The sequence below is a fragment of the Colletotrichum paranaense genome (assembly GCF_030867605.1).
Source record: "Colletotrichum paranaense strain IMI 384185 chromosome Unknown Scaffold_21.1, whole genome shotgun sequence".
Classification (NCBI taxonomy): domain Eukaryota; kingdom Fungi; phylum Ascomycota; class Sordariomycetes; order Glomerellales; family Glomerellaceae; genus Colletotrichum; species Colletotrichum paranaense.
Window position 1 is genome coordinate 1 of NW_026848979.1, and position 540485 is coordinate 540485.

The following is a 540485-nucleotide window of genomic DNA, read 5'->3' on the forward strand; positions in this document are numbered from 1 at the left end:
TCAAACACGCCCAACACGCGCTTCGGTTCGGAGAACTCGAGAGAGTATTTGCTTGCCTCCCGAAGCCCTCTGCTTGCCAAACAGCCATATCCCCGCGGGGTCTTACTCTACACGGCTTTTGGATGAGCCCTAACCCTAACCCTAACCCTAACCCTAACCCTAACCCTAACCCTAACCCTAACCCTAACCCTAACCCTAACCCTAACCCTAAGTGCTATAGTCGGACTGAATTGATTGCCTATCATCATGAAAGTTTGAAGGAAGACAATAAATGCCAGAGAAAACCAACAGAGAAAGTCAAATAAGGCAAAGCCGAAGGCGCTTCAGTTTAATTATAAAGTCCAAGGAAGCCTGCGCTTTGGAGTGGTACGGTGCGGTGAGGTCGCATTTAAACGAGACTGGACCGGAAAGCGCGTTTCCAAAGCTCGTATCTCCGGCCCGCCTTGGGATTCATAGCCAAAAATGATGGGTTTGCCACTAAAAACAGCTTTTCGCTTTCGGCAGAAAATCGACAACATCAGTAAAGGCCCGCGGAGATGGGGATGCGCAAGCATGGAAATAATAGATGACGCGGCATCCGGGCAGAAAGCACAGCCTCTTAGTCCCGACCGAGAGTCAAGATAGTCTTATCGGCAGTTATGAAATTAGCATAGGGTCTTGATCTTCTAGAATCTTTTCTATAAAGTAATGGGCGATCTTGTAGTAGCCTCGATAGTTATCCCGACTCTAGCGAGTCCTCGACATAAGGCTAGATAGCAGGAAAAAATAGCTCGACCTCGGGTTCGTTTTCGCGATGAATAGAGAATACGAATCCGGTTGAATCCATACTTATAGTAGACTGACATGGGTCCAGTTGACTTAAGGTCTTATGGTGACGATAGCAGTAAGTTTACAAAACTCCTTCGTCCAAATTTGATATCTGAATACGGATACGTGTAATGGGCGGCCCGATCTACATTGAATACGTGTATTTCGCCGGCCCGTGCCGAATACGTGGATTATGGCACACAATGCTAGATCCCAGCCGAGCTAGGCTTACGGAACTAGGAGCTTAGACGATGCCGCACCCACTTAATTACCGATAAATCCGAATGACATAGTGACAACGTCATTCTCCTTACTGATGATCAATCTACTATGAGGCGTGGGAGGTATCATGAATCCCAGTTCCATCTGCCTTCTATTCCATAAAACCATTTCACATAACCTACCTAGCCTCTGCCCTGCGTTGCTGATCTCTTAGCGGATTTGGAGATGACTGCTCACACGGCAGTCTTTCTCTGCAGTGCCTGCGTGTCTGCCTAGGTGATAAGTTCTATGGTGAATTATTCTTTTCCTTACCATTATTTACATAATTCTTTTATTTCCTTACGCAAAATGCCGTCCTCATTGCTTTCAGAATGCTGTTGTGAATTTCTGACATGCAGTGGTTTTTCAGGTAGCCCTGGAGATGGGCTCAGGACGTCGTGATTGTAGCAGCGACATAGCGAGCCCGCAGGATGACCCTGTCAAAAATGACTCTCTCATTGGAATCCTTCCCCTTGAATTGAATAAGACCTCCGCCAAATAATGTCATGATCTCTTGACTGACTTTTAAGGCTTGTCCGTCCATATAGCCAACCCTGACTGTCGTAGACGCAGTTGTAGCCCCTCTGAGATGTATTGATATCGAATCGCTCGGGTGCCATACTACAGAGCTGGTCGAACGCAAACTTTCTCATGAGACATCCAAAAAGCGTGGAGCCCAAGACACAAGGTCCAGTATCCTGTGCAGCGGGCACTTCTGTGGATATCGCTCATGTCCGAGCCACGTTTGAGAGGCCACATCGGCGGATTGATTGCATTCGAGTCCTCCCAGCACTAATGTCTGGATTCAGTCAACTTGATATTCTTGACGAGTCTTTGTCTTGGTTAATAAACCCGATATCTTAGTTGCGCTCTATAGTGGACCGTTGAAAAGGATTGTTAGGCGGTGCCAAAGTTTGGCTTCTAGCTGTTTTGCCCCTACGGATTTGAAAAGATTAATAGGTTCTGAACGACATACTCGAGCCTTATGAAAAGTCTAGTTTTTTTAAGTCTAAGGGTCACCAGTTCCACCTGGTCAGCAAAAGTGATTTCCTGCTAGAAAGGCACTGGTCGAAAAGTCCTTGACTGCCGCCTCAATCTTGGCTATAACTTCTAAAACATGCTTTCCGAAAGTCGGGAAGACCAAGGTACATAATGCAGAATTTCATTTTCGGCACGTGGTCAACACATGCGCGGTGTTCATATGTGAGTGTTGGTGTGCGAAAAGACTGTTCGGGTTGGAATGATGCCTGCAAGATGAGATTAATCGTTAGTTGCGATACAGATTTTATTGCTTGCCTTTTGGTTTCCGCAACTCATGACCCTGGAAGAGTATACGAACACAACAATTCTTTTCGGAAATGGGTATACAGCCCTAAAATGGTCTGGCGCGCTGTGCCAAGGTGCGTGCTTGGAGATGTCACTGGCGCTCAATGCATATGATGCCACTTACTACGGGAGATATTGGCAGCTCATGATCATATCGATAATGTTATATTTATCAACGGGGAGTGGTGGTAACTGGAACCTGTGGATACCCATGTATTTTCTTATACGCCCAAATGCGCATGCGCTGTGCAGTGCTGTGTCCGCGGCCCGACTACCCTTCATCCATCCTGCTACGTCTGTTTGCTGCGTCGAGCAGAAGCTTGAACCAGTGTACTCCTGCAAGCGCTCTAGATGCCGCTTTAACATCTCCCATAACTTTTCGAACTTTTGAGCGGGGTCTCCGCGGCGGATGATAGGAATCCTTCGCCGTTGGCTAACCTGCGCCGTTGGAACGGCCGATCCGTTCCTTTGGAGGACGAATCCTTCGCTCGAGGGAGGGTAAGCCGAAGAGCACCGGTTCTGCATTAGCATCGGACTTGGCGTTATTGACCTATCATGACTTGGCTTCCCAATGGTAAGGCAGAAAAGGGAGCCTCAAAACAAGGCAATGATCTCCTGTATTCGATCAATCTGACATCTTAGTTACTTTTATTCAATTCACTTGAGCTATATGTGCAGGAGTAGCTTTCTCAACATGCTAACAAATGGGTAAGGCGTAGAGGTCTTTGATGTTATCGTCGTCGGTGCTGGTGAGCGGACGGTTTCCGATATTTATTCTCTACCGTTAGCTTGCTGATAGTTTACACACGTTAGTATAGTTTAATGGCGGCTCATACATACTTGGAGCTGGCTTCTGAGACAAATCTCACCATTGTCGATGACAGCAGCACAATAAGTGGGGTCTGGTCTAAGGAGCGAATTTATCCCAGCCTGTTTGCTCAGATCAGCCACCCATTGTTCGAATACTCCTTCTGCCCGATGTCCAAAGATGACATCTCGCCTGATCGCTTCGTCTCCGGAAAGACGATACACAATTACTTTGACAGTTTCGCCAGAGATCACAACCTACTGCCTAGGCTCCGCTTCCGGACTCGCGTGACCAGGGTCGCAAGGCGGCCAGCGGCCTCGGAAGGATGGATCCTCGATATCAAAGGTGGAAAATACCTGATATGCGACAAGCTCATCTATACTACAGGAGCTGATTCTAGTCCTATTAGTCCCAAACGGCCCAGAGACAACTTCTAGAAGCCCGTAATCCACTCGCTTGAGCTTGGATCGTACTAAGAGTATATTTCGAGCAATGTGTAGAGAGCTACTATCGTTGGTCGTTCTAAGTCATTATACGACGCTGTTGACTACCTGCTATGCGAGGTTAAGAAGGTTAACTAGGTCATGCGTAATGGGCTATCCGGCCCGTCCAGCCTTTATGCCCCGACGTTATTGGGGCTATGGAATATTGCCGACTATATCTTAACTCGGTTCGCCTCAAGCTTTAGTCTATGCATCATGTCAACATCTGGAATGCCTTACAGTTCTTTCTAACGAAATGCCCTCGGACGTGTGTTGATAAATATCTATTAGAGAATCTCTAACTACCTGTCCGTATCACATGCAGAATATTGGAAGATGCCGAATGCTGAGAAGTTTCGGCCGAGACTATATAGCGATGGACGAGTATTGTGGTATCGAAATCTGAGACTTAGCTGACGAACCCGTCATTCAGAGTATGCTGGGGAAGCGGCGGTATTGGTATTGCTACCGCCCCTGATTTTTGGAAAGTCTTTCATAGAGGCGATGTTACGATTTATTCGACGGAAATTGAGTGTCTATCGTATTAAGATGTTGTTAACTTGAAGAACGGATACTCTGTAGCAACTGATATTGTGATTCATTGCACCGGATTTGATAAGCAAGGGATACGATACTTTTGATCACGAGCTCCTTACGGAGCTCGGTTTATAGTACGACACTAAGGTGTTCTCACGGTGGATAGTGCTAGACGAAAAGGCTGAAAGGGCCGTTGACGAGCTTCTTCCGTATCTTAAAACTGTCCCGGAATAATATAACGACGTGAAAGCTACTGGAATGGCGGAATAAGGGTCTAATAGACGTTTTCGCCGTCTGGTCGTACCTGCGTTGGCGGCACGGGACGAACGATCAATACTCTTTCTTGGGTATATTTATTCGGCGTTTATACCACCGGCGGCCGAACTCTAAGCGTTTTGGGGAGTTTCTTGGATGTTCGGGTGTCGAGATCTCCCTTCCAGGGATGAAACGGAGTTTGAAGCTGCGACTTTCAATGCGTGGGCGAGGAAGAGATACCTCGAGTAGGGCAGGAAACACTCTTATTTCATGTACGATTATATCCCGGTATGCTATCAATTTCTTCTAGAGCTTGTCAATACCTTAGGCTAATATCGAGTGTTTAGTATATCGACATAGTGATGAAGGACTTGGTTCTTAATCCCTTTCGCAAAAGCAGTGTCTTTGAGGAGTAGTTTGTTAGATATAAGCTAAGCGATTGTTCTACCATCCTAGATGAGTACCGAAAAGTTCTGTAGGAGAGAATGGAACGAGAAGAGACGAATGGATTCGCGAAAGGGGTCGCAAAAGGGCTCCCGACTGGCACTACAAAGGTGAACGAGCACTCTACAGCGGCTTGATAAGGACATTAGCTTAAGACTTGACGTCTAAGGTAAGGTACCTTATATCACATAGAATTGAAAATAATGGCTTTCTATATGCCAATTTGGATCATAAATACTCTCGTAGTCAAGTACAGCTACTTAATTAGAGCTTTCCACGTTACGTCTTTGATTCATATTTCTAAAGTACCTTAGCCAAGCCAATGATATTGTATCAGTGCACGCCTCCCAGTAACTTTCGGAATCGATCATATGCCAAGTCTACTTCCTAAGGCAAGGCCAATGAGAGGTCAAGTACACTACGCCGTACTTTCTCAATTAATTTTAACTGAGATGATCACCGTTAGGTACAAACAAACGGTGATTAGCCCACTTAGCCAATCGGATACCTTCCTCGGTCGAAGACGGACTAGCGCGGCAGAGCTATAATGTGTCAGCGAATGAAAACTCGCCATCAATCAAAACGGACCCGAGTCTTGAGTCCTTTCTATGGCCAGTGCATCAAGTGGGTCTCCTTAAGCGTCCGTCTCCGTCCCGCGTCCGTCCTCCGTGTTGTTCACCAGGTCTCGGGGGAGTGTCGTATAATTGGGCAGGTCCTTCTTCTCGAACTCCGCAAATTCACACCCTCCATTTTGCTGGGCCTCGTGCGCTCTGCATTCAATCAAGCCAGCCCGCTTCTCTACACCCATCGAAAAATACGACGCAGATTTCACACTTCTATCTACAAGGCCTCCGAACATTCCCCAATATGAACAACGAGCTCGCGTTATCGGCTCCAAACGGGGCAAATGCCGAGAAGGATGCAGGCGCAACAAATTTGAGTACCTTACCGACGGATACCCCGAACACTCTGGCAACGGCAACAATGAAGGCACCTCAATTGACAAGACCAGTCCTCGTAACCTTCATGGATGGAAGGTAAGCAAGCCCCCACGACAATCACAACTGGGATACCGATCCTGTGCTTGCACTCAAGCTACTATGTCCGGGTTTTACTCACCCAGTGGGCCGTTGCCTACGCTGGCATGCTCTCCACGACTCTCCTGTTTGCTCTCGACAACAAATTCGTCCCCAACATCCAGCCAGCCATCATCAACGACTTTGGCCACCTCTAGCCTCTATCATGGATCGGCACTGGCTTCGCCCTGGGTACCATGTTCGTCCTGCTCTGGGGCAAGGTCCACGGAGTCTTCAACATCAAGTGGGTCTACATCTTCAATATCTTTCTGTTTGAGGCAGGCAGCGCGCTCTGCGGCGCTGCCCCTAATAGCGAGGCCCTCATCATTGATCGTGTCATCGCCGGTGTCGGTGGCTCAGGCATGTACTCGGGTACTCTGACCTACGTCTCGGTCCTGTCCAACGAACAGGAGAAGCCTGCATATCGTGCTGGAAGTACCGTCATTTGGGGTGTCAGTAGCGTTCTCGGTCCTGTGATAAGCATGCGAAGCCCGTCACTGCCTTCACAGGCAATTGCTGACCTCTGTTGTCTTTCCTAGGTAGGCGGTGCCTTTGCAGCGAGCAGTGCCCCCTGGAGGTGGGTAAGAAAGAAAATCATCCTGATCACCTGCTGGGACGGTAAAACATGCTTACTGGCCAACATTCAGAGATTTTACGTTAACCTGCCTGTCGGCGCTGCATTCGCTCCAGCCTACTTCCTCCTCTTTCCAAGTGTCGACCCTCACCCCTCCAACTGAGTGTGGTGTGCTCCGTTCCGCTGCTCGTAAGTCGAGATGGCGCAGTTGGAATCGCGCAATATATATTAACACATTCGGCAGAAAGCTAAGCTCGGCGGTGGCAAGAAGTCAGAAGTGCTGGTAGCGGCGTAGGATGAAGCCAGAATCACGGTGCGCTTGGAGAGAGTCATATCACAATGCTGGCCTCCTAGGAGAGGCGATGAAGTTTTGAAGGTCCAAGGATCATCACGTTGAGATTGTAGGAAGGTGTCAGGCCTCGCCGGTTAAGGGATAGCTTCAGGGGGCATGAGGAGGGGGACCAAGCAACAAAGGAGCAGCTCAGGCATATATAGAGCGCTGGGAGTACACCCCGAGGAAAGGGCAGATTTCAGCATTCATCTTCTAGACCCTAACAGCAGTTGGCCTCTGTGAGCTTCTTCCCTGTGTCGTACACTTATTGACTGAAGGCTCACGGTCCCAAGCTCTTGGAGAAAGATCTCTTTTTGTGCAAGATACAAAATGAAGATACATGCAAATGCAACATGTAAACCATCATCATTTATATTAACGCCGTGCATACATTCAATAACGGGCTCCCTACATGTGAGCTCTATAACCCAAGTATCTAAGCCTTCTATACACACTGCTTGAGAACTGATTCCTAGATTGAGTAAACTCATAAAATCAGCATCATTTACCGGATCTGGGAATACAAGCAAGTGATATCACTTTCGGTTGTAACATGGATGTAACGGTTGCAAACTCATGCTATCATCAAATTTTGATAATTCAAATAGCTGCGAAGTACCATTCTCCATTCCAACGATTTGCCATATTTCCCTACCAAAACCAGGTATCGACTGTCTGGAGAAAACAATATGAAGGACACGAATAGCCAACTACAAAGCAACTAAAACTGCTAGCCCCTGCGGGAAGACAGACGCAAAGCCCCTGTTCAAGTCACTCCACGAAGGTCCACTATTGAGTCTTTCATCTTCTTCTCGAGCTTCCCTCTCCTTTACAGCAGATAGTGTGTCCTGCCACCCTAGAATCCCCCTCTTCTCATCAAAGTCCACATAAGTAAGCTTTGGCGCCATAACACACAATCCAGCAATATTCTTTGCAAGAGTGTCAAGGCCCACGATGGGCGTCAGCCATCGCTGCACAAAGTAGGCCTTCCAACCGTCATAAGCCTGTTGCCTCGTGAGATCACCCACGACCTTCACAATGACCCAAGCATGGTCGACACGAGCGTTTTGATGCTTATCCCGCATCGCATCGCGCAGCTCAAAATCACTCGGGTTTTTATGGGAGTGCGTGCCGAGAAGGGCATTAATTGTATTTGCGAGTGTAACGGCGTCTTCCATTGCTGTATTGCCACCGAGAGCCGAGTTTGAAGTAACCTTTGTCATGAGAACATGACGTATCAGCCCCGAGTACGAAAGACATACAATCATGCACATCAGATGGCAATCTTACCTTATGGACAGCATCTCGAGCCAAGACAATTCTCCCAAAAAACAGTTCTCCAGTACGCCTTCCTCGAGGGAAATTACTTGTGCCTTGAGGCGCCTCTTTCACAACTCTCCAAAGACAACGGTCTCCGTGACAGAGTACTAAGAGATCTTGCTGACCAGAGCCTTCGTATCAGATTCGGTGAATCGCCGACGTGTGGGCCAGGTGCAGTGCTGTTCCACGGGCAACTTGTTGTGTACAATGATCTATATCCACTTCGGCTGGCACAGGAGCAGGAAAGAGGACTTGTCGTTTGAGGTAACTTCCATGTTGTAGAAACCCACACCAGGTACGGGAGACCATGCCATGACGATGGCATTGTACTGGGTTACCATTGCTTTGTAGGCAAGTTGTTAGCTGCCTTTGGTTTGTTGATGGTCAAGAAAGAGCTTTTTATCTACCTCGCTTCTCTTCAACTGTAATCATGCCGGGATTGGCCGCGTTTGCCTTGTCCCACATGATTTCGCGAACCTTGGAATGAACACCGTCTGCACCAACCACTACGTCCCTAACGAATTCACGCCCATCTGCCAGTATGACGCGAGTCTTGGAACTTTCTTCAATAATCTCCTCAACGCGTGCTTTCTCGCGTACTTTAGAACGATCTGGCAGCCTTTCATACAATTTGCGTAAAAAAACCTACCGATCCAGGGTCCTAGTATCATAGCCGGCGCTATATCTCGAAATCACCATGTCTTACTATAGCCAGTTTGTCTTCCGCGTCATCGGATACCTAGCGACTCGCCTTGATTCAACCGCTTCTCGTGTTTGCACCCGCGCGGAGTGGAAATGGGGGCAGTAGCCTGCGCCATGGATGCATTGCACTCTTCCAGGTGGCCCCCTTATTGGCCATGGCGTTCCATCTCAGCCTTATGTCAATTTTCCCTCCCAAATATACAGGCACAACGTAGTCATCTGCGAAAGAAGCAAGAAAGTGGGTAGTCGCATCCCACATACTTGCCGGTGTCGTCGCTTCAGCCGTGCACTTCTATACCTCGGTCGGCTCGCTACTCACACGAGACATCGACGCATCGATCCTCAGGCTGTTCCTTCCGGCGCGAGGCTTTGAAGACTCATACGAGTCCATGATCAAAAAGGAGGTTACATCTGTCGAGTACACTGCCCCTGGAGAATCTTCACCTGTTCTCGCAGGGGGATTGGATTGTTCTATGTCTCACCACTATTGTGTTTGCGCATCTACTTCTCTCGCGAAAGGATGGGGTTTCAAATGTTGGAAAAATGAAAGTGGAAGGGACGGTGTCTCCGAACGAGTTTCAGGAACTGATTTATCTCACTGTGGCGACTGTAGTCTTAGGGCCAGGGGCGGCGGGGTCATTTGCGTTGGCTATTTGAGAGGCTAGAATATGAATATTATTAACTGTCAAAATTGTCCGATAGGTTCTGGAACCTTCAAGTCCTTAATGAAACCCATCGCTAGTCTAGATCGCTGAGCACCAATCCTACGTCATCGGCAATATCCAAACCTCGGTCGCAGAGATGAGCCATGACTACCTATTCCTTCGTCCAACAGAGTAGGTCAGAAGTTGGAGATTCACTTCAAGGCTCCAAACGGGGAATGGACGCTCTTTAGTATGGCGTTACCCATAGAAACACGTCAGATGACATCCCCAAGTACTGCTTAGCTTGAAAGCTTCGCTCTACAACTGTCCTGAGAAAATCACTGGTAGTGAGGCTGACGAATGGCGCCTCGAGAATAGCCATGTTGGATGCGTCTCATTCCCGCTCGGTCTTAGGCGTCAGTGATTGTTTTGTTAGCCGCTTTACAAATCAAATATTTTCGTTCCACTTGAGAAATAAACAAAAGGGCTTCGGGATGGCAAGCCAAATTTTCTATATGTTAGTTCTTGGACTAAACCTTTCGCCCGCCCGGACAAGTACTCATTATATCATATGATACTTCTTTCTGAACTAAAATCTTAGATACTAAATAAATTACGACGCTAAAAAGGTAAATCAAGTTTTGTTTAATCCTTTTATCTATAATAGCTTTCTAACTAAAGTAAATAATATTGAAGTAATATTAATTTATCTGTAAATAATAGAGCATATTATAGTTGATCTGTCAAGAAGTTATTGTTCAAAAAGAACTTGAAACCTATCGATAAACTCATATTATAAATAATAAAATAAAAGAGGCAAATGATTGAAAATATCTAGGGACAGTAACAGCCACGAAGACTTCTACATTCAGACAAAGTAATCCCTCTATAACTAATTTAATAGAATGTAGCCATCAGCTTTTAGAGCTATAAGTTTCTAAAAGGAATGCCGCCGCTTTCTCTGCCACTGCATAGACTGTGCTTAGTATGTTCCCTCGCGGTATGATCGGGAAAATACTAGCATCGCACACACGAACGTTCGTTGTGCCACGTAAGAGAAGCTCCCCATCTACAACACCGCCTTCAAAGTCTTCCTTCATCATTGCGCATGTGCCACAGAGGTGGTAATTTGTAGCACCAAAACTTCGAATATTCTCCTTGATCTCTGCCAAAGTCTGAGGTGCCGCTGCTGTTGGGAGACGGTTGCCATCCGTTCTCAACAAGCCACTGAGCGCGTCCCTAGCCAACAATTTATCAATTTGCTGAACATGACGCGCGAGGATTTCAATGTCGAGGGGATTCGAGAGATAAGCGCAGTCTATTTTCGGCTGATCATGCCAATCCGCAGTCTCGACGTGACAAGATCCTCGACTATAGGGGTGAGCCAGCATAGCTACTATGGTCATGTAGTTACCTGGGGCTGGGTTGGCGCGGCTGGTGTATCTTTGCACCCGTATCATGAATACGGTTGCGCTCGCCTCATGGTCGTCGAGGATCATCCGATTGATGAATTCGTGATGTATCTTGGTAGCTTCATTGCCGACGTGAGGTGAAAGTTGGAGAAGCTCCCTTAGCTCTTTCTCTTCGTTTTGCGAATTGAAGAGCTGCAGAGGCCAATGAGCGAAACTGTACGCCGCCCCTTCCGCCAGAGGCCCAGTTCTTTTCTTGTCATACTCTGCGCGATGAGCTGCAGGAACTTTGGGGTCTCTGAAGTTGACGTCGATGGTTTCAATTTCGGGCTTCACCTCGACACTTGGTCCAAAGTTGAGATGGTCTTGAAGATTTTCTGAGATGCTGCAGTCAGCATGAGAGACAACAGAACATTGAATGCTCCTTGTCAATGTATGCATGCACTTACCTCCAACACCAGGCAAGTTCACTAAACATTGAATACCCAAAGGCTCCAGAATCTGTTGATCACCGATTCCGGACCGCTCAAGAATCTTGGGGCTACCTAGGGCGCCTGCGCAGATGATGACTTCCTTATTTGCTCTGACTAGCGATGATTTGTGCGCCTTCTCATAGATTACGCCAATCGCACATAACTTTCCTTCATCGGTGTGAGAATCACCCCCAAATACGATCTTCTCGACCTCTGCTCCGGAGATGACGACAAGATTCTTCCGGTCCAAAGTCGGTTGGAGGTAAGCGTTCCCTGCGAAGCTTCTCACGCCTTGGCCAGCGCGGCTATCGATTGCATTGGTGGTTGTGAAACCCCCAAGCGCTTCGCCAGATGGGCCATCATGATCAGATCTTGCGCCCAAGTCGTCGAATACCTCTTCCCAGGCATTCTGTAGGGCATTCAGCTCTTTCGGATAAGATGCTTGTATAGGCCCTTGGCTTTGACGGTCCTGATTTGACATGTCTTGAACCTGCTCTGTATGAAATGCGCGGTAGTAGTCTTTGATCTCCTCCCAGCTCCATCGCTCATCTCCCGATATTTCGGCCCATGCCTCATGCATAGCTTTGTTTGGGAACACTAGACTATGGGAGTTGATTCCACTGCTTCCTCCAAGCATCTTGCCTCTTGTATGCTGGAAGACACGTCCGTTCATGCCAATCTGCGGTGAGGATTCTGAGCACCAATCATAGTTCGGATCTCCAAACATTCGTCGACTCAGCAAGGGTGTCGTGACCTTTTCTTCGTTGATGTTGTTGCTTCCAGCCTCCAGTAGGAGGACTTTTAAGTCTTGCCGAACGGAGAGTCGGGAGGCAAGAACGCATCCGGCTGTGCCACCGCCGACGATGATCACGTCAAAAATTTCGACCTCCATCTTTGCAGGTAATGGGATTGACTATTTTTTACCCATTTACAAAAGCATTGGGAAGTCCATTAATACTTAAGTTCTATGGCCATAAGATTCGGCATCTCAAAAGTCAGTGTTTGACGACACCACTTTAGGCAGCAATGCCATTTGGGGCACTCGATTGGCTACAGATATCAGCTAGATTCTTCATAGGGGTGTTGATGAAGAATCCATCATTCCAAATCAAGAAGGTCGCACTGCACCTTGTCAGCATAGGTCACCGACACGAATGATCCCTGCATGTCTAGCGGTATATATGACCACATCGATTCTGTAATCACAGCAATCGCACGCAACGAGAGTTGACTCCATCTATACTACTAGGCTATCTACAATTGTTCATCGCACAAGTAAATGTTGATCTGTTAAGGAAGGTAACAGTGCCCATTACAGATCTGCCAGCTGGGGCATCGACGCGATAAATGGGCTCTCTTGCAGCGGAATTCATCCTTTCCTGTCTCCTACCTATCTTAGTCTTTGGACCAAGCCTTTAGCCCGCCCAGCCAAGTGCTCGTTACATTACATGATAAAAGTGACAATGGTTCCCCCTTCCAGTCACCTATCGGATCAAGGACGATGAAATCAGCTCGTTTTCCCACTTCGAGGCTTCCGACCATATCCTCCGCAAAACAAGAGTAGGCGGCGCCGATATTGGTAGCCGCCAATGCTTGGACGAGCGTGAGCTTGAATTCCGCATTCATCGTTTCCTCTCCATACGGCCTATTATAAGATTTGCGAGTTGTTGCGTTGAAGAGATTATTCCACGGCGAGTGAGGAGCTGTAGGCGCATCGCTACCAATAGCGATCCTAGCCCCGTGGTCCGCGAACTCTCGATATGCAAAGGCTCGGCTGCATAGTTTTTGTCCGATGAGCGGTGTCCAGTCAATGTTCTGGACGGGATCGCAATGAACGGGCTGTATAGAGGCAGTAATGCCCAAGCGCCCAAGTCGCTTGGCATCTTCGGGCTTGGTGACTTCCAAGTGTTCGATGCGATGCCGTTTCCCCGTCGTACCCAGCGCCTCCAAGCCGTTGATTGCCAGAGTCACCGCCTCATCTCCAATTGCATGCATTGCGACTTGCAGCATGCCATCATCTGCCGCAGTCAGGACCTTGCTCAGAGCTTCTGCGGTCCAGTAGGGCTGTACGGACTGTCCAGTCGACTTGTACGGTTCAGAAATGGCAGCTGTGCATGAGTCAATGACGCCGTCGCACATGAGCTTGATACCCGCAACCCGAAAATCTGGAGACGTCAAGATGTTGTACGCTTCGTGAAGCTGACTGACACGTCTCACTTGCTCTACATCAGACTCTGTCGAGCCCGTCGGTGAGACCAAAAAGTGGACGGCCAAGCATAGGTTGAGCTCTCCCTTCTCATAAAGCTCTCGTAGTAAATTCCAGTAATCTTCATCGACCGCCATGTCAATGGCCGAAGTATAACCAGCGCGATTGTATGTTTCTATGGCTTCTCGGAGTCGGTCCAACTTCTCTTCGTGCGTCAAGCATTGTGTCAAAAACGGCCAAATAATGCCAAGGACAGCAGCATCTTCGAACAAGCCGGTTGGCAAGTGATCAGCAGTGCGATGAACTCGACCGCCAGGTATGTCCTCGTCGGGGATCTCCAATTCTCTCACAGCGGCCGCGTTACACCATACTGCATGTAAGTCATGCGACTCAATATAAATCGGACGTTCGCTGAGATCGTTCAGCATTTCGCTACTGACGAGACTTCCAGTGGCCGATTGCTTCCAGGCCTGAAACATCAAGCGTTGTGCATCTGGTTCCTCTTGTGCAGTTGATTGAATGACCTGTCGAATCTCCTCCAGGTTGGCACAATTTCCAAGAGAAATTTTGGACAGGGAAATCCCGAATTGGAGTAGGTGGGTATGCCCATCGATGAACGAAGACATGATACCGCGCCGTTGAAGGTCGACTATCTGAACTTCTTCTCCATGGCGTAAGAAGTTCTGGATGGAAGCGTCGTCAAGATGGCCAATGTGTTGGATAGTGTGGTCATTGACTGCCAAACAGCACAGTTCTCGTGCTTCCTTAGCGTCTGTGGTGATCATGCGGGCGTTCTGGATGAGAGTCCGCATATTGAGGTACCTCGTGCACTGAGAAACAACATTGTCAGTAACTGAGTAGGATGCTTAGCTTCGGAAGGTCTTACCACTTCAGCTTCGCCCGAGTCTCGTGATCTGGAGTTTGTGAGTGTTTCTACGGACCATTGAGGTGATGGGAAGGTGAGGAATTTATTAGCCCTGGTTGGGGCTGGTACAAACCCTGTCCCATCTGAGGCAATAACCGAAATCTGAAATGAACTTCTCTATTCTCTATTCCCGACTCGCCGACTTCGGGATCTCGTAGCAAGGTGACTTGGTTACACGAGGTGGCGACACATAGTTGGAAACTCGAATGTGCTAGGTACTTGGTTGAATCCCTGCTCATCGCTGAACTGAAATTGTGGGCCGCGAAACTGTTTTAGGCAAGTTTAGGAGCCAATCACACACGGCCTTCTTATCGTCTCGGCTCAAGTATTTCTCTTACTTACTGAGCGGCTAGATTCCTCGCTTCGTGCCATACTGTTATTTTTTGTGACCCTGATTCGGTAGTCAATGATATCTCAAGGCTGAGATGTAGCTACCATCGCCCTATTGGAATTTCGCTTGTCAATTTGGATGTGTCACTGATCTGAAGTGGGCGTAAAACGTTACCCGGCTGCGTCGGTTCTGTCCAACGGCTCATCTCGCAATCTGAATTCCCCGTCCGCCTGTTTCTCGCAATCTCTTGGTCATTTGAGCGATTTTTCAGCGGGTCTTCTGCCTTGAGGTTTTGTCGTCTTTAGCAGTCTCGCAAGACGCATTCAGTCGCGGTCGGCAAGGCTACGGAATCAGGGTGAAAAGAGCTTTGGAAAAGGATTACAGAACTTATTGTATTTAAAGATGGGCTTCTCAACTCCAACATAGTGCGTAATGCAAGTCTACAAGGGGCATTGACTCTCTTTCCTAAGCTCTTCCAGAGCCCTGAATACCCCCGCCTTCAGCCACAATCTTTTGGTATCTTACGTGCGATGCAATCCGAATGCGTCGTCCCCAGATGAGCAATGGGATGAAGAGCAAGCAAACAGAACTAGATATGCAGCCACAAATGATACAAATATTAGTGAGACTCATTGAGCTAAGCCATGGTACTATGGCAAAGGGTATTCCAATAGTCCCCGCGTTGCGGATGAACGTAATAAACACAAAGGAGTCCGCGGTAGCCTATGCCAGTCAGTTACTCTATAAATTCAACCCTGCTCCATGGCATCCTTCTTTACTTAGAGTGACTCACGGCTTTATAGGTGTCAATGATGATCGTGAAACTAACGTCCATCATGGAGCTCATGCCGAAAGCAAAACAAGCACCACCGATACTCGGATATATCCAGTGCATCCCCTGAGAGACTCTATGATTAGCCACTTTATTCACAATCCTTTTTTGATCACGCAATACGATTCATACTGACCAAATCTGCCGTAACACCAAATATTATCATTCCGGCGCCCATGATCAACGCAGGTAGCAAGAGTACGTAGAGTCTCATTTCAGGCTCAAAGATACCCCGGTTCTTACGTGCGAGCCTGACAACAACGTAGTCACCAAATATCCCGCCGTACAGACTGCCGATCATGTTGCCAACGAATGGGCCGATGAGCATGAGACCTACTCCAGCTGTGTTGAAGTTGTATGGTGGAGCAGCGAAAACGATGGAGTTTAAGCTTGTCAGCGCGACCAGAAATGCCACCGCATTGGCACATTGGATTGCTGAGAAGAGTACGTGCGGAAAGAGGGCCATCTTGAAAGGCGCAATGTAGCTGGAGACCAGTGGTTCGTCCGTTGTTGTGGACAAACGCATACGTTGACAGTACGTATTGGGCAGCGGGGTCGACTGCTCGGCTCGTTCGATGTCTTGAATGGGATGTGTCTCGAAAGGTTTAATATCGCTGGCAGAGTTTGCTGCGGCTGAGCCACACTTCGTTTCGTGCAGTTTATTCGCTATTTCCTCCAAATCTGGAGTTTCAGTGGTTGAGGATCCAACAGAGATGGGCACATACTTCGTCTCTTCGAAGAAAAACAAAAACAAGAGACACAAAAGCGTCAGGAAGATCCCGACAGTGTAGTAGGCCCATCGCCAACCCATCGAAGCTGCTTGGAGACCGGCGAGTGTGGGGGCGAGAAAATTCCCGATCATGACGGCGGTGATGTAAAAGCCGTTTGCTAGGCCTCGCTGATGAACGAAAAAGAGATCTGCAATCTGGCAAGAAAAATAGCGCGTTAGTGAACTTCAATTACCATTGGTGGTCAGTGAGGGCATATGTCAGTCATACCGTCATCTCGGCTATGGTCTCGTTTGTTGATCCAGCCAAGCCATAGAGTAGGTTCGTGATATACATCTCGGGAACCGTACGCAATCGGCTGCTCCACCAGGATGTTGCAGCCATTATAGCGGTCGATAAGATATATGTGGATCGTCGACCGTACTTCTTTGTGAAGGGAATGATGCAAAGGCATCCGAGGGCGAGTCCGACGACATTGAAAGAAACACCTGCGTTGAGTTCGTCGTAGGTCATATCCAGCTCGACCGTCATTTGCTGCCAGAATATCATCTGCATAGTCATTCTAAAGGCCGAGTGTCATTGGAATAGTCGCTCAATCGATTGAAATGCCCCATTTCTTGGGGCATAGATGGGGGAGAGGGGTCTCACGCAGCGAAGACTGCCACAGTGACAGCAAGCACGAACATAGTGTTGACGCATTTTCGAGTCAGGTTCCAATTCTTGAACATAGTCAGTTTGTCAGTTGGCAAAGTCGTAAACTAACAGAGAACAGCCGCAAACGACTTACCAAGGGGTCATTAGGGTCTGAGGTTGGGGTGGGAATTAGGACTAGAGTGGATTCTTCTTCTATGACAAACGATGTCAGTACAGCAAGTTGAGACAGTGGAAGGTCAAAAACTGACCTGACAAAAGTCTGGCACTGCCAGGAGGAAGGTACGTGTCTCCTTGGGGCCCATCCATGGTGCTGCTTGTTGACGAGTTTCTAACCGCTTGAGATTGTGTGTCGGTGTTATGCACGAGAGGGCCGTAGAATGAAACCTTCTCAACATGTGCCATGTTCGACAATCACAGTCCACGGCAATGCACTCTTTTGAATATCTCAGAACTCGGAGCCCAAGTATCCATTTTCCTCGTTAGAGCTTTAACTGGACGTCCACTTTTGGCTGCTGAATGATAAGCACTAACTCCACTCCAACTCGAATCTGGGGTATTAGCTAGCGACGACCCGCTTCCGAGAAGGGCGATAAAGAGCAGACACATCATTGGCTCTTAGACATACCCAAAGCGGTTTAATGTACCCGGCGAACCCTTGTCATTTTACCCTGGGGAGCGAGCTAAACAGAATTTCGATAATTACCGGATCGTGCCAGTGTAACTATGGAGTAGTCGAACCTTCAAATCCCATCTACTAATCCGTGTCTTGAGCATAGGAGACGGTCGCTCAAAAAAGTGCAATCTCCACATTTCTCCGTTTGGCTTGCTCATCAATGTCGTAATCATCGTCGCCCACCTCCCAAGCCTCATCCAGCATGCGTGCAATGTTATCTGCGTTCGCGGTTTTGCCGTAGGGTTGACAAATACCGCAAGCTCGGCGCAGCGACTCCATCCAGGAGGGCCGATGTCGCAAGATGGCAACTTCTAGCCGTGCCGCGACATATGGATATAGGAGCGAGTTAGATGTGAGCAAGTGGCTATACTCGGGTCGGTTCCGCGTGTCGCAGAGGGCATCAATGGCTGCCACAAGGCGACCGACGATGACCTCCGTGGATAGAACTAGCGATGAAAGACATGGGTCTTTCCTCAGTCGCCGACCAGTGAGGATCCCCGCAAAGCGATAAGCTTCCCATAGATGGATTTGAGGTATTTCTCCAACCTCTCCTGGCCATGAAATGAAGGCACTTTCTGAAGCTTCAGTCTGAATAGACGAGAAGATGTCGAGAAGTGACCTAGGCAAACTAGTAACTCCTTCAATCCCATCATCCTGCTCCGTATTGTTGGATCTCTTACCCTGTCTCAATCTCTGCCACAGCCATAGTGTCGTGGTGGAACGGCCACGTACGAACGTCGGTATGTCCATCACTGCCATGAGTTCAAGGGGAAAGTGGGTCTCAGGATTGTCTAGGACTGCAGACGCGTGCAAACTCCCTCCTAGGCCATAGACGGTCATCATTAGTTCCAAATGAACCGACCACGGTGTGCCTTGGAAAAGCTGTGTTGGTTAAAGGGAATTGTTAGAATATGAACGGCAATCAAATACAGGTCCTTCAGGGGTGCTCACATTAAGCGTGCAAATGAACAGCCCGGCGTACATCACTCCAACGTTGATGCTGCCGTCGTGATTCTCAAGCTGTTTACGGAATAAATGTAGCCCGCGAACGTAGTACTCCTCGAACAGTGATGAAGGATTGTCTGGGCTTGACACATAGAGATGAGTGGCTATGAGAATAGAGCAAAGGGCTTCCGAATCACTCGCAAGGTGGCGAAGGCTTGTTCGGAACCAGTCATCTCGATGAGTTGAATATAGAAGAAAGATGGTGCTTTGATCAACTGACAAGTTTTGTAAGCCCGGAATTCTTTCAGCCCATGGAAAATTGAGTTGACAATTATTTGGATCGAAGACGTACATCTTTCGTAAAGATCTCGATCCTGCTCTGTCCAGCCCGCCCATGAAAATCCCTCTAGTGAGGACATGGGGGATTGCAGGGACGTCTGGAAGGCCTCGGACAATGTACTGGGCATCTCAGGACCTGGAGAGTGAACCACTGAAATCGGCTTTTGGGGGACATTTGTGTTTCCTCTAAAATCTCGTTCTGGTGGGATTGCCAATTCGACCGACGAAACTATTCCACTCGATGGCTTTCTGGACGCACGCCTCATCGGCCTTGTCGTCTCTGTAGGATCGATATGGAGCGTCTCTGACGGTTCCAGCGCTCCTGTATACCGGCGCCGTGAAGCGATGCCGGCATCCCAACGCAATACGACATTGTAGCCTGCACATTTGATACCCTGACCGAGACATTGCAGACACTCGGGCTTGGTCTCGTCGCACTTGCGATGGCGCCGTTTGCAAGTCAGGCACCCGCTACGGGATCGTGACATGTTTGCAGAGAGCTTGCTTTCAGGTTATCGATAATGGGGTGGCTTTGCTGAAAGAAGGAGTCTTCGATGGGGAGGTGTCCAAAGGAGTTGAGTCAGTCGCTTGATGTCACAAGTCGGCTTGTGTTGTGTAGTGCGGTAAACCATGGGACTGCTTAGTAAGACGTCTTGTGGATGGCCGGTGATAGTGCGGCTTTCGTTGAGTTCCGGGTTCAGCTCCCCATGTGCAAAAGAAAGCATTTCAGTACGTGGGTGCAGCCGGTTGCTTTATGAGTCAAAAAGTCAACCTCGAGTTCACCCTTGTGTAAAGAGCCTGCAATTCTCGACAAGTTGTGAATTTGAAGCGAAATAAGCTGCCGCAAATAGTTGGGTGCGAAGAAAGTCTGTAGACAGGTTTGAATACTGCCGTCTCAGCCCTTCCGCAAGCTGATTCCGAGTACCTCGCATAGTGCAAGATAAATGTCGTCTCATTCGTTCTGGAGCATCGTTTAGATGAATTCATCACGCAAATGTGATTCCTCGTGTGACTGCTCCACTATGGTGGTGTCCAGCTCTTAGCTTTTTTATGATATCGTGTGAAACGTCAACGATAACTGGCCGAATGTGTTAGTAAGGTAGAAGAACTATCACCCGCATCATCCTCAAATTTCGCTACACGACTTAGTCATTGATTTGGAATGCGAACATGTCACATGTTCTTGTTCGCTTTCTCCCTCCCCTCCGTGGTTGCTGTGCCGGCTGAGTTGATCGAGCATCAGTCGGGATGCACATTGAGCACTCGAGGGGATATCCATCATCCCTAGAATATTGAACGGCCTATTCTGTCAGCTTGGAAGTCCATCGTGCTCTAGAAGGTCAACCACCGATGGCAGCAGCACTAAGATTACCAATTACTCCGGGCAGTGAGCGGTTTGACGCGTTCATGAGTTCTGCCCAAGTGTTCGCCATGGATTGAGCGTACATAAAGATGCCAAAGATACTAGGAACTGTGTTATCACTCAGACGGTAAATTTCGATCAATACATGAACATTTAAGACCATTATGTCGTGAGATGAAGAATTGATAGAATGTATGGGATCGGCCAACGATGAAGGGGGTAGGATGATCTCCTGAGCGGCGATGAGACATCGCTGATATAAACTGAGCAAAGAGGTCTCATAATATACCTGCATTTCTTCCATGTTCGTCGACTCAGTACACTGAAGCCCCTTGGGCTGGCCAGCACACTTTTGATACGTCGTGCAACAGATAGGAACCTTGGGCCTCATTCAACCTTTTCAGACAAACCCCAAGCTTATTTACGCAATTATTACAAGTCATCGCTCAAAGTTACAATTTCAGCTGGCCTTGACTTCAAGTCAACAAGGAAGGTATCAACGATTCGACGCTTATATACGTTCTCCCCACCTTTTGTCTGTAAGACAGGCGTGGGAAATGGGCTAAGTTCCTATGTCAGGCGGCAAGCCCAAAGCCCTTTTCGAGCTCATCCTCTTGATCTAATGCTAACATCTACGTAGACACAACGCCATACCTAACCAAACCCATCGTCGCCCCGAGTAAGACCGCCAACGGCGCTGCCAGCTTATAATACCGTCCCCCGACATACGCAGTAGCGGTGACAACGACCCACCAAGGGTCGTCACCTAAGCTTCTCCCTGACTGAAAGCCCTCGTCAAGGAACCCAACCTGCCAAATCCGATAGACTGCAGTGTAGATCAGCCCGACAGCAGAGGCGTTTACACCCCGCACCATGGCCTTCACCCAGGGCCTGCTCCGCAACGCCCCCCAAACACCCATTGTGCCGTGAACGAGAACCAGCCCTGGGGTGAAGATGCCAGCAAAGGCGATGGCGGCGCCTATGATAGCAGAATGACCCGCGCTGACCGCGGTCAGGCCGCCGAGAAAAACAGCAAAGTTGAAGTTGGGGCCAGGGAAGGACTGCGCAATAGCAAGACCGATAAGAAAATCCCTCGGAGATACCCAGCCCTCGGCCACAATGTACTCCCGAAGTAACGGAATGACTACAGGGCCGCCGCCAAAGATAATGGTTCCCGCAAGGTAGAGATTAGAGAACAGACTATAAAGGACTGGAGGATCTGGGATGATTCCTCGAATGGCCATCACAGTGATGAAAGTGGCGAAGAAGGTTGCTATGATAGCAGCGCCGGTTTTCCAGGAAAATTGCAGTTGGAATTCCCTTGGAATAATCCGTGGCTCGGACCCAGCTAGAGAGCGGCGTGCATCGGCTTCCATAGGCGGCGCAATCGGACCCTGTTCGGCGCGCGAGGTACTGGCGACCTGATGCTCGGATGGTGAAGGCCGGAGAATGGCAGGTGAGATTGCCGTGTGGCCAGCGTTTCTGTCTTGCGGCGTGGACGTTCGCCTACTTGATGGGAGGTGAATCTCACCGCCAACATCCACACTCTGGAGGGTTGGGATAGATGATCCACCTTGTCTCTTGCCGAGTAACGCTCGCATCATCTCTCTGGCCCGCACCGCCGGCTTTTGAATCCAGCGGTAGTCGTGTACGATAGCCGAACAGCCCGCAGCACACATGAGTACTGGAAAGAACCATATCGCGTTATACATTATGCCCGCTGCGGCAGAGAGAAACACGAGTGTCCTTGTAAGCTTGTCATTGATGCTTTTGTCCGAGAGCTCCACGGCTGCATGGGCGATGATGCCGACAGTGGCAGCGTTGAGGCCGGAAAGAAGTGCATAGACTGCGCGCGGGAGACTTGACCCGATATAAGAAACGCCCAAGGAGAGGCCGTACATTCCTAGGGCACCGGGTAAGCTGGGATGCGATCATTAGACGGGTTTGCGATGGTGACGATTATTAAGGAGTCCCGAGAGCACATACCTCCAGATCATGAAGGCCAGGATGGCGCCGAGAAGGCCGTCTTGGATGAGATTGATGCAATAAAGCATCTTGGTGCTAGCCGGCCCAGAAAGAGCTTGGGAGATGCTGAACAGCTCTCGATACTAGGGTTCGCATAATATTAGCAAGTGAAAGCGATGGTTCGCGAATGGTGGCAATTAAAAGTCGTACCATTTGATCATCGATCCATTGCAGACGTCTCACGAATCGATCATGGAACTAATCCAGCCCACATGTAAGCAGCTGGCCTCAATGACATGGAGATAGCGAGGTTATGTGTACTATTTTGAAATGCACTGGTGGCCCTCCAAACGCCGTCAATCCCAGATGCCAATTAACCTTGAAGGTGCCGGCCATACGCGCTGCCTTCTCTCGTAGGCTTTGCTCCCAAGCTGGAGCACGCATTTCTTGAGCAGCGACCAGGACAAAGTGAGTAAAAGTTTGCGTCGGGCGCGATCCAACGCCTTCGCGAAGCACACAGTTGAGTCGGCCAGGTGATGCCCAAAAGAAAAGGCGTCAATTAGGACGAGGTACGTCACGATAGGGAGAGTTGTGTCTTCACAATCTCACCTTTACGCACATCGTCTTCACCAGCATTCGGTGGCCCGATCTGTCAAAATTTTGGCGCAGCGCACGTCATATCCCGTGACATCTTAGCGCATGCCAAGATAAAGTCTTATGTTCACTTTCCACAGAATAGAGTATCAAGAATCTGAGATGGGCGCCAGGGAACGTGCATCTGTCATCTTTCTGTAAGTAGGACTACCTCTAGGTAAGTCCGAATGTAAGGGAACACGACACAGTGACGCTCATAAAGAAGACCTCGTCTGTTCACCTCTTGCGCGATGTGATTGGTTGTGAATGCACTCCACAGACGAACGGGTCTGTGGACGATAGCTCGGAGACGGGCATGACGTCACAACCAGGCGATTTCAAGTTCTCCCACGATGTATTATAAATGGGAGTAAGTCGTTTCTACTCTCCTATACACTTCACAGAGCAGTATTTATCTACATGACTTAGGCAGGTATACCGAGACTGTGAGAATAACAAATCATGAATATCGACATCCCGAAGCTGGTCAAGGCCGCTGTGCCGGATTCCGAAGGACGAAATGCGCGCATCGTCTCGGACAATTGGAATCGCCCCGTCCACAGAGATCCTAACTTCCTGTCCAAGGACTTTCCAAGAGGTCGACCGAAGCTGTATATCAGTGCGGAAAGTGAAGAGTTTGACCAACTCACGCTAGACGAGTGGCGCGATGAGGACTTCGATGTGGAGTACCTCCCAATGGGGGGCAACGCGAAAGAGTACCGGGACAAACTCCGATCGTTGAGCAAAACCAATATGGGCCCTTGTGAGACATTTGGAATCGTGGGTTAGTAAAGTGCCATTACAAAATCAAAGAGAAGATACAAAAGCTCACTCAAGCATTCGAAAGCATACGGAGATGCCGCAGCTGCCTGTCTTGAACACTATCATGTCATGGACAACAATCCAGAGTTCAAGCTGGGTCTTCTCATTGCATACTACCCAACGGCGATCCCCGATCCCAAGGGCCACTTTCCTAGCAGCATTTCCGCTCTTGTTCATCTCGCCGCGGGGGAGGAGATTGGTGTCACAAAACAGAGCCAGATGGTGGGGATTCAAGGTAAGCGACGCACGACCCGAAAAAGGGTGGAAAATGGCATGGGAATCGGAGGAATGCTGCAGCTAGCGTATCCGAGTTACACCTACGATGCGGAGCCTGGTTTTGCAGAGCACGATTTGGACGAGTACCATCCAATTTCGGCTGAATTGGCATGGAGCCGAAGCCTTGGTGCGGCGAAGAAGGCGTTCAATAATCATGCCGACTTGGAGCTCGTGTTGGAGCAAAATGTGCAGGGTAAGCATTTCCCTTACTTTCTGGGCCAATTGCTCTCAACTGCGTGGACAGATGAGCTTGCGATGTCCCCGATGATCTCGGCAAAGCGGATCATGGCCCAAGACTCGAAGCTGACCTATTTGCAGGCAAGTTCTTCACTCGCAACCTAAACCAAACCCTTTCATCGTATACAACACACAAGACCCCTCACGTCACTCACATTCCGACATTGACCGGCGGAGTCGGAGCGCAAGAGCTGGAGGCCTTTTACAAGCAATTCTTCAACAACCCCCCGTCAATGAAACTTACGCTTATTTCCCGCACTATCGGGACTGATCGTGTCGTTGATGAGGTTCACGTCCGTTTCAAACACACGGAAGAGATGCCATGGATTCTGCCAGGCGTCCCAGCAACAAACAAACGGGTCGAGGTGCTTGTTGTTAGCATCGTTGGGCTGAGAGGAGGCAAACTCTACCACGAGCATGTGTATTGGGATCAAGCGAGCGTGTTGGTGCAAGTTGGCTTGCTAGACCCGAATCTTGTGCCAGAAGCAGGGCGCAAGATTGGCGTTGAGAGACTCCCCGTTGTCGGTAGAGAAGCAGCAAGAAGAGTTCTGAGAGGGTGGGATGACAATGAAGGGGAGGCCGATAATGAGCTTGTGCCGGGCTGGCATGAAGAAGCGGTCGGAGATGAAAAGACAGCCAAAGGCAAGCAGAACAGTGGAGGGACGATCAAGGACCAGAAAGGGGGTCAGAAGGAGGGACATCCAGCCGCGAAGCCGTTAACGGAAAGGCCGAAGCCTACAAGTACAACATAGGACTGGCCTTGCTTGTGTTACACGGACCCTATTTCACGCGGGATGAGGAATTGTATCGATACTCAAAGTCTCATTACATTCTCCTTTGCACGTAGGCTTCAACCTACACCAATTAAGTCATTATGTTGTATTTACCGTTCGCGGGTGATCTATTTATCGGCAGCTCGATGATGCCAAGACCAATCGATGGCATTACAGCAGAAAATAACCAGGTCGCGTTCGGACAAGTTTAAACAGGGCGTTATCGAGCGCTCAGCAACAAAACCTTAGATAAGAGATCATACCTTAATCCATCTCAAGGGCCCGGATGCGTTGCTTACATCATCATTGTGATGCTTATCTCTCTCTCCGATACGGAGGATGCAGTCCAGAGTACGTAATCCTTGATACATCCAATGTTAATGCCGGCGTGTCGGGCTGCCTGCCCCGCATCTCCACCCACCGCATCCCCCAATGGGCGTAACCAAGCAGCCACGCATCCAAGTCACACGAGCCCGGCACACACTCGCTGGGAAGATCCCTCCTCCTTGGCTCCCTGCCCGAACCCATGGCCGGGCAAGTCTGGATTCCTACAAAGTTCTCCCCGCTCCCGTCCGCTGAACCAACTGCAACCTTTCTTTCGATTCATCTACGGGATATACTTACGTCGGAAGACATCTTCGCCGTCACTCATACACTTTGCTGCCGTCAACAGTAAGGCCCCATCAAACTCGTGTCTTACTTTCTCCTTGTGTTGGCCTTCCCATCACAGGCGTCTGCTTGCTTCTCAACTCTTGACATCCTCATCTTTTTTGTCAAAAACCCGCCTTACCTGCCGCATGGATCGTTCAAGTCGGAATCAATTTGGTGGCAACACATATTGTTGCCTATATTGGCAAAGAGTGCTCAGGAGCTCAAGTATGCCGGATGTGAGTCGCCTTCCAAGTTCCGTGTCTCTCTATAGTCCTAGATTGAATGCCGCTAAACTGGGCATGCTGCAGAGACTCCTACTTCGTCAACGCCCACCGAGAAAATTCCAATTTACAAGTACATCGCTTGAATCTATTTGAGCCTCGCATCCACAACCCTCGAAACTCCCGGAGAACATGCCTCCCAACCGAGTCAGAGTTGTCAAGGGCTCTTGTTGGTCCTGCAAGAAGCGACGCATCAAATGCAGTCTCTCTAAGCCGACTTGCCGCCAATGCGCTGCCTCCGGCACCAAGTGCGACTACAATAGCCGACTCATTAGATGGAGCACACGGCCAACTCCTCATGTTCCTCCAGCCTACTGCATCCCACGAAACGACTTGCACTTGACCGTTTACCTTGAAGTGTGCGAGCGGCGCGCTCTTGACTATTTCCATCTTCGCGTCTGGCCACTTCTCTCCACGGCAGAGGAACCGTGTGCTCCTCCGAGTTCGGTGGCTTTGGAGCACCGCGTCGTTTTGCTCGCTGCTTGTTTGCTGTCTGACTCTCACAGGCTCCTACAAGACGGCACGCATGACCACGATTCTCTCAGCAAGAAGCGGCTGGAATGCCTGGCTGCCGTTCGAACCGAGATAGACCGCTGCTGCGTTGAGCCCAAGAGGGATGGACCCACGATCGGGCTCTTATTTGCCGTCATCCTCTTGTACTTTGATGACGGATACATGGGTTGCATCCTCAAGTCAGCCTCGACCTCTAGTCATTACAATGGCATCCTAGCTATCCTCGAGCATTTAGGTGGCATCGAGGCCGTAGTGTCGACAGCCCCGGAGCCGCTGCACATGCTGCTCTCAGAGTTCGCGACGACGGACCTCACAACATCCATGATTCAGGGTAAGCCCCCGGCATTCCCTCCTGACGTGTGGCACCGGCTCGATAAGGGCCCTGTTTGGTGGGGTCGTGACCCGTTGGGTAGATGCTCCCTGGCGTCCGTCTTTCGCGAAATTGCCAAGATGGGCCTGTATCTACAAGCGACGACAAGCATGGCCGAGGATCTGTCTATCGAGCGCATCCGCGAATTCGAAGCGTCCCTTCGTCCAGTCTATGCGCCACTGACTGTCGCCGATGCTGACGGCCAGAGCCCCTCCGAGGTATCCGACTGCTCCACGTCTGCAACAGAAGCCGAGGCTGTACATGCATTCACCCTCGTCCGCATCTTCCAACACACCGCCTTGCTGTACCTGTATAGAGCCATTTGTGGTCTTCCGACCCGTCACCCGCTTGTGCAGCAGCATGTCAAATCCTGCCTCGCTTGCATATTTGAGATTCCTCGGGAGGCAAACAATCTTAACTGCATCGTCTTCCCGCTGTTCATCGCCGGAGCCCACGTTTCATCGGCAGAAGAGCAAAAGGCCGTTCTTGACATGGCTGACGTGATATACGATGATATGCGATTCGCTTCGATCGACGCGGTCAAATCTTTCTTCAAGACCATTTGGCCGTCCAGATCTGGAGAGAAGACCTGGCTTGAAATCTTCAGCCATCTCAGCCCACACGTCCTAGTGCTATGACTTGTTAACTGAGGTAGCGTGCGGTTGGGCTGTGAGCGGTGAAGGAAGTGTTATACACATCTGCAACGCCATAAAGGGGTCGAAACGAACATGTGGCCCATAAACAATCTTACTTCATTTAGGTGTTTGTAATTGATCCAAATTCGTGGCAATGAAGTCCTGAATATACAAGTTCATCTCGAGGTGAGCCATTTTCTCATTTGTAGTAAACACAATGCGGGGTCTTCACATGCGAATTCCTGGCCGGAGGGAATACAAGACTTGATAGTGATGAAGATCAGCATTCGGTTTTGTTATTTTGCGGGAATGACTGTACTGTACTACATAAAAGGTACTACTATGAAGGTTGAAAGCTGCTACCAACACCTGCCCCCGCGGCTATCGTTCCAGAGCCTATTGCCAAAGCCTGGGGCTTCACAATTTGCTGTCTCTTGTGCCACAGCACGACTCGGCGGGCTCCGACTTGGCAAATGCGTTCTTGGATGTCTTGTCCACGGCAACAATGGAAGGCGGCACCCACAGAGCTGGGTTTTTCTTGAAGAAGTTGGAGGCTCTGATCATGACCCCAACAGGCTCAGCTGGCATGACCGGGAAATCCTCGGTGCGCGGGAAGTGTGTCAGGCCGAACTGGATGTAACAGACGATGTCGGTATTCTCAACCGGCTCCTTCTTGCTGACCCAGTCCACAATTGTTGAGTTATGCGGGTGGCCCTCATCGCCGCTCGATTGGCATACATAATCACCCGCTGGAAACAGTTCATAGTCTTTGTACGGGGTGACCCAGAGCGCCTTGCGGGTGAATGCAGCTCTCTTCTCTACCATACTTCCAGGCTTAGCGAGTATGGTAGGGCAGTTGTTGTTGAGAATCTTGTAGGCGACAGGCTTCTTAGCCACGGGATTGATGCTGTTGGGGTTGATGATGTCCCAAGAGCGGCCTGTCTCATGGCAATAGTCGGCGCCACCAGCATTTCGGATGGGTGTCTTCTTACAGTAGAAGCCGTTACCATAGAGGTTGCCAGGGGACCCGAGAGGATCATCGGAAAGCGCCGCATCATTCTGCAGGACTGAATTGTTGGGCCCATCGACTTCTGGGTCCACCCGCAGAGAGAAAATGTGCTGGTGGTTGTGGGCGTTGATGAACGGGGCGACTTCTGTACCGTATGGGGCCGCCGTTTCACTGGGGTGCATACAGTAGGTATTGAGCATACCTGTCAACTTGACTTCCAGCTTGTAGGTACCATCCAGGAGGAATGTGTGGTAGAAGCAGTACTCATAGTTCGCAGCTGTGATGATCTGCGAGATGATGAGTTTGCGGTCGCGGGCTGAGATGACGGTACCGTCGCGGTAATCGGTATGTTTGTAAAGCAGGCCATTGTCTTCCTCGTGAATGCAAATGGCATTCTTGACGATAGCCGCTTCACCGCTCCCAACAGCCATGATGGCATCCATGTAGTGAATCGCTCCCTTGCAGTCGCATCCGAGCTTGAGGGAATTGGTCATGAAGCCAGTGCCATACTCACCCACGTCGAAAGCGTGCTTACGTTGGTGCGGAGGGTCCGGATTGCCATAGGGTACCACCATCTCGACCACGCTGATGCGGTTGAAGAGGCTTCGCTCACGGCCCTCATCGTCAATCCTGACGTCGGACAGAACAATACCCTCACGGTAGTTGAAGCCAATATGCATCTTCAATCCCGCCCATGAGATCTCATTCTCGTCCATGCGGAAAGAAACGCCCTGCGGCTGGCTAATGTCGATGGGCTTGAGCCTGTCCTGGTAGCCATTGCCGATGAACTCGGGCAAGTAGTTGTGCTCCTGGAGAGACACCTTGGTGCGCTCGCCGTTGACCAGTCGGATGTCGACGGAGAGAACTTCGGCCTTTTCAGTGTCGACAACGACCGAGAAGTCCAACGGGTGGGCGTATTGGTTGTCGTCGGGAGAATTGCGATAGTAGACAATGCCCTGTTGAAGGCGGCGATCGGTACCCCATCGATGATCGAACCCAATGGCCCACGCGTCGATAAAGACCTTTGACATGTCATAGATGCCGATTTCGCGGCAAGCTTGAATGACGCGAGGGTCAGCTCGAGTGACGGTCTCGCAGATGTCTAGATCCTCCAAGGTGAGAGTCGGGGCAACATCCACGACATCCTTCCACAGTTCCACCTGAGTGCTTTCCAAGTTGACAACAACTTCAGTCACCTGGGAAGTTCCCTTGGTGATGACAATGGCGAAGGCGCGGCGTTCAGGACGAGGGCCGAGACCAGACTTGAAGGCAGCGTATTCGTTCTTCTTGGGCTCGCGCAAAGTCAGGCAGTTGAATTTGAGCTCCTTGGGACTAGCATAGTTCTTGATGAGTTTCGCAGCAAGCTGAATCTCTTCAATCGATAGCTGATCTTCAAGAAGGAGTCAGTAATTAGCTCAAATGTCGTGAAAATGCAGAAACGAGGGAGTTGATGTTCATACCCAGAGGATGTACTCGATGCTGAGTAGACAGATTTGGAACGGTATCGCTGGGCTCTTCCCGGAAGATTGTGTAACCGGCTATAGAAGAGGTGTCTGCAATCATGATGAGGGCTGTCTGGGCTGTGCAAATATTCCATACGGTGGTATTTGTGATTCGACCAAGGTCGATTGTTGATAAGTGATGAAGTGAGAGACCTGGCAAACAGGATGGAGGGCTGGTGTGAGAACGATGCGAAGTAGTCTTCGGTTTGGTTCCTGGTAGAGAAATGTGACTGGTAACAGATAGAAGCCAAAACCGTAATGCGGGCAAGTATACCTCTTATAGTTGAAAAAGTGATGCTGGGGCGTCTGTGGACGTGACAATCGTACGAGAGCCAACTGCAGCGTCTTGCGGAGCTCTCCTAATGACAAACGTAAGATAAATTGCAATGTGCACCATCATGTCAAGACCACAGTGCAAGCAACTCTGGCGTCTTCATAGACCCTGTCGCCGGGAGTCCCTGTCGAGCGACTCGCGCTTGGCGATTTCGGCGCTGCTTAGCCCCATTCTGTAGCGGAACAGCGGAAGGCGGAGATTTTGGGGAGAGCAGAGACCGGGCCGGGGTGCGACAAGTGGACCGGCATTGCTGCCGGGTGATTTCGTAATTGAGTAATCAGATTCGATCTCGAGGCAGAGGGGATTGCAATCAAAAGCGCGCTTTGAAGTAACAGAAGAGCGATTCAGATTGGTTCTGAGATCTGAGTGTGTCAAGGTGAAAGTAAGTGTGAATAACGACAGGTGTGCATGAGGTGTCTAGTCAAGACCAAGGGATGCCATGGGCAAGTTACTTACTGAATTAGGAAGGAAAATCGACCATGCAGCCCCCCAGGGATCCCCAGCCCCTGGACCGAGGGGGCGGCGGCGGCTGAATCGGCACTCATCTCGGGGTGAGACGCGCTCAACGGAACGGTGGGCGGGCGGGCATGCCAAGGCCGGCGGGCTCAAATCTCCATCAACCCACTTTGTCTTGGGAACGGGTTCCACTGGTAATGAATGTGGCACACACACGTCACGTGCGCTAGTTGATTATGTTGATTGCGCCTACGCAGTAGTGACCCTATTCTTGAGCCTGGAGGATTCAGGCATGAAGTTCAAGATCACCTTAAGATACCAAGATCAACGAGTGTACTATGTAAAACTAAGGTTGATTAAGGCTGAACCATGTCCCGGCTCAAAGTCTTGTTTACGGAAACATACGATATTGAACTGAATGCTATGCGTAGGAAGACTTGAAGAGTAAAAGATAATAGCGTGTACATTGCATTTGTGTGCTCGAGGATGGCGCCTAATTCTTACGAGGAACCGGAGCAATAGTCACCTCGGCATTCTGAGCCTCAATAATTCGCTCTGCCGCATCATCCGTCTTGAGATACGTGTACTGCCCCTTGATGAACCAGAAACCCAGAGTCACCACCATCATGACTCCAAAGACTGCGATTGCGTAATTCATATCAGCTGGTGCTGGATTGGGTGCCGATGGAAAGAAGAAAAACACCGTAGTAATAGCGCAGTAGATGACGGAGATCCAGTTGATTGCCGGGCCGAGGCGTCCCAATCTGAACTCTCCAGGCGGAAGCTTGTCTCGCCCGACGAGTATGAGAGTCAGGATAGGCATCCCATAAGATATCGTAAGGGCGATTGTGCTGACACTGAGAATCGCCTCGAGCACCGTGTTAGCAAACATGTAGAGCACGCCAACAACGCCAACAATGGCTCCCTGAAGCCATAATGCGCGAGCCGGCACACGCCAAGCCTCATTCACCCTGGAGAAGTAGCTGCTCCAGGGCATCCCGCCATCTCGCGCAAATCCCCAGGTAAGACGAGAGGCGGTGGTAACAATACTGATAGCTTGACCAAGACCATTGAAGATGAATAGGGAGAGCAGGACAGTTGCCCCCTGCAGTCCGACAGCCTCATGAACTAGATCCATGAAAGGCAGACCAGTAGGAGGGTTTAGGATGGTGTCAAGATTCTGGATACAGAACAAACACACCACCATGAAGATAAACCCAGTAAGAGCTCCCAGTGTGACTGAAAGCCAGATAACGCGCGGGATATTTTTGCGAGGTGCCGGGATTTCTTCAGCCAAGTGGACAGCGGAGTCAAAGGCCGTCAACCCATATGCAGCTTGAAGAAGGCCTGTAAACCAGGTCACCCCGTCTCCCCAGCCAGTCTGGTTGATCCATTGTCCAAAGACGAATGAGGCTGGCTGGAACTGCAAGTTTGGTCTGACTCCAACCGAGATGAGAAGGGCCAGGCTGAAGATGAAGAAGAGTCCGATAAAGCAAATTCCGACAAAGTTGTTGAATGCCGGTAGGATAGCATCTTTCCGGCAGGCAACGAGATTGGCGACCGTAACCACCAGGGTGACGGCAAGATAGAGAAGAAAGTTGATCCATCCAACACTGACCTCGGACCAGTCCGGCACAAAGAGAACCTTCATGCTCAAGATAAAGTTGGCCATAAAAGCAACCTGTGAGGCAGAAAGCGTCCACCATCCAAAGGTATTGATCCATGCGCAGAGGTAGGACACAAAGCGGCCAGATGGCCACAGACGGAATATCCAGTACGCCTGTCCCAAGGCTGTTGGCATACTACTGCAGAGCTCCCCCAATGAGACGGCCACGCAGATATTGCAAAACAGGACGAGGACGAGGCCCCAGAGAATAGCAACTGGTCCGCCGCTGGTGATACCGCTCGAAAGTCCTTGCGCAAATGTAGACCAAGTTCCCAGTACGGATATGGCGAGGAATAGCATGCTCATCCTGCTGAATTTTCGCGAAAGGGCCTGGTCATGGCCGAGATAGGCGAGATCCTGCGCATCTTGAGCGACCTGGTCGGCGGTCTTTAGATGGTCGAGTGGTGGATTCGATTCCGGGTCATTCTCCATAGCTCGGGACAGAGACTGAAAATCTGAGTTGGCTGAATGGCGAATCCGATTATTGAAATTTTGTGTGGTTTCGTTTCGCGCGGGTGCGTTGTCTGGGCTGTGATGGGACTCGAGAGGGAGTACGGAGTTGAGGTGATCGCTTGCAAGAGGTGCGAAGTGCTTTTTGTATGAGATGCAAGGATGGGCTGTCAGCGCCCGAAATATTCCCCTGGAATTGATAAGGAGGCGGATTGCTAGCAAGGTTGCAACAGCCTGGGTAGATCAATGTCGCGCTCGTTCCCTAATGCCCTTCTTTCATATGCTGGCAGCACCCGATATTCGATTCGGATACGGATACAGTACGTTGTATCAAGATTGGTGTGATGAAGATCCGCAAGGTCGAATAAGAGCGCAGTGCGCGTATGGACACATTGCCCCTGTGTCTGCGTATGTTTTGGCTGTGGGTGTGAACAGTCTACACCCGCCATGCCAGGCTGATTACAACAAAGTAGCCCGGCATTGTATTCCGTCAAAGTCACGGCCCGGTCGACGAGTACTCGGGTAAGGTTTGACAGCCGTTGGGCCATCGAAGTAAATGCCTTCATCAACTGTTCGCCTCCAAGTTCCCGAACCATCACGAGTTACTTACTCCCGCTATCACAAGATCAAGGTCGCGTTATCTGCAGGAATTACGTACTAGTTCAGACAGTTGACACCTTGGAATCGCGGGGTGAGCCCCACAGAGCTGGTATCGGCGGGTCGTTCCCAGTATGCGTGGATCGAGTCAGTGCCCCATCAGAAGAGTTCACAACGTCATGGGTGGCCCCAGTCAAATACTTGTTGACCAAGACCAATCCAAGCTAATTGCATTACCGAGCTGATAAGAACCCCCCCATCCTAGACCCATTTCTACCTAGTGGGCTCTTGAGTAGGTGGCCGGATGCCGCGGGGAAAATGTAACATGACCAGAGTGTCGTCTCTCGAACTCTTCAGCTTCTCCTGCCCTGAAAGGAAGTGAAGCAGCTTGCTACACATGTCCATCCGCCATGTCGCTCGCGGTCCATAGACATCTGTTGTATAGGTAGTGTCATTGCGGGTGTCGGCAATCACTCCACCAGGAAAGCTTGGGTCAGCGCTACATGGTGGAAAGGGGTGTAGAGAAGAATGGGGTTGGATCTGTTGGCTCGGCCACAAAAGATTTCTGGCACAAACGGAATGAGAGTTGCTATGTTGTGAGTTCGGTCATCTCATCATCTCTAGCTATGAAGCTGGAACAACATACAAATTTATTCAAGAACACTCTCTCTCTAGATGTCAGCAGGTCAGTGATGATTGCCTAGTGTAGGTATGGTGTCCTAGCTCACGGACAATCGTGTAAACGAGGTCAACCCTAAAATAGCATTTGAAAAGTTCTGGCTCCTCGACTGGTACCTGTATTTGCGTACCTAATGCAGCTCGGAAAGTGTGCTTTGAGGAGTGGATGAGATGGCCCCTTGGTCTGCCATCCATGGAGCAATCCTTAATCGATGGGTCCCCCACCTTGTACATCAAGTCTCTTTCAGTGAAATATCCGTGCTCCGTCCTCTTTACGAAGGATATCCATGACCCGTGACCCGTGAAGTGAGCACCTCGCGGAGTCGCGCAACTTGGGCTTATTGCTTTCCTTTGAGTCGAGACATTGTACCCCGAGTAAGGGGTATCATAGTTAGCCCCAAACATGAACTTACTACGGGGTCCGCTAGCCGCTTATCATTGAACCATTCCGACGCTCAGAACGCGTTCGAAGTCAGCTTTAGGCACAAGGCATCTACGGGGTACTGTATCTCTACGAGCGTTGATAGAGGTTGGTCAATGTCTAGATCATGGCCTAGTTTCTTTCCCGATTGAGCTTGGCTCTTAGCCATCTGATCAACTTGATCTGATACCAGCGGTGCGGCGAGACTAAGGAGCACCCTGGCACATTGGTTCCGGTTTGCCATCGGCCCTTCGGCGAGCTAGAGCTGGTACCTGGCACGTGGTGTCACCGGGGTAAGCAGCTTGGCCAAATTTCTTTCCTAATTTGGCGTGCAATGGCGCCCTACCGTAGTGTTATGGCAGGGAATTAGATATCTATCACCCAACAACCGCGTTCCAAGCGCGTCTAGCCGTCGGGAAGACTCTCCGCAGTAATCCCAAACGTGGTTTCCCCTCACATCCATAGGCTTGAAAAAGATATGCGATATCGGTCAGCTTTAAGCCTCGTTTTGTCGCAGTTTGCAAGCTGGTAGCTGGTTTCCCGCACAGTGCTTGTTCGTTACGTTGGAGGCACCCGGTGGGAGAGAGCAGTCCCGGGCCGGGGCATTTCTCACAAACAAGACTCCGCAATGTGGGTAATGGCAACGGGTTTCGGCAATGGCCTCATTAGTCAGTAGATAAAGGCAAGCAACGGCAGTGATTGATAGCTCTTTTGGCCCTTCCCAGATGGCTTAAATGTCTCTCGAAACATTTCTCGCTAGCTGTACCTAATCAGACGTGATCGTTCTGGGAACCGGAACTTACTGCATTTAGAGAGCTTAGCAAACTTCCCTTTCTTCTTGCACTTCGTAAGAGCATTGAAATTCCCGACTCCCACAGAATGGCTTCTGTGAAGTTGACCGCCCCAAATGGGCGAACATACCTCCAGCCTACAGGGCTGTTCATCAACAACCAGTGGATAAAATCGTCTGATGGCGGTAAGATTGTCAGCATCAATCCTACGTATGGTCTCACATCTCCTCACGGTGCCCTAAAGCCATGTCGCTAATAAACTTGCGCAGCAACGAAAAGGAAATCATCTCAGTGTACGCAGCGACGGCTCATGATGTCGATAGAGCAGTCCAAGCTGCGCGGAAAGCCCTTCATCACCCAAGTTGGAGGGACTTGCCTGCCTCGGACCGCGGGAAATGCATGGTGCGCCTTGCCGAATTGATGGAAGCACACCGCGAGACACTGGCAACTATCGAGACATGGGACAACGGCAAGCCATACTCGGTATCTCTCAACGAGGATCTCACCGAGGCTATTGAGACCTTGACGTACTACAGCGGTTTTGCAGACAAGGTATTCGGCCAGGTGATCGAGACTACGCCTGAAAAGTTTGCCTATACAGCCCGCGAACCAGTGGGAGTTTGCGGCCAGATCATCCCGTAAGACGCATCAACTCCCTCATTCTTACTTTTGCTTCTCTACACCAAGAATTTCAATAACAAATTTCAACGACTACAGTTGGAATTATCCCCTGGCAATGGCTGCCTGGAAGCTCGGCCCCGCCTTGGCTTGTGGTAACACTGTCGTCCTCAAGCCGGCGGAGCAAACACCGCTATCCATCTTGTATTTCGCAAATCTCGTAGTAGAGGCAGGATTTCCACCTGGTGTGGTCAATATCGTCAATGGCTCTGGAGCTGTCGCAGGCGCAGCTCTTGCATCCCACATGGATGTTGATAAGATTGCATTCACAGGGTCTACCGAGACGGCGAAACGAATCATGAAGATGGCGAGTAATAACTTGAAGAACATTACGCTTGAGACGGGTGGCAAGAGTCCACTAATTGTGTTTGATGATGCTGACATGGACTTGGCTGTCCACTGGGCTCACGCTGGCATTATGTCGAATCAAGGCCAGATCTGTACCGCGACCTCGAGGATTCTAGTGCAGGACACTGTCTATGACAAGTTCCTGGCAGCTTTCCGACATCAGGTCATGAAGATCTCCAAGGTCGGAGATCCATTTGAAGAGAGCACCTTTCAGGGACCACAAGTCACCAAGGCACAGTACGATAGAATCCTCTCCTACGTCGACATCGGCAAGAAGGAGGGCGCACGGCTCGAGCTTGGAGGCCAGCCTCACCAAGCTAACGCCCCTGGTTATTTTATCGAGCCCACGGTCTTTACTGAGGTCACGCCTCAGATGAGGATCTTCAAAGAGGAAGTATTTGGTCCCTTTGTCGTCATATGTCGTTTCCGTTCCGAGGAGGAGGCTATCGCCCTGGCCAATGATTCCGAGTACGGTCTTGGAAGCGCTCTGTTCTCCACAGACCTTGCCCGCGCCCATACTGTTGCAAAGAGAATCGAAGCAGGCATGGTATGGATTAACTCGAGTAATGATAGTGATTGGCGAATTCCATTCGGTGGGGTCAAACAGAGTGGGATTGGCAGAGAACTGGGAGAGGCTGGACTGGCTGCTTACTCGAACATTAAGGCGATTCACGTCAATCTAGCCAGACGTTCAAAGTTGTAGCACGCAAGCTCTACCGGCTTCATCGGTCATTCAGAGTAGCAATACGTTCAAGTAAAGATTATATTGAAAACTGTGGATCAAGCCACGAGAGCTTCGAGCATTAGATATCTCGGAAGCCAATACGAGAAGGAGTTCGACAATCATGTAGCTTTCTACCCATTCTATTCATCAGCTTACAGCGAAAATATCGGTAATGATCCATTTTCATAACCGGAAACATATCATCGCCAGGCCGTCCAAACGTCGCAGGTCTAGATTCTATTAGGAGTTATGGAAGAGCTGGCAGGAAGAGAACACATGAGACGGGAAGCCATGAAGTTGTGTATCTAGCAATGACGTGTCTCAACGCATGGGTTACAGGTCTTGACTCGGGGTCTAGTGATTCGATGAGGTGGAGAAGGAGAGGGCCACAATCGTGAAGGTGTGAAAGAAAGAGTGAATTATACGTGGCATACCAAGGATGTGAGGGATATGAAAATCTACTTCGTGTTGAATGTTTACTAATTACTATCTGGATCCAGGAGATCGCCAAGCTGCCCATCCATAAACGACTTGAAGCCACCAACCAAGACCGCCGTCGGTACCATGAAGCATATCATAACTCCTTTCATATGGCTCCCTCAGCGAAACAATATCTTGAGAAGCTTCTTGGCACCTGTCAAAGTGACGTGGCATCGTAACCGCGCCAAGATGGTATCTACCCGACTGCTCATAAAAGGGCATGTAACCCATGTCGTTCAGCTTTTCTAGAACGAAACAAACTTGATCATATCGCGTTTGACGAGTTTGACTGGGTATCTGGGATACAGGTTGTGAAAGAAGGGACGTCGGTAAACGATGAGCCTAGGTAGATGAGAGTATAAAGCAGCCGCTACTTGTTGTCATATAAGATTCACGCGATTGTGTAGAGTCTGCGGACCTCGTGTCAACACAAGTTTTCATTGAACAAAATAAGAGCCAAGTGTAAGTATCTTTCCGCACAAAAGATCGTGCTCTAGGCTCAACGATGACATAGGTATTCATAATTATCCAGCAATTCTCTGTGCTTACGGAACGCCCAACAACATGAGCAGGGCTATTGAGTTATTGCTATAAGTTCAGCTGCAGTGAGTGTTACGCCGAGGATTGGCGTCTTTCCTGCTGTGACCCTAAAAGGCTAATATGGGACCACTTGGTCTAAAAATGTTCAGATACACACTGCTGGTAGATTTGCGGCTACAAAAGGCCACGCATTGTATCTCGACCAGGCTTCTGGCTTTACGTGTGCAAAGACTTTTCTATCAGTCTTGCTATTTAATATCAGAAACCTGCTTAAGTCATTGACTCAATTCAATACATAGTACGCTGTTCGGTATGCACTATATCTTCCTCACCATGGCGGTTCTTGTCGACCTGACCCTTGCCTCGACTTCCGTGCCTTCCCAGGATAAGAATGTAAGATGTCCTTTTCTTCTAAGATACACTTAGTACCTACTTTGGCCGCGAGTATTGCAAGGGTTTGCGATCCAGCTGATAAGGCTTCGTCGGCTACCTGGACGGTTTGATTGTAAGCCACCGTCACACCACATGAACTTATACTTTGGACAAGTCTGGGCTGATCAAAAAATGACATATCCAGAAGGATTCCATCGGCTGCTATGGTGTGAAGAACGCTAAAATTGATGCGACCAATCTACATTCTATCTAGCCACAAAGACGCATGCGAGTGTCACAGCGCCAGGCATCCGCACCGCGCAGGTACGCAAGCGTGGAGAAGACGAGGAACACTGCCACAATCTTCATGCACTTTGTTCTGCAGTCGATAGAGGGGCCACGGAGACAGGGCTGCCGCTGGATACTAGGAAAGTGTCGGAAACGGCGGAAAAGTCAACTTGCTATGCTGTGTTCCACGCGCCTGTCTGGCTGGGCTCAACCTGGAAATGGGGCGAGTTCGGCCAATGCATTTGAACGCCCCTTTCCACGCTGCACACAGCTCAGTGTTTCCCCCCAAAAAGGGTCAATTTACCGAGTAAAATGGAACCTAGATAGCAAACAAATCCTGCGCACGAAGGGGTGAACTGTTAAATCATTGTGTTTGTTCCTTTGAGCAGCGGAAAAGTGCAGCTTGGCTCATGCAGGCATGATTTCATGTCTGTTTGCTCCCTACCCTAGTTCCCTGAAATCTCACCCAAATCATGATTCCGTGCTAGCTTACAGTATCTGTGGGAGCATTGAAATCTGGTTTTTGTCATTGCCGTTAATCAACATTCCTCGCTTCTCAATTCAGTACAACGCATACAAATAGGCCATTCTACGTCGAGGTTGATCCCCAGCCAAAGGTACCGTCGCTTGCTATACTCCGAGCCTTTCCAGCTTCGATGGCTTCTGTTCAAGCTCCTGCATCTGTCCGAACCTTATCCCAGCTACTCAAAAGAGCGGCAGAGACAAAGGGTCATCTCTACTTTTACTCTGAAAATGTTGCGGAACCCGGTCTTTCCACCCTATCCTACCGCGAACTCTTGTCCGAGGCACACGATAAGGCAAGATTGATCAACCACAGCATCCAAGCTCAGTCGCCGGAGTCGGTCTTGTTGACACACTTAGATTCACAGCGTGACAGCATTGTCTGGTTCTGGGCGGCGACGTTGGCAGGATTTCTGCCATGTATGTCACTTCCGCTGGTCAATAACATTGGGCAGCGCAAAAAGCATCTACACCACCTGCACGGCCTACTGAAAGAGCCGACCATAATCACCACTAACAAACTTGCAGCTGAGTTTCTTGATCTGTGCGAATTGAAAGTTAGAACTGTCGAGGACCTTCGATACGTTGATTGCGTTGAGAAGTTTGCGAGTCAGGATGCCGGACAAAAAGCAGACGCCGGCAGCATCGCGGCGCTAATGTTGACATCCGGGAGCACAGGCAATGTCAAGGCAGTTCCACTCCGCCATGGCCAAGTCCTCGATGCCGTCACTGGAAAAAGCGCACACCACAGGACCACAACTGCCGACATCTTTCTCAATTGGGTCGGATTAGATCATGTCGCAAGTCTAGTAGAAATCCATCTTCATGCAAGTGAGTAATACCTCTGAGCCCCTCCAGTTGCAGCTGAATCTTTCCGATGTCTGGCCAGCCAAGGAACTAAATCAAGCTTTCTAGTGAGCCTTGGAGCCAGTCAAATTCATGTTCCTGCGCCGCCTCTCATTCAAGACCCAATGCAATTTATTCGACTTCTGGACACATACAATGTCACTTACACCTTTGCGCCCAACTTCTTCTTGGCCATGGTTCTGGACACTCTGGTTCTGAGTCCAGGTTGTACAGCAAATCTTTACAATCTGAGGGCTTTGATATCAGGCGGCGAGTCAAATCCTACATCAACTTGCCATGAGCTTACGCGAGAACTACGCCGTCTTGGCTGCAAGGGTGAGGTAATACGCCCAGGATTTGGAATGACGGAAACATGCGCTGGTTCCATCTATTCCATACATTGCCCCTCATACGACATCGAGCGATCTGTTGAATTCGCGAGTCTGGGTTCGTGCATACCAGGGATGAAAATGCGCGTCATGAGCCTCCATGATCCCCAGGATGAAGCTCCCAAAGGCCACACCGGCCAGCTTCAGGTCACTGGAAAAATGGTATTTAGCCACTACTTCAACGACGAAAAGGCGACGAAAGATTCCTTCAGTTCAGACGGCTGGTTCATTACGGGAGACCTGGCATGGATTGATGATGCCAGCAATCTTCATTTGGCTGGCCGTATCAAGGACTCCATCATCGTCAATGGCGTTAAGTGGAGTGCAACCGAGCTGGAAAGCGCACTCGATGATGAGAGGATTCCAGGGATGACTCCATCTTTCACGGTTTGTTTCCCGACCCGGACGGCTGGGTCACCGACTGAGAGTATCGCCATCGCCTACTCCCCGCGATTCCGTGACGAAGATCTCCGTGCGCGCTCTGAGACGGTAAGGGCAATCACAAGGGTGATTTCCTTAACAACGGGCAAAAGGCCAGCACGAATAGTGCCCTTACCCCAATCAATGATTGAAAAGTCATCACTAGGCAAGATCTCGCGCTCCAAAATCCGCGCTGCACTCGAGAGTGGTCAATTCGGGCCGATTGAGTGCGAAGACCAACAGCTCCTCGACCAAGACAGACAGCACAAAAGGCGGGGCGCCGAGACTGACAGCGAGAAGGTTGTGCAGGGCATATTAGCCGACCTTTTGAAGATGCCTGTTGTGGAGATTGACGTGGAGACGTCCATCTTCGACCACGGCGTCGACTCGATGCATCTCATCCTTCTGAAAACCAGAATACAGGGGGCGATTGGCGGCCAGGTTGACATCCCCATGTCAGTCTTGCTGACAGAGTAAGTGACGCTCTTCTAGCCTCTATTATGAACCCTTCTTATCTTACATACTCCTGTCTGGCCGAGGCACAGTTGCTAATCCTTGACTCGGCTCAGGCCAACCGTCGTCGCTATCGCATCCGCCATTGACCGGCTCGTATCGCATCCAATCGTTTACACCCCGATTGTGCCATTGCAGCAGAATGGATCTGGCACACCCTTGTTTTGTATCCATCCCGGCAGCGGAGACATCCTCGTGTTCATTGCTCTTGCAGCACACTTCCCGACCCGTCCCGTGTATGCCCTCAGAAGTCGGGGTTACAATCCTGGGGAATCCTTCTTCTCTTCTATTGAGGAGACTGCGGAACGTTACGCAGCAGGGATCTGCAAGGCACAGCCGCAGGGACCCTATGCCATTGCAGGCTACTCACTTGGTTCCACGCTCGCCTTCGAGGTCGCAAAGGTGCTCGAAAAGCAGGGTCGAGAAGTAAGGTTCCTGGCTAGTATCGACTACCCGCCACACATTGCGCATTACGTGCGCGGCTTGGATTGGATTGATGTTCTTTTACACATTGCATTTTTCCTGGAGCTCGTTGATGAGGAGACCATGAAGGACATCACTCCCCACTTGCACACACTCAACCGCGACGAAGCGCTGTCTTACGTCCTCGGAGTCGGCGATGCTGAACGTGCCAGTGCTCTCGCCATTGACATTGAAAGGCTTGCGTTGATCTCAGACATTGCCGAGAACTTCCGTGTCAATGTACAAAGCTATGAACCTGAAGGCAACGTCAATAATCTAGACGTGTTTGTAGCGGACCCGCCGTCTTACGCGGCTCATGACCGACAAGACTGGAGGAAAAACAAGCTTGAACGTTGGGTGGACTTCACGCGGACAGGAGCAGAGTTCCACAATTGCCCGGGCATTCATGCAAAAATGCTCAACAAGGAACATATGGCCGACTTTGCGAAAATATTCAAAGCGGCCATGAGAATGAGAGGCGTCTAGATGAGATGGGTCGGGGTTTCTCTTTGAAACGGTCAGAGAAACCCGCAACTGCGCTTCACTGGCGTTGAGAGAATATATCCAATCTGCTATGATATTGATCCCCAAGCTTCACGGAGCTGTCTATCAGTAGTCACGACTGGCCAAACAGTCAATGTATGGCAGCGCTCGTATTTGTGCATAGTATCTGAGTTGATACACTACTTTAATTCGATGTCGAGGACGGTTATTTTGGAGCACAAGCGCCTACTTTTCAATAAAGCTTATCACTCATTGTGCTGCTGACGGTTCGTGCGTACGGCGCTGATCCATTTGGCACAACCAAACCAGCAGCATCATCATCTTCGTCTGCCACACGAACCCACTCTCCTCCTACATATGTATGTGTCGTCAACGTTATATCGTCTGTGATACTGATACCTGCTTGCTGAGACGACATGTCTCTGCCACTTGTGATGTGTGTGCTCACTTGGCTACCCAAGAAGTTATTCGAACTGCGTAAATTACCTCGTTTGTAGTTGGATGCGGAATTCGCTGTAATGGTGATGCCTAAGAACCTCAACAGTGGACGGTATATAGGTAGAGAGGCTGTCAAGAGGGCAACGGCAACTTCGACAACGCAGAGTAGTCCTCCCGGTATCATGTCCCCTAGAGGCAATAAGCTCGGTCAGCATTTCTGGTTCGCGGCTTGGAGAACAGTATTATAAGAACGGCCCTTACAGCTTGGGTTCACCGTGCCTCCCACTCGTCTTGCGTAAGGTACGCGGATAGCTGCGATGATGCAAGCACTATGTTAGATTATTAGCACTGTCAGACGACGCCGAAACTTGAACCGGCTTGGTGCTACCTTCCGCCTAAAGCAAAGTTGATAGACAGTAAGATCTTCTTTCGTGTCGACGAGTTGAGTTGTTTGACGAGCGGTAGGGGGGTCAGAAGGATAACCACGTCCAATAAAAAGTTGAAGACACTGTTAAAGATGCTGAAATAACTGAAGTTGATGCAAGTGCCCACCACTGATGTATTCCATAAGGCCTCTAGGGGACGGCATTGCAGGCAGCTCACGAGGACTATGGCGAGTCCATTTAGCAAGTTGACGGTGCTCACGAAATGAACCCAGTAGTGGAACTTTCTTTGGGGAAAGATTGCAAGGTATAATGCGAGGATGCTCCATTTGACAAGGACGCTGGAAACGCCGTATAGAATCGGATTGCAAATATTGAGCTGTAAGGTAGTACGAAGAATCAGCTTTGCGTCGACATTGGTCATTAGAGGTCTTGGACTCGGAGAACAAAAGAGACCAACTTACGATAGCCAACATGCGCATCGTCTCCGGATCCGTTATGAGGATGATGTGTCTGCCAGCTCCATACCTTGTTGATAAAGCAAAAACTGTGCAGAAGACGACGTAGAAGAACTATTGGCTATCGTAAGCGCGATGGACCTTACATCTTGCGGGAAAAATAGCATTACCACCGAACCAACGATCAGCCAGTCACTGAAAATGGGCTTGAGTCCGGCTTGAGATCTCGCCCAGATGCGTAGAGCCAGGATCACGACAGAGGCGAGACTGCAGATGATGCAGCAAACAACGATGTCGGGAACCGTCGAGTCGTTGATATGCGCCACCATCCAGGCGATGTCCTCTTCGGTTGGAAGCTTTCCCATGGCTACTCGTCTATAGCGGTACCCTCATACCAGCCTGACGATGGGTCGATAGTAAGGCAAAGCAAAGAAGTCTAAAAACAATTTATTCAGCTCATCAGGGAGGCAGGGAGGAAGGGTTTAACAGAGCTACGCAAGAGAATGATGCTTCTCTCTCCCTTCCCAAGATCTAGGGTTCCATCTTCGGCACGAATGAGATTGAAAATTCGGATTCCACATCACCCAGGTAGCCGAGCGTGAAGGAGACGGGGCGCTAATTACAGGCAGGAACTTGAAGCAAAGTCCAATTCGGAACGCCATGCGTAAGGAATCAAGTGGCAGAAATGGCTGCTACGCTGCATGAAGATTCGACCTTGCCAAGTAAGTCCGAGGAATCAGCCGACTCAATGGCCGCGAAGGCGGATAAAAGCCTCTTTGAGTCGAGATGTGGGCGGAATCCAGTTTGGCTAGTTTCAGGCCGCGCCAGCTTTTGACCTTTTGTCTACAGCGAAATTCTTCAAGTGGCGCCTCGTCTTATCCCATACGGTTTAGGACTCCTGCAGGATAAATGACAGAGTCTATCACATCACACCGGGCGATGCCTGCCACATACTCTGCAGCTACATCGGGACCCCATTGCAACGTCTTCACAGGCCGGCCCGCTTCCCCCTTAGCGGCGGCAGGGGAGCTAGCAGGGATGGTGCAAGGGCACTGACCGGACGAACTCTGCGATTCTGCAACCTGAAGAGTGTCTGATCTTGCATTCATCCAGGGCTCAACTACAGTCTACAGAACAATTACAAAAAAAACCGCCTTTCGCAAGATGTGGATGAGTGCTTCTGACGATGTGCAAGTGCTCATCCAAACGTCAATTCCCTCTTGGGCAGCCACACGTAAGTATCATAATCTCGGGTTGACTTACATGGAGCGATCTGGCGAGCCATAATGCAAGCGTGCCAAAGCAGTCTGGTCAGATCATATCACGGAAAGCAGTTGAAAGCTTGTGATATAGCCAACAGCACTACCCTGGCATCTCACCCCACCCGGATATGTCCAAATGATCCACTCCATACTATACAGCTACTTATTTCGGTGATCGGTCTGCTTCTCATGAATTGGCCCTGTTTTGCCCGTTACTCCGTGTGCGGTATGCCCCGTTTGGAGAAAATGACCACCAAACGACGGACAACCTCAATCTCCGCCACGCCCGCTCTCCCGTATCTTCAGCAATGCGCGTTCCATCATTGGATCGGCTGCTCACCGGCTGCAGGTGAAGGAAGGGGCTGGACCTCACCACACTGCAGCCAAGCCAATAACGTACCCCAGATGATGCCACACGTCTGCACTCATGTTGGTAATTGATGTCGGACCCTGTATTCATCCAAACCAACAGTGGCTTCCGGAATTCGTTGTTGGAAACAACATGTTGAGTGTCACCCTTGCATCATTGACAAGATCACTCCAGTTTAGCAATACGCAGCCACCCCGGCCTCGGATCCATGGCATCCGTAGAGATGTCTTCTGATTATGATGTTCAGGTTTCCCTTCGCACTGGCTTTGCGCAGGAAGCAAGTTGACAGGTAAGCGAATAGACTAGACCTGCTTCATACGTACATACTTCCAGATAAAAACAAACATCTTCTTTTTTTTTCCAAGCTCTCCTCACATAAACTCGAGACAGAGCTTGACATTGTTTCGGCCGAGGCCTTCAACTGTTTGCCAATATGACTTATATGTTGTGGTTATTTTGGAGCATACTCGCTTTGGCAAGCTTTGTTATTTACAGCCGCAGGCGGACACCGAACCAACGAAAACTTCCTCCGGGGCCAAAGCCACTCCCTTTGCTGGGTAACATCCGAGATTTCCCTCCTGAGGGCACACCGGAGCATCTACACTGGCTCAAGCATAAGGATTTGTATGGACCAATCAGTTCGGTAACGGTTATGGGGATGACTCTCATCATCGTCCACGACAAGAACATGGCGCATGAATTGCTAGACCAAAATGCAAGTAAGACGTCAGGTCGACCCTCGATGGTCATGGCCAACAAGCTTTGCGGCTACGAATCAATCGTTCTTTGTCAAGGCTATACGCCCATGTTTCGACGGTATCGCAAATTTCTTCACCAAGAGCTCGGTACCAAGGTCTCTGCGTCGCAGTTCCGTAACGTTCAGGAGTGCGAAGTAGGCCGACAATTGATACGGTCCCTGGAGAGACCCGAGAGTCTCCTAGAGCATTACAAGACGTGAGTCTGGACAAAGATCTAGCAAGTATGTCCATAGCTAATCGTCGATTCAATGCCAGTACTGCCGCTGCCACCGTTCTCCAGATGGCTTATGGCTACACCATAGAGCCCCATAACTCGGACGCGCTCATAGAGCTCATTGAAAAGATGATGACTGAGTTCTCTCTCGCCGCAAGTCCCATGGCTTGGCTCGTAGATATCATTCCTGTTCTCCAACACCTTCCTGAAAGTTTCCCGGGTGTCTCTTTCAAAAAGACTGCTAGGGAATGGCGCAAATCAATTCAAGCGTCGGCCTATATTCCGTACGAGTTCGTTCAACAACAGCTGTCCTGTTTCTCAAATAGACCATCTTATGTTTCGAAACTATCCCAACAGCTGGCTCAAGAAAAGAACGGCGAGTTGAGCAAAGAAGATGAAAAGGCTGTCATCTGGTCAGCGGCGAGTCTTTACGGTGCGGCTGCGGATACGACTGTCATCACTCTCAGCACTTTTGCGTTTGCCATGCTAGAGTTCCCTGACGTTCAGCGCAAAGCACAGGCGGAAATTGATCGGGTGATTGGCTCTGGCCGCCTTCCGACCTTCGAAGACCGCGACAAACTGCCGTATGTGGATGCTTTGGTCAAGGAGACTGCCCGGTGGTGGCCCATTGTTCCCATGAGCTTTCCTCATACAACGACGGAAGAATTTGGGTACGAAGGGTATCGAATTCCTAAAGACGCCTTTGTTCTCCCGGCTGTTTGGTGGTTTCTTCACGACCCAGATGTTTACATCAACCCAGAATCATTCGATCCTGACCGCTTTCTCCCCCCACGGAATGAAGCTGATCCCACGACAGAGGTCTTTGGGTATGGCCGCAGGATATGTCCTGGACGTTTCTTTGCCGACTCAAGCCTCTTTATTAACATGGCCCAAACACTCGCCGCTTTCACGATCGCTAAGGCATTGGATAAGAATGGCGAGGAAATTGAGGTCGATGTGAGACCGAAGCCGGGGATCTTGACATATCCCACGGCCTTCAAAGTGAGAGTCATACCTCGCAGTAAGGAGCATGCGGAGTTAGTCAGGCAGGTCGGAAGAAAATATCCATACGAGGCTAGTGATGCCCCCCTTTTGCAGCATCCAGATAGTTTTCAGGTCAGATACTAGCTCGCTTTGTTTGCCAAACCCATCTCATATTATTCATGCATCCGCATTCTATTTCTGTGTGAGATCTTCAGGATAACAAGGTCTTTGATGGGTCACTTCATACTGGCCCATGACATACCTGACACATCCGGACCCGACTAAAGTTTGGATGACCGGTTTCCTTCTTCAAACGATCGAAACTCGGGTAATGACAGAGTACTTGACTTAGGACCTAGTTCCTTCTTCTTGGCGTTCATTAAGGTGGCTTCGTCTTTCCAGCCCCAGGCGGCGTCCTTTTCCCCGCCGTTGTTCTTCCCTTGCAAGATCTGACACATGTATTTACCAGCAACCGGGAGGAACCTGAATTTGATCTGTCAGTCAGATCCGCCCTGTGGCTTTTAAATCAAGGCATTGCCCTTTGATATGAAGATTTACGTTACACGTACTTATATGTGTCAAAGTTACCTCCGACGGCCAGAAAGAGGTCTTCGAGCTTTGGATTCGGATGCCGGCAGAGTAACCAGTCTTCTGTAGGAGTTTTTGCATCCCAGCATATTCGCCATCGATCTGGGCTCTTTTCTTGCGCAAAGTCAGGCATCATGGTGTTCAAGAGCTTCTGACTTTCATCTTTCAACTTCTGTGGCACATCGTCCTGTGCTCTCTCAGCTGGGATAGATACAACATGCCCTGCGGATATGGTAACCCGATTGACAAACTCGGTTTGAAGGTCATTGATCTTCATAATTCGGTTTTCTCGTGACGGCGGAGTGAGAATCCCGCAGGATTTATAGATGATGATAGGCATCCCGGCTCCGCACATGTGTTCGGTTTCTTCGGCCGAGAGCTCGTAATAAGCCGAGACCCTGCCAACTGCTGTGATCTGCCGCTCGATCCGGTCGTGAGGTGCGAGACGCAACTCAGCTTCTATTGGCGCAAGCAAGCTACTTGTCCAAGCACCTGCTGACAAGACGATTCGGTCTGCCGTCAATTGCTGGCCGCCTTTCATCCTTACACCCAGTACCCGTCCAAGAAACGGATCAAGCAACAGCTGTTCCACTTCACCAGTGATCGTTGTTACTCCGTTTCGTTTCGCCGCGGTCATTAGACTTTGGGTTGCCAGTGCTGCGTCGCACCATCCAGCTTCTGGATTGAAGAATGCCGTTCCCAGCCCACTTGTCTCCAGTCCCTTGAAAGGCTTCCATCGCTTTCTGAGATCTTCAACATCGGCATCGGTGGTATAGTCAGATCCTCTTTGCTTGAGTGTCTTTCGCACGGCGTCGGAAAATTGATTATTCTTTTCATCGATTGTCACGCACCCGGTTTTGTGAAAGAAGTGGCCGAGATTGAGATCCCAAAACCACGGATGGATAGCTTCGCTAGCAAGGTTGCAATAAAGCGGTCTCACGTAATTTGTTTGGATAATTCGATTAACGTCTATTGCGGCGGCCTTGTTTGCTTCAGAGCCAGACGGTGCCCACCGGTCGACTACAGTCACGCGACTGGGGTCTGTGTAGGTTCGAGAGAGGTGATAGGCCGTGGAAGTGCCGAATGTCCCACCACCTATGATGAGAATCGTTGGCTCAGCCATGTTGTCTAGGCGAAGGGATTTGGAGTCACGACTTAATGGCAGCTTTTCAGGTAGTTGAAGTGAAGCTTGAGGGTTCCATAGACACGCGGGCTTGAAAGAGAACGGTTCGGAGGAAGTTCTGGGTCGGACGGGTTCGCTCTTATCAAGCCCCGGATTTCATCAATCAGTCGTATCTTAGGTAGGAACTTGAGGCACACTTGTTCTCCGACTCTGCCGAAACCCCGAGAAACCCCCATGCGGGTGACATTTTCCGTTTCGCGGGGACCCCAGGAAATCCACTGTACTCCAATTTTGAGTTTAGGCATGACGATGGACAAGGCGGGGGTGACACCCAAGACTTCGGCACTCACGTTGGTACATGTTCTTGTCTCCCGAGTCAGCAGCAACATCATCAATACTTGAGTTGTCTCATTCCTCTAGAGTCTCCGAGTAAATTTCCTAGTAAAGTTATCATTTTCCCACGCTTCTAAGAAGGGCTTGGGAAAAGCAGCCCTATTTATCATTGAAGCTAGAACTCAAGCCAGTATGCAACTCATGATTTGCTAGTTATCGGGATAAGTGACTACCTTTCCTCTCACTACTATCGTCATTATGTGATTCGGTTTCTGGACTTTTGAACGCATGTCGTGTATGGAATACATCAATTCTAAGAGACCTTAAGAGTCAAAGCAATGCTAGTGATAGAAACCAGTAGGCTTAGGGGCAGACTATCCAAGAAAGAATTCTGGCCCGCTCACCAATATGTTCCAATCCTGGGTTACGAGCGAGTTTTAACACTGTGTTGTTTGACATGTCGTACACATGAAGTCATTTCATTGTGACCCAAGACCGTACCCAATACAAGAAAATATCTATCAAGTATCAGTACATGAGTACATTGCTTATCATGGTTCCGACTCCCAAGGCGGATCTCTCATTTGCGAGGTTGAAGTAACATTACGAGCCACATACTTACCCATGATTCTTTCCCCGATCTCATTGTCTATGGCACCAGTATGGACTGATGGTCTCTATATGTCTCGAACCAAGTATGTTAAACGTACCAACCTACACGCAATATGGCTTTTGAGGTCGGACTTGCCTGCTGCCACAGGAGACTTGACACTTAGCCAGCCTACGGGACTACGTTGATCGATGGAATAATATTAACACTCTCGAACTGAGCTTGATGCAACACCATGTCGAACCAACCTGGAGAGCACCGTCATTCCCGCGTCTGTCCAGTTCCTGGTGCTGAATTTGTTGGCACGACAGGTTCTTTGTCTACAGAAATTGCCTTTCCAGTTCGTACATCCTCTATGTGCTTTCGGAGAGCCTCAATCATCATCCTCTTCATGGTACGCTTTTTTTGTCGAGCTTCGCGGAGTCTGGCTGGTACATCGCGATATATTGACCTGTTCTTTTCCGCTCGGAACTCCAGCATCTCGATCAGAAGCTTGACTCGACGGTATTCCGAGCGGAATATTTCGCCTTTTGTGTCCATTTCTGCGACAAATTCCCTTTGGCGCTCCCTAGGAATAATGGAGCCACTCGTCATGTGTGCTAGAGGAATAGGTTCTATCGTAGGCGTTTCGGCGGTCATCATGAATTTGTAATTTGTCGTACCCCGGAATTATTAGACACGTCCTTTAAAACACGGATTAGAATCACGCATTAGACTCTTGATGGGCAGAAAGAATAAGAAGGCATTTGAAGCATCTTCAGTGACACCGACATTCGATTGCAAGTTTTCTGCAAGTTTCCTTCTTCCTGTGGTGCGGTGATATCGAGGGGCAGGACAATAGAGCTTGACGCTTACGACGCTTACGACGCTTACGACAGAATGATTGAAATAGCCCGCAGAATTGCCGGCTGGTCTAATGGGTAAATAAAGGGTTGCGAATAGGAGCAAGAAAGTTGTTGTAATTGATGAAGATTACCGTGTCCTCAGCCACGATGACTTCGTGGGTCTGGAGATGGAGGAGCGAAGTTTACGCCAGTCTCTGCAAAGTCAGGGCGCTTCGATAAGCCCAGCCCCTACGTCGACCAACGATTGGGTCGTGATTGGAATCGCGCTCGTTAGTGGCAATTTCAATTGTTTGCTTCCTCTTTTGGCCTGCGCCGCTGGCGCCACCAACAAGACATGTCCAAGTCACGCGGTCGGTGTTGGAACATCAGTGGCCGAACGCCAGCCACGCCAAGCTACTGATGGCTATTCGACCCTCAAAGGAACAGCCATTGATTTCCATGAGAATGTTGTCCAATTCAATCAAGACGTAGCCAGCTCCGAGACCTCGTTTGTTACTGATTCAGATGCATCATGGACATTGCCACGTTTCCTCCGTTTTGTTGTGGGCCTGATAAAGCTAGCAGGCGAGGTAGACCGTAGGGTGCAGCCAATCTACACAGTACGGGTACTACGTCCGTGTATACCTCGCCGCAAGCAAGGGTCAGGGATGCTCATCCTCTTTGTCGGATCTCCGGTCCGTTCCAGGTTCTGAATGGATAAAACGAGAGTCTTATGCTTGGCAGAATCATGAGGAAAGCGGAGAAGGGCAGTCAAGCAATGGTGGATGGCAGAGATGTTAGCTCAGTACCTTATGTGCTGAAACATGCCAGCAGAACAGTCATTTGGCCAGCTTGAAGCTCGCTAATTGTGTATTAAACTACGTAATGGCACGTGAAAGGTAAAAGTAAGTACATGTACCGTTTGCACTAAGTTCTATTCTCTGTCGGTATGAGATGGTGGTGGTTGTGTCACTCTCAGGTCCAGCGATTCTCGAGAGGTCCATGAGATGCCCCAAAACTGGCAAAATGAGACAGATAGATCAGATGAGCCCGATAAAAGACTGCCTAAGGCTCAACTTGGGGGAGAATGGAGAGTAGAACACGCTGAGCTCAGATGAACCAAGAGGTGCTGTGACTTTCTTCAACGACTACCGCAAATTGCTTTTTGCAGACGCCTCTAGGTTAGCTATGTCTGATATTCATTTTCCTGTAATGCGAAGTCAATACGTGACACAAAAGCCGGAAGCCTCATTTGATGGGGGCTACATCTACGCTTTGTCGCCTCACGTAGAAGGAGAACAACAATTATGACGAAGACGAGGTTAGGCGTGAGGTATCTCAGCCAGGCAACGAAATCGAAATTAAGAGATGGTGCGTGGTGGGAATGAACACAGGTAGCCACTCGAGGTTGGACTTACCTTGAGTAAAGTACATGTGCCTGCAGGTGCTGGGTTGCTCTTACCACATTTCTCTCATGTGTTTTGGGGCAACCACCTCATGGCCACTCTCCAACGCACAAGGGAAGGTGCGTTGGATTGACGTTTCGATGATTGGAGGTTCTCTTCCGTGCGATTCTCTGGCTGTTCCTCTTTTCTCCTTTCCTCGCGCTTCTTCCTGGTTCTTCTTCCACAACCTCCGTCGTCAAGGCAGAACAGATCGGCATCATTCATCAACAGCTACATGTCTTCAATACACGCATCTCTTTTGGCACTTCAGCAATTGATTAACCCGGATAAGAAGCAACGCGTTTCAGGCATTACTTTCAGTCGCTCAATTCCCCAATTTTCGGTTGCCCGTCCGAGTACTGCAGGCCAGACAGCCACGGCTCCCTTTACGATTACTCACACTGGCGACCGACCTTGTTCACGAGCCAACTAAGTCTTCGGACGGCTACAGCATTGGCCATGGACTTCATCACCACCATGACCGATCGTCTGCTCACTGCTGTTGGAGTGCCCCGCATTGTGTGAGTTCATTGCTTTTAGTCTTGCCGGCTTCCCACACGTTACCCCCTCTCGCTAACACGTCTTGCGCACTCTAGTGACAGACCGCTGGACGGGTGGCACATGAACCTCGAAAAGCCAGAAATTGGAATGATTCTCACATGTATGCCATCATTCGCTCTTTCTCTTCTTTCTCATTATAGTCAAGTTGTGCTGAGACGATGCATCATCTAGACCCACCGACTTACACGCAACCGCCGATTAACCACGTCCCCGAACAGGTACTTGCCTTCAAGCCGTCACTCTTCGATAGTGGAGGAGAAGTAAAGCTTGTGCCCCACGGAACTCAACGGAAGTGGCAACATCTTGGAGTCACTGCCCACAGACTCGATCCCAAAGATGCAACCAGACTTCAGCTTCGAACACTTTAGGAGAAACCCGAGAGTTCAGATGGCGAATTGCGAGACATTTGGGCTCCCGAATACATGGTTCAGCTTGGTGATCCCGATGCCTGGACCAGTTACTTTGATCTCTTTGATCGCCAAGAGATCCTTCCTTGGAATAAATCAACAGCAAAGGTCATCAATGTCCTGGGGCACCATATTGGCGAGCATAACCGAGTCATCTTACGTATTCAATACGAAGGAGAGAACGACCGGAATGCCGGAAATGTGGACGAGGTCTGGATGAGAACCTATTATCCTCAACTCCTCCGTGAATACTGGCTTCGTTACCGATGGGCATCCTTGAAAGCCCGCTGGGCTGCCCGTCGGGCTGGGAAACATGTCCCGCGACCCGCTACCGATGAATGGTGGAAGCGTGCTCCGTCGAGTGTCAAACACGGCAATCTCCAATACAGGAACCGCCTCAATGTCTTGACAGTCCGACCAAGAAGGCTCCCCAGAATCCGGATTCGGGACCAGATCGCCGGACTATTCCGCCGGTGGGATGATGCAGACAGTAAGTTGATCACTTACAGCCTTCTGATGTCGCATCGTACTTGTCTGCTGGCTGACTACTAATGTATCCTGGTCAGCGATCCCTCCTCGTTAGCCACCTGCAACACCAGCCTGATACTTCTGCGAGCTATATATGGGCCCCATGCTCAATCTGCATGTAAGCGTGTCTGGACTCCATGTGCCAGCGACTGAGTTGTCGAGGTGATGAGGATGAATTCCATTCAGAATTCCAGAGGAATTCCCACTATCCTCACAACGATCACGATGGGTGTTTTTGTCACAGTCAAGTTGGTTTCGACATGGCGCGTTTGCAAGTCCGCATTAGCGACCGTTGTATTATTCTTTCAGTACATTCTGGGTATCGTAGCGCTTGCTTATTACATTGTTCTCAAATTCTTCACTCGGCAGTGCTCCTAAAAGCATTGGCCGTGATCAGCTGGTATCGTGCAGATGAAATCAAACGAACCAATACTGGTGGCTCATAGTAATGGCCCCGGGAGAGAACAGCGGCTTGCGGGCTATAGGTTGACCAAGCAACTCGGACTAGCCACCTCGTGCCATGCGGACCATGACTCATCTTTCATTGTGCTGCCTCTGTTATACTTCACGATGGCCCTGTTGCATCGTCCCTCACTCTGCCTACATGAAGCATTGCTGCCGACACCTGCTGAAGCCGGGCTATTCGGGCGCGGCAAGGAACGAACGCCCACCTGAGTTGCCTTCTTGTCTCCATTTGTAGCCGAGATGCAGACTACTGATTCTCCAAAACGTCAAAGATTCCTTCAAAGACTGGCGCTGGCGCGGGAGGCCGTGTCTCGCCCTTCAGACTCCGGCTCATTGAGTCCATGGACATGGTGGTGGCCATACCACCGCCCGGGAAACCGAGCGAGACTGATCTCAGCTGTCTGGGTTCGAGCATACCCATTCCGATCTCGGCGGCACCAGAAGCCGACCGCTCTGCACCAAGGGCAAGGTCTAGCCTTGAAGAGGACCTCCGCAGAGGGGAGCGACCATGCAGATTTGGCGTCTGTGAGAATGACCTTGATGGTGGGGGGAAGAGGCGAGTGGCCAATGCCGGCGACGACGGCGAGGGCGAAGAAAAGGAAGGCCGGGAGATGGACGATGAAGTGGAGGAGGAGGAAGACCTGCGCGAGGAAGAGGATGCCTGCCGATTCGAGGACATGTACTCAATTTCGAGTAGGTGGAGAAGGTCAGTGACCGTGACACCTTCGGGAAGGTTGAAGTCTGGGCGAGGGATTCGGTGGTAAGCGGGTGGTCCCATTCGGGCTCCGTTGGTAGACGGCCGACGCTGTTGAACTTGGGGCTGCGGTGGCGGTGGCGGTGTTGGTTGATGTTCAAGATATGATGATGCTGATGGCGGTGGTGATGGAAGTGGTTGGCTAGCGGGTTGAGGTACCTCGAGCTCATGGTACCGCGTGGGCCGCGTAACCGTTGCCAGTTCGGGCAGCCCGTTCATGACAACGGGGCCGCCGGCTGGCGAAGAGCAGCTGCTGACGGGACTTGAGAGCAATTCACCGTACCCTTTGGCGGGCCGGTGACTCTGAGCTGGTTCGGGGCCTTGGGAGAAGGTGCTGCTGCGGTTGAGGTAGCCATCTCTAGGGTTGTCCAAATTTGACTGCTGCTGCTGCTGCTGCCTATGCTTCAATGACGGGGCCCTCTGAAAGGCCGTCTGCAGAGAGAGCCTTCCCCGACGCGACTTTGATAGATTACGCAGAGGTTCCCGAGCCGGCGAGTCGGGCGCGGGCGCGTAGAGACCCGTTTCCGAGACGGCAAAGGGGTCAGCGGGGGAGGAGGATGATTTCAGGGCCTCGAACGTCGAGACGGCCTGGGACACGGGAACATTTTGGTGACCAGTATGGTTCATCTCCTGGATGAGGTACTGGAGCTGGTTGTCGTCGAGGTCGGCGAGGACTTCGTACAAGGAGCCCAAGGAGGCGGAGGGCTTGTGCCGCCTGGCGCCGTGAGAGGGTTTCGCGACGGCGGCGTCCATTACGGCGACACTGTAGTTGTTGTTGCTGCCGCCAGTCTGAGTATCGTGAGATTCCGTCATGGTACACAAGGCTATGTACGGAAGGGGTGTAGGTACTGGTGAATGTGGTGGACGGTAGGTAAAGTGATTGGTACGTATCAGGTATCAGGCACGCTGTGTGGAATGACACTCTGAGACAGTGAGTCTCATTGCTGCTTCAGTGAAACACGACCCAAAGGGTGAATGAGTGTGGGTTGAGTTGCATGAACTTGCTGCAGCCTGCGGGCCACGCACACCAACGCGCGAACACGGGACGGGACTTCGGAAGGGAGGGATGGACGGAGGGTCAGACCAGCTGCAACCTCAGGTTCGAGGGGGGAATGAATGGGGAAGAATTGATTGCGAGGTAATTACTCCGTTAAAGGATGCGGCAACAAAAAGCAGACAGAACGGCAATCGGGGATGAGACGGGGAAGAAGGATGAAACAAGTTGTGAACTACAGAAAGAGAAATGGGCAATTTCAGATAAGCAAGGTCATGAAAGTATGGATACGCGTTCAAAGATGTGTTCCGTAATCAATCCCTCTTTTTTTTGCCTCCCCCCCCCCTCCCCAGCCATCAGATGAGAGAACGAACGAACCCTTTATCCAGGACCCTGCGAGACGGACGCGGGACGCGGGACGCGAGGGGCGCAGAGTGAGGCAGGCTCATGCAAAAGGCAGCAAAAGTCAGCGGCAAAACTTAACGGTTCGTTCAGGTAGCCGTGGCGGCGGTCGTTTGACGTGACAGGGGTAAAAAGGGGCCAAATCTTAAAAAAAAATCTGGGCTTAGGTAATAATTCTGTCCATCATGTGATCCACGTGACCCGGTCAATCACTAAGGTAATTACGACTTTGCCCCGTTTGGGATAAGCCCGGGGCGTTATCGTCAACGCCATTTCGGTTCGAGCTTATCGATAATCAGCTCGAGCGATAAGGTGTTTGCAACGGGAGTGAGGCCGTTCGCATGGTAATGATCGCTCTCAAGTTCCCTCACTTTCACAGAAAATGGAGATTACGAGCTGCAGGTTCAGTAAAGGGGAAATTGACTAGCTAGCTATCTGAGCAATTGGGCAAGGGGTATCTGACAAGCAAAAGGCACTCCAGGCCGTAAACGAGCTATTCTCACACAAACATGGCCCATACCAACAAATCTCGAAACCCAACAACGGATCAGCATCATCAGCTCAGATGTGACCAATAAGACCAATCAGTCCTCCTCGACTTCGCTTCCAATCTCCGAATCGTTGTACTCAATCTCGTCCTCGTGTGCATCGCTATCATCCTCTTCATTGGCACCCATGCCATCCACAGCAAATAGGTCAACGTGATGATCGCCGTTGTCCTCTTCGTCATCCCCCTTGCTTTGAATAGGAGCAAACAGCTTGTCTCGATTCTCGATGACGACTTGTCGGAAGAATGGGTCATCCTCCTGAAGAGTCTTGCCCTGCGCAATGAAACCCATTGGGGTCGACATGAAGTCTTGACCGCGACGGCGCGCAGCAAGCCACTCTTGCACAAAAGACAGGGGCCGCGCAGTAAGGCCGTTAGGCGACACATACACCTTGTGCTTTTCGCCGCTCTGCGTATCGGCAGAGTCACTGTCTGAACCTTCCTGATCGAGATACTCTAACAACGGCAGTGACTAATCGATGCCAAGAAATTCGCAGAGCTGGTCGTACTCGGCCCACTCAAAATATAGCCGGCCGCCGTAGATTCCCAGCTCGATCTTCAGCCAATCTGGGGCCTTCCAACCAAGAGGGAGTGAAGGGACACTGAAAAAGTTGAGGTCGCTGAAATGGAGCATCTTCCGGGTAACTGGCGCCGCGTAGGTAATCAAGTTTGTCGCGCAGTGAAAGGCTGGATCCTTGAGAATGGACAAGAGTATTTCCGCCTCTTCCGGTATAACGATCAAGGCCACTTCGGTCTTACGGCTCCATAGTATCCAGTTCACATTGCGCTAGCCATTTGTTAGCAGTGGCCCGTGATAGTACAGAAACTTCCAAAAAAAGGTTGTGACTTACCAGGAAATTGTCGCTCGTCAGATCGAAGTTTAGCTTGACTGTCCGCTCGAATTCCGTAGTAACGTAGAGATTGGAACGCGAGGGTCGGTCCGAAACCTTGAACTTCTTGCCTATCGCAGTCTTGGACAAGGATTTGATGGCAGGGACAAAGGTGTGGGCGCCAGCGGGTATTCTTCCTGTCGTGGCGAAGGACTCGACTTCTGGGTGCAGCCCAGGGAAAGCCAAGGCTGGATAATGATACGGCTTCTTGACTTGACGAACTGTTTCAACCTCGAAGGCCACTTCTCGTTCTTGTTCAACTTCCTGGAGAGCGGATGCATGGACAGCCCCACCAGTGTCTTGGAATGCCTTTCGCCTCTTGTTCAGTTCCTTAACAAAGGCCCTGATCTTCGCGTCTGATCCAGCCTGGAATTCTCCAGTTCCCTTGATCTTTCGTTTCGGCTCGTAGAGCTTCTGAAGACTGTGTTGCTCGTCTTGCTTGATCGTCCCAAGATAGTTTTCCCGCTGGTGCTTATCTTTGACAAAATCTGGGTTGTCAATCGCAGCCTGCATTCGGCGACAGAAGTCCATGCCCTGGGAATAGTAAAGTGGCTGTAACTGCTCAATACCATTGCAAGTGTTGTCCAAGAGCCAGAAAATCCTAAAAATGGGTTAGCAACATCATTGGACTTGGCCAGTCATGACTTACACATCGCTGGAATTCACAGTGGCCCCATGCGGCTTGCAGTGGAGATCAACAATGCTCTGGTACACTTCTGGGGGAGCGAAAAAAGTCACGGATTGAGTTGTGCCCAGTTGTCTCATTCGCATAGCAGCTGTTAATGGTCTTGTAAGTCCAATGTTCAGGAGAGACATTGCGTTGAAGTAGTCCTGTATTAGCTGCTCACCTTGAACTGTATGGTCTTTGCTTTGATTCAGTCCCAGAGTCAACGCACCCCGTGCTGATGGAGGGAACTTGAGGTCTGTACCTCTCGTATGAGCCTGTGTCGTGATCAGCAACCCCATCCCAGAATGCGCAATCTTGGAATTACCTCATCCAAATACACCAAGCATTCGCCGAGGTCATCAGCGTAAGGGGATGCGAGGAGCGGCGTCTTTCTACCACTTCGCTGGATGATCCATGGCATGTTGCTTTGGTCAAAGAACAAGGCCGCGGCAGCTTTCTCGTCGATCGTTAACCACTGCTTAGCTAGGGTCTCGTTGTCCATCTCCAGTATCTGGGCGCCAGCATCGATCAAAATTCTGATGCCACGACGATGAAGCTCTCTCAATAGATCGGGCTCGGATGCACGCGCCCCACGGGGTCCGACAACCCTGTGGCACTCTCGAGACCGGTCGTGCAATAGGTATGTGAGAACTTCTGCATTGGTATGTGAAAGCCCAGGAAGATCATCCTGCGTGATAGTGAGCGGAAGCATTGTACGATTGTCGTTTGTGCCACTGAACCCGGTTGTCATGGCCGATGACGAAGTAGGTTGTCTCTGTCCAGTTTGCTCTGCTTGCGTCGACTGATCGGTGTCATGCACTGAGAAGAGAGGGATATCCCAACCATTTGATTGGAGCTTGACTCTGAACTGTTGCGCATGCTGAGGAAAAACGAAGTTATTCATGAAGTAATCAATCGCCGCAATGTTGTACCGCAGAGCTATCCATATCTCACCAAGTTGCTGACCATCATCGACATTGATCGAGTTCCAGGCTTTGAGGTGCTCAGGGAATCTTGCACTGCTTCGAGTCCACTTATCGTATTCAGAGGTTGGATCATCGCACTTGAGAAGATGCTCAAGGGATTGGGTCAGTTGAGCGACGCTGATGCCGTCGTAGTAAAATGCCAGACATGTGAATAAGATGGCGACGTCTGGGTGTCCCCACTCAGACTGCTCGCTGGGGACGCCTTTGGCGTGGTAAGGCACCGCAATGGGGTCTCGGAGTGGATGTAGCCCATACTGAACATTCCATCTCTTCTTCAGAGTCATCATTAAGATGCGGTTGACCAAGATACCCCGAAGCAGGTAAACGGTCTGCTTGACGCTGGGCCGGTCCGGGCACAAATGACGAATACGCTGAAGTGTTGCATCCCGGGGTCTTTCATTGAGCAAAAACTCCCTAACAGCAAGTCGGTCGACAGCGTCTAGGTTCTGCAACTGAAGAATCCCAGCATCACCCCGTAACACATCTGAAGTAAGGAGCTTGACAAGAGCCTCCTCAACGTCCGTTCGTAAGAAGAAGAGTAATGGGAAGCCTCCCCCGGATCGTCGAATGACTTCGATTGAGTTCGGAAACTGGTGGGCTAGGGTGTATAGATGCCTGTCAACGAGTCGCAAGAGGTCTTGAGCCACTTGCCAACGATGAGGATGCCCATCGACAGTCATCTGTGAGCCGGAGGGGTTGATCAGCTGTGTTCTCACAGCTAATGTGTAATCAGACTCATCCAAGATGTCGCGGCATCGAGTGCGTAGCCACGACTGAACATTGATCATTGGCCCAGCTTCCGGCATCCTGTTGTCTACCATCCGCTGCAGGCCGCTCAACATGAAGGACAGGTTGTGCTCCGGCTGGCATACCATGACCCCGGCTTGCTTCATTATAGTTCTGTGCACTTTATGGTATGCTCGAATGAGGTTTTCCTGTGTAGGGGTTCGACAGGAGAACGGAATGTGCCGGACTTGTCGATTGAGAAGACCGCCGAGTCGTGCCTCAAGGAGCTGAGCCGTTTGTAGCAGAAGAGCTTTTGGGACCACTACCCTTACAAGGGTTTTGGTATCTGCCAGTGCAGCAGCCACCATGGGTATGATGCAAGATGTTTTGCCTGTTCATCATTAGCCATCAGCATTGTAAGAGAAAGTGAGTAAGCAGGGTTGTTGGTACAACTGACCTTGCCCCATGTTCATCTGCAAAACAGAATTACAACCAGAAGCCGGAGATACTGTAGCCAAGGCGACGTCAACCTGGTCGGGTCGTATCATCAAGTTTGCTTCGATTTCGAGAAGTAGCCAATCAGGATGCTCGGATGGCTGCCAGTTCGAGTGGCCCTTGTTTGCCATCTCGTCTGCGTATCGTCCAGCATCGCCACGCATAATAGCATGGTTAATACGGAGATCTCGCTGAGCGTTTGTGATCGAGATACCAAAGTCCAGCAATGTCTGGAACACCGAGTTGCCGAACTGAACGGGCGTGGCTGTCGACCGGAGCTGTTCCAACAAGGTCACCGTAGTGATCGCAGGCCAAAGCTGGCCGGCCTTGAGCCAATGCACGCTTTCAGCAGAGAGATTCTCGTCAGGTTTCTCTAGAGCAAGAGCAATAGCCTTGTAACGTCGTTGGGTCGAAAGAAGCGACAAAGAAACTTCTCGAGAAACAAAATCTGGTGGCATATCGTCTCTGGTGTGTTTAGAGGCATGCCTGGAAACAAAAGCGTCCAGACTCTTCTCCAGGTCTTCCGCGTATTTTTGACGGACCAGCGACTTCGAGTTGGACAGGTTCGACACAATCTTTTTCAGCTCGGCGATGGCACCGGTGGAAGGAAGCAGAGTCGTCTTCACGGACATCCAGCTCGGTGCTAGAACGTTCGTCCCAAGACTTCGGGTTGCTGAGAGTGGAAGCTTGATTGGTTGGCGAATGTGCACTGGATGGCGGGATGGTTCGACAAGGCGGCCAGCCCTAGGATTAACGATCTGGACCTTGATATCTTCTCTGAAGTTGGTCTTTCCACCGTTGTGAGGACTCGGAACTGTCTTTCGCAACAAGTCAGACCTCAGTGAAGGGATCTCACCACCACGCAAGCGGTCTCCAAAGCTCTCTTCTGATGCAATGAAGCGCGAGGCCTCATAATTTGTCTCACTTTGGTGTTGATCCAGAATAGACTGAACAGTGTTCAAGTGTGCACACAAGTCCTTGTTTTGGTAGAGGTGCTTCCATCCCACTCGGACCACACTCAAAGCAGCTTCGATGTCGACCTGCAAAGGCTTGGATATGTCTGCAACGCCGGGCTCGATGCAAGGCCACTGCTCAAGTAAGTACTTCGCCAAGAACCTGCAATCATCATTGGCCTTGAGATCCCAGGCTGCTGTCTCGTCTCTCATACGTCGAAGCTGTTTGGCACTGGCAAAGCTTTTGAGTTCGTCAGCATCATTCTTGGGGGCTGGAGTCTTGAACGGTCCAATCGCTTCAATGAGATTGTCTAGCTGAGGGGCGTGGTTGGATTGGAAGTCTCGATACTCGACCCAAACAGGTAGCTCGACAGCTTTCAATTCCTCGTAAACTGCAAAAGCCGCTAAAGTCTTGATAAGACTCAAATCGGCTTTCGAGCCGTACGAAATGGGTGCCAGCATGAACATCAGCACAAAGGGATTTTCTTGTTCCCGGCAAGACTTGACTAAGGAGCCCCAGTTTGCCGCAATGTCAATGCCCAGGCGGTCGTTCAGTGAGTTCTTCTCGCAGAGTTCTTGAAAGCCACCGATCAGATTGTTTTGAGAAAGCTGCTGTGCCAGGCACCGCGTCGTCATCGCCTTGTGTGGCCAAGTTCGGAGAAAGTTGACAATCTCCAGAACTTGCAAGTGACGCTGGTTAGAAGATGCTGGGACATCGCGCGACTGGTACTTGCAGTCGACGGCCTTCGTAATATCTGTGCTATTATCGAAAGACCGCTCATATATCTGCCTGCGAAGCCGGGCCCGAGTATGCAGGTGAAGGTCGCCAGCGGGTGGCAATACGCCGAAGTTGACATCAACGAGCGCAAAGGATTGAAGCTCTGCCGAAATTGACAAGATCTGTTCAACAATAGGTCTGAACATTTCATGCTGTACGCCTTCGGTCAAGCTTACATCCCAGCGATCCGTTTTCATGACTTTGAGATCGGTCGGATAATACTCATGCTGTGGAGTGAGTTGCGCGATCTTGAGTAGTACTTTGATTGGTCCACTGTGAAGGGGAGACCAGGGTTGACAGATCCCAGATCTTAGCCATTGTAATGCCTCTTCAGTCCCAGTCCGTTCAGTGAGAGGGTCCGGGAACGACGAAGACGTATATGCGTGCAGCTGTGCCTTCATATAGAGAAGCATTGGCTCTGGAGCTGATTCGATCCGTCCGAGATGTCTGTTGATGACAAACTTGCCGTACTCTCCACTGGGAGGCACTCTCACTACCATGTTGTTATTATTTTGTTTCGCTTCCACTGCACCAACTGGTGTCAAGATGCTTCTCTGCTGGATATCGCGTGGGTTCCGCAAAACCAGCTTGCTTTCAAGGCCGTACCAAGTGCCCGCATCTTGGTCTGAGTCAATTTCAGATCCTAATTGAGGTGATTGGAGCAGGCGGCAGGTGTTGACGCAGAAGAGAAGTTGTAGCCGGCGGATCTCTACGCTCAAATGTCCTGAATGCGGCTGGAACACAAGGAGGTTCAGGCGTTCTTCAAAGCCACCGAAAATGTCAGCGATACGGGCGAACAGGGAACTATACGTATCGACAAGCCGAGAACTCTTGTTCGTACAGCTACGATATTGAACATCGAGAATCCAGTTATGGTGGCCAATGTTCCATTTGTCGGCGTTCGGGGTGATGAGCACCTTTCCACTCCGTAGGTCCCATTTTGTTTGATTTGAGAAGTTAGCCGAAGTCCCAATCCGCACATTATTATTCAAAAACTTACAGCCAGTGAACGCAATCATTCAGAAGAGGGCCGGGTAGATCCCATGCGTCTCGCGATTTGAACTTGCTTCTCTGTATCAATTGAAGGTACTGCTGTCCTTTAGTTGCCCGAATGACAATTGAACTGCCGTCATATCCAATGTCGATGCGATATCCATGATGTTTGACAGTCAATGCTGGTACTCGGGTCGGTCAAAACAATCTCACACTTTCTTGGAAATGAGGCTCACTGTAGTCCATGCCAGGCATGTCCGAAGGGCGAGTAAGCAAAGCCTGCTCCCCGAAAAGTTCCGTGAGTACTTCTGTATGTTCAGGTGGCTTGGGGAGTTTCTATCAATGAGTTAGCCTATCTCACTAGCTGATTTCCAGTCAACGAACACATACTCCAAGAGGACGGTTGTCGACGAGGAGCAACCCAGTGCAAATGTTGTACTGAACAGTCTGCATGCGCTCTTCCCAACCATCATGGCCTTGGATCTCGCAGATAACCCATTCTGACTCGAGTTGGAGAGACGAAATCGTACGAGAATGGCCGTCGGCTTCAGGCCACACTGTCATAATTGCGATCCTAAACATGTCAGGTGCAGAAGCAATAGACTTGCGAACCATTGGTGATAGACGATATGATAGCTTCATGTCCGAAACGACAGCGTGTTGGAGAACTTGAGGCAGTGCGCCAACGTCAACAACCAAGTTATCCTGGACTGTAATGCAACACTCGATGTACGTCCGCAACGAAAGCGAATCAAGATTCGCAACCTGGTTCGCGTGAATGACGTACGTGCGCTTGCAAAGAACCGCTGCCCAAAGAGCGTACTGTTGGCACCTGCGGGCTGTTTCAGCATCCCTTGCTCGGAATGTCTCAAAGCGAAGCATTTCAACCCATCGCAAGCAGATTTCGCGAGCTCGAATAATGCTTGAAAATCCCTTTTGGTCGGGGCTTGTGGTTGTCAACGCGAATGTCCGGAGCAGAAGTGTAATCAGAATGTCCATTTGGTACGTTTCGCGCCAATTGGCTTGCACAGTTTCTAGTCGCGTCTGAATCTGCTCCAATAGTCTCTTGCAGAACGACTCATCTCGAAAGATGGTGTGAGTGGCTCGAAGAAAGTCGCCCGAGGTATCTTGTGGGCCGCTTTGAAGGGCAAGATGGGTCACCAGAAGCATCGTGACTTCGCTTGAGAAGTTCAGGTTTGTTGAAGCCAGTTCTGTGAGCAACACAATCCAGCGTTGGGATTCTCCAGTCATGAGCGTTTGCATGGCCAGATATTCGTGGTTGTTAATCCCTGGAGGGCAGCTTGACTGGCTGGCAACAACTTCGTAGGACGATGGACCTGGACCACTCAACGAGTAAGCCTTTGTCTCCAGCAGCGTACTCCACGGCGAGCTCTTTGACAGGGTCAGAGCAACTTGGTGGTCGAATAAAGGTCGGAATCTGACACGGCCGGGCCATGTTGAGGTCGATTCGTCAAAGTATCCGAGCTTCAGAGCGTTTGGGCGGCATACACCATCACGTCCTCCTTCCCATTCAACTGGAAACGGCATCGAAGTGTAATGAGTTACATGGACTGTAGGGTCAGATGGTTAGACATTTGCTGTAGCTCGAAATAGGTACAGAAGGCGGCAAGCCGATCGGTACGCGAAAAAGGGCTGTAGATTTCAAGTTATAGTGGAAACTTACAAGGCTTTGTAGTCGAGGCTAAGCCAAGCTTGTGCTGACTCGGCCTCCAAAAAGACTTCAGCTGGAGATAGTCTCTCAGAAGACACCGAGGTAAAATACCTTGGTCATCGAAGTGAGTCGCGAGATGTCGAAGAAGCCACCATGTCGTGTCTCGATATGCCGCAAACTCCTTTGGACAAACTAATTCGAAAATAACCGCTCGTGCAACGACAGGATCACTAGGCAGGGGGTCTTCGAATATATTAATGCGCATGCTTTGAGCTTTCTCCATCATGGAACATCTCGAACAGTTGCGGTCATGATACCCCCGGCCCTGGGGATTGTGCTCGTCGAAGATGTAAGTGCAGGCGCTGATATCAATGCGGCTGATCAATTCGTCATATTCCTTGCTTTTCTTTTTCCACTCCCGTTGTTTCTGATCGCGCATATTGCTGGCTAATTCAATGATTGCTCCGTGCAAGTCTTTTAAGACCGACCCCTCACTTGATTCCTTGTAGTACCGCTCAGCAAAGCAACCCGGGGATGGGTCCTCAAAGATGTTGCGGCGGCTGGCACTAGCGTTTTTCACGCGAGCTGACAGAAGATCTTGGAGCATGCCGAGGCGCCTCATATCCTCAAGCTGAGGCAGAAGGAGAACATCTAGCATTTGTGGGTAGAACATTGGGTGAAAGTCTATCAGCAGGGGGAATGAAGCGCAAGCAATCGAATCCATCTTGATGCACAACTCCATGACTGTCAGAAGCATCTGGCTGTTTTGTTCTGCGTTGCCCTCGTACAGAGGAGCCGCTGTATGGATGTAGTCAAAGATTTGCTCAGAAATCTGTGTGCAGGAATCTTTTGTCGATGCAAGGAGCTCCGTCTCGGTGTTGATCAGCTTATGATAGCGCTGTGCATAATGACTGAGATGGTCTCTGGGTGCTTCAACTGGACCTTCGCCCGGAATTTCCCGATATCGTCGTCTTCTGCGTGGCGCTTTGTTGCTGAGGATGACCTTTTTGATGTACTCATAGCTGGCCCTGAGACCAAGCTGCATGTCCACGAAAGGGGCTTTCCGTGGAAGCGTGGGGATTTGTTTAGTCAAGCTCTTTCTCGTCTGTGTAATCGCACGATGGAGAAAGTAGGAACACTTGTCGATGGTTGCGGTGAAGGTGGGATTGAGACGATTGAAGAGAAAGTCGTACCTCGAGACGGCGACACGATCCTGGGAGCGGCTTCTATCCAGGTCAACTTTGACGAGCCGACGGCAGATTTTCTTTTTGAGAAAGTGAACATTTTCAGCGCTGGCTTGGAAGGTGATTGTGGCGTCGAGAAACGTTGACAAAAGGACACACATGAAGAACTTGTACTCAAGACGACCTTGCTCCGGACTCAACGAGACGCAGAGGAATCTCTCGATACAGACGCGGAGGATGAGATAGTAAGGTAGTCTGCGCCATGGCCTTTTGGCGTGATCCCAGCAAATGTCGTCGCGAACACGCTTCCTGAGAAGGACTGGGGCAACCCGGCGGCCATTTTCTTCAAGAATTGCCATGAGTAGAGAGGTGATGATGGAAGGGTCACCGGTGTTGCGATACTCGAAGACACTAGTGCCGGCCTTGAAGGCGTGAGCAGCGAAGTCCTTGACGGTTTCCAGCGACGCCTGCTCAATGAATGTGGCTAAGCTTGATTGAAAGTGCTGATCGGCGAAGGTCGTGAACGGGATGGCGACCGCGATCCCGGGGAAGTCCCAGAGCAGAGCGCCCTCGGTGGCTAAGACCTGTTCATTCTTGGCAGACGCTTCGAAGGCCTCGAAGACGACACTGTCGTTGAATTTGGGACTGAAGAGGAAACTTGTCAGCGGCCCATGAACTTGTGAAGACGATGGTTTTTCAGAGTGAAGGAAAACTCACTCTTGTGCTCGACGGATGATGAGACCAGCATTCTGTTTCTCGATGTGCAGAACAATGCAGCCCGACGGGCCCAGGTCGTGCAGTTCTCGGAGAAGAATTGCCTTGTCAATTCGCCCGGCTGCGTTGAGATGCTGGCAGGCACCGAGTGTTTTGCCAACTGAGTCCCAGACATCGCGGCATTGATCAGCGTTTCCAGGCAATTCGCTCATGATCTTGGCGGCGGCTGCCAAACGCTGAACGAGTTCAGACTCGATGAGCTGGATTTGTTTCTCTGGGTCTCGCTGCTGTGGGAGTTTGGCTGGCATGGCCAGGTGGCTGAAAAGCGCACCATGGACGGCCGCTGGCGATTCCACCAGCAAGGGGTCCATGGTGGCCGGAATATTCCACTAAGTCGCAATAGGGTGGTGCTTCACTTGATATCGGGGACTTCTTGGACGAATGTGAGGACGGCGGGTTCTCTCGGAAAGAATGATGTGAGATACGTTGAGGCGTGTTGAGTAGAGAGATACTCTAAGGTAGAGAAGGAGTTTGAGAGATGGGGGAGAAAAACAAGAGGGTGAAAAAAAAGTCGAGATGGATATACAGCACCGCAAGGAGGAATAACCAGCGTTTGAGGCGGAAGAGACAAAGGTGGGTCTTGAATCTCGAGGCGACTGACGAAAACTCGAAGTGGGAAGGTGCATTCCGGGCAAAAAAGTAGGCAGGCGCGGTCCTTCCAACATTCTCGAGTTTCTTCCATTACAGTTGCCATCGGGAACCTGTAGTCGCTGCCTAAGGTACCAGATTCCTTGAGGTACTTTGAGGTGGAGCGTTCCTTGAGAGTTCCAATGCACTTGACGTTCCATTGGATCCAACGGTATTGACATTGCAGTAAAGAAAAAAAGGGTTGGACTTGATGCAAAGAATTTCGGTGAAAAGTCAAGAGGAGGAAAGAAAGGCTTATGTTGAGATACAACCTTCTAGTAGATTGTAGACCTTGAGGTGACCATAGGTAGGAATGTGAAGAAAGGCAACGATGACGGCAAAGTAGAGGCAGGCTTATTCAATGAAAACTGACATGATCCGGCATCTTTACCCACCTGCAAGCAAGAAAGAACAATGTGATCTAGTCCGTCAAGACAACTCAATCTGAGCCCCGATATCTCACCTACCAAGCAAAAGAAGACGTTGTTCAAGTTCCAGTTGGCGACACCATACACTTTCTGAGTCTTAGGGCCTTGTCTTGAATTATCCATGATATGTCACTTTTGTGCTCCGTTTTCGTGATATGCCCGGAATTTGGAGGTACTTCTCTGATTGATTTCCAAGACTAGATAAATTCCTTTCTGCCGTCCCTGGCCGACTATCAAAAGTCAGGATGACCAGGGTTCAGGACGCATGGTGCAGATTGATCAGAACTACAGTCTGCATCAGCCTTATGCTTGCTATGATTCACCGGATAAGAGAGAGAGTTGGCCGGAAAAGGTTCACTTGCAACTACGAACTGAGGCACAGTAATTATATGAGGTTCATTGGTTCAGCTGGTTGGGGGTTCTCAGCTACAGTTGAAAATGCCCACAGACGGGCGAGGAGTGTTCGCTTATCTAATCAATGGATCAGTCTGCTACGCCACCACTGCCCCAGCCTCACCATTCCAGCGCTCAACTGAGACGTGCTTAGCCACAAGCCACAATGGTCATACCTGCAACATCTATTACCGTCCCTGCCCTCGCAGGTCAGGCTAGGTGATGCAATTAGCTGGTGCAAATCTCGATACCACGTTCTATTGTTATCTTAATCTCAAAACTCCACGGCCTCGCTTCCGATGAGCAGATATCTTACATCGGAGCTACAATTATGGGCCAACCAATCCAGCTTTGGGGATCTCTGCAATGACCTTCCTGATGTTCATATACCAATCAGGAATCGTCATTTTTCCATCCTGAGGAAGATATTTTCAGGAGTCCATTCTGACGTATACAATCGATTTCGCCTCTCATGAGTCCAAGAGTATAGTCAGTAATTGACTCGGCTTCTAAGCACAGCGCTGCTCAAAGGCTCCAGAGATATTGCAGAGTGCCAGCTGAGGGTAGGCAGTTAGGGAGCGTTCACACCGTTGAAAACTGTTTCGTATCTTGTGTGGCTTGTCTGAGAACGTTCCAGGAGAAACATAAGCTCTCTGTAAACAGACTTTTGAAGCTAGACATGCAGTTTTTAATGATCTCGATGCTTGCCTCGAGAATCTTCTAATCATGCAGATGGGATTTATCAAGTATAATTTGTAATAAAAAGCTGGAAGCATTGAGAGTATTTCATGGGAAGCATGGTACATCTTCTGTCTTGTAAGGTAGCGGAGTTAAAGTCAGCAATGTGATTAGTTGACTTCTATCGCCAACACCATCTGCGTGGGGCATGGCGTGATCATGGATTCCCACGCTTGTTACCTTGAACTCATACCCGATGTCTGCAGCTCGTGGCTTCCAGTTGGCCAATTCAACTTATCGAAACTTCGGGGTCAACTTCGGCAGTCTTGATGCGGGTCCTATCGTCACGGTTAATGCCAGCCCTGCTTGACTGCGTCCACCTCTGATCCTACGTTGCGCCGGGGAATTGAAGCATGATATTTTGAAGCGACTTACCACGCCCACTTTCACAATTGCGTGCTGCTCTTGTTATCTTAATTTGCCCATAACTTTGCAGTTCTGATGCAAACTCTGAAATTCCGAATTCCTTATGGAGCCTGACGTGCTTGCCAACCTGAAGGTGCTCGAGGGTGTTAAACTCAGCTAGCTGCTACGAAGTAGAAGTGCCGGATACGTTCTCAATCTTCCCATGAGTGATCTTGATATCTGTGCCTTCTATCGAAATCGCTGGAAAGTAAAATCATCATGGCTTTGGAGCGATTGAGCCAGATTTACCGATCGTGTCTTTTTCAGATCATCATTGTTGGGATTGTGGCTTTTTGTGAGCCGGGAATATGGACAGCACTGAACAATCTCGGGGCTGGCGGGAACGCATCCGTAAGTTTCATCGTCTGATGGGTTGTGCTTCACATGCTAAGAATTCCTGATAGCCTCTGTTGAACAATGCCGCCAACTCTCTTACATACGGACTCATGTCTGTGGGATGTTTCATAGCAGGAGGCATTACGAACAAGATTACAGCGAAATGGACTCTGTTCATCGGTGCGGCATTCTACACTCCCTACGCGGCAGGGCTGTACTGCAACAACCGGTATGGTAACGAGTGGTTCTTACTGCTTGGTGCCGGGCTTTGTGGCATTGGAGCATCGCTGTTGTGGGCGAGTGAGGCAGCCATTGCAGTTGGCTATCCCGAGGCGGAGAAGAGAGGCCGGTAAGTTCTCTACACCCGTGCTCTTTTAACACGTTGATAGCAGCCGACTGACAAAACGTCACCCAGATATGTCGGAATATGGATGGGCATTCGACAAATGGGGCCCCTCGTTGGCGGCGCAATCTCCCTGGCGCTGAACATCAAGACAGCCGAAAAGGGCAAGGTCACCTACACAACGTATCTCGGCTTAGTTGCCATCTCATCTTTGGGAGCACCCGCCGCTTTATTGCTATCACAACCCCAGAAAGTCATCAGAACCGATGGCACAAAGATTCCGTACATGAAGCAGACCAACTTCGCCATCGAAGCTAGGGCCATTTGGAAACAGCTAAAGAACAAGTACATGTTGCTACTCATCCCCGTTTTCTTGGCTGGCCAGTTCGGCACCACCTACCAGGGGAATTATCTCACAAGTACGTCTCCGACATAGTAGCCTTTACTCATGAGCATGCAAGTGACTAATAATCGATCAAAAGCGTACTTCACCGTCCGGTCCAGAGCCTTGGCATCGTTCCTCACAGCCATTGTCGGTGCCGCCGCGAACATAACCACCGGCGCAATTCTGGACGTTAGGCGATTTGAACGCTCCACCAAATCCAAGGTCGTCTATATTATCATTCTTGTCTTCATCACGACCGCATGGATCTGGAATGCTATTATTGAGACACGCCTATCACGCATGGAGGACCCGCCGTCTTTCGACCTCGGTGATGGTCCATTTTTCAATTCTGCGTTTACGGTCTACATGTTCTTCAAGTTCTTTTATGAGATGTTGCAGACATACATCTACTGGCTGATGGCTGAGATCAAGGGCGCTCAGGGTGATGGTGATATCGCGCGCACCACGGGAATCTTACGATCGTGGGAATCGATAGGTAGTACGATTGCCTACGCCGTTGGCGCGACACACTGGCCCAACAAGAACCAGATGATTTTGGGATTCTCTCTTTGGGCTGTCACAATTCCTTTCACGCTGCTTGCTGTTTTTGGTAACTGGAACCAAGGCAGGGAGGAGACTTTGCAGAATTCAGATGAGTCTGAGAGTGATCTGGGTGTCGAGGGAGTTGCAGTTCAGAGCAAGGGGCAGGAGCAAGTATAAAGGTTTTTTAAGAGCATCTCCAACACGGAACGACCCCGATATAAGACAAAGATTACACATTCCTTGAAAAATGAGGCTTAGAGCATAACAGTCTGCACAACCACCATGATTGAGACTTATATTGCATCAAGTGTAGGAGTTCTTCATGAGCTGTTATTAGTGGAGAATGGAAATGGAGTCCGGCAAGTTTCCCGCGCAAAATGTTCCAAAACACATGGCAAAAGAAAGAATTCTTGATCACTCCGAATTTGAGAACCACGAAATCATCGAATACTTCGCTCAGTGACGACGGCATATTGGCAACTTGTCATGGAAAGAATGCTCAAAGTGTCAATTTCGCCCAATTAACTAAGGTGGTGTAAAATGAAGGCTATCAATATCCAACGCCAAAGGGTGAGATGCTCAAGTCTCGCCATGATCCATGCCTGCCGTCCTTCGGGCTTCTACTTCACAACAACTTCGAATCAAAATGCAATCGCCTCATCAAGACACATCTTCTTGTTGTCGTCCATTCTGCCTTTGCCTCTGCTACAGCAGTCGATTGCCGCACAAAGCTGTGAATCACTCTGACTCGCCGTAGCTGTCTTTGGCACCTGCTGCTGCGCCGGCCAGATCTCGCTGCCGGATTGTTGCTCCTTCTTCCAGTGCTCGGTGATGATCTCGCGCACCGTCTTCTGGAAGAAGAGAGGGCCCTTCTCCATCTCAGGGTGGAGCTCGCCGTTGACAAAGATCCCAGCGTTAATGTTCTTCTGGGCGTTGGCGCAGAGGTACTTGTCCTCGGACATGATGCGCTTGTACATATCACTGATGACATTGAAGTCCTCGTCGCTAGAGTTCTTGTTGCGGTAAACCTCATAGCGCATCTGGGACTTGGAAGGTCCGTCGGGAACGAATCGCTGGATGAAGAAGAAGTGTGGTCTTAAAGAAATGTTAGCAATGGAGTACACCTTTCGTAAGTAAGGTACGTGAGAAACTTACGAGACGTTCATAGAGGCGTTCGGCCAGAAGTAGGTAGCAGCGACACGGAAGCCCTTGGCGATCTGCTCAGGTGTGGGCTGACCAAAGTGCTGAATGTATGCGTTCTGAGTGTTGACGAAGTAGGAGTTGAGGTCTGCGATGGAGGGAATATCTGGGTGGGCAGTCGGGCAGTGGTAGCACTCATTGTAGTTGTCGGCCAGGATCTTCCAGTTCCACTCTCCCTCCATCTCCCAGTGGTGGTCAAAGACGTAGTCCTCAAAGTTGTAATGCTCGAATCTCTCCTGCTCATCGATGCCGAGGAAGTCATCGTTCCACGCAATCTCGGGCGTCTCGGCAGCATCAAGGTTGACCCAGATAAAGCCATTGCGGTCGACGTGAACGTGAATGGGGAACAGGTTGTTCTGAGACTTGTCGAAGCCCGCAAGCTCCTGGTAGCCAGGAGCCTTGGCCAAGTTACCCGCCAGACCGTAGGACCAGCCATGGTACTTGCAGGAAAAGACGTAGCTGTTTCCCTCTTCCTTGGTCACAACGGGGAACGCTCGATGCCGGCAAATGTTGTGCATGGCGTTGATGTTTCCTTTTCGGTCTTGGACAATGATGAATTGGTAGCCGGCAACATCGTAGCGGACCCAGTCACCAGGATTGGGGATTCTGGCCCTGTGCGTAGTGAGGAGCCATTTTCTGGAGAAGATGGCACGACGTTCAAGCTCGTACATCTCTTGAGAGGTGTACCAGGAGGCAGGAAGGGCTCTGACAGGGGTTTTCTCATCCTGGGCAGCAGGCTTGGAGCCGCCGAGGCCAAAGTAGTTCTTGAAAAGTGACATTGCTAAACCCGCAATTCTATGTAAGATGATAGCTCGTTGGAAACGATGAGAGCTGGGGAACTGGAGCTGATGCTCGGTAGTTGTAGTCTGATGATTGTGGTCTGATTTGGCTTATCTACAACTCTATGACCTGAGATGGCAGTCCTTCTATATAGCCATGGTAAGCCCTGGCCGGTAGACTGAGTCCGTGTTTCGCCCTTTCCTATCTCCTGGACTGGAAACCATCGTTTGGGCCGGCCGGTGCTCGATGTCGCACACCGAACGCCTCTGACAATTCCGGACACCCATAGCCATCAGGTGGCTGTTGATGCGGTCGTGAATACCGATCACATGACCGGCAAACACATCTCACGCGGACCGACTCGTACTCCAAACACCATGGGGTGGGATATACGGACCGAGCCGCGCTGTGATGGTAGAGGTCCTGGGTAAGCTGGGGGCCCTTGAGGGCAGTGTAGATAGGATTCATCATGGTGTATCACTTGATGCAGCACCCACCCCCAGGAGTCTAGACTTTTCAAAGCCGTGTTTTGAGCTGGACATCCTTCCATGAAGATCCGGTCCATCTCTACACACAGACTTAAGGTTGATCATCCCTGCTTATCACAGCTTCGACCAGTCAGTCCCCTCAGAAGCTCCCCCGGTCAGTGGAGTCAGTATCTGTCACATATCTGCCACTAACGAGTATCCTTTCCCAATCTGGAAACTTTTCACTGTGCATTCTTCATTGGGTAGTCCCCCCAGTCCCCGCCTCGTGAACGCCCAGGCGGTTTTGACTCCATTGGCACCCGATGGTTACACGTCGTTTTCCAGCCGCTGCTCATCCTCGATGTCAACAACGTAATGCCTTTGGCTCCATTGGCGTCAACGTAGCACTGTGTTCGTCCCATTCGCTGCACCCTGCACTCCTCTCGTACCATTTGTGGCGGCTCGGCGTACGTGACGCCGTCGGCACACTAGTCCGGATACCCTTGGTGTGTTGGACGCCGTGCATCAACTTCAAGTGCCTGTCACGCTCGGTACCAGACCGGCACTTTGCACTAGATGACTGATCTGCGATGTAGGGTACAGCTGTCAACGAGTCAACCACCTGGTCAGGTCATAACATACAGGCACACCGAGGATTCCCGTATCTATCGTGATGGTGTTGACCGTATCTGCTGTTTATGGAGAAGACGACTAAGTCAAGGAGAGTCTGGTAAGGATCATTGCTCTGCTTACACTGGGTCCCAGGGCCTTATCGCGATTCATCCGGGGGCATCCCTGGTGTTTGCCCATGGGGTATGGAATATCCAACCGAAGCAACTCAAAATGTCAGCCAATGCCCTGTCTCTGTCTTTGACCGACAAGATAAACTTGCATTGCAGTGTTTCTATTCAAGAACGCGAATATCACGATCTAATGATGCTCATGTTTTTTTTTTTTTCTTTTTTTTGAAAGATAGAGAGGGATACACCACTCAAAGAAAGCCGGTCCCCGGATACCTCATTTCGTCACGTGATCGGCATTCGGAATCCCAGCCGACATCGGGACCCCTTCCGCTCTTGGAGGCGGGGGAGTTCACACGGGTCACCGATAAGTAAACCGTCTTCTCGCTCCGTGAAAGTGACGATGCAAGGTATTCAAGGTAACACTCGACTTATTTGTTTCCGTCTCTCTGTGCCGTCTTGGGAACCTCCATAGTCGAAAGAGATCTCTACTCTGCTTGGCTGCAAGAGTCCCTTTTTGACCAAGTTCTTCCCCCCCTCTCCTGCCGATCCATGTCATTCTACTTTTTCAACAAAATGGACCAGAGCAAACCCTCCTATCTCATTGTTGGCGCTGGTGTGTTTGGTGTGTCTACCGCCTATCACCTTATCAAGAAGTACCCTGATGCATCCGTGACCCTGGTCGACAAGGATGCATTCGACGCCGATGAGCGCGTGGCCGCCTCATGGGATTGGAATAAGGTGGTCCGCGCCGACTACGACGACTTTACCTACTGTCAGCTAGCCCTGGAGGCCCAAGACACTTTCAAGAACGACCCTCTCTGGCAGCCCTATTTCCACCAAACGGGTGTTTACTGGATCTGCCGAAGCGACTACGCCCAGAATGTCATAGACCATCACAAGAAGCTCGGCCGCAAAGACGATATTATTGCTCTGCCCATCTCTGAAGCTCGGAAATTGTATAATGGTCTTTTCGAAGACGCTGACTACTCTGGCGCCAAAGAAGTTCTCGTCAACCGTGCGAGCGGATGGGCGGCTGCTGGCGACTGCTTAAGAGCTGTCACTCGCGAATCTATCAAATTAGGCGTCAAGTATGTGACGGCTGAGACTGCTTCTCTGGAATTTGACCGGCGTGGCAACTGCACAGGTATCAAGACGACTACGGGAGAAATTCTGACCGCGGAACACACTATTCTCTCCACGGGAGCTTACACGCCAAAGTTGCTGGAGTTGAGTGCCGCAAAGAGCGGCCTAAGCAACCTCCGAGCCGGTGACCGCATTCTGGCTGCTGGAATTACCACTGGCATGGCGGAGCTTGACGAAGAGGAGTACAAGAAGTATGCCGACATGCCCGTCGGGTTCCAGGGTTACACAGGACATGGTATGTTTTCTCTCTCTATTTTTGTCTTTGTCAACGACGCCGCACCTTCTATTTCCTTCCGCATTGCGATTAGGCGCGAAAAATAACTCACAATCGAAACAGGAAAGCCCTTTATCGGAAGCATTCCGCCAACGAAGGACAGAGAACTCAAGTGGTGGGGATCCAAGATCTTCTCAAACACCAAAGAAATCCTGCCTGGTCGCCACGTCTCAGCGCCTCCACCGGCACAAGATTACAGTCAGTGGAAGGTGTCCCGGCAGCTCAAGGAAGATATCGCTGAGCAGCGTAATCTGTGGTATGGGAAGAAGAGCGCAAACTGGAAGATGACCAAGCACCGGATCTGCTGGTAAGTGGATTGTTAATGATGATCAAGCCATGTTTAAGATTTCAAAGCAACGTGCTAACTGTGCGTTTAGGGATGCCTTCACAACTAGCTCCGACTTCATCATCTCTCCGCACTCGGCGGCCAAGGGTCTGTATCTCGCCACGTGTGGCTCCTTCCACGGCTTCAAGTTCTTCCCTGTGCTTGGCAAGTATGTGATCCAGATGCTCGAAGACTCGTTGTCGCCAGAGCTCAAGACGAGATGGGCGTGGGACCGTGAGCGCCCGGATCATCTCCAGAACCCAGAGTATCCCAACTCTGAATTAACCGACCTTGTGGACCCGGTAGCAAGGTTGTGATATGTGAGGCAATTTGGTTTCATATGTAGTTGCATCGGCATAGATCAACGGCGTACATACATGCTTAGTGGAGTTGACTTGGTAATCCAAGGTTTTATGAAAGGTCATTGGTTCCCACTCTCCACATCACCGTGTGCACAAAAGGCCGGAGACACGATGATTCATGATAGGCTGGTTCTTAGTTAGGCGCAATAATTACATGCCGAGAACATGTTGTCGTGGCTGAAGCAGAGACAACCTGTCAGTAGTGTCGCATTGTCAGTCTGCATGCTAACGAGCTCTCAGGTTCTCCGCGCGGTAGGAAGGTGAAATTCCATCATTCTTTTTTCCCCTCTTTCACCGAAGTCGGAGATTCCATTTCTTTCTGATGCCAGACATCACTCAAAATTTACCGTGGGATTTCCAAACCGTTATCAACTTTGGGCTCTGCCGTGTAACACAAATACGGTACCTTACCCCTACAACCAAGTACTAATTGATGAAGACGTCGACCAAACGACCGAACAAAGACCTCATTAGTCTAGGATGAAAAGCGCTTCGACTGAGTTGGATTCACTACGTCAAAAGATAGTGTGCTAGTGAATCTAGTTCACCTATGGCTTCTACCTTGGTAGCTTGATGATGGACGTTGAAGATCATGATGGAGTTGTCGATCTCGGATGGTCGGCTTCCCGAATTGTCAGCGAATTCTTCGGTAGACAATCCACGTGACAAGGATATAGCCTTAAGCGGTCCTTCTTATCTCTTCTGACTGCCATGGTTTATGCTTTCCGTCCCTTATCGAGGGGCTGTCTTACCTAGGGGGGGTTAGACTAGGAGGGGGATGCACGGTGACGGGGCGCCCCTCATCGGTTTAGTCCGTACGGTGCGGGGTTCGTGGCAAGGGGTGTTTATAATTTTGAAAGTATTTAGTGGAGGCATGTACGCTTCCGGGCCCCCTTTGCAGTGCTGCTCGTGTCTTCTTCCTAGGGCCGTGAGATTCGTCAATGACATGCCGCCAGAGGAGGGCTCCATCAGTTCGGCCAGCTTGAGGGGGAGAAGACGCTCACATCATGCCTGTCTCACTTGCAGGTCTGCCGCTTTTTTCCAGCAGGAATTCGTTTCTTCTCGTGTTAGGGATTGTTCGCTGACGCTTGTTCGCGCCGTACAGGAGGAAAAAGACGCGGTGCCCGGGTGAGAAGCCGGCGTGCTCGAGTTGCGTACGGTTGTCTCAGTCATGCTCTTACCCTGTGGTGAGACCTTCGCAAAGCGGAAGATCGGTACGCATGCCATAAGTACTCTTGCCCCTACTGATATCAGACGCCTTACCACCGATAGGATGAGAGACTGCAAACTTTGGAAGAGAAACTGGATCTCCTCCTTAGTGGAGGGGGCTTGTAATACGACACCGCACGCGAACATGCTTCGTTCAGACCATCTGACCGGGTTCTTAGACCGAACCACCACGCTCGTCAAGGACAACCACAAACACAACAACAGGCAACGTTCGAGGAAGTCACCGATGCGTCGGAAAAGTCATTTTCGGCAACGCCGCCATCTCGGAGGAACCGGCAGGACTACCCGACCGACAACAGCAATTCTGTCGTCTTTGACCCAGATGACATGGCGACGGGCATTAATCTCTACTTCAAGTACTGCCATCGACAGCCGATTTGGTGTTTTGAGAGAGACGAAGTCGGCGACTACGACTCTTTGCCAGAAGAGCTCGCCAGCAGTATCCTAGCGCTGACATCGCGGTTCTCTGAGCAACGCGATCACATGCAGCTCTTTAGCAGTAACGCAAAGACACTCATCATGCTTCGAATCGCCAATGGCACCGTGGACATCACGACAATAGAGAGTTTATGTCTTCTGTCTTACGCCTCTTTCATAGGTAAGTACCTCAGCGCAGAGCGTCGTCGTGATGTAATTGAAATGGGAAACTGATCTCACAGACGGCAATGTGCACCTGGGCCAATTCCACCTCGGCCTTTCGCTTCAGCTGTGTCGGTCAGCCATGCTTGATATAGAATCTGTCTATGCGGTGGATAATTCCACAACAGACCGAAAGAAAAGACTTTTCTGGAGCCTCCAGTTGCTGGAGCAGTCCTACGGCCGCCAGGATGGGTTATTGAGCTTTCCCAATGACGTGCGCAGGCCTACTCTTCCGTCAAGCAGTAATCAGTCGGAGCAGGACTCGTGCAAGGCGCCACCACTACCCCGAGATGATCTCGGGACCTCTTCCCCTGGCGAGACGGGCATCTGGAACACGAGTGTCTGCCTGGGATGGGTTTGGAGCCAGGTCAGGAAATATGTCTCGGATTGCTCACGAAACATCCTCAAGGAACCATGGCGGAATGACTCTACCTACGCCAAAGTCCTCTCAGACTTCATGGAGACGGAAAACAGGATACCCATGTGCCACCGTTATGACTCTGTCAAGTTCTACGAACGAAAAATCGACGAACTCAAGGTGAACCGGGACTACTGGGCACCATGGTTGAAGGAGCAATTCACTTACCATGCGATACCCACAGTCCTGAATCATCCGTTTCTCTACATCGTTGGAGCCCAGCATAACCCAAACCTCGGTATCCCAAACACATTCTGGAGGAGGTCTTCAGAACAAGCACTGCTCCACGCCACTTGGATTGTCCGGATGATTGACATGGTTGTCGACAAGCAGGTGCCGCTGGTAGACCCTTTCTTTGGGCATGTCGCTGCCATTGCTGCAACGGTTCACCTTTACTACTGCTGCGCGGCGGCGGCGAGGTTAAAGCACAAATCTAATACGGACTTTGCTAAGTGCAGGAGATTCTTAAAGAGCTTCATCCCCTGTTCCGCAGCCTGTGGTGCATTGGTGAGTTGAAAACCAGTCACGCAAGAAGTTCTTTATGGTTGACCATGACACCTAGGACCGTAACCTCGACAGGATGACCCGCATTGCTGCAGGAACCGAGAATATGGACGTAGAAGACTGGATGCCGTCTAAAATCTACCTCAGCGTCCCCTTGATGTGGGAGATCCTTCAATTCAACTCTACAACAGACTCTCAGGAAATCCCAACCGCCGGCCTCCTGGACGCATCACTCACACCTGCTGTACCACCTGTTGATACTAGCGACAGCTCAACCCTCGAGATCATCGTCGCCACATCTCCGGAGATCACCATCAACATTGCAGACGGTGGGCAAGAGGCGCCGACGTCGACATTCAAGAGGACGCACAACGTTTCCTCCAATCCGGCAAGTTCGACTGCGACATCGTCATCGTCGTCGACGTCACGGGCCGCAGTGTTTGACCCGCCGACCGTCGAGCAGATTGATAGCCTAACCTTCAACACAACACCATGGTTATACGCGGACCCCTCGCAGCTCGTGGGCATTGGGGATATGAGTTACCCGCAATCGGAACCAGGAAATGCATGGTGGGAAGGGGAAAACTTCAACAATATCATGTTTAATCAATTTTAGCAATGAAGAAATTTTCGCTACATAATGCCGGTTTTACCCAGTGGTAAGCACGTATAGATTACCTCGTTGACTTCATGTCTTGTGTCTTCTTTGTGCGTCAAATAGCCGCTCCAATGTTTAGTTACAAAGTTGAGCTGCCATGATAGACCTCTTTGAGCAGCATGGTAAGGTATTGTCATGTTGTGACCAAGACTTCATTTCAGACCCTTGATGGCATGAATTCAGAGACGCAAAGCAAGGTGGCACACGATGCTCGATTCATTGATTCGTCTTTGACGTTTACCGTCGGGATCCGTCACCGGACTGACACGGTGACACGAGGGCATCAAAACGCCAAGCAAGATGCCACGATGGGATAACTGTTAGGTAACATGAACCACCTCGGGGAAGTCACCGAGGAGAAACTCGCAGCCCATGCAGACGCGGCGCCAGGCGGCTTACGAACTTGGAACGGCGCTTCTTTGGTGAGCCCCCAATGTGGTGGATCATGCGGGGGAGGAGGCAGGGATCAAGCTCTCGTTTTAGACGGAATTATTTTATGAAGGCAAATCGGGGGTGTCACGGATGGGGTAGCCGGGTAGCCTGGGTCGTTGGGGTTGCAGAGCGGTTAGAAAAGGCTTCGGAGTGATAGGTAGATCCTGTCTTGTTCGACCAAGGTCGTTCTAGACTGCTCGATGGGTCAGTCTCCTTGGCCGCGAACACGCCAACCCTTACGAGTCCAGTTGGGAATGACAGGGCACACATTCGCTCATTTGACTTTGCCGTTAGGCATAAGTCCGCCGCCCGTCTGGATTATTATTCGGCAGGGAGAATATAGAGACTCGCAGAGGTGTTCGTCTTCTCCCAACGGCTGGTCTTCTTCACCCCTCCCTCAAGCGCCTTGCTTTCCCTTTGCCACACATGCCAAGAATCAGGGTCTTGAGCCAAACCGTTTTTGACGCACAGTAGCATTCATAGCCTTACCGTTTCTGAGAGGCGGTACCCCCTGTCTTGTGGAAGCCGGATGCCGACTGCCATGGGCCGCTTCTCACTCCATGGTCACTGCGATTGAACCCAGTGCAAAGCACTTGCCATCCAGGCTGGCAATGAAGCGCCAAAAGGGGCAATGATGATCTTCTTCTGAGTTCGAATAATCCGCTCTTGACAATCGCTAGGGTACTTTAGGACACGTAGTTCTGCTCATTTGTTATCCCCACATCGCATAAGAACAGAGCTGCGATAGCATGACTCAAGCGGGCAAGACGCTCCGAACGTCAGTCAGCCTTGGTGCGCCAAACATCCCACTGCCGTTAACCTACTTACCAGCGCACGATCCGTAACGCCAAGTGCGGTGGGCAAACGACAAGGTTGTGACTTTCAACGTGAGGCGGGTGCTGCTGATAACCACATAAAGGCGACGAGAAATTCGGGGTCACAACGACTACAGGAAAAGTTTCTACCCCTCCCAGTCACGCGGTGATGGGATCCCTGGAAGTTGTGCCGTGGTGTTTTGGCTCGTTTCGACGAGAGCCCGACTTGGTGGGAACCAATGCGATGCTAATATCGAGTCCTATCATGATAATAGTCCATCGACTTTTCGGACGAATCCCCCGCGGCCGTTTGGCCAGACGCTCACCGACACTTGCCTATAGCAGACTCTGGCATCTCAATAGTCGGGAATTGGATGAACGGCACCTTGCCTAGAGAGATTGTGGTTATCGGCAACTTTGGAAGCACAGTGAAAGAGGCGATTGAGACGGGCTGGACTGCGCATCCGGACTTGGCTGCACGTCTAAATCACATCGATTGCACAATAGTTATGGTGAAGGAGAATGCGCGAACAATCATAAGTTGTATCATATGATGATGGAAGGCGATGGAGGAGGGGGGTGCTGTCTGACGTCGGAGCCTGGTCGTAAACCGGTTGATGCCCAACAGTAGATGGAGCATCAAAGACTCATCTTCCTTCCAGCTTTCGAAACGTTATCTTCCTCGCGATGATCCATAAAGAGCACCAGACAGATCACGATCATGATGACACAGATAAGGCCAAACACCCGATGGTTACGGTGGCTGGGGTTGAAGGGCACCGGCGCATTGGCCGAGTTCGGAGCAGAGCGCACGAGGCACCCCTCCCCCGGCTGGTATGAGCCGGCCTCGCTCGTCCAACCCTAGGGGGTTTGGTATAGCAAAACGATAGTGAATGTTGGCAAGAGGCCAAGTTCCAAGTGCAAGCGCAACAGGCTGGTTGCGCCCGCTATCTACCTCTGGTTGCAAAGGTGACCATACCATGACCGAATCAAGCGCAAGTGAGTCTATGTGGCGATAAGCCTTTGCGAACGTGGTGTTGATGGATCAATATCATGAAGGTATGAAGTGTGTTTGGGTTCCTTTGGGGGCCACGCGCATCGGCCAACGCGGGCGGCATCGGCTTCAAGAAACCGATCAGGTGACCGCCGTCTTGGGCTCTCCGGGCCACCATCTACGGTGCTGCTATCTATAGCAAGCTCCATGTCTGTTCTCCAGGTTCTCCACACCTACGATGGTGCTAGACTGAATTGGGGTATCGCAGACGGGCATGGGTGACTTATAAACCGTCTTGCATCTGTACACGATGCTATCATCTTGAGGGGTTATCACCAGAAGGGTTCTTTCATATCCGTAATACATCATTATTATTCACGTCTCCTTTCCCTTGTCGTGAGACAAGAAGGACTCATACACATACACACACACACACAAACACACACACATCATGGATCCCTCACAACGCGTCGTCATTATCGGGGCCGGCATCGTCGGTACTAACATCGCTGATGAGCTGGTCTCGCGGGGGTGGACCAACATCACAGTGGTCGAACAGGGGCCGCTGGCCATGCCGGGGGGCTCAACATCTCATGCCCCTGGTCTCGTATTCCAAACCACCGGTTCCAAGACTATGAGCTCCTTTGCAAAATATACGGTACAAAAGTTGCTCTCAATAGAATGCTTCAACCAAGTCGGCGGCCTCGAAGTGGCAGAAACACCAGAGAGACTCGAGGAACTCAAGAGGAAACATGGTTATGCCTCCTCCTGGGGTATCGAGGCCCATCTGCTCACCGCCGACGAGGTCAAGAAGATCTACCCCCTTATCAGCACAGAGGTGGTCCTCGGCGGCCTGCACATTCCGACCGATGGCCTTGCATTGGCTGCCCGTGCAGTTCAGGTGCTTATCGAGCGTACCCGGAAATCCGGTGTCCGTTATCTCGAGCACACCCCGGTCACGGGCATCGCGCGGAGCCAGGGCCGAGTCATAGGCGTCGAGACGAAGAACGGTACGATTCCCGCCGATCTCGTCATCGCATGTGCCGGCTTGTGGGGTGTCGAGGTCGGTGCCATGATCGACCTGCCGATTCCACTATTGCCAGTCGGCCACCAGTACGCAAAGACAACCCCCGTATTAGTGCAGAAGGGGAAGAAGCTTGAGGCGAACGGGGCTCAACTACCCATTCTTCGCCACCAGGATCGGGATCTTTACTACCGCGAACATGGTGAACAGTATGGCATTGGCTACTACGGTCACCGTCCCCTCCCCGTGGTCGCTGCCTCGCTTGGCGAGACGCCCAAGCACGTCGATGAGCACAACATGCCATCGCGCCTAGACTTCACTCCCGATGATTTCAAGCCGGCATGGGAACTCACCAAGAAGCTCCTCCCTGCCCTCGCTGAAAGCGAGATCGAATACGGCTTCAACGGCATTATGTCTTTCACCCCGGATGGTGGTCCCCTCGTCGGCAGAGCGCCCAATCTGGAAGGGTTCTTCGTTGCGGAAGCAGTCTGGGTGACACATTCCGCCGGCGTCGCTCGCGCAGTAGCTCAGCTTCTAACAACCGGGAAGTCCGAGGTCGATCTCGGAGAGTGCGACATCTCTCGCTTTGAACAGGTTCAACTCGCGCCCGAGTACGTCAGGGAGGTCTCTACGCAGAACTTTGTCGAAGTCTATGACATCTTGCACCCTCTTCAGCCGCGCGAGTCACCGCGCAACCTCCGCGTCAGCCCGTTTCACCCCCGCCAGAAGGAACTCGGAGCTTACTTCCTTGAGGCAGGGGGATGGGAGCGCCCGCAGTGGTTCGAGGCCAACGCGGGGCTTGTCAGCCAGTTGCCTGACAAGTGGAAGCCAAAGAAGCGCGATACTTGGTCGGCGAGGTACTACTCCGACATTGCTGCTGCGGAAGCCTGGAAGACGCGGACAGCGGCCGCGATGTACGATCTTACGCCGATCCGCCGGTTGGAAGTTTCGGGTCCCGGATCAGCCAAGCTTCTCCAGCGGCTATCCACGAGCAATGTCGATAAAGCGCCGGGAAATGTCACGTTTACCCTTCTTCTTGACAATGAAGGCAGTGTTCTGAGCGATATCTTTGTTGCCAGGCTTCGCGACGACCTATTCCAGCTTGCCGTCAATGGCCCCGTTGATCTCGCTTACTTGGAACGAGAGGCTCGTCTCCAAGTCAAGACGTCGCCAGCGCAATTCGTCCAGGTCCGTGAGATCACTGGAGGTACGAGTGGAATAGGTCTCTGGGGACCCCGCGCCGCCGACATTATCACAGGTATTAGCTCAGACAACCTCAAAGACATGCCTCAGTCGCAGGTCAAGACAGCCATCATCGCTGGTCTCCCAGTTACTGTCGTGAGCCTATCATTTGTTGGTGAACCCGGCTGGGAGATTTACACCAGTGCAGAGAACGGTCTGTGTCTGTGGGATGCTCTTTGGAAGGCGGGTCAGCCCCATGGAGTCATCGCTGCAGGCCGCAGCGCCTTTAGTGCTCTGCGCCTGGAAACGGGATTCAGGACGTATGGCGCGGATGTAACTACTGAGCACAACCCCTTCGAGGCCGGCCTTGACTTTGCCGTTGATCTTAACAAGGAAGGGTACGTCGGCCATGCGGCTATCAAGCGCCTTGCAAATACCAAGATCAACAAGCAACTCCGCTGTCTTACAATCAACGACGGGAGCTCTGTTGTCCTTGGAAAGGAGCCCGTGTTCCTTGATGGCAAAGCCGTCGGGTATGTCACGAACGCCGCGTTTGGCTACACAATCGGGAAGCCTATTGCCTATACGTATTTACCCAGCGGTGTGAAAGAGGGCGACGTCGTGGAGATTGAGTACTTTGGAAGGAGGTTTGAGGCAGCTGTGATGAAGGAACCACTGCGTCAGGCACAAGTGAGCGAGAAGACAGCTGTTTCATCACCAAAGAGGGTTGCTATCAAGTCAAAGTTGTAATTAGTTGATTGGTAAGGCGTCTGGGGCGTTTTACGGGCACTCTTTTGCATGATAATGAAGTAAATGAACTTTTAATGATAACAATGTGTGCGCATTGTGAAGACTAACCTTACATGAGAAAATACTAGAAGTGAGAAATATCCAAGCAGGGAGATTTTACAATAGTGGAAAGACGAATATCACTCAAACCTGACGCTGGCGTTATGACTACCTTGTTTTCTACCATCAATGTAGACAGCAAACTCCACAGACGCCCCCGATGGAATCATCTCCACCACATAAGTCATCTTCTTTGCCATCGTACCGTCGATGGTCATGATGTCAGGCAATTTCGAAAATGGAACGTCGAGCTTGCAATCAATGTAGCAAAGGTCATTGACCTGAAATGTGCACCGATCCGGCACCTCCGCCGCATCGCATTCGCAGATGCCAACAGAAAACCGGCCTCCGACGTCTTCTTTGTAAATCTCGTAATAGGAGAATCGTACTGGTCTCTTCTGAGAAACAATATCGCCCTATGAAGAAGTTTAAAGCGTTAATTCCAGTGTTCCGCCAGGTCGAAATACGGGGACAACTTGCTCTTCTCAGGTACCAGTGCATTTGATTCTTGGCCCTCCAAACCCCCAAATAGACATCGAACTCTCTGTCTTCTTGGAGGTGCTTATGCCGATCAAACTCCGCTCGGTAAGTAACCCCATAGCTTGACCTTGACACTGTTGAGGTCACTTGAATAGGTACCTTAAGTCTATGGTCAGGCCGCCTAACAAGGGTCTGATCTTCAGCTCGGTGGCCATCCAAGAATCCCTTATGAACTGCTCCTCTGCAGATTGCGGTTCGTCTTTGCACAAGATCAGCCATGGGTGCCCCATTCTTGAAAACTACTACATTTGAACCAATAGATAGTCACTTACGGTTGTATACCCCCCGACTGCAAGACTTTCATTCCATGCTGCTTCTTGAGATGTTCATACAAGTACGGACTGGCGCCTAATCCTCCGACAAGAATGATGCCCTACATGGGGAAGCACAGGTCAGTGATTCGAATTTGTTGCGATGGAAATGCTGTTCTTGGCTTACGGTAATTGTCAAGCCAGACCTTGCCGCCATTCTAGTCTGCTCCGCGAGCAGCTTATCAATCCCTTTTAAAGAGTCTATGAAGGTGCTCTGAATGTGAGTTCTACGCTTACAGTCAGCTAATGGATAAAGACGACATTCAAGATTTGGTTCACTTACTCCTTGAAATGGATCCTTCCGTTCTTGATGATTGGCTCCTTGCAGAAGTCGTTGAGACCAGACTCGCTGAAAGCTTCGGCTGGTATTTCAACGATATAGTCTTGATGCGTCCGAGCGGGCACAAATGTTGGTTTGATGAGTGCCTCCCATTCATTTCTTATGATTCTCTTCTTTCCAGTACCAGTTAAATGGTTCCATCTTTTGCTTAGGCGAGCTTTGCATGCTCTCTCAAAAGCTTCATCAATAAAGATACCGCCGCAAAGGCTGCCTAGTGAATAGGAGTTGTCAGCTTGTCTTTCGGTCATTCAATCTCAGCCAAATGGGTAATGTTACCTGTTCCTTCTACTGCTTCGTGCATCAATATGGGTTTCGTTTGATCGATTTGGTAGCTGATGAGATCCTGATGATAATCAGATACATCAAACACAGACGGTACAAGACCTTGAAGCTCGAAGAGGGTTTACACTTACCACCGTACCACCACCGGCATCGCAAATTATGTACACATCGTTCTTGCCCACCCTTCTACCTGGCTCGCTCAAAGTTGATAAAGCTGCGGCTTCGGGCTCAGGTGCCAAAGTCAGTCTAGTCTTTCCCGCTACCCGTGTACTGAGAATTCCCGCCTGCTCCGCGGCTGTCTCCATTGCCTGTCTTGCATAACCCTTCCAGATTGCAGGTACTGTGATGACTATGTGCAGCCTCATGGCGTCAACGACTTCTTCTCCTCTCGACTTAGTGATGGTATACATCGCGTGATTGAAGAGCACCCGCAGAAAATCCGCTACGAGCGTAATGGCAGTCTTTCCAGAGTCTTTCAGCATTCTCTTGCCTCGCAAAATGAACTCAGATGCGCACAATTCAGGGCCAAGGTCCTCATCTTTGAGGAGTAGAAGCTTGAACCAACGAATCGGATCTGCATCATCAGGGATGTTGTATCCCCACATCATCATATCGCCGTCATAGTAAAGCTCTGTTGGAGCTTTGCCTTCTTCGAGACCCTTACCAGGCCAGGTGGTGATGATGTTAATGTGGTCGTTTTCGAATTCTTCAGTCGTAGCCCAGGCTACTCCAGAGTAACTAAGTAAGAATCACTTCGTTTAATATCATGCTTCCAAGTTCTGGGTCGTAAGAGGAAAGAGATCAAATTTACATACGTCGTTCCGAAGTCAATACCAATGACAAGTAAATCATCATCTTCCTCACCATTCGATACCCTCCTCTGCCTTCCGTGAGCTTGCGTTCCTTAGATGGAATGTTTCAATAAAGACTAACCGGGACTTGGGCATTGTACGCGGGTCGCATAATCAGATGTAATGTTTTTCCGATGAATTGTGTGGAACACGTGAAGGGTAGTAAGTAAAAGGCCCAGATGCAGGTTGGTGTCCAATGAGTCACACTCGAGGCTGGTCATTGTGGAAACTTTGCTGCCTTTTATGGCCGACAGAGAGGACCGTTCAGTATACGTTGGCGGCCTGCTGGCGAGTACTCAGAAGATAGATGTGTCTATCAAGGCAGGCTGTGCTAAAGAGATTCATTGGGGGCGGGCGCCTACATTTCAGGCTGACCACCGTTCTGATCTATCTCACAACTACCAAAGTGTACCAGATTACCTCCATCATGAACACCGCTACCGAAGTACATAATTTGGTGCATGGATTACTATTGATGGTTGAATCCAACATGTATTGTCTCTGGCGGATGCCGTTATGGACAACTACTTATATCATTACACTGTAACTACGCCCTTTTTACTGCTGGAACCGGTCGATGTTCTTTAATTAAGGTACTGGGCGTCGTTTGGATTCTGAAAAAATCACCGATGTAGGCAGCAGGCTGCCAGGTTGTACGTATTGGTTCTTGGCCAGGCTCTCATCTGAATCGATATGTCGTGAACCCTGCATTACCCCCTTCTCAGCGCTCCGGCACGAGACGATGCCGGTGGTAGTTCCCGTTTGCCTCAAAGAAGCTCTAGCCTGCCTAATTCTGACTGTCCCAGCAAGGTCGCAGCTAGAAATACTCGAGTGCACGACTTCCTTGACCTGTTCATTCTACAGACTCTGAGTTTTGAGATGCAGAGTTGTACGCGGCACCTTTTAGTATGGGAAACCCTGATACACTTAACGAGCATCGTTCATCCCGGTGCTGTAGGATCAAACTTGTCAGGCAACGTATAGGAGTTGTTCGCTGACAAACCGCGCCCAAGCGCCGTTGAGCCTGCTTCATCACACCACAAAAAGGTTCGGTGAACAGGAGCTGACCTGCAGCCGGGTCACTTGGTGCTTGGCGACTCCCAACTGATCAATCAGGATGCCGAGAGCACAATGAAAGAGAGAGCCCACTCGGATTCGGGGCTTTTTGTGTAACTGTGCCCAGTCCAATGGTGGCCCACCCGCTTGAGTTTGCCTCGTAATGCATGCAAGGAGCGCCACACCAACTTCATTCAAAGAAGTGAGCATGTTCGCACCAGCAGGCCGGGCTGATCAAGCTAATCAACCGACATACCCAATAGTATCCCGGGGTCATCTTGGTTCGTTCTACCCCCGCCGAATGATAATCCGCCGCCGTTGGTTCAAGGAGAGCCAGCTTATCTAAACTTGGGCCGAGCTGCAGCTCCTTCCTGACCCATTAGCTGCCATTACCTCGGGCAGAATGAAACTGACACCTATACTTCTTGAAAACTACAAAGGCGAGATCACACCTAATATTCTTCTCTCTCAACACTACAAAGCTCTTATCCAAGTCAACGGGAAAACTCGCATCTTTGCCCCAGCCTTTTTTCATCATGGCAGAAAAAGGTTTAAATGCTTACAGCTCATCTGGCCGACCGCAAACTCGCCGGACATGGCCACGTGATGGTGAACGATCGACATCACAGAGCGAGCTTCCCGGCCGTGACAACTTTCAGCACCATGATTTCTTCGATACAGAGACGTCCAGACGTCCCTCATTTGCATGGAGGAGTCGAAAATCATCAAGATCTGTAAATTCTACTACACATTGTTTTTCATCGGAACGAACAGAAGGAACTGATAACTCTTGAGATCGATGGGCTTTGCTAACCTCCAACAAAACGTTTGCAGTCCACCACTGAAACCAATTCTGTTCATCAATCCGAATCCTCGGCCGAACTCGACCTAACTAGCGTGGGCCAAACATGGGATCAGAGGCCAGCTATTAAAACACGAGAAAGTGCAACATTAGAGATTAGATTGGATGGAATGGAAATCACCCTGGAGTCTTTGAAAGCCGAGCTGGAGCGGAGAGACGCCGATCTCGCTGATATGCGTAAACGCTGGAAGCAGACAGCTAAGGAGCTGAACAGACTCAAGATGTCACAGAAGAGAGGATTACATGAAGTGACAGATCAGCACCTTGTGGAAATGGCCACCAGACTACGATATAACATTCGAAATATTGCGATCCAATATTTCGAGGGCAAGATAGGATCTCAGGCTTCAGTCCACGAACCCCGAGGATCTAGATTCTTGGAGTACCTAGGCCGTGTTATCCATGACACGACGGTACAGAACGCCCAATTCAAGTCTGAAAGCAGAAGCTCGAGCGTTATTCAAGCGTACCTGTGGGAAATTCTCACCGCAGAAGTATTCGGTCGATACCTTTGGACAGGATCAGAGCTATCTGGAGCCATTCAAGTCTTGAATGAGCATATGAGACAAGGTAGGTCAATAGGGCTTATTACATGTTTACGTTGAAATATTTTACTAAAATGACTTGCAATCAAGACAGATATCCAGTTGCCAATTTTGACGTTGAGTCCTGTCGGAGTTTCCAACTGTGGAGTACAGAGACGACAGGTATGATCCTGCACACAATCGACGCAAAGAAAGAATCCGCAGTCAGGCGATTCATTGAAGATACTGTAAGAGATATGGCATCCGGTATAGTGGATGCAGTTGCCTCTCTCCTCATTGTCGATAAAGATGAGCTGGGTCTGGAGATTGAAAGAATTCTACATGAGGCTCTAGCTCTTGATAAGGAGGTCTGTAGACAAGCTGCACGCGTAGATTGGATCACTTATGAGACGCCCATGATCTTTGATCCCGAGCAAATGGAATGGGAAGGAGACGATGGGGCGGGGAGACGAGATCAAACAGTCCGCCTTGTTGTCGCTCCATCTTTGAGAAAGCGAGGGAAGTCAACCGGGGAAGACTTCGATGTTGATCGACTACTGCTCCCCATGGTTGCTTCACGTTTTGGCCCTGGAGACTGATTGAACACGGCGTGCCGAGAGTTCTGCGAGAACATATATTAATCGGGGTACAATTGACCTGAATAGCGAGAGTGTTCGGGGTTTAGGATATGAGGAGGGAGCCGGGACTGATCTGGACATAACGTAGCTGATATTAGTGGGGCAGAATAGTATGCCAGTCAATACATCTTAGTGTACTCCTATCACTACACCCTGATATCAACTTTTGGATCGCGCTCCTGGAAAATTGCCAAGCATATTGATTAAATCATTCTTTCACTAAAGTTTTACGACCAATTTCTTTCCCGATACCTTTCCCTTGCGTAATTGGTCTAATTCCTCAAGCAAGACATCAATACCGCCACTGATTTCCTTGATAGGGGGAGGTCTAAGAACCCCACTGAGCTGTGGTAGTATCGAGTAGAACCGCGCAAGAGCCTGTCGATGTTCTAAATCGACTGGAAATTTGGGTCCGATTGGCGGCAACCAGGCAAACTCTTTGCCAAAAACCGTATAAAGCATGATCATGTCATACTTGACACCTGGAACCTTTGACTCTCCTTGATCAAGCAGCGTGACAACCTTGCCACCGTTAGCTTGTAGGACTTTGGCCGTCAGAGGACCAGTGCCCTTTTCTGAGATGCAATCCAGAGCCAGGTTAATGTCTGGGAAGGTTGATACGACTTCCTGTACCCAATTCTCCGATTTGTAGTTGAAAACGTGGTCGGCTCCATAGCTCTTGACTAGATCACTAGAATGTGGAGATGCTGTTGTAACCACTGTGTAGCCCGCTAACTTGGCGAGCTGAATCGCAAAGAGACCGACACTGGTGGAGCCTGCGTAGATGAAAACGGTCTGTCGTGGCTTCGATACTTCGGGGTTTTGTTTTGGCTCATCAGGCCACGGAAGCCCAAGATGCACATTCATCGCCAGGACAGCGTCACGGCCGAAACACCGTAGGTTGCTGCAGCCTCGTCTGAAACACTTTGAGGAATCTTCCACGCCAGGTCTGCTTCGGCTTTGAGGTATTCCGCGAACGCGCCCCTGTCGTGGTGCAAGCCGCCATGAACCACACCCGCTACACGGTCTCCCACCTTCCATGACTCTACTGCGGACTTGCCGACTTCAATTACCTCTCCTGCGTAGTCGCACCCGACGATGCAGTTTTTGGGTGAGATGACGTCAATGTGCTTGTAGTCGCTCGGGTTGAGAGCCACAGAGTGCACCTTGACCAGTATCTCTTGGCCGGTGATGACAGGCTTCGGTACGTCGATCACATGGGCTCCCTTGAAGATGGACTTTCCCGAGGTGAGGTTGAAAATTCGTGCGGGGGTGCTACGATTAGACACCAAAGCCTTCATTTTGAGGATTCGAGCAGATTCGGGGGATAGACAGGATAAATGGTGGGCGTTTTTGATCGAAATGTTCAGTTGTTGAGAAATGCGTGAGATAGAGACGCGGAGGACAATAGCACTCGAAAAGAGGGCAAAGTTGGGTCCATAGATGGGTCAAAAACCGAGAGCTACGGAGTTTAAAATACTCGAGGAGATGAGAATTACGTGAGGGAAGGCTTTGGCAAAAAGAGGATCGGTTTGTAAAGTCCGCCTACGTTCTTTGAGTTTCTCGCGACATCAAATTTCGCTCGTGGAATTCTCTCGGACGAATTAAATTCCGATCATTGGATGGCTCAATCCAACGGCCCCGACCATTCCCATACTCTATCATTTGTATATTGTAATCTCTTCCGTTGGGGCGGTCGCCTTCCCAGAAAGGATGCTCTAGAAAAACGAATTAGCCGATTCAAGACGAAGCCAACATTCAAAGACTGGTTGTTTACTAATCATCCCGCCCAGGTTGTTTTCTCGCCATCTGCACCCGGGCATAACTCGTTTGTAGCGTACTAGCGGACAATAGATGAGCCGACTAGAGACAATTGCAAGCATTCCTAGTTGCGGTCATCAATATGCATGAAAACCCATAACTCTCCAGACTATTACCAGCCCCTAGGGGACTACTAGAGGAGCACAGTAGGCAGGATGATGGATTTGTAAGTAAAGGCTAAGTCAGATCACCGTTGAAGACTTCGTCATGGTTAGTCGTGCTTGGAAACTTACCCTACATGTGTTTTGATCCCTTGCCAGTTGAATCGACCGTTACTCAGGGCCCGTGTATGAGTCGAGCTGTTTACCTTTATTAGATACGACTGGAAAAGATAAATATCTTGGCCTCGACTCCCCTCCCTAAACCTTCATATACTAGAACCATCCTTATTTCCTTCTCCATCGGCATCTTTATCGAATCCTGAACAAACTTGAACCTTACGCTATGTCTCTGAAGAAAGTCACTCTCGTTGGTGTAAGTTCCTACAACATTGCCGCTCGTTGCCAAGTTTACTGATTACTGATATGGGTACAGGCCAGCGGTAATGTCGGCGCGGCCGTCTTGCCTGAGTTGCTCAAGTCTGACCTCGATTTGACTATCTTAAGCCGCGAGGGATCTTCCGCGATTTTTCCTCCGGGTGCCAAAGTTGTAAGAACCGACTACAGTGAGGATTCCCTGGTCAAGATCCTTGCAGGTCAAGATGCAGTTGTCAGCATGCTTCCGATCATGGCTCTTGGAGAGCAGCAAAAAATTGTTGAGGCTGCCATTAAGGCAGGCGTGAAGAGATTTATTCCCAGCGAATATGGATCAGACTCCGCGGTATGGGATCCCTCTACACAGACGATGCAGCACCAGGTGCACATTCTCTGACTAACGTCAACCGTAGTCTGATGAGGTTATTGCAGCCGTCCTATTCTTCCAGCCGAAAAAAGCTCACCTTGACTGGCTCGCAAGCAAGGAGGATGTGCTCAGTTGGACCGCCATCATCACTGGGCCTTTCTTTGATTGGGTAAGGGCTCCTGGTTGCCCCCATTCATTCCAGCGACTAGCCAATAGCCATAGTGCCTAACTGCTGACGTTCTTCAACTACTGTAGGGATTGAAGCTCGGGATGACAGGCTTCAACCTTGCTACCAAGACTGGAACTTTGGTAGATGGCGGTAAGACTCGGTTCACAGCAAGTAACACGGCACAGATTGGGCGGGCCATCATTGCAGTCCTCAAGCACTCCGACGAGACCAAGAATCAGTTGGTCTTCACTGAGTCATTCACAACCACTCAACTGGAGGTCCTGGCCTCTCTTGAGAAGTTTACTGGCGAGAAGTGGAAAACAGTCGAAGTCGGCTCACAGGCGCTCAGGGAAGATGGATTTGCCAAACTTGGGAAAGGAGAGATCATGGAAGGCGGCGCCGCTGTTGTTATGGCGCTGGTACTCGGGGAAGGCGGACTTGAAGATCATACGCATGTCAAGGGTGGTATTTGGAACGATCGCCTAGGCTTGAAGACTGAGAGCATCGATGAGACTATCAAGGCAGTACTAAGTCTGTGATGGTGATTCGAGAAGGTTGCCATTCCATCGCAACCTGGGTCTCTCTCGAACTTTTTGTTGACTGACACACTGCCTATTTACTTTGCACATGTCTACTTTTATTTCAAGCAATCGATCTCCATCCTCAAGTTTGTATCTCTCAATTGCAGCTCATATTGGGCGGCCTAGATGATTCACTTTGCTAGGTTAGCATATTTATATACAATGAAAGACAGGAACTAGAATCTATAGTCTTGTTCACTCTACATATTTGATCCTCAACATTGGGTGCAAAATTCCCTCGTCATGTTTACATTCGACCCTAAGTTCAATCCGGAGTTGATCCAGGGAGGTAATTCCTGAGCAATTTTGCTCGACTGAAGCAGACTACCAAAATAGAGGCACGCGACAATCGGTTCATTGGTTACACTGATTCCGGCTTTAAACACAACTTGAACGATCCCCCCATACGTATTCTGCGTTCATAGGGCTTCATTCCGTCTTCCACCCATTGAGACAATATAACTTCAGTTACTACAGCAGGCTCGAGCCTTTCTTCGTCCCACAGACAGCTAACCCAACGTTACTGGAGACCTAATGCAGGTATACAATAACACTAAGCTCATCTACGAATGCCTGGAGTAACATGCGATTCTAGTTGCACGAGCAAAACAAGCCCTGTAGCTGTGATACGTCAATCCATCACAGACCGGCCTAGCAATTCAGACCAATCCTCCCCTTTGATGTAATTCTCAATCGTAGTCAGCTCTCCCTTGATGCCAAGCTGAACGGCGATGACTGTTAGCCTCGTCTTCTTCGAAATCTTAAACAAAGTGCACCTACTTGTTCCGGGTGTATAACCGACGGATCATTTCCCCAGTAACCAAACTCCATAGAGTATGCATGCATCTCTCCAATTTCGAGACCAAAGCCTCCGGGAGCAAGCATTTCCATCTCATCCATAGTGATGGATTCAAATACTGCCGGAACTCCAGTCGTTTTACTCCACAGGCGCACATAGTCTGGCCAAGTCAAAAACTCAGAGTGAGCCAGTAAATTTGTGCCTGGGGAAGCCTGAGCTAATGCCTTAACGTATTTTCCTGTTTCCTGAACGAGGACATGTGGAATTGGATATTTGAGTTCTCCTGGCATACGGAGGACCATCGTGCCGTCTCCCCGCTGCAGCCGGATAAATTCATGTCAGTTCAGGCACCAAAGTTAAGGAGCGCGCTCTTGAGTGTCCAAAATACACGCACCTTCACCCATGGAATGTTGACGGGACCAAATTTCCAATTCGTCATGAAGAGTCCTAGTTGTAGCATAGACGTCTTCTTGTACAAATCAGAAAAATGAATACGTACGTAATCAGCCACGGCAGCCTTCGATTCGAAGTGGTAGACGTTCTGGAATTTCCCTCCTGACCATTTTCGGGTTGCTGAGAGTGTTGACCAGATAAATAATTGAAGTGAGTCCAGCTTGGCGACGGCCTCTACCAAGTTCTTTCCTTGCTGAACCTCAAGTTCATAAGCCCACTCAAGGATAGACTGTCCTGGTTTCAATTCCGGGTTCGAGGTCAGTGCCAACATAAAGGGAAACACGGTGTTTCCGAATACAACATTGGCGCCTTGCAGAGCAGCTTTCAGAGACTCGACATTGTCCAAGTCGCCTTCGACGATTTCGACTCCTTTGGCAGCCAGCGCCAAGCTGGCTGGCTTGGTTGCGTCTCGAGTGATTCCACGGACCCTCCATCCAGCTTCTTTGAGGTATGTCTCGGCGACAGAGTGGCCCTTTTCACTCGTAGTATCATCAGAATTCACTCGTAGATACAGAAGAACATTGCGAATTGCCTACCTGGTTGCCGGTCACGCCACAGACCACTATCAACTTTGACATGTTGGGAAATTTGAATTTTGGAGATGACAATAGGGACCTGTAATACTGAGTTGGAAGCTTTTGCATTCCAAATATATGGTGCAAAATTGCCATAATCAGCTTGAGTGAATCGTCCCGAATTTCCCTTACGACCCTTTACAAGACTGGTTGCCAACTGATTACCAATTGAAAGCATTGCTTCAATCGGATGAACACCAGATCCTGCGATCCAACTAAAACAACTTTCCCGTTCCATCGGTGTTGAATTGAGCCGAGTTCGAGTGACGTTCTGATTCGTGGATTTGTCAGGTAGTCGGGTGCTTGAGATGCCCCGATCAAAGTCACCGACAATTAAAGATTCGTAATCTCCACCGGAGTGCGGACGCTAGGGCCTTTTGTAGCATTCCAAACTTCACCGTCTATTTCATACCTTCGCTGAATACTTGTACGTCTATTCTCTATGGCCGAACAAAAGTCTAACGTCCCAGCCAAAACCTTTGCTAGTAATCGAATTGCAGACATCTAGGCTAATGTATATCTGCTCGAGTTGAAGTCCTGACTTGCCCGGGAAGCGAAAAATGGTGTACCCCTCATGTACGGGAGTCTGCTGAAGAATGAAATAGTATTACATGCAACTCTTTTGATTTTGTCTGTCACGCGCCGCCTTCAATTTGCCTTACGAATGGAAATACCGCGGTTCAAACCGCAATGCGCCATCAACACCAGAGACGCAATGATCATATCGTAAGGTATATGTCAGACATAAGGCGGAAGAGCCAGTGGTTCTTCAAACTTGCTTGAGGTATTTGTGAATGTCTCTGAAAGTGAATGTCTAAGATGGCAAGGAGGAACGTAATTCTTAATTCATTGGTCAAGTTAACTTTTGGTCGGTCGGCTGGCAGAATACATTGGATCCTGCGCATTGCCTATTCTAAGCTACCAGTTCCAAGTAATCAATGTTCGCGCCTAATGCTCGCCATTGATAATATTAGCCTCACACTCTCTCAATAGAAAGAACTTTTGAGCGTTCTGTGAGACATTTGCCACAGCCTCCGAGAAGTGAAGAGTAGGCATATTAAGAGAGGGGTTGAAATGACACAACTCTTTCCATCGGCTTCCAACACCCACTTCACTATTGAAGGAATCAGAAGGCTACGTGTTTATATTCCGGTAAGAGGCCTGAAGTACTTGGATTCAATGAAAATGTTGACTGTCATATTTGCTGATACTCACTGTTTCCCCTGCAAGGTAGACACACATAAAGCAGCGGGATCCATCACATTGTTCAAGGAAAGTCACATCAAGTTCGACGGCATGGACAGGGAAGAGCTGGACAAATGGGCCCATTTTCAGTTCTTCAGCGCAAGTGCAAGAAGAAACTTTGATCACGCTATAGAAAAGTATAATTGAGCCACAAACGTTGAAAATTCCAGTGTCAATACGCCAAAGCCGTTTCAACGAGCTACAGTAGTCTTTACCTCAAAGTCCTCCATTCCCGCTGATTGAATCTAATCACAGTTCAGAGAATCTCACTAACAATATACCAACGAGCTCCAAGGAACTATGTCCCAGAGGCAAGGGTATGTGGAGCAAAGCGGCATGATGCGTTGCATTCACCAACCAACAACACGGGTAAGTATCCGTCTGCGGTCAAGCAAACAGCCAAGTGGATGTTCTCGGCATGACGCCTGACTCCTCTTTTTCTTTTAGATAATCTGAGATCAAACCTCGCCAACCCCGCACTTGACTGGCTCAGGTCTCGACCGACATAATATTGCCAGAACACGACTTGATACTCAACTATCATGGGAGAGAACTTTGAGGCAAGCCGCATCCGCGTAGGCATCTTAGGCGCCGGTATCGCCGGCTGCTGCCTAGCTGTCGGTCTTCTCCAGAATCCACTTTTGGACGTTCAGCTGTTTGAGAGATATTCAGACATCCGAGTCCGCGGGTCCGGTCTTGCACCACATGGAAACGCCATCAGGGCCATGGATTTGATCTCGCCCAAGATCAAGCGGGCGTACTTCAAGAAATCGCACTTCATGGCTGGTGACGAGAACACGGAAATGGCAACACAGTTCAAATTGACCAGTGGTGAACACGCTGGAGTTATCTTTGCTGAGTTGGGAAGGGCCAAGGGCAGGCGGACCGTTCACCGCGCGCACTTCATACAAGGACTACTTGAAGAAGGCGTGGTTCCGCATCAGCGCATTCACTTCAGCAAGCGAGTCGCTAAAATGGAGGAAGACCCTTCGACACGTAAAATCACCGTTGCGTTCGAAGATGGCACTCAAGATGTGTTTGATATTGTTTTCGGTGCAGAAGGTGTCAACAGCCCGACTAGGAAGTTTGTTCTGGGGCCTGGTCATCCAAACGCAGCTCCAGTCAATCACGACCAATGGCGTCAGTTCCACACCACCGTCCCCATGTCCGAAGCCAAAATGGTCGTCCCTGTAGAGTCAGTCAACACGGTCATCACGTATTGTACACCTTATGGGTTCATCAACGCTATCCCGCTTGACCTTGGCCAGACGTTCAGCGTGGGCTGCTATCAAAGGGACACCAAATGCCCGGAACGTGGGGTCCCATTAGACCCTCAACTCTGGAAGGGTTCACTTCCAGGGGTAGATGCCTTGATATCTGTAAGTTTCATGGTTTCTAGTTATCCCTCATGGCATCATGGTCATCTAAACAGCCACATTCTAGCTTTTAGAGAAAGGGCACACAGAGGACTGGACTCTTCAAGACCATGACCACGCCCCCTCTTACTACAGAGGAAGGGTAGCCATGGTCGGTGATGCCGCCCACGGGACACTTCCTCACTCAGGCAACGGCGCTGCTCAAGCGATCGAGGATTGCTCAGTGCTCACCGGCATCTTCTTGCGCTTGACATCCCTAGACGAGGTTGAAGCCGCTTTCAAAGCCTATGACCAAGTGCGGATTCCTAGAAGTCAAAAAATTGTAGAGATCACGCGAAGTTTCGGGCGACTTTACAGCCGCGATCCTCACGAAATTGTCTTGGATGAGATGAAGGCCGAGATGAGGGAAGGTGGGATGTATATCAACGGTGTGGACATGGAGGCTCAAGTAGAGAGTGCCGTTGATGCCTTTGAGAGATTCAAAGGGATTTAACTTGATGTTTGAGGAAAGAGCTTTGATTTCAGAGGTATAACATGTTTCACGACTAAATGGGTGTAAATGGCCTGTGCTTTCAACGCTGAAGATACGATGAAGACTCGCAAATTAGAGCTCACGGTCCAATGCAGATTCTCATCAAATCATATGTCTCCCTTTGATTATCCACAAAACTCGGAGTTTCGTGGAGCTGTATGAGAGTCGATGCTGTCGTTGCGGATTTGTAGACTCAACTCGTTTGCATTGAGTCTTGGCCAAATGAGGGCACGGGCATTAGCAGAGTTGTATCTGTCAGCCCCAACACCTAGTCTTGAAGGATTGTCGGATGATTGAGGCTCGAGAAATCGATACGAGTATGACGGATGGTGTGCCGAGGTGAAACTATGCGTGCTCCCAGAGACCGAGTATGTATTGGTAGCGGACCGGTAGTAGAAGCTGTGCATTTCAAAACATTTGATAAGCCAGATGTCAGCGTTAGCATCGTAACTTGTCAGATTCGGCTGCTCTACATCACATTGACGAGGGTTTGGCGGTGAGATCGCTCTGAGGTAGTGGAAAAGGAGGTGTTGAGGGGAGGGAGCAGGTCAAGGCCAGTAACATGAGGCTTTGAGGAATTCTAGCCCTGAGTTTACTTTGTGAAATTGTGAGGTTAGTGTACATGAAGTCTCTTCCTCCAAGATCCCAACCACAGATCTAGCCCGGAGGGGATGAGCGAGTTGAATACTTTGAAAGGACGCCAGGCTGGCTTCGCGAAAAGACCAAGTTTCTTCATCATCGTTACCACAGTGAGCTCAGCGTACGTCTTATTTGGTCTCTATGGGGCAGCCCTTGAGTCTCCCCCAGTCCTCAATCCCCGTCAAGCAAACCTTCAGCTCCTCCAACACAGGCGCCATATCCACCTTGAAGGGCTTCTCCTCGGCATCATTGTACCATGTGTAAGCCCTTCTCGTCTCGTCCACGACGACTTCCAATTCTTTACCGGATTGCATCTGAGACTTCAATGCCGCAGCCATTTCCTCAGAAAATTGGTCCACCGTCTGGTTTTCAAACCCAACCTCTCGGCCCCACGCACGGCCCAACTTCTCGGCGAGTTGGGACAATTTTACCGTCTCCGGGCCACCGACGACTATGTTCCGTCCATCGAGCTCCGCCGGGTCCCGTGCCAAGGCCGCAACCATCAGGAGCGCCAGATTATCGAGAGAAATCCACGACACCTCGAGGTCGGGTTTATGGCAGTAGACTATCCGCCCCTCGTCTCTAAGGCGCGGCAAAGTCCAGCCTTCTAGTAGGTTATCAAGGAAAACGCCGGGTTGTATCGAAACGAGTGCTACGCCGCTGCCTTTGACCTCCTCCCGCAAAATTCGGCGTGTCTCCCGACGATGCTCCTGAGCTTCAATGCCGACATTCTTCTCGGGGACGGGGAAGCTCGTGTTGAACACGATGATCTTTAGAGTCGACGACTGCGCAGCGGCCTCGGCCCCAATAGTCCTCGCGGCGGCATAGAGGAAATCAGCTGGCTGAAAGGAAGGCAAGTTCAACAAGACTGCTTCTGCACCGGACAGAGCAGCACGGACGGCGGACCGGTCGGTGAGCTCTGCGATACGGGTCTCGACGGGCGGCGAAGTAATGCGGGGTTGCCGGCTCACAGCGATGGGATAGTGGTTTGCCGCCTTGAGAGCTGAGATTTGGGCGATGCCCTGTCCGCCTGTTGCGCCGAAGACAACCACGCGCATGATGTGGATTTGTTCGCTTGTTGCTGAAGAATTGCTGAAGGATTCTTGGGTGCATGAGCCAAGTTCTCCATCGCCGACAGAACCGAGTTGCGTCGGTTCAATACACCGCGGCCCTAAATTTTACACCAGACTTGCGGTGTCCCCAATATTTTTATTTCTACCTAGCATAACGCCATCTCTGTATTTTCTTCTATGCGTAATGAACTTATGAGTGAGGAGGTTAGAGTGTTTATACTGTTAGAGGGATACCGGCCACTTGCCAACTGAAACCGGGAAGGCCTAAGTACTTCTGTAACTGGCTGGAAATCGTTCAACCCGAACGGGCAGAATTTCTAGCTGACAGTAATCCTTTTTTGGTCAAGTGCGTGATTTTATCGCGTGGGCTGTGTTACATTGGAACCATCATGCTAAACCAAGTGTGGTTACTCCAAGTTTTCATCTTATCAATCTCCTATCAGTTACCTCCTGACCACGAGATCCATGATCATGTTCGGTCTAATTATACGGAGTAGTGACTAGGAAATAGAATTACTTGACTTTTCCCATCCTATGGCTTACTAAAGATACACGGTATGTTTAGTTCGCGCCGCCACTCAATGCTTTCTTGAAGGGGCCTTGACATGAGACAGAACATCCATGTAGAGCCATCCAAAATCTATTGAGAGTAAGGTCTATGTAGTGATGATCGTTTCCAAGAACATAATTCCTAACTCAAATTCACATGGTGATTTGAGCGTTAGAAGATAAAATTCTGAGTACATGAAGTAAGAAAATGTCCCTTGGAACCCATCTTCAATTGTTTGGGGTAACTTATTCACTGCCCAACAGCCAGCCGTTGGCATGACAAAATGCAACACGTTCAAGTTCCAACTCCTGCGGTCTCTACTTGTACCGACTAATGCCAACGAAGAATGATTCAATGCCATTCCTGGCCATTTAAGGTCATAATCAATCAGGCGTGAAGTATGAGCCGATTATTTGAGCTGTAATAGCTGAACAACCATTCTGTCTTTTATTCCGGTTTCCATGATGAAATAGCCGGGATCATGTCGAGTTTCCTCGAGCCTATACCTCTATTGATTATTGATATGTCTACCTTACTTGGTGCCAGGCCATTTCCGGTGATCAGCCAAAAACACGATCCATGAATCCTCTAATTTATCCATTTCAAAATCTTGAAAGCGTTCAGTGCTGCCTTATCTCGACATGTTTACAAGTACTTTTGCAGGTTTACTTGTAACGAGAAATATTTGGTCTGGTTTGAACTGCAAGTATTCAAGCAGTGACTTGCGGGTCTAAAGCTCCACGTTCAAGGTTCAATGATACATTACTCCAGTACTCTATCAAATTTGCATCAAATGTGCATCAAATTGCGCCAAAATAATCCATCACAGTTCTTTCCAATTTCCAAGAAAAACAAAAAAAAAAAAAAATGTTCTGCACCACCCCATCATGTAATTCTACTCACTTGTGCTGGCCCTCGCCAATGCAGTAGGGAATAGGATAAGTTTTGCTCGTGCAGAGCCGAATGACACCCTTCACCCAAGCCAGCTGGCCATAGCCCTGGCTCTCGTACGTGTCCGCCATGAAAGTTGTCTTTGTCGGGTTATCCGTGCACCCCGTAAATAAGTTACCCTGTACACGACGCACAAAAGGCTGGCTGACTATGACGCCGTACATGTTCGCCGGGATATCGAATTCGAGGGAGTTTTCCTGAGACGTAGACCAGGACATGTCCAGATTCATGCCCAAAGACACGCTGATGATGTCTGAGCCCCCAATGGTAATTTCAGAACCGATGGTGAGCGAATTACTGATTTCGACCCCGTTGGAGATGCTGATGCCAGCGGAGCTACCTTCCAAGGAGGAAGCTACGGGGGAGATGGCAACGTCCCAGTTGAGGAACTCTTCATCTGACATGACTTGGACCTCGGAACTCTGCTGGCAGCCGCGACGGATCAGGCCAGGTGTGCTTGTGGCATTGTATGATGTAATCTGTGCGGGTATAGAGGTGGCAGTCTCGAGAGCATCGTAGTCCGTTGCTTTTATGATTTTGGAGGTGCCGCCGTGGCCGAGGAGAATGATATCGTCGGCAGCTAGCATGCGAGGGCGAGGAGGCGCGGCAATGACCGTAGCTGCCAGACCAAAGACTGCGAAGAGAGCAGAAGAGATCATTGTGTTCAAAGGTAAAGATAGTCAAACTTGGTCAAATGTTGGATTGTGACTTTGAATTTTCAGTTTTTCAAGGCGTCAAAGAGAGTAAGAACCGGTGTGGGTACAAGGAGAAAGACAACTGAGACTGGATGAAGACTGAATATTCCGAGACCAAGCTGATGATGAGAGCGACCTGTGACCATTTTATCCTTCATCCTCATCCCTCCTATCTAGCCTCATATCTCCTCGTCTACCTTCTACGTATTGACCACGGTCCTAATTCTGGCAGTAATTCAGAATTGTTAGGGACCTTTCCATCGCCTCACTCACCCCAGCCCGCATCGATAATACACAAAAGTAGTCTTAACCGAGGACCGAGAACCGAGAACCTCGAGACCCTTTGTCCCAGTAGTCTCCCCTGGTCATCGCCGTCCACTTTTGAGGCTGAAGGATCTGAATGGGTCCTTTACCTCAACCAGTAATGTCACACGGGTCCTAACCGGATCTCCGCCATGGTCGAAAAGAGACGTGGAGTGAACACTAATCCGGACAGCGGCCGAGTGTTCCCCATGTCTGGCAATTTCACGTCTCTAAGGGTCAGTTACCGAATCGGGACGACCGTGATGGACTTTTGCTCCTTGGCATCAGACGACGGACGGTCTATGGATCTGGATAGGCGCAAGCAGTGTACTCCTTTGCCTAATGCTCTGGCTGGCCGGGCAAGCTGGCTGGTCTGATGAGTCTGGTACAATGTCCTGCTGAAGTTGGAGTGCGGTCCTTTTTCCGTATAGTTGCGCAGCCAAATAAGCATAAGTCTAACCTGTATCAGGATTTTAGACCACCAAACTATACAATCTGTGCCCCAAATGTGCCCCCAAGTCCCCATATGTAGTATAGAGCCAGCGACCCGATTGGTCTCTGGCTCGGCGACGAGTCATGGATTTTCGTGCGGCTGTCGGACATGAGCGTTGATGGATGCCAGTCTCAGGTGCCCATGCTCCAGGACCCCCCCTTGGCAACCCCATCAGTGCGTCTTTCGGGTCTCGATCCGGGCGCTGGTTATTTCTGCCCGGCGTGCTGCACGAATGCTGGTCGCCCACGCAGTTTAGGTGGTTCACGAATTGCCCGAGTGGGATGTCTCCAGCAACGCCTGGCTGGCTCGCCGGGGTCATGGTAAAGTCATACATTAGACAGCACCTTTGTAGTCTGTAGAGTCGTATTGCTAAGCCCCAGTTCCCCTTTTCTGGGAATTACATATTAGTACATAACCACACAGCGTTGCAAGCAAGCCTCATCCAAGTTGAAGAGTTTGCGCCAAGACCCTTCTTGGCAGCTTGGCTTAGGTAAGGAGAAAGTCCAACATGTTCACTTTTTCAAAAGCCGCATGTGCCGAGCCGTAAGCATCATCGAACTTCCGAGGGGAAGTCTTGTTGCTAACCGGGCTCACGAATCTGCGGAGATGCCCAACTTCGACCAAGCGAGAAATGAAGTACGACTTGTCTCCATCTGCATCCTTAACTTGGAACGACCTAATGGCAAAGATCCCTTGTCCTGTATTTCCGTTACAGAAACTAGCTGAGTCTTGGGGCTAATGTTGAACGTGGATATTTGTTTCAGAGACTCAAACATTATCGTGTCTTTTTGAGCGTTCCGTTGGAGGGTCTTCACCTTGTCGATCCGCTTTCGTTGGCTGGCTTTCTGAGTTCAGGATCCAACTACGAGAGGAGACAGAGGAGCTAGCCAGCTTTCCGAGGACAAATGGTAGTTCTGAACTTCTGATCAAGTGCTGCGTCTTCTGGTCCAAGTTTGGGCAAACCACAGGGTCCAATAGCAGCATGATCCCTTGCCTGTTTAGGCTGCGCTATTATTCGACGTGAAGCGGGCCTGTAACTATGCACGCTCAACAGGAGAGTGACAATACTTGGCAGAATCCAACAGAAGTCCAGTGGTGGATGCGTAAATCAGGCTACGCTCTTCAGACATGAGCAGGCCTCAGATTGACCTTTAATGCCTCCTTGGCTGTGCGCTTGGAGTTTCGGGCAACCCGGATGACTGAAAAGGGGGTTGATTCCTCTTTTTGAAAGACTCGTTGCAATACAGTCCATCTTCCTTAGTATCTGAACAGCTCAAAGTTTTTCAACTGCGCCTTTTCCGTCCCTTGCTGGGCACTGAAGGCTTGATTTCGTCACTGGGAAAAGTCACCTGACATGCCGCTGTTCAAAAGGGACCAATAAGTTGTATCTACGCCTTGAAACGCCCAATCTCCAGCCTCTGCCGTGATTCCAGGGCATGGCCATCCGAGGTAATCGGCGCTGAAGCCCGCACACACGTCCTCGTGGGGGATTGTGTTGTCCTGACCGAGGAGTGCTTCCAAGGATACTGCTGGAGGAGTGTCTTGCTGGAGAGATTCCGATGCCACAGTCGTTGTGTTTGCTGGTGTTGGCAGCTGTGAGTGGCTAAGATCCAGCAAGTGCGACTCGGCTGTCTGATTTGCGGTGGTTTTGATATTGATGATTCCGAGATAAGGGATGCTCAACTGAAGATTCTTCACCTCTGATTCGGGGCAATGGCGTGGAGTTACCCCGTTGCAGCAGTCGACAATGGGGAGCAGCTGTTTGATAATCTCTGCACTCTCGCCGGATAGCTTGTCGTCGTTCAGCACAGCTAGTTCCTCCATTTTGGCCAGGACAGTTTCAGCCAAGGTGCGGTCCTCGCTCCGTTGTCTCGCCCAGTCCTCTTCACGAATGCCAGGAGGACGACTGAGGTGACCGAGAAGAAGCGTCATGGCGGCCATGAGTGACGAATAGTCAATATGGCGGCATGAGAATGCTGCGTTGTTGGCTGTGCGGAAGATGACGCATCGTCTCAGGACGGCCCTACTAGACTCTAAACACGTATTTTTGCTGTAGTCGAACCGGGTGTTTGTCTGGTTGCGAAGCATGTATGGGAGGTGTAACAAGATGAGCAAACTATGGTGGTGGATCTGGAGCATCAGGTGCGACATGATGCTCATCTGGCCAGTGGTGTCGGTGTAGTCGGGCACGGGCGGGATCTCCCACCAGCTGCGTCCCATGGACTTTGCCGCGTGCTCGAGCTCACAGTCTACAGATTGAGTGATGGCAAAGGCTTCTGTCGCTGCAGTGCGATTTCTCTCAATGATTCGGAGCGAGATGGCCGTATATCTCTTTTCCAGTTTCTCCATCGGCGTGTCACGGACCAGAAAGGTTTCCGACATGAAGCTGTTATCCTGCGTGCCGGCAGAGAGACCAAGGAGTAGGGATAAGTATCGATCGCAGGAATTGATACGGGACCACAGCGCATGAGAGGAAGGCATCGTAGAAGGGTCGGTTGAGGGATCACACGACTTCAACGGCCGCGAGCCATCACGCTCGATGCCCATCAGTTGTGCTAAGCTAAGAGCTCTTCTCATGGCGAGCCATGCTTTGCGGAGGTTGCCAGAGTTGACGAGGTAGAACCCCTCGAGAATGAGACACTCCAAGCCCTCTGCAGAACCCACCAACTCGTCGTTGGAAGTGACGGCGCTGGCGGCTGCTGTCCACTCTGCCATCTTGTCCTGGATGGAGCACTTCAGGCAAGCCTCGAGTTGAGAAACGTCGAAGCACGGCGGCATCTGCTGCAGACAAATGGTCAACTGAAGCAAATGCTTTGCCAAGATAGCCGGGTGCTTGGTGACATCTGGCATGGCAGTGAGAGAAGAAGTCGGCTGGGATTTGCCCTCGAGAATATCTTGGTACGAGTAAAAGATGATTAATACGAAGATTGGGCCTCTGCTTGACTGGACGATGGTCTGGGCATCCTGAAGAGATGGGAACACGGAGTGAATGTCGCGGCATATCTTGTCGTACTTGCTGCCAGCACGAGGACGCACCGCCGCAGGCGGATTCAGTACGGATTGGGATAGGGGGCGGCCGGGAATCGGGACGGAGACGGCGGTGGTCCCACTCACGGACTGCCAGGACGAGTCATCCGGGGTGACATTTGAATCGGAAACACGGAGGGAACCCTCGACCGACGGTGTTGGCGGGGTCGATTTGTTGACCGATGAAGGCTCTGGGCCCATTTTGTCGGCAAGCTTCACCATCAACTCTTCCAACCGTCCAAGACGCTGAGCAAGGCCGCGCTCAGGCGGGCCGGACGGCTCATCGTCGGTGAACTCCTGGCTTACGCAGGCGGCACCGCGAGCCTGGCAGCCATTGCAGGTTTCTTCTTCGTTGGAGGAGAATTCGCAGCGGATCTTTCTCTTCCTGCCTGGACGGGGTGTTAGTAAATCAAGAATAGCGATTGAATCGGGGAATTCGGCAGAGCTGGATCTCGCTCGGGAAACCGGAGCACTTCCACGGACGAACTTACACTGCCAGCAACTTCGTGTTCCCTTTCGGACTTTACGTTTCTTTGTCGGTCGTTCGTCCATCTTTTCGGACGTTGTTGTTATAGGCTTCAAACCAAACGACTTGAGGACGAATGCTGCCTTTACATACAGCCAAATATCACAACAGAGGAGGTAACTCGAGATACCAAAGCTCACTGAGTAAAAATCAAAAGTGATAACAAAGACGTGATCTCGTTTGGAAAGCCCAGATCATCTGCCGTGGGCAGCTCTGGCTCGCTGCCTGTCTCACTGACGTTGTTCATGTCGTCGGTGCTTACGCATCTTTCGTCCGCTTCGTCCGCTCGGAGGCCGAAAACGGACGAACATCGGGCCTGGAACTAAGATGGATACGTATCTCTGTCGGATGATCGTTGCGCATGTCACGTGCCCTTTGTATTTTACGTGCCTCGATTGGAGAGCAATCCCCACTCATCTAAGCGACAGGCGTTCACTGGCTGCATCGATTGGATCTAAGGATGGCTAGATCAAATTAGGCAAGCGTCTTATCAGTGTTGGTCTTGGCCCCGGTACGTACCTCCGCCGGGCCAATCTGCCTCCCCTTCTCTGCCTTTTGCTCTCAGCTGCTCCGTATCCCCCTCAACTCGCGATCCTTCGCGAAGAACTCGGGCCATTTTACCTGGTTGATGACTAACTCTCAGCATTGAGCGCGGCATTTGGACCAACTTTATTCACCAACCTTAGCCAAGTCTAGCGAGCCTAAACCAATCAGGCTTGTTGCTGTTGACGTGCAGCGGGGGGTCCTGTTGTCCTTTGTTGCCCCTCTGTTGGCTCGTTGCCTTACTGAGCACGAGTCCAGGGGTTGATGATATCGCAGGCCGACAGATTGATATTGGCAGCATAACGACGACTGATTGTGGGAGATGTGGACGGGACTGGCGTGTGACGCTAGAGATCAGACCGGGCTTCAGCCTTAAAGGAGCCCCTCGGCTGGTCCAACTCCCCTTGACATGGGCCCCAAATCTGATTTCAAGTTCATCACCGTCGATGCCACTGAAGGGAGTTTCCAAACTGCGAGCAAATCCACCAGAAGTCATGCTATCCGAACTGCCATCCAGAGGGGCCGTTCGGAGCTGAGATCCTCGACGGCCTCAATTTCACAAGACACCATCAAGCAGAAGGCCCAGTTGAAGGGACGATTCAGGTTGGCGGGAACAACGCTCAAGTCAACCAAACCCGAGAGTCCAAAGCATCTGCAAGAACAAGAAAAAGAACAAGAAGATGTGCAGTCAACTCGCTGTTCCCATGTATGCTATTTGTCCCCATCTCTCCACAAGACTCGGGCCGTCATCACTCACACTTCCGTAGTCTCCATCCGACATTGCTGAGTTTCTGCACCAAGCATCGCTGCCACCCTGGGTACAGAGACTGGGGAGCGATAGCGCTGACCCCTTCAATACGCTACCTATTCCCAGTAGTCCTTGCGTGGACTCTCTGGTGAAATATTGTAAGAGTCGCAGCTTCTACCGCTCACGAGTCGGACGCCGTCACGCCACGCCGCTGCTGTGCGTCTGAGCTAACTCTCCAGTCACCACCAGATTCAATCTCAACTCCACTACGATCGATACTCAGAGACCATGGTTTCCCTATGCTATGCAGAGCGCTCTCATCATGCGCGTTACGCTGGCCTTGGCAGCAGAGTTTCTGACCGCCACCATGCCTCTCCTTGACTTCAAGCTCCAGCGCGAAGGGTACCAGCAAAAGGGGGAGGCGATGCGGATGATCAGAGATCGTCTAGCTTCTCAAGAATCTGCCCGTAGTGCAAGCAATGACCTCTCTGTTCTTGCTGGCGTGGCCATGCTGGGAAGCGTTGAAGTAAGTAATTTTCTAGCGCTCATATACGAATACCACCACCTCACTTCGATGCCCCAGTTCTCACACACATGTTGGTAGGCTTTTCAAGGTCACTTTTCGGCGGCAAACGTCCACTTGACGGGGCTCCACGCCATGATAGAAGCTCGAGGGGGACCGGAGACGATCAAACACGACTACATCCTCTGCCGCTGCATCAATTGGTGTGTGACTTGACCTCCTTCGATTGCCCTCCACAACGAACGGTAACTGACCAGAATCCCTCCCCCAGGATCGACATCCAAGTAGCCTCGGGTCTCGGAAGAGTGCCAAAGTTCCCCATGTTCCACACTGTCGCGCAGGTGTCACTCCCGCCGTCGGTCACGAATCGCGCAAGGACGCCTTCCCTGCGACACCTGGAGAAGCTCGGCGGCCACAACCCCGACGAGAGCGACGAGCCGCTGAGGATCTTTGTGGCGCTGAGGCAGGCGATTCTCTCGCAGGCAGGCGGTGCCGTGTCCGTGGCCGCAGACGACATCAGGATCGTCATGAACACGGCTGATAGCACAATTCTGCACTTTTTATACGTGGAGCGCCGGACAGCGACGCCAGTGCAGAAACGGTTCCTAGTTCTCGTCTCTGCGGCCCACGTATTTCTTTATACCGTTTTGCGAGAGATCCCGACGACGGGACACATGGTACGGGTCCTCGTCAGGCGGATGCGCGACGCCCTCGATGACGCGGATTCCATTGCACTCATCTGGGTGTCTCACGATGCCGCCTTGTTGTGGGTTCTCTTTGTGGGCATCGTCGGGTCCGGAACAACCGAGGACCGCGAGTGGTTCTCGTCGAGACTAAATAGCTTACTGGAACGAGCCAGGGGTATTTTGCCGCCGGAACGATGCAGGCGCGAGAACCTGCAGCAACTCCTTTCCGGGTTCCTCTGGCGGGATAAGCATTGCTTACCAGTCTTGGATGAAGTATGGGCAACGTGGGAGCGCGGCCAAGGCGGTACTAGTGGTGGTGGTGTTGGTGTTGGTGTCATGTAGAAATGAGGAAAATGCACGGATGCAGCAAACCACTTGGAGTTCCCACAACGTCAAATAACCAACACGGGATTGGCCCAGTTGCTGCTCACGGGTTCCCCGTGTGTGGCCGGAGCGTTCACCGCGTGAGGGATGCATGGATCGGGGACTCCAGCTTGCGATATCGTCCGCTTCTCGGAGTGGTCAGCGGCTGGGATGGTCCGAGTTGCAGCAATCTCGGCCGTTGATGCGTTCGTCCGGCTGAAACCGAAAGGGACCATGGACTGGGAACATCATGATAACATGGCAGCATGGCAAAGAAAGAATGGCACGACTCAGGTTTGGAGGAATGTCATCTCTAGGAACGACCAGACCGGTTCAGAACAGAGTGCGACGATAATTTCGAGGATGACCGCCACACCAACAGCGCGCGCCCTTTAACAAATTACAAACGCAAACCGGCCCCATCCCCGCAGTTCTACCCCGGATTCAATGACACAATCGGAATTGCCAATAGCTTCGTTCGGTCCATGTCCCTCACCCTCCCCTGCTCATGCTGGCCGCCCCCCGGTAACGAGGAGCGAGCAAAAGCCCGTCGCAAACCGCTTCGAGTTGCTCCTTCGTACGAAGATCTCGCACGCCAAAGCTGTGTAGCTCGGTTCTCGCGGCACGACGGCCGAGTCGTTTGACGCAAGTTTGAACCTTCGGATCCGCCAAACGCGGTAGATCAGCCAGTTTATCACCCTCAACTAGACGCCAATACAACCTGCTGATGCACAGTTGTTATCCATGGCCTTGTTTGCCTTGATTAGCCTTGTTCATCGACGTGTTGCGCTTTTCTCGTCACTCTTTTTTTTTTTTCTTTTCCGCCTAATGTCTATGGAACCAGTTTCGCTTTGCCACGAATGTGTCCAGTTAATGTCGGGCGAGAACTCGGCGTAAATGCAACCTCCTTTCTCAACACCCACCAAAACCACACCAGCCTCCGAAACTGTTATCTCTGCGGTTGGTAATGGTTGTATGTCAAATTATTGAGCAGAAAGTCTCTCTGGCCAGTCAGAGTTGGCCTAAAGAACTGGCACAAAAAGAAGACACACAAAAAAAACAGGGTCCGTATGGGTTCCGTTCACGCACGAGAGAAGTCTGTCCGGCATGGATACTCGCTCCAAAAACCCGCGTCGCGTGAGATCTCGCCTTGCTCGCCTCGCTCAACAGGCGGCCCTGGACGGGGTGGCACGGGTGGGAAGACGGGCATATGCAGGGGGGATCAGCCCTTTGTGCACTTTGTGTGGCCACATGTGCAGGGAAGTGCGTAGGAGGCGTCGACAAGCCTTTTGGGGCCTTCCAGTCGATCTTCTAGAAGCCTTCCCAATACGTGACAGGTGTGAGTGGGCAAAGGTGGGATCGGCATGGATCCACGACTCAAGGATGTCGGGAATCTACGGGACCGCGGCGGCGCTATTACGTCTAACTTTGCGGCCCTCTGCGGGTAAGCGGCCTTGCAACCCACGACTGGTTTAGCGCATCGAAGCAAGACACTCAAGACAATCCCAAGGCTTGCAGAAATCGCCTACGCCAGCGCGGGAAGGCAACTTGAAGGGGAGGAGGGGGACGGGTAGAAGGGTGGAAGGGTGGGAGAGATCCGAGAGACGTCTGCGCCTATGGGAGTCTTTTCCCACGGACGGGCTCAGGCCCCCCCCTTGTTCGGCAATCGTCACTCTTGGCTTTGGCTCTTGTTCGTTTTCGTCTGAAAATTTTTGAGCCTCATGCTCTTGGCCCAACGTCCAATGTTCAAAGTCACCCATGACGCTCTTTTCCTCGCTAGAGTTTCAGCAACTCTAGATAAGGCAAAGTTTTCTCTTTCGTCCGTTTCCCTTCTCTGAAAGGAGCTCAGACTATCTCTCTTCAAATCCCAGTCACGTCAGGCCTCTTCCCAGCGCGCCACCGGTCGTATTTCGGGGTCGCCCGTGGAAACAGCAACATGGACTGACTCAAGGTGGGCGAGATGAGGCCACTCTGCGGCTCTGCTTCTGGGTCCTTTAGGTAAAGAATAGGTCACAATATCCACCCTATTACGATGCAAAAACTCTACCAATTGCCTCAGTCCCGCATTTACACGACCGCGAACAGAGCAACCCCGTCAGCAACCCTCAACTTGCTGGCACGCGTTCCTAGTTTTCTTGACAACGAGAAATACAATTGTTCACTGGGAAACTCGGGGAAGCAGCACGCGGCCTCACGCAAAGACCAATGTGTCAATTCTGGAATCTCAGGGACGCTGGCCGATTTCGCGGGGAAAGTCTGCAACGGTTTATTCCCCCGCAATTTCACAAACGCACGGAATCCGGTCCCAAAGCAAGGGGGGCCGGGTTGATGATTCTCTTGTACAAAGTACGAGTCGTCGAATAGCAGAGCTTTCCGTGGGACTTGAGTATCCGTATGTCAGCCATCTAGGTAATCTGGCTGACGAACTCTTGCCGCCCACTCGCCCACTCTCTCGTCCCTCGTCCGTGGTAAGGCCATCTACCCATCCCCATCCCCATCCCATTCCATTTCCCAGGTGCCGGTGTCACCGCCCACGATCGCGGGGGGGCCAAAAGATAAGGACCCTGGTCCAATCATCGTAGGTTCCGGGTCTCAGTCGAGGTGAATTGCTTTCAACTCGACGAGGTCGAGCCCTCGGCCTGACTCCGGGGTCGGTGCTGATGCTCCGCCCTTTGCCACCATATATCCCGCCTCCGTCTTCCCATCTTCTTGTTGTTGTTTCTCTCTTTCAGTCCAACCGGCTCTTGACTCTTCATCTCTCTCTCTCTCTTCTCTCTTTCTTCAACCGAAGTCAGACCTGTTCAACCCGGTCCGTCCTGTTGTGCGTCCGAGTGTGTTTGTCTCCCACAACGCCCTCAACTCCAACAACACCCATCTCGCCTTTGACATCATCCCGTCAAAGCGTCCTCCCCTCCTCCTCTTCCTCCGCCCGGGCCCCACGCCACACACAAAACTTGGACTAGAGACCAAAAAAACCACACTCTCTCCAACCTTACACACACTCCAACAAGGAGCCCATCATGGATCACGACCAGATTAGACAACAGCAGGCTCATGCCGCCGACAACAAGGACACCAAGTCCTCCGACGGCGCCGCTGTCGCCCCCCAATTTTCCCGCGATGCCGTCTTCCCCGGCGAAGTAGTCGGCGAAGTCACCGACCTCAACCGCCAGGACCTCGAGAAGCAAAAGGCCGCCCAGGGCAGCGCCCACTTCCACCGCCTCGGCTGGAAGCGTCTCACCGTCGTCCTCATCGTCGAGGCCATCGCCCTTGGCAGTCTGTCTCTTCCCGCCGCCTTTGCCTCCCTCGGTATGGTCGCCGGCGTGATCGTCTGCGTGGCCTTGGGCTTGATAGCCATTTACACCAGTGACGTCGTGGGTCAGGTCAAGATCAAGTTCCCTCACGTCTCGCACTACGCCGACGCCGGTCAGCTCATGTTTGGCCGCTGGGGCTACGAAATCATCGGTGCCATGTTCGCGCTTCAGTTGACGTTCCTGGTTAGCTCTCACACCCTTACCGGCGCCATCGCTTTTGGCAACATCACCAACGACGGCGCGTGCTCCATCGTCTTTGCCGTCGTCTCCGCCATTATCCTGCTGATTCTTGCCATTCCCCCGTCCTTTGCCGAAGTCGCCATCTTGGGATACATTGATTTCGTCTCCATCATTCTCGCCATCGGTATCACCATCATCGCGACCGGTATCAACAGAGGTGAAATCACCACCGCTCCCTGGTCTGCCTGGCCCAAGGATGGTATCACGTTCGCCGAGGCCTTCATCGCCATCACCAACATTGTCTTCGCTTACAGCTTTGCCATTTGCCAGTTCTCCTTCATGGACGAGATGCACACCCCGACAGACTACAAGAAGTCTATCTGGGCCCTTGGACTGATCGAGATCTTCATCTACACCTTCACTGGAGCCCTCATCTACGCCTTCGTTGGCCAGGATGTCAAGTCCCCTGCCCTGCTGTCCGCCGGTAACACCATCTCCAAGATTGCGTTCGGCGTTGCCCTCCCCGTCATCTTCATCTCGGGATCCATCAACACCACCGTCGTCGGCCGCTACATCCACGGTCGTGTCTACAAGGACTCCATCATCCGCTTCATCAACACCAAGATGGGCTGGATCACTTGGCTCGGTCTCATCACCGTCATCACCATCATCGCCTTCATCATCGCCGAAGCTATCCCCTTCTTCTCCGAGCTTCTGTCCATCAGCTCCTCGCTCTTCATCTCCGGCTTCACCTTTTACTTCCCTGCCCTGATGTGGTTCATGCTCATGCGCGAGGGTTCCGTCTTTGCCAAGGAGAACCTCGTGAAGACTGCGCTCAACGGTCTTGCCTTTGTCATCGGCATTGTTGTTCTAGTTTGCGGTACCTACGCCAGTATTGTTGAGATTGTGAGTTTCCCTGCATATACCCACTCAAGTGTAATGATGCTAATTGTCTCGAATAGGACCTCAAGTTCAAGACTGGAAAGATTAGCAGCCCCTTCACCTGCGCTTCTCTCGCCTAATTACCAACCTCGTCGAATTTGTAGTTTTGATAGTCCTGATAATAATACCCCTTGAGTTATCTTGTAACATGCTGCAATGCGTCCCAGTCCGTGCGAAACTTTTGAAACAACCGTAGTGGTCCACCAAAAATGCAACCCGGTACGCGCATTTTGAAGATGTATTTCGGTGTCTAAGGTAGAAGCCGATGCCTGAGAAGCAAAAGTGCTTTCTGGACTTATTCCCTGCTTGTGGTCTGCTGCTGCTGGAGCACGTAGGGCTGTAGAAAGATGACTTGCCGGATGAAAGGACATCTTGCTAATGTGTTTATCAACGGTAATATTTCCATAGAGTTCTGAAGATCTTTTTCAATAACAATTCAGTTGCAAGTATCAACTCCGTTATGATCGAAAACAACACGCCCAAGGTAAGCGGAGGTGACAAAATTCCAGGCGAGGTCCAATTATCCTACAGGCCGATACTTCCATCTTGACGAGGTGATTGATGCCATCACCACAAGTCTTTAATCGCCGCTAGACGAGACTAGGACGTGGCCAGATGAATAGTAGAGACGAGAGGTATAGTAGAGTAGATCTAGATTCCCCAATGGAGCCGTGGAACCGGGAATCTTATAGCGTCTTCCTCGATTCTGGCACCTCACCTTACCCAGTGGGCGGCACAATTGTTTGCCGCCCATCATTACAGCTCTATTTTTATCAAGGTTTTCCTACTATTCCTATCACACCTACTCTTCCTACTACTCATATTATCTATATTATTGCTTCTATTCTCAGTATCGTTATTACTCTTCTTATTCTATCTTGTCTGTTGTGTATTCTTTAGAGAATATACTTTGGATATCTTATATTGAGAAGGCTTTTGCCTTCTACGATAACAATGCTGGGTAGATAGGTATCCGTTCTCTATTACCCATCTCCTAGGTTATCACTTACTACCTGCTCCGCCCAACTATACCCACCTGGAGGTTCCTGCTAATACCACCTTTGTGACTTCCCTTACCTCCCTTGCCTTGGGTACCCAACAAGGTGACATCAAGCCCTTACCTACGTTAGTGCCTTCATTCTTCACTTTCGTCCACCTCAGAGTTTTTATTTGAACTGGCCTTCCTTCATCCGCACTTTTCCTCAGACTTTTCATCGCAGGCTTCGGATTAGTGTTCAGGTGAGCTTCATCGCCAACGCGCATTTTGCCTCTCAAATTTAATAGGGAAGTCTACTCCCATTCATCCCAATCCAGCATCAGACTAACCAAGGGTATCAAAAGTCAGACTTTGAGACGAAATCAACATGGCTTCATCCTCGCGCGAAGAGATAGCTGCCAGACGTCTCGTCGAGGATGGAGACCTTCTGTTCGACCATAAGGAGATTTACTCTCCAGGCCGGCGACTCCTTCTCCGATCACATAAACCGCTTCCTCCCTACGGCCAAAATTTGTACCCGCTTCCGGCAGGCTGGTCTTCTTCTCGCGACATAATAGAAACCGACGAAGAGAGGACTTTTTCACTCAGACAGCTGGTCTTTCACCCAAACAATGCGCCCAAGACCATCGACGAGAACAACCAACATGATCCTACTACTCTAATTAACCTCGAGATCATTCGGATGATTGGCGGCAGCCCGGGTGCGGAATACCATCCCGGCCCCCAAAAAGTCCTTTGCAAAGTTGTCGCACCGCCATCGACCGCGCCGAATGAGCGAGAGCATGAGATTCCGTCTGAAGGACAATTGCTCTTCCTGAAGATTTTCGATCCCTTGTTCTGGCACAATGACACTGATTACACTGGGCGCGTCACCAAAGTCACAATTCAGGCCGACTCGGCATTCAGTGACGAATTCGGTGCCTATTGCCGCCTCGTCGAAAAGGGGCTCACTGGCTTCCCCCATATCGCTCCTCAATTCTACGGAGGATGGACCACGGCGGTGAAGTCGATCGACCCATCGTTCACCAACCGAACCCGAGATGTTGCGGTGCTCGCAACCGAGTTTATCGATGGCATTTACCTCAAACGACTCTTTACACCCGCTGGCCCCAAGTTTGAGGTGGTGGAGCTTCACAAGGACGTTGAGCCATCTAGCACTTTTGCTACCCACCAAGACGCAAGAATGAAGATCATGGAGCAGCTCGTGGCCGGCACAATCTCACAAGAGTACATCGGGGTGGACCATTGCGAAGTCTTTCCAGAGAACGTCATCATCTCCATGAGGAACAAGGGTGACTCGCTGGAGGAACCTCGGGCCGTTCTCGTTGGATACGGACGCGCACTCGTCGACCATCTGCGGACAAGACCAGTCAAGATGTGGGAGAACTATGCGTTGAAGCCCCATCCAATTCTTCGATGCGGCTGGCCTAGATGGAAGTTTTTTGCCGGATGGATTCCTGCCGCTTGGGCAAGCCCCCCAGGAAAGAAAGACCATGTGCCATTGTTCAACTAATGGGTGGTTCTGACATTCGGTCGTCTGGACGTTAACGAGAAGTATGCTGTCTTTCCAATCACGCCGGAAGCATCTCGACCTGAGAGACTCTCCACCATCCCCGAGGCTGAGAGACAGTCGCCCAGCGCCGTTCCCGGGGAACAGTCTTAGAGCGGCAGTCCCTCAGAAGCGGCCGCCGCAACTGCCTCGTCTGGTTCTGACCTTTCGGAGAAGTCCGATGAGGCCCATGAATTAACGACGCTTCCCACGTGCATTCTTCTAGAAGATTTCCGAGGCCGAGAGGCGAAAAGTTCGCTGGACTGTTTACTGAGGGCTAACGCCTTTCCTGTGAGGTGAGTCCAGCTGCCTCAGGTACACAACTGCTGGAATCTTGTCGGGAAGGAACTAGAGATTTTATGTAGTGGCATCGACCACCTCGTTCGAGATCTTGCCACCAAGTGACCATAGTAGAATTTGTGACAACTTGATCAATGGAGAGTACCTTAAACCAAAACATATTAAAAGGTAAGAAGTCTGACAATGAACCAAAACCTGGTCCTGCAACGCTCTTTGAGAGCGCACTGACTTTTTGCCGTTCGGGTCATATTTTACTATTATTTTCTACTCGATATGAAGAGCTCAAAGCAAGCCATGGATGTCACATGAGAGCCTCAAGTACATGTTAGTTGCTAACTCCTCAAGGTAATTCAAAGCCCTGTTGGTAGTTGAGGTTGTTACTCCATTTCCGGGGTTGTTGACCGGCAGTTCCTTCACTCTGACGGCAGGCCGTGCGCCGTGCCAAGCTGGATAGTGGAGACCTGAACAGCACGGGGGCTAGGGACAGTGGGATTGTGCCTTCCGCTTTCTGAATTTACTGGACGATTTGGTGGGCTTTGGTTGGTCTGATGAAACAGCCCCAGCTAAACGGAATTCTCGCTTAATCCGCCTCCGAGTCACTCCTTGTTTCTGTGGAAGTCGCCGTGGTCCTCCAATCAAATTCCTCCTTCTTCAAGTTACCTCAATCTTGGGTACCTTACATTGAGTCCCGCAATAGGCTTTCATGCACCCCTTCTAAGACTTCTCGGACTTTTGATTGGGTATGTCAGACAGTGTGACTGCAGGAGACAGGCGACGTCGATTTGCCAAGGTTAATATCTCTCAGACGTCTCTCGCAACATTGCTGATAGCTGATCATCTCCACAGGCCTGTGACTATTGTCGCATGAAGAAGGTCAGATGCGACGGCAGTAGGCCCAAGTGTACTAGGTGCCTGGAGTTGTCTCTCATGTGCAACTATGCCGACGTTGTAAAGTCATCCACGCGTCGCACGAGGTCCAGTAGGGCGCAAGAGGCGGCTGGTACTTCAGTATTCGGATCACCTTCGCCTAATGGTGGCAAGACTAGAGCCAAAGTATGCGTCCCAAATCATGACAATTTACAGGCAGCATCTGTTTCTCAAGGATCCCCGTCCGAGCTGCAAAGCAGCGAGAGCACTGCTCATCCATACGAAGCTCAACCCTCGCCCACTTTAGGTATGACGATTTAAATCAGAGCTCTGTACTAGGCAAAATAATCATTATCACTGACAATACATCTCTTTAAGACTCTCTCATGGGTGCCGGACAAGATTTGCGATATTTTGGTACGAGCCGTCTCGACAGACACTCCAAAGCAAATGCACAAGCTGATTTCCTCTAGGCCCATCTTCCGCCATCGCATTATTCAGAACTCAGCCACCACCGTTCGATCAGCAAACAACATCGGCTCGCCGTCAAAATATCCAGCCGGGCTCAAAAACGGGGCCTTGGTCTCTGTGGACGCATCCAAAACTACAACGAGTTTTTGAGAAAAGGATTCACTGCCATCTGCCGTCGTGGCCCGAAGCTCTTTCACTGGTTACGGCCTTCTTCGAGGAAAAGTACATGGCTTTACCACTCTTTCACCCACCTGCCTTTGTCGCACTGCTTGGTCAACAATACTCTGGCAATTTTGACGGCGGCCCTGCCTGGTGGACGTCACTCAACGCCGTCCTGGCAATTTCTCAAAGAAGACGCGTTGAACAAGGACAGTCTGACGACAAGGAACTGGCCTGGGGCTATGCGGCCAACGCACTCGACACGGTTCTGGACATACTCATGAGGGCCACTCAAGTCATGTCGGTCCAAGCTCTGCTGATATTAGCGTGGTTTTTTCTGGGTACTCCCAATCCTCAGCCCAGCTTCATGTTAGTGGCCAACGCCATTCGACTTGCACACACCATCGGGTTACACAGAAAGGAGTGCAGCTCGTCGCTGAGCACTATAGAGAAAGCGACGAGAGCCAATGTATTCTGGCTTGCTTTCTCTCTGGACCGAGAGTTGAGTCTCCGGACCGGGCGGCCTCCTGCGCAAGATTTCGGTGGCTTTGAGGTTGATTTGCCTGATTTACTATTGCAGCATGAGTTCAGCACCCATGCTCCTTCCAACGGGCTAGCCAACATTTTCATAGCCGCTTCTCGCCTGGCTGTCATCCAAGCTAGATTATATTCCAAGATTTATCTTGGAGAAGGGGTTGACTTAGATGTCGTTTCAGATGCTACGCAAGCACTAAACCAGGACTTGGATGACTGGCGAGCGAACTTTTCGACAGTCTTGGATCTTGAAAGTCTTCCCGAGCTGCTCAACTACTCTTCTGTTCTACGCTTGAATTACACCTATCAGCATTGCGTGATTCTGGTTCATCGGGCACAGAGTGAATATGACTGGAGGTCGTTGGCGTCGCCGGAGCGATCATCTACAGTTTTATCAGGCCAGGTCACAACATCTATTCAGAACTCTGTGGATGCTGCTAGAGCAATTTTCCAGCTGGATTTGCTCATCCCGGATACCTGGAAAAGCTTGACTTGGTAAGTAATCCCATTTTGCGAACCATGTCGCAATGTAATCTTTACAAACAGTTGCTAATTCTTCCTCTTAGGGACGTGATTCCGATCAGTGTCACTGCCATCCTCATCTTGTCCCTTTATACTCTGCGTCGACCCCGCGCACCGAACGTCGCCGAGGATCTCGATTCTGTCTCAAAAGCTCTGAAGCGTCTTGCCTTACTCGAACGTTCTGAACCTGGCTCATATTTGACTCCGGTACGAACTGTGTGTCGGGATGTGTACAGGGCTGCTCTAGAAGCCTTGAATACGTCCAACAGCACATCATCGCAACCAGGGAATACAACCTTTGGCCGCGGCCAGACTGTCGCTCATGGCAAGCAATTCAACCAAGAGAGCGCTTCGGACACCATGCGAGACTCTTCTCGAGTAGCTTTATCAGATCTTTCTCCCCTACTCGAGACTCATCACGAAGCAACTTTGAACCTAAGCAACGGGATCAACGGAACTAACTCTCTGCCATTTGACCAGAACACCCTCGATTCTTGGGGTGTTCCTTGGGGATTCGAACATCTTTTGGGAGATGATACTTCGATGTTCATCTGATAAGCTAAAGTGTGCCCTAGGCTATTTGCCATTCAGGACGAAGATAAACACAACAAGATTCATGAGATCCACTCGGGCTTCGACCTTCCTCTTCGACCTGTCGGCTCCTCCCACCCAATTTGAGTCGTCTCAAACTTGAACGCGGGAGCCAGAACTCTGATGTCCTCTTCGAGCCCGTAGTTCCGTCCGCTCATGTCCCAGAAGTATTCGGGATGGGTGAAGATGTCGGGGCGAATTTTCTTCCAGGACTGGTGCGTCTTACCAACCAGAGTGCCCATGTCGTCATAATGCCGCGGGCTGAAGTCGGGATCACGGGCTCTAAGGTCCCGTTGCTGCTCTTCGGAGTAAAGGCCTAGGTTGTAGTACCAAATGTTGTACTGTGTCAAGCTGATATCGATATCAAACGTGACATCCTCTGATGTACGGGCAATCAAGGCCTGGATGGCAGCAGTAGCACCGACCAAGCCTGTCTGGTAATCAGAGTTGGCTGGATAATCGTCAGCAAATGTGTTGTGCACCGGTGAGCCCGAATGACTTACGCAGAAGCGGGACAACAGCCTCATCTACGCCGAGAAATTTGCCTTGCAGATGAGAAAGACCAACCAAGCAGTCACTAATCTGCTGCCATCCAGATCGGTGAGCCAGAGGTCCCTTGAATCCGTAACAATTCTCTCGCATGTAGATCAAGCTGGGATTCAACTCGCGTAAGGAGGTCGTATCGAATCCTAGTCTCTTTAAAGCACCTGGGCGATATCCATCCACCAGGATATCAGCACCCTTTACGAGCTCAGCAAAAGCACTCTTGCCATCCTCCGTCTTGAGGTCAATGTTGGTGTCCCGTTTCCCCGTCTGCAAGTCCGGCATCGTCGCACCGAAGTCGGGCAGCTTGTCGCATGACACGCGGAGAACATCGGCTCCGAGGACGCTCAACATCTTGGACACCGCTGGGGCCGCAATCACCCGGGAAAAGTCAATAATTCTGATGCCAGCAAGCGGCTTGAAACCCTGATCATCTCGCGCTTTCGGCCACTCTTTCCGCGGAGCGGGCACACGGGTCATGGTCCATAGTGGCTCCTTGGACATGATCTTCCCTTGCTCGCTGTAGAAGAACTCTTCCGGCGTGTGGCACACGACACCTGCTTGATAGTACTTCTCGTTGGCGACCTCTTCGATTTCTTTTGAATGCCAATGTGCGACTTTCTCGGCGTAGATCTTGATGGCTTCTTCGGGGGTCACGTCGACATCTTCGACACCCAACATCTCCATTGTTGGCCCCGCGTTCATCGACCCGTGCAGGTGGTACCATCTGCCGTCCTTGGTTTTGTAGACATTTGTTGCGTACCGCCTAATGGGCTTTGAGGACTGGTGTATGTCCATCTTGGCAATCTCAGCCGCCATCTGCGGGTCCTGAAGAAACTGCTTGCCGCCGACTGTTGGCAGCAGAACGGATTCCAGGAAAAGCGTCGCGGCGTCGGTGTTGACTTGGACGTCTTGATACTCTATGCCGTACCTCTCTGCCGCAGCAACGTTGGCTGCGGTGGCTAACAGGGCGGTTAGAGAAGCGGATGACTCGGTGATTTTCAAGGGCGTGAGGACGAATGGTTTTGCATCATCTCCAAAGAACTTGACTTTTGTAGCTGCTTTCTTGAAAGAGTCTGGGAGTCGTAGGGCGGGGTCGGCAAGCAAGACATCGTTGAGAATTCGAGATGCCTCGGAAAAGACTGAATAGTCTGCCATGGTTGCAACCTGTGGTGAAGTACGAATGATTTCAACGATATTGTCATTCCTACCAAAGTTGTAGGAAGTCATATGGTCAAGATCGGCCCTATATACATGTCCTTTGTGCATCTCAGAAACTCCCCAGGCCAGGGATGTTGGGGACGCCTTCATGTCGTCAGTGCCACAGCAGGTCAGAACTCCGGCGGATTCGCCTCTCCGATGTTTCGGGCTCGGCCCGATGTAGCAATCGTCTGCCGGCAGATGAAAATCCACAGACGATGGCACTAAGAAAACATCTCCTAGTCATGCGGAGTATTGGCGAGTCTCTCATTTGACCCGCTCGCATTTCTAGCTGGGACTCGTTTCACCGGAGGCATGTTGGTGGGTCTTGGTGCCGGAGTTTCGCGTTCGGAGTTTTGGTCACGGAGTTTTGAGCTCCCATTGTGACATCAACGCCTGGCACAGCTTCCATCGTTGATCTAGACACCGCTCATGTCGGAGAGTGGCCTTCGGTTTTCGGATCCAATAGTAGGCAATGGCTATCTATATATGAGGAAGCCGCCCACTATTTACTCATGGTCGTAAGGACTTGAATGAGAATTAGAGATGGTGTCCGATCGTGAAAGCGACAGCTTTCTACCATTCACGCATGAAATTCTCAGTCTGTTGATCACTGGAATTAGAATATTAGAAGCTACCTTGTTTGTGAAAATTACTAAGAGAGCGACAGCAACACTTCGCCAATCTTGCACGTCTGCATCGGACTGCAGCCTACTGAGCCAAGTCAGGGTTGAACTCCAGCGCCAACCAGACATCGACGTTCTTGCCCTTTCCTCCCTGCCACTTGTGCCATGGGTAAGAGACAACATTGTTGTGCCCGCGGACGGCATCGCCGTACGAGTCGCGGTACCACAGACCTCCATGCTCGTTGAGACGGGGAAGTGGGACCTTGTCGAAGTCATCCGGCCCGGCAGACTCAGGCTCCTTGCCTTCCTTGAGCCTCCACATACCTCCGGTCTCGGTTCCAGGGGAGAGACAGATGTGAATCTCCTGGAAGATATCGTTACCATGGTTGTGAACTCCACAATTAACATTGTGACCTGCAGAGGATATGGTAAGCAAATCGATCAGAAACAGTTTCTGCTCCTGGAACACTATTATAACTCACCAGCAGTCCAGAACTGCAGATGCGCGATCTGTGATTTGTCGTCTTGGAATCGGAAGTGGAAACCAGACATGTTGGTGAAGTCAACTCCCTTGAAGTTGTCACCCCACCAAAGATCTTCAACCTTGGTGAACTTGAGGTCGGGGAACTCCAGGCCAAGTTCTTTGGTGTTGAACGTTGTCTTGACGGGGACATCCCCGGCCTTCTCCCATACGCCAGGCTCGCCGAGAGAAACAATTCTCAGGATGATGGCCCCCTTCTCTTTGTCGGCGCTGAGTTCTTTGTCTTCGCTAGAGACAGGCGCGATCCGGGGGAAGGGAGGCAAGCCGAGGGCTGTACGAGTGCCCTCGATATCAGCAACGGAACCGTAAAGGACCTTGATGCCATCCTTCTTGCCCACAGGGATCTTTGCTCCGAGTGGGTGAATTTCGATGCTAATTGCGTAGTTTGCAACCTCGATCAGAGGGAAAGACTGTTGACTCTTGACCTCCTTAGGCCGAGCCAGATACACCAAGCCTTCGTTGTCCCACACCGTAGGTACGATGTGACGTTCAGTCACGGCGGGCTTGGGCTTGGCAAACTTATTGACGTGAAGCGTAATCACAGGCTTGGGCTCTTCGTAATACCGAGGAACATTGTACTCTACCGAGATCAAGTCAAGCTTATCAGAGCCGGTGAAGTTGCTACGAACGTGCGGTGTCAGCATTGTGTCTAGTAATCCGGCACAGCCTCGGTAACTTACCCAATTGCAATGCGAGCTGATGATTCTTCTGCGATCTTCCACTTTGCAAACAATCCCTTCTCGACGTCGATTGCCTTGTAGTACATGATTCCCTACGTAACGTGAGCTCTTGGTCTTGAAAGGGTCAAGTTTTGCGTTTCCACTCACCTTATTTGGGTTGGGTCCCTTCGTTGGCTTTAGAATTGAATGTCAGCAACCAAAATCTCGCCATAGATACGGGGCCTCATTCTAACTTACGACAATAGACTCCATGTCTTTATCGCGATCGAGAGAGCCAAACAAAGCCAGAAGGAACTCATCGTCGCCATCGCCTACACGTAGAAAACTCTGGGTCAGCCAGCCGTGAAAAGCATTTGTTGTCAAAGAAACCTACCATCGAAATCGGCACAAACAATGTAGTGGCCGGGACCATCACCATACTTCATGAGCTGGTTGGGCGTGCCATAGATATCCAGGATGTGGCGCCTCCACTGTGTATCTTTCATACCACGACCAACCTTGGACAAGACGCAGGCCGTCGTGCCGTGAAAGGGATCCAGCGTCGCAATGTAAGCAAATGGGTCGTCGCCGATCTTGCCAGCATCAGCGCAGCCAGTGCCCCAATGGTCACCAGATCCCGGCGATAGAGAGTTGGGCTGTTGTCGGTCCTCTTTCGGCTCTCCACTCGAGAGGAGCTGTCGCTTCCACGAGCCCTCTTCATAGTAAAGCCAGTTGGCACCCTCGCGGGATGAGACCATGATAGAATCGAGTCCAGTAGGACCATTGAATCTGGATTTTGTTTAGCTCCCGGAACTTCTGCTCCTCTCGTCGGCGCGCGGAGTGAAAAGCGTCGACCTACTTTTTAACCGTCAACTCATGAATGACGGTGAAGTTCTCATCGTCAATGATTGAGCGTTGCCACTCAGTGCTGACAACTGTTAGCAAGTCACTATGTTGGTTCAAGGCAGTCGACTCACGCATTGAGGACATCCTCAGGAGCTTGGAAGCGGATGATGGGGATGGGGGTGATCTGTAGATAGTGATTAGAGAGCAGGAACAGAACGCATTCTGCCACGGCGACGACAGGCTAACCTTGTCGTGCGGTCCACAAACAACCGATGCGGCAACAATCTCCATCACAGATCTAGTCAAAGGTCAGCTCAACGAACAGCAGTCTAGATCTTGTGAGTTTCCATCCTACTTTTGTGTAAAGTATCCAGCCTTCATGCGATGCATTGCAGGCCAACGGCCGATCATGCGGAGTTTCCAAGGCTCCTTTCCCAAGTTCTCACGACCGGGGTTCTCAAGCCAGGAGATCCAGCCTCCCTTGGGATCACACTCAAGCATGAATGGGCCATAGTCGTGGCAGACCACAATGTCGGTCAACCCGTTCCTGTTGATGTCAACGGCCACGACGGCGACTGGGCTGTCGAACTTGGCCACTTGATACTTCTTCCATGCTATTAATTTTATGTCAGAACCATTATCTTGTAAGTAAAACAAGCATGCCACGTACGTCCAGTGATGTCGATCTCTGATGCATAGAACTCCTCGCCCTTAGCCTTAGCCTCATGTTTGGCGGCGGCAATAGGGTTATCCAGGAACTCGATTTCTCCGGAAGCCAGTCCAGATCTTAGAAAAGAGTCAGTGTCGATCGGGTATTAGACGACCAGCCGCGAGTTATTTGAAGATGGAGATTCTTACGCAACAAGTCCTGGAACTTCGTCTTCACCAAACTTGAACGTCTCGACCCAGTAGCCGTCTTTTCTATTGTCTTCAATGACAGCACGCCCGAATTCGGGCACTGGAAGGTCGATGGACGCCATTTTGTTTTCTTCAGAATTAAGATAGAGATGAAATGCTTGGGGGGGTTGATCTGCTTGGCCTCGCATCCAAAAACCACAGCTGCGCAGCAAGTTTTATACTATCCGACCAAATCCAAGTCATCGTGGAGAAACTGCATGTATTCACGAACTTGACACTCGCAAAAGCATGGAACCGGTATCGCTAGCAACATAGTATTCTTCATCCCCGCAGGCCGGATCTAGAAGTAGTTGAATCAGTCTCACCATATTGGCTTGCCGGCAGATGATGTCTTAGCTCAGCTTTTCCGCATGGCGAACAGTCGGGCGGGGTATCTGGCATGCAAACGCCCGACGCAGGGACCGCCAAGTTCGAGACATCAACGCGGCCAAATGTTGTGTCTAGGACAAATTCGACTCTGGGGCAGGATCCGCGGGTGATGGAACGATCAGGGTCCGGTGGAGATTGCATGATTCCGGGCTCGGAACTCTCGGCGAGGTCGAGAACTTGGGGCTTGGAAGTGGCACCATGGTAGTAGGCAGTATGGTGAAAGTTGGCCAATTTCATGATCCACTTTAGGACTAATTCTGGATCATTTCGTGAACGAGGAACGCCCGAATTCCTGAAAATATGGCCTGATCTTCGGGGAGCTGGCTATGTGTTTCCGGCTCAGATAGCTGAGGGGCCAGGCTGAAGTGGTGATAGGGTTTCGCATCGCATGCAGACTTCTGTAGTAGCCTTGTCTGCGCCTCTATTTTGAATCAGATCTTTAGCACCTCGTTGGGAACGTCCACGGGTCTACCCAGCGAATTGCGTCGACGCGCGTTCAGCCTGCTCAAGGGTCGGGTTTACGGGTTCTTTGAACGGTGCCTGGGCACCAGCGTTGTTCCTAGATTCTCGCGCTCCCGTCTCCAATGGAACACAAGAGTCGGTCCAATGATTGCAACCTATAAGAGACATTTGTCTCAGCCTCCGAGGCGGCCCGCGGTCCGCCCCGCATTCGGGGATTCGGTACTGACAGGAGTTCAACGTATGAAATACATGTGTATTTGCGGGGTTGAGACCATTCTGGTTGAGAAAATCACAGCAGTTTATTAGATGCCCGTGATACTGGACGAATGCAAATCTGATAAATCCCTCACCTGAACCATTACTATTCTGGGACGACTTGGCTCGACAAACTGAGTGACATACTCGATGATCATCCTGCGATGGCTGGTCAACCACCGTGTCACACTGGAAAAGGAATGATACTGTCTCTCATGAGTTGTTCAGACGCCACTATTTCAGGAAAGTTCAGTGAGATGAAAATTGGACTGTTATCTCAACATTTTCCCGGAATGAAAACGGCAGAAGTGGGGAGGAAACGAACATCCTGCCAAGTCTCGATCGTAAAGCATGGAATCTCATGTTTCTGGCTCGTGAGATCCTGTCTTCGTGGGTGTATTGGTATCTCCGCAATGACCGTGAACAAGGAGGATCGATTCGGACATTGCCACCATATAAGACGTGAGCCGTGAACCCGAAAGGCGGCAAACATCCAGCTCGATTAACGTGCTCCTCTTGAGTCTTCATTCACTATCTTCACTAATACCTTGTTTTGACATTTACGTCTTAATCATAATTTTCAAAATGGGCGGCGGAGACGTCTCAGCTACCAAACTTCGAGATCACTTCATCTTCAAGAAGGCCGACGACTTCTTCCAGGATGAGATTGATGGTCAGGGCTCTGGCATAAAGCAGCCCAAGTCGGTGTCGTACAGCGATGCCGACCAAAAGCTCCCTGACGGCAAGCTCAACCCAGCGTGTAGCCATGGAAGAATCTTCAGATTCAATGATGGATCTCTGCTTCTTGTTCAGTTCTTGAGGCCAAGAGTATGGAGAATTCGCTTTGATCCGCATAACACAGAGCCATCTCACTTTTCGGACTACAACACGTAAGTCTCCTAAGTTGTCTTATGATTCAGCGTAAAGTACTGCGAGCAGAACGTATCCTCTAACCATCCGTCGTAGCCGTACTCTCATCCGAGATACCACCACCGAGCTGATCAGCATCTTGGACAAGTGCGAAGAGCTCGCATGGCAGGTTGAGCTGATTGAAGATGACCAATACTATATTTTGCAGTCGGTCGTTCAGCGGACCCCCAATGCACCCCCTGAGAAAGAGGTTCAGCTTTGGATTTCTCGCAACCCTTTCCAAATCACCGCAGTTCGTCTTTTGAAGAGCCTTGCTCCCGCTGAGGCGAGACCTGTGCCGCAGACGTTCGAGAAGGATGTCGTCGAAAGCCTCACTCTTCCTGTGAACGAAGGTTTCCGCCCTGCTGTGATTTGGAAGACCAAGCCAAGGGGTTTGCTTTATGGCGAGCACTCTGCTATCTTGTGCCTGGACAAGTCCATTACGGCTGATTATATGGGCTTTGGCGAGCAAGGTGGCAAAGACCTCTTCAAGAAAAAGACGTACATGAACTACTTCAGTAAGCCCACCGAAAGCTTTGCGTGGATCATGTAACTAATGAAAACCCCGCGCACAGACTTTGACAATATGAGGTACCAGAACGTCTACGGCGTCGGTCCCTTGGATGATCGTGAGCCTCTCTATCACTCGGAACCGTACTGGATTGAGGTGGACGCCCAACCGGGTTATCAAACCCAGATCGGAACCTTCATCGACAACTACTCCCAGATCTGTGTGGACATTGGCATGAAGGACCCAACTCAGCTTCGTGTGGCGACGCGTTTCAACAGTTTCCAGGGCATCTTCTTCGCCGGAGACAGCATTCAGGAAGTTATTCAGCTATACACCTCTGTCGTCGGCAAGCCGAAGCTCAAGCCCCGATACGTCCTAGGTTATCATCAGGGGTGCTACGGCTATGATACGCAAGAGATGGTCCTGGACGCTGTCCATCGATACCGACAGGCCAACTTCCCGATTGATGGTATGCATATTGATGTCGATATGCAGGATGACTACCGCACCTTCACCATCGACAAGCGTCCGGGTCACTTCCCCAACCCGGAGTGGATGTTTTCTGAGCTGCGCAGGCTCGGTGTCAAGTGCAGCACCAACATCACGCCATACATCAGCAATGTGCCCTCTAGCTCGTACAACACGCTGAATGAAGGCCTCGAGAACCAGTACTTCCTCAAGGATGAGCGAGAGCTGGATCCTTCAGCCCCTGGCGCTCTCGAGCAGCGGTACATCCAGTACGGCACCAGCAACCTTTACTTCACCAATCCCAACACGGACAAGCCTGACTACTGGGATGGAGATGACTACACCTTCTCCAACAGCTTTAACAAGAGTGTCCCCTTCCACGGCGGCGTCTACTACGGCTGGAAGAATGGCCACCCTGGACACTACCCCAACTTGAACAACAAGGCCGTCCGCTACTGGTGGGGCAAGCAGTACGAGTATCTCTTCGAAACCGGCCTGGACTTTGTCTGGCAGGACATGACTCAGCCCTGCATCGCCGAGCAGTATGGTGATATGAAGTCGTAAGTCGAGATGGACCCCCTTTTGTCAATGGACTCATTCTGATTTGTTTCTCCCTCCGTAGCTTGCCCTTCCGCTTGCTCTTGGATTCCGATGGGTGGTCCGGCGACCCCAAAGCCGCCGACAAGAAGAAGGCCATTGAGATCTGGTCTTTGTACAGCTACAACCTGCACAAGGCCACTTATCACGGCCTCAACCACTTGCACATGAAGACCAAGGACAAGAAGAACGACAAGCTCGCGTGGCGCGAGAACCGACGCAACTTCATCATTGGACGGGGCAGCTTCGCCGGCAGCCACCGCTTCGCTGGGCTCTGGACTGGTGACAACTCGTCGACCTGGGAGTTCCTCCGCATCTCTGTTGCGCAGGTCCTCGCTCTGGGATTGTCCGGCGTCACCATCTCTGGTGCTGATGTCGGTGGATTCGAGTTCATCGAGTCTGAGAAAAACTATCCCAACCCAGAGCTGATTATTCGCTGGTACGGGGCCTACTCCCTTTTGCCCTGGTTCCGGTAAGTTTTGTGCTCCAGTCTCAATTCCATATGCCCACTAATGCCTTCAGAAACCACTACACGAGGTTCCGAACCTGGATCGACGGCCCTAAGCAGGGCACGAGGAGAAAGGATGGCAAGTGGTTCCAGGAGCCGTACGCCTATCAGCTGCACTACGAGCAACACAAGGATCAGTTCCATGGTCGTGAGGCCGAGATTTACCGAGCTGTGTTGCCGACTTGCCGTTACTTGATCCGTCTTCGTTACTCGCTCATGCAACTGCTCTACGATGCCATGTTTGAGAACATGATCAACGGTCTGCCGATTGCTAGGGCCATGGTGAGTACCCGTCATCAGCATTACAACTTGATAGATGCATGGACTAACTTATAACTCAAAGCCCGTCACCGATCATCTCGACCGTTCTCTGTTCAGCGCCGATGTATGCTACCTTTTGAGATCTTCCACCGTGATTTCCACCTGCTAACCTTCTTGTAGAACCGTCGCTTCACCAGTTCCCAGTATATGGTCCGAAAGGATCTCCTGGTCGCCCCTGCTCTCGTCGGGGAGGATGGGCGCAAGAAGAAGTCGAGAAAGGTCTACCTGCCGTACCCCGACTCCTGGTACCCCTTGAACCTGCGACCTGACGACCCTCTCGGCGTTCCTCTTGGTCCCGCTGCCTCTGGTGGCCAACGCATCGAGTACGACTGCCGAATCTCCGACGACGAGCGCCAACTCCCGTACTCGACTCCCATGTATGTCCGTGAAGGTCAGTAATCGTCGCCATTTGACAAGCTTTTCTTGAAAGAGATCTTTGACTAACAAACAAATCAGGCGCCATCATTCCCAAGGTCGGCGTCAGGGACTACGTTGCCGATCCCAGCACGACCCCTCAAAACGCCAACCCCATAACCGTCCACGTCTACCCCGGAAAGGACAACGTAAGGACTAAGATCCCTACTTCTATCAAGACTTGTTCTGACTGAAACACCTACAGATCTACGACATGTATCTCGACGACGGCATCTCCAGGGACAGCGCGCCAAAGAACTCTACATTGGAGACCGCCGTTGGCGCGCGTCCCTGGTACGGCGAGGCACACCACTACGACGGTCTTGCTGATGCCCAGGCTAACGACAACTACACAAAGGTCCAGATCAAGCAGGTATGTCGCATTCATCTCGTTCTAAAATTTTACAAGACGTGGACATTGTCATTCGGGAACAGAAAACATGCTGACAATCACGGTAGTTCACCCAAAAGAGACTCTCCGACCAAGAGGACTTCGGAAAGTACACCCGCAGACTCACAGCCAACGCGCCCCATAACAAGTTTGGCGCCGAGGCGTCCAAGTACATTGGCACAGACTACACCTTTGTCTTTTGGCACCGCGGAGAGAGCAACCTGGACTCCATCAAGGTCAACGTCACGGGCGCGGACCTCCACTACAACGTCAACCACGGCGTCAGAGCGACCATTGTTACTGTTCCCATTTCCGCGGTTCACTCGGAGAAGGGAGTCGAGATCACGTTGGAGTTTGACGGGGACTTTTAAAGGCTGGTCTGAGGGCTTGAGAAAGATCATGCCGGAGATGCTTGGTTGCTCGAAGGATACATGTTCCCCGTTGTGCCTTTCGTACCAGTAGTTGCGCTTCATGGCGAAATAATGCCCAACCTATCGTTTATTCTCCTCTGTAGCAATACATTGCGCCATATGTTCGACGAGGCTGCAGCTGAGTGCCCTTGGGCAATTGACAGCCTACAGAAAGTAGCGAAAGGTGAGCAGTGGGAGTCTTTTAATTCAGAAAGGTCTAGGGTACATTCAGCTCAACCAAGCTCAGCCGTAGCAAATCATTCAGTACAGGCTCATTATCAACACATTCGAAAAGAATAAAACCCCATGTCAGCCTGAGAAACCAGTTTGCAGACGTCTAAATCCCTGTCGTCGAAAGTCTGCCGCAATGAAGTTCTATCCCGCATGATCACTTGTCTCGTAAAACGCCAGACCAACCAATCCTTCCAGCACCGCCGCAAGTTTCATTCATCGTAAGGCTCATAAGAAGGTTGTAAAAGGGGGATCGAGAAGGTATAGAAATAATCGGTCACTACGCGCCCGGTGCGGAAGGGGCATGGATGCCGTGGAAGCCAATGCCAACGGCAAACTCGCACTCTGCCCTGCCGAGCTCCGTCATGGTCCTGGCATCGAGGCACAAGAGATAACTTGTCTGCGCGGTGCCGTCGAGCACGACACTCAGAATCACACCGTCGTCTTCGGCCATCTGTCCATCAGTACCATCGGCGCCGCCAGGCGATGAAGAAGGCCGAGGAACAAAGATTGGCTCGCCGGGCGTGTGAGCCGTGGGACACTCCCACATGAGAGCTTCGGCGGTATCGGCGTCCGTCTTGACGATTGTGTCGAGAAGGGTGCTGAGGCCGCGGTCCGAGAGGCTGTAGACGTAGCGATGACGTTTCGTCAAGTGCGCAGGGTTGATTGTGGGGAGTTCGCCGGCGTGCGGGGCCGGGATCGAGACCACGAGCTCCGGTGGTGGTGTAGTCGTCACTGTTGTTATTTTTTGTGTTTGTGAGTCGTCGGGTTTGGGGATTCTGAATTTGAAGCGTTGGAGGCTAGCCCAGCCGTTCTTGTAGCGCTTGTTCTCGTCTGTCCAAAACTTCTCGCCGGCAGAGTTGCGATTCATGATGACGTCGTAGTAGAGATTATAGAGAATGTTGAGATTTTGGTAGCCTGCTATCTCGCAATAGACGTCAAGCATGCCGTCGCTGCCGTCGGCCGCCGGCTCCTCAAAGGCGTTTGTGGCATGGAAGAAGAAGCCCGCGGGGGTGTCGAAAGAGGCGACGACGCCGTTCCCCTGGTGGCGATCGATGAAATACCATTTGCATGTGTTGGTCTTGTCGAACGGCACAATGGCGTCTAGAATGTTTCGCTCCCAGGGGACAGAGAGGCCTTTGTAGCCCAAGTGCGACGAGGGAATGCATAGTACGATGAACGATTCTGTGAGGAAGAAACTGTGGATGTAGGCTGGCTTCGCGTCGGGCCCGGCAATAGTTGCAAGAATCTCCGTCTCGCCCGTCGCAAAGCTAGTGCGGAAGATGCGGTAGGTCGACTTCATGGCGAAGGCAAGGTTGAAGTTGTACATGTCGCCAGTAACCGGGTCGCGCTGGGCGTGGGCGCAGGACATGGGGCCAGAGAGAGACGGATGGAGTTTTTCCTGCTTTGCGAGGCCGATGGGTTCCAGGGTCGCTGGGTCAATCTCCATGAGAGGGCTTGAGTCGGTTGATAGCCAAAGGCTGCGGACAGCGTTACGGTGGCCTGGCCCCGCGGGGCCTTGATCTTTCGTATCGAAGCCGGGGACATTTGCGTTAACGGCAACGCAGATGTTGGGAGCAGTGCCGCGGGCGAAGACACCCATAAACTTGCCAAACATCCCGACACAAGGGTCGGCTTTTTGGCCAAAGGTGTAGCGGTTCTGGTGGCCTGCGGCTTTGATGGAGGCGACGAGGTCGTCGGATTGCCGTCTGGAGGAGTAGAGCACGCGGGTCTGACCGCCTGGGGATTCAGGAGGAGTAATGTCAAACTTATGCGTCTGGGCGAAGCCGTCGAACCAGTGGGAAACGTAGTAGGTGCCCTTGGGTGTGTCTTCGATCTTGCAGCTGCCCGGGCCCGTTCTATAGAGGGCGCCGGCGGCCCAGACTGGGATCTGGCCTTGGACGTGCAGTTCGATGGGACCGCGTTCCTCGGTGAGGCCATCGAACTAGAGCTGTTAGCTGGCGTCTTGGAGGGCATTGATGTAAGAGAAGGGGAGGCTCACGCCTGCCTCATTTGGCCATTCTTCGTAGGGCGCCCTGAGACGGTTCCCCTCGAACATTTGAAGGTCTGCTGCCTCGTCTTTCGCGGTACGCCTGACGGTTCTGGCTGGGATCTTGGTGTTGGTAGACATTGTTATGGAGGTCGTAGTCGTTGTGGTTGTGGTTGTGGTAGCCATTTTGGGACTTTATCTATGTAAACAGAAATGAATGGGCGCGGTGTGGTGCTGGGTTTGCAGCTTGGTGTGTGCCGTCTAAGTCCAAGGTCAGTGATATTTGCGAGTTGTATACTGAGGCAGAAGTATGCATGAGGTAAGATGAGTAAGAGAGTAGTGAGTGTGTTCACTCAAGAGTACTGCACGGACAGCAGATGTCGAGTGAAAGACACTCAAGATGAGGCACACGCATGAAAGCTGCCACGTGAACTGGCAGGTATCAACTTACGCTATTTTTCAGCCGGTGTTTGCTAGTTTGCTAGTGACCGGATCGGTGCAAGTGGCCGGTGAGGCTCGGTGTATCGGTGAGGTAGTGTAGTTGTCGTTAGAGTCGGTGAGTTGTGAAAGAAGTGAAGAATCCGCTATGCAAGAGGTGGACAATCTTTTGGCCCCCAGGAAGAAGAAGCAAATATTGTTGGTCGGCGGCATCTAATGACCCATGTCAGAGAGGCAGCACAGATGGATGAAACGTAGGCACGATGAGATCGTAGATGAGCTGCAGAGCGGAGATGAGAAAGAGGGAAGAGGATGGCGATCTTTTAAGTAAGGTAGGTAGAATGCATATGTATGTTGACGGGCCATGGGATGGGTCTGCTTACATGACGGTGTTGCTACGCAGGATGTCAGGCGATGTACAAGCATTAAGCGCCGGGAGCATTCATCAAACGGGATGAATGAAGCAGTGCGGCGTGAGTGTTTGAGATGTATCTCAGTACTCCGTAAACGTAGGTAGGTGACTGTGAGGGCGATACGGGGGAGACGAGCTGAATGGTGCGAGAGCGAGATACCTACCTACTGTTGCGAGAGGCGAGTAATTATCGACCGGGGGCACGGAAGTGCGGTGAAAACGGTTACGGACGTAGGAGCGGGTGGTTGTTCGGTTAGTTGATGAGGGGTGTGTGTGTATGTGTGTGTGTGTGGATGTCCAAGGTGAGAGTGAGCAGAGTGAATGAGAAACTTTTGGTCGTCAATGGTCGATCGATACCACTTTACCCGGAGTGTTGGTGAGATGGGACGGGGATTGAGATACCCATGCGCAATCCACGATGCGACCAAGACGGGATTCCGAGTAAGCGATGCGAAGAATCGGATTGAAAAATCTCAGATCCGATCAGACAACCAGGTAGAAAAGCAACGTGGTTGCGACAGTCCAGCGGAACGGACGCGAGGAGAAGGGGAATGATTCACAACTCCCAGGATAACTTGACGAGGTATGTAGCGGAATTCTCATGCAAGCTGTTTTGGAGAAGGCGGCGCGGGCGGGACGGTACGGCCGTAGCAGGGCGGAGGGTGGTCAATGTGCGCGGCACCAAGAGGAGCCTATTGATGCGGGCTTTTTACCGAATCCAGACAGCTTCCAAGTTGAGGAAGAGTGGCATACGGGGTAATAGTATGAGCTTTGCAAGCCAGTAAGGGTCTGGGCAGTTCCCGAATGTGTGGTGTTGGTGGTGTTGCTAGGTATTGTTGTTGTGTGTTTGGGGTGGCACAAGCGACAAAGTAACATTTAGTGGCGGTGGGTGTTGGAGGTGTTGGTGTTGAGATGGATGTCGACTGTCTTTACTTCTTTTCTCTTCTTCTCTGGCTGCTTCTCGTCGGCCCGAGTAGATGGGTAAAATATTGGAGAGAGAGTCAGACATACGCATAAAGAAGTGAGCGGATGGTTCATGTCATCATTGATTCAGACAACGGTGCCAACGGCGGGATTGCAGAAGACCGAGGGTCCCGCTGCACCTGCCATGGCGTCGTCATCGAAAAAAGGGTGACTATTTGGCGCTGCCACAGACAGCATGTGTCAAACTGTGTAGGCCGTCGACGGGTGCAACAAGCACAAGCGTGCAACAAGCCTCTCTCTTCCTCTTGGTTTCTCAGTCAGCCACACCCGAAACCCCAAAAGCCAAGGTAAAAAGATCTGACCGACCTTTGATATGCCCGGGCCCCTGGCCATGGGGATGGAACGATGGATTATGGAGCTACTGAAGAAGCTTATGTCGGACTTTCAGCTTGGAATGTCAAGTTCCATCGCGTACGGAGTAGATGCTAGTGCGCACTGCGTGCATGTTCATGTCATGTCGGAGCGTGGAGACTTTTTTTTTTTTTGGTGAGATGTGCGATCGATGCAACGTGATCATGGAATGATAACCGAGTACTGATATCAGACCGCATTCGCCCAACGTCAGATGAGACCCATGCCACCGTAGATCAATCAATGTGTCTCTCAGTTCTCGGGGTTTCCTGTGTGCGGCCTGCCCATGTCGGACGGGACGCACCTGTCAATGGGCCCCATTGTTTCGTTTCGAGCTGCTTCGTCCAGCGGTGATGCAGAAAGAAATTGGTGAACCTCCCAGCCGGGATTGCTTCTTCTTCTTCTTCCGCTTTCTTCTCTTTTTCCTTGTTGGTTCGTTGGTCGGCTGGTCGATTGGCGATGGCCCCGGTGAGAGGGAGAGTGGAGGTGTTGGTCTGGGCCCTGCACTGTGGGCATTTCACCCCAGCCTGGAAGATTCAGGTTAGGTACGTATCCCCAGTCACCGGGGACTTTGTGTGGAAGAACATCGGGAGCAACAGCGACTCAGGGCAGCGGATTAAGCGAGGAAATCCACTCGGCCGGCAGAACCTGGGATTACCTAACCTCCGTTCCGTATCTCAGATCCTGGCACGTGCTTGGTACCTCAGCTTAGGTAAGGCACCGTAAGGCACTCAGGTACCCTGCTACGGCCTCTTCAACTGAGGTGCTGCTCCCACGTTCAAATGTTCCTAGCCCGCAGCACATATTTGGTCACCGTGAGATGTTCCGCCCAGATGCAACGCTCAGCTACATACAGGCCACGAAAACTGATAAACCATATGGCTTCTATAGTGATAGCTTGGCATTCAAGTCATGTACTTAAGGAAACACGCCTCTGATGCTGCAGCAACGGCTTCCGACCCGATCGCGGCATGGCGGCCCCACAAGAGCTCCGGCTTTATTCCACACCACCTCGTCAGCGGTGGCTACAGCCAATGGCCTCTCATGGCTCGCCTCGGCCGTCACTGTTACGTTAGTACCTTGCCTTACCTACTTGATGTTGTCCCATGGGCAAGAACGGTAGCCACATATATCATTGCCTCTTCTCTCATCGCATGGAACTGAGACGCGCCTCGTCACACAGTTGTCCTTGTCCCGCCGTGCCCCTATGTGTCAGTTAGCCACGGGTCATCACGGACTACCGCATATTGACAGTCTCGCGGTGTCACCTACATCAATTCGGCAGTGTGTGGCTCACATATCCGGGTGGATCCTCGCTGTCTTCCCTTCCGTCCAGAGCGGGAAGCGTGCGGAATCGATTGTTTAAGGTCGCCCCTAAGTGGGCCTCTGGAAGGTACGCCTACGCTGTTCAACGTCTACCGTTGCACAGCACATTACGACCAATCTCTTAGTAGCACGACATCATGTTCTGGCCAAGACGTTATTGTGATATCGCAACATGCTTTGCGCCTTCTTTGCACTTGATCAAATCGTGTCGCGGCAATTATGGGCTTCATTCGAGACAAGTCGAGGTCGACTCTGCAGCTTTAGCAACCACTATCGTAGGTTATTGACGCGTCGTTCTGAGCAAATCCATTGTCGAATTGGGGAAACTGGAGAGAACATAACTAAAGGCTGTGGCAGTGATAGGTGAGAAAGGTCCGGTGAAAGCTTGTAAGCCGTCAACGGTGAGACATTCTCTCAGCTTTTTGGCTCTAAACTTCAGCTTCCAGCCACGCAAGCCGGGTAACCAGATGCGTCGATTAGGCTTCATTAAAGATGCGGGGAACGATCATCTGTGACATATAGCGAGCATATAATCCGTATTTCGTTCGAATAGCATCCGTCAAAGTTGGCACATCACGGCATTTAGGGTTCATCAAGCTGAATGTGAATGACTGAAAACGTCTTGGAGAGGTTGGTACCAAAATACAGCACTTAGTATCGACATGAGGATTGGATATCCTTCGGCTATATCTACCTGGTAAATACTCACATTCTCACAATAAATCTCTATCAACTTGCCCCCCAACTTTTCAAACTCACTTCTTCTGAGAAATCATCGAGTGCCTCGTCAAAGTCTCAATATGGGCGGAACAATCACAAGAAAGAACATCCGCACATTGTCTACAAAGGAGCTCGACGACCTCGTCAGGGCATTCCACGGCATCCAACAGCTTCCCCCTCATGATCCCAACTCCTTCTTCATCATTGCCGGTTACCATGGCGAGCCTTTCAGGGGTGCTGGATACGCCAATCCTGCTTGGTGGGGTGGTTACTGCAACCACGGCAATGTCCTCTTCCCAACTTGGCACCGCGGCTACCTCCTGAGGCTCGAGAAAGCTCTCCAGAGCCAGGTCCCCGGTGTAGCTCTGCCCTACTGGGATGAGACCGAAAAGGAGTCCCTAGAGCACGGCATTCCTCCCATCTTCCTGCAGAGAAAGTACAAGTTCTCCGACACTGGCAAGGAGATCTCCAATCCACTGTTCTCGTACACGTTCCAGGCCAGAATCCAGGATAGGCTCGATCCTATCCCGGATGCCGACTACACCAAGCCTGTGGGCTATGAGACCGTCCGCTACCCATTCTCGGGGCTTGTGGGCCCGAAGGACAAGAGCAAGACCTGGGTTCACAACAATTCGCTGCATGAAATGGGAGAGAAGGCCACGAACAAGATGCTCAATGACAACATTACCACCTGGCTCACCAAGTCTTCTTTCTTGAACAGCGACGGGAAAAGGCAATCTGCCGGAGTCAAGGATAAGTATTACCACTGCCTCGACGCTCCCAATTACACTGTATTCTCCAATACGACTTCCGCGCAGCAATGGAATGACGAGGGCCTTCAAGAGCCCGGGTTCAAGTCCGTCGTACCACTCGAATCCCCGCACAACTTGATTCACTTGGCCGTCGGCGGTTTCGACCTACCTGGCAGCAACTCTGACCAGATCGGCGACGCAAACGGCGACATGGGCGAGAACGACACGGCCGCCTTTGACCCAATCTTCTACTTCCACCACTGCTTCATCGACCTCATGTTCTGGCGGTGGCAGAAGAAGCACAACAAGGAGCACTCACTCGAAATCATCCAGGGCTACCCCGGCACCAACTCCGTCGACAATCAGGGCCCAACGCCCGGCGTGGCGGGCGGCACCTGGCTCACCCTCGACAGCCCCCTCGACCCATTCAGGAACCCTCACGGCGCGGACAAGGCAATGACGTCCAAAGACGTGGTCAATATTGCCGAGCTGGGCTACGCATACGACTACCCCGAACCCCCGACGCGGGTCGGCGAGCCTCATGGTCCGAGTCCCGTGTTGACCGTCAGCGGCATCAACCGCGCCGCCATCGGGGGTTCCTTTGTCGTTTCCGCCTGGGCCACGTTGAAGAGCGGAGAAAAGGTGCTGGTCGGGACGGAGGCCGTGCTCAGTCGTTGGCACGTATCTGGGTGCAAGAATTGCCAGAACCATTTGGAGGTCAGAACACATATACCGGTTGAAGGCTGGACGAAGAAGGATACGGACAAGATGGACTTTGAAATTGGACTGCATACCCGTAATTTGAGCGGTGTCCCCAAGGACGGGCGTGGCGAAGGGGTTCAGAAGCCGAGATTCAGCCTTGAGACTGATCATTTGTAGTTGTTCCTTGCAGAGATTGGTTGAACGCTTTTGCCTTCTTAAGGCTTCGTTACTAGATCTGGCACTACGTTTCACAGAAGTATCCTGGCTTTTTAAATCTAGTCCTATCTCCATAGTAACTACCGCGAAGTGGCCTTATGATGTTGAGTCCTGCATATGTGCCACAAAGTGACAGTGCGACATCGCAATGTGAGGTGCCTTGGCTTTCTTCTGAGGATTGGCGACTCACTGAGCATCCATGCAATCATAATGCCAAGATGTTGATGTTGGATCGCTCGTCTTGAAGCATGTAAATGGACACTTACATCTAGGCCGGCATACCCTCTCTATCTTACATTGCCTTGTGTCAAACGGGCTGCGCCTGCAGCGTTCACGAATCGCAAAGCCTGCTCTCAAAACGCTTTCGCAAACAGCCCTTCAGTCAGATCTACTGGCAAGACTTGGCGGGAACTGAGGGTTTATCTCCAATGTCAAGAGCTTGAGGCTGATGACTTACAGGGGACACGGAGCTTTAGAGTTGCTATGATCTGCGATCATCCCAAACCAACTACCTACAGAGGCTTGATCTTAAACTTAACAAAGACCCCAAATATCCGGTACGAAGCTTCCATCCTCATGGACGAGCTTTGGCATCATACTTACAGGCTACTATTTCATGCAGTTGCTGTTCGTTGCCTAAGTACTGAGGCGAGCTGACATCTTGACACAGCATTTGATGTTCTCTTTTGGTTGGTGGTCCCCCCTCTGATTCGTTACTGTCAGGTCCACCCGTCTTATTCCCCGCACGTGAAGACAATGTTTGTTGTTCTCAACACACTCAACACTTCGCAAGGATGATGGACCCAGTCGAGAATATTCCTAAACCAAGCCATACCACATCCCAGTATGATTTTCGACAGACCGTCCAAACCTTGGACCCGAAGTACGTGCCGTCGGCAGAATGCGGCGCTCTCCGGAGAAGGCTAGTCATCGTGGGCGACGTTCATGGACGAGCATCACAGCTGCAAAAGCTCCTGGACAGAGTCGGCTTCGATAAAGATGCGGGGGACTACCTAGTTTTTACCGGTGATTTGGTCAACAAAGGCCCCGACAGCGCTGGCGTGGTACAGCTCGCGATGGACCTCGGCGCCAGCTGCGTCAGGGGCAACAACGAGGACCGCGTGCTGGCTGCGCGTGGGTTCATTGAGCGCGGCAGGGTTACTGGGTCTACGAGCGATGACGGGAAGATGGTTTTCGAAGACAGCAAGGAGAAGTTGCCGGCGGATATCCCGTACGCCGTGTCGAGCGACTACGTTACTGCGACGCAGCTTTCTGAGGAGCAGGTATCGTGGCTCTCATCGCTGCCTCTCATCTTGCACATCGGACCGTTCAGAGGCGCCAAGAGTCCTCCTTGGAACTCTGGGACTGTGGTGGTCGCGCATGGTGGTCTGGTACCGCTGCTACCGATGGAGGAGCAAGATCCTTGGGCTGTGATGAACATGCGCAGCCTGGTGTATCCGATCGACAGCGTCCACCCGGAGAACGTTGAAGTTGCTCTTGCGAAGAGGATCAAGAGCCGTCTGTGTCGACATGCGGCATTTCAGGTCGCAAAGGGCGAGGGACTCGATGGTGAGCTGGCACGAGTCTTAAGTCTGTGGGATGGTGATGAGGTTTCAAAGATTGCAACAAATCAAGAGGGGGGGACCATTGCCATTGAACTCAATGATGGAAAACGCTGGAGAGAGGCTTGGAACGAGACTCAGAACATGATTGAAGCACCAGAGGATCGCTCGGTTGTCGTGTATGGTCACGACGCCAAGGAAGGGTTGCAGGTGGAACCAGACATCCAAGTACCGGAATCGCTCAAGGAGAAGGGAGCCCAAGGACCATGGACCAGGTATGCTTTTGGTTTGGATTCTGGATGTGCGTATGGTAGAGAGCTATCGGCCATGGTGATTGAAGCGAGTCCGGATGGAAGTGATGTTATCCATCGTATAGAGCAGGTCAAGGGGGTTGAAGAATGAGACGTGGGCTGGTCTAAAGCCAACAAGGTGACGCATGGGTTGTAAGTAGGACAGTTTCCCATGGTGTGCCAAACATCCTTCACTTCAGATAGAGGGGGAGAGAAAGAGCGAGATTCGGGGGATGTGAGAATACTCAGCTGCATCGTATTGAGTCGTTGGCCCATATGCCAATAGTGCCATAAGTGCGGTCACTCGGCTTAGCAGTCGAAGTCACGAAGAACTGCACAAGTCATTAGCGGGAGCCGCAGAAGAATACTACTGAAAGCCACCTATCTCAAACAAGCAAGAGTAAAAAGTGGGAAATAGTGACAGAGTTATCCGACCAAACCACACTAGACGTATACATACTTACATGTGAGTGACAAACCGATCCTCTCAATTCAGTCTGGCTATCCAGTTGAGCACTCTCGTTCCTTATAAGCGGTTGCCAACTTAACACTCTTCATGCTTTAGTCTGTTCTGCGTTGGCAGAGATGCATGCACAGTCAGCAAAGGACATCCTCATTCCTGGGATAACTGCATCACTGGAGGGGTTACTGTACTGCCCGTGTAAGGGAATTGACCCGCATATCATCCGAACGATTCAGCACTCGTCGTCAAAGTTGCAGACAAGACAGGCACAGACAAGTCGGATGAAACTGGTCCCCTCATTCACCACTTCAACGCAACCCCTCAATACCTTGGCCGGGCGTTGCTTCTTCTTGGCGCGGGCTAAGATGAGTGGTGACCTTTTGCTTGGCTTGGGCCCTAGCGAGAATGCGGTCGAGGTTCCAAAGTACCTACTAGATAGGTGAGTTATAAGGGACTGACACCCGCCGGAAATATCGGAAGTCCCGGCATCACCGGCTCCGTCCCCCAACGTCATTCTGCCAACTGCTCTCGTACAATACACACTCTTTCCCCCCCTTCTCATCCGCCACACCCCCCTTGTATATCTTTATTCGCGCCCATTAGAAAGCGAAAACACTATTGCAGCTATTTTGTTCGGGAAAGTCGGCTTTCGCGCGCCTTTGCGAGAGAATGTCAGATACCGCCGACGATGAACCCGTATACAAGCGTAAGCGGGTCGCAAAGGCCTGCCAGACATGCCGATCCATGAAATCCAAAGTGAGATTAAACAGCCCAAGTCTCTAACATCCTTTCTTCCGCATTGACATTAGACCTATGTGTTCACAGCTTACTCATACAAATTGATAGTGCGACGGGAAACAGCCAAAGTGTGGAAGATGCGTCGGGTATGGCTACGACTGCGTCTACTCCGTAGGAAGACCTCGTCGACGACGGGAAAAGGCCACCGGCAACGGAGATGCCGGCGCAGAAGGTCCAGCAGCCGGATCTGGCCCCGGCGCGCATACATATGCCGCCCTTAAGATCGCCGTAGATCAGTATGAGACTCTAGTGCAGAGCCTCATCACACAGCTACCCTCTGCCCAACAGCAGCAAGACGCCCAAGCGCAGCTCAACTCCATCAAGTCGCAAGTTGACCAGGCCGTGAATAAGACCTCCTCGACAGAGACGCCGTCATACTCGCCGGGCGTGGACCGTGGACAGCACAACCACCACGATTACCAACCTTCCCCGACACCTTCGCTCAAGCCTAGCCAGAGATACTTGGGCGAGGTCAGCGACGTGCACTTCTTCAATGTCATTAAGCGAATCCTACAGACAAAAGACGCTCCCGGCGGCGGCGGCGGCGGCGGTGGCGGCAGCAGTGCAGGGGCGGACCACGACTTTGACAGCTACGAACAGGACGGCGACGCGCTGCTCGCCGGCGCTGCCGCAGGAGGGAGGCTGGTGGAGCTTCCAGGCCCCGAACAGGAGCGCAAGTTCACCGACGTGTACTTTGCAACCATTCACCTCGCGTACCCTTTTATACCGCAGTCTACCTTCTCGAAACTGTGTGACAGGATAGGGGGCGCGCCCAACGGCGGTGATCGTTTGGGGGGCACGGAATCTGCTCTTTATTGTAGGTTTGAATCATGCGCTCATTCGCCCCCTTTTCTATCAACCTCCCTAGGAGCCGTGGGATAGCAAGATAAGACGGGGCTAACGTAACTCATAGATGTAATCTGCGCCATCGGTTCATACTACACGTCTTTTCTGGAGAAGAACTCAGATACCCGCCATTTCCATGGCGTCTACTTCCAGCGTGCTTTAGCTCTTGCTGCATCAACGGCATCTTCAGATCGGTCCATCAACCAGGTCTCACTGCTTCTGACGCAATGTTTCTACTATCTCGCGGTATCTCGGACGGACAGGTTTGTTTTGCATTGTCTCACCATGTCCCATTGCACACATCTAACATTCACAGCTGCTGGATGACCCTGGGCCAAGCCGTCCGAATCGCTCAAGGCATCGGTCTACACGTCGAAAAGGACAAGAACAACCCCCGGCACACGGTTGAAACCGAGACGCGTCGCCGGGTGTGGTACTCCATCTACGTCCTGGACCGTCTCCTCTCCCTCCAGCTGGGCCGCCCCGCGGCCGTACACGAGGACGACTTCAATGTACCGCTCCCTTCGCGGCGTGCCGACTCGGAGATTGACTGGGAGGCCACTCACATGGAGCCGCCGGTCGAGGAGACGTCGGGCGGGGACTACTTCCTCGCCGTCATTGGTTTCTCGCAGATTCTGGGCCGCGCGCTGCGGGATGTTTTTGGGCCGAGGCACTCGCAGCTCACCTCTGCGGGTGCCCTCCGGACAAGGGAACTGGATCGCCAGCTTGTGGATTGGAAGTCGAAGCTCCCGCGACGGTTGCGATTTGATCTGGGGCATGCCTTTGACCAGAACTTTGCATTCAAGAGACAGGTAGGTTTCTGCAGAAGTGATCTGCACTGTGTGTGCGAAATTTGAACGTAGTACTAACAAACACCAGCGAAACATCCTCGCAGTCAAGTTTCACCACCTGCGGGCTCTTCTGCACCGGCCATACCTGTGCTACCCCCTCCTCCGCGGCCTTGACGACACTTCCTCCACAATCTCCGAGGTAGACTGGCATCTCGTCAGCATATCAGAAAAGACATGTGTTGCCGAGGCGCGGGAGACGGCGCGGCTGCTGCACGGCGTCTCGAGCGAGAAGGACCTAGTCCACGACTTCCCCTGGTGGCAGATGATCTCGTGTCTCTTATGCGCGAGCTCCATTCTGTTGATATCGAGTACGTTTACGCAGCCCATGGCGGAGGACGAGGCCGTCTTTGACACCGAGGGCCTTTCGGACGATGCGGAGACGTGTCTCAAGATGTTTGAGGCATTGAGCTGCAACTCGTCGAGCGCCAAGAGCGCCCGGGATATGTTGAAGGGGCTCAAGGAGTGCGGCATCGACTGGAAGAGCAAGAACCCGCCCCGGCCGGCGGTGTTCGCTGAGATGCCGCAGCAGCAACAACATCAGCAGCAGCAACCGCAGCATCATGTGCCAAACAGCTCGATGCAGGCGCAACATCAGGCGCAGCAGGCGATGCTGTCGCCGGTGGAGATGGGTGTATTGAGCGGGATGCCGGACTCTGCTACCGCGCAGGATATGGGGATGCTTGGTATGGGTGTCGCTCCGTCGGCGCCCGGCCAGTGGCCTGCGGAGATTGTGGACTCGATGGCGTGGTCTGCGCAGTTCTTTGATGCCATTCAGGGGTATGGGAATGGCGAGTAAGGGGCATGTTTAGGCGGGATCAATGCTGTACTAACATAATGATGTAAGTTGGTTATCATGTACAAAAGTCATATGTACATCTAGTTAAGGAGAGGCAGTAAGGTATCTTGAGATGATCAGCATCAAGGTAGTCCATCGCAGCCAAGTCACTGATTCCTTGATGTAGGTGTGAACGGATTGGTAGCAAGACAATGCCTCAACTCATCGTAGGCTCACTCTTATTTGGTTATAGGGTTTTGCCATCTAGAAATGATTTCGCTTCCGACAGGAGGGCCTCTATATGTCTATTCAGAGGCCAAGATAAGGTAGAGAGTAAGGTGAGGTAAAGCACGGCAAGGTGAGGTGAGGTAAAACAATGCAAGGTGAGGTGAGGTGAGGTGAGGTGAAGGGTGCACCTGGTCAAGATACGTACCCAGGTGGACTGCCGGAAGCTTCGACCCCCGGACGGTCCAGGCGGCGGGGCAATCAGCCGCGAGCAATGACAGCCAGCGCTGGCAGCACCCAAATCACCCCGCAACCAAACCCCCAAAAATCGATCCCAATTCTCAATCTCAACCCCAGAAAGTAAACAAGCTCTCCGATTTCCTCCTCCCCGATTACGCTGCCCCCCCCCCCCCCCCCCCCCCCCCCCCCCCCCCCCACCCCCCCCCCCCCCCCCCAACCCCCCCAAACCACCCCCCATCCCCACCCACCCCCCCAACAAAAAACACCCCCCCCTCTTCCCCCCCCCCGCGACCCCCCCCCCCCCCCCCCCCCCGATTCATCAACTCCTCCTCCGTCCGGCGACACCGACACCGACACCGTCACCGATACTAGCACCGTCAATCGATACCGTCAGTCGACATCCCGAATTCCTTCACGATGGCCCCCGACGCCAAACCCGCCAAAGCCAGCAAGGCTAGCAAGACCGACAAGGAGGACAAGGAGGACAAATCCAAGGTGCACAAGCTCGCCCTCAAGGGAAGCGCAAAGCTCGTGGCCGAATTCGTCAGTCTATTTCCTTCCTATTAGCGGTTGCGCCAAGCTAATTCGTACCTGCAGTTTCAATACTCGATACACACAATCCTGTACGAACCTTGGTCCCTCGAAAGATGCTGCGCCGATTCGAATACTGACATACATGTCCTCCAAATAGCTTCCAGCGAGGTGTCTACCCGGCAGAAGATTTCTCAGCGTACGTCTAGCATTACTTTCCTCCGCCCTCCCGCGACAAACAGAGACTAACCACACATCCTCTACAGCGTCAAGAAATACGGTCTCAATATGCTAGGTTCGCCTTCCTCACACCCCATCCCGCCAACACATCCATCACACTATTTCGGCAACCTTCACGCCCAGCAAAGATCCCCCATAAGCTAACACCGTATTCTCCCCCTCCAGTCTCCTCCGACGACCAAGTCCGAGCCTACATCAAAAAGATCATGTCCCAACTAGACCGCTGGATGCTCCGCGGCAAAATCTCCAAGCTCGTCATCGTAATCACAGACAAGGACACGGGCGAACACGTAGAACGCTGGCAATTCGACGTCGAAATCTTTGGCCGCCCCTCAAAGTCCAAATCCTCAAAGACCTCTTCGTCCTCCAAGTCATCCTCCTCAAAACCCGCAGACCAAGAAAACGCATCCCCCGCCACGGCAGAGGACGCGGCCCCCGAAAAGACGGAACAAGAAATCCAATCCGAAATCGCCGCCATCTTCCGCCAGATCACCGCCTCCGTCACGTTCCTCCCCCAGCTCAACGGAGACTGCACGTTCAACGTCCTCGTGTACGCCGACGCCGACTCTGAGGTGCCCGTCGAGTGGGGCGACAGCGACGCCAAGGAGATTGTCAATGGCGAGCGCGTCCAGCTGCGTGGGTTCAGCACCAGCAATCACCGTGTTGACACCCTCGTCAGCTATCGCTTGGCGGAGTAGAATTCGGCAAGTCTCGTGTGGGCGGGTTTGCTGTATGATGCGAGGTTACGGCTTGTCGGCGGACGAGAAAAGGTTGAAAGGCCAAGTGGGAAGAGAACACAGCATGGAAATCTGTGTGTATGTAATATGATGTGTGTGCGGCGTCACGGCGTTTGGTTATTGTTCTGTGGTACGATGACCACTCACGGAAGAAAAACAGGCAAATTTCAGTCTCTGGAAAAAGTTCATTTTCACAATGGATGGCTAATAACTAGCCTCGAATCTCCCTTTTTCTACACCACTCACTATGCATTCCGTGTCTCGTCTCTCATCTCCACAGTAAACCACCGCCCGCCCACGCTGTAATGCAATCATCCCCGTCTTATCAGATGCATCCGTGGCCCGTTCCCACCGCCACCGTCATGAAGTTGCGCAGGACTGATTGAGCCTGGCTTGATGTTTTTTTTCGTCGTCACACCTCTCCCAAACCGAAACGCCATTCTTGTTACGCCCCGAAATCTACCTAAACACGCTTGAAGAAGTAGACGTAGGCAAACTTTCTCATCTCTTCAATCTCGCCTGCCTCGACAACCTTTTCATCATTGAAGAGGACCCAAGTGGGCTGGCTGTTGACTTCCTTGCGAACGAAGGCGACGTAATGACTAATGAAAAATATTAGCAAACTGCGAAAGTTCAGTCTTCAAGGTATAACCCATCGTCAACATACCCGGCATGGATGCTTGTGCCCTTGTGGCAGGCGATAGACTGCAGCTGGTACTTTGCAGGGGTAGCGGCGCTGCCGGCGTCCGCTTTGGGAGCAGCGGGATCGGCTCCGGCGGCTGGGGCTTCGTCTTCAAAGATGCCCTGGTCCTCTGGATGGCTAAAGAGCCACTCAACAGCTCGCTCCACGTCACCGTTGGTCTCGCGCAGAGCCTTCTTTGCTTGAGGCACCGAGAAGCCCATGGCGCCGAGCATCTCAATCTTTTCCGGATCCGCAGATGCTCCTCCGGCTCCCCCAGCACTGCCACCACCACTCAGAACGAGCGGATCGTCAATGTCGGGGTCCTCCATGTGGCCAAACAGCCACTCCATGGCAGCGTTGGCGTCCGAGTTGCCAGTGGCATGCAATGCCCGCTCGCAGCGATTGCGTCCGAAGCCCATGGCCTCCAGCTGGCTGACAGCCTCCGGGTTGGCAACGAAGGCTGGGGCGCTGGCCTCGGGCTCATCGGGAAGGGTCTCTTCGGAGGACTGCAGACCCTTGGAAAGATAGTCGTCGAGGAGGAAGGGCTCATCGGGGACAATGACGGGGACGTCAAGTTTGACAGGGACCCAGTTGATGACTGCCATCTTGCGGGCGTTGACAACCAGATTCTCGGGAAGGGTCTTGAACAAGGAGCGCTTAGTGTAGCCATCCTTGCTGCCACATGAAGAGCATGTCAGCTCAACAACCTCCTCGGCCGTGAAGTTATCGAGACACTGCTTGAGAGTTACGGCCTTGTAGGCGTCTGCCTTGGTCTCCTCGCCCTCGACAGTGGGTTCCTTCTCTAGAGGAACGTCTATGAAGATGTTGTCCTGCTCATTAGTCGAATATCGCACCTTCTTGCATCCCAGGCACTGCAGCCGCTGCTCTAGAGTGAACCGGAACGGCTGTGTCGGGTCGCCGAGATCGGAGGGATGCTGGGACCGAGTGACGAGCTTGAAGATGTGCTGCAGCAACTCGAAAGCATCCTGCTGCCGCATAGTCGAGAACTCTTCGTGGCCTCTTCCAATCAAGTGCTTCAACATGGCTGGGGCCAGCCCCTTTTGGTGCGAAATCTCGGGCGAGTGCTCAGATGCAGTCACGTCTGAGTCGGGCTTAGAATACCGACCCGAGAGCAAGCCGTCCGCAACCTTGCGGAGCTGGGTCTCCAAGTCCGCCGCAGGATCCTGGACAGTAGGCAGGTCGCGACTGGGCAAGTAGTAGCGATTCTTGAAAGCAGGAGTGTCAAAGAGACACTGGACGATGCTGGCAAGATAACAGCTGTTGCCAAGGTTCTTGAGGCCGGTCAATCCAGCGCCAAACAGAGGCTTAAGCTCCTTGCCGTCTTCCGTGGTCATGCTAAAGTCCCAGCGCAGGTTCTGCTCAATCTGCATCTCGGTCAAGCTCTTTTCCGTCTTTTGCTGGTTCGCCAGGTTGATGCCCCAGTGTCCGAGGTGCTGGCCAAGATCGCCGTCGATGCGCTCTTCGTCGCACTTGTAGCAGTAAACGTCGGCCGTTCCCTCGGGTGTGATGGACCCAAGCTTGACGGCGACGCCATGGCCGGACTGATCCGAATGCGCGAGGGCGTGAGAGTTACCGTCGACACCTCCCATTTGCTTCCTTCCACAGCCCAGGTTTCCACACTCCAAGCAGAGCCACAGGTTCTCGTGCAGATCACAGGCGGAGCAGTGTCCGAGATCACCAGACTGAATGTTTCTTGACTCGGTCTGTTGCATGAGCAGGATGTGCTCGCAGCTCGTAAGCTCCTGCTCCCACGCCTTGACCTCCTCTTTCCTCGAGAAGGTGTTGGCCTTCATGATGCCGTCCACAATGGGGGCAAGCTTGTCGCTCGTCTTGTCCAGCTCCTGGTTGCACTCAAGGCACTTGACAGTGGTTGTAGTATCGTATCGGTCGGCCTCGGTCTCGGCGGCGATGGCGAGCTTGGACATCTTCAAGGGGGGTTCATCTCGGACAAGGACTTTGCGGGTGCGGCGAATGTTGAGAACGAGCGGGTGGCTCCAGAGCTGTCGGTGGAGCTGAGCATGGTTGCGGTCACCGGCACAACCGCCGTTGAAGCACTGGAGGCAAACATCGACACCGGCAGGATCGTCCTGGGCAAAAGGATCAGCAAGAAGCAGAAGCAGGCGGGTCATGGACGAGGCGCACGATGGAATCGAAGCACTGGGTGCAGTCTTCCCGGTAGACGGAGTTGTGAGGTGCAGGCGGCTGGAGGGCTGGGAGAGGTGTGGTCAGTGTCGTAGTATTAGACAGAGCTAAGATGAGGATAGACTAGAAGATCATTACCTGCAGCTATGGACTCAAGATGCGGGCACGCCATGGTGGGAGCGATACTAGAAGGCTTCCAGGTCGAGGCTGTCGTCTCTGAGGTAAGGTAAGGTAGGGTATCTTGTGTGGGGTTGACGGCGAATCCAGAGGTGTGAGAAGAGTTGGGAAAAAGTCGCAGACAATAAGATGGTTTTGAATCTGAGGTGAGTTGTGTTCAGCCTCGCAGTTGAGACCAGAGACAAAACAGGCAGCCAACGGGATGCGACAGCCGAGAGCTAAGCAACGAGGTGAAAGGCTGAGATGCGCTCGTGCTCAAGCTGATGCAGGCGAGGACGGTGGCAGTGGTGGTGGTGGTGAGTGCCCCGCGTTGGAGTTACAGGGACCTGGTGCCTGAACTTACTTTGGCAGCTTCCCTGAGGTGACAGTGGTAGGTGGCATTAGCTCAGCTTTGGAGGGGGGCACAGTGTGGCGTGCACCTCAGATTTTGAGGATTACGTAGTAGAGTGGGGAAGCTTGAGGAAAGCATAGATGGATTGAATGCATTTTCAGGTTTATGTGCATGTCCGTGGTGAGAAGTCATCATAGATGCATATCGGAGCTATCTAAGGTGCCAGATTGCAAGTAAGCGGCTTCCCCGGACTTAGGCTCCCATTGGAAGCGGACATGTACAAATGCGTCAAACCTACGAAGTACGTACCTGAGGTGCCTTGGGCGGAGTACGTTCCAGCGAGCACGGAGGTAGCTTGCGTATCTAATCAGATTGAATCTCTTTCGCTGGCGAGAACGGCGAAGAACCATGACAAATTGTTGCCGCCCCGTCAAGCCCCGTCAAAAGATCCCCCAGTCATCCCCACTTGGAGCACCCAGAGCTGTCGGGTTAATGGATTCTCACTTTGCCAGCTGGTCACCTGCACCTGATAGCTTACTTAAGTATGTACCTTACTCCGTACTGTGGATCCGATAAGGCAAGGTCAACGACATGGACGGCAAGAGGACGGGACCAAAGTCACCAAAGTCCTGGGTGCGGTGCGTTCTTGCTGGGCCGAGGAAACAACGGCATCATCCCGGCCAATCAGATGTTTCCCATGCTCCAGGGAGTGGATCAGATAACGGGCAGGTCTGCAGCTCTGACATCCTGACACGCTGAAAAAGAGACACACTAAAGAAGGAAGGGAACCTTGAAGCGGATTAGTGTACACTAATGGCTGGGGGACCCTCGGCGCTGTGGAGGCGGATGAAAAAATGTCTTCTCCGAGGCGCCGAGCCATCCACCCTGAAGCCGTCACCCCCGTCCACTACTGACTGCTGGCTGCTGCGACTGCTGTGACTGTATGCTAACGCCCAAGATAGCATAGGCAGTGTACGGGCCTGGGGACCAGTGGCCGACCACTGTCCATGACTTAATGCATGGTCATTGAACGCTCCCATTGGCCCGTCGGCTTCTGCTACCCCCGAGATCGCCATCGTTCTCCGTCACAAGTCCCGCAGGCCTTCTCTGCTACTCCGTAATAATTTCCATTTTCCATTTATCCTCTCAAAGAACTTCTCGCCTCCCTCCAAGTCTGCCCCCCTCAACACCTCGATCTCTTGCCAAACGCAATTTGCTATATCGACCACCTTTTGTCGCCATCGCCATCACGACTCATCAACAATACCCTAAATCGACTCTTGCGACTACGCTCGTATCGATTTAATCTGCTCAACCTCCATATTCATCGACCTGCACCTCTTTGAAAAGCCACTAGTCCGAAACTCCTCCAAAATGTTCTCCAGATCTCTCCGCGTCGCCTCTCGCAGGGTCCTTGCGACCTCTGTCCGCCCTTCTGCCATGCCCGCTCGTCAGCTTGCACCTGCTGCCACTGTCGGCGCCACGAGGGGATACCACGAGAAGGTCCTTGACCAGTATGCTACCCCGGATATCTCCTTTCAAAGACACATAGGGCTAATCTTGACGTGTACAGCTACTCGCGCCCCCGTAACGTCGGCTCAATGCCCAAGGGCGACCAGGACGTCGGTCAGGGTCTCGTCGGTGCTCCTGCTTGCGGCGATGTCATGAAGTAAGCCATCCTACGATTCATCTTCTCAATATCACGATACCATTGTTTGGGCCGCCTGGGTTGTGGCAGCGGCGTGCACTTGGGTCTCCGACTCGATGCGCTACCTCACTCTCCACGCTCTTCAACTCGACGCACTGAATCCGGCTTTTCGCGACACCAATAATCATGGCTTTTCTGCCATTATGTTACAATTGCTGACACATTCGATAGGCTCAACATCCGTGTCGACCCCAAGACCAATGTCATCTCCGATGTTAAGTTCAAGACCTTCGGCTGTGGATCCGCCATCGCTTCCTCCAGCTACCTTACCGAGCTTGTCCGGGGCATGACGTGAGTGACCTTACCCCAGATATATCATTCGCACCGATGCTAACCTACAGCACAGCTTGGAGCAGGCCGGCCGCGTCAAGAACACCGAGATTGCCCAGGAGCTTAAGCTTCCCCCCGTCAAGGTATGTGATCAAGAAAGCCTCTTCTGTTCTTGTGTCGCCGTCACTAACGCAACGTAGCTCCACTGCAGCATGCTTGCCGAGGACGCCATCAAGGCCGCCATTTCCGACTACTACACCAAGAACCCCAACGCGAAGCCCACCAACCTGGCCGGCACCGAGGCCAAGGCCGAGTCCGCCGCCTCCGCTTCCGCATAAACAACACATCTCAATGATACCTTTCTTTGGTCACACGTCATTGGAGTTCGGCTTAGGGGAGTGAAGAGGAGACGTCCCCGGGTGGAGGCCTACAGGGCAGGGCAGGGCTAGGCAGACTTTGCCAACAAAACGAGATTTATCGCCGTCTTGTTCATCGACTTTTTTCAACAAAATCCGGAGTTTGGGAAGGAAATTATGGCTGTCTTTTATTTCGCAGAGCTTGTATGGGATGAGAGCTCCTCTACAGCGACGGCAGTCGCTACACGAAGCATCGACGCTGCCGCGAAACAGGCCTTTTTCATGTCTACCAAAAGGCTTTCAAGGGCAGGGTTGATTGTACGTCAGTGTTGAGAATACCATTTAGTTAGTGGCCAGCTTATCAGCGAGTCGACAGAGACGAAAATGCCAGAGAACGACATTGTCCTGCCACTCATGCACCACTCAATGCTTCAATTCAAATCGTTACAAATATGTTTGCTTTCTGCACGGGGCATCGCGAGCGCCAACGGTGTGACTGAGTCTTCGAATTGCGCAGCTCTCAGAATGAGGGAGCGGGGCTGGGTGCTGACCTCGGGATTGCATCCGCAAGGATCAAACTTAGCTGTTATTGTGCGGACAACATCGATAGCCAACAAACAACATCCGTGACCGCATTGTCTTCATTCGCGAGAAGAGGGGCTATTGATCAGAGCAGTTCTTGGCCCTCACTCTCGTGGCACTTGATTCTCCCATACTGGTGGCGAGTGGAAAATGCTGAGTCACTTAACCCCCCGGAACCGGCTGACGGTATGTGAGCCGAAGACCGGCTTTAGACCCGACCCATCGGGCTTCGGCATGTCCTCGGAGACTTTTCGTCGTGATATCAATTGACGACAGGCTTCTGGAAGTATGGGCTCCGGCAACTCATGCAATGCACCGCCTCCGCTCCCCCAGTTGTTAACGAGGTGTATTGGTGACTGAGCAAGTCGGCGACTTCAAGGATGACTAATTGCGCCGCAAGCTAACTGCGACGAATCCCAAGTCCGCCAAATCCTCCTCTACGACGGAATCCTCTGCAAGTCATGATGATTGGGAAATGAGCAAATGACGGCGGACTTTGAGATGCTGGAGCGTCTAAGGCTTGGCGGAGTTGAGATTCGAACCGTGGAGATGGCACATTGGCGATGGCTTCATAAACAACATGAGAGCCGTGGATCGTTCATGTGGAGTGATGACGATGGACAAGAAAAATTACTCGGAAGCAATTCAAACATTATCATCCTAATATCGACCCAACATGCCTCTATTCCAGCCTCCAGTCACACCCCTCCCCGACGGCATTAACCTCGCCGGCCAGACAGCGATAGTAACAGGCGCAACATCAGGCATCGGCCTCGCACTAGCCCGCCAACTCCTCTCCCTCGGCGCATCCCCCGTCATCCTCGCCGTCCGCGACGTGCCCAAGGGCGAAGCAGTACGACAAACACTCCTCTCCGACCCAACCGTCCTCTCCTTCAGCCAGGGCCCCGTCGTGGAGGTGATGAAGCTCGACGCAGAAGACTACGCCAGCGTCAAGGCTTTCACGGAAGCATTCAAGGCGAAGTACACGCATCTCCAAATCGCAATGCTCAACGCCGGCGTGCCGGGTCTACGACGCCGCGTGGCGCCTACGGGCCACGAAGCGACCGTACAGGTGAATTATCTCTCCAACGTGCTGCTTACGCTCGAGTTACTCCCCGTGTTGGAGGCTACGGCGCGCAAGACGGGGAGGGCTGGAAGGATTGCTTGGACGGGGAGCCGGATGGTTGAGAAGACGAGTCTGGCGGGGAAGGCGACGATTCGAGAGGGGGGATCTGTTCTCGGGCACCTTGATGATGAGGCGAATTTCGTTGGTATGGCGCGGTATGCGGATAGTAAGCTGCTCGGATTCCTGTTTCTGCGGGAGCTAGCGAGGCATTATGGTGCTGGTGCTGCTGAAGAAGAAGAAGGGAAACGGCAGCAGCAGCGGGTTATTGTCAACGCCTTTTGTCCCGGGATGGTGGATACGAATATGAGCAACGTTCTCCCCCAGCCGTTCCGCCTCATCGCTGATGCCGTGAAGGCTGTGAGGGCGAGGAGGCCGGAGGTGGCTGGGTGGGTTGGGCTTCATGCTGTTGCTGTCGCGGGCGGAGAGACGCATGGAAAGACGTTGGGGGATAAAGAGATTTGGGAGTGAGTTTTCTTTCTTTGCGATATGCTGTGGTTTAACTGACAGTGATGTGTAGACCAGAGGGCTTCGCTGTTTCGGATGAGAGTTGGAGGTTGCAGAGGATGTTGTGGGATGAGACTGTTGATGAGATGAAGAGGTTGACGAGTGTTCCTGAGTGGATGGGCAAGGTTGGGAATTGAGTGCATGTCGTTTAAGCTGGCTGTTGCTATGAGTTGTGTCATGAGAGCGTAGGACCATTGTGAAGCGTCATGAATAGCATAGTCTTGGATGTAGGAGTATAGGCTGTGATTTCTTAGACATCTCGATGTACGTTGCTTTGAGATCTGTATTTCATATATTTCGAGACTCTGCGCGTGTTTCTGGAAACAAATCTTCCACGCTCTGATCAAGGTGGTGAGATAAGTCTTGCGTGCTTGGTATATAGAAACGATAGTGTACACCTCATGTTCAAATCATCATCAACGCCAAGTCAACAATCACGGCCACTGCCATCACCGCGGATGGACAGGCGGCGGTGCCGGCGGCAACCCGCCCTGAGACTCCGTCATGTAACTATGCGAACCCCCATCACTATCCTCCTCTGAAGAATCCGACCCGTCACGTACGCCCGCGAAATGAAGAAACAGGATCCGGACCACGAAGCCGGCACTGACAAACAAAGGCAAGACCTGCGCCACATCCGCAACGCTGTTCACGTTAGAGATGTGATTCCAGACGACGGCCAGCTCGACGGCCGCGGTAAGTGTTGCGGCGACGGCGATGTTGCTCAGCGTCTTCAACTCCTTGATCGCCATGATGTGCATTCTCCTAGGCACGAAACATTGTCAGTCCCAAACCTCTTTCATCTTTGGGCAGGGGTGGTCACTCACTTGACTCTCCGCTTCTTCCGCCTCTCCCTCCAAAAGGGTACTTTCCAACCGACCTTGAGCAGAAGGACGAGCAAACACACAAACAGAATGACAAAGTACATGATGGCATTAAACGCCACAAACGCCTTATTGCCCAAACTCACACGGCTGAAGAAGAACCCATACTGCTCCCGCGAACAATCGTTCTCCGGCACAAAAGAACACCAATACCACACGCCCAGCGACGAAATAGCCAGCAACAAAGCAAAGTTAAGCCCCTTGTACGCCGGGCTCGGCGTCTCCTTGGACCAGCGGAACGGATCCCAGTACCGATTGAAGCACGTCACCGCCTTCCAGAGGTAGAGCGGGACGAGGGGGATGTAGATGCCCATGGCGAGCAGAAGGACTATGTAGACGTCGGCCGGCTGTACGCTTCCCGCCGCGACGGAGAGCCGTATGACGAGGCCGAGGAAGGCTGCGGCGGAGAAGAGGAGGCCTATGAGGCGTATGTCGGGGAGGTCTGCCATGTCGAGGTACTCTATCACGATGGCGCCGAACCATTGGATGTAGAAGGCGACGCGGATGCCCAGGCCGTAGAGGTCGGGCTGGCCCTGCACCTGGCAGCTTGCCATGGCTGGATGTGTAGCTGATATTGAGGGCGTGGAGGAAGAAAGGAGCGGGAACAGGGAGGTGGCCCCTCTGTCGAGGTATGCCATCTTCCCATACCTTTATGCTTCTGTCTCTCTCGCCTCTCTTCTCCCGCTCTGCATCTTGCCGACATCCTCCTCTACAAGAGGACCGCATTGCCAGCGTAGACATGCAACGTGGGCAGCTATCAAGAAAGGCAGTTACAAGGGTCAACGCCGCAGTCAGCTGTGTGTGACGGAGCAAATCGCCAATGGCTGGACCCTGGGCGGACTGCCTCTTGCAGTATGATGTGCTCTCCCGCCCCCCTCGTCCCCTCGTCACCCCCGTCTCCCGCGGTGTGGTTGATACTCGACCGCCATGCCCCCATGTGGCACCACGATGAACCCCATTGGGAGGGGAACGGGATGTTGCAGGGTTGAACGACAGATCTGTACGTACTTCTGCTCGCTAGCTGGCTGCAGAAATGCCTCGAAGAAAAGAAGCAGAAGATGCTTAGCTCCCGTTTTTGCAGGGTTGGGCCGTCTTGCTGACGCCAAGCGTAGGTTATTGGTTGGTTGTGTTTGGCCGCGATGCCCGCGGCCGGAACCCGACCTTTTTGTGGCCCGCTGGTGTGTACTCCTACGTGCCGTCTATCAACGTCGCGCTGTTGGGCCTCACTTGCTTCTTCTCCTGGGATACTCCCGACGCCGTAGGCTATTGTATCCACATTCCAGACTTCTTGAGGATAGCTCTATCCGTTGATTTGTTAAACTTTGGCTCGTTCACTTGAACGAGAGACGAGAGTGACGAAAGTACCTCATTTGATCCAAATGAGTGCTGTAAGCTGACCGAGCCTAGCCGTCACTGTATGTTCCTTAGCCAGGGGCATCATGCAGCCGTTCGCATTAGCAGTTTGCCGCATGTGAAGGAACGTCTGAAGGAATGCTTTGCAGACCGAGAGGCTCAGGCAACAGCATTTCCGTCTTTGGGCGAGGACAACAGCTGGCATCTGAGGTGGGCGAGCGTGAGGGGAAGCTGTTGAGTGAAGCGGACGTGTAAGGCGGGGGACGGTGGAGCCATCCTGGACTGTTAAGGGCCGGAGTGGGTCCTGGGCCTCCGATTCTGGAACGGCGTGGGCCAGCGGGGACTACTGGCCGAGATCGGCTTAGCGCAGGGTCCTCCGCTTATCTGATACTCAGTATCTTATCGCATTATCGCGTCGCATGGCGGGAGCACCGTTATCAGCCTATCGATAAACAAAATTCTTTTTTTTTTCCCCCTTCTTCCCGCCCTTTGAGATTTGCGACCTGACCGAAAACCCCCCCAAGAGTCTTTGCTTCTCACGGCAAATTTCCCTCCAAATCAATTGTTGCGTCAATCCCCGTTCCAACCACCGCAACAATGGCCGCCACGAAGCGCTCTCTCGCCGACACCGAGGCCGAGGCCAGTGTCACCAGCAAGAAGCAGAAGAAGGACCTCGCTGCGGGTGGCGACGTCGACAGCGATGAGGCGGCAGAGCTGAAGAAGCAGAGGAAGAAGGAGAAGAAGGAGAAGAAGGAGCGCAAGAAGGAGAAGAAGGCCAAGGCTGCTGAGGTCGAGGAGGAGGAGGCTCCGGCCGCTGCCACTGAGTCCAAGGAGGAGACCGAGGAGGACAAGGCCGAGAGGAAGAGACTCAAGAAGGAGAAGAAGGAGAAGAAGAGGAAAGAGAAGGAGGCCAAGGAGGCCGAGAGCAACGGCACATCCGCAGCTCCCGCCGCCGCTGCTGCCGCCACCGCTTCCACTCCCACCGCCTCCATCCTCGGTGGCTACGAGGAGGTCGCGGCGCTCAAGGCCCTGCCCCAATCGGACCTCGACGCCTTCCTGGCCGCCGAGAACATCACCGTTACTGACCCGATAACAAGCAACGCCGCCCTCCGCTCCATCCTCGAGTTCGCCCACCTCCCCAAGACCGACCTCGTCAAGAAGAACCCCTTTTCCGCCTACAAGAAGCCCACGCCGATCCAGTCCGCCTCGTGGCCCTACACCCTCTCCCGCCGGGACGTCATCGGCGTCGCCGAGACGGGCTCCGGAAAGACCATGGCCTTCGCCCTGCCGCTCGTCGAGGGCATCTCCAAGATCAAGAAGCGCGGCATCAAGGCCGTCGTCGTCTCCCCGACCCGCGAGCTGGCCATGCAGACCCAGGAGCAGATGGAGCACGTGTCCAGCCTGCTCGGCCTCAAGAGCATCTGCATCTACGGCGGCGCCTCCAAGGACGAGCAGCGCAACCTCCTCAACCGCGGCGCCGACGTCATCGTCGCCACCCCCGGCCGCCTCAAGGATTTCATGCAGGACGGCACCATCTCCCTCAGCCAGGTGAAATTCGCCGTCCTCGACGAGGCCGACCGCATGCTGGACAAGGGATTCGAGGAGGACATTAAGCTCATCCTCGGCGACATGCCGCCGCGCGAGCAGCGCCAGACGGTCATGTTCACCGCCACCTGGCCCGCGTCGGTGCGCAAGCTCGCCGAGTCCTTCATGGTCGACCCCGTCAAGATCACCATCGGCTCGAGCGGTAAGGAGACGGCCAACGGCGCCGTCGAGCTGCAGGCCAACACGCGCATCACGCAGCGCGTCGAGGTCGTCGACCCGCGCGCCAAGGAGCAAAGGCTGCTGCAGATCCTGAAGCAGTGGCAGACGGGCGCCAAGAAGGATGACCGTATCCTGGTGTTCTGCCTGTACAAGAAGGAGGCCACGCGCGTCGAGACCTTTTTGCAGCAGCGCGGCATCCGCGTCGGTGGTATCCACGGCGATCTGCGCCAGGAGCAGCGCACGAGGAGTTTGGAGGCTTTCAAGGCTGGTACCACGCCTGTGCTGGTCGCTACTGACGTTGCTGCCCGTGGCTTGGATATTCCCGAGGTCAAGCTGGTTGTCAACGTGACTGTGAGTCTTTTTTGTGTTTTTGAACGTCTATCGAGCACCTCAAAACTAACTTTTTTGCAGTTCCCCTTGACGATTGAGGATTACGTTCACAGAATTGGACGTACCGGCCGTGCTGGCAAGACTGGCGAGGCCATTACCCTGTTTACCGAGCACGACAAGGCGCACTCTGGATCGTGAGTCACCCTGCGTCCTGGAAAAACCTCAGTTTGGACATGGTTGCTAACAAAGTTGACTAGTTTGATCAACATCCTCAAGGGTGCCAAGCAGGAGGTCCCCGATGACCTCTTCAAGTTCGGCACGACCGTCAAGAAGAAGGCTCATAGCACCTACGGCGCCTTTTTCAAGGACGTTGATATGACGAAGAAGGCGACCAAGATCACGTTTGACTGATTTGTTACTATTTTTTGATCTTTTTTGGCTTCTCGGGAGGATTTCTACATGTTCCATTTACGCCCCGAGGTAATTACGCCTACGCTGCTTTCGGCTTGCGTGCCGAGTTGTAACATTGCAGGAGGAACCTGCGTTCGGCAAAGAGTCTGATGTCATGTTAGATGGGGGAAAGCACACACATACGCACACAATAGGCCACAGCGGCGCGAATCACATGGGGCGGGGAAAAGCTTACATCAAAAGTACGACGGGAACGGCGGCTAGACCGATGGCGATGATGTCCTTGAACGGGGAAGTAGACACGCCCGCCGAGGCAAGACCGGCGACCCTCCTGATGAGGTGCGGCGCCGATAGACAGACGATAGAGGTGACGGCGTTAGGCCGCAGCGAAAAGAGTTCAAACGGCGTTTCCAACCCTGCAAAGTACGATTTGGTGAAGGCGAGGCTCCACACGATGCGGCACAGCATGTTGATGCAGTTTGCGTAGACGAGGCCCTGGGCGCCGAGGTCCATGACGCGCATGAAAAAGAAGGCGGCCGAGCCAAAGGCGACGGAGAAGGCGCCCATCCAGGCGGACTGGCGGTGGACCTGGGCCTCGGAAGCGACGGAGGCGACAAAGGACTCGGATACGCCGTTGAGTGCGAGGAGGGGCAGGTAGTAGCAGTAGACGGCCAGGACGTCGCCTGCGCCCTCGGAGGCCCAGCGTTGGCCTGCTACGAGTGAGAGAAGCGGGGGCGCGGCGACGGGGCCGATGCTCACGATGATTGAGGAGAGGAGGATGTAGAATTTGAGGAGAGTGTGAAGATGCTGGCTTGCCGTGGTTGTCGCTGCTGTGTCCTTGGTGGCCGGTGACGATTTGGTCTTTGCGTCATGGGAGGAGAGCAGACGGCTGAAGTAGCTGCGGCTACTCTCCTCAATGGGCTGGAGGACGAGACGGGCCAGGAGGCCTCCGTAGTTGCTGGCCAGCGCGTAGACGCCCTGCGATTTGGGGGTGGACAGGACCGAGACGAGAAAGGTGTCGCCTTGCGTGAGAATGTGCTTGACGAGGCTCTGGGCTGTCATGCTGGAGGCTAGACTGACGGTGGGACGGTAAAAGTAGGAGGCGAGGTAGTCCTCTCGTCCGCCACTCGATGTGGAAGCGAGGCTCTTTGGAAGGAGAGAGAAGCCATCTGCACGGGCGAGGCGAGATGCGGACGAGAGATAGACTACCAGCAGAGTTGCGCCATAGAAGAGCTGACCGACGGCGAATGGGAGCACGCCGAACTCGACGCCAGCCCTAGAGGCCCAAAAGGCGGTAGCAAAGGTAACGGTGCACCGGAGGAAAGTCGCGATGGACTCGGCCGTGGCGCGGGTGCCGAATCGAAGGCGAGTCTGCATAAGAACGAAGCAAGGTTCCGAGAGAAGTTCAAGGATAGCGGCCAGGGCGTAGAGGCGGAGGGCGAGGAGGAAGTTTGGCGTCTGGGCGGTGGACGAGTCGACGGAGGAGAGGTACAACCATCCGAGGCCGATGGTGACAAAAAAGCCTAGAAGGACGGCGAGGTAGCCCAAGTTGATGACAGCCTGGCTTTCTCGACCTATACGAGCTCTTGGGTCGTCATCTTTTTTGTTGTTGGAGGAATGACGTGTGGCATTGCCTTGGGTTTCCTGGCGCTGGACGGCAACGCGAAGGGATTCTCGGGCGAAGAAGAGCACCGAAAGGTAGTAGACCTCTAGTTGTGTCGAGACGCCGAGAAGGCGGGCCGTCAAGAAGCGGAGGAGAAGCTGGTTTGCAATAAAGGTGACTGCGCGGGAGGCGATTTGGAGGATGATGAGGAGGGAGGCGCCGCGGACGACAGTTTTGCTGGCGTCCGTGTTGGTGTGTACCGGAGCAGACACGGACGCAGGTTCTTTTGAAGGTGCCATTGTTGCGTCATTCGGTGAATGAGTGGATTGGAGTAGAAGATGACCGTACCGTAAGGTTGTCCCCGTGGGTATATCGGGATGTGACCTCGAACCGGGATGCGTTGCGGTGCGGTGCGGTAGACGGGAGGTTGAGGCAACGGTGGTTTTTGGAGCTCGGCGTTCCTGAGTTGACGTCTGTGGTGAGCCGAAAGTGGTGTGCGGGTGGAGTCGGTGTACCGGGCCGGTGGGGGACCCACAGCGGCGTCAGGTACGCTGCCGGACCACCTCAGGCAGGCACCTCGCAGGCTACCTACAGTGGAGGTAAGGTACCTAAGGTACTTCAAGGTCCAGTGCAGGTACCCGGCACAGGCAGGCGAACCGCCCGTCTGGGAACCAACTCCGAAAGTCATGGTAGACGATGGTCCGATGGATCACGATGCATTCTACCCATGGTCATCTTATCATTCTCTTAATGTCGAATTCAATAGCACGATGCTTATGTGTGATCTGCTATAGACTCCCTTGTGGGTTTACTACCAAATATACCGAAGTTGTTACCTCGTCCCCGTGTGCATATTATAGCTATCCCGGTTGATAGACCAGTTATGGGCCTGCAAGGATTTGAAGTAAATCTACCTTGAGGTGGGTGTTCAAGGAACATTTTGCTGGAATTGGTAGCGAAAGGTCAAAATCGAAAAACTCTTGGTATATCCCTCCATATTTATGTCGAAAAAGTTTGAGATTGCCATGTTTCCTTGTTGTGAAATAACGCGGTCTCGCGTCAGTTTACACGTCTCGACTCAGGAATGAAGGTTGTTCGCGGGGGCATCCCGATTCGAGCAAATGCCGATCAACTTCATGTGCGGCGCCACACAAGGACAGCCCTTTCCAGATCGTGCCGGCCTGTAAACGTGCCATCCACATGCTAGCTAGTCCACAAAGTACCTTGAGTGATTATCTGCTCGAGTCGTTTTAAAAGACGGTTAGGAAGATATTGTGGTGGCTGGTGGTGTGTTGATGCGCTGGCCGTCAAGATGCGGCCGGTTTCTTTGGTCACAGGACCTGAGATGACTGGCCAATTCACCACCTTCAGTGCTTCTACTTTCCAGCTTGCTTGCAAGCAGAGGGTGAGGTCTGTCGTCATCGTGGCAGGGCCAGACATGTTTCATTCGCTGCGAGTGAATGTCTCTGTGACGGCTGGCCTTGACATCTCCCCACACTCCCCTCACCTAGGTAAGGTGCCAAGGTAAGGCAAGGTGAGGTAAGGTTCCAGGTAATTGGAGGGAAAGTCTCAAGACGCAGGATACGTACCGAGAGTACTTGAGGTGGCACGTGCCTGGATGAAGTACCTTGTGCGGGTGGAGTATCGGTCTAGGTACCTCCGTACCGTGGTCCTTTGGTGAAGTGTTCCTGGATTGGCGGGTATCAAGTGGAGCACTGAGGATGCGCTACCGCAGATTGGGCCAGATTGGGCAAGCATGGCAAGAAGTGCGACCTGCAATGGTTGCACCTGTGGTTTTTGGCTTGACGCGAACGTTTCCTGTCCGTCTTTTTTTGGCCAAAGGAAAGGTACATGAAAGCACTTTCAGATTGCATACGATCTCTCAAAGAAACTGTCTCGATTCAGGTATCTCACCTTTCCCATTCTCTTTCTTTGGTTGGTGCTCTCACCACCTCTTTTTTTCCGATTCAGGCGCGACACCGCATCCTTGACCTTTTCTCATCCCCTCCACTCCCCTCCAAGTTCCAACCCTCCTACTGTGTATTCGTCCCAACTCCCATCCGACCTGGAATGACCATCCCTACGCCGTCATCTTGTCTCTCCCTTCTTTGGTCTCTACTCAGTATTCGTCAGGCACGTCTTTGCTCGAGCCAGACTTGCGAATAGATGCCTTTCATCTTCCTAATAGCTCCCTCCTTCCTACGGCATACCTACGAACCCAACCCTCCACCGTTGTCCTCTTGACGATTATTTTTTTCTTCCAATTTTTTATATGAGCCCAATCTCGGCTCGGACCACATGCTCTCAAAAGAAACTGCAGACTACCCCCGCTGGTCTGGGTTGTCCCCTGTCATCTTGCGCTGCTGCAGACAGTTCACCACGACCAGGGCCTGTCTTCTCCAGTGAAGAGGCACCAAGACACCACAGACACCCTTGTCGCCCCCGTCAGCAAGCTCAAAGAACCGGTCCAAGTCGCGCCTGGGCGTCCAGTCCATCGCGATAACAATCACACCTTGGGAAATACAGTCCCCTCCTCGCTGCAGGTGGCCTCCAAGAGCCCAATCGCGTCACCGGCCGCCAACTCAACGGCCATAATAATACCTATGTACGAATCGCACAACACAGAGTGCCAACAATACGCACCCACACACACACACACAGTCACAACTCCAACATAAACCCGCCTTACCTGGCTCGCACAACTCACAAAAGAGAGACCCCTCCCACAGTCGTCTCTCGTGAATAGTCCCTTTACGGATAACCTCGTTCTCCCCGCTCTCGCTCAGCTCTGCGCCTGACTAGCTCGACCCAGACCGGCACCCCGAGCCCCGATCCCAACGTCCGTGCCTTCGCCTCTGGGCTCTCAGCATGCTGTCCGCCGTGGCGACGACTCTGCCGCAATAACGATGGCAGAACTCGGGACCCGTACACCACCGGAACCAGATGCAGACCCAGAACAAGACGACACAACAGACCTCGACCTGAACACCACGGCCTACCGATACACGGCAGACACCCACTTCACCGACGACTACACCGACACCGTCCGCAACACCGATGACGCCCGTCCTCGCGACGCCGATCCCATGGCAGACTTCGTCCAAACTTCCGCTCCCCGCCCGGACGAGGGGTCCAGAATGCGATGTTGCTGCGGTCGCAACGATTGTGCTTATTTGAAGCATAGCTGCTCCGTGCTCGAAACTGTCGAAAAGGATGTTCATACCGCCGCCAAGTTGGGCAAGGTGCGTCCTCGTTCTTCTTTTTCTAGCTTTTCCCTTCTCTCCCTCACCCGTCGAAACATTCCAGCCGTGCCGCTCCCCAAGCCCGTGCCAATCTCTCGAGACATTCCAACACCTCATTTCCCGTGATTAACTTCAAGATGGGGAGTCCCGGCACCGTTCCAGCCCGCAAACTCTGCGTTCGCTACCAAACCTGCGAATCGTCCCAAATGCACCGTCGTCTTCTCTCGCTGCACATGTCGCCATGTCGCTGACCTTCCCTCTCCAGGCCTTACTTGCTCGTCATGAGGCGTACATGGCCGATGCCGAACGAGATCGCATGTCCCTTACGAGCCGCATAGAGCAGTTGGAAAACGAAAAGGTGGAATTACAGGCCGAGAACGCGAGGACCGTCGAAGAGAACCGTACCCTACTAGATCAGCTCGAAATGCTCAACAACACGGTTCAGGATTCCGATATCCGCATCCAGACCCTTGAGGCTACCCTGCTGTCGTCTCACCAAGCAGTGCGGCGTCTCGAGGGCGCGGCAGCTCGTGCTGCGGAGATGGAGAGGCATATTGCGCTTCTCGAACAGGAGCAGTTGCGGCTGCAAAACACCTTAATTACGACCGAATCTGAGGCCCGCTCCGCCATGCAGCGGTGGAGAAAGGCCGAGAGAGGCATCTCTGACCTTCAGGAACAGCTGGAGCGCATGGAAAAGGAGGCCAAGGAAGAGCGTGAACGCCATGCCGAGGTTTTGGGCCGGGTGGAGCGCCAGCGTGAGATGGAAAAGGAACTGAACCTTGCCGCCGGACGCCTCAAGGGAGCTGCCGCCACCAAGTCGCTCACCAACGGGAAACCCGCCACCAACGTGGTATCTCACTTTGTCCGAGACTTGCTGCAGGACAATGCTAATCTGCAGCTGGGCATGGCCGAGTTACGGGAAATGCTTCTCAACTCAAATGACGAAATTCAGGCCATGAGGGACCAGCTCATGTGTCATCAACCCATCGGGGAGGAAGACGCCAGCGCTGCGTCGACCTTGCGTGCTGAAATCGGGCCGGAATTGAGCGAGACGATACAGCACAATATTTCCCAGCAAGTGCATATCCACCACCATTACCATGTTGCCGAAAAGAACAAGAAGAAGAAGCGTCACAGCCTGAACCCGGCAATCTTCTCTCCCGCCAGCGTCTCGCGATCGTCCACCCCTCCGCCGGCCGTGTGGCGACCCGGCCCCTCACCAGTGACCCCCAGGGCCTCGCATTCTCACACGGGATCAACGTCAACAGTTTCGATGCCGCCCTCAAATCGGTGGTCCGTCTTCTCAGAGCAACCCTCTGAATTCGCACCGTCGTCCGTCCCGAGTTCGCCTCAGTCAAATCCTCGTCTTTCCATGTTCGACCGCCCAATGCTGGAGACGGACATACCCATGTCTCCGACGACCAGCCTGGATCCTACGTCGCCTACATGGAAGGTCTCTCACCACAAGCACCCTTCTGAGGTGTCAATTCGAAGTTTCTCTGTACCTCCAAAGTTCCTAAACTTGGGTTCGCCAGCGCCGCCAGCTGCCCCGACAGTACATGTCTCTCAGCCTATTTCGTCTACGATTGAGGAAGAAAGAGAGGATCACAGCGGTGAGGAAGTGCCCGGGTTACTCACTTCCAATGAGGACCACGGAGAGACAGAAACCGAGACCGAGACAGAAATCTCATTCTCCAAGGACGAAGATCTACCGCGGAGAGGTCTACACCGTGCCGTCTCCCACGAGTCAATCATGTCGCTGTCGGGAGGCTTGGACATTCACACACTCAAAGTACGACCGAGTCAATTGACCCTTCGCCCTCTGGGTGGGGCCGATGCTGTGTTCACCGGAGTCACGGCACGGTCAACGATATCGAGAGGAAGCGATCGACGGAGTGACGCCTTGCTTCGCGATAGTCTGGCAGGGCGACCGGTGTCGAGGATGGTTTCCACTCCGGTTCGAAGTGCTTCGCCAGCAAGCACCCATTCTCAAGGTTCGCAGAACTCTGGAGGAATAGGTCGATGGGTTAGCTGGAGGCCTTGGACTGGCGCGGCAGCAGGCCGAGCCACAACACCCACGCAGGCACCGCCTACACCGACACCGACACAACGCAGCGGGAAAGAGAAGCAGAAGGAAAAGGAATTCCTCAGACCGCCGGGCATCAATCAAGCCGGTGCTATTCCAGGGTTCCAAGAATACCTGGCGGCGCATCAGCGTCGCGGTCCTCCGAGCAAAGTGTCGCCTGACCAGGTGGACGTCGACGCACTTCGAGAGGTGTTGGAAGAGTGAGGCTACGTGGCTCGGTATGAGCATGGTTTACTGCATTTCATGGATACGGGCGCTATCCTTTATTTCTTTTGTCGAATTTTCTTGGGTATACAAACAAACACAAGTGGCGTTCAGAGAATCTGGGCATAGTTGAGGATGGGAGCTGAAGATACCCTACTGCTTTACGCCGCGTCTGCATTCGCGTTTTTTTTAGTTCATTTCTTTTGTTACACAAGCCGGGCAGCATGTCGAAATTGAGACGGACTGACGGACGACTAGGCGTTCTCACCAAAGGCGCCATATCATCTACACAGAGCTACAATCAGCATTACAGCATGATGCGTCGACCTAAATATAATTTCTATTCATCTTACCTGTCGTGGGCCGTGGTGTCTTGGTAATCATTCATAGTCTCGGTAGAGAACTCTTGGAGTCTATGGAGGTCTATTTGCAGCAAAACTCTTCGTCACAACTCCCTCTTCCTCATCATTCGTTCTCTTCGAAGCACCCTCTACACGAACTTCGCATGTCTTCTGAACATATATCCCCCCATCAAACTGTTCGCTCCTATGCCTGTTGTCCAACGGGATCGACTCAGCAACCATGACGGACCGAGACGTATTATTCGGGCCGTATCCGTTACTGGGCTCGCCTCTACAGTTGATGTACGACTTATTGCGGTTCGTCCTGCTCCCGTTATACTTTCTCATCCCACGCGTCAAGAGAGCCTTTAGTGGCGGCAGCGATCCCACGATAATGGCGGTGCCGAGCTCGGTGAGACTCCACACGGCCAGGCCCACCATGTCCACCGTCTCGCCCTTGAGCACCTGCGTCATGCGGACGATGGCTGTGAGGATCGTGATGAGGGCCAGGCAGAAGGCTACCGCAAGACCAAACTTTTTGCGAAAGTCGAGTTGGAGCGAGGGGAGAACGGCGATGGGTAGGCTCATGATGAGCAGGTCCGTAAAGACGTCGGCTGCTGTTGCGAAGAAGATGGCGAAGCGGTAATAGTAGACTTCCTTTGGGGAGAGGCATTTTCCTTGTCACAAGCATCAGATGCAAGAGACTGCTACCGCGAGTTTAGGAGTGAACATACCTGCCCGGAAGTAGTCGGATGGAGTATCACAAATGAGCGACCCCGAAAGCCATCCCCCAATATACGAAAGGAGACAAAACATGGCAATCCCATACCAGACCTTGCGTAGCCACGGGATGGGACTAACAAGCCTGAAAAACACATTCAAAAAACTCGCCTTCACCGCAAACAACCCCGTCCAAAAGAGATACGTGAGCGCATACGACCAGCGCAACCACTGCTCCAGCTGCAACTCCGCCTCCCTCTTGGACGCGGGGACGAACCTGCCCGCCTCGAGCTCGACGACGTACCACAGCGAGTCCATCTGCTGCATCTGGAGGATGGCCATGGTCAGGAGACACAGCCAGGCAAAGACCATCCAGACGTCGTCACGGAGGAGGTGCCGGTTCCGGCGCCAGCGGACGAAGAGGCGGAGGGAGAGGAAGATGTACGAGGTGGCTACGTTGGCCCAGGTGTAGGCTGTCAGGGCCGGGCGGGAGACGTTGTGGGCGACGCCGAAGAGCGGTGCGTTGGGGTCGGCGGTCTGCGGTTGTGAGGACATTGTTGATGGGATGCAGGCTGATACCACCAGGTTCCCGACAATGGTACAGCCTGACGAAAGGGAGCTGGCAGTGTCTGGAAATGCCACCATTCCCGGTCTGTTTCTGGGAGGGTAGGGGGAGGAAAGAAAGAAAGAATAGAGAAGGGCAGAAACGCAGATCGAAGGGAGATTCAGGCTAACATTGTGTTACTGCTAGGGACATTTGGCGTTCCTATATGAAGGTGAGCATTCGGCGATGGACGGACAAGGAACATGGACTTTCGCCGAACGCAAGGGATCGTTTTCACTTCCCTCCCCCTGTGAGTTGTGCAAGAAGCGAAGAAAGTAGGAGACTCGGGGGAGAAGCACGATTGTGTGAGTGGCGTGAGCAAACAATCTCATGTGGTGAACATACCTGTTGGTCGTGGCCAAACAAGTCTTCTGTTTTGGGACCAGCGCCCTGCCAAGTTCTAGACTGAGAGCGAGATGTGAGAGAAGAGTCGGGGAGTCGACGGTGGCATTAGCAAAGCCGACTTTTTACAGACGGTTCGTCTATCAATATCTGTAGCAGTCGAAATCTATATTATCATTGGATATGGGTTCCCCTTCGTCGGGACAAGAGCCTCATCACTTGCAGCTTGACGTTGGAAACGGAGTCCAGCGGGATCCAACATGTCGACACCCGGCACCCTCGCCGTCTGGCCGTCCCAGAATCTCGGATCTCGCACGTTATAGCATCAGGATAGGGCGCCAAATTATTTGATCTCACAAAAGACACGATCTCGGACAAGGATACATCGGCGATTTTCGATCGCGGTTGGCACCGCATGCATCGACGACGTTGGCTCGAGCAACGGGGATCACGGCCCACGTAAGGAGTAGACGGCAACGACAGGGACTTGGGAAACCATTTCGTTTTCGCTAAGGGGATATCCCTGTAGCGTGGAGCAAACACTACTATCAATCCTAGACTGCAAACTTGATCGTGCGGGATTTGTTAGGGGCGTTGAGGGGGCATTTTGAAGATACAGTATCTGGCTTCTGCAAATGCTAATGCCGATGAGACGCAAACTTGGCTATGATATCGACGCAACAGACTGGACTCACGAGAAAACTTTGAACCAGAGGTCTGTTGTCCGGGGCCGGAGGTTGGAGGCTGGCGCTGGGGATTACTTCACTTACTGCGCCGCGTTGATGCAGAACACAGACTCTTTGTGGACTCTCGAAGCGCAGACTGCGCTGGATTTAAGCCGCCAATCACGGTAGACTGCTGATGTTGATGTCATATTTTTGTGAAATTTCTCGGAGACTCTGAGGACATCGGGCTCCTGAACTAAGCATCCAAAAATTTGGACACGAGAATCACTGTAGAACAAGTCGTAAATATGTCCCCCTGCACCTTAGAGATCTATCCCATAGCTTTCTGACTTACACGGTAAACTCAAAAATGGGCTTCTGATGTGCGAGGTGAATTTCGTAGACCAATACACTACAGCTCTTCTCACACTCTCATCAGTCAAGCTGTCCTCTTAGGCGCTAGAAGGATAAGCCTTGATGGTTTATGTCCAACTGCATCACTATTTTACAAACGCAGTCAAATACCCCTTATTCATCCGATTGCTAATATTGAATGTCGACGTCCTTCTTTGTCTACGAGTCCACAATGGCACCGATTCCGGGCGACTGTGAGAAAGAGACGTCGACGTCAAGAGTGGCACAAAGCGACGCCGACTCTGTCGAGAGCTCTGCCATCATTGAAGGAACGGTCTGCATTTCGCTGAGCCCAGGGATTTCCATTCTTGTCTGTGATAGATATCTTTAGAATCGTTCTCGCCCTTGGGAAACGTTATGTTGCCCAACACTCGAGCTAATGCGAAGCCGCAGGTGGTAACTTAAGAGATGAATAAGGACCAGAAGTTGGCGTTGTCGACTCATCATCCAATGTGAAAGCGGGCTTCAAATTCTCAAAGACGAGCTACAAGTCACACTTTCATCCGCCATCAACTGCAACCATGTGTATCAAACATTTACAGTTCTACAACTGCCCAGCCAGCCCGCGCCCTAATGCCCCCAAGAGACGACACCGCGTCATAGCCAACATCCTCTGCTCGCACATCTTCCCCTGCCCGGCACAGCAATGGGAGAATCGCACCAGCTTCTACTGCTACATGTGCCCCGGCTGCTCGGGCGAGACCCCCGCCGTGCCTCGGGTGACCCCCTCGCACGACGAGTGGCACCGCGACGACGTCCAGGATAACGCCTGGGCCCAGAGCTACATGACCGAGTACTCCCACTCCGTCCTACTCTGGATCCGGAGCAAGTTCCCTTCCAGCGATGTCACGAATGAGGAGATGAGCGAGTCGTGGTTCCGGGCCTTCTTCATGGAGCGCCGGTGCAAGGAGAACGACCACCGCGTCGGCGCTTGCTCCTGCGAGGCGAACGGCCCGCTGGCGTTCTATTACAACCCGGCCACGGCGGCCCGCAAGCACCTCACGGATATGGCCGGGGAAAAGGCCGAGTCGGATATGCGTATACAGAACCCTGCCATGCAGAACCTGTTCAGATTCCGACATACCGTGCTCTCTGGCTTCTGTCAAGCGCAGAAGCTCTACTTCAGGGGCGGGCTTTCTCATCAGCCTCTGTTTTCGAATTACCTCGTCAAGAGCCGTCGCAAGACGCTGGACGAGAATGTCCGCGACCACATGCAGCTGGCGTCGGCCTTGGTCTTGCAGAACGCAGAGTATGGCGGCGGGTGGACTGACGCGCATACCCTAGAGGCCAGCGCCATGTCGAGGCGCGCCAACCTGGTCAAGTTCATGGCAGAAGTTCTCTTGCACGACAACGGTATCTCCAACAGCCGGTTCGGCCTCGCTGTGAAAGTGCTCTGCAGCATCATCATGCCCCTGGTGTTTCGCGGTCCATCAACCGTTCCGGGGCTGGAAAATCTCGCCGAGATTGCAAGCTCGACTGACAAGGCATCGTTGCCGCATAAACCCTTCATGTACTTTGTCCAGCTGATCCAGAAGTACTACCACGACCGCCGCCAAGAGTGGAACTCGGAAGTCATCGCCTACAAGGCGAGGCGGGCCCTGATCGATTCCGTAGCGGAGGACGTCGACGACTGGGAAGGACCGTCGCGTCTCGAGTGTCCCGTCTGCAACAAGAAGTACTATGATCACTCGCCGGGCGCCATGTTCAAGCCCTTTGATCATGGCGCCCGCGGTTGTCATCGCGGAGAGCCGATTGTGCGGATGAAGAAATGCAAGTGTTTTATTGGGAAACGATGCCTCTTCCAGAAGTTGACGGAGAGTACTCTGAGGAAGAAGGAACCGGCGTGTCCCAAGTGCAAGAAGCTGCTGCCGAAATCGGCTTTTCGGTTGATAGAGGCGACTGCGGGAGAGTTGCTTCTAGGGTCTGCCTGATGAGCTAGACCGCACTGAACTGGTCGATCTTGTGAGGGCTGTGTTTTGATTTCTTGATGGATTGGCCGATAGCCGGGGCATTACTGGAAGAATGGAGTAAGGGGAAATATATCTCGGGTGAATTCGAGTCTGTTCTCGAGTGATCTCTTCATGAGCGGAGGAATGATGCTAAGGCCCTGTCAATCTATAGCTAGACTCATGGACTAAACACTGATTTATACCTTTCTCCTTTGGTACCTGCGCACCAAATTCAAAACTAAGTGTAAGATTCAGAGAGTAGAACTCAGAATATAGATACTATCTGTACGGATGCGCTGCCAGGTTCTCCTGATAAGCCATCATCGTCATAAATGAGGAAATATCCAACGAGCTCTCAACAGGAACGGATGCCAGTAACGGTGTCTACATTTTAAGCTATGTGTTATCTCCTACTAGTTTTCTGGACAATATTCTTTGGTACGCTCATCGCAGACAGCGAGTTACAAGTATCGTGGCCTCAGTCCTTGCTCATCGCACCCAACACCCTGCCCCCTAGACAATAGCCACAACCTGTTCCCAAACCCCCGACTTGATGAGCGCTGCGTTATCTGGGGCTGTCTGAAAAAGTAATGCTATAAGAATACAGCGGAATATGATCATATCGTCAGTTGTCTTTTCATTTGCCACATCTCCTCCATCACGTTGCTGGAATCGCCGTTTCCGATAGGAGCTGTCGGCCCTGGATGAGGCCACCTTGTCCAACCTGTCCAACATCTGATGAGTATTCAACAGCTCCCACTTCTTGTTGTAATGAGCGCCTGCAAGGTACTTCAGATCTTTATCGCGCGGCTTCATCTGTGCAGCCAAGGGTACCAAGACCTCATCAGAGTCTTCTTCTTGAGTCCCAGTGTTCTGGATTGAGTGGTTCTTGACATCAAAGCTCTTTTCTGGTTCCCAGTCGCTTCTTGTGCTCTCGAGAGTCTCCGGAGTGAGGCCAATGGAGTTCATCAAGTCTTCGATCCATTCGAGCGTGTTAGAGTGGATATGCCAGACAGTCTGGTCCAGTTCATCAGGAACTGGACTGGTTGAATCATCTTTCTTTGGTGCCTTCTCATCCGCTAGCGTCAACGCGAGAGTCGTGTTGCAAATGCGGATTGCGCGAGACTGAGTGGAGGATGTGTTATGGTTGGAGTTCAGGAACCAGCGATCCAGCAGTTGGAGTTGCAGATGAATGATGTGTCTCAAGTATGCCGCGACTGCTGGATGATATTTGGAAAACCAGGTTCGAAAGGTCTTGTCGTTGTGAAGCAGCTTCATGCATAGATGAAGTACAACCTTGAGGCCAACAGCTGGCTTCGTTGCGCCCACTCCCTGACACTGCAAGCGGTGGATGATTGATCGTTTAGTCTCCTTGAAAACTGCCTCGAGGGTTTCACCTTTGACCCTTCCCAATTTATCCATCCCATCATTGACCCATTGAATGACGTTTTGGTCCCAGTCCGAGGTCTGAAGCGACATAGGCCAATCAGACATGTCGTCTCCTTTGACGCTTTCTCTTGTGACATTCGTCCAGAAGTGTCCATTCAAAGCGAGAAGCGTAAGAGGAGGCCTTTTGCTCAGCAAGTCCGTAGGGAATAACGTAGGCACATATCGTGGTGTGGAAGCTAGGAACAGCCCGACAATGGGCATGTATTGTTCGTGGGAGAGGCCTCCATAGTCCAACATGAAGGCACCCTGTGCTCTGGAATGCATATCCTCCTTGGACAATTTGAGCATGTATCTTAATACCTCGACGCGGTGATGGCTGGTGCTCAGATTGATGACACTCAATGGGTCGTCGGGCCTGGTATTAAAAAGAGATTGCCGGTCGGCCTTTATGGCTGCGCGTGAGTGGGATATGGCCACATTGAGACGGGATAGGCTGTGGTACGACAAGAGCTTCTCTCTCTCCTCTTTCTTCTAAAGGGCGTCCTTACCCGCCTTGGTCTTGTCGTACAGCCACTGGAGTCCAAAGATACCGGGGATGTTGCGAGAATCGTCTTGATCTTGCTGTCTTTTGCTGTACTGCGAATAGGCTCCAAGAACACCAAGTATTGGGTGTTGACGGAAGTCAAACTGAAATCCGTAACCAAAGATCACAGGAAAATTTGACGATGGATCGGTGGGCCACTTCGCCCAACCCGGTGTTGTTGAAGCGGCTGTGACAATAACCCCAATCTGCGCGTACGCAGGAGCGGCCACGAGGTCGCTGGGTAGGTAGTCAGCAGTGACTTTCCGTCTACCCAAGTCGTCTCGAGGGTCTATTCTGTCCAGTCCGACTTTGTGGAAGAAGTCAATCCAGGTTGCAGCAGGCCTGTTCTCGGAATGAGCGGAGGTCTGCCTTGGGAGAAAATAGCGGAGGATCGTTATCAAAGCACTTTTCAATCCCTCGGAGTCCTTCTCAGTATTTTTATCATCGGTGCTATTTAGACACGCGTTATGCTTTCCTGGATCCGTATACCTAGTTCTCTCTCCGCAGATCTCGTCAATATCGCTCCCAAAGTTAGTTTCGTCATAATCTTTTTCGATATTATCAATATCCGCCTACACCCACTTCCTCAGGGTCTACATACGGAAGATAGGAGTAATAACAGTATACTCGTATATCCATTAGCGCCAGTTCCATTATCTCGAACTCTCTTTTAACCACTTTTCTCCGATAGCAAAGCGATTTATCATTCTGCTCCCTTATCCAGGTACGATAATAGTCTGGACGATAGGAACCAGAGCGAACAAAAGCGCCACAGCACCAACGATAATAATAAAGGCAAAGGTTATTAGGTCCCAATCATACTTCGCATCGTCAGTATTTTAAGCTCCGTTCAGAATTTAAACCAGAGTTCGAAGTAGACAGTCAGTCGAGTTGCTATCCTAGGGACAGGTAGAGGCTTCGGTATCCATAGCAAAAGTATAAAAGAACGAGGTAATTCGGGCATGATATGAACTAGAAGGCTGGATGGAAGAAGCCCGAGTCCTTAGATATAGAATTAGGAGTCCTTATTACGAAGGCCTTGCGTGAGATAAGATACTTAGCTATACGGCCTCTCAAAAACAGAAAAGAACACTATATAATTAAACATAAGATTTCAGTAGCCACTCTATTGCATCAATATCTATAACTTATCGCGCAGCTGAAACTATAGATTAGCTCACCTAGGAGACGATTAATACAACCCATCCAGACACAACATAGTCTCGAGATAACACTAAACCTGTTCTAATCTCGAATTTCTATCGTTATACTAGGGCAAGTCGGGTTATCCACATCAGAAATCTCAGCCTCACGGGTAAGATTCGCGGGCGAGTACGGAAGTGCTGACAACTATGCTCTCGCGGAGCCGAATTCCCTTTCGATATATACAAGGGGCGCTACAAGAAGCCTCTTGGTGTATATGTATCTTGACCACGCCGGCTTCAGCTCTTCTTCAAAGAGCAATGCTTGAGTGCTGGCTTGAGACACCGTTTGCTATTCTTCCTGCTGGTAGGAGCCTTTTACTTATCAGAGAGCTATTCGGGAGCAAGGCATGGCTTGCATTTCAAATACTAGCTAAGAAGCACCACTCGATTATTACTTGCTGTTGGTATCCCTAGCACAGGGTAGTTGGTTCGAATCGTGAGTTGACAAAGAGGTCAATTGATCTATATGAGCTACCTATAGTCCTCACGACGCTTCATACGCCCAGAGGCGCCTTTTGTCTCTCCCCTCAACACCCTCAAAGCAGAACAGAGATCCTCACGGGAACCATCATGCTACAGACGGCAATCCGGCTTTCGCGGGTGAAAACTATACAATTCCGCCGTATATGCAGGTCTGCCTGCCGGCAATGCATACGAATTGTTTCCAGCTGCTTCATCCCGTCGGCCGTCGTCCAGAGATAGGGGTGGGACCAGTCTGTCTCTGCTATGACTCTGCCGATCATTACAGTAAGTGAGAACTGATCCAGGTCAGGATGGGTTCAGCTGAACTCGTTTCTGTCAATATTGACTCGCTCCTGCATCTGGGGGCCGCGATACATGTTGCAAGCCATAAGGCGATTCAACCATCGAAGAGAGTCAGATGTCTATTTCCCCCCTCTAAAGTAAGCAAGTGCCGGATTGGAAGTCCAACTCGACCTCGTGGCCATGGGCCCACGTAGGGGCCACCTACAGACCATACTGACGATAATCGTAGCCCATCCAAGCTACTTGTACGGTCGGAACCTCATTTACACCTCACGCAGAAGATGGAGAGAGTGGCCCCTCCTCACATCAACAGTGCACCTAAAACCAACAGGAAGTCTACTCGAGTATATCCGCCCCAAGTTTTGGCAGATTATCAAAACCAATCGGGCCAATGATACGCTGTAGAATAAACTGTAGGTCACAAAACCTTCCCACTCTTTCCCATCATTACAACCCAACGACTACTACTGCCTTTGCTAATTTTTGTTTAGCAAGGTCTAGACTTACGGTATGCAAACGTGAAACAGGGTGAATACAAACAAGAAATATTTAGCTTTGGGAGTAGTCATAGCGGTCAAACGAAGAGTTTGGCTGTTTCGAGGATCATTCTCGCGATGGCTTCATGTCATCGTGGAGATGGGACTGGCTACAGTCTAGAACGTGGGGTGAGGTAGAGTGCAATCGGAAAGGGTGAAAAAGGTGGTCAAGGACTGGTGATGGCAGTTTGTCGTCGATTCGAGAGGCGGGGACAATAGTACTGTCCAGTACTTATCGTCGAGAAGGGGGCATACGTCCGTGGTAAAGCAGACTTCACCTCCGATAAATAGGCTGCTCTTCTACGACCACAGTTGGTCTACAAACCGATATGGACGTGGTAGAAATCACATCTCGCACACAGCATCACACATGCGAGTCACAGAAAGGGGCAAGTCCAAAATGAAAGTGGTAAAAAAACCCAAGCCCAAGAGATACCATTCGACGCCATTAAGAGAAGGTTTCGTAGTCGTCAATTCTTCTTTTTTGGATACCTAACCACGCCATACCATGCAAGAAAAAGTGTTCCCTGTAAAGCACGACAGGAAGCGCAGGGGATATCTCAACCCCACGCCACCCGTCTTGTGATAGCGTTGTTCTTGCTTCTGGTCCATACCTGCGCGACCAGGCCACGCACGACCGAACCCCAGAGTGAAAAAGAGCCAAGCAATGATGGAGAATACCACCAACGCTTAGACCTTGAAACCGCGGGACCTTCTGCGACCACGGGCCTTCTCGAACTTGCGGCCCTTGGACTCGACGTAGGGCTTCTGCAGAGGGTGTTAGTACTGTTCTCGTAGCATTTTCTCTGGACTAGGCGGTATGATCGTACCTTGTGCTTGTGGGGACCCATGCCGAAGTGCTTGAAGGCCTCACGGGAGTTCTTGGGTCCGCGGAGGAGGAGGGTGTTGCCACCGGTGGGGGCGCGGAGGGCGAGCTGGTCGAGGGTGATGGCCTCGCCGCCGGCAGCGGTGATGCGAGCGCGGGCGGTAGCGGTGAAGCGCAGGGCAGCGACGGTCAGCTTGGGGACGGTCAGGAGACGGTTGTCGTCAGTGACGGTTCCGACGATGACGACGGTGCGCTTGTCCTCCTTGTCCAGGTTGCCGACAATGCGGGAGATGGAGACGGGAGGGCGGTTGATGCGCGACATGAAGAGACGGCGCAGGATGACCTTGTTGAAGTTGGAGTCGGTACGACCTGCAAAAGGTTAGTCGATTTTCTTTCGTTCGTCGCGGGGTTCATGGATCGAGGTCAACGTACGGGTCAAGAAGCGGTACAGCTTCACGAGAAGCTTGAGGTACACATTGTCGCTCTTGGGAGCCTTGCGGTGCGTGCTGCGCACGTGGTGGCGGTCGAGATCGATACCTATAAACGGGGGTGAAGAGCCCAATCGTCAGCCTTTTTGTTCAAGCATGCTCTGAATGCAGGCGAGAAAAGTCCATCATCCGTCGACCACGATGCGATGAGCTCTGGTACGAATCTATTTCTCCCCGCAGAGCGCAGGAGTAGAGACGAAGGCATCATCATCTTGTGGTGAGGAGAGGATTCCTTTTCCTTTCGCCGCGCCAAGTTCGCAGAAGAGGCAACGGCAGATCCGATTCATCTCTCACCAGGTCCAAGTATTTCGACGAGGACAATCAGAGAGACACAAAAGGACCGCGCGTTGCACAATTCCACTCGCATGTAAAGGCTTGAGAGGGGAAATTCCTACGTACCCATTTTGTCGATAGACTCCCGAAGTTGGCGAATTGAGTCAAATGGGCGGCCGTGATGTTGTCGTCGTCGGTGTAAAAGAGAAACTTTCAAAAGATTTCCGCTGGGCCACACTAGAATTACGCTCTCCTCGCCAGGCGGAAAAATCGGGCTGTGTGGGCTTTAGGGCAAATGAAATCAACGTCGAGTGGATCAATAAATTTTCCGGTGGGTCCTTTTCTTCCAGAGGGGCGCTCCTGCTGAACGGTGGACCTGCACGGACCCACCCTATGGAAAGTCTGCAGGGTCCCCTGCATCCTCGGTCAGTCTCGGTAAGACCTCTTTTTCGGTCAAGGCAATGTTGACCGAGGTACTCCAGTGCATGTCCATATAGCCAGAGAATTTCTTCACAAAGGTACGAATGACAAAGAGTTTAGAATAGCCCAGATGCTCCCATTCTTAACCTCTAGCTGACGTAGTATAAGCATTTACCACCTCACCAGCATAAAAGGCACTCTTGTGAGCTCGATCCATGTCTTGTATTGAGCTATTGCTTGGTCTACCCATCTGGTTCTTTGTGCATCGATCCTTCTGGGAAAGCGGTGCCCATTTTCACGTTTCCATGATGCCATGCAGGAAACTCGCATGACGTCCTCGCCTCTCTTGGAGTCTTGTTGTAATACATTATCAAAACACTGGTGATTGAAATGCCAGGTTGGAAAGGAACAACCCGGGGAGAGACAGTCTCTCTGCCTCGATGTGACTGTTATGCCAGCCACCGTCTAATAAAGGCATTCCGTTGACCCTGGTGATCGTCGGAATCCTCATACCGAAGGTCCCCTTGACGAGCCCAATCGGATGTAAGTAAAGTAATGTGAGCTACATCTCATCTCAGAGAGCAGCCTCGCCGTCACCATCAGGTCTGAGAGAGACCAAGAAGTCGCGTGACAGTTCAAAACTGAGCCAGCTGGATGCCATGCTCGGCGCAACCTTGAGAAGATTAGGGACGATGCCCTTGTACAGGCCCTTGACGCCCTCCTGAGTGATGATGACCCGGATAGCGTCAGTAATGCCCTTGTACTGGTAGCCCATGCCCGTCATGGTGTTGATCTGGAATCTTCGGCGAAGAACGTCGCTACATCTGTTAGCAAGACGAATGATAAATCACGTCAGCCATGTCGACTCACAAGGGATAGGTGCAGGTCTGAGCGACAGCTCCAGAGATGGCACCAGCAAGCAGCTTCCTGACGGCGCTGGGGTTCTTGTCACCCTCGGGGGTTAGGTACTTGCGTACATACTCGTAGACCATGAAGTTAAGGCCGACCTGTTTCGTCAAGTTAGAGCCTAGGACCAATTTCATCTCGAGACAGGGGAACCACGTACGTAGGGGGCAACACCAGCGACAGTGGGGATGATGCCACGGTACAGGGCAGAGATACCGCCCTCCGTCTTGTACATGGTGCCCATGACAGTCCACATGCCCGGGAGCTTCTCGGCCCTAGGGCCTAGCTCTGCAAAGGAAGCAGTCTGGATAGACAGTCGAGTGCGAACAATGTCGAGAGGATATGTGCAGAAGACGGAAGTGATACCAGCGATACCACCACACGTCAGACGGGCGAGAGGAGAGAGGTCTGCGCCGGGAGAAGACTCAAAGAAGTTCTGTGAGTCGTGCCGCGTTAGCCTTGGTTCTTTGCAGCGGCTCATGTGAGCCACACTTCCGACCCAGCACAAGGTGGTCAAAGGCGCGTGGTACTCACCCGCTTGTAAAAGTTGTAACTGCCGAACTGAACAGCAGAGTACGGCACAATGCGCACACAATTGGTGCCATTGCCAGCCATGAAGCCTCTCCAGCCTTCTTCCCTCCACATCTTGGCCAGACCTTGGCCTACAGACAGCTTGTAGGCATCGCGTCCTACGCTCTGGACCTGGAACAGGATCTTGAGACGCTCGAGGGGGGAGACGACGGTTCGAGAGACGGCACCAGCAACACCGCCAGCGCAGAAGGCGGCAATGACGGGCTGGGAAAAGGTATCGCGAAACCAGAGGTACTTGACCGGTTCCGGAGCTGGGCCCGGAGCAGCAGCAGGAACCGCCGCATCATTGAGAGACTGTCAGTGTAGACTGGATGTCAGCAAACCTTTGACTTGCTGCAGACGAAACTTGATAGATGGCCGGGCAGAGTGATGTAGCAGGGCAGGAAGGATGCTTGCAAATGCAGCAGCTGAGAACGGGTGGCACTTACAGGCGACATGACTTCAGACTCTGGTCAAGGAGCAGTGCGGATGGATGTGTGCGTGTTATTGCAAGCGCAAAACTCGTGATTGACGACCACACTGCTGAGCCTCCGAAGCCACCTGATTGCTATGACTGTGCTTGCATTTAAGGCTGTTGAGGGCGGGAGGCGGAAGGATCTCGTGGTACTCGATGAGGTTTGCGACTTTCCGGAGGAACGAGAAGGAGCGCCGAGAGTAAAAAGTATGCTTGGAGGGGGAAAAGAATGACCCAAAAAGTCCAAAGAAAACAAGATTCAGAGATTCTAAGAGGAGAATGGTAACGACGACGAAGGCATAATCGAGCGGAGAGTAGATGGAGAGGAGAAGGATTCGAGCATCAAAGGTGACTCGTGGCCGCGAGCTGGTACGGCTGTGCGGTGGTCGTGGGTATCGCGGGTTTTTCTGGTTGCTGGGTTTGGACGAGGGTATTTCGCATGTGCCGCGGCTAAGCTGACAATGACAAGAAGGTATGGCAGGGGCAGGGCGCTTCGATTCGGTTGACGAGGGTAAACGAGTGCTCGACGAATTGATGATTTGGCACGAAGCAGACGAGGATCGTTTCGAGGGACGCGCGAGCAAGAAACCCTTTGGTCGGGACGGGCAGAGGTTGAGGTCGAGTATTAACAGAGTCGGTTCGGTCGACGGGGACAGGAAAGAATAGCGACGAGACGGACGGTGAGGGGGGCCGGCGTAATTGACAAAAGGCGCGCGATGTGTAGGAGCAGAGCCTCGACAAGCTTGGAGCTTTTGCGCCGAGACCTTTGGTCTTTGGTCTTTGGATGCGGTGACAGGTCGTCGAGGGGCGAGGTGTGAGGAAGAGCTGGAGGTCGCGAGGAACGAATTAGCTGGTTGTGAAGGGGCGGACGCAGTGACCAGATCCCAACGACGCAGATCGAATTTCAGCTCCCTCCCAGGCGGATGGTGGAAAGTGACTGCTTGGGACCTCGACGAAGTACTTGGGGTACTTGCGATGATGTAACTGGCTCCAAATTTGAGGGCTACAGGGCAGTTGACAGCACTTCAATCAGCCCAAGGCGGACAGTCTCTAGGGGACCCCGCGGGCCACAGCGGCCGTGGCTCACCCGCCGGCTCTGGGCACGGAAAGTGTCCGTTGGTCACCACAGCTGAGGAACCTCGGAATGTGTACATCTCGCCCGGTACCTCTACCTGTCCCTCTTGAGGCGGCTGCTTCTTGTAACCTGAAGACTGGAAACCAACCACGGCGTACCCTTTATCCGCTGATACCACCCGTTAACAATCAAATCAAACCGTAAAATGATGTCAGCTGCCGGAACAGCTCAATTTCAGTTGGTAACTTCCTCTCTTCTTGAAATCACAATCTTGCTTCCGCTGAGTGGATGGAGGGCTCTCCGGCCTTGCTGCTCTCCTCGCTTCGAACTCCACTCCCATGATGACAATCTGGGGGAAAATGGGGTAGCCAGCTTCCGTATGTGAAAAGACTACGGTACAGGCTCGCAAGAACACATGACCACATTGAGAATCTTGGTACCCGGGAACTCATGATATGTCATCTCGCACTCACAGTGATAGAACAGGTATAGCCACATCCCATCGGCACAGTTCAGCCAGGATTTCGTGTTGCTGCAATTCTCACCCAGGTTGCCAAACACTGTTCAACACCGCCAATCCTGCCTGGGCAAACTATCCCAAGCGACTACCGCCAATCCCGAGACCCAAACCCGGCAGTGCCTCCATTTTCTCCCCTCATCCATCTCGGCGGCGTCCGGGTCACATCAGCGCGAGTTTGCCGAGAAACCCTCCCTTCGGCACCCCGACTCTCCGGATCCTCCCTATCAACACCCAACTACCTGCCTTTAGTCTTCGGAGATCACCCCGCCCTCCTCCAGCTTTCCCCGCATTGCATCACGGAACGTTCTATTTGCCGTGTTGACATTTAGCAAGCAAATAACAAGCAGCTCGCTATCGCAAAGCAACCTGAGGTGTGTACTACCTAGGTACATGGGTGATCAAAATAGGCGGCTGGGTTTGGGTAGTAGCAATTCGGTTTTCTCAGATTACTTTATACAATACTCCGTATGCCTTTGGCCAATGGTTTGGTAACCCTTACCTAAAGTCACAGGGTATGTTGCCTACCTTCCGCTTCAATGTCTTTCCGTGGATGATTTCAACCAGTTGCGTTTCCACACCTTTTACAAACTTCAGAGCCCCCAACACGCAGAGACGGCAGGCTATATTTTTACCAACTGCTTCAATAACGCAGGAATTGCTTCAGCAACCATAAACACGTGGACTGCTTCACTAGGCGTTGCTCTAGAGGGAATTTTCCCTGACCAACGTATATGGTTGGTTGCTACACGATCCAAAACAGATCAGGGTCATGGCCGGATTATCACCAAATCAAAACTCAGTCAACTCTGAGCTCAATTGTGTCAAAGAGCTTCAAATTAAGCCATCAGGCCACATCTGGAGGCTGCTGTAAAAAACCTACATGTCAATTTCTAACTACTAGGGGGTAATGCTTTCAAAAGACCGCCTCGCCAATAATTTCGCGCCGTTTCGCGTTCGTTTCCGTAACGTATGTCCCGCCGATATCGAGTCTGGATAGGTATGTCTGGTGACTCGGGTGCTGCCAACATCGGACAGCCCGGGGTGTCGTGTGCTGAACTCGAAGAAGCCGGACCGGTCGCATCGAGACTAAATATCTCCCAGAAGGTGAGGACACTTTACAGATCCAGGATTCAGATGGTGTGAGAGAGAGAGGAGAACCGGGTGAGAAATCAGAAAAACTTTTGGCACAGCCGCGCACAGCCCGACAAGAGAAATTGCCAGGTATACTTATCACTCCGCAGCAACGTCCAGGTCGTCATGGGCAGGGGGAGGGCTGTCCAGTGCTGTTGTCGAGTGTTAGCTTACGATGCAGCCCAACGCACACCTAGTCGCCGGTTTACGTACCCTTTCTATCGTCACTGTTGGTACCGTTCTCACGGGGTTCCCGGTCTTCGCGGTCTTCCTTGGCGTCTCGATCACTTCTGACCAGTCAGGATCACTAGTTCAAATTCGGCATTTCTGAGGGGCCCTTGGCCCAGGGGGGGTTCTTTGGGAGAGTTCTTGAAAGATCTAGGAGAGTCAACACACCGTCGGTCAGGGCTGCGGGAACGGTCGCGGGTGTCGCGTCTGTCGCCACGGTCATAGTCGCGGTCGCGGTCCCGGCGGTCGTCCTTTCTGGGAGAGTAGTCGCGGGTGCTGCGACGAGGAGAAGGCGAGCGGCCACGACGGGGAGAGGAGCGGCGAGGAGCGCGCTCACGGTCACGGCCAGAGTCGAAGCGCCATGAGGCGGAAGGAGGGGTGCGAGCCCACTGTAGCGTATCAGCAAACGTCCCTCAAAGCTGCGTCTCGTACCGCCTTACCTCAATCTTCAGGATGTCGTCGCGACCGATGCGCTTGTTGTGCATCTCATGATAAGCATCGTCAGCATCGCGACGGTCCTCGTACTCGACAAAGGCAAACCTGGCATGGTGTCAGTCTTTATTCGGATCTGTGCGGATACGCGAGAGGAGAGTGAACCCACAGTCTGCTGGATGCCGAGCGAGGAGCAGGGATGTCGCATCGGACAAGGTGTCCATAGCTATATTCGAGTCAGAACGTCAGCACGTAGATACATACATGAGGTTGTCCGTTTGATCCGATATAGACCAAACGTCGGCCGTCGTCGGCGCAGCAAAAGGAAGCTGTATTGTGTTCGGTGCGCCACGGAGCGTTGGCAGGCCACAGCGGCGCGGACAACGGGCGGTGGGTTGGGAGGAGGCAGCCCAAGCGAACGAGGACAGGACGTATCGACGGGGAAACGGAGGGCGAGGACGAGGACGGAAACGTAGGACGGGCGAGGGAGGCATCTTTGGGTTGATGCATGAGGCTGGGAGCAGCGAATGCGAGAGCGGGAGGACGGGCGGAGGACGAATACGGAGGCGTGGGCGGGGAGCAGCGAGGGAAGGAGAGATGATCGGAAATCTCGGAAGGCTCTCGCGTGCCGGGAGGAAAACAGGACGGACGGAGGCATCGACGTGGGAGTTTCTGATATTCAGTTGACATACCGTTCGAATTCGTAGGCGAGGTCTCGGGCGCGAGTGCCGTGGCTGAAGCCAGTCACGTACAAGGTGGTGCCACCGCGCGACATGATGTTGGTGATGCTGACTTTTTGGCTGAAAGAAACTGAAAGAAATGTGAGGGTAGAGAAGAGAGAAGTGAGTGTCTCGCGATGGAGAGTGAAATGAAGAACGGGGTTCTGATAGAGCAGAGCCTCGCGATGGGGGAGAAGGTGGAAGAAGATGCGCGTTGGTGGTTTGGTGATGAGAGTGGTCGGAGGAGGAGGAGGAGAGGAAGTGAGAGGTCGCTCGGATCGGCCCTGGCGCATCAAAAAGATTTTGGCGTACGGAGTACGGAGTGCCTGACGGAAACGAGCTTGGAGGTACGTACCGGTGGAACAGGGCCACCTCAAAACGACGTGGAAGGACGTCAGTTGCTCTGTTGGCACCGCGCTCGGAGTTGGAAAAGCTTACGTAAAGTAGTCCGCATCAAGTGTTTGGCGGGTGTTTTGTACGGAGCAGTCACCGCTGGGGCCTCCTGCCTCCCATTCATTGCTCCAGGTACCTTAGTCAGTGACAGTCTGTCGCTGTGTAGCTCCTTCCAGAAGGCCAGGGGAGGTCGAAACGCGATGCGCTGGCAGGTGCCTCCCGCCCACTGCGACACTGTTTCAGCAAGCACCCACAGCACCTCAGAAGCAATGGAAGGTAAGGGACGAAGTACCTACCTTGCTTAAGCTAACCAGAAACAGAGAGGTCAGGTACACCCGGCCCCTTCGGGTGCGAGTGATGTCATTGCACACCAGGACAGGAAATCTATTTTGCGAACATTCCAAGGTGACCAAGGTGACCCAACACGCTCACCGAGAATTGCCGAAGCTCCTGCCTACCACCAAAGGTTTATAGCAGTTCGAGAATTGAACGTAACAAAACATCTACAGAGTACATCGATGTTTACCATCCTCCGGCCAAAAACACTAGACAACGCACCGACGGGGCAACTCGGCCTGTGCCCGGATGCGAGTGTGTTTCTGTCTCTCCGCTTCCGGCCACACGATGCGACAGCTTCTCGTTAGAGAACCGCCAAAGAGAAGACAGAGTACATACCACTTTCCACTTTAGATCATGGACAACGTGTATATGCCTTCTCCTCGGATGCGACATGCCCTTCAAGGAGACACTTCTCCCAGCTGCTTACTCAATTCTTACTACTCAACTATTATTCCATCTGCACAAATACGTCAAAGGCCGAACAAGAAGACCGCGACTTCTTCTCCGGCATCTACTTAGCCAAACACGACGATCGAGGCAACAACCAGAGACATTCGGGGTAGACCAGTGTCTTACCTTGGCATACAATCATCTACCAGTAGTCTCCCCTTTTCACGTGTTATGCGATACTGTACGGAGTACGGGGATCCTATTCACCAAAACCCCCTTGATCGGGCTTATCATTCGTTAAACGAACAAACCATCAACTGGGGTCGCCTGTGCTCTGGATGGCGAGGACCACCATTTCATTCTGTCTTTACCCACGCGCTGCATCTGTTATCTTATTTTTTTACTTTACCTGACTTCATCGGAGTCCACATGCACCACCCACATGATGTCGCCTCCCACTATAGGTTCCCGGCTCCCCGTCCTGGGGCGGGATAAGCGGGATTGATAGACTATAGCTCCCCAACGGAAACCTCGCAATATTCGGGCTTGTTTCTTCCTCATCGTACCATCCGTGAGCCGCAAAGCTGTGGTGTCACGTCGGCAATGACTGCAAGGAAATTCACCGGGAACCTCGGCCGACCTTGAGCCTCCTGCCAACGCCTTTGTCCTACAATCTCAGATCATCTCTGTCTCTCTCGCATCCGTGTCAGCCATGGAGTAGTAGCTCGGCAGAGGCGTCTACGATCCGCCACGACTGACATCTGAGTCCGGTAGGCCCGTAGAATCCATCACTTGGCGGGGAGCTGGTCTTATATCATTGCCCGCCAATTCGTCTTAGTTCTCTACTCGTCTTCGTGTTTCATCCTTTCTCAGTTTACTACCATCTGTTGTGCTCGCTTGGCACCCATTTTCCATCAAACCGCTTTTGGGGAATCAGTTCGTACCCTCGTACTCGCGCCGAGTCATTATCAAACCTCCTCTGTACCCGTATCGTCCATCACTCGTACTCGCATCCCAGTCGCGCGAGTCGACTGGCTTCCGGATTCTTGGGTCCTCGGCTGTGTCGTTACATCGACTTTGGACCGTGACGCCGTCAACTCATATACACAATCATCTCTCATATTTTCATGTTGAAATTTCCAGCAAAGAATTGACGGTTGTCGCCAACTTTTGCCAATTCATTTGAGTTTGAGCTTCTGCTTGATACTCTCCAGACGACATCGCCTTGAAGCGCATCACCGCACGGCGCTTATTTCGTCTCAAGTGAGCCAGATTCTTTGCATGATCTGGCAGTAGTATCCTCTGGGATACCGACCGTGCAAAGACACACACCAAAGAACGGCCAAATGACAACCTCATTGGCCGCGTCCCGGGAGCCCCGTTCACTCCGGGATGCATTACGGGCTACGGGCCGGGCAGCATCGGCGACGCCTTCCGAGAGCCCAAGCGAAGAGGATTACGATGACCCGAAGTTGTCAGCGAGGCCGCGCAAAGGACGAGCACCGGTTCGTCCCGGCGCATCACCTCTCAAGAACTCTTCAAACCGTGAGAGGAAGCTCTCACTAGACGGCTCGACGCTATCAGAAACCTCGAGCATCGACGATGAGCCCCTCCGCGATGGATCCGGTCGTCTCAAGACATACGTGTTGTCTCCGGATGACCGCGAGTTGCGGGATGTTCTCAAACGGGGTCTAGAGAGGGTAGGTCGCTCACGCAAACCATGTGATGACCAACTAACACAATGACAGGAAAAAGATCCAAAGAGACCACGCCGAGCCGGCAAGTTCAGCGACCTCGTCTTCACACGGCAATTTTCCACGTTTGACCGGCAAAACGTAAACACGGCCAACAGCCCCTTTCACGGCTTCTATACGCTCTTTTGGCTGGCCGTCGCGCTGTTCGTCACCAGGATCGCCGCTACAAACTGGCGGGCGACGGGGAACCCCTTGGGCACAAACGAGATTATGAAGACCATGTTCCGCCGCGACGTCGTCGTGCTCCTTGCCTCCGACGGCGTCCTGTGCGCCATCACGGGCGTCAGCTGGGTATTGCAGCGGTTGGTCTTTGCCGGCTACATTGATTGGGACAGGTCAGGTTGGATTATCCAGAACGTAAGTGAACACCATACCTTGAAAGCAGACAGGATTCTCACAGTCCACCAGATCTGGCAGTCGGCCTTCATCGGCGGCGTCATAGGCCTTACGCTGATCCGCGACTGGCCCTGGACGCACACCGTCTTCTTCGTCCTGCACGGCATCGTCATGCTCATGAAGCAGCACTCGTACGCCTTCTACAACGGCTACCTCTCGTCCGCCTACAAGAAGCGCAAGTACCTCCTCTCCAAGCTCAAGAAGCTGGAGCACGTCGCGCCCACCGAGTTCCCCTCCTCCACCACCCCCTCGGCCTCGACCGTCTCCGTCTCCCACCTCGCCAACCCGCCCTCCGCGGCCGAGATGCACGGGCGAAGGCAGTCCATCGCCCAGGCGCAGGCGCAAGCTCAGTCCCAATCGCATGCAAAGGATGGCGGCGGCGGCGACGAGCAGCACCAGCTGACGGATCTGGACCGCATCGCCCGTGCCATCGAGTCCGGACAGCCCCTCGACGCAGACCAGGTCCGGGTCTTTGAGCGCATCATCCGGTGGGAGATTGACGGCATCACGGACGAGCTCCGGGGTCAGGCGACGAGCGTTGTCCGGGCGTACCCCAATAACCTCTCGCTCGCGAACCACTACGAGTACATTGTTCTCCCGACCGTCGTGTACGAGCTCGAGTACCCGCGTTCCGAGTCGATCGATTGGTACTATGTTGCCGAGAAGACGGCAGCCACATTTGGCATCATTCTCGTCATGATTATGGTGTCACAGGCTTTTATCTGTAAGTCCTCGTGACTTTTGAACACTTCGGTGTTCTCTCATCATGCTGTCAACTCCGTTACTAACACGCCCGCCAGACCCCGTAGTCATGCAAACCATTGCCATGAAGGAGGCGGGCATGCCTCTGGCCGAGCGCTTCCGCTACTTCCCCTGGATGCTCAGTGATCTCATCTTCCCCTTTATGATGGAGTACATGGTGAGTCAAGACCATGTCCCCCACAACGTCCCCCCTTAGAGACGAGAACTAACGACAAACGCAAGATGGCATGGTACCTCATCTGGGAAACCGTCCTCAACACCCTCGCGGAACTCACCTACTTTGCCGACAGAAGCTTCTACGACGCGTGGTGGAACAGCGGTCCGTCTGCCCCCACCCCTTTGCTCGAAACTCCTAAACTTACTGACGTGACAACAGTCTCATGGGATCAATTCGCCCGCGACTGGAACCGGTAAGCATCACCGTCTACCCCATCCAAAAGATAATACAAAGACGAATGAATGCTAACGCAACCCAACAGCCCCGTCCACAACTTCCTCCTCCGACACGTCTACCACAGCTCAATCTCCTCCATGAAAGTAAACCGCCACACGGCGACCCTCATCACCTTCTTCCTCTCCGCCTGCGTCCACGAGCTCGTCATGTGGTGTCTGTTCAAGAAGCTAAGGGGCTACCTCCTGTTCCTGCAAATGTGTCAGCTGCCGGTACGTCGGCCCTCGATATGTTCTCCCTATTTTCCACATCGTTGCCAGTTACTTGATCATGTTTACATGTCTGGAAATGACATGGGTGCTGACTGCGTATAGCTTGTCCAACTAAGCCGGACGAGGTGGATGAGGGATCGCAAGGTGCTGGGGAACGTCATCTTTTGGTTTGGCATTTTTACGGGGCCGAGTCTGCTGTGTAGTCTTTACCTTATACTGTGATGTTACGTGTAAACAAGTTGCCGGGAGGCTGGGGATCTGTACGATTACAAAACACTATCTTGGAGTCCAAATAGGAGTGCGTCTGAAACGATTGCACGTACACACGGATGGTCACTGTTTGATGATCAAGGAAGCCAAACCTTACCGCGTATACGTCTTGAGAATACATGCAAAAGACATGAGAAGTCACATTTGGCCCAATTCTACAAAAGTCTGTGGTATTCGTAATGGATTCATTCAACTAAAAACAAACAATCAAAGCCTCGCCGCAGTTTTGGCCTTTTTCTATCCTCATAGACAAGAAACATCGAGCGTGGGAGAAAGAGAGAGAAAGAGAGAACAAGTCTCGTTCGTCAAGACGCATCGTTTCACAGTCCCTGCTTCTCTGCCGTGGCCATGAGAGAACCGATAAAGGTGGTCACCAGGCGACTGCGAATCTGGCAAATATCCTCGGGCACCAGCCAAATGGTGGCGCCCATCTTTCTCGCAATGGAAATGCTGAGCTTGGCGTTGAGGTAGGCGTCGTCGTCCGTCTGGCCGGGGGTGACGAGGTCGTAGTCGACGTAGCTGCTCTTCATACCGCTGAGCACGTCCAGCAAAAACACACCGGTGCCGATGGAGGGATCCTTGAAGGATCGGATGGCAGATGACTTGCCGCCCTTGCGAGACATGTCATTGGCCCATTTGACCATCTCCGAGTCCGTGATCTCCTTCTTGCCAAGACGCTGCGCCAGTGTTGACAGAGTGACGGTAATGTCTCTGCGCATCAATTGCCACACCAAGCCAAGAGTCAAGGTCCGTTGACCGTCAGTGATATCTGCACCCTGGACGCCCACAAGCGAGAAACGGTTCTGCTTGCCGAGCTCGATCGCGTAGTTTGTGTTCTCAACCGCCTTGAACCGCAACATCTCTCCGCCGTGCGCCGGTGGCTTGTTCACATGACGCCAGTTGACGGATCCCTTGATAACCTTGTCGTACGCCTGCAGAAGCACCGTGCCGTCGCGCAAATCGTCAAAGAAGGATTGCACAGCAGGCTGCACATCCAAACTGTTGAGCCACAGAGTAAATACGCGGGCTTCTCTCTCTCCTTCGGCATCAAAGTCTTCAACCTCGAGCTTCTCCTCCTCGGTGATGGGGTCGAGCGCGGGGTGGGTGTTGAACAGGTTGGCAACGAAAGCCAAGTTCAGCTTGGGGTTACCAGCGACCAGAGATGACGGGGTAAGGAACTTGCGGCAGCCCATGTTGTCGGCGGTTTGCAGAATCTCCTCGGCGCGCTGATGAAGGTCTCGTGTTTGAAGAGGGGCTCTCGTCGCGCCATATTCGGAGCCAATCTGTGCCAAGAGTACAGTGTAGTTCTCGCCGTCCTTAATATCACTAGAGAAGTTGTTCACCCTGCGCAAGTTAGCATGCTTCTAGCATTGGTTTCATGGCTCAGTGTTTACCGTCTGTTCCAGCCAGCGGCCTTGAGGTGGTAGTTGAACCATCTGAGAAGAATCTGTTCGGGGGGAAGTCTCAGGAACTGCTCGAGGGTCTCGTCGTCCTCCAACAAGCGGTAGAGTTCGGGGTGCAGCTTAATGTCAATCTTGCTCAAAAGACCACGGCGGATGATTTGCCAAATCAGACCGAGAATCAAGTGCTCTCTGCCCTCAATGATATCACCACTGCCAATGTTGACAACGGACAGACCGATACCCTTGGACGACTCAATGACGATGTTGTTGTTCTCCGTCATCTGGAAAGCGTTGAGCTGCTTCTTGTTCTTGGGTCGGTTCAGAACACGCTCGTCAATGGTGTCGGCGACACTGTCGTTGATGAGCTTGGCCAAGACCAAACCATCCTTGCACTCGTCAAACATTTCAAAGGTGTCAGTAGGGAAGGGAAGACGGCTTCCAATATCTGCGTCACCGGCCAAGACGGCGTTGATGTGACGGGTGAACTCGGTGCGCTCATCTTCGTTGATGGTGTGGGTGACGTTGGCATTGGAGCCCTGGACGTGAATCTTGCCGATGCTCGACTTTGAAGAGTGACCCATGCCTCCGGTTGCTTGCGCGACAATGGATGCGCCGGTACCACCACCGGGACCGGTCGACATGCGTTTCTGAGCAGGAGAGGACTCGCGGAGCTTCGCAATGAGCTGTAGGTGTGTTGTTAGCATTACTTGGAGGGCGATGGATAGCAGGATTCCATTCAAACATACGGCAACATAGTCCTCGAGCTCGACTCTGCGGGAGGAGTCAAGATCGACCTCCTTCAGAGCCTGTCGTACGACATCGTAGGGCTGGCGCTCGCTCTGCTGGGTGGCCTTGATGGCAGTGGCCTCGTCAACGTAGCCCTTTTCGTCAATGTCAAGCTTGCGGAATGCGTCGCTGAGACCAAAGATTTCGTTTTGCGGGAATTGAGGATACTTCCTGTGGGTGAATGCTTGGTTAGTGACGGCAGACGAGACGTAGAGGTTAGAGCAAAGCAGAGCCCCTGAGCAATGCTGGCGGGAGTGAATCACTCGCAGCGGTGCGGGGCAGGGAATGCGATTGAGTGTGTGCGCACCTCTGAAGCTTGAGAACGTTCATGGTTGTGGTCGTCTCTGGGCGTGTCGCGGGAAAGGAGACGAACGATTGAGGGAGACGGCAGGTTGAGGGTAGCGAGGCCGCTGGTGAGGTTGGTGGACGGTGGAGAGAAGAGGACGACGGGAGTCTCTCTGGGTAATGCGCTCGGCGCGGAGGAGCAGGTTGGAAGCACTTGACTTGATCAGGGACCAAGCGGGAGTGGCAGATGCGCAGGAAGCTCCGGAACGCACGGACGTTGACGGAGGTTGGTCCTTTGTATCCGTAGGCGCAGTACCTCTAGGTCCTGCTATCTAAATTCCTTGGTGTGTAGGGTATTCGAGGTGTTGGATTTGGCTTGAGCAGTCGTGGTTTGTTAATGTTGTCGGTGTTGTATTTCGAGAATAAAGTGTATGTAACAAACAAGTTGAATAAACCAGAGGGAGGAGGGTGATGATGTCGATGGTCAACCGGGGCTAAGCAAGGTTGTACTTGTTGGTACCCAGGTCAAGAAATCAAGCAGGTTAAAGGCCCAGGAGAGGGTTGTTCAGGTAATGGAAGTAGGCACAAGGTAAGTAGGTACTGTAAGTATGGTACCCGTACGACCAAGGTATAGGTACTGTGCAAGGTAAAATAGGTATGCTCGCAATGGGGGCTGGCTGTGCAAAATGCTGTGCTGCGTTATGCCGTGACGAGGTACGAAATGCGCGTGTTAAGGCGGAAAGGTGACTTTGTGAGCGTGTGAGGTACTTCGAAGAGGGGGGAAGAGGGGGCAATGGGGGCCGGATGGAATGTGCGAGACTTACGTAGGTAGGTACCTTTTTTCTCCCAGTTCGATGGCGGGGGCGGGGAGGGGCCATTGATGTAATTGTACAGCCATCGCCTCGATTACCTAAGACACCTCTTGCTCTCGACTTTGGCTGCCTTACATTGTGATGCGACACTTGACTCTGCCTCTACCTTACCTTACGGAGTACACTAGGTACCCAACGCGACGCTGGTGAAGCGAAGCAATGTTCAGCACGTGGTCTAGCAGAGCCTGGACTATTGCCTTGCCGTACCCGTGGACATTGCCAAACCTCATCTTCTAGGAGTGAGGCAAGCCGCTCAAGCAGAGTGATGGACCCATAGGTACCCAATAGCCCAAACTGGGGCGAGAGGTACATCCCAATTCCTCAGTGCTCACATCTGAAGCAAGCTGAGGTAAGGTACCTCGACCTGCCACCCGAATCAATGCGAGAAACGCGGTGCCTACCTTATGGAGTACCTTGAGGTAGGTAACCGCGGGAAGCCTGTTTGGATTCGGACAAGTCGGGTACCCGTGAGACCTAGTGTACTTTACCCTTCCGCGTATCCAAGCAGACGCCCGAGGTACCCGACGACCAACGGCCACCAGCCACAACGGCTTGCGTAAGGCAAGCTCGCTCTCGTTTCGCCTACGACTACTTGTGTAAGCCAGCGTACGACAAGCTCAGGCTGCCGTTTGCCATATTTGCCTCATTCCCGATTCATGATACCTACTTGTCGCTACGCTATGTGAGATGAAGTCTAGCCAAGACGTCGAGTCATCACCAGGAGGAACGACGACAACGTGCACGCGTGGCTCGCCAGGCACCACAACACATGTTCTGCACGTCCACGACGCTCTCGGCTCTCCAACACGGGGGCGGACGCGGGAACGAGACTCCAGACCTGGCCGTCCGCGAGACTCTTCCGGCGCCCCGGAGCCCCATCAACTTTTTTCTTTTTTTGACGTGGTTCGCCTCACGATCATTTCCCTTGCATGATGCTTATGTAAAGCAGCCTGGAAGGTCTCATGAGGCATAAGGGGCTATTGCAATAGTACCCAAGATCTCGAAATAACCTCGCCCTGCGCGAGGCCCGATGATCGACCTCCCGCTCTGTTTATGCTGCTGCCCACTTGCACAGTTCAAGCAACTAGACGCCCCCTTACTCTCTAGCCCATGAATGCCTAAGCGCCCAAAGTGTTCTCCAGACCTGCCCAGCCTTGAAATAGATTGCCAACCGTCAATCTGCCCGTAGGCCGCTCTAGGCAATTTTCTGGAACGACTAGGTTCAGGGAAGTTTGACCAAGATATGCATCATGATCCCGGCACATTACTGGTAAAGCACTGGTTAAAAGATGCACTGTGTTGCTCATAGCAAACTCCTGACCAAGTACAGTGCTTCCCTAATCTGAGCACAGTCCCCGCACCGAATCCCCCCCACCTCGAATTTTCTGATCCTCCGTGGCGATACCCTCATCGCGACCACAAGAATCTCACCTCAACTTCGTCGTTATCTCCTCCACCACTCTTAGAGCACTCATCTGTGGCTTGAACGCTCTAATACCACAGAACCGGATTATCACCTCTCTACTTCTCACCCCCGCCATACACATTCGCCATGGCAGCCGTATGCAAAGCCTGCGAGGACCCCCTCATCATCACAATCGACCCAGACAGCGAAGACGAAGACAACCAAACCGGCGACGAGCCCCAGAACGTCCCCGATGATCTCGAGCTCCCCTGCGGCTGCCACTTTCACTGGTACATCCCTCCGCCTCATCCACTTTGCTCACCCCTCTCATCCCATTCGAACACCAGCTAACAAAACCAGGCAATGCCTCCTAGACCAATCCGAACAAACAGCCCTCTCCCTAACCTGCCCCTCTTGCACAACCTACCTCCCAACCCAAACACCCACAGGCGAACCCGCAATCCTAACCCGCTACGTAAACGAAGGCGGCCTCCAAGACAGCCTCGACATCCTCCCCACCATCACCGAAGAAGCCTACCTCGCCTCCAACCCAGAAGCCCGCCCCGCCCGCGCATACCACCTCATGTGCTCGGAGGGCGACGTCGAAGGCATCGTCACCCTCCTCCAGGACGCAAACGAGGAACTCGCAGGCGACGTCGCCGCGCTCGGCCAGCTGATCCGCTACCAGGACCCTCTCGCTGGAGGGAAGAGCGCGCTACACGTCGCGGTGGAAAAGGCGCAGGAGGAGGTGGTCTGGTTGCTTCTGTGGATCGCATCGCGGTTGCCGACGGACGTGTTCCCCGCTGCGGCGCGGCAGGCGGCTGAAGGGCTACAGATTGTGAGGCTGACCAACGATGTGGGCGAGGACATCCGCGCACTCAAGGCCGAGAACGGGTCGACGGCCGAGGATGTGGCCAAGGGGTTGCCTGCTCGTTGGGGTGCCTTGGTTGATGCCGGTGTTCTGCGTGCCTAAGTTATGTTGAGAGATGAGAAGTAAAAAAGATACCCAGCCTATTGTGGAAGAATTGTACAATGCAACGAGACACTCATACGTGACGAGACATCTTACTTTTTAACGTGAAATACCATTGTATTGATCAGGTCGCCCATCCTAAACGTCTAGTCTAAGTTATGGCACGTCTACTTTCGTTCTGCTCGGCTTCTATTAGAGAGAAGTTGTGAAAGAATAAAGTGGCTGACATCCTCGTCAGACCAGTAACTCATGTGCGACGCAATCGTGTTCATGGGGTTGAAGTCGAGAACGCTCCTATCGCGTGTTAGTATATAGACTCAAGCAAGACTCAAATCAGTTGCTCACTCTTGAATGCTGTAATCGACGCGCCCGTTGCGATTCAGGGCCCGGACTTTCATCTCCTCCCGCCGCAGCTTCTGCGCCTTACGCTCTGCCTCGAGCCAGTCCGCGGCGCCGCCGTCGTCGTCCGTCTTGGCCAGTGCCACCCGCTTCTCCTGGAACTTGGAATACAACGTCTCGAGCTCGTCGTCAATCAGCGTCATCTCATTCCCGCTGATGCTGGTGCGGCCCATCATCGACTTGGAGTCCGCTAGCTGCTTCTTTCTTTCATTCGTCTTTTCCCCAAGCTTCGACGCATCCGAAATCACACCGCTGTCTGCAATGTTCGTGCCCGCTCCTGAAACCTGCTGTGGTGAGTTGGCCGAGTTCATCTTGGCCACATCCTCGTTGCTGAGACCGAGGCTGCGATTCAGAATGTTGCTTGCTATGCCTGCACTCAAGCTGGACCATAGCCCACTGACACTCTGGCCAACTTTCATACCGATGCCCGAGAGGCCTTGTTGCGCCACGTTGCCAAAGATGCCCTTCTTGGTGTACGGCAAGACTTGGGGCTTCAAGGTGGACATTGCAGGCGAAATCAGGGGCTCGAGACGGTAGCTGATTGGATCTGACGGATGAAAGACGTTGAAGAGCTGCGAAACCTTTGGAGACGAGACTGAATAGGGCAGACCGGTGATCGCGGAAACACGATGCGTAGGAGAAGCCGGATTCGCGGCGAGGAACGGGTCGTCTATCAAATCCGGGTTCAAGGGGCTTTCTGATGGCCGGGAGTTGGGCAAATGGCGAGCCGCGATTGTCCTAGTTGTGTTAGTCAACTCAAGCTCAGCAAGGAAATTGCAGCAACGTACCGTCCCTTGAGCATCTGGAACAACCCCACCGGAGACCCAAGGCAATAGAAATCTTCCACGTCAAACTCAAATCGCAGCTCATTGGCTTCTCGATCACGATGGGCCTCCATCTTTTCTTGTGCCGGCCAGAATCGGAGGGGATTCCGAGGGGTTTCCAACGTCTTTTGCTTCTCCTTTTGCCGGCACAAGATATCAAACATGATGGCCGAGCCGAGGGAATGGCCAACAACATGGACTTTGCCCTTGAAATCTGGGTTCCGTTCCATGAACAATTTGAAGATGCGGTTCGACTCCTTTAGCACAATCTCCGAGATCTGTTCGCGGTATGCACTCTGGTATAAGAGAACATCTAGCGCAAGGTCGGAAATCAAGGACCTGGCAAACGCCACGCCTTCGATGGTGATGTCCTCTAGGGAGGGGTCTTCTGAATGATTAGTCGTGACCACTAAACTTCAGGCCGGTCACTTACATTCGTCCTCATCTTGGGCACCGTCACCAATATCTTGTTCCTTTTTCTTTTCCCGTCTCTTGGGGAAATCAAGCAGGTGTCTCCAGCACACCGGCAAAACCTGCACACGGCAGTTTCGAGGGCCATCTTCCAGCTCCGAGTTGAGTGCTCTCAAGTCAGCAGAGCTGGAATACACCGATTTGATGTTCTTGCGCAAAATGTTGACATCGTGGACGAAATTCACGCTCTCCATGCTGTGCAAGTTAGTCTCTCAAGTAGACAATATGCCCAATCTTTAGTCTTACCGTATGCCGAGGAGCTGACCGATACCGTGAGTGACCAATACCAAATGTTCGATTTCTCGCCCTTGGGTTTCGCCAAGCTGGCCGTTGTAGTCGTTTTCGATTTCCTTTTCCTCTCTTTTCCGAATCTCCTCTTCCTGTTCCTCCTGGTTACGCTCAGCCCCTTCCATCAGCGAAGAGATCTGCCGTTGGAGGGAATTTTCCCTGTCATCTTCCTCCTCCAGCAGGGAAATCTCGTCGGTTGACTGGGACGGTCTGGAAGATGGTGGCGCAGACCTCCTCTTGAGCAGTTTCTGCTGCTTCTCATCCAGCTGCGGGGTTGCTGTAGGGTCGGTCGGCGTCGCCGGCTGTTTTTGTTGTTTCTTGTTCTTTGCCACGTCAGAGTAGCCCCTGACCAGTTTGACACCACTCATGTAACCACCGCCCGAGAATCTTTCATACATGGTTGACGTCACCCACGAGAGCATGCTGTCTGAGGTGAGCCACGCGGTGCCTGCATCTTGATATGTTGCGATGTTGTTCATCCAGGCGCCAAACAAGCGGTGCGAAGAGGGCTGATGTTGGTTCTGCGGCCCCGGCGATTTTAGACTCCCGTCAGTCGTAGGAGTTGTAGCTGCTGCGGCCTTGAGATTCTCGACGGACGCTTTGGGCGTTACATCCTTGGCTTTGGGGTCCTTGTTCTTCGGGTCGTTGCGAACTCGCGGCTTGGGATATGTCCAGGGCTTGACCTTGAGATACCCCTCCTCCAGCTGTGAAGCTAGGTTCTCCTCACATGGCCGCAAAGACGAACCCTCGTCGTAGAACCAGGTGCCGCGACGCACTTCATACACAGGACCCAGCCAGTAGACCGGGCCCAGCTCCCGGTTTTCGATATCGACATCAAAGAGGTAGTCCTCGTTCACGGGAACGCGCGTTTTGGGGGTCTGGGTACCCTCGGGGCTGGTCTCTACGCTGCTGTGCGCGCCCTCATCGTCGGTATTCTGGCGACCACGTTTGGAGCCGGACGAAACGTTGCGCAATGATCGTTCTCCTCTTCGCTTTTCTGAATCCTCTAACAAACGCTGGTACGCCGTCTCGATTGCACGAGAATCTAGCTTGGAAAATGGCAAAAACTTCTTTGGCTGGATCGGGGGCTTGGCATCTTCGGCAGGCTTCGCTTTGTCTCGGAGGAATTGTGGTTTGCGCTTGGGAACCTGGACAGCATCGAGTTAGTCTGAAAGTGGGCAAATTTTGTGCTGACGATGGGGAGTCTCACATCAGTTGCATGGTACCAAAGGACGTTCAGTGGAGGGCAGTCGGAGGGGTAGGTCTTGATGCTCTGGCCGTATAAGTGGGTGATGCTGTGATCGCCAGGACGGGATGTCGGAACGGGCACGGGCTGTGGAGGAGGATCCTTGGGCGTCGGTGTTGAACTCCGGCTGCCGGCCCAAGGGTTGATGGAGTCGACAGCGGACGAGAGGTAGGACTTTTCTGGTTTGCGGTCAGCGCCGCCGGGAGCCATGATCTGCGAGTGGGCCGAGTGCCATTCGGCGGAGGTGTGACGAGATGCCCAGGAGCGGCGAGAGGTTGCGGTGATGTAGCTGTTGATATATGTGCCGGAGAGGTTCGGCGGTCTGCAGTGTCGTCCCCAAGCCTGTCTGGAGCGAAGAATCGCGGGCGCCAACGTGACAGAGGCAGCAGCAGACGGGCACTTATCAGTGCGAGTGCGTCACCGGAGTCCTCTTGCGGGGGAGGACGTGACCGACTGTCGGGGAGAGCAGTGACCGGTTTGGAGGGCAGTTTCGGGGGGAGCTTGGAGCTGGTTGGGCGGGAACCAGGAATGCTGGTTTCAGACTGGAGCAGTGGTGCAGGGTTAAGGCGGCGACAGTGAGGTGAGAGAGATCGAACGAAAGTCAAGAGAGAGAGCAAGGTTGGGGGGTTGGTGGAATCTTGTACGTATTTAGGTAAAGCTGGGCGAAGGAGGAAGATGGAAGAGCTCAGGAAGAATGAGTTTCCAACAAGTCGCGGGGCTTTGGCTGCTTGGCACTACTATCAAAGGGGACAATGTGTACTTGCACCTTTGGCGGTATTTGCTCTTACGGTAAGTACCTTTTCTGAGGCAGGTAGGTATCTGTGAGGTAAGGTGTCCAGTCGGTAATGGAGGCTTACATGAGAGTGGACAGTTCTGGATCAAAGGGAAATACGCGGTAAAGGAACACGAGGCCGCCTACCGATCTGCAGGTGCTTCCCCAGGCACCGGATCCGTAGTGAACAGAGTCTTCGTATCTTTGTATCCGTACTCCGTACGGGCTATGATGGAGGTGGATGAATGAAGGGCGCAGACGGCCCCAGTCAGCTGTACTTGGACATGGGGAGCTCCAGCTTTCAGGGACCCCATGACGCAGTTTGCAGTCCCGTGTAAATGGAACAACGGTGGAATGCAAGCCGAAGGGCCACCTTCCGAAGTACCTTACAGTGACACTGCACTAACGGCCGGGTACAGAGGTCTGGAGGTGCTCTTGATGCTTACCTCATCTCCCGTCAGAAGCGAGCCAGCTGCACCTCGCTCACCTCGCTCACTGCAGACTTGAAGACTCGCCAACCACGGCGCCGCTCATCCGTACATAAGGTATACCTCATACCTAGGTACGTGTACTTGCACCGAAAGACTCACACCGACAGCTGCGATGCCTCAAGGTACCTGATTTTCTGCCTCTGATCCTGATGCTCCAGTTCGGCCACATTTCGGAACAGGTAATAATGCTTTGGCAATTTCAAAGGCTGGTCAATTATGGCATGGAAATAAATCTCAGACTCGTCTAAGTAAATCACAGGGCATGCAATAGGAAGTCTGCCTTACCTAAGCTTGCTAAGGCAGTTTCCTACGCGACCTAAGGTAGGGACGAAGAATTGGGAATCTCCACTATCAACTATCAACTGGCACTGAGCAACAGATACGTACCCGTAAGTCGTCGCGCATGGCAGTGGGCGGGGCGAGCTGTGTTTTTCGATGGTGGGGTACGACCTGCATGCCGTCCCTCATTCCCACGCTAAGCCGTCGCCTTATCCAGTTGTCCCGCCGTGCCTCCATCTTCACAAAATTTCCAGCAAGGCCGACTCCAATTCAGCCATCCCGACGAAGACTTGGACCTTTCCACGCCTCCGTACCGATCCCCAATGCGCAACACACCGTAGCATTTTGTCGCACCGAACCTCCCGTCGTCCGTATTTACCCTACTACTGACTTCGGATCTCGACCATGACCTTGCGCCGAATGCGAAAATCCACCACCATCGATTTCCTCCCGTAGACTTCGACCTCACCCTTCCGGGTTGACTCACCCGCCACTGCCGCCGCCGCTTCCTCCCAGCCGAACCAAACGAGCGCGCTCCACGAGCAATTGCAATGGCGACCACCACCACCGTGACTCCGGTCAAGTCGCAGCTTGTCGATAAGCTGCCCAAGCGATTCAGAGGCATCAAGTTTGGCATTCAGTCAGTCTCCCACACACCCAGCTCATGCCATAAACCGAAGCGCTAACTCTGTCCGCTTGCTCCCAGGTCCAACCAAGATATCGCGAATCAAGCCGTCCTCGAAGTTTCCGATCGCCTCCTGTACGACATCGAAAAGAACAGAGCCCCGTATCAGCATGGTCCTCTTGACCCCCGTCTTGTAAGCGACTCCCAACGATTCATCCATGAGACGATCTAATGTGTTGGCCGACAGGGTACCTCAAGCAAGACAGGCAAATGTTCAACATGTGAGGAATCGCTGCAAAACTGCACAGGCCATTTCGGTCATGTCAGACTTCCTCTACCGGCCTTTCACATTGGCTACCTGCGCTTCGTCATGATGATATTGCAGGACATCTGCAAGGTGAGCATTCCCAGTTTCCCTCGTAATGACTGCCGCTGACAGTATCCAGGACTGCGGCAAAGTCCTACTCACAGAGAGCGAGAAGAGATCGTTCCTCAAGGAGTTGAGGCGACCCTTGCTCGACAATCTGCGACGGACGCAGATTTGCAAACGAATCAACGAGCAATGCAGAAAGGTCAAGAACTGCATGTACTGCGGTTCCGTCCAAGGCCAGATTAGGAAAGTTGGTGTTCTCAAGCTCGCCCACGACAAGTTCGTCACATACAACAAATCCACTTCGGCCAAGAAGATCCCTCCCGAGAGCAAGATCAAGTTCGACGAGTCCTTCGCCGAGGCCAGAAAGAACAATGGCGAGCTGGACAAGCACTTGCGCAAGGCCATGGAGGATATGAATCCTCTGAGGGTTCTCAACCTTTTCAAAATGATCAGCCCCACCGACTGCGAGCTTCTTGGCCTGGACCCCGCCGAGGGCCGTCCTGAAATGTTTATCTGGCAGTTCCTTCCTGCGCCTCCTGTGTGCATTCGACCATCAGTAGCCCAGGACAACGCGAGTAACGAGGACGATATCACAACAAAGCTGGCAGACATTGTCTGGGTTAGCGGCATGATTCGCTCGGCACTACAAAAGGGCTCGCCAGTTCAGACCATTATGGAACAGTGGGAGTATCTCCAGCTCCAGGTTGCCATGTACGTCAATAGTGACGTGCCAGGTCTGCAACAGCCGGGATTTGGCAAAGCCGTGAGAGGTTTCTGCCAGCGGTTAAAGGGAAAGCAGGGTCGATTCCGTGGCAATTTGTCCGGAAAGCGTGTCGACTTCTCCGGACGAACCGTCATTTCTCCCGATCCCAACCTTGGCATCGATCAGGTTGCTGTTCCCCAGCTTGTCGCCAAGAACTTGACCTACCCGGAGCGAGTGTCAGACTACAACATCAAGAAGTTGAAGGAGTGCGTTCGCAACGGCCCCAGCATCTGGCCTGGCGCTCAGCAGGTCATCAAGAACGATGAGGGAGGCTACAAAATCTCCTTGAAGTTTGGTAACCGGAACCAGGTCGCCCAGGATCTCAAAATCGGCGATGTCGTCGAACGCCATCTAGAAGACAACGACATTGTTCTTTTTAACCGTCAACCGTCTCTGCACAAGCTCAGTATCATGAGTCATTTGGTGAAAGTGCGGCCGTGGAGGACGTTCCGCCTCAACGAGTGTGTATGCGGCCCCTACAACGCCGATTTCGATGGTGACGAGATGAATCTTCACGTACCGCAGACAGAGGAAGCTCGCGCCGAGGCCATCAACCTCATGGGTGTGAAACACAACCTGGCGACGCCCAAGAACGGAGAGCCCGTCATTGCGGCTACGCAAGATTTCATTACCGCCGCTTATCTTCTGAGCAGCAAGGACAACTTCTTCGACCGCAAGACGTTCACGTACATCTGCATGCACATGATGGACGGCAAGGTCCACCTCGACTTGCCCCCTCCTGCCATTCTAAAGCCCAAGGCTTTGTGGACCGGCAAGCAGGTCTTCAGCATGATGATGCGACCCAACAAAGACAGTCCTGTCAAGATTAACCTTGACGCCAAGTGCAGAGAATACAAGGCGAGAGCCGGACAGTGCCCTGATATGGATCCCAATGACGGATGGTTGGTGATTCGCAACTCCGAAGTCATGTGCGGTGTCATGGACAAGTCGACGGTCGGATCAGGAAAGAAAGATTCAGTGTTTTATGTTATCCTGAGAGATTTTGGTCCTGATGCGGCCGTGGTTACGATGAACCGACTTGCCAAGTTGTGCGCAAGACATCTCACAAATCGAGGCTTCTCCATCGGTATTGGTGATGTCTTCCCCACCGAGAAACTGCTCGAGAGGAAGAGCACGCTCGTCAAGGGTGCAAGCATAGAGGTCGATGTCCTCATTGACAAGTACAAGAAGAACAAGCTCGAAAAAGCGACGGGTTGCAGCATGGAGGAGACGCTAGAGAACTCCATTTCGGGTCTTCTCAGTAAGGTCAGAACGCAGGCTGGTTCTCACTGTATCGAGACTCTCAGCAAGAACAACGCCCCGCTGGTCATGGCCAAGTCTGGATCCAAGGGTTCAGAAATTAACGTGGCCCAGATGGTTGCCCTAGTCGGACAGCAGATTATTGGTGGCAAGCGTGTTGCCGATGGTTTCCAGGACAGAACGCTTCCTCACTTCCACAAGAACGCGCCTCAGCCGCCGTCCAAGGGATTCGTCGAGAACAGTTTCTACTCTGGTCTTCTGCCCACCGAATTCATCTTCCACGCCATGTCTGGTCGTGAAGGTCTGGTCGATACCGCTGTCAAGACGGCCGAGACCGGTTACATGTCACGCAGACTGATGAAGTCTCTGGAAGATTTGTCAACGCAGTACGACGATACTGTGCGGACATCTGGCGGCGGTATCGTTCAGTTCCAGTTCGGTGCCGACAAACTGGACCCCGTCGACATGGAGGCCACTGCGAAGCCTGTCAACTTTGACCGAACCTTCTCTCACGCTGAAAACCTTACCTGGGACAATGACGAGGCTGCCTTGCTGCCCAACGAGATGGTCAAACTCTGCGACAACTTGCTTGCTCGAGAACGCGCACGCTATCCCAGAAAGTCGCTGTTGGGTGATCTGACTCTTGATTACGACAACGAGGAAGAAAAGTACACAGACGAGCACGAAGGCGCCAGAGACTTCTTGCGATCACTAGAGTCCTACATTGCCGGACGTGCGAACAAGCTTGCTCGTGTGATGGAACTCACCGGCCTGACAGCCAACGCTGACAGCATGGACGTTGACATTGATGAGGATGAGGTCAAGGCCAAGAAGGCTTTTGCCGACAAGGTCGCCAAGATGTCCGAGACGACATTGCGACTCTTCATCAAACTGTGTTTGGAAAAGTACAAAAAGGCACACGTCGAGCCCGGACATGCCGTCGGAGCTGTTGGTGCGCAGTCTATTGGTGAGCCTGGTACGCAGATGACCCTGAAGACTTTCCATTTTGCTGGTGTCGCCGGTATGAGTATCACCCAGGGTGTACCCCGTATCAAGGAAATTATCAACGCCTCCAAGACTATCAGTACCCCCGTCATCACCTGCCCGTTGATGCAGAACAGGGAGATGACAGCCGCGAAGATTGTCAAGGCGCGTATCGAAAAGACGTATGTTGAGGACATCCTGAGCTACATTGAGGACGAATGGTTCGCCGAGTCGGGAAGCGTCGTTCTCAAGGTCGACATGGATGCTTTGTCCGATATGCAACTAGGCATTACCCTGGGCGATGTGGCCGAGGCCATTTGCAAGCACAAGAAGATGAAGGTGTCGAGGTCCGATATGCACATTGGCGCCGGGAGAATCGAGATCCGCGTTCGCCTCGACGAGTCGGCGGCTTCCAAGCGGTCTGTCAAGGCCAAGCCCGTGGATGAGCTTGGCGATCTCTTGGTGCGAGCCAACTACCTCCGCCGAACGATCCCGACCGTGGCCATCTCTGGTTACCCCGAGGCCACTCGTGCCATCATCCAATCGTCCGAGGACGAAACTCACACTGTTCTGGTCGAAGGTTATGGGCTTCTCGCTTGCATGAACACAGAGGGTGTCGAGGGACGAAAGGTCAAGTCCAACAACATTATGGAGTGCAGAGACGTATTGGGTATCGAGGCCGCAAGAAGCACAATTGCCTTTGAAATTGGCGAGGTCATGGGTGACATGGGTATCGATCCGCGTCACATGCAGCTGCTTGCTGATGTCATGACCTACAAGGGCGAGGTCCTCGGTATCACACGATTCGGACTGTCCAAGATGAGAGACAGTGTTCTCCAGCTGGCCTCGTTCGAGAAGACGCCAGACCATTTGTTCGAGGCGGCTGCCGGTATGAAGACGGATCAGATTGAGGGCGTGAGTGAGTGTATCATCATGGGCCAGACCATGAGTGTAGGAACCGGCGCGTTCCACGTAGTGCGCCGCCTCGCCATGGAGAGGGGAGATGTTGGGCAGCGCAAGACTATTTTCGAGGATGCATGGGCTGCGCAGACGGCGCTCAAGCGCAAGTCTAGGCGGACTGTTTAAAAAGAGGGGATTACGGAGTTTTCAGAGTATTCATGTGGAGAGGCATGGCATTCATTCAACCAGGGATTGTACATTTCTGTATACGGTTTCACAGAGTAGTACTCGCTGTCTTCAGACAGAGTCTAGTATCAGACGGAACGAAGACATGAAAGATCAAGGTGTATGGCCTATGCAGTGACGTTAATGCGCTGTCTAGAGATGTGTTAGAGCAATCTGCTCTCATCGGTCCTCCTAGATCTAGGTATTCAACAACACCGAATGAAGCGGATAATAACGACGGTTAAAGGCCGCCATGTAGTCCACACCACCGGGCCGATGCCGGACGCCGTGGGGTTTTGTTTATCCCCAGAGCCATCAGCAACGTCACATTTGGCTCCAAACCTTGCGCCTCCGCCGCCTCGGACTTGGTTTTCATTTGTTTCCCCCCCTCTGAGATGTTCATCTGACGAGACTGATATAAGATTAGCGCAACGAGATTGCGGGGTGCAATTAACAGACTCTCCGCTAACGCGGGGATGATGGAGGTGAATTGCGGAGCCGGCGGGGTGGAATCCTGAACGAATGCAACGGTTCAGATTGCACTCTCGGCCATTGCCTCTGTATACATAGGCCGGCCATGAAAGAAGGTGCGCAGTGCCAGAGTGTCGGGACGACTTTGAACTTGGCATAATCTTTCTGGGCCTCTTATTCGTCACCATGCCGTCTGCTCCGCGTGTGCTGAGCCTCCTTTTGTGGGCGGCGGGTTGTGCCTCACAAGTCTCCGCGCAAAAGACCCCAAGCCAGTGTTCACTCGAGAGCGTGAGCGTCCTCCTTACACCAGAAAACCAAGCCGAGGTCTTGACGACTTTACAATTAGGTGACAATGGCACCTTTGGAGAGGCGGGCAACATCGCCTACCCCCAAAACGCGACGCACCTTCCGCCCCTCTGCGTCGTCTCCATCAACGTCACGTCCTCGCCGACATCGTCCTACACATTTGGTCTATTCCTACCAGATGAGTGGAATAATAGGTTCCTCGCGGTCGGTAACGGGGGGTTCTCGGGGGGTATCAACTGGTACGCCATGGGCACCGGCGTCAAATACGGCTTCGCGACAATGTCGACTTCCACAGGCCACAACTCGTCGAACCAGGACATGGGCTGGGCGCTCAACAACCCCGAGACAAAAGCCGACTGGGCAGGGCGCAGTCTCCATGGTTCGACCGTCGTCGCGAAGCAGATTGTTGAGGGATACTACGGCGCCGCGGCCAACAGGTCGTATTATTCCGGTTGCTCAACAGGCGGCCGGCAGGGCGTGAAGTCGGCGCAGGACCACCCAGAGGACTTTGACGGGATCCTTGCCGGTGCGCCGGCGTGGATGTCTACGAGCCAGCAGCTGTGGCAGCTCAAAGTCGGGGCTGTGAATCTGCCCGAGGACGGGCCCGGGTACCTCCCGCCCGCCGTGTTTGACGCCATCAGCGACGAGGTTCTGCGGCAGTGCGACGGGTCTGACGGTGTCGTCGACGGCGTGGTGATGAACCCTACGCACTGCAACTTCCGGCCTGAGAAGATGCTCTGCAAGACCGGCGCGAGCTCGAACCGCAGCACTACGTGCCTGACGGCGCCGCAGATCGCGACACTGAAGCAGCTGTACCGCCCGCTCATCCAGCTCGACGCCGACGTTCACAATTTGACGTACATCTACCCCAACTTTGGCCTTGGTTCCGAGAAGCAGATGCCGTCGTCGTTCGGATCGAACAACGAGCCCAGCCTCTACGGGACGGAGTACGCCAAGAATTACCTCTTTGAAGACCCGTCATGGGACTGGACGACGCAGTTCGGCTACTCTACTTTCGTCGAGGCCGCGCGGCTGAACCCGGGCAACGTGAACGCGGACAATTTTGATCTCTCTGCGTTCTATGAGAGAGGCGGGAAACTGGTGCAGTACCACGGCTACGCGGACGGTTTGATCCCGACGGACGTGAGCCGCGTGTTATACGACGAGACGTGGGCGGCCATGGCGGCGCGGGGGGTCGACCTGGACGATTTTTGGAGGCTGTTCTTTGTGCCTGGGATGCAGCACTGTTCGGGCGGGGTGTACGATGCGCCGTGGTACTTTGGTGGCAGCGGGCACGCTGCGGCGCTGGAGGGGAACGGGCAGCATGTGTTCCCTGTGCCTGGCGTGGATGATGCGAGGTACGATGTGTTGCTTGCGCTTGTTGAGTGGGTTGAGGGTGGCGGAGAGGGCGTGAGGGAGATTATTGCGACTAAGTTTGCTAATGATACTGTTGATAAGGGGGTATTGAGGCAGAGGCCGATTTGTAGTTACCCTGGGTATGCTTCGTGGGGTGGCAAGGGGGATATTGATGCTGCTTCTAGTTGGAGTTGTGTTGATGTGTGAGGGTTAAGACCGCGAGCGTAGAGAGTACATCAATTGCATCATGTTCTTCTCTCAAAGTAAGAGAATCAAGCTTCGAAAGACTGAAGCAAGATGAGGTATCTCGTGATATCTTAAGATGTGGTTTACAGAGCAGGAGAGTCACGTGCCGGCGTGCATCTAGCGCGTAGATTAGTCACGTCCGCCGCAATTGCCCGCGTCTCGACGACGTCATCAATGCATATGAGCTCTTGGCCCTTGAACCATCCATTGCATCTCGGCATCAGTGGTCGTAGGAGACAAAGTTTCATTGTGGATCACTGGGTCATTGGGGAATATGTGCGGAAGATACGCTTTAGCTCTGGTGAGTCTCGGAGACATGACCAAGCTCCAAGCCCAATACTAACACCTGCATAGCGGCCGTCGCAAATCCGACGGATGCTGGAGGACGATGACATGTCAGTGGATGACGTGCCAGAAGACGAGGGTCAAGGTTCTCCTCGCCAGACATACAACTTCGCACCAGGCTACCACGGCGTCGTCTATCGCGCCGATGTCCCGGACCGTGGCGCGGGCCATGGCCGTCATCAAGGGAACAGCCAACAGGATGGTGCCGCCTCAAGCCAGTCTCAAAGCAACGATGGCAGCGACAGCTCGGTCAAGTACAAGTTGCAGTCGATGCAGTGGGGTTTGATTCCATTTTGGACGAAGCGCGATCCCGGCTACGCCACGCTCTCCAAGACGATCAACTGCCGCGACGACTCTCTGAGCACGCCTGGCGGTATGTGGTCGACCATGAAGGCGGGGAAACGGTGTATCGTCGTCGCTCAGGGGTTCTATGAGTGGTTGAAGAATGGAAAGGAGAAGACGCCCCATTTTGTCAAGAGGAAGGACGGGCAGCTCATGTGTTTTGCTGGGCTGTGGGATTGTGCACAGTATGAAGGTGAGCATCCCCAATCCTCAATCGTTTCGAGCGGGCCTAACTTTGAGATAGACGCCCAAGAGAAGCGATATACCTACACCATCATCACGACAGACTCCAACAAGCAGCTCAAGTTCCTCCACGACAGGATGCCAGTCATCCTCGACCCGGGCTCCAAAGAGCTCAAGACGTGGCTGGACCCAAAGCGGCACGAATGGTCCAAGGAGCTGCAGGACCTCTTGAAGCCATTCGACGGCGAGCTCGAATGCTACGCCGTCAGCAAAGAGGTCGGCAAGGTTGGCAACAACTCACCCTCATTCATCATCCCCGTCGCGAGTAAGGAGAACAAACACAACATTGCAAACTTTTTCGCCAATGCTTCTGCCAAGCAAAAGTCCAAGGAGGCCACGAAGCTCGAGCCTACTATCGAGACAAAAGAAGAGCCCAAGGAGTCACAAGCTGGACAGAGCCAGCCGGTGCCGGAAGTCATCGCCAAGGCGGCTGAAGAGAAAGAAAGTAAGGAGGTAGCCGGGGTCAAGCGTGAGGCACCTGACGCTGGCGAAGATGCAGAAGAGGAGCCGCCGAGGAAGACTTCGAGGGTTTCACCTGTGAAGGGACGGCAGAGCAGGATCAACCCAACGAGTAATGGGAGTAAGAGTCCTGTGAAGTCGAAACAGGGCGGCACACAGAAGATCACAAAGTTCTTTGCCAACAGCTCTTGATTTATCTAATGGTGTACGAGGGATGGGGGATGGGTCAAAAACGGCTGGCTCGGGGCAAAACAGGCGTGGATGACTGATGATTTGACAATTTTGGTTTTCGGAACGGCTTGAGTGGGGGTCTTCTCTTCCGATCATTCAATGGGATCCGCGGTGTCGTTTAGCGAGGGAGTAAAGAGTCACTGGCAGTATCTGCTCGTCCTGTTGGGTACGACGTATATTGTACAACAAAACGTGCCCTTGTCGTGACATATCGAGTATTCCACTCGCATTTTTACATATTGTAAAGACCAAAATTCTTGTCCAAAGAAACAATCACATCTTCCTTGACGAAAGGGAACCTACAAAAAGCGTCCATAGGTAGGCTCGAACCCCCATGGCATGACCAACATATCTCGTATCCCCCTTCCCACGAGCATCTTCACAACGCCTACGCAAATAGGGAAATTACCTTGAACAAACCATCCAGCAAAACGAAAGCGACTCCTCATCAAATAGAAAAAGGCGCCAAATGGCAAAATGGCAAATTATATGATTGTATGTTCACTCATCGGCTGTAACAAGGGACTACGGTCGGGCAGGCCAGTCTTTTAGATGTGAGCTCCGTAAGCGCCGTTGTACACGTTAACCCACTGGGCCAACGTGTACGCCATTGCTTACCCCGACGGAAGATTCTGTGGTCTGCTCAGCTATAGAGTATGACACAAGCTGTTCTGAGTTTGGGTCCCTTGTTGGCTGCGAGGACTGGGAGAGCTTGATGGCTTTGGTCAGGGACTTGGGTGGAGTAGAAACACCTTCAACCTTGACGGGTCACTTCAGGTGCTCATCGGCACGGAGAAACGGAGCCTAGACAACAATAGCCACCAAGGCTTATCTGTGTCGTTCACATCTTACCTTTATGGCCAGGAGTGACAGGCTCTGTGTCGGCATGTTTTGTTGCCATGGACTTACGGTCTAGAGAACATTGTATGGGACCTGACCTCAACACTATGAAAGCGGAGTTGTGATGGCCCTCTCACGAAATCTTAAAATAGGTTCCTATCAACTCTTGATCTTCGTCAGGTGAAACAAGTACAACAACGAACAATCGGGATACCCCAGAAAATCGCTAGGTCAGGGACTAGAGCCGACGATCTGGGCTAGACGATCGTAGTCCAGACCTCTTCCAGACATGTGTGGCGTACGGAGGCTATGAGGCGGCAGATGACGACGCCCTTCTTGAGACGGCAGCGCGGCGTGAGTCGTCACTCGTATCTGGGACAGCGGCCGTAGGTGGGATACAGCTGATGACGAACACCTAGGCAACAACCAGAAGCAAAATGGTTTTCAAAGCAGAAAGCCAGGATGAAGAATAATCACTTATTCAGTAGAGACGCACTAGCTGTCTGAGTCTGACTCTGCAACATTAGGCTGCAGCATAACGATCTCGGCATGCCTGCCCTTTACCCGACGGTGACTCGACGTCGTTGGCCGAAAAGGGTACCATACCCAGCACCCGCGGAAACGAGAGGTCCAGACGCACTTTGTTGGTTCGAGCTTCCTCGTATTGAACGTTCACTTCAGCCTCTCAACTTGGGACGAAAAATGACTTCAAACGGGCCAACGAGATTAGGTACACCGGGGGTTGCGCAAACCCCAGAATTCGGGGTTCAAGAAACGTTCAAACCGCTCGACGTGTGTGGCTTGGCTTGCGCCTCGGGGAGAATCTCGCGTCGCGAAAAGGGTAATAGGGATGGGGAGAGAGGCACTTGCGGTGTGGCGGGTTCGGGACTTGAGGGGGGGATATGCTGGCTTTGTTTGCTTGCTATGAGCAGTACCTCCTCGCCGAGAGAAGGGTAGCCTGAAAGTGACACTTTTGGTCTGATGTTTCTGACAGCGCCCGAAAAGTCAAATGCCATCTGCAAAGAAGGACTTCCTCGCTTCGCCCTCGCGTCACCCAGTCGTATTCTGTGGCGTATCTTTAAATACATATGTATGCGTGGATCAGAGTCAGTTGTAGGCAGGATATCTTCGATGGATGTGCAAGGGCTCCCGGTGCGGGACTCCGCCTTGCCTCCGCTTCGCCGGGACGGTGCCGATGAGAATGTGGGTCGCGAATCGGCCTTGTCCCGCTCTTTTTATCGGCCATTCCGCCGGCGCAGTGTGGAAATTGGCAATGGCGGGGAAACTCCCTCCCTCTCCATTCAGCCTGCATGGCAATGATGAGAGTCGGAATCGGCACAGTTGACATGGTCCAGGACCTTCACGTCCCATCAGCCGAATAGGCGCTACTGCGGCGCACTTGCGCCCCTGTGTTGTGCCGGATTCCTGATGTGGTGGTGTCCTAGCCATGCAATGGCTCCAGTAAGCCGCCCCCGGTTCCAACGGCTCAGGATAGAGTTTCTGTCCTGCTTCGCTGGGCGGGTAAGTCGGAATTAAGACACGTCAATTTTCGGGGACCAACCATAGAGTATGGAATCTGTGTCTACGGTAAGATATTCATAGCTGGCCCGACTAGAAACTTGACGGCGGGACCCGTGCTCCCAAACGGCGACCGAGCGGGGAGGGAAGGATTTCCTGGGTTCGACGACGTCAGCAACTAAGGGTAGTGTGCTTCGTTCACTAAAGCTCTCCGAGGATCGGTGCCGAACGAGCTCACGCCTAGTGTCTTTCACATGTTGTATCGTTCTATGGGGATGTTAGACATACAAGCGATGTGTAATCCCGAGATAGATGCGATCGTGGTGAGCAAGGCCGTCAGAAGTGATGTAAAGATTCCAACAATAGTGATCAACAAAACTGAGATGCAGTTTACCGCATGCAGCATATCGCCAATTCGACCCACACTGACCATCACGAGTTCACGTCGTGATTAGGGATGGATACCGGGTGGAAAGGACATCGAAGCATCGGAAGAAAACGCCAAGCCTTCTGTGCATCGATGGACCGTTGGTCTGGTGGGTGATGGTGGTGGGGGGTGAGAGGGGGAAGGGTGTGGCTCTCCCATCTGCATCTGGCGTCAAGCTTCAGAAGAGAGGGCACGATGAACAAAAAGGTAAGCAGAGACAAGAGGGATTTGCAGCGATACGCTCCGTGGGATAAGCTTATTCAGGGATATCATGTACCACTGCCGTTGAGGTCTCTGCGAGACTGTCAGCTATTCGTACGGGCGTGGATGATCAACGGGCAGCCGATTCACGCGAATCCACCCTGTTCAAGCTGTCTCCTTATCCCACTTTACGCCATGGGAACTACCGGGAATGAAACTGACGGCTCTGCTGGAATACCACTCAACTATCGCTTGTCACTCGAAGCCCTGCCAGTCTTCACTGTCACTCCCGGCGCAAGCTGAAGCCGACCACCGACACGCCACCGACGCGAGTCCGACGTACCCGAGTCAGGCGTCAGCACCCCTGTACCGCAAGGTTGTGGTTCCGACGGGAAGAACAAGAGAGACACAAAAAAAGGGCTGGACGTATTTGCTAGGGCTGGACTGGACGCCCTAGAGAGAGATTTGTTTTGTTCCCTTTTCGGGTAAGTAGTGTTCACATCCCGGTCCCAGCATCACATCCCGTCGCCCGATGGCGGCTATAGAATTGGTCAATGCAGCTCTGTCGGAGCCGAAAGGGCACCGGTTAGCTCTGGGTGCGCCTGGACGGTACGGATACAGCAACAGTCGACAGTCTTTCAATGCATGGCGGAATTAACGGCTTGAAGGTTTTGGAGAGGAGGCAGCCACACGGGAAGACAGGTCCAGGCTTTTTTGAGTTTCTGCCGATCTGATCACTGCCCATGGTCCCATGATGTCGTTGTGAGGGCATTCGCATTGGGTGAAGACCGTCCCATCCGAATTATTCTCAGCTGGAGCAGCTGAAGCTGAAGGGTTTTTCGAGATGGGGAACGAGCAATTTGAAAAAAACTTGTCTGAAATTTTCATTTTCAATGGGGAGCGTAGTAAAAAGGGGGCGCCCACTTTGCGAGACGCCGAAATGCCGGGCAAAGTCCCATGGTAACACAGAATCTAGTCAGTCTAGAAAACGGAGTGGAAATGAAGTGAGAAAATATCACGGGAGAATACCAACCATCTGACCCACGCAAAGAGTGGTAAATCCGTGGAGCACCGCGCGAAGATCACGGAATGGCGAGTCTCTAGTCTCTACTCTCTATGGATACGCAGTGTGAGTCTGAGACTCTGCAGGGCTGGTTTATTTTTGTGGCTCTGCCGAGCTTAATTGACACTTTGGTACCGGTGAGTCTCATTGTTGCCCTCTTGAACTCAGAGCCTCCGACTGAGCTGGACGGTTGAACCCCTCTGCGAACACATGTCAGTCCAAGTCCAGACCACCTTGGCAAACTCGCACAGAGTGAAGCACAGCTGCATCTCACAGAGATACAGATCCCAGAAACGCTCATACATATGCCATCCTTGTCGTTGAGGGACGAAATGATATCATAACGGATGAGACCGAGCTCGCGTTTTACGGGTACACACCACTCCCACCTACCTCTCACACTCTTCTGCATGCTCCGTACACTACGGTCCGCGGTCCACGGAGACAAGACATTTGACAGAAAATAAGGTGTTCTGAGCCGGTGCCAAAGCTAGACTGGATGAGGATTAGCTCCCGCAATGATTGCTGGGAAACCAAACCGATCGAACCCGCAGCCAGCAGGGAAAATAGCGCGCCTACTGATTCATTCACTCACATTTCCTCTCACTCACCCACACCTTTGTCTCACTAGAGAGGTTCTCTGTGAGCGGCCCTCTCTCTCAACTTGTGACGAGACCCAGCGGCTTCCCTTCCCTTCTGCTATTCCCGGGTCGTCTCCGCTCGTCTTCGGGCCTCGACTTCTGCAAAACACGCGATTCGTCTCCGGCGTCCCGGGATCGAATGGGTCACAGCCCGAATCAGCTACTTGAGAGAGAGTCCTCTCTGGCCCTCTATTTGCTCAGTTCCGGCTTCGAAACAACGCGCGAATATTGTAATGTTACCCTACATCGTTGGTTGCCATTGGACTGCTTCTTCAGAGTTCCGTTATATGCGTCGAAGTATTCTGTACTGGCACTTGGCCCAGAAACTGTAGACAAGCATGTCTTTTCCTACAGTCTCAAAGTATCTCTTACTACTCATAAACTCGCACGCCGAGAACATACCCATCCTCATCCTCACCAGCCATCCATCCACTCACCCTTCATGTACACACGGACGGTGGCCCACCATAGCTCTTTGATCTCATTGTTGATCAAGCCTTGCACTGTTCACACACCCCTCCCCCCTTCCTCCTCCAGATACGTACACTGTAGACCGGCGCGGCACCGAATACCGAATTCCAGATGCGACGGACTGGGATGGACGACCAACTGACTCCATATGCAGGTACTCGCTCTCACGTCTTCGTCCACCCGTGCCGGGCCAGCGTTGACATTAACACACACCGTCATTGGTTCCAGCCCATGGTTCTCGTGCTCTCGTTTCCCCATGGTTCCATCGGCTCTCTATGTATGTACCATGTTGTCTACAAGAGTGTCTACTTCCCACACACACACACACCCCTCCCCCTTGTCTCCTGTCCTGTTTCTGGTCATTGTAGAATCGTCACATCTCTTTCTGGTGCCGTCTTCGGAGATCTTTTGGCGATGCTTCGCTCTCACACCAAGGACTAAGGATATATAAGTTGCCCTTGCCCACCCTCGCCTCCTCGATCACGCTACTGCCCTCCACCTCCACGCCTCCCTCTTCGCCTCTTCATCCCACAGATCCATCTACAACACTATTCTCAGTTCTCACACTAGCTCGCCATACATCAACGTCACCGTGATCCTTGTATTGCCACACCAATCTCACGAACCATCTCATCTACTGTGAATCATCGTCAACAACGAGGTCGGGAAGAGTATCCAAAACACACATCTACGCAATGGACAGCACATCACCAGAACTCCCGCCATACGCCATGCCCGTCGACTTCTCCTCAATGGCTGGCACAACCCCCTACGACATCATCGCCGCGCAGTTCGCCTCACGCATCGTATGTCTACAGCCTGCCAGACAACACAGATGAGACTCTTGAAACTCACAAGTCGAACAGAACTCCAACGAGAACGGCTACTGCACTCCGACGTCATTATGGTCTAGCCCTCACAGCCCGACCTCCAGCATCGATCACAGCAAGGCAGAAGACTCGCACGATGACGCACACTCCCCCACCAGCGGATCTGAAGAGTCTTCAAAGCCCCAGAAAGGAAGACGGGGCAACAGATATAAGAACTGCAGCGAGTCAGTGCTATCAGTAAGTTGTTCCCCCGGCTTCCCAGTCTGCATTTTCCTCACCGAGTCCGTGGCATGAGCCCCGTTTTTTGGCGAGCATCGGCTCCCCGGTCTTCATCTCCCGCGGGCCGCATCCGAAAGACTGCAAATAAGGAAAAAGAGGCTGACCACGTTTTCTCCCCGTATAGAAGCGCCGCGCTCAGAACCGCGCCAACCAGCGCGCCTACCGAAAGCGCAAAGAGTCCCGTCTCGAGGAGCTCCAGGCTCAGATCCAGGACATGAGTCAGAAGAACGACGCGCTCTGCTGTGCTTACAGACTCCTGGCCAACGAGTGCTACAGACTCCGCGCGAGCCAGCAGATGTCTGCTGCTGCTGTTGCGGGGCAGGCTCCGGCGTGGGACTTGATGAGCAACGCCAATGCCAACGACGGGGCCGGAAGCTTGGCACTGGACATGTCTGCGCTCGACGCATACCGCATTGTCCCTCCTCCCGTCTCGACCTCGAGTCCCGTCCCCGAGTCATATCTCGACTATCCCGGGAGCCCCGATAAGTTGTGGAGCTCCTATTGATCGCGAATCCAGCGAGCTGCGGAAGAGGGGGGAATGAATCGTCGGAATCGGGATTTGAGACCTGGTGTTGGGAGCCGGTGATTACGGGGATAACGACTTATGGGAGCTTTATTGTCTCATTTTTTTTCCTTCGTTCTCTTTTGACGATCTTGATAGGGCTCTCCAGAGTGGGGGGTATTTCCCTGTTTCTATGGATGGCTTCAGGATCGAACGAGCGACTCTTTGGGACTTTTTGCGAATGGAGTATGGTGTTTTACTCAGTACCCTTTTTTTTTTTTTTTAAGATAATTATTGTCGGGACACGAGAGTCTCGACACGGCAGCCATGCCCAACACCTCTGCCAAGTTCGTGTATTTCACGAAGCTTTTTGGTAGATGAATCAAACAAATGAAAAACATTCAATCAAATCCAATATTGCCTCTGTTTTGGATCTTCTCGTATTCATCTTAATCCACCTCACTTACAGGCTATACAAAGCGGCACAGCCAGCCAACCAACCAGCCACGCACGCTGCCCGCGCCGTGGAAACCGCGGAAACCCTAATACCCAACAACCATGGCTATCGTGAAGGAAAATGTGTTTTTTGCGTCACCCTCGCCATGAAATGACACGAACGAAGGGCCTGGATCAACACTTTGCCACAGGTCCTCCCGGTACGGTGTAAGTTGTTGGCTATTTTTCGACCCCGCCAAGACATCAGCACGACTCGCTCACGATGACTTCACCTTCTTTTTTCCGCGTGGGCGCGGAAAGGTCTGCGCACGAGAGAACTCACCACAGGGTAGTAGATGTTGATCAAGATACCGGGCTCGTCGCCAGTGTATGCGCCCCTAAGTGATACGCGGAGATTAACACACCTGCCAAATCCTATCAAGGTTCCATCGCGACCATTTTTTTTTTCTTTAAACGAGAACGAGCCGCGCGCCGTCCGCCCGCCCGCCGCCCTGCCCTGCAGGTGGAGTTGCCTTTGGTGTGGGGAGGCGTTGGGATTGGGAGCATTGAACATGGGAACAAGGCTGGACATATCTGTGAATGACATGGAAGTTAAGGAGACAACTCACGGAAATCTGACAGTAGGCGAGAACGAAGTGCCGCTCCCTGATCCCGTCACCTTGATCTGGGCGCACGAGATGTAGAACTGGGCTCCGGCCTTGGCACTGGCGGAGTGTAGTCCAATCTGCTCGATGCGGAGGAGGTACTCTCCCGGGGCTAGACTCCGTCAGTACTCCGCGGCCCAGCCATACATACATACATCACACACGGGCGGGCGTTGAGTGCCCGTCCGTGGGGATCAACGGTGATCACGGCTGCATAGTCCCGGGTGAGGGGCTACGACCGGGGAAAGCAGCAAGCACCATGTTGCACGAGTAAGTCCACCACTTGACCATTCGACAGAAAGGAAATGTCGTGACGTACGTGTGCATGAGGGGATTTGGAAGTTGAAGCCCGCCTGGTTCGAAGCGGGGAACTTGATCTGCCCGTTGCCTGTCTGCGCGCCTAGCTCCCAGATCTTTGCCCAGGGACCGCTGCCGTCGTAGGTCGTGACGTTGGACCCCGTGGCGGGCGAGAGCCAGACGATGACAGGCCCGTCATGGTAGATTGCTTGGTCCATTGCGAAACCGACCTGCAGAGAGTGCGTTGGTTAGTGAGTCTTCTCGAGTCGTGTCGACCCGCGGATCTTCGGGTGTAAGGTATCTCGAGCATGGAGACACGGAAACGGGGAGGGGGTGAGGAATAGGAAGGCGGATACGGGGGGCGTGAAGATGTGAGAAGAAGGAGGAGGAGGAAGAAGAGAAAGATTTACGGTCGAACCGGCCGCGACGGTGGCGATCTGCGTCGCCGGACCGGAGGAGAGGCCGCCAGCATTGCAGACGATGTCTTTGCTGAGGACGTCTGTGACGGGGCTGTTGTAGTTTGTGTTGCGCCTGACATGGACGTATTCCCCTGTGTTGACGCCCCCGACCACGAGGCTCGTGAAGCGGTCTAGTTGGGGAGCACTGTCAGTTCGGGATGGGACGCTCTTCACTTCTTGGGCTTCTCACAGTGGGCAGAGACAAGTTCGCTCAGGGCGACAAACGTCGTAAGGATTGCGATGAAGGCCTTCATTTTGAGACCTAAGGTAAATGATCCTAGAAGTTACTGAAAGGTAAGGGTTTCCGTCAACGTTTCAACAGCAGCTCAAGGCTGTCAGCCGCCAGGACGATGCTCGATAGTTAAAGTCATCGAGAAACCGATTTACAACATGTCTCGTACAAATTACCCCTGAGACCCATCGAGTAGCTTAGACTACACTGAGCTTCGTCCGCTATTTGCCTAATACACATAAAGGGGTGTCGAGATTAGATTGCCGAGACGTGACGATGTTACAGGCCTGGATATAGCCGGTGAATTCTACCGCATCACACGAGAGCCGAGGCCTTTCATCTTAGCTTGCTGCGTCGTAGGGCGCTTTTTCCGAGTCTGCTTCCGTCGTGATAACCTATGTAAATGGTGGGCTACACTCAGTGTCGCTTACACGTAGAGAATGTGATCTACTATAAGGGCTCCAAGTCTTGTGTGTCCATCGACTGGTTTGCTCTCACTTTTCGGCGCCCTGGAGGATTAATTTCCCATGTCATCAAAGCGGAGAAAATACTGGGAAAAAATCATTCAAAGAGCGTTTCCAAAGCGCTTATTGCGGTAAAGCCAAACCAACTGGGTTGGCGGGCACCCGTCTGTTTGTTGATCACAGCGCAAAACAGTAAGCACACTTTCATTGCCTCTTATTCGCAGCCGTTCATCTCTCGTCACGAGATTCGTCGTTTGTTGACATCATCAAGTATCGGGCCGACTGTAACTAAGGTCACGGCAGCTTTTCAAATATACTACCCATCCGCATACAATAGACTATCCGTACGAAACTTTTGTTATTTCTCCGATCCGGAATCAAAACTCTAATAAAGCGGTCAAATACAAATCCTGCGATACTACTCGGCGTGAACATGGGTACAGTTCGCCTTATCGGCGGGGCTAGCGGAAGCTCTGATCCCGAAGAGCAAGGGGGTGAGCATATTCCGCTTCCCGGGCGGGCCGGTGATTGATCCACTTTCTCGCCCCGGGCGGGGAGATCGGACGTGCTCCTGAGATACTCTAGCCTTATGGAAAGCCGTTGATCGTGCGGTGAACGCTTTGATATGACTCTGTCCGTCTGCTATGTTCAGTCCTAATTCTTATGAGGTGAGTCAGTCATGGAATCAAATTGATATACTCCCTCTGAGGCCATCCCCATGCTCTTCTGTTGTATTACTGTCATAATTTGACTGGAGGCGGTTCTGATGAGTTGTATTGATTACTGGTCAGTGGCATAAAGCTAATACATCAGTGATCGGAGGGAAAGAACATGTACCATTTAGAGCCCGGAGGCTGTGGCTCCGGGAGACTCCGTTTCACGATCCTGGATAGCTTCAAAAAAGGAGTTTGATGTTAATATAAATCACCCGCTCGGAGTACTCTCAATCTTAAAGCAGATACTACTGGACTGACTGTCGACTGATATACAATCGATATCGCGAGATACGCAATATGGCGGTAAAGCGGTAAGAGCACTATATGCTGTGAGTCCAGACTATCACTGCCCATGGCTCTAGCCGCCGGCACTTGAACCAGAAGCTTCAAAGGAATGCGGGAAAGATGTCTGTTCTCAGTGCCCTTCAATATTTTCTAGAGTCACCTTCCTCGTTCTACAGTCCGTTGTAGTGATCACATCATACTACTATAGGCAACGCTTCTCAGCAACATTGAATTCAGCCGAGGCCGACGTTTGCCAAGTGATCTGCACGGCTAAAATGCTATTCCATACAAGCTTAATTTAAGTAGATTACAGAGTCTGGGGTGCATTTCACCTCCGGCAAATGAACGGCTCACGTGCCATGCACGACTTCTGCCGGTGGCTACATGACTTTCATCATCGCTGTCAAGATCCAACGCCGCCGTGTGCTCGAGATGTGGTTCTTTGCGAGTTTTCACTTGCTTGCAGGAGGCATCAGTGATGGAGCGTGGAGTCTTACAGATAGCCTCGGCGAGCCAAGACGTGTCACTGTTAAGCACGCCGAATCATCCAGAAGATCTTGTTCAAGGGAGGTAGCCGCCGTCTAAGGGTAGTTCTAGGTGCCTCTAAAAGCTCAGTTAGACACATGAAGTAAGCCCTGGACCACTGATCCGTTACCATTCCAAACCAAGTCTCGTGGTCCGACAACACCGCTTAGCATTGGCTGACGCATATTGGGCACAACCAGGTCAACATAGCATCTGGTACCGTCTCCTGGCAATCAAAGCAAACCGCCCATCACGCGATACACCATGCTCGGGGCCATGTACCGGAGACCCGTCAACAGCCGAAGTAATCCCACCTCTCATCGTTGCCGCGTAGAGGGTCTTGTTGATTACCAATGTTGATTGACTCTTTTGCCAATCATGACTGCTCTCCAGAGTAGCATCAGGGAAGCTGAGCCTCCGAGCCGTCTCCCTACGACCTGACGAAGGAAAATGGCAGAACGTCCAGTATCCCCTTTAAATGATGAGCACAGAGCCAAGAGCATGTAGACGTGGTTCCCTCATCATCTTCATCCTTCTTCCGAGTCAGCTCCTGCTCCAAATATACGCTCGTCTTCTCTGACCAGACGCAACCTAACGGATCCGACGCCATGAAGTTCTTCACCGCCGCCGCCGTCCTCTCGGCAGCCGTATCGGAAGTCTCTGGGCACTACATCTTCCAGCAGCTGTCCGTGGGGTCCACAAAGTACGACGTCTTCCAGCACATCCGGAAGAACACCAACTACAACTCCCCCGTTACTGGTACGTGCCCTCGTCACTTGATCTGCGTGTTCCTGGAAGGGATAGAAGAAACTGATCGGCCCAATAGACCTCGCCTCGAACGATTTGCGATGCAACGTCGGCGGTGCCAGCGGCGCCCAGACTACGGTGGTCAACGTGAAGCCCGGCGACGCCTTCACCTTCACGCTCGACACTGCCGTCTACCACCAGGGTCCCATCTCGCTGTGAGTACTTACTCGGCCAATGCACAGTAGCTTTCGCTGATAGACGTCCAGCTTCCTGTCCAAAGCGCCCTCTCACGTCCAAGACTACGACGGGTCCGGAAAATGGGCCAAGTTCAAAGACTTCCTCCCGACCTTTAGCAACGGTCAGGCAACTTGGCCAATGAGACGTACGATACTCACCTCATCAAATTCCTATCCGTCAAGGATTGAACTGACCACCAGCACCTAGAAACCTACGAGTACAAGATCCCGACGTGCCTTCCTAACGGCGAGTACCTCCTGCGCGTCCACCAGCTGGGCATCCACAACCCCTACCCGGCCGGCATCCCGCAGTTCTACATCTCGTGCGCGCAGATCAACGTCACGGGCTCGACCGCCTCCGCGAGTTCGTTTGCACCGACTCTGAGTATTCCTGGTGCTTTCAAGGATACTGACCCCGGGTATACTGTCAACGTGAGCGTCCTCCCTGTGGTGGAAAGTGATGTTATGCTGTGTTGTGGTTTGCTGACGTGTACACTTGTAGATCTACCAGCCTGGGTTCACGTCGTATGTGGCCCCTGGTGGTGCGGAGGTAAGCTTGCGTACTTACATGGCTTGATTTGTAAAGACTGACGATTACGCAGTGGACTTGCTGAGCTTTAGATTCGTGATTGATGGAAGGGGTCGTGGCATTAGGCGTGCCTCGCCATTCTCGTCCGGTTCCGTGGCGGGGAATAAATCAGTTGGAGAGCTTGATAATGCCACATTGAGACACTCTTTACACAGCTTGTGTTCGTTCCTCTGGCAACTTGCTTTCTCCTCAACTAAGAGCCGTGACTCGATGTTGTGTGCCACTTGGCGTTCTCAGGACTTCCAAGTCTAAGTAAGTCAGGGCCGAACTTTGGATGACTTTATCAAGAACAACGAGATTTTGATCATTCGACCTTATTTTTCCCCAGCGATCAGCTCTATCCTCAAATCTGGCATCAAATTGAACCAAAATATTCGAGGCCCCTGATTCTCAACGATAAGGCCATGCGATACCAAGACGGTGGTTATCAGATTTATGCACCTTGTCGGGGATTTATGTAACGGGCCGATTACCAGATCTCGACCCTCACACAGCGTGGCTTTTGACCGACGGTGGCTCCAGCTCGGGTTCCCTACAGGTCCGCGCGTGGCATGTGCGGGAGCTCGTTACATTCTGGGTTCTGGAGTAAGCAGGCTTCTCCAGACTCCGCGTTGTCTCGTGATGCGCAGTCGAGGGGTACGTGAAGACTAGGTCAGAAATCGGTCAGATCACCAACCCCGTACCCAGCTCGCACCCAGCCCGCCGTTTCTGTAGCCACTGGGCCGTCAGAGACACGGGGACAACCCATCGGCCCCCGCGGTGCTTCCCCGGAAAGAGACCGGTCTGGCCTCACCGCCCGCAGCAGGCCAACGTCCCGGGAACGCTGAGGCCGGTGCCTGGCCAGCCTGTAGCCCCTCGAGTTGATCATGTGAGCATAGCGACACCGGCCATCATTCGAGGCCGCGTAGCCGGCACGGTGGCGATCCTCTTCATTGGAAGAGCAGTAGCGGCAGCGGCTCTGCTGTTGGTCCATACCCGTGAATGCATCTTGAGCCTCCCACACTCTCCCACGCCACGGTAGGCGAGGTCGTAAACCTACTATCTCAAGTGCGCTTTAACTGGGTTGAAAGTTGGATTCTTCTCTGTTGCGGCATTTCCCGGGAGGCGTTGGAGCCATTTCAAAATTTGTACTCCGTATGGTGTTTCGAGGGGAAAAGCCCCGTCAAACCGAGGAGGCGTCGGCGCTCGATTGCGGGCGAGCTAGGGATAGCCACTGATAGTTCGATACGCGAGGATTCTCCAGCAAAGGCGCGCTGGCGGAGAGAAAGAACCCCGCGTTTCTGGAGATATCGGGCCTTTGGTGGGACTACTGGTATATTCGCAAGCGAGAACTGCGCGAGCGCCCGCAAATGAGGCGTCTCAGGTCCGAGACGGAGCCCATTCTCGCTGCCAAGCGGCCTGTCAACGTTGCGGCGCGCTGTGCTGTGCATTAGGTCGTTGGCTAACGGGTGATGATGATGGGGTGAAAGGTGGTGGTGATGTATGTTGAGAGGTTGTTGAGAACACGAGAAGTGCCTGCAAAGGCTAGCACATCGAACGACGTCTGTAAATCGATTGCGAGGAGGCGTTAAGGGCGTAGGAGCATGGGCGGCTCAAGTGAAGTCGTCGTGGGCTTGCGGCGTTTTGCGCCAGGATTGTTGGCCGAAGCCGGGATGGAGCCCGGGGCAAAGACAACGAAGAAGCGCCGAAAGAGGTAGCGGGAATGTGGGCGACTGGGGATGAGGCGCTTAAAAGAGCGAGATTATGGAACACGGCTGATCTGACAAGACTTGACAGGCATCGGGCCGGATGGAGACGTTGGGCTGGGATGAGAGTCATTGTCGACAGTAGTCGTGATCTTACGAGACTTTGGTACGGAAGTCAGTGCTGTAATGGCAGCTGTCACCCGAACCGACGGGATGGACAGGCACGCCGCACAATACTTGGTAGGTATTGAATGCAGAAAAGTCCACATAGCAGAGTACTGTACCCGTTCGAGTACAGTCAAGTTCATGGCGGCGAGTATACCGCATAGGCGCGGGCAATAACGGGCGCCGGTTGAGGGGTGGAGACGCGGAGACGGCGAGCGTCGAGATGGTGTGAGGGCGGCCGAATGAAAGATGGTCGGTGAATTCCGAATAAAGCCACTGACGTCTTTTTGCGATTCGGCGATCTGGTGACGGATTATGCTTGCAGCAAACACTTTTGAGTGGTTTGCTAGTAATTCCATTTGAGCGAATGTGTCAATTTTGATTATGCCCTGATGCCATCGTGAATGAAAACTAAAAGTATCATGGTTCATTAAACAAAAAATGAAGATGAACAAAAACTTTCATGTCGCAGCTGACGATGAAGGTGGAAATCTTGTAAAGAGTAGCAGCGAGAGAAATAGCGTTGGAGATGAAGTGGTGAATGCGCAGCGAATCAGAGCAGCCAGTACGAGAAGCTGCGGATCCAACGTGGAGAGGTGAGCAGGGGAGGAGCGTGGGCACATTAAGGTATTGACGGGGCAGCTGCGAGGAAACGGGCCGAAAGTGAGTTTCGACTTTTTCAGTCGATCATGGCCAGGGTCCCTCACCTTACGTCTCACTTGTCTCTCACTCACGCTCGTAGGAAAGCTCACTAAATGAAAGTGAGACTTTGGGGAACGACACTGAGAGGAGAGTGAGACTGAGCCGAGGCCAGGCGATGATTGCCATGACCCAGTGAGTCGGGAACATGCTACGGTGTAGGGCAGCATGTCAGATGTCTCGAAATGACTGGGCAGGACTCGCCGCAGATCACGAGGGTGACACGATGCATGAGGTGAGAGGAAGAAGCTGGGCGAGAATGGCCATGTCCATCGTCAATCAAGCCTTGAACGGAAGCAAACGCTGTGAGCTTGTGAAGACGGCAGTTGGCGAAGCCGGCCACGGCGGGTCTTGGCTGCATTGTTAGTTGCTTTCCGAGTTGCGTGCCTCCTTATGTAAGCTCATCCATCGAAAGATCTCATTCTGTGCAGACAGCACCTCAGTAACCAAGTGAGAGAGAGAAAGCGAAGAGTCGCGACTTCCTTGGCCGTTGCTTGTTTCCTTCCAAGCTCAGGCGATCTGCTTGGCTGATTGGATCGCCGAGAGTCCGCAACTCCACATTGAGAAAGAGTACGTATCCCTAAGCGATGCCCTCGGGCGGCGACGCGGCGTGACCGTTGTGGGGTCTCCACACAACTTTCAAGTTTCCCCAGCCCGCTTCCACTACGCAGTACGTACCTGCAAGCTACGCCGTCACTGGCTGGCGAGCCGCAAACCGCACATTCTCTCGCTCCCATCGTCTTCTTCTCGCCCACATTTCGCACGTTCAAACTCCACCTCGATGCTTGATGGCTGAAGCCTCCAGGTACCTGATTACCTAGTGATCCGTCAATGTATGGACCGCGGAGTACCTCGAGCAGTGTACCTTGACCGATCACAAATCCCCGAGTCTGCAAGTCTCTACTTCGTACGGATACGGTACTATCAGCATCAAGGGCAATAGTTGCGATACAATGCCACTACTCTGTAAACACAACACTTCATCCACTCTGTTTAGCACCAGCTAAATGGATGTCTAGGTACCTTACACGATGCCAGGCCCACGTTGAACCCCCCAAAACAGACGCAAACCAACAATGAATCGGACCATTGCGGATAGTCTATAGAACACAATCATCAGAAGGGAGGGAGGGGCGTGTTTTATCTCACCAGAAAAAGCTGCCCCACGGCCCACGCCCTGCCCAAAGGCCCCAAACGCCCTGGCAATCTCCAAACTCCCCGCCCTTTCTCCATCTTCTCCATGTCCTCCAGTTCTCCAGAAAACCTTTGCCAAAGTCTTGGGCGAACGACTCGCGGGGATGCACGAGATTCGACTTGATGCCACTCGATGCGACCCAGAAAAACTTTTCCACCACACCCAACCTTACCAAGATCACGCACTCCGTATCCGTACCATCGGGCGGAAACAATCACATTGTACCTTTTCAACGTCGGTCGCGCCGTTCAACGTCGACTTGGCCCTACCTTGTAGGCTTGTAGTGCTTGTCCGATGAACCGTTGGGGGCGTTGCTCATGTGCCCTTCCCGTTGCTTTAAATCCAGCCTCGGATATCTTTACCTTGCCTGACTGGGCCAAGCCGTAGACTAGGCGCGTAGAGCAGACATCTGCCGCCAGCCCGCGTCTCTTACCTATGTATGAACCAACCTATGTGCCTGCGTGCCTACGTATCACGCCGCTGAGAAAGAGTCCAATTGCTGTGAAACACTTGCTACCGACCGGAGCTACCCCAGAGTCTGTAGAGTCTCCCCCCTCACACTCCCTCTCCCTTCTCCTTCACACCCTCTTACCTGACTAGCGCCGGCCATTCCCCTGCTGGGGCTCATTCATATTTGCTGGGGGATGAGGGGGACCCATGGGAAAACCTGGCGGGCTAAACTGGCGACTTTACGGCTGCGGATACACCAATGTAGTCTGTTTTATTGTTTCTGGTTTTTTTATGGTCTACCTCCCCCTGCCACCTCGCTCGTGAGATCGTCACAATTGTACAAAGTACCCAATACTTGGTTTCTTGCAGCTCAGATGCCTTGATGTGTTGGTACTAGGTTCCGCGAGCTCACGATCAACCCACACTCTCCTTCTTCCTCCCTCCACATCCCAACATCACCTCGTGATCGTCCATCGGCCCTATCCTGACCTGTTGGACGTCTCTCCACATGGTTTGTCTGAACTTGAGGTCAATTACACCCCCCCTTTGCAGAAAGGAAACCTTGTTGCCTTGTCATGGCCCGCCTACGGAATACGGATACCACGAAAAGTCCTACTAGGTAACTCAGGTAACATGCGGTAGCACCGTGGCACCTCTTCCACTTTCCCCCACCTTGGGGAAGGTTTCCTGTTGTGTGGGAGCTCCGCGTCGTACCGCATTCTGGGGACGAGTTTATATGCTCGTCGTTTCCTCCCATCTCTTCCCCAGATGTCTTCCTTTCTTCTCCGTCGTCGCGCTCAAGCCTTTCACTGCCCAACACTCTTCCTCTCAGACGCAGAGTCCGAGCAACTGCATGCCCTCTGCTGAACACGGCTTGACCTCTTCTTCTCACATTGCCAACATCACACTCAAACCAGATACCGTAGCCCGCCGTCATCATGGGTATCAAGCCTGAGGGTGTCCCAGGCAAGGCCTGGCCGGCCATTGCCATTGGCTTCTTTGTCGCCTTTGGCGGTCTCCTCTTCGGATATGACACCGGTACCATTAACGGCATCCTCGAGATGGTATGTCTTGATTCCCAACACCTTCTAAAAGACGTACAAACTAACCACCTTTCGACAGTCCTACTGGCAACGCCTCTTCAGCACCGGCTACGTGAACACCGCCGGTAACAAGGACGTCTCGCCCGACCAAGAATCCGCCATCGTCTCCATCCTCTCTGCCGGCACTTTCTTCGGTGCCCTGGCCTCCCCCTTCCTCGCTGATACCATCGGACGTCGCATGGCCCTCGTCGCCTCGTGCTGGGTTTTCAACCTTGGTGTTGTTCTCCAGACCGTTGCTACTGCCATTCCCCTTTTCCTGGCCGGTCGTTTCTTCGCCGGTTTCGGAGTCGGTCTGATTTCCGCCCTGGGTCAGTATTATTCTTCTCCGTCATGAAGAACCTATGCTAACCGTGAATAGTCCCCCTCTACCAATCTGAGACCGCCCCCAAGTGGATTCGTGGTGCCATTGTCGGCGCCTACCAATGGGCCATCACCATCGGTCTGCTCCTGGCTGCCATCATTAACAACGCAACGCACGCCCGCCAGGACACTGGATCCTACCGCATCCCCATCGCCGTCCAATTCGCCTGGTCTCTCATCCTCTTCTTCGGCATGCTTCTCTTGCCCGAGACGCCTCGCTTCCTCATCAAGCAGGGCCACATTGACCGCGCCACCAAGGCCTTGGCCAAGATCCGCCGCCTTCCCGAGAACGATCCCTACGTCGCCGAGGAGATTGCCGAGATCAAGGCCAACAACGACTACGAGGCCACCATCGGCACCGGTAGCTACCTCGACTGCTTCAAGCCCCCCGTCCTCAAGCGCCAGTTCACCGGCTGCGCTCTCCAGGCACTCCAGCAGCTGACCGGCATCAACTTCATCTTCTACTACGGAACGCAGTACTTCCAAAACTCTGGCTTCTCCAACGGTTTTGTGATCGGTATGATCACCTCGTCCATTAACGTCGCTTCGACTCTTCCCGGTATGTGGGCCGTCGACCGCTGGGGACGTCGCCCCTTGCTTCTCTGGGGTGCCGTCGGCATGTGCGTCTCGCAATTCCTCGTCGCCATGCTGGGAACCTTGACCACGGGCCAGGACGACGCCGGCAAGATTATCGTGTACAACCTGCCCGCGCAAAAGGCCGCCATCGCCTTTGTCTGCGTCTACATCTTCTTCTTCGCCTCCACCTGGGGTCCGCTCGCGTGGGTTGTCAACGGTGAGATCTTCGGCCTCAAGACCCGTGCCAAGTCTCTGTCTCTGTCGACTGCCACCAACGTAAGTTACTCGACAAAATTCTCCTAGATTCGAGCTTAAAACGCTAACATGTGAACAGTGGCTTCTCAACTGGGCCATCGCCTACAGCACCCCCTACCTCGTCAACTACGGCGACGGCTACGCCAACCTGCAGTCCAAGATCTTCTTCGTCTGGTTCGCGTGCTGCTTCGTCTGCATCGCCTTCGTCTACTTCTTCATCTACGAGACCAAGGGTCTTACCCTCGAGGAGGTCGAGGAGCTCTACGCCGAGGTCAGCGTCGCCAGCAAGTCGGTCGGCTGGAGACCCGCCACCAACTTCCGCGAGCGCCAGGCCGCCGAGGGCGACAAGGCGGTGCCCAACAGCGATGGTGACATTACGCACCACGAGAAGACTGTTGGTGTTTAAAGAGGGGGATGATGTGGGGGTTCTACTGCATAGCGATGCCGAGGCGGGGTTGATAAGATGAACCCCACCGAGAGTTTAATGTCTGTCATGAAGGGTGGGCGATGAAAGATGCCTAAGTTTCTATTTACTTCAAGATACCACCAAAAAGTTCAAATTCAATCCGCTCTGCTGTAATTTGCCAGGTGATGTGATGTCCAATGCTACAAGTCGGAAAGTGCTGTTTTGCGAATGTCAGACGGGCTATCCAACCTCCGCGACATACAGCTTAGAGACGACAATCATGAGCATCCAACCGCTTGGCGAATGTGTCACGAAGCGGGCACGTCGGCGATGTAAGCAGATCACATTGCCAGCAACCGCCGATAGGTCGCATATAAACAAACTTTTGTCTTGTGATCTTCGCAAGTAGGCACTGACGGATCGCGGCACGACTGCGTTCCTCACCCCCCTGCACGGCACAAGCCCGGCACCACGCGGCCCCACGACCCCTCTCTCCCGACTGGTCCTCCGGCCCGGCACTTGGGTTCCTCGCTCCCCCAATGCCCGACAATCACGCGAAGTTCACCCACACAGCCCCGGCCCCATCTCCCGCTTCCCCCGTAAACTTTGCCTCCCGACTTGCCGGCTCCAGCTCGCCGGGTGTGGCATTTACACCTCAATGTGGAAGTACTGGCAGCCCCCCGTGCTGTTTCCCACCTGACGGACTTACCTTATCTTTAGTTTGTACCCATGTCGTGAGTTTTCTTTGGTGACGTCGGGTGCATCTTTCTCAGTTGGACAGGCTGAACGTCGGCTTATCGCCGGGCGTTGGGTTCGATACGATTGGCGGGGAGTGTAGCCCTGCCATCATGAGGGAAATCTTTTGCGCCCTTTGGTTGGATTTTGGTGTCGTGCGTGATGCGTCACGGACGCCATCTTGATGAAAGGGACGAGAAGGAATTCATATTCCCGGTATGCCGGTATCGTAAGCCCAGGCAGCTGCATGGGCGATGGCGTCGGGCAAGGCTTCCGTTGGTGTCGCGATGGATGTCAGACGGTTGCATGATTGGCGGCCTGGAAGGCGGCGATCTATCTGCGTTGTTTAACACCGAGTCAAGTGAACAGTCAAGGGCGTCGGTGAAGAGGTGTCGGCGGTGAAAAGTATAAAAGGGAGGCATTGTCGCCAAACTTATGCTTGATGTCTTCCCAGACTTGTATCCTCATTCTCATCACTCAAGAATCAACGTCTACAAAGCCAAACCTCATCACCGCCAGCTCAACTTTACTATACCAGCACAATGGCTTCACGATACCCAATGCCCAACATCTACACCAAACCCACCAAACAAAAGACTGACTCCTCGTCTTCTTCACTGTCCACCGCCGTCAAGTCCATCTTCTCGGCTCCAGCGTCGTACCCCTCCACCCCGTACTCAACGTCAAAGTATCCTCTCCCGACAGCGTATACGCCGAGAGATGGGACGAACAACAAGAGATCTGTTGGGGACCAGCAGATGGGTATAACTTCTAGGGTGTCTGTCGAGTCGAGGAATACTATTGATGACATTAAGAAGGAACAACTGCGTGGACTGGGGCGGTAGAGAAAAGAGGTAGTTGGCGGCGAGGGGGTTTGTTGATTTAGTGGAATCATCTTTGTGGTGATGAGAGGATAGTTTACGGCGGGCTGTTGAAGGGGTAAGAGGGTCCGTTTATTGTATGGTTATTCAATATGTTGATGAGGACATTGATGATTAGGCCGAAATGGATCCGACGATTACTTACATCAAGTCTGGACATACTTATAGAATGTGTCACGTCGTGTGGTGTGATATCAACTAGAAAGCGCTGCAGCACGACGAGCTACCCTCCTTGCAAGGTGATGTCGCTTCCGGGCTTGAACGATCCTGGACATCAAGCTGGTTGATGAAAGTATAGCCATCAACAACTGCTGAAAGGTGAGACATGCATGTATTCGCTTCGAGATGTGGTTGGCACATTTAATCCAGGCCCAGAGACTGTCTACCATCCTTCTCCAGTCTGCAATCCGTCCATAACGAAGTCAGTGAGTGACACTATAATCAAGAAATCTTTATTTAACGTTGGCACGGACAGTGGTTCTTGGTGGCGCCGGAATTTATTGTTCGATGCTTATGCTCAAGTCGTATCTCATCTTAATTCTAAATCATATACAGGCCATCGAGGTCGAGTACGTTGAAATAGGGAAAGTTGATTAGATCATACACAGCATAATACGCTTGAACAGTCTAATCGCGAATGCAATGTTCATCATATCTCATTACAGCCACGTTACTCATACTTCTAGCCAACCCTCTAGCCTAATACGTCGTCAACTCGGGAGATCCCTCCGCCCTAGGGAACGAGAACTTTGTCTCGACAAAAATCTTCTGGATCCCATCCTCATGCTTGTCAAACTTGTAGTACACCTTGTCCAAGTCATCAAGACGGATGCGGTGCGAGAGCATCTGGTACACATCAATCTTGCCCTCCTGGATCTTCTTCAACAGATCCTCCCAGTACAAATGAACAGGCGCCTGCCCATTACCGATGAGCCGCACTCCGCGCTCCATCAACGACCCGATGTTGAAGTGGTTCGTGTACCCGACATACACGCCCGTGATGCCCGCCCTGCCAAAGTTGCGCACGCCCTCAATCATCTCGTTAACAATCTCGCTCGTGTCCGTCTCCGCGCCCAGCGCGATCTCCACCGTGTGCAGCCAGCCCTTGGGGTACTCTCCCGCCGCGCACTCGAGCGCGGCGTCCGGCCCGCGACCACCGCAGAGTTCCTTCAGCCGCGAGACGACCGTCTCCTTATTCGTGACGCCGTGCGAGAGCGTCTTGTAGTCGACGAGCGCGAGCTTGTCCGCGTGCGCGGCGGGCCACTTGGACTTGATGTAGGAGAGCCGCGGCTCAGTGTCGACGAAGATGACCTTGGAGGCGCCCTCGTCGAGGGCGAAGGCGCCTGCCATTTGGCCGATGGGGCCCGCGCCCCAGATGGCGACTTGGTCGTTGGGGTAGACGGCTGTGTCTTTGACGCAGTTGTAGGACGTGGCGAGGACGTCGGAGAGGTAGAGGGCCTTTTCGTCGGGGACGTTGTCTGGGATGGCGAGGAGGTTGACGTCGCCGAGGGGCACGCGGACGTACTCTGCCTGGCCGCCGGCGAAACCACCCGTGAAGTGGGAGTAGCCGAACATGCCGGCCGTTTGGGAGCCGTACATGGACTTCTCCATGGTGTTGGAGTTTGTCCGCTCGCACTGGGAGGAGAGTTTTTGCTTGCAATAGAAGCACTGGACTTTTGTCAGCTTCTTGCTACACTCATTTGTGTCTACGAAGAAGACAAGAAACTTACACTTCCGCACGCGATTTGGAATGAGGCGACGTAGCGCTTGCCGACCTGTGCTTTGGTGACGGCGGATCCGACTTGGTCGACGACACCGCAGAACTCATGGCCGAGGATGTCGCCCTTGTTCATCTGGACGACGGAGCCGTGGAGGAGATGGAGGTCGCTGCCGCAGAGCGTGCTGCCGGTGACCTTGAGGATGACATCGGTGGCCTCGAGAATCTTTGGCTTTGGAACGGTGACTGGGCGGCGAGGTTAGGATGTACAATTGCAAGGGGGGCAAACACTGGCTGTTCATCACTCACCAACTTCGACCTTGTTCTTGCCTTGCCATACGAGTGCCTTCATGAGCTCGCCGTCGTCACCTTTGTTTCCGCTGTATTCGGTTACATCTTGGGCGGTGATGGCGTCGTCTTGGTGGCCAATGGCCTTTTCGGCTGCGTATGCTGCTTGTGAAGCCATTTTTGTGCGTGATTACTGATATGAATTCTTGTGTTTGGAAAGAAGGCCAAGAAAGAGTCTACGAGATTTGTTGACAGTCACTTGTCAAGTCATTGGAATCATTGATCCTTATAGGAAATCACGAAGGACAAGACAACTATCACATCACTAAGCAGCCAATAGCTCATCCGGGCCCAGACGCCTCAAACGAACCAGCCGAATGAGCGCGATGCGACACTGGGCGGGCAAAAGACTGAAGCTCATGACGGCGCGCGGCGTCATTTTCGACGGAGACGCGACGTCATGGATCCCAGCGCCTCCAGAGAGACACGGCATGGAGCAGCGGAGCTTTGCTTCCTAGAGCCAATGAGAGAGGCGTTTCGGCTCGGAGCGGATGTGCATGCACACATGGTGCGCCTTTCTGGACCGTTGGAGTGGGTTCATATGAAGATGAAATAAGAAGCAGGCAAGGGTGACACGAGGCTGAAAAAAGACATGCTTATCCGAAAGAAGATGGCCGTGGAGGGTTGGAAACGGGACGGCATTTGCAAGATTTGCGATTGCTCGGGGAAAATTCGATGTTGCCCCCCCTCGTTGCACCCCTGCTCGCGAATGGAGACTCGCCGTGTTCCATGGTTCGCCAGCTTCGCGTCCGGACTTATGAAGAATGAGAGTGGGAAGTTTGGTACGGGAGGTCGGTTAGGAGAATGGACGACGTCAGGTGAGATTGTGAGAGTGCTTGTCAGGCTTGAGTAAGCTCGGCAGTGAGTCGAAAGAAGGTCTGGGTTCCTATTTGGGTGGATATAGGCGGGGTCGAGTTTTGGCGTCGTGATAGTCTTTCAAGTCAGTGCCAAGCTCATCTCGTTTGAAGAGCCTTTCGTGTGTTCATCGCATGTGGGAGGACGCTGAAAGGTTGGAGATCGGATGAGATGAACTTCACTTTGCATAGGATGAAGAGAATGGGAATAAGAGTGTCTTTATCTCGAACTCAAGGTCATCAAGGTTCTCTCTTGTAGTAACTCAAGAATGAGAGGATATACCAGTCTTGGCCCTTGAGCCTAACGTAGCGCGTATGAGAGGATCTATGGAACTGAGGTGGGGTGAGCGTTGAACTAAGACAGACGTCACCACTCGGAGATCGGGTAGCTCATCTCATCGTGATGTGACAAGACCGCCCAGTTGGCGCCAGCTGGAATAAAGATTGCAAAAAGATCATTAGGCAAGGGTCATTATTCCCTTAGGTAAGATGAGTTGACACGTGAGTCGACCAGCAGAAATAAAGACGCAACGGCGGCACAAGGATCGAGGTCCGCAACCCGCTCCCGTCGAGCCGGGAATGAGGGGAAAGTGGAGTCGAATTGGGACCTTGAACTCACGTAACTTGGGGTAAAGGTGCGGATGGAGAAGTAGACGGAGGAACTCGTCGCTCGGCCGCATTAAATCCCACATTGGCATCAGGAACCCGCGACTCAATATGGCAATCCGGAGCATGCTGCGTCCGCAAAGGACAACAATGTCGTTGGGAGTTGCCAATCTGGCCACAAGCAATCTGTTTATATGAGGAGGGCCGGGCAAAGTCAATTGGGAGATGAGTGAAGAAAAGCCATTCTATGTTTCGTTCATGTTCCTGTGTTAGTCTCTCATCGCATCCTGGGTCACTCTTCAAAGCACCATCCTCACCGAGGAAGTCTTCGCAAAAGTTAGTAACACAACCACCACAATGAAGTCCACATCCCTCCCTCTCGCAACCACCCTCCTCGCGACGGCCGCCTCGGCCTTCCAAATCGGCAAACCGCCCATGCCCCAAGCAAAAACCACAATGGCAGACAACTTCCCCTGGCGCGACCCCTTCACCTCGGCAACAACAGACGTCTACACCCCAACCTGCTCCTCGTCAAAGACCTTTGCCGCCACACAGTACACCCTCCACGACCTCTTTGACAAGCCGCCGACGGGCCTCTTCCCCTGGGGCGACGGTCTCAAGACTTTCTTTTCGGGCCGCGAGTACCCCGGCGGCTGGGCCGGCCTCGACCGCCACATGTACGACCGCAACGTGCTCATGATGGAGTACGCCGATGTTCCGTTGCGCGTGCGCGAGTGGATTGAGGAGGAGGAGCGGGCTGACGGCGCCGGCAAGGGTTTGTTTGCTGTGTTTGAGAAGCCTGCTGGGGAAGAGGATAAGATTACGGAGCGGGTAGCTGTTCCTGGCGAGGCTGAGAAGGTTGATCGTGGGCTTGATAAGGGGAGGGTTGCTATTTTTGCGCCGGGGGCGTTGTATCCTGTTCTTCCTCTGTTTGTTGCCGACGGCAGTGACTGTGAAGGTGAGTTTGACATCCATTCGTTTTCCTTCCCTTTCCAATTCCTCGAATGCATTTGTAAGAGCAACGGGCTAATATCATCGCAGCGACGCTCGCCGACTTGAGTAGTTACCAGGCCGTGCCCAAGGATGCCGCCGTCGTGGCGTGGCCCGTCAGCCATACCCGTCCCGACACCGCCAATGGCAAGAGGGACATTGAGTTCACCGTCAAGGCTCAGGTTCTCAAGGTGAAAGAGGTTGCGTCAGAGGCCGAGGCTGATGCTGAGGAGTCCAAGGTGTCTGACGAGAAGACGAAGTCGTCTGATGCGGCCAAGGATGAGTTGTAAGAAGGATGTTCTGGGGCGCAAGCGAAGCTAAGAATGCATGTATGAGTAGATTCTTACCCTAGTGTTTCATTGACTGGTATTTCCTGATCACGTCTTGCTTTTGCGTTTGATCGAGTGCTGATTTCGAGACTGCCATTGTTCGTAAAGACATGTCCTAGCGGCTATGCATTGCCTAGTGTGTTGTGATTGTCAATCAACAACAAGAGACTCACGACTTTACGTTCAGCTTGATCCTTAGAGCTGACAAGCTCCACAATCCTGGCGAAGCTGGACCGTGTGCGACGGTCTCCGTCAGCGATCTGCGCTGAGATGGGGACGGGAGGGCATTATTAATCCAGATCCTTGGCGTTTTCTCCGTGGAACTCCACGGAGCGCCGTGGCCGCCACGGTGGCTGGAGAGCTCCACGGAGTTCCACGGATCTCACACCGATACTGACCGATGCTCACCGACAGTTGGACCACTTACACGCCTGACTGTGGTATCATCTCGGTCTCGCGATGCAACCGCGCGGCAATGAGTAATGCTGTACCCAGCTGAGTTCTGAAATTAGAGCATTTTCAAGTTCCGATTTATTGATTGCTATGCAGAGTCGAGTTAGCCATGAACGTGAGCACTTGGAGGTAGAAGCGTAAGTGTGAATCCAGAACGTTTGTATAGAGCGATATTATTGAATTCCGGAGGAGACAAGAGACTCATTTTTATAGTAACGAAAATGAAGAATACAAAGAGTCAATCCATTCAAACTTGTAGAAAACAACTGGAAGTGAGGTTGCATATCAATCCACGTGGTTGAAGTCTCCCGGCGTCTACTACAAGATATGCCGGGGAACCCGGTGCCCCACGGACGTCTCCTCCGTGGAGGGCCCCGTACGCTAACTTTCCGGGTAAACCACCACCACGGCTGCAGCCGTGATACTACCACATTGCGCCATCGACTCTGCACTCGACTCCGCGGGCATCATTTCGGGACCATAGCGCGGTCCGGGCTCGATCCCGTGGAAACTCAAGATGTCTTTATAAGTGAGCTCCCCAGACGCCTTCGATTTTCAAACAGTATCAGCATCAGCATCATCTCCTCGATCATCATAGCATTTCTACTGTTTTTTCCTACTATCAACCAAGCATTTATCAACCTCCAGTCAGGTCTACCATCACCACAAACATGCCCGCCCGCTACGAAAGCTCCCCCGCCAGCCCGGAACCCCTGGCCCGGCCCCTGACCTTTCCCTTCTCCGGCAAGACGGCCAAGAACCGCCTCCTCAAGAGCGCCATGGCCGAGTCCCTCGCGACCTGGAGCGCCACAGAGCCTTTGAAGAGAGGTATCCCCACGCCCGAGCTCGTCGAAGTCTACCGCCGGTATGTCCTCTCCTCTTCTTGCCTTCACAGCTGAAACACCTTTATGCTAACCCAACACTCCCAGATGGGGCCAAGGACCAGACAACTTTGGCATCATCTCCACAGGCAACATCACAATCGAGTTCGAGGACGTGAGCACCCTGGGCGACATGATCATCACCCCCGAATGCGCCCCCGAAGAAGGTGACGCCCGCTTCGAGGGCTTCAAGGCCATCGCCGCCGCAGGCAAGGCCGATGGCAGCCTCATGGTCGGACAGGTCAACCACCCCGGGCGTCAGGTGCAGAAGAAGATTCAACCGAACCCCGTCTCCGCGTCCGCAGTCCACTTGGGTAAGTGGTCTCTCCCCCCTTCATTCAATCATTCACTCTTGGAACTTACAGCAAGAACAGGACCGAAGATGGGCATGGAATTCGCAACGCCCCGCGAAGCCACCAAACAAGACATTGCCCGCTTCATCGAAGGCTTCGCCCACGCGGCAGCCTACCTCGAGAAAGCAGGCTTCGACGGTATCCAGCTACACGCCGCGCACGGGTACCTCCTCGCGCAGTTCCTCTCGCGCACGACGAACCGCCGCACCGACGAGTACGGCCCGCAGACGCTCGAGAGCCGCACCCGGTTGATTGCCGAGATTGGTAAGGCTGTGAGACAGCGGACGTCGCCGGGGTTCATCTTGGCTGCCAAGATCAACAGCGTCGAGTTCCAGGAGGGCGGGGTAACGACTGACGAGGCGAGGGAAATGAGTGCCCTGCTCTCCGGGCTCGGGTTCGACTTTTTGGAGATTTCCGGGGGCACGTACGAGGCTATGGGGATGAGCTGGGAGAAGGAGAGTACGCGCAAGCGGGAGGGCTTCTTCTTAGAGTTTGCGGATACGGTTGTCAAGGGACTCGGCGAGGATTCTGCGGCGCGCAAGACCAAGGCGTACATTGTCGGCGGGATGAGGACCGTAGGCGCGATGGTGAAGGCGCTCGAGGTTGTGGACGGGGTTGGGTTGGGACGTCCCGGCGCGCAGGAGTTTAGGTTCGGGTCGGAGTTGATCTCGGGCAGGGTGCAGGGCGCCGTGCAGCCTGTTGAGATGGTTGAGAAGGATTTCGGGATGGGATTGACGATGGCGGCGGCGCAGATTCATCAGGTTGGGCGAGGCGAGGAGCCGTTCGACGCGAGCGATGAGGGCGCGGTGGGGAGGTTTGCGCAGGATATGCAGGCTTGGTATGGGGATTTGATTGCTGATGGGGATAAACTGGAGCATTATGGCGCTGTCAAGTATTCTGGCGAGACTTTGCCTTATAGGGAGACCTCCAAGGCGTAGTTTTGGTTGCTGGTTGCTTGACTGAAGACAGTGGTCGTGCATTGCCGTGGTGTTGCTAGATTTAGACTTGCTTTTAGATTGGAGATAATAGTTTTATTTTCGTTTGTAATGTTTGTTTTAGCTGTTAGAATGCTAGAGTTAAACACGAAATGATCTTGGTTGAAACTTGTAATCTGATCTCCTTGTTCACCAAGTGTCGTGTAAGTGATCTAGTGCGGTCACCTCGGTGAGACTCGGTGAGCACCTTCGGTACGTACTGAGAGACGGTGAGCTCAACTTTGACGATCCCACCGCAGTAATCAAACGCTGAGAGAGCACGTTTGCGGTAAGAGACAACAAGAACCAAAAATCCAAAACTGATCGACACTGACTTCAAGTCCGAGAAGGATTCGAGCACCCAATGAAACGACCAAGAGAATGCGAGCTGATTGTGGCTTGACGGGACCACTAGGCGCATCCGTCAGCTCTGGATTTGTAATCTTGGCCCAGCGACTTAATCCTCGCGCTACTGCTGCGCACCACCAAAACAGACGCAGACCCCTGCCTCGCTCTCTTAATTGGGACTTTGGACTACGACTCAGAGTCTCGAATGGTTGAAATATCCAACTCATCCACCTCGAATTGTCTGGAATTCCCACTTGGTTGACCCAAGACGGTAACACGGTACACTCACAGACGACTTCACTATGGAGACTTCATCACAACGCCGCAAGGGTAACGATTACCACCATTCCCAATAAACCATGACTAACACGCTTACAGCCTGCGACTTGTGCTTCCTCAAAAAGATCAAGTGCGACATGCTCAAGCCGGCCTGCTCAAACTGTCTGCTGTATAAGTCTGAGTGCCGCACCACCACAGTCCGCCGGAGAGTAGTACCGACGAAAGAGCGCCAGCAACGGCCAAAAGAAACCACCGCGGGAGAGTACGTTGGTTCGTAATGATCAAATCACAGGACTTTAACTGACGATCCTCTTCACAGCCCAAAAAGAGTGGTAGAGTTGGAGAGCCGGTTGGCAAAGATAGAAGAACAGCTGCAGCGCGCACTGGATGCGAATATTCGCCTTTCCAGCCAAGTCCCGTCCTCAGCATCAGCACCAGCACCCGCACCAGTCCAGTCCGCACCGCTTACAGACACCATCGAGTTGCCCCTGGACAGTGCCCGCGACTCAACCGACAGCACCGAGTTCATCAATGCCTTTTCATGCAGCGAAAGTCCGAGCGAGTGGGTGGTGGAGCCGGAGAAGCCAAAGTTGCCGCCGCTGGAGGAAGTCACGCCCGTTATCGACGAGTTCTTCAACCGCTACAACTCCATCATGCCGCTCTTTGACCAGCCGACCTTTATGCGCATGCTCTCTGACTGGTATTCGCCGTCCTCGAATCACTCCTCCGCCGCCTGGGCAGCCATCAACATCGCCCTGGCGTTGGGGTATCGGTGCACGTTGAAGGAGTCGGGCAACCTGGATGCCCTGGTGGACGATCAGAAGGTGCTGCACCACATGCGCAACGTACAGTCTGTCGTGTCCGACTTGGTGACGCGAGAAGAGGACCTGCTAGGGATCCAAGTCCTCGTGGGCATGGTCGTTCTCTTCCAGGGTACGAAAGATCCCAAGCCGGCCTCGGTCCTCATCGGCACGGCTATCCGGCTGGCGCACCGGCTGCACCTCCACGACAAGGAGTCCCTCCAGTACTTTTCGCCCGCGGTCGCCCGGCAGAGGTCGCGGGTCTTTTGGCTCGCCTACTGCATGGACAAGGACATCAGCCTGCGGTCAAAGACGCCTTCGTTCCAGCTGGACGCGGATATCGACCTGCCCCTGCCGGAGCTGGACCCGGACGACGGGGCGGGCGTCATGGCTGCGTCTAACGGCAGCAAGTTCAACTTCTTCCGGGCGAGGGTCGAGCTCAGCCACATCGCGGGGAAGGTATACGATCTGCTCTACAGCACGAGGTCGCGCAAGGTGGCAAAGTCGGAAGCGCAGCTGCGGGTGACGCGTCTGGAGGAGATGCTCGAGACGTGGCGCCGCAACGTGCCGGCCGAGTTCCAGCTCACGTCGCTGCTGGAGTACGCCGAGCCGCTTCCCACGGTGCACCTTTCGCTTCTCTACCACAACTATTTTGTCATCACCGTCATGGTCCACGGTATCTACTCGCACGACGCGGATTGGGTGCAGAGAATCAGCTCGTACGGTCGTGCGACGATACAAGACCTGGATGGTACAGGACAAGGAAACAGCAGGCAGAACTCGCCGTTGCCGACGGGGTGGGCAAAGTGCGTGGAGCTCAGCCGGGACTGCATGAATCTGTTTGTGGAATCGCCAAAGACGGACTGCAGCATCTGGTCCAATGCGTGCGCGCACTTTTCGGGGCTCATCATTATCCTATCCAACATGTTTGTTTTCCCAGAAAACCCAAACATATCGGCGGACAAGGAGCTCGCGCAACACGCGATGCAGCTTTTTGATATGATGCTGCGTCTCTCTGCAAACGAAGACTTTCGCAGGCTGTACGAGGTAGTCAAGGAGCTGCACCGGCGGGCGATGGCAACGGTGGATAAGGTTTCACGGAAGAGAGAAGAGCAAGCGGCTGCGGCTGCGGCTGCGGCGGTGGAGGCAATGGACAATACGCTGCCGTTTGGGATGCAATTTGAGGAGGATGTGAGTTTCTTTGAGGGCGCAGGCATGATGGACTTTACAGGGGCTTTTGCTGGGGGTATCATGGAGGAGTCACCGGTGACTGCGGATTCTGAGGCAGGAGACACGTTAGAGGCCGGGGGTTTCCAAGGAGACTTGGGTCGTGCTGCCGCGACGGTTGGGCATAGTCATTACTAAGCTGTGATGATACTATATTGGCGTTTGGGAGTCTACCATATCTAGACTATATCTAGTGGGTTGACTTTGTTGTAGCTGTCTTATGACTACCGGATGAAGGGAACTTGAATATCAGTAGAGACACTGAGATATCATGTTCACGATGATCTGCTTTCTTGACTTGGTGATGATCAACCCGGTTGGAATCGTTGGTGTTGAGCTCCATTGAGGGAGGACAAGAGCTTGGGCAATCGATGTCTTCGGACGGTGGACCGAGTGGTGGGGTGTTTTGGTGGGATAATTATGGGACCCGTGTGTTAGGTTTGATGCTAACCCCGATCAAGACAGGTGTGATCCAAGCTCTGGCATTTTGTCCAGTGAGATGGGAGGAATTTGCAAGCTGGCAGGGATGACGGGATGAGGTGGGGCCGCAGTGGACAATGACGACCAGGAGTGAGCTCAAGCACCTGCCACAGCAGATGAATTGCACTGGAAGGAAGCATACTGCGTAGAGGGAAGGAATGGCACAAGCAACAGCATCGTCTTGGGGAAGGTGGTTGCCGCCGCTAATCCCGGGAGATCCTTCCCTGTGGAGGAACGAGCTCACTGTCATGGCGTCATCATTGAATCGTCCAATCTTGGGGAGGAAGTTGCGTCCATCTCTGCCTCGTACTTGCACGTCTACCTACAGCGTAAGGTACCTCACATTCTCGCGTCTTTCTGGCCATCCCGTGTTTATCTGCAGCCATTGAGAGCTTCCCTCAAAGCACAGCGCATGAATCATGATGCTCTGAATTCTCACCACTCTCCATCGCCCGACGTTACAAACACAAAAACACTGCCCGCCTTCTTGAACCCCTCCATAAACACAACCCCGGTCAAAGACGAGTCAACCTTGACCTGACGGAGTATTGTCACCAATCTGAAGACGCGAATCCCTCGACTTTCCCCATCTCTCAGCAGACCGCCTACCATCACGTCTTGCCTCATCCCACCTTACCCCAGTTACAGCATACTTACCGCAACATCTCTGTCTACTTGTCACCCCCGGAAGCTTTTACCTTCCAGTCACCATCTGCCTAGCATTTCACTATTAGGATACTTAGCTCCCACACTACATCTGGGAATACCCAAGCAGTCTTGGCCCCGTGTGCTTTGTTATCTGACCCCCTCCCTCCGCCCCGGTGCTTTACATCAGCAGCTGTCAGTCCGAGTCGGAGTACCCCTCGACGGTGACCGTACCATCTTCCCCTCTCTTTCGCCTACCCATCTACTCCTTGGCCCCCTCCCCCTCCATCCTTCATGCAAACCAACAGATTCCTCCTCCCTCTCCGCCAACACGTAAGAGTCTCTTCTCTACTCCGACAAACGACACAAAAGAACCCATTTTCGTATAGCGCACGAGCCATGGCCGACTACAAGCTCAAGTCCGTCTCCTCGCTGTCACTCAAGCCGGGAGACAAGCAGGAGGTTGAAGTCGAGGGAATCGAGGGCGCAAAGGTTCTCCTCCTCAACGCCGGCGGCAGTATACAGGCTGTTGGCCCCAAATGCACCCACTTTGGCGCACCACTCGTAAAGGGAGTCTTGACCACCTCTGGTCGCTTGACATGTCCCTGGCACGGAGGTATCTATCCTCTCTCACGTTGGCTCCATTGCACTTCACTGACACGCATGCAGCTTGCTTCAATGCCAAAACTGGCGACGTTGAGGATGCCCCTGCTCTCGACGCCCTTCCCGTCTTCAAGGTCACCGAGCGCGACGGCGCAGTCTACATTTCTGGCGAAGAGGCCGCTATCAAGGGCGGTCGCCGCAAGCCCAACTTCAAGTGCAATGCCGCTGGTGGTGCCGACCAAGAAAAGGTGGTCATTGTTGGTGGAGGTTCTGGTGCTCTCGGAGCTGTTGAGGGTCTGCGCAACGGTGGCTACGACGGTCCCTTGACCATCATCTCCTCTGAAGGCTACTTCCCCATTGATCGCACAAAGCTGTCCAAGGCTCTCCTGACCGACGTCAACGCCCTGCAATGGCGCGACGAGGCCTGGTATAAGAGTGGCTCTGTCGACTGGGTCGCCGACGAGGTAACCGATGTTGACTTCTCTGACCGCAAGGTCACCACCAAGAAGGGCGACAGCGTCCCCTATACCAAGCTCATCTTGGCCACCGGCGGTACGCCCAGAAACCTGCCCCTCCAAGGGTTCAAGGTGCTGGGCAACATCTTCACCCTCAGAACTGCCCACGACACGCAAAAGATTGTCAAGGCCATTGGCGACAAGGGCAAGAAAATTGTCATTGTCGGATCCTCCTTCATCGGTATGGAGGTTGCCAACGCCACAGCCAAGGAGAACACAGTCACCGTCATCGGTATGGAAAAGGTTCCTCTGGAGAGGGTTCTTGGCGAGAAGATTGGCGCTGGCATCCAGAAGAGCCTGGAAAAGAATGGCGTCAAGTTCCACATGAATGCTGGCGTTGACAAGGCAGAGCCATCAGCCACGGACGCTGCCAATGTTGGCGCGGTATACCTCAAGGATGGCACCAAACTCGAGGCTGATCTAGTCATTCTCGGTGTTGGTGTCGCCCCCGCTACTGAATTCCTGAGGGAGAACAAGGTCATCAGATTGGAGGACGATGGCTCGATCAAGACCAACGAGAACTTTGAGATCGTTGGTCTCAAGGACGTGTACGCCATTGGTGATATCGCAACATACCCCTACCACGGTCCTGGAGGCGACGGCCGGTACACTCGCATTGAGCACTGGAATGTCGCCCAGAACGCTGGTCGCTCCGTTGCAAACAACATCATCAACTCAGCCGTCAAGACGCCGCACTTCATCCCCGTCTTTTGGTCCGCACTGGGTTCACAGCTGAGATACTGCGGTAACACCGTCGGCGGATGGGACGATGTCGTGATTCAAGGCAATGTGGAAGAGTCGGCGTTTGTTGCGTACTACACAAATGGCGAGACGGTTGTCGCCATGGCCTCCATGGGTAAGGACCCTGCCATGGTTCAGTCAGCCGAGTTGATGTCGCTCGGAAAGATGCCTTCGAAATCGGAGCTGGCCAAGGGTCTCGACATTACCACTATCGGTCCGTTGGAGGCATGATTTTGTAAACAAGACTTTTATGCTTGTTCGGGTGTACACGGGAGGGATGTAGGACGTAATCTATGGCGTAATTAGGTAGGCTTCAAGGCATGCAATGAGCACACAATTCAATGAATTCAATTAACAAGGGGTGTTTGTGATATTTCCACAGCAAAGATGGATGCCGTGACCGCGGAATATGAAAACCCGTCGAGTAAGCCGGCGGGACAATTGCTAGTGGATCTATGTGGACGGTGAGAACTAGTGAGGGACACTCGGGACCGAGCGCTGCGTTCGTACCCGAGATGGCCGGTGTGGGGCGGTGGCTGCGTTTCCGGCCACGCCAGGACCAGCGGAGCCGGGCAAGTGCGGAGCTTGCAAACCACCGCCGTCGACGCCGTCACAATGGCGCGGGACTGAAATGCCAAATGTATAAAGACCTCATCATGCATCTCGTACACAAGTTTGGATGGACGGGCGAACCACACTACGCTTTTCATCCAATCTTACCTTGAGTCTCGAGACTTTACTTTTTGTTATTGACTTACACCGGTCAGCACATCAACCAACACCAAAATCAACACACAATGACGACGCAAACTCAAGCACCCGTGATAATCATAGGCGGCAGCCTAGTAGGCCTCGCCAGCGTCCTCTTCCTCTCCGCCCGCGACGTCCCGGTCATCCTATTCGAGCGCCACACCTCAAGCTCCCCGCACCCGCGCGCCATCGGGTACACCTCGCGCACGCTGGAACTCTTGCAGACTGTCGGCATCTCCCCTGATCAGCTGAAAGTCGGATCCGGTCCGCCGGGCGGGAAACCTCGTCGGGTGAAGGTCAAGAGTCTGGCGGGAGAGTGGGCTGATGAGCAGCTCTGGAATAACAACGCCAACAAGGAGAACGGTGCTGGCCCGAAGGGCGAGACCAAAGAACCTGGATCTGGTTCCGGTGGACCCCCACCACAGCAGAAAGGAGGCAAAGTCTATGCTCCCATCATGGGCACGGCGATCGCCCAAGACAGACTTGAACCCATCCTCCGCAAACGCGCCGTCGAGCTAGGCGCGGATCTCAGGCTCGGGTGGAAGATGACGTCCTGGAGCCAGTCAACGGACGGCGTACGCGTCACGGCCGTCAACAGAGAATCAGGGGAGGAAGTAACCGTCGAAGGATCGTACATTGTCGCCTGCGACGGCGCGCGGAGCATCTTCCGCGAGGGCCTGAGGATCGGGACGACGGGCGTGGGACACTTGCGGAGTCTGTGCAGCGTCATGTTCCGGTGCGCGCCGATTGAGAAGTTTCTGGAGCGCGGATTCGTGCAGTTCTCGATCGAGGGGCGCGAAGACGGGTTTGAGGCGTTTCTGGTGAGTTATCACGATGGGAGGTGGGCGTTGATGTGGAATGCCGCCGAGGAGACTATCCCCGACAAGGAGGCCGATGCCGACGCCAAGGACACGATCAACGTCAGCAACAACAACAAGATGGACGCCCGCGCGCAAAAGGACCTCATCCGCAAAGCCCTCGGTCTCGGCGAAGACGAGATCCAGGACGGGGATATTGAGCTGGTGACGATTGGGTTCTGGGAGATGAGCGCGCGGATCGCGGAGAAGTTTGCCGAGGGACGGGTGTTTCTCGCGGGCGACGCGGCGCATACGTTGCCGCCTAACCGGGGCGGGTACGGCGCCAACACGGGGTTCGCGGACGCGCATAACTTGGCGTGGAAGATTGCTGCTGTTAGGAGCGGGGTGGCGGACGAGGGGATTCTGGGGACGTATGATGAGGAAAGGAGGCCTGTTGCGCTTGTGAGGCATGATCAGCTCTTTGCGAGGGATGATTACAAGGCGTATATCCGGGGTGATGGGGGGAAGGGGAAGAAGGTCGAGGTGATTGACGATATTGCCATGGAGTTGGGGCAGATTTATCGGTCTAGGGGGGTGGATTTGGGGACAGAAGAGGCTTTGCCTGATGCGATGAGGCCTGATGAGTGGAAGGGTCAGCCCGGGACAAGGGCGCCTCATTTGGTGGTTAGGAAGAGGGATGGGAAAGAGATTTCGAGTTTGGAGTTGTTTGGGCGTGGATGGATTGTGCTCTCGAGGGACGGGGAGTGGAAGACTGCTGCTGTTGGTGCTGGGTGTGAGTTTGTTCATGTTGGAGAGGATGTCGTCGAGGTTGACGAGAGGGAGGGCGAGAGCTTTGAGGAAACGTTTGGGGTTGGGAGGGAGGGCGCTGTGTTGGTGAGGCCTGATGGGTTTGTTGCCTGGAGGGTCAGCGGAAGGGAGGATGGTGATGATGAGGTGTTTTCTGAGGCTTTCAAGCGGATTTCTTTTGCGTTGTAGTCAAGTTTGATGACTTTGACTGCGGTTTTGTAAGGGAATTAATTATTGATGGTTGTATTGTTACTATGTTCTTGTATGAAAGAAACCTGATATACTCCTCATGAAGGAACATTTGGCACTAGCCTCTATTCTTACAACTTCTTGAGTATCGTGACAATGATACAAGTACAGACGCCTCGCCTTGAAGAGGCTGAATAGGTATGATGGCATGCCCCCAGCCTATCACGTCTATTAAAGAAGCTTGATACGGCGTAGAGGGGGAATAGATGAATGATGACCACTTTGAAGTCCAACCTGAAGTTCAAACCCATCATCACATTGGAAACATGTCCCTTCAACTTCACTTCTTCAGACGGATGGCAGTTATCGATACTGCGCGATACGCGAGAGACAGACAAGGCGCGCTGAGTAAATGAGCAGATCTGTTCCCGGAGATGATCAGAATCATCACAGGAGTCCATAACTTGAGATATGAGAAGTAACCAGTAATAAGACATGGTTGTTGACGTTGAGTCTTGACTTCTGCCAGAGCCTGACCGTGAATACGCAGTTCGAAATATCGTCTGAGACGAGCTCGGTGAGTGAGACATGGCAGCATGCTCCTTTGAGTGACCACAGCAAGCAGCAAGCAGAGGCTCAAGAGCTGAGAGGTTTGAGGGCAGAATCTCCGTATCGTATCACAGTTTCCGTAATGCACTTGATAAGCAGAAACATCTGATGGTTCTTTGCCAAAAAGAGCAGTCCGCCTAGACAAAAGCAAGAACTGGTCGGAAAACCAAATACAGCTAGTACGGTGCGGGGAGACTAAATGAGGGGATGCGGAGAGGATGCATGTTGCTCGGGTGCATCACGGGCAACGCCATGCCTCACCCGTTCGGCGGTTTTGGGTTAGCGAAGAATACGTGTCCGGGGCTTACACACAGCCATATGAAAAGGCCGACTTGCGGCTTGATGTGTCATGTTGTACTCAAACTACCTTGCCTGTATCCTCCAGCTTCACGCATGAAATCTCTCGCTGCACCACTGTCTATCGCTGCATTAACTGAAACTTCTCTCACCATGTCTCCCAAGATCCTGCAAGTTGGCGTAGTTGGCGGTGGTGACGTTGCACAAATCGTTCACCTTCCAACCTTTATGTTTCTGTCTAATCTCTTCAAGGTCGTCACCATTTGCGACATTTCACGCAAGACGGCCGATCATTGTCGTGCCAAATTCAACATCCCCCACGCAACCACAAACCCAGACGACATCTTCAATGACCCGGCCATTGATGTCGTCGTCATCCTAACATCTGACGAGTACCACGCCCCGTATACCATTGCTGCACTGGAGGCCGGGAAAAACGTCTTGCTCGAGAAACCCATGACACTCAGTCTACAAGCCGCCGACGAGATTATCGACGCCGAGACCAAGGCCCCCAACAATGCCCGCGTCTTTTTGGGCTACATGCGACGTTACGCTCCAAGCCTCCAAGCCTTCAAACGTGAGATCGCCTCTATTGACAAGATCAAGTACGCTCGCGTTCGCGACATCATCGGCCCCAATGCCTATTTCATCGGGCAATCAGGAGCATACTCTCAAAAGTACCATGATGACATACCAACCGAGGTGTCGGAGGACAGAAAGGCGCGACTGGCCGTCTTACTAGGCCAAGCCTGGGGACAAGAGCCGGAATCGCTCACAGCCGCGCAGATGGACTACTGCTGCCTCCTCGGCAGTCTCGGGAGTCACGGTCTCAGCCTCATGAGGAATGTGCTAGGTGGCCTCCCGGAATCGGTTCTCGCTTCGACGGACAACGCGCGCTGGTACACGGCCATGTTCGAGTACCGAAACGGCACCGCCCCCGACGACAGGTTCACGTGTGTCTACGAGATGGGCATTGACTCGGTGCCGAGATTCGACTCTCATGTCGCCGTCTACGGGGAGAACAAGACTGTCACGATTTGCTATGATACGCCGTTCGTCAAGGGCCTCGGCATCACGGTGGAGATTGACGAGCTGAACGAGCACGGGGAAAAGTCCCACAGATCTCTCCAAACCTCGTACGAGGATGCCTACACTGCAGAGTTGAAAGAGTGGTATGAGACTGTGGTTCACGGCAAAGAAGTCAAGACGTCTGCCAAGGACGCTCGAGATGATTTGATACTGTTCAAGATGATGATGGATAAGTTCCCCGAGCACAAAAAGATCAAGAACTCGTCTGATAGCACGCCTTTCGTACCGAGCGGCCCTTGAACGCCACGCACACCAAGTGTCGCTGTATTGCTATTCAGTACAGTATTGAACAAAATTTTGCATGTTTGCCATCTCCGAACCCGTGAATGACGTTGTCTCTTCCGCCTGTTGGGGAAACCCAGCTGCGCTTATCACTTACACCGACTCGGGTGCATGACTGCCTTGATGTGACCGTATCTAAATCAGAGAAAAACTCTGTGTTTCGATGCGTACTTGCTTCAGCGTACTTAGATGAGGTGCTTCAAGGTACTCATGTGATGGGGTGGGTGTAGAGACTGTTCATACAATCGTCATGATGGTTGGGTTGTGTTGAACCTTGAGTGGAGAAATGGGGAATGGCTAGAGAGTCGTTTGAGACTGGCTTAAGAAGCTGAGCTTTTCTCATTCAACAAATATGATTTTGAGCTCAGTATGATACCGTTTACTTGAACGATGCTCTTCCTGCTTTATCTCGATTTAATAGTGACCTGCTTGTGCAGGATTTGGCAAACGCACTGTGTATTGGGGTCGACTCCAAAGAAGGGTGGGCACTTTAGGGATCTGCCGTGCAAATCGGTAGGAAGTATCTATTCATCGAACGACGCAGCGGCATGACGGTCCCCAACATGGCTCTTTGGATAGATGTGAAGACAACATTGTCTTCCATGAGACGAGGCTTATGTGCGAGGCTGTAGCACGCCTGCTCGTCCCAAATCTCACTAGGCATGTTCACGGACATGGCGTTCCGTCAGTGCCAAGATCTGTCGTCGACTCTTGGACCTGAATGTCCGTTCGACCTGTCAAGTCACCCTAGTCTGCTTTGTGATCTGTTGGTAAGGTATTGATTGCGCTCGATATCTTAGTGGTAGCAAATTCGTACATGCGAGAAGAGGGAAGTGCCCAAACGTTGTGAACAGTCAAACTCAATTGTTGCCACCATATGTTGCCAGTCACTCACAGCCCGAAACCACAGGAACGAAAACACCAAATTTTGTTGGAGCTCATGAACTCATTGAACGACTATGGCTAACGTTAAAGGAAACAGGAGGTAAAATCCGTTGTCTAAGATCGTACAGTCTACAGGGGTAGTAGGTATCTACAACTTGGAAATGATGGCGCCGGCAAACTCGTTAGTCTTGGCCTTGCCGCCCAAGTCGCCGGTGAGGGCCTTTCCTTCCGCGAGGGTATCAAAAGCGGCCTTCTCGATTCTGTCGGCGTACTCGCCGAGGCTCATGTGTCTCAGCATCATCATGGAGCTGAGGAGCAGAGCGGTGGGGTTGGCCAGGCCCTTTCCGGCAATGTCGGGGGCGGAGCCGTGGACGGCCTCGAAGATGGAGCACTCGTCACCAATGTTGCCGGAGGGGGTGAGACCGAGACCACCAATGAGACCGGCGCACATGTCGGAGAGAATGTCACCGTACAGGTTGGGCATGACGAGGACCTTGTCGTTGTAGGGGAGGGGGTCGGTGACCATCTTCAGGCAGGTGTTGTCGAGGAGCTCGGCGTCGAACTCGATCTCGGGGAAGTCCTTGGCGACGTCGCGGGCGGTCTTGAGGAAGAGACCGTCGGACATCTTCATGATGGTGGCCTTGTGGACGACGCGGACCTTCTTGCGGCCAATCTCCTGGGCCTGCTGGAAGGCGAAGCGGAGGACGCGCTCGGAAGCCTCACGGGTGATGAGCTTGATGGACTGAACGACGCCATCGACGACGACGTGCTCAATGCCAGAGTATTCACCCTCGGTGTTCTCACGGATGAGGACGGTGTCGACGTTGTCGTAGGGGGTCTTGTAGCCAGCGACGGATCGGCAGGGACGGAGGTTGGCGAACAGGTTGAAGGTGCGGCGGAGAGTCAGGTTCAGGGAGACGTGGCCCTTGCCAATGGGGGTCTGCATGTTCAAGTTAGAATGGGAAGAGAATGGCTCATGGTCGGTAAACACATACGGCGAGGGGTCCCTTGAGGGCGACCTTGTTGCGCTTGATGCTCTCAATGGCGGCATCGGGGATGGCGGTCTTGCCGTCCTTGAGGATGGGGGTGACATCGACGGGCTCCCAGGTAACGGGGGCCTTGGCCGCGGCAAAGATGTCCTTGACGGCCTGGGAGATCTCGGGACCGATACCGTCACCCTCGATCAGGGAGACGGGGTAGTTGCCCTATACAAGATTGGTGATTAGTTTTGTCTTGAAGGCATGTAGATGTGTGATTTTGGGCTGCGCAAAGGGCCGATTCGGGGCATTGTTGTTGCTCGAGTACCCGTCCATCTGCACATGACGAGTGACATGTGCGTTCAAGAGCAGAGAATGCAGTGTCATTGTCGAGGTCGGGGTGCGCCAACAAACAACAAAGCCGAGGTCTTTCCTTTGCGCGTAAAATTTTATGGGGCGGGTAGTAACGGAGGAGGGAAATGGCATACGTTGGAGTCCTTGACACCGTGGAACTTGGCGACACGCTCGCTCGAGTAGAATCTGGAGTTCTATATAACTGTTAGCAATTGAGTTCTATTCGAATGGCTGGCCTGTAGTAGAGGCTCTGCCCGTGTTGCATCGTCGAATCGTCACCGGCGGGCGGGCGGGATCGCGGGACGGCAAGGAACAGGATGGAGGAATTGCGCGCACCTGGAACTGAGAGACGGCGGCGGCGCGGGGAGCGGCGCGCATGGCCTGCTGCCGGAGAGGCGCAGCGAAAGTACGGGCGGCCAGCATCGTGTCTAGAGTCCTTTGGTGTTGAAGGATACGTGGAGGCGGAGGAGAGTGGTCGGGTGGGAAGGATTGGTCGTTTATCGGGAGACGGGAATTTTAAGGTCGGGAGAAGGAAGTGTTAGTAGCAGAGACGCCAGCGGCGGCCAGCCGGATTTGACAGGTGAGAAAATAAACCGCCGCTTTACCGCAGGGGTCTTGGCTGCACCGGCAGGTGTAAGCGGCTCTGCTGCAGAAAAAAAAACTTGATTGGCTTTCTATGCATTCATGATGTTTTATATTCTACCATCTTGAGAACTCTACAGAACTGAAAACGACGTTTTCTGAAAGATGTGAATGTGGCTTTCTATACAGTCTTGTACATCTCCATAGTATCTTGTTCCCTGAGTTGTCTTTATCCGAGGTTGAACATTCCGAAAGTGGGATCTCCAGTAAAGCGGCGGCGTGTCTTCAAAGGCATAAGAAAACATCCCGCGGGATTATCGATGACCGACCTCCTAGCACCGACTGCTGCCGAAGGTTTAGCCACGAGTTGAGCCACACCTACAGCACCCTGTGGCTGGGCAGACCCCACCCTTCAACTTTTCTTCGGGTGGCAGGAACGGACATGGACTTTTCCGGCCGATTGAGGACCAGCCTGACCGAACTCACCTCTCAAAACCCAGCTCTGCTTCGGTGAGCGAGGTGTCCTCGGTGTGTGCCACAGAATGCAGCAAGTGGGCTGCACCGTTGTCACCAAGGTACCTTTCTACCTAGGTTTGAGCAGTGAGCTAGCTGCCACCTGGAACTGAACGCAAACAATTCGCCATCAAGTTGCACCTCACTTTGTTGCACTTGCGCAGTGCTTTTTGCACCTCCGGCACCCTGGTTGCCTCTGTGCGGCTTTGTCAATCGTTCATCTTTGGCCAATGGAATTATTCATCTTGTACCTTTGAAACGGCTACACGTACTGCAAGCAACAAGCTCCCTCGCCGAGCCCCCAGCCGTTCCTCGGCCGGCTGGAACAACGATCGCTTTCCTCCTTTGCGAATTACCACCACGATTCGTGATACCAATACCCCATAATGTCGTCAGATTACGAGAGAACTATTCTGGATTTTTACCAGCTCCCCAACCCATACCCCGACGAATGGCCAGCCGAGAAGAACCAGAGCGATGCATCCGACGATGAGGACGAGGCCAAGGACGAGAAGAAGGCGAAGCTGCAGCGCCGCAAGTCGCGATATCAGGCACTTGAGAGAGCCGTCAGTGACCGACGCAGCATAATCCCCGGCGCCCAGTCGGACAAGGGAGGTGTCGCCAACATTGTCCAGCGCGACGAGCCCGATCCCTTGGGCACCACCGACAGTGTCGTCAGGACCCTCCGCCAGCTGGGAGTCCCCATTCAGGACGATCCGCGCTTGCGTACGTGGGCTCGATATTGTGATAATGACCAGCAAGACTGACATGCGTCCAGGCAATCGATTCCTCTTGTCCTCGACCACCTTCTCTCCCGCCTTGTTCCTCTCGCAAATGCACGCGACTGCCGACACCCAAAGCTTGTTGACCGGCCTGGACATGCTGTCCCAGTCAATCGATCAAAAATCCGCATCACTTAAGGTTCTGGTGGAGACCAACTTTGAGCGCTTCGTCAAGGCCAAGGCTACCATTGATAATGTGTACAAGGAGATGAAGTATCGCGGCGCCGAGCCGCCTCCGCCGCCAACCACGGGCCGTGCTCGAGCTCACTCCCGCCACGCGAGTCGCAGCAGCTTCCGAGGCAGTAACGGCGGCATGAACCTCGCCGCATCTCTCGCATCTCCCACCTCGGACGCTCGTAAGAAAAACGCCCTCGTCAAGGAAAGCGAATACGGAGTCTCGGGCATCAAGGCGCCTCTTCTGGATGTCTCTGCCAAGGCGGAAGATGTGTGGGGTCCGGCGCTGGGAGGACGTGAGAAGGAGGAGAATCTCAAGGTCGTGTCGGCGAACCTGGATCAGTTCAAGGAGTACGTCGAACTTAGCTCTGCCATTGCCGAGAGCATCAAACGAAGAGACTACGAGAGTCTCGTGGAGGAGTACAACAAGGCGCGCAAGTTCTCAGACGATGCAAGAGCACTGGCTGCCAACGCCGCTGCGGGCTCTTCGAGCCAAACCGACATCTATCAGATCGTTTTGGCGGCACGCATATGGCACGATGTGGACGAGCAGATCCAGGCCTTCAAACGGGATGTCTGGCGGAAGCTCGTCACCCTCCACAGCGTCTCCAAGGCTGACAACCTGGGTCAGCAAGACCAGCACATGGAGTTGATTAGTCTGCTTCTCGAGCTGGGCGTCGACGACAACCCCATCTGGGTCTGGCTGCTTAGTCGGTACGACCACCTCAAGGGCAAGATTCAGTCAACGTCAGACCGCTCCAAGGTCGAGGTGGAAGTGCTCCGACGACGTCTGGCCAACGCCGACAAGCCCGGAGCGCACGCGGTTGCATCGCATCTGCGGTCTCTGGGGCGCGCGGCCGTGGAGAACAAGATAGCCTCGGCTGACTCCGCCGACGTTATAGAGCTGTGGGAAAAGATGCTGGCGTTCCTGTCGAGTATCCTGTCCGCACAAGGCATCCTAGGAGAGGTGTTGGACTTTTGGCAGACGGTTCAAGGTTTCCTGGAGGGCAAGATTCAGCGCACGCTGCCTTTGGGGTACAATGGAGAATCGCAAGTCCATCACCAGCTACCAGAGGAGCGTGCGGGAGATTTGCAAAAGGGCACATTGGAGCTGGTCGACCTGATTCGTGAAACAGTCTTTGCCTTTTTCGCGGGCCCGCCACCCGAGGATATCTCGTTGCTCTTCTCGCCCCTCCCCCTATCGCCCAAGAGCCCGCCCTCTGCAGGAGCCGGAAACCTCACACCCACCGGGTTTTTGGATCCTCGGCTGAACCTCGACCCTAACAACATTCCTCCTCCTTCGCCCAAGCGCGGCGAGACGTGGGAGAAGCTAGCGTTTTGGCCTCCGTGGTCCAATTCCGTCAGTGGTGTCCACTACCTTTCCAAGATGCTCGCCCTGGTAGGTTCGGGCGCGTCCGACTTGGCGAGCATCGGCCCCGTCGCGAATGGACTGGACCCTGGCGTCTTGGACAGGCTCAAGACGCTTGTCAACATTTCCAGAGAACGATGCGTCACCGCTCTTTGCGCAGCATGGAACAAGGACGCTGAGAATATCAAGTTCGTCGAGGACTGGTACCGATCACCGGAACTGGGCGACCTCACCCGCATGCCCTCGAGCTTTTCCGCCTTTGAAGGCGCGTTGCTTACAGGCATGCAGAAGATCCTGTACATATCCGAAGCCATGTCAAAGCCTGGTGCGGGGGATATTGTCCTCCCACCGCCTAGTAAACTCTTGCAGATGGTCAGAAGCCAGTACGTCACGACGCTCTATAAGGCGTTGAGCGGCATGGTGGAGAATGCCGAGCGATCTGTCAAGAAGGCCGACGACGATTGGACAACGGATATGGACGGCACCATCGTCGCCTCCGCCGCGCCCGCTCCCAGCGGCGGAAGAGCGACACTCGACGCGGGAGACAGGGTGAGTTTGACTTGTATCATTTTGGAAGAACTACCTACTGACATACTGTATAGAACGTCCGTATGCTCCTTACTCTCAGCAATTTGCAGTCACTCCGCGCCAAGGTCGTGCCGAGTCTCAACTCGCAGTTTGAGAATGCCTTCTCGGTCAAACTTAGCGATGAATCCAAAACGATCAAGGATGTTCTGGGCCAGATTGACGCTAGGCTCTTCCAATCATACACCCGCCCATCCATTGAAGAGCTGCGCAACATTGTCAGAGCCGGGGTTGCCTCGCCCGACTGGGTCCCCGAGGTGGGCCAGAAACCGCGGGAAGCGAGACCCTACGTCTACGAAGCTCTCCTCAGTCTCGTGCTCGTCCACACCCAAGTCTCGACCACGGCACCCACGCTCACCTCGCAGGTGCTCTCGTACCTCCTCGAGCAAACCAGCCGTGAGCTTCTCGAGGCGTTCCGCACGCGACAGAGATACACCCTCGAGGCGCTGATGCAGGCCACCCTGGACGTCGAGTTCGTCGCCCAGACGCTCAGCCAGTACACCACCGACCGTGCCTCGGCGCTCCAGAGCGAGATTTACCAGGAGCTCGATGGGCGCACCGATAACGACGCGCGCGCGCGCCTGCAGAGCGAGCTTCCCGAGATGAGGAGCGTGTTGAAGCGACTGCGCGAGGCGAGCAAGAACGAGTTTACGTGCTTCAGGAAGATCAAGCGGCCCGGCATCGGACCCTCGAGGACGGGCACCGGTGACTCTGCGGCGAGTATCAAGGGCTAGTGGCCCCCTCCTCAGTGCAGAATGAGAAAGTCAGGTATCTGGGCCTATGATTAGGTTGTAGGGGATGAATTGGTTATGAGAGAGCCTTCGGGTTGGGAGGTATTGGAGGTTCCGGGGTGTGATGCCCTGGGCCTACATTGCGCTTGGGGAAGAATCGCGCCCTGCCAGATTGGGGCGGGCGCATGAGTGATGAAATGTTCAATGTCGGATAGCCCATGTTTTGCAATAAACAAACGAATTCAATGTACGTGGTCACGATGCAGTGAGGTGTGAAGTTGAGGGCAGAAAATGTGATCTTGACTTAAAAGGGGGGTATCTATCTACCGTGACGAATTCTAAGTGAACTTTTGATGTGTCTTTTACGACAGCCCCATCTATCTAAAGAGAAGAAGCCAACTGTGAAAACTTTTTTTTGCTTTTCCATGAGTCCCTTGTTCCCAAAGTGCCAAAAGTCTTTCTGCCAACCCAAGTCCTGTGGTTTCCTTTTTTGGTTCCTTTGTATGGGGTTTGCTTTCATGTCGCCAATGAAGACATGTCTCCAATGGAGATGGTGGTTGTGGTGGTGATAGTAGTCGTACATTCATTAAGGGTGCTTTTTTTTGTGTTTCCTTGAAAAGGTATCTTTTTTTTTCGTTTCAGTCATTCATCGTGAATTGTGCGTGCGTGATGAACGCAAGCAGGACACTGCCTCTTTGTATTTGTATCAGCAGCAGCTTACTGTCCGGTGTAATGCCGCCACGACCAATCCCCATACTAGGGCAGATCAGTCGGCAGCGACTCTGTGGGGGTAGGGGCGGTGGGAGAGGCTCCCGTCATGGGGGTGTCGGGGACGGGAACTGGGGAGGCTGAGGCCACGGGGACGGTGGAAGGGTGTGGCGGAGCGTGAGGGTGAGGGGGTGGAGGTGTGCTGTGGCCGGAGCTGGAGGCCGTGACGGCGTGGTGGTGTCCATGGTCGCCTTCCTTAGGGGGAAGCAGGACATGGCTGCAAAAGTGCAGTTCGAGGGAGCGTGAGGTCTCTGGGCTGAAGGCGCAGGTTTCGAGCTTGCGGACAACATCGTCGTCTAAGAGAGGCGGTCAGCTTACTTCTCATAATCCAAGGAAATTCAAACTTACACTCGAGGTTCAGGGCCTGGAAGAACTCGGCCATGATGTCAAAGTCCGATTCGCCGAGGTCGACGACGCTGAGCCGGCCATCAAGTGTCCGGAACGTCTTGGGATGAGACTTTCGAAGCGTGAGAAGCATCTTCAAGAGGTCGGCAATGTCCCGGCCCTGGTTGACGTACATGGTGGGAGGGCGGTCGAGGGGCCAGCGCTGGCGGAAGTCGTCCATCTCCCACACCTTGAAGGTCCAGGTGGTTTTTTCCAGGCAGTGGAGGAGGATGAGGATGGAAAGGTACACGTCAAAATTGATCTTGGCCTTGCCGTTTTCCAGGCAGCGCTGAAGCTCACTGATGAGCTTGTTCGAGACGTTGTTGGCCTTGCGCTCCGTGGCGGCGGATAGCTGGAAGGTGATGAGGTTGTAAATGTCCTGGTCGTCGGTGCCGGCAAATTCTTCGGGGCCAATGGGTACGACGACGCCCTGGCGCTCTTCAGATATGCACCAGCCTCGCTCTCGGTCGAGAATTTCAATGAGACCCCAGAGCTCAATGGCGAGCTTCAAGTTCTTGCCCGTCGCCTTGTTGTCGGGAAACTTTTGCGCTGCCGCCAAGACGACTTGCATGAAGTGGGAGGGCTCGCGCTCGATAAGCGTCGGCAGAATCAACTTCAAGAACTCCTCCATACGGGCGGGGAGGTCCTCCTTGTCTTGGTCAATCATGACGACTCGAAAGTCCGTCTTTGTGTCTGGGCTCGCCGTCTGCTCTTCCGTCTCGCCCTCGGCTACAGGAGGCTGCGGGCGGGGGGTAAGCAGAGCGGCGAGCGTCAGGCTCGGGCTATCCTCCCACAAAGAGACGACGAGAGAGGTGCCGTTGGAGAGCAACTGGTATTTCTGTCTGGCGTGCTTGACCCTAGTCTGCGCCAGGACTACTATCAAGGCGGCTGAGTAGAGGGTAAGCTCTTGGTTCAGACGAGTGCGAACGCAGGGGTAGGTCCAGTGACGCGGGCCTTGGATCTTTCGGCATTGGTCGCAGGGATCATTGGTGCCACAGGTCTTGCGGAGAATACGGCATCTTATGCAAGCGCCCTTCTTACGAGCGGCCTGGACCTCCTTGCGCCGGAGCGGGTTGTAGGCCTTGCGCTTGTGCTCGCTCTGCGTTCCGTTGCCGATTGGCATACGAGTGCCGCCTCTGTTGGGAGGAGGCAACGTTGGGGCCACGTGAGTTGCTACTGTGGGGATGTGGTTCGTAGTCATGTAAGTCATCTCGCCCCAGGGTTGTTGAGGTTGTTGCTCTGGTTGCTGAGGCTGCTGGAGTGGCTGAGGCATAGCTTGTACCGGGAGGGATTCGATAGGGACAGCGGCGTCTGGCTTGAGTGCCTCATTTGATCCCATCACAGGGCTGGCGACCTGAAGCGGTTCGCCGTGCTCGGCAGTAGGCAATTCAGGATCCATGAGGGAATGAGTAAGACGGGCAGTGGCCGCGGCAGCGACGGTGAGATCTGATGAATCCAAAGGCGGGTCGTTTGGATGCTGAGTGGCAGCCTGCAAGTGTTCCATCTTTTCTTCAGTAGTGAGGAAGCTGAGAGGGTTGGTGCTGTCATTTGAGGTGGATTCTGTGAAAGTCAGCTCATCTGAGTTCGCGATCTGAGTTTGAGTCGGAATAATGAGGTGAGATGAAGCAACGCTCCTTCCTTGTGAACAAAGAGAATGAAAGTAAAGAAAAAATGACACACCCTTCCGCTCACGACCAGGTCGATTTTCGTAACTGCAGGGCGGGTTCTCGAGGGTGAATTGCTCTTGGACTTCAAAGCCGATTCCGAGTTGTCGAACCGCGGACTCGGATCGGTCGCGACCAAGTGCTGAAGGCGCCCCCATCTCATTCTCTCCAACTTGTCGCGATGCTTCTGCGAGAGTTCGGAGGGCAGACCAGTTCTCAGGTGCTTCGGGGGCGACCTCGGCGACGGCGACGTCAAGCTGGTTGAGTGGGAGATTCATTGATCGCGGGGCTGATGAGCCGGAGTGAAGTCCGGCGAAACCGAGTGCGGCGTTGATGCGTTCTTCAGGTGTGATGGCTGGGCACTTTTCCGTAATGTGCTTGTGTAGGACCTCGCCTCGACCCTTTGGGAAGTTTTCACCACACAACTTGCAGGTGTGAGGGTATCGGTTGCTGGAATCAGGAAGTTTGGGGCCCCGGGTGAAATATTCCCCCACCACGGGGTTTGGTTTTCGACCCATGATGTAGTCTTTGGCGCGTATTCCAGGCTGAATAATCCAAGGGAGTTGCTGTTTTTGGCGCAAACTTGGTTCGTTGACCTCTTACAGCTCGATACTTGAGATTCAGCACACCGCAGAGTGGTGGTGACCGCCCAAGAAATTCTGCCTTCAAGGTCGATATGTAGGAATTGGCAACGGACCAGCAATCTGAGATGCCGAGGCGATTGACTGTTCGATACGGAGCAGGTCAGAGACGCCACCGGTCAAGAAATGCCTCGCCAGGCTTTTACCAGTGGGCGACAATGAACGATAACGTAGGCTGGACCGGCGCGATGCGATGCGATTCACAGATTCTGCCACGGCTCACCGACGTTGGAAGCGACAAAATTCTCACACCGCTTCCCATGTCGGATAAATTTCGTGGTGGGGCCGAGCAGACCTTTCTGGTCACGTGAGAACCCCACCACAAAGTCTGTCACCACTGCGTAAGTACCTAAGTACCTTGGAGTGTGTGAGCCACGAGAGCTTCTTTCGATGTTTTCCCCTTCATACATGCCAGATTCTGTAAGTGCACTCGACGAAATGGCTTTACGTTTTTAACGGCCTTCATGTTTTGATGAAGAAGAAGAGCTGTGAGGGAAGGCATGAGTGTGTGACTGGAGTTGAAATTCTGTCTCAACATTGAGCTTGATCTTAAACTACATACACGCCATTCAAGGTGACCAAGCTTGTTTTGACACTGGTACCTTCGAAAGAGCTCTTTAGATCTGTCATCTCAGAAAAGATAAATTGAGCGATGCTAGACACTCACTTTAGATAAGAAGTAAACCCGGCCATCCGAATGATGCACCTTGAACTCCAGCTCTAGATTCAAAGGATGCGAAGCCCGCACTGTTCAGATCTAGCAGATGTACACGTGCATTAGCAAAGTCGCATCATAGGCCCTCACTTGGTCGAATCACCTCCTGCATCGTACAGCAGCGGCCAGCCTGAGCTCTTCCAGTCGTAATGCTGAAGGGAGATGCGAGGAAACATAGTCAAAATATGCTACTCCCGACAACAGATCATCAGTTCACATTCATCTTATCCAGACGTGAGGTGGTCAAGAGGCAGTGGCTCGTGTTCAGTCGTTCCTGAAAAAGGTGGGGGGAGGGGCAGTCCCGTCGGGGGGTGTCTCGGGGGGCCGCGAAGGAGTGGGTCACTCCGGGCACGGGGCCGAATCAAATGACACGGCGGGGGTGACCTCGGCCGCCGTCTCAGATAATAAGAACCCGCCACATGCGCTAGCGTCTGGCTGACCATATCTCTGTTGGAGCTGTTTCCCTTTTCCCCAATGAACTTGAGTCTCGGCATTTTGGGGGCCCCTGATCTTCGTAGCCAAACTCAATTCCACAAGATGCCTGTCAACCTGTTGGTTCACAATATACTTTGAGCATCTTATTCTAAGATTTTCGGGGCAGAAAGTCTACTTTCCGCAACCCTACCTCAAGTTCCAACAAGAGCGACGTTTCCCATGCACGATACCCCGGACAATTAGATACTAGAACCACTTTACCACATGTTGGGGGTCGCATCCGTCTTTTCCGCCCCCCTCGGCCGGGCGCCTACGGTTCTAGCTAGACCAGGGGGGAGCTACGCGACGGCCGAGCGTGATGTGGGTTACGATGCCACGCTCCCCCCTTGTGACGAACCAGTCAAAACACCAAGACCTTTGCGCCGCTACCATGGCATTTCCATGCCGAACCGCATCCAAGCTTCTGGTTGTTTGCCCGTATTCACCTATCTCCTTTGTGTGTCTTGAAGAGTAATGGCCACACTCTCATCTATCTGCCTTCTCTCACACACTCTCTTTTGACCTCACATCTTTACGGGGACGTCATCCTCCATCTACCGTCACATCAACGGCTCTGATCCAGTCATAGTCTCTCATTTTGGCACGTTGCATGTCCCTCGTTACCCCCCTCTCCCTCTCACGATCCTTACAGCAACTGGATTTTAGGCCCGTGGAAGCTCCTGCAACGTCGTTTCGTGCCCTCCGCATGAGAGTCGAATTCCTTCGTTTTGATGAGACTCCCCTCATTGTCGTTCATTTGCCTTTTTATCTTGCGTCATCAGATTGAGGTGTCATCGGGAAGTAGATCCAGAGGATCAACTTTGCTCACTGTGTTGATAACAAGAGTATAAAGGTACTGCTTCATCCCGTGTCTTGTATGAGTTTCGTATGAATCGGGTTACTCATCCATAAGAGACCATAATCAAAATGCGCCGAGCCGCTCTACTCCACCTCACATCCACCCTAGTGGCAGCGCAGTCCGCCGACCTAGCCAGCCATGTCCTAACAGACGTGAGGTTCCCAGACTCACACAGAATGCCTCCGTGGAACCACAAGGACTAACAGACACCCAGACCGGCTCCGTGGGAGGCGGAAACACCTTCCCGGGCGTCTCCCGCCCGCTGGGCATGGTCAAGCTAGGCCCGGACCTCGAAAACGGCGTCGACGCCTACTCAGGCTACCTCCCCGCCGGCAATGTCACCGGCTTCTCCATGCTCCACGAGTCGGGTACCGGCGGGGCGCCCAAGTACGGCGTCGTCAACCAGATGCCCGTGGTAGGCGTTCTCGACAACCCGCTCCAGGTTAACCAGAGCACAGATACCCGGGCCCGGCCGGATGAAACGGAGCTCGGGCATTACAGGGCGTTCCTCGGCTCCGGGGTCGTGGTGGAGTTGGGGGCTTCGGAGAGGGCTGGGATGTATGCGTACACGTTTCCTGGGAACAATGGCAGTGGCGCGAGCAACAATATCATTGTTGATGTCTCGCATGTTCTGCCATCGTACAGGGGGCAAGGTCTTGGGCAAAACTACCTCGGCGGAGGAATCGAGGTATTCGATACCAGCGATGGGGTTCACTACGAAGGATACGGGTACTACGATAATGTAAGTCCATCGCCTTCATGTTCTCGAGCCACGACTGAGACCTCGGACCAGGGCTGGAACCGCGCCGCCGAGTGGAAAGTCTTCTTCTGCGGCCACTTTGACCAGCACCCCTCCTCCTTCAAAACCTTCCTCGGCACCGACCTCACATCAGACGCCCTCTCCGCATACGGCAATGAAGCGACCTCGTACGAATCTCGCACGCAGCGCCTAGGTGCCGTCTTCACGTTCGCTGACCCGGCCGTCACCTCCCGCGTCGGCGTATCCTTCATCTCGACCGCCCAAGCATGCCGCAACGTCAACGTCGAGATCCCCGCGGGGACAAGCCTCTCGACCGTCAGGACGGCAACCCGCGAGGCGTGGACGACAGAGGTGCTCTCCAAAGTGACGACGACAGAGACTAACACAACCAAGTTGGACCAGCTGTACACGGCCTTGTACTTTATGAACCTCCTCCCCACCAACAAGACGGGCGAGAACCCGCTCTGGGAGTCGTCCGAGCCGTACTACGATGACATTTTCACCTTCTGGGATACCGTATGTCTCTCCCTACCCTTCTTCCCTCGTGATCCAACATCTAACACACAAAGTTCCGTTGCACCACATCCCTACTCCAAATCCTCCAACCCCAAGCCCACGAAGAATTCATCCGCTCCACAATCGACATCTGGCGCTTCACAGGCTACGCCTCGGACGCCCGCTCCTCCTTCTTCAATGGCGCCGTCCAGGGCGGCTCCAACGCAGACAACGTCCTCGCAGACGCCTACGTCAAGAACGTCCGCGGCGCCGTCGACTGGACGGACGGCCTCGCCGCCATGCTCACAAACGGCGAAACCCCCCGCCACCCAACAACGACCCGCGCGACCCCTCCTCATCCACAAAGGAAGGCCGCGGCGCCCTCCCGGACTGGCTCGACCTCGGCTTCATCTCCCCAACCTACGCCCGCGCCGTCACCCGCGCGGTAGAGTATGCCGTCAACGACTATGCCATCTCCCAAGTCGCGCGGGGCCTGGGCCAAAACGACACGGCGGACGCCTACCTACAGCGCTCCCGCAACTGGCGCAACCACTGGAACGAAAACATGACGGCCCACGGCTTCAACGGTTTCCTCGGCCCCCGCAACGCAGACGGCTCGTTCCCTCTCCCGGCACAAGACCCCCTCGACTGCGGCGGCTGCTACTGGGCCGAGGCGTACTACCAAGCCACGCCGTGGGAATATACCTTCAACGCGCACCACGACGCCGCGCACCTCATCGACCTCGCCGGCGGACCCGAGCTTTACGCCGCGCGCCTGGAAAAGACGTTTGAACCGGGCGGGTACGCAGGCAACACCGCGTTCGGCAACACAATCTTCAACCCGGGCAACGAGCCCTCCTTCGGCACGCCGTACCTCTTCAACTTTGTCAACAAGCAGCACCTCGCCGTGCGCCACGCCCGCTTCGTCGCCAAGTCGTACTACAAGCCCACGCCGGACGGGTTACCGGGGAACTCGGACGCGGGAGCAATGGAATCCTGGCTGCTCTGGAACATGATTGGTCTCTACCCCCTTACGGGCCAGACAACGTTCCTCATCGGCTCACCCTGGTTTTCCGACTTGACCATCGCCCTTGGTGGTGGTCGCGAGTTGAGGATTACCTCGACGGGTGGGTCCGAGGACGTGTACTACGTCCAGAGCCTGCGCGTCAACGGACAGGCGTGGGACAAGACGTGGGTGACGTGGGATGATATCTTTGCCGGGGGCGGGACGCTGGAGTTTGAGCTGGGGCCAGAGCCGGTGGAGTGGGCCTCGGGAGAGCTGCCACCGAGCCCGGCGAGTGTCGTCGGTGGCCAGAAGGAGGAGGTTGCGGCGCTGAGACAGCAACGGCAGCGGCGGTGGCGATAAGAGGAGCGGGACGGATAAGAGGTGATTGGATGAGTTGCTCTGCGGTTGCGATACAGACAGACATGCTTGCCTGTATCACGACAATCATCTGGACCAAAAGCAAAAGCTCAGCCCCCGATAGGGGGCCTACGAAAGATCCAAGGAGGCCCATACCGACCGACCTATGCCGTCATGTGAATGAAGCCTGGATTTTTACAAGAAACGGGACTCGAACCCGTGACCCATGGGAGCGGGGCAATTCAGAGCGAGCTGACATTCCCCGCCACGCCATGGGCCTTGGTGACAGTATCAAACAAATTTCTTCCCTATAGAGGCATGGAGCGTGGGTGAAGGTGGAATACACCAGAGGCGAAGAGAATCTAATGTATATTCATGAAAGGGAAACACCAGCACTGTACCCAGATGTATTGATATACGGCAACCCCAATATCAGCCTTGGTGATGAACAGTGGACTCGTATTCCTCGCAAACTCCTCGCTATGCCAATATTGCTGAAACATAGAACACGAGAGTAAGGGTATCGAACTTATAAAATGCAAAGCTACCTTGTTCCGGGCTCTTTCAGCGGGACTCGCCACCGCTCCAAACATTCTTGTTAATCTCCTCGTCGTCCCCGACACCAAAGTTCTTATTGAAATCGTCTTCTTGCTCGCTCTCTGCCCACGGCGATGCTGTTGCCTCTTGCAAAAGGGGAGACGCTTCCGGCTCGCTGTACGACTTAGAAACACTCGCTTCCGGTTCAGCCTGTTCCTCGGCTGCAGTCGGCTGAGGTGATGGGCTTTGAGGCTTGGATGACGACCCAGAGGCGGTACGATCGGGGGATGTCTCAGCTGCAGCGACTTGCTTCTGTTTTTGCTTCTTTTTCTTCTTGATCGTAACTACGGCTGGCTCGCTAGGCCGAGGAGACACACGTAGACGCTCAACTGTCGACCGTGGCTCGGACGCAAATCCTAAACTTCCCTGAGAGGACATGTACCGTTGGCTTAGGGGGACATTTGCAGTGATGACGGGGTACTGTACTTTGTTAGCAACACTGATCGTCGTCATGGCATTCTTTCGGTACTCACATTCCAATCACCAAACTCTAACTCGCGCGCCTTGCCGTAGAGACGCTCATCGTCGTTGTCAATCTCAGGCTCGCCGGTGAGACCTTCATTGAAGGTGCCGTTGGCAGAGTTGTACTCTTCACTCGGACCGCCCGCAGTTCCTTGGAGCAAGGGGTCGCGTTCGTTCAAGTTGCGATTCGTCTGGCGATCGACCTGACCGGGTGTCGGGATCCAATACTTTGCCTTGCCACCTCTTGTGTACCGCATGCCCTCGTCGAGTCTTCCCAACCTGGCGCGAGACTCTTCATGCGCCATGATCTTGTCGCCCGAGTCGAAAAACCGGTAGCCATACTTGTCGCCCATGAATGTTTCCTTTGAGTCCTCAATGAGATCTTTGACACCAAACGCATCGCGGAACGCAAACTTGACGGGCATCCGTGCCGAGGAAACCCTATTATCCGCGAAATCGTGCCACGAAAAGGCATACCAGTGGGCAATAGCGAACGCTGGCATCTCGATACAAATCAGGGCGTCCTGGATGGCAGCGGCCAAGTTATCGGGGCTGTACCCCTCGACATTGTCTGGGATGGCTCCGAGCCAGACGAGGATAGACAGGAAGAACCCTTGCCAGTACGAGGCAAAGATGATGAGCTTGACGCACAAGAACTTGGGCACCGGACGGAAGGGCAGCAGATCATCATGCATGCAGACCCAGAACAGGCCGAGTGAGTACAGACTGATGGTGACGCTGAGGTTGTAGATGATGCCGCTCCAAAGGTAGCCCGACTCCACGCCAATGTAGCCCTCCTGGTAGGTATCTGTCGCCTTCATGATGACGGTGGCTAAAGCCAGGATGGGTTTCAACCACGCGTACTGCAGAATGCCGCGCTTGATGGCGAGGAACGTGTGAGGATCGGAAATGTCGACACGGGGCAGCACATGATGCATAGGCCACAGGTGGGAGACTGGCTCGCGGCCGTGGGTCATGATGATCAGAGCGCGTTCTCCGCTGAGATAGTTGATAAGGAGCTGGAAGAAGGTGTAGATGGTGAAAGCCTGGCTCTGTTAGCACTTGTGGGACATAAAGTGCCACCAAGCTATATTCACCTCGTAAATGTCTCGGACAGGGTCGAGGAAAGACGAAGCCTTGATAGAAACCATGCTTGTCCAAGACGATATCGAGTATATGGGGACCCTTTGTTCGTTAGACTCTGGTGCTTATCGTGTTCTCACGGGACAGCCAACGTACATGAGCAAGATTCGAACGACATATCGCTGGAGGAGTGGTTTTCGATAGTTCTTCCTGCTAGGCGTCAGCTTTCGTTGGAGGGGGAGCGCGGGCGGGATAGGTAGCATACGACTGGAGGAAGATGGATCTGCGAGTTGCTCATTAGCCTCAGTTGCGCCAGTTAGGGCAGCACGACAAGGACTTACATGGCTGACAGGAAGGTGGCTATCAGGGCGGCGACACCTGCAACGATGATGGTGGCCGTGGTCAGCTTCTCGCCTGTGCCGCCCGCCATGTTGACCTCGAGGCGGGACATGGCGAAGGGTGGTGTTTGTTGTGTTTAAGGAATGTCGTCTACCTCATGGCTGTCGGAGGACGAAGTTCAGGAGAGGCAGAGGGCGGAACAGCAAGCTTCAAGCTCGGGTATGGACGTGGCAAGGCGGGGAAGCGAAGAAGATGATTGTCAAAGAGACCTGGAAAGAGAAAGAGAGAGAAGATGACGACGGCCGTGCTGCGAGGTTTAGGTTGTCATGAGCAGCTCGTGACAGGTGCGTAATTCGGTACGTATGCGCGGCTCAAGGCCCAAGGTGGAAAGGTCAAGCTGCAGACGCCGTACTTTAGCCTGGGGGTACGTCCCTACCTAGGTACTTAGCATACAACACAGGTACGTACGCGGGAGGTGACAGCTGCGCATCATTCGCGTGTGGCCAATGACTTTGCATTAATTGTTAGGGAGGTCCATACCGGCAGCTCCCCTGAAGCTTTGGTTTCACAGCGTGCTTGAGCGTGTGGGGTAGCAGTGAACACCACCTCACAGTGACCCTCCACTGACCCGCCCATGTGTCCACCGCCCATACCGGGATTGACCTCCGCTGCTGGGCTGCTGGGGGGTGCGGAAGCTACGACCACAGCTCCGTCAGTGGGCCACCTCCTGGGGCACGCGGGTTGTCATTAGCGCGAGACACCCGGGCCCCGTCGTTGGGAACGCTCGGCGCGACTTGGAAATGCGACTGGGCTGCTAGAAAGTTACTGGCCTGTGATCCCACACCAATTCAACCTCAACCGCATCGCACACATTGCGCATGCTTTAATGTTGCGCTGTCTCACCGATTCCTCACCCATCCGACTATCCGATCCTACTCTGTACAAACGATACTCCCGATACCCCTAACAGCATCTACCGCGTCCTACGAGCATACCGTCACCCTACGAACCTACCATCACAACACCAAGCGAGCGACGACGAAACCGCGACATGGCAGTGGGTGGACGAGGACAGCTCCGACGTTGATGCTAGCTGAGGCATTGTTGATTCGTCGCCGTCAGGATGCCGCAAGAAGGGGAGCCGAACCCCACGCCGACCGAGACTCCGGCCTTTCGATGGGAGTTTCTCGTATACTTGATCATATGCGGTGCTCTCGCCGTCTTCTTCCTCCTCTACTTCAACAGAGCCTTTGGATCGCTCCTTTCGTGGGGCATACGAACCTACACATGGCATCGCTACCGACTCTACATAGACATACAGGCCCTCCAGGTCTCGCTTCTTGGTGGACGTATATTCTTCACCGGTCTACGATATCACGGCAATAACGAGACGTTCCTGATTCAGCATGGCTACGTTACATGGCGATACTGGCTACGGCGAGTGCGCGAGGTGGACATAAAAGCTTCAGCACAACAGCAAGCTGAGCAGGCTTCTGCCGGGACAAACGGACGACACTCGAATCTGCCCTGCCGAGTTACAATGTCCCTGGTTGGCCTGGAATGGTTCATCTACAACCGGAGCCCTGCCTATGACAGCGTTCTGGCTGGCCTCAAGGAGCCAACAGCGACTGCCGAGAACGTGTCGACCGCTTTCGAGTCCAAAGACGAAAACGCTTCGCTGAGAAACCGAGGACAGAGGACGACCGAGAAGCCGGAGCCGTCGCTAGATTCCGCAGAACACGAAAAGCAGACATCTGGCGCGGCTCTGCTGTCGAGAATTGGCAACACCTTTGGACGCCGTGGATCTTCGGCTAGTCAGACTAGTACCCCCTCCGATGGCCCGGCTGGCAGCAACGATGATGTTCAGGCGGACTCGGATTTGCCATTTCTCCTGCAGCTCTTCCCCATCTTTGTGACATGCCAAAAGGCAGCTGTAGTCATGGGAAACGACAACACCAAGGCCATATTGATTGTCAAGGCCGATGGGCTCTCTGGTGAAATCGATGCCTCAAAGACGTCCACTCCGGACCCGTATAGGCAGAACTTCAAGATCAAGTTCCAGCACCCAATCGTAGAGATGCGGGAGAACGACGACTTCAAGGAAGACCAGGCGACGAGGGCCAGCCGCGAAAAACAGGCAGCCCAGGAGCCTAGTCCTACGTACAAGACTTCATTCTTCCGGCGGCAGAGACGCCGCACGCTGGGGACACTGCGCAACTTGGTGCCGTATTGGCGGAAATCCGTCGAATCCTTCTCTCTGGGCTCGCGCAGTCCGCTCACCACCGCGGTGTCCCAAATACCTGGCTCCAACCAGTGGCAAGGGTTAGCCCGCTACTTGGACGAAGATGAGCAGGATTCGAGGTTGCGGTGGGCAGGCGTCGAGTATGCTGCCGAGTCCACCGTGGTAGACAGCCCCGAGGCGACGCTGACCATCTACTGGGATGTCGTAGGCAAGGTAACGGCCGAGGCGGCGAGCAGACGTTCAAAGGAGAATGCTGCAACGTACATCAACGGCGACGAGGCTCCCGGATGGGGCATGAGTCTTGCCATCAACGGCGGCGTGGTCAACTACGGGCCTTGGGCAGACCGACACCGAGCGGATCTTCAGCGTGTCTTCGTTCCCAGCTTGTCAAAAGACGCCGTTCCCGCGACGCCTTTGGAAGAGGGCGCCTACCGCGTTCCCACGCAGTTCAAATTGTTTGTCGAACTGCTAGATGAGGTGACGCTGCATATCCCTATTCGAGAGGACTCGAAGAATTGGAAGTGGAAGGGCAAAGAGCCGCCCATGAAAGCTCCGCCTCAACCGATGAAGCGCAAGCAGAGAAACCGTGCCAAGAAGAACACAAAGACAGACGCGGCACCCACCCGTCCCGGAGGCTGGCTCGACTTCATCGTGCCTGGCAATTCCACGATATCCTTCACCATGGACATGCTTGCCAGCCAAACGGGGTACCAGATGAAGCTCGACGTCGACCTGCCCAGTACCGAGCTCGCGACCAGCGTGAACCACGAGCTTCTCTGGCGTTCAGGGCCTCAGCGTATTTCCTGCGATCTTTCCACCCCCCTAAAGTGGAATACCCTCAGGACGTGGTACTTCAACATCGTCACAGAACAAATGGAACTCTTTATACTGAGAGACCACGTCTTCCTCATCATTGACCTGGTCGACGACTGGGCATCCGGGCCACCGGCCGAGTATCTTGTCTTCACGCCCTTTAGATATTACCTCAATCTCGAGCTCCGCGACGCAATGCTTTACCTAAACGCCAACGACGGCAATATCATCAACAACCCAACTGATCTGGAGGACAACGCCTACGTCATAGCCAAAAGCCCTTCCCTCATTGTAAACTCGTGCATCCCCATTGACAAGTTCCGGCCAAGCATGAATACCGTACCCTTTGTTCTGAGTGCCGAGACGTTTTCGCTGTGGCTACATGTGCCTCCGTGGAATACGCAGGGCACGTTTCTCACATCAAAAGAGATCGGTCATGGCGAGAACTTTGAGGTTGACGGGAAATATCACTACAACGCCACGACATCGCCGGCCAACATTGATACCCTAGAAATCAACCTTAGTCTCCAGTCCCCCACGGCAACAATCTACGGATTCATCATACGATATGTCTTGGTTCTCAAGGACAACTACCTTGGTGACTACATCCACTTCAAGACGCTCGAAGAGTACCAAGACCTCTTGCAGCTCAAGGAAAGCAACCCGGATGCAGAGCTCGCAAATCGCCCACCTCCGAAAAAGTCCAACGACTTGGACGTAATTATGAGCGTAAAGATTGACGACCTGCGCCTGCTGTTGCCTGCCAACCTCTATTCCAGCCAGCGCAATGTTCAGGTCGAGACTGCCGGCCTCTCCTTGGACCTCCGCTTCACAAACTACTACATGGACCTGCAGGTCAATCTCAACCCCCTGAACCTGTCTCTCGGAAACGCACAGTCAGGCTCGGAAACACCCATCAGCGCAGTGTCCAGTACCCAGCTATTCATTGACGGCCTCACCATCTACGGCCACCGTCTATTCGGGCTTCCCCCGAGCGAGCCAACCTACATGTGCAATTGGGACATTTCCGTCGGTACCGTATCGGGAGAGTGCTCTGCCGACTTCTTGACGGCACTCATGGGCGTGGGCAAAGGATTCGCATTCGAATTCGACGATGACGAGAACGCCTTGATACCGCTCTCTTCCGTCATTGTATACGACGTCACTTTCCTGAGGGTGGCTGTTGAGGCGGTCCGCGTCTGGTGCCACGTCGACGAAGCGGCATTCTTGTTCTCGACCGGTACCCTCGACATCAAGTTCAACGACTGGGCCCGTACGCACTACTCTAGGCGAGCCGACATTCGACTCCCGGATCTTCAGGTCTCATGTGTGAATTCAGAATCGGCAATGAGACACAAATGGAAGTCTCAGCACGGCGTCGAAACAGACGCCTTCTTCCAAGCCAGTATTCGCGTGGCCATTATTGGAAGAAAGTTTCATTTCTCTGAAGAGCGCAAGCTGCAGCAGGAGCTCATCCGTCGCGAGGATCAACGGGCTGGGCGAACTGAATTTCTGCTTCTACCGGGCATCTTGGAGGAAACGCTTCCTGACCAGCTTGACCCGCCGGCCCAGGGCTTCCCGCCGGTCCCGCACCCAACGGTCCTGGACGGCGTCGAGGGAGACCAGCGGTCTTTTGATAGTCGTTCGGCCTTTAGTCGATCTCGACCTCTCCGTCACAAGAGCTCGTTTCTATCCACGTCCACCGCCTCCAGCACTAGCAGTGTGGTGAGGCCCAGAAGCTCTGTGAGATCACGAGCAAAGTCTAGGCAGTCAGACATGTTGCACCCGGACAGCTCTGAAGCAAAAAGGGGTGGGCAGCACCAGCGAGACGTTTCTACGTCGACCGGCCGACACTCGGCATTCTACAGCGCCATTGGAGACGTGAGAGATGCAAGCCACCACTCGTCGGTGGCCTTCTCGAGCCAATTCTACACTCCGCCGTTTCCCCTCGAGAGCGTTCGGCCTGATACGTCAGAGGCTGTCATGCAAAGCATCGAGGAAGACGAAGCGTCCGCCTTTGGATTCTCTGAATTTGGTCTCGACGACATTGACCCAGACTCTCTGACCGAGGATCGTGCTCATAACAGCATCATACTGGAAATTCCGTCAGGCGTCACTGCGTTCTTGAACCCCTCCGCTGTCAAGAATGTGTCGCTATTACTCGCGGCGCTACAGCCGAGTGATCCAGATGATATCCTAGACGCACTACAAATATCATCAATGACGGAAATCTTTGATCTCCAAAAGAAGAGGAAGGTTGCCGGCGAAATCACCGATGTACTCGTCAGGGTCCCAAAGGCCAGCATACGCTTCCTGAACTCTTCCACCGTCGACCGCATGAACCCCGGCGGAGAAGAGCAGGACCAATACGATGTGACCGTGTCAAGACTATCGCTGTGTCTTCGCTCGATCGACGCATGGAAGGACCCGTTGAAGCCCGTTGAGAGCAACAAGAGAACCTCCGTGCTGTTGAAGCTCGGATCTGCCGAGGTGTCAGCCTCAGAACGGCTTTCAGGGGCTGAAGAGAACCAAGCAGCCTTTATGGCGCAGATTGAAAGCGTCATGGTATCACTAGGCTCAAAAGACGTCACGTACATTGACGCAGACATTGGCAGCATCAAGAGCAGCACGGCATCAGAAAAGATCGAGTACCTTGCTTCACTCATCCACAGGACCGGAGTTGTCGCTGCGGAACTGGGAGAGGTGCTGGGCCAGACAATGTCTCGACACGAAGACCGCATCAAACACTTCGTCTACAAGCTCATGACCGAGGGGCATCCCATTGGTGACCCATCCTTCTTGACTCGCCCATCAGCAGTGTTGCGATCTGCCGAGGAGCATCTACGCACCTTTGATTCGTGGAAGATGGCTGCGAGACTGCGTCAAGTCTGGACACACCTGCCTGCGGCCTTCAAAGAAGACCTGCACTTGAGCTGCCTCGCGGCATCAGCCTCGCCACCGGCTGATGCTGCGCAGCGCGTTATTGATGCTTTCCAACGATGGCGCAGCTGGGACCTGTCCGACGTGGCCAATTCTTCACTGATCAAGCATGTCTTCGGAGCGGTAAAGGTGGACGACAAACCCGCATCGCCCGATCTGCCGATCCTGGCCGCCCTGCGCCTCAAGGACGTCCAATTGCTTCTCGACCCAGGGCCAAAGGAGAATAGAGTCGTCTTCTCTGACTTGACGACGAGGCTGGAGCAAAAGGCAGTGCCAAACACCGATGGAGCAGAAGATGTGTCAAAGAACATGACTGTTCTGAATGTCTATTGTGGCGAAGCTGCCGTCATTCTCAACTGGGAACTGTGCGAGCTAGCCGAGGATGTTTTGCGACTGTACAACAAATCCAGCCGGGCTAACAAACCTCCTCAAGAGCCCAAGAGTGAGCCGAAAGTGGACAACACCTCAAAGCCGAAAACCCAAAATGCATTCCACGTTGTGTTGGCGGTCGGGCGAGGCTCCGTTGAAGTGGACACTATCAACCTCAGCGCCACCTCTCTCGGCCACAACATGAAAGTGTCTTGCCTGGTTGATGCCTATGAAACGACTGGCTCATCCATCAACTTCATCCTCAGCTGCGATGCAGTAACGTCCCGCCTCCATCATCGGTCGGAGCTGCTGGGCATGTTCCAGATCAAGGACCCAAGCATCATTGTTTCCCACGAGCTCTTAGAGACGGACACGACGTCATGCCACACTATCAAATCGACGGCCAGCAGTCGCACCTTGACTTTTGCCGTGAAGCAAGATCCCCTCTATCTCGTAGAAGTCGCCGATTATCTGGTCAAGGACGAGTTGACTCAGATACATAAGCTCCAGAAACAGCTGCCAGAATCTCCAGCGCCGCCCCGCAGGAACAGCATCAAGATTGCCGAGCGTCTGTCTTCCTTCAGGGTCAACGTCGCAATGTTCCTAGACGAGTACCGCATCAGTGTCCCATTGCTGCAGTCAATGACCTACAACATCTCTGGCGTTGTAGCGCGCGCAGCTGTGGCTGCCAACTTTGGAAAGGAACTCATATTTGACTTTGACGTAAAGGAGAACTCTCACGAAGTCCGCATGGACGTCAGAGACCGTCAGCGCAGCATATCGCTTCTCCGTATCCCGCCGACCAATGGTCGCATCGTCAGTCACATGGGCCAGGGGGAGCACTCGGTGTCGGTGTTTGGCTCTGTCGAGCTTATGCAGCTGGACGCCTCTGCGGTCTACAGCCTTTTAACCGCTCTCAACCGACCCCAGATCTCTAGTGCCGTCAACGAGCTTCAAGAGGGTACAAAGGCGATTCAGGGCCACATTAGCGAAATCTTTGGCGAAAAGGCCATCACCAAAGAGAAGCCGTCGCCGCCTGAACCCGACTCGAGTCTCATCTACACCATCCATCTCACCTTGGCCGGGATTGAAGTGTTTGGAAACACGCCCCTCGTGTCTGAAAAGGATCCTACAGCGTGCCTCTCCTTCAAGCTGGACAGAGTGCACCTGGAAGTGGCCAACCGTCACGGGTCTCACGGGCCGATCCTGGCTCAACCAGAACTACACATCAACCTGCGTCAAATTCTCATTGATGTGCAGAAGGGCAGGGACAACGCCATGAGGTCCTGTGGCAGCCTCGCTCTCGGCGCTCTCATCTCGATGAATACGCGGTGCACCGAAGACGGCACCGAAGAAAGGTCATTCAACTTTAGAAGCGACGGTCTAGAGATCGAGCTGTCCCCGGAAACCGTCTCAACGGTAGTGGCCGCTCTAGGCTACATGGGTGACAAGATCAAGGACCTCGATACGTCGCGCGAGCTCGAGTACCTGCGCAAGATCCGACAGACTCGGCCTCGCATTGCCATTAATGATCAGGAAGAGGCAGAGGAACCCGACATCATTGACTCGTTCTTGTCGTCGATTGTGTACCGCTTCGAGGTGCGCGACACGCAGATTTCATGGCTCGTTGGCGACCCCTCGGACGAGCTACTACCGTTGGCGGGCAGCAAGGAAGACCTCATTCTGTCCGTTCAGCTTGTCAGCTTCGGGACACGCCAGACCAAATCAGCCAGGCTCTCCATTGAAAACTTCCAGCTCCAGATGGTCCCTCCCGGCCAGGACAAGAGTCTCAGATCGCTTCACTCGGCGCTGCTTCCCGAGGTCGTCTTCAACATCGCCTACGTGTCCAATCCAAACACCCGCAGCTTGGCCTTCCAGGCAGTGGGCAAGTCGCTCGACCTCCGCCTGACCTCGGGCTTCATCATTCCTGCTGCGATCCTCAAAGATTCCATCAGCCTTTCCATGCAGAACGTGCAGAGAGCGTCTCAAAACTGGACTACCGGGACCGCACCGCCCAAGGTCGAAAAGGTGGACGAGATCAAGGAACCGGCGCCACCGCAGAGAAGCATACTCGGCACAAAACGGCTAGAGTCTCTGCTGGTGGACGCTGACTTTTCGGGTGCCGTGGTCTATGTATCAGGAAAGAAGCCAACAGACGGACTCCGTGGGAGCTCCAGGACCGGACGGCCTTCATTGGCAGGCAAGTATGGTCAGTTCAGCACGGATGACACGGGAAGCAGCACTGTTCTCAGATCACCAGGTCTGGCCTGGAAGTTCGAGTATCGCGACAACGGAAACGAAGACCCTTCTTTGTACGGCGAGATCAAGATTGACGCCTCGAGCAACATCTTGTACCCGTCTGTGGTGCCCCTCATCATGGACATGACAACCAGCGTCAAAGAAGTCGTGGGCAAGGACAAGGATACGCCTGCGTCAGCGGCAGCCCAGACTCCGGCAGCAGCGGCGAAGCCCAAGGCTGGCAATGAGGATAATATTCTCACTGCTGATCCAAACGCCGTCATTGGACGTCTGAAGCTGAACCTGGGACTGCGCATCTGCCGTCAGGAGTTTTCGCTAAGCTGTCAGCCCATTGCACGTGTGGCTGCCACGACTTGCTTTGACGATATCTACTTCACCGTCAACACGGTGCGCTCACAGGAACAAGGCAACTTCTTTTCCATCTCAGGAGCCTTCTCCAAGCTGCAAGCGTCCGTCCAGCATGTATATTCGCGAGAGTCTACAGGAAGCTTTGACGTCGACTCGATCGTGCTGTCGCTGATGAACAGCAAGCATGTTAGCGGAACGAGCGGCGTGTCTGCCATTCTCAAGGTCAGCCCGATGACCGTCTCCATCAACGCCAAGCAGCTTCAAGACTTTTTGCTGTTCCGCGAAATTTGGTACCCGACGGAGCTGCGGAATACCACGACGGCTCCGGTCGCCAAACTCAACACGGAAACATCACAACAAGGCCACTTGGTGCAGAGATATCAGCAGGTGGCCGCCACAGCAGCGTTCCCCTGGACGGCGACCATTTCGATAACATCTCTTGATGTCAGCGTAGACATGGGTCAGGCCATTGGCAAGTCGGTCTTTGCCATCAAGGAGTTCTGGGTCTCGTCAAAAAAGACGTCGGACTGGGAGCAAAACCTGTGCCTGGGCTTCGAAAAGATTGGCATAGACTGCACAGGCCGGTTGAGCGGCTTCATCGCACTGCAAAAGTTCCAGCTGCGGACATCCATCCAGTGGCCAGAGCGAGAGGCGGCGCTCAACGAAACGCCCCTGGTACAAGCATCCATTGGATTCAGCCAGTTCAGGGTGAAGGCCGCCTTTGACTACCAGGCGTTCCTCGTCGCCGACATAACATCTCTCGAGCTCCTCATGTACAATGTTCGACGCAGTCTCGAAGGCACCGGTGATAGGCTCGTCGCCATCTTTGACGGAGACGCAGTGCAAATCTTTGGCACCACGACGTCGGCAGCACAGGCCGTATCGCTCTACCAAGCGTTCCAAAAACTCATACAGGAGAGGCGCGCCAACTTTGAAATGTCGTTGCAAGAGATTGAGAAATTCATGAGGAGGAGATCCTACCAAAGCGCCGCCTTGTCTCCCCATCTCACAAGCGCGCCAAAGCTTCCAGCCGAAGACACGCTGTCGAAAGCGCCCATCTCGCTGGATACAGATGTTGTTGTTACACTTAAGGCACTGAACTTGGGCGTGTTCCCGAGCACATTTTCGGATCATCAAGTGTTCAAGATGGAGGCTCTCGGCGCGGAAGCGCGATTCGCGGCCAGCATCGAGCAGCGGCGCGTCCACAGCATCTTGGCACTCACCCTCGGACAGCTGCGGATCGGACTCGCGGGTGTCAGGAACATTGAAGCGCCCAAGACGCTCAGCGAGATCTCCGTGGAAGACGTTGTCGAGCGAGCCACGGGATCGCGCGGCGGAACCATTCTCAAAGTGCCCAAGGTCGGCGCCGTGATGCAGACGTGGCAGACACCAAACCGCAACCGCATCGACTACATCTTCAAGAGCGCGTTCGAGGGCAAGGTGGAGGTGGGATGGAACTACTCGCGCATCAGCTACATCCGCGGCATGTGGGCGAGCCACGCCAAATCGCTGGAGCAGACGTGGGGCAAAGAGCTTCCGCTCACGGCGGCGCTCACGGCGATCAAGGTGACGGGCGTACCGGACGCCGACACGGAAGGGGGAGGAGGAGGAGGCGACGGGCATGCGGGCGGGGGACCGTCGCAGCAGCAAAAGATCACGGCCGAGGTCAACGTTCCGCAGTCCAAGTACGACTACGTTGCGCTGGAGCCGCCGATTATCGAGACGCCTCAGTTGAGGGACATGGGCGAGGCGACGCCGCCGCTGGAGTGGATCGGGCTTCACAGGGACCGGTTGCCGAATCTGACGCACCAGATTGTGATTGTGGCGTTGCTTGAGTTGGCCGGGGAGGTGGAGGATGCGTATTCAAAGATTCTGGGGTCATGAAGGGACTTTGGTCTTGAAGATGGGATGGCGAAGCCGCAAAGGGCCACGGCGTTGAGTCACTCGGCAGACAATCGTTTTCGGCGTTAAAGGAGTTTAGCATTTGGGTCGTTGGACCTTGAGCATCACTACGGCACATTGGGGGATACCATTCACGCATCGACTTATTAATCAAAACATCATATTGTTCCCACGGCGACTGACACACCCGGACTTGTGAGTGACGAGCCCACTATAGGATGAGGCGCATGCAGTGACAGGCAGAAGTGTAAATAAGCATCCTGACGAAAGATAAGTAGAGAGGCGAGGTTTGCTTTGACGGGACGAGCCAGACCGATATATGGTTCGCGGCTTTGGATGCCGGTGAGTCGTGGTCCGGTCGGGAAGTGGCAGTCGCAGGTGTGGGTACCATGACGGCGTCCCGATTAGGCTGACCGAGAATCTGCACATCAGCCAGTCCGGCCGGGTGTCTGATCTTCCGCCACCCCGGATGATTTGGTCTACCGTCTCACTGCGGGCAGAGTAGGTAAGCTTTGTAGGGAGGATTCATGGCCAACGCCGACTCCGTCATTGGGTGCTGAAGAGCCCAATTCGCAGCCATGCCGTCTACGCGGGGCGGGTTTGAAAGTGGTGATGGTTGATCTCACCATCTTTGCGGTGCACCAGGGTGGGCTGGCTTTGGGTACAGTGCAGTGCACGGTAGAGGCCAAGCGAGGCGGGGTAGTTTTGGTTGTTTAGATAAGCAGGGAGAGCTCTTTCCCTCAGACCTCTTGAGCTGAGCTTGCGCAGTAGAGTTTCTTCACTTACTTGCGAGTACCATGGAATGCTTAGCTAAGGTAAGATAGCTTTGAAGCAGTGGCCGTGTACCTTGGCCTGACGGGAGCTTTGTCTAATTCAAACAAGGCGTGTGTCAAATGTGCGTCCAGCTCGAATGGGAGAGCAGTTGAGACGACCTAACTGGGGGTGTTTGGGGGTGTACTGCGCAAGTGGTGAGGTACCGATTCTGGTGCGAGGAGGAGAGGGTTACTGCCCTTTCCCTCGCATAAGGAAGGCACCTGGCACACTGCCCCTCCTTGCACAGACCGGCCGGGTGAAGTGCCCCGAGTAGAGGTCTGGAGCAAATACTGGCTGCGTTTCCTAGTGTGCAAGGTGCTGACGAAAGGCTGGAAGGCTGTTGCTGGGGCACCCCATACCTTCCTTGCCTTGCAAAAGATAATACTGTATGCGTACTGCGGCAGAGGTGACAAGCAGTCAAAGTGAGTGGCGCCACGATTGTTAGTGAGAGAAGAGGCTACAGGTCTGCGAATAACGAAGTGGTAAAGGTGAAGGTGGATCATTGGATGGGATCCAGAGGGCGAGAGGTACGTCCACAGTGCGTAAGAAGAGGGGCAGGAAGGAGACGCCCCATGTGAGGTGTGCCGTGCCTGCCCAAATGCTTTGCAGATGCTGTGGTTGGAGAGGAGAAGGGCGAAAAAACCAGGAAGGAGGGACCTTGAGAGTGGCGGGGTTTTTTTTTCTCTCACACTCTTTTTTTGCTGGTGCCCCACCTACCTTACCCATTTTTTCCCTTCCGGCGGGCCAGTCAGTCACTAACTTTTTTTTTTTCACCTTTCCCTCGGGGCAACCGCCTGCCTCACACGGCCAAGGCAAGGCGAGGACGCACCGGTTCCCTTTTTTTTCCATTCCTTCCCCCTCCCACCTTTTCACCCTTCTACCCCCTCCATCCCATTCACCTCTTTTCGACGATAAAAGAATCGGTAGAGGAGCTCATCAGTTCCCCTGTCGTTTCCTGGAACCGTCGACTTTTCAACCTTTCGAGGCAACCCTCACATCTTCATCTGTCTTCCTTCATTCTCTCCCAGCAGAGAAAAGGATTCAGCACTCTGTGAGCGCGGGGCAGATTCTTCAACCCCGCTTCGCCCAACTTCGACTCTACACATCCCACCCGACACAGAAATTTCAAAGAGCTCGCTGAGCCACCGCCGTCAAGATGGTCAAGTAAGTTATCACAACCCGTCTTACTCTAGTCTTGGGCATAAGCAACATCACGACATGTCTCTTCATCATCATCATCAACACCATCATGGAGCAATGCCTGCACACTTTGCCGCATCGTTGCAGCAAAGCTTTGCTGAGCGCCCATCTCTACCCCGCCCCTCACCTCACCTTACTTTGACCTTCTCCCCTCACTCTCCCTCGGAGTTAAGCTCCCACACACAGCCAAACACCATACTAACCATGCTCTCACCATAGCTTCACCGTCGAGGAGATCCGTGGGCTCATGGACAAGCCCACCAACGTCCGTAACATGTCCGTCATTGCCCACGTCGATCACGGAAAGTCCACCCTCACCGACTCCCTTCTCTCCAAGGCCGGTATCATCTCCACCGCCAAGGCCGGAGACGCGAGAGCCACGGATACCCGTGCCGACGAGCAGGAGCGTGGTATTACCATCAAGTCTACCGCCATCTCCCTGTACCACAACGTCGACCCCGACGATGTCAAGGACATTGTTGGCCAGAAGACCGACGGCACCGACTTCCTCATCAACCTGATCGACTCCCCCGGTCACGTTGATTTCTCTTCCGAAGTCACTGCTGCTCTCCGTGTCACTGACGGTGCTCTCGTCGTCGTCGACACCGTCGAGGGTGTCTGCGTCCAGACCGAGACTGTCCTGCGTCAGGCCCTCGGTGAGCGCATCAAGCCCGTCGTCATCATCAACAAGGTCGACCGTGCTCTTCTCGAGCTTCAGGTCTCCAAGGAGGACCTTTACCAGTCCTTCTCCCGTACCATCGAGTCCGTCAACGTCATCATCTCCACCTACTTTGACAAGTCGCTCGGTGACGTCCAGGTCTACCCCGACAAGGGTACCATCGCCTTCGGTTCCGGTCTTCACGGCTGGGCCTTCACCATCCGCCAGTTCGCCGTCCGCTACGCCAAGAAGTTTGGTGTCGACCGCAACAAGATGATGGAGCGTCTCTGGGGCGACAACTACTTCAACCCCCACACCAAGAAGTGGACCAACAAGAGCACCCACGAGGGCAAGCAGCTCGAGCGTGCCTTCAACCAGTTCATCTTGGACCCCATCTTCAAGATCTTCTCCGCCGTCATGAACTTCAAGAAGGAGGAGGTCGCCACCCTTCTCCAGAAGCTCGACCTCAAGCTCCCCGTTGAGGACCGCGAGAAGGAGGGCAAGCAGCTCCTCAAGGCCGTCATGCGCACTTTCCTCCCCGCCGCCGACGCCCTTCTCGAGATGATGATTCTCCACCTTCCCTCCCCCGTCACCGCCCAGAAGTACCGTGCCGAGACTCTGTACGAGGGTCCCCCCGACGATGAGGCCGCCATTGCCATCCGCGACTGCGATGCCAAGGGTCCCCTCATGCTCTACGTCTCCAAGATGGTTCCCACCTCCGACAAGGGTCGCTTCTACGCTTTCGGTCGTGTCTTCGCCGGTACCGTCAAGTCCGGTATCAAGGTCCGCATCCAGGGCCCCAACTACACCCCCGGCAAGAAGGAGGATCTCTTCATCAAGGCTATCCAGCGTACCGTCCTCATGATGGGTGGCAAGGTCGAGGCCATCGACGACATGCCTGCCGGTAACATTGTCGGTCTCGTTGGTATTGACCAGTTCCTCCTCAAGTCTGGTACCCTCACCACCTCCGACACCGCCCACAACCTCAAGGTCATGAAGTTCTCCGTCTCCCCCGTCGTCCAGCGCTCCGTCCAGGTCAAGAACGCCCAGGATCTCCCCAAGCTCGTCGAGGGTCTCAAGCGTCTCTCCAAGTCCGACCCCTGTGTCCTGACCATGACCTCCGAGTCTGGTGAGCACATTGTCGCCGGTGCCGGTGAGCTCCACTTGGAGATTTGCCTGAACGATCTCATGAACGACCACGCCGGTGTTCCCCTCATCATCTCCGACCCCGTCGTCCAGTACCGTGAGACCGTTGTTGGCAAGTCTAGCATCACCGCTCTCTCCAAGTCTCCCAACAAGCACAACCGTATCTACATGATCGCTGAGCCCATCGACGAGGAGCTCTCCAAGGAGATCGAGGCTGGCAAGATCAGCCCCCGTGACGATTTCAAGGCCCGCGCCCGTGTCCTCGCTGACGACTTCGGCTGGGATGTCACTGACGCCCGTAAGATCTGGACCTTCGGCCCCGACACCACCGGTGCCAACTTGCTCGTCGACCAGACCAAGGCCGTCCAGTACCTCAACGAAATCAAGGACTCCGTCGTCTCTGGTTTCCAGTGGGCCACCCGCGAGGGTCCCGTTGCCGAGGAGCCCATGCGTTCCGTCCGCTGGAACATCATGGATGTCACCCTCCACGCCGATGCCATTCACCGTGGTGGTGGCCAGATCATCCCCACCTCTCGCCGTGTCCTGTACGCCGCCGCCCTTCTCGCCGAGCCCGCTCTCCTCGAGCCCGTCTTCTTGGTCGAGATCCAGGTGCCCGAGCAGGCCATGGGTGGTGTCTACGGTGTCCTTACCCGCAGACGTGGTCACGTCTTCGGTGAGGAGCAGCGCCCCGGTACTCCCCTGTTCACCATCAAGGCCTACCTGCCCGTCATGGAGTCCTTCGGCTTCAACAGTGACCTGCGCCAGGCCACCTCCGGACAGGCCTTCCCCCAGTCCGTCTTTGACCACTGGCAGCCCCTGCCCGGTGGCTCTCCTCTGGACGGCACCTCCAAGGTCGGCCAGATCGTCCAGGAGATGCGTAAGCGCAAGGGTCTCAAGGTTGAGGTTCCCGGTGTTGAGAACGTGAGTTTCCCTCATAAACCTCCATGACTGATCAATGCTAACGAATCGCAGTACTACGACAAGTTGTAAACGCCTTTCCCACGGGTTAATAGAAAATGGCGTTGTGCCTTTTTGGGCATTTATGATGAACTGGGTTTGGTGGATGATATCAAAAATTATGACCCCGTTCTTTCCATAGCTTTCGCGTAGTCTCAAATGAAGACAAGTTCAATATGTAAATGCTGCATTGTGCCCGTACTGTGATGAAGTAACTCGAGTCTGTTGAATCTCAGATCGCCGTGCCATATCCTCCCGAGGCAAGACTGAAATCTGCAGCGGGCAACGGCAGCGGGCAGCAGCAGCGACGCCGACCCTCGCATGGATCCCACTTAGGTTTAAAGTGGGTCGTCTTAGCGAGTTCTGCAAATAAAAGCTTTCAGCCTCGTTCCGACACAGCTCCTTCTCTCAACAACCTCTCATTTCTGGGCAAATTCTTGTTTGTTCGCGTGGCTTCCCGCCGAGCAATAACAATGACTCCAACCTGTCCGTACATTACTTGAGTATCAGACTTATTGATACGTCAACCCTTGTGTTCTTCAATCCCATGACCTGGCGCGACCCTCACCGCGACGACCATGTTTCTAGCAGAGGAGGATGCGCCCTTGCTCAGGACGTGGCTCCTGAGCAAGCTGCCTGAAGTGTTCGTGTCTCTGCCAGCTGCCTCGCAATTGCTCTTGCTGACCACTCCCAGATCCGATACAGAGACAGACATCTTGGCCGACTATGTCCTTGCTCTTCTCGCCTCGCAGGAAGGCGACGCTGCGCACATTCGTGCGGCATGCGAAAGCGAATTGCCGCAGTTCCTCAACACAGGTTAGTCTGATAACAATGACGACGCGTTCAAGCTCTCGCTAACAAACCGTACCACAGACACCGCGCCGGAATTTGTTGACGAGCTATTTCGCGTCATCGAGTACAAGTCGTTTCTCCCGGGCGCGCTTCCCCCGCCCAAGAGGTTGACAGAGGCAGACAATCGCGCGGCGGCTTCGGAGTTTCCGTCTCAGGGTGGTTCGCGAAAGCGCTCATTCAATGACAGGAGCGACGCCGGCGCTTCGGGCGATCGGGACGCGGGCTTCGAGGAGCGCGCTTACAAGCAACCTCGCCGGAGTCAGTGGGACTCGACGGCTTCGGGTGCTGGAGGGTACTCTGCGCAGCCGTTCCCTGCCGATGGCTCGTTCCAGCTGTCGGCTACGGCGGCGCCGTACGACCCAAACTTCCCGCGAGGAGCACCAACTGGCCCCCAGAACTGGCGCGGGATGCCTCAGATGCCACCGGCCTATCCTCAGGGCGCCGCCCCGCCTCAAGGACCACGAAGAAATAGGCAGAAATGCCGCGACTTCGCGACCAAGGGGTACTGCGCTCGAGGAAACTCATGCCAGTATGACCACGGCGTCGAGCCCATCTGGTTGCCGCCTAGCGGTCCTAGTGGTCCTCAGAAATTCGATGGTGAGTTCAACATCTTTTCTGTCTATCACACCCAACCCGTAGCATGATGAGTAATCCATCAGAGCATTCGTGCGATGACTTTACAAAAAATTTATAAGGTTGACTACTGAAAGCTACAAATTCTTTACCATTTTTGTTATTGAACATCGTTGGACGAGTCTTAGACTGACATAATGGCACAGACTTTGATCCCCGAGACGCGGCCATGATGATGTCGCAAAACTTCCAACAAATGCAGCAGCTCATGGAGGCATTCAACGCTGAGCGATCCAGTCGCGAGGGCCGCAAGAACCGCCGTGCTACTAGAGGCAAACGGCGTCAGAATAGAGCCTCCTTCTCCGCTGAAGGCCCTGTTGAGGATACCACGAAGACGACAATCGTCGTGGAGAACATACCCGAGGAGTACCTGTCTGAGGAGGAAGTCCGCAAATTCTTCTCCGAGTTTGGCGATATTCAAGAGGTCTCGCTGCAGCCTCACAAGCGGCTCGCAACTGTCACGTATGACACGTGGGATGCTGCCAATGCGGCGTACCGGTCTCCCAAGGTCATCTTTGACAACCGCTTCGTCAGAGTGTTTTGGTTCGTCGAAGAGAGCGAGCAGGCTGCCGCACGCGCTGCTGCCAATGGCGAAGACCCAGACGCTGAGCCGGAGATTGATCTTGAGGAGTTTATGAAGAAGCAAGAAGAGGCCCAGCGGCAGCACGAGGAAAAAGCGCAAAAGAAGGCAGAGCTAGACAAGCAACGCCAAGAACTGGAGCAGCGGCAACGCGAGCTTCTCGCCCAGCACCGCGAGGTTCAGCAGAAGCTTCAAGCTAAATTGGCCTCGAAGAACGGCGATGGAGGGGAGAATGGAGAAGAGGGCTCGTTGAATTCGGCGCTTCGCGCGCAGCTCGCGGCTCTCGAAGACGAGGCTAAGCTCCTCGGTCTCGACCCGAGCGCGACGGATGAACCGTCCAACTCGTGGCATGCGAGCTATCGCGGACGGGGTCGCGGCAGAGGCGGCTTCGTCCCGCGTGGCCGTGGCTACGCTTCTCGAGGAAGAGGATCATACCGCGGCGGGTACCAAGGCGATGTCCACGTCGCCTACGCCGCGTACTCGCTCGACAACCGTCCTCGGACTGTGTCCGTCACGGGTGTAGACTTTACTTCGTCTGAGAAGGACGAGGTGCTTCGGCAATATTTGCTTGCTGTCGGTGAATTTACAGACATCAACACCACCCCGTCCAAGACCGAAGTCACCTTCAAGGACCGCAAGACGGCTGAGAAGTTCTTTTACGGTCTCCCCAAGCAGGAGATCCCGGGCATCGACGGCCAACTCGAGCTGTCGTGGGTCGCCACGCCCCTGGCCCCCGTCAAGACTGTTGAGACTGGCGCATCGTCAAAGACCCAGGGCGCGTCTGGCCATGATATGGTCATGGGCAACGCCGCACCTAATGGATCGTCGGCGGCACGTGACCTGATGGAGCAGCAGCCGGAACAGCAGCGGGATATGGACTATGATGTTGCGGATGACGATGACTGGGGAGTTGAGTAGGGGGTGCTCGTCGTATGGAAGAGAGCAGAGGATGAAGTAGACTACAGTGTTACCTGTATACGTTCCAAGTAGTGGGATGCAGGTTTGGGACGAGGATTCGTCTCACGACATTGTCTCAACGGACACTAAAGCGACACGTTACCGCAAGAATTGATACCAAAATTTGATACCCCCAAGGCGAACTCTATGTTGTATGCGAGATGTTAATTGGTGAGGGCCCTTTCGTGATTTCGCAGTCGTCGTCAGGAGCCGAGATTTCTTGATGAACGGCTTTTGAATAACGACTTTTAAAGTCTTACAGCTGCTAACTCTCAGTATTCCGCTAGAATACTTTTGACGTGGTGTTCTACGTACGAGCTGAGAGGGTTAATCAGCGCGAAATCGGCGGTGAGAAGGTTGTGAGAGTTTGACGGGTCGTGATGAATCTACCATAATGAGAGCTGCCTGAGGACTTTATCAGAGTATAAATGACAAGCTGCCAGCTAAGATTTGTTTGATCACTGGGTCTTGAGTACTCCGTACCACTCACTCTAACCCATCTTCTACGAAGCCCATCGTCACTAATGTGAGAGGTGATGAAGGTCCAGAGCGGGGCCAAGGGTCCGAAACCTGTCCCGGCATTTGGCTAAGCTTGGAATGCATGCTCTGAAAGGATACGAAAGCGGGAAACGTAAAAACCCAGGAACAGGATTCATGGTAGACGCATAGAGTCAAGGCGTTGAGTTTAAGAAAACAAGACTCTGCCTACTGTTTCAGCCATTGAATTGATCAACATTATTTGGTCAGCGTCGTAACGAAAACGATGTTTCCCCTCTGTGTTTCTCCTCTTTCTGTTCTGCTTATACGGGAACTAAAAACTATCCCTTGTTCGTCTGTGGCTTGCACCATAGTTGAGAAGGTTATCTTTATTTCATGGCTACAGCGGATGTCGGGCATGAATAAGACGCACGGCAGGACACCAACGCAAACGTGAATCGCATCGCGCGAGTGGGACGACGCCAGCGCAGAACAAGGGTGGATCTGACGACGGATAAGGGGTCGATGAGGGACGATGTTGGTCCTGGCGGATTCTCTGGCGGATGCATGAAGCAAGGGTCGGCATATCGGTCCAAGAAACTCAAGTGACGGTCCATTGACGGAGTGAATCGCTCACCAGACTGGCAGAGCGAGGATGGCCGTTGCTCGCTAAAGTTGGGGACGGACTTGGGGCAGCTGACCACCTACCCTAGAGGTTCCCCCCCTCCCCCCCCCCGGGGGCCCTTACCTGACCTGCCTTAGCACGCCTGCGGGCCTGCGCTGCACTGGTGTGCTGGGGCCCGCCTCTGCCAGCCCCGACGAACGACAGCTGCATGTTCCCTCCAGCAGTAGTACTCAGGTGGTTAGCTCACTCGGATGGATTGCATTGCATGTCACTGACCGCAACTCCAACCTCTCATTCTCTGTCTCTATCTTTATGAATACTTTTACCTTCTTGTCCTACCGTCGTTAGTGCAGTCCTGTCTCTCTTCTTAGACAGCCTCATTTCTCGTACAACGCCAGTGAAGCACGCCAGAACCACCGGTACCCTTGCTTGACTCAGAACCTAAGATACTTACTGATAGTACCTTACGGCCAGGGACAGGGAGCGAAGTCGGAAGTGTCACTGGGCCGAAGGGGTGCGCTTTATGACGTCTTACCGGGTCCCGTTTGTTAAAGAATAATTAACCTGGTGACTAACACCACGAAACCAAAATCACCCGACAAAGACGCACCACCTTTTCCTCCATACAACCTACAACTACAACTACAAACCAACAAGCAGAGCAGACGACGCGGGAGGCATGATCGGCTTCCTCTCGACCGCCGCCAACATTGCGAACCCGACTCCAGATCTGGACCACAGCCGTGCTGTGGTTCAGACCTCGACCAAACCATGCCCATCTTCCAGGACGATCTCGAACACCACCAGCACCTCTTATCATCCATAGCCGAGCACAGAGCGGCCGCTGCGCCAGAAACACCGCAAGCAGTTCCGCCCATACCACAACACCGACCGTCGCCGATGCGAAGACTCTCTGAAGAGAGCATACGAACCGAGCTATGCGAAGGTCCCATTATCGAGAGCCCGACGAGGCCGTCAACACCCGAGACCGACACCGACACCGATGCTGCCGCCGCAGTTACCTCTGACAGGGCCGAGCTGATTGAACGGCTGAAGCGCGGGGAGAGCCCGACCTGGATCCCGAACCGCCGTGTCGCATCACCCAGGACCGATCTGGTGGCTCACAACATCACCAAGCTCGAGTCGCTCTTCAACAACCTGCCCCGCCCGAGCACGCCCAAGAGCCCCCGGCCGCCCTCGAGCTCGTCCAACAACAGCCTCTTGCCGCCGGCGAGCATCACCCCGGACAGAGCAGCCGCCGACGGCTCGCGAGAGGACGATGAGCGGCTGCGCGAGGGGTTGAGCATACAGAGGCCGCGGTCTGCTCTGCACAGCGGCGACTTCACAGAGGACCACCAGCCGAGGCCGCGGTCGCGGCAGCAGCAGGAGCAGGAGACGACACAGGAGGAGACGACGCATGGCGCAACCAACAAGTTCTTGGCGTCGCGCAATTCATGGCTCGCAACGTCACCGCCGCGGGGCTTTTCCCCGTTTCAGTTCGAGACGAGGTTGCCGTTTCCGGCGACGAATGACGACTACCGATCCGTCCCGTCCTCCTTGTCCTCCTCATTCTCGTCTAGCTTCGTCTACAAGCCGCCGACGAGCCCGCTGGTCCAGTCCGAGAGCAACGACCAGCTCGACCTGTCTGCGCCGCTCAACAGCATCGCCATTACCGGGGGCTCACCGAGTTTCGCGGGCCCTTTGCGGCGACACACGTTGAACTCGGTCACATCGTCCCCCTTTGCGTTCCCCTCGCCCAGGCAGTCCTCGCACCGGGGCACAGCGGCGCTGCCGTACCAGGCGCACCAGCCGCGGCGCTCCCTCACGTCGATCCCGCAGGTGCCGCTCCCTGGGGCCGCCTCGTCGCCGCAGACGCCCGCGGCGTTTCTGAGACCCAGGCGGCCGTCGTTCAACTCGGACACCTCCCCCTTGCAGCACGCCTCCATGGTCGGGTCGTACGAGGAGAGCATCCTCCGCGGCCGCATGTCCACGACCCCGTCCAAGCCGCTCGACTTTCTTGCGCAGATTGGCGTGCTCGGGCTAGGCAAGTGCAAATCCAGTCTGCGGTGTCCCGCCCATGTGACGTTGCCGTTTCCCGCCGTGTTTTACAGCTACGGGGGAGCTTCGCAAGGGCGTGTGCGGTCGGAAGACGGCCCCAGCCCGTACGTCGGCCAGATTGACCTGGAAAACGGTCTACCCAACCCCGAGGAGGGACAGCGGTCCAAGAGGAAAATGCAAAGCCGGTACGTCGAGAAGAAGATTGCCGAAGACGACGTCCTCATGGCGGATGGACCCGCGGACGGGTCCTCGGATCGTGCCGCACAGCGGGCCAGACGGAGATCGGCGTCTCCGAGAGCTCCGCCGGGCGGGAGTTATCGCATCCCCGAAAAGGGGCAGATCCAAATCGTCATCAAGAACCCCAACAAGACGGCGGTAAAGCTATTCCTGGTGCCCTACGACCTGGCCGGTATGGAACCCGGGACCAAGACGTTTATCCGGCAGCGAAGTTACTCCGCGGGTCCCATTATGGAGACGAACACGTCCGGGTTAGAGGACGCACCCGGTGCCGCCGCCGCCGACCGCCCGATCCTGCGATACCTCGTGCACCTCCACATCTGCTGCCCGTCCAAGGGGCGCTTCTACCTCTACAAGAGCGTCCGCATCGTCTTTGCCAACCGCGTCCCTGATGGGAAAGAAAAGCTCCGAAACGAGACGACGAACCCGGAGCCGCGGTTCACGCCCTACAAGCCCATCCGCGTGATGCACCCGCCCATGTCGAGCAGCCACAGCGGACCTGCGGCGACGCTCGCGGCCGAAAAGGCGTTTCGGAGGCGGAGTGCCGGGTTTCCCTTGGTTCCGTCTGCCTACCCGTACGCGGCGGATGGTGGGAGTACATCAGACGGGTTCTCGCAATCGCCGCAGGCCGCGGGGTACAGTCAGCAGTCACCGTCACCCTTTAGCTTTGGCGGGGGAAACAATAATCAGCCCGTGGAAGCGGTGCCGTTTGCCCTTTCGGGGCGAGGGCGTGCCCGTCTGGGGAGCGACGTCAGCGATACGACAAACACGACGAGTACCACGACGCCCGGCGTCCTGTCGCCGCAGTCGTCGCAGGCGAGCAGGCCGACGACAAAGGACGGCTGGGACGCGCAGATTGCGAGGTACGAGAAGCTGAGCAAGGGGGACGTCGGGTACGGCGGCAACGCGTTCGCGCCGTCCTCTGGGCGCGGCGGGAGTCCTGGTGGCGCTGCGGAGGGGTTGCTTTCGCAGCGGCTGAGGTCTTTGGGTGTACAGAACCAGGGACAGGGGCAGCAGCAAGGTGAGATGCCTTTTGGTCGACCGTACTGAACGTGGTTCACTTGAAGACTTGACATCATATTGGAGCCATTTTGTACATATTTACGACACCAATTTTGGTGTTTTTACTTATTTAGCCCCGGGTTATATGGGTAAGGGTCACTAAGGGCGCTTTGTTTTATGGGAAACGGGGTATGTCATAGACGGATGGAGTTTTTGGTTATTTAGGCACGTTCCGCCGAGGGCGGCGGTGTTCATATCGAGATATCTTATGAGAGATAGTACTTACTCATCTTGGTGCGTACTTGATCAGTCGTTTGCAGTGGGTGCTGGTGATCGAATCGTAGGTGAGTCCCCGAGAGGCCGGGTGTCTGACATGGAAGCTTTTTCATATCACTCAGCTCAAAGCCATACACTCATAAACTAAGCACCTCACTCTATCAAATTCGAGATCCTCCACACGGAGTCCAGGAGATCCTGAACACATGGTAGCGACGTCCCCGGGTGGCCGGAGTACTTCACGGAAGCCATCCCCGTGTCCTACATGCAGTTCGTTTTACGGATGCCTACTATCTCTGCGCGTGGTCTTTTTGAGATCTCCCTCCCCGACGGGGTCTTGCAGCGCTCCGCCCTCCCGCCTTCCCGTCCGTCTGTCTTTTGATTTCCCGAGTGCGAAGGCGCAAGGCGGTTTTTTGTTTGCGTGCGGTCTTGGCTGTGTTTATTTAGGTGCTGACTGAGAACACACGGTTGCGGGACACGGACTTTGAGGTGGGAGGCACGGATGATGGAAGGAGATCAGGCTGGAGTGTGAAGGAAGTGAGTGAGTGGGTGACAACATAGTATACATCATGATGAGCACTCTTTCGACTCGTACCAAGGCAATCGCTTCTCTGATTAAGGCTAAGTGGATGCTACGTATGAAGTGCGCTTGAAGGGTTTGATGGATGCTTTTCTCTTTCTTATTTTTTCTGATTTTCATTTTTTTAGGCATTTATTAGTTTGGTATTCATCGTCGTAGAGACGTTGAGAGCGGTGGCCGAGTGACGTGAGCGGAACACGTTGTTGTCACCCATTTGGCGGGATCATGAAGGTACGAGTGAGAGTGTGAGTCCAGACCGGGGAAGTCAAACCACTGTGATGAATGCACTTACTTCCGTGATGCCAGACATCGGGTTAATGGGGAGAGCGGCTCTTGGGAATCATGCGCCCACTATTGTCACTCACTCACTCTCACCTCCTCTTACATCTGACCGCGGGATTTTCAAATACTTCAAATGACGGAATCCCACGCTCGACAAAGTCCGAGCGAAGCATCTCAGTGCCCTGTCATTGGCGATGAAATCTCACAAATTCGACATCAGACGGTTTCACTGCGGCATATTCTCGCCGTGAGCCCGCCGCCTGCAGCGGGGGATGCTTAGGAGTGGTGGTGGTGTGAAACGCCTTCGCCTTCGCGTTTTGCACGGGAGGGGCTGTGTCGTTTTTTTTTGGTATTCCTTCTTTGGTGGTGAGGGAGATTCCGTCGTGGTCTGCGACTTTCTCTCACAATGCCCCCTCCTCACTTACAATGCCGTCCGAGTGAGGCGGCGTCATCTGAAGCGAGTCTGGTCGTGAGTACGCAAGTACGCAATGGGCGGCCCCCGTCGTTGAGGAGCTCACTTACATGATCCCATGTTTGTGACGCAACTCTCTCATCAACCGCCAAGGACGTTTGGACATTGCCCACGCACATGTCAAAGCTTTGAAATACCCTGAACAACCCCCCTTGACAATCCTTTGGGTTTCTGGTAACCTAGAGGTCCCTTATTTGATCCAAGGTTACCTTTTGCGGCTCTGCGGTTGACGATCACCCGCACGATCACCATCTGGGTACACCCAAACCAAACAACCTCACTTAGACCACCTTGGCACGACTTACACGAAGACAAGGGGCGCGATGAGGCCGTCATCCGCCCTCCTCCTCTCGTTAGCCCTGCTACACCAGCAGACCACGGCGCTGACGATACCGATACCCTCACTACAAACGACACCAACACCGCCGCAAAAGATCAAGGGAAACCCCTACCGCGACAGGGACCTCTCGAGTCTCCTCTCCGGCTCCTTCGAGGTCCTCGACCGCGTGCCGGGCCTGGTGGACAAAGTCGTCAACACGACGCTGCTGGTCGTGCGCGCCCTCCGCGAGACGGTCGCCGAGAACGGCATCACGCAAAACGACCTCGACACGGCCCTCGGCATCAACGGCACGACGGGCATGCCGCTCCCGCTCCCGGGGAACACCACCCGCGCCGTGACGTGTCCGGACGTGGCCGTCCTCTTTGCCCGGGGGACCAACGAGCCAGGTACGCCGTCCCCCCCTGAACGGAACGTAGTTGAGAGACTGACAAACACAGGCAACGTGGGCTTCCTCACCGGCCCCCCCTTCTTCGACGCCCTCCGCACCTACATGAACGGCACAGGCTCCATCGCAATCCAAGGCGTAAACTCCTACCCGGCCGACCCGCCAGGCTTCTTCGCAGGCGGCTCCGCCACGGGCGCTGCCTTCGCGGCGCAGGTCGCCTCCCGCACACTCTCCGCCTGCCCAGACACCCGCCTCACGGTGTCGGGCTACTCCCAGGGTTCGCAGGTGGCCCGCCTCGCCGTGGCGCAGTTGCCGCCCGACCAGCGCGCGCGGCTGTCGAGCGTCGTGCTGTTTGGCGACCCGTTGGGCGGGAAAGCTATCGACGGGGTCGATCCGACCAAGTTGCTCGTCGTGTGCCACACGGGGGATAATATCTGCCAGGGGGGCAACTTCATCTTCAACCCGCATCTCGATTATAGCCTCGACGCGCCGACGGCCGCGCTGTTTGTGATGCAGAGGAGTAAGCTTGGGCTTGCGAGCCGCGATGCGCTGAACGAGGGCATGGGGGACACCATGGTGGGCACCGTCCAAGGCATCATGCACTCTCCAAAGGACGGGATAGCGAGTGATTAACGGGCTGTGGCTCATTGCAGTTTTCAACGAAGATTAGACCAAAGCTAATAAACAAAAGTTGTATTGTCACATCTACCGTCATCCCCGTCGAGGAGGATGTCAAAACCTCTCCTAGAAATCATCGCTGCAATTAAATGCCTTCTAAACAACACACTCATGTCTGGTCTAATAAGTCTTGTACAAGATATCTCTGTTGATACACGCCGCGTCCCTATAGGTTCAGTCGGACACTGCCGACGAACCCCGGGGCCGCAGGCCGTCGATAGTAATTCCACCCGTAGTCATTGATGAATGCTCAGGCTGTTGCGCCGACAAAGTGCTCTCAGGTTGAGAGCCAATATCTTCCACGCGAGGCACCGACGACGACGAACCCTGAGTCCGCAGGCCGTCGATAGTCACTCCGCTCGTGATTATCAGTGAAGCCTCGGGCGCTTGCGCTGACGATGATGGATCCTGAGGAAGGGAGGGCACCAATAACATCCGGGTCCGCAGACCGTCAATCGTGACACCGCCCATGGTAAACGACAGAGACTCCGTCTGCGAGCCAAGGATGCCTCCCTCATCCACTACCGAGAGCACCTCTTCGGCCCGCGCCTCCACGAACCTCTTTTGGGTGCCATAGAGCTCCTTTTCGATGCCTACGCCCGTGTACACCATTCTCCTGAGTGCATCCTCCAGGCGCGGACACAGCTCCTTAAAGGTGTTGAATTTGCGCGCCGCCTCGCCCGACCACATGGCTGTGCGTCGCAGCTCATAGTATTCCTTGGATAGGAGGATGATGGTGTACGATGTCGGGCGTAGCACTTGCGACGAGCTCTGAACGCGACGCGTCACGAGCGGTAGGTTCCTCTTGACTTGCGCGCGTATGCGATTCTGCTGCCAGCCCGTCCATCTCAGCATCAGGTACTCCTCGCATACCTTGCAGGCGTCCATCCAAGCTCCCGTGCGGGCGAGGCCCTGGACCAGAAGGTTAAAGGCCCGGCGCTCCAACATGAAGCCCGACACAAGTAGCTTCTCAAAGCCCCTCTTCAGTCGCGTCCTGCTCTGTAGCTCCACACATACCTGTGTAAAGGTCTCAAACGGCTTGGAAAGACGGTAACGGTGCCGCGGCAGAACCGCTCTCCGATTACCCCCCCATTCGGCTGGACGAGCAATGGCCAAGACCCTGTCATATATTTGTCTCCACGTTGCCAGAGCCTCTTCGTACTTCTTGTTGGATGCATTCTCCTTCATCGTATAGTATAGCCACTCGACAGGAGTTTCATTGTTGACGGAACTGGTCGTGGCTGCAGTGTTGTCCCTCTGTAGCTGTTGGAGTTCTCTGACGGCGTCGTAATCGCGATACGCAGCGAAGAGCCGGATGGCCTCATCAAGCAGAACGCGCAGGCGGTGCAAGGAATCGGCGCGCCGTATTGAGGAGCCACTCCGTTCATGGTCCGCTTTGTTGGCCAGCTCCCGAATATATGTCATCAGCTCCTCCATGCCGTCAACGTTGTTTTCATCTTGATTGTAAGCAAACAACTGCTGCTTGATCATGATTCGGGCCTGGGCAATGCGACCCTTGACCGACTTTGTCTTGTATCGTCGCAACTGCTTCGTTACCTTGCGAGCTAGGCCCAAATGGCGATCGTCCAGGGCAGCCTGCACGACGGTCTCAAAATGGTCTGGAACCACTTTGAACGATTTCTCAAAGGCAGCCGAACGCAGCAGCCTGTACGCCATTTGTGTTTGCCCGCAGCGGACCAAGGCGCGGAGCAGCTGTGTATGGGTTTCGGGCGTCCACTTGACGTCTTGCTTCGCCATGGCCTCCAAGTCACGAGCGACAGCAGGCAGATTGCGGCGATTCGCTTGAGACCGCAAAAGAGCGTTCCAAAGGATGCCGTGGTCGCCCGGAACGTTGTTGGCGTGCGCATCGAGACAAACTGACAACATGGCTCTCGTCCGGTCATGCCAAGAGTAGGCCCGGATGACCCTCTCAAGCATGGTGGCGTCCGGCTCGATGCCTAGCGATTTCGCTTTCTCGAGAAGCTGCAAGGTCTTTGCAATGTCTCCGTCTGTCGAAGAGGTGGACATGATGGTAGCAAAAGAATACTTGTCGGGTGATACGTTCTCGCAGAGCTCTTCAAACACCGACATGGCGAGGTCGTAGTTCGCACAGGCGCTCTTGAGAAGCTGATTCCAGCTTTCGGTATTTGGTATCACGCCATGCTTTTCTATCATCTCGTCAAAGAATCGACGTGCGCTCTTGTAGTCCTGGAGGTTCGCATAGGCGTTGATGACGTAGTTGAATGTTTCTGGCTCCCGAAGGACGTGGCGGTGACGGTAGGCGCCGACATAGTTGTCCCACAAACGCTCCAGAGACTTGACGTCGCCTCGTGATGCGTAGTACTTGAGGAACTTCCTGAACCCCCAACGGTCCAGTCCCCCGTAGCTGATATGGTAGTCTTCGTAGACCTGCTCGAGGCCCGCGACATTGTCTGGGTAAAAGATATCAAACATGCCATGGAGAATTCTCCAGTGTGGTCTCACCTTGGGAAATGACCGGTACACACGGTACACCTTGGCCAATCCCTCTTGTTGTCCTCGTGCCATGGCTTCCGAGAGATAAATGTTGAACCACTTGCTCTGGTCCTTTTCGATGAGTTTGAGCAGAGGCAATGCTTCTTTGGGCTTGCATGGTTGCTGGATTGCACGCCTGACCGCCTTGTTGAGCAAGATTCTGAGTCTCTGCGCTACTTCTGGTTCTTGCGCCTCGACCTCCTTGGCGAAGCTCATGGCAAGGGCCCCGAGGTTGGGAGTTGCTGCAAGCTGCGTCAACTTTCCGCAGTTGATGCCTTTGGCGAGGTACACCGTGTGATACGATGACCAAACCCGACTGACGGTTTTCCAATCGCCCTTTGCAAAGAAATGACCCAGCAGCTCGTCCAGACCGCACACGAAAGCCTTTTCGCCCAGCGCCGTGTGGTATAGCCGCAACGCTTCGGTCTCTCGACCCAGGCGTAGATATGCCGTGACAACTGATGTCAAGGCCAATGTGGTCCACTGACTGTCGTCGATTTGGGGGAACAAGAGAACGACCCTTCGCGCATCGATCACATTGGCGGACCGATACAGGTATTCAATGATCTCGGGCCGAAACTCTGGTTGCAGACTCGGCTCCAACTGCGAGTAGAGCTGCCATATGGACCCAAAGTACTCCGTGTCTTTGTCGGCCATCAGCTCCCTCATCAGTTGCGGCCGCGACCCGGCGCCGGCGTATGACGGACCGCTATGCGTGTCATGCGAGCTGGTTATGTCGTAGTCATCTTCTTCGTCTTCCTCTTCAAACTCGTCTTCCTCGGCCGGATCTACATCTTGCTGGTATTCGTACCGCTGGTCTTGCACAGCAGATTCGTCTCCCCAGTTCGTTGACAATGCCCCTGGCGAGTCAGAGTCTTTTGTGGAAGTCGCAACCGTGGAAGAGGTGAATGGTCTGGACCGCCGTGGAAGCCGTCGAATGGACGCCAGGTGATCGTGAGGAAGGCCTGGAGAGGCTCTGCGTAAGAAGGAGGCGGTTCCGCTGGGGTAGAGAAAGTCGAGAAGAAAGGTCGAGGCGGCGAGGGTTTCGGGAGGCGTTGGCGGCGGATCGGAGTAGGTGAGTTGCTCGGTAGCATGGAAACGCGCAGCCAGCAAGTAGCTGGAGATATCTATGGCCGCGGCGCCATGCTGCCAGAAGCCGGTGTGCAACCTGCGCTGGCTTCTAAGTTGTCGCACGGCGGATGGAAGAGCATGAAGACTGGTACATGATTCCAGGGTCGCCGCCGTTCTCTCCAGCATTGGGATTGAAGCTGTCACCAACACGGTACGTATCGATCATGTATGGCGGACATCAAACGCACTCGGGCACATGCTGGTCGTGGGTGTCGTTGGTGTTGTCGCGCAATGTCAAAAAAGTTTTGGGTGGAGTCGCGAAATCGAAGACGTCGTCGACCGACCGAGGTGTTGCCCGAGCTGAGCTAAGCTAGATTGGCCTACGCAGGGTATCTCAATGAGGGTATCAATTGGGAAAGATCTCCCAGTGACGACTTATGATCTATTCTGCAAATGCGAACAAAGGGCCGGCCGGAAAGTATGCACGATGCCTTCAAAGAGCGCTGTATCAGTCCATAATCCACCTACCATCATGGACTTTTTCGGGGAGCTTCAACCAATGACATGGCGTTGATGGGAACATCTTCAACCCGGCGTCCGCCCAAGCTTACCTAATGACCGAAGGTGTGCAGTCAGGAGGTTAGTGACACACCCCAAATTTTGACATTGAAGCAGAGGACACTGGTGAGCCCCACCAATCCCCCGCGCAGCGCAGAGGTCGATTCGACATCATCCCGTCCCCTTTGGTGTGGCCTGTCGCGATTCTGCCTCCCCGTCGAACGGACGAACCCACAGCGATGGATATCACAAAGTTTGTCGTCTCTGGCCGCGATGCGGCTCTCCTTTACGGAGACTACGCAACCTACCAGACCCAGCTGTCCAAGAAGCTGCTCAACAGCCGCAAGAAGCTTAACATCGCCACCAAGAATCGCGGAAAGTTTAGCAAGAAGGGTGAGGTTGGTGTCTCGCAAATTGCCGAGAACCATGAGTATGTCGACACATGCAAGGACGAGGGGATGTTGACTGACACTGTCTAGATATGTCCACCTCCTCCTTCTCACGAGCGAGCGTGCCTGGGCCAATGCCATGGCCATGAAGGCATCGCACGCCTCGGATGCCAAAGGCATGACCGGCAAGACGAGATCCCACATAGTCTCCCGACTCCAAAAAGCAACAAAAGCGGCCGAACTCCTCGCCGAGCTTCTCTCCCAACCCGAGGCTGGCGCATCACAAAACGACAAGCTCGAATCCCGGGCCTACGCCGCCCACATCCGCGGCGCCGCCCAGTTTGAGAACCAGCACTGGGAGCCCTCCCTGCGAAGCTATGCCGTATCGCGCATCATCTACAGCGCCATGGCAACGACCACCAAAGGTGACATCTTCAAGGACCTTCTCTCTGATACCATCGATCCCTCGATCCGCTACGCCGCATACCAGCTGAAGACGCCGCGCACGATACCCGTTCCCGCCATCGCCAGACGAGCGTTCCCCCAATCCGATACGGCCCTCGTTCAGCAGATCAACGAGCTCGACCCTAATGTGTTGAAGCAGGTGGACGCCGAGGCCAGCAAGGGCGGCGAGGAGAACGCACCCAGGGCACTCACCTGGCGCTCTCGCGACGTCAAGATCGAGGACGCCGCCATCTCTCTGGCGTGGGGCAGAGCAGAGGAAGCCAAGACGAAGCTCTCCGAGACATGGCCGTCCCTCGTTGATGCCGACCCCAGGGACGTGGCTGCCGCGTATGATGACATCCTCGAGGCGACGCAGGATGCCGCCGATGCCACAAAAGAAGCGATCGACGAGCTGCGAGGCGAGGGCGTTTCCCAGAGCGACTCCCGCATGCAGAGCCTGCAGATTACCAGAACGGCGGTCAACTACGAGATGATTAGCTGGCGAATCGGTCGCAACCGCGTCTTGACGGGCAACGACGATGGCCTGGTGGAGAGATACCAGTCGGCTCGCAAGTCCAAGAAGGCAGACAAGATTGCCAAGGAACAGACCCCCGGACGCAAGGCGGCAAAGCTGAAGGAACTCGTCGCTCTGTACGAAGGTACCCTGCAGAGTCTCGAGGCTGCGAGGGAGTTGCCCGGCGTGGCCAACGACGAGGAGCTCGCCGACCAGCTGGAGGCTTTTACCGAGTACTTTCAAGCTCTGAAGTGAGTTGATATCACCGGTTTAGTTATCTCATACTAACAACACAGGTTTCTCTCTATTGCCCGCTCCCACGCCATCATCGGCAACACCGTCAACGCGCTGGCCCTCATCAAGCACGCCACTAGCGAAGCCCAGGAAGCCGCCTCGACCCTCACCAAGGGCTCCCAACCGCACCCCAACGCCCCGCGCAGCATCGACGTGTCCGCCGCGGACGCAAAGGCCCTGGCAACCTACCTCCAAGGCGAACTACAGCGCCACCGCGCTCTCGTCCACCTCTCGAACCTGCTCAAGGAGTCGGCGGCCTCCAACGAGGACGACGCCCAGAAGCTGCCCCTGATTGAGCGGCTGCGCGAGTACCCCTCCAGCGAGATCGACCTCCAGAACATCGTCAGTGTCCCGCCTAAGCTGTCCGCCATCCCCGTCAAGCCCATCTTCCTCGACGTGGCGTGGAACTACATTGATTACCCGGGCAAGGAGCCGCAGGAGCCCGTTGCCAAGGCGCCACCCAGCCAGGCCGCACCTGCGGCACAGAGCGGCGAGAAGCCGCAGGCACAGAAGAGAGGATGGTTTGGTTTTGGTAGATAAAAGTAGTCAATTAATCGGGCGAGAGCCTTTATCACGTCCATTTCTACGCTATCTGCAGTTGTTGACATGCACGATGGCTCCGGCATTACTAACATGAAAGTATCACGGTCTCAAGGCAGGTGATGGTTTTGAGAGGGGATGTAGAATTATCACGTCTAACTACTCCAGATTCGGTTTGGTTTTGTACATATGCAACCCCGTCTTAATCCCCTTTGATCCATACCGTCGATCATATCATGAATACCGAATCGGTATCTCGTGTGTGTGAATGTTTTTGATGCTCCAACGCCGGTTCCGCCGACCGCAGGCAAGGTATTAACAAACATGTTGTAAAAAGGGGTAACAAGGAAGAGAGAGCCGGCTCGGCGCGATTCAGGCGAAACCGAGACCGGAATATGAGTACAGGTGGAATACAAACATTGAGCAAAGCAGGTCTATGCCACGCCCAAAAGTGATAATCAAACATGCTGACGCGAGTCACTTTCGACTCGCGGAGGTGAAAACGAGATGCAAAGAGACGAATGAAGACATTTAAGGCTTCTTCTCGTCCTTGTTCTCGGCGTTGGCGTCCTGAGCGGGTTGCTCGCCAGACTCGGCGCGGGCCTTGTGCATCTTGTCAAAGAGGTTGAGGGAGGCGACCTGGAGCTCGTCGGTCTTCTCCTTGATCTCGGCAGCGGTGGCGTTGCCCTCGCCAGCCAAGCTCTTGGAGACGAACTCGCGGAGGGAGGCAATCTTCTCACGGATGCCGTCAGCCTCGGTCTTGTCGAGCTTCTCGGCGTACTCGTTGAGGGCGCGCTCGGTGTCGTTCAGGACAGAGTCGGCGCGGTTGGCGGCCTCAATGGCACCCTTGCGCTCCTTATCGGCCTCGGCGTACTTCTCAGAGTCGTTGACCATCTGCTCAATCTCGGAGTCGGACAGACCGGAGCCGGAGGCAATGGTGATGGACTGGTCCTTGTTGGTGGACTTGTCCTTGGCACCGACGTGGACGATAGAGTCGGCGTCAATGTCGAAGGTGACCTCGATCTGGGGAACACCACGGTGGGCAGGGGGGATGCCAACCAGCTGGAAGTTGCCGAGGAGCTTGTTGTCACGGACGAGCTCACGCTCACCCTGGTAGACCTTGATCTCGACGGCGGTCTGGAAGTCGGCAGCGGTGGAGAAGGTCTGGGACTTCTTGGTGGGGATGGTAGTGTTGCGGTTGATGAGACGGGTGAAGACACCGCCAAGGGTCTCAATACCGAGGGAGAGGGGAGTGACGTCGAGGAGAAGGAGGTCCTTGACCTCACCGGAGAGAACGGCACCCTGGATGGCGGCACCAATGGCGACAGCCTCATCGGGGTTGACGGACTTGGCCGGGTCACGGCCGAAGATGCTCTTGACGGACTCGGAAACCTTGGGCATGCGAGTCATACCACCAACGAGGATGACCTCCTGGATATCCTTGGCCTGGAGGTTGGCATCCTTGAGGGCCTTGCGCACGGGGTCGATGGTGCGGGTGATGAGGGGGTCCATCATCTTCTCGAGCTGAGCGCGAGTGAGCTTCTGGTTGATGTGCTTGGGGCCGGAAGCGTCGGCAGTGATGAAGGGCAGGTTGATGTCGGTCTGGAGGGAGGAGGAAAGCTCAATCTTGGCCTTCTCGGCGGCCTCACGGATACGCTGGATGGCCATGCGGTCGTTGGACAAGTCAATGTTGGAGTCCTTCTTAAACTGCTGGACGAGATGGCGGACGAGGTGGATATCAAAGTCCTCACCACCCAAGTGGGTGTCACCGTTGGTAGACTTGACCTCGAAGACGCCGTTCTGGATCTCGAGGACGGAGATATCGAAAGTACCACCGCCAAGATCGTAGACGGCGACAACGCGGTCCTCCTCCTTCTCAAGACCGTAGGCAAGGGCGGCGGCAGTGGGCTCGTTGACGACACGGAGGACGTTGAGGCCGGCAATCTGACCGGCATCCTTGGTGGCCTGACGCTGAGAGTCGTTGAAGTAGGCAGGAACGGTGACGACGGCGTTCTTGACGGGCTTGGAGAGGTAGGCCTCGGCGGTCTCCTTCATCTTGTTGAGGACGAATCCACCAATCTGCGAGGGAGAGTACTTCTGGTCGCGAGCAGACACCCAGGCGTCGCCGTTGGTGTGCTGGACGATCTTGTAGGGAACCTCCTTGATGTCACGCTGAACCTCAGCGTCGGTGAACTTGCGGCCGATGAGACGCTTGGTGGCGAAGAGGGTGTTCTCGGGGTTGACGACGGCCTGGCGCTTGGCGGCGACACCGACGAGACGCTCACCATCCTGAGCAAAGGCGACCACGGAAGGCGTTGTGCGCGCACCTGTTGATGACTGTTAGCTTATTGGTGCGTGAACGATAGATCAATGGACTGCTCACCCTCAGCGTTCTCGATGATCTTGGGAACCTTGCCCTCCATGATGGCGACAGCAGAGTTGGTGGTACCGAGATCGATACCGATCACGGCGCCGGTGACCTTGCCATCAGATGATGTTGACTCGTAGCGAGCGAACTTTGAGGCAAAGGGCTGGCGAGCGAAGCCGGCCGAGCGGGCGACGGAGCTGGTAGCTCTGGGAAGCTATTGCGCGTTAGCAAAAAACTCTGATGTATCGCGACAGGTGTCACTGGGATCACAACTTACAGCTCTTGAGAAGCGTGCAGACATCATCTTGCCTGATTGTGTGTGGGTATAACAAAAGGGGATGGAGGGAAAAGAAGATGGCGCGCGGAAAGGAATGGAAAAGCGGTTATTATAGAGTACACAATGGATGAATTGGGGGGAGGGAGGAGGTGGATGAGGATGCGAGGAAATGATGATGGCAAGGAGAGATCGAAATTTTTTGACCCGAAAAATGATGCGCGCCCCCGGTCATAGAAGCCGACCGAATCCCGCAAGGTCGGGACCCCGGCATCGGTTATTCCGACTTGCAGACGCTCCACTGCTAGAAATTTGGGGCTTTCCAGGCCCCCAGCAGTGGGGGCGTGGTCGCACGTGACGGAAGAATGGCAGCCACCGCGCTGAAGCAACGGGATCGCCCGGCCATTGCAGGTAATGGACGTGGCGCTAGTGGACGTGTCACCGGCCAGGGACGGAGCTAGGGGGAGCTCGGCTGGAAATTTTTCGACCTGGAGATTGAGCTCTTTGCCGTCGAGGCACTGACGCGTTGATGTTGCTCATTCATCCCCTGGCACGCAGAGTTTTTGCGCCTCCGTCTTGCATGCCAGTGTCTTTGGACGGTTCATCCAACTCATGGCCCTCATAATTGCACTCTTTTAGACACGAATTGCAATCCATCGTGTAACCGGCAAGCTGTTCCAGACTGCTTGGGAGTGCGACTTCTGCTCTGCACTTGAGTAACTGCGCAGAGAAAAGCTGGAGAGGTCCACCGGCAGCGCGGAAAGTACACCCGATCCAGCAGGCCCCGACGGCTGCGCTTCCGGTCCCGAAAAGTGGACCCGGCGGTGGGTCTGGATACCCCGAGGTCGGATCAAGACCTGGCGCAACGCAGCTTCCTGTTGTCTCTTCTCGGGTGTGTCCAACGTATCAGTCAAAGTCCTCGGGTCCTGCTCGTATGGGTAATATCTCCCCCTTTTATCCGATGTGGCTTTCGGTACTTTGACCGCACAATGATTTGGAGGACTCTCAAGCCAGAGAATCAGCAGAACTCCAAACTGATTGGCGGTGGTGCTTTGGCGCCGGGTGGAGAATTCCGAAACCACAACATGGTAGATTATGTCTTGGGCATGCTGTAGCTCGTTATAAGCGATTTGGATCAAGAAAACTCTCAAAGACCCTGGTTTTCATTTCAGAGATTGAAATTTGAGTCTCCTTGCCAGATCATCTACCAGTCAACTCTGCTGCTCAATGATTTGAGGCTGAAGTAACACAATACTGCGGTTCTCGTTGGCAAGTGTACGCCTACCCATCCGAGAGCCGTAGTGTTCGAGAATCTGGCTTCCTTTCCCGTCTCTGCGTTCCTCTCGAATCAAGTCCGACTGAGGCTAAGATGGCTGAGACCTGTTGGGACGTACCACCTAAGAACGAGTCCAGGTCACGGATCGCAACGAGATCCACAACTGGCAATATTTCCTGTTCGAATTGAGATGGAAATTCACGATTGGTAGATGAGGCTGTACGGTCATTTGCCGACTTTTGATGGAGAAGCAAAGCCAACCTTACCATAGGTTGCGGTCGCATCGAGGTGGTTTGATACTAATTACTTGGGTGCACCAAGATGGCCCATTAAAGCGCTAGAAACCCCCGTCAAAATGGCGTCTTTTAGCTAAGAAAATTAACCAACAATTGGATTGGACGCCTGTCTAGACCCCGGACTACTTGCTGATGAGGTACCTGCCTAGTATCTTGCCTAAGGTGCCTAGGTAGGGGAGGTGGAAGACTCCGATAGGTAAGCAGTGTGCCTCGTTGGGTAAGCAGCAGCCCAAGCTCCCGTCCCGAGGCACTGGCCTAGGGTACGTGCTGCAGAGGTACTCCCTGGTCGCCCCTTCTAAAGTACCCAAGGTGGTAGCTTACCACTGTATTCTGTGGCAGAGCGCCGCCAACCAACCAGGACGAAGGCGAAAAGCAGAACAGGCCCCTCCTGCCATACACGGACGTCATGCGGGAGGTTGCCTCTCGTCTCGCGCAATTCACATCGCATCGTCCCCAAACATCCGACACCCCGAATCATCCCACGGCTTCATCGGTCGCTGCGTGTTCACCGGCCTGTCGTCACTGCTATCGCTCAGCACGCGGGTGGGATTGATTGCACTGGCGACTCTGCTCCGATACGCGTGCCTCGGCACCTATATGTTTACTTTCCGACGGACGAACCCTCTGGCCACTGCATAAGCCATCATGGCTGTGAAAGATGGCGTGTCGTATGAACCCCAATACAATTGTTTCGACCATGCCAAACTGACTGTCGCAGATACTATCCGACAAACGACTTGATTTCCAAGAAGCCGCGGAAACACTACCGTATCCCTGTCCGATCTCAGTGCGTCTTCGTCCACTACCACGCGCACACCGCATGCCTTACCTCAAGTACTAACCATCTGCAGACACTGGCAACTACGATCGCTCATCAGCGCCGAGAAACGAAACCTCGTCTACTTCCCCGGAGGCGCTGGCAGCAACCATGTTCAGCGGCTCAACACGACGACCAAGGAGTGCGAGACGGTTAAGTTTCTCTCCTTCTCGCCGCGATGCCTAGTCGCTGAGAACGGCTGGGTGTGTTGCGGAGGAGAGACGGGCGAGTTCACGGCGATCCAGATGGACAGCACTAGCGATGACGATAATAATCTCCATTTGCAACTCAACTTGGAACCCGACGCAAGGTTACCCCTCGGCATGGGCACCGACTCCGAATCCCCTCGACCGCAAGATACCGTCTTTGGGCTCCTCAGCCAATCGCGGCGGCTGAATATGAGCAGCAGGCTGGACAAGAGCGTCATTGCCAAGAGCCAAAAGCTCGCGCGCGACCGCGTCAACTGCATAACCATGTGGTTTCCACCAGCAGCCGGCCCCATGCATCACGGAGCATACACAGAGTCCGCCGCCGTCCTGGCAAACAATGATAAGACGGTCGTTCTGGTCGGCTTGCGCGACTTTGATAACCAGGACAAGGTCGAGCCTCTGGATATAGTGACGTATCCCGACTACGTCAATCGAGCCATCATCTCGCCCGACGGCCGCCTCTTGTGCGCAATCCTCGACGACCCTTACTTGTACATTCACCATCGTACAGAGGCACCAATCGACGAAAACGGCCCATTTAGGAACGACGACAAGGTGGAGTACCGCTGGGAGCTGTGTGGCAAGATTCTGCTCAAGAGCCAGCGTCGCGACGACAGCTCCGACAGCAGAGGAAGTTTTGCGGCGTGTTTTTCCAACACGGGGGCATATCTCGCTGTCGGGACACAATATGGCACCATTTCGGTGTTTGACGTTGCGAGCCTGACTGATCCGGACGTTGCCGATCCGCTGCTGACATCCTTCACGTCGTCACGGCCGATGGCCGGGTCGGGCGCAGTCCGCGACATGGCTTTTTGTCCCGGGCCGTATGACCTCCTGGCTTGGACCGAAGACCGCGGCCACGTTGGTATCGCGGATCTAAGGAGCGGGTTTGTGCAGCGTCAAATTCTGGACATCAGCGCCACCGACGAGTACGACCAAATCCCCGTCCTGGATCGTGCCACGATTGACCCGCGGCTACTGGAGGGCCACGGCGAACCGAACGATACTCTGTCGTCCATCCTGCCAGAGGCCAGCGAAAGCCGGCGGCGGCGACTGGACGGTCCAGGGCGCCAGCACCTAGCACTCACACCCGACGAGACGCGGGTGCTTGAGGCTCTGCAGGAGGACCGCCGACGGAGGGAGCAGAGGGACCGGATCGCGGCGCGCATGGCCGAGCAGACGTCTCAGCAATCATCGCCACAGTTCTTTGGCGGCATGCCTCCCATGGGTGGAAGAGGTGCCCGTATCGACCCCGAAACAATGGCACGCCCACGGCTGAATGCGCAGTGGGATATCCAAGCGCAAAGGGCACAGAGAATCGCGGCGCGCCGGGCGCTAGATCATGAGGCGGGCGAGCCCAGTAATGACTCGAATCAAAACGTGTCCAGGGCCATTGGCGACCTCCTCGGCAACATTCGCGATTCGAGAGAGCGGGCGCAGGAACGCATACGTACGGCCCAGCGTCTCATTCTGCAGTCCAACTCGGGCCGGGACGGCACAATGGACTTGCAGTCCAGCTCTGACCGAGATCTCGGTCTGGCGGCTCCTCACCCACCGCGGCGTCCGGCGAGCACACACCCGAGTGAAGCGTTGGCGACAACACAGCGTGGCGGATCAAGCGGTCTGCGCAGCCTGACACCGGCGGGCAGTGGCTGGGCAGACCTGGAAGCGCTCTACACCATGTCGTTTGAGAGCAACATCCAGGATCTCCGGCAAGCCGTTCAGGACCGCAACAGGGAAATCCTGCCGCTCCTCAACAGTGTCAACATGCGTGAGATGGAGCGCGACCACGACCTTCTGCGGCAAGTAGAGCGCAATCAATTCCTGCGCCGACGGGCCGAGCAGCGAATGGCCGAGCGCGGCGTCCACGAAGCACCCCCCGAGCCCGACAACACGGCCGGTATCTCGTGGAGCGAGGATGGCAGAGTCTTGTGAGTTGGTCTTGTAGCGTGAAACTGAATGAAGCTGACCGACTAGGTACGTTGGTGCGGAAAACGGCATCTACGAGTTCCACGTCGACATTCAAGGCCGCAAGTTCCAGCCCAGCTTGACGTTACGGTAGCGCGTGAGATAAACTTTGGCGTTTGGAATGACGGAGTTGACTGTACAGCCGAAAATGACACAGCTGCCCTGGGGGTAACGGCGTCGCGGAGTTTTGCATGATTTATGATTTGGGGAGGGACGACATCTACACACGCATTCTCTATGAAAAGTCTGCAGCGTCATTTCGGTGTTTACTGTAACATGTGGTTGGACCTTGTCTGATGCGCTCTGGTCCATTTTTTCCGTGTAGTACATGGCAGAGCATAGGATATTGTAGCGTTACGATTTGGATCTGCGTCGGAGACACAGAATGAACAGCCCTATCACACTTTGCCCACTTCGTCCACAGTACCATGCTATCGTGCCATTACCCGTACACAATCTCATCCACCCGCTCCGCAATCGCCAAGCAGCTCGTCAGGCCGGGACTCTCGATGCCCAGCAGGTTCACCCACCCCTCGTACCCGTCCTCCTTGCGGACGATAAAGTCGTGGAACCCGCTGCCGTCGGCAACGGCCTGCTTCCGCCCCAGCTTGGGCCGAATCCCCGCGTAATCCGGCACCAGGGCACCGGCATCGAGACCAGGCAAGTACTTTTTAATTGCCTCCACGGCCTCGGGCAGCCGCGCGGAGTTGACGGCCAGGTCGTCGGGCGAATCGACCCACTCCACGTCCGGCCCGAAGCGCACCCGGCCCGCGAGGTCGAGCGTCAGGTGCGTTCCCAGTCCGCCGGCGCCGGGTTCGGGGGCCGGGTAGATGAGTCTTTTTACTTTGGGGGCGGGTTTGCTGCCGCCAGAGTAGGAGAAGTAGTTTCCCTTTGCGTAGAACATTTCCCTGCGTTGGGACGGGGGAACAACCATGTTGTGCACGTCCACGGCGCCTAACCCGGCAGCGTTGACGAGCACCTCCGCCGTGACGGCGCTCGTCTCCCCCGTCGACGGATCGCGCACGCTGACCTCCCACCCCTGGCTTCCTTTTTGTCCTAGGGGACGCACGCCCACGACGTGAGAATTCAAGGCGACGACACCCCCCGCGTCCTCGAATAACCCGTTCAAAGCAACCATCAAGCCATGCGAATCGACAATCCCCGTCGTAGGACTCTCCAGCACGCCAGCGAGCGCCCGTACCTCGGGCTCCTCCCTCCTCGCCTCCTCCTCGCCCACCCACCGCACGGGCACGCCAATCTCGTTCGTACAGAAATCGTGCACGCGCTGCAGCGCCTCCCGCTGGACGTCGTTCTGCGCGACGATCCATTTCCCCGTGTTGGCGTGTCCCACGTGATGCTTTGCGCAGAAGTCATACAAGAGGTGCTTGCCGCGGACGCAGAGGGCTGTTTTGAGGGTGTTTGGCGGGTAGTATATCCCCGCGTGGATGACCTCGCTGTTGCGGGAGGACGTTTCGGTGCCGACGGCGGTGTGGCGTTCCAGTAGGAGGGTTGTGGTGTCCGGGCGGGTTGCGAGGCGGTGGGACGTTGCGAGGCCTACTGCGCCGCCGCCGATGACCTGGGCGTGTTAGTACAGTCATTATTTGAGATTCGGTGTTGTGGGGTTGTGAGTATGATATTGATGTTTGATATCGGGAAACTGAAGGGTCCGGGAAACTCACTACGTGGGTGAAATCGACGTCTCTCGCGGGGGAGGTTGAGAAGCCTCGACAAGACATCCGTGCGACTCCATTGAGGAGTCTCAGAGACGGCGGTCTCATTGACATGATTAACAGATGTGTTCAATCCGTCGTCACTCGGGGTTTTGAGACCGAGTTTGTAAGTGAGAAGATATCTATAAGTGAGTTTCCACTCTCCGATGACGCAAGAGGGATGTTGCAGGGGCCCCGGCTCCTATCTGCTGATAGTCAGGTACATACCTCCCATTGGCCTTAAAGTGTGTAGCTATGTACCCCACTAATGAGTTGCAACGACATCTCAGTGTTGCCCGACGGTTGATACTACAGTCATCACTCTTATGATAACTGTCACTTTATCGAATATCTCATGGTCACATAAGTCATCAAAGCGTGATCTCATCGATTAAAAGCATGTATGTAATGTAGGTCTTTCTCATGTGCACGCCGGCCCTCACCACCCGTCGTTAGTCGACGCCGCTGTCAATGCTCTTGACATCGTCGCTCTTGACGGCACCGTTTGTAACGTCGGCTTTGGCATCAGCTTCAGCATCAGCCTTGGAATCGGCCTTGTCGCCAGCCTTGATCGGGGCCTTGATATCAGGCTTGACAGCCTCGACAGTCTTGACGCCCTCAACAGTCTTGACATCACCCTTGACGTCACTCTTGACGGCTTTACCATCAGCCTGAGTCTCCGGCTTGGGCGACGTCTTGCGACTCGACCCTCCCCTCCCCACAATCTTCTCCGTCCAATTCCACCCACCAAGCGGCGTCGACGACCGGTTACCCCCCTCCTTATCCTTGAATTCCGCCACCACAGGACTCTTGACGCTCGCCGTCGTCGCCGTCGTCTCACTATCATCGCTGTCGTCCGCCCAGTCCCGATCGCTCCACGTCATGGAGTCAACCCTCTCGGGCCGCTGCGGCCTCGTCGCCCGCGTGATCCTAGGTGGGCTGGCCGACGAGCTGCGCGACGATGAACGTCGTTTCGGCGGCGCCTGCATATCCGGCACCCGGTCTGCGGCTTCCCGCTGCGAATTGGGAGACAACATGCCCGCAATCGGCCGTTCGTCAGATCCATCGCCGCCCGTCGACCCGGCGCCGCTATCCCTGACTTCGTCCCCGTACTTATTCGGCGCCTGGCCCATGTCCAGCGCAAGCTCGCCGGACCCCTCGTCCTCGTCGCGCGTTCTCGCTGTAGCGGAATCGCTAAAGTGTGCGTCGACCAGGTGCTTCACGACAGGCCAGCCGTAGGCGTTGGCAAACATCCTACGCACAATAATATTGTTGTGCGCGTCGGGTTCCAGCTTCACCAGCACCTTGCGCCACGCCAGACCGCGGTGATAGGCCCGGGCAATCTTCTCTTCGACCCGCATCTGCGACCCGTCAATCTCTTCGTCGGGACCCTTGTCGGGGTTCGTGTTGATCGTGTCGTCGTAGTCTCGCGTCGAGTCCATCGTGCCCTCGTGCGAGAAGCGCTGCGACGGGTGCGGCGACGAGTCCGTGCTGGTCCTCGAGCCGCCAGACCCCGTTGAGGCAGCCCTTCGGAACGTGCTTCTCCGAGACGCCAACGATCCGGTAGGCTTCTTCTTCAGCGGGGGAGGCGGTATATCGCTCGGGTGGTACACGCGGTCGTGGAAGATTGCTCTGGGCCGCTTGGAGGGATCAATGATGTACTCCGTCGTCGGGATCTTGGGATTGATCAGGTCGTGCGCAGATTCGAAGAAGCTCGTCCTCGGCGGCGCGACGTGTTGTTGATCCCGCTCCAGCTCGTGGCCTGCCGTGACCTTTGTGCCCGATGTCTGCGGGATCTCGTCAAAGTTGATCGTCTGACTGCGCCTGTAAATCTTGTTTTGCTTGTTGGACAAGCTGGGCGTCTTTGGTTGCGTCTTGGCCTGCGTCTGCTCGCTGCCTTTGAACAGGGAGAAGAAGCCGGCAAACGGGCCGCTACTTGTATCCTTGGCATCCTCAGGGCCGCTCTCATTGAACGGCGTGGGCACCGACCGCAGACTCACCCGGTCATCTTCGACCATGGCATTTTGTGGTGGCTGCGGTACTTCAACCGCATCTGTCGGTGCCGTAGGCGTGATATTCCCAGAGTGATCGTCCGATGCCTCTCCCTCGTCTGGTGGCAGAAATGCGCTAGATCTCCTCGGTGTCGGTGCCAGACTGCCGCCCGTCAGTTCGGCCCAGCCGGCCCCAACCAACGTTTCAACCAAGCCTGCCTCCCGCCGAGCCTTTTCCACGCGTCCCAGTCCTTGCCAATCCAGGAACAAGAGGCAACTCGTCCTCAGCGGCACGATGCCGTCGTTGACAACGTTGGAGTAGACCGTACGGTTGCGGAACTTCTTGAGCGCGGTATGCGCTGGGCCCGTCGGAAGAATTCGCAGCAGAGGCTTCGACTCGGGCTGCACCTCGCCCATGACCCTCTTATGTGCGCTCTCGCCCAGGTTGCTGACAATGGCTCCCCACCCGCTCCTCGCAATGGTGGGCGCTCGCCATGTGAGACCGAGATCCTGACCCGTCCTGCCGACCAGGCCAAAGTCCAGGGCGAATTTGACGTAGAGAGGGTTCTCGTTGCTGAGGCCGAGAAAGGGCGTGGCGAGGGCGACAAAGTTGATTGGTTTGATAATGGTGAAGAATTCGGGCGAGTGTTTTTGTATGTATGCAACGGCGTATGTCTGAATCAAGCCCCCAAGTGAATGTCCAATGAAACTGATGCTGGTAATCTTGAACGGACGCTTCTCGTCCGACTCCTTTTCGTGTATCGTGCTGTGCTTGTGGGCCGCCTTGCTGCTGTCTGAATCCGGCTTGTTGAAGACGGCAGAGACAGCGGACTCTGCATGTCCCTTCTTTGAGGGCAAGAATGGCTGGTCGGGGTACGACATGGACAGGATGTACCTAGCCAGTCTCTTACCCAGGTACTTGATACCCCTTTCAGTCTTTGTGGCGTTGCCCGAGAAGCCACGCACAATAACCTCTTCATCGTCCCCGTCGTCTTCTGCAGGGCTATCGTCTTGGGTCTTGTCTTCTCCCTTGTCCGTCTTGTCGGCGCGCTCCTTGGCACGCCGGGCCTTGGCATCAATCTTTGCTTGTGCTACCGTCTGGTCGATGCTCTCTTTTAGGTATAGCATATCCGCGCCCAGGTTGCTGTGCAGGCCATGGGTGAGGACGACCAGGTGCACCTTTTTCTGCTTGATTTCGGGCTTTCCGTCTGTCTGCCTATCCTGGGTGACGACGCTCTCCACGGGCTGGTCCTTTTTCGCGCGGCTCTTGAGGCGGTCAATGTTGAGGTCGTCCCAGCCCGGAAGCCTCGGGGTGTTCCACAACGCGGCCGTGTCCTCAACCTTGAGCCGTATCGCCTTGGAGAAGACACCCTTCGGCTGCGCCGGATGATGGCCGTCCTTGGCGCCCATGCTCTGCTGGTGATCGGCGACCTTGCCGGGCTGCGGGACCTGCGCCTGGCCGCCGATGACGGGCAGCGACGAGCTGAGGTTGAGCGACTTGGCATCCCTCGCAATGGTCACCTCGTACCCGACGGCGGCCGAGGTGGAGAAGATGACCTGCGACGATACCTCGACGATCCACGAGGCGCACTCGGTCTCGGTTTCACCGGGTGCCCCGGATGCCCCGCCGCCGCCGCCGAAATGTGCGCCACCTCCGGTACCCGCGCTCTGCCTTATGTGTTCCGGCACGACCAGCTCGCACTCCCACGAGCCGCCGGCCTTGAGCATGGGTTCAAATTCGGGCACGCCATAGCGGCGCGGGTTCGCAAACTTGACGTTGGGGTCGAAGTTGGACGGATAGGCGGCGGCGCCCAGCGTGTAGGGACCATGGACGAAGGCGGCGCGCAGGGCAATGGCCGAGGTGTTGCGGACGCGCAGGTAGAGGCGCTCGGGCGAGGGCAGGATTCGGTCCTGGGAAGGCGTGTAGGTGACGGTGTAGCGGACGACCTCTCCGATCTTGACGCTCCCGACCTGGTATACGAGGAGCATTGTGCTGCCGGGGGTGGGGGGGAGATTGTCTACTTTCGGTACGTTGTCGACGCCGTCATCTCTGGGTGATTCGAATCGGGGGGTAGGGAGGAGTTTCGACGAGAAGTTGTGGGTGAAGAAGCTGAGGATCGCACGATTGGGGCTCGGGATGTTTTAATACGTGCTGAAGCCGGAATCGCGTAAATCGTCTTGCATTGGGAGGCTATGGTTGAGGAAAATTCGAGAGGGCATGTGAGGTGTAACCCGAGGTAGGAGGATTCGGAATGACAAAGTACAAATACGTGCGGTCGTAGGCAAGGTATCGGAGGGTGTACTTTGGATACTTTGTAGACTTTGTAGGTGAGTGTAGGTAAGATGGGGAAAGGAGAAAGACGATGGGGGAGATAGACGGAGCTTGAGGTTGGATGGCCCTGTGCCCCCCGGATAGTACAGCTGGCACGAGGTAAGGTACGTTATGTCGGGTTCCAGGTTGAACGCTCAAAGTAAAGGCAGGGCGAAGCTTTGCATAAGGTGGAATGTCGAATTCCCCGACGAGAGCGGCCAGCAAGATGCAGCGAGCAGCCCGAGAGCGATGGCGCCGATGGGCAAAAAAGAGAGCACGAGGGATCCGGCAGACCAGGGACAGGGGTGGAGGGGGAGGCTTGGGTGCCACCGGTGCGTGGGTGCTTCGGTTTGGGTGCCCGCTAAAGAGCGTACAGCACGCATAGACGACGTCAACGTCATTGGGCGAAGGGCGAAGCCTTTTCGGCAGCCCTGGGTCCCCTCCTCCCGTCCCAGTTCTTCATCCTCCCCGTTAGTCTAGGAACAACTAGCGAGTGCTAAGCTTCTAAGTACTTTTTCGCACTACAATCATACAAGAGATACCTCGCCTACAACCCCGCCATGCCCGCCTCAAATTACAACGTTCCGAAATCCACGAGTCCACCTCACGAGGACTCACAGTGACACGGTGCTGTACACTCTCGTCGCCTTATCACGCAGCAGGGTCCCTCCTCGCAGAGCCTCGATGAGATCCAGGTCATCGAACACGCTTTTCCACGATCCGATCTGGGAGGATTTGGGAGAAGGATGATGCACACATGAGTAGACGGGTTTATGTGTGAGAGGGATACATTGGTAGACGGGCTTATGTGTAAAGTCTCACTCTCAAATCATGCCCGACTCATGACAAGCAAAAGTTGAAAATGCCATACCTCTCTCGACACAGATTGTCACCAGTCCAAACCCCCCGCCAAGGTCGCAAGCACAAAAAGATCAGTCCAGCCTAAAACCCCACCGCCTGGGACCTTGCACTACATACATATCAGTCTCACGGCACCTAGTTGGAGCCACGAGATTCACATGGGAGGCCATTCCTTACCGGGGTGAACCACGCCAGACTCCCATCGATGGAACATCGAATCGAGATGTCCATTGGTGGGGGGTCTCATCTATCTTCCAACGCTGCTCCAAACTCTGTTCTGCACTCAACCACTGAACCTCAGGCTTGACAGATCTACAGAGTACTGTGTACGGCTGAGATCAAACGCACGAGGAAATCCGACGTATCGTACCACTCACTTCACTTCACCTACCTAGCCAACTCATCATACTTTCCATCGCGGACGTGCGCTCACCTATGCGAGCACGTCGGCTGAATGCAACGATAGGTTACAACAAATCTCATCTCATCCCATCTCACTCCCACTCCCACTCCTACTCAGTGAGATCGGGAATACATGTGATGTGGCCAAGCACTCACAAAAAACCCAGGCAAGTACTACCCTGAGATAGTGCGAAATAAGCCCGTCAATGCAAAAAACCTCACATATCCACATCCAACCGTCCACGTCACGAGCCAGCCAGCGGGGAACGGGCAACGCGCAACGGGGAACATCAACATGAACCATACCAAACGAGTCAGCCAGCCAAACGCCTCAGTTTCCCACGTCCAAGGTCCAACGGTGCGAACCCGGTCGCAACCCCGGACCCAGGTCCGTACACAACTACACAGTCAAAGCTTGGATTCGATACACTCTCACATAGAGTACCACACACACCCCACAAACTCCATCAAATGCCAACAAAGACATCAACAACTCATCAAAACAGCAAAATCAACATAAACAAAACCAATCTCCCCGGCAAAATCCAAAAAAGTATACAGAAATTGCTCGTAAAATAAACGTGGCCGCCCATACTCCAAAATAGGCTTCCTCCACGTCTCGCCTGACCCACGACATCAGACGGTCGGGATCCGAGCAAACACAAAGCTCACAACCTACAGACTCACGGCGAACCGACCGAGGCAGCGTAGTTCACATGAGAAACGAGCCGAGCCAGCTGTGCTCTGCTTTACTGTGCTGACCTGAGCGAGGCAAGCACACAAGGCAAGGCAACAAAAACTTCTTGTGTGTTATGCTTCGTTGAAACTTCACCACTACCTTGCATGCTGTACCTATAATTCCCCGAGAAAACCACGCCCACCCTTAAATCCATGTTCCATCTGAGGATATATCACGCCTTTAGTATTACATGCAAAAGTAATAACCCACCCACCCCATCACCATATGGAAATAGCAGACAGCCTACCCGCAACCCGTAAACGCGCGCAATGTGGAACAGAAAACGTGGCCGGAAAATTCGCAAAATCATAAGTCGTGTTGTGTGCTGTGTTTCGCTGTTTTTTTTTTTGTCTGTTCGTAGGATGACTCCCCTTCTCTGTCGTAAAGCATCACGCTACGGCCGTGTGTTCACCCTCGGGCTGGCCAGGCCACACATAGTTTCGCCATTCATGCACCCGGTTCACGCCGCGGCCAATGCCCGTGAGCCCGGCGAGCGTCGACGACTTGGGCTCCTCTCGCATTCGTCTCCGGCTCCGGGGCGTATGCGCGTGCGCCGCCGCCTCCATCTCGTAGTCGTGTATCATCCGCCCCGGCGTCATTCGCTCGGACGGCCGCATCGATCTGACGCTGTTGTATAATTCCTCTTCCATTGTGTGCCGTCGCAGCATCGGCATCGGGGGTGGCATCGGCGGCGGCGGGCCCATGGCCATCGGTCCCATCATGGGAGGGGGAGGGCCCATGATGGGCGCCGTCATGGCCGCGAGCGGTGGCAGTGGCGGCGCCGCCATCATACCCGGCCGGGGGCCACCTGGACTCGAACGCGACTCGGAGAACCGCTCAGCCAGTCGTTGCCCCAGAGGATCCTGGGGGAGGCCTCTCGCCCGGTTGACACCCGACATGTAATCGGTCGGCGGCGGTCGCTCAAACGCCGTCGGTGGCGTTGGCGCAGGCGGTATAGGTGCGGATGCGAATACGTCGGTGTCTCTGCGATAGTCCTCATTTATGAAGTGGCCCGCCGTGTTGCCGATGCCAACGAGGTCCCCGTACCCTCGGTCATACGCCTCATCGAGCTCGTACGTCTGCATCGTCCTCGCGAGGTCCTCGTCGCGGTTCTCTTGGAACCTCCGCATCAGTCGGTTGTCGTACTCTTGGGAACGCGAACGAGGCGTCGTGTGACCCACGCCGGCTGATCGGATACTTCTCGCACTTCTCGGGGTCTCGGTGCCCGGGTCCGGCTGCTCCATTCGGCCCATCGCCAACGGCCGATGCATCTCGTTAAGCCGCTCCGCCTCGACCGTCTCGTAATTGAACCAAGGACAATCACAGCTCTTCCATTTGGTGCCGCACACCATGCAAAATTGTGCTCCGCAAATACTACCACGCGTCAGCAGGAGATCCAGACCAAATGACAAGGAACACTGACCATGTCATGTGGTTGCAGCCCTCCTTGAGCTCAACCATGTGACTGCACTTGTAGCACATCTTCCATCCCTCGTCTTTGGCGTGGTCTAGGAATCTCGTCGTCTCTTCATCGCTGGGACACTCCCTCGATGAGTGCCATTTGCCGTTGCAAGAGCAGCACACTTTGGTCTTGCACTGGCCACACTTTGTGGACTGGCGACCGCCCCCTTCGTTGCGGAAGTGTTCGGGTTTTATCCACGCGCCGCACTTTCTCGAAGGGCAGTAGATGCGGTTGGCCGCCGTGAACTCTGAAAACTTTCTATTCCACTTCTGCTTGAACTCGGGCGTGAACAGGTGGTCCACGTGTTTTAAGGGTATGTTTGCGACACAGCACTTTGGAGGCATCTGCTGCGGATCTGTGATGGAGAGTTTAAAGTGTCTCTTGAGGCACGCGTCACACTGTCGATGGCCGCACTTGAGTTTTGCGATTCTACTCGGCTGGAACTCCTCCATACATATGAGGCACTCGACTCTGGACGATGTTAGCTGGTGCAGACGTGCACCCGTAGACAAACATACCTGGCTCCTGGCTTCTCTGACGAGCGGGAGACGGTGCTCCCTGTGAGGACGTTTCCCACCAAAGTAGACGCCGGCCTACTTGACGAAGTCGTGCTTCGCGTGTGCGACGTGACATGCGATGCCCCTGATACGGTGTTGGAGCGGCGGATCGACCGCGTCTCTGGGTACACAACCTGAGACTGGTGTCTCCTGGAATGCCTACTGGGAATCACGTCAAGACGACTCCTATCTGGAAGAATCTCGTACGCCAACCTCTTGGTGGCGCTGGGAGGTTGAGAGATCTCGTACGTCTTGGCCGACGAATGATGACGGCTCGATCTCCTCACGGGACTATACGAATGCTGTCTGGGATAGTGTCTCTCGGATGCCGGACGCGACGAGGACGGGTGAGAGCGGTGCCGTGAAGACGAGCGGCTGAGGTCGCCCAGGGACTGCCGCGGCGTGGGCTCCGTGGAGCCGTCCTCCTCCATATAGATGATCTTTTTGATCTTTCTACGGCGCTTGGTTGTGTTATCGGCTGATGGAGGCGTCCGCCGCTCGACAACGGTCTGAGCATGCCGTGCTGCCTTTTGGTACCTCTCCCGCTCCCGCCTTTCCCTTTCTCGCCGTGTCTCTCGCTTCTCTTCCTCGGATGAGTCACTCGTTTCCGAGTCCTCATCCGACTCCGACTCGGATTCAGAGCGCGAATACCTCGACGACCGTCTCGACTCGTAGACCGGCGGCCGCGTCCTCGAGTGATGGGCGGTGCTGCGGCTACGGTGTCGAATGGAAGACTGCTGCTGCCGCCGTCTAGCCAGGGGGGACTCTTCCTCCTCCTCACTGTCGTCTGACTCTTCCTCGCTGTCCTCCTCCTCCTCCTCTTCCTCGTCGTACGTCTTATAGCCATTGTCCACTGGGACCCTTCCCCTTCTATACGGAGCACCGGCTTTTGGGGTTCTGGGCATCGTGGCTCCTGGAGTGGGAGGCGCACTGCTGAGCTTCACAATTCTTCTCGGTGGTGCTCCCAAGGGCGAGGGTGAGCTCGTGCTGTCGAGCCCTTGTATAAAGTCTCTGGGCCTCCGGTAGGGCATCGGGTCGTAGGCGGACTCAACAGTAGCGACGCTGGGGTGAGGGCTCATGTGAGGGTGAGGGATCGGGTGCCAATCATAGTCGGCCATTTGCGGCGGGCTGGGGGGATGCCGCCGACGGCTCGTTCTCCTGTGCAACTCTGCGCCATCTCGATAGGCCATTGGGCTGGGGCCAGCCTCATCCGGGAGTGCGACGAGTTTTGAGGGTGGTGGAGGAAAAAAGGGGAGCGGGAGCGGTAGCGGTAGCGGTAGCGGTAGCGGGAGTCGGGAGTCGGGAGTCGAGGGGGGGGTGGACGTGTGGTGAGGGTCTCACGGCCTTGGATCTACAAGGTAGGCTTAGTGTCGAGAAAGGATGTGCTGTGTGTGCTGCGTACTGCGTGCACCCTGACAGCTGGTTGCTCGTGAGTGGGTGATTTCAATGCATGCCGTGGAGCGGTGATTGGGTTTGGATGGCGGGTTGCATATCGGACATGCACATGCGGTGATATTGCGCGCCCTGCTTTTTTTTCTCTGTTCCTTTTTTCTTCTTCTCGTGAATGTGTCCTGCAACTGACGAAGGCGAGCCGCGACTGGTTTGCCTCGTGTCTCTCGTCTTTGATGCCCCTCGGTGAGGTATCAATCGGGCAGCAGCGGAAGCTGTTTGGTCGGACGGGGGAGACAGTGGATATCGACGTTTCGATGGATCACGGTTCGAAGGATCAGCTTATTTGGATCGGCCCATGTGCGAGAGGAGAGGGCTGGCAGCTTTGACTTTGGAGCAAGGTCCAAGTGAGGTGAGGGAGAGGGAGAACAAGAGACGGTACGAAGTAGAGAGAGAGAGGGAATGAGAAGAGTGAGGTTGGACGTTTGTGACAGCCGACTCAGGTCTCAGGAGTCATTGGCTTGGATTGCCCCGACCTGGAAAGAGCTGCCACTGGGAGAGACAGGGCGCCACCGAGGCACAGCGCAACCGAGTGGCCCCTATTGCGGGCGGCGGGGAGCTTCACCTTTCCGCCTCCTCCATCTCTTGGTTTCTGTACGGTTGTTAGGTTCACTCATTCACATCCAATCCCACGTCTACAACGAGATCCAATTGTCTCTGCCTCTGCCCGCCTCGTGCTGCCCCATACCCTCTTCTGTCTTCTCCGTCTGACTCTGCCCCCCTTAGATCCAGAAACAGACATGAAGTTTTCAATTTGCAGTGTCCAGTTTGACCCGCCCTCGTGTTCAAATGGACCGGTCCGCTCGTTCGTCGCGTTCCAGCCTCCCACCACAAACCACGAGAGTCCCTGCACCACCACCACCACCACCACCACCACCCGGACAGCAAAAAACCCTCTCGCGCGTGTCCGTATAAGCGTCTTACAGTCGTCCCAGCTAGCGGCCAGTCCGATGTGCGCCTACAGCGCGGGAGCGGCTGCCTCTTTGACAGCCCAAACCTAACCATGAGGCGAACCTAACCAGCCTAACGGAATGCGTGTGGGTGTACTGGCGGGAGGCTAGTGGGTGGTGCAGCGTGGTGCTGAGCCCCTGTACTCAGCGTCCCTGCAGGGGACTGCCCGCCACCGTTTCCTCTCACCTCCCAGTCTCACCTCAGCTGCCTTACCTAAGCTCGCTAACTGCGCTGCAGTGCTGCACCTCGCACCTCAAGCGCGCTCACCGCAGTACCCAGACCTGAAGCGCACGTGCCTCAGCCCTCGCATTCCACCCGTGACCGCCAGCCGTTCCACAGGGATCCCAGCCCGCGGGAGCGGTGCTGGCCCAGCACACGGACGCTATGATTTGGCCGACAGTCTCATATCGTGAAAGGGGGGCCATGCACTGCAGTTAACATTGGCTATTCATGCGTAATTTGCTTCATGAGGGTCTACAGACTCCTGTACCCTAATCATGAAAAATCCCCATCGTCTTCGCGCCCACTGCAGGGCATGCTGAAATTGGGTGTGCCTGGTCCACTCTTTTCGGCCGGGCTGCGAAAAAGTGTAGATCGGAGCTACCCACGGGGCCGATTGGCGCAGGTGGGGCCGATCCGGACCGTTACACCCTGTGCTGGCCCCCGAGTCATTGGCGTCTGCAGACCGCCTCGACACATCGGCCACTAACCGACTAGCTTTGCTTTTTGCTTTTTCTCATCTCTCTTTCGATCCTATCGATTCATTGATTCGGCCTTGGCTGGCGAATCGTCTCGATTCTTTCCTAGACCATAAATCCACACCACCACGACCTACCAAACACCAGACCGCCTGCCTCAAGTCTCGTGTAGGCGGCATCCTCTGCTCCATGGTTTCAAATCTCGCATGTGCCTCGATATCCTCCGACATCGCTGCCGTGCAACGCATCCCGCGTCAGAGGAGGCAGAAAAGAAATATTCAAACAGCCTAGCGCTGGGCTTTCTGGGCAGAAAAACCAACAGACTCCAACACTCGCTGCTTCGCATCACCGTTCTGGAAACCCGGGCAGGACCCAGCCCGAGATCGATTGGTGGATCCATCCCGTCTTCTCCTTCCCTCGCAGCCAGGAAACCCCACCCCGTGATCCCGTTCCATGCAGCCCCGATAGCCCCACCCCGCGCCGGCAGATGCGGCACTCCTTAAAAAGATGGGGCCCATGTACACGGTACCTTCCGGCCGCTGCGGTGCCAATCCGGTATATACATCGGCGGCATATCAGCAGGGGCGTATAGTAGACCGTCGGTTCCCCCCCCCCCCCCTCTTGTGACGCTGAGCGAGACACGGCGTTGGGGACAAGAAAGAGATATACTTCTCACAAACCCATAATTAAGCCATCATGTATTCCCTGCGAATAGACCTCACATGCCTCACCGGGACATCAACCGCACGCAGCATCACGCGGACATGGACGAGGAAACAGCTACAGTACAGCCGCGTGACCGGAAAGCCCCTTTCGCTTTCGCGTACCTTGCCTTGAGCATGCACCTCAGTCACCTTGTTCCCCGCGGGGCAGACTGCCCTTACCTTACCCCGCATAGATGAGTCGTTGGGGTCGCGTCCCAGACTCCCAGTACACCAGTGAGCGAATCGCAAGATCCCGCGCAATCTAGGTCGAAACACATTGACCTTCTGCATTCAGGACGTTGCCACGGTCGGGTACTGTCGAGGTCGAGTTCAACGTCTGCAGCTGTAACGCAAGGCCAGATGGTCACATTCGCATGCCCACAAATGCACAGATAATTGGAGCTGTCTTTCTTTCTCCAGGTACAGACAGGAAATGGGGTATTTCTTCATCGGCAGTGCTATGTTGTACAGTTACTATGTCACCACATCTCGGCAGCCCTGTTCTTTGGGAGCCAACTCCCCGGGCCAGAGAAGTGTTCTGTTTGTCCTCCCAAAGATACTATGGCTGGCTCATCTAGAGCCGCCCAAAGTAAAGTCTTGTTCCTCCCAAACCCGTATGCCTCAGAGCCGGTTATCCCAGCCACCTCGCAGCGCTGCCACTGAGTACTGCTGTGAGTGCTGCCACTGTGCGCTAATAACCACTCCGTCAGACTTGCCCTCAATGAAAAGTGACAGCATCTCGCCTCTTCCTCTCTCTTTCTATTCCCGGGGGTCGGCGGCAGAGCCATCTCGAAATGGGTTGGCGCCAGGCTGGCTCATTGGCTGTGTGGGTGGTCATGCCGGGATTTCGGTCCGAATACCGTGTAAGATCAAGTATTACCCGCCAACCAAGCCACGCCAATTCGCAGGGCAGCGTCCAGCCCCCATTTCCATATGGCGTGACCCCGGATTTCTGTCTGCACCCCAGATGGACGCCTCCACCGTTCAGTGTAGCTTTGCACGCTCGATGCTGTTGCGACTGTACGCCGGCTTTCCCAGCCAAACGGGCGGCGGGGTACTCAACCCCAGGGTCGTTTGCAGGAGGATCATGGCGATGGCCCACCGTCAGGAACGTGGAGCTGGAGACTGCCGCGGGTCGCACTGTTGAGATGGGTGGCCCGCTGCAGACAACTAGATGCAATTCGAATAGGCGGGCGGGCCGAGCGGCTTTCAACCGCTCAGGTATGCCCTCCTTCGCACTTCGGCCTCTTTGATAATCTCGGCTGCCAGGCTCAGACTCGGGGCCAGTGTCGAGTATCGCTCGATCTCCATGACCACGTCGTTGATGATCTGATCGATGGTTTCCCTGTGGGGAACGAGGGTGAGGAGGATACTGCTCAAAGAGGGTGACATGGTCGCACCCATGACCAGTAGCGTTTGCGATACGATGGAGAGCGCTCCCTGCCACAGGTATGGCATGTGTCCGGCGTGACTGCGGCGAGTTAGCGTTATGACAAGAAATGATTCAGCACTTGAGCTTACTGTTGTGAAATGTGCTCCAGCTGCCGGATGGAGGCTTCCAGGCACTTGTGGCAACTGTCACGCACCGCGGGGTCCAGGACGGCCTGCTCATTGTCCAATACGGCCAAGATGTACGGGCGGTAGATGATCGTCCGGCAAGCAAAGAAGCGCAAGCGCAACACGGTCTGCACCGGATCGGAGAGGAGGGTACGGGTGAAGGGGAACTGCAGCGGCATCGGCAGGCTCTCGTACCATTGCGTCAGCTGAAAGTCGAGCTCCGCCACCACCGGCTCCAGGCTGGTTGTGGAAGCCATCGAGTCTTTTGAGTAGATGAGCTGGCTGACCCTGTTGAGGAGCCGCCGCAGGGCAATCTCGGCGAGGAAGTACCAGAGGTCGTCCCGGCCAATCGCTTCTTGCTCCTCACCCTCAAAGCCGCCAGGAAGGCCGACGTTCTCCTCAAATTGAACGACGCCCGAATGTGGCAAATCCAGCTCGGCCAAAAGATCGCTCTCAAACAAAAGTGAGTTCCAGTAGATTCGCTCAGTGAGCTCCCGCTGATTGGGCGGGACTCTGTTGGGGGACATGAGCAAGAGCTGAAGTTTGGTACTGGTGGTGCAGAGCAGATTCCAAGCCTCCAAGGGCCGCACCAGGTAGAACAGATAAGCCGAAGCCAGCAAGTGGCACTGCGCCGCCAGGACGTTGTTGGACGTCATCATACCGGGCAGCAGCGCCCACGCGGCCGTAAAGTACTGCAGCCCGGGAGCGTCCTCTCCCGGGACGATGCGTGAGATGCTGCCTCTCAAACTCGCTTGACCCAGGGCCAGGACCAGCAAGACGATGCAGCTCTCGGCGCCCTCGCGGAAGCCGTTGGAGAGGGCTGTTCGATAATGGCTTCTCCACGTGTACGGGTTGACGCAGGCGTACCAGACATTCACCCGCTCAAAGTAGGCCTCGATGTAGGCAGTCGTATTGGATAGGTCAACACACGGCGTCTTTGTGAGCGAATGGAGAGGCTCGCGGGCCATTTCCAATTGGAGCAGGACTTGCGGGTCATAGGGGCGAGAGACGAGGTCGCGAATGAGAGGCCACTGCAATAGGTGAAGCGCCGCGTTTGTATGCATCTTGGGCATGGTTGAAATGTTTGTCGGGTTGTTCCACGTGCCCAGGCCGCCGTTGGGGATGATGGAGACGGCGTTGCCTGAGCCTGGTATGCCCATCAAGCTGTCCCCGTTGAGGCCTGATCCGTTGCTCATCGACGGCGACTCTTGGTTCATGGCGATGCCGTTTCCCTGTCCGGCGACCATGTTCATCTGCAGCAGGCTTTCAATACGGTTGAGGCGCTCGAGAATCAGCTTATCCCCGGCATCCAGCTTGATGCCGGGTTCTCTGTAGACACACTCGGCGCCCAGCTCGGCGCAGAGCTTACACTTTGGTTTTGTGCCATCGCAGCGAGACTTGCGGGAGCGACACACTTCACACTGTCGTTGGTCAGCTCACAATGTCTTTCACACTGATCAATTCACATACTGCAATAGTGGCCCTCCTCCGTGGGTAGTCGATGCCAACGTCCGTGTTCCTCCTCTTTAGCGGGTTGGACCCCTCGTCGCTGGGCGCCTTGTGCATGCCATTGGTCAGAGCATCGGGACGGTTCTCGGAGGACTGAGACATGTTCCGGGCTTTTTGCACGGAACCTAGGAAGCCATCTCTGCTGAAACTGGGCGTCCTTTGCACCTTGAGCGAGGCGGGTGACTTGAGAGGGTGGATGCCGTTGGTCATGGAAGGTGAGGGAACGTCGACGTTGAAGGCATCGCGCGACGGGACGGGAAAAGACCTCCCCGCGTTGCCGTTGCCCGTGGCCGAGCGCGGGGAGTCACCCGTCGACGACGGGGACATGGCGTGCTGCGTCTGGAGACGAAGAAGCTTGGTGGAAGACGTGGTGGGCAGATGGTGGTGCGCCGCGATAGCGCAGCTCAGGCGGGGGTGGATGGATGAGTGAAGCGGCGACTTGGGGGGGCTTGGTGGCTAAATAGTTGCGATGCACTGGCGGTTTGCGAGGCTGCAATCGACAAAGACCGGACCGATGCGATTAGGTTCGGCTGAACGGGGGGTGCGTGACTCGAGGCGAAAGGTGTCAGTCAGACCAGGCTCGAAGGTATCGCGGTGTTTCACAACTTCTTTGGAGGTGCCGTAGGAGAAGGGAGCAGACGACGGAACAGAGAAGGCGAGAAGAGACGAATGCACGGCTGTGGAGCAGTAATTATGGGAGAATCACCGAGGCGGAGGAGGGGGGGGGGGAGGGAAAATAAAATGCGGAGGAAGCAATCCTATGGCGTTGTTGGTGTCGGATGGCCAAGGATGGGCAGCAAGTCGCTGTTGAGGGTAAAAAGAGACACTCGTCTGAGTGCCCGCAGGTGAGCAGAGGGGAGCTCTAGGCCAGCTTCATCCCCCTTTGCCCCGGACCCCGGCTTGGAGTCGTTGGAGCGAGAATCCATCGGATTGGTGCGTCGTGACAGTTACCCCATCCCGCAGCGGCAGACATCAGGCGAGGCCAGGCCAACCAGAGCCGACGGTTGCAACGGGCATGGGACGAAACGGGCATGGGATGGGATGGGATTCGGGGAGAGGATGAGATGGGGAACAAGGGTCAACGGCGCACGCTAAGCAGAGGGGCCGTCGCTTATACCTACACAGTGAGGTAGCGCGGAAGAAGCATCTTGGTGTGCTGCCGGTTTGTCCATGTTTGTCCATCGTGGGTGTTGGAAGACATGTGTTCTTTGCGTTGACAACCTCATGCCGTACCGTAGGTACATTGGGTGAATTTGATGTCGTTGGTAACAAAAGTATTGATCCGTGCCTTAATTCCGTTCCGAGTTTACGGCATCCATGGGGAAAGTGCCCTCAGTGTCGATCGGCCCTGCCAATCTGGGGGAGGGGCCACGACTACATCAATAAAGTACCTTGAGTGTTTGACCTGAGGCAAGTGCTCCCCGGAGCGGGGGAAACGGGAAAGTGCCTTCCTGCCTTCTTTGGAGTCATTGAGGGTATCTCCTTCCTCTCGTCTGCGAGTTCTATAAGTACGGATACAAAATACCTGGCTTACTAAGGCCAGTGGGCATTTCGAACCTCCCTCGTAATTTTACACACTTCACGTTGCAACCTCGTTCCATTATCCATGGCCACAACTCCATAACGAATGAAGCCCAATCCCGAGTCTCTCCCGTTGTCTGCCGTGTTCTTGTGTGGCCCCAGTCTCCCCTCTCTGCCTGTACCTGCATGTCGACTCCCTTCGTCACGCTCACGGTTATTCGTACACTTTGACGAGACTTTGTCCAAGTAGGTGGCAGCATCCCTGTCAACTTCATTTCGCTCCCGCCACTCTACCAAGCTCGACTAACACCTCCAGGTTCTAGAAATCCCTCGGGCCCAATCTAGACAACACCAGCTGTGCCGCTGTCAAAAGATGGGGCTGCGAGAGATTGTCTCGCCATGTTAGCAAGACCCTGTCATGGTGCTCAACAGTCCTACAACGCCAGCCAGGTCATGAGGGGTGGTGGGCGAGAACCGCCGGAACGTAGATTAACCACCACCCCTCCAACACCCAAATCGGGACGCTTCTCCAAACAAGATTGACGAGCTCCCGCCTCGCTCTCATGCGTCCGAGGCCAGGGTTCATGAGCAGTTGATGTCGCTGAGTAGCTGATTCTTCACGAGAGATTTTGGACGGTACCCCAAAAGGAAAAAGAAATCGACTTACGAATCACTCACTTCGACCAAGATTCATCACGACGGTCCGCAATCTACCTACGCATATCTTCCCATCTCGCGAGTTCGTCCCCGGGAGAGAATCCGGGGTCGGACGGGCGAACGGCCGGCCGTTTCCCTGGCACACCACACATGGCGATGGATGCCCCACACTGTAAGTCCCTCCCGACTACCCGCTTCCGGGGTTCTAATTCGTTACCAGACTTTGACACTCTGTAGTTTTGCTGCATGTCGACCGACCAGGCCAAGAAGCAGCATTCCTCTGCCGTGTCTGTCGGAACCTTTCTTGAGTGTATACCGGTTGACAACCCCGGGATCACGGTCGTGTCGAACCAGACATTTAACGATGACTCTGTTCCGTCACTCGAAATGCCAGCCGCGGACGGGTACCTTCTTCGTGGAATCTGGAGTTGAAACCGAGTATTCTACTATTAATCTTAGACTTCTGAGAGTACGACATCAAAATCCTCAGCTTCCACAAGAAAGAACCAATCGTATTCCTTACGTCCGCCATGAAGTAGGTCGAAAATGCACTCGCGTTGCCTCAAGTGTCGGTCTGGAGAATTCCATTCGGCTGCGCTTTTACATTGCGTCGGTACTCATCCAAGTGTGACTTTCAATATTGTGTTATCACTCCGCTCCCGCGACTCTGGTCTTGTAAGTTGACGTGCGCATCAGAACGCGCAGCTTCACATGGACCAGGTATCTATCTTCCCGCCCGCCTTTCGGGTTCCCTTCTGACCCAGGCCTGCAGACGATGGCCCACCCGGGGATCCGAGCTTTACTCGAACGGGGTCAGCCACTTCAAGCACGTTGGCTTGCTCGCGAGCCGCCCCTCGGTTACCGGATTAGGAGCCCGTCATCTTCCCAACTCGGGTTACTGACCTTCCTACGTAGCCAAGGGGCGTTTATGATTCACGACGCGCATAAGCGAGTGAGAGTTTTCGGGTGTATGATTCCTGTGTCATGGGTCTCGAAATGTCCAACATGTCATTGAGGTCAGTACGGGCCCAGACTGCCTATACACCAGAGTTTGATTTCGTTGGTATCTAACATCTACTCGTGGTATACAATTCAAGGAGATGCAAGTTGTTTCATGCCGCTACGCACATGCTAAACGCCTACTCATCAAAAATAACGGCAGTCACTTCGCCATCAACCTTGGCGCTCGTGAGAATCTCTCCCAGCTTGCCCGACGCGGCATCACGGCTAATCACAACGACACGGCTGTCGGACTGCAGACCAACGGCTACGAGGTCGCCCGCCTTGCTGACGGAGAACTGGCGCGGGATGCGTCCACCGGCAGGGAACTTTTGCAGCAGCGTAAGACCGCCCGTCTTGGCGTCAACGGTGAAGGTGTTGAGCGAGTCGGAGGGGATCTGCGCGCCCTCGCCGGGAGTGTCGGGGTTGCTGATGCTGAAAGCCGAATCGTTGCGTGACGAGACGGTCAAGAACTTGCCATCGGACTGTTTTGTTAGTATGCATTGAGACTTCATACAGAAGAACGTTGACTCACAGAAATCCAAATCTCGGCGGCGCTGGCACCGGCAGGCGCAGAGGCACCAGCTCCGTAGGTGGAGCCGGAAAACACCTCGGTGAAGCCGAGCGTCTTGTTCTCGCGGTAGGCGACGTCGTAAGCGGTGACGGTGTTGGCAAGCTCGCTAATGAGGTACAGGTACGTCTTGCCCTCGGGGGTGACGAGGAACTCGACGTGGCGGGGTCCGCTGTCGGGGGCGGCGACGAGGGAGTCGACGGCGACGAGGTTGTTGGCGCCATCAACGGCAAAAACGCGGACGAGGTCGGCGCCCAGGTCGGGAACCAGGACGAACTGGCCCTTGGGGTCCAGGAAGACCTCGTGCGGGTGCGGGGCGTCCTGGCGCGACGGGTTGGGGCCGGGAGCCGACATGTTGAACGTCTCGGACTTGACGGGCGTGAGGGCCGCCGGGTTGGAGATGTCAAACCAGCTCACAGAGGAGCCGCCGCTGGCAAAAGTTAGCTCGTGCTCGTCGTCAACAAACATCAAGACATACTACTGAGCGATGGCGAGGCCTTGGCCCTTTTCGCCAAAGACAACGGCGCTCACGGGACCGCTGATGGTCTCCGTCTTGGCCAGCTGCTCCAGCACACCGTCGGCGCCGGTCTTGAAGGACGAGACGGTGCCGACATTGGTTGTAAGACCCTCATCCGTGCAAAACAGCCTCCCGTTGGCCTTGTCGAGCTGGAGCCACGATGGGCTGGGCGCGCAGCCGTTGGAAGAGGAGAGCGACTGCAGGGTGGACTGCGTGGCGTTTGCGCCCGACAGAGTGAGGTTCAGGGTGGTGATGGCGCCGCTGTACGATGAGGCGTAGAGGAGGGTGGCGGCCGCCGGAGAGGAGAGCAGCAGCGGCACGAGGCCGGCCGGCGCAAAGAGGTCTCGCAACATGCTGGGCAAATACTGGACGACGAACGAATGTCTGTGTTGGCAAAACAGCTGCACGGTGAGAACGAGGCACGGAACGAGTGTGACGACAGTGACGAGTGCGAGCACGGGACGGAGAAGAAAAGGACGACGACGACGACGAGGTCTTGAACTCGAGGAGCGAAGACGGCCCATTTTCGCGTAAGACCCCTCAAGGTCCCAGGGGCAAGGACGGAGTCTCCTCTGAATGTGTCAACGATTGTCGCCCGTAGACCTTGGTTCCCTGGTCATGCGCTCACTGCCTTGGTAAAGCCGGGACCTGGACTTCGAAACGGGACCCGGTTGCCTGTTTGGGACGGTGAACGGGATTCTTCCGTGCTTCTGTGGCTAACCTTAATGCCCACAGAATACTTGTACAGACTTCACAGCGTACGGACACTACGGCGGAGTAGTCGGAGTGCGGTGCGGACACTTTCCAGAAGACAGGCTCAACCCTGAAGCGACGTTAGCAAGGTGATGGGCTTCCCCTGTAATGAAAACGTCCGGCCAGGGGTAGTTCACGGTATTTTCGTCTGGTTCGATGATAGAGTTTGTCTGGGAGATTCAGGTTGAGTACCTCGAGACAACCGCCCCTTTCTGTTCCTGTACAGCGTACCGGCAGTATGCCACAGAAGGACCAGACAGCTTCCCGCAGCACACAACTCGACGAACCGCACCTCGTCTTTGGATGGCAAATGTTCGTGTCACACAAACTCTGAGAAAAAGGGTGTCGAGTTCGAGGTGGAGAAGGTTACTTTGACTTCCACTCGTGTGCCGATGCGGAGAATGTGGAGAAAAGAGGAGGAGGAGCCCAAAAGGACTGGAGGAGGCGGAGAGGTGAGGGGGAACCACGGAGATGCAGTCGGCCCAATCGGCGCCGCTTGTTGATTTCCTGTGGGTTTTCTCTCTCGTTCGTGGGGTTCTGAGAAATTTCCCAATTTGCGGTAATTTATGATGCCGTCCCCAGCACGGGAGACGGTGAACACTGACCACCACAGGCACGGGACGATGCCGGCGCCCAGTGAGGTCTTGGTCGAGTGTGGCATCACTCGAATCACGGATACATCACCAAAAAGTCAAACCCCTCGTCTGCCATCCGACCGAGCCGCCCGGCAGTCGAACGGCCGTGCGCCTCTGCATCGAACCTCGAGAGTGACGCTTCGCCAATCACCTTCTTGTCGGATTTCAACTGGCCAGAATGGCAAGCTCGCATCATGATGTGCCATGTGGCCTCCCCCGCACTCCGATGCAAGCCACGGCCAACCTTGTCTTCTTCTAGCGTTGCCTCCGGCTTGCCGTTTGTGAACTGCGGGATCGTCGTCGCACAGAAGCTTACTCTTATTCTGCATGTCTAGGTCTGCCATGTGCCGGGCCATGTGCACCACACGGTGCCTGGATTTACAGGGACGAACACTCGCATGCCGCACGAGGTATATCAACAGCCATCAGAATGCGTTAAAACGAGCCTGACGACGTGCGAGCTCTCCATCCTGGGTCATGATCACATCAAATCTTGACTCTTTGGCACACATGGGCGCTGTACCAAGACGGCGTGGACATTACGAACTGAGCAAACAATGCTCCAGGTCTCCCCTCGGAGTGATATCAAGTACCGCAAGAGCCCAGACTATAGCTTACTATAGCTTCATGCGGGGGGCGTAGCATTGTCCCCATACTCAACCATCCCAACGCCGGTACCGCCTCTTCTTTGCCTAAACTCCAAGCCAATCGAATCTGCGAGAGAGGGTCATCTTGCGGGTGGTTATGCACGACTCACCTCGGGACCGTGTGCACCAGGAATGCCAGGCCGTCCTTCCGTGCCGTGTCTCTCGCGGGGGCTCTCCTACTTGCTGTGCCGTGAGACTGTCAATCTTTGCGTACCAAAAAAGTGTTGCGAAAACAAATCGCTGCAGCGCGGTCACTGTTATTTTTCTCTTTCTCAGGCTAAGGTAACTCACGGACGCCCATCCACACGCTCTTGTTTCCCATCCTCGATTCCTGTTCGTTGCGCCGGGCATCGGTCGCCTCTCGGGCCAAGGTAAACCGACGTGCATAATACCAAGTCATCAATCTGAATGTGTGCGCCAACTTTTCCCTCCTAATGTTCCAGTACGATTGCAGATCACGAGCGTAAGGCCCAACGCCTGATGCTTAGGCCTTCTCAAAGGTTGTAGGAGTGCTGTTCCCCTTGGAGTGAGACAGACTGTAGGGTGCCTATTGAACGTCAGTTTGTGTCATATGGACAAGCACGAGTAACTCACCAGAACCTGCTTGGCATTGCAGATTCGCCAGGCCATCTTTCTGACGTTGCCGTCGGCGGGCACGATGGCGGGGGCGAATTCGATACCAAACATTTGGTGGATGGCGTAGACGATTCTCTTGGCATACTTGCCATCGCGCTCGACGTGGCCGCCAAAGGGCTCGTCAACGGTGGTGGGCGCAATGTCGTGGTCACGGTCACAGCAGTTTTGCACAAGAGGCAGCAAGGCTTGCTCGACGGCCTTTTCGTACATGCCGTTGGCGTCAACCTCGACATCGTCCTCATCGAATTTGCCGATGCGGATCTCAAAGGGCTGCGAGATGGTCATGACGTGGTGGTTGCCGGCATGGTGGTACCGGAACTCAAAGACGCCCTGAGTCCACCACAGCCGATCGCCCTCAAAGATGACCTCGCCCTCGACAATGTCGGGATCCGACGCGTCCTGCTGTTGAGCCGGTCGATCGGGGATCAAGATGGCCTTGTCGGCGGTGGCCGCATCATAGCTGCCGGGAGTCGTAGGCACCCACCGGCCTAGGGACGGCACCTCTGTCGCTTCTCTGGAGCGGTTATCGGTAACCATGTAGAGACCAATCCAGTCCTTGCTGTCGTGCTTTGCGGGAGCGCGCCACTTAACTTTCAAAGGGGCGCCATATTCAAAGATCATGGTCTCGACACCGCGTTGGAATCGGGCCGTCAGACCCTCCTTGCCCGTGGCACGCTCATTGGCGGCTGATAGGCTTGAGGGGGTGCCTTCTACGGAGAGGGAGTAGAGTTTAGGGTCTAGCCCAGCGAGATCCGGAGACAGGCGTGTGACGGTCAGACGAGCCGGGTACTTGTTGAACAGGGCCGAGGTGTCGCGGACGATCGTCTTGATGCCGGAAGCGAACTTGGGGCGCGCGGTATCGAGGAACTCCTCAATGAACTGTGCCGTGTCGTCAATCACCTTGTCGACACCGCGTTGCCAGCCCTGGACGGGCGGTGGCAGCGAACGTTTGATAAACTTGGTCAGGCCAGCCTCTTGACGAATGCCGCGACCATACGTCTTCTGCATGTGCGGCTTCTCAATAAAGTTGATGAAGCCCAACGTAAACAGCTGGCTGACAAGAGCCATGACGAAGATGGCTCTGCTCCATGTAATGAGGGCAGAGCCCCAGAGGCCAGCAGTGCCAAAGATGCGCTCGGGGTTGTTGAGGAAGCGGTAGATGGACTTGTATGTCAGCCTGGCGGTGGAGTCGTAAAAGAAGTCACCGTAGAACCAGCCAAACTCGCCGAGGGAGTCGTACACGCTGATAAATGTCCAGACCTGGAGGGAGACGAGGCCGACTCCGACCACGTGCTTGAGGAGGACCCAGCCGTACGCCCAGTCCTCTGGCGGCGAGTACATCTTCCAGCACGCGGCGATGAAGGATCCCGTGCACATGACAGAGCTCACATGGTACATGCCCTTCCACTGATTCCATGCCTCAGTGTGGCTCTCGCCGTACTTGAGGAAATGTCTCGTCCAGAACTTATTGCGGGACTGCCACGCGAGGATGGCACCCAGGCCGAGGTGATACCACACGCGCCAGAACAGAGCGTGCAGTAAGAACAGGACTTGGTACACCGACGTCGATGGGGTCACAATGGTCAGGACGGCCATGTAGAAGCCGAGCAACAGAACCGAGGTATCTGTGATGCGGAATAGGTCGAGGTTGTTCAAGCCGATCAGGTTGTGCACCTGCGCGGGCGCTTCGGGCGACGACTCCTGGGCCGTGGCAGCCTGGTCACCCACGATTTCATCGTTGATGGCGACGAGCTCCGGCTGGCCGGTAAGCGGCGTCGAGGCAGTGCGCTTACGCGGGGCAGGCGGGTTGTACGTCTTCTCGATGTGCGGGTTCTCAACAACGACGAGGAAGGCGAACTGGGCGAGATGGGCAATGATTGAGATGAAGAGGACCTCATAGCTCGCAGCCATCATGGAAATGCCGTAGTAGCCAGCGTAGCCAATGGAGTACATGGGGTGCGGGGCCATCTCAAAGACGCCGTCAAAGGTCAGCTCCTGGTCGACGAGGTAGAAAAAGTCACCCCAGTACCAAGCGTAGTCCTTGACGACGCGGTGGGCATCCAGCTTGACCCAGAGATTGAAGAGGACCAAGAGGATGCCGATGGACCATCGTCCAAAACCGACAAAGGGGTTCTCGCCGGCGGGTGTGCGACCGCAGATCACGGCAAAGAGGCAGTAGGAGACAAAGTCACACATCAAGATCAGATCGACGACACGGCGGAAGACTAGCCAGGTGTTGTACTCCATGGGGGCTTTCTCAAACTCGTAGTCCTCGGGGATCTTGGCCTCGAGCTCACGCTTCAATATGTTGTAGAGCCAAGGACGGGGTTGTTTTCCCGACGAGGGGTGCTCAAAGAGCTTCCATCTCGCGGCCCACGTCTCCAGCCTGCGGTGGTTGGACTGGATGGTGAGGAGGTATCCAATGCCAATGTTGTACGAGGCTCGCCAGAAGAGGAAGACGAGCGCGAACAAGGGACGCTTCAGGTTGCCGGGCACAAAATAGGCCGCAACAATCTGGAGGGCGAGAATGGCCAAGACGAGCAAATCGGAGAGGTTCTTGGGCTGTCTCGGATCGAGCAGCTGCGACACCATGTCGTGCGTGGTGGGGACGGTGAAGACTAGGCGATTGTCAGTCGACAGCAAGTAAAGCACATCACCGCGAAACCCACCTGTGCCATCGGGAGTTCGACCAAACGTCTTGTTGGGCTTTTGCAGTGAGTCTTCAGACTGGTCGTCCGCGGCGGCTGAGGGGTTTAGACCATCCTCGCCGTTGCCAGCCGCGGACGTCCGCCTCTGGCGCTGACGCAGAGAGCCGACATCACTTGCGAGGGGCGCGGCGGAAGAGCTCATGCTAGGCCAAGGGCAGGAGCAGCGTAGCAATCGACAATGCCGATGGAGGGGTTTAGGTTATTTTCACACGCAGGGGGGTCGGTAAGGGCGTTGTGCGATGATGATTCTGTTGCTCAGGCTGTCCATGAGCCGCCAGTGTCAAGGTTGACTTTTTGTGTGCGCGAGAAACGAGCAGGAGCAATGCAAGAAGAGCAAGAGTTCAGGCGAGGAGAGAGGAGGAGAGAAGACAGGCGAAGAGGCAAGACGTTGGGAAGAAGGACGACGTGGAAAGAACGTCACAGACAAGGGTTGAGGGTGCAGCTGGAGGTTTCCAATGGGAGGCAGCGTTGTGAGGAAGCACTGGGAAGGTACGGTACGGAGGCACCTACCGCACTTACACTGTACGACCAGCCCCACTAGTCCGGCGGGTTAGGTTTGGTTCCTGCTGATTTGGATTGGTTTGGATTGAGAAAGCCCGCCCGTCCCGCAACTGTTGAATTCGTCTTTACTCGCTACATTGTGCAAGTACCGTGGGGAATGAGAAAAGTACACTTGAACTTGGCATGTGATCCGTGGGCAGCCGCAACACTGGAGTGGACATTGAAGTCGAGCATTTGAGCCGCCTGCGCGATTCAGCACCGGCAGGAGCTCTTGAAGATGGAAGGCACCAAGGGTCCAATGAGAGGTCCCACGGATGACATCCGATTACATTGCCTCGAAAGGTAGCTATAATGAGCTACCTACCTCCGCAACATCTCGCGGCAGATACCTAGATCATTTGAACAAAGAAACTGGCCTGAAGTTTCGCACTAGCACTGTACAGACGGAGGTCAGACACCACTTGCACACGTGTGGTTACTGGTGGCCCTAAGCACCCCCTGCGCAGGGTAAGGTGTTGAGAAAGAAAAATCCTTCAACCTTCCAGCGTCTTCCCTCTCGTTCGAGCGGGAAAGCGCAAATGCGGGAGATGCAGCAGCGCCTTCTTCGTGCCTGTATACCATTGGTACCTCAGGCAACCTGGACTGCAGAGCGACTTACCTTCCTCTACAAGTCTACAGCGTGAGCGCGCCACGCCTAGCACAGGTGCGGGGCTCTTGCCTACGGTTAGCGGAGCAGCGACCTAATCCCAACATGGTCTAGCGTCATGGTGCTTGAGCGCTTTAAGCGAGGGCCCTTCGACGCTCGGACCAGCTAATGTACAAGCTCACTCGAGATCATGCACGTGCCGATAGGAGACCTCTCGACGATAAGCTTTGAGTCTGTCAACAAACATCACCGCACTTTGACGACAGTTTCTCGAGTGATAATCAAGGTCAACACTGTATCGAACTGGATGACGCACGACAGATCGATGGTGTGTAACATTGATCAAACCCGTTGCATCAGCAACACTTGAAGCGCAAGGCTTCACGAGCTCCAAGCGGAGCCAGCGAAGACGGGAAGAAGACCATGGACACAAGGAAACACCCTTCAGGAGGCACAACGATGTAAACCCTTCCCATCAACGTCCCTTCACTCAAATCACGCGAATCCAAGCGCGACACGCGTTTTGATTCTGTTGTCATGCTACCACGAGGCGACTGCTCGCGACCACTCATTCGCCAGGCGGCTCCCATGATGGAGGCATCCCTGGACGGCTGTCCGGGGTACGCCGGTCGTTTGCATGAACTTCTAGAATGACTACCATCAAAACACAACCCACACCACCAGGGCCCCTTCCTGGGATCGGGACCAAATCAAATTTGTCGCGTTTTTTTTTCAGTGTTCATTTATATGCGCTTTTGCAAAATGGGTTGCCCAGCATCGTTCGGTAGTTGTATAAAGACGAGCCGGAAGAGTCACCGGCCCTCCTGCTCTGCTTTACAAGTGATTTGCTCGCAAACAGTCTATAGTGACTTGTATACATTCATTCCATATACACATACAACAAGCTCTTAATTAATTACAGCCTGACCACACAAAATGGCCCGCGAAACCCCAACGTCCTCCATCGCCGGCGACTCCAAGCCCCTCCCTAAACGCCCCGGCACCTCGGGCACGGAAAACCTCCTCCGGACGAACCGCCGCCAGGCCTCGGACAACTACCAGCGCGCCCAGCGTGCCGAGCGAGCCTACCGCGCAAAGAAGCGAGCCACCGCCGCCCGCGCCGACCTCTCGGACGCCAAATCGCACTACGCCGAGTGCTTCAAGCACCTCAGCCGCGGCCTCGCCGTCACCTTCAGCGCCGTCAAATCGCTCCCCTACGTCTTTGACGAGCGCCAGGAGGCGAGCCGTCAAAAGGCAGAGGCCAAGAAGAAGCAGCGCGCCCTCGAGAAGAAGAAGAAGCTCGAGGAGAAGCTCGCGAGGGAGAACGCCCAGGCTGATGGTGCTGAGGGGGATGCCCCCGCGGACGGCGATGCCCCTGCTGCTGAGGAGGAGACGCCCGCTGCTTGATGGACTATCCGCAGAGTCGAGTCGATTACGTGGTTGAAGGGGATCAGAAACTGAGGTCTTTGTGCAGAGGTTCCTAGAATGGGATCTCTGTGCGAAGGTCTTCCTCTTCTTCGCCGCTTGGAACTTGCTCTGCGACGGGATCCTCCGTTCGCGCCGGCGCGACAATGACAACGACAAAAATCGACACAACAGCTTCATCACCAAATCGACCACCACTAGCCAGAGATGGCACTCGCTCGTTCTTCGCCCTCGCGGCACCCACACTCGCTATACTTCGTCTACACGACACAAACCAACCAAACAACCCACCCCCTTTTCCTTTACTGTCTACTCATCTCCTATTGTTGTCTCTGAATACACTTTTCACGGCCTTGAACGAGATAATGATGACGGAAACCAGCACGAAGACTGAAACTCTTCTATTAATATATACAACATCTCTACATCCACGAGGAGTCTCGGCTGTTCCGTGTTTACATCCGGCGTCTCGTTGTTGGAAAAATGCTTGTTTTTTGTAATCATCGTTTACTATCTTTATACTACTTTTTCTTTGTCTTAGTCTGTGTGGTTTGAGTTCGAGTTGTGGAAGAAAAGGGGCGGAAACGGAGTCGAGTCTGGGTTTCCTATCAGGTACCTGCTTTGTATTAGTTACAGTATTTCAAATCATGGTTATGCTAAACGTCAGTTCCGTGATCTGTGAGTTTCGAATATCGTAGTCATCATGTGGCGGGTTCTTTCATCAAGCAATGTCCTCACACATACCCAGAGTCCCGTGAGATCATGTCTTTGCATTTTCCATGAAAGAGAAAATAAAAACGAGGGATGTAAAAAACTACCGTTATCCCCAAAGCGGATGCCAAATTTTTGTAAACCCGTATTGCCGTAGCCGTGTCTCCAGTAGTAGCATCAAAACATTCGTTACCGCCATCTTCATCCCCATCTTCACCACCCTCGACCAACAGCTTAGGCCGCCTTCTTGGCGAACTCGACTCTGAGAATCAAGTGCTTGAAACCGAAACCATCCATCTTGGCCGCGGCCTTGACGGCGTCGCCCCGGTCCGCAAAGCTGATGAAAGCAAAGCCCTTGGCCAGTCCCGTCTCCCTGTCCTTGGCGAGGAACACACGCGTGACGCGTCCGAAGCGCTCGAACATGTCGCGCAGCTCCTGCTCCTCTGCCATTTCCGAAACCTGTACACAATTGTCAGTATCACAGCTCTCAAGACCACCAGGACTCCTCCGTCGTCAAGGGGGGTACGCACGTTGGTGACACGCAGCGTGGCGAGGTCGTCCCGCTCGCCGTACTTGCTGCCTCCCATCCTATCACCCGCACCCGCGCCGCCAGTCGCGCCAGCCCGGAGCGCAGGCGGGACGTAGCTGCCCTTCTTGGCACCGGCACCGCCAGCACCTCCGGCGCCGCCAGCCGCGGGGGCGGGGTCATCCGGTAAGCCCGCAGCGACGTCGGCGCCGTCGGCACCGACGGGCGCCATGGTGTCCTTGTAGGGACAGCGGGCCGTGAAATGCTCGCCGTTGCAGATACGGCACTTGACCTGCTTGTCCTTGAGCTTGTCCTTGAGGGCCTGGGCGCCGGGGTCCTCGCCCGCCTCCTTCTCGTCCTTGCGCCAGTTCGTGCTGGGGCGGAAGATGATGTTCTCGCCGACCGAAGTGGTGTCGGGAGCAGGGCCGGCCGGGTCCTTGGCGCTGAGGCCGAACTTGGACCACGTCTTGCGGTCGGCGACGCGCGGGTTCACCTTTTCGGTGTGCGTCGTGTAGCGGATGCGGCGGGTCATCTTCACCTTCTTGCCCTGGTCATTGTAGCGGAAGGTGATGATCGTCTTGGTGCCGTCCTTGTTGCTGATGGTCTGGGGCGCGGGGAGCTCGGTCGACGTCTCCTCGACGTCTTCGTCGTCGGCCCAGTCGTGCCTGAATGAGAGGGGTTAGCTAGCTGTCTTTTTTTTTCTCCCTTTCGTTCGGACAAAGTCGTGTGCAGGAGTCAAGCGTACTTGGTCTTGGGCGTAGCCATGTTGGGCAACCTTATCTTCTCGTATACGCTGTAATCGGATCCCGTTCTCGATATCGGTCGGATTCGTCAGAGGTTTGCAGTCCTGAAGCGGTTTGTCGCGGTGGTCAAATCGGTGGTGGGGTCTAGAACTGGAGGAATTTTGATGTTGATTGATTTTCGTGGTGCGCCACCAGAGACGGTGTGGGGCAGATGGCGCTAAGCCCTTTTTGGTCTCGCAACCGTTACCTCAGCCTCAGCGGTCCGACACACATGCTGTCAAGGCCATCTCACACTCATTTCACTCTTCCCTTTATGTATCAAATGTTCTTCATATTGTACTGCCTCAGGGCATAGTCTACTGCTACAAGTCATACACTGCGTCATCGGGCCCCTCGCAGGGAAATCTATCGCCTTTTCCCTTGTCATCCAAAACCAGCCGTGAGATGCACGTTCACCATTGAAAAAACACTCCGAGTGCCGTCCAGATGGCATATCATGGGGAGGGCGCCTTTTTATCCATAAAACGCCGATTTGCGCAGCAAAGGGGTATGACGCAAACAACAACAAAATAAAAGACATAGGAGATTCAACACCCGCGCCGCCATGGGCGGTTTTTATAGGCCATAGCCTGAAAGATAAGAAAAAAGATGTGGTCACATGAATCGAATCAAGGTGAATGACAGGTAGGTCACGCTTTGGAATGAGAGCGTGCCTTTTGAGGGATGGGCGGCAGCGCGCAGTTTGGCGGCGGTGCCGGCGGCGGTCCTTCGACCAGCTGAGGCATGCTGCGTCTTCCCAAGACGACCTTGGAGTGGTCAACTCGGAGCTGCTTGCTCGACGGAGTAGGAGGTGTTATCGGGGCCCGCGGCATGGATCGAGGCGACACAGAGTCTGACTCGGGCAGCATTGGGAGCCCAGTGGCTACGTCCTCGCTCCGTGGCGAGTAGCTCATGATAGAGTGTGCGCTGAGTCTCTGGGTGGCCCTCTGAGCCGGAGACTGGAACACAAACGACGACTGCGGACGGGGAGACGTGTGGGATGCTCCGCTCGACGAGGCCGGAGATGGTGTCTTTGACGGGAGGATAAAGGTTCGGAGTCCCGGCGACAGAGGCGACCCCTCCAGCTGGTTCAGAGACGGCGAGCTGGCGTACTTTCGCGGGCTGGCACGGATGGTGACCGTGACAGCCTGCTCCTTGGGGCAAAGACTTGTTTGCCGGGGAGGGAACTCCGCCATGCTATCGCGGCTCAGGTTCGGGCGCTCCCGTTCTTCCTCGCACACTTGCGAGAGTTCGGGGGCCTGCGCCGGAGACGCCGGTGATGGCTGATCCGCCACGATCGACAACGGACGGGCCATGGCAAGTGCCGTTGGCGGGGGTTTACGGGCGATCCTAGAAATAGAGTCGCGGTTGCTCCTCGTCTGCTCGGGGCTCGACGAGGGGCTCTTGACGGCGCTGTAGCGCCTACTCATGGGAACGCTAAAGTTGGCGGCCACATGCGCGAAGTCGGCCTCGGTATACGTGGACTGAGGTCGCGACATGGGAGAGCCGCGCAGCTCCAGATAGCCTGAAGTCTGCAGAGACTGTCTGCGGTCGAGGATGGCCGCGGCGTTGGGTCTGGGTCTCGCAGCAGGCAAGTCATGCTCTGCAGGAGGGAGGTCGTCTAGGTGGCTGCTGGCGAAGCTGTCGCGCACAGGGGAGCATGCGGGCGACGAGCCGGCCGAGGTAAGAAAGGTGCGCTGACCAGACGAGATGTACGAAAGCCGGTTGGTGCTGTCACGCAGGCTCTCGAGCTGCCGGCCATCATGGGAGATGATACTGTTGGTGGTGGAGATGTCGTCAATGGAGGGGTCGCGCGTCATCTCAGCGTCAATAATGGACTGGCGGCGGTCGTCCTCGTGAAGCCTGGCCTGCTCCAACTGAAGAGAAAAGTCTGGCGGCAGCACTCGCGAGAACCTGTCGGGGTCCCGTACAACCAGGGTCCTTTGACTCGGCTGCCCGCGGAACTGTACAATCTTGGGATCCGCCTTGGGCCGGCCCGTCTCCGAAAGGGTCTTCTTCCCGCCGAGCGACTCAATTTCCCGGCGCAGGATAGCGATCCAGGACTCCATCTCCTCGGCGCTCTCGAATACCATGAGGAAGTTGGCGGCGTGTCGCTTGTCGGCGGCGCGGAAAGGCAGGCGGGACAGCAACCCGCGCGAGTCCGCCGAAGAGACACCGTTCGATTCCATAGCCGAGGAAACCTGAAGAACCCAGTGCTTGCCGGGAATCGCGTCGCTGACGAACGCGGCCGAGTCCTTGCTGAGGTGCAGCACCTTTTCCGGGAGGCGATCAAAGTTGCCTTCGCCGTTGTACTGCAGCAGGTACCCGGACGTGCAGAGCACGTAGATCTTGGACGTCCACTCGAGCCTAACGGTGGACAGCGTTCGCAGGTGCTTCCTCCGCACCTTCTCGACGGCTCTGTCGGCGAGCTGCTCCTCAGCAAGCTCCGGGGTGAGGGCGAGGTGAGCCAGGTCCTCTCGGATGCTGACGCTGCCCTTGCGGTCGGTGAGACGGAGGATCACATCGGCGGACGTCGTGGCCGTGGGAAGCTGGGCGTGTTTGATGGCTTGGGGGTATGCCTGGAACAGTGGTGGGGGGTCCCAGGTTGCGAGGTTGCCGCGAGATGACCTCGCGGGGGCGTTTTGTGGCTTGGCCCTTTCGGTAGTGGTGGGCCGTCTCTGGAGGGAAGCGTCGTTGAACGGCACATTGTTGGTGGCGACAGACGTCGGTCGTGATGAGTTTGTGCCGGATATGGCGACTTCGGATCGCATATATGGCCAGTTGCTGATTTCCGCCAGCGAGGCGCGGATGCTATTGGGGCGACCCGTGTCAAAGTACGAGGCCGAGGGGTCGATTTCGCGGGACGCCTTTGCCCTGCCAAAGATGCTCCTCAGTCCCAGTCTCGAATCGCGCCTGCTAAGCCTGTTTTCGGAGCGCAGAGGAACGCGGTTCGACGAGTCTGCGGTGGCGGGTTCAACGGCGGGCGGTCGTGCTCTGCGGGACTGTGTTGCGCGGTACTGCAGCGTTTCCGCAAAGTTGGCAGCACTAGGGCTGCTTGGCTCGACATCGGCCATGACGGGGTTTTTTGTGTTTTACCTAGCCAGACGTTGTCGAGAGAGAAGTGTCCCGTGGTGAGAGCGCGGGCGGTGACGTGAGTATAAGACAGCTGGGGTGAAAGGCGAGAATGCGCATGGGCATAACAGAAGACGATGGGTGGATTTGGCAGTGCGAGTGGTAGAGCTCGGTAGGCATAAGAAACAATTGAACTGTTGGCAGGGTTTTGAAGTGGAACCTTTTGAACCCCGGCAACAGTCCGTCGAGGGTGGGTTTGGAAACGATGAAGGTCTGATGAGAAGGATGTTGTGAGGGGAGACCCAAAGAGGCGAGCGAGAGATGAGTGTGTGATATCTCGTTTTCTTGCGAGGCGGCGTGTCCGATATGAGCGTGTAAGACGGTACTATTGCAAGTAGACGCAGCGCGGCGGGAGGCTGAAAGCTGGAGGCTGGCTTGTACTCTTTGGTGTCGACAGAAAGAAGCAATTCACAGAACTGTGTTGTTGGTGGTTGGTTGAGATGGAAGTTGGTGGTGGGTACGATGTTGTCGGACTGAGAGAGGGCCTGCCTAACCGGGCCAGCTGCACCAAAGGGGGTCAGAATGGCAGATGGGGAAGAGAAGAGAAATAAAACGAGGCATCACCCGCGAAAAGCAGGAAATGGGAGGGCATTCGGGCGATAGTAATAATAACAACAATAACAACAATGGGGGAGGGGGACATTGACCACCTGCGGATGGATGTGCGGTGCAGCGTGGGTACCCGCGGTACCTGATGGAGCACAACGCTACAAGTGCAAGTGAGCTCGGCCACTAGGCCAGGTAGGTGGATTTTACTTTGCCGTTAGGGGAGCTGCTAGCCCAGCACAGGCGCACCCCGCCTACCTAGTCATGCTGCGTAGGTACCTGCTCAGGCGCAGGCATCACAGGCGCAAGCGCACCCGCTGCACACTGCACTGCACTTCCTTCCCTGCCCGTGGTCTGCAAGATACGTACCCTCAATGATTTCCACCTCAGTCCTCAGGTTTCTGAAGATTGCCTGCCTTACTTACCTACAACTTGGGTACCTATTTTCGATCACCTATCAGCCTCAACTTGCTCAACACGCTGACTTTCAGTACCTACTATGCCAGCATGCTCCTCTGCTCGCCCGCTTTGGCTTCTGATGACGAGGGAGGGAGAGACGCCGAGAAGACGGCGCGTCCGCCGTCCCACCTCAGCATCTTCCTACGTCCAGGCTGGCAAGCTGGGAGCTGGGAGCCGGAGCTTGGGGAGCGCTGGACCCCGTCAATAACCTCCTTGAACCTTGCCCATCCTGACATCCTTACAGATACCCTTTTCTTTCTTCCTTGGACCTTGGTGACCCCTTGCTTCGCGGGCCCCCGGCAATACGTCCAATCATTCAGCCCCGTCCCGTCCCATGTAGCGAGCCCTGCACAGCGGAAGCGGAAGCAAAGGGCAGACATATTCGGGCCTCGGACGCTCTGTAGTCATAGGCTGCTGCGTGAGTACGAACTACAGAGTACAGATACAGACTCTACACCTATACAGTAGTCCCGGCAATGAGCAGAGGGATGGATTTCAGTCGCACACCTTGGCCACATTCGGCACTCTCGGACAGGGGGCCACTCGGGGACCAACGAAGCTGGGCCCTGGGAGGCGGGAAAAGGGAGTGAAAACTCTTCAAATTGACAATTAGCTGGCAACAAGAGCAAGCGAGCAACAGTGCTGGTGCTGAGTGGCAGAGTGCAGCCTGTGCAGGACTACTCCGTACGGATTACTACAGCATTGGCGAGTCACTCTTTTGCATCCTGACCGGCACCCATGACACTGGCAAGTTGCAACTGAGATGGCCTCTTCTCCTTTGGGATCCCCTGATGCCCGAATCCATCTTGGGGTCGTGTGCCCGCCGCGTTCGCGAACCCCTGGTCGATACTACCCAGAGAAATCTCTTGTTTGGGGCCGGACGGCAAATGAAAGCCTCAACCGAAAGAGGCGCGACCAACTGACAATCTCAAAGTGACACCCTGACAGACTGCAGTTATTGAGGGCCAGGCCTGGGTCGGTTTTCGCCGGTCGGCAGCACCAGCAGCCCACGAAATGACGATACGACGCCGGTGATCCTGTCTTTTGGTGATCCCTCTGAAATTGAGCTTCAGGGTACGTACCTTTGATAAGACGCAGGGCGCGATGCTCTACGGATACTCCATACACCTTGCTTCACGGTCACCTTGCCTTACCTTTACTTCGTATACAAACGTACCTGACGAGAGAAACAATGAGCTGAAGCGTTCCATCGGGTACACGACTGAGACTGCGGTTGCCCACGACGAGAAGTGGCCTTTCACAGCATTTTCCATCCTCCGTGCAACCACACCCAAACAAAAACAAGAAACAATTCGTCTCTCGTTGCCATGTACGAGTTGTGTACGCACTACGGAGCACAGGTCTACCATGTCACCATGCTCAAGTTCACAAGACAGAAGCTGGGTTCACCCTTGGGACGCGGCAGAAGAAAGGACGAACAGGCGAACAGACGCTGAAGGACCGGTGTCCCATGCTCCCAACCTGCGTAAAGTGCCTTATTAATTATTCCGGGGATGTTTTGAGAACAACTTCCTTCCTGTCGGTACGTATCTCATAAACGGAAACACGCCAAAAAGCCACCCTACAAGTACTCACCCTCCGCAACGAATCATCGTCACGGATTTCGTCCAAATTCCAACGGGGCGGGCAGCTCTGGCCTTTCCTGCAGGGGCAAATAACGACGTTCCACTGCTAAATGTGGCATAGATCCTTTCTGGGCAAAGCTTCCCAGTGGTTCTTGTCCTGGGCCCTAAGGGCCTGACGGGCCATGGCTCCCCCACTCATCTACCAACCGCACCGAAGCAGACATCCTGGAACGGAAATGGTTTCCCCACCCCGGAGCGAACCACCTGGCACCCAGTACTCCGTACCACACCTTGGATGTTTGGAAAAGCAAATATATGAAATGAGCTCAAGGGGAAACAAGAAAGGAAAAATCTGCAATAAAGAACCGACATCCATCTGAATCAGAAATCTGCGCCCTCCATCAGTCATGAATGACGACTGACAAGTCACACCACACTCATCACCACCAACGCAGCACAGCCTCTGCCACCGACGTGTTGGGGCTTCCCCCCTTCCCGCTTCCTTCAATCCTGTAATCGCCCACCCACGGCACCTAGAACCACCAGAACCCTCTGCACAGATGATGGCTTGGGAGCTTGGGTCCCTGCGCATGGTCCTTTTTCCCTTCTAGCACCGCCATTTCTCATTTCTCCGAGCTCTCGAAACCTTGGCTTTCGACTACTACCTGAGGTCGCTTGTTGAATCCGCGCTTCCTTGGATTGCCGCTCTCTCTCCAGTCCCAAGACTTGGGTCATGTTGGTTCCTCGCGGCAGGGTTCGTCGTAGGCGCCGGCGGGGTGCACAACGATGACTATCGTGCACAACTTCAATCCGGACAATTGTCCAAGCGGCCATTCCCGTATGACATCCTCCCTCTGCGAACCTTATGAAGAAGTGCACCGCCTGCCGCAGCCCCACGACCTGGCCCCTTGATGACAAGGCTTTTGTTCCAGCAAAAGATAAAACCCACTCGACTTGTCTTGCCAAGCATCCGAGTTGCAGCTTCACCTTGAAATACCCAAGCCAGCCCCTTGGCCAAGATTGGAGGCGCGGCGAAGCGGATCAACCAACTCAAAGTCGTTGCATCTCAACACCCCCGTCGCTTGCTCGTCGGCCCTGTCCTTCCCCGTGTTCTGTGTCAATCCCCCCCATGGTCCAACACGTCGGCGTCTAGAATCATGTTGGCCTTCCTTTCTCTCTGGTGCGATCCATGGCGTCGACTCTTGACACCTTGCGAAACACTCTCGCAAGCCACCATCGCCACTTGGGAGGGCTAACGAGTGGTGATCCTCCATGGAAGGTGAGGTCCGAAATCGATCAACGACGGGTCAAGTCCCAATACCAAGTGTATCGAGACAGACGCGTGGCGAGAGCACATCGTGCGACTTGGTGATCCCCAATCTTGCCGAGAACATCGCATCCTACCGCCTCCAACGTGGGCTGCCTCTGCATGGGCTAATGTTTGCGAACCGCTCGGCCACTGCAGATGCCATCCAGCCCTTTGCGAGACGAGAGAACGCGGCGCTCGTGCAGATACGCAGCATCATATCCCAGGCAACGGTGCCCAGAGTGTCCCACGGTGCATCTCCAGGTGCATTTTGCGAGCTAATGCGACTCTGAACTTTTCCCCGGAAAAGTTTCCGCTGGTCCCGGAGTGTAAATGAGATCTGTTGTCGTGGCCGAATTATCCCACAATTATTTGACGATGTCGAGCAACTCGGAAGAGGCTCTTCGGATCGTTCAATATCGAACCGACCCTGTTGATAACGAGGCCACGCAGGCACTACCGGATGGGGCCCCGATATGTTGTGTCCAGGGCGGACCCCAACCACGACAGCCGTTTACGGAGCACTACGTACAGGTTTCAACCCTGTTTTTCGATCTCTTAGTGATTTTCTGTCTCGGACCAAAGATCCAACTCCAAACGCCGATAACGCAGCGTCGGCAGCACAAATCTCGTTGCCGAACGCCGTGCAAACCATGAAGAAGAAACTTCCAGCCCTGCCCTAGGGATCCCACACGAAAGACCTGGTGCGATGGTGTTCTTGGAGTCGCGTTGTTCCTGCAGTAGCGTCTTCCCATTTATCCCAGTTATCCATACCTCTCGGGGCCCGACTGGGTCTAAGCCCCCTGGTCGCCGGAAAACCAACCAGCGAGCCGGGTTCTTTCGTGACCTCGAAGCAGGCATGCCCCTGTCCGCAAGGCTACTACGTACGGCTCCATGAACCTCTTGTCTGCAGTCTTGGTGACCACAAAGTCCGTAAGGCACCCGCGGGCAACGAGCTACTGCAGCAGCATCCGGGCTCATCCGATCGACGCGCCGGCTTGCTTGTGGCGATGGCTGCTCGGTATGGGCGTTGGGATTTGACTTTGACGGCTTCAACGTTGTCGTGGTCAGACTGTCAATCCCTACGTACGTAGGTCGTGATGCAAGAAATCGAGATAAGAGGGCGGCCACGTTATCTGCGTATTGCTGGGCCTGTGACTAGGCGTTGGGGTCTCTGTATCGCGCCCTAGCTAGACGGCTACTGCACATCATGAATGCAGCTGTGATCCAACCGCTTTAGTGGTGCGAATGCTTGCAAGCGTAACGGTGGTCACATTCCAAGGCAACCGCTGCGTGCCAACTCGATTACTGAGGCTCACGACGTGTGTCAGTTGCTGCCATGGGCGCGCAGCTGTACGTGCTTCTCCGTCACGGCCGAATGGTTCGCAAGCTACGTCCGTAGTCGTAAGGCCGGGGCAGCGCGGAAACCAAACTGGCGGGCTTGATGGCCACATTCCAGCGTTGCGTCAACTCGTAAAGGTGCTATGGCGATGTATCCGTATGTCTCAAAGTCAGACAAATCTGATAGCTACAACGGTCAACTACGGTAGCCCGTCGTCACACGGTCCACCGAATGGCCACATCCACAGTGGCGTTTCTTTGTTTGCAGAGACGACAGCACGTAGGTCTATCTCGGATTGTGCCTGGCAGCCGAATCGTCACAAGCGAGAGCGACTGCCAGCGAGGTATGCGTTACGCCATTCTAGCTCCGGCATGGCGACATAGGCTTTGAGGGCATCGACGCCACCAGCCGCTGGCCGGTCCCTCGGGGCTGGACATCAAAGGCCAACAACTCTACCAGACAGGCCATGGCGGCGCCATGATCGGGAGCGGTCGCTGCGACGGTTGCCCAGCCCGGCGGCGTTGGCGGGAGATCTAGCGGCGACATGTCCAGAATAGAAAGCTTAGGCCCCGTTGCGCATCACCTCACCCAGGCGGCGGCTTGCCGCTTGCGCATGGTGCTCACCTGAGACCTGTGTGCTCCAGCTAGAACGGACCCCGACGAGAATAGACACCGGAAGATAAACAACGGGAGACCGCTCGCAAGTCTCTTCGGTGACAGCGCGCCATCCGGCTGGATTAACTGTTTCCAGAGCTCCCTTCAGGTGGGAAACGTACATGAACGGCAGCCGTGGCTTGCCGGGTCAAGGCGACGTTGAAAAGATAGGTATAGGCGATTTCAGGGCCGTGAGTTGGGACTCCGGAGTCACGGGTAATTTTCGCGAGAGAGTCTGGCAAGACCCTTATTAAGCTGGCGAGAGTCAGGCGGCTAAAGGAGATGGCATTTGGCGTGTAAAGACGGCTGCAAACGGGACCATGGCCTCCTATGGTCACGGTCTATCCGGATGATGGATCATGATGGATGTGGTGCCATCATCGTCAGGTTAGGATGACTAAGAATTTGCAGTCGAAGAAGGTCCCTGTCGTCAGGTACCTCAGGCACTCTGATTCGTGGGGAGCAAGATGTCACCCCAGGACACCTACCGCCTTAGGTAAGGAAGTGAACCTGGAAGGTGCCTTGGTGCGCTGCCCCTCAACTTGGAAGCACCTGCTGCTGCGGTTCGTTGATCGACCGATATCACTCGTGACCTGCAAAAATGAAGGACTCAAGACTCAGGAATCGTCGGTCACCAGACATTCAGAAAGCATGCCACCAATGACTGTGTTCAGCCTTTGATGCCCTTTGCTATACTTTCCTCTGAATCCTTCAGGCTCCTCGAGTTCCTCAACCTCTTCCAGCTCCCATAGCTCCTACCGCCCTGGCGCTCCCCGGCATTACCTCACACTGGGTACCTCACGCGCCACTTCTGACGCACATTCACCCCACCTTCCCGCTTGTCACCGCATTGGTAGCTGCGACCATCGCGACGACGATCCCTCGCTTCAACTGCCTGGCACCTCATCAGCCACTCGATTTACCAAGATAGTCCTTCACAAATGACATGGCACCAGACCTGAACTCTCTTCCTTCATCTCCTCCATCTCTGCCCATCCGATCCAGAATGTCATCCACCAACGGCGAAGCTCCTCTCCCTCCTGCGGACGGCGGTCCAGCTCCTCGTGGGGAGTCCCCCGCTGGCTCGCCGCGACGCCAGTCGACCTCGCTGCAAGCCGCAGCTACGTTGAATGCTAGCCTTCAAAACGAACCCTCTCGACGTGTGTAATCCCTACTGCATCAGAAAACACTCGCTAATTGAACCAGGCTCCTCCAGCGGTTCCGTATCTCGAAGTCGACAGTCACCCAACGCCGGCCGAAGACTGTCTACGGTTCTCATGAACCTGCAGCTTAACGATCCTTCTCTTCCCGGCCCGGGTGAGATGGTCGCAGATAACCAACACGGGCAGACTGGCGCCACAACCGCCAGTCCGCAGCCCTTGACAACCTCGCCCATGATGGTTCCTGGTGGTGACCCCCATCACAATCGGGCGCCCAGTCTGGGAGAGCTCCACCAGGAGCTTGAAGCCGAGCAGGAAGCTCAAGTCGTATGTCTAGGTTTGCATCGAACTTGATACCAGCTGACACACACAGAACCGCCTCCTCCAGATGATCCGCCAGCAGCAGTTGCAGCTCCAGCAACTCCAAGCTGGCCAGGGACAGAACTCTTCCGCAGTCGAGGACTCAGCGATTGCTTCTGAGAGATCCAACCACGGAACCCCCATTTCGCAGCCGCCATCGGGCTTCGCTCCGCTGCCCTCCTCGGGCTCCTTCTCGCGATCCCCGGTTGTGCCCCATCCCCGAAGCTCCTTTGACATGGCAAGAGCAGATATCCAACGCCGCTCTCGAACCCCGAGTCGCGGCGCTTCTCCGAGATTGCGCTCAACATCTATAAGCGGCGACAGCGGCGAACAGTACACCCTCGGCGGTCGCGATGAAAGCGCCTTTTACCAGGCCGAGACCCAGATGCTGGTCCGAGAGAATCAGATGCTCCGTCACCGCATAAGAGATTTGGGTAAGTTTCTCGAGATGCGCCGGTGTTGTCGATGCTAATGGGGTATTTAGAGAAACAATTGACGGATCTGCTGCCTGCGACCAGCTCCCAAGGCAACCCCAGCGAGCCCGCCCACCCATCACACCTCAGAGCTGCCGCTGTCGGTGAGGATGTTGCGACGCCATCGACCAGCGACGTGGCCAAGGAGGCGTGATTGAACTGTAACATTTATGAGGGTGGACGGCCCCGGGATATCTGGCGTTTCGGAAAACTTGCTACATCTCACGAATGCAATGACATGGCTTAGGCGTTGGTCGGACGGGCTGGATGGGCTCTTCTCTGTGTTGCTATTAGCTGCAGTATCAATAATGGAGTGCAAACAATTTGAATGCGATGATGAAGCTGCTTCCGTGATTTAAAGTGGACCCCCCGCATGAGGCATACGGAGCTCCTTGATACGTTGCGTGACTCTGCATCGTCAACAGATCGCGACTCGTGCGCACATTAGCTTCAGGGCAGTTGGGAGGTTGTTTAACTGAAGCGCGACATCTTCGTTGCCATTTTCTTTGTCGAATCAAGCAAAAAACACGCAATGTACAAAAAATCTTGGACGATCTGGGAATCGAACCCAGGACCTACCGCATGCTAAGCGGTCATTATACCACTAAACCAATCGCCCAACCTGTGATGTGATTCGAAGTGAATTCTGTCACCATGTAGCTGAGTGCTGCCACGGCAAGCTGCTCGCCAACTACACAGCAACAACGTCCATTGTATGCATCGTCACAGCCTCGAGGCGAGTGTCACGACAAGTAGTACGCGGCAAGTTTATTTGGCTTCGTCGGATGCGTGCGGCTCCCGGAAAGGTTAATGGCTAAACAGAGCCAGGCACCCATGCGATACCTAGGCTGGTTACACTCAGTTACCGGACGATCACACTGTGAAGATATTATTTGTATTGTTGCTCTGTTGGCTATCTGTTGGCCATGACTCTCGGTGAGCCGTCCTGACCCCACAAACTTTTCTATGCCAGTATGAGGAATATCCAGCCTCAGCTCCGACCACGTCGTGGCTCTAAAACAAACGTATGCCGTTGCTATGGGTTGCTTTAGGGAAAAGTTTCCCAACGGCATCGACGTGCTGATCAAGGCCCCATGGTGTTTCGCATTGTTCAGTGATCTTATCGCTCCCAAACGCTGCTTCTGTGCCCGAATTGATCTTCTTCCTGCTCTCGAGCATATATCTAACGTACTCATTTCTGAGCTCGTCATGTCGAGTCGAGCCAACACCTTGGTCCTTGTCGTAGAAATAAAGATGCCGTCGGTGTTGGCTGCTCTTCCTCTCAACAATCTCACCAAAGGTCCCCCGACCAAGCCGTATGAGCTCACCATATCGAGTCGTCGAGACCTATAAGTTGCCGAGCTCATGTAGCCATAGGCCAGCTATATACATATCCGCCAGAATACTCCCACTACAGCCAGTGGCCCTTTTACGAGGCCATCGATATCCCTGGTGACGGAATCGACGGGCAACAAGCAGGCACCTGAAAAACTCGGCCGTAGACTTAAAGATGAACAGACTGGTTACCGCATCATCATGGAACATACCATCTGCCGAACCCATCAGCCCGAGCCTCCCGCGGGACCACAGCAAACGAGGGTCTGATAGATCGCCCTGTATATACCTAGCCATGGACCCATGGCCCTTTACGCCTTTCGCAAGAGTGAAGCCTTCCCAATGGTAACGCTTTCTTCGAGAGGCATGATCTTGCGGTCATGCAGCATAGGCGTATAGCCTGGAGGCATCAATATGGCCTTGAGCTTGCTCAATAGTCAGCCTTTCTTCGATTGGCAGGCCCTTTTGGCCATCCACGATGGCGACTCAGACTTCAGTCTCAAGATCACCCATATTTCCCCGCTTTGCCGATCGACTGCGGCGGCGTCATGCAGGCCCGGGGTTGTGAGCAAGGCCTCGATACCTGTTGTCTCTGTCATCTCCCTCTCGTCTTCTTCGTATACTTCGCCGCGAGCGGTATGCGCTCATCGACCACGTTGAGATGAGGCGTGCACACACGGTTGTCGCAGTTGCGATTTTGTCTGCCTCATCATATTTATATAACAGTTCACGCCAGCGGATGCCTTCTGTGCCGCCGTAGATGGGAAGACCAAGAAAGCTCATAGAAGTCAGGGCATTCTCAATGTTGAGCAAATCAGTTAAGGTAATCCGGTACGGTTCAAACGGCCCCGGGACCTCTCCGTGTGGGGTGTCGGAGCTTCGACAAGGACCTAGAGTAATGCGGCCGCATGTGTTTCGAACTCGGTGCCGCGTTCGTGAAACTCATGGAGATATATCTGTTGGCGTATGCTTGATGAGAAGATTTCAGGCGTTGATCTGCTCGTCAACACTCTTAGGTCGTCCTTGACCACTCTGAGGCGACACCTTCTCTCAGTCCGTTGGTGGTGAGAGAACCCACCATACATGGAGGTATTGAGACAAAAGGATGCTGCGACGTGGAGCCGCCTCAACCTCACTGGCTCCATGCTCATCTACGAGCACACTCATGATAAATTTGTCGAGGCGACAGCAGCATGACCGTGTTCCAGGTCAGGAGGACCGCCTCCCTCGTCTGGCCCAAGGCTTGTTCTAGGTAGAGTAAAGGGCGTACACCTCTCTGAACTGTACCCAAATGCCAAGCTGTTGTCAGGAAGGTGATGTTTGGCCTTTTTTGAGCCTTGGCATTCGAAGCAGTTTCCTGCGATGTGATTCTTGGGAATAGTCACGACGAACGAATCTTGGCCGCGATCGTTTGGCCGCCCAGCTTGAGAGGCCCAGAACGCCAAGTCAACGCTGGTCCGGCCGCTGATGCAGTATCGGCTGCTTTCCATAGGGGCGACGCCAGCGAGCGGAGGCTGCTGGGAAAGCCAACGGGCGAACACTTGGTCCTCAGTGTCGTCCGAGCCACACACACCCAAGGCGCTGCTTGGTTCCTTATCGGCCCCGGAGATGATATAGATGCACGCAGGCATGCCTCTCTACTCCGGCCCGTTCAAGCGAAGCCGGCTAGGAACACTGACGGCCCTTCGACGGGGAAACGATGAACGAGTTGTGACCCTGCGATGAATGCGATTTGACAAGCTGTAGTTGGTGCATCGATTCCATCACGCCTTCCATGGGGCTTCGATCCTGGGTCTACGTCTGCCGTCTTGGAGGGGCTAGTACAACGCTTAGAGATGTGAGGGAGGCGCAGCTGAGATGCGCGGATCCCATGATCGACGTGGTATGAAGACGGTCCCGGGGACGGTCTTCGTCTTTATAGAGATGAGGCGCGAGGATTCTCACCCTCGCAAGGGGCCCTTTGTCGAAATGACGGAACTCGCGGTAATAAGCCCGTCAACGTGCCTTCTGCGAGCGGTGCAGACAATCATAGTGACTATCTTTACCTGGCGCCTGGTCTCGATGAGTCGTACGTCTGTAGCGTTCCTGGTTACAGGCCTGTTGACTTGCAGGGCCCGGGAAGAACAGCCGCGAGTCAGCTCTTATAAAGAGTTGTTTATCTTGGAGTTAGCTACAGTAACGGGGTTACGACTATCATAAACGCTTAGTTGTGCCTGTGATATCTTTAGCTAAGGCGTTTTCTGGGATGGCTATGGCGTGGGATTATCTCGACCGCGTTTTGCTCTGTTCGCGGGTAGACTTATTCCTAACGTCAAGGAACCCTGACCACGCGACATCCGTCCACGGAGGCTTGTAACCTGGTGATCTGTTGTCCACTAATATCTAGTATTATGGCCAGGTAGAATAGTTGCGGGATGACGACGAGTCGAACGCCCGCGGGTCTTAGTGGTGAATGCGGTGGCGGGCCCGTGGCCGAATGCAACGTATAAGTGAGGAAAGGCCAATCAGTCTATTATACACTACGAGAGATGTGTGCTTAATGGTGTGATGCTGTGCGAGAAGCCGATATGGGGGGAGATCTCCATGGGTTATACACCTGGGCTGGCCAGGATGAAGTTCATGGACCCTCTCATTTCTCAAGTGAGATGTGAAAATGTGTATGAGAAGGTGCCACACGGCCACGTTTGGCAAGTGAGTGTCAAGTATTTGTTGGGTACGGCGATGAGCTAATCACTCTGCAGCTTTCTCATGAACACGCCTACCCTTGAGTCCTATTTTTACGCTGCTATGTCTTCACCCCGATAATGAGCACCTTTGACTACATAAAGCTAACTGATGCCGTCCAGATCGCCAAACTTGAATACATACGACCGGAATAGACGAGACAAACGAAGTACACACATAATCGCACACGGTTTTCACAAGAAACGAGTTTTATTATCAACGCCCACACACCTATCTAACCACGGTTGGTCTAAATTACTGTGGTTACGACGGCGCGACGACACGACGTTTACTACACGATGTCACGCCCACGGTGGCCTCCCTACGACGGCAAAACGCCCACGACGGCACGACGCCCATGACGGTCTACTCCACGGTGTTAGGAACGCCTACAAGGGCATCCTCTACGACGCCACGGTCTAGTCCACGATTATGGCCCCTTCATCTTCACCCTCAACTTCTTCGACGTCTTCGACTTCTTCGTCTTGTATCCCCAGGTGTAGACACACCCTCATTGTGATATCGTCGAGCCTCTGCCATTGAAGCTCTTCGGCAGTGACCGCAGTGTGCTTCAATCGCAGACTGTCCGTCTTGCTCTTCATGACCTTCTTCAGCTCGGTCTCCCACTGCTTCAGCAGCCTGTCCAGCGTAAGCTTGTGCTCGTCGTATTCACGAAATAGCTTCACAATATCCCCCCTAGCGCTGTCAATCGCCTTGAGGCTGTCCGGAAACACGCGTCTCTGCTCAAGGTCGGCGAGGGAAAGCTGAATGTTTGTGCTGAAATAGGGCCGCACACACAACACTTCGAATTCCATGTGACGCATGGTTGAGGCCCCGTCTTTGCCCCTTTGCCCGCCGCCTTCGGCCACGTTCAAGCCATCCTGTAAATAGTTGGATCGCGTCAATGAGATGACGAGCCTTTCTGCTATGGGCAGCAATCCGGGTTCCCAGGTCTTAAGTATCACTCTCGACACCGTCTTAGGCACCAGCCCAGAAGCCTTGATGGCCGAAAGAAGAAGTATCAACGGCGTATTGATCGAGGTCGGGTCCAGTGTGCGCTTGCCTCCAAGGGCATTGTTGGCCGCGTAAACGGGCACCCGGGTACCAAGGTCACCGGAGCATCCGACATACTGCATGCCTTGGATCTGATGCACACTGAATTGACGAGGGTCCGTAGCCGCACGCTGTCTGCGCTAGGGCGCCTTCACCAAGTTATTAGCCACAAACAAGTCGGCAGAGTTGCTAATCAGACGTGTCTTGTCGGTCGCCGAGGTCCCAAATGCATCATAAAAGGCATATGTCTTCTTGAAGAGCATCCTCTCAGCAATTTCAGCCTGCTGACCATGTAGAGTTCGCAAGTTGATCCTGTATGCCTTGATATAATCCTTCAATTCGGTGATGACGCGGGTTATCTCGTCGTAACCGAGGAACTTCCCACCTCGATTTCAATGTATACGTCAATGGCATAGATGCCCTGTCCTTTTGCCGGGTAGCAACTCGCGTCTCGTGAGTTCACAGTGTCAAATGCTAGGGCGCCCTGGATCAGAGACCTCAGCAGCTTCCGCGGAATCGCATGCAGGAGCATCAACGAATTCTTGCCATGCCTGAAGTCGTGGTCGAGCTGGTCAAACGTGCTGTTCTGCGAGGGAGTAAGCTGCCAGATATCTTTGGCAATGTCTGGGAACATAAGAGATATCGTATAGAGTGTCTTGATCACAGCAAGAGATTCAAGATCACTACCGTCTGCGGCTCATGTGGGCACAAGCACCACTATCTCTGCGACAGCCTGATCCCGGATGAGTCCGGATTTGTTTTGGGCTGTCCATTATGCAACACGACTGCTCATAACTGGGATGACTGCAAGTGCTCTGGAGAGCTCGGTTGGGTGCACCAGGACGAGATCGTGTTCTACCGCTGCATCAACATGCCCCCCATCAGCTCCTGGAAGCCTTGGATCATGTGGGAGAAGGAAAGAACTGATCAGGGACTCTCATCTTGGGACCTTCAGGGAGTGTATCCTTGGACTTTGGCTTTTGTCGAGGAATTGAAGCAGTCGGAGCGTTTCTGGGTTAACTTCGACCACAAGCTTTGGAAGAAGGAGAGAGAAAAGTTGTCCAAGGATCCGGCAACACACCGCTACAGTGCTGAGCAGTTCATCGACTACGCCCCATTGTTAGAGGAAAGGAGTGCCTCCAGTGAGGATAATATCCGCAACAGCAGAAACACGTTGCAGATCGGTTTTAATGCGGCGGTCCACAACACCCAGACGTCGCAGGACGTTGCGAACGCGGTCGCCACGCCCCCGTTGGCTCCAAACGAGAACAAGTCAAAGGGCACACTGGTGTCTCCGTCTGGTGCCACGGATCTTGACGTCGCGTAGGGCAACCCATCGGTTGACGTTGTGACCCCGACGCCGACCACGGCTGAAGGAGGCCTTTCCACTGGGATCAAAAAGCTGAAAGTTCTCCCGGCCCCCCTGGCTCAGGAGACTCCGCTTTCGATATGCCTTCCGTGACGAACGTGGCCCCCGTGGCGCAAGACACACACGCAAAGGCCTCATTCTATGGGGATTTGATAGACTACACCGATGACGAACGTGAGCATGCATTGACGACGGCGTTGAAGTTGTCAGACCTTAAGTTACGAAGAAGAAGTCGAAAAATTCGAATAAAAAGTCCTCGGACAAGACGTTACCAGACGATACAACGGAGGACGACACGTCAGAAGGCGAAGAGTCAGAGAGCGGCAAGTCAGCGGACGAGGAGTCACTGACCGGGACTGCGATTGCGAGAAGCCCCTTCTGAGAAGACATGGATCAATTATTTCGGAGGCTTGGGTGGCATTGGGCATATGGGGAGCCCACTGGGGCGGGGATGAGCATTGAAAGGCATCAGGAGCCCGCTGAGAGTCATGGATGAGCACACCAAAGGGCATGAGTGAGCCCCCCGACTGGGAGGCGTGGATAGGCATTCACCGGGTGGGTAGTGCAATCGAATTGAATTTCCATTACGGAATACTTCTCCTGTGAAATGTGCTTTCGTTGCCCGTGACCTAGTTGAATTTGTCGTAGTCTACCCGGCGGCTGCTCGGATGCTCGAGTCGGCGGCTGTCAGAAACAATGGGGCCGGACCGATCCGAGGTGACTACACAGCACACGGAGGCCACCGAAGTGGGGGCCGGACCTTGCTCTCCATTCACAAGGAGGCAAGACAAAGCACGCTACCTCACCGATTCATCTTTTTCGCCTTTACACAAACACACAACCGCCTTTTTGTACGTATCCAAAACTCTTCGCTGGACCTTTTGCTAACACCACTAGAAAATGTCGTCGCAAAATTCCGATTCATCGAGACAGAGAGACCGCGGCGACCGCGCCAGCAGTCGAGAATTCGAACAGACGATCTCATCGGCGATGGGGAACAGAGGCGCGAGCGATCCCGCTCACCATTTCCAACCAACAAATGACGTCGGCGCAAGACCTCGAGCAGGCCCGCCGTTGGCTGACTCGACGTCGGTCTGGGGAAGGGAACCACCGGGTTCAGAGTGACAAAGGACGCTGACCATCACGGCGCGATTGTTAACCTTACTCGATCCGACGAGGTATTCGTGATGAGTGGCCCGCGCGATCAGCTGCACGCCATGATTGATGGGGTGCTTGGCGAGAACGACGGCCAACACATAATTGGCATCCTGAAAATGCGTTCAGCGGCCGGATAGCGGCCGGATCATCGGCAGAAAGACCTATTCCACTAGCGACCGCGGGTTCCGGGCCGTGTCTCAGAGAGTTCAACACGCGAGACTGTGAAATTTGGTGGAGACTGAATGTGGGAAAGGGAGTCAACGCCCGACATCAGGTCCCGCGACGTTTGAGAAGCTCGTTCATTCGGAGCAAGTGTCCCAGCTCCTGTGACAGAAGCCCGCCCGCCTGTTGTTTGTTCGCGCCGTCTCACGATCCGGAAAGAAGTGGGTGTATGAGGACGATGGCAAGGAGGCTCATCGTAGCTTCATCCGCGTCGCACGAGAGGCGGGGTCAGGTCCGCTAAACTTAGGGCATGAGATCCAGAAGCGAGCCGTGGTCAACCAGCTATTCGGTGATTTGGTCAAACGCCTGCTCGTGCGCCCGTCGAGTTTTATCCGGATCGAGTACCCACTGGCCGCCGACGAAAGGCAGACGTTGGACTCGATCTAGACTTTCCAGGTTGAGGCCGCGTCCTCTGAACAAGTCCCGTTCGTCCTGATTGCCGCTGTGTGTTACAGGAACGAGTCGACACCGGTTAGAATCCGCCTCTTCACTGGCCGAGGTGTTGAATTCCCCCCTCATTACAAGGCAACCTATAACGGTTCCGACTGGGAGATTGGCGCCGTTGGTCACACACACTTTATGCTCTATGTGCAGAGCAATATCCAGGTCACCAAGATCACGCCGCACACGCGCAACATCATCGCTGGTCGCGTTCCTGGCACGCATGAGCATGTGGTGGGAGACGAGAAAAGGCACAGATTACCCAGGAATGAAGAGGACCACTTGGTGGTTGCTAAGCGCCGCAGGGCTGAGTGAGCGGCGACAGTCGCAGGTCATTATAGACATGACATGGAAGGAAAAGACGACACCGGTCGTAAGGCATCATTGATGTAAATGAGAGGCGACAACGGTCGTACGTGATTTGAAGGAGGTGGTGATGGTTGCAGGCCATCATAGACGCAACGTGGGAGGAATAGACGACAACACTCGTATGGCATTATTGCTATGAATGAGAGGTGACAACGGTCACATAGGATTTGGGAAGGCGACAACAGTCGCGAGGATACTCAATGCATTGGTTTTGGTGCAAAAATGTGCGATTGTTGTGAGATTGGCCCAGTGACCTTGTCGATAAAATGTTCCTGACATCGAAGTCAGCAATAGCTGCATCAATTTTAGACCTAGCGATGTGGGGTTTCCTGGTAAGTATTCTACGTAACGACCGACCACCTTAGAATCAATTGGCTGCAGTCTGCGAGACTTGCTGCTATCGTGTCGATTGATGAGTGTGAATCAAATGTCGAACTCGAGTGTTAGTTTATTTCCAATAGACAAGGCAAGTGAGACCTGCATGCCGCACTTACTTACTACAACATAATAATGCCGCCTTGTACTCGCCGAAAGACAGCAGCGAGGCATGACGACAAAACGGGGGGTTGCAGAAAGAAAAAAACTCCCCGGGGCATCAAATAAACAAGATACACCCGGCACGTTTTAACCCCGGACCAACCAAAGTGCTGCAAACGGATATATACGATAACCGACTAATGACTAGGTATCTATTTACAGCCTGCGCAGGTCGGCACACATTACCACGCTGGACCCTCGGACGCAGTGATTTTAATATTGTTTTTTTTGTTCTCTCGTTCTCTTGTTCTTACTCTATTCGCTGTATCTGCGACATTGCAGGCAAAAAGGGGACCCCTTGTCTGAAAACGCCCTTGCGCGGACACACACAGGCATCTCAGCTTGACAGGCCGGGGGAAGAAAAAAGGACCGAGGTGAAGAGGCCACGCCTCAGACTGCAAAAATATACAAGGAAGCCCGGCCTATATTCCTTTCCCCTAGGGTATCGCCGTTTTTTCCCAGCCACTTTCCAACTCCTCGCATGTCGTGAAAAGACGCGATTGTGATGCTTCCCACCATCCAGCTCTTCGCCCCATGTATAGATCCTCAACACAGATACAAGATATTAAAAAATAAGAATAAAAATGGACCCGCACCAGCCGTGTCCGCCCGCGACGGAGCAGGATACACGGTGGCGCCGAGGGCGTTTGATAATAGGGTGCCGACGAGCCGACCTACATCGATCGACCCGCGGTAGAAGGGTATTTGTAGACAAAAAGACAAAAAAAGAAAGAAATCTCTCGAGCAGATGGGGCTCGTGGCCGAGGGGGCGTGCCCTCTCTAAATGCCGTCGGTGGATACCGGGCAACCGCCTAGCATCTTGTTCAAACAGGATCCTCCAGAAGGGTATCGAAGCGTAAAATGGTGACAGATATGGAAATGGCGTCTATGTCGTCAATCAGTTCCAGCCGAGAGAGTTCTCAGCGGCAACGGGGGCCGAGATGTAGGCCGTCCTAGCGGAGTTGCCGGGGCCGCTTCCCCTCGTACGACCGCTGCCGTGGCTTTCGCGGCCACCGGCGGCTCCGTAGTTGGAGAAGTCCTGGCTCATCAGGGCACCGCCCATCATGGGCGGGCTGCCAGCACCAGTGTAGCGCATCTCGGATGAGGTGAGGGAGCTGGCGCGGCGGTGGGCCTGCTTCTTCTGCTTGTAGCGGCGGGCAATAATGAACATGGCAGCACCGTACGCAGCAGCAACACCCACAGCCCCGATACCGATGGCGGCGGCAGTACCTTTTTGAATGGGAGACTGGTTGGAGCCGTCGTTACCGGTGCCGAAGGGGTCATTGGGGTTGTTGGGGGTGGAGGTAGACGACGATCCGTCTCCGCCCGTGGAAGTGCCGTCATCCTCCTGGCCAGGAATGATCTCAATGGCAGGGTTGATATTCTGAGTGAGGTTGTAGACAAGCTGATCGGGGTTGTTGTAGATGGCCGAGTTGGGAATCTTGATGTCCATGCGCAGGGTGTCGACCATGCTTTTGGGGTAGTAGAACTTGGCGAGCGTGGTGATGTAGCCGAGAGTCTGGGACGTGTCGTAGGGGACGAGCTTGGTCATCTGGATCTGGCTAATGTCCAGACCAGCAGCATCGGCCAAAGCCTTGGGCAGGCAGGTGAAGATCTGAGCAGCAGCGTTGGGGTTCTTGCTGACGTGCTGGTAGTTCTCACCGTGCAGGAAACCAATCTGGAGGAGAATGGTGTCCTTGGGCTGCTCGACGTTCGGGTCCGGGCCGCTAATGACCTTGGGTAGGTCAGAAGGCAGGGGAATGGTCGACGTTGGGGCAAGAGCCTCTGTGGGCGTGCTGAGCGAAGTGGACTGCTCGACAATGATGGTGCTGGGCAACCAAGACTCCGAGTCAGTGATGGTGGCCGTGGCAGGGATGCTCGTGATGATGGGAGTCGTCGTAGGCGGCGGCACAGTGACAGTAGGCGTGGTCTCGATCAAGGTCTCCGAGAGAACAGTGGTGTTCACGGGAAGAGTGGTGGTCGCGGCAGGCTCAGTAGTCAGAGACTCAGTAGTAGTGGGGACGACGTTGGTGGCCGTGGCGGTCTCGTTGGCGACGGAGGTCGACGAGAGGGTGGAAGGTGTTACCGTGGGGGCCACAGTCAAGCTGTCCGTCTGAGTCGAGTTGCTGATGGTGGTGGAAGCCGTAGGCAGCTGAGACAAGGTCGGAAGCTGCGTGGTAGTCGGGAAGGTCTCAGTAGAGGTAGTGTTCACGGGGATCTCAACAGAGCCGGTAGCCGTGGTCGTCGGCACAGAGATGGCAGTGCTGTCAGTGATGGTGACCGGAGCGCTGGTGGTAGTCTGTCCGGCGGGGACCTCGGTCGAGGTGGCGTTGACAACATCGGAAGCGGGCAGAGCGGTCGTGGAGACAGACACGGGGACCTCGGTGGAGGAGGTGATGTTGACGGCGGGCTCGCTGCTCACAACGGGGAGGCTGCTGCTGGTGGGCTCGGTAGAGATCTCAACAGAGGTCGTGGCGTTCGCGACGGGCTCAGTGGGTGCCGGGAGCGAGGTGGTGGGCACGGCAGAGGCCTCAGCGGAGGAGGTGACGTTGGCAACAGGCTCAGTCGGGATGGGAAGTCTCGTCGAGGTCGGGTCCGTGGGTGCCGGGAGCGCGGTAGGCGTTGGGATGACAACATCGGACGTCGAGGCAACAGGGACCTCGGACGACGTCGCGTTGGCGATAGGCTCGGTGAGGTTCGTGGGAACGGCAACCTGGCTGGAGACGAAGGAGACAATGGGGTCCAGCGGGTTGGTGGGCTTGCTGCTCTCAGAGACGGCGGCAGATGTGGTCTCAGTGGAGGCACCAGAGGTCACCTGAACGGCGGCAGAAGTGGTGGTCTCAACGGGAAGGACGACGGAGCTCTGGGATGACGAAACGACGGGCTCGGTCGCGTTGACGTTGGGAACCGCGCTGGTAGTCTCGGGGTTCGCAGCCACTGAAGAACGCTGAGCTTGCTCGGCAGAGGTGGTAGCCTGGGTGCTGGAAGTCTCGGACACGACGCCGGTGGGAGCCAGGAGGATACCAGATGAAGATGCGGCCGTGGTAGCCTCGCTCGATGCAGCCTGGGCGCTCGTGGCAGCTTGCGTCGAAGAAACGGCCTCAGCGGTCGAGTTGGTGACCTCGACGTTGGTGGGAGCAGCGGAGCTAAGGACGGCCTCGGTGCTAGGCACGGCAGACGACGCCTCGGCGGTAGTAATTGCCTGGGCAGAGGTGGCAGCTGCCGAGGATTGAACGGCCTCCGTGGTGGAAGCCTGCGCAGATGACTGAGCGGCTTCAGAGGTGGTCGCAGCAGCAGAAGACTGGGCAGCCTCGGAAGTGGTGGCGGCAGCAGATGACTGAGCGGCCTCGGAGGTGCTGGCAGCAGCAGACGTCTGAACGGACTCGACAGCGGTGGTCGCGGCGGCGCTCGACTGAACGGCGGCAGTGGTGGTCTCGGGGGTCGTCGCTGTGGGCTGGGTGGTTGCGGCAGCCTGCGAGGTGGAGGCGGCTTCGCTGGAAACTGTCGAGGTTTCGCTGGTCGTCGGCAGAACGGTAACCGGGGGCAGAGTAGATGTGGGCACGGCGGAGCTTGTCGTCTCAGTCGTCTCTGTCGGGTCGAAGATGACGGTGCTCGAAATGATCACAGTCGTCACTCTCCCATCGGGGAGGGTCGAGACTGTGGTGGAGATTGTCGTCGGGGGTGCGGATTCGGGGGCCGAGGAGATTGTGGAAGTCGGCAACGGTGTGGGAACGGTCGACGATGAGCCAAAGAGAGAGTCCGAAAGGCTGGTGAGGATGTCACCAAATGTCGAGCTGATGGAGGCCGATGCGGTGGACTGGAAAGTGGTGCTCTCGGGGGCCGGAGGGAACGTCTCTTGTCTCGTACTGGTCGAATTCACAAACTGTCGTTTAACGTGACGCGGAAAGTAAATCTTGGGTCGTTCCTGTTCGGCGCAGGCAGTAGAGGCCAGGCCGAGGGCGGCGGCCAGAAGAGCAGTCTTTGCGTGCATGGTTTCGTTTCCCGATTATCGTATATTCAATTGAAGGTCTTTAGCGATTGTAATGATACCAATATTGGTGTTTAGTAGATGGAGGTCTCCATTCCGTGTTAGTAAGTGCTTCGATGCTCGCAAGACTCCTTGGCAACTCACTTTGTCAGGGTGTTATAGAACGAATGTACTTGACAAGGAATTGTCAATGAGCGTGATGGCGTTTGGGATTTTGGGTGTGTGAAATGAGTGACTCGACGAGATATCGTCGGATTGAATTGGGCGAGGACGTCTATTGATCCGTCACGTCGGCTGAGATTATGGCAGTTCCCGTTGTCGAATGCATGGGGAAACTGGCAGGTTGTCGGCGCGGAACCTCGACGACGATCTTCAAATGCGTCCAAAGCACATAAGGGGGGCGGTTAGATCGGCTCGACGGCAAAAAAGACCCCTTTCACGGCGTGAGGAGGCGCAGGTTGAGAATCGGAGAGGAGGTTCGACGTCGCCGGATGAATTCTTGACGGAGGCGAGGGGATGTCGAAATTCGACTGTCGAAGAGACGAGGTCGGGAGAGAGGTGGGGGCGACAAGAGGAGAGCGAGCGTGAGGAGTAAAAGGGAAGGGAAGGGAAGAGAGAAAAAAGCGAGGGTGGTGTAAAGGAATGGAAGGGGACGCAAGAAGGAATGTGGATGGACGAGGCAGCGAAGGATGGGAGATTGATTGATTGATGGAAACACACGACAAGGGACGAGGGACGAGAGACCGGGGGGTTGATCAGGACGGACGGGGGTGGCAGCAGAAAGACCAAGAGAACCAAGAGAGCGAGAGTAGAGGGAGGAGTCCAAGAGGAGTGTGGTGAGGGCTCAGGTCGACCGTCAGGGAGGGAGGGGACGAGATGGGATGGGCCAGCATGGACCGGGCGGGTGGTGATGGGATGGCGGGTACGAAGTCCAAGGTATCTTATCGGCTATTTTAGGTGTGAAAGACACTCGTGGGTAAGTACCTGATCCTCGTACTCCGTACACAGGTACCTTGGTCCAGGTTGATCGCGGTGCTGAAGGGGGGAGAAGGGACGGGAGCTGGCTGCTGGCTGCTGGAATGGCAGAGGAACCAAGCCGGGCACTGCTGGGCTGTACTGCGCGAAGGCAATTAACATGTCCAGGCACAAACTCGAGGGTGTGCAGGGGGGTGTGCGGTACTTTCTTGCAGTGACCAAGGCAATAAGGTACTTGTCTTAGCTAAGACGTCCACAAGTAGTGCACCTCAGGTACGGGATAAGGTACATTTGGCTCGATTTTATTTTTTCTTCTTCCCGTCGTCCCCAAGCGTCAACCCCCTTTTTTTGCAAGTTCACTACCTTACCATGGCACCAACAGTCTACCTACTACCCTTCATGAGGCCCTGCAGGTGAGTCAAGGCCCAGCTGGCACAAGTGCACGACTTGCCTACCTACACTATTCGTAAAAATAATTACTGGTCCTTACTTTGTGCACACACGCAGGCGGCATGGCTTGACCTGTGTGGTACGACGACTGTGGTGCCTCTCCGGCCCGTCATCTTATTACTCTCACCACACCTGAAGACCGCCGTCGAGTACCTTTCCTATGCCAGCTAGCCCCAGCCGGTACGAGTTATGCGTATCCTTAGTGTACGAAGTATTGCATCCCCGTCAGCGCCCACGGCCGAGAGGGACAGCCGAAGTCGCCCGACCATTACGCAACTCCCCTGGGCACAGCAAAGTCAGTCTGAGTCTTACTGACTCTGACTGGGTCCTGAGGGCTGACGGACACTTCTTTGGAGCCAAACGGATGCCATTTTGAGGATTGAGACCGACGAGTCTCGTAAAAGCCTCACCTACACTGACAATGCACATGGACGGCGGGTTGTCGTCCGAGAGGCATCTCTCCTCTTCGTTGCATACGCAGTATACACCAGCCAACCCTGAACAGAGCTGGGACGAAATTGTTGGATTGGGTTTGTGTAGAATGGACGATTGCCCAGAGACGAGATGAAAGACAAGGCGACTCGACCGTCACGGCTGAACTCTCGTCCCAGCCCAACAAACGGCTGGAACGCTGCACTTCTGCAGCATTGCGGCGTATGGCCTCTACCAATGGGTTTGTTTAGTCAAGGCGAGGATCCCCATTGTGAGCAAAGCGCGTAGACCCGGGATCTCCCTCCCCCCGAATCTTGCAGACGTGAACGTGATGTATTATTTTTGGCAAACAGACGGGCCGGTAGCCTCTCCGACTTTTAGACTCAAGAGACCGACTTGGACTGTGTTGTTGGACGGTGCCGCATCGTGCGCATCTGTTTCCCTATTTGATAGTACCCTGGACTCGATGTCGTCCAGAATAGTCAAGTGGAAGCCAAACTCTCGACTCTCACCGGAAAACGCTAACATTGACGACGGTGCATTGATGAGTGTTGACCATGTGTTGCCCCTGTCCGCCATCACTGCCGGACGTCCACGGTGGGACGGGTGGGAAAATCTCGCGAAATGACATTGCTGTTCTGGTCATGGTCTACCGTCGAGGTCCCTCTGTCATGGCGTGCTCGTCCGTGTGCCTGTTCTAGACTCTGGTGGTTGTTGGTCGGAACGGTCAGCTCTCAGGTCGACGGCCAGGGGAACGAGTCACTAGCCAGTACAAGGCTCCAACGTGCAGTACTCCGTACCTGATCACTGGCCAACGCCGGTAGTCCGCACACGATATCCGTACAGCACCAAGCTGGCAAGCAGCAGCCCGGGCATTCATGGTCCGCCTTATTGCAGTGCGCACAGTAATGGTCTGGAGAGCACACCATTCCGTAGGAGGGCGGGAAGGCAAGGTGGTGTGGAGAAAACGTAGGCTCACCGTTCCTGTGCTGTGCCGTGCCGTGCTGTGCTGTATGTACCGTACAAAGTCCACCACAGCCGTTGCTGGCAAGCAAACTCGTCAGACGGTGGTTTGTTGCCCGCGTTGCATTGCTTGGAGCTGGCTGCTGGCTGAGCGGCACTGGAAGTTGAGGTGCGGACGATGTGCAAGATGGTGAGCAGCCGCTGCCCGCAGGAAATGGAGAGAGAGAGGGGCTTAGCTTTTTCGGGGCACGGGCTAAAAATGGGCAGAAATGGCTGCCGCCGGGTACGTACCGCGCAGCTTTAGATGATGTGAGGTGGGTCAAAAGTGGAGTAGAGGAGACCCAGGTCCATGCCCGCCCTCGTCAATATTGAATACTTGCTTTTTGGATGGTTACTTCTGCAAAGAAGCAAGTCCCTTTTCAAGGTCCTCCCATCGGCCTTGCTGTCAACTTTGGCCCTGTTCGTCCTCTGCCGGGGCTTGTTGCTCCTTCGAGGCCGTGCCAGGTGGGTTGGTGAACAGGGGTAAATCTGACAAGCGAGCGCAGATCATTGGCCAAATCTCGGTGATGCGACGCTACGGGCAATTTTGCGCCGTTCAACCCCTGCAGACCCTTGCCGGAGGAGGTCACTGGGCAAGACTGGGGGGCGCTCCTCCTTCCCAGATTCCTTCTCCAGGCTTTTCCAGGTGGGCAGTCACGCAGTGGGCACTTTCTCTGGGCCACTGGCAACTTGCAAAGACTGGGCAGGTGCGTGGTCACTGGTGGGCAACTGCCAATGCGGGCTATTCCCTCCCTGGTCTCACCTTTCCAAGGCGCGTTCCCTTCCGTGGCCTTGCACAAACCTGCACCAATGCATGCACACATCGGCCCTCCAGCTGTCCAACGAGCACAAACACACCAGAGTCAGAGCTCAGAACCACCAACGGCGCAGATCCATCATCCCCCTCCAATTCTTTGCACAAACATGGATCTGTGGGGCTAGCTGACGAGATGGACAGTCCAGACCGAGTCCCGCCGTTGATCGTTGCCCTCGAGAGACCCGAGTATGATTGACGACACTTGGTAACCGTACGCATACTATGTACAGATGTGTCCTGGAAGAACCCCAACCCGGACGAAATGATAATCGGAGGCAATCTGCATTTACAACATCCTCTTGTGGAAATCCCTCGTCAACCTCCGCCCTGCAACGCTCCAACGCTAGCAGCCCACGTCTTGTGACTGCTCCAGGGTTGCAGGTGGTCCCCAGGTCCATGGCAACGCTGGACACACAGACAACTTGACAAGCGACGCTTTCGACCTGTCTCCTTGGCCGGGACTGTACGAATAGAGTCAAGAGTCGTCCAACTTGACAGTATTGCGGGGCGTAGAGATACGTTGCGTTGCTGCCGTTGCAACCCGGCATCACGCCTAAATTGATGTTTATGAGCATAATAGATTGCGCTTGCCGTGCTCGGGAGTTGATGTGCTCAGGCCGCCCGCCACCTGTAGTCAAGAATCAATAATGCTGTACAAAGTAGCCCTCACCAGAGTCACCACTCGCGTAGCGTCCAATACTCCGATTCGCATGGCACCATTCGACAATCTGGACCACTACCATCGTACAGAGAGTAAACTCGACTCTCTCATCGCTCTCGACGTTTCATCAGAGTCGAATGCCAATGATACAACCGCCATACCAGTGCGCCTCGATTGGCATCTCAACGGCGGGTCGACGACACGCGCTTTGTGTTCAGCACGCTTTCAAGTTCCAACAAGCGGCGGTTGTTGGTCCTCGATCGGGTCATAGGACGAAGCGGTACAAAGCGGATACTCGATCACAGGCCCAACACCCGCTTATTCGAGGTACCGCTCGCCAGCAGGGCTACCGTTGGAGCGTCCTGATCTCGTCCCTTTCCCGTCGGCGCCATCCCTGCTCGACTTCCACCTTCCCCATGCGATAGTGTGGATGGCTGAGAACACGCGCCCAATGGGAGCCGACGCCGGTGTCGTTAGCTTGTCTCGAATGTCCCGTTGATGGACGTGGGCTTGAGCCTTTAATCATAACCGCACCAACGCACGCCACAGACGAGATTTGGAGCTCTAGCGAGACGACGATGCACAACGACCCAGGCTCTGGGAAAATCAATACCATCAACACTGAGTCTCGATTTCGTGCACAAGTCGAAAACCTTCTCGATGCCCATGTCTTCGTACAGATGGCACGAGGGCGCAGCTGCGCAGGGCTGGCGGAAACCTGCTAACTGGGTGTTATTGTCTCAGTACCGGCAAACCGGCCGCCGTCAATATCTCTGCGACTCGTCAAGTGGGGTTGGTCTCCGCCGATCAGCCAGTCACCCAAAGCTTTGATCAGAACGCACTGGGGGGCACGCAAGCCCAGCGAATGGTCTCGCCCTTTCTGATCAGCCATCGAGGATCACCCTGCAACGTCCATTGATGGTGTGTTTCTCCACGTGGGTAAAGAGCAAGCAAGAAAAAATCGAAGCTTTTTTGCTGTTTTATCCCTCTCTTTGGTTTTCAGTCTCTGCGGGTTCGCGCACCGGGATACATGCCGGGCCAGTTGGATTGTTTACAGTTACACGCGAGTTGCACACGCGACTCCTTGCTCAGGGCCGCAGGAACACTCAGACGTCAGCCTTGGGACAACTTAATCGGCACAAAAGAGCCCCATCATCTGTTCGAGACGGAGTTCTGGCTTTCGAAGGGCTTCGATGGCCGTGACACGAATGCTCTATCCGACTCTGTGGAACTCAAGCCCGGGGCTCGGAATCTAGTGCCCAGGCCCATGTTCAGTTCTCGTCCTCCCCCAGTGTCGTCACAGGTGCAGGACAGTGATTGAATCCTGAAGCAATCCAAGAGAGGAGGGAATGAGGGTCGGTGGAACAGCGCTCCTGAATACACGAGAGATTGAGGCTGTGCAGCACTCGCATGCCTTGTCTCTCTGCTCTTCTGCCACAGCCATGTCCCGTTCCCATTCCTCGCCTATCCGCAAGTTGCCGTCCGGCCCGTCTCGTGTTGTGTCGCGTCACATCGTCGAGCTTCAAGCGGCGGTGTCATCAACGTGCCAGAGTGTCTGTTCCATCGGCACCCGTCACTCTAGAAGCCATTGGACGGGAGCCACAGCAAGCATCGAAATGAAGTCACATCAATTGCTGCTTCACTGGCGGCACGGTACCGTACGCGGTACGCCTCTGAAGACTGAAGCTGCCGCTCCGGCCCCCCGAGTCCGGGTGGCGGTTCCCGCTCCAACGGCATCGACTGTGTCTGCCAACTTCGCGTGCCACCATCGCTAGCGAGCGGACCGGGCTGAGTCAAAATAGCACCAAGACATGCGCTATCGTTGGTGCGTCAGGTACTAAAGGCACGGCGTGAGCGTGGCTCTCGAGCTAACTTGAATAGCTACGTGCCCTCATTCCCAATCTCCAGGGAAAGCTTCCAGTCCAAAAGTGACGAATTTCAGTTCCTGGCGGCGTCCAGGGAGACGCTATGACCACGGCATCAAGAGTTCGAGACCCTTCGTCACCTCCAGCGTCTCGGCTACCCACGCAACGCTGTGTCTTGCTTCGAAATCGATTCGAAATCGCCTTCTCCTTTGTTTAGTGCGACCTGACGGCTGCTGCCCTCTCCCTCCCTCTACGGATAGGCTCCCGAGGCTTTGCTGCACCTGAGAATGTGGGCTACACACCCTGAAACCCTGGTAACATGCTGGACAGCTGGAAAATCGAATTTGGGACCCATTGCAGCATTTTCCAAGGTGTTTCAAGATGTGCTGGGGAGTGCTTGTCAGTCTCCCTCTGAAAAGTGAAAGGGGGAGGTTGTTTACCTGCCGATCATTCTATTGCCTGCAGCTTCATATTACCGACCAATGTCTTCCGTTCCAAGCAGCCAAATCTTCGCTGTATTTGCCATATTATGATCCTCACGGGTGTTTGGCCATGTCTCTGGGGTGTGAGCCGCAGCCGTTCGCAGAATTCACGGCAATCTGATGCAGCCCCAGGTAAGATTGACTTGACATGAGATCAGGACTAACATGACGACCCAGGCATTCTCACGTATCGAGTCTTCGTCTCGTATCTTTCTGCACGTGCTCCCGCCCGCGAAGCACCGCAGAGTCGACTCGCGGGTGATGCTGCACAGGTGTCATGTTTGAGATGTCGGGATGAACTCTGCGGCAGCCTCGTCCCCAACACTGGCAAAAAACCAACACGGCTCTAACTGTGTGTTTCAAAATAACAGCAGAGTACGATGATGGAATGTGATGGGAATGAGGGATTCCGTTGCAGGCTCATCCAGAGGGCTGCTGTGGCACCGGACGCTTCAGCCACGTGTTTCCCTGTCGCCTACGTGCGATGATTTCGTACTCGGCCAGGCCACTGATTTCTTCTGCGACGCTCTGTTCAGCCTGTGGCATCGAGGATTCCAGGGGTAGGGATCTCATCATTTCATAGTGTTCCTTGGGCACTCTACATCTTGCGACGCTCGTGTCAGGTATGGTATGCACTCTGAATTCGAGGCGCCAACGGATGCCATGGCCGATTCGTCAGAGAGCCGGCACCGAGAGGAAGGTGGCATACGCCGGAGCCTCCGGTAGGTGTGGAGATTGACGGAGCGGACGGCAGGTCGGCTCAGACCGTAGTGCCGGTACCTGCCCGGCCGAGTGTCATTTCAGCGACTACCGGAGCCTCATTGCCTTCACGTCGACAGAGAGTCAACGACTGCCATGTGCCAACCGTGACAATGAGAACAGATACGCTTCTGACTGCTCACGGTGCTCTGTCGACGCCCTTTATGGCATTTCAGGTTTGTGGGCAAGCTGTGGTTATTGATGTATTGAGCAGTTCATCAGGATCATGTGACGCGTGACAGAATTACATGTCATTCGTCTCTCGGTCATAAAAGAACCCGCTGCATTCGATCATGGTGCACCGGCTTGATGCGAAGAAGGAGCAAACAATGTGCAGATCGGACGGTATTGGGAAGCATGAAGATATATACCTTGTCGGAGCTGCAGCCGCCGTGTCCAGCATCCATTACACGGCTTGCGAAAGCAGTCATTGGCGAGAATTCGCTGCCCTGGAAACTTCATCCGGCTTGCTTTCTGCAATGCATGGACTCTTTCTGTCTTCTCACCTTGACGACTGCTCGGGACCGGGTCTGCAGGAAGTGTTCCGCCGCGAGGCCGTGGAGCAGCTCGGGATCCTGTCAGCCTGGCCCTAAGTTGGCGACGATGAATGGCGGGCTCTTCGCAAGCATAACCAGAACGGTATTGCGAAAGCCGCGAAGATGCATATGCATATGGCAGACGGATATGAGCAGTCACATTGTGTGCCCGCCGCCCAAGACCAAAGACCAAGGAGCATTTGCGTCGAGTTTGACGCATCCACGAGAAAGCCCCAGCCGACGAAATCCACCTCGTCTTTTCTTTTTCTGCCGTTCGTGTCCCGCGACGTGCCTTTTCTCGCGGGATATGATGGAGGTGGTTGGCAGACGCAGTGGGGATCCGCTTCCTGTCATTTTCGACGTCCACCATCATTTTGTGACAGGGCTGGGTGGCGCCGTGGACTCCAACGACCGTTTACAAACCGGCCGAGTGGCCGAGAGACATGCTGACGAACAACGTCTTGAGTGCAGTTGGATGCCGACGACGAATCTCAGGCTGGCTTTGGACGTTGACGAGTGGCGGCGGCGGCGGCAGCGAGTGACACCAGGTTGGTTAGACGAGCGTTGATCTGCGAATAGCACGATGGGATGGAGGGGCAACGCAGGGCCGGGAGGTGAGAACTGGGGCAAGCCGCAAAGCCGCAAAGCCGCAACCCCTCGTTCGCAGGCTCGCTGCAGGACGACGTATTAGCGCTTGGACGCTAGTCTGCCCGAGGGGCAATTCCCGCACGTCGCGATGCAGCCTTTTGACAATGGGGACGACGGGAGGTGGGCTTGACTGAAGCGGAGAAATCGGGGGGAGACGCAAGTTTCGCAATAGCAATACTGCGTAGGCGGCGGCGAGGACGGCGGACGGTGGTGATGATGACCAGTCAGAAGCGATGGAAAGCCGGCTGAACCAAGGATCTCAGCGGCGGGATCAGCGCGAGCGGCCGAATCTCGACGGCTAGCTACGTTTGGGGCTTTTCCAGACGTGGGAGAGCCGGATTGACGGTATGTGCTTGGGCGGTGAGATGATGTGACTCGCATCTGAGGTACCTTGCTTGAAGGTGAGCAACACGGATAAGGTTGACGTATCGACGCAAGCCACCGCGTGGGTGAACTGTTGACCTTTGGTATGATTGCCAGGGGTGCGTGGGAGAGTTGCGGTAGCCGTTGCCAACTTTTTGTGTGATTTTCTAATCATTATTTTGAGCATGTAGTGAAAGGTATCCCCAGTGCTGTGTTGCGCTGATACAAACACACAAAGCTTCTTGCAGGTACACGCGCACAAGCATTCAACCAGTCCTTGGCCGGGTACTTTACCTAGGTCAGGAACCTCGGAAAGGTTACGCGCAAGGTGAAGCGAGGACGACCGGGAGTTGTTGGACGCTCGAGGTTAAACTCTGGTGGTTGAGGGTGTTGAGGAACTGTCCGCTGCCGCCCGCGCCTACTGTTCTGACAGGCCGCCCTGACGTAAGGCACAGCCGGCTGTTTGGCGGGGTCGGCAAGGTACCTCTGCTCGCTGGGCGGAGACCTTTGGCTTCGGGATCGCCCATCACGGCGGACTCTGTTTCTTGGTAACGGTACCCAGGCGAGGAGTAGACTTTTCGGCGCGACACAGGCAAAAGGTTACAGCGTTTACAAGTCTCCGTAACCAAGAGCCCGGGTTCGTCATCGGGTCCCTTGGCTGGGGCGGCAAGTACCTTTTTTCCCTTCCATTTGGTTTGAGCACCTCACCGACGCAACCGCAATTCGAGGCGATGCGCGCGAGTCGACCTCCCCCCCGTTCCTCTGCTTGTCGCAATGCCTGGTTCGGTTCGATATCCCCTCGTTTCTCAGTACCGGTAAACCTAGGATGTAAGGTAGATAGATACATGACATAGATACATTGGGTGGCCCTTGCCTCACCGTAAGGTACCATAAGGTGCTCCTTCCCATCGCAAGGTGACGAAACTATGTAGAGCGCCAGGCTGCATTCTGCCCCCTCCAAACTACTGGACCATTGCCCTCTGCGATTTTACCCCTCCATCCTCTGTCAACCCCACTTGGATTCCCTCTACCTGCTTTTGCTGCCCTTGTCTTTAAAGCAGTAGCTTCCCTCAGCTTCCTTCTCTGCAATTCTTTCCCACCAACATCACCACCACAAACACACAATTCAATCACTTCACAAATCACAACCGACAAAATGGGTGTTACCAAGACGACTCACCAGTCCGGCTCCGGCGCCATCCCCAAGCCCGGCCAGACTGTCACCATTGAGTACACTGGCTTCCTCAAGGATACCTCCCAGCCCGACAACAAGGGCAAGAAGTGAGCAAACAACCCCTCCACCCCGCCCGTCTCTGTTCCCTCGCATGTTATGCTAACGAGTGCTCAATTGCCAGGTTCGACTCCTCGGTCGGCCGCGGCGACTTTGTCACCAGAATTGGTGTCGGCCAGGTCATCAAGGGTATGTCTGCACCGAGACGCTTACCTACGTCCTCCCTCCCTTCCTCTCCTCCTCGGGCTTCTTCGAATACATACACGATCCTGGTGATGCGGAACTGGATGCTTACTGACGCATGAATGCAGGCTGGGATGAGGGTGTCACCCAGATGAACGTCGGCGAGAAGGCTACTCTCGACATCACCAGGTAAGAAACCTCTGTCCTACAGTCCTCAGTGGAATGGCTTTGTACAGCGTACGGCAAGACAATGAACTTGGCTAACGTGTGTTTTGCAGTGACTTCGCCTATGGCGAGCGGTAAGCAATACCCACCATCAACGGTGCCCAGGGCCATGCCAGGCATCTGTTGCTACCATGGCGACCAATTAATGCTAATTATGTTCCCCAACAGCGGCTTCACCGGCCACATTCCCCCCAACGCCGACCTCATCTTGTAAGTTGACCCGGGAGATGACTGCTGTTTGTCAGCACCAAGGCGTCGTTGGCTAACCACATTCCATAGCGACGTTGAGCTCAAGAAAGTCCAGTAAAGCATCAAAGCTTTACTTCGTTTCGCGCAAGTGGTTAGCTGGAAAGATGATATGGAGTAGGCCCACGCAGCCTATCTTAGAGAGTGGATAGTACAGTTCCCAGAACATGCTCGAGCCCAAATATACTATCTTCAACTACCGCATAACAACGCTTTTACTGTCAATTGGTGTGAATGTTTCCGTGTATCTGCCGGATCGCGTGCGCGACAGAGTCTGGACGGTGCCCACGTCACACGGCATGTGGTGCTGGTGATACACGTACTCATGTGATCTTGATCCTGCTACATAGTTGATTCATTCCAACGAATGCCCTGATGTAACCGTGTATGAGTGCTCGTCAGTAACTATGAAGGAGCGCAGATATAACGTCCATGGACTATGACATGTCTGCGCATGGTGTGCTGTCTAAGTGAAAAGAAGATTTAGAACATGATATGCGCCATTCCACACGCGTACCAGACTTTCCAGTCATAAAAAAAATCAAAGTCATGATGGTAGACGTCTTGATTCTCATTTGAGGAATTCAACGAGTCTATACGTGTTGGTGGACGTTACATTTGATTTTATTTGGTGTTTGAATCGATGTTTTAATTCCTGTCACTAACCAGTGTCAACATTTTATGTTGCTAGAATCAACCTCCTTGGGCAATATAGTAGTATATTGTAGACACCAATATGACCCTTACAAAGAAACAGCATGATGAACCTCTGCCCTCGAAGACCTACTCAAACCAAAGAACCAAGCTGGGACTCACGTTCAGGTCGACTTCAAGTGGTGATGGAACTCGGTAGATTCTCGGAGAAACTGGCACACAGTAATTTCATACCGTGCGCAAAGGAGTCGCCTAACACGATACATGATGGCACACATACAATCAACTGGAAGAAATGTATACACAGTACAGACGACACTGCCTCACCTTCGCTGAGGCCGTCTTAGGCTGTACCTTATTCCTTCCTGCTGAATGCATTGAGGGGCAATGTTTAGAAATCGCCCAGTGGAGCTTCCCTCCTCACAGCGCCAGCCAGCCTGCATCGCCCGCCTTACGTGAGGTAACCCAGGCGCACCCCTGCCCCTCGTCGACACCTCCACATCCGGCTCCACGACCACCTTTACATCACCAGAAACGAGGCTGCTCTTTCTTCCTGCACAACCACATCAACTGCAACACGACGCTTCTTGCCTGGTGCATTTTTTCCCTTCACCTCTCCCACGAAACGCAGCGACACACTTTCTGCAACCTTGACGAACGACGAGAGAACCAACCGCGGTTCCACTATACGAACACACGAACACACACGTCTTTGTTTGGTGGGGTTGGAAGCTTCATCGTCCCACCCGCCGCCCGTGTTTCCCTCCACGTCATAGCAAACGACGTTCCGGTCCGGCATCGTCAAGCTGGGGAAGCGCAAACTCTCCAACGGGGAGACACCTGATCCCAATAAGAAAACCATGGCTGTACGTTGCCCTCGCCGTATCGCCGCCGTCTACATACCCCGTATCGTCCATGCATCGTCAACGCATCGCGCCGCTGACTTGGAGACTCCCTAGGATAAGAAGCTACCGGAGGTCGACCTGGTGACCCGCATGCAGGTCGACGACTCCGTTGTCGGAAACACCGAGATCGATGAGTCGCTCTACAGTCGCCAGCTCTATGTGCTGGGCCACGAGGCCATGAAGCGCATGGGCGCTTCCAACATCCTCATTGTCGGTCTCAAGGGCCTGGGTGTCGAGATCGCCAAGAACATTGCCCTTGCCGGCGTCAAGAGCCTCACACTCTACGACCCCGGTCTGGTCGCCCTCGCCGACCTGTCCTCACAGTTCTTCCTGCACCCCGAGGATGTGGGCAAGCCCAGAGACGAGGTCACCGCCCCGAGAGTCGCCGAGTTGAACGCATACACCCCCGTCAAGGTCCACCAGTCGTCAAGGTGAGTTAGGATGCCCTCCCGCGAGACTACGCTAACACACATAGCCTGGGCGAGAACCTCTCCCAGTTTGACAAGTACCAGGTCGTCGTCCTGACCAGCCTGCCGCTGAAGCTCCAAGCGCTGATTGGCGACTACTGCCACTCCAAGGGCATCTACGTCGTGGCCGCCGATACGTTTGGTCTTTTCGGTTCGATTTTCTGCGATTTCGGCGCCGACTTCACCGTTATCGACCCGACCGGCGAGGCACCCTTGACCGGCATCATTGCGGGCATCGACGAGGAGGGCCTGGTTTCGGCGCTCGACGAGACCCGCCACGGCCTCGAGGACGGCGACTATGTTACCTTTTCAGAAATCGAGGGCATGGAGAAGCTCAACGGAGGCGAGCCGCGAAAGATCACCGTCAAGGGCCCGTATACCTTTTCCATCGGCGACGTTTCCGGCCTCGGCCAGTATGTCCGCGGCGGCCTGTACCAGCAGGTCAAGATGCCCAAGAAGATCAACTTCAAGAGCTTCTCTGCCGCGCTCAAGGAGCCCGAATTCATGATTTCAGACTTTGCAAAGTTCGACCGCCCCCAGCAGCTTCACCTCGGTTTCCAGGCCCTGCACGCCTTTGTGGAGAGCCAAGGCCGTTTCCCGAACCCCCTGGACGACACGGATGCGACTGTGATTTTGCGCTCCGCCGAGGCGTTTGCCAAGGCAGAGGGCGTCGAGGTGGAGTTTGACGAGAAGCTCCTCAAGGAGCTCAGTTACCAGTCCCTTGGTGACCTGAATGCCATGGCTGCCCTGTTTGGCGGAATCGCGGCGCAGGAGATCCTCAAGGCCGTCTCGGGCAAGTTCCAGCCCATCCAGCAGTGGATGTACTTTGACTCGCTCGAGTCTCTGCCAACCAGCTCCGCTCGCACCGCCGAGCTGTGCAAGCCTCTCGGCACCCGCTACGACGGCCAGATTGTCGTCTTCGGCCGCGAGTACCAGGAGAAGATTGCCAACCTGCGGCAATTCCTCGTTGGTGCCGGCGCCATTGGCTGTGAGATGCTCAAGAACTGGGCCATGATTGGTCTCGGAACCGGTCCCAAGGGCCAGATCACCGTCACCGACATGGACTCTATCGAGAAGAGCAACCTGAACCGTCAGTTCCTGTTCCGCCCCAAGGACGTTGGCAAGATGAAGAGTGACTGCGCTGCCGAGGCTGTGCAGGCGATGAACCCCGACCTGAACGGCCATATTGTGTGCCTCAAGGATCGCGTGAGTCCCGAGACGGAGGAGACCTTCAACGAGGAGTTCTGGGGCAACCTCGATGGCGTCACCAACGCGCTGGACAACGTCGAGGCCAGAACGTACGTCGACCGCCGCTGTGTCTTCTTCCGCAAGCCCCTCCTTGAGAGCGGAACGCTCGGAACCAAGGGCAACACCCAAGTCGTCCTCCCCCATCTTACCGAGTCGTACTCCTCATCGCAGGACCCCCCTGAGAAGGAGTTCCCCATGTGCACCGTCAAGAGCTTCCCCAACAAGATTGAGCACACGATTGCGTGGTCCAAGGACCACATGTTTGAGAACCTCTTTGTCACGTCTCCTTCCACGGTCAACCTGTACCTGACGCAGCCCAACTACATCGAGGGCACGCTGAAGCAGGGTGGTAGCGCCAAGCTGACGCTCGAGACGCTCCGCGACTACCTCACAACGGACCGCCCGCGGACCTTTGAGGACTGCGTTGCGTGGGCGCGCATTCTCTTTGAGAAGGAGTTCAACAACAAGATCCAGCAGCTTCTGCACAACTTCCCCAAGGACTCGACGACGTCGACCGGTACCCCTTTCTGGTCTGGCCCCAAGCGCGCGCCCGAGCCGCTCAAGTTTGACGCCAACAACCCGACACACTTTGCGTTTGTCGTGGCGGCCGCCAACCTGCACGCCTTCAACTACAACATCAAGTCGCCTGGCACCTCCAAGGACATTTACCTGCGCGAGCTCGACAACATTATCGTACCCGAGTTCTCACCCGCTGAGGGTGTCAAGATTCAGGCCAACGACAGCGATCCTGTGAGTTTATAGTCTATGTAAACATGCAAATACTGACAGACCTAGGACCCCAACGCCGACGCGGGCAGCTCCTTTGACGACAACGACGAGCTGCAGAAGCTCATCAGCAGCCTCCCTTCGCCTAACGAGCTTGCCGGTTTCCAACTGCAGCCTGTGGACTTTGAAAAGGACGACGATTCGAACCACCACATTGACTTCATCACGGCCTGCAGTAACCTGCGCGCGGCCAACTACAAGATTGAGCAGGCTGACCGCCACAAGACCAAGTTCATTGCCGGCAAGATCATCCCGGCGATTGCGACGACAACGGCGCTCGTCACGGGCTTGGTGATTCTGGAGTTGTACAAGGTCATTGATGGCAAGGACGACATTGAGCAGTACAAGAACGGTTTCATCAACCTGGCGCTGCCGTTTTTCGGCTTCAGCGAGCCCATTGCCAGCCCCAAGGTGGAGTTCAAGGGCCCCAACGGCATTGTCAAGTTGGACAAGATCTGGGACCGCTTCGAGGTCAACGACATCACACTCAAGGAGCTGTTGGAGCACTTCGAGAAGCAGGGCCTCACCATCTCCATGCTCAGCTCCGGCGTCAGCTTGTTGTACGCCAGCTTCTTCCCTCCGGCCAAGCTTAAGGACCGCCAGAACCTGAAGCTGAGCCAGCTCGTTGAGACGGTGTCCAAAAAGCCCGTGCCGGCTCACCAGAAGGAGGTCATTTTCGAGATGGTGGCCGAGGACGTGGACGGCGAGGACGTTGAGGTTCCCTACATCAAGATGAAGATGGCGTAAGTGGGGCCGTGTGCAATTGATAATATCTGCCAGAACTGGCGAGGCTAGAAGCGCAGGGTTTTAGAATGGCCAGAAACTGTGGTCAGCCAAATAGGCAATAGGATCACGGAATAGAGCTCTTCACTGTTACTATGCGTGTACTATGTGTGTTGGTGGTTTTCCTAAATCGAAGGCGTTACTAAGCCCGCAGCCGCTAACGCAGACATTTGTAAGCACCCCTGTCGCTGGCGGCTCAGCGTGGGGAAGCGCTGGGTTTACGTCACCATTAGCAATTGCTTAGAATCGTCAAGCTGCCTTAGCGTGGCCGCGGGGTCTGCGAGTCAACTGTGTAAAGGTAAGCTGCAGCTGTAGATTTGAAGTGTTTATGAGAGCAGTGAGCGACAAATCAACTCGTTCGATCCACTGCTTTGGAAAGTGAACCCTGGGCCTAAGTGGACTGCCCGCGCGGTTGATTGTAGTTTGGGGTGTTGGCTTTGTCGACCTTATCTAGACTATCGGCGTATAAGAGGCTCATCCGCCCACCCCGCACCTTCAGTCATAGTGCTCGTCAACGACAGAGTACTTGATGAACGCTGGTACCCCTGCACTCACTCGTCTCACGAGATCTCTCACGTCGACGACACGGAGAACGTTGTACTTGCATAACCACCAACCCGCCCGCGCATTCTCATCCGTCCCGCGTTTCGGTCAAGAAAGGGACGCGTCTGTAAAGTTTCCCACGAGCGCTGTACGGAATCAACCAAGCAAAATGGTGTGTACCCACAGGCTCTGATGACGATGAAGACAAAAGGAAAACAGACTGAAGGGACTGACGACACAACAGGCCGGCAAAGTCACAGACTGGGTGAAGCCCAACGACAAGTCGGGCGAGTTCAAGCGTCAGCAGAGCTCGTTCCGCAACTTCATCTCGCGCGAGGAGGGGGCCAAGTTTGCGCCTGAGAAGGGGCGGTATCATCTCTATGTCAGCTATGCGTGTCCTTGGGTGAGTTGTTTCTGTTTCTCACTCATTTCTCTCACTCATCGAGAGTGTTGATGAGAATGAGAGAAAGAGGGAAAAAAGGATGGGTTCGTCTGACGCGTGAATAGGCTTGCCGGACGTTGATCACACGCCAGCTTAAGGGTCTCGAGGACTTTATTAGCTATTCTGTTGTTCATTGGCATCTTGGCGAGAAGGGTAGGTCACCCTTTTGTTTTCCCTCTCCTTACTCAGCACGCATCCCATCTCGATGATCTCTGGCGCTCAATGGGCCGGAACACCCAACAAAAGAAAACCCCCCTTACTTCAGAAAATAAGACTAATAAAACAGGCTGGCGGTTCGTGACAAACGACGAAAAGGACGTCCCCGGAGCCCACGTCGTGCCCGACCCCGTCCCGGGCCACGAGTCCTACACTCACCTCCGCGACCTCTACTTCGAGTCGGAGCCGGGCTACGAGGGCCGCTTCACCGTGCCCGTCCTCTACGACACCAAGCTCAAGACGATTGTCAGCAACGAGAGCAGCGAGATCATCCGCATGCTCTACACGGAGGTGTGTCATGACCCGTTCACTATGAAGTATGATGACCCCTGAGCACCAAAACTAACACACCCAGTTCGACGACCTCCTCGACGAACAATACCGCAACGTCAACCCCTACCCCGAGTCCTTCCGCGCGCAAATCGACGAGGCAAACGAGTGGACGTACGACAAGATCAACAACGGCGTCTACAAGTCCGGCTTCGCCACCACGCAGGAGGCCTACGAGCGCAACGTCGTCGCCCTGTTCGAGGCGCTCGACAAGACGGAGGCGCACCTAAAGAGCACGGCGGCCGAGGGGCCGTATTACTTTGGCAAGGAGATTACCGAGGCCGACATCAGGCTGTGAGTGAACGTCTCTGTACATCAGTCTTGATATTTTTGCTAACGTGATAACGACAGCTACGTAACCATCATCCGCTTTGATGTAAGCCTCACCCCCCAACGCAACCATGATCTGGTGCTAACAAAACAGCCGGTCTACGTGCAGCACTTCAAGTGCAACATCCGCGACATCCGCTCCGGGTACCCCCTCATCCACAAATGGATGCGCAACCTGTACTGGAACGTGCCGGCCTTCAAGGACACGACCCAGTTCGAGCACATCAAGTGGCACTACACAAAGAGCCACACCCAGATCAACCCCTTCTCCATCAGCCCCGTCGGCCCTCTGCCGCACATTCTGCCCCTGGACGAGGAGGTGCCGGCCGCTAGCAAGTAGTTCACATAATACAGATCAAAAACAAACTGTCTTCAATAATGAGGTTATATATACTCTGACGCGAATGCTAAAACTCCAGTCATCCGCCATGCGGTGTCCCAAACCAAATAACAACATCTGTCTGCCCGGGCGACTTGATCCAGTATTATGCTAAATTCCATTTTATATTTCAAACATGCTCCTCCCGGACCCCCGTCAAACTAAATGAGATCCGTCGACGCAAAGTCGGCCTTTTTGGTGTCCCCAATCCAGAAATGATGCATTAAATTAGTATAAATTGATCACAATTGGCCAGACAACAGCGCCTCGGTTGCTATGAAGAGTTAGCACGTGCTTTACATATCACAGACAAAAGACATACCACTGTTGATGTATTGGCGCTTGGCATCGAGGGGAACGCCGAAGCGGCGCTCCAGCTCCTGCTTGATACCCTTCTTCGTGACGGTCATGAGGTCGGCCGTCCGTAGGATCTCGCGGATCTCGGCCAGGAGGGCATCGTCGCTGGGTAGGCCCACCATGTCCTCGGGGGAGAAGAACTGGGAGCCGCCAAACTGGCTGTTGCGGTTGCCGCCGGCGTCCGAGGCAGCGAGCGACATGCGCGAGTGGTTGCGCTGCTCGTAGCCCATGCCGGGGGCCCTCGGGGGTGCGTATCCGCCGGCAATGGAGCCGGGACGGCTGTGGTAGCCGTACTCGGAGACGGGGACCTGGCCCTTTGTAGCGTAGCTGTAGCCAGAGACCTCGGAGCGGGCGTCCTCGCGGACCGTCTGGGCGTCCCAGAGTTCGGCCTGGTACTCCTCCCACTTCTTCTTGGGGATGACGGAGGGGTCGAACTTGCCCTCGTCGGAAATGACAATCTTCTTGCCCGACTCGCCGGCAATGACACGCGTGTTACCCCAGTTGAAGTCGTCCATGTGCCAGAAGGCGTACAGGGGCAGGGCGAAACTGAAGACGGGAATGGCCAGGATGTACAGAATCATCCAACCAATCATCTCCCACTTGCGGCGAACAATGAAGATGATGGCCTGCAGACCGTAAATGGCACCGAGCATGACAAAGGCTGTGACCGGCACCACACTAGGGTTTAGGGCGACGGTGACAATCAGGTAGATGATGTAGGCGACGACGACGGGCTGGACGACGGTGGACAGCAAGTCGATGAAAACGATGAAACGCATGGAGAAACAGCAGAAACCGCAAAGCTGGGACATAGGGATGAGCTCCATGAGGTTGTGGACGGTCGAGTTAATCCAGCGACGTCTCTGCGAGAGGAAGACGGACCAGGAGTCGGGCGCAATGGTGTAGGCGTGGGCGCGGTTGGTGTACTTTGTCTTGTACGAGTTGTGGAATTTGAGTAGCAGCGTCGTCAGGTATCGATCCTCACCGAGATGGAGCAGGTTCTTCATGTGCAGCGTGTCGACACGGATGGTTGAGTAGGCTTCGACGACTTCGCGACTGACAAACAGGGGCTTGCCGCTCTCGGAGGCGCGGATGCGGTACATGGAGAAACAACCGGGCAAACAGGTGACACTGCCAAACAGACTCTCAAAGGCCTTTGTCAAGTTGTGAGAAATCCAGTATTCGTAGACCTGAATCATGGTGACGAACGAGGCCTTTGCGTTGGTCAGCGCCGTCTCACCGCACACGGCGATGAGGCGGGTGTCGTTGAGGAAGGCGGCGACCATGCGGGTGGCGGAATCGGGTGCGACGACGGTATCGGCATCGATCTGGAACATGAACTCATAGAACGTCGGGTTGACACCGATGATGTTGCGGATTTGGTGGTACATTTCAAGCTCGAGAGGGCTCATGGGCAGGTTGTAGTGGACGCGGTTGAGGAAACGCATAATGACCATCTGGGAATCACGCTTGCCACGGTTACCGGGACGGGACACCTCGGACGGCTTGCCAATCTTGACGACAACCATGAACGGCACAATGTGGCCCTGGACTTCGTACAGACCCGAGTAGATCTTGCCCATGTTGTGCTGCTTCTGACCTTCACCGAGAGACTCGAAGCTGAGGGGCTCGGGGTCGACGGTATCGGAAACACCCAGAATATCGAGCACGATGCGCGGCGTCGGCTTGTCGTTACCCTGACCGATAATCATACCGTCGCAGATAACGACAAGGAGCTTGCGCTTATCATCGTAGTGCATTCTGGCAACGGAATCAATGGCACGACGAAGAGCCTCCTCGTCTTCCGTGTAGGCGGGAATCTGGCACATGACAAACTTGTCGAGGTTCTCCGGCACATTCTTGCCACCGAATTGGAGCGCGGCCAAGAACTTGAAACCGAGAATGGCACAGAGGATGATGGAGATGGCCAGGACTAGATACTCGGCAAACTGGCAGCGGACCGAGTTACGCGTGTCAACGTCGCCGACATAAAACAGGTTGTCGAGACACGTCTTCATGCGCTTCTTGGCAGCGGTGTCGAGGGACAGCTTCTCCCAGAGGTCCGTGAGGTCGGTCCCCGACTTGCCCTGGAACAACTGCACGACGGCGTCGTCCATGAAGCTTGTGAGCGAGGAATCGTCGGGGACGGACTCGCCCGCCTTGGCTTGCATCTTGAGACCACCGTTCATGTACTGGGTGAGGTCGTACACGCGGCCGCCCATGTAGGCAATGTTCTGCTGCTTGTTGGCGAGCGTCTTGATGTACTGGGGCGAGTAGCCGACGGTGCCCTTCTTGTAGTTGGACTTGAGCATAATCATCTGCTCATAGTACCAATCGGGACGGCTGTCATTGGTGAAGTAACGGAAGTCGTGGTACTTGAAGTTGAGGTCGGTCGACGTGAGCTGCGCGGACCCCGTGAGATTGGTGTTGCGGTAGTCCAGCGTGACGTGAGGGTCGACGGAGCCGTCCTTGCCCTGGCACAGAGCGTTAACCTGGACGGGGAACAGAGTGCTGATATCCTTGCCGGCGTAGTTCTTGAGCTGCTTGTTGGTGACGTACGGCGGGTAGTGGCGGGGAGCGTAGGCACCCAGGTCGATGACCACGCCGCGGATGGCGACGTAGGCCGAGTTGTCGTCCTGGCCGTCATTGGAGGAGAGTTCCTCGGCACTGTAGACGTGTTGGGTGGGGCAGATGAGCTTGGGGAATACGACGATGAAGAAGGCGGCAAAGAGACAGAAGAGCCAGATGAGCAGGTTGATGGCGAACTTTTCTCTCCACGCCACGCGAATGTCCTTGCGGGGCATGCGGCCCATCCTGCGGATGGCAATGTCCGGCACGAACCAGGTCATGAGGTAGACCATGAATACCCACCGCTTACGGCTGGCGCTGTCCTTGAACTCTTCAACCTCCTCGAGGTTCTTCTCGTTGCCGCGCTCGGCCATCTGCTCGCGGGTGTCGAGGTTCTTAAACATGTCACCGCCGCCAAACGCGGATACGCCGGCTTCCGAACGGGCATCGGAGCCGTCCTGGCCGCCAAAGTAGCCGCTCTTGCCCTTCTCGCCGTACAGTAGAGGCGTGCCTCCGGCAGAGAGCAGGCGCTCCTTGGAGGCGGCAAAGGGGGTGTCTTGGGGAGTCAGGCCGTCGCCGTTGTCGGACGGCAGGGCATAGCGGCCGGTGGCCGAGGCGCCATCCGACAGCTGGGCGACCTCCATCCAGCATCGCTCGCTGAGGAAGACACCGGTCGATCCGATGCGGACCTCGTTGGCGGGCCAGTGCCTGTCTTCGACGACGAGCTCGACACGCTCCCTCTCGGTGCCGACGAGGATGGTGTCCGAGTCGGCAAGGCCGAGGAACTCACCAAAGGGGAGGAACAAACTAAAGTCTGCCGAACGCAGGCGCTGGCTGATCTCGGCAATACCAAACGTCTGCACCTGGGTGCGGACGCACTTGCTGTCAAACTGGTTGGCAATGCGTCGGTCGTTGGGCTTCAGGCAGAAGACAAAGTACGAGTTGCTGCTAGGGTCGGCAACAGACTTGGTGACGTTGTCCAGGGACGCGAGGAATTGGCCAGAGGCACCCTGCTCCGACGCCTGCAGCTTGTTGCCGCCCGACTGCGAGTTGCCCTCGCTGAGTCTGTCCAGTTCGTCCTGAGCGGCCTCGTCCTGCTGCTGCTGGTACTGCTGGATGCGGCGCTGGTTGCGAGCGGTCCTGGTGGTCTTGCGGGACATGACACTGGGCGCTCTCGTAGGCTTGGAGCTGATGGTGGCCTGCATGACCGTCGACCTCTCCTTGGGGTGGGTGACGGTCTTGAGGGCCTCCTGGCCAAAGAGGCGGGCGACGAACTCGCTCTTGGTGGAGTTGATCATGTTGAGCAGATCACCGGAGATGACCTCGCCGTTCTCTTCGATGATGTCCTTGACGGGGTAGTCGACCTCGCCGGCAAAGTGCTTGACGGTGAAGAGGGCATTCGTGTTCTCGGTGTAAAAGTTGCTGCCGGGCAGTCTGGTGTTGGCGGAGCCGGGGGTGATGGCCGGGTTCTTGCCCTCGAAGCGCTTGCGCAGACTCTCGAGGAACTGCACGTCGGTGCGGTTCCTGCGCGTCTGGTCGTCGAGGATGCTGAGCAAGCCGTTTCCAGGCTTGAGCAGACCCCTGACGGCGTCCGAGTTGTCAAAGTAGCTCGTGGCCGCCACGCTGACCTCCTCGTTCTCCAGCATGTCTGCCTTGCGGTCGAAGAAGTTTTGCAGGGTGAGGTTGTAGAGGGCCTCGCAGGCGGCGTTATTGAGCAGCTGGTCGAGCGCCGAGTGAGTGGACGCTTGCTGGGCGAAGCCGGGGAAGTCGATAATGGAAATGGTGTTGGCAACGCTGTCCTCGGGCGCGCAGAGTCTCTGGTTGATGGACTCGACAATGTAGGCCACCAAGAGCGAGTACAGAGTGCGGGCGAGCTCGTTGGCGTGCGAGCGGGCGCCGGCGGGGTCCAGCATGACGGTGACTCTCTCCTTGTGGATCATCTTGGTCTTGTACGAGAGGGTGGTCTGCAGGTCCTGGGAGCTGACGCCCAAGAAGGCGGCGACAATGGTGAGGACATCCTTGTTCTTGACGGCAGTGACGGTCTGGGCACCCTCGTGGGAGAAGCCGCCGCTGTCGTCACCTTGGGCTTGCGTGTCGGACGTCGTCTCGAACTCGAGCTGGCCAATGTGCAGAATCGTGGCCAGAACCTGGCAGATCTCGGCAATCTCGCTGCGAGGGAACTCGAGCTTCTTGAGGGCGTTCTTGAAAACCTGGAACCCTTCGGTGTCGTTGATACCGACCTTGAGCTGGGTGGGGTGGCCCAGGTACTTCCACCTCTTTTGAGCAACGCCGGCCGGCGTCTCGAAGCCAAGATGGGTCTTCTCGGCCGCGCTGGTGCCGGCCATCAGGTAGTACAAAACATGAAAGTTACGCTCTCCCGTCGGGATATCCGTGATACGGCTACGCTCGAGTCTGTGGTCGAGGAGCTTGGCACCAATCAGGACCGGGTTGGTCGTGGTAGCCGTGTCATACTGCAGCTCGTAGAACAAACCGGCCTTGGAGGCTGTGGGAGTAGTGGCGGTCTTGGTCGTCGTCAAGGTATCAAAGACGTAGGCGGCCAGAGAGACCTTGGTCGACAGAGGGGTGGAGGACTTGCCGAGGAACGCGGTCAGGAGGTGGGATCGAATGGTTGATTTTCCGGAGCCGGATTCACCCCTATTCACGTTAGCCATGACCTTTGATATTGTCAGAATGTCACATACAAAAAGACGACGGATTGGTTCTCCGATCTGTGACCCAATCTGATCCATGCCCGGTCCGCAATGTCCTCGGCGCCGCCCATGGCGCTTCCCTCCTTGCCGCCATCAGGGCCCTTTGAGGAGGACGTGTAGGTGTTGAGAGAGATGAGGGCGTGAGACGAGAGGCGAGCGGTCGGCAGCGACACATGGAAACGACTGGCCAAGTGTGCCGTTAACTGCGTGTCTGATTGTGAATGTGCGGGTAGCGAGGGTAGAGAAGGTTGAGTGTGAGCGCCTCCGCCGCTCCCACCGATGGGAGGCAGGTTCATCGCCATGTTGGGCACGACGACGCCAACGTCGATGGACTCGAGATACGCGTAGTGTAGTCAATGGCGGGGCTTTTCGAACGAGAGGCTTTGGTCAAAGGGGGTTCGATGTTCGTCGTGTAGAAGAGTCTTGAGATGTTGATTAACGGTCAAAGAGCTCAGATTAGTCGTGATAGTAGTAGGTAAACAGGGAGATTGGCCGAAACCCAAACGAAAGGAGATGTACAAATTGCCAGACTAGGAAACGAGTGTGCACGGAGAAGTGAGGAAGAGGAATCGAGGATTCGGAAACAGCAGCGACTTGGGATGGCGAGGCTGAAGGTGGGAAAAGCTCGAGGCACAAAACGAACGAAGTAGTCGCCGGTAAAGTGCTGGCAAAGGTCAAGGACGTCCCGATTTTTCGTGGTCTCTCGCCGTCGACGGTCTCCCTCACTCTCTCTTCTCTACACAGTATGGTAAGGGAGCGTAACCGGGGGGAGGGGGGTGGGCAACGGCGACGGGCACCAGGAAAGGGGATTGTTTTCTTTGGGTACCAAAAGTGCTGCTCTCACGCGAAGAGTGATCCGGCGGGCGACACGAACACGAGACGCACGACTCGTCCATACGAACTCTGTGCCACAGCACCACCCACACACTGTGGGCTGTTGAGAAGCCCGAAGAGTCGACATCAGCTGCCTGAAGCATTGCCTCCCGTCTGTACGGACAGCTGTGGCCTCGAGGGGTGTCGCCGGCGAAGACGAAATTGACAGACCCCTCCCCCCTGCTCGAATTTCTTCTCGATTTTTTCCCCTTCCTTTTTTCCCTGATCTCGGTTCTCATCGCGGAAGCCACATTACACTGTATCCCCCTGTACCCGTCATTTCCTCCGCGGGACTCCTATATTCCTTGCGTTCCCCTGTATTTTCAGCGGTCCTGTGCGGGGTCTCTTGAGCTTGTTCAACATGGAGCACGTTCTGTGCAATGATGCTTGTTGTGTTGCGCGAGGGCGACGATACTCGGTATGACACCAGGCTGCAAACGTGTCTACATACTGCGTAGTCAGATCATTAGGAGACGAGAACTCAGGAGACCGATCATCATCAGGGTAATAACGGCGCTCCAAGGGTTGGTCCAAAGGCTGCAAGTGGTCTCCGCATATTCCCATAAACCTTGAAGACGCGACTTGGCAGCCTGGCTGTGACAACATTGAGCGGGCTTCGGTACCTGGGGCGAGTGCCAGTACTTCTGCTGAGAATGCAGAGCTGGCACTGGCCAGGGTCCGTCCAGCATGAAGAATGCACGCGTCTCGCATCACGATGTGTATTTCGCTTCTCTCCTAGTTCCGAGTTGATGCCAAGAGCATAATAACAGCCCTCTACTTCATCCCCAACGGGTAGCATCGAATCGTAGAAGCAGACGCGAAAAGTGTGGTCGAAACAACAGATCAAGGTCCGCTCTGCCGGAAGTCTGTTCAACAATCCCTAAACCTTGTGGTGGCTGTTAGCGGACGGATTGGTGCGGTGGCGCCCCAACATTGTGCTTCTCCGCGAATACCGGTACCTTGGGCAGCCAGCTTGAACAGTACACAGCTGCTGTGCTACGGGCCCGTTGACGGGGGACCTGCTGGCACCGGGGCGCCATGAGGGATCATCTCACACTCGACGGCGCCATGTTACTCACTGCCACTTGGACGTTGGCGCTGGCCGACGGTTTCCAGCGCGCCGCTAGACTCTCGTCCTCCCGATGGGCGTAGCAAACGGAGGGCGCGGACTGGGGCTGCATCCATGTCAGCCGATGGGAGCGCTGATATAACACAAAAGGGACAAGCAGACCAAAGACGCTGAGGCCGTTGCGTTCCAGCGGCCAGTGCCTGAAGATCGGCTTCCCTTCAGATCCTGTGATGGCTCAAGGGAGAGCCAACGGGTCGACTCCGCCCGGGCGAGATTGGTTGATCGGACCGGTGCGTGGAGAGAAATGTTGTCATCAATGATGCTGTTGACCCGGCGTCTCGAGGAATGCAGCGTGTAATTGCGTCTCATCCCTATTCTGGGACAATGTGGTTCGGGTCTCGTAGAATTCTTTGTTTACACGGCTGTGGCTGAGGGACCATCGACAGCACTTTAGAGTGTAGTGCAGGCCGTTTGAGTTTGGATATCGAGCATGATGCATGATTGATGAGCAGGATTTTGCGGTTCATCCATGATGTTAGGATGGCAGGCGGCAGACGGTCCAAGCCGCGCATGTCCCTGTGGTCCGGGGCGGCAGACGTGGAGGAGGCGGGCTGATTACCTCGAATTGTCGACGTCTCAATTAGAGAAGAGAATTGTGGACGTGTGGATGGGACGGGAGGTACTTCCGAGAGGTACATGTACGTACAGTGCGAACACTGCACATCAATTGTGCTGCTGCGTTCCCCGGGGTGTCGGTGCTTGCGGATCCGAGGGAACGTACCTGCTCATCGACGACCTCATCATCCTGTTGCAACTTACAAGTTACCGACAATTGTAGTCTCAACACTCCCGGAGGCTGGACATGCAGGGCGAGACACTCCATGAAGAACCAGTGAGCCGCCAGAGAAAATTCAGCAAGGAAAGAAAAGAAAAAGAAAAAGGGGGCACCGATGCAGATTGCAGAAGCATGGGGATCAATCCATTGGATCTGAAAGCAGCCGGCGAGTTCCCATCGGCCGCTAAAAGGTCCAAAAAAAGACCTGCAGCACATGATAATGGGGTTCATGGTTCCTTGCGGGCATAGCGTGTGTCCATAAATCAAGGTAAAGCAGAAAACCCTGTGTTTGGCGGGAACATAAAAATTGCACACTCACACGCTCCATAGAGGAAAAAACAACTATTCGGCGCTCGAGGGCACAGCCTCACGCCGAGACTCCATCATGCCAGTCATTCAAACCAACCACCACCCACTCCGCTCCATTCAGCCAAGCCAAATCCGACCCTCTCCTCTCCGCTGACCAATGGCTCAGTTTCCATGATCATGCTGTCAGCAACAGACACGAAGGTCGCGGGTCACACTCGAGTCTTGCTGCTCTCGCACCCGCCATCGCGGCTCCGCTCGAGGTGGCCCTGTCAGCGGCAATTGGCGATAACAACAAAGATGCTCTCACTGCTCAGTGCCTCAATACGAACAACACCAAAATGCACCGCCCTCCATCTATCCTCTGTGTACGAAGTAGATGCACAGCTCCATTAGTTTGCCGCGAGAGTTGCTGCACCCGCCACCACATTGCAGGCAAAATCGGACGCTACGACGTTGTGCTCAAAGCTTATGCATGATCACAACACAATTCCATCACGGTCGCCATGACCGAGTCAATAGATGCACCTGCGTGGATCCGATAGAGTATTGCCGGCACCAGCAACATCTCTCAGGGGAGCACAATACTACTACACAGCAGGCTCTACGCTGCAGCACGCCGTGATGCCATTGCTAGCATCAACTTTTGGATGAAATCCTGCTTGGCCTTGCAGACGCTTGGAAAACACCCGCTCTCGCGTCGGCATGCACTTCCTCTCTCAGCATTGAGCAACAGTGGCATCTTATGCACCAAATGGCAAACGGTGCGATCGGATGGGTGGGCCGACTCTCGTCTCCATGGGCTCGTATTTGTTCCAAGAAAAGGACTGCCCGCGGCCAGATCTACAGTCATTGCCAGGCTAGCCGGGGCTTTCGTTGGCCACCACAGGATGCGCGACTGACGACTGTGGACTCGTGGAGACGGGCTCTTGGGGGCCTTTCCAGCTGGATCCTGATCACCGGGGGTGGTTGGCACTTGGATCCACGTCGTTTTTCTTTGGGTTCGAATCTGGTTTTGGCCGTGTTGCACCTCTGTCTCTGTTCAAGCATCGATGGAGCCAAGCCTCGTCCTGGTGTTCCATGCTGACGAGCTTCCTAGATCTCACTTGAGCATCAGCCATCAGGCCAGCTCCAGCCTCATAGTCAGCATCCGTCGTGAAGCAGTCCTCGAGGAGCTGAAGCGTGCATAGGAACGATATTCTTACAGTGCGAAGCAGCCCTGAGCCTCCAGCCGAACGGTCTGCTCCAGGTATTCCACCGTGGTGCAAGGTACATGCGGTCGGGCTAAGTTTAGGGACCCGAGCTTGACGGCAACGTCGCCAGGGTTCTCCTTCTGATGGCAAAAATTTGGCCGGGGGCCTCTGGACTGAGACTATGCGTCTTTGGTCCGTCTCGCCCGCCCCAGTTCAGGGGTCAACACAAGGAAGCCCAGAGGAAAGGACAAGAGAGGGAGGAACAATGCACACACACGTTCGAATCCATACTGTATTTTTGGACCTGGCCATGGAAGCTACAGAGGCTGGTGGTGTGTTGATGATCCCTCGACCCAGGTATCTATTCCTACTGTGTTCGTGAGACCGGTACTTCGGGCAGTACGAAAAGAAGCATCTTCTATCCATCATTACGAGACCCACGCTCCAGGTCTTCCGCCTTGTCTGAGCTGTGTGTCTGCCGTCTGTGCCTGTTAGCTACGTTACCTATTAGCGGACGCTCGTTTGCCAGACACTCCGGGACCTGTGTAGTGTAGAGAGAAAATAGGTCATTCTCTGTCTCTGAGTGTCTCCCCCCTTTCGCTCGCCACTTTCTTCTTACTCGACACTCGATTTTGAAAGTGTCCGAGAGACTATTCAGCCCTTCTTCCTCTCAAACCTCTTTCCTATACAGACGCCTCACTCGTTTTGGTGGTCTGCCTACTCTATCGCTAATTTGTTACACATCCTCTTCCTTTTAATTTTGCCTTTGCTTGTTGATCGCCATATTTGCGTTTTGCAAGAGAGGAGAAAGAAAGGGAGAGAATCCAGCTGCAGCCTCATCACACACACCACCAACCCGCGTTGCTCAGTCGACAAATCGTGCAGGAAATACGCCTTTTTTGCTACCTACAACCTTAATCATCACACCCTTCTAGACATTCGCTTCACTGAACGACTTTCTCGACTTCCTTCTCAATTCTTACCCATTGACGACAGTCCTCATCGTCTTGTTTACCTCGAGCTAGACGACATCACCGACTTCGAATAGCGTCTCGTCCGTCGACGTGTTTGTCCGCGCCGGACATCACGAACCCAATCCCATCACCATGGCGAGCGGACGCATGTCCATGTACTCGGTGGCCTCCGAGGGCATGGGAGGTCCTCGTGCCGGCCAACAACCCTCGCAGTTTTCCACCACGACCCTCCTCAACGCCATTCACAATATTTACCTGTCATCCCAACCCTTCAAGTTGGACGCTGGCTCCAGCCTTGTCGTAAACACATGGCTCACCGCAGCACAGGCCGGACCAGACGGAAGAACAGGAGGCACCATAGATCCTGCCCTCGGTGCCAGAGCATGGGAACATGCTCGCCGCCGTGCTGAGGATGGCTGCATCATTCTTGGGTAGGCTTCAAACCCCAATCAACAGACAACAATTGCTAATGCTGCTTAGTTCCCTTCACACATCGAGCCCCTCGGTCCTCACGCCTTTCCTCTCATCTCTGCCGCTCAACATCCCGTCATCCGTCTACAGGTCACTCGAGGCCATCCAGCCTTTCCTGAGATGCTCCACCCCCTACAACCCCTCCGCTTCCAGACAGTCTGCCCTCGGCGTCACCTTGACGCTTAACTTGACCGGTAACTTCCAGGGAGCCGCCATCGCCCTGTCTCAGGGCGGCATCGATACCGCAAAGGGGCTGCTCAATATCCCCTCTGAACCGGGGTACCGCGCCTTTGACGTCTTTTACTACCTATTGACGTCGGTCTCTACGCCCGCCGAGAGGGAGTTCTTGGGCCTCAAGCCCGCCTCCAGCTATGCCCTGCTTGCGAGATCCGGCACATACGACCCGCCCTCGTACCTCCCCACGGCTGACGATGCCGCTGCTGCCGATGACTTTAGGACCGCCCTCAAGGACATTGGCATCAAGGGTTCTGCGTACCGCAACCTCATCTCTACCCTCGCCGGCCTGCTCAAGCTCGGCGACACGCTCGACTACAACCTGGACGAGGACGTGTTTGACGAAATCTGCGAGGATGTGAGCGGCCTGCTGGGCATGGATCCCGAGACCCTTGCCACGCAGTGTACAACGCAGGACCGGTCAACGCTGGTTGGCGGTCTGTACGAGGCGTTGGTCGACTGGGTCATCTCCAAGGCCAACCAGGCGATCTCCGCGCAGATGGCACGTATCAGAGACGGTACCGAGTCCATCGCAGGTGGTGCCCGCACGCCCACATCCAACGGCGACGGCGACACCGTCTGCATCACCATCTTGGATGTCCCCGACCCAACCCTGGGCAAAGCCTTGACCATGCGTGGCATCTTTGACGACACCGTGGGCATCAACTCGGAGATGATTGCTGACGGCATCGAGGCGTCTCCCGCCGGCAGCACCGTCGTGCGTGAGATGCAGACGGCCATTGCGGAAGTTGGCCACGAGCTCGGCATCATGTCTGGCGCCGCCGGCAAGGACCGCCAGCACGCGCTCGAGAAGCGTGAAGAGGTTCTCGAGAAGATTGGACACTCTGCCGATGACGACGCGTTCCTCAAGAAGCTGCTCTTCCCGGTCTCCGGCCAGGGCATCAACCTCGGAGTTGCTGGACGTCTCGAGCTCGCAACGCTTCTCAGCTCCAGCCGCGTGTGGTACCACCTCTCGATCCACCCCACCGACGACTCTCCCGCCAGCTTGGCTGCTTTGCCTTCCGTCAACTCAGCCTGGTCAGCCGGCACTGTCTCCCGCCAGCTCCGTTCCTGGAGGCTGCCCGAGTGGGCCAACAGGCGAAACAAGAACCTGGACTTCACCGCTGATTTCGACATTGACGAGTTTGTCCAGCGATACGCTGCGTTGGGCTGCCAAGACGGCCGCGAGGGCATCGAGACGTGGATCCTCGAGCGCGGATGGACCAACGGCGAGGTCATTGTCGGTAAGGAGCGTGTGTGGACACGTGAGAGCGCTTGGTGGGAGGCGGAGAGCATGCTCGACATGAAGCCCCTCGATAACAACCTCCCCGGCATGGGCAATGTCCTGGCCGTCAACAACCTCGAATCAGGCTACTCGGCAAACGGCAGCGGCTACTTCCCAACGCCCATGCTGGACACGACACCCAACGGAAGCCGTGATCACCTCATTGCCCACCAGCGCAATGCCAGCCAGGGCAACCTCTCCCAACACACCCTCGCTCACAATGCCGCGATGCGTGCTCCTTCCGTAGCTCCTTCGGGCATGCGTCCCGCGCAGAACGGAGACTATGGTCTCGGCACCAAGGGTGACACCTACAAGGGCCAAGTCTTTTACAACAACGAGGGCGAGTTTGTCGGCCAGATGGACCCCGAAATTGCTGACGGCAAGCACGTCGAGGAGAAGACCATGGACAAGGATCGCCGCCTCTGGGTTGCCATTGTGTGGTTCTGGACCTTTTGGATCCCCTCGCCTGCGCTGCGCCTCATCGGCCGCATGAAGCGTCCCGACGTGCGCATGGCCTGGCGTGAAAAGTTCACCTTGGTCTGGTTCATCGTGCTCATCAACGCTGCTATTGTTTTCTGGATTATCGGCTTCGGCAAGCTCCTGTGTCCCAACTTTGATAAGGCCTGGGATAGCACGGAAGTCGGCACGCACCAAGGCGAGACGGATTTCTACGTCAGCTTCCGCGGTGGCGTGTACGATGTCTCCAAGTTCTGGAAGACGCAGCACTCCGACACCAACATTGAGACGACCAAGGCCAACATGATTCAATTCGCCGGATTGGACATGGACGACTACTTCCCGCCTCCCCTTACTCTGGTGTGCCCCGGTCTGGGAATCGCCTCGTCCACCGCACTCCAGGCCAACACCACCCCCGAGTACACCATTGGTATCCACAAGTCCGGCTCTCTGGCCGATGACCGTACGAGCGCGCTCGGCGACTCTGATTGGTACAGCAAGAAGCTGCTGCCGCGCATGAAGGAGTTTTACAAGGGCGATCTCGTCTGGGACAAGGGCGACGTCAAGTCGGATGGCCAAGACAACAGCCACATGTGGGTGATTTACAACGGCGGCGTCTACGACTTTACAAACTACTACCACACCCAAGACGTCTTCAAGCAGGTCGACACGTACAAGTTCCTTAACACCAAGATGATGAGCGCTGTCGAGAACAACCCGGGTGAAGACATTACCGACAACTGGAACACCATCATCAAGGCCGCTGCCAGCAACTCGACCGAGAACACCAGCGTCCAGAACAGTCTCAACTGCGCAAAGAATTTGTTCTATAAGGGTATTCCAGACTTCCGCTACTCCGCTAGGTGTCAGGTCAACAACTACATCATGTTGGCCATGACGATTATTCTCTGCGCCGTCATTCTCATCAAGTTCTTGGCTGCTCTGCAGTTCGGTTCCAAGCGTCGCCCCGCTCCTCAAGACAAGTTTGTTATTTGCCAAGTGCCGGCCTATACCGAAGGCGAAGACTCGCTGCGAAAGGCGCTTGACTCTTTGACGGCCCTTCAGTACGACAACAAGCGTAAGCTCATCTGCGTCATTTGCGACGGTGTCATTGTCGGTGAAGGCAACGATCGTCCTACCCCCAAGATTGTCCTGGATATCCTCGGCGTCGACCCCAAGGTTGACCCGCCCGCGCTGCCCTTCAAGTCTGTCGGCACGGGCAGCGAGCAACTCAACTACGGCAAGGTGTACTCTGGTCTGTACGAATTCGAAGGCAACGTCGTCCCCTACCTCGTCATTGTCAAGTGCGGCAAGGAATCCGAGCAGAGCAAGGCCAAGCCCGGTAACAGAGGCAAGCGTGACTCCCAGATTCTGCTGATGAGCTTCCTCAACCGCGTCCACCACCGTTCTCCCATGTCCCCGCTCGAGCTGGAAATGTTCCACCAGATCAACAACATCATCGGCGTGGACCCCGAGCTGTATGAATATCTCATGATGATTGACGCCGATACCTGTGTCCGGGAAGACTCGCTCAACAGACTGGTTTCCGCCTGTGCCAACGACGCCAAGATTGCCGGTATCTGCGGTGAGACTGGTCTGCAAAACGATGACAAGACCTGGTGGACCATGATTCAAGTCTACGAGTACTTCATCTCCCACAACCTGGCCAAGGCTTTCGAGTCTCTCTTCGGATCCGTCACATGTTTGCCTGGATGGTATGTACCCTCACTTCTAACTTGCAGGACCAAGCTAACCAGTCAGTTTCACAATGTACCGTCTGCGCACCGTCGACAAGGGCAAGCCGCTCATTATCTCGGACAACATCATCCGCGACTATGCCGTGTGTGACGTCGACACCCTCCACAAGAAGAACCTGCTGTCTCTTGGCGAGGATCGTTACCTGACGACGCTCATGACCAAGTACTTCCCGTCCATGAAGTTCAAGTTCATCCCCGACGCGTACTGCCAGACTGCCGCCCCCGAGTCGTGGAGCGTTCTGCTGTCCCAACGTCGTCGCTGGATCAACTCCACCATCCACAACCTGTTTGAACTGATGAAACTCAAGGAGATGTGCGGTTTCTGCTGCTTCAGCATGCGCTTCATCGTCTTTATTGATCTCTTTGGTACCATTATCCTCCCGGCGACGACCTTCTACCTCGGCTACCTCATCTACCTCGTAGCTAGTAGGACCGGACAATTCCCCATGATTTCCATCATTATGCTCGCCGCGGTGTACGGTCTCCAAGCCCTCATCTTTATCCTGAAACGGCAGTGGCAGCACATCGGATGGATGATCATCTACATTCTCGCCTTCCCCATCTACAACTTTGCGCTCCCCATCTACTCCTTCTGGAACCAGGACAACTTCTCGTGGGGTAACACGCGTATCGTCATTGGAGAAAAGGGCATGAAGAAGCTCATCGCCGTGGACGACGAAGGCTTCGACCCCCGCAGCATCCCGCTCCAGCGCTGGGACGACTACGCCATGATGAACAACCTCCCCGGCCGCCGCGGCGGCTACATGGAGAAGGCTGACATGGGCTACGACGACCAGTACGAGATGGACGAGATCCGCTCCGTCTACTCGTCCGTCCGCCAGGGCTCCGTTCTCACGGGCATGAACCGCAACAACCACTACGTCCCGCCCCAGTCGCCCGCGCCGTTTGGCGGCATGGCCCGCGCCTCGGGCGCCACGAGCCCCTACCACCAGGACCAGCACATGGCCAATCGCCAGTCCATGGTCTCGCTCGGCGCCCACGACATCCACCGCGGCCAGACGCCCTACCAGGACTTCCCCAGCAGCCGCCCGAGCGTATCCAACCTCCGCGGCCAGGCCAGCGTCTCCCCCGGTCTTGGCGTCGGCAACAACCGCTCGCAGTCGGCCCTCGGCATCAACCGCCAGCAGGCCGGCGCCGCGCAATCGACGTCGTCCTTCGACTTCCAGCGCGGCAACATGCAGGGACCCGACGACGGCATGATCATTGACGCCATCCAGGGCGTTCTGCGCGAGGTCGACCTCGACACGGTGACAAAGAAGCAAGTCCGCGCGCTCGTCGAGCAGAGGCTGCAGACGGGACTCGTCGGCGAGAGGAGGACGTTTATGGACAGACAGATTGACAACGAGCTGGCCAACATGTAGACTGTGTACGTGTATCGGCATCTTAACGGCAAATCGTACATAACGCGGGCCAGCTTTCATCTCTGTCGTATAATGAGGGCATTTTAAAACAAAAACTGGGGGCGTTGCGAATCTAGGGGCATGTCTTGGATACAAATCTTGTTTACAATGTTTCTTTCTCTTTATTTGGGGGCATATCGTAGTTCTTTGGCACCACATTCGCGGATGGCTTCCACCGGATAATACATCTCCTAGTAGTTCAAATTAATCTTTATGAGACAATGGACCTTCATTATGAATCGTGTGAACTGGATTTTATTTTCACTCCTGTCTACTCATGTTCTCCGCTCCTGAATCTTGCCAACGCCGTTGAGCCGCAGGTAGACATCGGTGCCCCAGCCGTACAAGCTCTGCACAGCAATCCCACCGCCAAAGTACTCGGCGTACGCCCGACTCAGCGGCAGACCGTACCCGAGACCCGCAATCGAGCTCCCACCAGCGCTCGCGCTAGAAATCACATTTAGGCCACCATCATCGGACCCGGGAAACTCGTCGTCATCGGAAAAGGTGGTGAAGGAGTAGGACCAGATGTTGGGTAGCACCTCGGGGGAGATGCCGCCGCCGCGGTCGCGGATGCGAATCGTCACGCCGGGGACATTATCCTCGAGCGGCTTGATGGCGTCGCTCCTGAACTCGCCGCGCGTCTCCTTGGGCACTTCAATCTTGAGGTGCTGGTTTGGTCGGGGCGGCTCCGGGGCGATGGTGACGACGATGGGCTCCTTGTTATCCCTGGCTTCCACGGTGGCTCGGAAGGCATTCTTGAGGAGTTCGGTGACGATGTATTCGAGGTGCATCGGTATAAACGCAAACGTGGTGTCGGGCTCGCCGTCGATGACGAGCTGCGGCCGTACGCCGTACCGCAGCTCGCAAATATCCGCCACGAAGCCGGCACAGGACTCAATGATGTGGGCCGGCTTGAGGGCCGTGTCGATGACGCCAATGTAGCTGGGCTGCTCCGGGCACGGGGTCGGGCTGGCCTGGGGGTCAAAGTGAGGCTGGGAGCTGTAGTGCAGGGCAATGTGCTGCTCGGCGACGAGGCGAGTGCCGATGCGGGCGCGGAGGTGCTCGTCGAGGAAGCGGGTAACCTCTTGCGGAGAGATGTAGCGGCGGCACTCGAGGAAGCCACGGGCGAGGATGGGGATTGTGTCGGTGTGGGTTGCCACGAGCTCGGCGAGGACCTCTGTGAAGCGTATCTCGTCGTCGAGGGTGCGGACAGCGCTATCGCCGCCCTTTGTCCACCAGGGGAGGAGGGTGGAGAGGGAGTGAACGTAGTTGTTGTAGATGCGGCTGATGTTGGGGTTGGAGACGACAATATAGGGTAGGTTGCGGAGGGCCTGGATGCGGTGGGCGAGGCGGATCGGGAGGAGGGAGAGGGTGAAGTTGGCCGAGGATAGCAAGGACTTTTCGCTCAGAGGAGGGCGGCCGTGTCTTTCGATGTTAGTGCTTGGATTGACATTCGAAATTCAAAGAGTGTCAGTACTTGACCAGGTCGGTGAGGCTCAAGGGATGCTGCGTCTTGTTGGCGAGCTGGACAATCTCGTGGTCGTCGACGCGGGACAGGTGGTGAGAGGAGCCATGGCGGTGACTGTGACGGTGACCATGCCGAGAGGAAGAGAGCAGACGAGTGTTTGAAGGAGTATGGAGCTGTGCGAGTATCCTCTGGGGCGTCTTAGGCCTCAATGGTCTCGCTATGGGTATCATGGCGGCATTGTCGATGTTGCAAAGAGGAGTGATACGGTCAAGGGGAAATCCGTTGGGGGAGGTTTCTGGTGCACAGGCAGTAACAGCAGCGGAGAGAGCATGAGATCATACGCTTTGGGACCTTTGCGCGTGGTTTGTGCACTGTCCTTTTTGTGGGGTTCCCAGTGGCTACCGACGGCCCCTGGGTGAGGTGGTCCGGGCTCTCCATGAGCCCCGCGCCGGGGGTGGTGAGACACTTGGACCTCTGTCGGCGGGGGCCGATTCCAAGCGCTTGATGCTGTTACGGAAGGTACCTCGTTTGTATGGATGAGGACCTTTATGGCAAAAGAGAACATGTTTGCCTAGCTGCCCTGACGAGGCAAGTTGCTACGAGCCAAGCGTCACAAACAATAAAACTAGTAAAGGAAGTGAAGCGTAAACCATTAAGAATCTCGTGAGTCTAAGGTATGTAGTGGATCAAGTACAGCTTGCCAGCCCCCCGCTCGCGATACATCCCTCTATTGCGTCTTGACCTCCTGGTCCTTCTCGACGTGCTTGACGTGCTCGTGGCTCTCCAGAGTTGAGATCTGGTCCTCGGGGAACTCGACGCTGCAGTTGGTAAGTCATCTGTACTGCTGAGGGACATGGGGGAGAGCGTACGAGAAACCCTTGATCAGGCTGTACTCGTGGCCAATCTTTCCTCCCTGGTCGGTGGCGTGCTTCTTGGCACTGGTCTGCTGTTAGTTCTTAGATCTGTATCGTCGTGGAAGAGAAGACTTACGCCGCGACCTGGTCGGCGGAGGCATCCTCCTTGCAGGTGACCTGGGAGAGGTTAGCTTGCTGGACGGTGATGGTGGTAATCAGTGTAAAGGAGCTGTATTCACAATGTAGGTAGGCATTCTGATGGATGTGGTTGGGTTTGTATGGTGGGAGTTGTAGTTTGTGGTTGTGCAAGAGCGAGGTTGAAGTTGACAAGCTCCCAGGTTGGACATAGGCCGCCAGAGTCTCTTTATAACCAAGCCGGCAGGACTCATGCCTGCCCGGTTTGCTAAGGGATGTGCTACCTTCTAGACGGTACACACCAGTGACAGTGACGGGATGGGTGTGGGAACTCGAGGTGGGCTGCCTACTGCGTACAGCCGGGAACTAACAGTGACGCGGAAAAGGTTCGTGGGTGGCCCAGCGAGTGGAGGGAAAGGTCCATGCAACCACAGCAACTACCTATCTGGCTGCCCTGGACCGCGTGGGTGTGGACGCCTGTGTGGTACGTAAAGCAATGGATGGCACCAGCATCTGCTTGCTTCCTACTGTTCAGGAATTGCTCCCCTTATGCACACGCAATACGTCATCCCACCTTTGCGCGCCTCTTGAGCCGAAAAGGTCGCCTCCATCTGCCTGCCAGACAACCAACAAGTTATCCCTCAGAGGCATCTATGGCGCATAGAGCGCATCCACAACACGACCGACGTGCACAGCCGAGATAAGACGCGAAAAGACTGACCAGATCTGGCGCCTCATGCATCTCGTTTCTTCACGCATCATCCTGCCGGCGCGCGCAGAGGATTGCGGAGCCTTGGATTGTCTTGTGACTTGGCCCAGAAACCAATCAATGCGTCCCCAGCCATCTCTCACCATCTCCCACCACCGGGTCGTCATCGCCATGCCGTCATTGCTGACCTAACCCTCTGCCTCCGTTGCTCTACCTTTTCGATGTACCTCTGTTCGTAACTGAAGGTACCGGTATGTATGAGTCCTTGCCAACTTCGTGTCGTATACCACCACCTCCTCATCCAACGTGGTCCATGACATTCCACAAAACAACCAGATACAATAAAACATTGAAGAACCGGAATCGTAAAGACATCATCGTGTAAAGACCATGCCGCAAACTGTGATCCCATATCGTGGGGTCGGCTCAACGACGATCTCCGAGGGAGGGGCACAGAGGGGTAACACGAGGAAGTGGGGGCGCATACCGTCTTATCGATAGGCAGATTAGATAAGCCAGACCCACAACAAATTTTTGATCGATAGCAGTCGAGTCGCGAAGCGCTGCGACGAAAGAAAAAAAAAACCCAAGGCCCGTCTTTCGTCGTGTAGCTGCAGGACCTCCCAACATCTTTGGGCAACGCCGTCATGGAGGACCAAGTACACAAGCCTCACCGCAAGGCGAAGGACAAGAAGGGGAAGCAAAACACTGGGGGTGAGTCTTCTGTACTTATGACCACCCGCCAATTCGAATACTGACGAGCGCGCAGAGAAGAACCCAAAGGCCTTTGCCTTTTCTAACCCCGGAAAGCTTGCCAGGTCGGCCGCGAGATCTTCAGATGTGCGGCCCTTCCTCTTGCTCACATAGCATACCAGCAACTGACTTGTACCTTTACAGATCAAAGAACGACGCTTCCATGTCCCGCAAGTCGACCGCCTCCCCGACGAGCCGCCACCGAGGCTGGTCACCATCGTGGGACCCCCCGGTGTCGGCAAGACGACCCTCCTCAAGTCCCTGATCCGACGATACGCAAAGGAGACCGTGTCCGACCCCCAAGGCCCCATCACCGTCGTCACCTCCAAGAAGCAGCGGTTGACCTTTGTCGAGTGCCCCAATGAGCTCGAGGCCATGGTCGACATGGCCAAGATCGCCGACATTGTCCTCCTCATGATTGACGGCAACTACGGATTCGAGATGGAGACGATGGAGTTCCTCAACATCCTCGCCGCTACCGGTATGCCCGGCAACGTCTTTGGCATCCTCACGCATCTCGATCTGTTCCGGAAACCCCAGGCGCTGAGGGACGCCAAGAAGCGACTCAAGAAGAGGCTGTGGAGCGAGCTGTATGCCGGCGCTCACCTGTTTTACCTCTCTGGTGTCATGAACGGACGTTACCCCGACCGCGAAATCCACAACCTCTCCCGTTTTCTGTCCGTTATGAAGAACCCGCGCCCCCTAATCTGGAGAAACTCCCACCCGTACACCATCATCGACAGCTATCGAGACATCACGCATCCCACAAAGATTGAGGAGGACCCCATGTGCGACCGGTCGATCGTGTTGTCGGGATACCTGCGCGGCACCAACATGACGCAGCAGGGGCAAAGAGTTCACGTTCCGGGACTGGGCGACTTTACCGTGGCGAACCTCGAGGTCATGCCCGACCCGTGCCCGACACCCGCCATGGAACAGGCCCTCGCCAAGGTCACCGGCAAGACGACACGACGACGCCTGGATGAGAAGGAGAAGAAGCTCTACGCTCCCATGTCCGACCGCAGCGGTCTCAAAATTGACGGCGACGCCATCTGGATCACGAGGGAAAAGGGTTTCACGCTCGACAAGGACGCCGAGGACGGCGAGCGCGGCGAGGGCGAGGAGCTCATCGTGGGACTCCAGGGCGAGCGGAAGCTGCTGGGCCAGACCGAGGAGTGCGTGCAGCTCTTCCGGGGAGGCGAGCAGCTGAAGCAGGTGGCCGAGGAGGAGGACACGGGCAGAAAGACGCAGCGCCACGCACGCTTCGCAGACCGCGACGAGGAATCCGACGCCGAGATGGACGACGACGAGGGGTTTGTTAGCGGGGAAGACGAGGGCGAGTCCGACGTGGAAGAGGAGTTCAACGAGGGCAAGCTGGGCAAGATGTTCCGGAAAACCGCCGACAAGGACGCCCAAGAGGACGACATTGCCTTTGCCGACAGCGACTCGGACCTCGGCTCAATATCGGGACTCGAAGACGAAGATGAGGACTCGGAAGAGCACATGGACGACGAGGACTTTGACTCAGACGAGGAGGCGGCGGCCATGAAGTGGAAGGAGAACATGGCAGAGCGCGCAAAGAAGCTCCACGGCAAGCGACGCTCGTACCACACACCGGACCTGGCCAGGTTCATGTACGACGAGAAGCTGTCGCCCGACGAAGCGCTGCAAAAGTGGCGGGGCGAGGATCCGGAAGAAGAAGACATCGAAGCGGACGAGGACGACGACTTCTTCCAAAAGTCCAAGCAGGACAAGGAGGACAAGGTCGAGGACAGATCGATACCCGTGTACGACTACCAAGATCTGGCAGCGAAGTGGTCGCAGGCGGCGGCCGTCGAGGCTCTGCGGAAGCGCTTCACCACGGCGGGCATGCGTGACGACGACGGGGATGACGATGACGAATTTGACGGCATCGACGATGATGAGGAGGACGAGGACGATGAAGGTGACGGTGTCTTTGAGGACCTCGAGACGGGCGAGCAGCACGGAGGGGACGCGGAGGAACCCACAGAGAAAGAAGCGTTTGACACGGAGCGCGAAAAGAACGCGAAGCGCAAGGAGGAGCTCAAGCTACGCTTCGAAGAGGAAGACCGCGAGGGTTTCATGAACGACAAAGCTAACGCCAGGCGGGAAGGCGCGGCAGGCGATCAGGAGTTCGGCGAGGACGACTGGTACGAGGCGCAAAAGGCCGTTATCCAGAAGCAGCTCGACATCAACAAGGCCGAGTTCGAGACGCTGGACGAGCGGCAGCGGGCGGCCGTCGAGGGCTACCGCGCCGGCAAGTACGCAAAGATTGTGCTCGAGGGCGTCCCGGCCGAGTTTGTCGAAAAGTTCAACCCGCGCAACCCCATCATCATCGGCGGCCTGTCCCCGACCGAGGACCGCTTCGGCTTCGTCCAGGTGCGCATCAAGAAGCACCGCTGGCACAAGAAGATTCTCAAGTCCAACGACCCCTTGATCTTCTCCCTTGGCTGGCGTCGCTTCCAGACCATGCCCATCTACAGCACCTCGGACTCGCGGACGAGGAACCGCATGCTAAAGTACACACCCGAGCACACGCACTGCTTCGCGACCGTCTACGGCCCGCTCATCGCGCCCAGCACGGGTTTCGTCTGCTTCAACTCCTTCTCGCCCGAGAACCCGGGCTTCCGCATCGCGGCGACCGGCACCGTCCTCAGCGTCGACGAGTCAACCGAGATTGTCAAGAAGCTCAAGCTCACGGGTACCGCCGACAAGATCCACAAGAACACGGCCTTCATCAAGGGCATGTTCAACACGGCGCTCGAAATCGCCAAGTTCGAGGGCGCCGCCATCAAGACCGTCTCGGGCGTCCGCGGTCAGATCAAGCGCGCCCTCTCCAAGCCCGAAGGCCACTTCCGCGCCACGTTCGAGGATAAGATCCTCTACAGCGACATCGTCTTCCTCCGCGCCTGGTACCCGATCAAGCCCCACCGTTTCTACAACCCAGTCACCAACCTCGTCGGGTGGCAGGCGATGCGTCTTACCGGCCAAGTCCGCCGCGACGAAGGCATCGACACGCCCCTCGAGAAGAACAGCCAGTACCGCAAGATCGAGCGCCAGACGCGGCACTTCAACCCCCTCAGAGTCCCGCGCGCCCTGGCCGCCGAGCTGCCCTTCAAGTCGCAAATCGTGCAGCAGCGCAAGCAGAAGAAGGAGACGTACATGCAGAAGCGCGCCGTGGTGCTCAACAAGGAGGAGAAGACGGCGCGCAACCTGCTGCAGCAGCTGTCGACGATCCGCAACGACAAGGTCGCCAAGCGCGCCGCCAAGAAGGAGGAGAAGCGCGCAGAGTACCGCAAGAAGATTGCCGACTCGGACGAGAAGAAGGAGGCGCGGGAGAAGAAGGAGAGCAAGGAGTTTTGGCGCAAGAACGGGCGGAAGCGCCAGGCGGCCGACGATGGAGGCGGTGGTGGCGGACAGAAGCGCAGCAGAAAGTAAATGTTCGGAACACGGAAAACGGGAGACTAAAAAGCAAGTAAGAGAGAGAGACAGAGTATGTGTAATCAAGGGCGCTTGGCTGTCATTTGCATTAGACGGCGCAGGCTGTGAAGCCTCTCAGTAGGGTATCTAACTTCAAAATCATTTCCTTGATACGTGCCCGTCGCTTGTGTCTAGTTGCGCCTTGTTTTCTTCGTATACCACCAAGCCTCTGATGGCTATTGTGAGGACCTCGCTTCACAGTGATTACGAGGCCGGTGACTTACGGCACAATACTCAAAGTACTCAGCCTTGGTGACATACGATGCCGGATTCTCCAGGACTCGTCTACCTGCCAGCCCAATTAACATCATCATACGCTCAAACCGTCGCCATTCTCGTCTTCACCATGGCCAACTCGGAACTCTTGGCCCATGTGCCGCTCGGGGTCTGCCGGTAGCACACAAGCTTGCCATCATCACCAGTACTGGCCAGGATCTGTCCGTCATCGTCAAACCCGACGCGCCAGACGGGCGTGCGGTGGCTGTCGAGCTTGGCGACTTCCTTAAAGACGTGCTTCACTTGGCCCGGCTGCCCCGAAAAATGCCGTTCCGCATGCGAGCCAGACTTTGCCAGGCTTGCGCTGAGTCCCGATTGATGCTGCTGTTGCTGTTGCTTGTCGTTCGTCTGCCCTCCCGCCTTTGCCGATGCTTGCGCGTAGTGATTTTCGTGCTTGGTGAGCTCCGTCGTGGCCCACGTCTTGCCGTCGTCGGCCGAGTGCGGCGTATCGATGCGGAACACGCGCACGCAGCCGTCCTGGCACGCCGTCGCGATGGTGTCGTACCCTCGAATGTTGCCCGTCGCCCACGCCACGTCGCGCACGAGGCCGCGGTGGACGCCGACCTCGACGGCAAGGTAGAACTCTCGTTGTGTCTGCGCCACGCCATACGAAGTCGCAATCACGTCCCTCGAGCGGTAGATCTTGACCGACGACATGCCTGCCACGACCAGCCCCAAGGAGTCGCTCGCCACACCCGCCCGCAGGGCGTTGTAGCACGGGTCCAGGTTCGGGTCGAAGCGGACCTTGAAGCTAATCTCCTCGCCGCGGCTCGGCTTGGGGCAGATGCTCAGCTCGTCGATTTGTGTGTATTCCGACATGTTTTCGGGCTGTTCATTCTCGTAGACCACCAGACGGCCCTCGGTGGAGAGCAGGGCGAGGTACGTGTGCCGCGTCTCTTCGTTGTGTTTCATGGAAAAGGAGCGGTAGGGGTATTTGGGAGAGCGCATTTCGTAGGCGGCTTTGCTCGTCGTCGCGCGGCTGCTGGCGCTGAATCGGCGGCCCGGTGCTGCTGACGGGTCTTCCGCCCACAGCTTGAAGCGGCCTTCTATGCCGAGGGAGGCGATGAGGTTCGGGTAGACTGTCGGGGGGAGCCATTGGAGCTGGGGCGAAGAGGCAGAGGTCAGCGATTTCGTTTTGCTTGCGGCTCCTGTGTTCATACCTCGAGGATCTCGCCGCCGTGGGCACCCCATGTATCGCAGTGGTGCCAGACGCCGTCCTTGTGCCGGTTGAAGACCTTGATCTTGCCGTCTACGGACCCTGTCGCGCACCGGTCGCCGTAGGCGTTGAAGGCAACGGCCTGGACGAGGTCCTGGTGTCCATGCTGGAGGTTTAGGTCGAATCCGGTCTTTTCTTCGGCAATTGCAGGTACTTCGTGAGGGTACGTCGCCATCTTGCGCCGAATTGGGTGATGGGGAGCTGGTTACAGTACTCGTACAACGAGGTCGTGGTGTTGTAGATGCGACCGAGTTGAAGGTCGAGCGAGGGAGCTCTGCCCCGCGCATTTAGCTCCGGTACGTACCGATCTGGTGACAACCTCAACTTCAGTCAAACATACAATCAACAGAGGGCCAAAGGCCAATCTGCAATTACAAAGGCGTCTAGAAGTTGGAGAATAATGAGTATTGACGGATTTCCAAGTTTATTAAGCCTGAAATACAGACAGTTGATCTCACGACAACCCAAACCATGTCTCTGATGTACCAAGACATAGCGACACAGAACAAACAGTCCAAACACACGCTCCAGGGTCTCAATCAGTCATTGAAAGTGTTGAAGAACAATGCAAATTCAAGGCTATGCTGTGTCATTTCATCTAAATCAAATACCACCCATGTTAATTACCCCCTTCAACGCTGATGCGCAGCTCCTGTAGCTTCTCATAGAGCGCCGGGATGCCTTTCCCAAACGCAAGCGAATGCGGTACATCCTTGAGGGGATGGACCGGTCCGTAGCTGACATTCTCAACAGTGACCAACAAATTGCGCACAAAGTTGCCGTCCCAGAGATTTTCTCGCTGCGGGTAGTTTCGCAGCACCCCAAGGGCTTTCCCCTGGATAACGGGATCTTGACAGGTAACGAGTATAAAGTAGAGAGGCGGTATAATCCCGATATCGAGCGTAAACGACCGAGGCATTGCCCCAGATTCGCGCTGCTTGGCAACCAGCCCTTGGTGTAGCAGGGCAGCTAGCGACACGAGCTCCGCGTGCTGGGCGACAACGTCGGACGATTGCTGCCTCTGGTGCGGCTTCTGATGCAGCGTCTGACATATCAGACGGGCGCACTTGTAGTGGAGCATGTCGAGGCAGATAGAGTGGTGCTCTTCGGTACCGCTCGCGGGGGCTTGGGGCCTTTCCATGAAGCGTTGGAAGAGACCCGTCAGGTGATTGCCCCGTTCCATGAGGATCTCGTGCTGGCGGTGCGGTACGGGGCGAGCCCAGAACTCGTCGTCGCCTTGTTGCTCCTTTGTCAACCAGACCAGGGCAAACACGTCACGCGTGTATTGCACGATGGCTCGATGAGCATCCGCTATGGTCTCGAACTCGTTCAGCAGCGTGTCGTCGAGCTCTCTCCCCTCATAGAGCTTGATGGCGATAACGGGCTTGAAGTTCTCGGCAAAGAGCGCGCACGAGATCTCCCAGGTGGCGAAGAGTCTCAGGATGTAGTCCATTGACAGGACGTCTTCCGAGGGGTCTGCGCTAGCATGAGGGGGCACAGCGTCTCGCAGCTCATTGAGCTTGCTCATGGGAAGACTCTCAATGATGCGCAGGCCATTCGAAAGATGTGTCAGCGCTGGTCGCCAGTTATTCCGCAAGGACTCGATGCAGACAAAGGACACGCAGCAGAGGAGAGTGACGGTGATCCTGTCCTTCATCGGAACGTGGGCATAGCTGGAGAGCTTGGACATGGAAGTGCCGTACTGCTGGATAGTGAAGATTTCGAGCTCGCGGGGAGGCGCCTCTCCGCCACGAGGAGGAGCTGTCTGATACATGTGATGGGCAGAGCCGAGGGCGACAATGGCGTGCTTCACGGCGTCGTCCGAGTGGCTTAGCTGGGTTGCGAATCGGCTCCAGAAACTGGTGAGATTTGTGACATGGTTGGAGAGGCCGGCCTCTGCCATGCGGCGGAAGCGGTGGAAGTAGACGCGCTCCGTGTGTGTACCGTCAATGTCGGCAACGAGGGGACGCAGCAATCGAGGGTTCTGGCTCTCAGACAAGACTCGGATGAGTAGAGCCTGGGGAACAAGAGCATCGCTGTCTCTTGGCCGAAATGGCAAGCCTTTATCGTAGCCGTCGCAAGCCCGGCCTGTTGACGTGCAACGCGAACAAGCGGGCCGCTCCTCTCCGCACTTGATGCGTCTGATTCTAGGGGTCGAGTTAGTATCGGTGGGGGGCCAAGCACAAGTTGAGGTCTTACTTGCTGCCACCGAGTCAGTTAAGGTTGATCACAGCGGTTCCGAGAGACTTACCAAGTCAGACAGCCGGTCCGCACTTTGGGCTTACTTGCTCTTTTTCGCTTCGCGGTGATGATTGCCTTCTCTAGCGTAGGCGTGGCAATGCCGCTTTCCTGTGATGTAGATGCCATTCGTGACGAAGCATCCGGCAGATCTAGTAATCCCGGGCTTTGTCTGTTTATTTAGGGCTGAGATGGGTTGCGTAACGGCGCGATGGGCTGATCAGTCATAGCAATCATGGAGTAATATGACGAGAATCTCCTCCTCCTTGTCCATGCCCGATTGAGTAGCATTGGCGGCGTGCTCGATGCCAAGACAAGATCAGGATGCCAGTCCGAGCCGTCGTTGAAGTTGATGTTGACTATAAGGGACCAAAGCTTGTGGGCTGGACAGTAGACTTTCGGGCAAAGGAGGCTACCCGCGGTCAACCGCAACGCGCAGGCTAATTATATTTGATGAATGGGGCGAATCCAACTCAAGGTTGACGCGACTCGGTCATTATCCGTTGTCGTTACTGGCGTGGAGTTTCTTTCGTCTTTATTTCTGGCCCCACCAACCTCGCCGACCCTCCGTCGAAGGCCGGTGTTCGGTAACTTAGCAACGGACTCGATAAATGAAAGCTGAAGAACTGCGACCAGATTAGGAGGTGTGTTTGTGTTTGAATCCGGGTAGTTGGGACGAAGACGAGAATCTATACATAGCATGCCCTGTAGAGCTATTCCCGTTGTGGCCTAGAATATTGCTTAGTTGCTGCCCACCCCGCAATTCAGCGTTGTTCAACAGCAAGTCAGCTACAGTTCGTGAATCATCCAATGTATATTCACCCAGCATCTCGAATACACCACGACTGACAGCCCTCATATACCCCTTCAGGTCCATTCCTGTCACCAGCCAGCAAGCGCCCCTTTGGGGGTCAGGTCAAAATTGGCTGAGTGGTGGAGTGGTTGAAGTCCACGAACAGCCTAATCGGTGAAGGCTCAGAGGTCCCGAGTTCGAGTCGACATAATCCGAACATGTGCACCAAGAGATGTAGCCCCCATTCGCCACCGGGGGGGTGAACTCTTTTTAGTTCTACCTCAAAGTGAGACTGTCCAATTGTAGTGTAGATAGGGCCGCGCGATGGCATAACAACTTATTATTACCTACCCTGATCTGTATATATTGAATTTATGTCCATACTCTAATCGTTATCATTACTTCACCCTCATTCATCTACGCGCCCATGTCTCCTGGCCTCAGCTGGCTGGCACGCTGCTTGGCCCGTTGCTGCTTCTTGTTCTTCTTGATGTTCTTCCACTCCATAAACAAGGCGCAGATGAGCGTCGCGAGAGACAGCCCCATACCGGCCAAAAAGATGCGCGTGCAGGCGTAGTTGTACGCTCGGACAACCGCGTCCAAGAACTGCGCCGGCACAACAGTGTGAAGGTTGGTGGCGCCAGTGTTGACGATGGCTTGCGCAGACAGCCCCGGGATGCCCGAGAGCTCCGACACGAGCAGGTTGCTGAGGATGGACTGCCCAACGGAGACGAAGACTGCGGCTCCCAATTGCTGGGCAAAGAAGCTGATGGAGACGCCGGTCGACACGTCCTCTTTGGGGAGAACCGCCTGTACCGCGAGCCCAACGGTCTGCATGCCGAAGCCCAGGCCGAATCCGGTCAGGAACTGGTAGCCGATCCAGTGGCCGGAGCTGATGCCTGGTTGGAAAGTGCTCATCAGGCCCAGGCCCACGGACATGATGCAGGGGCAGAGGATCATGGATGGGACGTAGTATCCAATCTTTTGCGTCGCGCCACCGGAGATGATGGAGGATACCACGATGCTGAGGACGAGAGGGATGGTGTAGATTCCCGAGTTGACCGGGTTGGCTCCCTGCACAGCTTGGACTGGAGGTTGTCAGCACGTATCCATTAATGTTGATCGCATTACTTACACCAGATGGGCAGGTAGTACACGGCCAGCATCATCGAGCCGGCCAAGAACAGCATGAAGAAGGCACCCGCCAGCATGGTTCTTTGCTTGATGATCCTGACAGGCACAGTGGCGGTCTTGGGCATAAAGACCTGCACGGCAGCGAAGGCCATGAAGGCAACGCCAAAAACGACAAACAAGGCGATGATGCGGCCGTCGTTCCACGCGTACTCTGATCCGCCCCACTCGAGCGCCAGAAGGAGGGATACCACGGAGGGGACGAAGAAGAACGTTCCCAAGGGGTCGAGACGCTTAAAGTGTTGGAACAGCGTAGCCGGCTCTTGAGGCTGCCGCCTGGGAGCCTTGAGCATGAAGAACAAAAAGACGAACGCCACGCCTCCAATAGGGAGGTTAATGTAGAAGCACCATCTGCGTCTCGTCAGTTGCGCCACAGCCCATAGGCTTCTGAAGCACATACCTCCATGTGACGTTGCTCGTGAAGCCACCGCCAACCAAGGGTCCAATGACAGACGCCAGACCGAACACCATGCCAAAGATGCCTTGGAACATGGGTCTCTTGTGCAGCGGGATCATGGGAATCATGACCATCATCGCTCCCGTAAAGATGCCAGCCGAACCAACACCGGCAATGGCTCTGCCCGCAATGAGCACCGACGAGCTCGGCGCCACACCGCAGATTAGCGAACCAATCTCAAAGATGAGGATGCTTCCAAGGAATGCTCTACCGTTGTGTTAGCATGCTTACAGAGTCAGTGACCATCGAGACTCACCCCCTCAGGCTGTAAAACTTGTAGATTCTACCAAACACTAATTGCGAGGCCGCAGTCGTGAGCATGTACGCTGAACCGTACCAGCCAATGTCGCCAAGACTTTGAAACTCATCAGTGATGCGTGGGATGGCCGTGGCAATGATTGTGCGGTCCAGAGCAACGAGAAACATTGCTACAAAATTGGACAAAATGACGAGCCAAAAGGTAATGGTTTTCGGCTTGAAGTTTTCCTCGGCTTCATCGAAAACGGGCGGGGGCCCCGTGGATGGTCCCCCTTCGATATCGGCCTTTTCATCGACGTCGTCGTCGACGTCTGGCTGCTTGGCCACATTGTTATGGCTCTCGTTTGCTGATATCGCCGAGGACTGAACTGTTGCCTTTTCTGTTGGTCTCTCGCTCTCAATTTCGGGTTCGATGGGCTTCTCCTCGGACGACTTCTTCTGCTGCCGCTCGTCGCTTTCTCTCGGAGTCAAGGTCCGCGTGGAGCTGTTGGACGTCTCCACCTCACGGGTCTTCTCTGAGGCAGTATCGCCCTCGACGGGCCTCGCACCTGCGTCCGCCATGTTGAAGCTGTCGTGAGGATTTGGGCAGCTGGAAGATTTCGAATGAAGCCACGAAATGTAAACAAAGAATGCAGCACGCGCAAATCTTTTGGGGCTTGGCAGCGGGAAAATGTTGATTAATGGAACGGGGAGGGAGCTAGAGGTTCGTCCGGACTCTCGAGCGCACGGTCAGATCTGGAGTTACAGATCACGTTCGGACCACGAGCTCGTCTGGCGGAAGAGACACTAGGACGGGGTCGTGGAACTAAGAGGCGAGGATCGCTATATATGGCGAGCCTGGCCATCGCCGCCATTCTGCCCTGCCTGCTTATCTTGGACGCGGTGGCCGGCAGCATAGTGTGACAGGCAGAGGGCGCGACGCGAAGCCACGCAAGGCCATCATAGCCCGCATAGGAATGTCTCACAAGAAGAAAGTCATGACGAGATCCAGAAGCCGACTTGTCAAGGCCGATGGGGATGTCCAGAGAAGGATGCTTTGCCCAGTTCTCGCCCTTGTCTTTTGGTGGTGTACGGACATGGCGTTGCAGTTGCTCGGGCACCGGAGGTCGATGTTGTGTCCGGGCAAAGGGTGGAGCTTGCCCTCTTCCGGCATAGCGCCGGGTGCTCGGGTATCTCGCAGCAATCTCCGGCTTACCTAAGGGTCTCTACTACGCACTTCAGCTGAAGGAGCTTGGGCCATTTTCGACCTCTTGCAGGCGCGGGCCACGGGGAGGCCAGCGCCGACGGGTCCCCCTTCGGTCCCGGGCGGGTAACGTAGCTGACCGCAGTCCCCGCTTCCTCTGATGTTCATCTTACAACCATTCAGTTTCCTTTGTAGTCTCAACACGAGAAGGCACGAGAGGCCCAAGTTAAGCAAAGAGCCTCAATTCTTAGCACCGGACTGACCAAGTTGACAGTCATGTTATTCGTCTCATAGGCTAGACGTCCCCGTATGTGACTTTTGCATACTCTCTGTCATACCACCTCGATTGTTTTGTACGAATTGTGATCCGGATTGTCCGTCTCTAAGCTCTTGCCTGCTCGTTCCTGGCCATCTACACTGCCCGCATACAGGATACGGCACTTCAACCTATCCCGGGACCGTCTTGTACACCATCACGTCGATAGCGTCTCGGTCAATAATACAGCTTCCTCCTCCGATCCTGGCAAGAAGTTTGGCGGCAGCATCTGGAAGTGCTTCTTCATTGGATATCACTCTTTAGACTCACATGCTGCATCCCGTCAACGTTTCGCCTGCAAACGTCACCCCTCGGATCCGAGTTGGGAACAAGCCAGCCGACGAACCACGTCTGCAAGGTGGCTGACTGTCGCGTCGTCGTTGCATCTCAAGAGAGAGGCATCCACATAATACTGAACCATGTCGTCGGGAGAAGCCCAGCTCCCACCCCCGCCGAGGGCAGTTCCTCCACCCGCACCCGAACCCGACCCCATGGCAGCGATGAAGCTTACCAGGGGGACCTCGTGTGTGCTGTGCCAGCAACGAAAAGTCCGCTGCGACAAGAACAAGCCGTGTGCCAACTGCGTCAAGGCCAGGGTAGAGTGTCGAGTAATACCACCACAGCCGCCCAGAAGGCGCAAGAAGCGTCTTCAGGAACGCGATCTCGTCGACCGCCTCAAAAAGTACGAATCCCTCTTGGCGGAGAATGGCGTCAAGTTCGACCCCATCGCCGCCGAGCTCAAGGCCGGCGATAGGAACTCGACACACCTTGACGACGACCACATGCTCGACGAGGATGCCGACCTCGCAAACGACTTTGAGGGGCTAAAGACCTCGCCCGAGGGGAGCACATCCCCTTCCGTGGCAGGGAGTCGGAGATCACAATCCGATAAGTGCGCAGGCCCACTCCCTTACACTTGATCGTCAGCTAACTCAATCCCAACTAGGCCATTTAGCAAATGGTTTCCCTTTCACAAAGAGGTGTGTTTTCTTACCTTGCTTTGCCATCCGCACATCTAACTTGGATTCAGTTTCGAGCTAGCGAGGAGCTGTTGCGAGACTCGTCAGAAGACGAGGTTGACGGCTCAACCATCCATCACGCCTTTGACAAGATGTACGATAACCAGGACGGCTTTCCATTCATCGTGGGAAGTCGAAACGCCTCCGTGACGCATCTCCACCCATCACCTATCCAAATCTTTCAACTGTGGCAAATCTACATTAACAACGTCAACCCCTTACTCAAAATAACGCATGTGCCAACGGTACAGGGCCTTATCATCGAGGCCAGCGCCAACCTCGAAAAGATCCCAAAGAGCGTCGAGACGCTCATGTTTGCTATTTACCTCATGGCAGTCACCTCCATGGAAGACGTCGACGTGGCAAAGATGTTCAACGAGCCAAAGCCTACCGTCCTGTCAAGGTTCCACACCGCACTTCAGCAAGCCTTGGTCAACGCAGGCTTCATGCGGACCAGTGATACGATGGTCCTCCAGGCTTACATGCTCTACTTGGTAAGTCATCATACAACATTCGAGGAAGCACGCTGACAAGCTAGATTGCCGTTCGCATGTTTGTCGACCCGCGGCAAATATTCTGTCTCGTTGGTATCGCCGTGAGGATAGCCCAACGTATGGGCCTCCACCGCGACGCTGCCGCATTCGGCCTGTCGCCGTACGAAGTCGAGCAACGCCGGCGGCTGTGGTGGACCATTGTAGGCTACGACCGCCGGATAGGAGAGATGACGGGGTCGACCGTGACGGCCCTGTCTACCGCCGCCGACTGCAAGCTGCCCCTCAACATCAACGACACAGACCTCCACGTCAACGGCAAGGACGCCCCGACCCCGCATCAGGGCGTGACGGAGATGCTCTTCGTCCTCATCCGGACAGAGCTGGCCATGGCCATCAGCAGCGACACCTTGCGCGACGGTCAACGCCACAGCGACAAGGACAAGGACGCCGGCGGCGGCGGAGGCACCGGCACCAGTACCGGCCCCCAAGCCCCGCCGCGGCCCATCTCAACGGTGCGCATGGCCGGCCAGGACCAAGTCTACACCCTCGACGGCTTCTTCGCGCACATTGAAGGCACGTACCTTAAGTGGTGCGACCCCAAGATCCCACTACACTTCTTCACCCTCACCATGACGCGACAATCGCTCTGCAAGATGCGCGTCATCTCGTTCCTCGTGCGCATGGGCAACGGCGAGGCGACGACGCTGGCGGAGCACGAGCGCGACACGCTCTTCCTCGAGGCCGTCCAGATGATTGAGTACGACAACGTCGTCCAGGCCGCCGACAGCCTGCAGGGGTACAAGTGGTACACGTACCTCCACTTCCCGTTCCCCGCGTACATGTTCTTGGTGACGGAGCTGCGGCACAGGTTGACGGGCACCATGGTCGAGCGCGCGTGGGACGCCATCGCCGAGAACCACGAGCGGAGGGGTCTGATGAGCACGCTGCACAGTCCCATGCACATTGCGTTTGGCAACCTGTTCATCAAAGCGTGGGACGCGCACGCGGCTGGGCAGGAGCAGATTGGGAAGAAGCCGGTGCAGGAGCCCATGTGGATCACGAGACTTCGGCAACGGGCGGAGAAGATGGGGAAGAAGCAGCACGGGGGTGGGGGTGGGGGTGGGGGTGGACGCCGGCCCGGGCCGGAGATGGGCATGGGCGGTCCCGGCGTCGGTGTTCCACCAGGCGGCGGCGTTTCGCAGCAGGCGGGTGGCGTGGGCAGGGCAGCGCCGGTGAACAACACCGCGTCGCAGCTCCCGATGCAGCAGATTCCGCAAAACATGATGATGACACCGCCGTCCGTGACGGCGGGCACGCCAGTGATGAACCCGCCTCCGTCCGAGGCCGACGTCATCGACATGGACTGGAGCTACCTGATGCAAGGATACGACATGGACACGTACGGGGCCTTTGGAGGCGGTTTCGGTGGGTTTCCCATGGGCGGGAACGGCATGGTTGGCGGCGGACCCGGCATGATGGGCAACCCGGACGGTAACAACATGTTTGGAAATTAGGGGTCTATCAAAGTATCTGGGGTCTTTCTACCTGGACCTTAAACCATCTTTATTACGATGTAATGAATTCAAACGTGCTAGCGAATAGCACTTGTACTTTTTTTTTTAGCAGCCATTCGTCTTTCCAACCCACGCATCGTCCGTGACCACCTTTTGCGTAGAGTTGCACGCCGGCACCGTGAGCGTGCGGTTCCTCTCCTCGTAGAGAAAGCCGCAGCTCTGTTTCCGCACGTAGACGTAGCTGACGTTGGACCCGCCGGGAAGCTCGACGTCGACGCTCCAGAGCGGGCGCTCGGCGGTGTACCCAGACGCCGACATGGGCTGTCCGTTGTCGACGTTCCACGCGCCGAGCTCGGCAATGTTGCCCAGGAGAGAGAGGCCTTCGCCGTAGTAGGTGGTGGCGTTCACGAGGAAGGTGACGGGCACGGTGCAGGAACCCGTGACGTCGGGCGCGCCGGCGGCGGTGGCGGGAACGTAGACGCCGGTCGTGGTCGAGGCGGCGCAGGTGGCGGGAACCTCTGATGCGGCCTCTGGCACCCAGCTGGGCGGGCACTGGCCGGCGCGGCGCTCGGCCATGGTGACGAAGGCGGCGTAGGACCAGGTGAGGTCGCGGGCCGAGGTCGGGGATCCGGTAGTCTTGTTGAACTGCTCAGCGAGGGCACCGTCGGCGGGTGTGTACTTTTGTGCGATCTCGACAAAGGAGTCGGCGTAGGCGTTGACGGCCTTGACGATGCCGGCGTAGTCGAGAGTGGAGTTGCTGTTCTTCTGGTAGGTCGTCTCCCTGGCGGTCGGGTAGAGTTCCTTGAAGAAGGGGAGGGAGGTCGCGTCGACCTTGATCTGGCCGTGGGCGTTCCACTGCGCCACTGCGTCGTAGAGGAACTCGGCGGCGCCGAGGGTGATGAGGTACCTGGCTAGTTAGCTTGAACGTCTTGACACCTTGAAAGCGCAACTCACCAAGGGTTGCCGTTGTAGTACGTGTCCTCGATGTACCGACCGAGAGCAACACCTTGACCCTGCGCGATGCCCTCGTTGACGGGGTACAGCGTGCCGTTGCGGAAGGAGTCGACCCAGACCTTGAAGTTGCTCAGAGCCTTGCTGTGGCACGGCTGGATGGACGGGTCCTCGCAGCTCGCGGCCACATCAAAGACGGCAATCGAGCCAAGCATGACGTTGGCGTCCTTGCCGGAGCGCTTCGTCTGCGTGTTGACATTGGCGACGTAGTAGCCGTCCGCGGCGTTCCAGTACGTCTGGAGAAAGCAGAGGACGTCCGGGGCCAACTCACATCCCGTGCACTTGACGGAGAGCGACTCGGCCAGCGCAGCTCCCTCGACGAGGGCGCGGTACTGGTTCTGGGTGGTGAAGAAGCTGGAGCCGTTGACCTCCTCCCACAGGTCGAAGCCAGTTGAGTTCCTATCATTGTGAGCTGCCTGCAAAGCCATGAGAAATTAGTCTGCTTACCAGTACTGAGCAGTGTACGACAGATCGTTGGAGATGATGGGCCAAACAATATCCTTGGCCTTGGCCTCTTGCCCGTTGTCGACGAGCCAGCGGGAGTAGGTGATGAGCGTGATGGCCCTCAACGCCGGGCCGTCTCTCTGCGGGCGACCCCATTCGCCGTTGAAGCGCGAGCCGTCGACGAGATACTTTGCCTCGCCGAGGCCACGACCGGAGGGTAGAAATGATCCGGAAGGGTTGCCGACGGTCTGCAGAACGGCCTGGGACTTGTAGTAGTCCTCAATATGAACCTGGAGCTCGTCGTGTCCGAGGATGAACTCGTCGACAATCATCTTCATGGTCAGGGCGGCATCGCGAGTCCACGTGAAAAAGTCTGGCCAAGTCAGCAAGAGAACAACACGTTTTCGTGAACACACTTACAGTCGGGATCGGCCTTGGAAGGGCTGGCAACGACGATGCCGGCACTTGCGCCTGCAACCGAAGCGCCATCAGGTCCTATGTTGCTCAGAACACCATTGAGCGCAATGGTTCTTTGACTTGAAATGAAGTCGTCGAGATCGGCGGCGGCAACGCGTGCAACGTTGGCAGCGAGGCCAACGGCACAGAATAGGGTCTTTGTTAGACTCATGGTGATCGTGCCTTTACTTCCTCAGTCGTTGAAGTGTTCGGTGAAGGTGCCGGACTAGAGCATTTCGTGTCGACGATGGGATGGGAAACTCTTATATCCCAAACATAGCCCCCGAGACATAGTCGTATAGCAAAGTGCGGGCCTAGCTGGGCAGTGGGCACAGAACAACAATAGTAGCTCTCGAAGTTTATTACTGGCATCATCGTGCTGCAGACCCCTGCGTGTTCATCCCAAATCGAACGCGGACAGGGATGGCGTCTCTTGGGTAGCATTGGGGATAGGGGATCGTCGTGGATCCGTCATTTCGTTCTAGAAGTCTAATGCCCTGAGTTGCTTTGGCAGAGTTTCTCACACAAGTGCGAGCAAAAGTCAATTCGGTTCCTTCGACGGGAGTAACTAGTCAGCTTTCGGACGTTCTTACTGCCTTACTACGTATTGCTGTGAAGTGGGTTATATTTTTTTATCAAGTATGAAGTACGAAGAGAAGAACAACGTTGCGGGCCGATTATCGTGCAGCACGCGGACTGTCGGGCTCGCTTAGACTGGTCGACCATGGGGAAATAAGTCCGCTCCCCAGGTCTAGCTGCGTTGGGAAGCCACAGGATGGCAATAGTGCGGGGAGCTACCAACCTCAACAACCTCCTCTGACCATTGGTGTCTCTGTATCCGTAACTTGATCACATTCGCAACCTCATCACCAGACTTTTCGAGACGGCTTCCAGGTGACCTGTTTGACTGAACACATTGTGTGCGTGAATGATGGAGGACTACACGGGAATATCTCAGCCCTCCTGAACTCACCCTGCATGACTCGGATGGCCGGAGTTCGCGGACACTCGCTTTCGGGATTTCCCTTCACAGACGATCAACGCCCTCCGATCACTAGGGCGTCTTCATCTCCTGTGCGTCTTGGCCTGGTTAACTCGGCCATGTCCGCACACGCAATTCAACGAAGAAAGTGTGTATTGTCAATCTGCCTCTGCCATATATGCCAATCTATAAGCCAATTAGTTGGCTCACCACTGTACGCAGAGTTTCCGTTCCCTGCAACCCCTTCGACCCTCGACGGTCGACGCGCCTCTAAGTCCGAGTCTTGAGCTGACTAGCCGAGCTTCTGAACTCTCACCCAGAGGTCGGACTGGATGAATATGCCGGCCGAGAATGAGCTCCACGACTTGGCGGGGTCAATCAGGGCAAAGTCAAAACGGCGAAGAAGCTATACGCGGCATTAGACTCTTACTTTGACAATTAGGAAGGTCCCGCCGTAACTTACCTCCACAAAGACCTTGTTCAACTCCATGAGAGCAACCGTCTTGCCGAGACACTGCCACTTTCCGTACTTGAAGACGAGTTCCCACTGCGCCGTCATTGCCTTCAGCTCGTCCTCGCCGGCCTCGAGCCACCGTTCAGGCCGAAACACGTCGGCGTCCGGGCCGTACACTGCCTTGGAGCGTAGCACGCCAAACGCTGTCCAGCCAATGTCGGTGCCTTCGGGGATGCTCATGCCGTGCATGAAGTCGCCGCCCGCGGGCACCGTCGTCGACATGAGACCGGTGACGGGAGGGAACACCCGCAAACCTTCTTTGATGACCGCCTGCAGGTACTGAAGGCCGCCCGCCTCGCGGTTGGTCACGGGAGATGAGATTGTGCCCACGTTGGCCGCCTCCCGCACCTCCTTGGCGAGCTTGGAGTAGCATGAGGGGGACGTCATCAGATAGAGCATGGTCGTTCGAATGGCGGTCGCCGTGGTGTCGGACCCGGCCATGATCTGGACCAATGTCTCGCCTTCGGCCTCCTCTCGAGTTAGTCCGTGTGCGAGGAACGATCCAAGCATGTCTCGCCGCTTGGCCGTCTTGTCCGACATGAGCCTCTCTGCCACGACCTTTTTAGCAACACTAGTAATGTTAGTTGCTTACAGCCAGAAAGAAAAGGGCTACCCACGCGATGAACTTGCCGAACCCCACGCGGTCATGCTCCGAGGGCATGGCTTGGCGGAATAGGGGCGACTGCAGCAGCTTGGCCAGGTGCGGGAATACCGAGAGCGTCATCATGACGGGCATGCTCTGCTCAGTCATCTTGATGTACTGATGAACGTCGGCATCTTGCTCGACGTACCCGAAGTGGTAGCCAAATGCAAGGGAGGTGATGATATCCAGCGTGAGGTATTGAACCTTTTGGCAAAGGTCCATCGGGCGAAAGGCACCAGTGGTCGACACGTATCGCTCCTCGATGAGTCTGATAAAGGCCTGTATCTGACTGTCGATGGTGGTTTCGAAACCTTCATTCTCCTTACCCGAATACTGGGATCAGTGTGAGTATGGAAAGACACAGACATGAGTGCAGACTTACGCCAATGGCCATCTTGGCGCGCAGCTCGTTGTGCTCGTGGTCATCTCTCATGGAGATGAGGTTGTCCCTCGTGGGGTCGAAGCGAACGGCCTCATAGAAGGCGCCCTTGCGGTATGGCGAGCGAACCGCCCACATGCGGCGAAGGATTTCCGAGTCATTGGTTACCAAGTCGTTGGGTCCGATGCGGACGACCGGGCCTAAAGCAAAGTTCCCTGTCAGCAGCCTGTCGAAACAAACAGGCCGTTTGTCCTTGATGTTGCCTGGCTGGGCGGCATGTGTGTCTGAGACCCTTTTTGGCCCCCGGAACAAATCACCTAGCTAGGCGAGCTGGTGGTGTTTCTGGGATGAGAGTTTTGAACTCACCATAGTCATCACAGGCTCGCTTGAGAGCGAGATGCATCTGCCCACCTAGTGTGTTACGTAGCATCCACCACTTGCTCAAGGCGGCACCTGGTGGTCCGGGGATGTGTCTGAGACGGTTCCATGAACGGTAGCTCAAGGACCCCAGATATATGAAAAGGGCCGTAAAGAACAGCAGAAGCGGGTTCCAGATGTGGCCCGAGAGCTCCTCGATGGTCGCCATAATGTCTCGGATTGTTGAAAGTGACGGGACAGTTTCGAGGGTTGAGTCGGATAAGGAAGTGAGTGAGTTTGTAAGATGAGAAAAGTGAGAGAATGATGATGAGAGTGAGTCTGAGGAGTAAACTTGAAGAGGGAAGGAAAGTTTGGCCGGGCAGTTGACACTCGGCAACCTCTACGGAGGGCAACAGCGTAGAAGTATGCGTAGACGGCAGGCAGCGGGCGATGAGAGCGCCTTCTTCCTTTGTCTGATTCAGTTTACACCACCCACAGACCACAGGAAAAGAGCTTTCCGCAGCAATGGGATGGAAAGAGCAAGCAGAACGCAGCAAGCAGCAAGCAGCTCGGAAAGGGAAGCTGTGAATTTGGCAGCTGGGGTGAAGAAAGACACCGCACCTCCGTCTATTCTCTCACTTCATCACCCATTGAATATGGAGAGGGTGGCTAATGTAAGGTATCCCAAGCACCTCCTTCGGGCAAGATGGATCATGGCTTCTGTCATTCACCAATATCACCACGTCTCGTGGCCCAACCCTCCGCCCTAGTCTCTTCACCTCTTTTCCCACCCGCTCCGTCCGTCGAGCATCCTACTCTTCTTCAATCATTCTAGCAAAGAAATAGAAATGTGAGCCGTCATATGCAGCGTCCCGTTCCACCCGCATGACATCGGGTTCCGGCCAGAGGCTACTATATGACAGGCATCTCGGTGAAGCAGACAGATGGTATCTCGACAACCTCGCCCAAGCACGCGAAAAAGGCTATTCACCATAACTCTACGTCTTTAACCCGACTCGTCTATATGGATTGACATCAAACTGTGATAAGTACTATGCCACCCAAGACTATGGTAGATGAGCAGCAATACTTAAGCTAAACTCCATCCTGCAGCTCTTGTCCGACAACCATGTATACGGGTGGTCACATTCGATGTGAGATTCCCCATGAGCCGTTATCCTGTTTGCTACCCGTGGTGCCCCTCCCGAGCCGGATTGCAGCCACTCTAGTTTGGTTACACCGATGCTCAAAGACAGCAGTCAGTCCCGGGAACACCCTCGTCGTCGTGGTGATTGGCTTTTCTTCTATTCCCCTGGTTCTCCACGACGCACATCACCAGCATCAAGCTAGCAACTTGGACAGTTGACGGCGGCAACAAACCCGGCCGTATTTGCCTGCCCACCCGATGTTCTGCATGATTATATGCAGGCATCCGGCTCTCGACGAGACGGCCGATGACACGATGCCACGCTTCCCGGCTTTCAAAACGCCGCAACGTCGGCCACAACCACGTCTGCTTCCTCCTGTGGAAGGTATCGTGTCCTGACTGGGCACTGAAAGCTCGCTCGGTGGACACTCCAAGCCGACAAACTCCGGCTATGGCTGACGCGTGCATACGGTTTGTGTAAGGCACCGTTCACGCCAACACACACAGTGTTGTTACTGCCGCTACTGTATGTTTGTGCCTGTGATGACCAAAGCCACCTGCGGATAGCGCCAAGCACCTGAAAAGGTGTTGGGATCAAGCTTTGCTGTTGGAACAAACTGCAGCAGCAGCTTGCTCTCCGGTCTGGCGAGGCTCTCGAGAGGGGGTTCAACTAACCTCACGCATCGTCTACTGCTGACCGTGATGCGCTGCGTGCTTCGTTGGGCCAACTAGGACTTGTTGACAGCACACCGCCTTTGGTGACACGGAGCCGAAGGCTCGAATGACAAGCAAGCTGCTTCTTTGTGTCGCCTCGTCACAATTACCCCATCCGAACGATTCCCCTCGCCGGCACGGGTGTCGTCCGTTACCCTTTTCAACAGGCGTTTGGCAGCGGCAAGGGGATATCAAGCTGATACGCCTTGACAGTCTTCCGTCTCTGATGGGGTGATTCCTGTTTCTGGAGTTTTCCCTTTGTTTACTGGAACTGCGACACAGATCTCGACAACAAACCATCGACATGACCGAAAGAGTGCCTGATGCGATGCATCAGATAGACATTGTTTTCCCGCACGGGACAAACGTTGATCTGGAACCAGATGAGGTCAGCACTCGGGAAAGGGGTCTGTGAGTTGGGATCTTGAGGACATCTTACTAAGGTCTATCCTAGGACATTGAAGATGCCGAGATGCAAAGCCTTGGAGGGAGTGATGTAGACTCAGCACTGGGAGAAGTACGTAATTTGGGGCGCGTACAGACAAAAACAACGCTTAAACAGACGGCAGTCCGAGGCATGGCCATCCTCAACAGCATCACTCCGATCAAGCATTGTACGGGCACGTGAGGAGAACGGAAGAATCTATCACGGATACAAGGACGGGAAATATGTCTTGCCCACTGATCAGGTATGTATGTACATTTCAGATGAGCCGCATCTAACGTGTTCACATGCCTAGGAAGAACTCGATCGACAAGGTACGCCCCTGCTCCGACATGGCTTGACAGACCTCTAACTATTCGCAGCTTTTCAATATCAGCTCTGCCAGTTGACCTTTGAAAACAGGCTCAACTTTGCCCCGATCCACCATCCCCACAGAGTCCTAGATGTCGGCTGCGGCATAGGGCTGTGGGCCATAGACTTTGGCGAGTAGTCTCTCTTCAATATGACACATCTACTGACTCTATTCAGGCGAGGCACACCCAGAAGCCGAAGTTGTCGGCGTAGATCTCTCGCCCGTCCAGCCTGGCTTGTGAGTGTGGCAGAATGACAAAGACTGATCAGATCTGACTGCTCCAGCACACCGCCAAACGTGCATTACGAAATCGACGACCTCGAGGAGGAGTGGAGCTTTTCTAGAAAGTTTGACTATGTTCACTGTATGATGATGACGGGCGCTTTTAGGGATTGGCAAAACTTCCACCAACAAGCCTTTGAGTAGGTCATCTCCCCTTGTAGGCGCCCATCAGCTAACGTGGTCTCGAGCAACCTAAACCCCGGGGGTTGGTTTGAGATCCAGGATATCGACTTCCCCATGAGGTGTGACGATGAAACAATCCCGCCAGACTGCGACCTCGGCAGATGGAACGAGCTGATGATGGAGGCCGGCCAAAGGTCGGGCTTCCTCCTGGATACCTGCGGCAGGGCGGCCGAGATGATGGCGAGCGTTGGATTCGTCGATATTGTGCGGATCCAGTTCAAGTGGCCAATCAACCAGTGGCCGCGCGACGTCAAGCACAAGACCCTGGGCGTCTGGACAGAAGCCAACTTCAGTGTCGGGCTCGAGTCCATGACGTTGGCCCTCTTCACCCGCTTCATGGGTTGGAGGAAAGAGGAGGTCTGGGACTTTAGCGCCAATGTCATTGCAGAGTGGCGTGATGTACGTAGGCATGGGTATTTTGACGTGTATGTAACTTATGGAAGAAAACCGTAAACGATCCGGGGGGCAAACACGTAAATGGATCTGGGTCCGGAGTGTTTCTCGCTTGAATGAAAGATGGGCGTTGGCCACGTTGCAACGTTGTTTGCCGTCGACTGGCGCCAAGCCAGCCTTGCGAACGATTGCGGACGAATTGCTTGCTCTCTCTGTCGACTGCCGACTGACGACGAGCATTCCTGTCGCCAGGCGAGTGGTGGCTTGACCAGGAAGCGTGCCGACACGAATGCTGTCAGACGTGCGCGTGCCCGCACTCCCAGCAAGTCGAACCACGCCGTACAATGCATGGCGTGTCACCAACATCAACCAATCAGCCAAAGGGCACTGATGAGCGTACCGAAACGCCACAGCCTCGCCGTCGCCTGTCGCGGCTGCATGACCTGCGCGGGCGGGCCGGGTGATATTGTCTGGCTGGCTGGCTGGCTGGCTACCATCAAACACATCTCATCCAAGAGTGCAAAGACCGCAGCGTCCTGCCTCAGGTGGGCGGCTTCTGAGCCCAGACGGAGATCCACGGAAGATATCCATGTATGCGTGTGTCGTGGAACGCTTTCCGGATGTCCTGTTCCATGGTATCGGCTTCCTGCTTGGTTAGCCCGAGCTGCGCCCACTTGACGAGCACGGCGCGGACGAGCTGCCACAGCACGTCCTTGCTGAGGAACAGGCCGATCTCGCGCTGTTGGCGGTCCTTGGCCCAGGGCCCGATGGGCAGCTTGAAGAAGCGGTAGCGGATGTTGACGAAGCCGGCCTCGCGCAGGATGTTGGGCAGGACGTTTGGGAACTCGAGGTCCCAGCCGTAGTGCGTCTTGAAGGTGCTGATGAACCTGTCCATGAATTTGGCGGGCGCGTAGTCTGGGGGTAGGGTGTTGTCGTCGCACCCGATTCTGACGCCGGCGTCTTGGAACTCGATCCAGCCGCCTGGTTTGAGGTTTCTACGGACGTCAGAGACTTATTTCAGAAACTTGATATAGCGGGCAGAGACAAGGGGTCTTACTGGTACGCCGAGTGGATGACCTTGACTGGCTGTCGAAGCGTCACACAGACGGAGCGCATGTGGACAAAGTCCAAGTTGGCGTACAGCGGCGACCAGGTCTCTTCAATGTCGTCAATTCTCCAGTCAACGTTCTGCGGCGCGTAACAATTTTGAATAGGCGATATGTCGACGCCGATAACGTGTGCGCTAGGGAATTTGTCCGCGACTTTTGGTGAGTCAGATTTATAGAGTCCCAACCGGCGTGAACAATGATGGCTTACTGTCAACGGCCCAGAGACCGGTGCCGGTGCCGATATCCATGATCTTTTGCGGGTGGTCACCAATTGGTGCCAGGTAGTCGTTCTCATCAAGGAGGCGTTTTACAAGCTGGTGCTTCATCTCTTCGCGGAACTGCTCCGTCTCATCATTCGGAAGAGGGTAGATGCCTTGCAGGAAGGATTGATAGCGTCTGACGGTACGTGGACTTAGTTTCCGCGTTTCTCTTCCCAGGGGATGAACCATGAAGACATGATCTACGCACCTTCCACCCTCGTGTGAGTGCTTCATCACACGGGAAGCGAGCGAGGTGAAGCCCGAAGAGGCGAGGGATTCTCCATAGTCTGACCCCTCAAAGTCTTCGTCCTCGTCCAACATGTTTGGTGGAGCAGGCTCTATGGGCTCGCTGCTGGACATGTTCATGATGGCGGCTTTGTAAACGGTTTTCGAGGGCCGTCAGACTAGGGGTGTGATTATGGCAACACCGCTCGCGTGAGACGGTTCACCGCGTCTGAGGTGGCCCTTTGGTGGTGAAGTAGGGTAAGTGTGATTTCTAAAGTATCGGTGAGTATCCGGTATGAGCCAACAACACCACAGTCTGATGAAGCCTGCTGGATTATGTGGTGGCGCATTTCTGGGCGAAGCTACCGAATTAACGTACAATGGTCGAGCAAGACAAGCCTGAGAACGGTCACAGCATTGTCAGTCTTGCAGATAACTCGTTCGGCAAGCCCAGCTGGCTGCACGCACCAGAGGAGCAACTCGTACGTGGGAATCAGAGAAGAAAGTAATGGGCGGGCGGAAAAGGGTTGGGAGAAAACCAGAGTTGAGGAACTTGAGAGACGAACAGTACCTGGTACTAGGAATCGGAATTCGTACCAACTAGATGGTAAGCCAATCACCAAGCAACAGCTCCCCCTTCTCTGCAGCTGTCGGTGTACCAAATGTGCCCAGAAGGGTGGCACAGCGGTTGAACCGGTGCCAACAGGCTGGAGCGGTGTGAATGTCCGTCTGGTTCCAAGGACACGGCGAGCTAGAAACAGCGCCGCATGCGGTGCCGGCAGCGGTGCGGAGGTACAGGATAGAAGGCCGTTGGAGACTGGGCCGATCCAACGGCGAGCTTATAGGAAGACGTTTGTGTGGGCAGGCAAGGGCGTGAGTGAGGTAAGGTAGCGGCTATGTATGATGTTGAGCGGTGTCTATACCATCATCGGCCGGGCGGCGTCATTAAGGGCCCGGGAGCGATGAGTTCTGTGGAAGCGATTCTTTCAAGTCCACTGTGATGGGCAAGTAGCAGCAAAAGCAGGGGATCGAAGCTTTGCCGTTTCGAGGAGGTCGCGCATAAGCAGCCTGCAGAGTGTGTTTCGGTCTCTCAGAGATGGCGGTCACCACATACAAAGACAGTAGTGCACAGCGCGCGTCGGTGCGAGCAGTGAAGTGATGCGGGGTGTTAATGTGGGATGTGGCGTGTATTCGGACAGTGACGAGCTGGGATTATCTACTGATGAACATCTCAAGCAGACAAAGCGGTTCCCATGGGTAGGATACCGATAGCCCGCGATGCTAACGTCTAGCACTGGAGGGCGCCATTGAAAGCTACTTCGGACGACAACTCCGTTACCCCCGTGGTCCAATTCGTAGATGGCCAGCCAAGGCTCATGGATAGGTACCTATGTAATGCGGAGTACCTGTCTGTAGTGAGGTACTTTGAAGAGCAACGAGAGGGACGCTGATCAACCAATGTCGGCTGGAAAATAGGTAGACTAGCCGACCAAGTGGAGAAGGTATGGGGCGCACCGTTAGACTCGTGTTTGCTCGCTTTGTTGGAGACCTTGATAGAAAAGCCAAGGACAACAAGGCATGAAGCTTGTAGATTTAAGAAACGAGAGACACTTTCAAATGATACCTGATAAGGTAGGTAAGGTACCTAAGGTAGAGATGGAAATAGGAGTGAGAACCTTCATGTCCTCATCGGCGTTAGGACGGACGACTGAAAGTGGAGCGGGGTTGTCCCGGCGTCCCGCAATCGGTTGATCCGTGCACTCGGCCGACGGCACGGTCCACTTCTTCCCGTGGTTTTAACAGGTTCCCAGATCAGCACGTCGCAAACAGCTGGTAGCGTACCTAAACGCGTCGCTAAAGTCTGGCAGACCGCGTCCAGCGCGTCACTCTCACTTTTGCACTCAATCACTCGATTCTGACTCGGGCCTGGGCCACCACCACCACACCAAATAATACCTTTACCACTTTACCCTACCTTACCTCACCTTACGCTCCCATGAGGCAGAATACTTACTGTTTGTTACCCACCGTCGATTCTTCTGCACTTTGATATACCCCACGCTAGAGAGCCGTCCTTTTCAGCCCCTGAGCCTCAAACCTACGCATCTCACGGCTTGCAGTCTTTCACCTTTTCGCTTGCTCTCGACTACTCTCCGCGACTGTTCGCCCGCCGCTGGCCCCATTGCACCCGCCGTAGAGCCCCTCCCAACCGCGTCCACAAGAGAGACAACAACCATTTTGCAACCCATGAAGTCGCTCGATACACACCGTGGAAACGCGTCAAAATCCTCTTAGCCATGTATCTTCCACGGTCTCTGATATCCAAACTATACACCCACCTCCAGAACACGCGACACCCGCTGTCCCCTCCCGTACTCGTTCTCGTCGCCCTCGAACCCGATTCCCTATGCGCATGTCGAATCCTGACTCGCCTGTTGAAGCACGACTATATCCCCCACAAGATCCAGCCCGTCTCCGGATATGCCGACCTCGAACGCGCCGGCCGGGACTTGGTCCAGCCCATGATGGAACCGCAAGGAGGGAGTGGAGGCGTTGTTGTGTGCCTCGGTCTCGGCGGCATGGTTGATCTTGGAAGCCTGCTGGGACTGGAACCCGAGGGAGAGGAGGTGACCTTTGGCGGCGTCGAGGTCTGGGTCATGGACTCGCACCGTCCGTGGAACTTGGGCAACGTATTTGGTGGCTTCCCACTGGAACCGGCCGTCGAGGAAGGTGCCTCGCTCCAGTCCAGGTGTCCGCCAGGCGTAGTGGCTGGTCGGATTGATCGCGCCTACAAGCCAGGCAAGGGGGGCATCGTTGTGTTTGACGATGGCGACATTGAGGATGACCTTGCCGCGGAAAAGGAAGCCTACCTAGCATTGCTCGATATGCCCGAAATCGATGACGACGGCGAGGACCTGGACGACTTGGACGACGATGACGATGATGCCGAGGACGAGGATCTTTTTGAAGAGCCAGCACACGCTGGCCAGAAGCGGAAAAGCTGGTCGGACCGAGACGAGGAGGACGAGTCCAGTGACACAGACGATAGGCCGCACCAGCGGAGGAGAAGCAATTCTGTAAGTTGTAACGCGTCATTATGTTTCCATGCCCACTAACACGTAGCAGTCTTCCTCGATCCCCTCATCTCCACGACGGCCAGCTCACAGAGGGCTCGTATCTCTACGAGACGCAGGCATGGTTCTCTCGAGCGATCCCCTGGAACCTCCATCAGCTGCTCAACCACCGCCCGCGCCATCTGCCAGGGTCCTGCGGCGACGTCTGTTGCGCCTGCGGAGAGAAAAGGAGACCGTTCTCCGCAAATACTACAAGATCGGTGCTTCCTTCTCCGAGCCGATATCCTCCATGATGTACTCTCTCGCGTCGGAGCTCGGCCGGGACGACAATGACCTCTTGTGGCTCGCCATCGTTGGTGTCACGTCTATGGAGCTGTACGGAAGGTCATCTGCAGGTATCGCGGTGCCCGTCCGCAACTCGGACCGGGGACAAGGAAACGGGTGGATGGGTGTCCGCGGCGCACGTATCCGCCAGCTGCTGAGAGACGAGGTTCGACGCCTGAATCCGCCCGAAGTCGTCCGCGGCCGTCCGTCTGCTGCTGAGAACTCTGGCATCATCCCCACAACGGCCCGCAGCCCCGAAGACACAAGCATCAGGCTGTCGCCAGAGCCCAAGTTTCTCCTCATCAGACACTGGAGTCTGTACGACAGCATGCTGCACTCGCCGTACCTCTTTGCCCGGCTCAAGACGTGGAGCGACACGGGTCTGAAGAGGCTCCACAAGCTCCTGGCCAAGATGGGCGTCAGTCTGGTTCAGTGCAAGCAGAGCTACACGCACATGGACATGATGTTGAAGAGAGAGCTCCGGACAAAGCTGCTCAAATATGCTTCTCTTTACAACTTGGACGACATGGTCCCTTCAGTCGACACGGACGGGAGAGACCGCGCTGGCGCAAAGGACGGCTGGGGCTTTGTCCGCAGCTGGGGCTGGCGGGCGACTCTGAGCGCACAAGACGTGGGCGTCGTTATTGGTGCTCTGTTGGAGGTGGGCAAGCACAACGACGTCGCCGAGCTCACGCAAGCACCGAAAGACCAGTTTGAGGATGTGGACGACGAGGAGGTTGTTGCTGCGCAAGGAGAGGAGTGGGTTGCGCGTTTCTGGGAAGCATACGACGCTTTGGAAGAGTAAGTGATTCGCGCACTTTACATGAGCACGTACTAACATCGTGAAGCATCGATGCTCTCAAAGCAGGACTGCCAACTGCCCAGTTTCTCCACCGCGCAATCTACCGCACCGGCACATCACTCATCAACAAGAAACAAATCAAGCACCTCAGAGCGTTCCGCATGTGCGTGGTCAAGGAAGGCCCCGACGTTCCCGTCTTTGGCCACCCGGCCGCGCTCACCAAGCTCGCTCTCTGGGTTGGCGAGGCCCTCGTCGAGCAGGAAAAGGATACCACGGGTCGTCTCTCCCACGGTGGACGCGGCACGCCCCTCGTCGTCGCCAGCCTCAACGATAAGCGCGGCGTTTACCTCGTTGTCGGCACCGGCGGCGGCGGCGGCCCGGATACCACTTTCCTCGATCGCGAGGCTGCCAAGAAGCGGCAGGCGGCCAAGGGCGAGAAGGCCAACCAGCGGGAAGAGTCACGGCGCAACAAGCAAAAGATCCGCGAGGAGAAGCGCGCGGCGCGTCGGGCGGCGGGAGATGACGATGCAGACTTTGACGAGCTCGATACCGAGTCGGAGGCGTCTGACGGCTCGGACTCGGAGGACGAGGAAGAGGAGGAGGACGCCAAGGAGAAGGGCTACGGCCTCAACCGCTTCGGATCGGCGTTCCAGGAGGTGGTGGCGGAGACCAATGCCCGGGTACGGATAGACAGCTTCGAGCACTGCGTAGTGGAGGTCAAGAAGGAGGATCTGGGAGGGTTCCTGGAGAGTCTGAGCATGAAGGCCGTTGTCGGGTAATGTGTGGAACGCGAGAGGGATACAAAAAGCAATTGCCGGGTTGGGTTGGGTGTCGTGCTTGGGGGTGTTTTACGCATGGCGGGGGGTTCATTCTGTTTCTTATCATACGGCGATGATGGAGGGCACGGCATCAAACGGAACTGGTTTGGGAGGATAAACAAGCTTCATGAGACATGGGCATTTGAATCATTTCCTTGCGCTTTAATCACCAATTCCTCTCGCTTTGTGGCACTTAGGGATTTGGGCGGGAAGCAAGCCTACTTTGTTTTCGGCCGCGGCGTTTATATGGGCAGACCCTTTACGGACCACCACGTCTTCGCTTTTTGGAGCGTGACGCATATATACTTACATACACACTATTGAACGCGTTGTCCTTTTGCTCGATGCCAATCAGGATGAAAGCAGTGATGGGGGTCGTCTGGGGGTCCTCGTTCCTTGGACTTACCTCCATCAAGGCATCAGGATTAAGATGAGCCAACCAGACGGGACGACGTGATAATGAAGGTGCGCTGATAAAGCAGAAGAGCGAGCTGAGGTGTAAGCACTGGGGTCAAAGCCTCTTCTTTGGATTGACAAGACGACGTGTTGCCGTGTTGGGTGCTCTCGTCAGCACTCTGAATCCTTCATCTCACCTTTTTTGCGAGAGAGTTCTACGCCAGAGGATTACTTGGCTGGCGCTACGTGTAAGCGCTTCCGCCGTGGATCTGGATAGCAAGAGCGGTGTTGTGCGGAGATGAGGGCGCTCAGTATTGATATAAAATGAGGTTTTCAACGTCGATTCTCATCTGGGTGGCGCTCATCTGTCTCGCAAGCTCACATTCGATATCAAACCATGTCTAGCAAGAAGCCTTGGGCCGATAGGCCGTTTGAGCTCATTAGTAGCACCCGTGCGGGAACCAAGGTAAGTCCCTTTGCAGCCATTGAGACTCGACGAAGACTAACCATCTGCACACAGAAAGGGGTCAAGACGGCAGGTGTGAACCGCATGGCTGAGGAAATGACCATCATTCACAATCTCATCCTCCGGATCATCAACACTGTCTACTTGCAGTGCATCAACGTGGAGAAGTCCCCCAACGACGTTCAGGGCTTTGTGTCATACGCGATAGAATGGAGCAAGATGGTGGAGGAGCACCACGAGACCGAAGAGACGGAGGTGTTCCCCGAGATTGAACAGCTGGCCGGCGTGCCGGGGCTGATGCGGGCCAACGTCGCGCAGCACGAAGCTTTCCACGACGGCCTGCACGCGTACATGGGCTACTTGGACAAGGTCCAAAAGGGCGAAGAGGCGTACAGCGGAGGGAAGCTCAAAAGCATCATCGACTCGTTCATGCCCGTCCTGCGGGAGCATCTCAGCGATGAGATTGACTCGCTGCTCAAGCTGAATGAGTACGACCGCAATTGGGATGAGTGGTATGAGAAGCTCATGAAGAAGCTGCTCGGCAGAATGGGTGATCCCAAGCTCAAGGTGAGTACGCTACTTCATCATCTCTAGAAACTTTGAAATGCCTGACGTATTCTGGAAAAGACGACAACGATTCCACTTCTTTTGACAAACCGAGACACGACGTTCGAGGAAGGTGTTCATGCGTGGTGGCCTCCGGTACCGTGGATCGCGTTCCTGATGATGCGTTGGCTCTACATTCCTGCCCACAAGAATTGGTGGCGGTTTTCTTCGTGCGACGACCGGGGCGCGCCAAGGGAGCTTCCTTTTGCGTGATGGGCTCCGAAGTGGACGAAGTATTGGGTCCCGGGAGTCGGTGGAGTTTTTCGGTGGTTGAGCGGCCGAGCCTCGATGATCGGACGAGGAGGGCCCGCATGGTGTTTCCAGAGTGAGGCTGAATCTTCAGAGTTTGCTCAAGTCTGGAGATGCGTGGCAGTCTAGTTGACAAAGTGTGGCTGAGGGTCTCAAAGCGAGGTTAGTTGGAGGCCGTCTTGAAGGTGTGGTTGACACTCAGATCATGATGTGGGCAAAGGCTATGAGGGAGCCCTCAGAGACTTAGAGAGAGCGATGAGTGTGAGATGTGTACTAGTACTTAGACGCCGGTCCAGGTCGTCAGGTAGGCACGTAGGAAGGTGCCTTCTAATCCCAAGGATTGACACTTGGTAACGTCATGCGGGCACATATCCCAGTCGACATCCACACCATGTACGAATGGCCCGAGGCGAGAGAGACGGTGAGCCCTGTGGCAATCCTGGCATCCCGCCGATTGGGGTTCTGGCTTGGGGGCTGAGTTCATGAGCCGACGTCTTAGTGGGCGAAGCGCCAAGCCCCTGCTTCTCAAGGTCGACGTCGACGACCACTCATCGTCCGAGGGCTGTTTGTAGGGGATACATGGTACCTGGCCACGCAACATACTATTCAACGCATCGCGGCGTATTCCTCGTTGGTGTCGGGTGTTTCTTCATGTTTCTGACACCCTGAATGAACCGTGCTCCAAGGCACTTGGACACTGAGATTGACCTCGGCAAATCAAGCCAAGTCTCGGATTCATAGAACAACCTTCATTTAAAATGTTGCTCACAAAGATACGGGCTCATTCAGAGAGGTCTGAATTCGAGGACGAATGGCATAGTTGAGGGACTCAACGACGCAAAGTCAATTATCCCAGTCCTTCGTCACCTTACAGATGTGGCAGGTGGCGGGTGTTAATGAAGCACTAAGGTACCTTACGCTACAAGCATCCCGGTCATTTCTCTACCAAAAGTATTGGATTCGCTGCGACATTACTGCATAGCGCACCTACGTAGAGCTCCTGTCAGTTGTAACCGCTCTGCCACTAGGCGGATGCAATGTCCGTCACTGTCATTCCTTGCCTTTGGACCTAAGTACTGCCAATTAATTGTCTGCGGTGTGCTCACACATGGCACAATGCCTGGATGCTTTGCAGACGGTCGCGTTGATCATTGCTGCGTCTCCTTCCGAGTCCTTCGCCTCCGCCGCTGTTACCTGCCGTGCCGTGCCTGCTACGTGTGCCTGGACCTGTGTGCGTGGCGCCTGCTCATAGCTTCAAACATTTGCTTACCTTATCTTCCGGGCCAGATTCGCACCTGGCTACGACAGGTTCCACCCACGACTTTTTCCTTCCTCTGTACACCTCCCGCGTATTCTTCATCCAACTCTACAACCTGACGTACCAAGCATCTTCCTCTTCATTGTTTATCATCTCATGATTTCAAGTAACAAAGATTCGCAACCTCGTCTCCCTACAACTGGCAAACCACAAGCCGCACGTAAAGGTATCCATAACCCTGCCGGTCCAGCCCGACAACTAGGTCAATAGTAAATACTCTGTCCCCGTTTATTCACGTCTTGGCCACCTCGTACTCTGTGGACGCTCGGTACCGTCGCCTTTACTTTCGTACAGGGAGCCGCCCATCCCCCCCGCCGCCAACTTTCCGAGCAATCATCGGGTCCTGTCCCCGCCAGCGTCAGAAGCAAGCACCTTGCACCAAAGTGCCTGGCCACCACCACCGACAGGCGACAGCATCCTGGGCCCTTTATTTCTTTCCCCTCCCCCGCCCTTGGAGCGCAACTCTGCCTCTGTCGCCAGCCTTGTTCCTCCTTTGAAGTCTTCGACCACGCGCCGCTCCCTTCCGCCGTCGCCTAAAATCCACGATCAGTTCGACTCAACGCTTTTCCTTTTCCTCGGCGACTAGTAGTGCCTTTTCGCCTGCGCCGGCATCGGCCCACTCGTTCCGAGCGACGACACTGTGTTCTTGCCGCCGACGCCGTCCCACGACTCACATCGCGACAAACGCAGGCCACCCACCACCACGCAATCCCGCTCTTCCGCCGACCCTGAGCCAAACCTGCCCCCCGGGATCTCGGTATCTGAAGTAGTCGTTGAGGCTCGTAGTTAGCCATGGGCAAATCGTAAGTCTGCCCGCCCCCCAAACGTGCCTTTCCTTGCGGTCCCATTGTGTGGCAGAAATGGACCGAGGGCATGTCATGTTGAGGCGATCCGCCTCTCCAGAAACATGGAACAACCGCGCTTTGATCGTCAGACTCGCAAGCTAACAATATTACTCCTCTAGTCAGTCCAAGCTCTCCCAGGAGCAGCTAGCTGAACTGCAGAAGTCCACCCATTTCGACAAGAAGGAGTTGCAGCAATGGTACAAGGGTATGTCAGCATCGATCTATGCTTGATCGTCTGTTTCCGCGCGAGGCCTATCTTCCCAGTACCGAAATAAAACTGACAATCCGTGGCAGGCTTCCTCAAGGATTGTCCCTCGGGCATGCTCACCAAAGAAGAGTTCCAGAAGATATATAGGCAATTCTTCCCCTTCGGTGATCCAAGTTCATTTGCAGATTATGTCTTCAACGTCTTCGACAGCGACAAGTCGGGTAGTATCGACTTCAAGGAGTTTATCTGCGCCCTCAGTGTTACCAGCCGAGGCAAGATGGAGGACAAACTCGACTGGGCTTTCCAGCTGTACGACATTGATGGGGACGGAAAGATCAGCTACGATGAGATGCTCAAGATCGTCGAGGCAATCTACAAGATGGTGAGTCTCTTCTCAGTGGGCGTATGGTGCTTTTGTTGCGTTCACGATCCACGGCACCCCGCCCTCCCAACAAAATGCTGACAAAGATGACGCGCAGGTCGGCTCCATGGTTAAGCTCCCTGAAGACGAAGACACCCCCGAGAAGCGCGTACGGAAAATCTTCCGCATGATGGACAAGGACGAGAACGGCAGCCTGGACATGGAAGAGTTCAAGGAGGGAAGCAAACGTGACGAGACGATTGTGTCGGCACTGTCTCTCTACGACGGCTTGGTGTAGTGTGGCGCGGAGCAGGTGGAGGCTCTCATACCACCGCCACACACCCTCGGGTCTGTTTTCATGATTATATGTGTTTTTGGGCAAGGCGAGCTGCGCGCAGTGATCAAAGTGCGACTTTTATTATCCAGGGCTAGCAGGAATGGTATTCCAATGATTTACTGCGACCTATTTTTTTCACTCGCGTTTCCATCGTGTTGTGGACGGCCAATGTCGGCCAGGTTGAGTGAGTCGTCGGATGGAAGGGAACAACAGCCTGCGGTCGGGTCATGATGACAATTAAGCAACCCCCGAAACTCCCGCCGGCACGGCATCCTCGGACCCAGAGACCGGGACCCCGACTCGGCCCGGCCGGGTTCAGGTGGATGACAACGCATCGGCACCACCCAGTCTTCGCCACGTCAATCCACAATGCAAACGAATCACACATGGGATGATGAAATTGAGCACCGCGTTATACCTGTAGACGAACACTTGGAATGAAACTGAGCTAGATTAAAAAAAAAACACATCCTTGACCCGACCCATAAGACCCGCCAAGATACTGATGGATAAAGGTAGGTTAATCGTTGTTACAAGGCCGGACGCGCGCGCACATACACACACAACACTATACTCCTGGATATCAAGCGTCCCGTAGCCAACCCAATCCGTTGCCGCAAAATTAGGGGAGAATTACAAGATCAAACCACATGATCAAACGTGAAGGAAACGACCCGCCCTTAAGACGAACCGTAGGCCTTGTTCACCTCGGACTTGTACTTTTCGAGGATCTTTTTGCGCTGAAGTTTCTGTGCGGCCGTGACGAGGTCCTGGGAATGGTTAGCAGTTGCTTGGGAACATGAATCAAGGATGCTCACATTTTGTGGTGTCCACTCCTCGTCGGACATGACAACGCCCTCGATAATCTCAATGCCAGAGAGGCCACCTGAGCGGCCGGCATTCTGCAGCTCCTTGAGAACGGCGCTCTGCAGCTTCTTGTCGTGCACCAGCCCCTCGAGGTTGCTGCCCTGGACGCCAATGCTCTCCGCGAGCTTGATCAGAGCCGGCTCAGCAGGCACGATGATGGCAATGGGCTTGGCCTTGTTGGCGTCGGCGTAGATGCAAATGTTGGCAACCACAGCAGCAGCACGGTAGATGGACTCGAGCTTCTCGAGCGCAATGTACTCGCCGTTGAGAGTCTTGACCAGGTTCTTCTTGCGGTCAATCAGCTTCAGGTGACCTTGGCTGTCAAACTCGCCAATGTCGCCAGTCTTGAACCAACCATCCTCGGTGATGGCCTCCTTGGTCTCCTTGGGGTTCTGGTAGTACTCCTCCAGAACGGAGGGTCCACGGATCCAAACCTCACCCTGAGGGTTGGGCTTGTTGGTGGCGTAGTAGCCGGCCTCGGCAAAGTCGACCAGCTTGATCTCAATGGACGCGGGCATCGCGCCCATGTTGTTGACGCTGAACTCCAACGGGTTCGTCAGGCAGCCCATGGCCGTGGTCTCTGTGAGACCGTAGCCGATAATCATTGGGGCGATGGCCATTGAAATGAACTGCTGGGTTTCCTTCGCAATGGGACCACCTCCGTTCATGCAAAGCTTGAGACGACCACCGGTGGCCTCCTTGAGCTTCTTGAAGACCACGGAATCGAGCACGCCGGTGCCGGGAACACCAAGGCTCATCATGTGCTGCTTGGCAGACAGGGCGTTCCAAAACAAAGTCTTGACGAGGGCGCTGCCGGCGTTGACCTTGGCGATAATGCCCTTCTTGACAGTCTCCCACACCGCGGGGACACCAACCATGACGGAGGGCTTGAACTCCCGAATGTCACCGGCGCAGTTGCGGACAGAGTTGTCGGACAGGGTCTTGGGGTTGCCGTAGCCCATGGTTGTGCCCCAGTAGATGCAGGCGTTCTCAAAGACGAACTCGAGGATGTGGGCGAGCGGGAGGTAGGTCAGGAGACCGTCGCCGGGGCCAATGAAGGGCTGAACAACGGCACTCACACCAGCAACTTTGCTTCGTTAGTGGGGGTCTGCTCACAGTTCCGGGGAAAGACATACCAGCGGCCACAACGGCCTTGTGCTTGAGGGGAACACCCTTGGGGGTTCCGGTTGAGCCAGATGTGTACATGATGCAGCACAGGTCCTCGGTGGCGGGAGGGACCGGGTCGACCATGTTCTCCTCGCCGAGCTTTCGCAACTCCTCGAAGCTCATGACCTGGATCTCGGGGTGGGCAGACTTGAGCTGCTCGAGGTGTGTCTGCTGGATCTGGTGCTGGTTGTTCCAGATAACGTAGCGAATGTCCTTTGCCTCCTGGAGAACGTTGCCTAGCGTAGGCAGCAGGTGGGGGTCGAGGAAGATGGCCTTGGCGGAGGTAGCCACCATGGAGTACTTGAGTCCCTCTTCGCCGAGGGTGTCGTAGGCGGTGACCACGGGCATGGACTGAGAGGCAGCGCCATGAGACATTGCCAGCCAGTGTTGGCTCGTGGCGGCGTAGAGGTGCAGACGATCGGCCTTGGTCAAGCCAATCTTGCGCAGACCGGAGCCGAGCTGGAGGGTAAGGCGCTCGTACTCGTGGAAGGTGATGTATTCGTAGGGGCTCAGCTCAAAGTAGGTCCATTGCTTGTCGACCTCGCGCTCCTCGCCGTCAACCATCTTCTTCACCTTCTTGGTCTCTCGGTGGGTGTTGACCAGCTTGCGCGAGCCCAAGCACCTGGCGTTGCCGTACTTCTCGGCGCTCTGCTTGACGAGCTCAAAGGTGGTTGTGATCTTGCCGCTGCCGGGGACGGTGATGAGGTCGGGGACCGCCTGGGGAAGTCGGCGGGGCAGAGTCTCGCCGTCCTTGGCTTCGGCGCCGGGAGAGGGAACGGAGAAGGGCCCCTTTGCCTGCATCCTGGGCAAGATGTCGAGCTTCGACTTGGGAGGCGGGACCTGAGCCATGGTGGGCAAAGTTGGCGAGTAACGGTTCGGCTACTTCGTCTGTGTGAGGATCGGAGAAGCTCTAGAAAAGGCGGGTATCGAAGCGCGGAAGCGACGGGTCGCGAAGGCGATTTTTACCTTTGCGATAGTGGAAGGATTCTGCCCGTCCAGATGAGTTTGTTTGGTAGAGGGTGGGAAACACGGTCAGGTTGGAGGAGTGTTGGGAAGATAATTGAGGAAAGCAAGTCGAAAATGTAGGGGCAGGGCAACCCAAGGTATTTGAATTTGAGGAGAGGGCAAGGAAGGACCTGACGGGTGAAGGACGTATGTACCACGGCACGCAGCGGCGAGAGTGGCAGAGAGGCAGAGGCGGACTGCAGAGACAGGCTCAGACTGGTGGAGGACGGGGAGCTTGGGGGAAATCTTGGCTGCCACTGCAAGGTTCCCAAGGTTGCCTCTGCAGGGCGAGTGGATCTCCAATGCTCCATGATGCTCGAGGTACGTACTTACTCACTGAGGTCCTGCAGATGGCTCAAGCTCCAGCATCCGCGGCCGCCCTCGTCCAGTAAGAAGGGACGCCTTCCAGGTTCCCGTTGGTACCGACTGCACGTTGGACGTCCCTAAAGATGAGGTACCTTGGCGGGAGATGCGTCGTTGGGGTCAATTGGAACGGCGCGGTACCTTGCCTCCCCTAGGTCTCTGCCTTAGTACAGGCAGGCAATGGAAGTAATGAAAGTACCTTTGGGGTTGGGTTTAGCGTCATGCTCTCCACTGCCCGTGTCCTTCGGCCGACCTTACAGACGTTTAAGATTCGAGGCGCAACGACAGCTGCACCTTAGAGGACCGTCACCCACTCGCCCCATCTAGCAGCATTGGCGAACGGCCGCAGGATAAGTACCTATCCAGCTATCCCAAGGTAGACAGACTCTCACTCAACTTGCCCATCGTCTGTTCTTTTCCCCGCCTCTCCAGTTGGGGTTGCCTTCACCATGCCTAGGTAGCCGTAGACCATACTCGCCTCGTGTCTGTCTCTGGTTCCGTTGAACGTTTCAATCTTCCCGTCTTCAACATTCCCTCCGACCCTCCGTACCATCGTGGCTCGTGATCAGGCATGAGCCAAAAGTCCACGTAGCCGTACCAGCTCGAGTGAGAACCGCCATGCAACAGGGCGTGTTCCTTCACCCCTATCTTGGCCGAGGCGCCCAGCCCAGACTTACATGGCCATCCCATCCCAAGACGGCCCCAAGATGCCCAGTTGCATTTCCGGGGAAAGTCAAACGGGGGGGGGGGGACACCAGACGCCTATATTGAACTTCTCCAGGTCACCCAAGCCCCCCCCTTTGCTCATGCAACACCACGGGATACACCTGTACGAATACAGGCCGCACCAACTAGGCATTCTCGCCAAATACCAAGCACGACACCAAACCCGATGAAGCCGTCACAAGAGTCACGGAGCAGGGTGGTGAGTTCTCGCCGCTCTTGGCAAATTGGTTGGCGCCTTGCCTCGATTTCATCCCACTGGACTACTGGACTACCGGGCACTGGACCACTGGACCGTCCGTCAGCGCCTCCAAGGTCAGCCGGTTGTGTTTCGCACCCCTTCGTTGCCATCCAGTGCAAGACCACAAGGCCGTGCATAGCCGTCAACAATATTCCCCAGGAAATCGAGCACCCGGTGGAGGTGAGAACTTATGCCTCCCCCGTCATGACTTACTAAGTAGTGGCCACCCAACCGGTCGGTTCCTAGCCCACTGACTGCGTGTTGCTTTGTGATTAGGGCTCGGTTGGCTTTGGTACTCCTATTGGGGAGCACCAACACGGCCAAGGTTTGCAGTGTATGCGTAGCAGTGTTGCTCTTCACAGACAGTATCGACCAACACCTCGGTATCCCATCGGCTTGCTGATGATGGGCCCGAAAAGCTCACAGTGTCTAGACGTCATTCTTACATGGAGGCCAATCCAGCTGAGCCACAGTGAGGCGCATGCTCAAGTGGCTCAGAGGCACCCTTTGATACATAAGCTTACCAAATCATCTCTATAAAAGGTATATGCAGATTAAGGTCCACCGGTGATCGGGACTAAAGCCCTTCAGCTACCTATCAAAGGTACCTTACCTCACTTAGAGCTCCCCTGCTCCAAAGTACTACAGGGCTTCACTTACACCGAGCCTTGGTCTTCGATTCATCGACCACACGTCAGTTGCTAGCTATCAAGACTCACAGTCGTCTCAAAAGCGAACATGGCTTCTCTAGTAGCTGCAAAGAACCAGCTGCGTTCTGTCATGAAGGACAGGCTCGCTCTCATTGCCCACGAATCCATCAACACTCAGAGTAAGACATTGCTTCCAATGCTGCGTCCCGACGCCGTCTTACCTTGTCCTCCTAGGCCGAGCAGTATTTGAGACGCTCAAGACCTTTAAACCATACGTGGAAGCACAGAGGGTCAGCGTCTTCCTCTCTATGTCCTTTGGCGAAATCCAGACAGACCAAATCGTGCGCCACGCTCTGTCAGCAGGAAAGCACGTCTACGTTCCGTACTTACACAAGTCGCCTTTCCCGCCTGGGGAGACGCCGCCCAGGGTCATGGACATGGTCCGTCTGCGCGACATCCACGACTACGAATCACTTCAACCTGACAAATGGGGCATCCCCAGCATTGACCCCGAGACGGTACACCAGAGAGATCGCGTCCTAGGCGAGCCTGGTGCCGAGTCCCCTGATTCCTCCTTCTTGGACCTGATGCTACTCCCCGGGGTCGCATTCGACGTCGACGATAACTCGGGCTCACTACGGCGCCTTGGACACGGAAAGGGCTTTTATGATCTTTTCATCCGCAGGTACACAGCAAAGTATGACGGGGAGCTGTCGTCTCCCAAGCGTCCTGTATTGCTCTACGGCCTGGCTCTCGCGGAGCAGTTCATCTCTCGACCCTCCGACGGACCTATTCCCGTGGCTCAGCATGACCAACCACTCCATGGTCTCGTTTTGGGCAACGGAAAGGTCAAGAGGCCGGCAGATAGTTCCCACAACAAATAGCTTTTCTTCTCTTCTTGCCGCCTAGCCTTTCGGGGTGACAGATCCGTGGTATCAACTTTTTGTGCAATCGCCCCAGAGCGTGCTTCGCCTTTGCGGCGTCATCCTCTCAACTCGAGTCGTTCTCTAGCTCGATAAACTTTGGATCAGCGACACGTTGTCGCCCTTCAACAATATTTGTCCTGCGTGCAGGTTAGCAAACCCGCGCTTGACATCTCTGGCGTTGGAGCGGCATACCCAGCGGCCTCCTCTTCTCTTCGGGGTTCGTCTTGGTCACCTGCTTCACCTCGACTGCGTCGTCAATGACGAGGTTCATGAACTCGTCGAAACCCTATTCCTTTGTTAGCCATCGCGTTGAGCCGTATAGGTGGGAGAGATCACGCGCGCACCCTAATCTTGCCCTCAATCCGGATTGACAGCTGCTCGTACAGCCAGATTTGCACCGTGGTGTGTTGCCTGCAAGAGGTCAGTACAAGAAAGTTCAAGGATACGGAACCAGAACTGACTGGAGGAGCTTGAAGATGAAGTTGATGGGAGGAAGCAGGACTCTGCGACCGCCACCGCCTCCGCGTCCAGTCATTTTCGCGTGTGTGAGTCGGGAATTGAAGCGGTTAGGTGGTCGGGCTCGGATGGCAGACGTTTGGTGCTCGTCGGTCGCGTTTGGCTCGTGTCAATGAAATGTCGTGGGGCAATTGGTCGCAGGCTGAACGAGATCGCAGAGAGGCTGGCTTGGTGCTCTGCCTGGCCCAGGTCCGATGCGCAAGGCTCGGTCAGTCGCTGGGAGAAATCGGACGGAGCGGGCGAAACGATGTTCCACCTGCTGGCAGACCCCACAAAATGAAGCAGATCAATAGGAGCTGGTTTATGGCATATAATTATGGGCCCAATCATGTGCAGGCCGCTCTCAGTGACAGGCCTCCCCCTGCAACACTCTGCTTGCCTATGGACAACCTTGGAAAACAGCCGTCGTTGTCAAAGATACTTACCCCTCCACGCCATTTCGGGCGGAAGCCTGAAGTACCTTTCTGGCAGCCATAGTCCCCAGGTTAAGGTACCCTGCCGTCTGTCTTCGAGATGCCCTACGAGAGTGCTATGCGGTAAAACCTTCTTAGCCGGGTTTAGTTAGGTTACCTTAGGTTCCTTGTGCTCTGATCCGCCCGCTGTCCCGCCAGCCTGACTGACGTTTTATTTTCCTTTCGCGAACCTCCCTCCACCACCCCCTCCATCTGCCACTTTTGGACCATTGTCGGCGCACTGCTTTGATAGCCATTCAATCTGCCACCCCAGCAGCTCGACGCTCCTTACAGCCCGCAAAGAGCTCACCTCCTCCCTCTGCTGCGCGACACTTTCGACTTTCCTTATACCACACGCCCTTGCGGTTCCCTAGCGCGACGTCAAATAGCACCACAACCGCCACCTTCCTAAACTGCCACCTCACACCGAAATCGCTCTTGGTTGCCCGCGCCATCCATCCCCCGCGATATATACCGGCCCAAAATCATGGCCACGAATGGTGCTTCGGAGGCCTTTGCGCCCCAGGATGTCCTATCGGCTATGGTTACGATGCGTGGTGGCGAGCAAGAGAACAAGAAGAAGGCGCACGCCTACTTGGAACGGTTCCAGAAATCTGTCAGGACACCCGGACACGGAGCGAATGACCAACACCCTTGCTAACGAATGTCTGCAGAACTCTGCGTGGAGCACCATCTTTGGTATTCTCAAGGACAGCGCAGAGCCCGAGGCCCAGCTCTTTGCGGCCATTACATTGCGCGGAAAGGTAGATAGGTGCGGCAGTACTTGATGCGACAGCGAGCTCACCATGGCGTTCTCCAGATCACCTACGACCTTTCGACGCAAGTCCCAGAAGCCGAACTCCCTGCGTTGCGGGATCAAATCCTTCTCCTCCTCAAAGGCTTCGCCGCCGGCCCCAAGCCGATACGAGTCCAGCTTTGCGTCTGTCTGGCAACACTAGCGGTGCAGATGACGGCATGGAAGGACGTCCTTCCCACGGTGGTCTCGTCGCTCGGTGACAGCGTCGAGAGCCACGCAGCCATCCTCGACTTCCTGCGCGTACTGCCCGAGGAGGTGACCGAAGGCCGCAAAATCACCTTAACTGTATGTGGATCACGGAAACATCGAACGGCCTCTCACTTCCCGCGACGTGGTTTTACCGGGCCGATTTCAACAAGGATCAGAGTCTAATTGGCAATGATAGGAAGAAGAGCTTTCCGAGCGGACCAAGGAATTGCTGGGTGACAATACGGATCAGGTCGTGCAGCTGCTCATCAACTACTCACAATCTTCTGGTAATACCCGTCTCCCTTCGAGCCCATTTGCGGTCGAGACTGACCCTTTCCTGTAGCATCCGCCGCCCAAAACCCGCAGCTGATGGAGTGCATCACATCATGGCTGCGCGAGGTCCCTGTCAGCACCGTCGTCAACTCCCCCCTCCTCGACGTTATCTTTAACGGTGTGGGCAACGATTCGGCTTCCCAGGAGGCGGCGGAATGCTTGTGCACAGTCTTTAGAGAAACGCGGGATGTGGATGATAATCTGGAAACAATCCAGATTCTGCTCCCCCGCGTTATTGCTTTGCGTCAAAGAATCGCCGTGGTTGTCGAAGAGGAGGACACCGAGATCTACAAGTCTCTGACCAAGATCTTCGCCTTGGCAGCCGAGGCCTGGGTCGTGGCAATTGCCCGTGAGCCCGGCCATTTCAGGCCCCTTGTGGACGCTGTTCTCGAGTGCGCCGCCAGAGACAAGGACCGCGATGTTATCGAGCACACATTCCAGTTCTGGTACGAGCTGAAGCAGTACATTGTTCTGGAGCGCTACATTCAGGCCAGACTGGAGCTTGTGGACATTTACTCGAAGTTGGTCGACATCTTGCTCACGCACCTGCGATACCCGCAGTCCGAGTCTGCGAGCGAGACGGATCTTTTCGACGGTGACCGCGAGGCCGAGGAGAAGTTCCGCGAATTCAGACACCAGATGGGCGACACTCTCAAGGACTCTTGCGAGGTCATGGGAGTGACGGACTGCCTCACAAAGGTGCTCGAGGCCATCAAGGTCTGGATGCACAGCTACGCCGGTCAGGCAACGGCAACTTCAGTTCCTCACTGGCAAGAGCTTGAAGCACCCCTTTTCGCCATGCGTGCCATGGGACAGATGGTTGACAAGGAAGAGAGCATTGTCCTGCCTCAACTCATGCCTCTTCTCGTCCAGATTCCAAGCCACGAGAAGCTGCGCTTTGCCACTATCATGGTACTGGGTCGCTACACCGAGTGGACTTCGGCCCACCCCGAGTACCTGGAACCGCAGTTCAACTACATTGTGACGTCTTTCCAGACGGATTCGAAGGAAGTTGTCAGAGCTGCGGCCATGGCCATCAAGTACTTCTGCACCGATTGCAAGCAGCTCCTGAGCGGCCAGGTGATCCAAATGCAAGAGTTCTACGACCAGATTCTCGACAAGCTGCCCGATCAGAGTCAGGAGGAGATCACGGAGGGCGTTGCCAGCGTTGTTGCTGTGCAGCCGCCCACCGAGATCTACAAGCTGCTCAAGCTTTACTGCGACCCGTTGGTGCAGCGGCTGATGAACAAGGCCAACCTTGCGACCGATGACAAGGGCAAGCTGGCGCTCGCAGGTAGGTTTTATAAGTGCATCTTCGGGGACATATGACTAACTAGCCTTTAGACCACCTCCAGCTCATCACCATCTTCATTCAGATCGTGGTGCCGTATGTCGGACCTGGCGAGGAGAACCCGGCGGTCAAGTACTGGCAGGAGGTCTTCCCCGTATTGGCAACGATCCTGGACAACTTCATGGGCTTCGTTCCGATTTGCGAGAGGATCTGCCGCTGCTGGCGAAACATGATCATCTCCTACCGCACTGCCATGACACCCCTACTGCCGGAGATGGCCAACAAGCTGGCCGGCGGCTTTGCTGCGTCGAGACAAGGCGCGTTCCTCTGGGTCACGGCTGCCATCCTGCGCGAGTTCTCTGAAGACCGGGAACACGTCAACCAAGAGATTACGCAGAGCATCTATGCCTTCTTCGAGGCGCAGACCACGACATTCCTGCGCGTCATGAGCGAGCTGCAGCCGAGCGAGCTGCCCGACGTCATTGAGGACTTCTTCAGACTCCTGATTGACGCTCTTCTCTACTACCCTGGCAGGATCGTTCCGTCAGAGCTCCTGGGGCCCATCTTTGAGGCTGCCATTTACGCTCTGACTTTGGAGCAGCGCGATCCGCTCTCGGCGACGCTTCACTTCCTCCGTGACCTTCTCACGTACGGGGGTGATAACCCTGCGACGTCTGATGTCCTGCCCCCGGACGTGGCTGCTCAGATCCGTGAGGTGGTGAGCAAACTTCTTGCCACGCACGGCGAGAAGCTGGTCAAGCAGGTCATGGCTGGAATGATGATTACATTCCCTCGGGATTGCTTCGCTGACGGTAGTGGTGTCTTGCTGGCCATGTTCGAGCTCTTCCCCGCCCAGACGACGACTTGGGTTGAGAGCACTATCCAGCTCCTGCCTCCGGGCACCATCACACCCGCCGAGGCCAACCGACTCATGACCAAGATCAGAGAGCGTCTCAGCGGCAACGACCCCACCGCCATCAGACAGGTGAGGGCGCTGTTGCAAGACTTCACCAACACATATCGTCGGCGCTACGTGGCTCCACGTGAGGGTCTCGGTCAGCTGGAGGCAGCTCGCTTCCACTTCACTGGCTAAGGATGGATTTTCTGATGGAGGAGGGTTTTATAAAGGTCACGACCGCCTCGAGTGCTGTTGAAAGCAGCTTTAGGGGACTGGGTAGGGGTAATGTGTTGCCCATCGAAGGGGGCCTAGAGATTATGATCTTGGAGGATGGGAAATGGCGAGGTGGGAGACGGAGAGCTTCCGCTAGGTCTGGCTGGATGCGGATAGCATTAGGATGAATGACACCTAGGCTCCAGGATTACCCACTCGTGTCCTGCGGCCGAGGCAGTTAGAAGAAGACAGGCAAAGGAGCATTTCGAAGCCTAGTTAGAGGCAATGAGTGAGGGAGCGGAAGGATTTGGGTCACGATTGCGGTGCAGTTGTTGGGGACGCACCTCGTTCTCTGCAGAGAAGAGACAAAGATGATAGACCGAGATCTGTGAGCATACATGGCTAAACATGTTTGGGGCGGCAAAGAGCGATGGCCTTTCACAGACCGACTGATAGGGGCGCATTGCCTGGTTAGAAATTCAAAAGTTTCAAATGCATTTCTTTACTGCTCATGGTAACCCTGCAATACATGGCGATGCTAGCTTTTGTTTCCTTTCGGCTCTTTGGCTTGAATGAGCAACAAAGAATGTTGAAGTACGAGTTAGCTTCAAGATGGGCTCAGTCCCAAGATCATCTTATGGCCGGCTAATAGGGGATTCGAGAGGCAAAGTTGTGTCTGAACCTGCTTGGTGACTCAATCATTGAAAACACCAAGTAAGCCCCATTGAGATATTCTTCTCGAGACTGCTTGGACTACACTCCAGTAAATGAAATCATATAGAGGGGGAATCGTCATGTAGGTCGACGCTCTTAAAGACACGCCCTGGTAGGGAACAGAACCCCTGCAGGTGGCCCGGGCTTCGCATGCACTAAACGCCATTGGACACAGCTTAATGACCCAACGCAAGCACCACGACTTGGACCTACTCGACGCGACAACGGCCAAAAAAAAGTAAGAGCAAGAGATGTCTCGTCATGATTGCTTCCCGACTTCTCCCTCCCCGAACCACCCTTGTTTCCCCGTCACACTTTCCTGTTGCTTCTCAGCAGTCGAATGAGCACTGGCCCAATGCCAGGTCGCGATACGAGGTGATCAGCCTTCACCTAGCTCGAGGCAACTGCCTTCTTTACCCGAAAACCTATCCCGAATTACGACGGCACACTGCGACTTGTTATTGCCTCTCCCACCAACTCCCTGCGTGCAATCGCCCTCTTGCGAAGCTTTGATACGAAATCAAAGCACTCGGACGAATCAAAGGCTTCACTCCCCGCCGCAAACATGCCTCCGAGCAGTGGCACAAACCGAATGGCCCAGTACGCCAGGAATGCGTCCATGGACTCAGGCCTTCCGAACGGAAGCAACAACCAGGCAGATCAACTACGATCCGGGGCAACTGGCTTCCCTACTCGACAGACCATCACCGAGTCTGCTAGGCTGCCTGCCCCCAAGCCTCTCGCGTCTGGCATACCCTTGGTGTCCCACATCCGCCAGCCTGAGCCAGGCCTTGCCCAACCTCAATCCGCACCGCCCATGCATCCTCGCCAGCCTCTGCCGGATAGCTCCCCGCCTCCACCGCAACGAAAACGATCCAACTCGCAGAGCAGCGATGGGCCTGGCTTTTGGCCCGAGTCTCACATAGATAGTCAGTTCGGCTCGCCTACCACCCAACGCACCGAGCGATACGACGCCGGCGTCGACAATCGCCTCGGTGCGCTGCCGCACTCGCTGCAACCCGCTGCCGAAGTGCCTGCGATGCCCGAGTTTGAGGATACCCATCAGGCAATGGGAAACAACGGGATGCCGAGCTTCATCATTGGCAAGGACGGCTCAATGAGAGTTATGCCAAAGAACCAATATGCTCTGCCCATTACACACGGCGGCATGGCACACTCACGAGAGCAGCAGCATGAGCATGAGGAATACTCGAGCGAACCTCTCTACAACAACCACCGCTCTCCGCAGCGCCAGACAAGGATTGCCATTCACCCCACTACTGTGAAGCGACCGTACGGGCCCCCCGCCTTTGAGGATGACGAGGAAGTCTTCTCGGACGCTCCAACTCGTAAAGTCCCATATCATCAGCAAAACCTGAGGCGTGTTGTTAGAAGAGACAGGCCTCCGGAGTCCCGGCGAGCCGAACTCTTTCCAGAGGAAGAAGAAGTCGACGGCAGCCTGGCTAGTGACTATCCTGCTACAGAGGACGATCACGGTACTCCCCGCGCTAGTCGTAAGAAGAGTATGCCAACGGAAGTGCCTCCTCTTGAAGGCCCACTTCCGATTGCGGCCCGCGGCCAGCGAGACAAATCACGGAAGCGACGTCGTGAGAAGTGTGATTACGGAGACGAAGAGCTCCAGAGGATGACATACTCCCAACTACGCGAGCAACCCTTCGACGAAGATCCTGCCAAGACATCCCTTCCAACGGCTACGCCTCTGAACGGTGACAGTCTTTCAGTTAAGCTCGAACATTTCAAGGACCAGCGCGAATCCGACCAGAAAACCTTCTTTAGCCAGATGAGTGTTGGCGACTGGGAGCGGTCCGGCGATTGGTTCCTGGACCAATTTGGCAGTGTTGCGAAGAAGTTGAAAGAGGCGCGCAAGGAGAAGCGAGACATGGTTGATCGCTTCGAGACGGAGATTGCCAAAAGGGAGGAGGCAGTCCGCGTCCGGACTGAGAACATTACTAAGAAGCTGAGCAAGATCCGCCACAAGGGCGAAGACATGTTGGCAGACAAGGAGGTTTGACTGCATCCTGCAGAATATCATCACAAGGCGCCATGGATCATTTTATCGGGTGCAGGTGCATGCAAAGGGGCGTTCGGATGTATATCGAATTTTGATGACACTTTATGGCTAATGATTCATGGCTATCATGACTGGCGTATTGGGGTGGTTTGTTTGTATCATATTCCCGGCGTTGGCACAGGTAGTCTCTATGTCATTGACAGACTGTCCTCATAAAATGAACGATTCCTTGACCGATCTGTCTTTACGGACGACCAGTCTCATCTGATGGCCCGGGCTGTTTGGCAAGATGCCCTTTCTGACGTTATCTGAAAACAGCTCATAGGCAGGGTAGTAGCCGTCGACGAACTTGACGACCTGCGCATCAGTCATGCCCGCACCCCTCTCGCGACGGAGCGCAGCCTCTTGCTGCAGGCGCCAGTCGTAGACGTACTGGGTGTCCTCGGCATCAACGTGGATAAAGACGTCGAGGAGATCAGTCATGGCGTCGTACTCTTTGAGCCTCGCGTTCACCAACAGAAGGTGCTCGAGCTTGTGCTTCTGGAGCGTCCTGCTGGGGGCCTTCCACCTGGCTTCCACCTCGGCCCCGGGCAGGGCGCGGAAGCCGACGCACCAGCCCTCGAAGATGACAACCTGGACTTTTGGCTGGCCGGGCTTGTTGACCTCTGTCCACTGGTTCTCGGGGACGCGGTCACCCTGGCCGGAGAAGGCTGCCTTGTCGTAGGAGGGGACTTTGGTGGGCCGACCCTTGGTGATGCTGTCAAAGAATGCGCGCGCGAGCTGTGTGTCGTGCGTTCCTGGCTCCCCGCGCTGCTGGACGAGGAGGTTCTCTGGGTGAGAGCGCGCGAGGGCGACTTGGTCTGCGTGTGTGAGGTAGAGGTCGTCGATGCTGAAGACGAGGGTGGGGTGGCCTAGTTTGGTGAGGGTGTCGGCTAGGGCGCGGACGAGGGTTGTTTTGCCGACGCCTTGAACGCCGTTGAGACCGATTATGAAGGGGCGTGTTGATGCTTCATCTTGAGGGGTTGTACGGGTTTTGAGGAGGGAGGTGATGAAGGGGATGCAGAGGGGGCTTTTGTCATCGATGATGGGCGGTGCGGTGGAGGCCATGGCGGTGGTGGTAGCGGTACCTGGGGATTGGGGGAGTCACGGGTGATGCCTGTGGATGCGGAGGTGGTCCGGCGAGACAGGTGAGGGACTTCATGGCCGTTTGGACGCCGATGCCGAGAGGTGTCCGGCGGGGTTCAGCGGGATGCGGGGCGGCATGCATCCTCGCGGCGGGTTGACGCCGAAGCGCGTGTCTGGGTCCCCGGGATTGTGTACGTACTCATTTCCGCTTCTGATTACCGCGGGTGCACCATGGTGATGATTCAATCTACCGGTCCCGGCAGCATGCAATGTTCTACATGGTTGAGGTGGCCTGAAAGCTGTCACTGCAAGATCTTTGGCAGAAAGACTTCATCTTTAATGTATCAATCATCAGCTAGCTAGGAGCCAGAGTGAATCGGCAGAACCCCACGGCATCTCATCTCGTGCGGTAGGCGAGCATACCCGAGATCTTACCAAGGCTAAATTTCCTCGTAGGGAACCATTGAATCTAACTTGCAAGATTCACAGGGGACTCTGGACCTCCCAGACAGACTTTGGTCGGCAGCTGGGGTGACCAGTAGGAAGAAGGGGCTGGTACCCATCTCTTTCGGCGCCGTCTGTGTTCCCTGGGGCCATCAACTCAGCACAGGTCCGTCGGCATCGAGTGGGCACGGCATCCCGCTCTCTCGCCTTTGCACCTTGGGCCTTGGGGCTTGGTGGCCGTTCCCCAGTGTTCCACGGCGCCAGACACTGGGGAGACGCTGGGGAAGTACGTACCCGCTGCCGACCGGAGGCTGGCCCAATACAGCGCTGTGAGTGGTCAGACTCGTGGTCGAGCAGGGGCATGTGACATGGAGTGGCGGGGTTGACTTCCTTCCCCACATGACCTCATGTGCACGATGGGGTACGTGGGTACCTCGTCGCGCTCGAGTCCATTGGAGACTTTGTATCCCACGGCAAACGGAGCATGTGAAGTTTGGCCTTAGCCGCTTTCAGACTAGCGTAATTCGTCGGCTTCGGACACAGCAAGCTGCCTCGGCTCTCTGAGCGGCTGCCGTCACGCTGCACAGAAGACAGTTGCCGGAAGCGCAGAAGTTAGAAAACCACCACGTCCGTCCTTTCACAAGAACAAAAGACTCGTTGGATTGATCATCGTTGCGACCTCTTAACCAAATCCAATCTCCAAACTTCTTCTGGATTTCTCTGTGCCACCTGTATTTCCATTTAGCGACTGTTCTCTCCCTCTCTCTCTTCAATCCATCACATACACACAATGGCTGGTCAGCTACGCTTCGACGGCCAGGTCGTCGTCGTCACTGGCGCTGGCGGTGGCCTCGGCAAGGCCTATGCCACCTTCTTTGGCTCCCGCGGCGCCAGCGTCGTCGTCAACGACCTCGGAGGCTCCTTCAAGGGCGAGGGCAACTCAACCAAGGTATGGCATCTGATAGAAAAAAGCGTCCGGGTGCGCATCGCTGACGTCTGACTACCCAGGCGGCCGACGTTGTCGTCAACGAGATCAAGGCTGCCGGCGGCAAGGCCGTGGCCAACTACGATTCGGTCGAGAACGGTGACAAGATCATCGAGACGGCGATCCAGAACTTTGGCCGCATTGACGTGCTGATCAACAATGCTGGCATCCTGCGCGATATCAGCTTCAAGAACATGAAGGACGAGGACTGGGACCTGATTATGAAGGTGCACGTCAAAGGATCGTACAAGTGCGCTCGCGCAGCGTGGCCCCATTTCAGGAAACAAAAGTACGGCCGTGTCATCAACACGGCCTCGGCTGCCGGTCTCTTTGGCAGCTTCGGCCAGTGCAACTACTCTGGTACGTGTCCCACCCAGTGCCCAATTGATATAAATCGCGTCGTGATGCTAATTCGGTTCATGCAGCTGCCAAGTTGGCCATGGTCGGCTTCACCGAGACTCTGGCAAAGGAGGGCGCCAAGTACAATATCCTGTGCAATGTCATTGCACCAATCGGTACGTGCAACGTGTGGGCAAGCGGAGCCGCGGGCAGGGGAAATAAACCATGAGCGCTAACTGGTACAAACAGCCGCCAGCAGAATGACCCAGACTGTGATGCCGCCCGATGTGCTGGAGATCTTGAAGCCCGAATGGGTCGTTCCCCTCGTCTCCGTCCTCGTACATAAGGACAACAAGGATGAGAACGGTTCCATCTTCGAGGTTGGCGGTGGTCACATTGCCAAGCTGCGTTGGGAGCGATCCAGCGGTCTCCTCCTCAAGGCCGACGACAGCTACACACCCAGCGCCGTCATTAAGAAGTGGGATCAGGCCATCGACTTCTCCAAGCCTCAGTACCCCTCTGGTCCTAATGACTTCTTGACCCTCTTGGAGGACTCCATGAAGATGGGCCCCAACGAGCAGGGTGAAAAGGTTGACTTCACCGGCCGTGTGGCTCTCGTCACTGGCGGTGGTGCCGGGTAAGCTTATGGAATATTGCATGTGCTCGTTCGCAGCTAATAGCCTTTAGTATCGGTCGTGCCTACAGTTTGGCATTCGCCAAGCACGGCGCCACGGTCGTTGTCAACGACTTGGTCAACCCCGACGATGTTGTCAACGAAATCAAGAAGCTTGGCGGCAAGGCTGTTGGTGTCAAGGCCTCAGCAGAAGACGGCGATGCTGTTGTCAAGGCCGCGATTGATGCTTTCGGACGCATTGATATCATTGTCAACAACGCCGGCATCCTCCGCGACAAGGCCTTCAACAACATGGACGACAGCCTCTGGGACCCCGTCCTGAACGTCCACCTCCGCGGTACCTACAAGGTCACCAAGGCCGCCTGGCCGTACTTCCTCAAGCAGAAGTACGGACGCGTCATCAACACCACCTCCACCTCTGGCATCTACGGCAACTTTGGCCAGGCCAACTACGCCGCGGCAGTAAGTATCATGGCGTTGAACCTCGGGACATGATCACTAACAAACGTACAGAAATGCGGTATCCTGGGCTTCTCCCGTGCGCTCGCGCTCGAGGGCTACAAGTACAACATCTACGTCAACACCATTGCTCCCAACGCCGGTACTGCCATGACAAGAACCATCATGCCCGAGGAGATGGTCCAGGCCTTCAAGCCCGACTACATTGCGCCCGTTGTCCTCGCCCTCTCCAGCGACAAGGTCCCCAAGAACCCTACCGGCGGCCTGTACGAAGTTGGCAGCGGTTGGGTCGGCCAGACCCGCTGGCAGAGAACCGGCGGCCACGGCTTCCCCGTCGACGTCCCCTTGACTCCCGAGGAGGTTCTCAAGCACTGGGACGCCATCAGAAACTTCGAGGACGGTCGCGCCGACCACCCCGAGAAGACCCAGGATGGCCTTCAGAGCATCATGGCAAACATGGAGAACAAGAGCAACAAGTCCAAGGTATGAAGACTTCTTCGGCAGCGCAATCCTGTAAAGTAGCAATAGCATCAAAAATAAGAACAATGTTGATCAAGTCTCCTTACAGTCAGAGGCAAGCTCCGGAGGTGACAGCAAGTACCTCGACGCCATCAAGGCCGCGCAGAACGCCGAGAGCAAGGGAACCGAGTTCCAGTACGAGGAGCGCGACGTGATGCTCTACAACCTGGGCATCGGCGCCAAGCGCGACCAGCTCAAGTACGTCTTTGAGGGTGCCGACGACTTCCAGGTGGTGCCAACCTTCGGCGTCATCCCGCCCTTCAACACGGAGCTGCCGTATAACTTTGATGACATTGTCCCCAACTTCTCCCCCATGATGCTTTTGCACGGCGAGCAGTACCTCGAGATCAAGAAGTACCCCATCCCCACCGCCGCCAAGCTCGTGTCCACCGGCAAGCTCCTCGAGGTCGTTGACAAGGGCAACGCCGCCATTGTCAAGAGCGGCATCACCACGGTCCATGCCGAGACCAAGGAGCCCGTCTTCTACAACGAGATGACTGTGTTCCTCCGAGGCTGCGGCGGATTCGGCGGCCAGAAGAAGCCCGCGGACCGTGGCGCCAGCACGGCGGCCAACAAGCCTCCTTCCCGCCACCCCGACGTCGTTGTCGAGGAGAAGACGACCGAGGAGCAGGCGGCGCTGTACCGTCTGAGCGGTGATTACAAGTGAGTTGAAGTTACTTCCTAAGTATTAAGATTGTTGACTGACGTTTGACAGCCCCCTCCACGTCGACCCTGCCTTTGCCAAGATGGGCGGCTTCAAGGCCCCCATCCTCCACGGCCTCTGCTTCTTCGGCGTCGCCGGCAAGGCCGTGTACGAGCGCTTCGGCCCCGTCAAGAACATCAAGGTGCGCTTCGCCGGCACCGTCATCCCCGGGCAGACGCTCGTGACGGAGATGTGGAAGGACGGCGGCAAGGTCATTTTCCAGACAAAGGTCAAGGAGACGGGCAAGCTGGCCATTGGCGGCGCTGCGGCGGAGCTGGTTGACGACAAGAGCAAGCTCTAAACTATTGCGTGAGAAGACTACACCGGACATGTTTTTTTCTAGTTTGTATGAGTACATGGCTCTCTCGGTATGATTCATGAGATTTTTCAAATCAAGTTCAGGAATAAGGCAGGTTATGAACTTTAAAGTTGAATGTATTTACCAATTACAAAAGGTTACTTTGTTGTAGATGAGCGCCGCGAGACGACAGCCCTCATTTACTCTACCCTCATGATGTGAGGTTGTTCCCGTTTCTCGACCATCCCGCAAGCCCTGAACGCCCCAGAAATGCCCATATACTGGTATACTCATGACCTTATCAAACTCCGAGGCTCTTGTCTTTCTTTCTCTCGTGTTTCCCAACATGCCGCATCATGCCGCTCTACAAAGCACACATGTACTCGGAGCGTGCTTCACACAAAAATGGTCTCAACCACAAAGTCGCAGAGCTCTGGCAAGGTCGGCAATTGACCGTTCTTGAGGCGGTTCTCGACCGGCGAGACCCCGTTCCTGGCGAAACCCGTCTCCAAAAAGGCCTTTTCGGCCCCATTCAGCTCGCGCTTCTCCGTCTCGCGCCACTTGGTCTCGGCCTCTTCCTTGGCCAGCCTCAGCACCGAGTCGGTGTCCTCGCTCTCCCAGAGATTGCACCTCGAGCACTCGGTGCAGGGCCGCGGGTCACCGTCCGGCCTAAAGTGGTCGCAAAAGTGCCTGTACCCTTCGCCGTCGCCGTTGGTACCGCCAATGTCCTTGCGGCAGACGTAGCACATCTTGTAGCCACAAGGACAGGTGAGCTTGTTGCAGCCCGAGTTCTTGACGAATGACGTATGGCATCGCGGGCAGACGCGTTTGATGGCCATGCTCATCGCCTGCTCAACCTGAGTACGCAACGCCACCAGAGACGACTCGTTGCATACGTGAATGTCCTTCCAGGCCTTGGCACAGGATAGACACGAGCTTTTTCCGCAATCGGGGTTTTGACATGCAAATTTGAGTCCACGACGTCGTCGGCGATGGCGGCCCAGAGCCAGGTGCCACTGTGCGACCAGGCGGTCGCCAACCGTCTGCTTCGTGCTGACGAGAAGACAGAGAAAGGAGGATAACAAGACCACAGGGAGGAGGAACGGAACCGTTGCGATGCAGACGAGTAATAGCGCAAGACTGAGTAAACTGTCAAGTCTGATTCGAAGTTGCGTTTCTTGCGCTGGGAGGTAGATGTCATCCACTTCTGCATAGTCGCAAAAGGGGCAACGAATAAGGGGCATGTTAGAAGTCAGGAGACTGTTTTCTGCCAAACGCTGGTCGAGTTTACGGAGAATCTCGGCGCCCTTCTTCTCCTCTAGCATGGCGCGGTGTATGTGCTCGTAGGGAATATGACCAGGGCACCCGTTCCCTTCGACGGCGAGACATCTCAGCGTGCCGTGATCTGTGTCGATGCTGCTGTGCCATCCCTGGCCAAATACAGCTTCCGTAATAGAGTGTTGAACACAGCGGAAACAGAGCATATGCCCGTCCGTGTTGCAGGTTGTAAATTCCTCAAAGGTGGACTCGGTGAAACAGCATGCGCACTCGTGCATGGCGCCGGCTTCCTCGGCTTCTTCATTATTCATCAAGGAGGCCAGACCTCGATCCTTGTCCTCTTGCGTCTGCCGTGCCCGGTCTTTCAGCGGTCGGACCAAATCACGGTACAGCTCAGAGTCGAGCTCTGCGTTCCCCGTGGCCTTTAGAGACGGCACGATGGCGCCTTGGCCAGTTGACTTCCATATTATCAGCGGATGATTTTCGGCTTCGCCCGTAGCGACCGGTTTCCGGCGGAGAAAGAGGGACGATATGGTGAAACGCCACGACTTTGACGACAACGAGACGAGAGTGTTGCGGGCTTCGAGATAGGAGTAGTTGGACTCGGCGAGGACGGCGTTGATGGTGGAGCGCGAGAGGCCCTTGAATTCGTGCCAAGCCAGCGCTTGCACGGCGTGTTTGTACTCGGGACTTCGGAAAGCTTCGACGCGGGGGATCAAAGCCTCGTTCTGCTCTCCTGCTTCTTCGTTCGCAACCGGGGTCCTGGCAGGTTGGTTATCGACAGCCCTCCAGCGACCCTTGACCCAGGCGACGCGATTCTTCAACAAGGCGTCAATCACAACAGCCAGCCTCGATTCCTCGTCAAAATTGATCAACATTTCGCGGAAGACCTGAATTTGAATATCAGGGAAGATGGCCGCAAGAGCCTCGAGGCTGTTGTTAAGCTCGCGAAGGTCGGGACAGTCGGGAGACAGCGCAGGGAGCTGCTCCTCGTCGTAGATGTATCCATAGTGGGAGGCGGAGGTAGAGGTAGAGCTAGCGTCTGTCGTCTGGGAGGAGGCGTTCTCAGAAGCCTTTTGGAGAGAGCTGGACGACGAGGTCTTGGAGCGGCTGGAGACGAGTTTGTCGGTAGAGGATCCGAGAAAAGTTGTGAGGCCCATCTTGTCAGTTCATGATTGGTGTAGGCCTCGCATGGCGTGGAACCGGCGGTGACGGTCTACGGGCACAGCGGGAGGCAAGGCAGCTACCGCGACATATAAGTACAGTCGAGCTTTGTGACGACGTTCGCAGAAAGAATGGGTCGCAGTGTTTGCTGACGAGTGGGCGCGAGGGTGTGCGGTGTGAAGTTGTCAAGGATGTCGCCAGGTCCCTGGTCGTTGGGAAATGGCGGACAGGGAAGCACAGATCGGGGACTGTTATCGTTGTTGAAATGAATGTGACTAGGTTCCTTAGTGCCGAGTGATGCTCATGTAAGGACGATGCCGATGTATCTTTTGGGCGTGCTCAGGCGGCCTGGTACCTCTAGTGGCTGTGTCTGGAAAGACCATGCGGGGGAGTTTAGGGGAATGACCACCAGCTGGCGAGGCGTTGGTTAGCGATGCCCATAGTGGAAGCTCCCGACCTTTACTAAGGCGGTGCCAAGGCCAATCATCTCTACGCGTTAGCTGCAGCGCTCCATCTTCATGCAAACACTAACAGTCTCTGATCACAACCAGCTCGAGCAGGGAAGGACGTCCCAACAGTTGCAAGTGCCTCGGCCACTGGGTGTACCGGGCTGCCGTCACACGGTAGCTCACGCTGATGGGAAACGAATATGACCTTCATTCGGGTATCCTTGTATGGCCACGGAGTACTGAAGACTCATCACCACTCATTCAATCTGAACCTTGCCTAAATGCAAACAAGTGAAGGGGGAAATACCTCGAGTGAGGCGCATACAAGCGGTGATGCCATGTATCTTGGTACTCCCCTCGATAAAGTCGTTTTACATTACAATGATTCTGTTCGAGAATTGGCAAACGCTAGCTCTTAATCCTGTATGCAGCATCATCTGCGGTATGCTATTGTGACATTAGTATGTCTTGACTCAAGTCAATCTACCGAGTCCGGCAAAGTAGTAAGATCGTTTCACAGGGGGGATAGTTTGGATGTGATGTTCTTCCACTTGCTCTACAGCCTAGATCTCTCGCAAGAAAAACGTGGTCTAGCGTAGTCGAACCCCTCATGCTTCCAAAACAAAACGCTGGTTGATCTACAGGTCTACCTCCCTGGCCGCCACGTCGGCCGCTCGAGTCCGTTTGATATACGCCCTGCACTCTATACATCCCACCTCCACTCCAATCACCGCTTAATCGATAACCGAGGGCCTCCCCTTCAAGACTTGCGGTGGAGAAGGCCGGCGGCACCCTGTGTGAAGAGTCAGACATAATTCAATGTACACGATTCAAAAGTCAAACTCGCCTGGTGTTGAGGGAAGATGAGCGTGTCTGCGACGACAACGTTCTCTCTCCTAGTAGTCGTAAAGACGACAACCTCTGCGATATCTTCAGGGGTGAGAGGCTCACACCCGCTGTGGCATAGTTAGCATCGTGCTAATACTTGAAGCTTCTCGCAAGGTCTGAGACAGAAGCATCCAAAAGAGTAAAGCATTGACTTACGCGTAAACAGCGTCGGCCTTGGACTTGTCACCGTAAAAGCGGACGACGGAGAATTCCTATAGCATGTTAGATCTCGTGACTAACACTAGGCTCCCAAGAGATGGCTTACAGTCTCGACCTGGCCGGGGTCAATACCAATGACGCGGATGCGAGTCGCAATTAGCTCCTTTCTCAAGCTATCGGTGAAACTGCGCACGGCGGCCTTGGTCGCGCAGTAGATTGAGCCACCGGGGTACGGCTCACGACCTGCCATGGCGACGATCAGTCAAACGTGGTCTTTCGCAAACATAAGACTGAGAGGCGCCAAACTCACCAGCAATGGAGCCAATGTTGATAATGTCTCCTGAGCCGCCATCGGGGCGCGCCTTGAAGATGGGGAGAATGGCCTGCGTCACATTGATGAGGCCGGTGACGTTGGTAGCGAACATGACGTTGATATCCTCCTCAGCGATCTCGGGAGCCTTGGCAACTCCCTTGACGAGGCCGCTTTGGAGCCAGTGTCAGTTAAAGCCAGACTGAGAATGAGCAGCAAACGTACGCATTGTTCACGAGGATGTGAATATCCTTGAACTCCTCGGGCAGATTAGGCACCAGCTGGCGGACCTCCTCGGGGTTGCTGACGTCCAGCTTGACGGGGTGGATCTTGACGCCGCTGCCGACCTCCTTTTGGATTTCGGCGGCGACCTCCTTGAGGGTGTCGATGCGGCGGGCTGTGAGAATGAGCTTGAGGTTTTTGGGCGCCGTACGGGCATATTCAAAGGCCGTGCTCTTGCCGATACCGCTCGAGGCACCGGTGATGAGCACCGTCTTGCCTTCGAGGCGCTTTGCTGCGGCGGACATTATGGTTCTGTGATGGTTCTGGTGGAGGACTTTGCGCAGTGAAGAATGCAGCTGAGGCTGTTGGCGTTGAGATGACAAGAGTGAAGAGCAGACAGAGCGAGCTATACGGGTATAGGGGCGCATGTGTGAAGTGAGAGGAACCGGGAAAGAAGAGGGTCGGTTCGGGGATGAATTAGTTGCTTATATACCTGACTCTATCTGGGATTCTGCAGAAGTCAGGAGAAGGTTGCTTTTGCTCGTACAGTTGCTATTATCCAATGAAAGGGAAGGATTAGTAGGGGAAGCTGTTCCGGTACAGAAAAAAGGTGTCGACACGTTTCCGACTACAGAGGCAAAGGAGGGACGGATAAGACGAGGGGAGAGCACAAGTGGACGGCACGGCGCACGGAATGGATGGGCCCCACACTGCGGGGTTTCAACCGACCGATAACCGGCGGGGACAGGCGATTGCATCATTTTTGCTTGAAGCTTCTTCACTCGACACAACTTGTAGTGACCTCATCACTTATTCAAGTATAAGTAGCAGGGCTAGTCTTTTGCTATGGGGGAATTGACAAGAGGGTCTAATGGGGCTCATTCATAGCCTTCTTGGCCATGACAGGCTGTCGCGCCGATGAGGTGATTGACAAGTCCGACTTGTTTGTACTTGGCGGCCTTTTCTATCCCCGCACCATGCGGCACCAACGCCGATGAGCTCTACCCGGCTGAGACTCCGACAGGCAGCCCAGGGTTACATAGGCCAGGGTTGCGGCTTGCTACGCCCTTGGTTCAGTCAACGGTCACCGTTGTTTTCCGGTTGTTGGCTGCGGAGTGGTTCCAAGATATTTCGACATTGATAATTAATACTGACATGAGGTATTGCTCATAAACCCATTCTCATCATATATAACCGTTGATGCCCAAATATTGACAGTGAGAACCCCATAACGCCGGCCAGGTGCTATGCTTCAGAAATCATTCAACCAAACCCAACAATAAAGATACAGCGCTCGCTATACACAGGCTCAGTCCGTTGTTGTTGAAGAAACCAACGTCGTGGCTGCCGATGCCCTCCGTCTCCTCTCCACCTCGGTTCTGATGTGCATTTGCCGCTGCTCCTCGATAGTAACACGATTTCGACGATAGACGCCAAAACTGAGTAGGATCGCTATGCCAGATAGAATAGCTCCCACCTGCATGTCTTTGCAGAAGGAGTCGGTATAGACTTGACGCACGGCTGCGGCTTGCGCCTCCGTCAAGTTCGCCCCTGCCCCGTGGAGCGACGACAGCTGTCCCGGGGTGAGCACGCCAGTCAACTCGTCTCGCATGAAGTTGCCCAAGATGGCCGTTGACGCGGCGATTCCCAGACTGCCACCGAGAATCCGCACCTGTGCGATGATTCCTTGTGCGGGGGCTTTGCTCCGTTAGCTGTCTGTCTACATCTAGCAGAGTCAGATTACTCACCATGATCTGGAATCTCGGACTCCGTGGCTCCTAGGACGGTTGATGAAGTGGCTGACAAACCAAAGCCAAAGCCGATAAACGTAAGGAAACCAAGTGCTTTGGGTTCCAGTTCCACAGACGACGACAGTGTCGTCATTAAGCCGCAGCCGATACACACGAAGCAGCTTGCCGTCGTCATTGTCTCAAAAAGTCGGTTCTTTTTCTTGTTGATGATTCCGCCGAGAGTGGTTCCTAGCGCGACAGAGCCTAGCATGGGGAGAAGTAGGATACCCGCAAGCAACGAACTCTTTCCGTTGACGATCTGCAAGTGGACAGGGAAGGCGTAGATGACCAGGAGGTACGGAAACCCGAGAAACATCGTGTTGAGGATTGTGGCGACGTAGACACGGTTGCGCAGAAGTCGCATCGGAATAGCGGCCATGATGCGGCTGCTCCAGAACTTGGCGACGAGAGCCTCCCATCCCAACAATAAAATGAAGCATACGCCACCGACGGTAACGGGGGCGATGAAGACGGCTTGACGCCACTTATTGCCGTCCGAGCCGACATTTTGAAAGGAGAAGACAACGAGAACTGATGCTGCAACGAGAAGAAAGGAGCCCACGATATCCAGCTCCTTCCAGCGTCTACGTTGCAGCGTTGGGAGGTGTTTAGCGTCGGGCCATGTCAGGTAGAAGATGAGCATTGAGACGAAGCCAACGGGACCACTATTTTGATGTTAGAACACGGACGTTCTTCTCCAAGGACTGGGTTCACTCACTTGATCCAAAAGATCCACCGCCAAGAGGCGTAATGGGTAAGGATACCTCCCAGAACTGGGCCAAGGACACCGGCGCTCGCAATGACCATGCCGACGAGGCTGGACATGTACTGAAGCAAGTGCTTGGGGGCAACCTCGGGAAAGATAATCATGGTGATGGAATAAAGGCCTGGCGGAAACTTAGCAAACGACTTGACGATAACTAGCATTCTCTACTCACCAGAACCACCCAAGCCTTGCAGAGCACGGCATGCAACCAGCTGCTCCAAGTTCTGGGCAAACCCGCAGCCCAGAGAAAAGGCGAAGAAGATGATGAAGCTTGCCAAAAAGGCATTGCGGCGGCCAACAATATCGGATGCTCGAGCCACCAAGACCGCACAACTTAGGTATGTGAGCGTGTATGCGAGTGCAACCCAGTTGATCAAGTCGACCGAGTCAAACTCTGTGCCAATGGTGTACAGACTTGTTGCCACGATTGAAGCATCCAACATGGAAAGGAACAGTCCAAGACAGAGCCTTTCGGGCGGGTTAGCATAAAGATCTACAGCAGCCCTCAACACATCGTGGGGATAATTACCCAATACTGAGCAGCCAGAATCTCCATGGCGGCAAGGTGGCATCTCTGTAATGATGATTCTCTACTAGGCCCTCGGCCTTGGTGGACTCGATGTCCTCCTTGATGTTACCCATGACGATTGCTTCCTTCAACGATGCAGAGTTATGCCAGCAAGTAGCAGTCGCTATGAGAGTGTCGTCGATGTAATGATGTGGTCGTGAATGTCAAATTGAGGTTGTCGGTGGATCCAGGCCTTGTACAACGATTAAGTAGTTGTTGATGTGACTGATGGTTCTGAAGGGATGTTCACTCGGCTTAATCCTGTCCGTCGGTAGGGCGAAAGTCTGACTCGAAGGTCGTCGGTGTCGGAGCAACACTATGTCGACAACCACTCACGATGTACAGATACGGGGTTGAGAAGCAGAGCCGGGGCAACTCATAGTGAAGGATGTCACGAGAGGCCCGGGAAGCGAATCTGACAGGAGGATCAAAAGACGCTTGGGAAGAGAATGCGAGGTCCAAGTAAGCAGAACGGGGCGAAACCCACGAAGGGAACGCGATTAAAAGGTCGACAGGTGCCATGGCCGAACATAAGAGAGAACTGGAGAGGTTGAATCGGCGTTCGGGGCGAGACGAATTAGGGAAAAAACGAACGTTCGGCGTTCAGCAACGCATTCGCATTCGCTAGCTCAGAAACGACCTCCTGAGCTCACGGTCCCAGTTGTTTGTCTTTGGCCCGCCGCTGCTGCCGGCCGTAAGCTGATCCCGTAGGCGAATGCGGCGTGGACCCGGCGCGCCACACCAAAAAAAACCACCAGAGAGTCAAACAAGTCGGTAGTGAGACAGACCAATACCAGTGAGGCGAGCGAAGAAGGGAGGGCACGATAGTGCAATAGTCTAGGCCGCCGCATTTCTTTCGGTCGGAGTCCCCTAAGGGTTTTGTATAGCCTTTCGGTGGCAGCAGGTCGTCCGATGAGGAATGCCAGAACCCGCCTCCCCGACGCACCACGGCCGTTAAAGAATCAGCTGCAACGTGGTCTAGATCCATCATCCAATCCAGGCCCGATCTGATCAATGGTATCTCATCGGCGAAGGCCCTAACTTTCAGCTCCGTGAATCGCTGGATCCAGGATAGATGACCTCAATCTTCCAAGTCCGAGGATGGCCAGCATCGTAGTTTGCTCAGCAACGTTTGCCAACGCCGAAGGGTGTTCGTGACTACCGACCGAACAATTATGCTCTACTGGATCCAGCTGCCGAGTGCGCAGCCAGGCCGCAGACTCAGTGCTTAAACCCAGCGACGGGAATGAAGAAGAGAGGCGAATCCGTCGCTGAGGAATGTGGGTTCGACACCGCCTATTCGCAATGCCCACTCGGACGGCGCTCGTAAGTAGGGAGTAAACCATGGTCATGCACTCAAAGTCCTGGCTTCGGTGATCGTTGACTCTCCGTAGTGGATGGCTGCGCCACGCACCGAATACAATGTGCTGTTAGGATGTGTAAATCCGGGCTATCTCCCACTCTACCTAGTATCATTTGGGAACTGTAAAGATAGCAGCAGTAACCCCTAAGCAAACAACAGGGTAAGGAGATTAAAGAGCAGACCAGACGAGGGAGACGCAAACTTCATTTCGTGGCATGTTTGCTCAGAGTGCACAAAGATATGTACACACGCGCACACGGCAGAGACAGGTGCTGAGTTGAGAGAATTGAGATGGCAAAGAATACTGGCTGGGTTGACTGGGATCTCCGTTGCTTCTTTCTCGGCTTGTTGGTTTTTCATGTTTGGCTTTGAGTGCACATACGACTGACCGTTCCCGGCACTGCTGGTGTCTGACGATCGTAGATGGAGAGGGCGAAGGCAGGGGGTTTTGTTCATACCTGACAAGCAAAGTTCCAGTCAATTTCACAATGTCTAAGGGAAAAAGAAAGCGGAAATGGATCGCAATTATGGGGCGTTGTCCGGAAGGTAAGACCCCACGGCCGTACGGATACCAATGCGGCCCTTTCCCGGGCCGGACGGAGGCCCGCCCTCCCACGTGCCTCCTTAGGTAACCAGCAGCGCACTAATAAGTCATCGCCTGCTTACCTCATCCATGGTCTCACACCTCACCGTGCGAAGAACCCCAGCACTAAGCTTTGGTGCCACTTCGTCGTTGACGACACTCAGCCCAGGCACCTTCAAACGGCCAAAAAGGCGCTGACAACGACCGTCCCACATCCAACCCACCACAGTGCACACGTCCTGTCGCTATCGTCAGTCAAGGCCGACTTGCTATCGCATTGACTTATCGAACCTCACTATATCGAGACTTGGACTGTCCCTGGATCTCATCGAATCCTAGTATTCAATACTTGACACATTGCCGTGCGGTCTCTCTTCGCCCGCTTCAACCATGACAGACATCATAGCCGACCAGGCGCCGCCAGCCCTCACCGTGCCATCGGAAAAGGAAAAGAAATATGACCGCCAACTCAGGCTTTGGGCTGCGAGCGGGCAAGCTGCTCTGGAGTCTGCCAATATCTTGCTCGTGAATTCCGGCACGGGCACTGTAGGTGTTGAAACACTCAAGAATCTCGTACTTCCAGGTATGAAACGTGTAGCTTACATGCTGGCTCTGAATGTGCACTGCTGTTCAATACTCATCATCCAAAACTAACGTTCTTAGGAATTGGAAAGTTCACGATTGCTGATGATGCCGTTGTGAATGAGGCTGATCTTGGCGTCAACTTCTTCCTGGACGAGTCCCACCTCGGCAAGTCCAGGGCCCAGAGCTGTACTGAGCTTCTGCTAGAGCTCAATCCTGAGGTTCAGGGTGATTGGTATCCTAAAACTTCGGTGAGGCAAATGAATCATGGAACCTGTGTCATAAGACTAACACAGTAGCAGGAAAATACGGGCCTCCAGGAGCTTCTCAAAACCTCCAACCCCTTCACCATCATCTTGTACACACTTCCCATGAAACAAGAAGACCTCACCGTACTCGAGTCGTACAGCCGAGAGCACAAGATGCCAGTGATCGCGATACACTCTGCGGGTTTCTACTCCTATTTCAGCACTCGTCTTCCAGGCATCTACCCCATCGTCGACACTCATCCTGACGTTACAGCCATCACGGACTTGCGGCTATTGACCCCGTGGGAAGAGCTGGAGGCCTTTGCCGACAGCCTGACGAAAGATATTGACAGTCTCGATAGCCATGAACACGGCCACCTGCCATTTGTTGTTATTCTCCTACACTACCTGAAAGAATGGAAGTCATCTCACGACTCTAAGCCCCCGAGTAACTATAAAGAAAAAGTCGAATTTCGCAAGACGGTGGCCGCTGCTACGAGAACAGACAACCCTGAAGGAGGTGAGGAAAACTTTGAGGAGGCTGAAGCTGCCGTGTTGAAGACTATTTCGCCACCGTCACTCCCTTCTGCCGTCAAGGAGGTCTTTGAGTACAAGCATGCCGACGAGGTGAGTGCCCGCTGTATTACCTAAAAAGGCCAACCCACCTAACAACTCTGCAGAACGAAGCCACCTCTAGCTTCTGGATCATCGCAGGAGCGGTCCGTGACTTTTATGAGAAGCACGGCTGTTTGCCAGTACCGGGCGGCCTCCCAGACATGAAGGCCCAAACTAGCGTATATGTTGAGCTTCAGAACATCTACAAGGCCAAGGCCCGCAAAGATGCGGCCGAGGTGCTTGAATCGGTCCGTCAGAAAGCCGGTGGCGAGGGCGTCGACGCAGCCGAGGTCGACTTGTTTTGTAAGAATGCGGCCTTTGTCAAGCTGGTCGTCCCTGCAAGTGGCGGGCCCGAACAACTACGTAGCGTAGCAGGTGAGGAACATCTCCACGAGGATTGCCACAGCCGGTGCTCACAAATTGCATTTACAGCGCAGGAATTTGCCAACGACGAAATGGCCAAGGAGGGCGTGGTGCCACTGTCGCTGTTCCCAATCTATCTCGCCCTCCAGTCCACGTCACACACACCCACGGCATCTTCGGATGAGATTCTAGACAAGATCAAGACACTGCTTCCAGGCTGGAGCGACAACGAGCGGCTCGCGCAGGCGGCGCAAGAGGTAGCCAGGTCTGGCGGTGGAGAGCTGCACAACGTTTCCGCCGTGACAGGCGGTATGGTGGCTCAGGAGACGATCAAAATCATCACGAACCAATACGTACCCATCGAGAACACCTGCATATTCGACGGCATTGCAAGCCGATGCCAAATTCTTCGTCTCTAGGGGGTCGGAAATACTTTCCAATCCGGCCGCTCGTGGTAACCCCTGGCTTTCATGAGAACGGCCGTCCATGGACCATGGACCGTGGACCCCACTAGAGCAAGGCGTGCGGGGAAGCTGACGATGCTATGTCCAGCCAGCGTGGTTGGTGAAAAGTTGGGAGCAACTCCCCTTGGGCGGAGAGATGAGGGGAAGACGATGGTACGCACCGTGACCCTGGGAGAACCCCAAGGGGGAACCGTCCGGCATTGAAGTCGCAGATCCCGGAAGAATAGATTGTTTTTCCAATATTGGAGAAAGGTCAAACGGGGGTAGTGGTGGCAGTGGTACCTAGAGCTGGGAGACATGGAGATGGTTTCCGGGATGGCAATTTGTTTGGGGGAGGGGTGTGTGGTTGCAACTCTAGCGCCGCAGCAAACTGATTTGCAATGCCGGGGTTGGGCAAGGACACCACTTTAACCATCACTGGACCCTGTCGGATGGGCGTGTGGTTGTCTGGGCGGAGATCACGTCGGACCGCAGTCCCTTACAGCTACCTTACCTGGGATGTGGATGAATTGCGATGCGGCCAGGGGTATGCGGAACCGCTCTGGAGCAGATGGACGTGACGAGGGCTGACGATGGCGACCTGGAGAAGTCCACCTGCTATGCCTCATGATATGATTCTTGCCGGCTTCATAATCTTCAAGGATCCTATTCACCGCCAATTGTTCAGTCTTTGACCGTACATATGCAAATGATGAGTGATCTGTCAGTCTTGCCGTGATATCAGGTCCCGACAATGAAACTTCCGGATTGTGGGCAAAAGTGTCCGCAGTGAAAAGGCATCGATCGTCTGATCTTTTACAGAGAGTACGACATTGAAAACACTGAAAATGCATGCCAAGAACTCGGACGATTTCGGAGAGATAAGGATTCTTTGCTTCTCAGATCATTCCGGTGGGATATGGGATATAATTCTTCAACGGCCCCCAAACCTTCGAATTTCCTTATTAAAAAGAAACTGATAAGTGAGAAGTGCTGGGTAGAAGATTCTTCCCTGACTCAAACGACGGCATATAACAGCGGAGCCGCCCGTTTATTGTGGTCTTATTCATACAGAAACAATGTAACATACTGCGCGACTGAGGGAATAAAACAACGTCAAACAAGTGAACAACAACCAAAACGATTCGGAAGTTCAAGAACAGAAAACCGCAAAGGGTATCAGGAACAATCCGACTTTGGAGCCGGATGTCCAGAATTTCCAATTCTGGAATATGAACGAGGGCGGCTCTGGACGGAACAGGAATCCGATTAGCGACAGCTAAGAAAGCGACTTCTTGGTATTGGTACAGAATCTGGACGTGATGGTCAGCATATTACCAAGGTTTTCGGCTGGCTTTCCGAAAGGACTGCCTCCAAGGCATTGGAAAGGCACGAAACTAGCGAAATGTCTGTCTGACAGTTCTTCAATGTCTGGCACGATCCATAAGCAATACGCAAGCCACCGGCGGGAATAAGAGGGTGTAGATGGGTGCAGATGGGCGTGTGTGTGCGTCTGAGCCGTGTCAGCAGACACCCATCAACTTCACGATCCTCTGCAGGTTCGTCCGGCTGGCCTTGCAGGCTGAACCGGCGGCGGGCGGCAAGGTCGGATACGTGCGGCGAGTTGCCCGAGCAAGTGTCAAAGTGGGCTGCCGTATGATGGGATGCGTACCTCCTGGGCTGGGCGATGCATCTCGAGACGGTTTGCAAGCCGCATGCCTCCATCGAGTTGCTATCATGGCGGTCAAGGAGGGACTATTCTCAGGATGCGCATCCAAGATGGGCCAGGGTGCATGGACTGCGCAGAATGTAACCGACAGGAAGACTTTGAACGGCGGCTATATCGTCAAATCCAAGTGATGGAGCAATAGCGCCGACTTCTTCTGCGGCGTAGTGCTACTTGTGCTTTTGCTTCGATCCCGCAGTGCGTTTGACGGGCCCAAGATCGAGGTGTGGAAATAGAGTCAATCTTCGTAGAGGACAAGAGCCGGCAAAATGATTGACAAGACTTGTCAAAATGTATGACGTTTTCTCCAAAGCAGAATACCTCAGTCTTCTTCTTCGCTCATCAGATGGACAAGCGGGTCCTGTATTGAACCGAGAATAACGGGCAGAGAAAGGCGCAGCCGTCTCTGTGCGGGCTGGCCCGTAAACGGGCTCGCTGCCCGTCAAGCAGAGCCGTCACTCGACAACTTTCCCTGTCTCTCGGGCGCAGCCGTCGAGCAGCCGAGCCAGATGCGTCAATAAGATTAGACACGTGTCGATAAAGGTGGCGGGCCGAATTGCTGTGCCGGCGAACATAGTAAGCTGGGCAGGCCTCTTTCGGAAGCCAGTTTGAACGACATGTACGAGCCTCGAAAATGCACACTCGAGAGCGCCCATGCGGCATTTCGCAGTCTTCGTGATCACTCCCGCGTATATCCCGCAGGAGGCCTTACAAGTTACGGATAGTCGTCGGAGAGGCCCTTGTCATTGTGATTACTCGCAAATTGAGCATACTCTGGGACCGGACTCGCGGAAGAATCTGGCTGAGTAAATCACGGTTACACTGCCCCGGTCGACCGTCGGCTTGAGAAGTTGCAAGCTTCAGTCAGCGTCGGACACAAGCCGCTACTGGAAGGCCGACCATGCTTCATGCAAACATACGCACCCCTACCTCCACAACCCGTGACTCAAAGATCCCCGCAGGAGAAGCGCGGCTAGACAGGAGACGACAAGTCTAGACGGTTCGCCGGGTCCGATACCCTCTGCTATTGCACAATCCTGAATCTGGGGAACCATGCCTTCAGGAACCTTGGAGATCATCCTCTGCAGACCATGGACAAGCTACTGCAGGAGTGCCTGGTGGTTTGCGACTGCGAAAACGATGCCGCCTCATTGATCGACGTGATCAAAGGCCATCTTTTGCGGTGTTCTGTGATGCCAAAACATATCTCAGCCTGTAGTGTTGCCACTGGCCGGGAGTACCGCGTGAGGCACATGACAACTCAAAGAGGGATACATCCCACAAGCCAGCATATGCCGTGGTCATGCAGATTAGCGAAAGACATTGTTTCATCTCAGGTTGTCGGGGAGGCCACTGTTCCCTGTAGTGGCGCGTGTAGTCGGCATTAGAGAGAGAGTAGTCTTCTCTTCAAAATCCAACGGTATGCAGGAGCAGGCACCCGCTCCAGGCCAGCGAGGAAGGGCGCCTAAGAGTGAGGTGCTGTCGGCTGACCGGATCGAGCATACCACACCTTAGTCGATGTGTTTTAGACTTCTAGTCATGCCTGGTCGATGGAGGAGGGAGGCAATGTTGTGGGGTATCGAATACCCAATAAGTGCGGATGCATTGCACGAGGTCAACCGCGAAGTGAAGGTTAGCTCTTGTCGAGCACATGAGCGGTCACCGCCACAGTACCAGGTCTTCAGTGCGGTGCGTCAGCGGGAGATTGAGACGCAATGGCCCAGAGACAGACGTGATGGTGATAAGATCAGGGAGTCCCTTAGTGAGCCGTGTGTCGTTCTTTGGGTCCGCAAAGACCTAGATGCATTAGTGTGGCTTTTAGCAGTTGAATAGGCGTTCCTTACTTTAGGCAAATCTGCTCCTTTAACGGATGACGGGCGGCAGACAATACGCAGGGGACATGGGAACGGTTCGTCGGGAGAGGTGCCAGGTACAGCTCCTCAGCAAGGCGTGTCATTGCGTGGAAGGCTGTCCACCTGATGTGTCTTGCCGTTGTTGATTAGTACAGGCTCTCCAGGTACAGTTGTCCCGTCCAGGTCGCGCACGCGAGACTCTGAACACATACCCAGTAATGATGGAGGCCGGCCGGAATAGAAACCAAGGGAGGAAAGGTCGAGACGGTAGAGGAGGCAGCGTGGTTGGAGGAACCAAACTTGTAATGCAAAGGGGTGTGGGGAGGGTAGGAGCGGTTATGGAGCTATATGAGACGGGCGGCAGATTTAAGTACCCCAAGAAGTAGAGGGAAGAAGCAGAAAAGAAGAATAGGCGCATGCTGGTGTGACATGGGCTGTGATGAATGCGTGACTGAGCCGCCTCGTCCGTCTGGCGCTCCTGTGAGAGGTACCCGTCGGTAGGGCCGGTCGTCCTGGATCGATGAAGCCAAAATTGAGACCCACGATGGGCGGCACATGCCGGCGGGAAGTGCTTTGAAACAGCCGAAAGCTTTCGGGATCGAAGCCGGGCAGAAATAAGGTCTCTCTGTTGGAGTGTAGTGGAAGCAAGTCTACTGAGACTTGGAAGATGCACCTATACTTGAACGCTGCTATGACTTCTAGATAGCTTCACGACGCTTGCCGCGAGTTTGGTCGCCTTCGGGTCCTATAATGCGGCTTCCCATGACGAGGTTCACGATGAAACAATAAGACAGCCTTTCAGAGTCCGGCAAGCCGTTGATCAATTTCCTGCTTTTCGTTCGGTCAAGATGTCATCCCCTGATGGGCCGATGAGGGAGGGATGGTAACCAAGCCGGCCGAAGTGAGATGCAATGAGCCGGTCCGCCAGTTAGAGCAGACCGGATCAGGACAGAGCAGAGGTGTAAGACATGAATTGATCAACCATATCGGACTGCTGGCGGGCTGCCGCATGAGGCCGAGAAGGTGTCGTCTCATCTGTACATGGAAAACAGACTCAGATGTCAAAGAAATTTGTGTCCCCTCACAAATTGGAGGCCGTCTTCTTTAACAAGGATGCGGGGACAGCTTGGAGAAGCAGGGGGGAGGAGGGGGAGGGGCTTTGGAAAGAAGGTGTACGGATACCCTGGATCGGCGGTGGTACCACCCTGTTTATTTCTTCCACACCTCCTCCCTTCGCCACACGCCTCTACCACAGTAGGCGAATTAGCATGGCACCCAGTCTATGAGAGGAAGCCCATGGTGACCGGCTGTGAAGATGGAGAGGATGGATAAAAACAATTGAAAAAAAAAAAGAGCAGACAATGGAGCTTAGAGACATGCTAAAAAGACTGGGTGTGCGATGCGCGTATGGATCTTGCTCCACATGTTCAGGACGGCTGCGGATATATGCGGAGACGGAGACGGAAGGCCTGAAAGACACACCAAGGCTCGAAAAGAAAGGGAATAGAGGGTCGGGCAAGAGTCAAGAGCTTCGCGTTCGGCTAGAGCGGTACGGATAATAGCGCGCTGGTAAGGAATTCCAGACCGTGGTTATTGTCGTCGTTGAAATGAGGTGTAAATGCCATGGCTGAGGCGGGACTACATATTACCGGTGTGGCTGATGCTATTACCTTAGGTAAGCATGGAGAACCTGCCTCTTTTGACGCGAAAGGGGAACTGCTTTCCTGCCTCCCTCGCGTCGACGGTCGCACGGTCGCACACGTCCAGAATTTGAGAAGGAAAAAGAAAGTTGGAGATAATGGTCCGTGTCTACTACGTATATGTTCCTTACTTAAGCACTGCTAAGGTAATGGAAGGCATCGTGGGCATTCGCGGACCGCAAGAAAAGCAATAACTTTAGCTTCACGCGCCAGGGGTTCGGCCCCGCCCGATTGAGATTCCCCACCAGTCAGTGGCTGACGGCTGTCACTGGGCACTTCAACCTAAACACTACTTCACCCGCTTGCCGTCCAACGTGGAAGCCATTGCCACTTGCAATACGCACCTGACCGTGGATCAAGGTCCCAGGAACTATGTCTGAGAACGAATAAGGATCCCAGTAACCGTTCGGATGCCAGATGTGATGTGATGCGATGCGATGCGATGTTGCCTACAAGGTGTTTCTTATTACACACCTCCGTTTGGCAGTAAGGTACCTTTCCTTGCCTTACATTACCTTACCTTACTTTATGGATACATGTCTAAGGCATAGAAGGAAAGAGGTACCGAGGGTAAATTGATCACATCGGGTGGTGGACACGCGCAGTAGGTAATCACGGTTGCGAGCGGTACGTTCCCATCGTTGTCCCGTCTTCCGTTCTGTCCTCTGAGTGGCCTGTCAAACCCGTGGCCCGGTACGCTACCCCACTTTGACCCGACGTCCCCCCGCCCTCCCATCGCCGGTTTCCCCGCCCCCAGACCACTCACTCACTCACTCATTCACTCATTCACATTGCTTGCCCTCCCCCAACCGCCAAACTTTGCCTGTTGATTAATTTAACAATTTGCCCATCGGTCCGGACGACAACACCAACCGTGTCCACCCATCCCTCCTGCGACTTCTTCGCTCCCATTTTCGCAAATCTCCTCACAACGAGGTTTAGAGCCATTTGCGCACTGCAACCTTACCCCAATCCCCATATTTTCGTCCGTACATTAGCCCATCGTGCCGTGTCACCTGAGCTGTGTTGTTGGTGTCGCTAACTGCTGACTTGCTGTATCTAGCAAACCTGCATTCTCCCACCCATCCCATCTTTCACCAGCCACAGTGACACAAACCTGTCATCCCTCCTCATCCTCATCCTTCTCCACACTCTCCAGATTTTCTGCCCCAATCACAGATCGCCTTGATATCCAAAGGGGGTGTGTCTTTCGCTTCATCCTCCGCTTCTTCCTGCTTTGCCTACCAATGACTTCTACTACTATAAACCAACGATATAGCACTCTACCTACCAACAGTGATCTGCGCTGCTTTTACGCCTCTCCCACCATCTGAACTCTCTGTACCACGGTGCCTGTGTGCCTGTGTCGGCCGCTCGGTAGTGGCCTTGGCCACGATCCTCAAGCCCCTGGAGTCCAAGACACCGCCACGAGGCTTCCCATCATGCCGTCCCACTCGAATCTCTGTGAGGCCAGGTCCACCACTCAGCGTTATGCTTCACTCAGACCAGCGAGTTGTCGTACCTCATCTTTTGGTCTGATGATATAGTGTCTGGCGTGCCTAGGTATCGTTCCCGTCCCTTCGGAATTTGGCCCTGTTACGGTCCCGTTCACTCTCATGATCCGTCCACGCCCCTCCTCCAGGGATTCTGGGACAAGAAACCCCGGTCAGCGTTCCTGGCACTAGGTGCGAGTCTACGGCTCCATGCTGAACCTCGCAGGTTTGACTTTGACCACCTCTTCGGCTCGTCACCTCCAAGGCTCCAACACGCCCATGTTTGTACACTCAATCCACTTCTCTCGGTTCCCCTCGTCCTAGCTCATTCTGCCCTCTGCCTCTTTTTCTCATCCACACACACACACACACACACACACACTCTCTCTCTCTCTCTCTCTCTCTCTCAAAAGAAATAGCCCACCAGCCGCCTCTTTCACACACCATGGACATATGCAGTCGACATTCTACAGATGTCACCTCGCTATGGACCAGAGACACTTTGAATCTGGATCAAGCCCCCCTCCACTGTGAGCCCCCCAGTCACTTTCTTGGCCGTCTAGCCTGGTTTGGTTCCGGCCGGCCAATCCTAAGCTCAATTGCCTGTCCATCTTGCTTCACGTAGCCGACACGGCATTGAGGTTCCATCGCCTCTTTTCCCTCTCATTCAGTGCACCTCGAGACCCATGCTGCTTTTCCCCACACCCAGTGTTGCCGCGCCGGGTCCCTCGAATGGTTGCCGTGCTCGGGAGGGTGCTTCATTTTGACTCTACTCAACAACTCTCTCTTCCAGTTTGTATATAATGTCTGCGTCTGCGCCAACCTTGTTGACGAACTGATCTGTGCGTCTGGATTTCCCGCAAAGACAAAGATAGATCTTTTGATCATCTCAACGCCTCTTGACAGAATTACCCGAGGCTCTTGCGAATTATCTCAGCTTCTCATCGGCCAGAGCAACTCCATCTTCTCGGCAACCGCGAACATGGCTCCGTCCATCTCAGTACCCGCTCAGGGTGGAATGTTTCACACCTGTGAGTCTCTTTGAGCCGTGATTGTCTCCTCCAACTCACACCATCCAGTCCAGGGCGTGACGCCACGGAAGCAGACGTCAGAGTCGCAGGAAAGCGGCAAATCGACGAGCTCGTCAGGCTCGAAGAGAATCACTACCCCACATGCTTGTGCCGAGTGCAAGAGACGAAAGATGTACGTTCCGCTCGGCCTCTCTTGACCCGATATCATCTGACCTCTTTGGCAGCCGCTGTGATGGCCAACAGCCATGCGGCCAATGTCTTTCAAGCCGGGCTCCCAAGCGCTGCTTTTATGACAAGCACAGACAGCGCGTCATTCCGTCTCGCAAGACGCTCGAGGCACTCTCACAGTCTCTCGAAGAATGCCGCTCTGTGCTCAAGCGTCTCTTTCCCCATCAAGACGTACAATCGTTACTCCCATTATCTCGCCACGACCTCCTTGGTCTCCTTGAACACCCGATTCTGGATACGCCAACCGCGCTACCCTCACCGCCTCTTAACACCTCCCCCCTCTCACAAGAACTAGACTCCCCGGTTTGCTCCGGCTCCGAGCGGGGCTTCTCGAGCCTCGAGCTCATGCCTGGCCGGGACACCGAGTGGGACGAAGAACGCCGCGTACGCGATCCTATCCCCATTGAGGCCGACGATGTGAACGCCCTCTCGCTGTCCGTGGACCGTCAATCGTCATATCTCGGCGCCTCTTCAATCAAAGCAGCGCTCATGTGTCTCATGAAGGTTCAGCCGGCACTTCGCAACGCGCTCACCACGCCGCTCCAGAGCGCCGAAGTCACACATAGCTTCCCATCTATGCGACAGAGAAGCGCCGTGCCCAAGGATACCCAGCGCATCCCGTGGTCATGGAAGGGCCAGACGCTCATTGATGCTTACTTCAAACGCATTCATGTCTTCGTTCCCATGCTGGACGAGGCCGCTTTCCGAGCCGATTATCTGGAAGGCCAGCGCTTTGATGCCCCCTGGCTAGCATTGCTGAACATGGTCTTTGCTATGGGCAGCATTGTCGCTATGAAGTCGGACGATTACAACCACATCAACTACTATAATAGGGCCATGGAGCATCTGCCCATGGATGCCTTTGGCAGCAGCCATATCGAAATGGTGCAAGCCCTCGCGCTGATCGGAGGCTACTATCTGCACTACATCAACAGACCCAACATGGCCAACGCTGTCCTTGGCGCGGCCATTAGAATGGCAAGCGCCCTCGGCCTTCACAGAGAGAGCCTGGCGCAAGGGTCCAGCGACATTGCCGCCGCCGAGACCAGACGCCGTACGTGGTGGAGTCTCTTCTGCCTCGATACATGGGCAACAACAACAATGGGACGACCCTCGTTCGGCCGATGGGGCCCTGCCATTAACATCCGGCCGCCAGAATTTGGAATCAGCCAGGGCCGGGACTCTGCGCAGCACGCCGGCATCTTGCCCCTCATCGAGAACATCAAGTTCTGCAAGATTGCCACGCAGATCCAGGACCTGTTGGCCATTTCGCCCCTCCTCCGCGCAGAAGACCGCTGCAACCTCGACGGGCAGCTGGTCAACTGGTACAGCAGCCTACCGTGGCTCCTGAGAACGACGGACCCCTGCGCGGAGCCGTTGTACATTGCCCGATGCATCATGAAGTGGCGATATCAGAATCTGCGGATGCTCCTCCACCGACCCGTTCTGCTGAGTCTGGCTAGCAACGGCTCGCTGTCTCACGTGGCCGAGCAGGACGTCACGGCCATTGAGACGTGCCGCGAGCTCGCGAAGCAGACCATCGAGGATATTGCCCGGGAATGGACTCGCAACCAAATGTCTGGATGGAACGCTGTGTGGTTCCTCTACCAAGCGGCCATGATCCCACTGGTCAGCACGTTCTGGGAATGGAATAGCCCGCGTGTGGCCGACTGGCACCAGCAGATCGAGACGATCCTCGACCTGCTGGAGGCCATGGAGGACTGGTCATTGGCGGCGAAGCGTAGCCGAGAGGTCGTGTGGCGAATGTACGAAGCCTCTCGACAGCCGTCGATGCGGTCAGAAAGCCCTCTGCAAGGGTTGGCGGGCGAGCAAGGGATGCTGATGGCGGAGGCGGAGCTGCACATGTCACCCATCGGCCTGGAGCCGGAAGGGATGGGCATGATGGGCATGCTCGATCAGCATGGACTATGGGATATGGACGGCATGTATTGGGGCCAGGGTCCCGACCAGGCCGTCGACTTTTCCCCGTACAACGTGAGCGAGCATATGATGCATATGGACTACGGTATGATGGGCAGCCAGGTAGCCGGCATGGAGGTCGGCTTCTTCGTCCACTGATGTGTCACATTGGGGATTTTGCTCTGGCTTTGTTTCTCTGGTACATACTTGGATCCTGATGCTGGGATTGGGACACTTGGCGGAGGGCGTTATAGGCCGAAGCCAGAGATGCTGTACATAAGCTCGCATGCCCAAAAAGGTGAGCCAAATAGTGCTCGGAGTTTCTTGGAACGTACGCCAGTCACATTGACGGGGCCAAAAAGAGGAAAAGGGGGAGGGTGGCGGGCGCGCCTGAAAGCATGGAAAACGGGACATGATGGCAGCGAAGATTACTGGAAACGCCCCGAAATGACGATGACGATTTTACGTATGACCTGCAATCAAACGAGACCCCATAAAGAAAACAAACTGTAACAAGAGACAGCTTGGAGCTCACTTTAACCCCGGGCTCACTCGCCGGCCCGCCGTTGGCAACAATGACATCGACCACGTGTGTTTTTGCCATGCGAGGAGCTACTCTGGAGTGCCGGCAAGGCAAGACTGGGCCTCGTCGGCCGGTCCTACGATCCTAATGAGTCCCTGCGTGGCCGCATAACTTTACGTCCTGCTGCGGCCATGGCAGGCACATGGCTGTAAAGAGGCCTTGGATGCGAGTGATGTGCAGAGTCCTACGTGCCGCGAAGTCATGAAGCATTATTCAACTTTCCCATCCTTGAGAAGCGGGAGGTTGTTCCATAACAAGATGTGCTCCAGAGCATCAGCGAATTATAAGTCTGCTGACGAATAGCAGGAGCTTCACCTACCCCTGAACAACACATAGCGCAAGTGTACCTTACCTCGGGTTGCACAACTATGACAGGGCACAAAGGAGGGGACTTTTTGTTACTCATTTCAAGCATAACGTCGCGATCGGGAGAGCGGGCGATCATGCCATGGCGTCGGCCGGGACGAGGCTGGCTGGGAGGTGAGTGGTTGGAACGGAGCAGGATGGTTCGTCAAAGGTTCGTCAATGGTGGCCATTTCTCTTAGCGTCATGCTCCCCATTCCTCAAAGAGAAGCTTGGGGTTCATGCAGAGGTTAGAGCTGGAGAGGTTGAGGTTGAGTGAGGTTTCCATGATCCGAGGTAAGGTGAACCAAGCTAGGATGAACGCGCAGATATCCGAGAAGACCCGAGTTGCGATTGGGCGGGTAAATGGGATGGTGGAGGTGTCAAGGATGGCCTCTCTGGGATGTCGGCCCGCAGAGAGCAGAGTTACCCCTGTTCTGTACTCCCCCTCATAGACGCCACGCACCCCACACATCCAGAATCATCCCATGATCCTTGTTCTAGTCCTGGTTCTTCTGACTTCTCTGCAGTCCCTGTTTTCCCCTACCCTCTGGCGCCTCACATGCCTCGCTCTTCCTTTTATTTCTCATTGTACCTTGCCTGCTACGCCACATAACGATTCTACGGTGATTTGACAATGTAGGCGATCGGCAGAGACCCTCGTCGCCGTGGTGTTCTTCGTCTGTCCGGGGAAAATAAGATAGTATTGAATATTTAACGAGATGCCACGCTACTGGAGCCTTTCCAGCGCGAAGAGCCTTATAGTGCGCGACGAGCATGCCTCTATCCTTGTTTTGAGGACCAGCTTTGTCTCACCGTTGGGCAATAGCAGAGACATGGAAACGCGTATCTGTACGATGAGCGAATCATAAGTCTTGTTTGCTAGAGAATGCCAGGAACATTTCACTAGGAAGAGGACCGTTAAGCTCAATGATGCTCGTATGCCGCTGCCAGGCCCTTTCTGGCTCAAATGAGTCTCATCAGAGGTCGACGTACTTGACAAGGGGCTTCTGCAGGAGTGTGGCGTCGAGAGAGACGCCCGACGCCCGTCATAACAGATGCCGAACCCAGTCATTCTGTACTCCACGGCAATTCAATAAGATATATCTTGAGGTTGTACACAATGAAACCTGACATTACACTCTGTGTCTAGTTGCCGCGACTCTCGCTTCTGTGACGTTTGTGTGCCTTCAATTGAAAACTATACCACAGTACACAAGGGTTGCCGTGTTACATTGTAGGCCAGGATGTAGCCTTCTTCTAGATTCTAGACTCCCAGTGACTAGTGTTCTTTGCCAATTGAGCCGAGAGACTTAATGCTAGGGCGCCAGGACACGATGTGACTCGGCCGTCCCACCACGAATAAGGCTTTGCTCATCTCTTGACACCGGGCCTAAGTTCCCGATGGCACCGGCGTGCCAATAGCCTCGGTCGACGGGATGCGACGAGGCATACGAGTCATGCCTCCAGCGGGCGGTGCGACCACCGGGTCATGCTCTGCTCAGAATTAGCGGAAAACACCGAGGCTCAATATTGTCCCTTCGGACTCCTCGAAGTCTTGGTGAAACTCATTGGGGACCACTGAGCTACCGGTAATTAGACGAAGTAGAAAGCGAAGCAGAATTCTGGTGACACTGCTTCATGCATGTCTCATCGTCGACACGGCCACAGCGGCGAAAAGTGCCGGCCCCGCTGATTCGGTTAACTGTGGGTCACCTAAACCCGGCCGATAGACCGAGACGAAACGAACCGCACTGCGGGGATTGGGGGCCGTTGGGGTGCGCCCCACTCCGGCGCAGTCGGGCTGGGTCTCCCACCGGCTCCGGCAGCCGACTTTCTAGATGCTTTCCTCAGCTTCGAAAACAGACGATCGGCCTCCTATTCGCAACATTGTTCGTTCAGAACCAAGACAAAGGCGCCAGTGTTTCCATCACTTTAAGGGCAGGCCCGTCAGTATCGTAAAGTGAGTTCAAGCGATGTTGATAGGCCAGGCATCTCATTTCAATAGTATGTGACCCATCCCTCTTCTCTCGCGGAAGAGTCACGGCCATATCGCAGGCGGGTATCTACTAGCATTTACTCGAGGAACGACGAGGCAGGAGCATCTTCACAAGTCCATGCTGTAAGTACTAGGTACGTGCCTGCACCAAATGAAGGTGGGTAATTGTGGTAGGTCCTCACCACCTTCCTTACCTTAAGGTACCTTACCTATCGTGAGGGCGGACCTCAATTATCAGTTTGCACACGCGGAGAAATATCGGCCAGCGCACTGCCCTACGGGTAGGTCAGATGAGGAAAGTACCCCAGGAAGGCTAAGTCCAACATCAATGAAATTCTTTACCCGCAACAATGGCATCCGTTCTTCTCTCGAACGCTCTTGAACTACCGATACATTTCACCTCTGAGAAGTTCTTTTGAGAAAGATCCGAGATAAAATCGAACCTAGTCCTCTAGTACTGGCACTCGCACTTTGCGAGCGAATCACGAATATCCATACTCTGTCTTCGAAACAACTACTCGATACATCGCGGCGGTGAAGAGCCAGACCAGCATCAAGATTCCCCAAACGTAGCAAATCCTACAGCCTCCCCTTAATCCAACGGCCAGCATCAGCGTTGGCCATGGAACATACTCTTAAATGCAACGTTCTCAAGTGTCGGAAAGAGCTCAGTGACCAGGCCTTGGTCACCACGTGCAGGTGAGTAAGATATCCTTAAGCAAATCAAGCAGCCGCTAGCTAACTGAACCTGTGCAGCCACATCTTTTGTGTAGACTGCTCTAAGCGTCATGGCTTGACGGGCCAAGCTCAGGTTCGCCGCAAGTCGTGCCCGGCTTGTGAATGCCAGCTCAACAATCCAGACGACGCTGTGGTGACCAACTTGAACCTGACCGAAGACTACAAAACCAGCGTTCTCAGCGGGCTAAGCCCCAACATAATCATGGAATGTGCAGGAAGGGCTCTGAGCTTTTGGGCCTACCAGACAACCCAAGAAGTGTGAGCTGGTCCCTGTCCCAATTCCTTCGGCATTGGTCACTTACCTAGCATAGTATATACCAGCGCTATCTCGAAAAGACGCTGACGGAGAAGCTGAAAACCCTAAACACCAAATTCGAAAAGACGGTGGGTGATGCGAATGCCGACATTTCGAGTCTCCAGGAAAAGATGCGAGGTACGAAACAACAGCGTGGCCGTCTTTTGAGGTCACAGATGAGTTTGCTAATGTCCAGTAGCTCTCTCAGATGACTACGACGACATGCGACGGAAACACGAAGAACTTGCGCGTTCCTACCAAGACAAGTGCCGCAAGCTCACACAAGTTCAGGAACTCTACGACAAGGTCAAGCGGAAAGCCGAGTTGGGACAGATGGAGGCTGCCGCCTCGGATGCAGTTGACTCCAACCTTCAATATGACTTACAATTACCGGCTTTTGAGTTTCCTGAACCCGCAGCGAGGCAAAACATCTACGAATCGCAGTCGCAGTCTGCGTACAACAATGCACATTCCTACGTCGGGCCGGAAAGGGGACATCGAAGACCTCTTGCTGGCGGAGGAGGTTCCGGGCCGCTTCGCGACGACAGAGCTTGGTCAAAACCAGGACCTGCGCAAGGTAAGCCGGATATTATTAACATGCGACGCAACTGCACGCTGACAAAATGCGAAGGCGGCATCATGAGCACCCCACGAGGTACACCCCGAGGACATGGCAATGGCAGCCATGAAAGGTTCGGGCTATCGATTGCGTCCGGGCTGGGAACGGGAACGGGAACACCAATGCCTCGCGGTCCTTCGGAGAGCCTCCCACTTGTAAGACACCCGCCCATATCGCGTGGGCGAGGTCTTGGAGTTGGCCTCTCTTCCGGTATCCGGACTGGTCATACCAGTCACAGTGGTCATGGCTCTGCGGGACGCGACGAAACGGAGCCATATTTTTATCGTATTTCTTCCATCCCTCGCCTCTGAAACATCGCGACTAACGACTTGGGACAGCAGTCAAACGTCCAGGCCTTGCTCCCGCAGCATTTGGTCATTTGGCGGACCCGTGACATGGGCCATGATTGTTCTCTTCGAGAACAGATGCCTTTGTTGTCTAGACACGTGTTTGGAGGGAACAATAGATGGAGAAGTTGCAAAAGGAATATGGACGATAGACGACCCACATATTTGTTTTCAACATGAAGGCTCTTGTTCAAGAGTTTGAAACGAGGTCGAGACCTTGTTCGAGGATGGGCCACGAGTTGTAGCCGAAGAAGCAGGAGCCTTTGGGTACGGAGATGTGACTTATATCAGGGGCGATGAAGGTAGGCGTTTGACAGTCCCTTGGTAATTGATATACGCATATCAGTCTTGTCTTTAGTCGATTTGAGTTGCTGAGCCTGCCAGCGAGAACTCGGTACACTGTCATGCCACGATTCGGCCGACCAAGGTCCATCGAGAGATACAGCTCAACGTCGTCGTTGTCGCGTGTGGGCGAAGAGCGTTACATCGAAACTGGCCAAGAGAGTCCCAAGACTATGCCGAAGAAACGGAAGAAACTGCAAAAGTTCAACAGACCTCGCGCCAAGAGCGGCAGCAACGGCGATATGTTAGGCGGCAGATGGCTACAAGCAGCAGCGCAACGATCGGTGCAGTGGTGGCGACATTGCAGAGGTAGGAGACACAGCCTGGAAGCACGAAGACAGCAGAAACCTCGACTACTAGTTTCGTCACCGATGCATGTCGACAGCAGTCAGACGGCCTTGGTTTATAGCGCATTGCCTGTTCTCCCGGAGCTGGGATCCGGGCCACCGCATAGGCGCAAGCTGGGATTGCAATGGGAGGCGTTGGGGAGTCATCCCATCTAGAGGACAGGTGAAAGCCAGGACGAGCGTTGACAGTAGGGTGAGGGGTCAGCGACGGATGATGCGCGGCGGGAGGGCGGATGCCATTCGCTGCAGCCCCGGACGATGGTGTATGACGTTGGTGCTCAACATCGGCGCTCGGTGGTTTCAGATATCAAAGCGGGCGGGAACAAGACACAAATCCAAGGAGAGTTGGTGATGCTGGTAGAGCAGACGGGATGTTGAGACGAAAGAAGGCTATAAATGGGAAGTTAAGCACAGCGTGATATCATTGGGGGCGGGGGTGGGTCGACGAGCTGCCCCTTGCAAGCAGAAGTGATATTAGTGATATTGACTTGGACTTGGAGAGCCTCATTCGACCCAAGTATTGTAGTGTACAAAATATTGAGTGTGATACGGAGCCATGTTGTTCCGGGGGACACTCGAGAGCCTATAAATCAATCCCTTTGATAGTCACGAGGAATAAGAAAGAAAGCGAATAGCAAAAGGAAGAAAGTCTCGACTTGATACATGCGTGGCGGTTTGAAGACAAGTTGCCATACATGTACGATGGACCCCGCAACCATGTGGTTTATTAGATTGTGCACCAATTTCAAGATGGGAAAAGAAAGAGCAGAGAAGGAAATAAGAAATTATCTCGGGCCAAGGTTGCGATAGCAGACGGGGCAATCCTCGTCGTAACCGTGGGCCGGTTAGTTTATTAGTTGCGTGATGGCCCGCATGCATCCCTTGGCACTGTCTTGAAGCACTGTGCCCTGCATCTGCACAACTCCGCTCACTCATAGGACTGCAGTCAATAAGGTCGCGAGACTCGTGGTTTGGGGGGGGGGGGATATATCTCTTGCACCTGGTGGACATGTGATGAGGTAAGCATAAAGTTCGGAACCGTGGGAACGACGGTTGCAGAAGGAGCTTCCCAAATTCCGTGCATACCGGTAGCCTGCCATGCCTGCCTCAAGGTGCGACGAAGTGCAAGTAAGGTACATCGTACGTGGCGAGCACAGTGTGCTCCGTAGTCGCGCCGTGGCATTCCCGCCTGGCCAATCTGACACGCCAAGTCAGGGGTCCAACCAAGTTCTGCAGTCCGACAGCAGGGGTACCTGCTAGTGAACTCACTAGCCCAGTGAGCAATCCGAAGAATTCTCACGGTGCACGGGCCAGAGGGAGGCGACGATGGCGAGTAAGGGACCACGGCACGCCCGACCGGCGACACTTGCACTCCAATGGACGCTGCAGCGTGCACAGTGGCGCGCTGCGCTGGATTAGTGCTTGCTACTGGTGTGGTCCCCCAATTCTTCCGAGACTTCTTTTCCTTCCATTAGTTGATGCACGCGCCGGCACGGTACTTGAGTCGAGGGAGAAGGAAGTGAGGGATAAAGTCGATGGCCCGCGGGTTGATGGTCCCTATCAGTGAGAAACCTCTAGTGTATCTGCAATGCTGCATAACAGCTCTGGGCGATGATCAAGGGAGGACACACAAGATAAGGTACCTTGGCAGTTGGCACCGTGATTTCAGCGCAAGTATCCGTATATCGAGATGCAGAAACCCCCGAGAGCATTTCCGTCCAACCTTCCATTGGGTGCTGTCACGGCAGGTACAGTGTAGCCCTGGGCGACTGTACTTGAAGTATCCGGCAGTCGAGGGGAAAAGGCACGTTCCCCCGAGGGCACCAATCATGACCAACAATCAGACGGTTACGCACTCCCTCGTTTGAAGTCAAGACCGGCGCAGACACACAGCCAGACGGTTTGCCATCTTTCAACTCCCGTCACCTCACCTTTAGGACTAGTGTTGAAAAGGGTAGCCAGCCACTGTTCTGTAGTCTCAGTCTGTACGCTGCCTGCAGGCACTGAGGCACCTTGGGTGCTTGGCTAATCCTCCAAGGTAGGTAAGGTACTTAAGCAAGTGCCCGACACAGTGCGGAGATTTGCTCTAGCCTCTAGCTTCCATTGGCTATCCATGTTTTTCTCGCTGATAAGACATGAGATAACAGAAACCACCTACCTTTACAGTGTACGTGGATGCGTAATCTCTGGCTGAATGCAACCCTGTCCCGTCATTCTGCCACCCTGTCACCTCAGTAATCCCATTCCCAGAGGGACCAACTTATACCAAGGCGTGCCAGCCCAGGCCCCAACACGAGCCACACCCCCTGTCTCCGTCTCCCGTCGTCGTCTCCGTTTGCCTACTGCGTATGTCTGTTCACCCACTCACCTACCGCGAGTGCGTCTGCGTCTCCATCAGCTCCCTCCACTCCAGAGTCCCACCCCCGAGTCCTAGAACCACGTCTCCAGACTTCTTTTCTCTCCCCGTCCCTTCCATTTGCCTTGGCCGTTTATTCCCCTGACACCGGTAATCAATCGAGCAATCAATTGCCAACCTTCGTTCTCCAATCTCTCCTGTCCAATCTCCAGGATGACCGACGCTCGCTTGAATCAATCTTAAACGACAAAACTCTCTTGAAATCAGTTTTCTGCCGCTGCGCCCTGCCTTTACGACTACCCAATTGTTTTTCAACTAACCCATTCCGTTGCCAACACCTATCGTCCTCTACGCGAACTCTGCCCACCTCGCCGCGAAACACGACGATCCTCGATTGCGACTGGTCTTGTTGTAGGCGTTTTCGAAATTCCTCGACCTTGACCACCAAGGGAGCAAATCTCGAAAGAACAAACAACCGATTCGAATCGATCAAACGAACGGGTCTCAAGGCGCCGTACCACCACGCTTACTCGACCTCGATAACGACTCCTCTGTCATCAGCCGGGTTCCCTTCGCCCATGCTATAATCCCGCCTCGCCTTCTGCCTTCTGCAACCTACCCACGCCAAACCTGCCGCAAATAAGCCGCAGCTTGACTGCGCCAGCTGCTCCTCATGGGGAAAAAATGTACGCTCATAGAAGACATCGCGTTTGACATTATACTGTGCAACCAGCTGACTCAAGTGTTCACTGAATAGGGCGATATGGAATCATCTTTGATGCTGGTTCCTCAGGCACACGCTTGTACGTTTACAAATGGAAGGATCACGCCAAAGCCATAAAGCATGCCACTGTGGAAGAGCTTCATAGTCTGCCCAAGATCAAGCTGCAGACGAGCGAAAAGATTCGCCCTGGCGTGTCCTCCTTTGCCGAGAAGCCAGAAGAGATCGGCCACGGACACCTGGAATCCCTCATCAACTTGGCCCTAAAGGAGGTTCCCGACAAGAAGGTTGCCGACACGCCCGTCTACCTCATGGCTACGGCCGGCATGCGTCTCCTTCCCGACCACCAACAAAAGGCTCTCCTCCGCAACATGTGCTCCTACCTACAACAAAACACGCGATTCTCGCTACCCGACTGCAATACCAACATCCAGGTAATTTCTGGGGAGACTGAGGGTCTGTACGGCTGGCTCGCTACAAACTATCTGCTTGGCGGTTTCGACCACCCCGACAAGCACACGCACGGTAAAGGCCACCACACATACGGCTTTCTGGACATGGGAGGTGCCTCGGCGCAGATTGCGTTCGCGCCAAACAGCACAGAAGCTGAGAGGCATGCCGACGATCTAAAGCTTGTTCGCTTGCGCACCCTGGACGGCAGCACCATTGAGCACAGGGTCTTCACCGCCACCTGGCTTGGCTACGGCGCGAACCAGGCCCGCGAGCGTTATATCGACAAGCTGAAAGAACAGTACGGCAAGCCCAACGACCTCGAACTACCGGATCCGTGCCTCCCTGCGGGTTTGCGAACAGACGTCAAAGGCGACCCTGTCGAGGCTGAGTCTGTGGGCAAGGAACTCTCCCTACTCGGCACCGGTCGATTCGACGAATGCCTGCGCCAAACCGAGCCTCTCCTTGGAAAAGACACTCCGTGTACAGATGAGCCTTGCCTCCTCAACGGCCAGCACGTACCAAACATCGATTTCGACGTGAATCACTTTGTCGGTGTCTCGGAGTTTTGGCACACGACCCACGGAGTATTTGGAAAGGGTCACAAGACGGCATACGACTTGGCAACATACCAGAAGAACGTGGTGGACTTTTGCACACAGAATTGGGTGGATATCGAATCCAAGATTGATGCGCGAAAGAAGTCTTCTGCCCAGAAAGCAAAGAATGCCCAGGAAGCCTGCTTCAAGGCGTCCTGGCTCATCAATGTCCTTTACGAAGGAATCGGCATCCCGCGACCAGGACTCGAACATACCCCGCAACCCGGTCTCAACGTCACGAAGGGTACCCTGGAGGAAGCCAAGGAAAAAGGGTTCGTCGATCCCTTCCAGCCAGTCAACGAAATCGATGGCGTCGAAGTCAGCTGGACCCTGGGTAAGATGGTGCTGTATGCCGCCGGTCAAGTTCCCCCCTCAGGAAGTGCCCAGCCGGTTGGCTTTGGAAGCAACGTTGTCGGTGCGACCGACTTTGAGCCCGCGGGATCCAAGTTTTCCCCTATAACGATCGGAGATAACGACGACGACGACGATTGGGATGCTGATGAGCTCCTGGACAAGGCGAAGACGAAATCTGGATCTGGTCTCCTGGCTTTCATCCTGGTTCTGGTTGTCTTAGCCTTTTTCCTGCGCAAGCGAGACCGCCGAGCACGATGGTTCGGCAAGGTTGCGTCTGCCGTTCGTGGAACGAGACGTCCGGGCAGTCCTCGCAAGTTCGGGCGGGGCTTTTCATTCACCAACAAGCTTTTCGGACGGTCATCGGCAACTTACGAACGAGTTCTTGAAGAGGGCGATGCCGATCAGTTCGAGCTAGGCTCCGTCGACTCTGATGAGAACGAGCACTCTGACAGCAGCGAGGGCTCCAGGGCAGGTCATTCTTCCGGCCTTGCCACCCCGAAACTCAACATTGAGCGATTCGACGACGCTCGACCAACCTTTTCGATGGACCGCGGTGGTTTGGCAGTGAGAACGGAGAGCAGAGAGAGGCTGGTACCAAGTCTGGTGAATGCGGGACGTCGCAGTCGCGCTGGTAGTCCGACACGACTGAAGAGTCCGCTTATGAAGCCCTTGGATGAGGATTAAGTAACAGAGATGCCTGCTATACGCAGTGTAAGATTATGCATGCCTGCTAGCGACTGGATGGGGATATCACCTGGGTGTTTTTTTTTCAATTCTTCTTGTTCATTCTTCTGGAGACGGCGTTTATCAGGCACGATGAATTGGCCCAGCATCAAGGCCCCTCTGGGCTTTTCGGAATGGAGGCAGTTAACGGCGTTTCATCACACGGGAAGTGTTACCGGGCCGCTTTAGACGAGATATTGTTTTTTCTTTTGGGAGGCATTGCATGGCATTGAGCTGTCGCAGATTTGTTTGTTCCTCTTCTGCGTTGGGTGTTGTACAACGCCGAATCGCCAGTCCTTTCCAGACCAATTTTTCAAACAGATGACAATGAAGACTAGACCGCGTTTGTCTACGTGTCTTGAACGTGAATTCAATGAAATCATCTATCCGGGTATCAGATTAAAAGTGCTATGTACTAGGTAAAGAGGAACATGTGAGCAAATGGCGGTGGGCATCCTCAGTCTTGCGGTCTTTCGAGGAAGCTCGGATCGGACCGCACGCGACTTTCAAACTTTTTCCACCACTCTTCAAATGCCTTAAGCGGGACGACCTCAACACCTCCCGGCCCGGCCGTGCCGCTGAAGCTCGCGAGGAAGTTGAAGGCGTTTTTGATTATGTTCTGCGCCAGAAGCTGCGTGGACGGCTGGGAGGAAGCGTTGGAGGAGGAGGAGGCCTTGTTGGCGGAGATCTCTTGGATGCGGGAGAAGACGGACTCGGCGGGCTCGACCGAGACGCCAATCATGACGCTGGGGTCACCGCCGTTGTTGGCATTGCTGCCGGCGTTGAGTTTAAAGGTTGCGCTTTCTTTGCCGGTGCCGATGCCGCCGAGGAACTTGAAGTTTGGCGTCTGGCCCGTTGCGGTGGCGGCGGCGACGTCGGCGGCCGTGGCAAAGTAGATTGCGGCTGCGGTGTCGGGGGGCAGGACGATGCCTGGGAGGAGCATGACTGTGATGTGGGAGAAGGGTCTGGCAGCGGAGATGGAATAGAGGAAGGAGGTTTCCGAGGGCGCCGATGTTGGGTCCGTCAGCAGGGGCTGGCCGGCCGGGACGATGCCGAAGAGTGGGCCGGACATGGCGGTGGACGCAATGATGACTTGGATGATGTGCAAGGCCGTTTGATAGCGTCCCGTGAACGACTCGGAAAATCTGGTTGAAGAGGGTGAGAAATCGCTTTGAAGCTTTGAAGCAAGCAGCTTAGCTTGTTGGCTATATATCAAAGAGATGATTACCAGCGTACTTATACAAAAACGGGAGCTTCTCGGAGGGAGACGAAGTTCTAGGCTTCAGCGCTTGAGGACTTTGCGAGAGAATGAGGCTGGCGATGAGGTGAGCAGCACCGGGTCAAGTACAATTATTGTCGAACTCCAAGGTGGGGGGAGGGGCAGCTGCATTAGGTCGTGGAGGAAGCCTCGAGACGATGGAAGAAGCCTCGATAACACTAGCCAATCATATGCTTGTATCGGATCCGCTACCCGGTTGACGGATATACCCTTACTCTGTACTTGCCGTTGCGAAGTCCGACTCGAGGGGTCCAAAGTTTTGATGCCGGTTCTTGTTGCTGGACACACGTCACTTCCGGCATCGGGGTCAGACTTATATGCATCTCGACGTCGTTTCGAGATCCGGCTGCACCTTATTCTAGACCACGCCTTCCTCGCATCTTTCAGAGCACACAACAACACATGCTACGATCGTCATTGAACCCCGGCCGGATTTTCACCCAGTTGCTTCTCAAGACGACCAAGAGAACATACTCTGACAAGATGAAGACCTTCACCAACATTGATCTCATCGACCAGGTCGACTCGTGAGAAACACTGGCACTGAGCATATTGTACCCCGAGGCCGAGCCCCCGCAGCTGACCCAGGATGCAGATATCCGTACAGGCAGCCCCAAGTCAACACCCCCAATGCTGAGACGTTTGGCTCAGTGTACACTCTCATTTTCAAAGACGAGCAGGGCGATGTACCTCTCGGATACGTCCTGCCAAGGGTGGTCGACGAGCTGCTCAAGGTACCCGAAAGCATCAAAGGGGAAGTCCAAGTCGACTCGGAGAAGCGCACTCTCAGAGCCTTCCAAGGGCCGACGTTAGAAAGCCGCAGCAAGCTGGCGGCGGACCTCTCTGAGTACTGGAGAGCCAACGACACCTTCCCCATCCTCCGGGGTTGGCGCGACGAGCTGTGGCCCGTGTACGGCCGCAATGGCGAACTCCTTTTCGACATTGAGAGGGCCGCCTCAGGATTGTTCGGTGTCATGCGATACGGCGTTCACTTGACGGCCTTTGTGCGTGACCCGTCAGCGAGCCACGGTATCAAGATCTGGGTTCCGCGTCGCTCTCCGACCAAGCCAACCTTCCCCGGCATGCTGGACAATACCGTTGCCGGCGGACTTATGACGGGGGAAGACCCCTTCGAGTGTGTCATCCGTGAGGCAGACGAGGAAGCCAGCCTGCCGGAAGAGATTGTTCGCCATCAGACCAAGTTTATTGGCGGCGTCACGTACATTTACATCACCGAGGCAGAGGCGGGCGAGGAAGGGCTGATATATCCCGAGGTTCAATGGATTTATGATCTCGAACTACCCGCAGACGTTGTGCCGCAGCCAAAGGACGGCGAAGTCGCCGAGTTCAGCCTGTGCACGGTCGAGCAGGTCCGCGAAGGACTCGCACAAGGCGTATGGAAGCCAAATTGCGCGCTGGTGGCTCTCGACTTTTTTATCCGCCGGGGTATCTTGACTAAAGAGAACGAGCCCGAGTACGATCAGATTGCGCAAAGAATCCATCGACGAATGCCGTTTCCTGGGCCGCATAACCAGGACCCGTCTTTAGGGGCTATGGATGCTTGAGCCAGGACTAAAGTTCCGAGATCCGGGGAATATCACGAACAACCTGGCTTGCTCTTTCAAATATTTTTCCTGACGCCTTTAACTCCGGTGCCCATGCTCTTGCTGTATAGGGCCATACAACTTCTGTACAGCCTTTTGTAGTACCTCACTTTTATGCGCGCCAGAATAGAGAGAGTAAGCGTTGGAAATCCCATTGCGAAAAGTTCCAGTATCTTTTCAATCATTTCTTGATAAGTAGGTAGACGTAGTCGACTCTCAGCGGGGTCAGCTTCTTGTAGGGGCCTTCGAGGGACATCAACAGGCCTCCGAATGAGACGTAGGCCTTGCTATAATTGCAGCACGGTCAGCTTCTGCGCGGCGCACTCGATTCAATGCGGGAACACGAACATAGTTTGACCATCGTCGGCGTCCTCGAATTTGTAGATCTTGCCGTAGCAGACGTAATCGAACATATCAGCCAATGACGGCTCACGGTCCTGGGTGCCCTTGGTCACGTCCCGCCATCCCTTCTCGTCGTCCTTGCTGCCATCGTGGGCCAGAGAAGTCGCCAGAACCACGTGCAGGCTGTCGGAAACGGAGGCAGAGAACAGCTCAATGTTGATGTCGAGGGTCATGAGCGTCTGGTTGTCGGTCGAGGTGGCCGAGATACGGGCGACTCTGTCGTACTTGGACTGGTCGTAGTTGGTGACCGTGAAGGACTCCTCGAAGAGGGTAACATCGCCGCTGCCAGACATAATTGCTGTATAATTTGGTGTGCTTCTCCGAGGTGAATGGTACGAGTAATTCGCGGTATTGTCGTCGGGTGTTGCGAGGAAGATAACAAGGTCTTTCGTTCGGAGGCGCAAAGGCTTGAGGATCGTGAGCGACGGCAAGTGACTTTCGAGATGTGGCGTGTGAAGCTCCGGCTGGAAAGGTAAAGAGTAAAAAATAAAAATCGAAGAGTGATTGAGTTAACCGGTGTAGTGTGCAATCGGACGAGGGGCGCGTCGGGTTGGGAAGCATAACCAGGTACCTGACTGCGATCAGTGGGGCTTAAATTTTTGTCAGGTAAGGTACCTAAGTAAATGCAACAACCAACCCCCACCTGCCCTCTTCAGTGGAGGGGACTGAACCTGTATCTGATGTAATTAAGTTACTGGGTACTTTCTTCACGTACCAGCACTTCCACGGCGCTCTCAACTATATCCAGGTCAGGTATCTGAGTGCATATAGTTTCATTTTCGCTGAAGTACTGGTGAGTAATTTATCCCAGTAGTGCAGTATCAGAAGCGGCACCTGGATTAGTGTCTTATACACACTGCCAGTGAGTCAAAATCGGAATCACTTCCACTTTCATGAGAATTTTATGTAATTTATTTGGGCAACATTTTTCTAACACAACGGTAGGTGCCACAACCCAGCTGCTTCCAAGTCAAGAATCTGCCCGGTACTGCATATTTTCGAGCAGTATTAGTCACGAACTTGTAACTCAGTGTCTCAAGCACACCTGGCACCATGTCGTTCAGGAAAAAGAACGTCGTCCTGGGGCCATCCACCAGAGGTCCTGTGAGAGAGCCTATGGCTCCGAAGCAGGAAGCTCTGCCACCGGCTGGGACTCGTTCGTCACCCCTTGACGGCCGTCCTACAACCTCCACCGGAACGGCATCACTAGACCAACTCCTGGCAGGACACGCAGGGCTACCGCTTGGCTACAGTATTCTTGTAGAGGAGTCTGGAACGACAGACTTCTCGGGTGTACTTCTCAGATACTATGCCGCCGAAGGTCTCGTGCAGGGCCAACAAGTACACGTGCTTGGCCCAACGGACGCGTGGAGAGGAGAGCTTCCAGGACTTGGCAAAGCCAGTGGCTCAAGTAAGAAGAAATCGGCGTCAGCATCAGACGAGAAGATGAAAATAGCGTGGAGATATGAGAGCCTTGGCAACAATGCCGGACCAAGTACGTTTCTCCCGAACCACATGGAACATGGAATGGCCACGGACACTGACCTAAGATGAACAATCTGCTAGGGACGAACAACAACGGCCTAGCAGGGGCTGCCGAAGTTTTCTGTCACTCTTTTGACCTCGGGAAACGTCTACAGCCTGGTGACATCAAGGGCGAACTGCATGCGACCCCATCGACTGCTGCCATGAGCTGGCTCCACCCATCGGGTTCAGGCAGCTCTTCCCCTCTAGACACATTTATCAGCAACGTCTCAGCAAAGCTGAAGGCATCACCGCCCGGTGCTATCCATCGTATCGTAGTGCCGAGCCTTCTGTCGCCCGCACTCTATGGTTCCTCACTCTGCCGTCCGGCGGATGCCCTGCAATTCCTGCACAAACTGAGAGCACTGCTGCGCCAGCACGAAGGGATTCTGACGGCTATGATCTCGCTGTCTACCTCGTTATTCCCGCGACCGACGGGATTTACACGATGGATGGAGCTTTTGTGCGATGGAGTGCTGGAAATGCTGCCCCTTCCGAGAAAAGTGCACATCGAGCCCAATACCAAGTCCGAAGACGTCGTGCAAGGTATGCTCAAGGTGCATAGCCTCCCTATTTACCACGAGAGGGGAGGAGGTATAGAGGGCCAGTCTTCGCGGGAAGACCTTTCCTTCAGAATGAGCAGCTCAAGTGGGCTCATTGTGAAGCCTTACGTTCTCCCGCCTTTGTTGGATGAAGGGGATGGGGGCCAAGGAGCCAAGGCAGAGGGGAAGAAGGTGGAGAAGCTAGACTTTTGAGTATTCGATGGAATGAATAACTGATTGAGTTGAGCCTATAATAATATGAGGCCGTTTCAACCTACCCATGATCCAGCGTGCCCAAGCCTATCAGTGAATGTCCTGATATACTACAAAGGTTCGCCCTACCCGTACCTCAAGGGCTTGATCCTCGAACTCGTAGTTTCTCTCTGGATCAAAGTGTCGAAACAGTGGGATTATATGGCAGAGGTATCTAGTCAACAATCAAATTGTTTGAATTGCGAAACGGTAACTTGCAAGTCGAAAGGCAGGTATAAATCCTAGCCTTCTCAACGTTGAAGAGTACAAACGCACAGCCACAGCGCCCCGCTATCTTACGGAGCACACAAAACACCTCCAGCACCACCGTAAGAGTCAGAGGGGTTCTGCCTCACCGCCCGTCTCCACCACTGCCAGCTCCATAAACCTCAATCCTACGAATTTTTCCAACCATGCTTTCTTCTTGCCTCCGACAACCACGCATCAGGGTAAGTCTTATGAATTTCCTACTATTTTTCAACGCCTCCCAAAGCTCAATGATTAAACAACCCAATCTCAATCAATCTGTCAATCCACTGACACTCTGTGACGAAACTATCATTTTAACGAGATATGATTATGTGGCTTTCAGCACTGTTACTAGCTTTTTGCATGCAAGCTCCTCAAGCAGTAGCTAACATTCTTCTCTCAGACACAAGGACAGCAAGGTCGACCCAAAAAGGTCCGAGGCAAGAACAATGGCAGCAGCATTGAAAGACCCTTCGGTCTCTCCCGTGCGCATCTCCAAGATCGCAGATCGCTACCTCGTCTTCGATGCTGAAGATGTGGCCACAATTAGGCGCAGCCACAACATCTGTTCCGTTCTGGTGGGAACGACCCCGCAGAACCCAACACAAAACGTGTTTCTCAGTCTGCCGCTGGAGTTGCTACCCGAGGAGGCCAGCGTGCTCATCGAGAACAAGGTAGGCCGCCTCGTCGAAGAGGCTTCGCATCACCTGTCGTCCCTACGCTCTCCGGACAAGGCCACCCGCCAGGCCTACATTGCCCTACTGAAAGAACGTCGAAGCAAGGCGCAGAAGCTGCTGGTAGAGGATCAGGCCAAGAAGGCAGCTACGGAACAGACGCGGAGGAACAAGGGCGCCAAGTCGGCCGCGGCCCAGCCAAAACCTGGTTCTGAGGTGGATGATTCTCTGTTTGGAGGTGCCGTTCCAGATAAGAGCTCCAAACCCCGTGATGGCGTGGATGCCAAGCCGTCCGTGGCAGTCACGCCGACAACCAGCGAAGGTCTCCTCGTGCCTTTAGGCGAAGTTGAGGAAACAGTGCCTCAACCTCTCGCCGGGCCGTTGCACCAACACTTGCAGTCTAGAGGATACTTCATGACTCCTGGTCTACGTTTTGGCGCCGATTACAGTGTATACCCGGGTGATCCATTGCGGTATCACGCCCATTTCCTGGCTACAAACTACGATTGGGATGAGAAGATACCGATGCTTGATATCGTCGGCAGTGGCCGTCTGGGAACTTCAGTGAAGAAGGGCTTTTTGTTTGGCGGAGAGGTCCCCGACGTCAACGGTGGTACGAAGCATGTGCGCGCATTTTGCGTTGAATGGGCAGGAATGTGAGCTGGAATTTGGGCCACACGCCTGAATGAACGTGACGCTCAGCGCTAAGCCCAGATAACTAACCTATGTAATACCAACAAGATACCCCTATTCCGTGTACCTCAATGAAATGACTATGCTACAAACCGCCCCCAAACGCCGAAAATTTCCCAATGTTCTGATATCCCATTTTAGCAAGTACAAACGTGCTTCTTCGTAGACGCCCTGCCATTATCAACTTAACCCTAGGGCACGTAGATCCTGCTGAAGCTGATGACCTCCCGACGACAGCACACACATTTGTCAAAGTTGTTCATAGCAAGTGACACTCGGCAGTCGTCGCAAAGACTCAAGCACCGGCAGGGCCAGACTATGATGGTCCGGGGAGAACTCTGGCAAACGACACACTGCGGACCATCCGGACCCAGACCAGCCGCCCCTTCTGCCCATGTCGATGTCCCGCGATCCACGGAAGTCGAGAACTGGGAGCGCCGGGACAGCAGCAGCTGCTCCAAGCGTTGAACCTCCTCGTCTGGTGTCATCTTGACCGGCCGCGTCGTGACGCGATTTGGCTGCCCGTTTGGCTGCAGTATCTGAGTTCGCTGTAGCTGCCGTGACCTGAGATACTGTGATCGTGTCACGATTCTGTCGCTACTCAAATGCGCGGCCAACGCATGCGCCTCTTCCCTCTCTTCGGGGTTGCTAGGGTGTAGCAGGCGTGCCAGATCTGACAGCTGTAGTGAATCCTCCAGGACCGGTGTGTGCTCGCGTGAAGCCCATGACCTAGACTGCGTGGGCGTTCTCTGCCCAGCGTCTTCCGACTCCCAATCGCTGTCGCCGTTCGTGCTGAAAGAAACGACGCTCGTCGTATCATCATCATTATTTGCTGCCAACGGTTGATACTCTCCGCTGTTGTCTGCCGAACCCCACCATCCACCCTTCAGCCACCAGCCGTACAGCTTCGAATCGAGGTCGGCCTCGTCCATGGGAGCCCAGTTCTGGTTTCCCCTCCATACTTGCTGTCGGAACTCGGATTCGACATCAACGCTGTCGGTCAGTGGAATGTTCATGGGTGACTCGACGGGGCCTGCAGGTGCTTGAGAACGGCCGGCACTATCCTTGGCATTCGAGTTCCTCAAGTCGGTGGCAGCCTTGGGTCGGCGAACGATCCAAAGGAGGAGTTTCGGGTGCCGTAAGCCAATCTTGGAAAGTATTTTCAGCATAGTGGTAGCCCACGTCCGGAAGATCAGTCTGTTGATGTTCATGATGAAGTCCAATGCCATCAACCATCGGCCACTCCGCTCCGCAGCGCCAACGCCGTCCCGTAATCTTCGCTCCCCAGACCGTGATTTGGGCACCTTTTGAGCCGCGCGTTCGCGGGCGTATCCGTTCTTTGACAACATGTGGTCGTCCTTGACCGGCACTAGACCAATCGTGCCAATAGCATCATAGTGAGAGTCAGGAGCGCCGGCTCCAATCCACTGGTTTCGTAATTCTTCAAGTTCGCGGTACCTCTCTTCCTCAAGCCACGTATGCGGTCTCATTGTGACGTCTCTGTCTTCGTTTAGGTAGACGGCTTCGCTTGCCATGGTAATAGCCCCAAAGCCGGTCCGAAGCAAAGCGGTGTAAAAGTCCATTTCCATAGTGATCCGAATGTCGGATAGAGAGAGGTTGGCTTGCATGTTGGCGTGAGCTTGCGCCAGACGCTCGCGAAGGCTCAGCCTCTGTCCCGATTGACCCTCTATTGGCGTGAGAGCCGCCAGACCGAGAGCGAGCAGGTAGATGAAGAAACAGACCAGAATGCCGCCTAGCACAAGAACATGAGGGATGAAGCCGATGATGCAGACTGTCGGAAATCTGAGCAGGCCTTGCTTCGCAGGATCATCCAAGGAGAACGTGAAAGCACTCCAAAGAATGCTTGCCATGAAGCATAGGCCCCAGAATCCGGTGCTGACGAGTCGGAATTTGGCTTGCAGGTTGAAGATGCCTAGCAAATGGCTGGTAATATGGCTCATGGTTGAAAAAAACGCAACAAGTAGAACCTCGGGTGAGGTGTTAACCCTTCTGAGAATCATGGAGCGACTGATGGCTATGCTGCTGGCGCTCGTCGAAGCAGCATCTGCCACTTGAGATTGGGTAAATAAGCCCCAGCCAAGTTGGTTGCTAATAGCAGCATCCGCCTCGGCAAAGGCAAGGGAGTGTTCGAAAAGTGTCATGCCCGTCTCGGCAGCTAAGGGTCGGCCCTGCACAGCACACGATACGGTCTCCAGGAATTGACTCAAACAAAACGTTCCGAATAGCGGCCACAACAGAGACAAAGATCCCCTCATGCCCTGCGTCGCGTCATTGGTATCTGTCGGAATCATACCTACAGCTATGCAGGACGCTTCGTCTGAAGCCCCCAACAACAGTGCCGAACTCATGGTATGGAGGAGACCGCCGGCTTGTGAGAACATGAGCTCGGAGCTCTTGCTTGTGTTTCCCCAGCGCATTTCGGCAAAGTCAGGAGATGTTTGGCACTGGATTGACCGCAGTAGGCCGCGCGCTTGTACCAAAAATAGAAGAACGGGAAGGCCACGCAAGGCCAGTCGAATTGGCAGAGTGAGTCGCAAGCGTCGCCGAGTAGCTGCGAAGATGTGCGTGCGGTTGAGGACGATTGCCATGGCAATACAGCAAAGCGCCCACTTGCTCGTCGCATAGCTGAAGACACTACCTAGCCCTCTTGCGCCCTCCATGGTGAACTTTGGAGAGGCCAAGACAGCATCTGGATCAACCGGAATAGCAGGCCCAGTTCCGGGAAGATGGCCTATGGGAGGAGGTATATTCATATCGAAGGCAGCGGTCGTGGCCGCGTCGGTAGTACGTAGGATGCCGGGTCCCGTTGCTTCTGGAATGACTCTCTCGAGGGAGTCGGGAATGGGAAGATAGGCCGTGAGCTTTCGCACCATCCTCGGGCCAGCCCATACCAGGTCTTCGAAGGAAGGAGCCAGCTTGGTGATGTTTACGGCGTATTGAACCTGGTGGGCCGTCCACAGCGAGAGGTTCTGCCACACCCCTGTATTTTCCAGAGTAGGAGGTGGATGCAGATTGTCCATGGTCACCAGGAAAGGGTTGGTATTCAGGCCAGATTATACAAAGGCAGCGGCAGCAGCCTTATCGCTCGGGGCGGCTGGGAGTGTCGCGGTTCGGATCATAGGCAGTGACGTCGAATGCGGGAGAACATTATGCGGACAGCAGGCACGAGGAGGTGTTCGGCTGACCGGGTCTCCAATAAGGTAGCTGAGGACGGCCAATGTCAGGAACGGTCGTCGACTAGGCAGGTGGTCGTCGATGGTATCTCGCGGACGATCGGGGCCCAAGGTCGGTCAAAGATGGCTCGTCGAGAGGGCAAGGACGGTGGGGGTGTAGAGATGGATAAGGACGGAAGCTCGGATGGGATGGAGGGATGTTGTCGCATGCCCGCGAAGCTCACTGATCGCTCCAGGTCTCTCCACTCCTTAGCGCCGTTCTCTGACGGACAATAGCGAGCCCAGAGCACCGAGGAGCTGGAAGCCGGGGCCCGAGTGCTTACGAGAGACGGGCTAAGGACTTCCTCAGAGCGACGACTGCGCCGCCGAGGTTGGGGTAAAGTGGGTACCTGACAAGCATCCATGCTCAACCTTGAAGGTATCATCAACAACCTGGAAGGTCTATACGGAGTAAACTTCTAGGGAGTACCGCTATGATGTCCTTTCCTTGCTAGGCAGATAGATGTCTCAATACAAAGCAAGGCGGTCACTTTGAAGTGAGCTGGAACAAGAACAGGCAACGGCCATAAGCAAACCTTTTCGGGATAATCTGTACTGCATTTACAGCTCACTTGCTCATTTCTCAGCAGGCATATCGCGATGAGGGAAGTTCTATTGCCTCCCAGTCTACCATCGAATGAACAGACTTCACCAGTTTTTGCTAAACATGTCTGCCACCCCTCATCTATCGAATCAAGCTCTCAATGTTTCTTCATACATGGAGCTGGTATCTTTTGTCGATTTGGCAACAACGCCTGTTCTCGACGTAGTCCGCATTGTGAGCACCGGTCACGAGTATGGCTATGTGTAGAGGGCTCGGCGACCGTCATTAATCTGACAATTCTGCATGGGCTCCCCGAGGTGATCTTGCTTTCACCTGCCAGTCTGCCAAGATCTTCATCCTCCTTCGTGATCACTCGAGTGCGAATCACCCGATAAAATATGCCGAGCTGATGCATGACAACGCATGCTTCAGTTTTCGACGCTCAGAGTCACCATGAAGCCATGCTCAGTTGTGGCTCCTTTTCGAAGGCGCGACAAATCAACGCCGTGTTCTCGAACCCGGGCTGCATACCTCCACTAGGTAATTTGCCATGGTCTAATCGATTAACTGCTGGGTGGTTGGTTGCTTTCGAGTCTCTCGAGAACGGCGCGGTAGTTGCCCTTGGAAGCTTGAATAGCGCGACCCATGAGTTTCGTATGGAGCAAGGGGTCCAACGGCGAGAGCTGACCCTTCACCCAAAGGTTGGTGATCTCCGCGCGACAAGGGAGGTAAGCCACACAGCAAGCGGCAAGTATTTTGTCGTGCTCCAGAGAAACGGGATCCAAGACAATAGACAGTGCGTCTGCGTCTGTAGTGTCTTGTTCGTTTGAAGAGACAAGAGCTGCAACACCGCCGGTGACCATGTCGACGCAATCGATACCAGCGTCAGCGAGAGCCGCCGCGGCAACGGTGATGCAACCACTGAGAACGTTCATCATATCCCACTCTTCGTTGCCTTGGGAGTGAGACGCCTCTCGCTCTTGGTCGCCTTCAATAATGGTAACAATCACGTCGACGCCACTTTTTGGCCATCTATCCGCAATAATGACTCCGCGTAGGGCCGTATCGAGATGAACGCTGAGATCTCTCTCACTCGAGTCACGAAGGTAGCCTCGACGTCGACGTGTGGCGAAAGGAGCGTATTTGACATGAGTTGAGAGCACCAGGTAGGGCGAGAAGGGTGCGGATCGAGGAAGCGAACGAGGCCCATGGACAGTGCAGATGAGCTTCATGCCATTGGTCTTTGACTGAGAAGCGGCCTGAGATTTGATCTGGCCGAGTGGTGGCTCAATCTCCATGTATGCTGAGCCTGAAGCTGTGGGAGTGACGCCAGTCTTGAGAACTTCTCACTATTAGCATGATCAAATTCCAAGGGGAAAGCAAAGGTCAACTAACACAATCCTCGAATTCCGTTTGCCAGCCTTTCCCTGGGGGTCGCAATCGGATCCGTAGTCTCATAAACGGGCGGTAATGTTGTACCAGGCGGTCCATTAATTCTCCGTCGATCAGCCATCTTGATGGAGACTCTGTTTTTTTTTATTCCCAATAGCGAGGAAGGTGGTTTGTTCGGTTTGTTGGTTGGCAGTATTAGTCTGGTAGAGTGTGACTTCCCGCAATATGTGTAGGTTTGATGAATACCTGACGTCGTTTGCCTGGGTTGAGAGCCTTTCTTAGCTGCTCGAGAGGAGGCCTGAGGTGAATTTTCCAGGTCGTTACCGACCACTGTGGTACGGCTACCATACCCGCTTAGATGCATCTGCGCGCCGGCGCGGGGTCCACAAAGGTAAGTGGAGACATCCCATTATGCCATATAAGGCTCGATACTTCAAGTCGAAATTTTTCACCACACTCCTTTCCTCCATCAACTTCAACAACCATCCTTCGCAAGCGCGAAAAGATCAGTGCTTCGGCAGTCAAAATGGGCTGCTTTCGCATGGTCAGCTTCGAGAGCATTTTACTCGGTAAGTTTTTTGCAGCCTCATTCGCGCCCATTGTCCACTTTCATGATGTATATCTTACACACCGTTCCCGCGATCTCCTGAGCGCAAGAACAAACATGCATCACCATCTGATCCCACGCCACTATGGACCTTCAGCACATTCTCTAGAGACCAGAAAAGAGAACATCACTAACTATGGTTCAAGGTTAATAAACCAGGTGAATATCTCATCGTCAGAACTTCCTGTCTACACTTTCTTTGGGTATGTCAACTTTGATTTTTTTTTTTCCATCCTTCTTTTTGCAGCACCTGCACATCGTCGACTATGATGAACAACCATATCATTCAGTTCTGCTACTGAACTCTGTGATGATAACCCATATACCAAAAACTTTGTCTGATACGACGTCTATCTTCCTCATTTGCTACTGTTTGATCATTCGAGTCAAATAGCTAACAGGAACAGTCCCACAGCAGGCAATCAATCTTGTTTGTTCAGCGTAAGAGCTGTCGTCACCAACATGGTGGGCAAGCGCGCAAGCACAGGTAAGAATTTTCTTGTTCGCAATGTTTTCCCTAGCGTGCTTCTCAGGCTTCCTACCCGGGGCGCACGCAACATCATGATGACCACAGCTTATCCATTCAACTATGTCATGCCAACCGAGTCATCCTCCCGCACTGGAGTTCCTCTCCGGAGGGACGAGGAAGGTGGTGGAGTTGGCTCCCTCGGGAGTCGTCATTTGACTTCAGTGCTGAGCTTCTCGGTTCCTCGTTCTGAGGTTCAGGGTTTGCGAGGCCGGCTAGGCTGAATGAGTACACCCGGCTCGTCTGACCTGATGCCATCATCATACTTTCTCAAGTAGTCTTTACGTGTGGTTCACTTTGCTAATGATGGCCACATTTAGGATTCCTTCTCGTCTTGCCTTGCCTCGGTGATGTGAATTCTGTGTGTATATTCATCTCTCGTGACGTCCTTCAGAGTGCTTTTATTTCGTTGTGTTCATGATACCTACAGTGAAGCGTAGCCTCGCATGCGCAATTTATCCACCTGCCGCTACAGTCGAGATAATGTGGTAAGGCGTTGGAGATGAGTAATATGTCAGAGGGGCATGGAGTGTTGGTCTCTAGTCGCGCTCTCCTCCCTGATGTCCCCCACAACCGCAAGCGCAGTGTGATGGAGTATGTGGGCGAGTGGGTAAAATGTCTATGTGTGATGGCCTCGGGAATGCCGAATACCTCACGTCTGACAGTGAAATGCGACATCTTTGTATTGTGTGTACTCTCTCCAGACTTCATCATCGAGGGGACCTACCTGTTCAATTTGGGTGTTGCGGTAAGGCGCCTGAACTTACCTTACTACCTGCGTTTAAAGGGGTTTACGACGTATCTCTTCCTAGTCGTGGTCTTGCCCATACTCCCTAGTGTCTTCCACATGCCCATAAGCCAAGTTTCCCATTTCTCTGATCGGCTGCTTCCTGTCAGCTCTACCGAGTCTGACTCTACGCTCACGTTTTCAGACAGATGTTGGAGTTTTTGAGGATGACTGACGCTTGCCGGTGTCATGAAAGCATTTGAAGAGGGGGGGGGGGGTGCCTAAGAGAAGACTTAGAAGAGCACTGAATACCGCCTTATCGTTGGGAGCGATCGTGGATGGAAGGGAGGTTAAGCTTTAACGGAGGCAGATTTGCAGACCTCCCGGGCGATTGCACGGCCAGATAGTCGCGAATTCAGAAGCTCGAATGGCAAGGTACCTTGGTCCCGCGTAGCTTGAGGCAATGGAATCCAGACTAGTGGGAGCTCAGGGAGGCTTCTTGCGCCAAGTTTCGTCCAATTACATGGCAGACTGTGCACTGCGTACCCATCCTCCCGCCCTGCCACCCTGCCTTTGGCAGATGGACACGTTCAAAGTACGCTGTCCTTACTGTGCATGCTTCCCAAACGGCGCGAAGCAGGGGTGCCGGTACCTGGCTAGGTGCCCTGTCACGGCTGGGCCGCCAAGTACCTATTCAATTCCTGGGATGACAGAGAGGCAATCTGAAAATAAAATAATACGTAGCCAAAGTTGGCGTCCCGGTCCAGTCCCAGTCCCAGACCCCGTATTCGCAGGTATCCCGTCGACGCTCCCTTAACCTACCTGACCCAACCCATATTATCCTCCTCAAGACGCATTGTCATCCGCCATCGCGATCGCGGCCTTCATACCTTTCGACAACTTGACACGTTCGCTGCCCGAGCCGCACTTTCCAGCTAGCCAAACGATCACAGCACTCGCTCCCCCTGGTTTTAGATGCTCTCCTCTGCTTAATCTTCACGACTCCCAAGGGCTGGGCGAGGTGCTTCATTGCTGTACAACTCTCCACCCTCACCTCGGGACCGGGAATTCGACTTCCACCCAGTGCCCTGGATGTTGCCTTCTTATTCTTCCTCAGCCTCCAAGGTGGTGCCGCGGCATCATGCGAGTGGTTACTCCAATGGATATCCAAGGGGGAACACGTTCGAGATCTCCCCCCATAGGTCAGGAAGACACCTTTGTTCTCTCCTCGCTAATTGCTTCTATCCTTTGCGCCGCGCCTCGCTGACCTGTCATTCTCTTCTCAACAGATACCAACCACGAGCCTCAACACCCGCGAATCGTCGTCGTCAGCGTCTAGTAACTCGCCTCATCATTGTCGCCGTTGTCGCCATCTTCTTTCTCGTCTTCGTCTGGCCGGGAGCCTCCCTGACTTCCATCTTCTCCCTCGGTCTGCTGTCTGCCAGCAGCGACTTGCAATTGGAAACAGTACGATACTACGATCTCAGCAATGTGCAGGGGACTGCTAGAGGATGGGAGCGGGAGGAGCGCATTCTTCTCTGTGTCCCTCTGAGAGACGCCGAGTCACATCTGTCCATGTTCGCCTCCCATCTGCGCAACTTCACCTACCCCCACCACCTCATCGACCTTGCCTTCCTGGTCTCCGACTCAAAGGACCGCACCCTACAGGTTCTCAACGATATGCTGGAGGAGATTCAGGCCGATGAGGACCCCAAACAGCCTTACGGCGAGATCTCCATCATCGAAAAGGATTTTGGACAAAAGGTCAACCAGGATGTGGAGAGTCGTCACGGATTCGCGGCACAGGCGAGCCGAAGGAAGTTGATGGCCCAGGCCCGTAACTGGCTACTCAGTGCCGCCCTGCGGCCATACCATTCCTGGGTGTACTGGCGCGACGTTGACGTCGAAACCGCCCCATTCACCATCCTCGAAGATCTCATGCGTCACAACAAGGACGTGATTGTGCCAAGTAAGTCAGAGAAACCCTAAGGGGCGAGGGAGAGTATCTCACTAACGGTTCGCAGATGTTTGGCGACCTTTGCCCGATTGGCTTGGTGGAGAGCAGCCGTATGATCTCAACTCATGGCAGGAATCAGAAACGGCGCTAGCTCTCGCGGACACTCTGGACGAAGATGCTGTGATTGTTGAAGGTTACGCCGAGTATGCGACTTGGCGGCCGCATTTGGCATACCTGCGAGACCCATATGGCGACCCTGATATGGAGATGGAAATTGATGGAGTGGGCGGCGTCAGTATTCTTGCCAAGGCCAAGGTCTTCCGGTCTGGAGTACACTTCCCAGCTTTTAGTTTCGAGAAGCACGCTGAGACGGAAGGATTCGGAAAGGTAAGATGATTGTGCTACTGGATGTAGAAGATAACTAACCATTCCGGTGTAGATGGCGAAGCGCATGGAATACTCTGTTGTCGGTCTGCCGCACTACACGATCTGGCATCTTTACGAGCCTAGTGTTGACGACATCAAGCACATGGAGGTACGTCTCTTGCTCAATGGCAACGTCATGAAGTCTATTCTAACGCAATACAGGAAATGGAACAAGAGAGGCTTGCTAGCCAAAAAGAGGAAGAAGAAAAGGCCGAAAAGGCTAAGAAGGTCAAAGAGCAGTTCGGCGATGCCAGCAGCCAGTGGGAGAAGGACAAGACTGATATGCAAAACCTCGTCGTCGGAGAGAAGAAGAAAGAGACGAAGGGCACAAAGGAAGACACCAAGGAGGTCGCCAAGGAGGGCAAGGAGGCCAAGTCGCCCAAGGATGCCGACAGCAACCAAGCGGATACAAACAAGAAGGCCGCAGCAGCAGACAAGAAGGATACAGAAGGCAAGTCAGACAAGCTGGCAAAAAAGGAAAAGGACGGAAACGGCGCAGCATTCGCCAAGAAGGCTGAGAGCTGAGGAGGATGAATCTAGTAGGATGACTCCCTACCGTCGAACATTGCTGGGATCTGTCGCTGTTCTTGATGAACAAGTATCGGTACGCAGGTTGCCGCCAGCGGACAGCTTGTGTAATCGATACGGGGATAAAAAGCAGAGTCGAGCCGTGTTATCAACTTTTGTTGTACACTAAGATATCTGCCACCGGATGGTCTGGAACAAAGGGATGTTGTAGGAAGGCGTTGATTTATCTTGGGGCCCAAGGACACGGGCACCACGTCGGGCATAGAACTAGCCCGCGAAATTATGAGTTACAGATGCACAGTTGAAGTTTCAATATACGTGATTAGATGCAGAAAATGAGCCCGAAACAACTTTGTCAGTTCAGGACTCTTGTTGATTGTGAATAATCGCGATTGTCTGGCTTTTTTCAAAATAGGCCTCGTCTCTTATCTACTGAGACCCCAATTGGGATCAAGACTGTGACGGATATGATAGAGCAGGTCTAAACAGTGTCTATTTGTGTAGAAAGTGTCTTGCCAGAAGATTATGGCCAAGGCTAGAGGATAAAGTAAGGTGGCTTATAAAAGTTCGGATAAGTAGGCCTCTACCTCTATTGAAGGCTAGAACCTTGGGAGGATACGTACCCCCACAGCTTAGCTTTCGGGTACTGAGGTACCTTGCAGCGGAACCCCAACCTGGGGCATTGCACCTTATCGGGCTGCTTTACCGTGGGTACTTGCTACTTAGTGATCACTAACACCGGGCGCCATGTAGAGTGGCCTTGCTCCGTAGGTACACGGTAAGACTTGGAGCTCCATCTGCAACCTGGTCAATTCCACGCCCAGGAATCCTTTTTGGCGACAGCTGTCTCCGTCTTGGACAAGACACCTAAATCTCAACGTTCTCGATCCGCACCCTACGAACCCGAGCTAACCTCCAACGGCTCGACGGATATCTGTCCTTGGACCCCTCCTCGGCGATTGCACAAGGCATCCGCCACACATTGCCAAAGTAATTTGCTGTCACCCACGGATATTCAGCCTGTGCTTCGTCGTTTCTCTCTAGCCTGAACGCCGCCACCCGACACCATCATACCGAGAGCCCTCCAAGACCGATCCTCGCGCGCGCGCCCTCGAACCACCGCGTTTACCATCATACCATGAGCCGAGATGCAGATGACTTGCTGCAAACCGAGACGGCCTCTGCCGTTGGCACGCGCTCTAGCGCGGACATTCGTCGAGCCATGATCGCGCCGAGGATGCAGTATCGAAGCCGACCTGTCTCTGTCGCTGTAGACCCCGTGTCTTTGGTCATGTCCGAGTGCATATCGATCACTTCTGCGATTCAAAAACATGCGCGATCACCTCATTCTTCCGTTTCGGCCATCTTGGGTGGGAGCCCAAACCCGATTCACCTGGGGCCCCCGAGTCCTTCACCGAGGGGTGCATCCAAGACACCAGGCACTGGACTCGGGATCGATGGCGCTCAGGACGTGGCCTCCGCCAACAGATGGGGCCTACGTGGAAAGAAGGGTCGCAGCATACAGGACAACCCATTGATGGCCGGGTTTGGGAAGCTCCGTCATGAATTGGCCAGCGTTAGAGGTAGGACTCAAACTCGCTCTTTGCGGCACTGGCCTCTGCTATGCTGAGCTAGCCTTGCTAACAACGTTGCGCCCCAGACATACACTCATTCGACGCTCTGGTTCTCTTGAATCCGTTCCTTCAGATAATCCAAACGAAAGGTACGGCCGCGCCCATAACCATCCTCACTCTGGGAGCCCTGCGCAAGTTCTTGGCATACGGGTTTATAAGCCCTGCGTCACCACGATTCGCCCTTGCCATGCAGTCCCTATCAGCAGCCGTCACTCGGTGTCAATTCGACGGAAGCGACTCAGGACAGGTGGAGGTTGTTCTCCTGATGATTCTTCACCTAATGGAGGACATGATGTCGGGGCCAGGAGGCGACATTTTAAGTGACGAAAGTGTTTGCGATATGATGGGCAGGGGGCTAGCAATTTGCTCGCAACCTCGATTTTCGCCCGTCCTCCGACGAACAGCCGAGGCGTCCATGGTTCGCATGTGCCAGATTATCTTTGAGGACGTCAAACACCTCGAGGTTGAGGCCGGAGATGAGTCCGACGCTCTCGACAAGCAAACAAGCGCAGACATGGACAGCGTCAAAATGGATCCAGCCGCGAATACTGCGCCAGGCTTGCAGGTGACGAGCCCTGAACCGGATGCGCGCCTGTCCACCTCAAGCTCGACTCCCTTGGACCCGAATCCACGATCTCGGGGAGGCTCAGAGTCGGGTGATAGCAAGACCGACGCTGGCGCTGGCGGCGATGTGGAGGCCGATGGTGATGCAGATGGCGCGGAGAGTTCCGACTCTTTGGATCTCCGGCCCTACTCGCTGCCTTCTGTGCGGGAACTCTTCCGGGTTCTGGTCAACTTCTTGGACCCCAACGACCGGCAGCATACCGACACTATGAGAGTCATGGCATTGCGCATTATTCACGTTGCCCTCGAGGTTTCTGGTCCCTCTATTGCGCGGCACCCTGCTTTGGCTGGGATAGCCGAGGACAGGCTCTGCTGCTATCTCTTCCAGCTTGTTAGGTCGGACAACATGGCCATCCTGCAAGAGTCGTTGATCGTGGCCGGCACGTTACTAGCCACCTGCCGCGGTGTTTTAAAATTGCAGCAGGAACTCTTTCTTTCGTATCTCGTTGCGTGCCTTCACCCGTCGGTAGAAATACCGCGAGAACCAGGCATTGACCCGTCACTGTATGCCGGGATACCGCAATCCCCCAAGCTCGTCAAGCCACCCCCATCGCAGACCAGCAGCGGCCGCTCGACGCCAGTCCCGGTGAAGGATCGGCAAAAACTCGGTCTTGAGGGTGGTGCCAGGAAGCCAGACGCACGACAAGCCATGGTTGAGAACATTGGTGTACTGTCAAGGATGCCAACGTTCATGGCTGAACTCTTTGTCAATTACGATTGCGACGCTGATCGAGCGGACCTATGCGAAGACATGATTGGCCTTCTCTCGAGAAATGCTTTGCCGGACTCTGCAACTTGGAGCACGACGAGCGTGCCACCGCTTTGCTTGGATGCACTGCTCAGATACATCCAGTTCATCGCCGAAAGGTTGGACGAGGCCCCGGTTTTCGATGGCTATCCCGACGCTACGGAGCTACGGGAACTGAGACGGAAGAAGAAGATCATCATCAAGGGTACCAGCAAGTTCAACGAGAACCCCAAGGGCGGCCTTGCCTATCTCGAGGCCCAGGGAATCATCTCCGACCTCAAGGATCCAGTCGCGGTCGCCAAGTTCCTCAAGGGAACATCGCGCGTGTCCAAAAAGGTCCTCGGCGAGTATCTCTCCAAGAAGGGAAACGAGGCCGTACTAGAGGCGTTCATGGGCCACTTCGACTTTTCAGAGAAGCGAGTGGACGAGGCGCTCAGAGGACTATTGGAGACATTCAGATTGCCTGGCGAGTCGGCATTGATTGAGAGAATCGTTGTCTGTTTCGCAGATAAGTACTGCTTGAAGGCGAAACCAACCGAGGTCGCCAACGCGGATGCTGTCTATGTCCTGACCTACGCCATCATCATGCTCAACACGGATCAGCACAACCCCAACCTCAAGAGTCAAAAGCGTATGACCGTGGACGATTTTGCACGAAACTTGCGAGGCGTCAATGACGGCCAGAATTTTGCGCCAGAGTATCTTCAGGATATTTTTGACAACATTAGAACCAACGAGATCATCCTGCCTGATGAGCATGACAACAAGCATGCGTTTGACTATGCTTGGCGCGAGTTGCTCGTCAAGTCGGAATCGGTGCGTCCGCTGGTTCTGTGCGAGACGAACATCTACGATGCCGACATGTTCGCCTCAACGTGGCGGCCTATCGTGTCCACCCTTTCTTACGTATTCATGTCGGCTACGGACGATGCAGTCTTTGCGAGGATCGTCACTGGCTTTGACGAATGCGCCCGTATTGCGGCCAAGTATAAAAACACGGAGGCTCTCGATCAGATCATCTACGCACTAAGCCACATGACAACCTTGGCTACTGACATACCCTTCAACACCAACTTGAATACCGAGGTCCAAGCTGGCGAAAGCAGTGTCATGGTCAGCGAGCTGGCAGTGAAACTTGGAAGAGACTTCAGGGCGCAACTGGCGACTCTGGTACTTTTCCGGGTTGTCACTGGCAGTGAGGAGTTAATTCAGGATGGTTGGAAACATGTAGGTCAACATCCTCCTGGATCATCATGGCGGAAAAACTAACGAAACCTAGATCACCCGCATATGGCTCAACCTCTTTGTCAACTCCCTGGTCCCTCCCTTCTTTGCGGATTCACCAGTTCTGGACATTGGTCCGATCCCGCTGCACACACCTTCTCAGGTAATCGATCGTGCTGCAAAGACTGTCGATACGGGCTTCTTTTCTGCCTTTACTAGCTACATTTCCAGCTACGCAGCAGACGATCCCCCAGAACCCTCGGACGAGGAACTGGAAAGTACCCTCTGCACCGTCGACTGTGTCAATTCATGTCATATGGGCAACGTCTTTGCCAACATCTCGTAAGTCAGCCTGCTCCTGGCCAGTCCAGCTACTAATCAGAGTCGCGTAGAAAACTCTCCCCTCAAGACCTAGAGCCGTTGATTGACTCCCTCCTCAACGCACTACCTGAAGATAACAACCCAACGGTGATCGTTGTCAAGTCGGACAATGTACCCGCAGCAACAATGAACGGCCAAAAGCCCGTGCAACCAGGAGCTGTGTACGACCCTGCCATGGCCTACATCCTTGAGTTCAGCACAGTCCTGGCTCTTCGCGATCAGGACACTGTCCAACTTGTAGCAAAGAGGGTCATCGAAGCACTGCAGGTCGTGCTGCGAGATGCTGGACGGTACCACTACATTGTTGTCTCGAGGGCGACCTTTTATCTTCTCAAGCTACTCCGAGTCAGCTATGTATGCATGCTCTTACCCGCTGAAAGCGTTTTTTTTTTCTTACTAACTGGTTTACAGGCTCATGATTACATCAACGTCCCGGTACTGTTGCACACAATCTCGAGCTTCCCCAAGGACGCACTGGCGAGAACTTCGACCATGGTGCTCCAGGGCTTAAGACTGTGCATTGACGAACCCAGCCCACTACGCAACGAGATCATGACTTCCCCGGACTTCTGGGCAATCATGCGAGCACTTACCGGACGTCCAGATTCTGCACCTCTCGTGTTTGACATTCTCGAGTTAGGTTGCGGAGGTACACCACCTGCTATCATTGCCGACAACTACGAGGCGGCCATCTCTCTCTTCGGCGACTTCGCGTCCGGGGCAGGTCGGATTGTCCTTGCAGAGCGCAAGCTAGATGCCCAGCAGCGTAAGGCCCGAGAGGGGACACACGACAAGGCGACGTGAGTGATTCCCGATACCTCTACCATATTGCAAGTTACTAACGGCCAGCAGTGTCAATGAGGCAATCTCACGAGGTACCAAGGCGGTCAACAGCATTCACAATATGACAGCGCGTATACCTTTCTTGATGAAGCAGTCCCATCTTGAGAGCAACGAAGGTAATGCTCTTCACCACTGGGAAATGAGTAACAACGACTAACGCAATGTTACAGCATGGTCCGCTTACTGGCTGCCTATCTTCCAAGCACTAACAACGCAATGCACAAACCCATGCCGCGATGTTCGCCTCCAGGCGTTCACGTCGCTGCAGCGATCTCTACTCTCGCCTGAGCTCACTGACAGTGACCACAAGGAGTGGACCGCCATATTTGGCGAGGTCCTGTTCCCTCTCATTCACAAACTCCTTAAGCCTGAAGTCTTTTCATCGGACCGTGACGGCATGAGCGAGATGCGTGTTCAAGCTGCGTCCCTGCTGTGCAAAGTGTTCCTTCAATATCTCGTGCTCCTCTCAGAGTGGGACGGAATGCTGGATCTGTGGGTCAAGATTATTGACATCATGGATCGGTTAATGAATAGCGGTCAAGGCGATAGCCTGGTACGTTTATGTGGAGAGTCCTGGACCTTAGAGATGAGATTGCTAACAGTACGTAGGAGGAGGCAGTTCGGGAGAACCTCAAAAACGTGGTGCTTTTCATGGCAAGCAGCGGCTTCTTGGTGTCTCCCAGACAAGACGCTTCGAAAGAAAAGCTATGGAACGAGACTTGGAAACGGATCGACCGTTTCCTCCCAGAGCTGAAGAGTGACCTGGCCCTGGAAGAACCAAGTAGTGGAGGAGAGCCGGCGCCAGCGGCTGGTACGACTACCTAGAGGCACAACATCGTGAGGTGCCTGGGTGTGAATGCCGATAGTTGAGATGACGTTTTACGTGTACATATATGGCAATCGGGCAGCATGAGTTAGGTATTCATGATGGTCAAGATACTGGGCCATGTCGGCATTTGATGCATGTAGTAGGATTTCAAGGATGTCGCCTTGATGTCTACCTACAGGGTGTTATCGAAAAGGGCTTTACGTGAAAGTACGGGGAAGTCAAACAGCACTTGGAACTGCATTATACGTATGTAGCCGTGCCCAAGTGCAGTGCGTCACCAAGATCCAGCAAAGAATAGAGAGCCATTCTTTATCCCTTTCAAAAGCGTTCACATCGTGAACACAACAATTCAAAACTCGGGGGCACTAAAAGACCGCGAGCACAAAGGTCTCGACACCCAAGAACACTTTTCGACCGCCCGATAAAGGTCAAGAGTAACCCCTCCTTTGAGAACGAACAAAACTAAAGAGAAGGTGCTTATCAAGAAAACAAAACATACAACACCAGGTATTCGCTGGTCGTCACCGACCCAACTACTAATCCAGCCCTCATTGGCTTATCTATGGGAGAGCGGACGGGATCCCGAGTTTTCCAATGGGTATGGTCGTATGTAACAGCAGCGAAGCAAAATGTGTCTATATTCCCGATAGAGCAAGGTTACAATCCAGCAAAAGAAGGCCGTGAGGGGTCCAACAGCGCCAGAGTAATAATCTTTAGTCTAGAACGACACCATGCATCTTCTCAGGTGCTGATCAATGGTCTGCTTACTAGGTAATGTCGTTTTCGTGAAGCACTAGTAGAGATTGCTCAATGATTGTGCAACAAGAATGAAGCGAAGCTATGATAGCTTGATGTTGAAGTTGAAAAGCGGGAGGTTGCGCGCGTCACCACGCAGGCCGTAAGGGTAGATCGGCCGTGCCCAAGGTAGGTACGCGCCTTAGGCAACTAGAACTTACCGCAATACTGTGCACAAGCCAATCTCAGTCTGTCACTCGAGTTCAACATTTACACTTCCCTCTTCTTCCCGTTCATTTTTGTTTGGAGCTCGCCTACACAACCGTAGACATGGCTTCCGGTCTTCCTATCGCCACGTACGTGTCATTGCACTTCGACACGTCGGGCCGTTGGCTGACCTTTTGTGCCACAGGGTATACGTGCGAAACCTCGAGGAGCGCGCCAAAGTCGACCAGCTGAAGGATGCGCTGCTTCAGATCTTCTCCGATTACGGCAATGTAATTGACATTGTCGCCAAGACGAATCTCAAGGCAAAGGGCCAGGCTTTTGTCGTCTTTGACGATCCCGAGGCTGCGCGCAAGGCCATCGAGGAGGTTCAGGGATTCGAGCTATTCGAGAAGCCTATGCAGCTGGCCCTGGCCCGGACGAGGAGCGACGCGACCGTCAAGTCGGTAGGCAACGACGACGAATTTGAGCTTCACAAGCGCCGCCGCTTGGCTGAAAAGGGTAACTTCATTTCGCCCTTCACACTGCCTTCTCTCGCTACTGTGGACTAGAACGGTTTGCTGACCCTGTCCTCTCATCACCAACAGACAAGAAGAAGGCGTTCGAGGCTGCCGAGGAGCAGAAACGTCTCAAGAGACCTGGCCCTGGCGGTGCACCGGCAGCAGATGCCCGTCCTGCCAAGGCTGCTCGTGGAACTGGTCTCAAGTCCACAAATCCCTCTACCACAGCAGTCATTCCCGACGAATATCTGCCCCCGAACAAGATTCTCTTTGTACAGAACTTGCCCGACGACTACGACATCGAAGCTGTTACCAGTATCTTTGGCCGTTTCGAGGGTTTCCGTGAGGTCAGATTGGTGCCTGGACGCCGCGGCATTGCCTTTGTAGAGTACGAGGGTGAGCAGGGTGCCATTACGGCGAAGGAGAACACGGCGGGCATGGTGCTGGGAGACACGCACACGATCAAGGTCACATACCAGCGCCAGTAAGATGGTTGATTGGGACGAAGGTAACAGCCTCAACTCTGTTTGCATGTAGGGAGGTAATAAATGTGTTCCGGCAGGGTACTAATGTTTACAACGAGTGCGTACCCAATGAAAGCTACCTTAGTCTAATAACACCGCACCCGACGCATGCTTGATCGCCACCTCTCAATCCGTGCCCCAAGGACTAGCTAGAAGATAACGTCGTTGTCTTCCTCCGCAGCAAGAATGTCGCCGGGGCCTGACGTATCGCCCTTCTCTTCTGCTGCCCGTGCAGCCTTTTTGGCCTTGATCTCGGCGTCTGCGGCAGCAGTGTCTCTCTGTTTCTTTCCGGCAACCTGCAGTGCACTGTGAGAAATTGCCATCAAGATCTAACGGACCTCCACGTACCTTTTTAAGTCTGTAGAACTCCTCTCTGTCAAGTTCGTCCAACTCCGAGTTAATGTCTGTAGTAAAAGTTAGATAGGTATCCCGAAGTAAGGCATACAACATACACTTGATGGTGTTTTCTGTCCTGGGAATAATAACGTGCTCGCTGGTGAGACGGTCAGTGGTGGATTGCCAAGATGATCTCGCAGGCATCTTACATGGCGTTTACTGCAAAATGTTAGTCAATCGCTTAGAAGTTCAACGTTTGATCGAATACATACCACGTCGATTAACGACCTTGATAACCTCATCCAAAATAACGAAAGCGGTCTTGGCACTGTTAGCGCTTCTGCAGTGTCCAATGGAGACGCACGGCGGTGTACCTGTAGACTGGCAAGCTCGACCAGAGCTTCAACAGCACGTGCATATGTCTCGCGACAACGCTGGACCTGCTGACCACCCTTGCCCAAGCCCGTGAGGCCGAAATCGTTGTTTCCTTCAGTTACGTAGCTCTCGAATGCCGGGAGTAAGACACCAGAAACGTTCTCCTGCTTGGTACGCACACGGAAGCGAGCTGACCGAGCCGACTCCTGGATCTGGTATCCGATATCACCGCCCACGGCGTAAGTGACTTCGGCCAAGGAGAAGGAAGCAATCTGCATAACGCGTCCCATCTTTCTCTTCGCCTCGTCGATACGTCTTGTAATTTCTGTTCAGGGCGCAGTCACATCGGTCAGCGTAGTTTCGTCTCGGACTGCAAGCGGCACTGCCAACCTCGGAATCGCCTGTATCATGGAACACGTCAGTGAATCAAATCATAATGCAAGATACAGTTCATTGCACACATACTTGGTCAAGGCCTCGCTCTTTCTTTTCAACAGACTGTGGCCAGTTTCGGCGCCCTTGAGCTTGGCCTTCATGATACCCAGCGACTGGCGCGTGGGAAACACCGCTTCTCGGTCCTACACAGATGCATCGACATATTAGAAAGCTCCGTGGTCGACTCTAAATGATGTAGGAGGGCTTCGGCCTACAGGAGCACCCGACATGGTGTTGGATAATCGGATTGAGCGATGGTATAGGTTGGGCTTGGAATTGAGAGGAGATCGGAGGGGAGGTTCGAGACGATTCGCACGGCAGCGAAGGGCGGAGGCAGTTGGGCGCAAGACGGTCGTCCACGATATAGTCGACAAGGAGGAGCTGGAGATGTTGTCAGGCGGCCTTTGGTTGCTGTTGCGTCAGTGCTCAGAGCCGGCTCAGCGATGGGACGCTAAGGTGGAAGTACCTACCTCAAGCGGCCCCCCAGAGATGAAGTCGGGTACCTGGTGTACATAAGTGGATCGCTGGCGATTAGCAGTCCACTGATAAAGCTCGAGAGTGGGCTGTCTTTATCCGCGCGTGAGCGTCTCACGGACGCTAAAGCGGCGCGGCGCCTCCATTGCGATATGCTTGTATCGGTGGCTGGGACTGCCGCCCAACTTATCCCAATAGCCGAGCGCCATCCCAAAAATACAGGACGTGGCGCATGCAAGAAAAAGTACCTTGGTTAGTCGACCTTGCCAGACTGCATCGTAAAGGAACGATCTGTCGACTAGTTCGCGCCATGATCATCTTTTGAAATCGCGCCCCCGGAAGTTGCGAATTCGTCCCCAACGCGACCTGCACAAGGCGAAAAGGCGCTCTCTGCGCTCGAGCTGTCAGTCTCTTGGTTACTCATGGCCTTTGGACAAACGGCCTGAACCAAGATGCCTGCTCCCACGCTTCTCAACGGCTCTCAGAGGCGGCCGGAACTGCACCTCGTTGTATGCGCCGCCCATCCTCCTACTTGCCCTCTTCGTCTTGTCAACACTGGAGATAGAAGCTAACAGTGCCCGATAGAGCGACGAGGACTCCGTATACGAACAGGATATCCTGCGAAGCCCTGGAAGCATCAAGCCGTGGCTTGCCTACATTCAGTTCAAGTCCCAACATGGAACTGTACACGAACGCGCTTTCGTGCTCGAACGAGCCTGTCTCCAACTCCCCCGGTCTTACAAGCTATGGAAGATGGTAAGTCGCGAGGAGCACGCCAGCTGGCGGACCGCCGCCGCCGCCGATTGCTAACTGTACGGATAGTATCTTACCTTTCGCACCAAGCACGTTTCGAAGCTAAATGCTGCCATTTTCCCCGCCGAGTACCGAAAAGTCAATGCCTTATTCGAGCGCGCGCTCATTCTGTTGAACAAAATGCCTCGCATCTGGGAGCTATATCTGAAGTTCTTGCTTCAGCAGCCGCTGGTCACGACCACCCGACGCACTTTCGATCGAGCCCTTCGCGCCTTGCCGATTACCCAGCACAATCGAATCTGGGCTCTCTACAAGCCGTTCATCAACTCTGCTGCAGGAATCAGCGCCGTCAAGGTGTGGCGCCGCTACATGCAAATACACCCCGAGGACGCCGAAGACTTCATCGAGCTCCTTGTGCAGGTCGGCTTCTACACTGAAGCCATCAAGAAGTACATGGACATCCTCAACAATCCGCGCTTCACTAGCAAGCAAGGGAAAGGGCACTATGAACTGTGGAGCGAAATGGTGGACTTGATGGTCGAGCACGCGGCGGATATTGAAACCGGTCACGAAACGGGTATTGATGTTGACAGGATCGTCAGAAGCGGCATTGTCAGGTTCGCCGATCAACGAGGAAAACTCTGGTGCGGCCTAGCGACTTACTGGATCCGACGAGGCAGCTTCGAGCGCGCCAGAGATGTGCTCGAGGAAGCCATCACCACGGTAATGACGGTCAGAGACTTCACGCTTGTTTTCGATTCGTACACCGAGTTCGAAGAGTCCATCATTGGAGCCCTAATGGAAGTAGCCTCGGAGCGTGCCGACAACGGTATCGTGGACGAGGAGGCAGATTTCGAACTCGACATACGGATGATGCGGTTCGAGCAACTCATGGACAGACGGCCATTCCTTCTCAACGACGTAGTCCTGCGCCAGAACCCCAATAACGTGTCTGAGTGGGAGAAGAGAGTGGCTCTCTGGGGCGACAACCATCTCGAAGTCGTTCAGACATACACAGCCGCCATCGCCACGATACAACCGAAAAAGGCCGTCGGGGCCTTCCATCAGCTTTGGGCCAATTACGCCAAATTCTACGAGCGTGGTGGTGACATACGCAATGCGCGCATCATCATGGAGAAAGCCGTCAAAGTCCCATTCAAGTCCGTTGCCGAATTGGCTGATATGTGGATTGAATGGGCTGAGATGGAATTGAGGAACGAGAACTTTGACGATGCCGTACGAATCATGGCCAAGGCTGTCCAGGCACCGAAGAGATCCACAGTCGACTACTTTGACGAGACGCTATCGCCGCAGCAGCGTGTGCACAAGAGCTGGAAGCTGTGGAGTTTCTACGTGGACCTCGTGGAGAGTGTCAGCACTGTGGAGGACACACGAAAGGTTTACGAGCGCATCTTTGAGCTGCGAATCGCGACACCGCAGACAGTGGTCAACTATGCGAATCTGCTGGAAGAGCACCAGTACTACGAAGAGTCGTTCAAGATTTACGAACGTGGCCTGGACCTCTTCAGCTACCCAGTTGCCTTTGAGCTGTGGAATCTCTACCTTACAAAGGCCGTGGATCGCAAGATCGGTATTGAGCGTCTGCGCGACCTCTTCGAACAGGCCATTGAAGACTGCCCACCCAAATTCGCCAAGGTCATCTACCTCATGTACGGCAACTTGGAAGAGGAGCGGGGCCTCGCGAGGCACGCTATGCGCATCTACGAACGCGCAACGCGTGCGGTGGCGGATGAGGATCGGGCAGACATGTTCAACTTCTACATCACCAAGTCAGCGTCTAACTTTGGCCTGCCATCGACGAGGCCAATCTACGAAAAGGCGGTTTCCACTCTACCCGACAACGAAGCACGGGATATGTGCCTAAAGTTTGCCGACATGGAGAAGCGCCTTGGCGAGATCGATCGGGCGAGAGCCATTTACGGTCACGCGTCACAGTTCTGTGATCCACGCACCAGTCCAGCTTTTTGGACCAAGTGGGAGTCATTCGAGGTGCAGCATGGCAACGAGGATACGTTCAAGGAAATGCTCCGTGTCAAGCGAAGTGTGCAGGCGCAGTACAACACGGACGTCAATTTCATCGCGTCGCAAGCGCTTGCGCGTAGTCAGCGGAGACCGGAGGACTCGGGCGATGCCGAGGTGGACGATGCCATGGCGGCACTTGAGCGACAAGCAAGAGCACCAGCCGGGTTCGTGGCTGCCAGCGACGCTACCAAGATGAGCAGCACATTGGAAGCACCGCCAGCACCGGCGAATCCGGACGCTATCGACATTGACGACCTTGACGAGTAACATGTATCAATTTCTCCGGCCTGGCGGTGGTTGGCTAGTTTTAGGTAATAGCATACAGACAGCAGGACCCCTACAATACTTTTCAATTCCCGGTCCACCCCATTCAAATCAATTCATTCTCCAATGTTCTCCCTTCCCTTGTCTGGCTGATGTGTTTCACAGCCTCACATGTAGTGGTCTGGCTAGGCGTACTGCTCCATGCCGCGAGCGTGGGGGGCGTTCCTCATACCACGCCGTGCGCCTCCCCAAAACATCACTGTATTGGTGACTATTTCGCGGGCGTCTTGGTATAGCCCTTCTCGGTGTGCTTCTCATGGAACCCCGAGGCGTAGTTGCGGTCGACGTGGCCATCACGGGAACCCGGCGTGGCGTAGATGGAACCCTTGCGCTTTTGGAAGCGGCTCGGGGGTACCTTGGATGCGTCTAGTAGATGAAGCACATCAGTCAGCACTCCAGAGACTCGCAGACTTCAAAGGACACTTCCAAAGCTCACCCCATTCGTCGGTGCTGGCTCTTCGATCTATGGGCGAGGATGAGAGTGCAACGGCGGGTTCTCCGTCGAGTGCGACTGGCGAGCTACCGACCTCGGCCGAGATGCTCTGGGTTCTATCTTGTTCGTCTGATAGGGCGTGTAAGCAAGGTTCACATGCGCTGCACATGGACGGGGACGCTTACTTGACATGGTGATGGTGATGGTGGATATACTGGATGGTATGAGTATAGGTTTGCTCAGTGGCAGGTCTTACTAAGAGTTCAGAAGATGAGTTTGTGTAGGGTGGTGGCTGATGGAAACGCTGTTTGAGGGTATCGTGGTGTCGCTGGTTAGGGGGGTTAGTGGGGAAGTTGAGCAAAGGAGTGGGAATGGAGACTTGAGAGGGGGAAAGACGTGAGTTTATGAAGGTCCAGGCCTCGCGATTGCCTTCTTAACAGCAGCCCGCGTTTGGGTAGCATGGATGAGTCGTGGAGGGTGGGTGCTACTGATGGCATTGGAGGGCAAGGTGAGGGAGGAGCAGAGGTAAGGTAGCTAGCCAATGCAGCTGGCGGGCGTTGATGTCAACGAAGGCGGAGGCGATGCATGTCATGTACTGTACGATGGGGGGTGTACGAAGAGAGCACATGAGGTCAAAGTAAGGTAGGTTCCGACCAGAACTCACTCGGGGTGGTCACCTGCCAGTTGCGCACTTTTGATCCCCAGGCCTCCAATTTGTTTATTGAGGGAGGTATGAGTTCACTTGATCCTACTCGAGAAGCGAAGGCGCTTTGGCTTAATGAACCTGTCGATCATATACGTGCTAAGGTTGAGGCTGGGTCGACGTGTGATGCACATCACTCACTTGAGTGCACCTGAGCCAAGCTTTGAAGGACCTTTACGCACACACAGATCTATGTGCCAAGACCACGATGGCTGCAGCGAGAGAGAACCTGAATAGAGCCAAGCACTCATATACACCAGGTATCAGGAACATGAGGGTGGTCATAACATACATGATGTAGCAATCTACGCATTGTAGGGAGACGTGTCATGTTGGATATCGCAGCTCACCTCACTTACCTGATGTTGAGGGTTCGTTTGGTCAAACTGGCTTGGTTTCTGTTAACAGCGACATGATCCAAGACGAGGTGTTCATCTCCCATAGAAAACATGAGAGTGCAAGATCTGACAGTATCTCAGCTTGAACCAACGCGAGAGAGCGAGGCGACACGTTTAGGAAGGTTGTCAAGGTTTCTTGTATCTGAAAGTACTCGAGTAGGCGCAAGGTACATTATCCATTCCCTCTGTTAACGCGGGGAAAGTGACGAGGATTTGCCATCGCCGTTGACGTCACACGCCTTTCGCGGCGAATAAACGGAGGCCGCGACCACCCCAAGAGCTACCTGCCCACCACCCATACTCTGTATTAGTGCCTCGCAGCTGTGGTCAAGCATGAGAAAGTACTGCTTAAGTAGTGGTGGTGCGAAAGTATACCTCAGTCTACGTACGAATGATACCTTGGACTATTCTTTCCTTACCTGACCTTACTTTTGTTATCCTAATACAGGCCTCCAACCACAGCCACACAACTCAACCAGCATCTCGGAAACTGCGGGGAGGCTCCAATGTTTCCCTTTGCGGATTCCCCTCTCTCTTCGACACCTTCTTCTTTCCTCGGCTCCCTCCCTTGACCAGGGAACCCTAGACTTCGACACCCGCGACACTTGGGCGGTTCGGCACCCCCCTTAGATATCATCTTGAGATCAGATGCCTTGGCCTGCGCTAGACTTGATAAAAAAGTCCTCAACGTGAAGATGGGCTCTACAGGAGCGACAACAGCAAGACCAAGATATGATACTTCGTCTTTTTGAGAATATGGCATCACCGGGAGAATGGCTGTCAACATTGTCAGCCGTTGATTTGATTCAAGGAAGTGTGGTTAGCAGTCATAGGTAGATTGACACTGAGGTGCTCGGATTGGGATCATGTCCTATGATTCCTTCATACTGTATCTACTAGCGTTGTGTCGCCCCCTCTCTGCTCTCGCCGTCATCCCTCCTCAGCTCCCCCCGTCAGTTTCATGCACGCATGCTGTACTTCTGCGCATCTCCCCCGTTAAGTGATACCTTGTTCAATGTGGCAAGTGAACGTTTTTCGCACGTTCACTCTCATCCTCAACTTCGGTAGCAGACGATATTCTCATGCCTTTCACCTCTGTTTAAGGGCAGTAAAGAATCTCGACACGAACACATACAAATGAACATCATTCGACACATTTGCGTTACAGTGAACCAAAGTGATCAGCAGTCAGAGAATGTAATTGTGCACTACAGGTGTCAAGACACAGCCAGGCACCTCAGATACAAGTGAAAGGCATCAGCATCAGCATCAGTTAACAGCCTCTCTTCATTGCCTATCCATCCTGCCTCCACAGATCTCTGTTTTGACCCTCGTAGTAGTCCTAATCCCTCTCTACAGAAAACACAAGCGTTTAGATCTCCTCGCCGTCGGCGCGGAGCTCGGCCAGATAGGCGGCGTCGTCCTCGGGTGCGGCGGAGGGGGTCTGAGCACGCTTGATCATCTTGTTGAGGAGCTCATCGGAGCGCTTGACGGCGAGCATCAAGTTGCGGCGGGCAGCGGCGGGCGTGGTGGTGCCAGCCATCTGGACAGGAACAATACCGCCAAAGGGACCGGCACGGGCAGCGTTCTGGCAACGAACCAAGCAGACATTGCTCTGGCCAGCGACGGTACCAGTGCAAGTCTGGTCGGCGGGGATGGCAGCCTTGAGGGGGAAATCGGTCATGGCGCCGTCACGGTTACGGGAGTTCTGGCCCGGGGGAGTGGTGACAACGTTGATGTTGGTCCACGACGCTCCGGTGGCATCGGCGTTGATCATGCAGTCGTAGGGGCCTTGGTACGTGTAAGTCAAGTGTCAAGTAGAAGAAGATTTCATATCGAATACTCACCACCACCGTCACCGTTGACCTGGTGCAGGGTCATGTCGACGGAGCCGCCGGCGGAGATCTGGGGGAGCATGGTGCCGGTCTCGGCCATCATGGCCTTGGTGCCAGTCTCAAGGTTGTTGGTGCCGGCTCCAACTGTCTCGCCGAAGGTATCCGCAGCCTCTCCCTTGAAGCGAGTGCTGTCAGCCTGGAAGGGATCACGACGTGTTCCATCACGGGGGGTGCTGGAGTCGATTCCAAGGGCCATGCCCTGTCCGCCGGCATCACCAGTGGCGCCGATGATGGCAGCATGGCCGGCAACAATGTCGGCAGTGGCCAAGAGGCCGATGGCGAAGATGCTCTTGATGGAAGACATTGTGATGTGAGAGAAGGTAAGTCCTGGCCGGCAGGGGTATATTATACAATACAAATGATTGGAAGGAGAGAAGTGGTCGGATAACTAAAAGACTGCTGAATGCTGGATGGGGAAGAAGAGTACGAGAGGATTGAGGCCGGAGGTTAGACCATCTTTATACCTTGGTTGTCAGCACCCCTTTGAGAGCAACCAAGCGGTGGATGGATGTCTGCCTGATGTCGAGACGACGCGCATGTCCTGCATCCCAATGCCCTTACGCGCCTTAGTGAGCATCCGGAGTGCTTCTCCCGCCTTCTCCTCTGATACTCAGAGAACGCTGGTCGAATTTCCATCCGACATCCCAAACCGCCAAGCCAAACATGTTTTCGCAATAGAGCCTCAATGCGAGATCCCGGGGGGTATCACTACAGCTAAAGGAGCGTGCACATGCACAGAAGTGCCTTCCACGCGCGGCTGTTGTTGCTCGCTCAAAGTTGTATCCACAAAGTCGGGCTGTGGCGAGGCCACGAGCAGAGCCTCATGCGAACCTCGGGCCAGGGGCGTGTGCAACATGAGGCCGCCATAGCAGGGATGGCCGCAAGGTTCCGGAGTTGGTGTGGCCGAATGTCAGCTGGAAAAGTCCGAGCCCGCGACCTTATTTCGACTCAACCCAGATGCACCAGTGTTGAAGGGGGTTAATGAGTGCATAATGATCGTATGCACCGTCCACTACCTTAGCTCAAGGTACGAACGACAAGAGTGCCACACATAAGGGGATGACCTGCAGTTCTATACTCCGTGTATTTCTAGTCGGGCAGATATAGGCGGTAGCTTGACCTGACAGAGAACGGTTTTCAACCCATCCAGGAGAAAACAGCAGCGACTGATATTGTGAATGCATACTGCGACCAGCTCGTTGGTGCAAATCCCTCAGCATCCCATGAGTAAAATCGACTGCGGAGTAGGCCCACGAGTCGGCGAGTTACGAGATACATGACCTAGCTCAGGATTGCTGCCGGGTTACATCGAAATTAAGCACTACCAATATGATCTCGACAGGGATCTTGCCGGCCTTGTTTCCGTTTCTAAAGACCAAGACAGGCGTGGGGATTGCGGCGGCCCGGCCAGCTTAGGGTGAGGTGCTATGTAAGGTGACATAGCAACTAGGGACAAGGCTGTTGTGTTCAGGTTTGTGGTGGTAGACCTGGCAAGCAAAGACCATGCCTCGTGCGTGTTTGACGCAGAGATATACGGCTGTTTCGATCCACGGCGCGGGAGCGTCAACGCCGGATCCAGATCACCGGGGTACGACGTGATTGTTGCAGGGGGGAATGTAAGAACGAGCCCGGGAGTTGGCAGCCCAATTGGATTGAACTTGCAGTCAACTACGAACGCACGGGCAGAAATGATCTACCGCCGTGGCGTGGATAACCCTGAGTAGACACTCATAAGCCAGTATGGCAGATGCATTAGTAGCTAGACAATGTAGATGAAGGGAGACGCTGTCGACCAGCGTTGCAAAGAGAGCACATGTGCAGACGGATCAAACCGCTGCGGCCGACAACGGCGAGAATCACGCACGCACAGATGGTCGGCAAGGCAGTACGAATTCGAATAACTCGTTCTTTGCGTAGGCCAGTCGGGTCGAGCCGAGTCAAGTCAAGGTCGATTATGAGCCGCGCACAGGTGCAACGGCTGGCAAACCGGCAAATCGTGCAGCCGATGGTAGGACACGCGTTAGAACCGGTTGTTATACGCGAGAATCGACTGTGCCCTGTGCTGCGGAGCGCCGTAGCTCGGTTCAATACTAGTCAAAGCTATGGCGAGGGGCGATGACCTTGTAGCCTCTCAACGCTTAACACGACGCAGGGTTCCCAGAGGGCACCGAGCATCGAGCAACGGCCACCAAGGCAGAGGAATGGATGCCAAAAGAGAGGCTACTGTGGATTGTGGCGGGTATCGAGAGCACCTGAAGATGCTATTTCTGTCCTGACATCTTTCAGTCTTTGAGTCATAGCCATGGTGCTTGCTTGTCGCACTCAGGAAAAAAGAAACACGGAGGTTGCAGTCGTTCCATGTACGTGATGAGGAGAAATGGCAAGTGCTCCCATGTAGTGCATGCTGAGACTAAGTGACTGGTGGCTAACAGTAGCGATGGTGGACGAGGTCGGTTTGCACACAATGGTGGCTACCGCATGCAGCATGTCGATGCGGGAGCATACCATACGTGCATATAGGCAACTTCAGATCCCATCCTCTGCAGTTGGATTCGTATACGATAGGCTGGAGTTCTAGGAAGACAATTCCTGTGACGTATCAGCTACATGCCACGATGTAGGAACGGGCTTGGTGATCTGACCGGGCCTCACAGAAAAAGTAGCCGTTGGAGCTAGGAATGCCGCGAATTACCAATAATGAGATGAAGTCTGAGATGACCCTTTGCCGCTTGCATATGCAGCCAGCACGCACCGACCAACGGGCGAGATGCTTTGGGGAATTGAAGCCGCTGACTAGACAGCAAGTTCACAATCCAGTGTAACTAGTTTCAAGATGGACCGAAAGATGAGTAGCGGGTAAACGTAGCAGGGTACTAGGCAAGGTGGGTAGTTGCCAAGGGCGGCGAACCTACCTTCGTGAGACAGGCATCGTTTGAAACAGGCGACGTGGGCTGCGCACCGATGTTGTGTGAAACGAAGTTGTCAAACCCCATGGTTGCGGGGCCAATCGCATGAGCCTTTCCCCTTCCAGTGTGCGGCAGAGCTATGGAATCGATCCCGTTGGCCGTTGCTCATGAGAGAGGGAGAGAAGACAAAATTGCCTCGGATCGACCCGCCAGCCGGTGACAACAACGGTGTGATGCATAATCCTCGTGAGCCAGTCTAAAGAGCATACAGTAGCTTGTCAGGTGGTGGTAGTGCCAGCGGTTGATCAAACAGAAAGGAAGAGTAATCAAGGTTAAAGGTGGACGGGAACGTGGCCGGCGGAAGCTAAGCCAACCTTGGCCAAACTACGACCACGGTCATGCTATCCCCTGGGGGAAATCCCCCAACTGAGGTGGTCAAGCAGGAAGAGGTGTGGATCTGCTCCTGGCAAGGTATGGTCGAAGATGGACTTTTATCGCGGTATCCCAGCCTTGTGTGGGATTCAGGTCCGTTAAAAGTTGTATCACTAAGTGATGATTGTCCGTTTGGGGCTGAAGCTGACAGTATGTTTTGGACCAGAGGCCCTCAAGACACCACAAGCACTGGACGGTATCCGTAGTGACGGTGCCCAACATACCCTCGTCGCTATGCTTTGACAGAGGGGCAGCAATATGGAAAACTTGGTCTCACCACCAGTTTTGGGCTTCCAACAACCCCATCTCTGTCCGCGCGAGCCTTATCCCTGGACGAATCAGATGACACGGGAAGTTTAGTATAGTATTAGCCAAAGACAAGGTAAGTTGGTCAAGTACGGAGTAAGGTTGCAAGGTAGAGTGAAGAAAGGTCCACTTGAGTTCACCACTCACATACACTTTGAAACGACGTCAACTCAGACTCCGTGCATTACATAATCATACTAAGAAGTCTCCTTACATAATCACTCCTGTGGAGTCATGGGCAAATCAGCACTTTCAGGTACCTAAGCACTAAGGTGCTTAACAAGTCACTTGCCCGTGCCTGCGTGCTGCGCGCTGTGTGCCTGCCTGAGTAAAGACTTATTGTCTATCACCACTGCCTGCCAGAGCCAGGTTTTCGCCGGTGCACGGCACACTCATTACTTCCTTTCCTCTTCTTACTGTCACGTTTGGCGAACTCGAAGCAAACATCAAGTTCGTTGGCCCAATTACAGGGCCTCGGTTGACTAGATACCCGTAGCAAGTTGTGAGTCAAAATCCCAATGACTCTCATCTCTGGCTTATATGAGTACATCATACATTCCCCCTCCAAGATGAGCTTGTAATTTCAGACAACGTCTTAATCATATTCATATCACTTGTCCCTAATGATTGATTTTTCGACACCAAGTCCTGGCTTTCTTGCTTTGACTCACCCTTCTTCGCTCTACTCATCTTGACTTGTCGCGACCTGTCTCGTCTCATCGCCCTGACGCCTTGCCCCAACCTTACTATCCATCAGCTAACCGCGCACCAGCCACTCGTATCGACTTTTCATCTTGAGCTCACCATCACCTCAAACCCCAGTGCGGTCTTGCATGTTCAGCCGTACCCACACCATCAACCCACCATTCATCGACTTCCTTTGACGATCCCGGGACCCAGACTGCTTGCCTCAAGGCCTGTGCTGCGCCCTTTCCTTACCTCATGCAACCGCGCTTGTGCTTGCGCCTCCGCCTCCATCACCACTGCTACCACGACCACCCTAGCCAAGGTGATTAAGCTGGGGCTGCTTCTGGAGTGAGACCAGAAGGACTCTATCTCGAAACTCAAAGATCACGGCCCGTGGTCTAACGCGGCGCACGTTCTACCCCTCGACTTTCTGCACTGGCGCATCTGCCGACTCGACACCTTCCAACTGTCAGGCCTGTCGTGTCATGCTACGTACCTGTGCTCAGCCTCGATCTGTCTTGACCTGGAACCGCTGCTCGGTGCCGCGCGCATCCTTGTACCCTTGCCTCATGAAGAGAAACTTTGACGCGTTTGTGGGTCGTCCGTCTGTCTCTTCGCCGTCCAAGATGACCACCTCCGTTGCCGCCTCGTCTATGAGCAACTTCACCACTGCAAATGATCCCCCGACACTCAGTCTTACTTCCAAAGAGCAGCAATTGAGGGATCTTTTGGTTGACGTTGCTGCCTTTATCGATGGAGCCGGTCGTTCACCTGAGCCTCTCGTCCTTCGATGGGCTGGGGGCTGGGTTCGTGATAAACTCCTTGGCATAGAGTCTCACGATATTGATACCGCCATCAATGCCATGACTGGGTATGCCTTTAGTCTGGAGCTGCGCGACTACTGTGCTCTAGAAGAGCATACAAAGAAGCACAATATTGGTCCCGATGATATGGGCAGCCTCCACAGGATTGCCGCGAATCCCGATAAGTCGAAGCACCTCGAGACAGCGACTACGCGTATGTTTGGTCTGGACGTTGACTTTGTCAATTTACGCAAGGAGACGTACACTCAGGACAGTCGCAATCCTACGATGGAGTTTGGTACTGCCGAGGAAGATGCTCTGCGCCGCGATGCCACCATTAACGCCCTCTTTTACAATTTGCACACCGGCCTGGTCGAAGATCTGACCGGAGGACTCACAGACATGAAGTCTCGCCTGATCCGCACACCCATGGAGCCTTTCCAGACCTTTACAGACGATCCCCTCAGAGTCCTGAGATTGCTCCGCTTCGCCAGTCGTCTCGACTTTTCAATTGATCCTGCTGCCACTGCAGTCATGGCCGACCCCCAAGTTTTGAACGCTCTGAAACTTAAAATTAGCCGCGAAAGGGTTGGTGTCGAGATGGAAAAGATGCTAAAGGGTTCGTCTGCCTATGCTTAACTTTTTTGATATACGAATCTGGTGAACTGACTCGTTTGGCTTTGTGCTGGAGCAGGTAAGAACCCATGCATGTCTCTGGACTTGATTCGAACCCTCAACCTGTACGAGGCCATCTTCACGGATTCTAGTGATAGCGGTCACCCGTCACCTGATCTCTCCAAGTGGAAACTGGCCTACGATCTCCTTGACAGGCTCGCTCATGACAAGGACCCCGGATTGATCTATGACGTTCTCGTCACATCCGACGAAGCTGCATACTTTGCTTGGAATTTGGCTGCAATTACCCCGTACTCCCACATAACGGAGGAAGTACCATTACCAAAGGCTCGGGGTACTGTGCCTCTGACTACGCTGGTTGCCCGGGAAGGCATCAAGGCCCCCAACAAGCTTTGCGATGTAATTACTGCAGCATATCGCCACCGCGTCGAGATTCTTGGTCTGAAGCAAAGCTTTGGTGCCGGGCAATCTAGGACTACCGAAAGGGGCATCGTTGGTATGGCAATTCGTAAGTGGGACAGCCATGGAGGCCACTGGCGAATCCAGGTACTCTATGCCTTACTTGTCGAGGCTATTGAAAAGTTGCCATCCGATTCACCTACGGGTAAGTACCGCCATCCCCGTACACCTCGTACCTTGCCCCGGAAAAGGTTGCTCATTCCGCCACAGACAGAGCAGAGTTTCTCTCTGGATGGCAAAAGTTCCTGGACCACCTTACTGATCTGGACGTCATGGACGCACCTTCGTTGACGCGCCTGGTTGACGGGCGATTGCTGGGAAAAGAACTCGGTGTCCGCCCCGGCAAGTGGATGGGCCAGGCCTTGGATGTTTGCGTTGCCTGGCAGCTTCGTCACCCAGACGAGACTGAGCCGGCAGGGGCCATTGAAGAGGTGCGACGACGGGCAGTAGAACTGGGGATCGAAGGGCTTCCCACATGATGAACCCAGCTGTACTGGGCAGAATGCCCTTGAAGACGGGCTCTGCACTATAAATCGAGCTAAGACTTCGACTGTCTTTGGCAGTGCCAGATGCAGGTTCTACTTGACAAAGGAGTGACGGCGAGGAGGGGTTGTGCCGGTGAAGACAATATTATTGCCTGAGGGGGGCCGGCTTGAAATACCCGAAGACCACTTGCTTGTTGAAGCTGTGAGGGAAATGCCACCAAATTTTCTGTGACATCTCTCTGTCTATGAAGGCATATTTTCTGTATATTCCTTACGTCTTCAATGCGGCGGTCCTTCATTGCCGGTCTGCCTGTACTCGAGTACAGAATTTTGTAGAAGCCTGCACAGCACCACACAGTGTATAACACTGTATATATACTGTACAAGTCTGTACGATTTGCCCTCCGAAGGCTGCACGCACTGATTTCACTCTCACTGTGCCCGCTCAATCCTGCTGCGACTTGCTTCCATCAACGGTTAACCATCTACTTTATTTCGGCAGGCGAAGAAGTCAGACTTCTCATGTCATCCGTGTTCCCAACTTGCCCAGAAAGGAACCTGTCATACGACCTGCATACAAGTAAACAAACCCGCATCAAGGGCCCTGTCCCGCCTCAATCGTCCACGTTTATTTGGTCTCACCATTGCCCGCTATGCTCTCCGACGTAGTTGAGGCCCTGCATCGAGCTACGTCCAGCTCACTTGAGTTCAACGTCGATAGAGGTCCGCATTTCCCTCGCGATCAAAGCAGTGCTTCGTTAGACTTTGGAAGCTGACAGGAGCCACAGATCTACCAAAACGATATACTCTCACAGACCTCGCACGAGACTTATCGGAGGTCGAGCATTTTGTGGGTTCGACCTATTAGTCCATCTAATTCGTCTTACACTGTTAGTCATTAACACCACCAGCAGCCACCAATATCCACTCTCAGCGCTCTTTCACTCTGTCTCAGAAACGCCGACCGCATCGACGAAGGGCCTCAAGATCACGAGTCTATCGCACAGCTATCTAGCCATGCACTGGGATTTGTGAGCAGCTCTTCTGGCCCGCTGTCAAACACTGACCCAGCTCTAGCCGAGCAGGCGTTGGATATCTTGAGAAGTCTTGTCGTGAGATTTTCTTCATCGCTTGACGACCAAGATCTCATTGTTATCGCTGCATACACCGACCGCAAGAGAACCTGGACGACCGTCAATGCAGAGCTTTATGCTAGAGAGATCCTGGAGCGTTCATTGGACGATGTTCAAAAGCAGGCGTTCATCACATCGGTAGTGCTGGAGGGCTTTATTCGACCCCTCTTCTCTCGGAACAGCTCTAGTCGCATCACTTCCACCGGCAGAAAAGCTCATTTCGCCGACGACAGTCAGGACCGCTTCACTCCTGGCGCTTCCGCTGATACCAATGACGCGAAATCTTGGAAAACTACTCAAGCTTATGCCATTACAGTGTTTTCCTGGGCTGTGGAACAATCCCATGTTGGTTACACTTCCGATGTCAAGTAGTCATGATGCTGGAATGGCCGGCTAACCATTGATCTACAGAATGCGCTTGTCGAAAAAAGTTGGCCGTTGTTCACTCCAGTTCTCCTCGCTCTCCTAGACGACCCCGATACAGAATATAAAGCAAGGGGCCTGGCTGTTCTAGGCGACTTTCTCGTCAAATGCCCAGGCAAGGTCCTCGTCCAAACCGGCCTGGGTGACGTTTTTGAGCAATCCGTCTTCCCCACCCTACTATCCTTGCCAACTCTGACGCCTGAGAAAGAGTCCCTTTTGCTACTTGGTCCGGCATATAGTGCAATCATCCGGCTTGCCAAAATTCAGTTTCCTGGGGAGGGGGACAGAGACAAAAAGAAAGGACTTCTTACTCGTTTGCTCAGGGAAGGAGTTTTTATGGGCTACTGGCAAGCGTCCGACTATGTTGGAATTGTTGAATTACTTGCTCGACAAACGACCTCTATCGTCAACGAACTCGGCTTTCTCGCCACAGCACATTTGAAGGTAACTCCACATGTCTCCAGCGTGATGCCTCAACTGCTAACTCTTCCATAGGAACTCCTGTCCATGATTTCTGCAATCATGACGGACCCCTTTCTCGCTTCTCATCCAAGCAGCATACAAGCGGCTGCGCAGGCGTTCGGTGCCATACTGGTGAACTGCTGGCCGAGAATTCCAGACGGGACACATGCAGGCGAAGTGCTTAGATCCACCAGCGTTTGCTGGTTGAATATGCTCGCTGAGCAAAGGAACGGGCCTGAGAATGCGGCGACCAAAGAGGCTTTAGCTGAAATCTCCAAACTTGCACCTATCCTGCGCGCGATCTTTGCAGCGGCCGATATGCCCTTAAAGCCTCACATATCGGCATTGCTAGCTGCGGAGCCTAGGCTCGAAGACTTGTTTGGAGACCAGGGGGATGGGGCAGTGGTGGTAGGTGAAGGGAACAGCGGAGGTGACCTCAATCAAGTGGCTGCTGTTTGAAGAACGACTTGCCACGAAGCCATTTCCTATAGGCCTTGTACCGCTTCTTCTGAGCATCCTCCTCGGTAACGGTAAGAGGATTGCTGCCAACCTTAAGGAGCTCCGCGTATACAGCGATATCCTCCTCGGTGCCGACAGGCGTTATCGCGTCGCTTTGCTCACTGCTCTGGACATAGTGCTGGTACTCGGATTGGTTTTCTGCCTGGATCGTTTCGGCAGACACTACCAGCGGCAGGTTTTGAGGGTGGCTGATGTACCGCTCATAGTCCTCGGCCTCTTGTTGGCTGACAGATGGATTGAGGGACTCACTAACGGCCTTCGTGAAGGTCCATTGAGCCGCTTTAGTCTTTTCCTGGGCTGTGGGCTTGATCTTTGACGGATCTTGTGGTTCTGCATGGGTCTCTTTCATAATTCCATGATGCCCAGTCACTCTGTCCTGCATTGGCTGAAGCCAGCGGTGGATGGAAATCCCCTTCCCACCTGCAGTACGATCCGACATGACCGATGCAGCGTCAATGTCCCGAGGGGACTTCAAGTCTTGCGGATCGACGATTGTCACCTCTTTTTTGGGCTTCTTCTTCTCGTGGGCGTCCATATCAGTCTCATTGCGAACTCGGAAAGGACTCAGGTCATACCGTCCATCTTGCGTGGATTTGAAGGGTATGTATTTGATGGTTGAGTTCATTTTATAGGGAAACATTTTCAGAAATGACGAGAGTGTGGATGGGCGATAGTATTCAACCCAGTAATCATCAAAGTGAGATACTGGCTTGTTCTTTGCCTCGCCTGGGGGTGGCATGTAAGGCGGGAAACTCCTTTCCTGCAAGTTGTCTGCAGTATACCAATTGATGTAGTTTCGCTTCGTCTTTTCGGACCAAGCTCGTGGGTCCGCATGATGAAGGTAGTAGTCGGTCGCAAGGTCCCATAGCATTGGTTGCCCTTGAGCAAATATGTAGTTGCCGAGGAAGAGGTTGTACGCTTCTTGGCGCTGCCCATCTAGGAAAGAGTTATTGTAATACCTCTTGAAGCTCTCGATCATGTCGCGAGAGTGGCTCGTCCATTGATTGATCTTGCGGTATGTTTCCATGGTATTGACAAGCTGGGAGCCACCATATTGCACAGCAATAGTGTCACCGTGATCGTGATACATGTGAGTGAAGAGATTAACGGCGTCTGTGTCATAGTTGATGGAAGTGTCTTCGAGAATGCCGAGTGCATGAAGCTGATGGCCTAGGGCCCTCTTCCCAATGACGAATTGGGCAGCGTTGGTTCGGTCAAGACAGTCTATACAGTTGGTTCGGGCCACGCCGTTTTGGACGCTGGTTGGGTACACCTTGCCATCGCCATCATGGAAGAATCCGGTCGTGGTGACAACATCCTCGGCAATGCGCTCCAGTGTACCTATAACGTCCTGGTCACGACTCTTCGCCGCTCGGCTCATGTCCCACGCCTTGTGAATGATTTTGCGGCCTTCGGGTAAGAACTGGTTCAGGTAGTTGATTGCGTTTGTATACTCCAGCAGCAGTTTGGATTCCCGCGGCGTCCGTTCTCTCGCTTTGACAAGATTCAGCACATAAATGGGAGCGCCGTAGCGCTCGAAAAGGTTGTCGAAATGAAGAGCGGCAGCACTGTAGAAAGGATCGACGAGATTCAACTCGATGGGGGGTTTTGGTGTCACGCCCGTGTTATCCTGTGTCCAGTACAGGGGAATGCTTCCCCGGTGCTGAACATAGGAAGTGTACTGCGGGCTGGAGAATAGCCTGTGTCCTGGGGCATGAAATGAAGTTGTCAAGGCTTCTGAGACGACTTGCTCCGTCTCAACATCATTTGCAACGTAACCCTATTCACATAGTGTCAGCCGCATTGTTTCTTGCATACTAGTTGGGCAAACTCACGAGGTCGTTGGCCCCTCGTTTGAGAAACCTCGCACCAGCAAAGAAACGAGATCGCCGAGCAATGATGGTGATATACGCAGTGCGCCCGTATATCGATAAGGCTATGAAACGCAGTCAGGTAGATGCCCAGTTGACTTATTAGTGTCATTTGCCAGTACTCACCAGCTTGGTCAATATAACCATGGATGATGGGATGGCACCAGTCGAACGGGTCCTTGAGTGCTTTCATGGCCGGCTGCAGCAGGTGGCTGTTCCACACAAACATGCCATTGAAGTCATCCATGGTCCCTGGAAGCCCCCGCGCAAGCGCTTCGCGCTCCCTGGTCAGATTGTGCTGCAGTGTGCGTGTAATATCGTACGAATAGCTGTAATAGAACGACCTGGTAAGATCCAGGTTGTTCAGTATGCCCAAGAACCGGGACTCTTCGGTGTTGCGAACGTCCGCCTTGAATCGATTGGGCGTCAGCGGCACAAGCTCTGTACCATCGACTTGATAGATATAATGCCCCCCAATCATTGCCACTGTGCTCTTTTTCGTGATCAGGAGCATGTAGTACGGTCCAGTGAACTTGATGAAACCTAGCAAGCCCCAGGCAGTGCATCGGAGCTTGATGCCACCAGTGCCTTTGTTGCCATCGTCGATCGTATCCAACAACTGGTTCATCTCCTTTTGGCTGTAGATGATCTTGTCGTCCGTAATGCTGAGCTCCGAGTCGTCGGTTGTTCTTTCAATCTTGAGAATGCGGTACCGCTTCTCCGTCACGTCTCCCCCCACAATGTAGTACCGCGTGGCAGTCTCATAAAGGCTGAATTTATGCATCTTGCGATCGAGGCGATCGGGACCCTTTTCATCATAAGCATCCGCCGCCCGAGCTGCAGAGTCAGGACTTGACGTTCTGACAAAGGGCTTTGCGACCGCGGGTTCTTCATCGACGTCATCTTCGCCGGGACGGATTTGCATCGCAGCATCGGAGGACAAAGCTTTCGCCGTTTCGTCGTTGTTGAGAAGTGGGAATACTGGTGAAAGATCTCGGCTGGATTTGCCCTTGTCAGCGTCGCCGGTGAAGGGCATGGGAGGATTCGAATCGCGGGATGCCGATCTTGCGGCCATCTTGAAATGAGTTGCGCATCCCTTTCGAGAAATGCAATGGGCAAGTTGCCTGTTCGTCGGGAGGGCATACACGGGGATATGGAAATTCGGGTTTGCCTGGAAGACTTGCCTGCTGGGCAAAGTTCAAAGCGACGTGACGTCACAGAAGCTAATAGGATACCACTGACGGATATTTTATTAGAAATCGTTAAATTAAATAGTTTCTTTTTTAAAATACTTACTTTAATTAAAGTAATTAATTACTAGTTCTTTATAGCTTAATTATTATAAAAAGGGGTTTTTTTTTTAATAAAGTAATTTACTAAGGCCATACTGTATATTATTTATTTATCTATTTTACTTTTACTAGCTATTTAAGTAGTTCTTAATATCGATTATATAGTATTAATATATAGTATTAATAAATACTTTTATTATTTTAATAAACTATTTTTTTAAACTTTTTTATTTTTTTAACTTTTTTTTATTATAACTTAATATATATAACTAAGACTAGGGCCCGCCCCGTAGGCTCGTAGCGGCTATAGTATATTATATATATAAGAATATAAAAATATAAAATAACTCTTATAAAATAAAAAAACTATAAAATAAGTTACGTAATAATAAAAATAAGAAAGTCTATATACTAAGGATACGGACCCTATTTTTTTAAAATATGGAGCTTATATATTTAAAATACGGGGCCCGTTAAAATAATATATAAATAAAAAATATATTTAAAAATAAGACTTATATATAATATAAACTTAAGCTAAGTTTAAAAATAGACTTTTTATAGTTTTTTTAATAATTAACTTAGTATTAGATCTTACGATCGTTTTTAATTATTTTTATTAAAACCCCTTTTTAATAATATTATAATTAATTATTAAAGCCTTATTTATTTTATAATTTATAAATATAGTTTTAAAAAAGCGATTTATAATTACAATACTATTTATTTAGTATTTATAAGCTTTAACTTTTATTAATATACTTATTATAACTAGCTAGCTATAATATCTTTTTTATAAAGTTTATAATTACGAATTATTAATAATAATATTAAGTACTTAACGCTATTATTTTATAAGCCTACGTACTTAGCTAAGTTAGTTATTTTTCTAAATAATAATAGTTTATAATAATATAGTATTAAAAATGCCCTTATTATTATTATTATTATTAAGAATAATATTAACTTTTATAAATACTAATATCTACTATACTTTTAACTTTAACTCGTATTTATTTATATTTTTTATCTTTATTAATTACTTAGGCAGTTCTTAATATCGATTATATAATATTAATATATAATATTAATAAGTACTCTTACTATCTTAATAGACTATTTTCTTTTTAAATTTTTTAACTTTTTAACTTTTTTTTTAAAAGATTTATAATTACGGATTATTAATAATAATATTAAGCGCCTAATACTATTACTTTATAAGCTACTTACGTAGTTAAGTTTATTACTCTCTAAGTAATAGTAGCTTATAATAATATAGTATTAGAAATACCCTCGTTACCGTTATTAAGAATAATATTAACTTTATTAATTTAATTTTATATTCTACCTTTACTAGCTGCTCGGGCGGTTCTGAATATCGTTTCTACAGTATTAATACACGATATTAATAAATACTCATACTATTTTAGTAAACTATTTTTTTAGATTTTCCTTAACTTTCCCTCTTATAAAGTTCATAATATAACTATAGATTAACTTTATTAATATCTCGTTTTTTTTATTAAAATTAAAAAACGCTTCCCTCGCTATTTATTATTATTACCTTATTATTATTATTATTAAATTATCTATTTACTCTTAAATATATATTATTAAAATACTAAGATATTAACTTATTAATTTGTAAAAATACTTTAAGGGCAAAAAGTTCGATCTTATAAGTATTATATTAAAGGACCCCGAATTATAATACGATCGTTTTAAAAAAATACGAATTAAATATTATTAGCTTAAAAATTAAAAATATTAATATAAGTATTATTATGATTAATACTTAGCTTATATAATATAATAGCCTCGAAATACTTAATTAATTCCTAAGTATTATTAATATTTTAAAATCGCTATATAAAAATAAATTAAATAAATTAAAAAGAGAAGTTTAGTATTATTAAAAAAAGTAAAAAATAGGGGGTAGTTTTTAGTTATTTAAAGAGTAATTAATATATTATAGTAGGGTTATTAATATCTTAAGTTTAGTTAGTATTAATAATTATTAATAATAGTTATTTTTTTTTATTCTACTTTTACTAATTACTCGGGCGGTTTTTAATATTATTTATATAGTATTAATATATAGTATTAATAAATACTCTTACTATTTTAATAAACTATTTTTTTTTAGATTTTTTATTTTTTTAACTTTTTTTTTTATAAATTCTAAGATTATTAATAACGATATTAAGCGCTTAACGCTACTATTTTATAAGCCCGCGTACCTAGCTAAGTTAACTATTTTTTTAAATATAGTAGCTTATAATAATAGTATTAGAAATACCCTCGTTACTATTATTAAGAATAATATTGACTTTACGATATTTACCTTAATATTTTTAATTTTAAGTTATATATATATATATATATATTTATTACCTCGTTTCTTTTATTAAAATAAAAAAACGCTTCCCTCGCTATTTATTATTATTACTTTATTATTATTATTATTACCCCATTACTATTACTATTACCCTATTACCCTATTATTATTATTATTAAATTATCTATTTTAACTATATACTATTAAAATACTAAGATACTTAGTTATTATCGACCCCTAGGGCTTTTTTAATAACTAAAAGTTCAATCTTATAAGTATTATACTAAAAGATCCCGAATTATAATATAATTATTTTAAAAAATACGGATTAAATATTATTAATTTAAAAATTAAAAAGATATATATTAATATAGCTATTATTTTAATAAGTACTTAGCTTATATAATACGGGCTTAAAATACTTAATTAATTTTGAAATATTATTAATATTTTAAAAACGTAATATAGAAATAAGTTAAAAAAAACTAAAAAAGATATTTTAAAGTTATTGAATAGAATAGAAAGTAGGGGTTAGTTTTTAGTTATTTAAAGGGCGATTAATATACTATAATAGCGGGGTTATTAATATTTTAAGTTTAGTTAGTATTAATAATTAATAATAACTATACTAGTTATAGCTAGCTATAACTAGTTATTACTAATTAATATAAAGTCTTATTAAAGTACGTAATAAAAACTCGATATTAACCTTAATAAACTAGCTTATTTATAAAAGCGAAAATAGCTCTTAATAAGGCGGGCCGGACCCTAAAGGGTTAATAATAGTTATAGCTAGTTATAGTTAGTTATAAAGTCTTATTAAAATACGTAATAAAAATACTTAATATTAACCCTAATAAATTAGCTTATTTATAAAAGCGAACATAGCCCTTAATAAGGCAGGCCGGACCCTAAAGGGACTTTAATTTATATATATATATAATATATTTATTATTTTATTTCTTTTATTAAAATTTAAAACGCTATTTCCCTCGCTATTACTATTACTATTATTATTTAATTATCTATTTTAAATAGACTTTATTAAAATACTAAGATATTAATAGCTCATTAACCCTTAGGGCTTTTTTAATAGCTAGAAGTTTAATTTTATAAGTATTATATTCCCCTTAATAGAGCAATCCGCTAGCGCCGTACTATATATTATATATTAGGGAAAACTAAGTATAATACGCTCTATACCTAATTACTAACTAAAATTAACTAACTTAACTAGTATTTCTTTTTTATTAACTCCTAACCTTCTACTATAGTCTTCTTAAGTTCTAGCTACTTATAAAGCGAGCTTTACTTATTTTAATATATATAGGACCTCTTAATACTAGCTTATATAAATAATCAAGTTTAATATAATCTCTTTTTTTATATAAATATTATTATTACTTAGGGGGTTTTATAAAAGCTATTTAAAATATTAACCTATTATTTTAATTTTATATATTTTTAATTTGTTTATTATAATTATTATAACGAAATTAATATTAATATATTAAATCTTATTATTTATATGAGCTTAGCTCCCTTTAGGGTCCGACCTGCCTTATTAGGGACCATCTTCGCCTTTACGGGCAAGCTAGTCTATTAGGGTTAATATTAAGTATCTTTATTACGTACTTTAATAAGACTTTATATTAACTAACGATAGCCGGTTATAGCCGGCATAGCCGTTATTAACTATCAATATTAACTAAACTTAAGATATTATTAATAACCCCGCTACTATAATATATTAATCGCCCTCTAAATAGTTAAAAACTACCCCCTACTTTCTACCTTTTTTAATAGTTCTAGATTTTTTTTTTTAGTCTTTCCGAATTTCCTATTTTATTATAGCGATATTAAAGTATTAATAATACTTAGGAATCGGTTAGGTATATTGAGGCTATATTATATAAGCTAAGTACTAATAATAGTAATATTTATAAGGGTATATACGTTTTTTCGGATTTTTAAGTTAATAGTAGCTAGTTTATACTCCTTTAGATAATCTTTTTATAAATCGGGATTATTAAGTATAATATTAATAAGATCGAATTATTAGCCCTTAAGGTATTTTTATAAGTTAACGAGTTAGCGTTTTAGTATTCCGAATGTTCTTAAGAGTAAGTAAATAGTTTAATAGTAATAGTAATAGCGATAGTATAATAATAATAAATAGCGAGGGAAGTAGCGTTTTTCGATTTTAATAAAAGAAACGAGGTAACGAATATATATATATATATATTAGGGTAGATATTAATAAAGTCGGTATTATTCTTAACGATAGCAACGAGGGTATCTCCGATACTATACTATTATAAGCTATTATTACCTAGAGGGGTAGTAAACTTAGCTAAGTACGTAGTAGGCTTATAAAGTAGTAGCGTCGGGCGTTTAGTATTGCTATTAATAATTTTAAACTTTATAAGAGGGAAAGTTAAAAAAGTAGAAAATTTAAAAAAAAATAGTTTATTAAGATAGTAAGAGTATATATTAATATTATATATTAATACTGTATAAACGATACTAAGAATTACCCGAGTAGCTAGTAAAAATAGAATATAAAAATAAATATAAGCTTAGCTATTTATAATATTTATAATATTATTTAGCTAAATCCTATATTATTAAAAAGTATTTTAACATTTTTGAAATATATTTATATTAATTATAATAATTATAGTATTAAACTAATTAAAGAGGGCGCCTAGTTTAAAAAAAAGTAGACTTATTAATAAGTATTTTTAGCTTACTAATTACTAATTATATATTAAGAGTAGGGTAGTTATTTATATATTAATAAGTTTATTTAATAAATTTATTTAGTTTAAATAAAGAGTAGTTTTAAATAATATTAGAAGCGATAAAAATAAAAAGAATTTTTATAAGCTTTAGTATAAAGAGTAATCAGTATTAACCTATTTAGCCTTTTTTTTAAAAAACTTCTACGTCGCTATTAAAATTTAGAACTTTTATAGTTAAGGGCCGTTTTTAATTATTATAGCCGATTATTATAGCTAATTATTACGGCTAGTTTTTATTATTAACTTTTTTAATTAGCGCTATTATTAAAAAGAGTAGCTTACTTATTCCGAATTAAATAATAGATTTAATATTAGAATTATTATATAATATTAAGTATATACTTAGGATATATTACGTATATTATATAATTAAAAAGTGTATTATATAATCTAATTTTTTCTAAAAGCGTGATCTTATTAAGGTCGATTTTTTATTTTTATAAAGTTGGAAAAAAACTACTATATAAATATTATATTAAACGACCCCGAGCTATAAAAAGACCGCTTTAATAAATATTATATTTATAATATTAACTTGAAAGAAACGGATAAATATATTATTATAAACGTCGCCCTTATTAACGCCTTTTTAATATAATAAAGTAATATAAATAAGCCTAGACTTAATAATATAATTAGAAATTTAAAAAGAGTATAAGTAAGCGTATTAAATAAGAATATTAAGGAGAGGTTATTATGAAATAAAATAAAGAGAGAAAGTAAGGGGTAGTATTCGGCTATTTAAAGGGCGATTAATATATTATAATAAGATCGTTAATATTTATTTAATAACGGCTACGGCTAGCTATAGTTAGTTATAAAGTTTTATTAAAATACGTAATAAAAATACTTAATATTAACCTTAATAAACTAGCTTACTTATAAAAGCGAAAATAGCCCTTAATAGAGTAGACCGGACCCTGAAGGGGTACTATATATTATATATTAAAAAAAACTAAGTATATTACGCTCTATATTTAATTACTAATTAAAATAATTAACTAACTTAACTATTATCTCCTTTTTATCAACTCCTAAGTTTTTATTATAATTATCTAGGTTCTAATTATTTATAAAAATAGCTTTATTTATTTCAATATCTATAAAACAAGCTTTATTTATTTTAATATATATAAAAATTTCTAATATTAATTTGTATAAATAGCTAAGTTTAGTATAATATATTCTTTTTTATAAATATTATTATAATTTAAAAAGGCTTATAAGAGCTATTTAAAATACTAATTTATTATTTTAATTTTATCTAATTTTATATTCTACTTTTACTAATTACTTAAGCAGTTCTTAATATTAATTATATAATATTAATATATAGTATTAATAAATACTCCTACTATTTCGATAGACTATTTTTTTTTAAATTTTCTACTTTTTTAACTTTCCCTCTTATAAAGTTTAAGATTATTAACGGCAATATTAGTTAGTTTATATATATATATATTCGTTATCGTTAATCCGTAATTATAAACTTTATAAGAGGGAAAGTTTAAAAAGGTAGAATAATATTTAAAAAAAAAATAGTCTAATAAGATAGTGGGAGTATTTACTAATACTATGTATTAATACTATGTAACTAATATCGAGGATCGCCCGAGTAGCTAGTAAAGGTAGAAATAAAAAAAATAAATATATATTCGTTATTTCGTTTTTTTTATTAAAATTAAAAAACGCTTCCCTCGCTATTTATTATTATTATATTATTATTATTACTATTACTATTACTACTATTATTATTATTATATTATTATTATTATTATTACTACTATTACTATTACTATTACTATTACTATTACTATTACTACTATTATTATTATTATTATTATTATTATTATTATTATTATTATTATTATTATTATTATTATTATTATTATTATTATTATTATTATTATTATTATTATTATTATTATTCTTATTATTCTTATTATTACCGAACTTATATAATATAGCTTTAATATACTGTTATAAAGGTAACTTTATTTACCTTATTATTCGCCTTATTATTAATATTACGTAAGGAATATGTATACTATAATAATCTACGTTTTTCGTAGATTATTATAAGTATTGATTATATAAGTAATACTGCTTATATAAGCTTATGTAAGCGATGGAAAGTACTAGAAGGTAACGGAATAAGCTAGAATCCTCTCGAGACGGAATTACGTACTACGACTACGCATTTACTTACGTATGCGCTTATTGATTATTTCATAATTAATAAGCAATAGAATATTCTAGTATAAGGTTTATATACCTATATATAGGCGTATATTTACTTACTTAGACCTTTCGTTAAGTAAGCAACTTCTTATATAGTAATAGTTAATATTAGTTATAGCTAGCTATAGCTAGTTATAATTAGTTTTAAAGTTCTATTAAAATAATATATAATAAAAACTCGATATTAACCCTCATAAACTAGTTTATTTATAAAAATAAAAATCCCTCTAACGGAGTAATCTACCGGGGCCGTACTATATATTACGTATTAAGGAAAACTAAGTATAATACGCTCTATACTTAACTATTAACTAAAATAGCTCTTAACCTTCTACCGTAGTCCTCCTAAGTTCTAGCCGCTTATAGAACGAGCTTTACCTACTTTAATATATATAAGACCTCTTAATACTAGCTTACGTAAATAGCTAGGTTTAGTATAATCTTTTTTTAATATAAGTATTATCGTTACTTAGGGGGTCTTATAAGAGCTATTTAAAGCGCTAGCTTATTATTTTAACTTTATATATTTTTAACCTATTTATTATAATTATTATAACTAGGCTAGTATTAATATTTTAAATCTTAATACTTATATTAACTTAGTTATTTATAATATTTATAATATTACTTAGCTAAATTCCGTATTATTAAAGAGTACTTTATTACTCCTTAAGCATACTTATATTAGTTATAATAGCTATAATATTAAGCTAGTTAAAGAGGGCGCTTAGCCTAAGAGGGATAGACTTATTAATAAGCATCTTTAGCTTATAAATAAGCATCTTTAGTTTATTAATAAGCATCTTTAGCTTATTAATTATTAACTTAAAGTAGCAATTTATATATTAATAAGTTTATTTAGTAGATTTATTTAATAAATTTATTTAATAAATTTATTTAATAAATTTATTTAGTTTAAATAGAAGTTAGTTTAAATAGAGAGTAGCTTTAGGTAATATTAAAAACGATAAGGATAGAAAAATCTTTATAAGCTTTAATATAAAGAGTAACAAATATTAGCTTATTTAGCCCTTTTTTTTAAAAAACCTCTATATTACTATTAAAGTTTAAAACTTTTATTAATAAGGGCCGCTTTTAACTATTATAGCTAACTATTATAGCTAATTATTATAGCTAACCTCTATTATTAACCTTTTTAACTAATATTACTATATAAAGGGTAGCTTACTTATACTAAATTAAGTAGTAGTTTTTATATTAAAATTATTATATTATATTAAGCGTATACTTAAGATATATTACGTATATTATATAATTAAAAAGTATATTATATTATTTAATTTCCTTTTAAAACGGAATCCCGTTAAGGTTAATTTCTTATACTTATAAAGCTAAAAAAAAAACCACTATATAAAAATAAAAATAGCCCTTAATAAAGCGGACCGGACCCTAAAAGGATTATTTTAATTTTATATAGTAGTTTTTTCTAGCTTTATAAATATAAAAAATCGACCTTAACGGGATTATACTTTTAAAAGAAATTATATAATATAATATACTTTATAATTATATAATATATGTAATATACCCTAAGTACGTACTTTATATAATATAATAGTTTAATTAATATTGCCGTTAATAATCCGTAGTTATGTTTTAAACTTTATAGGAGGGGAAGTTAAGGAAAATCTAAAGAAATAGTCTACCGAGATAGTAGGAGTATCTATTGATATTATATATTAATATTATATAGATAATATTAAGAACTGCCCGAGTAGCTAGTAAAGGTAGAATAAAAAAAAATAGCTTTAATGTAAAAATTATTATATATTTTAGAATAAGTAAACTATTTTTTACGTAATAATATTAATTAAAAACGTTAATAATCGAGGTTATTTATATAGTAGTTTTTTTTCAGTTTTATAAATATAAAAGATCGACTTTAACGGGATTACGTTCTTAAAAGAAATTATAAAATATAATTTACTTTTTAATCATATAATATACGTAATATGTTCTAAGTACGCGCTTAACGTAATATAAAAATTTTAATATAAAAACTACTATTTAATTCGGGATAAGTAAACTACTTTTTATATAATAATACTAATTAAAAAGGTTAATACTAAAAATTAGTTATAATAATTAGCTATAATAGTTAGCTATAATAGTTAAAAGCGGCTCTTAATTATAAAGTTTTAAACTTTAATAATAATATAGAAGTTTTCAAAAAAAGGGCTAAATAGGCTAATATTCATTACTTTTTAAAACTTATAAAGATTTTTTTTATCGCTTTTAATATTAACTAAAGCTACTCTCTATTTAAACGAAATAAATTTACTAAATAAACTTATTAATATATAAGCTATTATTTTAAAAATACTTATTAATAAGTCTGCCCCTTTCGGG

The 540485-nt window shown here is 53.5% G+C and overlaps 175 protein-coding genes across 175 annotated transcripts, besides 4 other annotated features; 97 read left to right on the plus strand and 78 right to left on the minus strand.

The window, feature by feature from the left end:
- Positions 1–5787: 5787 nt before the first annotated feature.
- Positions 5788–6154, plus strand: CPAR01_15719 (major facilitator superfamily transporter; the record flags this gene model as incomplete). The annotated part of the gene is made up of 2 exons (XM_060499967.1): positions 5788–5957; positions 6016–6154. 2 exons carry the CDS (start codon positions 5788–5790, stop codon positions 6152–6154), a joined length of 309 nt encoding a protein of 102 aa, XP_060341156.1.
- Positions 6155–6193: 39 nt separating this feature from the next.
- On the plus strand, positions 6194–6733 carry CPAR01_15720 (major facilitator superfamily transporter; the record flags this gene model as incomplete). The annotated part of the gene is made up of 3 exons (XM_060499968.1): positions 6194–6469; positions 6536–6577; positions 6644–6733. 3 exons carry the CDS (start codon positions 6194–6196, stop codon positions 6731–6733), a joined length of 408 nt encoding a protein of 135 aa, XP_060341157.1.
- Positions 6734–7611: 878 nt separating this feature from the next.
- CPAR01_15721 (uncharacterized protein) lies at positions 7612–8079 on the minus strand (the record flags this gene model as incomplete). The annotated part of the gene is made up of 1 exon (XM_060499969.1): positions 7612–8079. One exon carries the CDS (start codon positions 8077–8079, stop codon positions 7612–7614), a length of 468 nt encoding a protein of 155 aa, XP_060341158.1.
- Positions 8080–10435: 2356 nt separating this feature from the next.
- On the minus strand, positions 10436–12341 carry CPAR01_15722 (choline dehydrogenase; the record flags this gene model as incomplete). Its single annotated transcript, XM_060499970.1, has 3 exons — positions 10436–10453; positions 10605–11353; positions 11426–12341. 3 exons carry the CDS (start codon positions 12339–12341, stop codon positions 10436–10438), a joined length of 1683 nt encoding a protein of 560 aa, XP_060341159.1.
- A 503-nt stretch (positions 12342–12844) lies between these two features.
- Positions 12845–14467, minus strand: CPAR01_15723 (amidohydrolase; the record flags this gene model as incomplete). Its single annotated transcript, XM_060499971.1, has 1 exon — positions 12845–14467. The coding sequence occupies one exon, from the start codon at positions 14465–14467 to the stop codon at positions 12845–12847; it is 1623 nt and encodes a 540-aa protein (XP_060341160.1).
- A 1219-nt stretch (positions 14468–15686) lies between these two features.
- Positions 15687–17527, minus strand: CPAR01_15724 (uncharacterized protein; the record flags this gene model as incomplete). Its single annotated transcript, XM_060499972.1, has 6 exons — positions 15687–15809; positions 15880–16668; positions 16742–17033; positions 17120–17190; positions 17259–17317; positions 17374–17527. The coding sequence occupies 6 exons, from the start codon at positions 17525–17527 to the stop codon at positions 15687–15689; spliced, it is 1488 nt and encodes a 495-aa protein (XP_060341161.1).
- A 385-nt stretch (positions 17528–17912) lies between these two features.
- Positions 17913–18504, minus strand: CPAR01_15725 (uncharacterized protein; the record flags this gene model as incomplete). The annotated part of the gene is made up of 2 exons (XM_060499973.1): positions 17913–18417; positions 18479–18504. The coding sequence occupies 2 exons, from the start codon at positions 18502–18504 to the stop codon at positions 17913–17915; spliced, it is 531 nt and encodes a 176-aa protein (XP_060341162.1).
- A 2573-nt stretch (positions 18505–21077) lies between these two features.
- On the minus strand, positions 21078–22499 carry CPAR01_15726 (chromate transport protein ChrA; the record flags this gene model as incomplete). Its single annotated transcript, XM_060499974.1, has 2 exons — positions 21078–22365; positions 22432–22499. The coding sequence occupies 2 exons, from the start codon at positions 22497–22499 to the stop codon at positions 21078–21080; spliced, it is 1356 nt and encodes a 451-aa protein (XP_060341163.1).
- Positions 22500–23505: 1006 nt separating this feature from the next.
- Positions 23506–25130, plus strand: CPAR01_15727 (dienelactone hydrolase; the record flags this gene model as incomplete). Its single annotated transcript, XM_060499975.1, has 3 exons — positions 23506–23827; positions 23891–24334; positions 24460–25130. The coding sequence occupies 3 exons, from the start codon at positions 23506–23508 to the stop codon at positions 25128–25130; spliced, it is 1437 nt and encodes a 478-aa protein (XP_060341164.1).
- Positions 25131–26215: 1085 nt separating this feature from the next.
- CPAR01_15728 (uncharacterized protein) lies at positions 26216–27604 on the plus strand (the record flags this gene model as incomplete). Its single annotated transcript, XM_060499976.1, has 1 exon — positions 26216–27604. One exon carries the CDS (start codon positions 26216–26218, stop codon positions 27602–27604), a length of 1389 nt encoding a protein of 462 aa, XP_060341165.1.
- Positions 27605–28018: 414 nt separating this feature from the next.
- Positions 28019–30173, minus strand: CPAR01_15729 (primary-amine oxidase; the record flags this gene model as incomplete). Its single annotated transcript, XM_060499977.1, has 2 exons — positions 28019–30000; positions 30071–30173. The coding sequence occupies 2 exons, from the start codon at positions 30171–30173 to the stop codon at positions 28019–28021; spliced, it is 2085 nt and encodes a 694-aa protein (XP_060341166.1).
- Positions 30174–30545: 372 nt separating this feature from the next.
- CPAR01_15730 (uncharacterized protein) lies at positions 30546–31091 on the minus strand (the record flags this gene model as incomplete). The annotated part of the gene is made up of 2 exons (XM_060499978.1): positions 30546–30808; positions 30899–31091. Coding segments are annotated over 2 exons (456 nt in total), but the record flags the coding sequence as incomplete, so codon positions are not given.
- A 304-nt stretch (positions 31092–31395) lies between these two features.
- Positions 31396–33000, minus strand: CPAR01_15731 (choline transport protein; the record flags this gene model as incomplete). Its single annotated transcript, XM_060499979.1, has 1 exon — positions 31396–33000. The coding sequence occupies one exon, from the start codon at positions 32998–33000 to the stop codon at positions 31396–31398; it is 1605 nt and encodes a 534-aa protein (XP_060341168.1).
- Positions 33001–35593: 2593 nt separating this feature from the next.
- On the plus strand, positions 35594–37234 carry CPAR01_15732 (aldehyde dehydrogenase (NAD+); the record flags this gene model as incomplete). Its single annotated transcript, XM_060499980.1, has 3 exons — positions 35594–35715; positions 35775–36143; positions 36223–37234. The coding sequence occupies 3 exons, from the start codon at positions 35594–35596 to the stop codon at positions 37232–37234; spliced, it is 1503 nt and encodes a 500-aa protein (XP_060341169.1).
- A 2357-nt stretch (positions 37235–39591) lies between these two features.
- CPAR01_15733 (uncharacterized protein) lies at positions 39592–42573 on the plus strand (the record flags this gene model as incomplete). The annotated part of the gene is made up of 4 exons (XM_060499981.1): positions 39592–39877; positions 39986–40288; positions 40373–41585; positions 41682–42573. The coding sequence occupies 4 exons, from the start codon at positions 39592–39594 to the stop codon at positions 42571–42573; spliced, it is 2694 nt and encodes an 897-aa protein (XP_060341170.1).
- An 840-nt stretch (positions 42574–43413) lies between these two features.
- On the minus strand, positions 43414–44235 carry CPAR01_15734 (uncharacterized protein; the record flags this gene model as incomplete). Its single annotated transcript, XM_060499982.1, has 3 exons — positions 43414–43791; positions 43877–43984; positions 44041–44235. 3 exons carry the CDS (start codon positions 44233–44235, stop codon positions 43414–43416), a joined length of 681 nt encoding a protein of 226 aa, XP_060341171.1.
- Positions 44236–45935: 1700 nt separating this feature from the next.
- CPAR01_15735 (O-methylsterigmatocystin oxidoreductase) lies at positions 45936–47602 on the plus strand (the record flags this gene model as incomplete). The annotated part of the gene is made up of 2 exons (XM_060499983.1): positions 45936–46456; positions 46516–47602. The coding sequence occupies 2 exons, from the start codon at positions 45936–45938 to the stop codon at positions 47600–47602; spliced, it is 1608 nt and encodes a 535-aa protein (XP_060341172.1).
- Positions 47603–47739: 137 nt separating this feature from the next.
- On the minus strand, positions 47740–49169 carry CPAR01_15736 (fructosyl amino acid oxidase; the record flags this gene model as incomplete). The annotated part of the gene is made up of 2 exons (XM_060499984.1): positions 47740–47941; positions 48028–49169. The coding sequence occupies 2 exons, from the start codon at positions 49167–49169 to the stop codon at positions 47740–47742; spliced, it is 1344 nt and encodes a 447-aa protein (XP_060341173.1).
- Positions 49170–50373: 1204 nt separating this feature from the next.
- Positions 50374–50751, minus strand: CPAR01_15737 (uncharacterized protein; the record flags this gene model as incomplete). The annotated part of the gene is made up of 1 exon (XM_060499985.1): positions 50374–50751. One exon carries the CDS (start codon positions 50749–50751, stop codon positions 50374–50376), a length of 378 nt encoding a protein of 125 aa, XP_060341174.1.
- Positions 50752–51124: 373 nt separating this feature from the next.
- CPAR01_15738 (uncharacterized protein) lies at positions 51125–52054 on the plus strand (the record flags this gene model as incomplete). Its single annotated transcript, XM_060499986.1, has 2 exons — positions 51125–51536; positions 51888–52054. 2 exons carry the CDS (start codon positions 51125–51127, stop codon positions 52052–52054), a joined length of 579 nt encoding a protein of 192 aa, XP_060341175.1.
- Positions 52055–52840: 786 nt separating this feature from the next.
- CPAR01_15739 (uncharacterized protein) lies at positions 52841–53932 on the plus strand (the record flags this gene model as incomplete). The annotated part of the gene is made up of 5 exons (XM_060499987.1): positions 52841–52902; positions 52978–53042; positions 53114–53250; positions 53311–53839; positions 53916–53932. 5 exons carry the CDS (start codon positions 52841–52843, stop codon positions 53930–53932), a joined length of 810 nt encoding a protein of 269 aa, XP_060341176.1.
- A 657-nt stretch (positions 53933–54589) lies between these two features.
- CPAR01_15740 (uncharacterized protein) lies at positions 54590–55909 on the minus strand (the record flags this gene model as incomplete). The annotated part of the gene is made up of 1 exon (XM_060499988.1): positions 54590–55909. One exon carries the CDS (start codon positions 55907–55909, stop codon positions 54590–54592), a length of 1320 nt encoding a protein of 439 aa, XP_060341177.1.
- A 1167-nt stretch (positions 55910–57076) lies between these two features.
- CPAR01_15741 (uncharacterized protein) lies at positions 57077–67468 on the minus strand (the record flags this gene model as incomplete). Its single annotated transcript, XM_060499989.1, has 11 exons — positions 57077–57467; positions 57513–57826; positions 57891–58530; positions 58579–58705; positions 58778–58871; positions 58922–60699; positions 60766–63529; positions 63741–63863; positions 63918–65062; positions 65311–67028; positions 67101–67468. The coding sequence occupies 11 exons, from the start codon at positions 67466–67468 to the stop codon at positions 57077–57079; spliced, it is 9462 nt and encodes a 3153-aa protein (XP_060341178.1).
- Positions 67469–69967: 2499 nt separating this feature from the next.
- CPAR01_15742 (uncharacterized protein) lies at positions 69968–71532 on the plus strand (the record flags this gene model as incomplete). The annotated part of the gene is made up of 4 exons (XM_060499990.1): positions 69968–70099; positions 70153–70433; positions 70500–70846; positions 70910–71532. 4 exons carry the CDS (start codon positions 69968–69970, stop codon positions 71530–71532), a joined length of 1383 nt encoding a protein of 460 aa, XP_060341179.1.
- Positions 71533–71996: 464 nt separating this feature from the next.
- Positions 71997–73334, minus strand: CPAR01_15743 (Rieske domain-containing protein; the record flags this gene model as incomplete). The annotated part of the gene is made up of 2 exons (XM_060499991.1): positions 71997–72450; positions 72511–73334. The coding sequence occupies 2 exons, from the start codon at positions 73332–73334 to the stop codon at positions 71997–71999; spliced, it is 1278 nt and encodes a 425-aa protein (XP_060341180.1).
- Positions 73335–75118: 1784 nt separating this feature from the next.
- Positions 75119–76604, plus strand: CPAR01_15744 (FAD dependent oxidoreductase; the record flags this gene model as incomplete). Its single annotated transcript, XM_060499992.1, has 3 exons — positions 75119–75923; positions 76026–76269; positions 76340–76604. The coding sequence occupies 3 exons, from the start codon at positions 75119–75121 to the stop codon at positions 76602–76604; spliced, it is 1314 nt and encodes a 437-aa protein (XP_060341181.1).
- A 1052-nt stretch (positions 76605–77656) lies between these two features.
- Positions 77657–80056, plus strand: CPAR01_15745 (uncharacterized protein; the record flags this gene model as incomplete). The annotated part of the gene is made up of 5 exons (XM_060499993.1): positions 77657–77675; positions 77842–77863; positions 78038–78477; positions 78539–79443; positions 79499–80056. The coding sequence occupies 5 exons, from the start codon at positions 77657–77659 to the stop codon at positions 80054–80056; spliced, it is 1944 nt and encodes a 647-aa protein (XP_060341182.1).
- Positions 80057–82790: 2734 nt separating this feature from the next.
- Positions 82791–85295, plus strand: CPAR01_15746 (FAD dependent oxidoreductase; the record flags this gene model as incomplete). Its single annotated transcript, XM_060499994.1, has 1 exon — positions 82791–85295. One exon carries the CDS (start codon positions 82791–82793, stop codon positions 85293–85295), a length of 2505 nt encoding a protein of 834 aa, XP_060341183.1.
- A 179-nt stretch (positions 85296–85474) lies between these two features.
- Positions 85475–87830, minus strand: CPAR01_15747 (uncharacterized protein; the record flags this gene model as incomplete). The annotated part of the gene is made up of 9 exons (XM_060499995.1): positions 85475–85810; positions 86034–86115; positions 86207–86307; positions 86373–86472; positions 86529–86796; positions 86862–86928; positions 86999–87605; positions 87683–87747; positions 87801–87830. 9 exons carry the CDS (start codon positions 87828–87830, stop codon positions 85475–85477), a joined length of 1656 nt encoding a protein of 551 aa, XP_060341184.1.
- A 1480-nt stretch (positions 87831–89310) lies between these two features.
- On the plus strand, positions 89311–90759 carry CPAR01_15748 (uncharacterized protein; the record flags this gene model as incomplete). Its single annotated transcript, XM_060499996.1, has 3 exons — positions 89311–89508; positions 89609–90210; positions 90276–90759. The coding sequence occupies 3 exons, from the start codon at positions 89311–89313 to the stop codon at positions 90757–90759; spliced, it is 1284 nt and encodes a 427-aa protein (XP_060341185.1).
- Positions 90760–91017: 258 nt separating this feature from the next.
- CPAR01_15749 (TOXD) lies at positions 91018–92099 on the minus strand (the record flags this gene model as incomplete). The annotated part of the gene is made up of 2 exons (XM_060499997.1): positions 91018–91782; positions 91833–92099. The coding sequence occupies 2 exons, from the start codon at positions 92097–92099 to the stop codon at positions 91018–91020; spliced, it is 1032 nt and encodes a 343-aa protein (XP_060341186.1).
- A 964-nt stretch (positions 92100–93063) lies between these two features.
- Positions 93064–94167, plus strand: CPAR01_15750 (isoflavone reductase; the record flags this gene model as incomplete). Its single annotated transcript, XM_060499998.1, has 4 exons — positions 93064–93093; positions 93154–93438; positions 93506–93628; positions 93715–94167. The coding sequence occupies 4 exons, from the start codon at positions 93064–93066 to the stop codon at positions 94165–94167; spliced, it is 891 nt and encodes a 296-aa protein (XP_060341187.1).
- A 1184-nt stretch (positions 94168–95351) lies between these two features.
- Positions 95352–96039, minus strand: CPAR01_15751 (uncharacterized protein; the record flags this gene model as incomplete). The annotated part of the gene is made up of 2 exons (XM_060499999.1): positions 95352–95933; positions 95998–96039. 2 exons carry the CDS (start codon positions 96037–96039, stop codon positions 95352–95354), a joined length of 624 nt encoding a protein of 207 aa, XP_060341188.1.
- Positions 96040–97823: 1784 nt separating this feature from the next.
- Positions 97824–99150, plus strand: CPAR01_15752 (uncharacterized protein; the record flags this gene model as incomplete). The annotated part of the gene is made up of 2 exons (XM_060500000.1): positions 97824–98660; positions 98725–99150. 2 exons carry the CDS (start codon positions 97824–97826, stop codon positions 99148–99150), a joined length of 1263 nt encoding a protein of 420 aa, XP_060341189.1.
- An 806-nt stretch (positions 99151–99956) lies between these two features.
- On the minus strand, positions 99957–100886 carry CPAR01_15753 (uncharacterized protein; the record flags this gene model as incomplete). Its single annotated transcript, XM_060500001.1, has 1 exon — positions 99957–100886. The coding sequence occupies one exon, from the start codon at positions 100884–100886 to the stop codon at positions 99957–99959; it is 930 nt and encodes a 309-aa protein (XP_060341190.1).
- A 1464-nt stretch (positions 100887–102350) lies between these two features.
- Positions 102351–103061, minus strand: CPAR01_15754 (uncharacterized protein; the record flags this gene model as incomplete). Its single annotated transcript, XM_060500002.1, has 1 exon — positions 102351–103061. The coding sequence occupies one exon, from the start codon at positions 103059–103061 to the stop codon at positions 102351–102353; it is 711 nt and encodes a 236-aa protein (XP_060341191.1).
- A 2164-nt stretch (positions 103062–105225) lies between these two features.
- CPAR01_15755 (uncharacterized protein) lies at positions 105226–107472 on the minus strand (the record flags this gene model as incomplete). The annotated part of the gene is made up of 1 exon (XM_060500003.1): positions 105226–107472. The coding sequence occupies one exon, from the start codon at positions 107470–107472 to the stop codon at positions 105226–105228; it is 2247 nt and encodes a 748-aa protein (XP_060341192.1).
- A 926-nt stretch (positions 107473–108398) lies between these two features.
- CPAR01_15756 (uncharacterized protein) lies at positions 108399–110288 on the plus strand (the record flags this gene model as incomplete). The annotated part of the gene is made up of 4 exons (XM_060500004.1): positions 108399–108695; positions 108757–108895; positions 108977–109263; positions 109518–110288. The coding sequence occupies 4 exons, from the start codon at positions 108399–108401 to the stop codon at positions 110286–110288; spliced, it is 1494 nt and encodes a 497-aa protein (XP_060341193.1).
- Positions 110289–110756: 468 nt separating this feature from the next.
- Positions 110757–110918, plus strand: CPAR01_15757 (uncharacterized protein; the record flags this gene model as incomplete). Its single annotated transcript, XM_060500005.1, has 1 exon — positions 110757–110918. The coding sequence occupies one exon, from the start codon at positions 110757–110759 to the stop codon at positions 110916–110918; it is 162 nt and encodes a 53-aa protein (XP_060341194.1).
- A 2411-nt stretch (positions 110919–113329) lies between these two features.
- Positions 113330–114825, plus strand: CPAR01_15758 (transmembrane amino acid transporter; the record flags this gene model as incomplete). The annotated part of the gene is made up of 2 exons (XM_060500006.1): positions 113330–114709; positions 114766–114825. 2 exons carry the CDS (start codon positions 113330–113332, stop codon positions 114823–114825), a joined length of 1440 nt encoding a protein of 479 aa, XP_060341195.1.
- A 1284-nt stretch (positions 114826–116109) lies between these two features.
- On the plus strand, positions 116110–117255 carry CPAR01_15759 (uncharacterized protein; the record flags this gene model as incomplete). Its single annotated transcript, XM_060500007.1, has 1 exon — positions 116110–117255. One exon carries the CDS (start codon positions 116110–116112, stop codon positions 117253–117255), a length of 1146 nt encoding a protein of 381 aa, XP_060341196.1.
- A 1263-nt stretch (positions 117256–118518) lies between these two features.
- On the plus strand, positions 118519–120699 carry CPAR01_15760 (fungal specific transcription factor; the record flags this gene model as incomplete). Its single annotated transcript, XM_060500008.1, has 4 exons — positions 118519–118765; positions 118837–118875; positions 118932–120117; positions 120189–120699. The coding sequence occupies 4 exons, from the start codon at positions 118519–118521 to the stop codon at positions 120697–120699; spliced, it is 1983 nt and encodes a 660-aa protein (XP_060341197.1).
- Positions 120700–120758: 59 nt separating this feature from the next.
- Positions 120759–122436, minus strand: CPAR01_15761 (formyl-CoA transferase; the record flags this gene model as incomplete). Its single annotated transcript, XM_060500009.1, has 2 exons — positions 120759–121186; positions 121239–122436. 2 exons carry the CDS (start codon positions 122434–122436, stop codon positions 120759–120761), a joined length of 1626 nt encoding a protein of 541 aa, XP_060341198.1.
- A 753-nt stretch (positions 122437–123189) lies between these two features.
- Positions 123190–126130, minus strand: CPAR01_15762 (uncharacterized protein; the record flags this gene model as incomplete). The annotated part of the gene is made up of 12 exons (XM_060500010.1): positions 123190–123518; positions 123587–124266; positions 124326–124417; positions 124473–124499; positions 124563–124636; positions 124699–125093; positions 125164–125232; positions 125282–125334; positions 125397–125448; positions 125506–125764; positions 125821–125936; positions 126009–126130. 12 exons carry the CDS (start codon positions 126128–126130, stop codon positions 123190–123192), a joined length of 2268 nt encoding a protein of 755 aa, XP_060341199.1.
- Positions 126131–127739: 1609 nt separating this feature from the next.
- Positions 127740–131644, plus strand: CPAR01_15763 (alpha-1,4-glucan lyase; the record flags this gene model as incomplete). Its single annotated transcript, XM_060500011.1, has 10 exons — positions 127740–128044; positions 128121–128581; positions 128639–129602; positions 129665–130111; positions 130162–130429; positions 130491–130532; positions 130589–130859; positions 130925–131031; positions 131088–131255; positions 131342–131644. The coding sequence occupies 10 exons, from the start codon at positions 127740–127742 to the stop codon at positions 131642–131644; spliced, it is 3336 nt and encodes a 1111-aa protein (XP_060341200.1).
- A 550-nt stretch (positions 131645–132194) lies between these two features.
- CPAR01_15764 (carotenoid cleavage dioxygenase 1) lies at positions 132195–134090 on the minus strand (the record flags this gene model as incomplete). Its single annotated transcript, XM_060500012.1, has 2 exons — positions 132195–133859; positions 133917–134090. 2 exons carry the CDS (start codon positions 134088–134090, stop codon positions 132195–132197), a joined length of 1839 nt encoding a protein of 612 aa, XP_060341201.1.
- Positions 134091–135666: 1576 nt separating this feature from the next.
- On the plus strand, positions 135667–136103 carry CPAR01_15765 (uncharacterized protein; the record flags this gene model as incomplete). The annotated part of the gene is made up of 2 exons (XM_060500013.1): positions 135667–135735; positions 135909–136103. The coding sequence occupies 2 exons, from the start codon at positions 135667–135669 to the stop codon at positions 136101–136103; spliced, it is 264 nt and encodes an 87-aa protein (XP_060341202.1).
- A 2112-nt stretch (positions 136104–138215) lies between these two features.
- On the plus strand, positions 138216–139766 carry CPAR01_15766 (uncharacterized protein; the record flags this gene model as incomplete). Its single annotated transcript, XM_060500014.1, has 1 exon — positions 138216–139766. The coding sequence occupies one exon, from the start codon at positions 138216–138218 to the stop codon at positions 139764–139766; it is 1551 nt and encodes a 516-aa protein (XP_060341203.1).
- An 833-nt stretch (positions 139767–140599) lies between these two features.
- CPAR01_15767 (calcineurin-like phosphoesterase) lies at positions 140600–141769 on the plus strand (the record flags this gene model as incomplete). Its single annotated transcript, XM_060500015.1, has 1 exon — positions 140600–141769. The coding sequence occupies one exon, from the start codon at positions 140600–140602 to the stop codon at positions 141767–141769; it is 1170 nt and encodes a 389-aa protein (XP_060341204.1).
- A 1020-nt stretch (positions 141770–142789) lies between these two features.
- CPAR01_15768 (uncharacterized protein) lies at positions 142790–145411 on the plus strand (the record flags this gene model as incomplete). The annotated part of the gene is made up of 5 exons (XM_060500016.1): positions 142790–142876; positions 142967–143735; positions 143832–144027; positions 144081–144576; positions 144644–145411. The coding sequence occupies 5 exons, from the start codon at positions 142790–142792 to the stop codon at positions 145409–145411; spliced, it is 2316 nt and encodes a 771-aa protein (XP_060341205.1).
- An 861-nt stretch (positions 145412–146272) lies between these two features.
- CPAR01_15769 (HORMA domain-containing protein) lies at positions 146273–147324 on the plus strand (the record flags this gene model as incomplete). The annotated part of the gene is made up of 2 exons (XM_060500017.1): positions 146273–146398; positions 146653–147324. 2 exons carry the CDS (start codon positions 146273–146275, stop codon positions 147322–147324), a joined length of 798 nt encoding a protein of 265 aa, XP_060341206.1.
- A 502-nt stretch (positions 147325–147826) lies between these two features.
- Positions 147827–150380, minus strand: CPAR01_15770 (ubiquitin carboxyl-terminal hydrolase; the record flags this gene model as incomplete). The annotated part of the gene is made up of 4 exons (XM_060500018.1): positions 147827–147965; positions 148031–150153; positions 150209–150276; positions 150347–150380. 4 exons carry the CDS (start codon positions 150378–150380, stop codon positions 147827–147829), a joined length of 2364 nt encoding a protein of 787 aa, XP_060341207.1.
- Positions 150381–152090: 1710 nt separating this feature from the next.
- On the plus strand, positions 152091–153032 carry CPAR01_15771 (FeS cluster assembly scaffold IscU; the record flags this gene model as incomplete). Its single annotated transcript, XM_060500019.1, has 5 exons — positions 152091–152230; positions 152290–152385; positions 152596–152715; positions 152771–152837; positions 152895–153032. 5 exons carry the CDS (start codon positions 152091–152093, stop codon positions 153030–153032), a joined length of 561 nt encoding a protein of 186 aa, XP_060341208.1.
- A 1276-nt stretch (positions 153033–154308) lies between these two features.
- On the plus strand, positions 154309–155399 carry CPAR01_15772 (uncharacterized protein; the record flags this gene model as incomplete). The annotated part of the gene is made up of 2 exons (XM_060500020.1): positions 154309–155222; positions 155276–155399. 2 exons carry the CDS (start codon positions 154309–154311, stop codon positions 155397–155399), a joined length of 1038 nt encoding a protein of 345 aa, XP_060341209.1.
- A 312-nt stretch (positions 155400–155711) lies between these two features.
- Positions 155712–156700, minus strand: CPAR01_15773 (uncharacterized protein; the record flags this gene model as incomplete). Its single annotated transcript, XM_060500021.1, has 2 exons — positions 155712–156027; positions 156090–156700. The coding sequence occupies 2 exons, from the start codon at positions 156698–156700 to the stop codon at positions 155712–155714; spliced, it is 927 nt and encodes a 308-aa protein (XP_060341210.1).
- A 1396-nt stretch (positions 156701–158096) lies between these two features.
- Positions 158097–160004, plus strand: CPAR01_15774 (ATP-dependent RNA helicase DBP3; the record flags this gene model as incomplete). The annotated part of the gene is made up of 3 exons (XM_060500022.1): positions 158097–159614; positions 159675–159787; positions 159851–160004. 3 exons carry the CDS (start codon positions 158097–158099, stop codon positions 160002–160004), a joined length of 1785 nt encoding a protein of 594 aa, XP_060341211.1.
- A 79-nt stretch (positions 160005–160083) lies between these two features.
- Positions 160084–161906, minus strand: CPAR01_15775 (uncharacterized protein; the record flags this gene model as incomplete). Its single annotated transcript, XM_060500023.1, has 2 exons — positions 160084–160150; positions 160240–161906. 2 exons carry the CDS (start codon positions 161904–161906, stop codon positions 160084–160086), a joined length of 1734 nt encoding a protein of 577 aa, XP_060341212.1.
- A 1867-nt stretch (positions 161907–163773) lies between these two features.
- CPAR01_15776 (uncharacterized protein) lies at positions 163774–167139 on the plus strand (the record flags this gene model as incomplete). The annotated part of the gene is made up of 4 exons (XM_060500024.1): positions 163774–163838; positions 164134–164345; positions 164410–164849; positions 165115–167139. 4 exons carry the CDS (start codon positions 163774–163776, stop codon positions 167137–167139), a joined length of 2742 nt encoding a protein of 913 aa, XP_060341213.1.
- Positions 167140–167552: 413 nt separating this feature from the next.
- On the minus strand, positions 167553–168755 carry CPAR01_15777 (uncharacterized protein; the record flags this gene model as incomplete). Its single annotated transcript, XM_060500025.1, has 2 exons — positions 167553–168157; positions 168215–168755. 2 exons carry the CDS (start codon positions 168753–168755, stop codon positions 167553–167555), a joined length of 1146 nt encoding a protein of 381 aa, XP_060341214.1.
- A 1991-nt stretch (positions 168756–170746) lies between these two features.
- On the plus strand, positions 170747–172156 carry CPAR01_15778 (uncharacterized protein; the record flags this gene model as incomplete). Its single annotated transcript, XM_060500026.1, has 1 exon — positions 170747–172156. The coding sequence occupies one exon, from the start codon at positions 170747–170749 to the stop codon at positions 172154–172156; it is 1410 nt and encodes a 469-aa protein (XP_060341215.1).
- A 531-nt stretch (positions 172157–172687) lies between these two features.
- Positions 172688–174800, minus strand: CPAR01_15779 (uncharacterized protein; the record flags this gene model as incomplete). Its single annotated transcript, XM_060500027.1, has 3 exons — positions 172688–174015; positions 174112–174515; positions 174748–174800. 3 exons carry the CDS (start codon positions 174798–174800, stop codon positions 172688–172690), a joined length of 1785 nt encoding a protein of 594 aa, XP_060341216.1.
- Positions 174801–177342: 2542 nt separating this feature from the next.
- Positions 177343–180593, minus strand: CPAR01_15780 (uncharacterized protein; the record flags this gene model as incomplete). Its single annotated transcript, XM_060500028.1, has 8 exons — positions 177343–177420; positions 177483–177847; positions 177911–178015; positions 179257–179477; positions 179530–179666; positions 179726–180001; positions 180100–180450; positions 180585–180593. 8 exons carry the CDS (start codon positions 180591–180593, stop codon positions 177343–177345), a joined length of 1542 nt encoding a protein of 513 aa, XP_060341217.1.
- A 2842-nt stretch (positions 180594–183435) lies between these two features.
- Positions 183436–184771, minus strand: CPAR01_15781 (uncharacterized protein; the record flags this gene model as incomplete). Its single annotated transcript, XM_060500029.1, has 5 exons — positions 183436–183488; positions 183550–183623; positions 183733–183953; positions 184005–184104; positions 184689–184771. The coding sequence occupies 5 exons, from the start codon at positions 184769–184771 to the stop codon at positions 183436–183438; spliced, it is 531 nt and encodes a 176-aa protein (XP_060341218.1).
- A 2412-nt stretch (positions 184772–187183) lies between these two features.
- Positions 187184–189634, plus strand: CPAR01_15782 (MBOAT family protein; the record flags this gene model as incomplete). The annotated part of the gene is made up of 8 exons (XM_060500030.1): positions 187184–187537; positions 187586–187948; positions 188000–188711; positions 188788–188906; positions 188972–189068; positions 189126–189159; positions 189229–189412; positions 189515–189634. The coding sequence occupies 8 exons, from the start codon at positions 187184–187186 to the stop codon at positions 189632–189634; spliced, it is 1983 nt and encodes a 660-aa protein (XP_060341219.1).
- Positions 189635–190002: 368 nt separating this feature from the next.
- On the minus strand, positions 190003–192201 carry CPAR01_15783 (uncharacterized protein; the record flags this gene model as incomplete). The annotated part of the gene is made up of 4 exons (XM_060500031.1): positions 190003–191026; positions 191077–191768; positions 191832–192042; positions 192179–192201. 4 exons carry the CDS (start codon positions 192199–192201, stop codon positions 190003–190005), a joined length of 1950 nt encoding a protein of 649 aa, XP_060341220.1.
- A 2379-nt stretch (positions 192202–194580) lies between these two features.
- On the plus strand, positions 194581–195406 carry CPAR01_15784 (uncharacterized protein; the record flags this gene model as incomplete). The annotated part of the gene is made up of 2 exons (XM_060500032.1): positions 194581–194723; positions 194794–195406. The coding sequence occupies 2 exons, from the start codon at positions 194581–194583 to the stop codon at positions 195404–195406; spliced, it is 756 nt and encodes a 251-aa protein (XP_060341221.1).
- Positions 195407–195573: 167 nt separating this feature from the next.
- CPAR01_15785 (DDHD domain-containing protein) lies at positions 195574–198844 on the minus strand (the record flags this gene model as incomplete). The annotated part of the gene is made up of 6 exons (XM_060500033.1): positions 195574–195700; positions 195752–196543; positions 196594–197014; positions 197063–197295; positions 197347–198536; positions 198599–198844. 6 exons carry the CDS (start codon positions 198842–198844, stop codon positions 195574–195576), a joined length of 3009 nt encoding a protein of 1002 aa, XP_060341222.1.
- A 1883-nt stretch (positions 198845–200727) lies between these two features.
- On the plus strand, positions 200728–205267 carry CPAR01_15786 (RNA polymerase Rpb1; the record flags this gene model as incomplete). Its single annotated transcript, XM_060500034.1, has 4 exons — positions 200728–200816; positions 200883–200994; positions 201049–201198; positions 201248–205267. The coding sequence occupies 4 exons, from the start codon at positions 200728–200730 to the stop codon at positions 205265–205267; spliced, it is 4371 nt and encodes a 1456-aa protein (XP_060341223.1).
- A 696-nt stretch (positions 205268–205963) lies between these two features.
- On the plus strand, positions 205964–209266 carry CPAR01_15787 (tannase and feruloyl esterase; the record flags this gene model as incomplete). The annotated part of the gene is made up of 2 exons (XM_060500035.1): positions 205964–207544; positions 208040–209266. 2 exons carry the CDS (start codon positions 205964–205966, stop codon positions 209264–209266), a joined length of 2808 nt encoding a protein of 935 aa, XP_060341224.1.
- A 5895-nt stretch (positions 209267–215161) lies between these two features.
- Positions 215162–216080, plus strand: CPAR01_15788 (uncharacterized protein; the record flags this gene model as incomplete). Its single annotated transcript, XM_060500036.1, has 3 exons — positions 215162–215272; positions 215333–215533; positions 215700–216080. The coding sequence occupies 3 exons, from the start codon at positions 215162–215164 to the stop codon at positions 216078–216080; spliced, it is 693 nt and encodes a 230-aa protein (XP_060341225.1).
- Positions 216081–217137: 1057 nt separating this feature from the next.
- Positions 217138–218186, minus strand: CPAR01_15789 (cellulose-growth-specific protein; the record flags this gene model as incomplete). The annotated part of the gene is made up of 4 exons (XM_060500037.1): positions 217138–217289; positions 217497–217704; positions 217885–218063; positions 218123–218186. The coding sequence occupies 4 exons, from the start codon at positions 218184–218186 to the stop codon at positions 217138–217140; spliced, it is 603 nt and encodes a 200-aa protein (XP_060341226.1).
- Positions 218187–220645: 2459 nt separating this feature from the next.
- On the plus strand, positions 220646–221714 carry CPAR01_15790 (fungal cellulose binding domain-containing protein; the record flags this gene model as incomplete). Its single annotated transcript, XM_060500038.1, has 5 exons — positions 220646–220913; positions 220981–221116; positions 221168–221283; positions 221346–221569; positions 221640–221714. Coding segments are annotated over 5 exons (819 nt in total), but the record flags the coding sequence as incomplete, so codon positions are not given.
- A 1130-nt stretch (positions 221715–222844) lies between these two features.
- CPAR01_15791 (uncharacterized protein) lies at positions 222845–223156 on the minus strand (the record flags this gene model as incomplete). The annotated part of the gene is made up of 1 exon (XM_060500039.1): positions 222845–223156. One exon carries the CDS (start codon positions 223154–223156, stop codon positions 222845–222847), a length of 312 nt encoding a protein of 103 aa, XP_060341228.1.
- Positions 223157–226858: 3702 nt separating this feature from the next.
- CPAR01_15792 (uncharacterized protein) lies at positions 226859–228620 on the plus strand (the record flags this gene model as incomplete). The annotated part of the gene is made up of 4 exons (XM_060500040.1): positions 226859–226984; positions 227043–227331; positions 227382–228235; positions 228294–228620. 4 exons carry the CDS (start codon positions 226859–226861, stop codon positions 228618–228620), a joined length of 1596 nt encoding a protein of 531 aa, XP_060341229.1.
- Positions 228621–229897: 1277 nt separating this feature from the next.
- Positions 229898–230200, plus strand: CPAR01_15793 (uncharacterized protein; the record flags this gene model as incomplete). Its single annotated transcript, XM_060500041.1, has 1 exon — positions 229898–230200. The coding sequence occupies one exon, from the start codon at positions 229898–229900 to the stop codon at positions 230198–230200; it is 303 nt and encodes a 100-aa protein (XP_060341230.1).
- Positions 230201–230935: 735 nt separating this feature from the next.
- On the minus strand, positions 230936–232419 carry CPAR01_15794 (alcohol dehydrogenase GroES-like domain-containing protein; the record flags this gene model as incomplete). Its single annotated transcript, XM_060500042.1, has 3 exons — positions 230936–231904; positions 231967–232199; positions 232263–232419. The coding sequence occupies 3 exons, from the start codon at positions 232417–232419 to the stop codon at positions 230936–230938; spliced, it is 1359 nt and encodes a 452-aa protein (XP_060341231.1).
- Positions 232420–234118: 1699 nt separating this feature from the next.
- On the plus strand, positions 234119–235041 carry CPAR01_15795 (uncharacterized protein; the record flags this gene model as incomplete). The annotated part of the gene is made up of 2 exons (XM_060500043.1): positions 234119–234719; positions 234803–235041. 2 exons carry the CDS (start codon positions 234119–234121, stop codon positions 235039–235041), a joined length of 840 nt encoding a protein of 279 aa, XP_060341232.1.
- Positions 235042–236204: 1163 nt separating this feature from the next.
- CPAR01_15796 (uncharacterized protein) lies at positions 236205–237705 on the plus strand (the record flags this gene model as incomplete). Its single annotated transcript, XM_060500044.1, has 3 exons — positions 236205–236398; positions 236463–236728; positions 236780–237705. The coding sequence occupies 3 exons, from the start codon at positions 236205–236207 to the stop codon at positions 237703–237705; spliced, it is 1386 nt and encodes a 461-aa protein (XP_060341233.1).
- A 686-nt stretch (positions 237706–238391) lies between these two features.
- CPAR01_15797 (fungal specific transcription factor) lies at positions 238392–240533 on the plus strand (the record flags this gene model as incomplete). Its single annotated transcript, XM_060500045.1, has 3 exons — positions 238392–238419; positions 238468–238630; positions 238688–240533. 3 exons carry the CDS (start codon positions 238392–238394, stop codon positions 240531–240533), a joined length of 2037 nt encoding a protein of 678 aa, XP_060341234.1.
- A 1281-nt stretch (positions 240534–241814) lies between these two features.
- CPAR01_15798 (uncharacterized protein) lies at positions 241815–243610 on the plus strand (the record flags this gene model as incomplete). The annotated part of the gene is made up of 2 exons (XM_060500046.1): positions 241815–242136; positions 242190–243610. The coding sequence occupies 2 exons, from the start codon at positions 241815–241817 to the stop codon at positions 243608–243610; spliced, it is 1743 nt and encodes a 580-aa protein (XP_060341235.1).
- A 566-nt stretch (positions 243611–244176) lies between these two features.
- CPAR01_15799 (FAD binding domain-containing protein) lies at positions 244177–245922 on the plus strand (the record flags this gene model as incomplete). The annotated part of the gene is made up of 1 exon (XM_060500047.1): positions 244177–245922. One exon carries the CDS (start codon positions 244177–244179, stop codon positions 245920–245922), a length of 1746 nt encoding a protein of 581 aa, XP_060341236.1.
- Positions 245923–246981: 1059 nt separating this feature from the next.
- On the plus strand, positions 246982–248157 carry CPAR01_15800 (myo-inositol 2-dehydrogenase; the record flags this gene model as incomplete). Its single annotated transcript, XM_060500048.1, has 1 exon — positions 246982–248157. One exon carries the CDS (start codon positions 246982–246984, stop codon positions 248155–248157), a length of 1176 nt encoding a protein of 391 aa, XP_060341237.1.
- Positions 248158–249232: 1075 nt separating this feature from the next.
- CPAR01_15801 (isocitrate dehydrogenase subunit 2) lies at positions 249233–250838 on the minus strand (the record flags this gene model as incomplete). The annotated part of the gene is made up of 4 exons (XM_060500049.1): positions 249233–250024; positions 250080–250289; positions 250550–250609; positions 250752–250838. 4 exons carry the CDS (start codon positions 250836–250838, stop codon positions 249233–249235), a joined length of 1149 nt encoding a protein of 382 aa, XP_060341238.1.
- Positions 250839–250931: 93 nt separating this feature from the next.
- CPAR01_15802 (uncharacterized protein) lies at positions 250932–251075 on the minus strand (the record flags this gene model as incomplete). The annotated part of the gene is made up of 1 exon (XM_060500050.1): positions 250932–251075. A coding segment is annotated over one exon (144 nt), but the record flags the coding sequence as incomplete, so codon positions are not given.
- Positions 251076–251896: 821 nt separating this feature from the next.
- CPAR01_15803 (exocyst complex component Sec5) lies at positions 251897–255154 on the plus strand (the record flags this gene model as incomplete). Its single annotated transcript, XM_060500051.1, has 3 exons — positions 251897–252236; positions 252289–254384; positions 254438–255154. 3 exons carry the CDS (start codon positions 251897–251899, stop codon positions 255152–255154), a joined length of 3153 nt encoding a protein of 1050 aa, XP_060341240.1.
- A 753-nt stretch (positions 255155–255907) lies between these two features.
- On the minus strand, positions 255908–258485 carry CPAR01_15804 (uncharacterized protein; the record flags this gene model as incomplete). Its single annotated transcript, XM_060500052.1, has 2 exons — positions 255908–256215; positions 256268–258485. 2 exons carry the CDS (start codon positions 258483–258485, stop codon positions 255908–255910), a joined length of 2526 nt encoding a protein of 841 aa, XP_060341241.1.
- Positions 258486–260724: 2239 nt separating this feature from the next.
- On the plus strand, positions 260725–263277 carry CPAR01_15805 (glycosyl hydrolase family 92; the record flags this gene model as incomplete). The annotated part of the gene is made up of 5 exons (XM_060500053.1): positions 260725–260808; positions 260871–261398; positions 261450–261932; positions 261986–262171; positions 262279–263277. The coding sequence occupies 5 exons, from the start codon at positions 260725–260727 to the stop codon at positions 263275–263277; spliced, it is 2280 nt and encodes a 759-aa protein (XP_060341242.1).
- A 561-nt stretch (positions 263278–263838) lies between these two features.
- CPAR01_15806 (uncharacterized protein) lies at positions 263839–265867 on the minus strand (the record flags this gene model as incomplete). The annotated part of the gene is made up of 5 exons (XM_060500054.1): positions 263839–264291; positions 264345–265379; positions 265431–265518; positions 265573–265683; positions 265758–265867. The coding sequence occupies 5 exons, from the start codon at positions 265865–265867 to the stop codon at positions 263839–263841; spliced, it is 1797 nt and encodes a 598-aa protein (XP_060341243.1).
- A 1011-nt stretch (positions 265868–266878) lies between these two features.
- CPAR01_15807 (fermentation associated protein) lies at positions 266879–276610 on the plus strand (the record flags this gene model as incomplete). The annotated part of the gene is made up of 1 exon (XM_060500055.1): positions 266879–276610. One exon carries the CDS (start codon positions 266879–266881, stop codon positions 276608–276610), a length of 9732 nt encoding a protein of 3243 aa, XP_060341244.1.
- A 1987-nt stretch (positions 276611–278597) lies between these two features.
- On the plus strand, positions 278598–281435 carry CPAR01_15808 (translation elongation factor aEF-2; the record flags this gene model as incomplete). The annotated part of the gene is made up of 3 exons (XM_060500056.1): positions 278598–278605; positions 278861–281366; positions 281418–281435. 3 exons carry the CDS (start codon positions 278598–278600, stop codon positions 281433–281435), a joined length of 2532 nt encoding a protein of 843 aa, XP_060341245.1.
- A 545-nt stretch (positions 281436–281980) lies between these two features.
- Positions 281981–284385, plus strand: CPAR01_15809 (RNA recognition domain-containing protein; the record flags this gene model as incomplete). Its single annotated transcript, XM_060500057.1, has 4 exons — positions 281981–282045; positions 282097–282218; positions 282276–282851; positions 283034–284385. The coding sequence occupies 4 exons, from the start codon at positions 281981–281983 to the stop codon at positions 284383–284385; spliced, it is 2115 nt and encodes a 704-aa protein (XP_060341246.1).
- Positions 284386–286297: 1912 nt separating this feature from the next.
- CPAR01_15810 (uncharacterized protein) lies at positions 286298–288871 on the plus strand (the record flags this gene model as incomplete). The annotated part of the gene is made up of 1 exon (XM_060500058.1): positions 286298–288871. The coding sequence occupies one exon, from the start codon at positions 286298–286300 to the stop codon at positions 288869–288871; it is 2574 nt and encodes an 857-aa protein (XP_060341247.1).
- A 1885-nt stretch (positions 288872–290756) lies between these two features.
- Positions 290757–291791, plus strand: CPAR01_15811 (cutinase; the record flags this gene model as incomplete). The annotated part of the gene is made up of 2 exons (XM_060500059.1): positions 290757–291159; positions 291211–291791. 2 exons carry the CDS (start codon positions 290757–290759, stop codon positions 291789–291791), a joined length of 984 nt encoding a protein of 327 aa, XP_060341248.1.
- Positions 291792–292010: 219 nt separating this feature from the next.
- Positions 292011–295607, minus strand: CPAR01_15812 (pentatricopeptide repeat domain-containing protein; the record flags this gene model as incomplete). The annotated part of the gene is made up of 1 exon (XM_060500060.1): positions 292011–295607. The coding sequence occupies one exon, from the start codon at positions 295605–295607 to the stop codon at positions 292011–292013; it is 3597 nt and encodes a 1198-aa protein (XP_060341249.1).
- Positions 295608–296035: 428 nt separating this feature from the next.
- CPAR01_15813 (signal recognition particle protein) lies at positions 296036–298160 on the plus strand (the record flags this gene model as incomplete). Its single annotated transcript, XM_060500061.1, has 4 exons — positions 296036–296045; positions 296097–296409; positions 296459–297577; positions 297623–298160. 4 exons carry the CDS (start codon positions 296036–296038, stop codon positions 298158–298160), a joined length of 1980 nt encoding a protein of 659 aa, XP_060341250.1.
- Positions 298161–298691: 531 nt separating this feature from the next.
- CPAR01_15814 (hsp70-like protein) lies at positions 298692–300832 on the minus strand (the record flags this gene model as incomplete). Its single annotated transcript, XM_060500062.1, has 3 exons — positions 298692–300487; positions 300544–300742; positions 300806–300832. 3 exons carry the CDS (start codon positions 300830–300832, stop codon positions 298692–298694), a joined length of 2022 nt encoding a protein of 673 aa, XP_060341251.1.
- A 2187-nt stretch (positions 300833–303019) lies between these two features.
- On the plus strand, positions 303020–305462 carry CPAR01_15815 (uncharacterized protein; the record flags this gene model as incomplete). The annotated part of the gene is made up of 4 exons (XM_060500063.1): positions 303020–303042; positions 303093–303161; positions 303226–305331; positions 305378–305462. 4 exons carry the CDS (start codon positions 303020–303022, stop codon positions 305460–305462), a joined length of 2283 nt encoding a protein of 760 aa, XP_060341252.1.
- A 348-nt stretch (positions 305463–305810) lies between these two features.
- CPAR01_15816 (FAD dependent oxidoreductase) lies at positions 305811–307152 on the minus strand (the record flags this gene model as incomplete). The annotated part of the gene is made up of 2 exons (XM_060500064.1): positions 305811–306944; positions 307048–307152. 2 exons carry the CDS (start codon positions 307150–307152, stop codon positions 305811–305813), a joined length of 1239 nt encoding a protein of 412 aa, XP_060341253.1.
- Positions 307153–307529: 377 nt separating this feature from the next.
- CPAR01_15817 (uncharacterized protein) lies at positions 307530–311057 on the minus strand (the record flags this gene model as incomplete). Its single annotated transcript, XM_060500065.1, has 1 exon — positions 307530–311057. One exon carries the CDS (start codon positions 311055–311057, stop codon positions 307530–307532), a length of 3528 nt encoding a protein of 1175 aa, XP_060341254.1.
- Positions 311058–311511: 454 nt separating this feature from the next.
- CPAR01_15818 (uncharacterized protein) lies at positions 311512–312129 on the plus strand (the record flags this gene model as incomplete). Its single annotated transcript, XM_060500066.1, has 2 exons — positions 311512–311711; positions 311916–312129. 2 exons carry the CDS (start codon positions 311512–311514, stop codon positions 312127–312129), a joined length of 414 nt encoding a protein of 137 aa, XP_060341255.1.
- Positions 312130–313770: 1641 nt separating this feature from the next.
- Positions 313771–316518, minus strand: CPAR01_15819 (uncharacterized protein; the record flags this gene model as incomplete). Its single annotated transcript, XM_060500067.1, has 3 exons — positions 313771–314755; positions 314805–315314; positions 315362–316518. The coding sequence occupies 3 exons, from the start codon at positions 316516–316518 to the stop codon at positions 313771–313773; spliced, it is 2652 nt and encodes an 883-aa protein (XP_060341256.1).
- Positions 316519–319662: 3144 nt separating this feature from the next.
- Positions 319663–320349, plus strand: CPAR01_15820 (uncharacterized protein; the record flags this gene model as incomplete). The annotated part of the gene is made up of 1 exon (XM_060500068.1): positions 319663–320349. The coding sequence occupies one exon, from the start codon at positions 319663–319665 to the stop codon at positions 320347–320349; it is 687 nt and encodes a 228-aa protein (XP_060341257.1).
- A 62-nt stretch (positions 320350–320411) lies between these two features.
- Positions 320412–323194, minus strand: CPAR01_15821 (uncharacterized protein; the record flags this gene model as incomplete). The annotated part of the gene is made up of 4 exons (XM_060500069.1): positions 320412–320673; positions 320724–322180; positions 322230–322716; positions 323094–323194. 4 exons carry the CDS (start codon positions 323192–323194, stop codon positions 320412–320414), a joined length of 2307 nt encoding a protein of 768 aa, XP_060341258.1.
- A 1412-nt stretch (positions 323195–324606) lies between these two features.
- Positions 324607–325077, plus strand: CPAR01_15822 (uncharacterized protein; the record flags this gene model as incomplete). The annotated part of the gene is made up of 1 exon (XM_060500070.1): positions 324607–325077. One exon carries the CDS (start codon positions 324607–324609, stop codon positions 325075–325077), a length of 471 nt encoding a protein of 156 aa, XP_060341259.1.
- Positions 325078–325585: 508 nt separating this feature from the next.
- Positions 325586–327057, minus strand: CPAR01_15823 (uncharacterized protein; the record flags this gene model as incomplete). The annotated part of the gene is made up of 3 exons (XM_060500071.1): positions 325586–325930; positions 325981–326446; positions 326495–327057. The coding sequence occupies 3 exons, from the start codon at positions 327055–327057 to the stop codon at positions 325586–325588; spliced, it is 1374 nt and encodes a 457-aa protein (XP_060341260.1).
- Positions 327058–327442: 385 nt separating this feature from the next.
- On the plus strand, positions 327443–327661 carry CPAR01_15824 (uncharacterized protein; the record flags this gene model as incomplete). Its single annotated transcript, XM_060500072.1, has 1 exon — positions 327443–327661. The coding sequence occupies one exon, from the start codon at positions 327443–327445 to the stop codon at positions 327659–327661; it is 219 nt and encodes a 72-aa protein (XP_060341261.1).
- A 1391-nt stretch (positions 327662–329052) lies between these two features.
- CPAR01_15825 (phosphatidylethanolamine N-methyltransferase) lies at positions 329053–332054 on the minus strand (the record flags this gene model as incomplete). The annotated part of the gene is made up of 2 exons (XM_060500073.1): positions 329053–329115; positions 329163–332054. 2 exons carry the CDS (start codon positions 332052–332054, stop codon positions 329053–329055), a joined length of 2955 nt encoding a protein of 984 aa, XP_060341262.1.
- Positions 332055–333995: 1941 nt separating this feature from the next.
- On the plus strand, positions 333996–334466 carry CPAR01_15826 (uncharacterized protein; the record flags this gene model as incomplete). Its single annotated transcript, XM_060500074.1, has 1 exon — positions 333996–334466. One exon carries the CDS (start codon positions 333996–333998, stop codon positions 334464–334466), a length of 471 nt encoding a protein of 156 aa, XP_060341263.1.
- Positions 334467–335429: 963 nt separating this feature from the next.
- On the minus strand, positions 335430–336486 carry CPAR01_15827 (RNA recognition domain-containing protein; the record flags this gene model as incomplete). Its single annotated transcript, XM_060500075.1, has 3 exons — positions 335430–335654; positions 335726–336386; positions 336467–336486. 3 exons carry the CDS (start codon positions 336484–336486, stop codon positions 335430–335432), a joined length of 906 nt encoding a protein of 301 aa, XP_060341264.1.
- Positions 336487–337153: 667 nt separating this feature from the next.
- CPAR01_15828 (peptidase family M20/M25/M40 protein) lies at positions 337154–339577 on the minus strand (the record flags this gene model as incomplete). Its single annotated transcript, XM_060500076.1, has 1 exon — positions 337154–339577. One exon carries the CDS (start codon positions 339575–339577, stop codon positions 337154–337156), a length of 2424 nt encoding a protein of 807 aa, XP_060341265.1.
- Positions 339578–346534: 6957 nt separating this feature from the next.
- Positions 346535–347675, plus strand: CPAR01_15829 (uncharacterized protein; the record flags this gene model as incomplete). The annotated part of the gene is made up of 4 exons (XM_060500077.1): positions 346535–346688; positions 346735–347015; positions 347062–347482; positions 347533–347675. The coding sequence occupies 4 exons, from the start codon at positions 346535–346537 to the stop codon at positions 347673–347675; spliced, it is 999 nt and encodes a 332-aa protein (XP_060341266.1).
- Positions 347676–350019: 2344 nt separating this feature from the next.
- CPAR01_15830 (uncharacterized protein) lies at positions 350020–350487 on the minus strand (the record flags this gene model as incomplete). The annotated part of the gene is made up of 1 exon (XM_060500078.1): positions 350020–350487. One exon carries the CDS (start codon positions 350485–350487, stop codon positions 350020–350022), a length of 468 nt encoding a protein of 155 aa, XP_060341267.1.
- A 1512-nt stretch (positions 350488–351999) lies between these two features.
- CPAR01_15831 (uncharacterized protein) lies at positions 352000–352716 on the minus strand (the record flags this gene model as incomplete). The annotated part of the gene is made up of 1 exon (XM_060500079.1): positions 352000–352716. The coding sequence occupies one exon, from the start codon at positions 352714–352716 to the stop codon at positions 352000–352002; it is 717 nt and encodes a 238-aa protein (XP_060341268.1).
- A 464-nt stretch (positions 352717–353180) lies between these two features.
- On the plus strand, positions 353181–353960 carry CPAR01_15832 (uncharacterized protein; the record flags this gene model as incomplete). The annotated part of the gene is made up of 1 exon (XM_060500080.1): positions 353181–353960. One exon carries the CDS (start codon positions 353181–353183, stop codon positions 353958–353960), a length of 780 nt encoding a protein of 259 aa, XP_060341269.1.
- A 1809-nt stretch (positions 353961–355769) lies between these two features.
- On the plus strand, positions 355770–356138 carry CPAR01_15833 (uncharacterized protein; the record flags this gene model as incomplete). The annotated part of the gene is made up of 1 exon (XM_060500081.1): positions 355770–356138. A coding segment is annotated over one exon (369 nt), but the record flags the coding sequence as incomplete, so codon positions are not given.
- A 1489-nt stretch (positions 356139–357627) lies between these two features.
- Positions 357628–360720, minus strand: CPAR01_15834 (basic proline-rich protein; the record flags this gene model as incomplete). The annotated part of the gene is made up of 1 exon (XM_060500082.1): positions 357628–360720. The coding sequence occupies one exon, from the start codon at positions 360718–360720 to the stop codon at positions 357628–357630; it is 3093 nt and encodes a 1030-aa protein (XP_060341271.1).
- Positions 360721–361089: 369 nt separating this feature from the next.
- CPAR01_15835 (uncharacterized protein) lies at positions 361090–361530 on the minus strand (the record flags this gene model as incomplete). Its single annotated transcript, XM_060500083.1, has 1 exon — positions 361090–361530. A coding segment is annotated over one exon (441 nt), but the record flags the coding sequence as incomplete, so codon positions are not given.
- Positions 361531–363806: 2276 nt separating this feature from the next.
- Positions 363807–363820: a sequence feature (Short protein (CPAR01_15836, KAK1518187.1) was converted to a misc_feature.).
- A 714-nt stretch (positions 363821–364534) lies between these two features.
- Positions 364535–364589: a sequence feature (Short protein (CPAR01_15836, KAK1518187.1) was converted to a misc_feature.).
- A 451-nt stretch (positions 364590–365040) lies between these two features.
- On the plus strand, positions 365041–366375 carry CPAR01_15837 (uncharacterized protein; the record flags this gene model as incomplete). Its single annotated transcript, XM_060500084.1, has 4 exons — positions 365041–365302; positions 365360–365521; positions 365604–365728; positions 366058–366375. The coding sequence occupies 4 exons, from the start codon at positions 365041–365043 to the stop codon at positions 366373–366375; spliced, it is 867 nt and encodes a 288-aa protein (XP_060341273.1).
- A 2094-nt stretch (positions 366376–368469) lies between these two features.
- Positions 368470–369264, plus strand: CPAR01_15838 (uncharacterized protein; the record flags this gene model as incomplete). The annotated part of the gene is made up of 1 exon (XM_060500085.1): positions 368470–369264. The coding sequence occupies one exon, from the start codon at positions 368470–368472 to the stop codon at positions 369262–369264; it is 795 nt and encodes a 264-aa protein (XP_060341274.1).
- Positions 369265–370863: 1599 nt separating this feature from the next.
- On the plus strand, positions 370864–371653 carry CPAR01_15839 (peptidyl-prolyl cis-trans isomerase fkr-3; the record flags this gene model as incomplete). The annotated part of the gene is made up of 6 exons (XM_060500086.1): positions 370864–370988; positions 371063–371127; positions 371250–371310; positions 371400–371420; positions 371515–371556; positions 371626–371653. The coding sequence occupies 6 exons, from the start codon at positions 370864–370866 to the stop codon at positions 371651–371653; spliced, it is 342 nt and encodes a 113-aa protein (XP_060341275.1).
- A 1453-nt stretch (positions 371654–373106) lies between these two features.
- Positions 373107–378636, plus strand: CPAR01_15840 (ubiquitin-activating enzyme E1; the record flags this gene model as incomplete). Its single annotated transcript, XM_060500087.1, has 10 exons — positions 373107–373112; positions 373206–373582; positions 373627–375616; positions 375662–376395; positions 377183–377381; positions 377486–377573; positions 377707–377927; positions 377992–378260; positions 378318–378342; positions 378391–378636. 10 exons carry the CDS (start codon positions 373107–373109, stop codon positions 378634–378636), a joined length of 4155 nt encoding a protein of 1384 aa, XP_060341276.1.
- A 281-nt stretch (positions 378637–378917) lies between these two features.
- On the minus strand, positions 378918–384613 carry CPAR01_15841 (chitin synthase; the record flags this gene model as incomplete). Its single annotated transcript, XM_060500088.1, has 3 exons — positions 378918–378949; positions 378998–384255; positions 384303–384613. 3 exons carry the CDS (start codon positions 384611–384613, stop codon positions 378918–378920), a joined length of 5601 nt encoding a protein of 1866 aa, XP_060341277.1.
- Positions 384614–389693: 5080 nt separating this feature from the next.
- Positions 389694–395146, plus strand: CPAR01_15842 (chitin synthase; the record flags this gene model as incomplete). Its single annotated transcript, XM_060500089.1, has 3 exons — positions 389694–389992; positions 390042–393722; positions 393769–395146. The coding sequence occupies 3 exons, from the start codon at positions 389694–389696 to the stop codon at positions 395144–395146; spliced, it is 5358 nt and encodes a 1785-aa protein (XP_060341278.1).
- A 314-nt stretch (positions 395147–395460) lies between these two features.
- Positions 395461–396886, minus strand: CPAR01_15843 (uncharacterized protein; the record flags this gene model as incomplete). Its single annotated transcript, XM_060500090.1, has 2 exons — positions 395461–396613; positions 396666–396886. The coding sequence occupies 2 exons, from the start codon at positions 396884–396886 to the stop codon at positions 395461–395463; spliced, it is 1374 nt and encodes a 457-aa protein (XP_060341279.1).
- A 497-nt stretch (positions 396887–397383) lies between these two features.
- Positions 397384–397764, minus strand: CPAR01_15844 (peptidase inhibitor I9; the record flags this gene model as incomplete). The annotated part of the gene is made up of 4 exons (XM_060500091.1): positions 397384–397474; positions 397526–397594; positions 397647–397687; positions 397750–397764. The coding sequence occupies 4 exons, from the start codon at positions 397762–397764 to the stop codon at positions 397384–397386; spliced, it is 216 nt and encodes a 71-aa protein (XP_060341280.1).
- Positions 397765–399001: 1237 nt separating this feature from the next.
- CPAR01_15845 (AARP2CN domain-containing protein) lies at positions 399002–402566 on the plus strand (the record flags this gene model as incomplete). Its single annotated transcript, XM_060500092.1, has 3 exons — positions 399002–399068; positions 399124–399194; positions 399252–402566. The coding sequence occupies 3 exons, from the start codon at positions 399002–399004 to the stop codon at positions 402564–402566; spliced, it is 3453 nt and encodes a 1150-aa protein (XP_060341281.1).
- Positions 402567–402926: 360 nt separating this feature from the next.
- Positions 402927–406003, minus strand: CPAR01_15846 (nuclear pore protein; the record flags this gene model as incomplete). Its single annotated transcript, XM_060500093.1, has 3 exons — positions 402927–403985; positions 404045–404301; positions 404728–406003. The coding sequence occupies 3 exons, from the start codon at positions 406001–406003 to the stop codon at positions 402927–402929; spliced, it is 2592 nt and encodes an 863-aa protein (XP_060341282.1).
- Positions 406004–407548: 1545 nt separating this feature from the next.
- On the minus strand, positions 407549–409598 carry CPAR01_15847 (major facilitator superfamily transporter; the record flags this gene model as incomplete). Its single annotated transcript, XM_060500094.1, has 4 exons — positions 407549–408219; positions 408267–408673; positions 408723–408986; positions 409036–409598. The coding sequence occupies 4 exons, from the start codon at positions 409596–409598 to the stop codon at positions 407549–407551; spliced, it is 1905 nt and encodes a 634-aa protein (XP_060341283.1).
- A 1357-nt stretch (positions 409599–410955) lies between these two features.
- Positions 410956–413563, plus strand: CPAR01_15848 (fungal specific transcription factor domain-containing protein; the record flags this gene model as incomplete). Its single annotated transcript, XM_060500095.1, has 4 exons — positions 410956–411428; positions 411483–411516; positions 411567–412049; positions 412094–413563. The coding sequence occupies 4 exons, from the start codon at positions 410956–410958 to the stop codon at positions 413561–413563; spliced, it is 2460 nt and encodes an 819-aa protein (XP_060341284.1).
- A 105-nt stretch (positions 413564–413668) lies between these two features.
- CPAR01_15849 (glycosyl hydrolase family 15) lies at positions 413669–415646 on the minus strand (the record flags this gene model as incomplete). Its single annotated transcript, XM_060500096.1, has 4 exons — positions 413669–414470; positions 414518–414973; positions 415022–415391; positions 415439–415646. 4 exons carry the CDS (start codon positions 415644–415646, stop codon positions 413669–413671), a joined length of 1836 nt encoding a protein of 611 aa, XP_060341285.1.
- Positions 415647–416748: 1102 nt separating this feature from the next.
- On the minus strand, positions 416749–418578 carry CPAR01_15850 (cytochrome P450; the record flags this gene model as incomplete). Its single annotated transcript, XM_060500097.1, has 5 exons — positions 416749–416862; positions 416920–417541; positions 417588–417946; positions 417996–418192; positions 418359–418578. The coding sequence occupies 5 exons, from the start codon at positions 418576–418578 to the stop codon at positions 416749–416751; spliced, it is 1512 nt and encodes a 503-aa protein (XP_060341286.1).
- A 1936-nt stretch (positions 418579–420514) lies between these two features.
- Positions 420515–421925, plus strand: CPAR01_15851 (methyltransferase; the record flags this gene model as incomplete). Its single annotated transcript, XM_060500098.1, has 7 exons — positions 420515–420598; positions 420665–420727; positions 420780–420899; positions 420951–420969; positions 421184–421244; positions 421292–421429; positions 421478–421925. The coding sequence occupies 7 exons, from the start codon at positions 420515–420517 to the stop codon at positions 421923–421925; spliced, it is 933 nt and encodes a 310-aa protein (XP_060341287.1).
- Positions 421926–422406: 481 nt separating this feature from the next.
- On the minus strand, positions 422407–423600 carry CPAR01_15852 (methyltransferase domain-containing protein; the record flags this gene model as incomplete). The annotated part of the gene is made up of 4 exons (XM_060500099.1): positions 422407–422860; positions 422923–423127; positions 423183–423370; positions 423443–423600. The coding sequence occupies 4 exons, from the start codon at positions 423598–423600 to the stop codon at positions 422407–422409; spliced, it is 1005 nt and encodes a 334-aa protein (XP_060341288.1).
- Positions 423601–423839: 239 nt separating this feature from the next.
- Positions 423840–423968, plus strand: CPAR01_15853 (uncharacterized protein; the record flags this gene model as incomplete). Its single annotated transcript, XM_060500100.1, has 1 exon — positions 423840–423968. The coding sequence occupies one exon, from the start codon at positions 423840–423842 to the stop codon at positions 423966–423968; it is 129 nt and encodes a 42-aa protein (XP_060341289.1).
- A 477-nt stretch (positions 423969–424445) lies between these two features.
- Positions 424446–424520: a sequence feature (Short protein (CPAR01_15854, KAK1518205.1) was converted to a misc_feature.).
- A 1038-nt stretch (positions 424521–425558) lies between these two features.
- CPAR01_15855 (CDC45-like protein) lies at positions 425559–428438 on the plus strand (the record flags this gene model as incomplete). The annotated part of the gene is made up of 3 exons (XM_060500101.1): positions 425559–426536; positions 426586–427658; positions 427706–428438. Coding segments are annotated over 3 exons (2784 nt in total), but the record flags the coding sequence as incomplete, so codon positions are not given.
- Positions 428439–429270: 832 nt separating this feature from the next.
- CPAR01_15856 (hemerythrin HHE cation binding domain-containing protein) lies at positions 429271–430158 on the plus strand (the record flags this gene model as incomplete). The annotated part of the gene is made up of 3 exons (XM_060500102.1): positions 429271–429339; positions 429394–429906; positions 429967–430158. The coding sequence occupies 3 exons, from the start codon at positions 429271–429273 to the stop codon at positions 430156–430158; spliced, it is 774 nt and encodes a 257-aa protein (XP_060341291.1).
- Positions 430159–432304: 2146 nt separating this feature from the next.
- CPAR01_15857 (calcium-binding protein NCS-1) lies at positions 432305–433224 on the plus strand (the record flags this gene model as incomplete). The annotated part of the gene is made up of 4 exons (XM_060500103.1): positions 432305–432315; positions 432477–432562; positions 432652–432947; positions 433045–433224. 4 exons carry the CDS (start codon positions 432305–432307, stop codon positions 433222–433224), a joined length of 573 nt encoding a protein of 190 aa, XP_060341292.1.
- Positions 433225–433379: 155 nt separating this feature from the next.
- On the minus strand, positions 433380–433598 carry CPAR01_15858 (uncharacterized protein; the record flags this gene model as incomplete). Its single annotated transcript, XM_060500104.1, has 1 exon — positions 433380–433598. One exon carries the CDS (start codon positions 433596–433598, stop codon positions 433380–433382), a length of 219 nt encoding a protein of 72 aa, XP_060341293.1.
- A 345-nt stretch (positions 433599–433943) lies between these two features.
- CPAR01_15859 (AMP-binding enzyme) lies at positions 433944–436146 on the minus strand (the record flags this gene model as incomplete). Its single annotated transcript, XM_060500105.1, has 3 exons — positions 433944–434033; positions 434082–435217; positions 435267–436146. 3 exons carry the CDS (start codon positions 436144–436146, stop codon positions 433944–433946), a joined length of 2106 nt encoding a protein of 701 aa, XP_060341294.1.
- Positions 436147–436751: 605 nt separating this feature from the next.
- Positions 436752–436992, plus strand: CPAR01_15860 (uncharacterized protein; the record flags this gene model as incomplete). Its single annotated transcript, XM_060500106.1, has 2 exons — positions 436752–436792; positions 436839–436992. The coding sequence occupies 2 exons, from the start codon at positions 436752–436754 to the stop codon at positions 436990–436992; spliced, it is 195 nt and encodes a 64-aa protein (XP_060341295.1).
- Positions 436993–438367: 1375 nt separating this feature from the next.
- Positions 438368–439163, plus strand: CPAR01_15861 (5-formyltetrahydrofolate cyclo-ligase; the record flags this gene model as incomplete). The annotated part of the gene is made up of 2 exons (XM_060500107.1): positions 438368–438458; positions 438514–439163. 2 exons carry the CDS (start codon positions 438368–438370, stop codon positions 439161–439163), a joined length of 741 nt encoding a protein of 246 aa, XP_060341296.1.
- Positions 439164–439286: 123 nt separating this feature from the next.
- On the minus strand, positions 439287–439740 carry CPAR01_15862 (LSM domain-containing protein; the record flags this gene model as incomplete). The annotated part of the gene is made up of 4 exons (XM_060500108.1): positions 439287–439342; positions 439398–439491; positions 439550–439616; positions 439667–439740. The coding sequence occupies 4 exons, from the start codon at positions 439738–439740 to the stop codon at positions 439287–439289; spliced, it is 291 nt and encodes a 96-aa protein (XP_060341297.1).
- Positions 439741–440660: 920 nt separating this feature from the next.
- Positions 440661–443896, plus strand: CPAR01_15863 (exportin 1-like protein; the record flags this gene model as incomplete). The annotated part of the gene is made up of 6 exons (XM_060500109.1): positions 440661–440789; positions 440848–440937; positions 440994–441275; positions 441376–441466; positions 441523–442806; positions 442857–443896. 6 exons carry the CDS (start codon positions 440661–440663, stop codon positions 443894–443896), a joined length of 2916 nt encoding a protein of 971 aa, XP_060341298.1.
- A 1297-nt stretch (positions 443897–445193) lies between these two features.
- On the plus strand, positions 445194–446660 carry CPAR01_15864 (uncharacterized protein; the record flags this gene model as incomplete). Its single annotated transcript, XM_060500110.1, has 1 exon — positions 445194–446660. One exon carries the CDS (start codon positions 445194–445196, stop codon positions 446658–446660), a length of 1467 nt encoding a protein of 488 aa, XP_060341299.1.
- A 210-nt stretch (positions 446661–446870) lies between these two features.
- Positions 446871–447767, minus strand: CPAR01_15865 (D-glycerate 3-kinase; the record flags this gene model as incomplete). Its single annotated transcript, XM_060500111.1, has 1 exon — positions 446871–447767. The coding sequence occupies one exon, from the start codon at positions 447765–447767 to the stop codon at positions 446871–446873; it is 897 nt and encodes a 298-aa protein (XP_060341300.1).
- Positions 447768–449019: 1252 nt separating this feature from the next.
- Positions 449020–452169, plus strand: CPAR01_15866 (short chain dehydrogenase; the record flags this gene model as incomplete). Its single annotated transcript, XM_060500112.1, has 8 exons — positions 449020–449178; positions 449238–449574; positions 449640–449729; positions 449803–450190; positions 450241–450649; positions 450701–451129; positions 451215–451828; positions 451881–452169. 8 exons carry the CDS (start codon positions 449020–449022, stop codon positions 452167–452169), a joined length of 2715 nt encoding a protein of 904 aa, XP_060341301.1.
- Positions 452170–452561: 392 nt separating this feature from the next.
- CPAR01_15867 (uncharacterized protein) lies at positions 452562–454604 on the minus strand (the record flags this gene model as incomplete). The annotated part of the gene is made up of 1 exon (XM_060500113.1): positions 452562–454604. One exon carries the CDS (start codon positions 454602–454604, stop codon positions 452562–452564), a length of 2043 nt encoding a protein of 680 aa, XP_060341302.1.
- A 1187-nt stretch (positions 454605–455791) lies between these two features.
- On the minus strand, positions 455792–457064 carry CPAR01_15868 (short chain dehydrogenase; the record flags this gene model as incomplete). Its single annotated transcript, XM_060500114.1, has 6 exons — positions 455792–455850; positions 455901–456013; positions 456102–456157; positions 456211–456347; positions 456415–456587; positions 456640–457064. 6 exons carry the CDS (start codon positions 457062–457064, stop codon positions 455792–455794), a joined length of 963 nt encoding a protein of 320 aa, XP_060341303.1.
- Positions 457065–457945: 881 nt separating this feature from the next.
- Positions 457946–460282, minus strand: CPAR01_15869 (major facilitator superfamily transporter; the record flags this gene model as incomplete). Its single annotated transcript, XM_060500115.1, has 6 exons — positions 457946–458334; positions 458385–459091; positions 459145–459313; positions 459365–459660; positions 459722–459846; positions 460097–460282. The coding sequence occupies 6 exons, from the start codon at positions 460280–460282 to the stop codon at positions 457946–457948; spliced, it is 1872 nt and encodes a 623-aa protein (XP_060341304.1).
- Positions 460283–462096: 1814 nt separating this feature from the next.
- On the plus strand, positions 462097–463933 carry CPAR01_15870 (ThiF family protein; the record flags this gene model as incomplete). Its single annotated transcript, XM_060500116.1, has 4 exons — positions 462097–462289; positions 462370–462539; positions 462591–463163; positions 463217–463933. 4 exons carry the CDS (start codon positions 462097–462099, stop codon positions 463931–463933), a joined length of 1653 nt encoding a protein of 550 aa, XP_060341305.1.
- Positions 463934–467636: 3703 nt separating this feature from the next.
- Positions 467637–467954, minus strand: CPAR01_15871 (uncharacterized protein; the record flags this gene model as incomplete). Its single annotated transcript, XM_060500117.1, has 1 exon — positions 467637–467954. One exon carries the CDS (start codon positions 467952–467954, stop codon positions 467637–467639), a length of 318 nt encoding a protein of 105 aa, XP_060341306.1.
- A 2557-nt stretch (positions 467955–470511) lies between these two features.
- On the plus strand, positions 470512–470775 carry CPAR01_15872 (uncharacterized protein; the record flags this gene model as incomplete). Its single annotated transcript, XM_060500118.1, has 1 exon — positions 470512–470775. A coding segment is annotated over one exon (264 nt), but the record flags the coding sequence as incomplete, so codon positions are not given.
- Positions 470776–471711: 936 nt separating this feature from the next.
- CPAR01_15873 (fungal specific transcription factor domain-containing protein) lies at positions 471712–474067 on the plus strand (the record flags this gene model as incomplete). The annotated part of the gene is made up of 3 exons (XM_060500119.1): positions 471712–471760; positions 471809–471932; positions 471985–474067. 3 exons carry the CDS (start codon positions 471712–471714, stop codon positions 474065–474067), a joined length of 2256 nt encoding a protein of 751 aa, XP_060341308.1.
- A 3387-nt stretch (positions 474068–477454) lies between these two features.
- CPAR01_15874 (E3 ubiquitin-protein ligase CCNB1IP1) lies at positions 477455–478795 on the plus strand (the record flags this gene model as incomplete). Its single annotated transcript, XM_060500120.1, has 4 exons — positions 477455–477531; positions 477589–477828; positions 477882–478003; positions 478065–478795. 4 exons carry the CDS (start codon positions 477455–477457, stop codon positions 478793–478795), a joined length of 1170 nt encoding a protein of 389 aa, XP_060341309.1.
- A 440-nt stretch (positions 478796–479235) lies between these two features.
- On the plus strand, positions 479236–479676 carry CPAR01_15875 (uncharacterized protein; the record flags this gene model as incomplete). The annotated part of the gene is made up of 1 exon (XM_060500121.1): positions 479236–479676. One exon carries the CDS (start codon positions 479236–479238, stop codon positions 479674–479676), a length of 441 nt encoding a protein of 146 aa, XP_060341310.1.
- A 2873-nt stretch (positions 479677–482549) lies between these two features.
- Positions 482550–484684, plus strand: CPAR01_15876 (GDA1/CD39 family protein; the record flags this gene model as incomplete). The annotated part of the gene is made up of 2 exons (XM_060500122.1): positions 482550–482562; positions 482634–484684. 2 exons carry the CDS (start codon positions 482550–482552, stop codon positions 484682–484684), a joined length of 2064 nt encoding a protein of 687 aa, XP_060341311.1.
- A 496-nt stretch (positions 484685–485180) lies between these two features.
- Positions 485181–485795, minus strand: CPAR01_15877 (uncharacterized protein; the record flags this gene model as incomplete). The annotated part of the gene is made up of 1 exon (XM_060500123.1): positions 485181–485795. One exon carries the CDS (start codon positions 485793–485795, stop codon positions 485181–485183), a length of 615 nt encoding a protein of 204 aa, XP_060341312.1.
- Positions 485796–486485: 690 nt separating this feature from the next.
- Positions 486486–487567, plus strand: CPAR01_15878 (NUDIX domain-containing protein; the record flags this gene model as incomplete). The annotated part of the gene is made up of 2 exons (XM_060500124.1): positions 486486–486529; positions 486598–487567. 2 exons carry the CDS (start codon positions 486486–486488, stop codon positions 487565–487567), a joined length of 1014 nt encoding a protein of 337 aa, XP_060341313.1.
- Positions 487568–487787: 220 nt separating this feature from the next.
- On the minus strand, positions 487788–488301 carry CPAR01_15879 (RNA polymerase Rpb8; the record flags this gene model as incomplete). Its single annotated transcript, XM_060500125.1, has 2 exons — positions 487788–487893; positions 487955–488301. The coding sequence occupies 2 exons, from the start codon at positions 488299–488301 to the stop codon at positions 487788–487790; spliced, it is 453 nt and encodes a 150-aa protein (XP_060341314.1).
- A 760-nt stretch (positions 488302–489061) lies between these two features.
- CPAR01_15880 (paxneb protein) lies at positions 489062–490287 on the plus strand (the record flags this gene model as incomplete). The annotated part of the gene is made up of 2 exons (XM_060500126.1): positions 489062–489503; positions 489575–490287. The coding sequence occupies 2 exons, from the start codon at positions 489062–489064 to the stop codon at positions 490285–490287; spliced, it is 1155 nt and encodes a 384-aa protein (XP_060341315.1).
- A 737-nt stretch (positions 490288–491024) lies between these two features.
- CPAR01_15881 (tRNA intron endonuclease) lies at positions 491025–491909 on the plus strand (the record flags this gene model as incomplete). The annotated part of the gene is made up of 1 exon (XM_060500127.1): positions 491025–491909. One exon carries the CDS (start codon positions 491025–491027, stop codon positions 491907–491909), a length of 885 nt encoding a protein of 294 aa, XP_060341316.1.
- A 224-nt stretch (positions 491910–492133) lies between these two features.
- CPAR01_15882 (uncharacterized protein) lies at positions 492134–494983 on the minus strand (the record flags this gene model as incomplete). Its single annotated transcript, XM_060500128.1, has 1 exon — positions 492134–494983. One exon carries the CDS (start codon positions 494981–494983, stop codon positions 492134–492136), a length of 2850 nt encoding a protein of 949 aa, XP_060341317.1.
- Positions 494984–495775: 792 nt separating this feature from the next.
- On the plus strand, positions 495776–496114 carry CPAR01_15883 (uncharacterized protein; the record flags this gene model as incomplete). The annotated part of the gene is made up of 1 exon (XM_060500129.1): positions 495776–496114. One exon carries the CDS (start codon positions 495776–495778, stop codon positions 496112–496114), a length of 339 nt encoding a protein of 112 aa, XP_060341318.1.
- A 168-nt stretch (positions 496115–496282) lies between these two features.
- CPAR01_15884 (3' exoribonuclease) lies at positions 496283–497232 on the minus strand (the record flags this gene model as incomplete). The annotated part of the gene is made up of 2 exons (XM_060500130.1): positions 496283–497061; positions 497115–497232. The coding sequence occupies 2 exons, from the start codon at positions 497230–497232 to the stop codon at positions 496283–496285; spliced, it is 897 nt and encodes a 298-aa protein (XP_060341319.1).
- A 237-nt stretch (positions 497233–497469) lies between these two features.
- Positions 497470–498468, plus strand: CPAR01_15885 (uncharacterized protein; the record flags this gene model as incomplete). The annotated part of the gene is made up of 4 exons (XM_060500131.1): positions 497470–497502; positions 497550–497680; positions 497865–497921; positions 498126–498468. 4 exons carry the CDS (start codon positions 497470–497472, stop codon positions 498466–498468), a joined length of 564 nt encoding a protein of 187 aa, XP_060341320.1.
- A 1595-nt stretch (positions 498469–500063) lies between these two features.
- On the plus strand, positions 500064–501879 carry CPAR01_15886 (mannan polymerase II complex ANP1 subunit; the record flags this gene model as incomplete). Its single annotated transcript, XM_060500132.1, has 4 exons — positions 500064–500940; positions 500996–501315; positions 501368–501463; positions 501517–501879. The coding sequence occupies 4 exons, from the start codon at positions 500064–500066 to the stop codon at positions 501877–501879; spliced, it is 1656 nt and encodes a 551-aa protein (XP_060341321.1).
- A 1141-nt stretch (positions 501880–503020) lies between these two features.
- On the plus strand, positions 503021–508161 carry CPAR01_15887 (Sec7 domain-containing protein; the record flags this gene model as incomplete). The annotated part of the gene is made up of 8 exons (XM_060500133.1): positions 503021–503465; positions 503543–506115; positions 506168–506454; positions 506505–506847; positions 506905–507293; positions 507346–507452; positions 507507–507889; positions 507946–508161. 8 exons carry the CDS (start codon positions 503021–503023, stop codon positions 508159–508161), a joined length of 4743 nt encoding a protein of 1580 aa, XP_060341322.1.
- A 1069-nt stretch (positions 508162–509230) lies between these two features.
- On the plus strand, positions 509231–510113 carry CPAR01_15888 (RNA recognition domain-containing protein; the record flags this gene model as incomplete). Its single annotated transcript, XM_060500134.1, has 3 exons — positions 509231–509256; positions 509313–509626; positions 509677–510113. The coding sequence occupies 3 exons, from the start codon at positions 509231–509233 to the stop codon at positions 510111–510113; spliced, it is 777 nt and encodes a 258-aa protein (XP_060341323.1).
- A 185-nt stretch (positions 510114–510298) lies between these two features.
- Positions 510299–511525, minus strand: CPAR01_15889 (ATP synthase subunit D; the record flags this gene model as incomplete). Its single annotated transcript, XM_060500135.1, has 9 exons — positions 510299–510445; positions 510498–510553; positions 510602–510642; positions 510695–510704; positions 510758–510806; positions 510860–511185; positions 511251–511261; positions 511326–511438; positions 511511–511525. The coding sequence occupies 9 exons, from the start codon at positions 511523–511525 to the stop codon at positions 510299–510301; spliced, it is 768 nt and encodes a 255-aa protein (XP_060341324.1).
- A 696-nt stretch (positions 511526–512221) lies between these two features.
- Positions 512222–514832, plus strand: CPAR01_15890 (pre-mRNA-splicing factor SYF1; the record flags this gene model as incomplete). The annotated part of the gene is made up of 3 exons (XM_060500136.1): positions 512222–512278; positions 512355–512525; positions 512592–514832. 3 exons carry the CDS (start codon positions 512222–512224, stop codon positions 514830–514832), a joined length of 2469 nt encoding a protein of 822 aa, XP_060341325.1.
- A 268-nt stretch (positions 514833–515100) lies between these two features.
- On the minus strand, positions 515101–515514 carry CPAR01_15891 (uncharacterized protein; the record flags this gene model as incomplete). Its single annotated transcript, XM_060500137.1, has 3 exons — positions 515101–515255; positions 515326–515451; positions 515508–515514. 3 exons carry the CDS (start codon positions 515512–515514, stop codon positions 515101–515103), a joined length of 288 nt encoding a protein of 95 aa, XP_060341326.1.
- Positions 515515–517795: 2281 nt separating this feature from the next.
- CPAR01_15892 (uncharacterized protein) lies at positions 517796–518622 on the minus strand (the record flags this gene model as incomplete). Its single annotated transcript, XM_060500138.1, has 2 exons — positions 517796–518214; positions 518271–518622. 2 exons carry the CDS (start codon positions 518620–518622, stop codon positions 517796–517798), a joined length of 771 nt encoding a protein of 256 aa, XP_060341327.1.
- A 3963-nt stretch (positions 518623–522585) lies between these two features.
- Positions 522586–522657: a sequence feature (Short protein (CPAR01_15893, KAK1518244.1) was converted to a misc_feature.).
- A 375-nt stretch (positions 522658–523032) lies between these two features.
- On the plus strand, positions 523033–525026 carry CPAR01_15894 (poly A polymerase head domain-containing protein; the record flags this gene model as incomplete). The annotated part of the gene is made up of 3 exons (XM_060500139.1): positions 523033–524071; positions 524147–524692; positions 524758–525026. Coding segments are annotated over 3 exons (1854 nt in total), but the record flags the coding sequence as incomplete, so codon positions are not given.
- Positions 525027–525685: 659 nt separating this feature from the next.
- CPAR01_15895 (uncharacterized protein) lies at positions 525686–527271 on the plus strand (the record flags this gene model as incomplete). Its single annotated transcript, XM_060500140.1, has 6 exons — positions 525686–525789; positions 525848–525922; positions 525988–526528; positions 526577–527032; positions 527084–527182; positions 527236–527271. The coding sequence occupies 6 exons, from the start codon at positions 525686–525688 to the stop codon at positions 527269–527271; spliced, it is 1311 nt and encodes a 436-aa protein (XP_060341329.1).
- A 215-nt stretch (positions 527272–527486) lies between these two features.
- On the minus strand, positions 527487–530515 carry CPAR01_15896 (uncharacterized protein; the record flags this gene model as incomplete). The annotated part of the gene is made up of 3 exons (XM_060500141.1): positions 527487–529349; positions 529405–529505; positions 529567–530515. 3 exons carry the CDS (start codon positions 530513–530515, stop codon positions 527487–527489), a joined length of 2913 nt encoding a protein of 970 aa, XP_060341330.1.
- Between the last annotated feature and the right edge of the window lie 9970 nt (positions 530516–540485).